The 410,211-nt window shown below is 49.0% G+C and overlaps 114 protein-coding genes across 114 annotated transcripts; 55 read left to right on the top strand and 59 right to left on the bottom strand.

The window, feature by feature from the left end:
* Positions 1 to 5,414: 5,414 nt before the first annotated feature.
* On the bottom strand, positions 5,415 to 7,163 carry FSUBG_3499 (uncharacterized protein; the record flags this gene model as incomplete). Its single annotated transcript, XM_036681385.1, has 1 exon — positions 5,415 to 7,163. One exon carries the CDS (start codon positions 7,161 to 7,163, stop codon positions 5,415 to 5,417), a length of 1,749 nt encoding a protein of 582 aa, XP_036540863.1.
* A 743-nt stretch (positions 7,164 to 7,906) lies between these two features.
* FSUBG_3500 (cat eye syndrome critical region 5 precursor) lies at positions 7,907 to 9,556 on the bottom strand (the record flags this gene model as incomplete). Its single annotated transcript, XM_036681388.1, has 3 exons — positions 7,907 to 8,867; positions 8,919 to 9,218; positions 9,315 to 9,556. 3 exons carry the CDS (start codon positions 9,554 to 9,556, stop codon positions 7,907 to 7,909), a joined length of 1,503 nt encoding a protein of 500 aa, XP_036540864.1.
* A 459-nt stretch (positions 9,557 to 10,015) lies between these two features.
* Positions 10,016 to 10,997, bottom strand: FSUBG_3501 (SCO1 precursor; the record flags this gene model as incomplete). Its single annotated transcript, XM_036681389.1, has 3 exons — positions 10,016 to 10,435; positions 10,499 to 10,708; positions 10,782 to 10,997. 3 exons carry the CDS (start codon positions 10,995 to 10,997, stop codon positions 10,016 to 10,018), a joined length of 846 nt encoding a protein of 281 aa, XP_036540865.1.
* A 389-nt stretch (positions 10,998 to 11,386) lies between these two features.
* FSUBG_3502 (Set1 complex component spp1) lies at positions 11,387 to 12,769 on the top strand (the record flags this gene model as incomplete). Its single annotated transcript, XM_036681390.1, has 2 exons — positions 11,387 to 12,200; positions 12,255 to 12,769. The coding sequence occupies 2 exons, from the start codon at positions 11,387 to 11,389 to the stop codon at positions 12,767 to 12,769; spliced, it is 1,329 nt and encodes a 442-aa protein (XP_036540866.1).
* Positions 12,770 to 13,526: 757 nt separating this feature from the next.
* FSUBG_3503 (SQT1) lies at positions 13,527 to 15,035 on the top strand (the record flags this gene model as incomplete). Its single annotated transcript, XM_036681391.1, has 1 exon — positions 13,527 to 15,035. The coding sequence occupies one exon, from the start codon at positions 13,527 to 13,529 to the stop codon at positions 15,033 to 15,035; it is 1,509 nt and encodes a 502-aa protein (XP_036540867.1).
* Positions 15,036 to 16,246: 1,211 nt separating this feature from the next.
* FSUBG_3504 (nuclear pore NUP57) lies at positions 16,247 to 17,336 on the bottom strand (the record flags this gene model as incomplete). The annotated part of the gene is made up of 3 exons (XM_036681392.1): positions 16,247 to 16,354; positions 16,406 to 17,049; positions 17,105 to 17,336. 3 exons carry the CDS (start codon positions 17,334 to 17,336, stop codon positions 16,247 to 16,249), a joined length of 984 nt encoding a protein of 327 aa, XP_036540868.1.
* A 448-nt stretch (positions 17,337 to 17,784) lies between these two features.
* Positions 17,785 to 18,562, top strand: FSUBG_3505 (NADH-ubiquinone oxidoreductase kDa subunit; the record flags this gene model as incomplete). Its single annotated transcript, XM_036681393.1, has 4 exons — positions 17,785 to 17,804; positions 17,911 to 18,138; positions 18,206 to 18,368; positions 18,422 to 18,562. The coding sequence occupies 4 exons, from the start codon at positions 17,785 to 17,787 to the stop codon at positions 18,560 to 18,562; spliced, it is 552 nt and encodes a 183-aa protein (XP_036540869.1).
* A 7,140-nt stretch (positions 18,563 to 25,702) lies between these two features.
* On the top strand, positions 25,703 to 26,812 carry FSUBG_3506 (uncharacterized protein; the record flags this gene model as incomplete). The annotated part of the gene is made up of 3 exons (XM_036681394.1): positions 25,703 to 26,337; positions 26,389 to 26,696; positions 26,745 to 26,812. The coding sequence occupies 3 exons, from the start codon at positions 25,703 to 25,705 to the stop codon at positions 26,810 to 26,812; spliced, it is 1,011 nt and encodes a 336-aa protein (XP_036540870.1).
* Positions 26,813 to 28,212: 1,400 nt separating this feature from the next.
* Positions 28,213 to 29,149, bottom strand: FSUBG_3507 (nicotinate-nucleotide diphosphorylase; the record flags this gene model as incomplete). Its single annotated transcript, XM_036681395.1, has 2 exons — positions 28,213 to 28,289; positions 28,342 to 29,149. The coding sequence occupies 2 exons, from the start codon at positions 29,147 to 29,149 to the stop codon at positions 28,213 to 28,215; spliced, it is 885 nt and encodes a 294-aa protein (XP_036540871.1).
* Positions 29,150 to 30,559: 1,410 nt separating this feature from the next.
* FSUBG_3508 (Small GTPase superfamily Rab type) lies at positions 30,560 to 31,553 on the bottom strand (the record flags this gene model as incomplete). Its single annotated transcript, XM_036681396.1, has 2 exons — positions 30,560 to 31,299; positions 31,361 to 31,553. 2 exons carry the CDS (start codon positions 31,551 to 31,553, stop codon positions 30,560 to 30,562), a joined length of 933 nt encoding a protein of 310 aa, XP_036540872.1.
* A 2,905-nt stretch (positions 31,554 to 34,458) lies between these two features.
* On the bottom strand, positions 34,459 to 37,702 carry FSUBG_3509 (tuberous sclerosis 1 like; the record flags this gene model as incomplete). The annotated part of the gene is made up of 3 exons (XM_036681397.1): positions 34,459 to 36,696; positions 36,968 to 37,505; positions 37,689 to 37,702. 3 exons carry the CDS (start codon positions 37,700 to 37,702, stop codon positions 34,459 to 34,461), a joined length of 2,790 nt encoding a protein of 929 aa, XP_036540873.1.
* A 1,022-nt stretch (positions 37,703 to 38,724) lies between these two features.
* Positions 38,725 to 39,806, top strand: FSUBG_3510 (uncharacterized protein; the record flags this gene model as incomplete). The annotated part of the gene is made up of 3 exons (XM_036681399.1): positions 38,725 to 38,869; positions 38,977 to 39,481; positions 39,572 to 39,806. 3 exons carry the CDS (start codon positions 38,725 to 38,727, stop codon positions 39,804 to 39,806), a joined length of 885 nt encoding a protein of 294 aa, XP_036540874.1.
* A 1,382-nt stretch (positions 39,807 to 41,188) lies between these two features.
* Positions 41,189 to 43,039, top strand: FSUBG_3511 (uncharacterized protein; the record flags this gene model as incomplete). The annotated part of the gene is made up of 1 exon (XM_036681400.1): positions 41,189 to 43,039. One exon carries the CDS (start codon positions 41,189 to 41,191, stop codon positions 43,037 to 43,039), a length of 1,851 nt encoding a protein of 616 aa, XP_036540875.1.
* Positions 43,040 to 43,527: 488 nt separating this feature from the next.
* On the bottom strand, positions 43,528 to 44,953 carry FSUBG_3512 (carbamoyl-phosphate synthase arginine-specific small chain mitochondrial; the record flags this gene model as incomplete). The annotated part of the gene is made up of 2 exons (XM_036681401.1): positions 43,528 to 44,709; positions 44,765 to 44,953. The coding sequence occupies 2 exons, from the start codon at positions 44,951 to 44,953 to the stop codon at positions 43,528 to 43,530; spliced, it is 1,371 nt and encodes a 456-aa protein (XP_036540876.1).
* A 2,318-nt stretch (positions 44,954 to 47,271) lies between these two features.
* On the bottom strand, positions 47,272 to 48,167 carry FSUBG_3513 (uncharacterized protein; the record flags this gene model as incomplete). The annotated part of the gene is made up of 3 exons (XM_036681402.1): positions 47,272 to 47,354; positions 47,419 to 48,061; positions 48,117 to 48,167. 3 exons carry the CDS (start codon positions 48,165 to 48,167, stop codon positions 47,272 to 47,274), a joined length of 777 nt encoding a protein of 258 aa, XP_036540877.1.
* Positions 48,168 to 49,309: 1,142 nt separating this feature from the next.
* On the bottom strand, positions 49,310 to 52,727 carry FSUBG_3514 (argininosuccinate lyase; the record flags this gene model as incomplete). The annotated part of the gene is made up of 7 exons (XM_036681403.1): positions 49,310 to 49,780; positions 49,855 to 50,735; positions 50,790 to 50,951; positions 51,010 to 51,035; positions 51,444 to 51,745; positions 51,813 to 52,574; positions 52,680 to 52,727. 7 exons carry the CDS (start codon positions 52,725 to 52,727, stop codon positions 49,310 to 49,312), a joined length of 2,652 nt encoding a protein of 883 aa, XP_036540878.1.
* Positions 52,728 to 54,039: 1,312 nt separating this feature from the next.
* FSUBG_3515 (Single-stranded TG1-3 DNA-binding protein) lies at positions 54,040 to 55,699 on the bottom strand (the record flags this gene model as incomplete). Its single annotated transcript, XM_036681404.1, has 4 exons — positions 54,040 to 54,456; positions 54,511 to 54,777; positions 54,832 to 55,123; positions 55,467 to 55,699. 4 exons carry the CDS (start codon positions 55,697 to 55,699, stop codon positions 54,040 to 54,042), a joined length of 1,209 nt encoding a protein of 402 aa, XP_036540879.1.
* A 2,603-nt stretch (positions 55,700 to 58,302) lies between these two features.
* FSUBG_3516 (NADPH reductase TAH18) lies at positions 58,303 to 60,273 on the top strand (the record flags this gene model as incomplete). The annotated part of the gene is made up of 4 exons (XM_036681405.1): positions 58,303 to 58,443; positions 58,495 to 58,670; positions 58,726 to 58,824; positions 58,878 to 60,273. The coding sequence occupies 4 exons, from the start codon at positions 58,303 to 58,305 to the stop codon at positions 60,271 to 60,273; spliced, it is 1,812 nt and encodes a 603-aa protein (XP_036540880.1).
* Positions 60,274 to 60,686: 413 nt separating this feature from the next.
* FSUBG_3517 (uncharacterized protein) lies at positions 60,687 to 63,435 on the bottom strand (the record flags this gene model as incomplete). The annotated part of the gene is made up of 4 exons (XM_036681406.1): positions 60,687 to 62,653; positions 62,705 to 63,061; positions 63,166 to 63,293; positions 63,344 to 63,435. The coding sequence occupies 4 exons, from the start codon at positions 63,433 to 63,435 to the stop codon at positions 60,687 to 60,689; spliced, it is 2,544 nt and encodes an 847-aa protein (XP_036540881.1).
* A 2,254-nt stretch (positions 63,436 to 65,689) lies between these two features.
* Positions 65,690 to 68,194, top strand: FSUBG_3518 (uncharacterized protein; the record flags this gene model as incomplete). The annotated part of the gene is made up of 2 exons (XM_036681407.1): positions 65,690 to 65,765; positions 66,057 to 68,194. The coding sequence occupies 2 exons, from the start codon at positions 65,690 to 65,692 to the stop codon at positions 68,192 to 68,194; spliced, it is 2,214 nt and encodes a 737-aa protein (XP_036540882.1).
* Positions 68,195 to 69,312: 1,118 nt separating this feature from the next.
* On the top strand, positions 69,313 to 72,744 carry FSUBG_3519 (f-box wd-repeat pof10; the record flags this gene model as incomplete). The annotated part of the gene is made up of 2 exons (XM_036681408.1): positions 69,313 to 69,703; positions 69,764 to 72,744. 2 exons carry the CDS (start codon positions 69,313 to 69,315, stop codon positions 72,742 to 72,744), a joined length of 3,372 nt encoding a protein of 1,123 aa, XP_036540883.1.
* A 7,660-nt stretch (positions 72,745 to 80,404) lies between these two features.
* FSUBG_3520 (uncharacterized protein) lies at positions 80,405 to 81,606 on the top strand (the record flags this gene model as incomplete). The annotated part of the gene is made up of 3 exons (XM_036681410.1): positions 80,405 to 80,598; positions 80,707 to 81,303; positions 81,354 to 81,606. 3 exons carry the CDS (start codon positions 80,405 to 80,407, stop codon positions 81,604 to 81,606), a joined length of 1,044 nt encoding a protein of 347 aa, XP_036540884.1.
* Positions 81,607 to 82,996: 1,390 nt separating this feature from the next.
* On the bottom strand, positions 82,997 to 84,903 carry FSUBG_3521 (uncharacterized protein; the record flags this gene model as incomplete). Its single annotated transcript, XM_036681411.1, has 2 exons — positions 82,997 to 84,585; positions 84,636 to 84,903. The coding sequence occupies 2 exons, from the start codon at positions 84,901 to 84,903 to the stop codon at positions 82,997 to 82,999; spliced, it is 1,857 nt and encodes a 618-aa protein (XP_036540885.1).
* Positions 84,904 to 85,976: 1,073 nt separating this feature from the next.
* Positions 85,977 to 86,972, top strand: FSUBG_3522 (DNA repair Nse1; the record flags this gene model as incomplete). Its single annotated transcript, XM_036681412.1, has 1 exon — positions 85,977 to 86,972. One exon carries the CDS (start codon positions 85,977 to 85,979, stop codon positions 86,970 to 86,972), a length of 996 nt encoding a protein of 331 aa, XP_036540886.1.
* A 661-nt stretch (positions 86,973 to 87,633) lies between these two features.
* FSUBG_3523 (RING-like domain protein) lies at positions 87,634 to 88,995 on the top strand (the record flags this gene model as incomplete). Its single annotated transcript, XM_036681413.1, has 2 exons — positions 87,634 to 88,675; positions 88,724 to 88,995. The coding sequence occupies 2 exons, from the start codon at positions 87,634 to 87,636 to the stop codon at positions 88,993 to 88,995; spliced, it is 1,314 nt and encodes a 437-aa protein (XP_036540887.1).
* A 281-nt stretch (positions 88,996 to 89,276) lies between these two features.
* On the bottom strand, positions 89,277 to 90,977 carry FSUBG_3524 (histone-lysine n-methyltransferase; the record flags this gene model as incomplete). The annotated part of the gene is made up of 2 exons (XM_036681414.1): positions 89,277 to 90,489; positions 90,538 to 90,977. The coding sequence occupies 2 exons, from the start codon at positions 90,975 to 90,977 to the stop codon at positions 89,277 to 89,279; spliced, it is 1,653 nt and encodes a 550-aa protein (XP_036540888.1).
* Positions 90,978 to 93,657: 2,680 nt separating this feature from the next.
* FSUBG_3525 (siderophore regulation (GATA factor)) lies at positions 93,658 to 95,431 on the top strand (the record flags this gene model as incomplete). Its single annotated transcript, XM_036681415.1, has 3 exons — positions 93,658 to 93,965; positions 94,020 to 94,555; positions 94,608 to 95,431. The coding sequence occupies 3 exons, from the start codon at positions 93,658 to 93,660 to the stop codon at positions 95,429 to 95,431; spliced, it is 1,668 nt and encodes a 555-aa protein (XP_036540889.1).
* A 3,850-nt stretch (positions 95,432 to 99,281) lies between these two features.
* Positions 99,282 to 102,972, top strand: FSUBG_3526 (monocarboxylate transporter 4; the record flags this gene model as incomplete). The annotated part of the gene is made up of 3 exons (XM_036681416.1): positions 99,282 to 101,019; positions 101,078 to 102,233; positions 102,288 to 102,972. 3 exons carry the CDS (start codon positions 99,282 to 99,284, stop codon positions 102,970 to 102,972), a joined length of 3,579 nt encoding a protein of 1,192 aa, XP_036540890.1.
* Positions 102,973 to 103,853: 881 nt separating this feature from the next.
* Positions 103,854 to 106,352, top strand: FSUBG_3527 (nicotinamide mononucleotide permease; the record flags this gene model as incomplete). The annotated part of the gene is made up of 1 exon (XM_036681417.1): positions 103,854 to 106,352. One exon carries the CDS (start codon positions 103,854 to 103,856, stop codon positions 106,350 to 106,352), a length of 2,499 nt encoding a protein of 832 aa, XP_036540891.1.
* An 863-nt stretch (positions 106,353 to 107,215) lies between these two features.
* FSUBG_3528 (nicotinamide mononucleotide permease) lies at positions 107,216 to 109,025 on the top strand (the record flags this gene model as incomplete). Its single annotated transcript, XM_036681418.1, has 3 exons — positions 107,216 to 107,591; positions 107,645 to 107,992; positions 108,046 to 109,025. The coding sequence occupies 3 exons, from the start codon at positions 107,216 to 107,218 to the stop codon at positions 109,023 to 109,025; spliced, it is 1,704 nt and encodes a 567-aa protein (XP_036540892.1).
* Positions 109,026 to 109,222: 197 nt separating this feature from the next.
* FSUBG_3529 (uncharacterized protein) lies at positions 109,223 to 111,903 on the bottom strand (the record flags this gene model as incomplete). The annotated part of the gene is made up of 7 exons (XM_036681419.1): positions 109,223 to 110,145; positions 110,449 to 110,517; positions 110,855 to 110,924; positions 110,981 to 111,024; positions 111,319 to 111,461; positions 111,511 to 111,659; positions 111,709 to 111,903. 7 exons carry the CDS (start codon positions 111,901 to 111,903, stop codon positions 109,223 to 109,225), a joined length of 1,593 nt encoding a protein of 530 aa, XP_036540893.1.
* A 2,746-nt stretch (positions 111,904 to 114,649) lies between these two features.
* FSUBG_3530 (DUF3425 domain protein) lies at positions 114,650 to 115,840 on the top strand (the record flags this gene model as incomplete). The annotated part of the gene is made up of 1 exon (XM_036681421.1): positions 114,650 to 115,840. One exon carries the CDS (start codon positions 114,650 to 114,652, stop codon positions 115,838 to 115,840), a length of 1,191 nt encoding a protein of 396 aa, XP_036540894.1.
* Positions 115,841 to 117,495: 1,655 nt separating this feature from the next.
* FSUBG_3531 (Methylenetetrahydrofolate reductase 1) lies at positions 117,496 to 119,411 on the top strand (the record flags this gene model as incomplete). The annotated part of the gene is made up of 2 exons (XM_036681422.1): positions 117,496 to 119,194; positions 119,245 to 119,411. The coding sequence occupies 2 exons, from the start codon at positions 117,496 to 117,498 to the stop codon at positions 119,409 to 119,411; spliced, it is 1,866 nt and encodes a 621-aa protein (XP_036540895.1).
* A 751-nt stretch (positions 119,412 to 120,162) lies between these two features.
* Positions 120,163 to 122,474, bottom strand: FSUBG_3532 (elongation factor 2; the record flags this gene model as incomplete). Its single annotated transcript, XM_036681423.1, has 5 exons — positions 120,163 to 120,489; positions 120,545 to 121,545; positions 121,604 to 122,149; positions 122,217 to 122,335; positions 122,410 to 122,474. The coding sequence occupies 5 exons, from the start codon at positions 122,472 to 122,474 to the stop codon at positions 120,163 to 120,165; spliced, it is 2,058 nt and encodes a 685-aa protein (XP_036540896.1).
* Positions 122,475 to 123,338: 864 nt separating this feature from the next.
* FSUBG_3533 (elongation factor 2) lies at positions 123,339 to 126,121 on the bottom strand (the record flags this gene model as incomplete). The annotated part of the gene is made up of 3 exons (XM_036681424.1): positions 123,339 to 123,356; positions 123,413 to 125,921; positions 126,114 to 126,121. 3 exons carry the CDS (start codon positions 126,119 to 126,121, stop codon positions 123,339 to 123,341), a joined length of 2,535 nt encoding a protein of 844 aa, XP_036540897.1.
* Positions 126,122 to 128,333: 2,212 nt separating this feature from the next.
* FSUBG_3534 (CSF1-like protein) lies at positions 128,334 to 138,030 on the bottom strand (the record flags this gene model as incomplete). The annotated part of the gene is made up of 2 exons (XM_036681425.1): positions 128,334 to 137,901; positions 137,954 to 138,030. 2 exons carry the CDS (start codon positions 138,028 to 138,030, stop codon positions 128,334 to 128,336), a joined length of 9,645 nt encoding a protein of 3,214 aa, XP_036540898.1.
* Positions 138,031 to 139,187: 1,157 nt separating this feature from the next.
* On the top strand, positions 139,188 to 141,053 carry FSUBG_3535 (DUF300 domain protein; the record flags this gene model as incomplete). Its single annotated transcript, XM_036681426.1, has 3 exons — positions 139,188 to 139,300; positions 139,356 to 140,523; positions 140,571 to 141,053. The coding sequence occupies 3 exons, from the start codon at positions 139,188 to 139,190 to the stop codon at positions 141,051 to 141,053; spliced, it is 1,764 nt and encodes a 587-aa protein (XP_036540899.1).
* Positions 141,054 to 141,271: 218 nt separating this feature from the next.
* On the bottom strand, positions 141,272 to 142,867 carry FSUBG_3536 (dihydroorotase homodimeric type; the record flags this gene model as incomplete). The annotated part of the gene is made up of 10 exons (XM_036681427.1): positions 141,272 to 141,623; positions 141,680 to 141,824; positions 141,879 to 141,942; positions 141,995 to 142,092; positions 142,169 to 142,252; positions 142,306 to 142,384; positions 142,431 to 142,496; positions 142,561 to 142,587; positions 142,675 to 142,687; positions 142,743 to 142,867. The coding sequence occupies 10 exons, from the start codon at positions 142,865 to 142,867 to the stop codon at positions 141,272 to 141,274; spliced, it is 1,053 nt and encodes a 350-aa protein (XP_036540900.1).
* Positions 142,868 to 143,326: 459 nt separating this feature from the next.
* FSUBG_3537 (uncharacterized protein) lies at positions 143,327 to 145,554 on the top strand (the record flags this gene model as incomplete). Its single annotated transcript, XM_036681428.1, has 3 exons — positions 143,327 to 144,353; positions 144,399 to 145,394; positions 145,448 to 145,554. 3 exons carry the CDS (start codon positions 143,327 to 143,329, stop codon positions 145,552 to 145,554), a joined length of 2,130 nt encoding a protein of 709 aa, XP_036540901.1.
* A 535-nt stretch (positions 145,555 to 146,089) lies between these two features.
* Positions 146,090 to 149,329, bottom strand: FSUBG_3538 (SEC5; the record flags this gene model as incomplete). Its single annotated transcript, XM_036681429.1, has 3 exons — positions 146,090 to 146,800; positions 146,857 to 148,898; positions 149,005 to 149,329. 3 exons carry the CDS (start codon positions 149,327 to 149,329, stop codon positions 146,090 to 146,092), a joined length of 3,078 nt encoding a protein of 1,025 aa, XP_036540902.1.
* A 948-nt stretch (positions 149,330 to 150,277) lies between these two features.
* Positions 150,278 to 151,821, top strand: FSUBG_3539 (isocitrate dehydrogenase (NAD); the record flags this gene model as incomplete). Its single annotated transcript, XM_036681430.1, has 5 exons — positions 150,278 to 150,358; positions 150,447 to 150,509; positions 150,662 to 150,748; positions 150,830 to 150,952; positions 151,030 to 151,821. 5 exons carry the CDS (start codon positions 150,278 to 150,280, stop codon positions 151,819 to 151,821), a joined length of 1,146 nt encoding a protein of 381 aa, XP_036540903.1.
* A 961-nt stretch (positions 151,822 to 152,782) lies between these two features.
* On the bottom strand, positions 152,783 to 155,935 carry FSUBG_3540 (uncharacterized protein; the record flags this gene model as incomplete). The annotated part of the gene is made up of 4 exons (XM_036681432.1): positions 152,783 to 153,232; positions 153,282 to 155,370; positions 155,436 to 155,776; positions 155,834 to 155,935. The coding sequence occupies 4 exons, from the start codon at positions 155,933 to 155,935 to the stop codon at positions 152,783 to 152,785; spliced, it is 2,982 nt and encodes a 993-aa protein (XP_036540904.1).
* A 2,730-nt stretch (positions 155,936 to 158,665) lies between these two features.
* Positions 158,666 to 160,690, top strand: FSUBG_3541 (disulfide-isomerase precursor; the record flags this gene model as incomplete). The annotated part of the gene is made up of 1 exon (XM_036681433.1): positions 158,666 to 160,690. The coding sequence occupies one exon, from the start codon at positions 158,666 to 158,668 to the stop codon at positions 160,688 to 160,690; it is 2,025 nt and encodes a 674-aa protein (XP_036540905.1).
* A 2,442-nt stretch (positions 160,691 to 163,132) lies between these two features.
* FSUBG_3542 (potassium uptake) lies at positions 163,133 to 165,615 on the top strand (the record flags this gene model as incomplete). Its single annotated transcript, XM_036681434.1, has 3 exons — positions 163,133 to 163,297; positions 163,370 to 164,554; positions 164,617 to 165,615. 3 exons carry the CDS (start codon positions 163,133 to 163,135, stop codon positions 165,613 to 165,615), a joined length of 2,349 nt encoding a protein of 782 aa, XP_036540906.1.
* An 815-nt stretch (positions 165,616 to 166,430) lies between these two features.
* On the top strand, positions 166,431 to 167,885 carry FSUBG_3543 (UDP-n-acetylglucosamine-dolichyl-phosphate n-acetylglucosaminephosphotransferase; the record flags this gene model as incomplete). Its single annotated transcript, XM_036681435.1, has 2 exons — positions 166,431 to 166,856; positions 166,926 to 167,885. 2 exons carry the CDS (start codon positions 166,431 to 166,433, stop codon positions 167,883 to 167,885), a joined length of 1,386 nt encoding a protein of 461 aa, XP_036540907.1.
* Positions 167,886 to 168,625: 740 nt separating this feature from the next.
* On the bottom strand, positions 168,626 to 171,352 carry FSUBG_3544 (SET domain protein; the record flags this gene model as incomplete). Its single annotated transcript, XM_036681436.1, has 1 exon — positions 168,626 to 171,352. The coding sequence occupies one exon, from the start codon at positions 171,350 to 171,352 to the stop codon at positions 168,626 to 168,628; it is 2,727 nt and encodes a 908-aa protein (XP_036540908.1).
* A 4,514-nt stretch (positions 171,353 to 175,866) lies between these two features.
* Positions 175,867 to 176,513, top strand: FSUBG_3545 (phosphatidylglycerol phosphatidylinositol transfer; the record flags this gene model as incomplete). Its single annotated transcript, XM_036681437.1, has 3 exons — positions 175,867 to 176,075; positions 176,130 to 176,346; positions 176,397 to 176,513. 3 exons carry the CDS (start codon positions 175,867 to 175,869, stop codon positions 176,511 to 176,513), a joined length of 543 nt encoding a protein of 180 aa, XP_036540909.1.
* A 347-nt stretch (positions 176,514 to 176,860) lies between these two features.
* FSUBG_3546 (v-type proton atpase subunit f) lies at positions 176,861 to 177,395 on the bottom strand (the record flags this gene model as incomplete). Its single annotated transcript, XM_036681438.1, has 4 exons — positions 176,861 to 177,001; positions 177,051 to 177,188; positions 177,242 to 177,277; positions 177,339 to 177,395. The coding sequence occupies 4 exons, from the start codon at positions 177,393 to 177,395 to the stop codon at positions 176,861 to 176,863; spliced, it is 372 nt and encodes a 123-aa protein (XP_036540910.1).
* A 583-nt stretch (positions 177,396 to 177,978) lies between these two features.
* Positions 177,979 to 182,182, top strand: FSUBG_3547 (uncharacterized protein; the record flags this gene model as incomplete). Its single annotated transcript, XM_036681439.1, has 6 exons — positions 177,979 to 178,224; positions 178,288 to 179,371; positions 179,809 to 179,825; positions 179,986 to 180,988; positions 181,060 to 181,514; positions 181,577 to 182,182. The coding sequence occupies 6 exons, from the start codon at positions 177,979 to 177,981 to the stop codon at positions 182,180 to 182,182; spliced, it is 3,411 nt and encodes a 1,136-aa protein (XP_036540911.1).
* A 1,881-nt stretch (positions 182,183 to 184,063) lies between these two features.
* Positions 184,064 to 186,597, top strand: FSUBG_3548 (3-isopropylmalate dehydratase; the record flags this gene model as incomplete). The annotated part of the gene is made up of 4 exons (XM_036681440.1): positions 184,064 to 184,163; positions 184,224 to 184,255; positions 184,321 to 184,395; positions 184,471 to 186,597. 4 exons carry the CDS (start codon positions 184,064 to 184,066, stop codon positions 186,595 to 186,597), a joined length of 2,334 nt encoding a protein of 777 aa, XP_036540912.1.
* A 363-nt stretch (positions 186,598 to 186,960) lies between these two features.
* FSUBG_3549 (diaminohydroxyphosphoribosylamino-pyrimidine deaminase) lies at positions 186,961 to 187,995 on the bottom strand (the record flags this gene model as incomplete). The annotated part of the gene is made up of 3 exons (XM_036681441.1): positions 186,961 to 187,664; positions 187,722 to 187,883; positions 187,935 to 187,995. 3 exons carry the CDS (start codon positions 187,993 to 187,995, stop codon positions 186,961 to 186,963), a joined length of 927 nt encoding a protein of 308 aa, XP_036540913.1.
* Positions 187,996 to 188,812: 817 nt separating this feature from the next.
* Positions 188,813 to 189,802, bottom strand: FSUBG_3550 (calcium-binding NCS-1; the record flags this gene model as incomplete). Its single annotated transcript, XM_036681443.1, has 4 exons — positions 188,813 to 188,992; positions 189,089 to 189,384; positions 189,481 to 189,566; positions 189,792 to 189,802. The coding sequence occupies 4 exons, from the start codon at positions 189,800 to 189,802 to the stop codon at positions 188,813 to 188,815; spliced, it is 573 nt and encodes a 190-aa protein (XP_036540914.1).
* A 2,090-nt stretch (positions 189,803 to 191,892) lies between these two features.
* On the bottom strand, positions 191,893 to 194,556 carry FSUBG_3551 (cell division control 45; the record flags this gene model as incomplete). Its single annotated transcript, XM_036681444.1, has 3 exons — positions 191,893 to 192,616; positions 192,667 to 193,736; positions 193,789 to 194,556. The coding sequence occupies 3 exons, from the start codon at positions 194,554 to 194,556 to the stop codon at positions 191,893 to 191,895; spliced, it is 2,562 nt and encodes an 853-aa protein (XP_036540915.1).
* Positions 194,557 to 197,293: 2,737 nt separating this feature from the next.
* On the top strand, positions 197,294 to 198,425 carry FSUBG_3552 (umta methyltransferase family; the record flags this gene model as incomplete). The annotated part of the gene is made up of 4 exons (XM_036681445.1): positions 197,294 to 197,406; positions 197,459 to 197,649; positions 197,706 to 197,919; positions 197,975 to 198,425. The coding sequence occupies 4 exons, from the start codon at positions 197,294 to 197,296 to the stop codon at positions 198,423 to 198,425; spliced, it is 969 nt and encodes a 322-aa protein (XP_036540916.1).
* Positions 198,426 to 199,332: 907 nt separating this feature from the next.
* Positions 199,333 to 201,859, bottom strand: FSUBG_3553 (uncharacterized protein; the record flags this gene model as incomplete). The annotated part of the gene is made up of 4 exons (XM_036681446.1): positions 199,333 to 200,724; positions 200,779 to 201,261; positions 201,313 to 201,349; positions 201,414 to 201,859. The coding sequence occupies 4 exons, from the start codon at positions 201,857 to 201,859 to the stop codon at positions 199,333 to 199,335; spliced, it is 2,358 nt and encodes a 785-aa protein (XP_036540917.1).
* A 1,270-nt stretch (positions 201,860 to 203,129) lies between these two features.
* FSUBG_3554 (major facilitator superfamily transporter) lies at positions 203,130 to 205,037 on the top strand (the record flags this gene model as incomplete). Its single annotated transcript, XM_036681447.1, has 3 exons — positions 203,130 to 203,760; positions 203,818 to 204,303; positions 204,364 to 205,037. The coding sequence occupies 3 exons, from the start codon at positions 203,130 to 203,132 to the stop codon at positions 205,035 to 205,037; spliced, it is 1,791 nt and encodes a 596-aa protein (XP_036540918.1).
* A 645-nt stretch (positions 205,038 to 205,682) lies between these two features.
* FSUBG_3555 (uncharacterized protein) lies at positions 205,683 to 206,042 on the top strand (the record flags this gene model as incomplete). Its single annotated transcript, XM_036681448.1, has 1 exon — positions 205,683 to 206,042. One exon carries the CDS (start codon positions 205,683 to 205,685, stop codon positions 206,040 to 206,042), a length of 360 nt encoding a protein of 119 aa, XP_036540919.1.
* A 455-nt stretch (positions 206,043 to 206,497) lies between these two features.
* FSUBG_3556 (uncharacterized protein) lies at positions 206,498 to 206,887 on the bottom strand (the record flags this gene model as incomplete). The annotated part of the gene is made up of 1 exon (XM_036681449.1): positions 206,498 to 206,887. The coding sequence occupies one exon, from the start codon at positions 206,885 to 206,887 to the stop codon at positions 206,498 to 206,500; it is 390 nt and encodes a 129-aa protein (XP_036540920.1).
* Positions 206,888 to 208,506: 1,619 nt separating this feature from the next.
* On the top strand, positions 208,507 to 209,813 carry FSUBG_3557 (cop9 (constitutive photomorphogenic) subunit 6; the record flags this gene model as incomplete). Its single annotated transcript, XM_036681450.1, has 2 exons — positions 208,507 to 208,786; positions 208,837 to 209,813. The coding sequence occupies 2 exons, from the start codon at positions 208,507 to 208,509 to the stop codon at positions 209,811 to 209,813; spliced, it is 1,257 nt and encodes a 418-aa protein (XP_036540921.1).
* Positions 209,814 to 210,305: 492 nt separating this feature from the next.
* FSUBG_3558 (Sorbitol dehydrogenase) lies at positions 210,306 to 211,727 on the bottom strand (the record flags this gene model as incomplete). The annotated part of the gene is made up of 3 exons (XM_036681451.1): positions 210,306 to 211,110; positions 211,162 to 211,532; positions 211,617 to 211,727. 3 exons carry the CDS (start codon positions 211,725 to 211,727, stop codon positions 210,306 to 210,308), a joined length of 1,287 nt encoding a protein of 428 aa, XP_036540922.1.
* A 4,692-nt stretch (positions 211,728 to 216,419) lies between these two features.
* Positions 216,420 to 218,346, bottom strand: FSUBG_3559 (vacuolar sorting-associated; the record flags this gene model as incomplete). The annotated part of the gene is made up of 3 exons (XM_036681452.1): positions 216,420 to 217,291; positions 217,340 to 217,793; positions 217,846 to 218,346. The coding sequence occupies 3 exons, from the start codon at positions 218,344 to 218,346 to the stop codon at positions 216,420 to 216,422; spliced, it is 1,827 nt and encodes a 608-aa protein (XP_036540923.1).
* Positions 218,347 to 219,106: 760 nt separating this feature from the next.
* FSUBG_3560 (BCP1) lies at positions 219,107 to 220,016 on the top strand (the record flags this gene model as incomplete). The annotated part of the gene is made up of 2 exons (XM_036681454.1): positions 219,107 to 219,193; positions 219,246 to 220,016. The coding sequence occupies 2 exons, from the start codon at positions 219,107 to 219,109 to the stop codon at positions 220,014 to 220,016; spliced, it is 858 nt and encodes a 285-aa protein (XP_036540924.1).
* A 12-nt stretch (positions 220,017 to 220,028) lies between these two features.
* Positions 220,029 to 220,989, bottom strand: FSUBG_3561 (chorismate mutase; the record flags this gene model as incomplete). Its single annotated transcript, XM_036681455.1, has 3 exons — positions 220,029 to 220,697; positions 220,791 to 220,851; positions 220,919 to 220,989. The coding sequence occupies 3 exons, from the start codon at positions 220,987 to 220,989 to the stop codon at positions 220,029 to 220,031; spliced, it is 801 nt and encodes a 266-aa protein (XP_036540925.1).
* An 805-nt stretch (positions 220,990 to 221,794) lies between these two features.
* FSUBG_3562 (mitochondrial division 1) lies at positions 221,795 to 225,840 on the top strand (the record flags this gene model as incomplete). Its single annotated transcript, XM_036681456.1, has 6 exons — positions 221,795 to 221,860; positions 221,945 to 222,545; positions 222,593 to 223,602; positions 223,656 to 223,862; positions 224,112 to 224,142; positions 224,447 to 225,840. 6 exons carry the CDS (start codon positions 221,795 to 221,797, stop codon positions 225,838 to 225,840), a joined length of 3,309 nt encoding a protein of 1,102 aa, XP_036540926.1.
* Positions 225,841 to 226,042: 202 nt separating this feature from the next.
* Positions 226,043 to 227,587, bottom strand: FSUBG_3563 (MIT; the record flags this gene model as incomplete). The annotated part of the gene is made up of 1 exon (XM_036681457.1): positions 226,043 to 227,587. One exon carries the CDS (start codon positions 227,585 to 227,587, stop codon positions 226,043 to 226,045), a length of 1,545 nt encoding a protein of 514 aa, XP_036540927.1.
* A 2,010-nt stretch (positions 227,588 to 229,597) lies between these two features.
* Positions 229,598 to 233,727, top strand: FSUBG_3564 (GRAM domain protein; the record flags this gene model as incomplete). Its single annotated transcript, XM_036681458.1, has 4 exons — positions 229,598 to 229,857; positions 230,003 to 230,024; positions 230,466 to 232,974; positions 233,027 to 233,727. The coding sequence occupies 4 exons, from the start codon at positions 229,598 to 229,600 to the stop codon at positions 233,725 to 233,727; spliced, it is 3,492 nt and encodes a 1,163-aa protein (XP_036540928.1).
* A 2,296-nt stretch (positions 233,728 to 236,023) lies between these two features.
* Positions 236,024 to 238,802, top strand: FSUBG_3565 (uncharacterized protein; the record flags this gene model as incomplete). Its single annotated transcript, XM_036681459.1, has 2 exons — positions 236,024 to 238,027; positions 238,083 to 238,802. 2 exons carry the CDS (start codon positions 236,024 to 236,026, stop codon positions 238,800 to 238,802), a joined length of 2,724 nt encoding a protein of 907 aa, XP_036540929.1.
* Positions 238,803 to 241,265: 2,463 nt separating this feature from the next.
* On the top strand, positions 241,266 to 243,443 carry FSUBG_3566 (uncharacterized protein; the record flags this gene model as incomplete). Its single annotated transcript, XM_036681460.1, has 2 exons — positions 241,266 to 242,982; positions 243,034 to 243,443. The coding sequence occupies 2 exons, from the start codon at positions 241,266 to 241,268 to the stop codon at positions 243,441 to 243,443; spliced, it is 2,127 nt and encodes a 708-aa protein (XP_036540930.1).
* A 1,543-nt stretch (positions 243,444 to 244,986) lies between these two features.
* On the top strand, positions 244,987 to 258,132 carry FSUBG_3567 (dynein heavy chain cytoplasmic; the record flags this gene model as incomplete). The annotated part of the gene is made up of 3 exons (XM_036681461.1): positions 244,987 to 245,287; positions 245,338 to 257,639; positions 257,692 to 258,132. The coding sequence occupies 3 exons, from the start codon at positions 244,987 to 244,989 to the stop codon at positions 258,130 to 258,132; spliced, it is 13,044 nt and encodes a 4,347-aa protein (XP_036540931.1).
* Positions 258,133 to 258,543: 411 nt separating this feature from the next.
* Positions 258,544 to 260,248, bottom strand: FSUBG_3568 (uncharacterized protein; the record flags this gene model as incomplete). The annotated part of the gene is made up of 2 exons (XM_036681462.1): positions 258,544 to 260,005; positions 260,070 to 260,248. The coding sequence occupies 2 exons, from the start codon at positions 260,246 to 260,248 to the stop codon at positions 258,544 to 258,546; spliced, it is 1,641 nt and encodes a 546-aa protein (XP_036540932.1).
* A 904-nt stretch (positions 260,249 to 261,152) lies between these two features.
* Positions 261,153 to 261,620, top strand: FSUBG_3569 (uncharacterized protein; the record flags this gene model as incomplete). The annotated part of the gene is made up of 1 exon (XM_036681463.1): positions 261,153 to 261,620. The coding sequence occupies one exon, from the start codon at positions 261,153 to 261,155 to the stop codon at positions 261,618 to 261,620; it is 468 nt and encodes a 155-aa protein (XP_036540933.1).
* Positions 261,621 to 263,841: 2,221 nt separating this feature from the next.
* On the top strand, positions 263,842 to 264,863 carry FSUBG_3570 (atp synthase f0; the record flags this gene model as incomplete). Its single annotated transcript, XM_036681465.1, has 4 exons — positions 263,842 to 263,860; positions 263,917 to 264,133; positions 264,186 to 264,588; positions 264,639 to 264,863. The coding sequence occupies 4 exons, from the start codon at positions 263,842 to 263,844 to the stop codon at positions 264,861 to 264,863; spliced, it is 864 nt and encodes a 287-aa protein (XP_036540934.1).
* A 2,713-nt stretch (positions 264,864 to 267,576) lies between these two features.
* Positions 267,577 to 272,409, top strand: FSUBG_3571 (ATP-binding protein cassette (ABC) transporter; the record flags this gene model as incomplete). The annotated part of the gene is made up of 5 exons (XM_036681466.1): positions 267,577 to 267,674; positions 267,722 to 271,283; positions 271,335 to 271,592; positions 271,654 to 272,231; positions 272,286 to 272,409. 5 exons carry the CDS (start codon positions 267,577 to 267,579, stop codon positions 272,407 to 272,409), a joined length of 4,620 nt encoding a protein of 1,539 aa, XP_036540935.1.
* A 752-nt stretch (positions 272,410 to 273,161) lies between these two features.
* FSUBG_3572 (CMGC MAPK P38 kinase) lies at positions 273,162 to 274,794 on the bottom strand (the record flags this gene model as incomplete). Its single annotated transcript, XM_036681467.1, has 9 exons — positions 273,162 to 273,237; positions 273,287 to 273,470; positions 273,528 to 273,606; positions 273,655 to 274,011; positions 274,081 to 274,180; positions 274,256 to 274,299; positions 274,435 to 274,564; positions 274,630 to 274,677; positions 274,739 to 274,794. 9 exons carry the CDS (start codon positions 274,792 to 274,794, stop codon positions 273,162 to 273,164), a joined length of 1,074 nt encoding a protein of 357 aa, XP_036540936.1.
* A 4,492-nt stretch (positions 274,795 to 279,286) lies between these two features.
* Positions 279,287 to 282,357, bottom strand: FSUBG_3573 (starch phosphorylase; the record flags this gene model as incomplete). Its single annotated transcript, XM_036681468.1, has 7 exons — positions 279,287 to 279,694; positions 279,742 to 279,814; positions 279,868 to 280,784; positions 280,835 to 281,344; positions 281,397 to 281,662; positions 281,716 to 282,036; positions 282,195 to 282,357. 7 exons carry the CDS (start codon positions 282,355 to 282,357, stop codon positions 279,287 to 279,289), a joined length of 2,658 nt encoding a protein of 885 aa, XP_036540937.1.
* Positions 282,358 to 286,154: 3,797 nt separating this feature from the next.
* FSUBG_3574 (G alpha subunit GNA-3) lies at positions 286,155 to 287,511 on the bottom strand (the record flags this gene model as incomplete). The annotated part of the gene is made up of 6 exons (XM_036681469.1): positions 286,155 to 286,254; positions 286,308 to 286,546; positions 286,608 to 286,737; positions 286,792 to 286,920; positions 286,977 to 287,322; positions 287,388 to 287,511. The coding sequence occupies 6 exons, from the start codon at positions 287,509 to 287,511 to the stop codon at positions 286,155 to 286,157; spliced, it is 1,068 nt and encodes a 355-aa protein (XP_036540938.1).
* Positions 287,512 to 293,723: 6,212 nt separating this feature from the next.
* Positions 293,724 to 296,052, top strand: FSUBG_3575 (uncharacterized protein; the record flags this gene model as incomplete). The annotated part of the gene is made up of 4 exons (XM_036681470.1): positions 293,724 to 293,989; positions 294,046 to 294,392; positions 294,627 to 294,739; positions 294,787 to 296,052. 4 exons carry the CDS (start codon positions 293,724 to 293,726, stop codon positions 296,050 to 296,052), a joined length of 1,992 nt encoding a protein of 663 aa, XP_036540939.1.
* A 683-nt stretch (positions 296,053 to 296,735) lies between these two features.
* On the bottom strand, positions 296,736 to 299,251 carry FSUBG_3576 (Cullin 1; the record flags this gene model as incomplete). The annotated part of the gene is made up of 5 exons (XM_036681471.1): positions 296,736 to 296,924; positions 296,973 to 298,864; positions 298,918 to 298,994; positions 299,050 to 299,136; positions 299,184 to 299,251. The coding sequence occupies 5 exons, from the start codon at positions 299,249 to 299,251 to the stop codon at positions 296,736 to 296,738; spliced, it is 2,313 nt and encodes a 770-aa protein (XP_036540940.1).
* A 1,161-nt stretch (positions 299,252 to 300,412) lies between these two features.
* Positions 300,413 to 301,598, bottom strand: FSUBG_3577 (uncharacterized protein; the record flags this gene model as incomplete). The annotated part of the gene is made up of 2 exons (XM_036681472.1): positions 300,413 to 301,404; positions 301,457 to 301,598. The coding sequence occupies 2 exons, from the start codon at positions 301,596 to 301,598 to the stop codon at positions 300,413 to 300,415; spliced, it is 1,134 nt and encodes a 377-aa protein (XP_036540941.1).
* Positions 301,599 to 303,464: 1,866 nt separating this feature from the next.
* On the bottom strand, positions 303,465 to 303,818 carry FSUBG_3578 (alpha-1 3-mannosyltransferase (Alg3); the record flags this gene model as incomplete). The annotated part of the gene is made up of 1 exon (XM_036681473.1): positions 303,465 to 303,818. One exon carries the CDS (start codon positions 303,816 to 303,818, stop codon positions 303,465 to 303,467), a length of 354 nt encoding a protein of 117 aa, XP_036540942.1.
* Positions 303,819 to 304,398: 580 nt separating this feature from the next.
* On the top strand, positions 304,399 to 305,808 carry FSUBG_3579 (phosphatase; the record flags this gene model as incomplete). The annotated part of the gene is made up of 4 exons (XM_036681474.1): positions 304,399 to 304,415; positions 304,475 to 304,598; positions 304,650 to 304,740; positions 304,799 to 305,808. The coding sequence occupies 4 exons, from the start codon at positions 304,399 to 304,401 to the stop codon at positions 305,806 to 305,808; spliced, it is 1,242 nt and encodes a 413-aa protein (XP_036540943.1).
* A 250-nt stretch (positions 305,809 to 306,058) lies between these two features.
* Positions 306,059 to 306,859, bottom strand: FSUBG_3580 (uncharacterized protein; the record flags this gene model as incomplete). The annotated part of the gene is made up of 1 exon (XM_036681476.1): positions 306,059 to 306,859. One exon carries the CDS (start codon positions 306,857 to 306,859, stop codon positions 306,059 to 306,061), a length of 801 nt encoding a protein of 266 aa, XP_036540944.1.
* A 1,120-nt stretch (positions 306,860 to 307,979) lies between these two features.
* On the bottom strand, positions 307,980 to 308,833 carry FSUBG_3581 (uncharacterized protein; the record flags this gene model as incomplete). The annotated part of the gene is made up of 2 exons (XM_036681477.1): positions 307,980 to 308,741; positions 308,819 to 308,833. The coding sequence occupies 2 exons, from the start codon at positions 308,831 to 308,833 to the stop codon at positions 307,980 to 307,982; spliced, it is 777 nt and encodes a 258-aa protein (XP_036540945.1).
* A 7,567-nt stretch (positions 308,834 to 316,400) lies between these two features.
* On the top strand, positions 316,401 to 317,049 carry FSUBG_3582 (uncharacterized protein; the record flags this gene model as incomplete). The annotated part of the gene is made up of 2 exons (XM_036681478.1): positions 316,401 to 316,658; positions 316,708 to 317,049. 2 exons carry the CDS (start codon positions 316,401 to 316,403, stop codon positions 317,047 to 317,049), a joined length of 600 nt encoding a protein of 199 aa, XP_036540946.1.
* Positions 317,050 to 318,659: 1,610 nt separating this feature from the next.
* On the top strand, positions 318,660 to 319,689 carry FSUBG_3583 (putative AFG1-ATPase family protein; the record flags this gene model as incomplete). Its single annotated transcript, XM_036681479.1, has 2 exons — positions 318,660 to 318,784; positions 318,834 to 319,689. The coding sequence occupies 2 exons, from the start codon at positions 318,660 to 318,662 to the stop codon at positions 319,687 to 319,689; spliced, it is 981 nt and encodes a 326-aa protein (XP_036540947.1).
* Positions 319,690 to 323,203: 3,514 nt separating this feature from the next.
* On the top strand, positions 323,204 to 325,613 carry FSUBG_3584 (variant sh3; the record flags this gene model as incomplete). Its single annotated transcript, XM_036681480.1, has 3 exons — positions 323,204 to 323,327; positions 323,424 to 325,021; positions 325,074 to 325,613. The coding sequence occupies 3 exons, from the start codon at positions 323,204 to 323,206 to the stop codon at positions 325,611 to 325,613; spliced, it is 2,262 nt and encodes a 753-aa protein (XP_036540948.1).
* A 939-nt stretch (positions 325,614 to 326,552) lies between these two features.
* On the bottom strand, positions 326,553 to 327,848 carry FSUBG_3585 (uncharacterized protein; the record flags this gene model as incomplete). The annotated part of the gene is made up of 2 exons (XM_036681481.1): positions 326,553 to 327,735; positions 327,793 to 327,848. 2 exons carry the CDS (start codon positions 327,846 to 327,848, stop codon positions 326,553 to 326,555), a joined length of 1,239 nt encoding a protein of 412 aa, XP_036540949.1.
* Positions 327,849 to 328,764: 916 nt separating this feature from the next.
* Positions 328,765 to 331,060, bottom strand: FSUBG_3586 (uncharacterized protein; the record flags this gene model as incomplete). Its single annotated transcript, XM_036681482.1, has 6 exons — positions 328,765 to 328,804; positions 328,868 to 329,464; positions 329,575 to 329,738; positions 329,808 to 330,065; positions 330,112 to 330,873; positions 331,046 to 331,060. The coding sequence occupies 6 exons, from the start codon at positions 331,058 to 331,060 to the stop codon at positions 328,765 to 328,767; spliced, it is 1,836 nt and encodes a 611-aa protein (XP_036540950.1).
* Positions 331,061 to 331,419: 359 nt separating this feature from the next.
* On the bottom strand, positions 331,420 to 332,643 carry FSUBG_3587 (GPI-anchor transamidase; the record flags this gene model as incomplete). Its single annotated transcript, XM_036681483.1, has 2 exons — positions 331,420 to 332,062; positions 332,111 to 332,643. 2 exons carry the CDS (start codon positions 332,641 to 332,643, stop codon positions 331,420 to 331,422), a joined length of 1,176 nt encoding a protein of 391 aa, XP_036540951.1.
* A 3,218-nt stretch (positions 332,644 to 335,861) lies between these two features.
* On the top strand, positions 335,862 to 338,094 carry FSUBG_3588 (phosphoglycerate mutase; the record flags this gene model as incomplete). The annotated part of the gene is made up of 3 exons (XM_036681484.1): positions 335,862 to 335,896; positions 335,976 to 335,987; positions 336,048 to 338,094. 3 exons carry the CDS (start codon positions 335,862 to 335,864, stop codon positions 338,092 to 338,094), a joined length of 2,094 nt encoding a protein of 697 aa, XP_036540952.1.
* An 871-nt stretch (positions 338,095 to 338,965) lies between these two features.
* On the bottom strand, positions 338,966 to 340,031 carry FSUBG_3589 (solute carrier family 25 member 46; the record flags this gene model as incomplete). Its single annotated transcript, XM_036681485.1, has 2 exons — positions 338,966 to 339,636; positions 339,692 to 340,031. 2 exons carry the CDS (start codon positions 340,029 to 340,031, stop codon positions 338,966 to 338,968), a joined length of 1,011 nt encoding a protein of 336 aa, XP_036540953.1.
* Positions 340,032 to 341,451: 1,420 nt separating this feature from the next.
* FSUBG_3590 (zinc transporter) lies at positions 341,452 to 343,204 on the bottom strand (the record flags this gene model as incomplete). The annotated part of the gene is made up of 3 exons (XM_036681487.1): positions 341,452 to 342,205; positions 342,258 to 342,476; positions 342,534 to 343,204. 3 exons carry the CDS (start codon positions 343,202 to 343,204, stop codon positions 341,452 to 341,454), a joined length of 1,644 nt encoding a protein of 547 aa, XP_036540954.1.
* A 1,565-nt stretch (positions 343,205 to 344,769) lies between these two features.
* Positions 344,770 to 346,279, top strand: FSUBG_3591 (beta-1 4-mannosyltransferase; the record flags this gene model as incomplete). Its single annotated transcript, XM_036681488.1, has 3 exons — positions 344,770 to 345,007; positions 345,069 to 345,262; positions 345,323 to 346,279. The coding sequence occupies 3 exons, from the start codon at positions 344,770 to 344,772 to the stop codon at positions 346,277 to 346,279; spliced, it is 1,389 nt and encodes a 462-aa protein (XP_036540955.1).
* Positions 346,280 to 346,513: 234 nt separating this feature from the next.
* FSUBG_3592 (ubiquitin-conjugating enzyme E2) lies at positions 346,514 to 347,110 on the bottom strand (the record flags this gene model as incomplete). Its single annotated transcript, XM_036681489.1, has 2 exons — positions 346,514 to 346,878; positions 346,945 to 347,110. The coding sequence occupies 2 exons, from the start codon at positions 347,108 to 347,110 to the stop codon at positions 346,514 to 346,516; spliced, it is 531 nt and encodes a 176-aa protein (XP_036540956.1).
* A 541-nt stretch (positions 347,111 to 347,651) lies between these two features.
* FSUBG_3593 (C2H2 finger domain protein) lies at positions 347,652 to 348,365 on the bottom strand (the record flags this gene model as incomplete). Its single annotated transcript, XM_036681490.1, has 1 exon — positions 347,652 to 348,365. The coding sequence occupies one exon, from the start codon at positions 348,363 to 348,365 to the stop codon at positions 347,652 to 347,654; it is 714 nt and encodes a 237-aa protein (XP_036540957.1).
* A 497-nt stretch (positions 348,366 to 348,862) lies between these two features.
* On the top strand, positions 348,863 to 349,821 carry FSUBG_3594 (diphthine synthase; the record flags this gene model as incomplete). The annotated part of the gene is made up of 3 exons (XM_036681491.1): positions 348,863 to 348,997; positions 349,046 to 349,170; positions 349,218 to 349,821. The coding sequence occupies 3 exons, from the start codon at positions 348,863 to 348,865 to the stop codon at positions 349,819 to 349,821; spliced, it is 864 nt and encodes a 287-aa protein (XP_036540958.1).
* Positions 349,822 to 349,903: 82 nt separating this feature from the next.
* On the bottom strand, positions 349,904 to 350,570 carry FSUBG_3595 (blue-light-inducible Bli-3; the record flags this gene model as incomplete). The annotated part of the gene is made up of 2 exons (XM_036681492.1): positions 349,904 to 350,326; positions 350,376 to 350,570. The coding sequence occupies 2 exons, from the start codon at positions 350,568 to 350,570 to the stop codon at positions 349,904 to 349,906; spliced, it is 618 nt and encodes a 205-aa protein (XP_036540959.1).
* Positions 350,571 to 352,472: 1,902 nt separating this feature from the next.
* FSUBG_3596 (uncharacterized protein) lies at positions 352,473 to 353,936 on the top strand (the record flags this gene model as incomplete). Its single annotated transcript, XM_036681493.1, has 2 exons — positions 352,473 to 352,493; positions 352,542 to 353,936. 2 exons carry the CDS (start codon positions 352,473 to 352,475, stop codon positions 353,934 to 353,936), a joined length of 1,416 nt encoding a protein of 471 aa, XP_036540960.1.
* Positions 353,937 to 354,337: 401 nt separating this feature from the next.
* On the bottom strand, positions 354,338 to 356,155 carry FSUBG_3597 (laccase precursor; the record flags this gene model as incomplete). Its single annotated transcript, XM_036681494.1, has 3 exons — positions 354,338 to 355,149; positions 355,200 to 355,826; positions 355,879 to 356,155. The coding sequence occupies 3 exons, from the start codon at positions 356,153 to 356,155 to the stop codon at positions 354,338 to 354,340; spliced, it is 1,716 nt and encodes a 571-aa protein (XP_036540961.1).
* Positions 356,156 to 357,417: 1,262 nt separating this feature from the next.
* FSUBG_3598 (uncharacterized protein) lies at positions 357,418 to 358,830 on the top strand (the record flags this gene model as incomplete). Its single annotated transcript, XM_036681495.1, has 1 exon — positions 357,418 to 358,830. The coding sequence occupies one exon, from the start codon at positions 357,418 to 357,420 to the stop codon at positions 358,828 to 358,830; it is 1,413 nt and encodes a 470-aa protein (XP_036540962.1).
* Positions 358,831 to 359,186: 356 nt separating this feature from the next.
* Positions 359,187 to 360,124, bottom strand: FSUBG_3599 (ATP-binding protein pantothenate kinase; the record flags this gene model as incomplete). Its single annotated transcript, XM_036681496.1, has 2 exons — positions 359,187 to 359,782; positions 359,833 to 360,124. The coding sequence occupies 2 exons, from the start codon at positions 360,122 to 360,124 to the stop codon at positions 359,187 to 359,189; spliced, it is 888 nt and encodes a 295-aa protein (XP_036540963.1).
* Positions 360,125 to 361,169: 1,045 nt separating this feature from the next.
* Positions 361,170 to 364,088, top strand: FSUBG_3600 (peroxisomal hydratase-dehydrogenase-epimerase; the record flags this gene model as incomplete). Its single annotated transcript, XM_036681499.1, has 5 exons — positions 361,170 to 361,328; positions 361,404 to 361,830; positions 361,879 to 362,675; positions 362,724 to 363,748; positions 363,797 to 364,088. 5 exons carry the CDS (start codon positions 361,170 to 361,172, stop codon positions 364,086 to 364,088), a joined length of 2,700 nt encoding a protein of 899 aa, XP_036540964.1.
* Positions 364,089 to 364,391: 303 nt separating this feature from the next.
* FSUBG_3601 (RING-like zinc finger ZIN) lies at positions 364,392 to 366,329 on the bottom strand (the record flags this gene model as incomplete). The annotated part of the gene is made up of 1 exon (XM_036681500.1): positions 364,392 to 366,329. One exon carries the CDS (start codon positions 366,327 to 366,329, stop codon positions 364,392 to 364,394), a length of 1,938 nt encoding a protein of 645 aa, XP_036540965.1.
* Positions 366,330 to 371,334: 5,005 nt separating this feature from the next.
* On the top strand, positions 371,335 to 372,389 carry FSUBG_3602 (uncharacterized protein; the record flags this gene model as incomplete). Its single annotated transcript, XM_036681501.1, has 2 exons — positions 371,335 to 371,494; positions 371,626 to 372,389. The coding sequence occupies 2 exons, from the start codon at positions 371,335 to 371,337 to the stop codon at positions 372,387 to 372,389; spliced, it is 924 nt and encodes a 307-aa protein (XP_036540966.1).
* Positions 372,390 to 373,202: 813 nt separating this feature from the next.
* FSUBG_3603 (pyridoxamine 5 phosphate oxidase) lies at positions 373,203 to 374,034 on the bottom strand (the record flags this gene model as incomplete). Its single annotated transcript, XM_036681502.1, has 2 exons — positions 373,203 to 373,897; positions 373,998 to 374,034. The coding sequence occupies 2 exons, from the start codon at positions 374,032 to 374,034 to the stop codon at positions 373,203 to 373,205; spliced, it is 732 nt and encodes a 243-aa protein (XP_036540967.1).
* Positions 374,035 to 374,752: 718 nt separating this feature from the next.
* FSUBG_3604 (URA2-multifunctional pyrimidine biosynthesis) lies at positions 374,753 to 381,580 on the bottom strand (the record flags this gene model as incomplete). The annotated part of the gene is made up of 3 exons (XM_036681503.1): positions 374,753 to 374,812; positions 374,865 to 380,908; positions 380,962 to 381,580. 3 exons carry the CDS (start codon positions 381,578 to 381,580, stop codon positions 374,753 to 374,755), a joined length of 6,723 nt encoding a protein of 2,240 aa, XP_036540968.1.
* Positions 381,581 to 383,331: 1,751 nt separating this feature from the next.
* FSUBG_3605 (CYC8-general repressor of transcription) lies at positions 383,332 to 385,031 on the bottom strand (the record flags this gene model as incomplete). Its single annotated transcript, XM_036681504.1, has 3 exons — positions 383,332 to 383,716; positions 383,769 to 384,579; positions 384,788 to 385,031. 3 exons carry the CDS (start codon positions 385,029 to 385,031, stop codon positions 383,332 to 383,334), a joined length of 1,440 nt encoding a protein of 479 aa, XP_036540969.1.
* A 2,805-nt stretch (positions 385,032 to 387,836) lies between these two features.
* Positions 387,837 to 389,454, top strand: FSUBG_3606 (histidinol-phosphate aminotransferase; the record flags this gene model as incomplete). The annotated part of the gene is made up of 2 exons (XM_036681505.1): positions 387,837 to 387,873; positions 388,178 to 389,454. The coding sequence occupies 2 exons, from the start codon at positions 387,837 to 387,839 to the stop codon at positions 389,452 to 389,454; spliced, it is 1,314 nt and encodes a 437-aa protein (XP_036540970.1).
* A 210-nt stretch (positions 389,455 to 389,664) lies between these two features.
* FSUBG_3607 (DFG5) lies at positions 389,665 to 391,132 on the bottom strand (the record flags this gene model as incomplete). The annotated part of the gene is made up of 2 exons (XM_036681506.1): positions 389,665 to 391,001; positions 391,048 to 391,132. The coding sequence occupies 2 exons, from the start codon at positions 391,130 to 391,132 to the stop codon at positions 389,665 to 389,667; spliced, it is 1,422 nt and encodes a 473-aa protein (XP_036540971.1).
* Positions 391,133 to 395,518: 4,386 nt separating this feature from the next.
* Positions 395,519 to 396,266, bottom strand: FSUBG_3608 (uncharacterized protein; the record flags this gene model as incomplete). Its single annotated transcript, XM_036681507.1, has 3 exons — positions 395,519 to 395,858; positions 395,906 to 396,057; positions 396,108 to 396,266. The coding sequence occupies 3 exons, from the start codon at positions 396,264 to 396,266 to the stop codon at positions 395,519 to 395,521; spliced, it is 651 nt and encodes a 216-aa protein (XP_036540972.1).
* A 3,186-nt stretch (positions 396,267 to 399,452) lies between these two features.
* FSUBG_3609 (uncharacterized protein) lies at positions 399,453 to 400,189 on the top strand (the record flags this gene model as incomplete). Its single annotated transcript, XM_036681508.1, has 2 exons — positions 399,453 to 399,730; positions 399,784 to 400,189. The coding sequence occupies 2 exons, from the start codon at positions 399,453 to 399,455 to the stop codon at positions 400,187 to 400,189; spliced, it is 684 nt and encodes a 227-aa protein (XP_036540973.1).
* Positions 400,190 to 400,657: 468 nt separating this feature from the next.
* Positions 400,658 to 401,351, bottom strand: FSUBG_3610 (large conductance mechanosensitive channel; the record flags this gene model as incomplete). Its single annotated transcript, XM_036681510.1, has 4 exons — positions 400,658 to 400,714; positions 400,762 to 400,906; positions 400,953 to 401,153; positions 401,203 to 401,351. 4 exons carry the CDS (start codon positions 401,349 to 401,351, stop codon positions 400,658 to 400,660), a joined length of 552 nt encoding a protein of 183 aa, XP_036540974.1.
* An 862-nt stretch (positions 401,352 to 402,213) lies between these two features.
* Positions 402,214 to 403,231, bottom strand: FSUBG_3611 (uncharacterized protein; the record flags this gene model as incomplete). Its single annotated transcript, XM_036681511.1, has 3 exons — positions 402,214 to 402,710; positions 402,758 to 403,064; positions 403,109 to 403,231. 3 exons carry the CDS (start codon positions 403,229 to 403,231, stop codon positions 402,214 to 402,216), a joined length of 927 nt encoding a protein of 308 aa, XP_036540975.1.
* A 2,663-nt stretch (positions 403,232 to 405,894) lies between these two features.
* Positions 405,895 to 407,106, top strand: FSUBG_3612 (murein transglycosylase; the record flags this gene model as incomplete). The annotated part of the gene is made up of 1 exon (XM_036681512.1): positions 405,895 to 407,106. One exon carries the CDS (start codon positions 405,895 to 405,897, stop codon positions 407,104 to 407,106), a length of 1,212 nt encoding a protein of 403 aa, XP_036540976.1.
* Positions 407,107 to 410,211: the final 3,105 nt, after the last annotated feature.

Raw genomic sequence — 410,211 nt, forward strand, 5'->3', positions numbered from 1 at the left:
TGTGTCATGAATCATCCAACTGAGGGGTAAAATCTAATATACGTAATCCTCATTATATAATCATCACGTAACCCAGTTCACGTGACTTTCTGACTAATATTCCCTTAGTAGAAAATATTTAAAGTTTATAGGAAAAAACTTTAATATGTGGAACTTGCTTAATGCTAGGAAAAAACTTTAATATGTGGAGCTTGCTCAATTCTCCACATTTTGCTTAGGTAAGCACACCAATCGAAAGCCCTGATTTTTCTCATTATTTTGGTATATATTTTGCCCTGATTAGTCATCTGGATCATAATATATTTCTTAGTTATATAATAAGACCTTTATATAAAGTTAGGTCTTAACAAGTATAAAGGTTATATTATTAACTTTCTTAAGGATATAAGCTAGGTCTATTACTAGCTTTTACTGCTACTAAAAGCGCTTAATATTATTATACTCTATCCTTAAAACTAAACTGCCTAACTTTATATAATATACTAGTTTTAAAAACAGTTTTAAGTTTATTAAAATTATATTTATTAGTAGCTTAAGTTTCTACATACTAACTATCCAGGCTATTAAGAGATTGTTATTAATAAGGAGTATCTTAGCTAGTTACTATAAGATAAAGATATTACTAATTAGCTTATTACTAAGCTTATTAATCCGGTTAAGATTAAAAAATTCCTATAGGATAATATAAATAAAGTATTAGGTAATCCTAACCTCTGGGAAGCTATAGCTATACTGAACTTTATTACTTAGGAGCGTAATCTTACTTACTTATATACCTATCTCCAAGGTAGGCATTAAATAACTAACCTTCCTCTAGAGCCAGTACCTAGTTATAAACTATAGTTAGAAATACTATATATTTAAAATATACCTTTAAATAAGTTTAATTATTCCTAGCCTTTACTATCTTTAGCCTTTCCTATACTATTCCCTATAGGTAAAAGTAACTTTATTAAACTATAACAGTAAAGTATTACTTACTTTAACTATATTAAATATCTAATAAAGTTCTATAATAAGCATTTTACTAAGTATCCTTACTTTTTATATATTACCTTTAATACTTTAATAAGATAGTAAGTTAATTAATACAGTTTATTTTATATTAAAAAGGATAGGACTTACGCTAAGATTAATATTATATAACTATATATAGCTTTTAACTTAGATACTCTAAAGGCTAAGGCTTTTCTTAACTTTATTATATATTACTCTGGTAGCCTTTATAGTATATATCCTTTTTAAGGTAGTTATTATTACTAGCTAAAAGTGTATATCTATAGGCTTAGGTACCCTAGTATCTTTCTAATATTTTTAGCTACTAATCTTTATTAGGAGAGTTTATAACAATATATACCTAAGTATATAAGTTAGTAAAATACTAATAACTATAGTAAGATAGCTATTATAAAAAAGAATCTTAAGGAGAACTTTTATATTACTATATATTACTTTAATACTTATTTTATATCTTTCCTTAAGAATATTATTAAGCTAAAGTTTAATATTACTAAGTTATAGTTCTAATATAAATAGTAAGTATAGGGAAGTATATATACCTATAGTCTCTTTTAGGTTAAGGACACTCTAACCCTAAATATATAACTAGGACAGGATCTACAGAATATTAATAAGGATTTTCTTTATTTCTAAGGTATATATATTATAGCTATTAACCCAGATTGCTAATAACCTGGCTAGTAGCGCAATATTAACCCATTAATTAGCATTATCCCTAACCTAATATTTAAAGATCTTACTGCTATTATTAATTAAGTCTAGCGTTATTAGTATATAAGTATATACTATTAATAACGTAAATATATATAAAATAGTATACTCTCTAAGGAGATATACTATTAATTCTATTTCCTATAAGCTCTCTATCCTAAGCCTATACTGGCTTATAATATAAACCCTAACTATTCTATCTATAATAGGCCTTATAATAATACACAGCTTAATAACTTTAACCGGATATTAATCATAGCTTAGTTAGCTAATATTAATATATTGCCCTATATAAGTTAAGCTGCTATTATTAACTATATAGTTAAGTATATTAATAAGGCTAAGGTTAAGTCTAAAAGCTATAAAGATATAGCTAAAGCTATTCTTCTATAAGTAAACTCTGCTTATAGTATTATTAGATTTATTACTAAGTTTATAAATAGACTTATTACTAAAAGAGATTAGTCTATATAAAAGGTATAGTATTTATTACTTAACCTTAAGCTAATATATAAAATAAGAGTTATCCAGTCTATTAATTACTATTATCCTAAGGATTACTAAAAGGCTAACTTTATTACTACTAATAGTAAGCAAGCAGTTTATTTTATAAAGAATATATATTAAAAGTATCTTAATTATCTGGAATACCTACAGGATTTAAGTTACTTTTAATTCCTTACTAAGGTAGACTTCTTAAAGGGCAAATAGTATTAGTATATCTTTCTAAATGCTCCTAATTATATACTTAACTACTTTCCTTAGTATACTAACTATAATAAGGACTTTACTTATATTAAGCTAATAATATACTATCTATATATTAACTTTAATAAGCTCCTTACTGTTAAAGATATTAGTTTTAATATATACCTAAAAGCCTACTAGTATTGCTAGCTTATTTACTATAAAGCTTATCCTAATAATTATCTCTTAACTTTACAGTTAACCCTTAAGAAAGAGGAATTTAAGGATAATCTAAATAAGGATAATAAGATACCTAAGCAGATATAGGAAAAGCTTGCTTATATATTCCCTTAAAATAAACCTAATACTAAAAAGGTTAACTTACTTAATAACTATCCTATTAATTACGCTTTTAACTAAGATAATTATATTAAAAAGTATCCCTAACTCTATATTTAAAAATAAAAGTACTAGAAAAATCTTTATAATAACTACTTATAACAGGTTAATATAAATTTAGATAAAGCTAAAATTATATCTCTTAATCTTAAATAGTAGCTAGTTTATAATCTATTTATCTAGTATTTAGATAATACTATTAACCTAAACTATATTTATCCTTTGCCTTTACGATTATAGGTTAATAGATAGGGAAGAACTAGAAAGTTATACCTTATCTATATTCTTTTATTTACCCTAAACTCTTAAAAGCCTAGCTATATAGTAAGAGCAGTACTAACAGGTATTACAGCTAATGTAATTAATAGTACAACCTTACATTCTATATTATACCTGCCTGTATTAAAGCAGATCTTATCCTTAACTAATCTTAGCAATAATAAACTAATTAATCTTTAAGCTAATCTCTAAGATATTTTATATATTATTATTAATAAGAAGTTAATAGTAGGTTTAAAGACTTTTTATTTTATTAATTAATAACTACGCTAAGTATTCCCTAAATATTAGTATAACTACTTTAGTAAATAAAGTATTTTACTACTTAATAACTTTTATTAATTACCTCCTATTTTTAAAAAGCCTCTTTATACTAGTAGGCATATCTATAATTTAATAGCTCTTACTAGATATAATATATACTACATTTTTAATAAAACTATTAAGTTAAAGCAGATTATTAAATAGTAAGGTAATAAGTAAGCACCGTTCTATAATGCTCTCTAAGGTCTTTATAAAGGTTAGCTAACTATTAAATATTAGCGCCTTCTTTCCTTATAAGTATAGTTAAAGTTAACTAAAAAAAAAGTTACTATATTTAATAATACTCTTTATATCTTTCTAACTAACCTTTAGGTTAAAAAGTTTAACTAAAACTATATAAAATAACTAAATAGTATAGTTATCTAGATCGCTACTACCTATTCTAACTAGTTTAAATATAATATTAAATCTTTTATTACTAGTAACCTTTATAAGACTCTACCTATTTATATTAGTGCTTATATTATACTTACAGAGAATCTCTAGACTGCTATAAGCCTTATTAATAGTATAGTTAGTATTATTAAAAATCTTACTTAGGAGGATAGACCTAGCAGTATTAACCTATACTATATTATACCTAAGGTTATTATAGTCTGCTTTAAGGGATACACTAGCCCTCTATACTTTAATAATAAAGGTCCTAATATACCTAATATAACTAAGATTATTTCTATCTTCTATTTTACGTAAAAGTATATTATTAGTAGTAATCTCTATACTTATAAATAGTTTCTACTTATAATCTTATATATAATTACTATTTATAAGTCTTAAGGCATAATACTAAATAAAGCTATTACTTAAATTACTAAAAAAGACTTCACTTCTAGTCTTTTATATATTACTATATTACATATTAAGACTCTTTAAGGTATTATATTTAAAATAGCTTTTAATTTAAGTAATATTAGCACTAGAACTAATATTTAAGGTAGTTTTAAGGAGATTAATTAGCAATAAAGACTACCTTAAACGCTATATATATCTTAAATATAAGTCTTAATATCCTTTATTATTACTATATCTAACTAGTTCTAGGCTTCTATATTTACTAACTAACTAACTAATAAATATAAATATAAGGAATATAAATAAGAAAAAGCTATAAACAGGCAGTTCTACTATTAACTTACTAAATATTACCTAGATAATTTAAAATGCTATAAATTAGTAAAAAGGAATTTAATTAACTATCCCTTAGTAGGCTCCTTAATAAACCTACTAAATATTACCTAGATAATTCAGAACGCTATATACTATAAACTAAAAAAAGGGAAATTAACTATCCCTTAGTAAATCCTTTAATAAAAAGCAAAAAGATAATAAAAAGTAGTTAAAAGTAATTACTAGCTAGACTCTTTAGCTAACTCTTTATTTATATAAAAAGTAGTTACTAACTAGCTTTTAGTAAACCCTTTATTTATAATATAAAGAATATACTTAAGATTACTTTTAATATAGTTATATAGAGAATTTAATTCTATTTAATTACTAATAGAAATATAATATTAACTTTACTATTAATTATTAATTATAAAGGTTAAGTATACTAATTGTAATTAGCCGCGGCTTTGCCTTGCCTAGGATGACAGCTTGCTGTTAGCATCAGGATCTTATATCAGGAGTTTTCTTGTTCCCTGAGTTTAGGTAACACATCTCATCCATCCATATATCCCTCACGCTCCAGACTCAACATTCCATCTTCAACGAGTGGGACGAGACAGCCTCATCCTGACAAGTTACACGTTCGTGCTTTGTACGTGGTGCAATACTGGCTCACATAGCCTGCCGTGTGCCCGTGTAGGACAAGACGACTCACAAGTATCACAATTCTTGATCTCTCATATATTCATCGATTAATGCTTTAACTAATAAAACAATACTTACTAATCCAAAGCATAATAGCTATGGCCAGACCTTAAACACTTCCATCAACAAGCATCCAATTTGGTGAACTTACAGGCCGAACGTGCCCAGACTGTGCTTCTACGTCAAAATTCATTCTTGAGCCTCCTTAACACAGCCAGCTGGTGTCCCATCTCTGCCAGGGCTCTCTGCTTCTCTTGCATCAAGGCTTCGACAGCCTCTGTGATCACCTGAATCCACTCTGTGTCTAACCACCTTTTGGCATTCCAGAGACATTCATCGTCTAGCTGTGTCAGTTTGTACCGGGTCCAATGATCTCCTAAATTGCCCTTGTAATCATATGGATTCAACTTGCTGAACTGTTCCCAGATATCGATAACTCGGCGTGCCTCATCTTCCTCTATCCTGAACCATTCCTTGTGCTTCTTTCGGCAGGCTTTGTTCGGACAAGAGGCCTTCTTTTTCTGTATGTGTAAAGTTCGATGGATCAATGCCTCTATCCTCGTAACAGCACAGGGCATAAAGACCCTGAATTTGTAGTCCAAGTTATGTTTGCATTGACGCTTCCATTCCTCCATCCTCCTTTCAACCTCATCAGGCACGCTGAACTCGGGGCTTTGTACGCTTCCAATCTTGAGGAATCCAGGCTTTGACCTTTCGGCAAAGCAATATATATACCCAGGTCTCAAGCTTGTTTCTATAAGTGGCTTTGCCAGATGACTTATAATATCATGGACTGGGGATTTCCCTGTGTCATCGAAGGTCATGGAGCGACGAGATCGCAATGACTCCGCATCTGATTCAGCTTCCTCACTCTGGTTAACCAAGCCAACCACGTTGAGTTTCATTTTCATCATCATATCACTTGAAAGGAGGTCAACGTCTGTCTGCATGTTTTTTCGCGTTGGACTCTCCATGTGCCGTTCATCGTAGGAGCTCTGACGAAAAGAAGATCGTGGAGTTTCGCACCCCTCAGTGCTGAAGGTAGAATATGGTGTCGAGACCGTCGAAAATGGTGTGAAGATCTCACTGGGATCTGGCGAGGTGACAGACCCTGGTGAAGTAAAGAGTTCATCGTCCGTAGATGCTGGATATAATAGCGGGCCTGATGATCTGGAATAAACGTTGCGATGTCTCGAACCGTGGTTCCTTGGAGGCGTCGTGGGGATCTCACTGTCACCCAGTGGGCTCTCCCTAGTAAGTCTAGGACGTCGAGGTTCCCGCTGTGTAGATGTCTGACGGGTACATTCGTCTCTCTCCTCATCTTCAGAACAAGATTCTGAACTGGCTTCCTCGTGACTTCTTAAATCGATGTCTTCTTCAATTGATTCAATCACATCATCGCTTAGATAGTCGCCCGAGTACTCGCCGTCGTCTGTGTCGTAATTGGTAAAACATTTACTTTGATCTGAATTTCGTCTGCTCATGCGCGCTGCTCCACGTTCTCGATGGGAAGTCGATGATTTCTGAGAAGACCATACCAGCCTTGGATTTTCTTTGCTCTTCTTCTTGAACCAGTTATGGAACCTCCTACTCAATAAGGCATGGGCATATTCCAAGGGATTCGAAAAAACTTCTCCGTCGAACACGAGTGTTTCCGTGTGTGTCTTGTCTGGTCTGTGGCAGACGAGTTTCTTGGCCAAGTCCTGGAGAGAAGCATCAATGGTGGCCTTCTGGTCGTCGTCGTTAGATTCTTGAACAGCCAGGGCTTGCACAATTGGCTTAATCAATGCTCGTCGCCGTTTTGGAAGTTTATGGAGGCACTGGCTTTGTGTCTCCCTCCCGGCAAAGCAGTCGATGTCTCCGGTCTGTGGGATTCTGAGCGCGTTGTACAGGCTGCTCTGCGCCTCGGCGAGGCTGTTCGCTGGACTCATTTCCAGGAGTTAATACAAGGGCCAGAGATTTGTTATACAAAAGGGACCGGGGCATAAAGCTGTCGATTTAGAGGCTCACAAAGAACAAGCTTGAGGAGGAAAGCAATTGGTGAGGGAACTCCTACGCGAGCGACCTTTTGATACCTTTTATGTCTTCTGTCCTTCGCGGAGGCTGGGACATCCTTGATCAGGGGGGTCACGAGCGAACTGCATCGCCTGCAGCCGAGGCCACGATGTGACACCCCATGTACGTGCCCTGGCCCAGATCAAGAACATGGACTATCACCAGATTGGCGAGTCTACGTGGTAGATAACCAAAACCGGACTTTTGAGGAGACGGAAGAAATTGAACTTGTCTTTTCAATCACTTACTACTTTTGTCGTCTAGATCCATTGGCCTTCTAACAGCTCAGTCCGCATACCTATTCGAGGGGTCAGACATCATGTTGGTGTTGTTGGTTGTGATGGATGCAGCTCGTTAGCGCCAACAGTATCTGCAACGGGAACGGACTTTGGGCATTCCTCTTGCATATGTGCCCCCTGTTTCACGCAAGGTATAATAAACTCCTTTTTCAGCTTTGGTACCAGGTATGGAAGAAGATACCCTTCCCTGGAAAGTCAGCCTTGAGATTTCGAAATAGGCAACCACCGGATAGATATGAAGATTTATTATCCTAAATTGCAATGGGAATGCTTCAAGTTCTACGCCCAGTGTTCAAAATCCATTTGAGATTGCTCAGTTTCTATATTCTTGCCTCAGCTGCTTCCAACTCACTTGGGTACTTGACTCCATCTTCAAGGCTAACTTGATCCCCAATCTCCAGAGGCGGCAGCTTGACGCAACCCTTCGTGTGAGAGAGAGCAGACAATACCCAATCCCTGGTGGCCTTGATGCCTTCGTTGTTGAGCGCCCAAACCACAGCATCTACGACATCGTCCACGATGACGGCTGGTTTGTATCGAGGCTCCTTTTCAGTCGATGTCTGTCGCCAGACGCCAGTTCGTACAAGAATGGGCACCCACTCGGTACCATCTTCCGCTTCAAATTCGCTAGCACCCCGGATGTCACTTTCTGGGTTGTCGCCGATCATGTAAACGCGTCGAAGAGGGTGGCATTTGGATGTATCGTGCCCAGGGCTTTGACCGCGATTGCAAGCCATATCATGGTAGTACTGTAGCAGCCTATCATGAGCGTATTTGTACGTATGGTTGGATGGTTTGCCGAGTGCGCTGAACTGCAGTTTTGTTCCGTTGGTAGTTGATGACCATACTCCCTTGAGTGCCTCCATGAATGCCCCAGTGCCAAATCGGTTCACAGGATAGTTTGTTTTCCATAACATATCAAGGTTGGAGATCCAAAGTCCAGGTTGGCCATCTTGCTGCCAGCCATTATTGGGCAGAGACTCGTTACCATTCCGGTTCGAAACAGTTCCGATGTAGCCTTGATGAGATATTAAGAGATCGTGGATGATCTGAATGTCAACAGACCAGTCTCTTGGATCGTTCCAGATGAAAATGTGGTCAATTTTGAGGGCGTTCGCAGGGACATTGGTTGTATAAGGGTCCTTCAGCAAAGGAATTCGCTTGCCATCTGGTAATGGCGTCGCCCTGCCATTAACCTCGCCGTCAATATGCTCAAAGGGGAACACGTCCTTGCACTCGGCGAGGATATCCGCCGGGGTGACAACACGCTTGAATCCATACCTATAGCAATTAGCTTACCAGATAATGTTTCCCCGTAGGAATGATGCTCACCCAAGAGCAATTTGACGAGCTTTTTCCGGATGAGAGCCTGTAATTAAGACAGTGCCATTGTTCTTGACATCGTCACTCCAACCACTCATTGGCGTGTGTGACAGAATCATCCTGCCTTTTACCACATCGTCGTTCTTGGCGATCTGTAGTCTTTCTTGAAGAGTCTCGGCTTTGTTATCTTCAGGGACGCAACCACCGTTTGTCAAAAAGACATATCGGATGCCATTGCTTCTGAGCATCTTGATGACTTTCTCAGCTCCATCCACTCTGTTGCGGCCTTGGTACAGGACCCCGTCAATACTGTCGTTTGTCAGCTCCTGTTACACTTTTTGTATTCGCGAGCATATTTCCCGAGCTGAAGGAAAGGATACAAGAAACAGTACGAAGCCGACTTACTCAAATGCAAAGGCAAACTCGGAAAACAGCTTTCGCGCCAGGTCGGTGGGCTCCTCATATTGATTTGGGTTGGCACTTAGTGAGCCCTTTGGCTTGGATAGACAAATGCTAGAGGTGGTGAATGGCCTTTGTGATATAGATGAGGCTCTCAAGACAGCCGTCGTCGTCGGTGCGACAGACCGTAGCTGCGTCAATCGACGTGCGGCGAATCGGCATTGGCCGACCACACCGAAGCGTTGCATATTCACCGAAACGCGAAGGATCAAGTAAGTTATAGGAGTAAATATACGCCAAAGGTCCGAGATTAGAGGTTCCAGTGAGATGGCAGGATAAGAAATACAGCGACGGCGTGTAATGCTCAAAGTTAACTATTAGTTGTAGTGTTTTGAGTCCAACTTGTTAGAGTCATGGTTGATAAGAGGACTGACTTGTCGGTAATATCCACCCACAATTGATGCGAGCCGAGGATCGCCATAACCCAGTGCCCGATATATACCTAAGTTCATCACCAGCAGACTACGACACAAAAAGAAATCATTCGCGAGGCTCTTGTTTTAATGCAGTTCACGGAAATGTACAGTTGATTGAGTGGTTCCTAATATCACAGTATCCTTCTGTGAGTTCATGATTCTGTTGTTACAGTACTTTTACATCACCCGCAACATCTGCTCATCTTACAACCCAACCATGTAGCGGATGCTCTATTTCTTATCCCAGTCCTTCATATGGTCCAAAATAAGCGCTGCGGCCTGCTGCGGCGAGTGTTGTCTGCCCAGTGCCTCAACGAAATCACCATCCGGATCCATCAAGTAAAAGTAGATGCTGTGGTCCACCAAATAGTCCTGTCCTGGCTTGACGTTCTGAGGTGTGCTGAAGTAGACGCGGTACTTCTTGCAGAGCGCCTTGATCTGATCATACGTGCCGGTCAAGCCAATAAACTTCTCATGGAACTCGCCCAGGTAATCCTTAAGAGCCTTGGGGGTATCACGGGCCGGATCGCAGGTGATAAAGATGGGAAGAAGTGCACCCGGGGCCTTTTCTTCGACGATATCCAACATGGTAGCCATCTTGTCGAGTTCTTCGGGGCAGATATCAGGGCATCGAGTGAAACCGAAGTACACCTAATAAAGATTAGCCATGAACATCACCGTTTTGAAACTGCGAAGCCCGTTTCCTTGACATACCAAAGAGTGTTTGCCCTTCATCATCTCGCTGGTAAATGGCTTTCCATCCTGGTCGATCAACTCAAAGGTTCCTCCAACTTTCGGTCGGCCCACGCCCTTGGCCGCCTCAGCTATTCTCTTGCGCTGCATGCGCGCCTTTTCAAACTCAAAGTACCATACTAACAGGCCGCAGGTACCGACGAACAGAATTCCGGCCTTCCAAGAAAAGGGCTGTTGTGCATTTGTCAGCTCATTGTTTCTTCAATCGCCATCGCGTTGTCCCCCAGATCTTTTCTATTCATACCCCATTGCTATATCGGCTCTTTGCCTGCTCGATCGTCTTGTATTTCGTTCGGCGCTGGGTAACGGGCTGTCTCGACTGGATGGTCGCTCGTGGGAGGGTTGGTCGGAGCTGCTTGGGCTGGAGAGCACTGCTGGACAAACATCGCTGGCATTGTCTTGTCGAGAGAGATGAAAACACACCCCTCAATGCTCTTGACGTCGTGACTGAATTCGACATGGTGAAATGACTCTAGGGAAGAGTCGATAAACTCATGCAAAAGCTCAGGAATCTACTATGTAAACTTACATCTTTCGATTATCACGACCTACCTTACCTAAGGTAAGCTCCAAAAAAAAAACCATAGTCCGGGCTTTTACCGGGTCTGTTGGTTCCGCCTTAGTCATTCCATTCAGACTATCCACCATTACTTCTGCCATCTCCAACAGCTTGTCACTTATACCGAAGTTTCAATTTCCGTTTTTTTTTTCTCGATTAGCTTAATAAACTGGCGGTGCTCATATTGCCCTCGAATTGTCTGTTTCTCGCTCTATTATATAAGTCGTATTGTCAAGTGACCACATTAAGTATATATAAGGGGCAATATCTGCCACTGTCAACACTCCACAATGGAACAAACCACACCAACAATAGGACAAAGCGAAGACTCTCGCTCTGAACCCTTTGAAAATGACACAAAGAGCGAAACGGTTGCCGAGAGTACCCCTCAACCTCCGTCAGATGCCCACCCCGCCTCCTCCAACTCACCTTCACATCCTCCTGCTACATCTTCAGAACTTCACAACATGGCCACTCACACAGCTTCAAAGAAGAAAGGCACCGCTTCGGCAGTTAAGAAGACGCCTAAGCGATCAAAGAAAACAGGAGGGCCAAGGGCGGCAAAAAGAGCCAAACCCGCGCGATCAGGTTCCGCGGGCGATGCACATGACTCGGCCGGATCCGAACTCGAGGAATCCGACCATGGACCATATTGCCTATGCCGTGGGGCAGACGACCACCGGTGGATGATATGTTGCGAAAATTGCGAGGATTGGTTCCATGGAGAATGTATCAACATGAACAAAGAAGTTGGCGAAAATCTAATCGAAAAGTTCATCTGTCCACTCTGCACAAACGAAAGCCTCACAACTTTATACAAGAAAACATGCGCCTTGGGCGGGTGTAGAAAGGCGGCCCGAATAGCCCAGGAGGAGAAGAGCGTGTTCTGCTCCAACGAGCATGCGCAAACATGGTGGGAGCGCATGGTAGCCAAGCTGCCCAAGGCAAAGGGAAAAGGAGGAGTTAACGACCAGCTTACCCAGGAGGAATTCATGGCGCTCCTTCAAGGTGGTCTCTCGGGAACTGACGAAGAAGGGCTTTGGAGGCTGGTCAAGGCACCATTTGCAGGCAAAGAGTCAAATGGTACAAACGGAACTGAGAAAGGTATGTCGCTGTCATATCCTACCTATCACGCAAATCGGCTAACAAGTATCACAGAAAATCCCGACCAGATGTATCTCTCTGCGGAGGAGAAAGAGTATCTCGAAAGTGCAGCCGCAGCACGCTTCCACTTGGCCGAGGAAACAGTTCTCTGTCACAAAATGCTCACTCTCTTGGAGTTCGCACATGAGCGACGGCAAGCTGCAATTACTGCCGGTCGCTTCAAGGAAGATATCTGTGGATACGATGAACGCCTCGACAGCATTGGTGCCCGGGACGCTTTTGAGGCGTTTGCAAAGTCGCCAGAAGGCGAGGCTATTTTCAAAGCGTCTCAAATGAGCGATCCTCTAGGAGAAGGCGACGAAGTTCGCGGCATGTGTGAGCGCAAGCGTTGCAAGTTTCATGGTGGATGGTATAAGATGCTTTCATTGGGTCTCAAGCATCAGATTCGGGAAATGGCAACACAGGCCGATGAGGTTGGAGAAGAGGAGAAGGCTATGCGCCAAGCCGCGAAGGATAGATGGAGGCGGAAGCAGTCAGAAAAGAACTGGGTTGAGGTTCTGGACGGCTGAAAGCTGCTGCTGCTGCTTAGGCGTTGCTGGCGTATATAGTAGGTACTGCTGATTGTTTCGCGCTTAATTATGTCACCATCAAGCTACCTAATTACCTACCTATAGAGACCTTTTCAAGCAGTTTGCAGTTTTTTATGAGAGGAACCATAAATGTCTATTGTCATTCATAAAACCATGAAGAAAAGGTCCATTCACACCTGAATGCGAACGGTGTACCTCGTCCATAAACTACAGCATAAAAACCAATACTTGTTGCAAATAAGAGGGATCAAATAGAAGGGTTTATCATTGGAGGATGGATGTAAGTGAACATTTCTTGGCCTCAACCCCATTACAATAGACACTTTCAATACATTTATACGATTAAGCTACCTAGACTTACTAGTCCTCCTTTTGATGATTGTAATACCCTAATGATATAGCTGCTAATATTGATTCGTTTATCAGAGCACATCGAGTTCATACCCCAAGATTCATTCCGTTACGTTCTGGAGCTAAGCGGCCTACCATGACCGCCACCACCCCGCCCGCAGTCAGGGAAAAAAAATCCTTGTCTCGCCGACCACCAAAAAGTTGAAAACATTTGCCTGCTTATCAAGCAAGTAACAACTGAGAAACGAAAGGGAGCGCCCATCAACTGCGCTACCTAGTGCATATCCTTGATTCCCTTTGTTCAATTCTTCTTGTTTTTTATAATACCTATCTCTCTCATCGAACATCACTCGTCGTACCCTCGTCATAAAATTACCCCGCCATCATGTCGTCTTCTAACCCCCGCGATCAAAAAGAGCCTGTCGACGAGGAGCTCGAGGAGGATATGCTCGCCGCCGAGGATGCTGCCGAGGAGATTCTCGACGATGAGGATCTTGCTATGGACTCCGACAATGAGGAGATTCTGCTCCAAAACGACTCCATCGGCTACTTCGACGAACCTAAAGACTCTCTCTTCACCATCGCCCAGCATCCCAAGTACCCCTCCATCATCGCGGTTGGCGGTTCAGCTGGCCAGGAAGATGATGCTCCCGGTGCAGGATGGGTCTTCAACACGGCCTCTGCTCAATCAAGGCCTCCGCTTCCTGCTAGTTTCTCGAGCGATCCCGCCGCAGACGCCCTGAAGAGCACCCAGCTACCCTCTTTGTTTAGCCTAGATGGTCACACAGACTCGATCAACACACTCGCGTGGACTCTACCCCAAGGAGAAGCCCTTGTCAGTGGTGGACTTGACGGAAGGTTGCGCGCTTGGAAGGCAACCATCTCGAACGATGGTTCTGTCAAGATGGACTTCCTTGGTGAAGCACAGGAGGTGCCTGAGGTCAACTGGATTGCGCCATGCCCATCTTCCACCAACCCCAACACCATCGCTCTAGGCGCTTCCGACGGTTCAGTTTGGGTCTACACAATCGATCCCACAGATAAAGCCAACTCTCTTCAGATCGTTCAGTCCTACTTCCTACACACCGGTGCCTGTACCGCCGGTGCTTGGACGCCTGATGGCCTTCTGTTAGCTACTATCTCCGAGGATGGAAGCTTGTACGTCTGGGACGTTTGGGGCGAGGCTACTGCCAAGAACCTCGTTGGTGATAACGGTATGACCGCGGTGGCTTTGACTGCCGAGGATCAGCGTTTCGAGGTTGAGGGCGGTCTCTACTCGCTTGCAATTGACCCCAAGGGTGCTTTCGTTGCTGTCGGTGGTGCCACTGGCGCCATCAAGATCGTCTCTCTTCCGCGACTTGCATCGTCCGGACCTCAGCCCCAGGCTCGTGCCCGAGCTGGAGGCAAGACTACTGGCCAGTCAACGGCGACCGCTGGCGGCCAAATTCTCGCCGCACTGCACACCCAGTCTGAGAGTATCGAGTCGCTTGCTCTCGTCACAACGCCAAACACACCTCCTTCCACCCTTCTCGCAGCCGGCTCTGTGGATGGCTCCATTGTAGTTTACGATACCACCCGCCGTTTCGCTGTCCGACGACACATCTCCGGCGCCCATGAGGAACATGCCATTGTCAAGCTCGAGTTCATCCCCAACTCATGGCAACTGACCAGCTGCGGCATGGACGGTGCCGTACGCCGCTGGGATCTCCGAGGTGCTGGTGCCACAAATCCCAACGCTCCCGCAACAGCTGCTGAGGCTGGTCTGCAAAAGGAATGGAAGGGCCACCGTGGTGATGGAGAAGGTGGCGGCGTCTTGGGCTTTGTTCAAGGCGAGACAGGAGAGAGGATCGTCACCGCTGGAGACGACGGTGTTGCTCTAGTCTTTGAAGCATAGTGTTTGAAAAGAATCAAAGGTTTGAGGAAATGGTATATAGAAGGAGAAAAGCGTACGCGGAAGTCGTTTCTGCTATCTTATGATTACAATGAATATAATTAAAGGGATGATACCCTGGATATTGGTTGCCATGGCTTGATGGCCTAGATTTTGTAAAATTTTGAGTCCCAGCATACGGCTGGCTGGTCGTTATGATATCCATGTCGATTGGAGAAAAAATCCGAGTAGTTCTATCTACTACTATCTTAGTAGTCAACATACAACTGTCGAGATGGATGGAAAGTTGATCAGTTTCTGATGACATAGGTAGCCTGCTTATCGATAAGAGCTGCGAGTTCGCCATCAATCGTAGCATCTGATTGGTCAGCGCTTTTTGGAATCCGAACCGCGCTTGTTCAAAATTCTTTGAGCCATGACAGCGAAACGAGATAGCATCATACCCGAGTCTAATCTGCTATCAACGTGCGTTGCCCTTTAACCAAACACTTCTTCTTCGATTAAATTATATACAAAATGTTTGGTGGATGTATGTCGAACTCCAATTGGATTATTGAACTAGCAAACTGATTCATTACAGTCGCCCCCCCTCAGCAGTCTCAGGAAGAGATCCGCGCTCTTGAGGCCGACGCTGCCTTTACAGTCCAAGGTGCCATTACCACTGCTGTTCTCCTCTACCTCTGTACGTTTGATAAAAAAAATTTGGTTTTAGATGAGTGGTGCTAACGAGGTTCCCCAGCTCCCTTCGCTATCGACCTCGTTGGCAAGATCTTCTAAATAACAATACCACCGTTTACGACATGAATCTGTCCGTGTTGTCTTGATAGTGTTATGAGCCTGCAATCCAGTCGATGGTGCTTCTGCCGCGCCATGTACAATAGACCCGGTTTAGATGGGACGGGTAACTACTAAGGAAGTCATGATTAATCTGTACAATACATATCCCAATACGTGGTAAAAGCCGCGCAGTAGCATCACTCACGACATCAAAATGCACCATATCCGCTCCCAGGTCAAACCCCCAAATAGAGGTATCACTTGCTGTGTCGATATTGTTCTTAGACTTTACAAAGAGTTACGTTTCGTATCCTATGACGCCTAGGATGAATACCCAGTCCTGACTCCAACTCTATGTCACCAATATACATCCTAACAAAAGACAGTTGCTCCGTCTTTACCACCTTTGTAAACTGTGTGCCCTGTTTACGTTCCATTTATTTTGAGTGCGGGTTCCTGGTCTTCTCCCACTCTGCATAATCTGTCGATAAAGCCTCGAGCTCTTTCTTGATATGCTGGATCTGCTTCTCATAATCCTCAAGCACCTGAAAAAGGGTTAGCTGGTTTGCGTGTACCGCGACCGATCCGTCACTTACTCGCTTTGCTTTGGCTTCTCGCTCTGGATCAATACTCTCTCCCTCAGAACCGGCAGGCTTATCCAGCTCCTTGCTAAGCTGATCAGCATAGCCTCGCAACACAATAAGTCGGCTCCAGAGTTCTTCCTCTCTTGCTCCAACAGCAGGGTCTTGAACTTCTCGCTCCAGAGTCTGCAGGCGGCTGCTCAGGTCATCCTCATCGCCGCTCAGTGCATAGCCACGGTTGCGGAGCACTTGTATCCGCGCAGCAAGCGCTAGGCATCTTTCGCTAATTGTTGTTTGTCGTCGACGGGCTGCGACGGCGCGAACCTCGGTTTCGAGCTCGTGGCGCTGAAGAATGGCATCCAGGCTGCCATTGATCTGGTGGAGACGAGTGTTGAAATCGGCAACGGCGCGCTGTTGCGTTTTAAGGCGGTCGGCAACGCCAGCGTAGCCGGAACAAAGAACAGGCATGAACCCAGGGGCTGGCTTGTTCTGTAGGGCTTCCTCCCATTCCCGAGGGTCTTCGTGAGGTTGAGGTTTGTAGTAAGGAACGTGGCTCTCATCGACCTTGTTGTAGAAATAGTATTTGAAGACGCAGTTGGGGTTCGCAGGGTCCCATTTCTCGGTAACAAGCTTCATTTGCTCCAGAATCGGCTTTTGATCTATGCAAGAGTCAGTCTTGCGATGTGAGAGAACAGCTCCTTCTTGACAACATACGGGGTGTTTCCTTTCCAGGCTGCCATAGCGAGTTTGACAACTGAGCTTGCGATTGAGATAGAGCTGGCATCTGTTGCGGCTGTGGTTGCTGGATCGATGCGCCGAGTGTGTTGCCTTGTTGCTGTTGTTGAGGCTGGCCTAGACCGAAAACTGTGCTCTGAGTCGGCGCAGTTGTCTGAGCGGGCTGCGACTGCCCAAACAGCGAAGGCCTAGCCTGTCCGAAGAGCGACATGTTGGGTGATTGTGTTGCGACGTCTGAAATGGGAGCTATCAGTCGGCAAGCTAAGCTTTGGTTGATGAGATTCCTTGCCGAGACGGAACCCGGGCGAAAGAGGTAACTAGTAGCTCAATATAAGACTGATTCCCGTTCTGCGACTATGTAGTCGTCGTAGTCAAAGTTTGTCAGGGCTGCAAGACTGAAAATGTGATTGTTTGATTGTTTGCCGTGTTTACTTGGCGGCTTAAAATTATTGGAGCTGAGCGACGCGAAAACAGAGCTACGGTTCACCTTGGGCCCCGTTGCAGCCTTGCGCCCAGCCTCGCTTCACCGAACCACCAATCATAGCCAGCCAATTCCTACCTTACGCTACCAAATCCTAGCCAAACGACCTCACATAACCACTTCCGGATTCTGGAATCACCGCAACGTTTGACGACGAGCATCGCAGAATACCGGCACCATGTCTACCCGAAGGCCTCAGTATGTTCACTCGACGGCTGACTTTCTTGTATTTGCTCCGGAGCTCCCAGCGGATGCAATTGAGCTCTATAACAGCTGATAATTGGCTAACTAATCAACCCATCAGATTCTCCCAGCAGCTGCTCATTGACACCACTCCGTTGCCCGCCGATATTCCCGCTGTCAAGGAGGTCGGTGCCAGTTCTGCTCCTCTACTTTCAGCCTCCTTCTTCATCGGTGCTCGATGCCGCGACTACAATGACGATTATATGCAATGCAAGAACGAGAACCCTGGCCGAGGAGAGCTTGAGTGCTTGAAGGAGGGCCGACGAGTTACCCGATGTGCCTCCAGCGTGTATGTTATCTAAGGTTCAGCAGACCGTATAGTCTGGTGGTCTTCCTGAAGCGCATCTTGCTTCCAGGCTAGGGTCAGCCGCTGACATGATCAACAGTATCAAGGATATCAACACCCACTGCCTGGCTGAGTTCCGCAAGCACTGGGAGTGCCTCGACAATCGAAATCACCAGTTGTGGCAGTGCCGTCCTGCTGAGTGGAAGCTCAACAAGTGCGTCTACGACAACCTGGTACGACAACTATGGTCCATCACTCTATATGAAGGTTCTAATACAAGATCTAGAAACTCGAGAAGAAGATCCCCGATCAGCCAACGAACTCGACCCCTGTTCACCTTCGACCAAAGCAGATCTTTGCTGATGTACGCATCGGGCCTGGAGACGGCAAGCCCTTCGTTCCGGGGCAGGAGGATGCGCAACAATAGAGCGCTGGAATCTATTAAGATCGAGGTCCGGTCATGTATATTTGTTGATGAATCAAAGAGAGAACTGCCAGCTATCAAATCAAAATCCGTTTGCTCACATGCGGTATTATATATCATTGAATACGAAGCTGCAGGTCTCATATCCAGCTCGATAGAGTCTTTTTCACTCCATTTACCAAGCCAAGCAATGTATTGACTGACGGTAAAATTCACACATCAACCGGCACCTCGATGTCAATGGCTGTTGCGACATGATATTGTTATGGCGCCTTCAACTCGCTCTGAAAGCTCAGGTTCTCAGCATCTCACCTAACCTCACACAGATCAAGCGCATCAACAGCAGTTACTGGTCACAGCATTGCAGCCCCCAAAAGCAAAAGAATATGCAGCATCATGCAGCGAGCCTTGGACCCATGATACACGGCACTCCAAGACATTTGAGAAAAGTCACCATCAACACTGCCGTTCGGCTAAGGGGTGGAGCCACAATTCGGCATGTCCTTCTTTTGTGATCTGGTGAAGACCACATGACGAGATCGACATTTTATGGACAGAGAGGTATATGATTACGATGCATGAGACCGGTCGAAAACATCTAATGGAGCTGCCTAGGACACCGCCATGCCGTTTTACAGCGACCAACACGGATTTTGGCGAGATGCCGGAGGCTGGACTCATAGTGACCAAAGGCATTTGATATGAAACAAGCATGCTCCTTGAGCCGCATGTATGAGGATGGTCACAAATTTGAACCTTGAGTAGGGCCTTCTTGTCGGTGACTGGCCCTCAGAGTCGCACAACCTCACATATGCCCCAGACCATGCACATGATCATTTCTGTGTCGTTGCCCTTTTAGCCGGGGCTTTTGTTTCGGCCTCATTTAGACTCATTCAGGCAGCGTGACTGTTTTCATGCAACCAGCCGTTTCGTTTCAAATAAACGTCGGCCAGCGGAGGGGACGATTGGCTTGGTGTGGTGGGCAGAAACCTAAGCTGGAACCGACATATACACGCCGTGAGGGGGCATACGGCGGTAATCTGCTTTCCTGACTGTGTAGAGGCACGTATGTTAAGCAAGGTGCAGTTTAATGTAGTAGTTAGACTCTTGATACTGTGAACTGAGCTTGACATGGCCAAAATCAAGTCTATTGAGACGGGCTTTATGTTTCAAGCTCACTACTCCCTGTAGAGTACGAATCTCCGGGACAATTGTATTATGACATTACAGCAGTCGGAGCTGGCCCTTACCTTCTCACACTTTGGCTGTCTTTTTTCTCGATTTCCGGCGCTTGTGCGCTTCGTGAAACAAGAAACGGGCCTTTCAAGCGCCCATGTTTGATGTTCAGAATGGGTCACGTTGTTGGTTGGCTGACATCACCTACACCCTCTCTGGCCTTCATACAGGCCGCCAACAAAGAAACAATTATGAGAATCTTGTCTTGGTCTTTTCTCAGGCCCGTTTTAGAGGGGTTCACGAGAAGTATGAGTTTGCTTCGAGAAGTGACGGCACGGTTGTACCATGTCGTGTTTGCATGTCGCCGAATCGATCGGCCCTGTCTTCAAGCGACGTACGTAGTATCACAGTTTCTTTTCTTTGTGCGGCATCAATTCCTAGGGGTTTTGTGTTTGGTGGTGTACTTGTGTGCTGGTCCGATCGACCGGTTCTTTGATCAGTGTCGACATCTGTTAAAGGACGCTATGGAGAGTTGGTTACTCGCAGAGACAAGTAAGATGCATGAAACCGAACCGTCTTGTGCAGCTAATTGTATGAGCCTGTCTATTTTGTTTCTTATCAAGTCAAAACAAATTAGCCCAGAGCAAGTCATTATTGTGTACGTGATTTGACATACCTAACTTGCCTCAAAATCAGAGCGTAGTCTGTAGGGTAGGTGCATCACTGAAGTACAAAGACACGTTGAAGTTCTATGAAGCTTATATCGATCATACAAAACTTCAGCTAATTAGGGGCTTAAGGTCGAGAGTGGGCGCGTGTGACAATGAATGAAGGAGACATGTGGAGAATTGAGGACAAGATCCCAGGATAGACCCAGGATATCGGGTACTGGCTAGAGGAGGAAAGAAAACATAGGCCCTTGACCCTAAGTACCTAATAAAAATATTTAGGTAAATCTAACCTACCTAAAGCTTAGGGGGTTCTTTGCTTAGTCAATTTCAATACCCTATATCTAGGTCCGGTGTTTTCTTGCTCCCCGAGGACTGGATGTAACGAGACGCCAGTATAGGATGATCTGTGCTTTCATGTGGACCAAGATCGATCAGCAAAGCGGCTTGAAAGTTCTAACTAAATTGCTTGTTCAGATCAAAGTTTGAAGGTTACGACTATATATCTCGATATTTACGTATATCTTCAGTTTATCAATGTTAGGCCGTAGAACTTCGGCCTCTATTCGCCAAGTCCTAGGCCTAGAACTACCGATCATCATCTATAGGTCTGAAACTCGATAGACGAATTCGGTGCCACCGGTGACAAGGCTGGACTTCCTCATTGATACAGCTCTAAGAGGTCGGCCATGTAATACTCAAACTCTAGCAGAGCCGGGACTGAACTAAATATTATGGTTTTGGTTTAGAAGCGAGGATAAAGTTGTTCGAGGTGCACTGAAGGAATGAAGTTCAGCGCCACCGTGTCCGATACTTTCTCCAATGGGAATCACTGGTCCCTGTTTTGGTAGAATATGGAAAAGTGGTGGATTGCGTGTCATGCCACCCAAGCTCGGAAGTCGGTATCGAGTCGCTGTGATCGACTCAATGGGTTTAAGACAAATGCGTTGATGGCTGAGTTCAGTGTGTCTAAGGGAGGAGTACATACGTGCTGTGAGGGGTGTGAGAACTACAACTTAGAGGTGGAAAGAGGTAGACAGACTAGACAAATTGATAATTTATGAAGTAGTATAGGTACTGTAGCGTGGCCGACTAAGGGATCATGTGTATGTTAACAAAGCCGGACTCCGATGATCAACAACGATCAGTTTATTGTGTCAAAGTTTTGAAAGCAAGCCATTGACGATTTGACATGGGGGTAGCTAACAACTTCGAGTTATCCTAGTGTTCGGTTCTTGATATTTAATCGTCACCCCGACCTACCCTAAAGTCCATTGTATGAAAGGCAAGAAAGCTTATTATCATTATCCTTGGCGATATGAAATCTGACCATTTTGGGATAAACTTAATCGGGTTATAGGCTAATTATTATTGGCACCTTTTTGTTATATCGGAAGTTTTCTTGATCCCCAAGGCCATCAAATGAGTATCTCTGGCTCCGAACCATGAGGCAGAGGCAATCATTCTGTGACACAACCAATCTCCTACTGTGGAACTGTCCAGGGTGACCTGCAGAGAAACCAACGACGAGCCGAACTGTCCGTGGCCACGAACGGAGCTGGCTCTGCTGGGTATAGCCAAGCTATGATTGAATGACGTCTCGCGAAGTCGAGCATGTGTTCGATTATTCGGATGACTTGCAAGGGTAGCTCGGCATTTGCCAATTTAATGTCAAGCAGTGAAATGTTCTCAGTATTTGATACCGTCAGAAAGGAAAAGTGAGGCCTTGGATGGGATGGGAGATGAAGAACGGAGCAGAAAGGTCACCTCTAATTAGCTCAGTTTCAGATATGCTAGAAGCGCATGGGGAAGAAGAGAGCCGGGTTTATTAGCGGGTTTTCGGACATGCAGCTGCAGGGAAGCCCCACAACAGCCCGCTACACCACCCTTGAATAGCTTGTTTGATGGAGATGAGGCCGACAATTATCACGTTGATTGGCTGTATACATCGGAGATGGATCGTCAGAGCACGCGCCACATCGACATCTGCAAGGGGTAAGGAAAAGGGGTGGAGAGGTACGTATCTCCAATCAACCAATTGCTCAGCTCAGCTTGCCTCTTACAGAATCAGAATCAATGCAATCCTTGGATGCGAAGAGAGATGATGGCTAAGGCCAGGTAGGAATGCGTTTCGTATTTGTTAATGCTGGCATACTGTCGCTTGGTCACATACAAACTTGTGCGTGCGTATGTGTAGGACCCGGCATAATACAGACCCTCACCGTTAACACGACCTTGATCTCTATCGACGGTATCTAAGTATGTAGGTAAGTATGTAGTATTCCTTCCCGCCAGGTTGTAGTATGACGCTGCATCCGGAAGTCAATGGACCCTCAAAATATTCGGTGTAAGTAAGTGCAAAGTGTATCGACTCCAGACTTATTAGACCCATCCCTATAAAGTTACGGCCAACACGCATATGGTAAAATGCTCACAACTGAAATTGACCAGACCCGGGGGGCTTGAGACTTGGGTTTGGCTTCCGAGGTGGCTTTCATGTCCACGCAAGCAGGCCAAGCTTTGCGAAGCATTCTCTAACCTTCTACTCCAGCATGATCACCAGTGGGGGACGAGTGGGGAACATTTCAACAGGAAATGATGAGCGAAGAATCGAGCTTCAACCGAGTCTGGACTGTTGAACCCGACAAGGTTTTAACACAGGATCAAAGTCAATCGTCTCGTTTAGGTAGGGTATGATGAGACCGGGGGATGGGATAGCCCGGCACTCGAAAGGAAAAGAACCGGATATGAGATAAGGGGACGGATGCTACGTCAATGAGCAACACCAACACCAACAGCTTGCCTCACCACAATCAAACCCAGCATCAAACGCCCAGCAGCCGAGAACGCAGCCAGAGCTGAGATGACTGGTAATTGCCTTGGCTCAGGGCCAAGTCTGTTATGATCTGAACCAGTTGATTACTCTATTCCACAGTGTTTGAGAATCGCAAGGGTCCCAATCCTGGATCGAGTGTTGATTTGATTAAGGTAGCTGACCGCCTATGCAGTCAATGCTGGCGCTGCAATGCAATGCTGCGATGCTATGCTGTAGAAGCCAAATCTCTGTACGTAGATACCACGTAGATATGTGTGATCGTCGCATTGAAACTGATGTGTTTCTACCAAGTCACTGGGTTGCGATTATGATGTAGGTGTTTGTGGTTGTAGTCGATCAGCGGCCGTCGTCGGGTTGGACAGTTGGACTCATGGATACATGGTGTCACAGCGAGAAATTGGAAATTAACTAGCACCTAAATGCAAGTACCGTCCAGTCTTTCATCAGAGGCGTCAATGCTGCGGACACAGGCAAAAGGGGATCGAGTACCTAAGCCACGAGTTTCATCATCGTGGCTCAAGGCTCGTGCGTCTGCCGTACGCCGAAGATATCGTCCTCGAGGCGATTGCTTTGCGCTGCGAATAATAGCGAGAGCGTCGAGGTATTCAGTCAATAGCTGCGAGAGCGAGTATTCTATGAACCCTTCGAATGCTAGGCAGTCAATCAATGCCATCGGACATGTATGTAACTCGGACTGGATTTCAATATCATAGCGCTAGGTGTCAAAGCTACGCTCATCAATACCTCCCGTGCCGTCCTTTCCAATTCAAGGCACTGGGCTGATGCATGATTCGTTCCTGGGTGCCTTGCAGCAACCATTCCCGCCATGTTTCTAGCGCCCAGTCTAACGCACCCCCTCCACTGGCTTGAGGCACTAGCGTAGGTATTCCAGCCCGCATTCCAGGGGTCTTTGTAGCAACTGCCCTGCTCAGGGCAACAACAACAACCCAAGAGACGCAGGCATGCGGGGGGGAAGGCAACCTCAGGGCAGCAGTCGGGTATCACTGTCAGTGCCAACTAAATACCTTAGTTACTCTGGCAGTGCTTGCCAACTGCGCGGCCCTTGGCAACGCACCGCATTGTAGCCAAAACATTGGCAGCCTCATCTCTTCTTGGGACCTCCCTTCACTTTCTCTCAAAATCACATTCTCAGCTTTCTTTCTTTTCAATTACCTACCTATCCACTATTCACGCTCACTTCATTCGCATTTCACACTCATTCGCTCGCCTTGCACCTCACTAACAGCTTCTCGCTGTCGCCGCTCTCGACTCTGATAGTAAGTTAACTACCTAGTACATAGGTTCATTCTTGAACAACACCCCTGCACCACACCCCAGCTCACACTCGATTGCAGGCTCGCCAGATCCCCAGACCCCCCCTGCAAAGCATCCAATCAATACCGCACCATCTAGCCAATCGCCCCTGGGCTAACAGTGGCTGTCCGTCTGCGACCCGCCGAGCAGTTCCTTTTTAACGTCGTCGTCCGCTCCGAAGCCATCTCGACTCTTCTTCCCTCTCCCTCACCCCCCTCCAAGAGTCTTCGTCGAACGATAGCAGGGCCTGCCACTCCTTTGTTTGCGTGTCTACGACATTGCAGTCCACTCCTTCAAAACCAAAACTTTAAAGCCAAGCCTCCGGTTGAACCGTTGATATAGTCCCAAGACCTCCCTCATCTTCTTGACCTCAACCTTTCGGTATCGCAAAGCAAAGTTGATCAAGTCGTCCTTCCTTCGGTTCATCCTTCTGTCACTCCTTCAATTGTTGAACTTTAGTCGTTGTTCAACCACACCAAAACTCTTTTCGAGACTCCTAGACGGAATCTCAACTCCAGCAGTGCTGTCAATTGCTCACCAGACTGGTTCTGAATCAAATCCAACGTCAACCCCATCTACAGACACTACCCACTTCAAAAAGGTAAGCACACTGTAGTCTGAATCACTATTGTCTGAACCCTGCATTTCTGTACCTGCATCCATTATCTGTGCCCGCCCTCTCTGTCTCGCCTTGTTCTCCACCAACCCCGGTCTTTGAGGGAGTCTTCATCGATATCCTCCCTTTCACAACACCGACTCGGCCTTATCCTCGACAGAACATCGCCGAAGCAGAGCCATGCCTTTTGTTACCATTGATAGCGGCCATGAATCCCTTAAGTATACAGCAAGGGAAATTCCCTTCATCTCTATATATCGATGTTTACTTCATCTTATTTCACACGAAATTGTCTCAACACCAAATGTCTTACACGTTCCCGTCCAAACATTCCCCACCAGAAACACCATTCCACCTTCGCTACATCTTAGCCTCGTCGTATTCATCAAAGACACGGAAACAGCTGTTGCCAAGTGGCATTGGTCTGACGTTTGCTCAACTGAAAACAGCCACACCCAATATCTCTCAAGCATATATAACTGACTCTTTTTCCAGCTCACCCCATTCCGTCTTGTGCCTGTTCACCGATCACCATGAAGGCGTCTATGTTCCTCCTCGGCGCTAGCGCCATCTTGGCTTCGGCCAGCCCTATTCGAAATGCTCTCGAAAAGAGAGAGATTGAGAAGCGCGCGATGGAGACCGAGTGGGTTTACGAGGTTGTTACCGTCACTGTTGTTGCTGGCGAGGAGTCCGAGACCACGGCTCCTGCTGCCACAAAGCCCACTGGCGTTGTGTTTATGGAAGCTCCCGCTCCCAAGTATACAGCTCCTTCGACCACCAAGGAGGCTGCGAAGCCCAAGAAGGTCAAGAAGCCTGTCAGCAAGCCCTCAACCACCTCGGAGGCCCCCAAGGTTACGGTCATTACTGTCGAGCCCCAGCCTGAGTCTACGAAGGAGACCGTCTATGAGTCTCCCGCACCCGTCGTTGAGAAGCCCAAGACTACAATCTCGAAGGCTGTCGCTAAGCCCACCAAGGTTGCCGAGCCCAAGGTCGAGGTCCCTGCTAGCGGAGGTGATGACCTCTCTCTGGATGGTGCATATGACACTGTTATGCTCGCCTACCACAACATCCACCGTTTTAACCACTCTGCCTCTGCCCTTGAGTGGGATGATGAGCTCGCCGGCTACGCCGAGAACACCGCCAACGGTTGTGTTTTCGAGCACGACATGTAAGTCGCTAAAATGTGTGAACTAAGAATTGATGACTGACATATCTTTAGGAAGCAAGGCAATGGCGGCTACGGTCAGAACCTCGCTTCGTGGGGTGCCACAAGCGATATTGATGGCCTCAAGAACAAGGCTGCTGCTGGTGGTATTACCAACCAGTGGTACAACAACGAGATGGCCAACTGGGCTTTCTACGGCCAGGAGAACCCTCCCGCTGATATGAACATTGACCTCTACGGTCACTTCACTCAAGTTGTCTGGAAGGACTCCACCAAGGTCGGCTGCGCCACTGTCAAGTGCCCTGCCGGAACTGTTCTGAGCTTCCCCTCTTGGTACACCGTTTGCAACTACAACCCTCAGGGTAAGTCCCATCTCTGTGCTGATGATGCAAACATCGCTAACTTTGCAGGTAACTTTGGCGGCCGTTACGGCGACAACGTTCTCAAGCCCAAGGGCGATAAGCGCGTTACTGTTTAAGCTCTGAGCTATCTGATGAACGGATATGGCACTCTTCTACATCGATCGCGGGTATGAGGAATCCCGGCATGTCTTGGTTGGCGAGCACTCGTATCTAGTGAGGTGGCAGAAGACGTAGCCCCCTAGACCACGTCTACAGCAACTGTTTTCTTTTTCTCTTCATTTCGATTCTCAATGTACGTTACGCATCATCGTACTTTACGATCTTCTTTGCTCAACATGGGGCCACCTGGCCAACTTTCTTCTTCTCATGGTCTTGACTTTACATGCCGGGCGTCTATGAAAATGATATCAGATAGGGATGGAGGGCGCGTAAGGAATGAGGATTAACGAAGAATGCCTGTGCAAATTCTTTCAAACCGCGTTGTCTCTTCTTTTCATTGCCTGGTAGTGAGTCATGTGTGAATTGACTCTTGTCCACGGCCGTTTTGGGGTTTTACACAAGGGTGTTTGATAAATGCCTTCTGCAGACAGTTGCATGTCGATAGACACGAATGGCACCAAAGGTTAGCCAGCACGTTCCTGTTTGATTAAAAGGTTGTGATGATACTGTGACAAGTTCCAAGGTGAAGTCAAGCGTACTTGAGCTTGGCGTTTCGGCTTCGTCAATTCACCTGTCTCCTGAGTTTATGATGACCCTGATTATGCTTCGAATATATGTAACAGACTTGGAAGTGTTTATATAGAGGTAAAGAGTGCATAGTAGCCCGAGGGATAGAGTAGCTATGTGTCTTCGTCTTCGTCTTCGTTATGTTGTGTCCAAGGCATGCTTAAAGCTCCCACTCTCGTCCTCAACTTTTACATGACGAGGAGTATACTTGGAAAGCTGAGCTGAAACATCACGGCACTACATGAATGAGCAAGGAACGAAAGACGACTGAAGAGATTAAGATTGGAAGCAAAGGAGAAGCAATAATAGTCTCGTGGTGTGGGCGTCTTCAGGTATCATACAGCCCAAGAGTTGAGGACTGGCTAATTATGTTTGTGCCTGGTGACCATGACGTTTAAATCAGATATTGCTGACAATGGCACGGGTCGAAGAAGAGGACCGTCTTTGTCTTGCTGACTTCTTCACCTCTAACCCTGCTTTGTATGTTCTATCAACGGGAAATTCAAGCAGCGTGATATTATCACGTTCTGACACCAAGCCCCTGAACATGAGAAGTAAATATCTTTGAAAGAAGATACTTGAGCCATCATCGGAATATAGGGTCGGATATGGAGGCTAGGAAGGCTGATTTCTCTACTATCGATGGAGGAGACACTTGCGAGGCAGATGTATATTATCAGGTTGCTCGTGTGACATAAGGAAGTCAACAAAGTTAGCCATCGACTTCGAGTTACCAACAAAACGGATCCTTGCTTTTTGTGAATATCAGTATACTTTTATTATTCTTGACCTAGTGCTCGATCTTGAGTGAGAAATCGATGTGCGGCACTCCCTGATGAATAGAACTTGTTGACAAAATATCGACATCTAGAGCATGTTAGCATGGACATACTCATCAGAAAGCCTTCCGAGTACTCACCATTGCACAAGTAAGCCTCAAAGTTATCTTCCTGAAGTCCACCAGATGTCTCAAGCAGGAAGTGCCTCTTCCCTTGCCATCGCTCCTTAAGACTTCTTGAAGCAACCTTGACACCATCACCCGTGAAGTTATCTAACATGACTACATCGGCGCCAGCCTCAATGGCCTCGTCAGCCTCAGCCTCGCTCTGAACCTCAACCTCAACCTTCATACTGAAGCCACCAACCGACTTGGCAGCCCTGACAGCATCGGTGATACTGCCTCGACTCCAGACATGGTTATCCTTGAGCATGATCATGGCGCTGAGATCCATTCTGTGGGCATCCGCGCCACCGACTAGCATGCCGTACTTCTCAACGAGGCGGAATCCTGGTGTTGTCTTTCGTGTTCCTGCAATCACACCTGTATAACCCGCCTCACGCGCAATCGATACAAGTCTCTGGCTCTTGGTAGCGACGCCAGAGCATCGTGCGAGTGTGTTCAGAGCAACGCGCTCACCAAGGAGAATTCCACGAACAGGACCCTTGACCGTTGCGACCCGATGCTTGCCATTGCTCAGGTCAACAGCTGTTCCCTCTTCGGCATGCCACTCGACGGTGCAGCCGCACTGCGTAAAGACCTCGTCGAAGAAGGGTCGGCCGGCGATGATGCCGCTGGATTTACCCCAGAGGGTAGCGACACGGGGACCGTCACCGACGACGAAGCCGGCGTAATCGAACGAAGGCGTGTCCTCAGCTAGCCAAGCGGTTACCGAGGTTTTCCACGAAGGAGGGAGAAGGTTTGCGAGGTTTCCTTGAGGGTGGGCCATTGTTTCGAGGTTGAGGTCAGCAAGTAGTAGTGATATGGGGAGAAGAGAGACAGAGAAAAAAGAGTGGAGGATCAGCGGCTTAAGAAAGCGTCAAGCAGATACCTACCTTAGGTAGTCAAAAAGGAGACTGGTGTTCAAATCCATACTCCCGGGTGCGGGATGGCGGATAACGATGATGCGGGGGACACATCCGACCTCCGACCGGAACAGGTGGGGGTGGGGTATCCCGGATGCTGCTGCGTAGTAATCTTATCAGTTTGTGAATATAACTACTAACCTAGGTATATAGGTAGAGAGTCAAGTTAACAACTGTAGTTATAAATAAGAGATGCGGCGATGTCAATAGACAGGTTCGAATGAAATAGGAATTTATAGTATGTTCTAAGCCAAGAATGAAAAAAATCTACCTCTCATGACCCTCTCGTCCAACTCCTAATTGAGAAACAGTAGAACAAAAGAAGACCCGCCTGATGCACCATGCATGAACTGAATGAACATAAGAGAAGGAAAGGAAAGAGAAGAAAAGAAAAGAAAAGAAAAGAAAAGAAAAGAAAAGAAAAGAAAAGAAAAGAAAAGAAAAGAAAAGAAAAGAAAAGAAAAGAAAAGAAAAGAAAAGAAAAGAAAAGAAAAGAAAAGAAAAGAAAAGAAAAGAAAAGAAAAGAAAAGAAAAGAAAAGAAAAGAAAAGAAAAGAAAAGAAAAGAAAAGAAAAGAAAAGAAAAGAAAAGAAAAGAAAAGAAAAGAAAAGAAAAGAAAAGAAAAGAAAAGAAAAGAAAAGAAAAGAAAAGAAAAGAAAAGAAAAGAAAAGAAAAGAAAAGAAAAGAAAAGAAAAGAAAAGAAAAGAAAAGAAAAGAAAAGAAAAGAAAAGAAAAGAAAAGAAAAGAAAAGAAAAGAAAAGAAAAGAAAAGAAAAGAAAAGAAAAGAAAAGAAAAGAAAAGAAAAGAAAAGAAAAGAAAAGAAAAGAAAAGAAAAGAAAAGAAAAGAAAAGAAAAGAAAAGAAAAGAAAAGAAAAGAAAAGAAAAGAAAAGAAAAGAAAAGAAAAGAAAAGAAAAGAAAAGAAAAGAAAAGAAAAGAAAAACGAGGAAAGAAATTATGCATTTGCATACAGAAATAGTAAATGAGCCGGGACCAGGCCGCCAGTATCAAATACGAAAAACACACCGACTGTGAACCAACCCGCACCGCAAAACATGACCTATAAAACGAAACAAAAATAAGAAACACGAAAGAAGACCGGGTATCAAACATATGCGCTCAGTCGTCGAAACCATCCTAAAGCTCCTCTTCCGTCGTTGCCGTGGGGATTCGTTGTAGACATGACCTCGTTTCCTATGTCCATACAACGTCTACATCTCTTTCCATCACATCATATCGTCTTCATTCGTCTAGTTTAGTATCGGCAACCAAGAAAATTAACAGCACTTCTTGCGCTCTTTTCGATCCCAGCCGTCTGCTTGTGTCTGCTCCTGGGTTCCCGCCTGCTCGACCGTAACAGCGGGCGAGAAACTTGGCGAGAAGAGCCAACTTCGACGATCGCGGCCTACTCGGAAACTCCCTCGTGCGTCTGCACCTGCAAAATAGCCTCCGTCCATGCCGGCTTCGTAACCTGGCGTACCAGGGATGGCAGTGGCCATCAGAAGGGCCTGTTGCATCTTGCGGTTCTGCTCAACAAGCTTGCGGGTAACAACACGAAAGACTTCCTCGACGCCCTCTCCTGTTTCGGCGCTGATTTCGTGACAAGCGTCCCAGCCAACTTCCTGTGCCCAGAAACCAGAGCTTCGCTTCGAGCTGGGGCTCCGAGGCTCCATAGATGGAGGAGACATTGCCTGGCCGCCGGACATAGGCGTCGGTACGTGGTAAGGGGTTGCGGTCGGAGGCGGCGTGCTGCCCATGCCTGGGGCAAGGTTCTCAGCGACGTATGCGATACAACGTTCGAATGGGACCTGGCGGGCTGAGGGATCGCGGGCGACAATGTCGGCTTTTGTACCGACTACGTGAAGAACGACATCGTGAGGGAGGTTTCGTCGAAGTTCCATGAGCCATACACCCATATCGGCGAATGACTGTGCGTCTGTGATGCTGTAGCAGAGGATGCAGGCGTTTGCGCCACGATAGTACAAGCGAGAGATAGAACGAAAACGTTCTTGGCCGGCTGTGAGTTGATTTAGCATACAAGAGACTAAAAACTTGTTTGGCTCCTTATCAAGACCAACCTGTATCCCATATCTGAAGGCGCACAACGGTGTCCGAGTCAGAGTCAACGACTCGCTTCGTGAGAAAGCTGGCGCCGACGGTAGAAGTGATTTGAGCCGGGTTGAATGCGCCCTTGCAGTATCTCATAACCAGGGACGTCTTCCCAACGCCCTGGGCGCCGAGGACGACGATCTTGGCTTCGAGCGACGACATGATTATTGGTGATGGTCGCGTCGTTTGCCAAGAGGAGGTAGAGGGAGTTTGGGACTTCCCTTTGGGAGAAAAACGCAGGAAATGAAGGGGGGAGAAAACCGAGGCGCACGAAAAAGAACGGAAGAAGCAAAAGAGAGAGAAAAGAAAGAAGAAAAGAAGCTGAAGTGGTTGAAAGAGAGGAAAGGGTAAAAAAAGATAGGCGCAAAAGAAAAGAGGGTCGGGGGTTCTTAGTCGTGGTGTCGTTATTATAACAAAGGTAGCTAGGCTAGGTAGCTCAACTCTTTCTTTATTGTGAAGGATGCTTATTTGAATTTCATGCCTAGGGGCGTGCAGGCAATGGAGGGATCTCGGGCGCAGAAGTTAGGACATCGATTATCGATAGAGCAAAGGAGATTTTTTGAGAGGTAGAGTTGGCGTAGAATTATCGATCATGAGCCTAGAGCTGAGAGCTGAAGGAAGAGACAGTGGTAACGAAGTCAACAAACAACAATAATAGTAATTCCAATGTAGGTATCTAATGAGTCAAGTGTATTAGGCAGCAAGCGTCAACGGAGATTGTGTAATTATACTCGATGCGATGCAATTAACCTATAGGTAGTTACTCAACGTGAGAGGGCATAATGTAAAGGAGTCAACCCCATTTCAAAATTCCCTTTCTGGAGACCTTTAGACATTGTCCTTATTACCTAGATCCGTGGATATCAACCAGAGGTCATTCACTCGCTCAGCCATCCCCCCCTTGTCGGTTCCGGCGCCTCTACAAGGCCCAGTCCACTGGAAATCCGCTAAGCAACCCCGCTGGAACTAGAGCGCACGGCCTTTCAGGAGCCTCAGGTCCGCTGACGACATGCGCTAACGTTCCAAAGTGCTTCACGTGGCACTCAGTCTCTACGTCATTTCCATCCACGAGTCAACGGCTTTGTCCCTGTCAGATCGTCAGTTGAGGTTCCCTATTGTCAATTCTAGCGATCAACACACCTCAACCATAAATAAAGGTGAGTCCCTCAGGCAGGTAGCTATGGTTCATCATCGCACACAATGGCCGTGTAGCGAGTGACTCGAACGGTTTGTCTCATCATCACCAGACTTCAGGTACCACCAGACGAACAACAAAATAACGTATCTGCAAAAGTTCCAGTTCTGTCTAATGTACGCATTCCTCGGCTTAATTACACTCACCGCTATCCTCCCCAATCTCGACTTCCCTCGAGCACAGCCTCTCGCTGCAGTTATCCCGCACCTCGTTCCATCATACATGACAATGGGAGCGGTCCAATGACAACCAACCAGCCAACCAGCCTCTCGATAGGCACTAACGCGGGGGTTCGATTACCTACCTACAGGCTACATGGAGTGTAGTAGTCGACCAGAAAATTGCTCAGATTGGGTGAGAAGCGAGTCTATCGGTTATTATCCACATGCGGCTGGAGCGAACCAGATCGGCATTGCAGCCAGATGCATGCCATGGCCATGACCATATCCCCGGTCAAATTGCGAAATGACACAGCTCAGCTGGGAGAATTGTTTTCCGTTGGACGGACTCTTGTCGGAGTACGGAGTAACGGCCGATACTTTTCCTTGCCAGACCGGAAACTATACGCTTCCTTTGTCAATAGAACCCGGATTCTCGCTGTTTTGTTTGACAGATCTACTACCCCCACACAAATACACAAGCCAGCATCCCCTGTAAATAAATCCCCACCCTGATAAAAAGGATATGGTGTGCCAACATTAAAACATGGACCGTAAACAGCCCGAGTCGAGTTTAATCTCTTTCAGAATTCGAATTTCAAGGAAGAACAAAGGGATACACTGACCTCTGTTCTAGTAATCTTCATCAGACCTTTGGCTTCTCAATCTGAATCATCAGATGAGAAACATGTCTCAAGACATGGTCACGTCCAGAACAAAATGACGTATATCAAAACACAGTCAGAGACACAATGAGAATTGAGCGCTCAGCTGCCCACAGATCGCGATCTTACCTGTTTATAAGAAAGAGACTACTTACCCAAGAGCAACAGAGTCACATCACCAGCATAAGCAGCCAGTCCGTTTACTACCTTTTCTTGAAAAAAGAAGCCTTTGTGTTATAGGGGCAACCCATTCATTATTTATTGTTTCCTGCTAATATGGGTCATGACCCCGCATCCCGCAATTGGCCATTCAGCCCTGTTTATGTACTTACCCAAGGCATTGAGCTTCTCCACGGCTTCATATCATGGCAAGGATACCACAGACCAACTTCTCAGCACGTCTGCAAAACAAAAACATAGTTCGAGATGCGAGAAAATACAAAAAGTAACAATCAGAGGGCACTGGGATTGCTCCCGCCAGGGCTTGATGAACCTGAGACCTTCGCATTACCGGACACTCGGAATGAAGTATTAGTACGACGCTCTAACCAACTGAGCTACGGAAGCCTTCTGATTGTTGAAGATCACGGTGCTAACATAGTTCATGGATGCCGACCAATCATGCATCTGGGCTTGATGCTCATGCAGCGGCATAATCGATAATCTCAAATCGACCGCCCCAGGTTGAATCATAAGTTGGTAAGCAAGTATGGCGAATGCTGCTGAGAGAAGCTGCCGGAAGAAGCTGCTGGCGTGTTACCGATTTTTTGGCTGACAATCCACATGCGCTACCATCTGGGCATCAGAAACCAATTCTAACATGCACTCTCGTAGCTCATTTCTTTAATATCGCTGGTATTTTTCGTACTCGTGTCTTACTCAAGATATAGTGATTCTTTATTTAGTATTCAGTGCTGCTGGTCAAATGAGGTGAATGGCGATGAGCCTAATGATTTATTCAAGGATGACTGCCACGTAGATACATGTACGCAAATATGTCAAGGCCGGCCTCAACTATCGCCATTGCTCACCTTGTCACAATCATGTTCTCATTCATACATGAAGCCCCGGATTCCCCTCAACGCCGATGGTTTCTTGTCTTTTTTCGCGCCTGCGTCCTCTTTAACCTTGTCCTTCGAATCTTTACGGAGTCGATTGTGTGTTGCGCTGGCAAATAAGTCCGAGTGACTCCTGGCAAGTAATCGTCCCCCATCACTTCGTCCGAATCGCTGGTGATCCGGGCTCATGGATAGAGATGATGCATCTGTTCCCAATGGTGACCCTGGTGGATGTGCCCAACCCCCTGACTTCGGTGATAAAGCAGCTTCAGGTTTGTGCCCCAGAGGTGGCGTGACATTGTATGCAGTGCCCTCTGCCATGTCAGGGCTTGAGAGCACACGCTGTGACCGCGTTTTCATCATGACTGGGCTCGTTGATATGGATGACGTATCGTGCTCTCCATCTGGTGAGGTCTCGATCCTGAGATGTCTTGGCTTCGTTTCCGTCTTCATATCCAGGAACGATGACTGCAAGGCGGTGTATTTGCGCATCAGCAGGTCGCATTGCTTCTGTAGTTCAGCTTGCTTCTCTCGACTTGCTGCGAGCATTGCCTGAATTGCTGCCTTGCAATCTCGAGAAGGTTGAATTCTTCCCTCCTGCGCCTCGGATAACTTCGTCTGTAGGGTTGCAACTTGGTTCTGGAACAACTTCCTAGCACGCTCGATTTCATTCTCTCGACTGGCAAGCTGAAGATTCAGAACCTCAACTCTGCTCTCTGCGCCTACAGCGGCAGCGATTGCCCTTTGTTGCTCAAGTTCCTTGGCCTGAAAATCACGCTCAACCTTTGTCAACCTATCGACTTCACTTTTCAAGCGGTCGATTTCAGCGCTATGAATTTCGATAGACTGCATATTCTGCTTCCAATTGACCTCCTTGACTTCGGCCTCGCACAGTAGTACCCTCAACTTGTCACGCTCCGCAGTGGAATTATCTAGCTCTTTCTGAAGCGCTTCGTAGTCAGCCTTGAGTCGCTTTGATTCGTCACGCAGCTTCTTAAGCTTGGTGGAAAGGTCGGCTTCCCACTTCTTCGCAAGGGCACGACTCTTCTCCGAATCCCGCCGAACTTGCATCTCGGCTTTCTTCGCTTCCTCAAACCGGTGCTTCAAGTTACGGTTTGTGATGAGTAGATTCTGTGTTTCTGCCTCTGTTACAGCTTCCTCCATATGCCGTCTGCGCAAGTCACCAATATGGGCCATATGTTGTTGTTTCAAATATCTCTCAAAATTTAAGTCATTCTGCAAGAGTAAAATCTGGCGCTGTAGATGAGCCACTTGTGTATTCGTCTCAGTCAAGGAAAGTGGCGTGCTGGTAGTTGGCGGAGCGCCCAGTAGCGATGGGCCAGGCCGATCAGCCACAGAATCTTGATTGCTGAGTGACAGTGATGGCACGCTATCATTAGCCAAAGACTGATGCAAACCTGACTTGATGGCCTTGTTAGATTGGATCATATCCTGTAGTTGTGTATGAGAGGAAGATTGGATGAGATGAGGACCAAGGGTTGGACTGTCGGCGTTTGGTTCTCTTATCCTGGCATCAATAGAATCCCGGGTTGATGGAATGCTTGATTGGGAACCCCGCCGAATTAGAGCTGATGGCCGACGACTACTCGCTAGCGAGTCCGTACTGGCGGATGTAGGCAAACGATAGCCGTTGTGGGATTCAGTCTTCGTCATTGGAAGAGAAGGGTGATTTTCTTTGACAAATCTTTCGTTTGATGGAGGCGCTTCAGATACAGACAAAGGCTGCTCGAAAGGCTGGTTGGAATCGTTTGTGAAACACAAAGCCATGCACTGAGCAACAACCTCCGAGGCCTCGCTCTTGATCCAGCGACCAAAATCCGTCTTTTCCGAATCAATTGTGAGGGTGAAGAAGTTTGGATGAAGTAAATGGCATTGGCGGAATCTTTCTGATTGGTCTCGAATCTCGGTAGGCTGAACTTCCATATCGTTGGCATTTGCAACATTGGCGTGACGTAGGTATCTCTGAGGCTTGCGAATATAGTCCATGAAGTTGATCGGATAGAGACCATAAAGAATGGTATAGTAGTTAAGGAGGTGATAGACAGGGTGATCATCGACCTCTGCCTCATAACTGCATTCTTCCCAATTGGATGAATCTGCATCTTCTGGCTGAGGCTCAACCACGCCGGCCCGCTCTCTTGACCAGAATAATAGCCTTGCATAAATGTTGAACAGCGTAGGTAGATGCGGAACCAGTGAGCTTGGCATCTGTGGGAGTAACATAATGACAACTGTCAGTGCGGCTGACACTATGGTCGTTGAGCTATCCTGTTGTAGGGATTTTAAAATATCAGCGAATAGTGGCGTTTGTAAAATCTGGTGTACGTGAGGAGGTTGGCTTTGAAGATAGTCGCCCAAGAAGCGCAAGACAGCTTTTCGATACTGTTTCTTCACAAAATAACGATCAAGCGCAGTAAAAAGTTCCTTGCTCCGGTCAGAAAAACCCCTAATGAATACAATTTGGGTATATATGACTAACCTTGGGATGCTTCTTCCCAAACTGCACAAGAGCCTCCCGCGTGATTCTCTCGTTTGCCTCAAGGCTTGATAGCGCTTCGGTGACAGACGGGTAAAGCTTCTCCATCCATCCTGTGAACAGACGGTCAATGAGTGGGTTGGAGGAAAGGCCAGAATCAGAACCGTCATGATCCTCTTCCGCAATTGATATGATCTCCATGATATTCGCCAATGAGGCTTCCACAACACCTTTCTCGGGAGATGACTTGGCTAGAAGCGCAGAGCATGAGTCCCACCATGCAAATATCCGCTCAGGAGTTCGAAGTATCGAAAGCAGTTGACGAAGGATGTTCAGAAAGGGCGCGAAGGCTGAGGGTTTGTCTTTGACGTGCTTGTCAAAAATGGACAGGAGCTCTTCCTGCAGGCGATCTGCCGTAGCATCATCGTATTTCTGGTGTCGGCGGAGGTAGGCATCAATGATCTTTTCTAAGTCGTCGGGCAGCGAAGCCGTTGGCTCAGCGAGGAAGGCGACGATCGCCTTGGAGAGGTCCTTTAGCGACCTAAACAGTGGAGATCATTGTCAGCGGACAGCGTATAGTATTCGACGTATGGAGATGAATGTCGCAGGATTTCAAGGAGGAGATGGAATTAGAAGATCATGAGGGACGAGCCGTTGAGTGAGGGGAGCTCAAACTGGCGACGTTTTGGGGATGGAGTTTTCTGCAGGGGACTAGACGACGTACGCCGATGAAGCCATGCTGGGCTCGACGGCCTCATCCGAGGTCGTGAGACTCAAGGTGAGCAGACCGAGATGGGGAGGCCCTTAGAAGTGTGGATATCGAGCCAGGGACCTGGAGTTGTCGGACATGCAATTTGGGTGAAGCTATTCGGTGACGCTCAGTCAGTATTCAGGACAGGCCATCTGATTTTTGGGAATGGGTAACGGCGCGGCGCGGTTGGCCGTGGCGGTACCTTGCCTTTCGCTGCACCATTCTTAAGGTGGTGCGAGTTGTGGCGCTTACGAGTGGAGCCCCCGTGCGCTGGAAAATCATTCGGCGACCAGCGACTTCACTGAAAACAGCGGTTGTAACGCGAGCCACAGGGGGTCGTCCAGAGGCTAACGCTTTAGTCATGGTCTAAGCGAAAATGAGTTTTGGGGGTTGCGGCAGGGAGCGGGGCCGGCAGAAAGCTGATCGGTCACAGCTTGATGTCCCGACATGGTCCCCTCTACCTGTCCGACCTCCAATGGAGACAGCCGAAAGACGGTACCCTGAACCTCAGGGAATGCCCCGCCGCGCTAGTAACCCCGCAGTTTCCTGATACTAGCTGCAGACGAGAGCGTACCATGACTTTGTGGGTAATGATCACACCAGACTCAGAGTCCTTCTGACCTAGAAATCGAGCCACTCAACTTTGGGCCAGGAAGGGAAGGGAAGGGACGGGACTTGATTGAGTGAAGTGAGGTGAGGTGAGGTGGTTCCAGTTCCTGAGTCGTCAATCGATGAGGGGAAAGACTCATGGCAAAGCAACCACATAACATTCCTTACTGTACTTAAAACGGCCCTCCTGCTCTTCCTCATCTTCTTCTCCTTTCCTTCCTTTCTCATCATTATCCAGATCACTTATAAACCAATTCAGCAACAACAACAGTAGCCTCTTTTTCTTTGGTAGCTAGCATCTCCTTTTAGTGCTCATCTACATCTATAACTTGACTTCAACACCCGTCACAATTCTTCCTCAACTATTACCCTCTTCTAAACCCCCAACAATACCGCAAAGATGAGTGCGCAGAAGACCTCGGCCATCGCTGACCAGGAGCCCGTTGACGTTCTCTTCGCCATTCACGAAAAGTTCGATCTTCTGGACTTTGCCGGCGCGCTCGAGGTCTTTACTACTGCTTCACACGATTTCAAGGACCCTGACAGTAAGTATCCTCTATCTCACAGTATACTAGTCCATACCCCTCGTTTTGGTGTACGGTGCATTCATTTGCTTTACCCCTCCCGCTGATCACATTTCCCCTTCATGTAGACAGCAAGGCCTTCGAGGTCACCATCGTCGGTCCTGAGCCCAAGGTCATCTCCGACCAGGGCGTCGTCGTTGGCTCCCAGATTTCCTACAAGGAAGCTCACGAGCGTCTTGAGGACTTTGACATCCTCGTTGTCGTCGGCGGTAACTCCAAGGAGGTCGTCGCCAAAGAGCTCCAACCCCTCTCTCTCATCACCGACTTCTCGGAGCTTCAGAAGCGTGACCCTGCCCGCGAGCGTACCATCCTCTCTATCTGCACAGGTGCCCTCTTCCTTGGCAAGCAGGGTATCCTCTCTGGCCTCTCTGCCACTACCCACCCCGACTTTCTCACCACCTTTGAGAACATCTGCAGCGATGCTGCTACTGTGAACCTTCAAGAACGTACCGATGTGGTTGAGGACGCTCGCTACGTAGTCAACAACCTTCGATTCGATCTCGGCGAAGACGAGAGCCCATACATCCGCCGCAAGTCCGATGCTGGTCAGGGACGTCGCCCTTCGGCAGCCCGGTACGTAACACATGCAGAGTGGTCCCTCTATACCCCACTCTGTCATGCATTGGCTTTGAGACAGTTGAACTGACTTATGATGACACACAGAAAGGGAAGCATGTCGTTCAAGGATTCCAACACCCGTCGTGAATCCATTGTACGCCGCGCAGCCATGCGACTTGGTGGTCTCCGGGTGGTCACATCCGGAGGTGTCAGCTCTGGCATTGATGCAGCCCTGTATCTTGTCAGCGCTATGATTGACGACTTTACTGCGTTGGAGGTGGCTAGGAGACTTCAGTGGACCTGGAACAAGGGCGTTGTCGTCGACGGTCTCGACGTCTAAGATCCCTGGCATTGATTGCCGGCTTGTACGAATTAAGAGTTTACGAGGGGCTCAGGCATGGCCCTGATTGAGACCAATATTTATGTATTTAATGTATTTGACTGATGAGCGGGAGGAACCCTAAGAAAATACCAAAAAGACTAGGAGCTCTCTATTTAATTCAATTGTTTTGGTCGCCTTTCAAAACTGTTCGGGAAAGCCAGTCAAACTGAATTGATCACTGATGATAACCAGATGCCATCCTGGGCTGATTGGGTTCATGGCTGTGCCGGCGTTGAACTGCGGAGGTGGAGGTCAAAATGTGACACTAAAAAGCCACCAAAACACAAAGAGCAAACGCCAAAGGGCAATGACGTGTTGTTAGAGCAGGACCCACACAAGCTCGTGGAGCTCCAGGTCGCGATGCGGGATAAGCTGGAGGTCGTGTGATGATGGTTATGTCCACGAACCAGGGGGGAAACAGGGGTTGGAGTGGGCTAGGCAAGGGACATCATCTCATACTATGGGTGAAACGAGCAACAAAGCGGTCGTTAGTCCATCTCGTACGGAGGTACAGCTGCGTTTGTATCAGGGACGGGCTGGGGATTTAGGGATCGGAAAAGAGAAGCACGATCAAGGTGACAAGGGTAACATTGTTTTCGGTGGAGGAAATTGGACATGAGCTCATGGTATCGAGACCAAAAACGCATGAGAGCATTTGAAGTCATGATGAACTCAATAGACTCAATCAATACTTTACTGACCATGGCCCCTCAGCAGGAGCTCATCAAGTCAATTGCATTCTAATGACCGACAATCCACAATACATCAGTTTGAGGGGTACAGTCAGTACCTAAGTATTCTTTTGTGCAACCTACCTACGCATGGCCCACTTGCGGCTGCATATCATGAGACTGCATGTGACCATTAGGATAATTTTAGTTATTAGTCTTTGAATGACCAAGTCTGTTGCCCTTAATCAGTGTGAGCATGAAGTTACGCCAAAAGCTGCCAATTCATGATGCACACCGTCATGGCTTTGGTACTACACTTTGCAGCGTTCACGTTGAACAAGAATAAGAAATTCAACTGATGTCTAGGAACCTAGATCTTGTGTGTGGCTGTCTTGGTTGTGTGGCTTGAGTACGCCACAATGCTGCAGAGTTGCTGACATAAGACATCTTCACTGTGGCATCTGATTGGATGGACAACCCTTAACACTTGGATTCGCAACGAGACTGAAGATAATCAAAGCTGTTTCGTGCTTTTCAAAGCTTTAATTCGTTACCTACTCTTGTCCTTCAGATTCAGATTTTTTCCCGGAGAATCAATCTTTCCAGGGGAGCACATGAGAATTGATTTCAAACAAGTCAGACGTTCACGCGCCATCAATTGCTTTCATCATGACTGACTGGGCCAAGCTCAAAGTCGTCGACCTCAAGGCCGAGCTCAAAAGTCGCGGTCTACCACAGCACGGTCTCAAAACAGAGCTTGTCGCACGACTAGATGAAGCTGATCAAGAAACTGAGAATACTGAGGCCCAGGAACAGCTTGAAGATGCGCCTACAGACAGGAAGTCGGAAAATGATGAGCCACCAGCTCAACAACCAGTCCTTGCAGACAACGAGCCCCAGGAAGCGGCCGAGCAGCACGAACCGGAAGAAGAGAAGCCAACGGCAGAAATAATGGAGCAAGAAGAGAAACAGTTGGATGATGACACGGCGGCCAATGCTGATGGGGAGACTTACAAAGGGGTCCCTGAAACCGAAAAGGAGGAAGATGTCAATAATGGAACAATAGAGGAATCGGCGCGCGATGGCAATCTAGTCGCTGACGTGCCAATTCCTGGGAATGAAATGGATGCTCAATCAAGGGACCCAACGGTGGACGAGAAATCAAGAGCGGGAACAGTGACAACCACTGTCGAATCTACACCCTCTCACTCACTCGAACCAACCCCTGCTGCCGAACAGCAAAAGCGCAAACGCCGCTCTCTCACACCCCCACCAACTGAAGAATCGATTGCTCGCAAACGCGCCCGCACGGAAGAGGGTTCAGCAAACGGCGATAGTCTAGGTGCGCGACAGGAAGATCTGCTATCTGAACCCCAAAACAAACCTGCTCCCACGAACTTGGATAGTGAGCCCCAAGAAGAAAAGCCTCAAGAAGAACCTTCACAAGAAGCTGCCCTAGAGACCGAGGTACCTCGACAAGAAGGATCTGGTGAAGACGGAGATAAAACGCAGGATATGGACTACGAGCGGGACGTCGCGCCGGCGGTGCACCCGGCCACTTCTGCACTTTACATCAAGAACTTCATGCGCCCTCTCCGACCTCAAGATGTCAAGGCCCATCTCGTCACGCTTGCGAGACGGTCTCAAGACGCAGCGGACGATGATGACGGGATTGTGACTGAATTCTTTCTGGACCAGATCCGTACTCATGGCTTTGTTATCTTCAAGAACACCGCTGCTGCCTCCCGCGTTCGCACTGCACTTCATGGCAGTGTGTGGCCTAATGAGAGCAATCGCAAAGCGCTCTGGGTCGACTTTGTCCCTCCTGAGAAAGTCCGGGACTGGATTGATACAGAACAAGCCAGCGGTGGCCCCCGCGGCCGCTCTGGTTCTCGATGGGAAATCGTTTATGAGGATGGCCCGCACGGCAATGTTGAAGCACATCTCGACGAAGCATCAGCATCAACATTTCGCACGATGCCTCAACTGGGCGCAAGACCACCCCCGAGCTCAACGATGGCCACCAACTCTATCCCTCTTGGACCCAGAGCCCTCCGAGACCCTGCCATTCCCACTGGGCCACGCCCTGTTCGCCCCGGCACTGGACCTGGGCCGAGACCTCCACCTATTAACCCAGGCGGTGCATTCAAGCGTACCAACACTCGCCCAGTTATCGACTACCAACCTGTATCAGAAGACCTTGCGCGCCGCCGCATCGATAACATGCGCTCTTATTACACAAACGATCGCAACCGCGATGTCGGCCGCGAGATTAATCGCTACTCATTTGAGAACGGTACTTCATTCGTTGACCGAGGCAAGGAGGTCTTTGAAGGCATCCGACCTCCACACCGCGAGCGAGCCATGGGCCGTGAGCGCCGTGGTGGGAGACGTCGTGGGCGCGGCGGCGGAGGTGGCAGTCGACCGCGTAGTGATCGGTACCTCCCCCCGCCACGGGACGACCACCGACCTCGTCGTGGCTCTTTGTCTGACGACGGCGACATTCGAATGAGGGACTGAAGGCTACGTGCGCAAGCTTTTCTATGCGGTGCGAACAAAAGACAGGAAATTCAAATTAATCACATTGCATTATGCACTTGGTATCAGGAGCTGTATCATATGGAGGGCGGCGTTGAGACAGCAAAAAGGCAAGGAAATAAATAACGGGTGTTTAGACATCAGTGAATTGAGTAACTTTGTTATAATTACCGCTTTAAGTCTGAAGACTGGTTTAATCCGATTTATATTTTGTGCATGAGCATTGGCTTCATTTAGTGAGACGCTACGGGCTAGATGCAACACTTACTGAGGTCCTTCACTCCATGATATCTCGTCACAGAGACATGACACGGCGACTTGAAGTGCAGTAGTGGTATCACAATCTTTCTTATACGACCAATATTTCTGAACATAACATTAAAATAGCAACCATTATCCTTGCTCGCGAGAAATTAACAGACGTTACCAACGACCTATCCCAGACGCCAAAATCATCTCACACTAGTCGTTCAAGCAGTCGCGGCAAGAGGAGTAGGTTCAACACCGACGCGCTCTCGGCTCATGATGTCGAGCATCAGGGGGGTAGGTCGGTTATCCTTGAAAACCACCTGGTTACTCTTGGCAAGCTGGACGTTCTGGAGGTACTTGTCGAAGAGGTAAGAGCTGTCCATAGGGCCACCCTTGGCCTCGGGGTGGAACTGGGTCGAGAAAATGGGGCGGGTCTTATGGAGCATACCCTCGTTGGATCCGTCGTTGAGGTTGACGAAGTACTCCTTAAAGTCGCTGGGAAGGGTGCTGGCGTCGATGGCGTATCCGTGGTTCTGGCTGGTGATATGGCACAAGCCAGTGGTCAAGTCGAGAGCGGGAATGTTGTGAGCTCGGTTACCATACTTGAGCTTGATGGTGCGAGCACCAACAGCAAGAGCCAGAAGCTGGTGGCCGAGACAAATACCCATGATAGGAATGTTGGAGGTTTCCATAAGGCGGGCGAGATTGTGGACAGTAGCCTGGCAATGGGTAGGGTCACCGGGACCGTTGGAGATGAAGACACCATCGAAGTGTTGCGAGACCTTGTGGATGGGGTAGTCATAAGGGAAGACTGTGACGGAAGCACCTCGACTGACCAGGCTACGAAGGATGTTCTCCTTGACACCGCAGTCGATCAGAGCAACGTGGAGAGAAGCACCGGGGGACTCAACAACGAAGGGAGCCTTGGTTGTGACACGCTTGACCAGGTTGATCTGGCCGGGATCAACGAAACCCTCATCCTCGTCGGCATCGTACTCTTCTCCAATGGAGATCCTAGCCAGGGAAGAGCCCTGCTCTCGGAGGTGGGTGACAATAGCGCGGGTATCAACGCCAGAGATGGCTGGAACTCCCTCTCGGGCGCACCACTCGCTAAGACTCTCGACGGCGGTCCAATGGCTGTAGTTGACAGCGACATCGGAGACAACGATACCAGCACACTGAACGTGGGGGGACTCGAAGTACTTGAGAAGGTTATACTCGTCTCGGACGGCGGAGGGAACGCCATAGTTGCCAATCAGGGGCTGAGTGAAGACGAGGATCTGGCCTCGGTAGGAGGGGTCGGTCATGGACTCGGGGTAGCCAACAAGAGAGGTGGTGAAGACGGCCTCACCAGAGATGTTGGCATTGGCGCCGAAAGCCTTGCCTTGGAAAACAGGACCGTCCTATGGGCATATTAGATTGGTTCGGCAAGTGAGATGTCATTGCAGGAGTACATACTCGAATTGTGAGAGTGGCGGGGAGAGAAGCAGCAGGGGCAGTAGCTCGAGCAGCAGAGAAGGGCATAGTCCTGCCCTTGCTACCAGCAACAGCTTTCTCAGACAGGTATCGGACCTGAAGCATGGTTCGGCCAGAAGCCGACGCGGACTTGGCCGCGGGTTTGGCAAAGGAAGCCAGTCGGGAGAACATTTTGGTATATGTCGGTTATGTAAGTTGTGTTTAGAGGAGAATAGTCGGTTGATCAAGAAAGTTCTTTAGCAAGACTGGGACTTCCAGAGGTGGTCTGTAATGGTGGATAGGTTAGTTTTCGATTCTAGTGGATAGATAAGGCAAGGTTTCGAGTGGTGAGTTTAAACTAGTGAAGGGTACGAACCAGAGAGATAATCCTATAAATTGAGTTAGCATTATGCCAATTGGAGTACATGGAGGTCTTGGTGATGAGGAGAGGAGCCATCGGCTGGATAAACATCCATCTATAGCTCCTACAACAAACATTGCAAAGCCACAGATAAAAATGTATTTAGTGATGGCGGGGTTGATGCAGCGAGTGTATGTCACACGCGACGTAACAAGGTAAAGAAAAAAAAGTGAACGTACCTGCGAGGTGAAGACGGATGGGCGCCCGTGCATGTGGGCGGATTAAAGAGACGAGCTCAGTTCAGAGTTATGAGAGAATATGCAATCGTATTGCAGGAACGTTGAGTTAGGCCTGAAGTTCAAGATTGTGTAATTTTGTCGCAAGGATTTCTTTCTGTTGGAGGAGAAGAAAAAAAAGAAGAAAAGAGTCAAGAGGGTGGGAGCCGGGAAGAAAAGATAGGATCCAATACCTCTACGGAGTAGGTAGTGAGGATCCAACCATAGACAGGACAGGACAGGACAGGACAGGATGGGATGGGATGGACGATAGGTGCGATCCCGCTCCGCAGGCGCCGCCCCGATAGGGAAAGCCTGACAACACGGCCTTGGTCATTGGCAAGTTTTTTCGAGCTGAGTGGGTTTCTGGCTGCAAATTTCCTCCTGGCGGAACCAGAAGCCCGCCCTTCCGCCAAAAATACAGTGGTGGGCGGGCTGAGCGCTCCGCCTATTGGCGCTACTAGAGCCCCGCTGCCAGGAACTGAACCCTTTGACAACATCTCTCAACCTCCGATATCGTTTTTGACTCTTGTCGATGTGTGAGTCCTTTGACCAACACCAATTACACGTCACAACACAACACATCCCAAACCGATCATTGAGCCTATCTCTCTTTTCTTCATACCACATACATCGCCAGAAGAAGGCAAATTGCGACAATTGAATCCGGTGTTTCGAATGCTGCGACTCATCACTCTTGCACGCAATGCCTAATTCATTCAACGTAGACATGTCGACTGAGTCAAGCGCTCCAGCGCGGCCATGCCCTTTATCTTGTCAATGAAACCATACAAGATCCACCGTCCCCAGACAAACTACGGATATTGTTGAGACGTCATTTGATTCGCCCCCATTAAGTTCTCTCCTCTGTTGGCGGTCAAAGCATGGAAGCCAAGCTAGAAGTATTTCTAGCGTAGCATTGTCGATCGCTCTGATAAGAGACTGTGGAGCTCTCGATGGCCCTGCCAGGCACGCGGCGTTCGGCAGTCGGAATCCAATCATGAGAGAACCTTGCAAGTCTTAGTCTTTATGTAACAATACGATGGATGCTTTATAGAGTCTCTTGAGCCTCAACTGAGGTACTAACAGAAAGTCATATCGCTGGCAGAAAACTGCTCACGTGCGTGCTTGTTTATCGAAATAGAGCCCTGGCACACCTCAGGCTTCCTGTGTGGCATCCACATAGACCAGTCTTATAAGTGCAAGTTGCGTTCCCATTATTCTACGGCACCCCGGCGTCTTCAAGTGGACCACCTTGGAACAACGGGAAATGCGTTGGATTTAACATGGATCCTTCGAGATCGAAACCTCGCTCATTGGAGTGAGGTTGCGGTTTTGTGTTTTTTTTTTGTTTTTTTTTTTGTTTTTCGTCACTTTCTTGCCTTTCTACTACTACTCTAATTCAACGGTATCTCACATCCATACTTAGGTACCTACACTCAAACAATTCAAGGAAAAGGAAAATATCAGCAATACAATATCACTTCTCACATCATTCCTATACATTCATTAAGTCAAATAGGTATATTAGCTTGGGTTTGATGTTCTGGATTTACTTGCTATGCCTTTCTTTTTCAATACCATCCATATCCCATAAGATGAGAAACGCACGCTTTCTCCTCCTTTCCATAAATGGGCGGCTCGGCGAAATGGTGAAAGTTTGAAAGCATCAGGTGCTATTAATATAAGTTAGAGAAATATATACTTATTGAAAGGAGAAAGTTATTCCAGCTCTAGTTTGGGTCGCCAGCGTATCAAGGGGAGCTTCGGGCAAATTGGAGAACAATATGCTTCAGAATAGTAAGAATACTCCATCCAGGGTCTGTCAATTCTAATGGCCTTCGGCTTCATCATGTTCACTATTTGCTTCTTATTTACAATGCACCAAGCTCCTTCAGCTTGCTAACCAAGCCACCAACATCCTCAACCTTACCACCTCCCTGGCGAGCTGGGGGTTCTGGGGGGCTATTAGTCAAAGCACCATGGGACGGACAATGTAATGTGAAAGAATGATAACTTACCAATGACCTTGAGTGTCTTAAGGCGCTTCACACCATCCACTCCAAAATCCTCAAGCTTTGTCTTCTCCAACTTCTTTTTCTTGGCCTTCATGATATTAGGCAAGCTGGCATAGCGGGGCTCGTTGAGTCGCAGGTCTGTCGTGATGACCATGGGCAACTTGGCGCTCACTGTCTCAACACCACCGTCAACCTCCTTTGTCACGGTGACCTTATCGCCAGCACCGAACTCGATCTTGCTCGCCTGTGTAGCTTGAGGCCACCCAAGGAGACCTGCAAGCATTTGGCCGGTCTGTGCCGCGTCGTCGTCGATGCTCTGCTTGCCCAAAATCACTAGGTTGCTCTTCTGCTGTTCCACGGCCTTCTGGAGGATCTTTGCTACTGTGAGAGGCTCTAGCTCATCTCCATCCTTGAGCTCGACGTGGATTCCTCGGTCTGCACCCATGGCCATGGCTGTTCGCAGCACGTCTTGCGCCTTGGGAGGACCAGCAGAGATAACGCATATATCCTCGACACCACCGGGCGAACGTTTCTTCTCTCGGATACGCACTGACTCCTCGACAGACAGCTCATCGAACGGGTTCATTGAGTGCTTGACACCGGCAGTTTCGACGGCCGTTTGGGCCTTGTTAACTCGAGGCTTGACCTGCAGAGATTATCAGCGTTCCGAGGCATCTCAATTGTCGCTATGATTCTTTTACAGCATAGTCGATGACCCGTTTGACGGGTACGAGGATCCGTAGTGCTGACATGTTGTATGTGTGTTGTTCAATGCGAAATTGAAGTTGTCGGGAGCGGCAAGACGTTCACGAGGGCCGGCCAAGTCGTCATGGCAAAGCTCGGCGCGGTAACGGCTAGGGCCGGTCTCAGCTCCAACCTCGGCCGACGGCCCACGTGACAGATCCGCCGGTTGAATGAGCGATGTCGGGATTCATTCCCGTGGTATTGATGTTATTGATGTTATTCTGATACAAAGTTTGTGGTGTATTCGTGGCATCATATCTTTCTCTTCCATCATTATCCGCTTATACATCTATGACAAAATTCTGCCAACATTTAGCTAAGAAGTATACCGGGGAGGAGGGAGGGAGGTGTTGAACCACCGGCAACTTATACACAAATGCCGAACCCGGCCATATAACTACTATAGTAGGTAAGGTAAGATACCTAAGGTACGGAGTACGGTGGTCTAAAATACCCTTGATGATGCAAGAACATATGCGGCACTGGTTCGCAAGGATTCTTGTGCTTCTGGGCGGGTTCGTGCTGGCAACACACAACGGTTTAACTACCCTGTCTTTGGCCTGACGGATTTACAAATGCAGTACACCCAGTAGTCGTAGTGCTACATGATTGCGATCTGGGTTGAGTGACGAACATGGAGAGGATATCCTACCTAAGTAGACAATGGATACATCTCAAGACAATAAAAGGCGACTCTGCCCTCAGGTAGTGAGTTGGTTCTCAAGAAAACTTAGCTCACTTCTTGGCAAGGTATCGTCTCAAAGACATCACTTCCCTACAATTGAGGTCCAAAGAAACATTCTCTTCTGACAGCCAGTCTGACTCTGTCTTAGGAGAAATTGCATCGCAGCACGCAAGGCTCGGGCCGCCTCGTTAACGAGAGAACAGGCAGCATGCGCAGAACGTGTCAGTGGTTGAATTGGAGCCAACTTCAAGGTGCCGCTGGATTAACGATTAGGTGGATTTAAAAATAGGTGCCGCTCCTGTGAACATGGTCCATTGATTCTCCCAACGATCCTCTGGCTCTAACATATCTCGTCGCTGGGTAAGGTAGCGGGGGACGTACTATATGTTTGTACCTTGAGCCAGACACGAAAGACAAAGCAACTCGATTATCCAAAGAGAGCTTGTCTTTGGTTGGCCGTCTGGTTTAATTACCAGCAAGATAGGTCTCGATAGCGGAGATTTGGCTTAGTACTGAGCTCCGGCTCGTCCCCCCCTGGGCAGTCCTTCTCTCAACGCTCCTCTCGAAGTCAAAGACGTCGGCAATGTCGGCCTCGAACTGAGGTGAGATCTGCTTAAGGTCTGGCAGCTCTAGTTCGGCGATGGATACACCCTTCTCCTCAGCCTTGCGCACAACGGCGCCGGCGATGTGGTGCGTCTGCCGAAAGGGCACGCCTTTCACAACTAGATAGTCGGCAACATCAGTGGCGAGCATGTCGACTGTTAGGGCTGCCTTCATCTTCTTGGAGTTGATCTGCAGCGTGCTCAAGACGCCGGTAGCAATTCGCAGACATCGCGAAACCGTCTTGACGCAGTCGAGAAGAGGCTCCACCGACTCCTGGATGTCCTTGTTATACGCAGTCGGAAGGCTCTTGAGGGTGGAAAGAAAACCTGACGCCTATAGACGATTAGTCAGTTCAGGGCACGGTAAGGCCCTTTCATCTCGTAACCCGGGCTTGACAAGAGACGAACCTGGCCCATAACCCTACCAGCCTTTCCCCGGATCAGCTCGAGACTATCGGGGTTCTTCTTCTGAGGCATCAAACTACTGCCGGTGCTGTACTCATCGGCAACCCGAATAAAACCAAACTCGGCTGTTGAATAGATAATCAAGTCTTCGCTAAGGCGGCTAAGGTGCACCATCAGCAGGCTCGACCACTGCAGGATCTCGGCGGCAAAGTCACGATCCGCGACCGCCGCCAGGCTGTTAGGGTGAACGGAGGAGAAACCTAGGTCCTTGGTGAGAAAAGTGCGGTCGATGCCGAAGGGGTTTCCCGCCAGGGCGCCAACACCGAGGGGACAACAGTTGGTACGCTCACGGACGCCGTGAAGTCGTTGCACGTCACCCATAAGGTAGGTTGCGTGCGACAGTAACCAGTGGGAAAAGCGAACGGGCTGGGCGCGTTGGAAGTGTGTGTAGCCGGGCATCAGGACATCGATCTCTGCCTTGGCGCGGGCAGCGCAAACAGCCAAGGCGGTGCGCAGTTGTTCGGATATGTCATCGAGCTGCGTTCGCACCCAAAGGCGCAGGTCGGTAGCAATCTGTTCGTTGCGGGAGCGGCCTGTATGAAGCTTGCCAGCGATGGCTGGGCCAATAAGCTCAGCTAGACGACGCTCGTTTGCCGTGTGGATGTCCTCGTCAACAGCAGGATGGATGACAAATTCCCCGTCAACCCACTCCTTCTCGACAGCCTCGAGGCCCCTGGTGATCTCGCTCAGTTCCTCGTCAGTGAGCAGGTCGAGCTGCCGCAGTGCCTTTGCAAAGGTGATGGAGCCCCTGACATCGGCCTCGTGCAACGCCATGTCGAAGGGGAGCGACTCGTTGAACGTAACCATGAGGTCATTCATCTTCTCTACATGGCGACACGGTCAGTATACATCGCAACAGTTGACAGAGCTGTACCGACCTGTGAAGCGACCGCCCCAGAGGAGCGTTGACGGGTTGGGTACCATAGTTGGTGGTAGTGGAGGGACGCTGCCAAATGACTTCCAGAAGGCCAAGTAGTTGGGTGTTATATGTGACACATACTCTTTATGCTTGTGGATTGAGACCACTTGTTTGGTCGAATCTTAAGGTTCAGGGCAGTAACTGTGTCACATGTTGAGTCTTCATATTAAGGTTCTTACGTGTTTTTGGGCGTAGTGCATGACGCCTGATGTTATGTTGTATTCGAAAACACCGTGACTGTATTATCCTGATTGTACGCCTTTGGTCTCACTTATATATGTTGACAGATACGTAGACAGAAAGGGGGATCACAGGACAGACAGAGCCCGAGCCTGGGCACAGTACCTACCTAGTACTGCTCTTCATATCAGCGACAGCTCACAGACGGATTGGGACTCAAGAGATTGTTGTTGTGGGTGACTGCTGGGGCACTTCGGCATTTGAAGCAGCAAGCGTTAGGACAATCAAGCGTTCTGAGATAAGTCGAGACTTTTGTAAAGAGACTGGTTCATTTAACAGGCACGCCTATACTCCAATGCTCCAACTAGGTACCTTAGATTGCCAACAAATCATCCTTCAAAACAGCCGAGACGACAACTACGCTGCCGCTCACCAATCATCCCATGCATCATCCTGCTTCTTTGGTGGTGGAGCCGCCGTGCTCTTCTTGCCCATTCCCATAGCACTTGTGCCGATTGAGTTGTTGGCGGGTTGTCTTTGATCAGCCAGATTTGAGAACTCATCCCAAAAGCTCTTCTTGCTCTCATCCAGGGGGGCTTCTCGACTTTTCTGGTTCTCGGGACCTTCCACGAATCTGGTGAAACCCTCCTGTGCATTCTTGCCCGCTGCTTGGGCCTGCTTTGCGAGAGCGGAAGCGGTCAGTTGAGCTTGCTTAGCAAAGTCGCCTTCGGCAAACTGTGATGTATTAGATAAGACTCCGAGATAAGGGAGGCAGAATGGCCTGGAAGAAGGCGTGACATACCTGCTTAGCAGTGGGCTGAATGTAGCCATCATTAACAGTCTTGGCGGTCTTTGAGACTGTTGACGTGAACCAGCCGAACCCCCTGGTCAGAGTCGCGACAGCGTCCTTCTGTATATCACCAAAGTTGAGGTCGTTATCCGAAGCATTGGGTGCAGGAGTACTTCCAAATCCAGCATATTTTCCTCCCTGGCTGGGTGGCAGATGGTCCGGTCGTGCAGCGTTATCGGCTCCAAGCCTTGAGAAGTACTGGTCATCTACCTTGACCTTGCCTCCGCCTCCGCCTCCACCTCCTGACGCGGCTGCAGGACTCTCATTGCGGCGCGAGCTACCACTCATGGGAGTCCCCGTTCGCGACGCGGGTTTCGTGGGCGCAGGCACAGGCTTCTTCGCACCGGGGACATATTCGCGGCCCTCAACCTTGCAACTCAGTCTCTCCTTCCACTCCTCACCGACCTCACCACTGTATCGCTCTGCAATAGTCGAGTCTTCCCATGTGATGCCCATCATCTTAGTTTGCTCATGCTCTTCAAAGAAGTTCCTCCATCCCTCGTTGCCGCCCAGTCGCATTCGTTCGATTTCGCTCGACTTGAAGGCGTCCATTGAAATACTTCTAACGAATGAAATGTGGACTCCAAGGCCTCGATGCACACCAGCGCACGAGAGGCAGATGAAGATGCCAAACTTGGGAGACGCCCACTGGGGAGAGGGCGCATTGCAATCGCAGCAGACATTATTCTTTGATTCCTTCTGGAGGGTGGCCAGCTATAGGCAGTATCGGCGTCAGCATGTGTGACTGCAGCACAAAGTACAGAGAGGATGGGGAGAGATTAGATGAGTAGGAAAGGGGATGAATGGTGGTGGACGAACCTTGGACCGAGTCTCGGGATCGACTTCCCACATGCCCTTAGATGCCATCTCGAGAGGTTCAGTGCTATTGTGAGATATTGGAGCGTCGATTATATTGGATGTTGCAGCTGCTGTCCTTGTTGGGCACGATATAACTTAGTACGTGCAATGGATCTTTATGATGGGTTGGAAACACCTGAAAATGGAAACAGAAACAAAGGGAGACATCTGAGGGCGCTAGTGCCATAGGGTACCATGCCTTTACATTCACACCACCCACTCAGCGCCCATGGCTACCAACCTAGGAGCCAGCTCCTCCCGCTCGTTGCCATGAGGTGCCCCAACCCGCGGGGTGCAAGACTTCTGATGTTAAATTGAGGTGCCAAAAATACCCAGTCTAAGATCTTCTCAATCTGTACTAAATTATACTAAGTTTACCTAAGGGTTTTTGTCACCTAGGATCGAGGTCCTAGGTTTTATTATATTCCCCTGCCCAACTGCTCCCGGCCATTTAAGGGGCTAAGGTTGGCGGGGCATTTTTATCCATCCATACCTTAGATGCCTTACCTTACATTCGCTACACTCTATCAGAACATCATTAAGGCCAGTTCTAGAACCTTAGCCACGTGAGCTATATTGTATGTATATACGTAGGTGTCCAGCATCAGTCTGTACGTTTCACAATGGATTCAAGTCTTTCATTTGCAACTCCCACAATCTTCTGCATGCAAATGGTCCAAAACAGTGGTGACGCATTAGGCAACTTGACATATCCGTTATCATCCTGTCATCCAAAGCTATGACGCCTCTTCCCATGCGCCCCCATAATCCTCAAGGGCAAACTTCACTATCACCTTGTCTCGTCCCTATGATGTCGAGCACAAAGCGTTACCACAAATTGCATACCTTCACCATTACAGCAATATACTTTGCACATACAAGCGACTAAAAATTCACGTAGGCCTGTTCAGCTTCATCAAAACGCCCTTTATAATACCGCTAAACTTTTCTCTCCCCTTGCCGCCTCCGGTGTAAACTAGTGTACAACCCGCAGAAGGGTAACGGAGAAAAGGTGATACAAATACAAGATAACAGAGGGCCTGTGAGCTTTTTTGTGTCCCGATCATGGGAATATTAAGTGTTTGATGAGAAAAAGTGATAAAGGCTGATAGTAAACACCACCCGAGATTCATTGAAAGCTCGATTCGCTCTTGCTTACGTCCCCAAGATCCCGGCAAAGTCGAATACCTCATTCTTTCTTTTCATCGTTGTAGCGAGAATCTACCGTAAGAGAAATTCGTGAAAATCGCGTACCAAATCGTAAGTGTTATCATCGTGGCATACCTGGTTCATGCCCGTGAAATTCGTGCAAAGCCATAACTTAAGCAGTAGTGGCAGGGGTGGTAGAGGCGGGGGTAGCCTCAGTCTTAGTGGCAGCAGCAGGAGTAGCCGCGTCGGCACCAGCAGCAGGGGCGGGTGCGGCGGCGGCAGTGACCTCAGTAGCAGGGGCAGTCTCCTTCTGGCTGTTGGTAGCATCACCCTCGTGCTGTTCCTCGTCGGTCTTGTCGGGGCTGTCAATAGCAACCTTGACGGCGATCTCACGACCCTCAATCTCCTTTCCGTTCATCTCATTGACAGCCTTCTGCTGGAGTTCCTCAGAAGCCAGAGTAACAAAGCCAAAGCCACGGCCCTTGCGAGCCTCGCCACGAGCCTGAAGCTTCTTGATCATGAATCGGGGAATGGGTCGGAGAGCAATCTTGGCGGAAGAAGGCTCATAAGCCTTGAAAAGCTCAATAAGCTGTTATATTGTTAGAAAACTGCATCGAAGACGAGACAGGTCAGTTGTTCTTACCTTATCCTCAGTCAGGTCGTAAGGCAGGTTGGCAACCATGACCTTGGTCTTAGAAGGAATTCCATCAGCAGGAGGGCCCCGCTCACGGCGCTCACGCTGGGGGCGAGCTGGAGTCTTAGTCTTGGTGTTCGCGTCAGTGTTGATCTTGTTTGTGATGTCGGTCAATGGTAAAACCTCAGCGGTAGCGGGAGCCGCAGCTGCGGGGGCAGCATCTTCAGTAGCGGCAACAGCCTCAGTAGTCTCTCCCTCCTTCTTCTCAGCACCCTCCTGCGGCATGGTTAGTACAATATTCGTGTATACCAGAACTGGAGAATAACTCACACGGCCAGCGCGGGCAGTGCGGCCTCCACGACCACGGCCACGACCGCGGCCACGTCCCGAAGCTCGGCGACGGGAGCCCTCTGCACCAGAACCCTCACCGTTAGCACCCTCTGGCTTCTCGCCAGTGGGCTCAGGCTTGCGAGCGAGCTGAACAGAAACCTTGCGCTCAAGGATCTCCTTGCCGGAGAGCTCCTCGATGGCACGCTCAGCCTCAGTGGGAGTGGAGAGGTCGACAAAGGCGTAGCCGACAGGACGGTCGGTGCGGGGGTTCTTAGGAATCGAGACAGACTCACTAGTGGCAAGAACGTTAGTACTTATAAAGGTATATCCATGATGGGGTGATGGAGCGACGGCTGTTGATGACGAAGTAGTGGAATCAATGAGGCAGCCACGATTCGAGCCACAACAGGCAAGGACACTAGCTACCCATTTCCATTCCAAGACTTGGTGATTGGGAAAGAGCTTCACGCGTGCTTGCCATCATTTGTCATCATATGATGGCTAGGGAAGGCGCCCATCGCGATGGCGAAGACACGTGTCTCCAGCTTGTCGCTCATCGCATGAAACACAGAAGGCGATACAAAGATAAAAGAAGCCGCGTAAGGAGATGATGAAGAAGAGGAGATAGAACTTACACAAGATAGCTCTTGAAGAAGTCCTTCAACTCCCCCTCAGTTGTCGCATAGGCCAGGTTGCCAATGTAGAGGCGACGGCCCTCAGCAGCGCTAGCCGAGGCAGCCTCGTTGGCGGCCGTCTTGTCATCGGCAGGCTTGTTGTTGAGTGAGGTATTGCTCAGAGTGTTTGCGACGTCATTAACGGCAGCATCCATGTTGTTGTTGGTGGTGGTAGTAGTGTTGGCGGCAGACATGATGGCGGTGGGTGGATGAGGTTGGTGGTTAGATTGATTATGACGTTCGAACTTGGACCTGTGGTGGAGGAGCGTTCGGAAACGATGGCTGCGAGTTGAACAGGTTGAACTCTGGTGCAATAAGGAGGAGTTTGATCAGGGTAGCTTCGTGCCCTAGAAACGAGGTTGAGATTAGACAGACGACGGTGCGTTGCGCGGAGACACAGGTGTTTGATGTTGTGATGGAGAAGAGAAAGGGAGGAAGTGAAGGCGACTGGTAGTGGAATCTGAAATATTTTTCTGGCCTCTGGGTTTGGGGGGCACAGAGGGAAGGAGGAAGGGGGGTGTTGTCAGGGGTGTGGGCAGGTGAGGAGTTGTGGAAAGTGGAAGTGGCCAGGGCTAGGGGGACGACAGCAGGCGTAAAGAGCGGAGGAAAGTTTAGTACAGGTCACGAAGGAAGGTACGAGAACCACGATCAGTTGGCGGCTACGACTCCACGTTGAAGTTTGGATGCCCATGTATCATCCACTGTGAATGGCGGTATTCGATACCTGAAAGCTTCGGGGGAGAGCTTCAGTTTTGTGGATTCTTTCCCGCTTGAGTGGTTACAGATCCTGGACACCTCGAGACCGCTTTCGGCCGGGGGAATTGTTTCCAGAGCCTGTATCAAACACTCTTACCTGGGTATGAGAAAGGTAGCTGTTTGAATGTTCAAGATGAACGATCTTGGCAGCAATTGGCAGTGAGAGAGAAGGGATCACCCGTTTGAAGGAATTGTTCACATATTTTTACTTGCTTGATGCATAAATTGTGCCAATACTTTATGTACAGGATATTCATATTAGGGCCTGACGTGTGGGTGCTGCGGGCCAAGGATCATGTACGTCACTCTATGTACAGTATCGGTGTAGTTAAAGTGGTGCGGTGATGCTCTGTTGGCTACTAACTTGCCTACCTTGACTGTAAAGTCAATATGAATAAAGGCTTTGTTAGAGCTGAGACACAAGTGAGTCGAAAGCTTCTCGGATGGCATCAATGATTTTGATGTCCAAAGAACACCTGGCGTAAAAACCAGGAAATTAATATAATTGTAAGAATGCGAGTTGTGCCTAGGTATTCAGATAACATCTCTTTCCTCCCATTGCGCTGACCGCTCATGTTGATATCCATGAATCGATATCACGGTCAAGAACAGTGGGGTGCCTGCTAGCCTCTCAGCGGCGTAGGTTTATGAGCAAGACAACATCAGCGAATTACTGTGTAGCATACCTAGCTTGGTGTGAATAAGGTAGGCAGGTATAATAGAATCTTGTTCACAATAATAAATCAGCAGGTTGGCAAAGCTGTAACACGTATCTGGTTCTTATAAGGCGCATAGTCTTCTGTACTCCAAACTCTGGACTATACATTGAGATATGGATGATTCCAAGTCTCGAGAAGCAGTAATATTATATCTAATAAGTTGTATAATGCTTTTATAGAAACACAAATCTGTATTCACAAACCATTATCATTGACAGTCCAACATATAACACTACCGATCTCGAGCTTCCCCATACCAATACCGCAGCCTGGAAGTTTCATCGTTCCTTTAAATCCCAACGCCCTTTGCTACCTGGACAAAGGTTCTCAAATTACCTGATAATCATAGTATAGGCTCACGAAGTTGCTTGGTTGCCTGCATGGCGGAAATTGCATACCCTAGATAATTTCACAGCCTGACAGCTTATCGAGTCACACATCTGAGCGAGCCCCTGACCGGGTCGATTCACCCCCTTTGCAAGCCCCTTTTACATGGCGGGAGCCAAGACCAGGGCATCATCGATCATTATCAGCTCCCACCAATAATTGTACGAGAAGAGGTGAGCTACCTATTCTATTCTTACATCCATGTTCATAGTGCACACCCGCCCATGCTCATGATCCCTCCATGCCCGGCAGCTCGGATCCAATGCTGCCCTGCAAGCCAGGATTAGGATTGTGTTTCTCAAGTCCCCGAAAGCCAAGCCAGCTCCTTACTCCACAGCTTCTTCTTCTAGAACTTGCCCGTTGTCAATGCGTTTGAATATGACAACTGTTTTAGGAAATGTTCCCTTTGGTTTGCAGTTTGTGGTCAATCTTCAATAAGGACCTTGGGCTCTAGGCGGATATAGATTACCCGGTATTGTTGACATAAGAAGCACTATGCAAATTGTTGTCTTTGTAATAAATTGACCAGCACAACGATTCCATCAACATTTGTTTTATACATGGCATTAGCCATTGACAATGAATAGTGTGCTTGGGTCCTGAACAGACAAGAATATAGTCTTGTAGATATGGGCCTGTAGGACGAAGGTCACGTGCAACAACATGTTCATTCAATCTCGATAATCGTGAACAAACGCTGTATCATTTGGGATTCCATTCCCATTGATCAATCAATCAGGCCCCAGATTGATAAGATCCCGAAGCTCAATAGATTCCTCGCCCCGCCATCGGCCATCCACTAACCGGCGCTAACTCTGACGCAAACCATCCCACTAAACAACCTCAACCTGCGAGACCGGACCATGGCTTAATCACCTTTACTAACTCCAGTCTTTATCTACAAACTCATATACCATTTTCCTCGGTCAGTCACTATGGCCGCTCACGATAGGAGCGTGCTCGTCCTGTACGGTTCCGAGACGGGCAATGCTCAGGACATGGCAGAAGAGTTGGGGCGAATATGTCAAAGACTGCATTTTGAAAGTCGTGTTGAAGAACTCGACGCAGTAGATCTAGTAGGCCCTTTAGCTCTTCTATTGATGACTATTGCTGACTTCCTAAACTAGAATACACTTCTTCAACCTAACTTCATATTATTCGTCATATCAACCACTGGCCAAGGAGATATGCCGCATAACTCACTGGTCTTCTGGAAAAGGCTTCTTCGGAAGAAACTACCACCAGGTTGCTTAGCTTCAGTCAAGTATACAACTTTTGGACTTGGAGATAGTACTTATGTCAAGTCAGTCAGTCATTGAGGGCGTTTGATGTTGTTCACGGTGGCTTATACAGTACAGGTTTAATTGGGCAGCTCGCAAGCTCAACAGGCGTCTCGATCAGCTTGGTGCTACAACCTTCTTTGATCCCTTTGAGGCGGACGAACAATTTCCAGATGGGTCAGCTCTCGTTGTCCTAGATCTCTCGTCGAAGTAGCTAATGTTGTGGATAGTATTGACGGAAGTTTTGTGCGTTGGGGTGAGCGACTTTACAACCACTTACTTGAACACCATCCTCCCCCTAATGGACTTGAGCCTATCCCTGATGATGTTATTCTTCCCGCTAAATGGTCCCTAAAGAGTCCTCTCACTGGAAATTCAATAAGCAACGGCCACGCATCTCCGATAACTTCCAACCTCCCTCCCTCTTCACCTCTTCCTATTCCCAATGGTTGGAAAGCAACTCTGGTTGGAAACGACAGACTCACACCAGAGAAGCACTGGCAAGATGTCCGCCTCATCTCATTTGACATTCCACGTCGTGATGGAGACAAGTTGTGTTGCGTCCCTGGAGATTGCCTGACTATCTACCCTAAAAACTTCCCCCAAGACGTCCAGAAGCTCATTACCCTTATGGGCTGGGAAGAGGTGGCTGACAAATCCCTTGACCTCTCATTATGCGAATCTCTTCCTACGAACCTCCATATAGATCCCAAATGCACACTGAGAGAGCTACTTTTGAATAACATCGACTTCACTGCAATCCCTCGGAGATCATTCCTCAAGAACATGTCTTACTTCTCTACCAATCCAGACCACAAGGAGCGGCTTCTCGAGTTCACCATGACTGAGTACCTTGACGAATATTTTGACTACGCAACTAGGTCAAGGCGATCTATTCTTGAGGTCTTAGAGGAGTTCACATCCGTCAAACTACCTGCCGAGCGTCTCTTCGATATTTTCCCAATTATCCGCGGACGAGACTTTAGCATTGCCAATGGTGGCGAGCATCAAAATCATCCGACAGACAAGGACAAGGCTCGTGTCGAGCTTCTGGTCGCTTTAGTCAAATACAAAACTGTCCTTCGCAAACCTCGCGAGGGCCTCTGCTCTCGTTATCTCGATAACATTCCCTTGGACTCCATTCTTACTGTCACACGCAAACCAGTTCTCTCACCCATTCATGGCCCACAGAATGCCCGACGGCCTCTAGTTGCCATCGCCACAGGTACAGGCCTTGCCCCAATACGGGCCCTTATTCACGAGCGCCTCATGCACCCGTCACCAGGACCGATGTACCTCTTCTTTGGGAACCGCAACCGTGAGGCCGATTATTTCTTCCAGCAAGAACTTGACGCCGTCGTGCGTGAGGGACATCTCAATGTGTTTTTAGCATTCTCGCGTGATCAGCGAAATAAGATCTATGTCCAGGACAGGCTACGCGAAGAGGCCAAGAGAATCGAGGAGGCAATCCTCGACAATGGAATATTCTGCGTCTGTGGTGGTTCAACCAAGATGGCGGATGCGGCTAAGAAGGCAGTGTTTGGCCCCTTCTCGGAGGACGTAAATGATACAGAAGAGCGCAAGAAGATTCTGGCAGCATTGACATGGTGGCAGGAGATATGGTAAGAAATTGTCAATAGAAAATATAGTACATACTTTAGACTCAGCATACAAGCATGGCAGTATCAGGAGCACATGATAAGCATATCATCATGTGGTTGATCATAAATTGAATAAGAACTATCCTTCTCTTTTGTATTTGAGACTGACATATCAAGACAAATCATAACGCTCGCTCATGCAAATTCGAAAAAGAAAACGGTATACCAGCCTCAATGGACTGCGGGTTTTAACCAGTCTGGGCCAGATATTACCCTGGCAATCTGTGGCATTACTTGAATCAGTTGGATATCGCGCTGACCACGGCCGATACCAGGCCAGACCGTAGACATCGTCCCTTCCGTGTTTCTCGTCAGCAAAGCCAGGATTCTCCTGCTAGCCTGATCATTATGAGAACAAGGCGCACGGCAACCCGCTCATTACTCCCAGCTATACCGCCTTTCAGCCAGTTGCGGCACATGAACCAGATCCTCGCCAGGATTGATGCGCTCTCGGCTTTGTGAAATATCAGGCTGATCTGTCGAAGGATTCTGTGGTGGATCTTCTATCACAGAATTCACGGATGAGCCGTTTGTACCTAGATCCAACCGCCTCGATGGTCCTTCTGCGCTTCGTCTTTCCTCGTCGACAGTGAAGTTACTTCCCAGAGTATCAACAGAGCCGTGCCGACGTGAGGACTCATCAGTGGCTTGATAGTCTTCATCTGATAGAATTTGTGGAGCGGCGTGGCGGGAGAAGCGCGCATTCTTGGGCAGTGCCCCAAGAAATACAACGTTTGATGGATCAATGGGTGTCCGTTGAACTCCTCGCTGTTGTAGCTCGTTCGACGGTTTCGATGAAGAGTGAGGTTCACGTTCTGAATGGGTTCCACCCATTGCCATGGAGTTAATGGTATAGTGGTCCGAAGTCGGAGAAAGGGGTGAGTTTGGTAATGAAATACTGTCGGTAGTTGGCGATACTGGTATAGTAGTTGGAGAGGGTGCCTCGATGGGACGGCCATTCGCATCGAAGCCCGGAGTGAGTGGAGATGGCAGCGGTATCGAGCTTGTATTCGTACCCCCTTGCTGTGTTGTTTTTAGAGATGCCGATGGCGATAGTTGTAGGGCCACAGGCGGACCATTTGTTGGGTCTGGTTGGTATATGGCTTTCTCTGCGGGTATCTCCGTCCCATCAGCAGGGGGGGTATATGTTGGGACTGGTCCCTGGAGTTGTTTCTCCAATTTCCTCCGGGCTATCTCGTAGGCAGTCATGTTATGCGTGCTGTCGGTACCCATCTCAGTACCATCGTTCCATGACATGCTATCATCGCCATCGAGTTCTGCTACTGGAAGTGGTGCTGACATCTCGTGGATTTGAGTATCGGGAGCTTCAGCAACCTTTTCTCTATCATTGGTGCCATCTCCTGCTTGCTGAGTCGAGGAGTTTCGTCCGAGAATTTTCGAAAACAATATGACCAAAGGGGATTTGGGTGATCGCAATGCGCTATTTGGCGTAAGATCCTGATCCTCTGCTGATAGGTTATTTCCTTTGGCTGCTCGCTTGCGTTTGCGTCGAAAGTACAACCACACAAACAAAGCTGCTGCACAGACGACGAAGACACCCAACCCAACACCCACTCCTATTCCAATTACCTGTCCATCTGAAAGCCCACCTTCATCCTCTGCATATGGTGGAGGATAGGGACTGTCGTCAGACTGTTCGATGGCAGTCAGTTCCGAGTTTGTCGGTGGCTCGTCTGGAAAAAGAGCTTGATGGATTGAGAAGACGCCCTCATCATACTTGGTTATAAGGTAGGACTCCTGTAGAAAGGAACGGCCTAGTATGTAGGAGCCGCTATTCTTCGCCTTTCGTAGCATAAAGTAAGGGATTGCTGGGTCACCATATTGGATCGTATCAGGCATGAAAGGATATTGCAGTAAGCCTACAAAGGCTCTCAAAGGTATGGTAATATTGACGGTGCCTGGTACATTGTAAGGGTCGCCAAAGTTATCGTTATCGTCAAAGCTTGAAAGCACAAAGGTAAGTTCGAATGACTCGTCATTTGTATAGTCACGGTATTGATCGTCACTTAGGGTGTAAAGTTCGAAGGTACTGTTATACGTCAAGTTAAGAGCTTGGGCAAATTGATCGCAAGCTTCGTCTGGTAGCCACAGGTAGGGAGTGCTGCTATCGATGATGGCGAAGAAAGATGAGTTCCATTGGGAGAGCAAAGGTTGTTGAGATTCCCAAGAACTAGGAACATCTTGGCCTTCGGCGGGTGTGATCTGAATGCCACGCACCTTAGGGCGCTCCAGGTTGTCTTCCTGGCTGAGCGTGAAGACGTTGTCGTGCTGTTTAAACCTTGGCGCTTCAACGCCTCCAAGAGTCAAGGATACAGGTGTATTTCCTAGTTATATTAGCGACCTTGACAACAGAAGTTGTATGGAGGACAGCATACTGTAGTGTGCTCCAGCTGTATATCCGAAGCTGTAGCTTGGAATCAGTCCATACGTTCCAACTGCTTGGGTCAATGGTGAATCCGCCACAGTGCCATTGAAGTTACTCTGTGTGATCCCCAAACCGAAGAGACCGTTCAAGTAGTTGGTCGTGTTTATGGTCGCTATTAGCACACCGTCCATGGTATACGGATCATCACTGAGAGGGCTTTGCGTGCTGATAACATCGCGCCCGTAGTTTCCATTCCCATCGTAACCAAGATAGCTTAAACCTAACTGCCATGTACCTAGGGGGCTCCAATCGCTAGATTCTTGAGGATTATAAATGCCTCCGCGAGCGGCGATACAGTGAGGCTCCTCTGTTAGAGTGTCAATGGCAGAACCAGAGTAGAAAGGGTATCAACGACTCCTTGAGTTTGAGAGGTCAAACTTAAGAACGATCGGCCAAGAGAGGAAAACATACCGGGTAGACATCCTCCCGGTCCAATGGCCCAGAATTCGGAGAGAGCTGTGCTCACCAGAACCTCAATGGCCTGTGAGTTTGAACCCAGGGAAAATGAGATGGTAGACCAATTGCCATCGCTTCCAGTCCTGTCTTGTGTATTAGCATCGACTGCAACAAAAAGGACCGAGCAACGTACCAACCGCCAGAAGGCAACAAAACAGGTGCAGGATCACGGGCTTGTGCGAGTTGCACGAGAAAGAAGTACGATCCTAGGATAATTGACCACATCTCGAGTCTGGCAGAGAGATGTGAGAAAGCCTATCGTTTTTGACCCTCACCAGAAAGGTCATCCTAGGTTCGAAGCAAACATCAAATGAGATTTCTTGAGCCGATAGAGTGGAGGTGACCGCAATGCGGCACATTCAACGTCGCGATTCGCACCAAACGACGATCCTGGTGTCTTGTCAAGTGTCGCAGTGCGGTTAACACTAACAACAGCAAAGTGACATGGAGCCGGATCCTTCTTGGTGATGGCCGCTATTGTTCAACACTGGCACGGAATAATGATTCGTTGAAGCTGCCAAGGCCGGATAAGAGCGTAAACCAGTGCGTTTGGTGACAATGGAACTGAGAGTTTGTTGGAGTAGCCAGGGCGAGGAGACTGAAGATTAACGAGTCTCAATGGCCTCGGACTGAAAAGAAAGCCACAGAGTAGCGTTACATGGCTTTGGCCATTTCTAGCTTGGCTTGGCCCCCAAAGCTATGGCGCGGAGCGCGGAGTGTTCCTTGGCGTTCACTAGGCCATCCCGAAGAGGTCGCAGGGGTAATTTGTTCGTTATTGGCTGAGTTGAACAACCTTATCATCCCGAGGAGTTCCCTCTTCCATCTTGAATACATAGCATCGACGAAGAACGACTGTCTGGTCGGAGTGGAACTCGTGGTCTTTTCAAGTTGCATTGCCATCAGGACGTGCCAATGCTGTAGAGCTTCACGATGTTGTTGCATCATAATAGCTGTGTTTTGCTCTACGTTACTCGATTGTATCATTAAGTGTTGTCGTAGCACCTGAAGGGAAACAAAATAGCTTTGGGTGCTTTTGAGATTCTTGAAACGATCCTTGTCCCTGTTAACAAAGGTCCTCGATCCGTGTGACATGGCGAGCACACTCGGCGTAGAACCCTGACGCTGGCAAGTCGGTGGCTGGAAAGCGTTGCACGACTAGTAAGATCCTGGCTGCAGATTCAACGATCAATCAATACGACGAGGTCCATCAATATCAACTTCGATAATAAACTGGTACCACCGAGTACCCCTTCTACGTGGTTTGGAGCATAACATGTGAACGAAATTTAAGCTACTGTTTAGGGTGCCTGGGTATCCGCACAGTAACAGAGCTTATTTCACAATGGCAATTTCCGCTGACCTGAAGATCTTAAAACCCGGACCCGAAAGTTGTTGTTGCTGGTCGGATGTGAAGATTGCAAATACTGAGATTTTGCTTCTGATCCATCTTCTTCAGCTCCGTATGCCAGTGTCTCTTTTCAGCTCCATATGGAAGACCGAATGGATACCATTTGTTTGAACTTCAGCTGGATGTAACTTGAGACATTATATTGGACCTGCGTAACTTTGATTGTCCCACCGTTCCCACCGAATGTTTCCCGGAAGGTCGGGACTTGTGAGGTGGTAACACTCTGAGTTTAACTTCTACAGATCATCGCTGGCTCTTCCGATTTTTGACTTTTAGGATCTTTGTACGTCCAAGAGGTGAAATGAAACCTGAATAAGTGATGACCCGCCAAGGGGAATCGACCGTTCTGGAGTGTCATGTTCTGAGCTAGGCCAAACAGAGTCGATGGACGCATCAACTAACAAGGGAGTTTTCGCATAGGATGAAGGCATCAGCCACATGCATTCTGGGCTTTGTGGTGGGTGCCCATGCAGCACGCAGCACACAGTGCAGCTGTATGGAATGCCAGGGCTGTTTGTGTCTCCAGCAATCAAAGAAAGCCCCCCGGAGCTATTCTACTAGAGCGAGGACAAAAGTCGGGTCCAGAGATGAAACAGTACAGGAAAGGAAGGCCCTGAGAGGCCGAGTCAATTAGCAGCCCCAGTTGAACTTTAACTTACATGGTTCGTTGAACGTCGTTCGCTTGCGCTTACGCCCTGGACGACGTAAACCCTTGTCACCATGCACTAGAGCCAGTTGCTAACTAACGTTAGAGGCTGGCGGCGGGTTCATTAACCTTTGAGCCCCTCCCAAGTCATGCATCCGATCTTGTGATTGATTTTTTCCCCGGAGTTATTATCGACAACGTCGAAAGCAGTTGTGGTCATTGCGTGAAGAACCATCCATATAGGTGGCCGATGTGAGACCAATTTATCAGGCAAGGCCCAAATTACTCGTTTAGAGGCCTGTCCTATTCGATTTGGTTTCGTGAGCTTGGATGACAGACGGAGGGAGCTCGAAACGATCAGGGCAACAGTTAATGCAGGACGGCGCAGCCAGTCTATACTGTCCGCGTTGTCCTATATCGACAATATGAGGGCGCAGGCTATTGGGCTGCTCTCAGTCGCAACACTTGTTCCTTCTATTGTCGGTGTTGCTGTACCTCGAGGTAAGCCTTCGATTTATACCATCAGTGTTAATTATTGTGCATTTCTCTCGAAAGATGAAGGGATGGAAGAGAAGAACCGTGGCTAAATATTACCTTGCCTATCAGCCCCATCCGAACCTAATCAGCCAAACCAGCGGCGCTTTCCACTGAATGAAACTGCCATCGCGACTGCCCCAGATGGTAGTACCACTCGCTTGTTGTCGATAGCATCAACGCCAATAACACAAGCGGAAGAGGAACTGTCCTCTCTTCCTGATAAAGCGTCTTCTACAAAATTTTACTTGTTAACAGCAACAGAGACAGGTTCCGATGATTCTGTTCAGAAGTTGCCAATAACTTCACAGTTGGATCGTGTGGCCACTTCATCTCAGAGCACTCGATTTACTCCAGAAACTCATCTTCGATCTTTCTCGGAACCTTCAGCTTCACATCTCATCCAGACCGCTCCTAAATCTGCTGCTCTGGTGAATGGAAACCCGTCAGATCACGATAGAGATTCAAGCTCTGTAGTAAATCAAGCCGATCTCCAGGCTTCAGCTCAGAAGAGACCAAACCAGGGAGTTGCGCATCCTTTTACACAAGCCGCGCCCAACAATACCAAACTGGAAACGCAGACATGCGGGCCTGGTTACAAGTCTCCCTGCGGAAGGATTCCCTCAGTTACTTCGAAAGCAAATGGGACATACACACCTGGACCATGGACGTCTGGTACATTGACGTTGATAGCACCAACGTCAGTGTTACCGTGCACAACATTGCAGGATAACGAACCTTTCACCGAGTATTCTATCGTGTATACATCAACGATAACATTCTTTGGAAATCTTAGTGATTACACGCCACCTTACCCTGCTATCAGTACTCCCAATATTTGCGATCCAGAGGCTCCAAGCCCATCATTCTCAAAGATTGTTTCATCCCATGGCTCCGAGGAGTCTGGAACATTCCCATTGCCAGGTTCCGAATTAACGAAGGAGCCCCCTCAAGCTTGCTTACCGGGGAAATTTTGCACTTCAGAAAAGCCTCCTGGTTGGTCGAATCCGACAGCCGTTCCTGGAGTGCCAGGTTTAACTATGTCAAGCTCGAGAATGACTGTGACATTCATAACGACTGACAAGAACCCGGCGGTGGTAATTCCCACAGAGCCGCCGCCGCACTTCGACCGACCAACTGGTGGAGGAGGTCTCCCTATGAGTAACAAACAACTGCCGCAGCCTTCCAAAGCGCCAGGCTCAAATCACCCAGATTCTTCTGGGGGGCACGGGAAGTCGAGTCCTCAGTCGGGTCCACAACCTGACGTGAAGCCACGACCTTCGGCAGAATCTGGGCCGAGGCCAACATCAGGACCGCAGCCAGAAACCGAGCCACAAGGGGGTCCACAGCCCCAACCACAGCCTGACACCGAACCTGAACACGTTAGAAAGTTTTTTGTGACTGCCAGAGGACAAGAAGTCATTGTAAACGACAAGACCTTTTCCAGTCTCAGAGCAGATCAAACAACAACAGTCACTGTCGATTATGGAACGTTCACAATTCGCCCAACAGAAGTGGTTGGTGAAGGAGCAACAGTTAGGAAACCGCAGCCTGTCGGTACTGTGATTTCCGTTGTCACCCCTACAAGTGCGACTATTGGAAAGATACCTGTTACTGTTTCGGGCACGGAAGCTATTGTGGGCGGCACGAGGCTCAGAATTCCTCTTATGGGCACGACCACGAGGCTTAAGGTTCCTGTCGTCGGATCAAATACTATTGTGGAGGAACGACAAGTGTCCATTGCGCCTGGTAGAGTGGTGGTTGATGATGAAACACTCACATACCATGGAGTTGGCGGCCCCCAGACAGACGTGATCATTGAAGGTGGTGAGATGGTCATTGCAGTTGGAAAATCTGTGTTTGTCTTTCACTCTACGACTCTGATATACGGAACTGGCACCCCCGTGGCCACGGAAACAATCGATGACGATACTGTCACTGTTGGACCAGAAGGTATCGTTGTTGATGGAACAACTCTAGGCGGGTCTGATGCTGAGCTCACTGACACCAAATACCGAATTGTTGGTGGAGCGACCATCACCAAAGTCAACCCTTCATACGCGATAATCGATGAAACGACCTTCACTGCCGGTCCTGGTGCCAAGAGCACAACAAAAGAGGCCGGTGGTGAAACCATCACGATCGGACCCAGCGGTATCATCATTGGCACAATAACAATAAAGTACCCCTTCGGGGCTTCAACTGTAACCACCATCGAAGCGAAAGCAACAGCATCTGACGAATTACCCGTTGCAACAGGAACCAGCAACAACAATGCCAAAGAGGATGGAAAGAGGAAGAAGGAGGATGACAGCGGTGCAATTTTACGCCGGCCAGGCTTGGCAACAGGAATGACTGGATTATGCATAGCGTTTGGCGTTTGGATTCTGTTTTGAACCTGGCATTGGACATGATTCGCCATGTTAGGACCCTTCAGGAAACAGAGTGGCTTCTGGCTTTCGGTTTTGGCATGACAATAACTAGCATTACATGAAAGATTTGGGAATATGGATGTGAAACACGATATACGAGTATCTGGTTTGTGATTTAGGATAATTATCCTGTGTATTCTGTTAAAATATCTGATATAACATAGGAAATTAGTAATAGTTTCAGACTCTATCTTCACTCTTTTGTGGAGAAATCTGTGGCTAAAAGCTTAAATACACTTGTAACAGAAGATGACATGCCAATCAAAGGCTGGCAGAAAATCGGATTTGGCAGACCCAATTCAAATGACTGACTGACCAAACTTAAGAAGCCCTAGGAGTATGGTCCAGGGCTGTTGAGGTAATGAACTTATCTTACGATCTTGATTTACTTTCGAAGATTACAGAAGCTTGCCATGAGGGATGAAACTCAATTCCCGTAGGATAGATAGGTAGATATTGCAACTTTCCTTATTAGCCAACCCAGGACGGACTCATTGCCTCACTCATATATGTACTAAGGCAGCAATGCTGACTTACACACCAGTGAAGAGATTCCAGTGTGTATTGAAAATTCTGACCAATAAGTTAAGCCGCTGGAGACGAACTTGCTGTGGCTCCATCGCGAACACCTTGATGACTCACATTGCCTTACTCCAGCAGCTCATCAAGCAGGCAATGATGGTTTCACTAAGGGAGATAATATAACGAGGGAAAAAATAAAACTTAGAAACATATCACACGTTTCAATAATAGATTCTTATAAGATCCTGTGCTTCATCAAACACGATGTCTCATAGTGGTCGTCCATTGGCTCATCAGTATATCAATAGTGTCTCGTGTCGGCTCATTATCGGCAAAGTTAAAGATCGGAAACTCGACGCGCCGCGAGGCAAAAAAAGGGAAACCTCCTCTTGGAACAATTATCACCTCGACCAACACCTCATCCCCGCGACGAAAAACCTTAACAGCGCACAAACAAGCTCCTCAACTGCTTCAGCACTCTCGCCCCGGCATCCTAGACTGTGCAAATATCTTGTGCACGGTCAGCATCCTTCTTCCCCGAGTTCCAAGCCTTCAGCTATATGCAACAAGAGCCTCTTGAGAATACAGAACATTTGATTCACCGAGACAACCCTTATAAAACCCCTCTCTCCCAGCATGGCCCCCTTCACCATGACCCGCGTGGCCTTCTTCGAGTCTATTCCGGAGACTCAAGTGGCTTTGAACCGGGCTCTGCACCGGCACTCTGCCGTGCCTCCGGTCATGACGTCGATGCCGACCTACTCGATGAGGAGCTACGTCGACTGAGTTTGGGTCATGGCTCGACTGTTCGACCTTCAGCTCCCGGCCAGCGCATCTTTGAGTATGAAAATGCAATGACACCGCCTACTCCAAAGAAGGCATTGGGCTTCAAGGTCATCAAGCGCTCCGAAACCCCCTCTGATGGTGTGCAGCTTGAAGACTTCCCAAACGGTGCGTCATACCATTGAACCTGATATTTTCCTACAGTATCCTAATCTGAGCTCACTTCAGAGATCTTGACACATATCCTTTCGCATCTTCACTCCAACTCGCACGCCGCAATCGCTCTCGTCTCCAAACGCTTTTATGCCCTCATCACCAGTTCCCATGCTTGGCGGATGGCCTTCCTACGATTTTTCCCAGGTCAAGAAGCACTCGAGATCAAGAAAAATGTGGACATGTGGGCTCACAGCTCGCACGACCTGATACAGTCTGAGTCTCGTCATTTCACCCGCCTTACTCCCATGGCGTCATGGAGAAAGGAATACCTTCTGCGCACCCGCTTGATTAGAAGTCTGGCTCGTGGCAAACCAGGCGCATCCTTTGCCGCTGGAGGAATTGGCGCATCTGTTCGTACCGGGAAGAAAACCAGCGCGGTGTTGACGTACAACTCCAAGCTGCCGTGGGCTGTCACGAATATTCACGCTGTCTTCACAAACGGAAAGAAACCACCAAAGGCTATCCACGGAGCTGCCGATCTGGGAGTAGCTTCAGTCAGTGATCCTACTAACGGAAGAATTGAGAAATGGGGATTTGTTGATCCTTTCAGCTCAATGCAACTTGATGAGGTGTTCCCCAACCTTGTTCCCTTTGGTTTGGGGGAGGGTCCCTCAGCAACTCCCAATGTCCTCGATGTAAGCCAGCCATATGGCGTTCTTGCAGGTGAAGGATTTCCGGGCGGTCGTCCCTACTACCGTCCTGTCAACGAGAACCGCGGACGATATCTTGGTGCGGATTCTGGTGTTGTTGACACATACCCTGATATCCCTAAGATACCAGAAATGTCCGAGGCAATCTGCAGTGTATGGTTGGCCAAATCGTCGAATGTGCCAACAAATACGCAGTCCATGGTTGGGATGCTGACTGGCTCTACCCTTGGTGTCGTCACTTCATACGCCCTGGGAACCGACTCTGGACCGCAGCGATACCAACCTGGAGAAGTTACTGCACGTTGGGTGCTTAGTCCTGGCGTTCCAGTTATCTCTCTCAAGGTTGACGACAACTATAGCCAGAAGCGCAAGTCTTCAGCCAGGGTATGGGTAGTTGCGCTCAATGCTCTGGGCGAGGTATTCTATCTGACGGAAACACCCACTGCACAAAACGCAACTAAGAGCGAAGATATTACCAAAAACGCTTGGTTTGCTGGACGCTCAGTTTACTGGCATCTATTGGACTCCACTCGACGCGTTGCTCGACCAGATGATTTGGACAAGAACGCCATCAAAGGCGCATACTCGCCTCGGTCGCCTTCCAATTCTATGAGCCTAAGTAAGAGTCAGTTGGCTGCTGAAGCACGAGAAATTGAGAAATTCTTGCGCCAAAAGCCTGCACACTTCCGAAGGGTCTGTGAAGGATGGGATATGCAGCGCAAGCTGGAGGTCGATTTCGCCAATGACGACGGCCATGGTGCTGGTGAAAACATATTTGTCATCGACTGTGGACTAGCCGAAAACCGCCCTGCACATATCCAACGATACACTCGATTTCTAGTTCCTCAAGATGCACAGTCGTCATCAGTCGTGTTGACTCCCATGCCCCCTGATGTCTCCATCAGCATCCAGCCGTCACTATTCGGGAATACTGCGGCAGAGGTATCACAGGGACCCGATGGGAAGATATCTCAATCCGTCACATCTACTTCAGTGTCATCACTAGATGTCATGTCCCATCTGCATGAGTGGGAGAGTTGCTCCTTCAGGCTGAAGGGTCAAAGTCATGCAGTGGTCACCAGTGCCTCAATGGATCAATCTAGCACGTCAGTCCTGACACTCAGTGAAGATCCTCTTCACTCGGCTGAGGAAGAGATTCCAGGCCGCAGATCTCGATTGCTTGCTGTCGGTACAGACGACGGGGCTGTACTTGTCTGGAACGCTCGTGAGGATGCTAAGGCTACGGGCATCAGTCCGGTGCGACAAATCCAGACTGACTCCCCAGAAGTGTCCTGCGTGGCACTCTCGGCTATGTATGTTGTCCATGGCGGCAGTGATGGACTGGTGCAAGCATGGGACCCCTTAGCATCAACATTGGATCCCGTTCGAACTCTCAACGCAAGGTCAAATGGACGAGTGCCTCGACACATGGTCACAATGAACCCAACTCTTGACGAGTCGACTTACTCAGCAGTTGGCGCGATTTATCTTGACCCTGATCCAACAGTCCTTCGTGGAGTCGTTTCATTTGGTGCTTTTCTGAGATACTGGGCGTACAGCTCTGCCAGTCACGCCTCAGGACGCAAGCGCCGGCTTAGACACTCCGATGTTCATGGTCGTCTGGCCAGTCGTCGCCAAGGCGGTGCAGTCATTGATTTTATCGCTGCTGAAGAGGCTGAAATCAAGAGGGAGAACGAGCAGAAGGTACGAGAGCAGAACCGCCTGCGAAGTCGCTTTGGTGTCGGCGCGCTCGGCGACCTGACTGAAGAAGAGGCACTGCGGTATGCGCAGATGGTCTCCGAGGAAGCCTTCCTTTTCGAGGAACAGCGTCGGACAAGCGACTCCGCTGCTGATGCTAGCCTGGACACTGCCTCGACATTCAGCGAGACCACTACTGTTGATACTGTCACCCCTGAGCCAAGTGTCTCGGATATGATAACTCCCCCGTCCGCCTCCACAGATAAGGTTGAGATAGCACCTGTTGAGGACGACTACGAACAACAGATTCAACAGGCAATCCGCCTTTCTCTGATGGAAGGCGTCAATGATAATCCCCCATCGCCCCAAGCAGCGAGCTCCGGTGATTACGAATTCTCCCTGACATACAAACCCAAGTCTGGCAGAAAGAACAAGACATCTGGAACTGTGTCGCCTGGATTTTTCAAGGCAGGGTCGTCAAACAATATCGAGTCTAGGGACTATGACCTTGAACTTGCTCTGAAGTTGAGCATGGAGGAGCAGGGTCTGTCAGCATTTGGCGCATCCTCAGACGTTCAACGCGATGAGTTCCCAGCTCTGGAAACCGAGGGCGTTGGTAAAGGGAAAGGGGTACAGAGGTGGTAATTTGATGCATCTGCTGCATTGTGATCATCGTTGTTCTCAGCTTCATATTCGATGCCATGGATCAACACGGTACATGTTGGTGCTATTGGCTTATATTTTACATAATTGAACTTTTTATCGGCATCTGTCCTTTCCCACCTGAGCTCAGTTCGTTGCTAAACGAGTCAACATCGTGATGATCATGAAGCTTTCCGGCGAAATGGTTGATATCTGCTCAGAGATCTGCTAATTCGAGGCGATCATCACGAGAAGCATTACCCATTTCCCCATTAACCCATAACGCCAAAAGTACTTATCGCATACGTGTAACATAAATGCGCTCAGGCTGGGGCGTGGTCAAAGGTGTTTGCGTAGTATTCTCTAGTATTGCAATCACTGTATCCCATGAATAAACTCCGGCCCGGATGCATTCATCTCTAACTCATTGGTTTTGCAGGAACTTCTGCTTAGGGTCTATGCCAATTTGTCAGCGTATAATGCTAAGAAGTCGTCATTGCGAGTCAGAGTTGAGTCGTGGACGAGGGGAGAAAAACGATTCAAAGTGGTTTGTGATTAGAATAGCTCATCCATTATTCAGAGTGACTGAGATGTATTTGATGATACTGAATGTATAGATAGTATTGGCTCGTAGGGGAGTGGAAGGTGTAGGGTAATGCTCTGAAGCGCTCAATGCCAACTATGCACCTCTAGGAACTAAGGCTTGGTCTATAAACTGTTTGCTATCTAGTTGCTCCAGTATTACACACAGCAAGGTGGTCTCCTACTCCCAATATTGCTCACGTTCCTTATCATCACAGAGGTCGGTATTGCACTGATGGGTTTATGGTCTAAGTGCGGCAATTGACACTGAGCGTACATATACCTTCCTTGACCGGAACTCACCTGAACTAAAGTTCGGGTTGGAATTCTTACTAACAAAGAGCCGTGAAGGTATGCCCCTGATATTAGTAGTTGCTCCGCGGCCGCAGTGTTAGTGGGAGCACCTAGAGGTCCCGGTCCATCCGGCAGATGAGAACTGACCAGCTTGCGATTTTGCGGCCAAGGTCCTGTATGTAAGTTGCTCTGGCTATTCTCTCCCAAGTAACATCCCCGATCACAGGCATGTTGCTCGCATGCTCCCGAATGAGTAGAACATGTCTCGGATGCTCTGACTCGCAGGAGCTATCACATGCTTGGAAGGAACCCAAAACGACGTTGCGAGGCAAGACGAAATATGCAATATCATATCATTACGCGTGGCATAGGCAAAGAGCTCCAAAATTTGGCAGAGTGTAACGTTGCAACTTGAGCCAAACTCCTCCTCGGACCACCTTCCCGCTGCATGGAACTTATAAGGGACCTGCATAACAAAGGCATCTCCAAAGGCCCAGTTTTTGCGGTTCAAAGATCCTGAGACTTGCGTGAACCGGGTCTCTATTGCCCGAGATATACTGGAGACTTGATGTCCCTGAGTTGCCAGCTCATCAGCCCCAGAGACGTGAGGAAGCCACTATGTAACTCAGAACGAGACAACGGGGCGTCCGGCAGCGTTCCGAGCAACAGCGTCCAGGGCACGGTCCCTGATCACAGAGCCAATCTTGCACTCTAATAGAACTACTATCAGGAGGCATGAGAATAGCTAATCGCGGCTGGAGATGCGGTGTTCCGGCCGCGCTCTCCAGTCGCCGGATATTGGTGGCGGGGAGCGGATCCGCGGGACGGGATGGGCCGCAGCGCCACTGATGAAGTTGTAAAGGATCCAATTTTGAACGGACATTTGCTTCATTCAGCGATGTTTTCGTAGATAATTTGCATGATCTCGACAGAATAATCGTTCTGTTGCTGCAACCGTTGACAACGGTACTTTGCTCGCCACGCAGTTGACTTAGACATCCCTGCTCAAGGACCTGGTCGTTATGACGAAGTTTTCTGCACTGCTGGCTCCGGGCTATTGGGTCATCAGGCCGTGACACCAAGAACTCAAACTCGGGGATACTTAGCGTTGCAGCATGCAGCTACAATCCAATACAGTGTTCTGCAGGCTTCAGACCAATGGGCAAAGTTGGCTTCTGGACCAGCGCCCACTGGTGCTGCAGCGCTCTGCGGATAACCGGCCACCGTATTTCGGCCGTTGTTATCATGGAGTGATGTAGCAACGATCAAATACAAGAGGTCTTAGAAATGCTCAGGAAGGTAATCACCCCAGGCAGATCCGTCTTCGGGTGTCAATATGCCCGACGAGCGTCTTGCCTTTCCAGGGACTGTCTCCGACCAAAATCAGGTCCTCGCATGCTACCAAGAAAGGCGTATCAGGAGAACGGAGCAATGGTGAGCTTTTGGTCAATGCTGCCATGGATAACCAAGGGTCTCTATCGCAACAAATGCATGCTTTTTACGGAGCACTGACTCTCATTTCTGTTCCTGTTAGCTGACGGTACGCGAAACTATTTTCCTGCACCCTTGTAGGGGTCAAAGTTAATCCTTCGATAGGTATGTGTGGTCTTGAAGCTGATTGCCTATCGCCCTCAATGACCCTGCCAGACTATCCGAAAACATTTCAATAGCCGATCCAGCCTCCAGGGTTCACGGCCGAGAAGGATATCATTTTCCGTACTCCGCTCTAGCTGGTTGGCATTAGGCACCGTAATGTATCAGTGTATCTCGATCATTTTTTCCTCTCTTGACTTTTGAGAACGCCGCCGCCACCGAACATTGGCAGGGTAGCAGGGGAATATGTCTGATATTTGTGCTGCACTATACAGAGGCCAAGTTGAGGGGGGGTGTCACGACTCGTAAACAATGCAGACACAACCAATGCGAGGATTTTGCTCGAATACAAATGGTGAAAAGGCGTTCGCTGCAGTGGCCAGCAGAGGAGTTGTCCCCCTCCTTGTCGCCTTTCCGGCCTTACCTGATCCAGACTGTGTGCACGACACACAGATGCGTCTGTACTGTACGTATGAAATGAGACACGGAAGCGGTCAAGGCCTGCAACATACCATTGACGTGGTCATAATCATATGGACCAAGCCGCTGGGAATTTGCTCAAGGGTTCCGCCGACTTGTCTCAGGAACTGGAACCGGTCAGCTGGATATCATCATTTATTGGGAATGACTCAAGCCCCTCGCCCCTTTACCAGGAAATGCAGATCAACGGCTGTCACTCGTCAGCATACACATCCCGTTCCGTCGATCGCGTTTGTTCGTATCAAGATCGAATTCTGATCCGTTGCTCGGACCTCCTTGTCACGCAGCAGCTCCCGTCTTCAAGATAAACCCCCGTCGTGCATTATGACAGCTAGTTACCGTTGGGACGGTTCGCGGAACATCATGAATATCTTGGATTAAGTTAGCACCAACCTTTCCATCTCCTGTCAGATCCTTCCACCCTCCCGACTCCCTCGAGAAAAGTACCCAATAGTTTCACTTCTCAAGTGTCTCAAAACTAACAATATTTCCCCGTCCAAGCTCCCCATTAGCCAAGAGAGCAGTGGCGGGCGGGTCGATCCACCAGGTTGGCACAGTCGTGGGCGGGAGCCAGTGGGTATCTTCAAGCTGCAGGACGGACGAGACTGAAAATCAGCTCATGGCGCTGGATGCAAGTAAGTCATGCTATCAGCAAGAGACCGCCATGAAAAGTGCTCGAGTTGTGATTCGTAGTACAGGAACCAAAGGAAATGTTGAGCGACCCATGAGCCCAACGGAGCAAAGTGAACTGATCCGCTTCCTCAACCAGACAGTCTTTGACGGTTTGCGTTTATTTGTTTCAAACACGGCATTGAGCCGTGGAAATCGGTGGGCCACTCTTATTAGTTGCTGGAATGTTGCATCGAGCTATAGCGGCTCCGAGGGAGAAACCGTCGTCTCCGTTTCCCACTTTGACGGTCCTGTGAATGGGGCCTATCCATGGAAGGCATAAAATCTGATGCAAAATGGCATTTGACAAATGCGCTATCCTTTCCGAGCGAGTCAGAAACTCAGAATTGACACGATTTCATACTGATATGATACATCATAATTGCTTGTTCGGAATTTCCCTTCTTTTCCTGCGCTTCAAGTCTCGTTGTGGCAAGATCAGATAGGCCTGAGATTCCAGTCTTGGGGTCATATCTTTCTTGCACGCCAAACTTCATGATCACAAATCGCCAATAGATAGATAGTTCATACAACTGAGATTCAGGAAGTGCAGTAACGACGTCAGCCGAAAATGTGCCTGGAGTCCAGCAAGGGGAGGCGGTATGGAAACATCACTACAGGCAGTCAGAAGTTAGAGCCCAACCATATGGGAACCCTTGCATCTGAGATGGCCACCTGTATGTCGATACTGATGGTGCCAACGCCTAAAATCCGTGCCGGAATCGAGGCATACCGAGATCCATGTCCAATGAAGATAGTAGAATTAAGGAAACCCTTGTAATTGCAGGACAGTGCAAACTCTCCTGTGAAGGACGATGTGAGTATAGAAGTCGAAGCGCCATAGGCATCATAAACCCGCGGGATGATTATTTCCTCTTCGCATGAAGAGCTCTCGGCCTTTCGTTTTCTTCAATGAAGACGATATGTCCCAGCAAGATTTTAACTCACTGGCAGCACATTTACATACGGAGTAGGGTTTCCATGAATGGAGATTTGAGCTTCTCGGAGAGTCCAAGGATGGACCGAATGAAACGTAGAAAAATCCAGGGGCCGCTGCGGGAGAGAGGAAGAGTTGGTCCGTCCGTATCAACCACGGCGCATTTCCCACGAACCCCGGGTTGCCCATGCCAACTTTGGTCTTTGAGCGAGAAAAAAATTGAGGCGCAGTCTGGACTTTTTTTGCCGGTAGACTGTACTGCAAAGTATGTACGGATACAGAGTAGAGAAATATGAACTGGTTGGTAGTGGATACTCAGGGTCTCGGCCTAAGCGACGCTGATGAATGATGCCAGCCTGTGCGATGAAGCAATTGATTGATTGATTTCCAGTTGTCAATGACTGACCTCTTTAAGAGAGCCGAGGTAGGTCCCAAAACGATGGAGCGCTGACAAACAGAAGCTGGCTCGTCTGTCAACGAACGAACCGTTACGACACAACGAGCGGATGGAAAGTGACACATCACAAAGCCGCCGCTAAGGCTCGTGGTGATAAGCTTGAAACCCCCCGTAAACTGATGAAGTGAGGTTCCTGAGAAGGGAAACGGGGTTGTCGATGCAGGGATGAGAGTGTTTTGATTGGGATCTCTTCTTTTCGAGCCAGGGCGGGGTGTGTTGAATTGATGGATGATCTGACCACTGCCCTGGGGTTACCCTGAGCCCTGGAGTTTTTGGTGGAATTTGGTCCCGCTAGTGTTCCACTACCAAATTCAAGGAACGGTAAATTGTCGGAGATGGACTTTTGGACAATGCAACCAAGGTTCCTGCTATTCGGGACTGCTCCGGACATGGGGTTCTGGCCAATCATGCGAGTTTGTGGCTCCATGACTCTCTAGTGCATACCTAGTCTTGGGTTCATGAATCTTGTATGTAATAGTAGCAGTCGTGTTTCTGTTACCATTGGAAGGGCGGCAATGCCTTCAACCTCCGATATTCACCACTGAAATGTGAGACTGCTGTCTCTGGAACCATAAACCCCCTCTTGTTGGGTATCAAGGCATTCTACAACCAGGTTCGCGGATGCCTCTTGGATAAACGGTTTTCATGTGTGTGCGCCCTTACACAGGAATGCTGTGACACGCATCATCTGCATGAGGCTTAAACTCAAGGCCCAGGTCATGGCTTACGTTTCACAAACAGCTGCATCATGGACCAAGTGCCGTGTTGACAATACCATCAGATGGCCTTTCCTGGCTCACGGCTGGATTGTAGCGCAGCCGCCACCAAACTCATGAGGTCAAGATGTGAGGAACGGGCGCGTGGAAATAACGTGGGCGAAAGCAGCTATCCCATCTGCCCCAAACTACATCCCTCACCAGAAATCCTGTCTGCGACTTCAAATGTTGCAGCAATTGCCTGATGATGATAATCCATTCCAGCTTTGCTGATTTGCGGATGGGGCATCGTATCGCCTCGTGCAACGCAACGCAATCAACAACGGTTTACTGGCAGGTTGACAACCGGGCCAACAAATTCAGGTTCTCAATGTGGCAGCTGGTGACCGCTGAGATGCTACCACAGTTCACAGTGCCGCAGTCTCGCCACCACCTGGCCGCTCCAGCTGGCCGCATCAGAGGCCATGGCATATGTATGCCAGAAGCTGGCTGTGAACCACTGGGCCACAATTTCAGTGAACCGAGCAGCTGGAATAGGGAAATACCACGGAGGTTGGACCTCGTTTGGAGGAGCAATACTGTGCTTACTGTGCTGGATCATGTACCCGCAGGGTTGTGATTCAGGTTAGATTCCCTGTGAGTATCCATCGTTCACACCACAAACTTTGCCTTCGACGGCAGAGCATGAGCCTCTCCCAGAAGGTAAAGTAGAGCAAAAGGACCTGACCTGTTGCGCATTGCAGCGCATAGCATGACACCTTTCCCTTCCCGTCCCCAGACTTCAAGCTACTGCGGTGTATGTATTGTAGTGATGCGTGGCCAGTGGCATGTCCTGTCGTGTCTTGGGTTTATCTCCTGAAGAGGTCAAGTCTCAAAGGTGCGTCCTTGAACTAAGGCCTAGGCTCCCGGTTGCCAGCGGCCGACTGCTCACGTCCCTCCCCATCCGCCGTGTCGGGACTGGCTGGCTGGCTGACCGTCTGTCGGTGTCTTTTGTACGTTGAACAGAACGGATTCAGCATGAACAAACACTGCACACACTACACTTGTCTACATACGTACATACAAACATGTCACTACTCACAACTTTCCCCCTTCCATGGTATCGTTGTCGTCCCCCACAAGCCCTTCTTCCCGTGCTGGGGTTCCTGGTTCCATGTTCCATGGATGCAACGGACTCGTACGAATTCCTAATTGGGTTGGGTCCCCTTCATTCACCCTTGTTGCACTGGGCAGGCCTTCCATTCGCTGTCTCTGCCCTCTGCAGCATTAGCATTGGTTTTGTAGCGCCGGGCCGCTAGACTGGGTCCACTAATACCACCAGGCTGGCTCGATGTGCACTGTAGAGTTAAGTGTAGCGCCATCCACGAGGTCCCGTCCAAGTTAGCAACCGCCAGACTAAGTATAGTTCGCCTGCCCTCGCCCATCATCCTTCGACCAACTTTCAACTCTACTCTACTCGGTCCTCTCTCTCCCTCCTCCCTCCTCTCCTTCTCACAGAGTCAACAGCTTTGATCCAACCATTCCCGTATCGCACCGCCTTGGTCATCGTCGCAGATCCACTCCGCCATGAGAGGCTGATAAACTCTTGACCCTCACTCAGCTCGACATACGAATTGGTCTGTCCTGATTAATTAGCTCGACGTCTCTTTAACGGGGACTGTCGCTATCTACCCGAGGATACATTATCGTCCCTTGAGCACCACTACTTTCGGTCCCGCCGATTGCACAAACACCATCGTCTTTACTGGACTACCTCACGACTCATAGCAAACCCTGTTATCCAGTTCCTACTCATCATATTCGCCTCACAATATAGACAATTGATAGAGGGGACGATAAATTATCTCATATCAAATCTCACTCAAAACTACTTTAGTTACCTTCAGCAACAACCATTGAAGAATTCTCAAACTCTGTTGTCACAAACTATCCAACATGAGTTCTTCTTCCCAGGCCGGGCCCTCGTCCCGTAGAGAGGAGAAGAAAGAGAAGGGATTCAGCAAGCTTCTTACTCGCACCAAAACTTTCCTCAAGCGAGAAGGCTCCTCATCTGCTTCTAAGCGTCAGTCGACTCTCTCGACCACCAAGCCTGCCGCTCCAGCCAAGACTGAGGAGACTCCTCAGACGAGGTACGATTTTCCCTGGTGAACTTTCCTCGGATGGAAACGTCTCGATGGACCGTTGCTATTCCTTGACTGGACCAGCTTATGTGCATTCGGTAACTAACGACCCTACAGTCAACCTCCTGCTCCCGAGAACAAGAAATTGGAAGCCAAGGCTAAATATGAAGGCTTGGAGGGCGTCTCCAAACTCACTAGGAGCCAATTGATCGAAGAGCGTGCTAAGAAGCTTGGTGAGCGCTATGGACTCGATATCAACGTTTCCGAACTTCAGACCAGATCACCCGACGACACCGTTCTCCGCATTGACAAGCCGATCCGTATGCGCGTACGACGAACCTGCCACAAGTGCAACTCCACCTTTTCTTCTGCCAAGGAGTGTCCCAACTGTCAGCATGCCCGCTGCACCAAGTGCACCCGTTACCCTCCCAAACGAAGCGAAGCCGAGATTATCGCCAGCCGTGAGCGGCGTGCCGCTATCATCAAAGCCAACAAGGAGAACGCCCCCATTATCCCCGATTACTCTTACGCCTTTGACGAGAAGAAGATCGTCCTTACTCGACCTAGCAAGACAGGTGGCCAGGACTTGGTCCACAAGAAGCCTCGTCAACGCGTGCGAAGGACCTGTCATGAATGTTCGACTCTGTTTATCTCTGGCAATAAAACCTGTGAGAAGTGTGGCCACGTTCGCTGCACTGACTGTCCTCGAGATCCGTACGTTCACACTACAGTATCTATCAATATCTTGGCTAACCAGATAACAGCCCCAAGAAGGAGAAGTATCCATATGGTTATCCCGGAGATGAATTCGGTCCAAGTAGTGTGCCACACTATGAGTGTAAAGAGTGCAAGACGATATTCCCAACCGGTGCTGAGAATGGAACCAAATGCACAAAATGTGGTTCTGAGAAAACAGAGGACTCGCCCCGTGTCAAACCCCGCAAAGTCGAACCTGAACCAGACCCGGAGATACTGAAGAGGCTACAGGAGCGACTTGAGAACCTAAAAGTGGCATAACTTGCATACACCATGAGACTCTCGAGCTCGGGAGTCGGGGACGAAGAGAGGATGCTATTTCATTTATCGTTTTACACAACCACACACGACGACGACATTCGAGCTGCGAGAGCGAGGGACGACGGGCGGAGAGTATATCAAACATCTCATATCATGAGTCGAAAATTCGATGACTATCGACCCTCACCCGCAGTTCATTTTCCTTCTACTTGGTCACACGTTGCACGGTTCATCCGCCCTGGATCATTGGTTCACAAGAGTATTCGACACGAAGCCTATTTGTTTTTCACGACATAGAGACGGCAATTCATATCAGCCGGCGCATACAACATCACGTTCCCGATCATTCCATTCAAGCGTACCTCCATGATTTTGCAATACCAGCCATCAGTCATTTACAGGCATTTATGAACAGAGGAGTTATGATTCAGGAGAGCCAGATGATGTAGAGGAGACAGGTGGGGATATACGGGTTGATTTACCGAGAGGTGTTGAAAGGGGGGCGGTTTGTGTCTTGACAGACAAAATATGCATGGACTTTGCGGGCCGTGACGTATGGAGGATGGATACCACAACGAGTGTGCCACACATTGTCAATGTATTTGGCGAATGCGAAGAAGCGGTGTTTTTTTTTTCCCATTCTTTCAGTAAACACAATTCTTGTTGGCGAGCGATGCCTACGCTCTGCATCAATGAGAAAGACGTCAATCCTTCATACCTAACACCAATACCGTTTGACGAACACAAGTGATAGCAGTTCCATGTATCCCACCCCCTCTCATTCGCTCTGACCAGGATGTGGCATCGCATCCATGCTATTATCCTCACATAGTACATCCAAGAACCCCAGCAATGCAGGAAACACGTGAGTCTTGCCTCAACATCACCATCATACATACGTGATATCCCTGCCCCCGCAGTGTCCATGATTCATCCAACCCATCTTACTCTCTGTCGGTGTTTTAGCTTGCAGTATACCTCAGTTGTGCTTGTGTTGGGCAAGATGCAAGAGTTGTGCCATGATCTGGTGCTTTCCGTGTAGCGGTGTGTCACACAGGTGCTGCATAGGTGGTGGTGCTGATACCGTGAGGAGAATCAGGTGTGTTCGGCTCATCGGGAGGACAAGAAAGTGAATATGAGGCGTATGGGCGTTATGGGAGAGCTAGAGACAGGGGATGACGGTTTTTTTCCTTCCCGGGGCTGTCTTGGGCAGTTGTTTTAGAATATGTCTGAGATGTTACTGGAAGGGCTATGGTGGTTCCGGCACCCTTGCATGCCTCTATTAAATGATCGAAATACTATCTAACAACTTCACGATCACTCTGTGTGGCCTGTTCCCTCGGCACATGTGATCCCATACCGTATATGGGCAGAGGGTCTCTAACACCCCTCACTCCAGAGGTTGGTCTCCTTCCTTGATGAACGGCTCAAGACTGATCCTAGCTGTATGGGTCACCGAAGCACCAAGGGTGTCAAGCCGGTTGATCTTTCGACCAAGATACCTACCCACACCATCCATTCGGTTGTTGAGATGGGCATGCTGTTCATCCACTCTACGTTGAATGATAGAGTTTTGGAATTCGTTCGGGTTGAGTATGGGCATGAGACGGTGCGTTGGGTAAAATCGACCTCTAATCGACTGTTCCTTGAACACGACGTTCTCTTTGATCAGTGCGTAGCGCCAGCGCTGTGCCCCAACCGAATGGCGCCACTGGCTCTCACTTCGTAACGCAACGGGAAGGTGTTCATCCCGGACAATGTTTGGCTGGTCTTCAGATACGAGCTGGTAGATATGGCCGACGAAAAAGACAGCGCCAGGGAAGTCCGAGGTGGTGAAGATGCGCCGGAGACCCAGGACGCACGTCTCGGCCAGGACGTTCAACTCGGCCGGGATTGATCTGAGCCGCATTGCGTCGCCAATCTCGATGCGCTCAGCCCCAAAAAAGCAACCCCAGTACGCAACTCTCTTGAAGTTCGGCTCTTCGGACATTTTGGACCACAGGGAGTACGAGTAGTCAATCTTCACAGCTGCTATCTTAGAAGCGTCGAGTGCAATCATCTCTCGACGGTTCCCGTCTGCGGTACTTTGGAAGAGAGCCTCCCATGAAACACCATCGTATTCTTTGTCCTTCAATTCGGGGAGGTTAACAGGTGGTACGGTGAAGGCATAAAAGGGTCGCATTTCTCCCTCTGTTTTGTTCACATTGTTTTGTTGGACGATGCCATGACCGATGGGCATAACCTCATGATGGCTGGCAGTTGACGAAGCAATGACTCCAAGGCGCCATGCATTACCGTTCAGATACCAGACCAGCTCCCCTGACCTGAACAGCACAGGCGATTTTAGTGACCACTGAACCGATGGGGGCTGTGCTTGAGTAAGATGTGGAACCTTCTGTTTAATCTGCTGCTGTGCTTGAGGCTGGGGTTGTTGAATGTGAGGTGGCTGCTGCTGAAGTGGTGGCTGATTTTGGGGTTGAGACTGAGGCTGGGGTTGGAGCGCCTGCTCCTGTGGTCGAACCGGGGGCCGGTGCTGAATATGCTGTTGTATGGGGGTTGAAGTTGCAGGGACCGGCGTCGGTGCCGGTGAGTTCTGTGCTGTAGTAGCTGGCGTAGACTGTGTTGACTGTGATCGTGGTGTGACTTGGTTCGGCTTCTGAGGTGCCTGTCCAGGCATTGGAGGAAGTGGAACAGGCGTGACCTTGGGCGGGACCTTATCGGCTTTGATGGGTTCATGTGTGATGATCAACGCGTCGTCAACACCGACACCCCCTTTGATCGAGTTGAACCCGTTGCAGTGCGCACAGCAACAATCTCGGTAGTCCATCGATGTTGAGAGCAACCATATGAGGTGCACAGCAAATTCCTGCGGGCTCTTAAAAAGCTTCACCTTGATAGGATACCCCGAAACCCAGAGATGTTTAGATTTCTCGTATAGCCAATAACCTCGCGGGAAGTTAACCAGCCATGGATTCCCCTCTTCACGTGGTTAGATATCTGAGAGTGATGAGGCAGAGGAGCCAACTTACCATCGGGGTTTGGACATAGCTCTTGCTTCAGCAGGATCCCGAGTTTGACTTTCCACTCTGTAAATCTTGGGTCGTCTTCGGCTAATCGAATCATCTGAGGTTTACTCCTTGGTGTTTTCTCAGCCGCAGACGCATCCTTTGTCTTCTTGGTGGCAGTCGTGGCGGATGGTGCTGTGACTGGCCAGTATCCGGGACCGGTGTCTGAGCCATCGCTTCTTGCCACCCGTACAACATCGAATTCTTTCAGTTCCGACGGGTTCATTGCCATGCTTGGATCAAGAGCCTATTTGCGTCTGGCACTTGCTCGATGTCCTCCAGGTTCAGGGCCCTCCTAAAGGAAACTATGATGGCGCACGTAGACGCGTTGTTTCTGCCCTTTAGCGAGTGAGGGACGTTATAGGTCTGATGATTCTTCAGGTATTTGTTGAGTTCGCGTGTTTGTTGTCGAGATGTAGATCATTGATGATCGTACGCTCTGATGAATTGCTCAACACGAGGAGTAGCTGTTGGAATAACAATGGCCTGGACACGCAATCTTTCATCCGCTTAGCTGAGTGTTACTGATAATTTGTATGTTCTGGAAACATACGTCCCGGTCTTCGCGCTCTGCACCTTGATCACGAAAAAGGGTTACTGTAACTCATATGAAGCTCAAGGCTCTTGAGAGTTCTTTCAATTGGGTAAACGAGCTGAGTCAGCAGAATGATTGTGTTACCCTACACTGGCTGAATGAACAAAGGAATATTGTGTAACAATGAACGCAGTGAGACATAGTTTGATGTGGAATATCATGCCATTTCTGCCTATCAGAAACAGGTTTACTGTTCTCCTGTGCGTTCTGGCCGTTTTTTAACGCGCCAATCGACGAATATTCCAAGATGCACATCAGTCCTCAATGTCAGTTCTAAGCTGGTTATCACTATGATTTCATAGAACATACTCGAGTATACATTAAGAAGTTACATAATTCTCAAGCTAAATGAAACAAATAAGATAACTGAACGGCACCTACAATGGGTTATGAAAAGCGAGTTGGTGGATGTGTTGTAGCTGTTGCTGTTGTTAGTGACCCTAGTGCCTAAGAAGGGCCCTCCAATTTTGGCCTAGTGGTTCACTTTGATAAGATACTTGAATGAGCCACCACAGCCACAGATGCATGGCCCGTGCACTCAATTAAGCCTCGAGATCTCCAGACGCGTCAAACGCGTCTTCTCTTCCCCTCAAAGAAAATCATTTTTGGGGCTTTCGTTCTAAGTATTCACACCTCATCGATTCTGAGAACAAATTACAAATATTCAGTGCTTGGCTTCGAGCGAGAATATCGTCAGGCCAAAGTTAAGCATGAGTAACCATGAATTCAACCATGGGGATAGAGCCTTTCTCCAGGCCATCTTAGCTCGAGGAACGATTACTTTCGAAGCAGCCCGTCCTATCCTTGCTGCGATATTCAATGCCAACCGCAGGCATAGCGGAGATGAGGAGGGAGACGAAGTACGAACAGATCAAATCACCGAAGAACACTTTCAAGAGGCCATGGACAAAGCTTCAGAAGCGGCATCGCTTTTTGACTACGAAGTCCGAAGTACTTTTCACCAAATTACAAAGAGACGAATATGGGCTTTGGTCAATACCACGTCCGATCCGCAGACGCAACTCGCTACCATATACAGTCACGAAGAAATCTCGTTCATTAAACGTGTTCTAGACGCTATGTTTGAAAAGTTCAACACCCCCCGCATGGAAGTCATGGCTATCACCGAGATGCAGGCCATCAAACTGGCACGGCCGAACCGAAGAGAAAGTCAGATCGATGTAGAAACCCAGACACAAACCACTGCAGACAAAGGACTCAAGCATAGTGAAGTGGAAGCTGTACTTGCAAATTTGGTTGAGGGAGGGTGGTTTGAGAAAAGTAACGAGGGGTTCTATACCTTGTCACCCCGAGCGTTGCTGGAATTGCGACCCTGGCTAGTCGAAAGCTACAACGATCCGGAACTTGAGCCAGGCGACTGGCAGCGCATCAAGTTTTGTGAAGCATGCAAGGATCCAGTCACGATTGGTCTGAGATGCGCAGAGGTAGATTGCAACTTCCGACTGCATGAGGTATGTGAAGAGGCTTTCTGGCGAACTAGGCGAGACAGAAACTGCCCACGATGCTCTACCGAGTGGTCAAGTCATAAGTTCACAGGCGAGAGAGCGGTCACTTCAACGGATGCTTTTCAACGGGGACAGCGGAAGAATGGGAGCGGCTGGCAACGTAGCACACTTGCTGATGAGGTTATCCGCGACGAAGGAGGGGCAGATGAGGCGGAAGACGACGATGTTGACGACACCTGATCGAGGTGTATGCGCCGTTGTACCTACTTTTATATCTTCATCATTAACCATAGAATTTCAAGATACCCACGGTCAATTAACATGAATTGGCATTGCTAAGTACATACCTACCTGGCTTATGCTGCCCCCGCGCCCCCAAGCGTATACTGGGTACCTAGCTAACCTTAAAACCCTCGTCACTTAGGTTGGGAAGCTTCAAGGCTTCCCCTAGGCTGTAGACCTCACCTCCTCAGTAATGACAGCTGAAGTCGACTTAAGCCCCTGATCTCCACCCACCCATGTTTTGGAAGCCATTTGACCAATAATTTTCGGATTCGTATCTTGGTACGGCAGTTGATTATGGATCACCAAATCACGTAGCCTTGAAACATATTTACGTGGGGGAGCTTAGGCTCTGACCCTGGACTCTGGCTGGGCTGCCGTCATGACATCACATGTGATGTGGCTGTGCGCTCTCGATTCGCGTAGATCGTTCGTCACCCAAGACAAGACAAAGGCGAGTTTCCAAGCGCGCGCCAACACCTACTGGTAAATCGCCATCCCTCGTTTTCCTTTAAGCTGGGCGGCCTCTTGTTCCAGACTAAGATAGTTAAATAGCTGAATTTCCATCGGTCGCATCTCCGACCAAGACCCCCCCTCATACATATAAACAACCTCTAAGATGTTGGAATACTTGACCTACAAAAAAATCAAGAAGAATAGAGCGGAGAAAGCGGAGAAAGCCGCTGCTGCTGAGGAGGCTGCGAAGAAGATCGAAGCTGCATCTTCGGTAGACCCATCCTACGGACACGTACCGGATTTCAGCAACGATGCATCTCGTGCATCAGGTCATCAACACGGGCGGCGAAGCACGCAGCACAGCCTCAGCTCCAATACTCCTCCTCTGAGCCCAGTCCTCGACCACGACGATGAGGCATGGCTGCAAAGTATCCTGGAAGACGATGGTCCAGCTCCGCCTTTGCCGCCACGCATCAATACCCCTCAGATCGACCTCTCGTCTGCATCTGAGAGTGAGATAGAGGCGGTAAAGGCCTTACAAGAGCCCAAGAGTAAAAAGGACAAGAAGAAGGAAAAGAAAGACAAAGACAAAGACAAAGAGAAGCACGAAAAACAGCCAAACCGTCTAACGGCTTTGTTCACGAGACACAAGAAACCACAGGATGGTCTTAAGCCAGAAGATAACGTCGCGCCACCGGAAGCCGAACGTGAGGAGCAGGACCTTGGTAACGTTCTCGACCGCCTGAACCTCCAGGCAAAGAACAACAAGATCGTTTCTCTCTCCAACGAGTCATCCGAGCTCCTGTCCCGTTTCACTCAAGTATTCAAGGATCTCGCCAACGGTGTGCCGACAGCATACGGTGACCTCGCAAGCCTAGTTGAAGACCGCGATGGTGCCATCAATCGCGGTTTCGAAAAACTGCCCTCATCTCTCAAGAAGCTTGTTACCCAGCTTCCAGATAAGCTGACGTCCTCCCTGGCGCCTGAGCTCTTGGCGGCGGCAGCAGAAAGTCAGGGTCTCAAGGCGAATACCGAAAAGGGCATTAAGGATGCCGCTATCGACCTCCTCAAGCCATCGAATTTGACCGATCTAGTCACGAAGCCAGGGGCTGTTGTTGGTATGCTCAAGGCTATCGTCAATGCATTGAAGGTGCGGTGGCCTGCATTTATCGGTACAAATGTTATATGGAGCGTTGCTTTATTCTGTAAGTATTGCTTCCCAAACGGTTTATACATTTGCTAATCCTGAATAGTACTAATGTTTGTACTTTGGTATTGTCACAAGAGAGGCCGCGAGGTGCGACTGGAGCGTGAAAAATCTGTAGCTGAGACACCTATTGATGGTAGCGATCGTATCGAAGAGCTTCCAGATGACCCTCTTCTTCCGGGGCCAGAGGCAGCGGCGGCGAGTCACAATGCCGACAGGGCAATACTCGGGGACCCTGTTTCTCCTCTGTCTGAGCCGTCCCCGATTCCTGCTGTAGTCGAGCCAGTCTCGCCAGAGGAACCGGTTCGTCGTCGCTGAGATGGTGCCTGGACAGGACTTCCGTTTGTAGGCAGGTTGATAGATGGTAGCGAGCAGTATTTACGACATGGTTTATGACGAAATGAGAATGGAGCCTTGGGGCATTGCCATACCAGCTTCTACTATTGATGGACATGGTAGTTATGAATAATAAATTTGATTTCTGCATTTTCATAGTGGGTATCTTTTGTAGGTTGAAAGGAACATCTCTTCCAGAGGCTTTAGTAGTTCAGCTATCCAGCATCATTTGAATAGAAAGGCATAACATATTTTGCGATGCTTTAATCGTCTTGAACCACTTCCTTGATCTCTTCTCGCCCAGGGGCCATGGCGACAGCTTCACTCTTATCGCTCACACCTTGGCGATCTGTTGCCCCACCCCCATCTTTGGACCAAAAGTCCACCTCATCAATGATGTCCCAGACAATATCCTCTGCAATTTGGTCAGAATATCGCTCGCTCACAGGGCGCACCCTGTTCAAGCGAGCGTTGCCTGACCAGACCTTAACGGGTCTATCTTCGGTCTCGGCTGGAGGAGGATACCAAAAGTCGGGGCCGAAATTTACCTCTACAGCGCCTCCATGGAAGACACTTACGGCAGGGTAATATCCGAGCATGCCGTCGTCAAGGCCTTCGCGACCGCCAGCTTGGCCTTGAGGACGTGAAGCTGGTGGAAGGAAGCCAAGGAGATTCTTGAACGGAGTTCCCATTAAAACACCATTCTTGTACACGCGGATGCAAGAATTGGGAAGCGTGCGGAGACTTGGAAGAGTGTGGTTAGGACCAGGTTCTTCTGAAGAGCCACCGCCAGCCCCTGCCGGGTTCATCAGATCTTCCAGTTCTTTGGCGGGGGAGTACTCGTTCTTCTCGAAATAAGTATGAGATTTGAAGCGTATGGGATAGCGATCGCGGACAATGTTATGGCCTTCAGCGGTGGCCGCAGGTTCCTCGTCGGTCTGATCAACAACTGGATTATACTGTCCAGACATGACCTTGCGGTGCAGTTGTTCTGATGGAAGTTGAATCTCGAGGCCGATGATATCCCCCTCCCGAATGCCTTCTCCTGCAGGAAAGAATTCCTTAGGACGGGACATATGTACCTTTTCTCCCGCGACATCACGGAGGCCGTAACTGTAAGCATCGAACCCCACAGGCGCATCAAGCGATGCCTCTCGTCTTGCCCAGCCCACGCGTACATGCTTGCCTCCTTCCGGCTTGGACTCTCCGTCTTTTGGTGGTCGAACTCCTTGTGTGATTTTGCACTCCCAGTACCATCTGCCCTCCCTCACAGCCACGTTTGCCCTGGCCATGCGAAATCCTTTTTCGGTTGTGACGTGACGAGCCGATTTATCAAAATAAACATGCCCTGCTGAGTCCTCGAAGCTCAAGTGGGGACCATATGGCTCTGGTTCTGTGCCTCGGTAGTAGATCATGGACGGGAAGAGAGGATCAGCGATGCAGGGAGTATAACGGTAGCTCTTCTTATTAGAGACACTTTGACAGTTAGCTACAAGGTTTTTATCGGATATAGTCTTAGCTTACTGATCCGATGTTTCAAAGAATTCGACCGTTTGGCCATCAGGGGCCGTGACCTCATGGTGCGCCGTCAAGACAGGACCTCGAGGAGGGTTGAAGTTGGACAGTTTAGGCTGCGCCAAGTTGTATCGTAATGGGCTCGACTCGCTCTGTTTCTTCTGTGGCTTCGACTTTGGTTTTGGATCAGGTGTCGCACGAACACTATCGCTTCCTTTGGCCTCGCGTTTCTTTAGAGTATCTTTCTTTGCTCGCGCAGACTTGGATCTAGAATTCTGAGCAGCATCTTCAGGTGCCAAAGAGTCCGAAGGCCTAACTTCGGGGTTCAGTGGTGAGGGAACGACAGGGCTGTGATGGCCTTCTTCAAGGGGGCGCTTTTGAGGAACCGAGGATAAAGGAAGAGTGGGTGTTGGCTCTCTCTTGGGAGAGCTCCCGAGGTCGGACGCCATGACCAAAGGCAACGACTGAAGTGTTGGCGATATTGCATAAAAGTAGATAAAAGTACAGAATTGATGTCAAGTGACACGATACGATGCTATGTGATGCGACGCGACGTGACAACCAAACTACTAATGCTGATCGTTCATGGAATAAAGCTACCTAGCTTCGGTACTGATCGACAAGTAGGTAACCCTACTCTTTGAGCATGGTTGAGATAAGATAAGATAAAAACGACAAAGTGAGCTCAAGCCTCGGCTGATAAGAATCGAATGGAGAGAACAAAAAAGAGGGCCCGATCTCGGCCTAGCGTGTATTGGATCTGTGTCGGTCAGGGCACCAGGACGGCGATCCCCTGCGCAAAAATCCGACCAGCGGTGCCAAGGAACGAAGAAGAATTTCTCCGTATTAGCTGAACCAATCAGAGACGACTTAATGTAATCCAACACATTTCAGGGGCGAAATGACAAAGTTGACAGAGCCGCGGTGAGGCAGAGGGGCTTACTAGAACGTCCTAAGAGGTACCTAATTTAAGTCCCTTTGGCTTGGTTCCTCCACTGTGACGACAGGTTGGGAAGGGTCTTTTCTGCAGGATTTCTGGCGTGACGAGATCTGGAGAGTTTGAGAGTTCAGGTTTGTGAGGCATAGATCTCTCACGTGAAAAATACGAATCAGTACTCAGCATCAAATGATATCCATGCAGTCGGAAACGGCACCTTTGGTTCAAGAGCTAAGAAAGACACTAGAAACGAGATGAGAGTGTCTAGATCAAGTCGGTTGTTTTAACCCCAACCCACCAGCGGCCGTCGTTCCATGCTGGGAGCCGACTCCCCGTGAAATCGCATCATGTGTTTGTTGAGTCTCGTCTTGCTTCTGGGTTTGTTTTTGCCTTTGCACGTCACTCCCCTCCAACCTAAGGACGAATTAGACTTGACTGCCACTGAGGGGTACAAGAAGGAGAGAACAGAGAGAACAAGAGTCAGCGAGTCTCTGCTGGGCCCCATTTAGGCTCATGCAATGCGACGCCAGCTCCCGAGACCCGACAACCAGTCTCCAATCCACCATAACTAATACCAAACAATCTGAAGGGTAGAAGACAAGGCAGAGCAAGGCAATCAAGAAAGCACAAGCCCAGATCGAATTCCAAGACTAAGCCCCAGCCCCATTGGATTCATTGGATCAGGCCTTGTCTGATCATCAATCGCAATCACCTTACCTACCTTACTCTGACCATCTTTCTCTGCCCTCTCTTTCTGATCTGACCTGCGCCTCAATCTCAAAACAGACGGAATTGGTCGTCAATCTATCTGTTTTGTCGACTGTCATCTCCGAGTTCTCTCTTTCTCTCTCACCTTTGACCTCTACCTTTCCCTTGGAAGACCTTAACCCCCACCTTGTCCTCTTCTTGGTCTCGGATACCCTTCTCCCGGGGTCACCGTCCTTTCCTCCACCGCCATCTGCCATCTGCCATCTGCCGTCTGCCGTCTCATTGCCTCGCTGATTATCGATCTACGGTATCTCACGCGCGCGTGCACACACACACACACGCAAACATACACCCTGGTCTTTGGTCTTGGCTCTGCTTGGTCACCAATTCACCTTCCACCGTCCCAGCCTGGTGGTGCCGCAAGACTTGGTAGTCTTACGCTTTAACCCATTGACGAAGTCCTCCCCTGTTATTCGCCAAGCACCACATTCAATTATACCTTGCCTAGGAACGAGACAAGGCGTGTTCCGTCCCCGTCCTCTTCTGTCAGTGTGTCCTGCCCTTCACTTTCGGTCGCCTTTTGTTGTCTTACCAAACCGACATCTGTCATTGCGTAGGTAGTCACAGATTCATCACCCTTGCACATAGTCTACTTACTTTTCCCTTCCGCCTTTTTGGTCTGGTTGATAATCTTTGTTATCTCCTGTCCTTGGTTATTCCCTTCGTCTTCTTTACTACACACTCCGCACATCCTTGTCCTATCCTCTCCTCGCCTCCCCGCGGCTGTCAACTCCTCAACTTTCTACTTTGGTCTTCTCGGCCTTGCAGTTGCGCCGGTCCCAAGTATCTGGTCGCTGTCGCGTCACTCTCTGACACCTGTCGTCTGACCAATACCTGGCTTCCCGTTCGATCGGACTCGATCCAACCTTCGATTGGTCCTGTTCCCCAGGTCAGCTGCCTACGCATCCACGTCCCTTTGTACCCTGGCGACTTGTTCGACTCGTCTGCCCACCAGCAAAACTGGCAACTTGACGATACATATCGCTGGACTGCAGATCGGGCTTTGGGCTAGGTACTTCTTTAGCATTCTGACTTACACCTCACATCGAGCCAAGAAAGTATTCCATTTGTTTGTCTCGCTTCGGTGCCTGCGAACACTTAGTTGCGTAACCCGGCTCCGGCCTCTCTCCGGATTTGCCTCCTTGCTCGGCCGGCTCGAAACCACTTATCAATCCGCTGCAGCCGATTACGAGTCGTGTCAAGGACTTTCTTTCCATAACCAAATTTCAATCTTACTCATCCTCGACCTATACGACAATCAAATCAACCTACCGACCCTCGATATCAACACCAATGAATGCTATAGACTTCGGTTTGTAACTGAACCGTCGCATATCAACCCAGACTATTGGAGTACACCCATTCGCTTCATCTGAGCCATTGCCGTCTTGTTCCCCTCGATACTGTCAGCCCTACCTACGGGCATGAGCCAAGAAACCCAAGAAACGGCGCTGTATAGCCATCAGCGTGAGACGGCCTCGGCTCGAACTGCGCTGCCATCACGACCAATGTCCTCGAAACCAAATGATAGCTCGGCTGTTTCTTCTCAGGAGCGGACCAGACTCCCTACCGGCCAGGATAACCCTGACCACCAAAATAGACTGAGTGGGAGTCCGTCTGGCCCTAAGACAAGTCCAACTCCAGGAAACATGTCAAAGCAACAGAGTCCTGGGGCAGAGCATGGTTCAAAAACAAGTCCGCCACCTAGTGGCAGCCAAGGACAAGTTTGCAGGTGAGTTAACTACCTTTACTTCTATAGTAATCACTCTGCTTATATCGATAATAGTAACTGTGGAACCACCCGAACCCCTTTGTGGAGGAGATCACCTCAGGGTGCTACGATTTGCAACGCCTGTGGTCTTTATCTGAAAGCCAGAAACGCCTCTCGTCCGACTAGTCTCAAGCGACCACCAAATGTTGTCCCTGCAGACCCTCCTCGAACTACTGCACCGAAGCCCTCTGCAGTCGCAGGCCCAAAACCTGCGTCAAATGCGACGTACATATCGGCTGATCAAACTGGAGGGACTTGTCCTGGAGGTGGACGTTGTAACGGAACGGGTGGTGCAGAGGGTTGCAATGGATGCCCTGCCTATAACAATCGTGTTTCGAAAAGCGCCAACCTAAGTGGAACGCAGAAACGACAGAGTTGCCAAAGTCGAAGTGAAAGTACCAAACCGGAACCGGCGCCTGTGGATGTCAATGCCTTGCAAAATCAACAAAATTCGAATGCCACGGTTGTCATTGCATGCCAGAACTGTGGCACCACTATTACGCCTCTCTGGAGGCGTGATGAGAGTGGCCACACCATCTGCAATGCTTGTGGTAGGTATCGTGCTTTTCGCGTTTATCAAACAGTATTTATTAACAGAACTAGGTCTCTATTACAAGTTACATGGCGTCCACCGGCCGATGACCATGAAGAAATCGACTATCAAAAGACGAAAACGAATTATCCCAGCATCGCAGGATGAGGAGATGGAAGATGCAACCGAGCCCGCCGAAATGCAAGGTCAATATGAACAAAATGCCGAGAAGGGGTCAATGAACGAGGACGGGTCTGTTAACCTAGGTCTTCGTCGCCGCCCAGACCATCCGCTCACGATCGAGCCTCAACCGGTTATCCGACCTACAAGTAGAACAATATCGCCACTGCCTTCGACCTCGGATCTAGCTGCGTATCACCAGTCAAATAACCCACGTCAGTATACCGGATCCCTGAACGACGATAATCGACTAGCCCCCATGGCGTCTATGTCATCAAACAACGACAGGAAAACGTCACTATCCCCTGCCTCGTTTCTGTCGCCAACTCGAAAACGATCCTTCTCTACTACTGAAAGTGAAGCATTTGCCTCACTAGAAACTGGACAGGAGAGCTCGAAACGAATCTCCTCGATCAATATTAAATCGATACTGAATCCATCGACGTCAGCCACCACTCCCCCCAATTTAGGAACAGGAAGTGACGATGGCGACTATTCCCTGCCTCCCATACGATCACCTGGTAGTACCATAGCATCAGCACCGAGTCCCAGCGCCTTTTCCAACCGGGATAACACGCCAGGTGCTGGCCCGCGCGATTTTGATACTGAGCGGATAAAAGCTGAGCGTCGAGCAGCTTTGCAACGCGAAGCGGACAAGATGCGAGAAATGCTTGCCGCAAAAGAGAGAGAATTACAAGAACTTGGACATGATTAATGAGTAGGATCCACGATAAGACATCAACGATTTATGAGGTGCCTCTTGGTCAGCAAGGTGTCATTGGACGCGAAATTTTAGTGAATGGAAGGCGAGTCAGGAACCGGCGCATTTTGGATTTCACAGCACACACGGCCTTCTCGGATGGGTTTCAGCTCATGAAACTGGAGTTATTGCTGTCAAGGAGCATGGTGTTTGACATACGTGTCTGGTCTGCTTTCTTTGTTCTCTTCTAAAAGCTATTGGGAGGACTATACAGAACTACTGGCCTCGGCCAGCGATACCACTCTATCTCTCGAAAAGCACATTGTTTACGCTACGGAAAATGCACATATAGACAGGGTCAGGCTGTATGTATCGCAAGATAGTTTACACGAGCCAAAAAAGAGAATGCGGTGTCGCGTTGAGTGACTGAGTCGACAACTTGATCAAGTATCAGCTTTGAGGCTCCTTTCCGCTTCCTCTTTGATTTATTTATTGTGATAACGACCTTTGTTGAAAAACAAGATTTTTTGATAGAATTTGCGTAGTTTTCTGAGACAAAAAGTCCATTCTATACATGGTTTACGAAGGTGCTCGCACGTAAAGCATCCATTGTGTGGACATCATAGCGTAGCACGAAGCCCCGTGCTCACTACCTATGTAGGCGCTCCAATGCGTACATAGCCCAACCTTGACAGGCCATTAGGGATAAGAGCAAGTTGTCAGGCAGTAAGGAAGTGATCAGAAAACCCTGGATGTCGTGTGATTACAACGAAATATGATGCCCTCAAGGATCATGAACTGCAAGGCTTGTTGGTAAGGCTGATTGATCCATACAAATGTAACGCTGCGGAAAGAAAAGCGGCGAACTCGTTTACCACAGATTGTGACATTATGAGTTGAGCAAATCCAGTTTCCAAGACTATTTAAACCGTGCAATGGTCTATCAGAGCGGGAAGAAAAAGTTTCCTTGGCCATCATAGAAGATCTAACGACGGGTAAGATAGCAAAATGCCCCCACAGCTCAAATTCTTGGAATAAATATGTTAGATGTATCACCACTGGCATGCCATTGACCAATCACAATACATAGGCCGGCCATTCATGGTATATCCCTTCATCAACCATATAAACGCCTGGCGTGGAGTAGTTGAGCATCGGCCCATGTAACTGCAGCGTTCATGGAGGGGATAGAGCTGTCGTGCAACTGTGGTGGTCAACGTTCATGCATACAATGCGTCTCTGCAATACATTACCTATATTAGAATTGGTCTCGCATGCAGCATTTACGGGTGCCTTGTGCTGCCCGTTCATTGTCGCGGGACAAACTTGACGGGTAATGTTCCCTGTTAAGTGTTTAAACAAGGCAGGATATCATTAACATAGCGTATAAAATTAGGATTGAACAGCATTACAAACAAGTAGCCTATTAATAACACTTTGGCTCGCAGATTTCTGCGTGGCTAGCCCAAGCCTGAGTAGATTGCTGTCGGTCTAGGTGTTCAGGAGAGTTGGATATGGTGGTTATATGGAACATTGTAGACGAGGAAAACCTAGAAGACGTCGCGGAAGGATAGCTGACCGACTGACACGTATCGAGTGAGGTGTGTATGCAACTGATTTCACTCGATACAGCGCTCGCTCCCACTCAAGCAGACACTGCGCCTTCAAGCTCCGTTCCCATGTTGTGTGTATGCCCTTAGAATCCCTGCCAAGCTGGACAATACCAGCAACATTAATTGCAAGGACAAGATTACACGTTATAGGCGACTGATACTGAGCTGAGCTTGATGTCGATGTCTACTTTGATATATGGATACACAGTAAATCACATAGTTCACTAACATATCAATATGGCACGAATTAACTTGGCTATGAGGGCACTCAAAACGAGAAATGACCAAGCTAGATTAAGCATATACCTAACAGCGGCCTGTAATCTTTTATATTTAAGCAAGGTTGGTGATTTTCGTTGCTTGAGGAAGAATAGGTTCAGGACCAGTCTCTTATTTGAGCATATAAGGAGCAGTCTCAAGCAAGACGAAAGGTGAACCAGCATCCGAGTAAAAACCAAAAAAGGTAAGCCGATTAATCTGGTGAGAGACACTTGGATTCATGTCAACAGGCTAGGGCAGAAAACGTTCGGCTATGCGAAAGTCAATACGTCTCTGAACGACCAAGGTACCTAGCAGGCAGACATGTCGTGATATTGCCAGGGCACCATGTTTCGGATCCTACCGTATACGCATATTGAGCTAATTTAGACTCGCGGCATTTGCGGAGATCTAGATGTTTTAAATGTCTATCTCCGGTTAGGGATCCGTCCGATCAAGATAATCAGAGGATCTCCAAGTAAACGCAAAGAGGTTCGATATGGTCGGAGTTGTATCTGAAATGAGCAAAAGCTGAACGTCCTGGCGTCAGGCCTTCAGCACCAAATTTTTGTGTCTCTTGGAAATGCTGTATGCTCACTACTGCACACCCTTATAGGCTCCTTTCGAGTTCCGTGATGACCGGCGGAGCACCTCCCGAGACTCCGATCCACGGTGAGTCGGCAGGCAGCTGCTACTGTACCTGTTCTGCCTAGGTACTTTCCGCTGCATTTCCGCTGTGCAGGTAAGCGGGTTCGCCTAAACCAATGGCGCCTTTCTTGCCCCAGGATTTGAACTTGTTACCTACCTACACCAAACTTTGCTCACATCAATGATCAATCGACAGAGACATCATCCAACTTTTCTGCTTACCAATACGTCAGATGATAAGACACAACGTGGTCTTGGAGCAGGGAAATATCTTGAGTGATCTGCGATTTGTTACCCCAAAGCTAAGGATGCTGTGTGTCGGTGGCTGATTCTAAAATCTCACCGACAAGGCAGACCGGCATGGTCTTTATTTTTTCTCTCCGATAAACCGTTTCTTGGAAAGTTCCAGTGCTTTCTAGACAGTCTTGAAGTGATACGAGGAGCATATCAATCAATCATTAAATTATAGCGGAGAATCAAGCATCTGAGCCTCTGAGTCTGAGCCTCTAGGGATGTGCTAAACCCCACATAGACACTCCGGGGAAGCGCATGCTCGGGCTTTATCAGAGTCACGACTCCGATCCGGCTGACAATGAGCCTCCAAAAGATATCACAATGATATGCATTGCCTTATAAAAGGTCCTTTTGCGAGGTCAACAAAGATCCATATGAGGGCCGGTCTCGGGCCAAGACTTGGGTCTAGCGAGACGCATCCGCATGGATGGCTACGCCTTGCGAACTACGAGAAGCGGAGCCCAGCCTTTGTTGACTGGGTCGGACTGGCACTGTACGGGCGAGACAATGATTGGACATCCATACCGTTGGCTCACCATATCCGGTGGAGCTGGAACCATACTACAGTGTTGGAAGCACCGTCACTCTGCAGCTTATGTGCGTGGGTCTATTGATCAAAAAGATCCTTGTCTGTCAATTGAAGGGCGCACGACTTGACAATCTGGCTAGACTCGCTCAGCTGGTTGGTGTGGCTGGCCGACATTCTGCACTCCAACTCCACCAGACTTTAGGCTTGGTTCACATTCTGGGGGATGGAGACTGCTGACTCTTTCGATGTGCCTCTATGGAGTAGACAGACCTTTACTTGTGTCTAGGTGCTACATACCTTTGTTGGATTTTCATCTTGAACAAAACTCAGGGACTATCCGCAACTTGGGAGCCTCACTCTTTTCTCTTCATTTTCAGGCTCAACTGCCCTCCAAACGATTCAAGTGGGACCAGGCTGACTGACATCTAAATCTATTTCGTTCATGGTTGTCACCCTTACGCGCGCCTTTCGATTGACTTGAGCCGATATCTTTGCTTCGCATTAGCACTTATCCTTGTGCATCATGTCGAATATGGATGAGATGGAGCAATTTGTCAACTGGGACAAGGCCATTGATGCCTTTCCACAACCCCAGGATGGCAGCGCCTTTGCTGGTCTGACAGCTGACAACAACGAGAGCATTGATCTTGTCCTGGAGAATGTCAGTGAAGACGACTTCAGCTTCTGCGCCCTTCAACACTTTTCAGACAACAACTTCCCTCTACCAGACATGCCCGCCCCTGCGATGGACTTCACCACAACCGCTGAAGACATATCTAGTCAATTTCAGTGGGACACACCTTCATCACCCTGCATCAACTGTGCTATGTCTGGTTTCTCATGCAAGAAGATCCGGGAGGGTATGTACAAGGACTATTGCACTACTTGCGTAGCATTGAAGGCCAACTGCAGCTTCGCTGTTGCCCCCGAGTCTGCCAACACCTCAGCTGCGCCCTTTGACATCAACCCTTTTCTGCCATCTGGACCTCAGATCTCCAACGCTCTCCAGGAGGATAATCAGGACGACTCTTGTCAATCCTCTCGCAATGCTTCCCGCAATGCCTCCGTCAGTGATCTAGGCAACCTGGGAGAAACGTTCACCAACAAGGCCGCACCTCCTCCCAAAATTGGAGCACGATTCTCTCGAGAGTCTGTTCGCATTCTCAAAAATTGGCTCTCAACTCATAACCGTCATCCTTATCCTAGTGATGAAGAGAAGGAGATGCTGCAGCGCCAAACAGGGTTAAACAAGGTCCAAATCACAAACTGGCTCGCAAATGCTCGTCGACGTGGCAAGGTTCAGCCTCCGCGCTCAACATCACCTCACTACACCAGCTCATGGTCAGGCCCCATGGATATCCCTCAACGCCGAGGAACACCAGCCCTGGAAGCCATGAACCCATTGCAACGTTGGGAGCACTCACCCCCTGAGAACGAACCCGCGTCCGTCAGCGCTATTGCACGAGCCGTTACCGCCTCTTCCTCCGGAATGTCTTCCGGACTCGACAGCCCTTTCAGCTTGAGCTATGCGGACGATGGCTCAAGCAGATCTATCTGCAACCAGTCATCGGTCAGCAGTTTAGGCACCTCCCACTCCAGTAATGGTTCTCATGGATCGGCCTATTCACACGGATCTCGCAACTCATGGGGTTCGTTTGGTTCAGCCCCATTCAATAGCCACGGACGCCGTCGCCGTCGCCGAAGGGCTTCGGCAAAAATTGGCAAGGAGAAGACCAGCCTATCAGCCCCTCTCAAGACCTTCCAGTGTACATTCTGTACCGAAACATTCAGGACTAAGCACGACTGGCAGCGACACGAAAAGTCGTTGCACTTGTCTCTTGAGCGGTGGGTGTGTTCCCCTCACGGCGCAAAAGCCGTCAACCCTGATACCGGCATGTTATCCTGTGTCTTTTGTGGCGAGGCCAACCCGGACGATGCCCATATCGAAAGCCACAACCACTCTGCCTGCCAAGAGCGTACCCCAGCAGAACGGACATTCTACCGAAAAGATCACCTTAACCAGCACCTGCGCCTGGTGCATAATATCAAGTTTCAGGATTGGTCTATGAAGTCGTGGAAGGTAGCAACGCCTGAGATTCGGTCCCGATGTGGTTTCTGTGGCATCGTAATGGACACATGGACTATCCGTGTCGATCATTTGGCAGAGCATTTCAAGACGGGTTATTCCATGGCTGACTGGAAGGGTGATTGGGGTTTCGACAACCCTGTACTCGAGATGGTCGAGAACTCCATGCCTCCATGTATGAGACCTCTCCAGTATCCTGTAGACAAGTTGCCAACGTCTAACTTTTGAAATAGATCTTATTCATTATGAGCGCACATCCCCGTTGCCATACGTAGCCACTCACTCCCCGCCAGAGTCACCTCGTAATGCCTACGAGTTGATTAAGTTGGAAATGGCTTTCTTCACACGGAACTATCAGGACCAGCACGGACGGCTCCCGAGCGACGAAGAAATGATGGTCGAAGGTTGCCGTATTATTTTCGCTAGCGAATTGCTATCTCTACAGGGCATTGCGACGAGGCCATCGTGGCTCCGTGACATTATCATGAGCTCTGACACTCTACAACAAAAGGCTAGATTCGGTCCTTTGCGTGGTGCCGCTGAAAACAGGCTGGCATCCCTCAAGATTAACGGCAAGGACAACTTGTTCGAGGAGTGTCCCATGGAGGTACAACTCCACGAATTTGTCAAGGCCAAGAGACTACTAGGTTTAACGGCGATGGATGATGAGCTTCAAGAGGAGGCTTGTCGTATCGTGGGTCGCGTGGAAGAAGTCTCTACACACCCGTCAGAGGCCATTGCAAACTGGCTAATTCGCCTCGCAACATCTTCTACGAACTGGCTCGCGCCTTTCCGTCGACGCGCACACCTTCCACGAAGCGAAGACGTGGTGGACCACATTTGCCGTTCAACGGATCCTACGTCCATCGACTCAACCATCCACAGCTACTCGCGCCTCGAGCGTGAACTGAAGGATTATCTCATCTTACAAAGATCCATGGGCATCGAGCCTACTGACGAGGACCTCCAACGACAAGCTCGTATCATTATATACGAATTCGATGACGGTTGGAACCAAACCGCGGCAGATAATGCATCTTGGCTCGAGGGATTCAAGAACCGCCATCCCGCCAGCAGTAACAACTCGCCTGCATTTTCTCTTCAGCCTAGCGTCAACTCGACTGTCAGCGGAACCGCCACCACTGATGCGACCCTTTTTTCCAATGACTGTCCTGTGCTTCTGGGATTGGGTTATGATGACATGTTCGATATGGGCAGCGGCCCTGGCTGTCCTGGACCATACTTCCTCAATGATGCGAACTGCTATCGACGATTGGCGAAGGAGCTGAAGCGATGGGTTGCTGGCACTATGTCGGCGAACAACCCTAACAGGCATGTGCCTAGTGATGCAGAGCTTCAGCACCAGGCGCGCTGGATCCTGTATGACGAGTAAGTTTTCTGGGCAGGAAGATTGCTGAGTTTGACGAGCTGACAATACTCTAGTGATGATCCTTGGAACCAGACTGCTGCAGATAATGCCGAATGGCTTCAAAGATTCAAGCGAGACGCGGGTATTCTCAAGACCGATGGTCCTGGTCTCCCAATGAGCGACGGCTGGGCCCTAGAATCTGGTGGCTCAGGGTTCGCACCCCCCTATGCCTGCCCCAAGGCATCGCTCGAGCCCTTCCCTGCAGATGCGCATGTGTCAATGGGCCAGGGTGCCAAGTCACTGCCGGCAGCTATTGCTAACAGCTACATCGAGAAGCTCACATCGCAGGCGGCACGACCTGCTGAGGTCTTCTGTTCACGAGAGCTGGAGCGTGGTCTTATCAGCTACGTCGAGGATCATGTCGCATGCAAGGGGTCCATGCCCACAGACGCCATGCTTCAGACACGAGCGCGTCGGATTCTTGACTCGCAGACCACACCAGCTGATGATGTTGATCTGTTGAACAAGTTTAAGGATATGGTGGCTAAGAAAGTTCCTCAAGCAGTGGCCGCCCAGGACAACATTGCCAGCGCTCCTGCTATGCCCAGTAATATGGAGCTTAACCTCTCAGATGAGGATGTCAACAATATCCTGCAGGACATGAATTTCGAATTTGATGCTCAAGACTTTGGCGTTGCAATGGAAGGATTACAAGATACAGGAGGTGTTAGCCTGAATATGGCTGGATTCACAGATTAGGGACCGCTTTATACCATTCACGAAGTGCATTGACGATGACGATTAGACGCATATAACAAAATGGTGTCAGGTTTTTGAGAGTTTTTAGATACAATATGAGCACGCGGTGGATGTATCAATGGATATCAGTTTGTTTACATAGAATTTGCGAATGGCACAATAATATCACTACATTCATTATCCTTTACTTTTAGCACCTTGCCCACTAACTTGGGCAGACCAGGTTTCAGGCTGAGTCAACATAAGTGATTGATAACAATGGCAGCGATCGCTCGGGCATAAGCGAGACAATGTCTCAGCCCAGACTTTGGCCTAACTTGGAACAAAAGAGCAACTGCAGCAGATGGAAATAGTGGCTTACATGCAGTTCAATTGCATGCGGATGGTGAGAGAGCGCCAACCGTTAAAGATGGGTCGATGACTTCCGAAGACGGCACTGGGCTTGATGTCTGACGTTAGACAGGACCTGCCCGTACCTTGGACCTACCTTTATCAAGTAAGGTAATTGAAAGAACCTAGCGCTATTCCGAGTAAAGTACGATGCGGTAAGATCCAGTAGGCAACGATGCCCAGGGCAGATAAAGTAACAAGGCACCGCAGGAACGGAAGCGACGCATGTCAATTCCATTCAGCTCGTTCATTCCATGGATGTTTCTCAACTTCAAACAACCACTTCCACGCGTCAACTTGTATCACTAAAGACGGAGATGCTGGAGGCTTCATAGACTGTTTTATGAAGCTTGCTCAGAAGACACTTCGTCTTCTTGTCTCTCTGTCAAGACAAAGTGGCGCTTGAGTGAGGCAGTCAATCAATTGACGGATCGCTTACAGCACGCAGCAGCTTCACTCTCAAATTGTTGCTGGGCGACCCCCCGTACCCAATGCCGACTTATCTATGCCACGGGTTTCGATGGCATCGCCGCGACATCCGGATTTTTGTCATCCTCAACGACCTTGAAGACGCTGCACCTAACTGGGTTCTTGCACCTGCGTCGTCTTATTGTATCCTCGACCAGCTACACGCCAAATACGACTTCTTACCTGAGCTCTCTCCACCAACAACGCCCACGCAAAAGAGCGTCAGTGCCAAAAATGCCACCATCAAAAAGCAATTCGATCATGTTGACGACGACCATGCTCTCCCAACATCACGCGTATCCGATGCCGAAGATGCCGTTCTTATGCACTCATGGTCGCCGGTCAGATTGCTGGAGGAATTCGATGTAGACGAAACGGTGACGGCATGCAGACCATATGCTTATGTGGCTGATTATGTGGTACGAGTCGACCTGAGTGTGGACGTGGCAGGTCAGATGGCCAAGTACTATGACAAAATGGCCGGGGAAGATGGGTGGATCATAAAATTAAGGAATGAATTGCAGAAGGGCGAATCCGTGCGGTGGTACGTCGTGGTCTGCGGTGACGATGTGAGAGAAGTCCCTGGCAAGAGTGATGAAGAAGAAAAAGAGGTTGGCTATGAGCAGATACGGGACGCGGCACAAACGATGGTGCGCAACCGACGGACAAAAGACGCTTTGGAGGGGCTTTCTGATTCACCATCCGAGTACGACGATGACAACGACCGAGAGGAAGATGGAGAAGATGCTCTCACCGTCCTAGATGGCATTTTAGGCGGACCAGATGGTGCTGCAACGCCCCGGCCGCTTTCGAGGACATTGCCAGATATCGATATCCCACTCCAGCCTCAACTCGACCCCGATCGGGCTTCAGTTTTGACAATATCAACAGTTTGGTCCCAGGATGAGTCACCGAACGGAACAGCAAGGCAGGAAACACCGGATATTGATGTACCTCTCCAACCTCATGAACTCGATAAGAAGAGGAAATCCGTGTCCACAGCATCATCGGTATGGTCTCGAAAAGATTCTCTGGCGAATGCACTAGCACTGGAAACGCCAGATGTTAAGATACCGCTTCTCCACCCCGGTAACACACGATATTCGGCTTCGACAGCATCAGAGATATATTCTGCATACGGGCAATCTAGAATTGAACCAGAAGAGTTTGAGGAGATACATTCATCAGTGCAGGATCCCATGAGAGGAGAGATACCGAATGTAAAGCAACCTCTCAAACCAGACGAGCTTCGCCCATCTAGATCTTCGACGCCTCCAACGCCCAAACCTTTGCAACGGCAGCTGCCAGCTCCAACCATCTACAGGCCCGAAAGCTTTGTACCTCCTTTCTCGCCTGTGTTACCACCTATGGAGGGCTTTGATCAAGAGTCTCCGAGGCTAAATACTCCTAGTAGGGCGGAGAATGTCAAGCCCCCAGAGACATCCTGGCCATTATCATCAGACTCACCACTTGAATCCTCAGGATCGAGTACATTTCATAATCAAGACACTCCGTATCCATATGTCACATCAATCATGAATCCAAAGGACAGTCTAGATACCTATCTGAACGTACCCAAAGAGCTTGGTCCTCCTCGAACACCCTCGCCTACATCGGAGTATTCACCACAACCGCAGAATTCTGGATCAAACATGCCCAAGTTTGAGGGGATAGTGCTACACGCTCCACCATTATTGGTGTCACCGGACCCAGCACGCCTAGAACAACCAAGTTCTGGTGTATTGTATGAGGCTGGTGACACAGTTTCCAAACAGCAGCTATCCTCAATACGCATGCCAAAAGCCAAACAGGTGGCACGGCTGAACATAGACACAAAAGCAGCGAAAGAGCCGGTTTCGAAGCCACCAGCAAGTGTCACAACCCCAACACCGGCTCCTCGACAAACGATCAATCCTGCCTTGAAAACACCTCCCAGAAATCTAGCAACCCAGCAAATTGCACAGAAGTCGCCGAAGTCTCGTTTACCGAGAAGTGTCCCTAAGAACATCCGAATATCAAATGTGCCATTACCGCCAGAACCAGAGATAAAGACGCCTCGTCGCCCGCCTACGCCACCAAAGCCTCGAGGTGTATCGGGAGGAAACTCACAGAAAAGACCACAAACAGCGCCAGAAAAGGGAACGCCATCATCGAAAGCTCATGCCAGAATGTTATCAATGCCGTATCGTTATGAGACACCCAGTTCTCTACAAGAACTGGAGAGGGAGGAGCTGGCATTAGAACCTACACCATCTCTTGCTTCTGACTACACTGTAGGTGTCAGTTCAAAACCGAGCGCGCCACGAGATTTAGCACGTGGAGTGAGGTTGCGTGCACCACAGCCAGTAGCTGTGACGACCCAAACTCGACAAACTAGTGTATCTACGGATCATAGCGATGGCCAGGTAAATGAAGACGGAAGGGTCCCTAAACAACGAATTGGTCGCAGCCATTCAGTGGCCGAAGGGCTTAAGAAGCTGTTCAGGAAGCCATCTCATGCTAAGGCGGGCCATCATCATTGAAGGAAACGGAGAGTAAGCATGGATTGGCAGTCTTGAACTTTCCTTTCGGGCTTGATCTTGACTGCAATTTAGAGCGTTTCATTTCGAAAGATTGGATCTACCACTGATGGATAGGAGTTGCGGTTGACTTATTGGAAAAGCGTCGAACTTTGTAAGTCGTAATATTCTATGATGGATCGTCATGATGTAAGAGTAGCGGCACGAGATTCTTCGAAATTGTATAGTATTTGAACCCGGAGATTTACTTACGCAGTATATGATCTGCAATTAGCAACCAGATTATTAGATTGAACATCTACGTAGTTACAGTGGAATCTTCAAGATGTGAAATGAAATGAGGGTATGTAAAGCTCCTTTTACCAGGTCCCCTGCCCTCGGGGAGAAAAATTAAACTACACCAAAATTCGCCGGTGTTCCATCTACTGAGGGGTCGTTTTTATTTCCCCCCTAAGGTTAGTAGCCAGGTAGGTAGATGTGGATGGTCATGCAAGGAGTTAATGCACGTCACGTGTAAGTCAAGCAAGACAGCTCGACTTAATAACCAGCATACCTACCTACCTAGGTAGGGACCTTAATTACCTTAAGTACTTACCTCGTCAACAGCTCCAATCCTCTCTTAGCCTGTTCGATCTGTTTAACAACCCGCTCACATCAAATAAGGATGCAACTCATGGTATCAATTGACTGGAGTCCCTGATGGTCTCCAAATAAACTCTTCCAACGCGAGACCATTGTGCCTACCGAACTTAGACGATATCAAAATCTCGAGGCCCGAGTCCGAGTCCCAGTTCGAGTCCAATCTAGCCTCCAGCCATTGTCTCCTTACCCATCGTCCTCGGTTCTTTGGAACCTCCTCATATAAAATGGCCCTATCGCGGCCCGAACCTGGCCCCAGTACGTCGGTCGAAGCGTTTGCGCAAACCGGCGCCGAGCCCTCGCTCGATGATAGCGACGACGAAGATCTTCGGTCGGCCGTTGGCAGTGGAAGCGATGTTTACGAGCTGCATGAGAGGAATACGGGTAGAGATAGACACGGCAGCGCGATATGGGATGCCGAAGCTGCAGAGGATGGAGATGTAGGCCATCCTCTCGTAGGAGAGCGCTCGCGAAGTCCTGGTTCTATGGCGAGTTTCCAGCTCTATACCCCTGATGAAGAACAAGCCGTGCGGAGGAAGTTCGATCGCAAGCTTGTCTTATTCGTCGCTCTCCTTTACATGTTGAGCTTTGTCGACAGATCCAGTACGACCCTTTTATTTTATCTTTGACAGCAATGTATGTACTAACAAATCCAGATATCGGCAATGCTCGTATAGCTGGTATGGATGAAGATCTCCAGTCTGACCCACCCCGCGACGAGTGGTACCAATGGGCCCTCACGGCGTTTTACCTTACTTACATTGCCTTTGAATGGATGTCGCTTCTGTGGAAGCTCATTCCGGCGCACATATTCGTGTCGATGGTGGTTCTGACGTGGGGTCTTATGGCGTCCCTCCAGGCTGTCGCAACGTCTTATCCCATGTTGATAGCGCTGCGCGCTGTCCTTGGAGTAGGAGAGGCTGGCTTCACGGGAATTCCATTCTACCTGAGTTTCTTCTTCAAACGAGAAGAGCTTGCATTCCGGACTGCTATTTTCATATCTGGTATGTAATCCCTTCTTGTGACGGCAAAGAAGAAAAGCTTACAGCTGTCGCAGCGGCACCCTTGGCTACGACGTTTGCCTCAACGCTCGCCTGGATTATCGTCAAGTTTGCTGAGTTTGGTCCTATTGCCCCATGGCGTCTTCTATTCATCATTGAGGGCTTCCCATCAGTCATCGCGTCTGTAGTAGCCTGGAATGTCATTCCCGACTCTCCACAGACAGCCCCTTACTTGACCAAGCGTGAGAAAAAGGTTGCCCATCTGCGCCTTCGCAGCGAGCAGTCAACGGCCACAAACAACAAGCCTTCGTCTGGTCTCAAAGGTCGCGATGTTCTGGCAATATTCCGTGACCCCGTTGCGTGGATCACTGCAATCATGTTCTTCCTCACCAACATGGCTTACTCCTCTCTCCCCGTCTTCCTCCCCAAGATACTCACCGAGATGGGTCACGATACTCTCACATCTCAAGCTCTCAGTGCTCCCCCATACTTGGCGGCTTTTGTCATCGTCCTCTTCACAGCGCACATGTCCGATCGCCTGCGAACACGCACTGTACCTCTAATATTCCATGCCCTCGCTTCATCAAGTGGCTACGCCATTCTGGCTTTGGCCAAACCCCTTAATCTTCCTAATCTCATCCGTTACATGGCCGTATATCCTGCCGCTATAGGCTTTTTCAATGTCGTCACTCTCATCATTACATGGAGCATCAACAACCAAGCCAACCAGAGCCGTCAAGGCGGTGGCTTCGCTCTCCTCCAACTCGTTGGTCAGTGCGGGCCGCTCGTGGGTACCAGGTTGTATCCGGATCGAGATGCTCCCTATTATGCACCTGGGATGAGCACATGTGCAATTGCTATGCTTCTTGTCTCCATCCTAGCGTATGCTCTTCGCTTTTATCTCAAGTATCAAAATCGTAAATTTGACCGGGCTGAGAGTGAGCGTCGGCAGGGGGGTGACGAGGTTGAGGAAGAAGGTCTCGTTGGCCCTGGGAGACGCAGATCAGCGGCTGTTGTCTTTCGATACATGCTATAAGCCAATTTCCAATAACCATTGTTTCAAACTCGCGGTTCATAAGAATGTATTATTCATGGATTGATTGCTACCGAAGTAAACTTAATAGTTAGACCATGTACACTGTCTTCTTGCTGCTAGCTAATACCTCGTATGCTAGACTAATGCCGTTTGTGACTTGAATTACTCAACGATTTGCCATGCAAGTTATTTATAATCTATTTCCCAAAGCGCATCCACTTAGGGGCATGATACTTTTCTACGCCGGCTTTCCACCAAGACTCTGTCCCACGCCCGCCTTGCTCGATCGAGAAAGACGCAGATTGTTTCTCATGTTTGGGCTTGCCGGCATCCTCAGATCTGAGTTTGCGGCGCAGTGTCTTCCAGGCGGAGTGGTGTTTTCTCTGCTCTTTAAGTTGACGCCCAGCACTCTGATAGGCATGGCGAAGTTTATTGCAGCTGATATGACAAATATTGTGTGCCAGCTTCTCAACTCCAGCTCGAGACCGTTTCACTCCCTCTGTCAAGCTTCGAAGAGACATGACAGAAGATTTTCTCTTGCTTCTTCTTTCCACCTGTGGCGGCTTGATTGACGGGCTAGGACTTTCTGAATGCCGGTTTTCTGTTGGGCTATCAATCTGTGTTTGGATTCGAGCCTTCACCCGTGTCAGGGGGTAGGTCTTTTCAACCCCGGTAGTGTCTTCCGGTGAAGGCTTTCTCGCCATGGTCTTCTGAGCAGGTGTCACATTTGACTGTAGGTCCTCGGAACTTGATACAATCTCAAAGGAGTGGTAGGACTGGATGGGTCGTCGTTGCAGGTGCCCGAAAGCAGGTGCCTCGTCAACTCCGGTCCCGTGGGTGCTTCCTTGACTCCTAACTCTCGCAGCAACAGAAGAGCTTGATGAAGATCTCAGACCGGATAGTCGGTCGTTGGAACGACTGTATTTCGTCAAATCGCCCAAGTCCAAACTTGGCATGCGAGTGTCTGATGCAGGTGATGGCACATCATCAGATCCAATACCTTGGTCATGATATGATGAAGATGGGCTCCTTGGAGCTCTATACACGGACTCTGGAGAGGGCGCTTGTGATCTTATAGACCTCAGGTTATCTCTCACCATTTGTAGGATGGAGAGCTGATCTGAAATAATATCAGTCGTTGATGGTTTGCGGATTTGTTCGTCGAATGAATTGCTCAGCCGTGCTTCTTCACGAAAGTGGTCGCGGTGGGTAACTGGTAATAAAGCTCCATTCTGAAGAAATGCATCTTGTCTGGAGGTCGTTCGACTCGTTGGGTGTGTATGCGCCTCAGTCTCGGGGAAAGATTGCTCATTTGACTGGGAGTCTTTCTAAGATGCTGCTGGCCTGATGTTTTCCAGATCCTCCAGTTTCTTCCGGGTAATGGGTGCTCTTTTCCCGATATTGATTTCGTTCAACTGCGTACCTGAGATGGTATTATTGTCATAGGAGTCTGGTGCGTCACCTAACTTGAGGCCTAGAGGGCGGGACCGGACTGGAAGTGTAAAAGTGTGATTCATGGTGAGGATGTATGTATCACTAATAGAACCAGCTGATGTGTGATAAATCCCAAACGGTGAGGAGTTGTTGAAGATGGGAAAAGAAAAGAAGGCGTGAGAGTAGAGAGATTGTATATAACCCGAACTCAATCTGATCGAGCAAGTGAAGTAATGGCTAGACCATTATCATACAGTTGTTCCTACCTCTGTAGCATATAGAAAGGGCAAGGCAAGCACATGAGTAAATGGAGCAAATAGAGAACCTGTAACTGAAGGCGATATAGAGAAATGACGAAAAAAAAAGGATATCACAGTGTCGAAGTAACTACCAACCTAGATAGATCTTGGAGACAATGAAAAACGAATCAGAGGGCACTGGGATTGCTCCCGCCAGGGCTTGAACCTGAGACCTTCGCATTACCGGATACTCGGAATGAAGTATTAGTACGACGCTCTAACCAACTGAGCTACGGAAGCCTTCTGATTCGATAGAATGTGCTGGACTATTTTGCAATAGATTAGGTTTGAAATATTCTCAGTCTACACAGCAACAACAACATGCATCACAAGCATTCAGTGGAGGCAACCACAATAGATCAGCTTCCATGAGGACAAGAACTACCAGTTCGTGAGCTGAGAAATTCTCTGACTAGGTAGAGCTCATTAATTGGATCACACTTGCTCAAGGTTGATATGCCCGGGGCGATATCCATTCCTGCTCAAACTTCCATTTCATCCACAGCATCAATCACCCATATTCCGCCTGCCTTATCCAGATTTCTCAACACAGTTGGTACATTCAGCGCATGCGAAGTGTGTTGTTGCAGCTCCGAGCTTGATAGACCCTCCTGGGGCATTCTGATGGAATAGGTCAGGCCAGCCATGCTGGGTCTCGGGCCAGGCAAATATCTTGATCGGGGCACATCGATCATTGTTGAATCTTGCTTCGTTAGTCGTCGTATACGGACATATGAGTTTGTATAACATACCCAGCTAGACGGCAGATCATACCAGGATCAACGAAAACAGATCCGATGTGTCCTTTAAGCTCAGGGCCTAGCTCATTGCATGTATATTCAAGATCAGGATGGTAGGCGAAACATGGAGCTCCCCAGTTCTCCTCACGGCAGAAATAAACCTGAGACATGTTTAGTAAATGCAATCTGCTAGAAACAACTCCATCCTACCATGCCAGACTCTCGGCCCCCCTCACTGTTCTCGTCAGGAGTAGTACCAATGCGAGCCTTCACAACTTCAGGCTCGATGGCTTCGTACTTGAGTGCAGCTCGCTCCTTGATAGGTGAAGACCATATGTCAACTGAGGCAGCTATACAGTGCGTATAGAAGAACGGCAAGACGGAAAGTGCAAAAGATGTCTTCATTCTGACAATTGGGTGAGAATGAGTGTTGATAGGAACGAAGACGAAAGAGGGCAATCAGAAGTTATAGTTCTGGATAATCCGAATTATTTGAACGAGAACTAACAGCAGACATCTGGGATACAGCCTTTTATGTATCGGAGTTTGTTGCGGCAAGCCATTGATGATTTTTCGGTGTGATTCTTTACGACAAAGCGACGTATGACACGCAAATCTCGTGATGACACTGGTTTATGCGATACAGCTGCAGCTTCAACCTGAGCCTACTCATTGTTGTACCAAGCTCTCACCCGTTGCCGGCCGTATTGATTGCTTGTGTCGTGTTGACCAAGATACTCGGTCAACTCGTCAGCTCATGATGAACCTCTCAGCCAAAGACCTTTGGGAGTAATCGGCCGTCCTGTGATACAAATTCGGCCCATCGAGCGTCCAAAAACTGCTAGTGACTTGCAGGTGGCTTGCATCACTGGTCAACAAAGAAACGGGCCCAGAAAGAGCCACGGCTGATCTCCTAGACAATTGTATCGACGGTATTACCAGCCTCAGGAATCTTGTGCAACTCTCGTGTCTGCTGCTCAACCGTTTGCTTGGAATTGTCAAAATAGCGGTCTCGCCTCAGTCGGACTCCCACGTTGCGCATTGCATCACAGGACATGAATAATTCGCACCAGGTACCGATTTTGGTTTTCCAAAGACATATCCCACGTTGTCTCATTTGCCCTCAAGCAAGCGTTTGCCGTATGCCAGTAACATCCACCGCGTGAAAACCGCTAGATCGCCCAAACCTGCATCACTGATCGGCCATCCCTGACGTCGATGGCAGGGGAAACGAGCCGGCGCAGCTTGGTATCAAGCTTCGATTTCAATGGATCGATATGAAACTCATTCTTTAGTATGCATGTTTTAAAATAGAAGTATACTTATATTTACGCATATTCAATCATCCGACGTGATCGGGCAGATGCCCGGAGCCGGCAACGGAGGCGGACGGAACAGACTCCACAATGATTGCCTAAACAGGAAATATCTATCACAACGGACTCCGGCACCTCATCCCGTATACACGAGTGTTCCTATGCTTGGTAGCATTACGGACAATAGCGTGATACTGTCTCTCTCTCACGACGGAGGATTTGGCTTGAAATTGTCCGTTGCGCTACCTTCTTCACCCAGCACATCCTTGGCTCCGGAGGAAAATGCAAGAGAAGGCGGTTTCGGTCAGCCAAGTAGGGTCAATACCGATCTTGGTACGAAAACAGACTCTGTAGGGTACACAGCGTGAATCGATGCAGCGATCCGTCGCAACTCCCGGCCGGTAGCCACTCCACCTGGTAGCTATCTCTGGCGTTGCCAGTTACACGGCATCAGCTTCGACAAGTCCACGCACATCAAGGCCACTGCCGTGGTCCCCAAGTCGGATTTTAATGAGTAATATGGCACCTTACATCGTCATGTGCCTCAGTTGATCCTCAAGGTTCTTGGTTGTCTTAAGAAGGCAGACAAATACGAGATAGTGCAACTGTAAAGAACGCTTACACGCAATTCAACGAGACGATCAATGTTTCTGTAGCAACGCTGCATGGAAAAATTGTAAGGAGCCATATAGAACTATTGTACCTTTGGTAACCCGAGTTTGGAGGCGGTGAGGTTAAGGCGTCTATCAACTAATATCTTCCGTGCCACAAAAGAACGAAGAATAATGACAACAATAAAGGATATTCTTGGTATAACATTTCTATGTTAGTATTTCAGAAACAAAATTATGGTATTTTAATATGCCATAATTGCTTGCGTGTTTTCGTGATCAAGATGTAGATATTGCCTGAGTATTTCGATAGAATTAACCCGATTCATGAGCTGGGCGGGCGTAGGGTATTTCTCTCTGTTTGATAGCATGACATGACTGAGAGCATTCCAGGTCTTTCAAACAGCAGTTTCTCATTTCCATATCGTGACTACTCTGATAGAATTTCTATTTGTGAGATTTATTGATTAGATAAAACAGCTGCAATTAATTCAATTGACATTTCCATCATGCGCTGTCGCGTTATGTTTCTAGGTTATGCTACAGTGGGTTTCAAGCAAATCGAAATGTACAAAAAGGGCGATTTCCCCATTGATGTTCTGTCTGACTTGAAATGATAACAAGTGAGCCGAAAGCTCGAGAAACGCTGGGCGCTTCCCCTGCCACGTGTAAAACTATGCCTTTCCACTCACGAGATATCTCGAATCGACGATTCACTCATCTGATGGACAGAAAATGACTTTTGCAGGTAGAGTATCCGCAACAAATTCTTTAAGCATCTGAGCTGATGGAAAGAAAAGAAAACTGTCCGAAATTATGACGAGCAAAGAGTTGGTATAGAGTCAGGGAAATATCATCAACTGAGCACGAAGTCGGACTAATATTAGGGATTATTACACAGTGTTCAAGGCACAGTAGTCACCGGATGTTGAGCTTGGCTGTGATGGTATATACTGAGCGGTTGCGGGGCTTTAGCCGGGGCTAGAGGTTTCTGCTATCTGTTATGCTAAGACAGTGCACAGGCTAGCTTATTCCTACGCGTTATGCTTGGTGGAGATCACGAACGCCATCGTTTATGACTTGAAAAGCGACAGGTTTCTACCACTTCTTGACCAGAAAACCTTTCAATTATTCTCGTGGCTGACTAGATTTATCACTGAAATCTTCTTCTGCTCGCATACATAAGTTCCTAGAATATAAAACTGTATGGAAGAACCAACTGCAATGTTGACGAATCGCCCTCGAACACGACAACGGACGTATAAGAAGCCACCTGCTCTCGATGTTCCCAACATTGATGAAGATGCCGCGGAGAGGAAACGAGTTTTGAACGTTCTAGCACAGAGAAGATATCGTGGGTCGTCACTTTCCTGCAACCAAGCAAGCTTGAGACCTGACAGGCATATAGGTGAAAAGAAACGGCTAGATCGTCTTAAGACCAAGGCAGCTGGTAGCAATGAGTCTCAAAACTCCGAACCTCAGGACGAAACAGCTCCAAACTCCGAAGGCCGAGTATCGAAAGACGATATTTATGCAATTCCGACTCTGAAGAGCAATTTGGAATCCAATCTGTCAATCCCTCCTACGACAGATGCTGACATCTTGGCTGGATTTGATCTCAATCTGACATCTTGGAACCCCCTCGGAGACCCCCTCCAAGATTTGACATTTGCGCCTATTCTTCCAGACCCAAATATAGTACCCGACTACTTACCTGAAGACCATACCGGGGGCGATTCGGTAATAAATACTCATCATGACTTGTCTACAGATTTTGCCGGTGCCGATATGACAATGTTTATTGATTCATCACCACTCAGCTCTTCACCCTCGCCATCAGAAGGGCAGACGTTTCCTGATAGCTATCAACTACCTTTACTACAGCATACACTTCTTAAGGCTGTTATGCGAATAGCAGACCGTCTGAACCTGAAGCCAGACCTCTGGGACTTGGGGGGTAACTCGGCATTCAACACAGGGACCGCAACTCCAGCATCTCTACTGCCTCCGTCATGGAAGCCTACTCCATCACAAGTTGCGATACCACATCATCCGGTGTTTGACCTGCTGCCTTGGCCAGGTGTCAGAGAGCGCGCCATCTTCATCTTGTCGTTGCCTGACGAGTTACGACCACCGCGAGCCCAGGGTGCGCTGGCGATCGTCAACTTTGCCTATGATGTTGAGGATACAGCCGAGGGAGTTAGAATTTATGGTGACGATCCATATGATCCAGGTAACTGGGAGCTGGGGCAGGTTATGTTTGAAAGGTGGTGGTTTTTGTTTGACAACAACATCATCAGCACAAGTAACCGTTGGCGAAGGGCAAGGGGAGCGCCGCCACTGCTATTAAAAAGTCGAAGTCCTGGTTCGAGCCCGACTGCAAGTACATCATCTGCCACAACTGGAGGATCATGATGTGCCACTGAGGTTGCTAGTGAGTACCTTGGTAGGTAGGCAGGATATACAGCCATGTTGTGGAAATCTTAAGAGACCTGTAAAACTATAAAATAGATGACGTGAAGATTAATTGAGCAAGAATGAAAGACGAGCATACAAACCCAAGGTTAAAGGCTCATATACTCTTCTCGATAACCCGCGCACGTTGACTATAATATGAGCCCATTGATCAGCCCAAAGAATAATTGACATATAGGTGGAGGTTTGATCTTTAAATCAGTCGTTATCAAAGTAGAGTTTTGGACCTCTAAGTTCGCTCACCGGTCTGACAGTGACACCACTCGGTAGGTAGTAGCTCAGCATCATGACGGATGGAGGGGTCATAAAGACCCTCGGGGTGATGATTCGTCCATTTGCCGGACCCTTGCTTGCTCCGCAGCAGGGGACCCCTCGACGTTGACGTTGGGGGAGAGAGGAGACATACCTCAGAGGTCATTGGCAGGGCCTCTCGGAAGATGGCTGCAAACCGCACGCTGCAAGTCGAAGCAGAGTGGGATGTCGTGAACTGCTTCAGCCAAACAGATTCCATCAAGTCCACAGTTTCCTGGCTTATTGCAGATGTTACCGCACGCTCCATTGTCCTGGATTTCTCACCGATCAAAAGAGGCGCAGCCGAATACAATGGAAACCATTTCAACGGCTACTCTATCTGGTATCAAGTGGAGATGAGCGTCGATTTATGACTCTGAGTTCTTGAGCCTAAAAAATTCCATCCATTTGTCTTCAGTTAGGTACTACCTTACCTAGTTAACCTACCTAAGGTAGGTACCTTACCTGCAACCTCCGTTTGGAAGCTCACTTCGTCAGCCTGGGGCAGCTCTAGCGGCATCCTCACTGGTTCGATGCCCTGAGCTCCCCTGAGCCTCTCGGCTTTCGACGCCCGGGAACGGCGCTGAGATCAAATGAACGCATCGGCATCCGCCAATGAGCAGACACGATTCATGCATCGGAGGTAAAAACGGAACCCCACTGGGGAGTTTCTAGAGGAAGGAGGGGCATCTTAGAGGAGAAATTTCCTGGATAGTCAGAAGGAAGGAACGACGTGGAACGCTTTTCTGACCGTACTCGGTTTCTTTCTTCTTTCTCTATCTCCCTCCCTCTCTTTTCTACTCGTCATTTGTCGCTCAATATATAACCTCCTCTTCGGTCTTCAAGTAGAATTGGCTGTCATTTGTCAAGTTGGATCCTAGTACTACGTAAATCATTAACCCCCCTGCTGCTGCTTCTCGTTCAACGGATTGAGAGCGGGAAATCGCAAGGTCAATACAGATCATCGTTTCCACCGCCTCGTCTGGAGTTGCAGCGCAAAACCCCAGAACCGGGCTTCAAACAGTACAATAAACGTTAGTTTATACAAGCATCGCCGCAATACCTCTCTGGCTACGCTGTAATTGACTTTGCTAACATATAGGATTCCTTGTCAGTCGTCGTTACAGTTCCCCTCCCCCACAATCTCCCCATACTCCAGCTCTCTGATCCAAGCTTCGACCCGCCACGACCATCACGCCCAGCTCTTGCTTCGTAACGAATCAACATCCTTCTCTGGTCAAATACAAATACAAGCTCGTCATAAACCATAGAATCTAAAAAAATCATCGCCAACCGATTTCACCATGCATATCAAGGACATGCTCAACGACGCCGAGAGGAGCGGCCAGCCCTCCTTCTCTTTCGAGTACTTCCCTCCCAAGACCGCACAAGGTGTTCAGAATCTTTACGACCGTATGGATCGCATGTATAACCTAGGTCCTAAGTTCATTGACATCACATGGGGTGCTGGTGGTAGAATTGCCGAGCTCACTTGCGAGATGGTACTCCAGGCTCAAGCTGTCTACGGCCTTGAAACTTGCATGCATCTGACCTGCACTGACATGGGTGTTGAGAAGGTCAATGATGCCCTTCTTAAAGCGTATAAAGCCGGGTGCACCAACATTCTGGCCCTACGTGGTGATCCCCCCCGAGCTCAAGACAAGTGGACCGCTGCCGACGGAGGCTTCCAGTATGCCCGTGATCTCGTTAGACACATCCGCGATACCTACGGCAACCACTTCGACATCGGTGTTGCTGGTTATCCTGAGGGTTCCGACGACAACAAGAATGAGGACGAATTGCTGGACCATCTCAAGGAGAAGGTTGACATGGGCGCCAGCTTCATCGTCACACAGATGTTCTATGATGCTGATAACTTCATTCGCTGGGTGAAGCGTGTTCGTGAGCGTGGCATCACTATCCCTATCCTCCCCGGTATCATGCCCATCGCTACATATGCCAGCTTCCTTCGACGAGCAAACCATATGCAGGCTAAGATCCCTCAGGAATGGCTCGATGCACTTGAGCCTGTCAAGAACGACGATGTTGCTGTCAGGAACATCGGAAAGACCCTGGTTGCCAACATGTGCCGAAAGTTGCTCGCCAACGGGATTCATCACCTTCACTTCTATACCATGAACCTTGCCCAGGCTACACGCATGTTACTTGAGGAGCTCCAATGGGCTCCTTGCGCTGAGCGTCCTCTTCAACAGGCTCTCCCTTGGAAACAGTCCAAAGGACTTGGTCGCCGCGAGGAGGATGTTCGGCCCATCTTTTGGAGAAACCGCAACAAGTCTTATGTGATTCGCACACAGGATTGGGATGAGTTCCCCAACGGTCGATGGGGCGATTCTCGCTCTCCTGCTTTCGGAGAGCTGGATGCTTACGGCATTGGCTTGACTGGTACTAACGAGGCCAATCGCAAGAAATGGGGCGAGCCCAAGACCATTCAGGATATTGCTCAACTTTTCGTCCGATATCTCCAAAATGAGATCGAGTCTCTGCCATGGAGTGAGTCACCTCTTACCACTGAGGCTGATGAGATTCGAGAGGAGCTTATTGAGCTGAACAAGCGAGGATTATTGACTGTGAACTCTCAGCCTGCTGTCAATGGCGTCAAGTCTTCTCACCCGGTCCACGGCTGGGGCCCCGACAACGGCTATGTCTACCAAAAGTCGTACCTTGAGTTGCTGGTGCACCCCGACGTCTTTGACAAGATGATCACTCGCATTGAGAACCACCCTGATCTGACCTACTACGCTGTGACTAAGGACGGCGAGCTCCGATCTAATGTGACATCTGATGGCCCCAATGCAGTGACCTGGGGTGTCTTCCCTGGAAAGGAGATTGTGCAGCCAACCATTGTTGAGAGCATCAGTTTCCTTGCATGGAAGGACGAAGCATTCCGACTGGGTGTCGATTGGGCTCACTGTTATGACATGACCTCGCCTAGCCGAGCTCTGCTTGAGGGTGTCATGAATGACTGGTACCTCGTCAACATTGGTGAGTAAAGAGGTTCCAAACAGACTCTGGAAGCATGCTAAAAATGGTAGTGAACAACGATTTCCACGACAACAAAACCATCTTCGGGCTTTTGAAGGGCCTCGAGGTCAAGGACCTCACCACTCCTGCGACTCCTTTGACGGAGTCGGTAGGTAATGGCGCCGGAGATACCGAACCTATTGTCAATGGTACTGCAGCCACTGCAGTTGCGAACTAGATGTTCTCGCGCAGTGGTACCCGGTGCAATGGTTTACCAAGATGCCCAGCATCTTGACCAAAGTCAATCTCTGGTATGGTCGCAGAGTGATCGCAAGTATGCATCATCGGGGCGTTGCTGTGCACTTCCTCTAACTTTCACGATCACTGCTTTTTTTCTTCCTTTGATTTCCTTTTTGTTTTTGGGGTTTGGGTATAATAGCATCACCAAGGTGTCTTTTTCAACAAAAAGTTACCAGGGATACGGGGGCAGCATTTTAAAAAGGCGCAAGATACGAAAAATCACCCGGCGGGCGCAGACGACTTTATGTTTTGGGGGCTTGCTTTGCTTGTTCTATATCTCAACGATACCCCGCCAGCAAGGCCTTATGTATGGACGATTGCATGAATGAATTTGATCTCTTTCTTTTATGTTTTTTACTTTTCTTTCCCGACGAACGGGAAGAACTTATACAGAGAGTGGATGATGGGGACATGGAAAAGATTAAAGGCAAAGTTTGGCTATCATGATGGACTCAAGCAACAGCTAGACATTTGCTGATGCTCGGAACCAACAATTGATTTGATATCTAGCCCCGATATTGGGCTACGATGATACTTTGCGCTCTCCCGTACCGCCCCCTTAAGTGACTGTGACTTGAGTGAAATGTCCAAAGTCCATCGCTATCCTTTCTTTGACCAAGTCTGGGACTGTTGTATGCGATAAAAAAACATTACCGTCAAGCGGGCTATGCAATTGAATTCCTCCTCTCTCACCATACATCTTCCTCAGCCACTTCATAATCCATATTTACCGCCCTCTCTTCCCGCTGTGGTTCTGCGCTCTTTTCCCGTCTAGGCTGATCATCGAAGTCCATTATAGCATCGTCCTCTACACCATGCCTGGGCGCGTCATCATTGCCAAGGGTCTTGACAGGCGGCAGAGGTGTATTCACCCACGCAAGCTCAAGACGTCCTTCAACGCCAGGCAGTTCCTTGCCATTCAAACTATAGTAGAACTTCTCTGCTGTTTTACGGTCTTGGAAAGAGACGTGTGTGGTTTCAGGAGCTGTATCGACAGACTCAAACTCGCCGAGGTTCTGTTTGGTATGTCAGTGATATGAGACCTAAAAAGAGGGGAGAAGTGAAGCATACTAGGAGGAAATGGCGTAGCATCTCATCTTTATCAGGTGTTGTAAAGTCAACACCTGTGATGGCGAGCTTTTTGGGCCGGTTGTCAATCGAGTATTGCGCATAAGCTGCGTGCATGTTTCCTCCTCCACGACCCCTGAAGCTTCCTCTTCCTCGTCCACGAGCGCGAAAGCTGCCTCGACCTCGGTACCCACCTCGAGGAGCCCATGATGAGTTTGATTCTTCCCCAGCATCGGGATCTAGACCGAGCATCTTTGCCTCTTGTTCCAGGGCCGCAAGCTTCGCGCGTAGCATACTTGTACCTGACGAATTGGCATCGCCGTCCTCGCCTCTCTGACTGGCGAGCTTTGCCTGTAGCTTCTCGTTTTCCTCTCGGTGGCGGGCGAGGAGTTCTTGATGCTTCTTGACTACCTCCTGGCGCTCTTGCTCTATCCTGGCGCGCTGAGCCTCGCGCTCTTGGTGCTTCTTTTGTTCTTCTTCTTGCTTTCGCTGGAACTCTTCCATATCTATTTCTGGCTCATCCTCGTCATCTTCTGCAGCCATTGGGTGGTCGCCCGACCAATTGCCCCCTTGCAAAGGAGCCGATGCTGGTAGTGTGTCGGTCTTGTCCTTGTACCAAAATACCTTGACGAACCTGTTGTCGAATATAACTTTGGGTGACTGATATGCTGCATTTGCCGAACCCCATTTATCGTACTTAACAATCGCGAGGTGCTTGTATGGCTGCATTGATACCTCCTGGATATTGCCAAATTGTGATAAGAACGCCCGCACTTGCTCCTCGCTGAAGGATTCTTCTGGGATATTTTCGACAACGATGGTGCTCTTTGTACGGTCATAGTTAGGCCCTTCAGCGGAGAAAGGAGCTCGCGAACCGCCCTTCTTAGCGCCACGGTTCCGACGACCTCCTCGACCGCCTCGGCCCCCATCGGATGGGAAAGTCCAGGGATTCATGCTATTTGGGGCGTTTGCTAACATGGCAAACGGATCACTTGGATCGTACTCTGTCCAGGCTTGTATTAGACGAGCAAACAAAAACAAAATAAGTGATACCAAACTTACCGGCGTCGGTACCTGGGGGCACGAATATCGACTCGTTGCCATGGTCGTATGGGCATGTGCTCCCACGCGAACAGAAACCCTTGGTGTCAAAATCACGGCATCGACCTCTTCTCCGGGGTTGACCACGACCACCACCAAAGCCTTGTTGCGGGAAGTTTGGCATGCCAGGGTATGGCATCCCCATGGAACCCATCTGTAGAAATGCCTCCATGACTTTCGGATCGAAAGGCATGTCGGGTCGCGGAGGAAGATTATACGTGGGTGCGCCAGGCCGTCCTCCCCTCATGTCGTCGCCTCGGCCTACTCGCCCACCTCGACGGGGTTGCTTCTGCGCGCGCCCATCGCGGTTGAAACTTTCGTATCCATCTTGCGGATCGTATTCTTCGCGATCGTAGAAACCTCTCTTTCTTGAGCCATTCGGCGACGTGCTGTCAGCCAAAGGTTGCTGTACTGCTTCAACTCCGATCTTTGGGGCTGGAGGAGCCCCTGGGACGTAGGATCTATAGGCGATTGCTTGGAAGACGTCGTCGAGGAAAGCTTTGGGATCTGTGGAATGGATTTGCGGTCAGTTTCCGTGCACAATCGTTCCAAAACCGAGAGTAGTAATGCGCACCTTCGCTTAAAAAGTCTGGAATTTCCTGTTCGCATAGTTTTCGTACCGCGTCTGCGTCGCCATCGTGCTTGAGAAGGGCGATAACATACTCGGCTAGGACGTCGGCGTCGGCGTCAGAGCTATTGTATATGTTAGCGGAGTCTATAGACCGCGAGCCGTTCCAGCACCGCATGGGGAAAATGAGGCTACGGACGTATCCTCAATACGCTTGACTATCCACGCCTTAAGTAGAGGCGCATCTTCTTCAGAGAACAGCATTGTACAGACAACGCGATCGCTCCGTCAATAGCAAGCAACCGCCAGAATGCGCCCGAGACAAAGAACAAGGGTAGATCAGGAGCGTAGGTATGTTGGGTTGACGTTCTGAGGTTGGAGGCTGATTTTTTTGGGTCATGGGCGGTTGGGGCCGTCCTTTGTATTGTGACAGGTCAAGCAGTAAGATCCCGGACATCAATTTGATATATAACAAGTCTCAATACGATCAAATAAAAGGTATTTTTAATAGGCTAGACAAGTGCCAGGAAAGGTAGTGCTCATGTGAATATTTCAATCAATCAATTGCCAAAATTTCGATAGCTCTGTTATGACATAGTTACAGGCAGCCAGTCTGGACGCTGGAGTCAAAATAGAGCTCCATATCATCAGATTCGCTCCACTTTTCAATGAGACCTACTCCTCAAAATTACCAGCAGTAACTCATGTTCCTCGTATCTTCTATGTCGACAGAATTCCAAGTCGATTTTGATCGTCCTCTATGGCAAGTAATGCTCTGGTTTCCTCGCCCAACTTCTACAGTTTCCTACTCATCCAAGTCAACTTACACCTTGGTCTTGACTTCACAACGGTCAAACGACTTCATATGAACTTCAATCTAACGTGTTTCAACTCATCAGATACGACATAACTACATAAAAGCCGAATTGAGCTTCTCCTTGACATTCAGCTTCAACCCAGCCATTCGACTTTTCTTTTGGTTTCCGCTCAGCATGCCGCTCCTGAGATCGTCAAGGAGCTCCTCCGTGGAATTTGACATGCGTCCCAAATCTTCGTTATCAGCCGATTAATCTTGCGTGTCCAACTCGGCACGCTTCGTGGTTCGTTCGGCGCATTAAAAAAAGCCGTTTACAGCTTGTCGTAGTACTATCATGACATGTTAGCATGTATCCTGGGTCGTTGGACTCGGATATTAGACTTACGTTCTCGACACCAGGAACGAGCTCCTTGACACCCTTGCGCTTTCGCATGGTGGTGACGATTTGTCCGACCTTGGTGGTGGAATCGAGGGGAGAGCCACCGGGGAGGATCTGCCAGTGGTCGAAGACGGACTGGGGGAAAGCCTGTCCTGAGGTGGCCTGTCGGAGATCTCCATTGAAACCGAAAGACTCGAGAATGGGGAGGTAAGCCTTGATGTTGAACAGAGGAGTACCAGGTCGCTGCTCTTCGCTGAAGACGTGACCACGTCGTCGGGTAAGGACACCGTAGACACCACCCATGGCCTGCTCAGGGACCTGAATCTCGACAAGGTACACGGGCTCGAGAAGAGCGGGCTCGGCGAGAAGAGAGGCGGCGTACAGGACACGACGGGCAGTGGGGATGATCTGACCACCACCACGGTGAATAGCATCAGCGTGGAGGGTAACATCGAGGATGTTGAAGCGGCAAGATCGCATGGGCTCCTCAGCAACGGGACCCTCACGAGTGGCCCACTGGAAACCGGAGACAACGGAATCCTTGATTTCGTTGAGGTACTGAACGGCCTTTGTCTGGTCGACCAACAGGTTAGCACCAGTGCCGTCAGGGCCGAAGGTCCAGATCTTTCGGGCGTCGGTGACATCCCAGCCGAAGTCGTCAGCAAGGACACGGGCACGGGCCTTGAAATCGTCACGGGCGCTGACCTTGCCAGCCTCGATGGCAAGGGAGAGCTCCTCCTCGATAGGCTCAGCAACCATGTACAGACGGTTGTGCTTGTTGGGAGACTTGGACAGAGCAGTAATGCTGGACTTGGCAGTAACGGTCTCACGGTACTGGACGACTGGGTCGGAAATGATCAGGGGAACACCGGCGTGATCTTCCTCAAGATCCTTGAGGCAAATCTCGAGATGCAGCTCACCGGCACCAGCGACAACATGCTCACCAGACTCGGAGGTCATGGTCAACACACAAGGATCGGACTTGGAGAGACGCTTGAGACCCTCAACAAGCTTGGGGAGATCCTGGGCGTTCTTGACCTGAACGGAACGCTGGACGACGGGGGAGACGGAGAACTTCATGACCTTGAGGTTGTGGGCGGTCTCGCTGGTGGTGAGGGTACCAGACTTGAGAAGGAACTGATCGATACCGACCAGACCGACAATGTTACCGGCAGGCATGTCGTCAATGGGCTCGACCTTGCCACCCATCATCAGGACAGTACGCTGGATAGCCTTGATGAAGAGATCCTCCTTCTTGCCAGGGACGTAGTTGGGACCCTGGATGCGGACCTTGAGACCGGATCGGACGGTACCGGAGAAGACACGACCGAAGGCGTAGAATCGACCCTTATCGGAGGTGGGCACCATCTTGGAGACGTAAAGCATGAGAGGACCCTTGGGGTCACAGTCACGGATACCAATGGCGGCCTCGTCATCAGGGGGACCCTCGTACAGAGTCTCAGCACGGTACTTCTGGGCAGTGGCGGGAGAGGGGAGGTGGAGAATCATCATCTCGAGGAGAGAGTCGGCAGCGGGAAGGAAGGTTCGCATGACAGCCTTGAGGAGCTGCTTGCCCTCCTTCTCACGGTCCTCCGCGTTAAGCTTAAGGTTGAGCTTCTCGAGGAGAGTGGCGATCTCCTCCTTCTTGAAGTTCATAACAGCTGAGAAGATCTTGAAGATGGGGTCGAGGATGAACTGGTTGAAGGCACGCTCGAGCTGCTTACCCTCGTAGGTGCCGTTCTTGGTCCACTTCTTGGTCTTGGGGTTGAAGTAGTTGTCGCCCCAGAGACGCTCCATCATCTTGTTCTTGTCAACACCGAACTTCTTGGCGTATCGGACAGCGAACTGTCGGACGGTGAAAGCCCAGCCGTGCAGACCGGAACCGAAGGCAACGGTACCCTTGTCAGGGTAGACCTGGATGTCACCAATAGACTTGTCAAGGTAGGTAGAAATGATGACGTTAACGGACTCGATGGTTCGGGAGAAGGACTGGTACAGATCCTCCTTGGAGACCTGAAGCTCGAGAAGAGCACGGTCGACCTTGTTGATGATGATGACGGGTTTGATGCGCTCACCAAGGGCCTGTCGGAGGACAGTCTCGGTCTGGACACAGACACCCTCGACAGTGTCGACGACAACAAGAGCACCATCAGTGACACGGAGAGCAGCGGTAACCTCAGAAGAGAAATCAACGTGACCAGGAGAATCAATGAGGTTGATCAAGAAGTCCTTTCCTTCGGTCTTTTGGCCAACAATGTCGGCAACGTCGTCATCCTCACCAAGCTGACCATACAGAGAGATGGCAGTAGACTTGATGGTGATACCACGTTCCTGTTCGTCGGCACGAGTATCTGTGGCTCGGGCATCACCAGCCTTGGCGGTGGAAATGATACCGGCTTTGGCGAGAAGAGAGTCGGTCAGGGTAGACTTGCCGTGGTCGACGTGGGCAATAACGGACATGTTACGGACATTGGTAGGCTTGTCCATAAGCTTCCGGATCTCGTCGATCGTGAAGCTATTGTGAGTGAAGGCATCGCGGTTAGCTCATGGTCGTGCAAGGACGGACGGCTTAAGTCCGAGCGGGGTATGGTGCAGCTGGAGGGGTATGCCATCATGGAATATGGCGCAGGAGAAGATAGTGGTGAGGCCGACGACGAAAAAGTGATGCCGGCGACAGGTAGACGATGATAGATTCGATGCTACTTACTTAACCATCTTGGCGGTATTGTCTGGATGACCTGACTATGTGTGTGTATGTCAAAAGTCGAAGTTGTTGATGTGGGAACAGAGCGGGGTTCAAGTTTTCACCCCGCGATCTGAGCCGCAGAAAAAGGGAAGAAGCAAGAAGCGATTGCCGTCAAAGAGAAAGAAGGCAACGATTCAAGTGACGATGGAAGAGAGACAGTTCCGGAGGAGAACCACTGTCACTCTTTATGCGTCCCTTTTGGCGAGAGAAGGTTTGGAGGAGGAGAAAGAGGGAGGGAAGAAGAGGGAAGAGTTTTGAGCGGGGAGGAGTAAGGTAAGGTAGGTTTGGGCACCTCAAGATTCATTCGGCGAGAAGCCTACGGGCAGCAAGGTTGGACCACCCAGCCCACCACTTAGCAGAGGGCATCCCCACTAAAGCACGAAAGAAAAAAATTTGGACAGTGGGCTTTTCACATTTTTGGTGGGGCAGCAACCGCTCAAGAGGACCCCGCTACACAGTGGTTTTCTGCCACCCGCTGAAGTAATAGGCGCTCCAGGCCCTCATGGAGGGGTTGTGCTCCATTGGTCACGGTCACAATAGGCCCATGAGTCCGCTAAAATTCTGTCTGCTGAGCGGGCATCATGTCCTCCCATCCATGTCCATTGACGGGAGCTTGAGACAATTACCCAGCTTAGCTCTCGGCTGCCAGGCAAGGTATGGATCAATTGCCACAGTCACGGCCGCACAAGATGGGAAATTGGGTTGATCGTAGAGGGCACCAACCCTGGCACGATTCTTTGCCCATGGGACAGGCTTAGTCACCACCGAAAACCCTGAGCTTGGCCCTCCCCTCTCCTCTTCCTCAAGAGCTCACTCATGATGGCAGGGGAATTATTTGCCTTTTTTTTTCTTCTTTCTCTTTTTCGTTGTCTTACCGAATGATTCATCTTATTATAGAACTGCTCTTGTCCCCAGGTAACCGACAGTACTACAACTGTGAGGATACATGGGTGTTTTGTCAAAATGCATAAGCTCACGCATTTCACCCATGCTAACCAAAGTAGTATGTATGAGACAACCTGATGGAGGGGGATTCTCCGTGGGCCCAGCTTGAAACCCAGTCTACCAGTCTCCCCTCCCCTCTACTCGAGTCGGTTACATACGACTGACTCCCTATGACGTGCATGCTCTGCACGTTACTACTGTAAGTCAGTTCTACAGTGGCTTATAGTGATCAGATACAGTACTTTCGTCACTAGAGACATCAACTTTGTGATCGTATCACTTGCGGACCCCTCCCTTTTCTTTTTCTGACGTTTGTTAACTCTTGTTCTTTTCGTCGCCGCAAAAGGTTACGAATATCCGAAGTGGACTGTAGCTTGAGCTGAAGAGAAGGGAACCTAGAGAGAGCTCTAACGTTACGCCTCCCACACAATTCATCCCGTCCATACCTGTACGGGAAAGCCCCTCTTCGCCCACTAGCAGGCACTGTACAACCCACAGCCCTTGGGAGCGTATTTTCTCGGTGGGGATTCACTGAGACGATACATGCGCAGTTGGGGGCTTGCCGTACCTTTGTAGCTTTGTCAATCAGCGCCTCACATCCTCAGACCACCGCCGTAGAAAAGCTGATTCCTCGTAAGTGCTTCCAGGTACACTCTCATTGGAGGGTTTCATAAGCTCTCTCGGGCGTGAGTCCGTTAGACCCGCCTTTGCAGCCCAGAAGGCTAGACCGGAACCCGCACGATCACCTGGTGATGCCGCAGTGAAGATATGATATTACCATATCTCCCCAAGAAAGAATCAGATCAGTACATATTAATTGCTTTGATACCTTATCTACTCTATAAAGCAGATAAAAATACAGCAGTGTTATTGACAATCATACGGCTACTACATTGTGCTTGCTATCAGGTTGACCCTTGGATTTATCTTTTCTTTTGCATGCATCGAATTAACCATCCTCCCTGTGCCCTCAGGTTTGCATATTATTGATGATTGTCGGCCGATAAATGCGCAAATCCTGATTCAAGATGATGAAAGATCCAAACAGTACAAAATTTAAATGCATTATATCATTTTGTGTTTAATAAACTCAAACATGAACTTGACGAACCGAATCCCTTTCTGCATTTGTCCGAACGCCTCGCTTGCTCATCATGCTGCTGCTTACTATTACCGAGTGACTCACTCGCCGCCCAGCAATTCAAATATCACCCTTTGCCATCACGAAGGCAGATCTCACGATGAGCCTAAGATGCGGGCGTATGCGTCCTCGACCTCGCCGGCCAACTCAAGAAGTGACACAATGACAATCTGATGTGTCAAGTTTGGTAATCGATCGCGATGCAGGCCAATCCATTCCAGGGGCGGTGTTGCCTCACCCATATCGCGAAGCTGCGGCGTCTCAATAATGGGGGGCTCCAGTGCCACATAGTCGTACTTCGACATTGGTACATCGATCTCTGCTGTGATCTTTTGCTGTTCTCCTTCTGCCTCTTCCGCCCCTGGCACTCCTCTGATCTTGACTGCGGTAAGAGGTATCTCCTTGCCCCAGACTTGCTCGAGCGCCTTTGCATGGTTTGCAAACATCCCTCGGATATAACTCACACGCGAGAAATTCCAGCCAACTTCTACTTTTCCTTCGAATGCACTCTTGAAGATATAGCTAATCTCGTTCGACATAGGCTTCTGCCATGTCTCCATCACTGCTGATACTTGGGGGACGTTGAGGATGGTTCCTCCTCTGGATCCCGTTGCACGTTGGACAACGTCTTCAACGGAGATCTCGCTCAGAGTCTTTGGTGCCTCAACATTGCGAACTCCAGCCAGGCCGATCCGAAGCTGACCCAACATCATCCTCAGGATACTATGGATGCGCCTTTGCTCCATGCTTGCAGCAAAGCGGGCGTAAGCATTGAGTGCCTCCACCTTGAACACTTGGTGGTCTGAAAACGTGCTGGGGAACACGCCTAGGTTTAGTGCCTTGAGTGTTACCACAACATCGGTGTCGAGAGATATAGGTGACTTTGAAAGTGTGTCCTCCTCCTTCAACTTTGGTGTTTGATCGACTTGATGGATCGTGCTTCGAGATGTTGACATTGATCTCCTCTTCATAAACTTCTCAATCTCCTTCAGCGAGCCCTGGAAGCTCTCTTTCCTCTCCTGGACGAGTTTCTGAACGGCCTGCCACAGTGCAATGCCCTGAGCCGCCGATGTTGTTGTTCCAAAGATTTGAACAGAGTCACCATCAAAAATCGCAACCAATCTATCTCCACTTCCGTCCGGGCTCTCACGGACATTGTACATGAGGAACTCGAGCGATGTAATGTCAGCAACCAAGAAAGCTTGGTAATCAAAGGCCGCTTTAACCCGGAATGCATTGAAGCTTATAGAAGCTTGAATCATGGGCGTTTCGTTCAGAGCTTCTTCTCGTTTTGGCCATTGAATGGAAGTGCGTAAGCGGAAATCTTGAAGAGCTACAAAGCCGCTCAAACGTCCAGTACAGTCAACTCCAATCTTGTCAAATCCGAGACATAGGTTTTGTTCCCAATCGGACGTTTTCTTAGACGATACCCAGAACTTCTTGATTGCAAAGGCGGATTTACCAATGGCCTGTCCAAGATCGATGGTGACGTCTAAGGCTGCAATCGAAATGGTTGCGGTCCAGGGGAATGCAGCGGTTGCTGCGACCTGCTGATATCGTTGCACAAGATGTCCACTCTGTGATGTCTCGGGGCTCATCTTTGCTACAGGTGCTGCAGTGGCAGAGCGTAACTCACTCGGGTACCAGATCTCACGGAACAGCAAGAAATCCTGTGCTTGCTTGGCGTTGATGGACACAGCCATGGGACTCACATTGATGATGGCGGATACTCCGCTGGTTCCGCTTACATGTTTACTGTTCATGAACGATAGTGTAATGGAATCAAGCTCGAAACTTGCAGTTGATTCACGTGAGTACACATGTTGTACCGAAGCATGCAGTTTCGTAAAGTCTCCTGAAATGGCAAAGAAGTTTCCCTGCTCCAGAGATCTGACTGTGTTGACTGTAAAGTAAATATTGTCGAAGCAAGTTGTGGCGGCAACACGAGCTATGGGTTGACAGCTCAGAGAAAATTCTTGTCGGCAAATTCTCAGGCCCAGGTTGAGCTTGAGGCGACCCAGAACAGCACTTGGGTCCGCAGTGATGATATTATCAGCGTCTCCAGACTTGTTGGGGGGCTGTTTGGACTCTGCTTGTTCGCTGGGCTGTTCGGTTTCCTCGTCATCCTTGACAACCTGCTTCACGCTTGACAGCATGTCCATAACTAGTGGCACAACCGAAGGGTACAAAATGTTGCTCGAGGCGTCAACCTTGATCTCTCCGTACAGAGACGGGTCGTCTTGAGCGTCGTCACGGTACTCGATCTTCCAGGCCAAACCAGGACTGCGCAGGACTGTTCCACTGCCAGAATCGTCTGTGTTAAATTGGCCGTATTTTCCCGCGGGCGAAGGGCGTCCCAGAGGCTTGGCCGAATTGTCCAATGATCTTTTACTGGCGATGTAGACGACAGCACCGGCGAAATCTGCGTCAATGAGAAGGCTCTCTAACCTCTTGTTGCCGAAGATGCTACGTTGTGGCTGCCGCTTGGGTGCTTCGTCTGGCTTCTTCTCATTTGCGACTGCAGTATTCCACTGTGTTGACGCTTGTGCGACATTGTTCAACGAGAGCGTAATCGATTCAGCCAAGTGGGCAGCCGGAACAATGAAGGCAGATGTCAGGCGGAGATCAAGGGATTCGCCAACAGCCTGGAACGCCATCCGTCGTGCAGACGCAGTCGACATGTAGGCGATGTTGAAGGTCACTACAGGTAGTAATGCTGAGTGAAGCGATCGAATTGTCAGGTCTTGGCCCGGGGGCACCATCTGGATCTGGAAGTTCTCAATCGAGAGACGTGCTGATCGCCTGGTTCTTGTACCGAATTCAAAGAGTTTGACTGACAAGACAAGATCCTCCTTGGAACTTGACTCATCATCAACATTATCCGCAACGCTCCACCGGACACGAATGTTTCTGAGTTCGAACTGGTATTGCACTGATGCAAGAACTGAGTCGATGATGTCGACCTCTTCTGGCTCATCGTCCCCAGTGATAGTGATCTTGGGCTTTGACTGTCTCAGCTTTCTCAGATAATCCAATTCCCGAGAAGTATCAAGATCCTTGATCTTCTCACCCATGTAACCAAGGACGTCGACAACGGTCGAAATGGTTTCCGGGGCCAGGTTACACTCGAAATCGTCACTTGTGAAGTTAAACGCCCAGTCCTCTTTGCCATCGTCGCTCAGGGTTGAGCTAGCGGAAACTTCTACACCAACACCAAGGTTTCCACAAGATCTCATGGAGTCTTCGGGGCCTCTGCGGATGTCAAGGCCGATGTGACTCAAATTGAGATGGATCTCTGGGTATTTGAGAATAGAGCCGTGTGCTTCATGCCGATTTGAGGCATGCAAATGGGCTCTGTTTAACGAAAACAGTACCTGGGCCATGGGCTCAACCTCTGACTTTAGGGAGGTCTTGGCAAAAACCTGAAGGCCAGCCAGAGTCAGGTGGACATTATAGACGATTCTAAGGCTATGATGCTCTGGTTCAACAGACTCGGGTATCGATTTAGGAACCTCGCCATCATCGGAGCCAAAGATCTCGGCAATGCGATCCTGGATAATCTTGGTTTGCTGCTGTAGTTCTTGGACAGCACTCGATATTTGAGGTCTGTTCAGGGCCGTCAGAAGACTGTAAACAGCAGAGGCATCCAGTTGTACTATCTCCAGAGACGAGAGGACATTGATTTGATGCTCTGTCTGGCCCATATGGCTCGTGATACGACCATTTGTTGGGGGGATCTGGAGGAGTGAAATACTCCGAGGTTTGTTTCTGACATTGATCTGCATCTCATGATAGTTTTCCTTGATATCAAAGTCGAAAATAATCTCCCTTCCGAAATTTGCTGCCGCTGCCGCTCGTGCTACAGTTCCCGTGATCTTATAGGTGAGAGACTGGAGAAAGGGAATAGTAATGCTGTACTCGTCCAAGAACATGGCAAGATTGAACTTGACGCTTGAGAGGCGATCCGCGATCTTCTTCTGTGCGTCCCTTGGCTGGGGTTTCGACAAGCTAGCAAGCTGGTTCTTCAGGCCATATACTGTCTGTATTTCATCTCCTAAAAGACGATCAAGCACCTCCATAAGTCCAATCGGGTCCTCCTTGACCGCAAATGTCAAGTTTCGACTTCCAGCGCTGGCTTTGATTGTGTGGCTTGATGTGTTGTCGGTATTTTGAAGTTCATGGGATACAAAGATGCTTGGATTCTTCAGCTGCATCATAGCCAAGGAATGTGAGTTGCTATGAATTGATGAAGTGATGGCATTGCAATTGAGCATCACACTCATGGCACTAGAGGCATTGGGGCTGGACTGATGGAGCAAAGACATTTTTAATCCATGGCTCAACGTCCTGGCCTTGAGATTAATAGTCTCTAATTCGATTGCGCCTTTTGTCACCTCCACCACTACATGGACAGGAGGCCAAGCAGCAGGATCGGGTTTGGCTGGGCGCTTGGGTTTCGACATAATTGGTGTTGGCTGGACTTGGCTTTGGCTCTTGCTGTATAGTTGTACCACTTCTTCAGCTAATTCACAAAGTTCCCAGTTTAAGTTGATGCCTGCTTCGGCGCAGGATATGTTCAAAGTTGTGAAAGGAGCTCCAGGGGCTTCGCCGGCAACTACAGTTTCATGCATTTGCTGATCAATCCTCGCAGCCAGGTCAATGAAACCGATCTTGTTCTGCTTTGGCCCGGGGTCGAGTACGAGCTGAAGCTCAGCAAGCCTACAAGCACCGAGGAGAGGAAGTCGGTCACCTTGGGCCATGTCTGCCTCCCTGAGTTGTCCAAAGATTTTGGTAAGGATAATGGCACTTGGCAAGTCCTGCATGTCCCAGCCACGCCATTTCTCCAACACAGTCAGCACATAATTTGCAGCATCTTCTGGCATGTCGGGAACGGCGTGGAAACATTTCTGGATTATTTGAGATTTGCAATTGGAGTCCATGGCAGTCCAGATCTGACGAAGTCGCATTGCGAGTTTCCAAGAGTCAGACGTACGAATGTGATCATCTGCAGATCGCAGCACCGCAGAAGGTCGAACAAGAAAAGAGGGATCGTTGGTTGATTTGCCCTGGTCAAGAAGCAGATACGTGAAAAGCTTGTGCCGGTTTTCGTGTTTTGTTATCGTTTCAGAGAAGATATGTCCAAGATCGGAAGCAATAAGTGAACTGCGATGAATGAGAGATGCCAGGTATTCGATCTTGCCCGAGGCAGTACTTCCAACCACTGACCCAATATCTGCGTCGATGAAGCGAACATCTTTTTCGCCTATGGATACAACTACATCCTCGATTTGTGCCATGACTGCAGGCTGGGGTTCTTGGAAGGATGGGCTACGTTCAGATGCAGACACCTCTGCAGATCCCAAGCGCAGTTGGAGCGATGTTCTTGAGTGCCGCGTCTCATCCCTGAAGGGGTCTTCCCAGGTGTTGGTCAATCGGGTGATCAAAGCCACCTTGGAGATTGAGAGGTCGTATTGATCTTGCTCCTCCTGTGAATAGCCGGGGGAATCCTCTGTTGTCGAACTGAGAAGTCGAAATGAAGCGTTTGGTATCCGAACCATAAAGTCCTTGATCTGGCCTTTCGTTTCCCGCTCCTTCTGCCGATCAAAGATCTTAGTCATGGCATCAACTTGAAAGGTATCTAATAAGGTTTCTGGTTCATTTGGCTGTAGAGCATCGAGGAGTGATGCAGCATAACGCAAGGCCGATGGATTAACGAAAGCTGACATGCCGGATGGAAATTCGACAATTACACTGAGATAAGGGTGGTCTTCGCTCAGACCGTTGGGATCGATGTCATCCAATCCAATGCTCATCGTGTCAAATCCATCGTCATCATCGCCTTCCTCAATGCTCTGCAAAGGCAATTCATGCGTGCTTGGTCTTAGACCATGCAACGGAAATTGAGGCGAAACATATTGACTTGAGAAGGCGACTGAAGAGTGTGCAACATCGTCTTTTGCGACATGGTCGTTAGCTGAGCGATGTGAGCCAAAGGAGCCTCTAGCTCTCAAGGATCGTCGGTTGTCTGTAGACGAAGACCTAACCGCCAGAAAATCATCCTGTTCAGATCTGGACCGAGCCCCGTATTGATTATGTGCAAGCACAACACTTCCATTGCTAGATTCGGTGAGAGAGAGAAATGAGGACTTATGAGTCAACCCTCGGGAACGCCGTGAGGCTATAGTCCTTCGCGAAACATCGTCTCTCTCACCCTCAAGGGACACAGCTGGATGAGGAGGGGGAGGTGCACATTGAGCTGGAGGGTCAATCGCCTCCGGGACGAATTCGTCCAGATAGTCCGGCAAGAGGAGAAACTCAGCTCGATGTGTACGCTGGTCCTCTCTCTGAACCAACTCCTGCTGGGTCCTTCTTTCTTCGCTGAATTTGAATTTGCGTCCAATGACGGCAAGGCGAACGGTCGTTTGGAAGTGGGCATCTGTTTCCACAGGGTGGTGATATCTAGATTTTTGTCTTCCCGCTGACTCTGCATTGAGACATGAGATTTGAATGTTTGGTACGACAATATCTGCACGCTTAGAATAATGAGATCTGGCCCAGTCGTTGAGGCATACATCGATAGCATCAGTTGACACTAAGAAAGCAGCTTCATCGACATGCAACCAAACTTGAATAGACTCCACGGCAGCTCGAGCAAATGTTATATCATGGAAGACAAGTGATGAGTATGGCACAAGGGCGTTCTCTACATCATCGAAGCAAAATGCAAGGGACTTGCCACCCTTGGCTACTGCAACCAGGAATTCAGATGTACACTCTCCGGTTATCCCGCCGACATTGACATCCCAGTTGCAGACGTATGCTGGCTCGGACGGCGGCAGTCCAAAGAGCTTGTGTCCGAAGAGTCGAACGCCATCAATGAAGATTTGGGTATTGGATGATGACATGCCAGGGGAGTCCAGAGTGCCTTCGCTACATCCCAGCGCAAGACTGATAGGACTAACCTCGACTTCGACTTCCATGAAATAATTGGTGAAGCGCAAATCGACAGAGAGGCTAGCCAGCTCGCCCTCTATGTAGCGATCAGCAGAATAGAGGTTCGTTGGTAGCATGACCTTGAGGTCCTCAATCCTGACACCTAGAACGACATCCATGTCGTTGGACTTTTTGGGAGGAGGTTGTGTTACAGCTTCCGCGTCAGGATTCTTTTTCTTCATCTGAAGCTGATTCTGGTATTCGTCTAGCGTTCTGAAATGAACAAATTCTCCAAAGTAGTTGTCTTTCAAGAGTATGACGTATCGGATCAGAAACCCATACAAGTACACATATGGTGACTGACCGCGTACATTGAGAATAAGTGTGTCCGTGTTTGCTGACGATGTCGTGGCATTGTAGTTGTAACTTCCATCCACCGCCAGGCCTTCAATATGGCCCAGTTGCTTTGAAGAAAGGAACGCGGCCTGTGTGTTCCATTGAGGGACTTGAAGCGCCATGTCCAATTGATCAGCACGGACATCAAAGGCGATGGCATTCTTGCTTGGCCGGAAGGATTCGGCTGGGATGCAAGACTCAGCAGTCAAGCAAGGGCTCGAAAGGATAAGATATGTGTTATCTTCAATGACCGTTGCTTTGTCGATGATGTTGGCTTCGTTGACGTTGAGAAAGAGCTGCAATGAGTTCAAGGTTAGATTGAGATGATATTTGAAGGGCACAAAAACAAGATAGTCAGCAGGCGGGCCAGCTGTCCAGTCGTCAACCAGATCTGTAAGTAGGAAGATATGGTCTCTGAGCATGAAAAGTTCCATCTTCGAGCTGGTTATGTTAAAGTGCCAGTTCCTAAGCGAATTCCAGGCTAGGGGGTTTGAGAGATCACAAGATATTATTTGAGCACCAGATCGCCACAAGAGATCATGGTTTACACTGCTCCACAGCTCAGAACTTGGCAAGTCAACATCGAGTCTCGTGGTATAGCCTGTTGGACTAGCCAGCATATCCATGTTGAACTTGACTGAGGAATTCGCGGGGAGTTTCACCTCCAACCATCCTGCAGGCCGAATTTCCGTTGCGTCTGTTTTGCTGTTCTTCTTGGTCCGGTTCCTCTGCTTTCGTTTGGTTGGAGGTTTGGCATGCCGTATGGGCGGTTCTTTGCCACGCCAGCGCCAATTCTTAGACTCTTCTCTAATGGGAACTCGCAGCGTGACTGCGTCGTCCATTTCGATGTAGAGTTGGAACGTCGTGGCAACTCTCCAATCCCCTGGTTTTAGCGGCTTTGCAGGCATGGCATCTTTACACAGTGATGGGAAAAAGAAGCGTTGCAAGTCTGCTCTCTGGCGATCTGCCCAGGGGCCATAGTTCATTGTGCCTCCTTTAATCGAAAAGTTCATACCCCAAGCAGGGGGCACGTCTCCGTTGATGCTGAATGGGAAGGTCTTTACGCCTTCATAGCGACTCTGATCAGGTACCTTTCCAACAGCATCCCAGAATACTGTCAATACAGCCTCAGGGCTGTCAAGAATCGTCGTCACAGCTGCGTACTCTACGGATGCCCAACGAGCTCTATCATCTCGGTCGCGGTCATCGAGATAGCGGGTCAGTCCTTGCCATTGATTTGCCCCTGGCACTTGCGACGTAGCGGTAGTCATGGCTGTCCGAGAGTCTGTTGAGAAAGATTCCACAGACCGCCGCCAGTACGGAACTAAATTCCGCAGCGAATTAACGGCTTTTCGGCGATGATGGCGGAAGAGAGATCGCTTAGATAATGCCTCCTGAGTCTCGGTATTGTCGCGGTCTCGGGTCGCCCGAGTGACCTGATCCTCCTTGAAGTCCTCATTCTCCTTAATTTCGATGACTGGGTGTTGGAATTGAACTTTGAAGGTTTGTCGGTATGGATCGGGTGAAGTTGTTTCCGTGGCATCTACTTCCACATCTAACGAATCCGCTTTGGCTATAAGGATAGCTTTCGTGTTTTCATTGCCTATGACCGCAGCCGCTTTCTGGCACCGAACATGCACAGGGAACAGTCGAAGCATGAATGGAAGCTCGGGTTCGTCATTCCTAGTCTGCTCATCATCCTCGCCGCTTCCAAAGCCCGTGGTCGTACGTCGGAACATGCTCTTGGCTCGTTCGCTAAACTCTTGCTTCACATCCATCTCTTTTTCATTGCCAGCCACGGACCCGCTCTCCTTCTTGTGGCTTCGCGATCGTGTAGTAGTCTCGTCCTTCTCCGATATTCCACTTGAACGAGCTTCCGGGTCGTAGGTCTGGGTAAGACCTGCAAGGATACCATCGTAGGCTGGGCTACGATTATACACAAACCATTCCAATCCAGTCAGATCCACCTGGATACGACAAGGAAGCTCCGGGTTCTTGACATCGCTTGTAGTCGTAGCATCGCCAGAGGAGAGCTTCGATCGTCGAGTATTGATGATGTCCGCGTCTCGAACTCGTCGTAGCCAGTATCGCCATGTTATGTAGCCATGCTGGATCATAAACGTCTCGTTCTCGCCATGGTATCGCAAACCTGTAAAGAAGACTCGGCCACCAAGAAGGGATATTTGTATAGCCTTGACATCTATGTAGACTCGATAGTGGTGCCATGTATAAGCTCGGAGGGCGTGGGATACAATCGACGCGAAGAGTCGATTGAAGTATAGGACAAAGAAGATCGCCAGGAAACAGCACAAGGCCATAAAAATAAGAAATTTACTATTGTACGTGAGCAGTTGTTTGACGGGTTCTTCAGTGATTAGAAGCATACTAGTTGAACTGGGGATTTCCTTCAGCGGCTCTGGCTACAACAATCGCATTGTTGAGGCCAGGCATAGTGATATTCATGTTGAATATACTCGAAGGAGCTCACGGGGCTCCACTAAAGGATCGGGAGAGGAGTCGCATTATACTATTAGGTTTTATTAATTTTGAGGTTACAGAGCTGAAGTGTTTGCGCAAAAGTCTGTAAGTGAGTCAGCCATAGCAAGTCTGGCTTGCTAGGGGATGTTAGAGTCGGTCAAAACCTATGGGCCGTCAGCTCACAATGGAAGAAACCAATTCGCGACCACGGCAGCACGGTTGTTGAAGTGAGTAGGCCTCTGCCCCTGTCACTCAGCGGATGCAGGATAGTGGAGCCACAGGACATCGCGTGGCTTCAGTGGCCTTGAGTGGCCGAGCTAGGAGAGGAAAGAAAACACAAAACCTTGACCCTAAGCGATAAAAATATTTAGGTAAATTTAGCCTAAGTTTAGGGGATCTTTGATAAGTTTATTTTAGCACCCTAGATCAAGGTCCGGTGTTTTCTTGCTCCCCGAGGCCGAGCTGGAGATTCTAGCGTCCGGCTCCCCAAAGTGTTTAGCGTCCACTTCATCCCGTCCCGCAATTGCATCAGTGGACGGACAAGCTTCCATCTTATAAGTACGGAGTACCACGGCTCAGTATGAGGCTGGCTGCATGTCACCATGTTCAGTTGATGGCACTAAGGTAATCTAGAGTGAGGGAGCGATCATTCTCCTTCATTTTGAAACTTCTCTACAGCATTGTTAACTACTAATTTGACAAACTCCTCAGTCACTACCTAGAGCAAATAGACTATTTCTTCTAATTACGAAGCTTGGTCGGCTAGTCTCAATATGGATCTTCAATATCGGGCAGGCATGCGGGCGCATGAACGATAAGCCGCCCCCCGGAGCTATCATTCCTCAGACACTGTTACGTACCACACTCAAGGCAGCAAATACATCATCTGCCCCAACGTCCAAACCTCAACTGTGACTACATGGCCCAGCAACCCACGGCTCCTACGAAAGCTTGAAAGCGTGTTCATCGCCGGAAGTCGAGCATCGTCGATCCATTTGCATACCCCATCTCTTGTTACGTATTGTCAGCGGCATCTATAGTTCACTGAAATACTTTTCGAAAACTGGTCGTCATGTGTTAGGACAATTCAGCCATTGCCCTTTCTCATATCAGACCCGCCGAACTACAAAATTCGGGTAGAAATGGAAGAATACGTCGGGATCACGGCGGATGGCGGTACTGGCCAGAAGCTCACCTATGCCACAACTGTGGTCGCGGGCATCGCTTCTGTGGTTGCGACAATACTCTCTGTCATGTATGGCCTCGTCGCGTCACCCATGATGATGCACATAGCTAACCTAAGTCTCCAGCTCGATAATGTTGCAGGCTAAAAACTACCGTAAACCCTTGCTACAAAGATACGTCGTTAGAATCCTTCTCATGGTTCCTATATACTCGATAGCATCATGGACAAGCATGGTCTCATTGAAAGCCGCCGCGTTTCTCGATCCGATCCGCGATATTTACGAAGCCTTCACAATATATACTTTTTTTCAGCTCCTCATCAATTACCTTGGTGGTGAGCGATCTCTCATCATTATGACGCATGGTCGAGCTCCAGTACACCACCTCTGGCCCCTCAACCACGTTCTTCCCAAGGTTGACATCTCGGATCCCCACACGTTTTTGTCCATCAAGCGCGGCATTCTTCAGTATGCCTGGCTCAAGCCTATTCTTGCCCTATCTGCTATTATCATGAAAGCGACTGGTACATATCAAGAGGGTTATATTGGTCTGAGCTCGGGATACCTTTGGAGTGGCATCATTTACAACATCAGTGTCACCGTCAGTTTATATGCGCTTGGTCTCTTCTGGGTCTGCATGAATCATGACTTGAAGCCGTTCAGGCCTGTGCCCAAGTTCCTGTGTATTAAGCTCATCATCTTTGCTTCTTACTGGCAGGGCTTTTTTCTGTCAATTCTAGTTTTCTTAGGTGCAATCCCTGATAATGTTGAGGGTTATACCTCCGACAACTTGGCAGCGGCTATCCAGGACGCTCTTATTTGCGTGGAGATGCCTATCTTTGCTGTTGCCCACTGGTACGCTTTCTCATGGCACGACTTTGCTGACAACAGCATTCTATCCGCGCGCATGCCCTTGCGCCATGCTTTCAAAGATGCTTTTGGAGTGAGGGATCTTATCGAAGATTCGAAATTGACTTTCCGGGGAGATACCTACGGCTACAGAATCTTTGATTCTGGTGACAAGGTCATGGCTCATGAGGACTCCAAATCTCGTCTTGCAAGACTCAAAGAAGGTATGCGATACGAACGTGGTGGAAAGGGGAAGTACTGGCTTCCAAAGCCTGGGGAAGTAAACTCAACAACGCCTCTTCTCCGCGGGAATGGGGAATCAAGCGACAACAGACCCGATCAGATCAACGAAAACATACACGGTACCTTCGACGAACCCGAGATAGATGCTGATGAGGATCGCCTGTACGAGCAAGCACGCCAATTGGAATATGGCGATTGGAATGTAAGCACGATTGGTCACCATGCAATCATGCCGCTAATAGGAGACAGTACCCAGTCATTACCGCCAGTGAACCGCTGAGAGAACGATACCGTTCTCCTGGCAGCTTTGGTACGAGGTCTTCAGCTTATGCCAGCCCGTCCGTGAGGTCGCCGGCAACAGAGTATCCTCCCGCAACAAACAAAGGGAAGCAAAGGAGTCGAGGACATGGACGTGAATCCCAACCCCACCTGGAACCTCAACCCGAAGCTGTTGTTCCGATCAAGAAGAAAAAGAAACCAAGGAAAGTTGTCAAGCATGCCGAACCAGACCCAGGCGAACTGGGCCTGAACAAGGGCCCTCCCGCTCCTGCAGAAACCACCCAAGTTGGTGGGCAGGATGGACACGAGAGTCCCAAAAATGAAGAACCTAGAGCCTGGAGCGACGATCGCAATCAGCAAGAAACCCATGCAGCGTCCAATTACCAATCCGACTATGGAATAGACCAGGACGAATTCCGCAATGTTTGGGGTAGGGATGAAGAATCTAGATAAAGGGCTGCTTTTTATATCAAATACCCCGTATGTCCGCCTGGGTTATATCAAACTTGAGAGCATAGCATGGAGTTATGGCTGTCACGGCATTGCATCTTTACTGGTACTGGCGAAACATGAAACGTTGTTTGAATACAACACACTTTGCTTCTTGCCACCTTGATCCATATTTATACGCAACGTTACACCTCACCCCGTTTTGAATCTTTAGCCATAACTCAAGCCCACGTCAAACTGAATACCTCAGCTCCATGTCGCGAGATACCAACTTCAGTCTTGCTGTCCGCACTCTTGATGCTAGTGGGGATCTTGTCCCCCTTGCGCTCTAGGATAATCTTTTTACCAGAGGTCTCGGGTAGCTTGTAAAAGCGACGTCCGTTACGACTGAGGAAGTTTTCGAGTATCTCTTGTGTCACATCAGCTTCCGAGATGACGCCACGGTCGATGGCTTCCTCGAGACCAAGGAGGACAAGTTGCACGACGTAGGGCTGAGTGAAAACGCCAGCAGGTGCCTTACCCTGCTCAGCAGATGTCTTGGACCGCAGGGGATGGGGAGCGCTGTCGCTGCCGCTATCGGAGAGTTAGTACCAACAAGAACTTAGCTTCAACTTGAGGCCGAGACTTACAAAAAGAACTTGGAGTTGCCACTGACAAGAGCCTTGATTAGGGCATCTCTGTCTGTTGGTTTCTTAGGAATAGGTTTGCAGAAGGCGAAAGGATCGCAACAGGCCTCGTGAGAAGTGAGGTAGAGGTGGTGAGCGGTGATGGTAGCTATGGAAATGGTCAGGGTTAAGCATCATCAGCATCGGTTACTTGACACCATACCGCCTACAGTTGGGCCACAGGCCTTGACAGCCTCTACAGCAGCGGAGGTGGTGCAGTGCTCAAGCTGGAACAGGTGTTAGCAATTACCACCCTGATCGTGATGAGGGCAGACGTACCACGATGCGTAGCTGAGGGAATCGGTCATGGAGCTGCTTTAGGGTTGGGAGGAAAGCCTCCTCAAGGGTTGTGTCGGCTGGCGCAAGAGACTCGAGGACTTCGCCATGTATGTTCAGGACTAGCACAGAACAACGGTCAGTTCGGCCTGGGACAGGATTTCTTGGGGTTCTTACCAATTCCGTGCTTTTCCATTGCGGCAAAAGTATCATAAAAGGCTGTAATATCCGACACACCACTCTCAGAGTTGGTGGTTACACCTACACGGACGGTGTAAGTGGTTACAGTTATAGAACTGGGTAGGATCACGCACCCTGAGGGTACAACTTCACACCGGTTACACCAGCCTCGGCAGCTTTGGCTATCACTTCAGGAGTGACTGAAGGGTGAAGCTCACACGAGTTAGGGACTGATAGTATAGGGTGGGTTGAAACTCACATAGAGTGACATGAGGAAGTTGACATCTTGGGTGATGGCCGTGAGCTTGGCCTTGTACTCGAGAACCTACAGGTATCGCAGTCAGGCTCGATCTTGCAGAATCTACTAAGGCCGTTTTATGGATACGTACCTGCTCGACGGCAGTAAGAGGAGGCAACTATTCGTGGCATGGATCAGCTGTCATGTATACAAACCATTGGACAATTCTAAGTTTTGAACAGTATCACTACAAGACACGACATACGAGATTAGGCATACTGTTGTATTCTATTAGCCTTTAAAATCCAATCTGTTATAGTCCAGAGTCCATACACGAATACCGTATCGACTCCTCCTTGGCGAACCGTTGGAACAACCAAGTCCATCATATCGCCCTGACGTAAATGGACATGCATGTCAGCCGCAGCCGGCAGTTCGAGACGCTGAATGTTCTTCATTTTGAAAGTATCTTGTCAGTGGTAATTGAAAACCTGGTATATCAGTAGACAACAACGCCTGATAGTAGATGATAGCTGAAGCGCGGGGTTCACTTTTTTTTTCGATGCCCCGCGGTCTCAGATGGAGTATGACTACGGAGTACCTACTAACCTATGAGTAAGAATGCTTCACCAGGCGTCGGAAATTTCCTACCAATCAGACAAGCTCGAGCTCCACCTGACCGGACAAACCACAAATCCGCGTCTACAGGCGGTGTGAGAAATTTGTCGGTCTGTCAAGGCAGAATCGCAGTAACGGCACAATTCTATCGTCAAACCCCAGCCCTACGTTACCAATCCTGCAGCCATTCTGAAGCCTCTTGGACTTACGGCACTGGCCTCTGGCGGAAACGGCGTATCAGACGCCTTGACGGTTCAGGTTGCAGGCGACGCGCTTGCAACGACTCCCCAGAGCGCGCAATGGGCCGCAAGCCCAATCCCCTCATCCTCGAGTACTTCGTCCGTGGACCTAAGCTCAACGACAACAGTAATCGATATCCGCATACGTGCAAACAATGCGGTGAGAATTTTCCAAAGGGAAGGATCGATAGCTTGACAACACACATCACCAAGAAATGTCCCGCCATCTCCGAGTCAGATCGTATGCGAGCATGCCTCGAACTTCATGGCATCACCAATGCACGAGCACCTGTCGATCGACCGCCTCCTGAAGCGCAGCCGAACGGACAGCCAGTCGATGCCCCCAACCTCCCCCAAGGGTGGAGCGCCCTCGAGACACTCGCCGAAGCCTCACGACAGGTTGATTTGAATGAGAACAATCGTGCTCAGAGCGTACAGGCAGGCGTGGCTGACCCCGCTGACCCCGCCAACGCCCAGCATGTTCCAGAACGCTTCGAGCTTCAAGAGCAATTCACTCTAGATAACCCTCCTGTGAGCTACGAGAACCGGTCGCAGCAGGGTAACAGAGGTAATGGCCCCTTAGAGCCTGACTTGCAAGGTGCGCTTCTCACAACAGATGTGTTAGGTGCAATCCAGCAACCACTCCCAGGAACCGAGTTATCACCCGAGGAACGACTTCAAGCATTGCTTCCTAATAGCGTTGCTTCCCCAGACGTCTCGAACATTTCGGTCGCCGTTGCTGCTACAGCTAGGTTAAACCCGTCGCTTCTTGACCCCCAGCTCGTTCACGAGACTGGTACCTTGACTACACCGCCGTCCATGGACATTCCGACCCCGACAGAAGCCTCTCCCAGTGCCGTAACAGCTCCCGACAGTGGAATTTCGCAACCGTGGGGCGAAATGACATACTTGGCGACTGCCTCGCCTGTTCCTTTACTTCACGAACATCCACCGACACCTATCCAGATGAGCAGGGGTGGTGTTCGGATGGACACAAGCGATGGTCAACTCAATGGCAGACCTCGACACGCGCGATCCCGCTTTACTGCTGCGCGACGAAAGGAGGTGCAAGAAGTTCGGAAAATAGGTGCATGCATTAGGTGTAGAATCCTTCGAAAAAATTGCGGCAAAGGAACACCATGTGACACGTGCAGGAAGGTTCTCGCACCGAGGGTTTGGAGGACTGGTTGTGTGCGAACGAGGCTCCAGGAGCAGCTTGATTTGTACTCGGCGGGTGTGCAGGTTGTCCTGTCCCAAAATCGCATCAACCTCTTGAAGAACCAGCTAAATATGACCCATGATGGTACCATGATAGAGGTTTCGCACTTTCCTGAAACTGGCAAAGTCATACTCCTCGAAGCTTTGGTTGCACTGCTAGAGCCTAGTGAGTCGCTAGCAGAATCCAGAGGCAGCAAGGATTCATTCTTTCAGGTTATTATGATCGATCAGGACAAGGAAGATGTTCCTGGTAAGGTTGAGGCCTATATGCGTGATGTCTTTCAGCTTTTTATCGACCGAGAGCCCTCCAAGTTCATGCGTGTCACTCTGGGTCTTGCTCTTCAGCAATTGCAAGAGTCAGAGGATGATCTACTTCGAAAGTCCTTGGAGCTATGGGGTTTGGTGGAGAGCATCGATCGCGAGAGGCAGTGGAACGTTATTGAAAGACCAGCCGATAAGAACGAAGAGCCCAGGCGCATCCAAGAAGCCAAAAGCGAGAACGATGCTGACATCTATACAACCCTTTGCATGCAGCTGAACGCGGCAGCTGAGAGAAAGGCCAACAACACTTCAAAGGCACTGCTCAGCGGAATGCATCGCGTCCTTCAGGACAGCAAGGTCAAGGTGAACTTCAAGATGTATCTGACGGCTGTCATCTTCCTCAACTGTCTTGAGAAATCGACTTGGGCTTTTAAGGCTTGGGAGCAAGATCATCTACGCCCTGGTTGGCCCCTAGAACGAGACCCGGGTGTCTTCACACAGCAGGGTGGTAATTTAGCAGGGCTGCTGAAGATGCTTCTGGCGATCCGCAAAGCCCTGCCACAAACACTTCGCAGTGAAACAGGCAAGTTGATCACCTCGGAGCAAGACCCTGTTATAGGAACTTACTTCCAAAGCATCGATTTGGACTGTGAGTATCACCCGTTCTGAGCGTTTGCAATAACCGGCTAATCACTGTAACAGACGATACAATCCTAGCCCGCCAAGATGGTTCTCCCTTCTCCCCAGCAGATTCTCGATCCCTCGAGATGATTCTCTGCTCTCACCTTCTCATTACGAACACTCCTTGAACGATTCTTCCTAGGTCGATGCTTATGATACTTACAAACGTTGCGAACGGAGTATATTGACATAAATCATGCACGGGGAAGACGTTTCTGATTTGAATCGTTTAATGGCTAATGACTGGACGGAAAAGAATATGAATTTTGATACCACACGATATATACTATACCTATGTATGGCTAGGCACGGTGCCTTTGGCCCAATGCGTTATGAGAGGGAGCAGGACAAGTCAACGAACACAAAATAGAAATCAGGGGTTGTGGTTCAATTCTGGCGTTCACGGCATAGATAAAAAAAAAACAAGAAACAATATACCTCGGGGGTTTTTAATATGAAAAATTTGGAGATGGGACGGGCTTCCAGAAGTAAAGAAAGTTGATAGTGATTCACTTCGCTTATGCTCTAGTACTACGCATTCTTAAATACACAGACCTCTTCACCGAGTGCGCTCTAACCCGTAGAGTCCATGGCCGTTGTGCAACTATCATCCTCCCGCTCTTGGTTGCTTGATATGCTGGAAATATGCGGATCCCGAACCTTCTAGGCTGAGATCCCGGACAGTCCGCTATTATTCCTGCTTGGGCCGTGGCCTGGCCTTTTTGGCTTCTTGAAGCAAGCAAATTCGTTTTTGCTCGCTTCTCTAAGACGTTTAAGAACGTTGCGCATTTCGGACAGCTCGCCTTGGAGACGTGCGCGGGCCTCGTTGTCCGTACGGGCATCAAGTTCTTGATAGATCTGGCTCTGAAGCTCAGAGGCACGCTCCGAAGTGTAGTGGCTGAGGGTCTGGGCGACGAACTCTACGTCGAGGGTTGCTTGCATGAGTGCCTCTAGAGTATATCGTGGCCGACGTCGGAAGGCTTCTAGGAGCTGGGTGGACGTCTGTTCGAGGAGGAAGGACAAAACTTCGACTGTAAGAGCCGGCGCAGTAGTAGAAACCTGAGAATGGACAAGTACGAGAGTAAGAAGCGCCTCGTACACATATGGTTTAGCTGCCTGGGTACGTTGCCCTTGGCCAGGAGCCCAGTCAGGGGCTGAGATGCCTGATTGGATGACATCGCGAAGCCTTTCGATTGACTGTTTCGTGTAGGACTGGAAAAGTCGTTCATGAATCTGCCCAAGAACTTCGCGGATCTTTTTGGACTCGTCAGTCAACTTGACGGAGAAGGCATTCTCGAATTGCAAGTTGAGACTTGGCACTACTTGCGACCGCAATGATGACAAGTTACTCAGGGTCATGAGCATGCGAATGTTCTAGATAAAATTGTCAGTACAGTGAATTCGTTCGAAGTGGGTGGTAGACGGCCTACCCTATCCCCTGAGTCCAATGCCCCTTTGCCCGCCATGCTCGGCGCCGCTGCCAATGCAAGCGATCCCTCGCTATCGATTAACCAGTCGTCCTCCGTCTTCTTTAAAGAGCGCTCGGCATTTTCGACCATGCCACTCAATGCCTTATACAGAGTGGTAACATACTGGCTGCGGACCATCATGAGAAGTTTGGTCGGAGGTGGCAAGACAATATCTCCCGAACCTGACCTGGACATGGCATCGGGGATGTAGAGTATTTTCTGCATGCCTGATAGGACTGCTCCTTCGAAGGCAGCGAAGCTAGCTGGCATTCGTGTCACGTCCCCCATCTCAACCGAGCGCTGCCAGTCCTCAACATACTTAATATTCTCGGCATCTCTGTTCCAGGCTGCGCACAACGCTGTCACGCATCGCTCTCGGGAACCTCCAACAAGACTCCTGAGGCGATCAATCACCTGGCCTTCACCAGACTCTATTGGCTCAATGCACGCTAAATCACCGGCTCCAGCGCCAACTAAAGTCAGCATCTTCGACAGATAGTGAACACCGCTGATAGAATTAGACCATGGGGGCCAAAATGCCAACTTTTCCCAGACTTCGCCTCTCTTGGGCGACGGGGGAGGCATGTTGTTTGGATCGAAATTGAAGCGAGGATCTCTGGGAGACGACAATGCGGCGGATCCGGGCGTCGTCGGGGCTGGTGTATTGGGAATTGGTGAGAATAGCAGTGATACATCTTCGGGAGGCATATCCACGAAGAATGAATAAGCGTGTTCTCGGAGCAAGTCCACTAGTTCCACAGCCCCTTTTTGTAACTCGTCAACGCTCTGCGGTGAGAGTTCATGGTGATGCCGAGACTCGCCGCGATATCCAACGGGGAGGGCAGCTTGAGCAGACCCATTAATGAACCCCTGCACTGTCTGCCAGAACTCTATCACCTCACCCAGAATACCTTCACTTGACAGGAGACTGTTGAGGAACGATAACATCTTCTCCCAAAGCTCGATTACCTCTGGTGTGTCGAATGTCAAAGGCTTATCCTCAATCACCGGCCGTCCTAGGGATCGAAGATGAGCAGCAATAATGCTGGGGTTCGGTTTATCGTTACTGGCCAGCCGGCGGCGAAGCACCTCAATCTCAACTTTTGAGCGGTCTGCTGTCGATTGAATTTTGCCCTTCAAATGGTCGTATCGACTCAAAAGCCACACCCAGATGGGATTGTCATCAGCGCCAAGCTCAAGAAGCAATCCGATGAGTTCCATATGTTGGTCTTGAATACGGCCAGTTGTGCCGTCCGTCCTGGATGCGGTGTGAAGAGTAACCAGCCTCTTCCAGATGTCGCGTTTGAAGGCGCGTATCTGCTGGTCGACATCATACCACATGCGTCCCGCTATCAACAACTGGTAAAGTTGGGGCTCTGTCGGTGTCTCGTCCCCTATTTCCTCTGTCAATCGCCGTGCTTCATCTGCAATTTTTCTTGCCCTGCTGAACTCGTCGACTAATGATTCATAGTCCTTGCGTTTGATGCTGTCCGCTATGGACGTGCTCAGCTCAACGTAGTCCTTGAATCTTGTCAGATGATTTGAGACGGTTTTGAGGTTTTCCTCCTTCTCTCTTCCTCCTAAAGCAGGTCCCCATACGTCCTCAGCCTTTGCAGAAACTTCCAATAGAGGGCCCTTTATTCCCAGCACACCGTACTCGCTCTCTTTTGTCAGTGCATTCTTTTTACGCGTGTCAATATTCGGAGATGCCAGGGGATTGTTGATCCCTAACCCAGCACCGCCCGCCACACTATTACGATAACTGCGACGCTGGGCTGCATTAGAGTGCGCGTTATTGGCGTCAGGTGGTTCCATTCCGCGGTATTTCATCTCCTTATAGACATTATCTATTGTTGCTTTGGCTTTGACGAATCTTTCGAAGTTGGTCTCAACGAGAACCTTGAGGGACGCTGACTTTTGATCGATGGATTGTGATAGAACATCGAGACCAGTAAGGAGACTCCGAGTGTCGGCAGTAGCATGCATCTGGGAGAGGAAGAGAGCTGGCGAAAATGTTGTTGAAGAGAGTAGGAATCGATTGCCTGGTTTAGCCACACGCCGTCAATCTATCATATCCGTGAGTCGTACAGTCATGGCACGGGAGCATACGTAGTCGGTGGTCATCTTGGAGGGGCAGGCCAAGATGCTTCAGTGTTCTGACGACGCTATCAGTAGTCCCTAGCGGATCCGGCTCGTCTTTTTGAACAATATTTCCAACACCTCCCTGGTCGTCTTCTCTGTGAATGTTGCTCCTTCGTTGGCTCACGGCTCTCTCGAGCGCCTGATAACGTGACTGTCTTCGTTTTATAGCAGCATTTTTCTCGCCTTCATCATCATCGTCCAAGTCTTCCAGGTCCTTCTCAGCCGGCCATTCTGTAGGATACAGAGTAGGAATCTGGTAAAAATCGAGGATCGTACGCTCGGTATCGGCCATGGTGATTCTGGTGATGGTCTGTAGTTAGAACTTAGGGGTGCCGTCGCATACTCGATGGGCCGGACTGGTTTGCGCCGGGTCGGCGCAGTTATCTTTGCGAACTATTCTCTAGTCTGGAGATCAAATCTAATAACGAATGTCACACGCGCAGTGTTGCACGGGTCTATTATATCACAGGTGATGTTGCTGTGAATAGGTGTTTGGAGATCTAGTGTTATGATGAGCTAGAAGCTCACCTTTCCTGGGGTACATGGACTACGGCAGCCTCAGTGTATGTGGCTGGGCAATGGCCAGGTAATGAATGAATGGGCTGTGGGGTTCAAGTGTGGCAGTCCAGCTGTGGCGTCACTCATTGCTGTGACGTGCATTTTTGTGGTTTCTTGGTCAAACATCAGGTCAACTACGGATGCCCACCGGCCCCTCGTTGCTCGGAGAAGGCTTCTGGATTGTGAGCGCTCCCGTGGAAGGACGGGAAGAATGGAGAGTTAAAAAAAAATTACATCAACCTAGCAATAGAGCGGAAGTCCGCGCGGGATACGAGGCTGTAGCCGAAAGGGAACCTTGAAACCACTGTAAAAGACGCGAAAAAGTGGAGGGTAGTGGAGCTGGGCGCCGCAAATACCTTGGCCTACCGTTGTTTTCAGTGGCTAGTGGCCCTGCTCAGGCTGTCAACCTGTGGCTATACTGCCATGAAAGCAACATTGGCCATTCGGATTTGGTCTGGTTTGGGGTGTGTGTGGTGGTGGTGGTGGTTGTGGTTGTGGTTGGGTTTGGGCGAGGTTGTTTTCTTCCATTGACCTGAGTTAATCTTTCCTCTTTTCTATTTCTTGATCCTTTCTCGTCACGCTCTTCCCATTATACCCTCTCCTCTCTTCCAATCCTCCTCTTACATTGCCTCTTGTTTCTCAAGCTGTGTCTAGCTAGTCTCTCTGCTCGCTCCTCTTCATAATGCTGGCCATTCGAGCTCTCCGAACTCCCGCCTCCAGGCAAGCCCTGCGCGCTGCTACTCCCCGCGCCGCCATCTTCTACGTATGAGATCACCACCAAAACTACCCCAAATTTATCCAAACCTGCAATTTGGGCGCAACATGGACATTCACTTACACCCTATCTACAGAACCGATGCTACTCAACCTCTGGCGAACGAGTCGCCAAGTACAACGGTACCAAGGATGCTAATGTACGTTTTGCGCTCCCTCATAAAACACCTTCTGGATGATCCTAGCGCTCGGCTGGGCCGAGCAAGGTGCCGAGATAAAATAACTCAGTCTCGCTCAACACAATGCTTGGCTTCAGTCAATTGAAGAGATGTCTTGCTAATTTGTCGCGCAGGGCAACTTCCTGGTCAGCCTGATCGAGGGTGACGGTATTGGCCCCGAGATCTCTCAGTCCGTCAAGGACATCTTCGCCGCCGCCAAGGTTCGTCATGACAACTCGCCCACCCGTATAAGTCGCACCAAATACAAAACACTTCAGTTATGCTAACACCATATCTTCAAGACCCCCATTGCTTGGGAGCCTGTCGACGTTACCCCCATTATCAAGGACGGCAAGACTGCCATCCCCGATGCTGCCATTGAGAACATTCAGAAGAACAAGATCGCCCTCAAGGGTCCCCTCGCTGTACGTCACCATGAACGCAAATTTTGTCACGGTCTACGTCTCTCTCATGACCCAATGGCTAACATCTCTCTCTCAAGACCCCTGTTGGCAAGGGACATGTCTCTCTGAACCTTACTCTCCGACGAACATTTAACCTCTTCGCTAATTTGCGACCCTGCCGATCCGTCGCTGGCTACGAGACCCCTTATGACAATGTCGACACCGTCCTGATCCGAGAGAACACTGAGGGTGAATACTCTGGTATTGAGCATGTTGTCGTCGATGGCGTCGTTCAGAGCATCAAGCTTATTACCCGTGAGGCTTCCGAGCGTGTCCTGCGATTCGCCTTCCAGCACGCCGAGTCCATTGGCCGCAAGAAGGTCCGCGTTGTCCACAAGGCTACCATCATGAAGCTCTCAGATGGTCTCTTCCTTAAGGTTGCTCAGGAGGTTGCTAAGGACTTCCCCGGTATTGAATTCGACGCTGAGCTCCTCGACAACAGCTGCCTCAAGATGGTCACTGACCCCACTCCTTACAACGACAAGGTCCTTGTCATGCCTAACCTCTACGGTGACATTCTGTCCGATATGTGTGCCGGTCTCATCGGTGGTCTTGGTCTTACCCCTTCCGGAAACATTGGTGATGAGTGCTCCATCTTCGAGGCTGTCCACGGTTCCGCTCCCGATATTGCTGGCAAGAACCTTGCCAACCCTACTGCCCTCCTCCTCAGTTCCATCATGATGCTGCGACACATGGGTCTCACCGAGCACGCTTCCCGCATTGAAACCGCTATCTTCGATACTCTTGCCGAAGGCAAGGCTCTCACTGGTGACCTTGGCGGCAAGGCCAAGACCAATGAATACGCCGCTGCCATCATTTCCAGGCTGTAAATATGCATCCTTTAGTTTAGATACCTGCCTCCTCACTCGAGGGTTTATACGCGATTTTCTTTTTTTAAGGGCAGTGTACTTATTGAGTGTACCAGACCTAGAATCAGGCACGGCGAAATGATTAAGTTACGGAGTTGCTCTTCATGATGGGGGGCCAACAAAAATAGTGTATGAGATGAGAACCAGTGCAAGATAATGCCTGAGCTATGCGATATAACATTGGTAACAATATAGTCAAAATTCAAAATTTGTCACTCTCGTATCGCTTTCATGACAATGCTTACTTCTAGTCCACGGTAAAGTTCATTTTCTGTCTCGCTATAATTTTACATGATGCTCATTTATCATGAGTTTCATACCCTTTTAGGTACGGAGTAGTGACCAAATATTTGCGTCAAAGGAAGCTTTGGCTACCCTGTAGCTCATACAAACCGTCTCGGCTCTATTGGAAATTTCTGTACCGTTGTGAACCCTTTTGCACCATTCCCTACACCGTGCTCTATGTAAGTTTGAAGGGTGGCATTTATATCAAATGGGGTCTTTGAACAGATGTATTTTCTCGTATGTGAAACAAGACTATTTGTGCAGAGAAGATTATTAAGAAATGCCGCCAACAGCATCCATTCAGCTAGATCAAGGTGATGGGAACGAAGAAAAGATATGACTTGACTTAACGTGCCAAATCATACTCTAACCCATCTTATTACACTTCTAGTTCAGTGTTGGCCCCAGTCATCACTATTAAGTTGTAGATGCCTAATGCAAAGTGCAATAATAAGTGACGCCCCGTAAGTTACATGCAGGTCCAGATTCACCAACCCCCTTTGTGCATCATCGTCTTTATCCCATCTAGTTTACCCTGATCCAAAAACCCAAGGTGTTGAGCCGTTTGCGCCGTCTTGCCATCGCACCCTGGGGAGCATTTGTCACCAAAAGCAACTCCGGGAGGTTTCTCTAGACCTCATAGTCGGCCAGATCGAATTTCCTTATCAAAAATCTTGACGCCCCAAACCTCATAAAACTGCAGGACTCCAACAGTCTTGAGTCGAAGCCTCTTTCCACAATTCGAGGCATCATCATCGTCCTCCTCACTTTCGCTATCCGAACCCCAGGATGGTAGCACAGGCAGATTGCTGTTGTTGTGATGTGGATGAACCGTAGCCTTTTCTTTGCCCTTGCCTCTTCTCTTCTCCCCTTCTTCGATTCCGTCCGTAGGGCGAATGACCCTGTCGAGACGATCGTCCTCCATAGCGATCCACTCCAGCTTCAGCTCGGGATGGTGAGAGAGATTATCCACGATGAAGTTCAGAATCTCCCGCATGACCCATATACATGTGTCGTTATTTCTGAATCGAAGGATGTTTATAGCACGTAGGTTGACTAATCCAGCGAAATACTGCATGAAGGCGTGCTAATTTTCGTGTTAGTGACTGCTTGGACTTCTGATCATACCAACTTACCACTGCGTGGATATTCATGCTAAGAGCCAGCTCCTCGAGCTGCACGCCACGGTTACAAATAAGTATCATTGCCTTCTGATTCGCATCCCAGGTGCTGCTGTTTGATTCGTCCTTGATCATGAGTCTCTTGAGTGAGTGCATGTGCTTCTTAAGGACGAGCCGACGGATCTGGTCGATCGTGACGGTAGTTCGTGGTGCAAAACTCTCAGGTTTATATTTAGCGCTTCGCTCCAATAAGAACAAGTCGTGCAATTCTTCAAGCTGGGACATGCAGTTGAGGAATGCGGTCGAAACATTGTCTGTAAAGACACTCCGTAAGGCTAATGGCGAGACCTTATTCTCTTTGGAGAGCAATGTCCAGATTGGGCCCTGATTACCAACATTAAGTAGGGTCAGGTTCTTGATGCACTTCAGGTCAATGGCTCTAGACAGAACGGATGCCTTTACAGGGATGAGATGAATGCTCAGTGTTTCTAGTGCAATGCCACGAGTATCCCGCAGGTATTCGTCGATCGAGCGTCGTGCCTTTTCGCCGTCGTTGTTTTGAGCTTTTCCGAAGACTTGATCCTCAATATGTTTGATCTCGAGATGAGTCGTTTTGATCGCACCTCTGATATGTTCAGCTTCCTGACTTAGTTCTCTTAGTTGTGTTACTGAGTCCTTGAACTGTTCCAACTCAGTAACAGTACCCTGCACACGAATCGCCTTGATCTTCTGGATGAAAGCATCGTTCTCGTCCTGCAACTGCTGTAGATTTGACAGTAGGGACTCATAATTCACCCGCTGCGTATCCAAGCTTGTGTGTGCTTTTTTCAGCCCTGGGGTCGTTGATGGGTCTGAGTTAGCATCCGGTGTCTTCGAGGGTAAGCCAGAGGGGTCAGCAACTGCCTCTGGTGTTTCTGATTCTTTAACTCCAACTTCCTTCTCCTCAATGTCCTTGGTCTGTTGTTCTTCCAAATCCACCTCCAACTCATCTATGGTATCCAGATGCTCAATTTCGATATCGTCTGGTGATGTATCGTTGCTTGAGTCGTTATTCTTAGACAATGGGGTCAAACTTGATTCCGTTGTCGTCGGCTTCGATCCACCACTCTCATCATTCTGTCGCTCCTCATCATTCTTAGGTGTCGCTGAGGTGCTACCGGACGGTTCGTTGTTTGATTGAGAAGGGAGTTCACATGAATCCACATATTTTCTTGCTGCCTTTTCAATCACGTCCAAAATATCCTGCTGGGCTGTCGAGAAGTCACGAGTGCCATTTATATGTGACATAAGTCTTGTTGAAACACTGCGGATAGATGACACAAATTCTTCACGAGGATCTTCTGAATTGTCGTTAGTGCCGGCTTCTGGATCATCATCTTGGCTGGTTGCCGCCTCGCGAGGACTCTGGATAAGCGCAGGCTTCTTGGTAATAAAAGGTTCGACATCGAATATTCTTCCCAGTATGCCCTCTTGAAGTTTACGCTCTTCCTGGGAGCGAAACGTCTTCGCAGGGCCGCTCGCGTCGAAGCTGGTGTTCTGGGAAACGGGAACCACTTGAAACTCATCATCGACATCAGAATCGTCCGGGTCTGAGTCAGGTGGCGGTCGCCTAGCTTGTAGGCCTAGACTATCAGAAAGAGAAAGTTGCAGTTCGGTAAGTGTGGCGGAAGAATTTCGAACGCAAGTCTTGAGCTCCGTTACCAATTCGAGATTGTCGATATCGAGAACGGAAAGACTTTTCAGTTTTTTAAAACCCGAGAGCGTTGGGGGCTCCTTTGCCACAGAGTCTCGCTTACTTCCCTTTGCTTTGGAGGATTGCTTTGACGGTGGCAACAGAGGAGGTGGTGAGGTGATGACTGGCAAAGATGTCATGGCACCGGCCAGTGGGGCTGAGAACACTCCTGGGGGAGGCCCAGGCGGAGGAGGGGGAACATCTGGCCAGTGAGTTGAGGCCGGAGGTAGAGCGTCAATGCTAAGGGGGAGAGGAGGTGGTGTAATGTAGTATGTATCCCCGGCTTGGAGGCGAATGTGGAATTTTGTCAAAGTTTTGATCTTATGAAGCTCACGAAAGACCGGTCTGCTTAACTCAACGCGAATGTTCCACCTGGCCAGAAAATTAGCGATCAAGAACTTTCCAAGAAACCAGATACAGCCTGCTGTGGAACGCACCTAAAAGATTCGAGCGACTTGGCTTTCTTCAAAGTCAGATAGAGTAAAGTATTAAGGAACTTGCCACAGCTGGCACTATACAGATAAGGCTTGTAGGCATGTTCGGCTTTCACGCCAGTGCTCACTGTATCCATAGAAAGTTCTCTCAGGTGCTTCGCATAGTTGTATTCGCTCGTGGTGAAGGTGTCGAGGCCACCTGCAAGGCCGTCGATTGGAGATTCGAACCTCACATCATCGTCATCGGGAAAGAGGATGTTGAAGCTACGATAGAGCTGCGTGGATGCCAACTCATGAAAGTGCCGAGATACAAGAGCGCAACATATTAACTCAGACTGGGAGCACTATGGGGTCGTCAGCAATGTCGCACGAGGGACAGCAATGAGAATCTAGTCACGAACATGCGACAAGATGTCCTGCTGGGTCTCAGCTGGGAGATCGAGAAAGGTGAGTTTCCGTTTGGGCGGGGTGGCAGCCTTGTTGCCGGTGGCCTCCGCAGCCATGATGATCGAGCGGGGGCAGCGTGGCTACTAGGCTGGCTCAAAGGCGAGTAGAGAACAATGGAGCAGGTAGATAGACTGAGGAGTAGAGGGAGAAGGTCCTCCCTCAGTAGAACCGCCTCAGTCTCAACAGGCGATGCGACGGATGGACGGGTATTTCGCGATGCGACTGGGGTAATGCGATGCGATGCGCTGCGCTGGGCATGCAGATGCGCCGATGTAGGATGTGCTCGAATGGATAGCGTCGATCAGCAGGAGCTAAAGAGGAGGCTATAAACTGGGGCCTGAGAGATGAGAGAGATGCCGAAGCGACGATTGCGATAGGGAGACGTGTATGAAGATAGAATCATTCGATTGAGTAGGGAATGGAGCAAAAAACGAGGCAAGGATGGAGGAGAAGCAAATCCAAGCAAGTCCCAGGCAAATCAGTCGCGAGCCGCTTTGGGGTCGTAGTCGCAAGTCTCAAGTTCTGGGTTAACGTTAGCTGAAGTTGAATTGTTGGTCGTTGGTTGGCTGTGAATGGCGGCTAGTGCGGGGCGGATCAACGATGACCAGCTAGGATCTTCTGACCCAGTGCGTATTACTCAGTGGAGAAACTCACTCTACCTACTAACCTAGGGACCTCAGTAAGGTAGTGTAGCAGTTCTTGATGACTGCCAGCACCTCGAGTTTGGCTCTGCTGCACTGAATAAACGACCTGGAGGATAGATAACTGTCTTCCTAAATCCGAGTAGGTACTCTAGAGTGTTTCTTCCAGCTGTGGAGACGTTGCAGTTAGCTGTTGAAGTTTGGCGATATCTGAACCTTTCTAACGTCTAGAGTGCCTGGATAGGTACTTAATTTGTCTTTACCGGTCAAATGGTGTACCGGGTGTAACAGCGCCTGGAGCGCATGTTAACGGCACCCACGGTTTTATACAGAATCATAAAACTATAACATCCTGTTTTTAGCAGCCATGGATTCTTTCTTATGATAAATTGCCTTTTAGCGTTCAACACTTCATCTGGACACCTACATATATCTTGTGCCAGGTGTCACTGTGATGGAGATACCAACTGTATATGAGTCACAAACAGAGACAGCTAACTTTGTTACTGACGTTAAATAGTCTAAAGATTTATACAAACTCTTCACTGACTTCATCCTACACACGTGGCAACATTCGACTTGCTCTGCATGTTTTTCAGCAACATGATTGAGAAAGCCAACGGTCGTAGAGCACAAAGTATGACTCCCACTAAGTGTTAATCCTCGAAGTTGATAAATATCAACTTCATGGCGATTCTACCCTATGAAATAATTCAGCGTATTTTACCAGTAAGATATCTAGTATCTACAGCAAGGCACACTGACGAAGACAACACATTAGTAATTGGAGCCGGGATGGAAATGAACATGGTTTTCATGGTCTATTTAAAGTGATGCTATGGAGTATATGCCCCTCAACCATTAGATACCTGCTTGCCAGTCTCAAGTTATCATGATAACCTCAGGAAACACTACATCTCCAAACCCGCATCCTGGTTTCTTAAGTGCAACTCATGACTAACACTGCCTTGGATCTCCCGTCCAGGCATGCACTAGCCGTTTGATATTGGAAGCTACTAGGTTCTACGGATAGCTAGTGTAAATCTACATTGTCCGAAAAACGCCCCCACCTAACGGTTAGCCTAGCATCCCTACCTAAGGTAAGGTAGTCTAGTGTCTTGTTTTATGTTTTGAAATCTTCTGTTTCTCTTTATATAGGATGGAATTTTATAAAACCAAAGGTATTGATAAAAGAAAACACCTATTTGCTAGATCTTGCCATTTATAGCCAGATCGAGTCATTTGCACTCTATTTTGAAACACGGCGTTCTGACCACTGCAATTATTCTCTGCATGGATCACTTCTAATTGAGGCTTACTATGCGAGAGAACGGCGTGGTCATTGAGCGCTGATATTGTCCTCTATGTAGGTATGGAGTAATTGTAATAACAACATTGCGTTGACTGGTCTCATATGGGAAAAAATCATTGATCTTTGACTTTGATTACGTGGCAGAGCAAGAAAAGGGGGAAATATTTTGATTACTTACGATCATCACAAGTATCTGGGTCTAGGCACATAATTGCCGAGAGCCAAGTCAACAAATGGTTGGAAGGCAGACTGTTATACGGAACGACGAGTACAACAGCCAGTTAAACAATTTAACGCTCGTGTACCCATGCTCGTATCGTATAACGCTCGTAAATTTTACGGTCAGCGCAATCATGACCAACAGCTCTCCAAGTCTAATGCAAAGCGAGCGTTGGCTCTAAGAGCATCATGAAACTATACCTAGGTACCTTAGTCGGTGCACCTGGTGCTCTATCATTCTTCCCCGCCCTCTAAACTGCGGCCCTCAGGTTCCACCTGCAGGGCTGTGTGGCTATGTTCGATCCCTCTAGACCCCTTGAATCAGCGCCTCGGTCAACCCAGGCACCTGTCAGTCATTCGTTTCATCCTCTGTCGTATTTCTTCCATCCTCATCCTCACTCTGACTGTTGTTCTTATTTATTGAAACCGAATTGACATCTTCCACGTCTGTCGTTACGATCTTTGTTATATACACCACCCGAGTCTTTGGGATTGCTTTCCCAGCTAGAGAGATTGTCTCATCGTGCTTTTCAACACTGCCTTCATCCCCCGGTCTCAGTAAATATTGTGAATACGAAAACTTTGAAGCTTTGCTTTCCGCTTAGAGGATCAAAATGGCCGACACAGAGGAGCCCCAGTTCAACACTCTAGCTGAGCGCATTGCTGCTCTCAACAAACAAAAGAGTTTCACAGGTGCCCCAAGCCAAAGTACCGGACCAGTTCGCAAACGACCGCCGCCTCCTCCCCCTCCTGGCCGCCCAGTCATTGAGTCCCGAAGTCAGACGGTACCGGTTGTTTCAACCACGTCAACACTATCGCAGAGTAACCCAGCGATTCCTCCTCGCCCTGCGCGAAAAGCGTCGACACCACAATTAACAGCGCAGAATGGTCAGCATGATGTCCAACAACGAGCCCCGCCTCCGCTCCCAAGTCGGACCCCAACTATGCAGTCCGCTCCGTCTTTACCACCAAGACGACCGTCAACGCAGTCTAGTCTAACAGTGCGGCGGAACTCTGGATCGTCGGAGAGATCGCAGAACTCAGCGATATCTTCGTTATCTACGGGCAGGCCTCCATCATCAGTGACGAGTGTCAACTCTGATGGAGCTGGCTATAAGTTACCACCTGCTTATGATCCTGCAAGTCTCCCCAAACTTCCTCCATCAAGAAGAGAAAAGGAAGCAGCCGTCAGGGAGGCAGGGAAACCCAATCGTGCTCCGCCGTCACCGCAGCCTCCACGGGCTATTGAGCCTGCACCTCCAGCTCGACCTAGTCTGCCACCAAGGCTGCCTTCACGCCCAGCAAAACCACAAGCGGATACCACACCTGAACCTCAAACCGCGCCGCAACCCAGGAAGTTGCCCCCTAGAACACAGGTGAACTCAAAAACGAAGACACCGGTGATACTTGGGTTTTCTAACAAGGACAAACCTAAGGACTCCCAGCCAGCACTGCCCACACGGCCTCCGATCCCAGGCCGGCCGCAATCGGGAGATGAGCCGCCGCCAGTGCCGCTCTCTTCTCGACCCTCAGTTGCCCAGATTGAAGCGTTCGAGACGCGGGCTCTCACTCCATCTACCCGCGTATATGGATGTTTAATATGCCGGGACTGGAGCGATCCAGATGCTGTAGCGGCGCAGTATCCTCGAGATTCTATACCGAGGGATGACCCGGTGGGTTATCTGGCTCAGGTTCTTTGCGGCCCATTCCCCTCATACACGGACAAAGCGCGAGCGATCTTTACTTGGTTCCATCACAACATTAGTTATGATACCGCTGCATTCTTTGGCAATAATGTAAGGCATATGACGGCTGAAGATACAATTTTTACTGGTAGAGCCGTATGCGCAGGTTATGCAGAAACATACAAAGCGATCGCCAACAGAGCTGGCCTAGAGTGTGTGGTCGTCACTGGTCACGGGAAGGGCTTTGGATACACTCCGCTCAAGAAGGGCGAGCGTCCACCCAGAGCAGATCCAACCGGACATGCTTGGAACGCAGTGCGAATCGATGGTGGTGACTGGAAGCTACTGGACGCATGCTGGGGTGCCGGACACGTAAATGGGCAAAATTACGAGCCCAAATTCTCTCCCCTGCAGTTCACCAACGCCAACGAGAACTTTGGCCTCAGACATTTCCCGTCTGAATCACGATATCAATTCAGGGCGGACGGTCTACCAGTCACGTGGGAAAACTACTATACTGGAGGAATTGATGGCGAGCCCCATGGAATGTGCTCAACTACTGCTGAAGAGGGCATCGCCGAGTCAAGTGTAGAGCCGAAGCAGCGGCATATACCTATTGACAGCGGTGAGGTTGTGCGATTCCAATACTCAAAAGTTTGCGAGCACTGGTCAGAAAATATGTGTGGGGGTAAAGAGCGGCTGGTGCTCCTCTGCCTTCCCCGAGGCGATGGCCAGAAGGAAGAGATGATACCCATGGAAACAAATGGATACTGGTATTGGCTTGACGTTAATGCAAGCGATCTCGGGCCTCGGGGTAAGTCGGTACGGCTGCTTGTTCTCACAAAGTTCGGAGACCGCGAAGATGCAAGGGGAGTCACAGGCAAAGAATTCCTCGCCAAGTTCGGTAGATGCGCAATGGGCTGGTCGTACCTTGTTACATGGGACTTGGTTTGAGGCCTCTCATCTGATAGTCACATACTTGGCGTCTCCTGATGGTACTATATATCTGCATGTTGTAGTCTGGAAAGACTTGGCGAATACACGCCTCCTCGTAAAATCTCCGCTCCGCACCTAGGTGCATGAACCAGACACCTGACGATCACTCCCTCGGGAAAATGGCGTGGGCCATGTTTTGGTGCAGATGGTGAGTTTATGCACTGGAAACTCGATGCTTCACAGGAACAGGGGCATAAAACCAGTTCCTGAATGCTATAATCCAAGTTGCTTCCCACGGTATTTTGATGAGTAAAATATGAGAGGGTAGGAGAAAGTCGGCACCCATGTTCTCAATGAGATATAGGCTAGTAGTTATGATGATGTTTTGCTGGATGGTATTGTCATTGATCGGGTTCTATAGAGCACCATAATACTGAGGATCGACAGGCAACTCCTCCCGTCGAATTTGACTTCTTACCGCGAGGGGTAAGGTGGATCTTCAGGATACATTAGAACCGAACGACGAGAATTAATGAAGAGACAAGACACCTTTTAGTTGCATCTTTTTCTTTGATCTCAGCTTGGCAATTCCCATGACGCACACACAGGCTGTGCTCCTGTTGATGATATCAGAATGGCCTCGTGTACAGATTTAAGTGTATCATAGGTAGTTTAGTTTTGCTAATGGTGCAATTTGGGAATGACCATTTGTATATTAATAGGGGGCTAGAGAACTCATGAGAGCGAAAGGTAAGGTATCATGAGTAATCGGCTTGTACAAGCTACTATGTTAGAGAATGGCCAAAGACGAAATACTTAGATAGGTACCTTAGCAGTCTGTCTAAGTACCTAAGGTAGGTACCCACAAGCATCGAATGTGAAATACTCTAAAACGAGTTATATAATTCATCATAATATGGTCATCTACACTGGAATGGTGAATGACTGTCCAAGTCTTGGTATGATAGATTGCCAATCGAATCTGATAAGCAGTTCAGAATGCCTCCACTTATGAGAAAGGCCAGCGACCAAGTATCCAAATACAGCCTTATCCGTAGACAGCCGCCGTCATGCAGGCGCCTCTTTTCTCCGCATCTACAGGTTCTTAAGGTACGTAGCAAGGTCCTAACAGAACAGGGTAGGTAGGTACTATAGCAAGAATGGCAATCGTGACTTTGGGGTAATCACGAACTTCGGGGTTTGATGCAACTGACCTTGAGAGGAAGGCACTTTTATACCACACCCGCTTATCACCCAGGTCAGTTTCAGACTCACAGCATTGGCATTGACATTGTTATCGGCCTCCTCATTGCATGCACATGGTGATGTGATGGTGGGGAGGGCTTCGTAATATGCAAAGGTACCATTACTCCGTACAGTATTGCCCGATGCAAGACGGTATAGAGTCTTGGCCCAGCATGAGAGAACCGCCGCAATCGCACTATTCAACGCAAGACCTCGATGACTCCAAAACCTCTCAAGTTTTCACGTGGGGCACTGGCTAAAGCTGATAAACTGACAAGTACTTTTAGCAGGGGTTCTGCTTTGCATGATGCTACACAACAAATACAACCAAAGGCTGACTCGAGCGTCATACGGAAAGACTCGGTAAGCCGATCAACTTGTTCTCGGACGACCGATGAAGGACCCTTTTACGAAAGCATATGCAATAAATAAGCAGCCAAGACTCTTTACAAAGAGCAGAGAAACCCAAGTGTCTTGGCGTTTGGTACGAACCTAATGCAACGCACTACCATCTCCAAGTGCTGTGGGCCCAGTCTGACTACCTACATACCTACTACCCCCCCGCACTTCTTAACGCTTAAGATTGGAGGGTGTCAGAGTGACCTGGATGGATATCGGCACGTCATTGGACTGACTCAAAGTAACCACCAGGGAACGGTCCCCTCTGACAGTTTCTCGAATCTTTTGGGTCGAGTGTGAGCAGCATTTCGGCGACATCATGGGTATAGCCGTCTGCAAGTGAGGGGAAAATTGGGTCCTAGACACGCACAGCCTCAAACCTGCATATGCGTGCATCTCCTCAGCACGCAGATAGAACGGACCATCAAACCCTTCTTGAGCTTGGGTGGAGAGGGTCAGGACATGAGGGTCTATCCGAGTACGCCTGGACCTATCAGCACCACCGACACTTTGCCAATGGATGGACGTCTTGGCAGTCAAGATGTTCACCGTCCAGGCGTCCACGAGTCTCGAGAATTTGTGGCTGTTGGCAGAGTGGACCAGGAAGCCCAGTTTCGCCTAGCCATGGCGTTCTCATCTGGGATTAGGCTCGCCATTTCCACCACCATCCTATCCGTCACTACTGTACCTACCTAGGTAGTCAGAACATGGCCGAGTATATAAGCATGAGCCCCAGCTTTTAGTCCCTTTGCCTCTGCCCTTTGGCCTCTGGACCCAGCGTCACCAAGTGACCTACCTTGCCGACTCCAGATCGAAATGATCTCCTACAATGCCCGCAACCAGAGAATAGAAGCCTGGGTCAACGCGGCTGCCGAAGAAAGCGAAGATGCCGCCCCCACTGATCCTGAAGCCCGCGACCTGCATGACCAGGAAAAAGCCCAGCGAATCGAGCACGAGGATTTGTGTCGCGACAAGAAGCAGGTAGGTCCTAGCTCCATGGGAATAAATTGTGCGACGTTATGAATGAAGGTCTGACTTTCTCATTTCGAAAAGACGTATAAGGGCGCAGTCTTATTATGGCTGGCCTGGCAAACCACCGGTGTTGTGTATGGCGACATTGGCACCAGTCTCCTTTATGTTTTCAGTTCGACTTTTAGCGAACAGCCGTCATGGCACGACCTCGTGGGAGCTCTGTCGATAATCATCTGGTCCCTCACCATCATCGTGACACTTAAATATTGCTTCATTGTCCTGTCAGCCGACGACGATGGTCAAGGAGGAACCTTTGCTCTCTACTCTCTCCTTGCTCGATATGCCAACATTGCCCGCGTCGATCCCAACGGCCCGGAAAGAATTGTTGTGCGCCTCGATCGTGAGACGGGCGCCGAACTTGCACCCGCTGGGAGAATGGCCCGGGATTTTCTGGAACGTAGTCGGGTTGCACAAAGCGTCCTCAAGATTGTTGGCGTCTTGGGCGTTTCCATGGTTGTGGCCGACAGCATTCTGACACCAGCCCAGTCCGTCTTGGGCGCCGTCCAAGGGATTCAGGTTATCAGACCTGATCTGGGAAGACCAGCTATCGTGGGGACCTCGTGCGCGATTCTCATTGCGCTTTTCTTGCTGCAGTTCATTGGCACGTCCAAAATTGGCACCTCTTTCGCTCCCGTCGTTGTTGTCTGGCTCCTCTACAACTTCTCCATCAGCATATACAATCTTGTCTTGTACGACCATACCGTACTTAAGGCATTCAGCCCCCATTATGCGTTCAAATACCTAATACGAAACGATTCTGATGGATGGAAGTCTCTTGGTGGGCTGCTTCTCGCTTTCACCGGTGTTGAATCACTCTTTGCAGATCTCGGTGCTTTTGGACAGCGAGCCATACAGCTTTCGTGGTTGTTCCTGGCATTCCCATGCTTGTTGATCACATATTGTGGCCAAGCTGCTTATATTTCACAGGATGAAACTGGATTGGCTTTTACCAACCCATTCTTTCGCACTGTTCCTGAAAGCACACTGTACTTCAGTATCATCATTGCCGCACTCGCTGCTGTTGTTGCCAGCCAGGCCGTGATCACCAGCTCTTTCCAACTCATTTCTCAGTTGATGAGGCTCAGCTACTTTCCTCACATCAAGACTGTTCACACCAGTCGTCGATTCCATGACCAGATCTATATGCCACTAGCAAATTGGCTACTCATGACCGGTACTGTTGTGGTTACGGCCGTTTATAACAATGTAAGTTACCCAGCCTCATTGTGTCACTTTGAACCGGACTCGTCTGACATGACTGGAACTAGACAACGAGCTTGGGTCATGCTTATGGCGCATGTGTCATTATCGTTAGCTTTATTACAACGTGCATGGTGTCACTCGTGGCACTCATCATCTGGCGTATCTCATCAATCGTTGTTCTCATCGGGTTTCTCATCTTCATCCTTCTCGACAGCATTTATCTTAGTGCAGCAATGAACAAGGTGCCCGACGGTGGTTGGTTTGCGCTGGTCCTGTCCGCCATCCTTAGTTCATTCGTCATGCTCTGGCGATGGGGAAAGGAACAGCAGTGGGAAGCAGAGCAAAGGGACATGGTGGATCCTGCAGAGTTCCTCATGTCCTCTCGGAGTACCTCGAGAAACAACTCGATCGCAAGGGGAATTCAAGGTGAAGGCTCTCTGCGCTCAACGAGGCTGAGGCTTTCGCCTGAGTTTGGAGGCGGACAAGTAATGGTCGCTCCAGGACTCGGAATATTCTTCGACAAAGTGGGCGGGAGCGGTGATCACATCCCTAAGGTATTCTCGCAGTTCGTTCGGAAGTTCCAGACGAGGCCACAGGTGATCGTTTTCTTCCACATGCGCCCACTTTCTCAGCCCACGGTTCCATCTGACCAACGGTTCGTCATTGCACGTGTTACAGCAAAAATTCCTTCATGCTATCGTATTGTTCTACGACATGGTTACATGGATGACGTTCTCACGCCGAACTTGGCGCCTACAATTGTTAACGAGTTGATGACCTTTATTACACGAGGTCCTTTCCCACCTGATGAGAATGACATGCCGCCAGAGTTTCGAGAAGAGCTTGAGGCGCTGCGGGCCGCCGAAGAAGCGCAGACCGTTTATCTCATGGGCAAACAGACTATGCGGGTGCAAAGGCCAGAAAAGAGGAGTATTTCCAGTATCCTACGCCGGGTAGCACTTGAAGCATTCTTGTGGATCCGAGAGAATTCACGAACCAAACTGGCCAATTTGGATATTGACCCCGATAGTCTGGTAGAGGTGGGCTTTGTGAAGGAAATTTAAGAACGACGACAATATTGAACACGAGATACCCGACACATGCGCAAAAAAGAATAAGGGACGATTGGGTACCAAAAGTTAGACGGATTGTACCTTGCGATTTTCGGACACAGGCGCTTTGGATTACGGGTTCAACTGGGAGTTCAACTGATGATGGCTTCAGTAGATGCCTCAGCTTTGCTTTGCTTTGCTTTGCTTTGATTTGTTTCTGGGTGGGATATGAACTCTCCGCTTACCTTAGATTTGATCATTTGCTTGTACATGGTTTCAAGGCGGAAGCGATATCGATATACCCTCAAGAGCGAATGGATCGATGATTACCTATGTTGCATATATTCTAGGCTAAAGACGTCGGTGGTGGACGAAAGTCTATTGACTGACTGATTTACGAAGCATGAATCTCAACGAGAGCAGTTTAAAGACTGAGTGATGATCCCTGGTGGTGAACTTTAGTATCAAATCTCTTTCGTGTAGGTATCTTGCACGTGTTTCCGCGTAATTTATATGCCACTCCACAGTCCACACCCACCCTGGCCGTGTTCCGCAGTGTAACAACGTGTCACCAAGCTTCACCTTAACAATCAATACCTTAGTAGGTAGAGACTTCTTTAATAGGTGGGTAACGGAGCGCATTGTGTTGGACAATCCATAGCAGCCGCATTTCTGCTGGCGATTTCCCCCAATATCGTCTTCCATGATGCTCTCTTAACCCTCATTACACATCGCCCAACCCATCATCATCATCATTATCATCGCGCACCTAGGTCGGTGTCGTCAAACTTCGTACTACTGTACTACAGCGCCAAAAGCCGCCCATCATGACTACAACCATGATAACCTCACTCTCTCGCTCAGAAACACTTACACTTTCGACCATCTCTGCGGCTGCTTTCGCGGTCCTCGCAAACACCCTCCATGGTGATGGCGAGCCCCTCATGGCATCTCTGGCCCTGTCGGTTCTCGCCTTTGCGCTCTGTTTTGCCATGATCCGCTGGCTAGGCCCTACCTTCATGCGTGCTGGCTTCCAAGGCCGCGACATGAGCAAGGCGAACCGCGCCGAGATCCCCGAGTGCATGGGTGCTGTGTGTGCTGCGGTCTATCTCCTCAGCGTCATCGTCTTCATCCCATTCCCGTTCTACAAGGACATTGTTGCGGCGACTAGTGGCGGTGGAAACCGCGATGTCGTCGTTGAGCTTCAGCACGTCAACCAGGGCCGTTTTCTACATCGCTTTCCACACAACAAGGTGCGCATATGTACCCAAACATGCATGTATATCATGTCATGTCTGGTGCTTTACTGACCTCGTCGCTAGCTTGCGTCATTCCTGGGTGCCATCATCTCCCTTCAGACAATTGCACTTCTCGGTATCGGTGATGATCTCTTCGATATTCGCTGGCGACACAAGTGGTGGATTCCCGGCCTGGCTTCGATCCCTCTTCTTGTCGTCTACTTTGTAGACTTCGACGTCACTTCTATTGTCCTACCTCTTCAGCTTCAGCCGTATCTCGGCGAGCTAGTTGATCTCGGGTTTCTCTATTACGTTTACATGGCGTGCGTTGCCATGTTCTGCCCTCAGAGTATCAACATGCTGGCAGGCATAAACGGCATTGAAGTCTCGCAATGCATCGTCATCGCTTTTCTCCTCGTCTTCAATGATTGCCTGTACCTCTTTACGCCATATCCTCACCCTGCTACCGACTCGCACTTGTTCTCACTCTACTTCCTCCTCCCGTGGATAGGCGTCTCGTTCGCCTTGCTCCTCCACAACTGGTATCCTGCCAAGGTATTTGTTGGCGATACATACTGCTATTTCTCGGGTATGGTTTTTGCTGTCGTCGGTATCCTTGGCCACTTTTCAAAGACTCTCGGACTCCTCCTTGTCCCTCAAATATTTAACTTCCTCTACTCATGCCCTCAGGTCTTCGGTCTGATTCCCTGCCCACGCCACCGACTTCCTCACTTCAACGCCCGGTCTGGCCTCATGGAGCCGTCTGTGACTCCTTGGTCACCCGAGCGTCAACCCCATCCCTTGGTCGCCCATGGCCTACACTTTCTCAACAAGCTACGCCTGGTAAAGGTGACAACCGATGAAAAGGGTCAATTTGTCGAGACAAGCAACTTCACCATCCTCAACCTCTGGCTTGTCTGGCGGGGACCACTCCGCGAAGATCGATTGGCCTTGGAGATTACTATGCTTCAGCTTGTTGCTGGTTTCTTTGGACTGTTTGTGAGGCATCGTCTCGCACTGTTGGTCTTTAAGGAAGATAACTAGGGGACTGCTGCGCAATATTAACACAGAAAGGAAAGGGGCTGCGCCTTGATCGGAGCCACAGCCGTACCGCTTGTCCAGATAGATTATCATTCCACTGGTTGGAAAGTTAATTATTTAGAATAGAATAATAACCACGACGTCACGGAATGAGTGTTGCTTACTGTGAATATCATTTTTGCCCTTCGGTTACACACGTCATAAGAGATTGCAGTTCAAGATGGCCGTTGAATCTTTCTTTCAAGGGGTGTATTTCCCATCGTCCAGGGCAATGCAACATGACTATGGTGAGTACGCGCAAGTAGGATCGACGCCTATAATTACATACAACAATTCCTCCAGCATCTTTCCGAAAGAGGTTTACCCCATCCTACTCTTCACTTGTTTTGGTTCATGGCCAACCCTCTTCAACTGGACATCAAACAAAAAATATCTCGAACAAGACCACTTAACATCTCTGCTTTTTCTCCCAGGAGAAATCTCATGACCCGTAGGCACCAGACCTGGTGCGCCGTTCCCATATTTAGATGCCAGGGTTCGATTGATGAGCCCTTCAATCCCAGCATCCGTAATCCCACAACCTCCCCAAACGCCAAATCAAAGGGGTAATCATCTGACGTACCAGCCAGTGTATATAAAGGAAAGAACTCCAGGCTTTTGATCCCGTCATCCCCAATTCCAAACGAAACAACAAAGAAAATCTTGAAACGGTTGACACATAAAACGTACAGGTACTTTATCCTTTATGAAGACCCATTGGCAGCGGCTACGGGAGCCATGATCACAGTCTCCGCCGGCTTCTCAATCGACGGGGAATCGACCATAATATCAACCTTGGTGTCCTCAGGGCTTGAGATAGAAGGCTTAAGAACGGCGTGTCCTCCAGCTGTTCTCCCGGCAGCCTTGTTCATCCGGCTTTTGGTGTAGTCGCTGAGACTCAGCTTTTTCTTAACAGGGCTAGGGTGGGTGCCGATGCCGTTTACAGCCGGCGGAGCGAATGGACTTGGCAATGGGCCTGAAAGGGGGGAGTGACCGACACCGCCAGACTTTGGCGTTGTTGCGTTATGAATCCCCAGTCCTGTACTATCGAACGCTGGCACAGGAGGCAGCTGCACACGTAGGTCGGGAGTCTTTGTCTTGGTCGATGTGTCGCTCGCAGCCGATCCCAGTATAGGAGTCGTTATTGGTGATAAGGCATCTGCCATATGTGTATCCTCCGGTGCAGAAAACAAAGGTGGTAATTCTGAATCCGATCGCTTGATGACTACCTCATGCTCCAGAGGCGAGTCAACTTCCATGATAGTGCCATTAGATACCTGACTGGCAGATGATCGCCTGCGCAGATCCTCTCCTTCAGCTCGGACTTTATGACGGCTATTTAGGAGTCGCTTCGAGAGCGAAATGATCCGCTTCTTGGGGCGAGGTGATTGATGTAGGCCACTAAACCAGGCGCCTTCGACAGGGTCCGTCTGTACCGCTGCATCACAATATACTCCTCTGGGAGAAGCTGATGATTGGCGTGATAGAGTCGCTGCGGGGTCTTGATTCGAGATTGACGACCTTTGTTGAATATGAGGAGAAGAGCTAGCAGGGGATCCTGAATGGCTTCTGCAAGTCCCAGCATCCACGTAATTGCCATGAGACGCAACTGAGCCATTGCGGTGTTTCGACTTTGATGACGTTGAACCGGTACCATCCGATACTCGCTTTTTCTTCCGTGAGGGTTGTTGCTGCTCCATGCGACGGAACGAATCCTCAACCATGGCAACCTTCCGCTTGTCTCGATCCGTTGGCTCAGTCAGTATGCCTAATTGGTCGAAAGATCCTTGGCGAAGAGGTGTAAGGTCACGGCTTGGTGGCTTGCTTCGCATAGACCCAGATTGGGATCTGTTATCGTTATCCCCAGCATCGTCAACATGGCCTTCACTTGTGGCTCGACTGGTGGCAGTCTGCCCCGTATTTGTTGGGGAAATGGCTTGTGTTTTTGGCTTTCTTGATTTCTTTTTTGCTGGCGCACGTCCCTGGGGTTTGCCGAAGAGATACTGACGGTGAAATCGTGCGAATGCACAGTTGTTATCCAGATCGCACGCGCACCCGCCGTATTCTGAGAGGATTCGATCTATCCAATTCGATATTGCCATGTATTCTGTCCTATCTACCGGAGTTTCCGTATTGTTGGTTGAGTCATCGTCACTTAGGCCAAGAAGATGAAGCCATCGCGCATCCACACTCTTCTCCAGTCGGAAGTCCCAGGGCAAAGTGATTTGTTCGTTGGCGGAGATAAATCTGTCGCTAACGATCCAGAAATGATATTCGCTTTCATCGGAAAGATATGTATCAAGCTGAGCATTGGGCTTGCAACTCCTGCGAACATAACGAGCGAGAGAGCCCTCTTGCCTTGTATCGATGTACAAAGGGAGGACAGGGTGAAAAAAGACAAACGGGAGAGGGGAAGATAAATCTGCCCAGAGGTTGACAGGGTCAGCACAGTAGTCCTTTTGAAAGCCAATTTCACCATTCAGCTCAACAAGAGGTACATCCTTGTCGATTGGTGTACTTGATTTGAGAAACCTCCACCTTATAGCTTTGCCATCGTCCAGTGTTCGTGTTGCATCACTGACTTGAAGCTTAGGCTTGTTGGCTTCCAGGTTTGAGGGAGCCTTTTGGAATACTTCTGAATGGCGTCTGCCAACTTCACTCCGCATCGTATTGGGTTCGCGAAGCCAGCGAGACAGCGCAGTAGGAATGGCGAGACTGGCAAAAGCATTGTTCCTTGACTCGGGGACGTCCCTGGCATTATATAGGTCGTAGAACTTTTCAGAGTAATGGTGGATTTGAAAATCATCGGGAAGGTCGGGAGGGGTAGTTGCAGGGCTGGGAGGATGGGCAGTATTTGATCGGCCATTTCCGTATGAAGGGCTCCGTTTAGGAGCCTGAGAACTGACAGAGTGTGATGAGCGATGCTTCGCCTTCTTGGGAGGAGGATGATGATCTCCAGAATGACCATACTTTCCATTTTCCTGTGGACTCGCATGGCTATTTATTGGTAGCTCCGCAGGCCTCGATCTCTTCTTATGGCTTTTGGAAGGCGGTCTTTTTGTTCTTTTGTCGGCACGCTCGTCCGTTTCTCCATTAATTAAGCGTAATGTACGATCATAAGCCTTTTGACGGTCGAGAGGGCGCGGTTTGCATTCTGCACAAGAGTGTGCAAAATCTTCCCGCACAGCTTCCTCTCGATTATCAGGGTAAAAGCAGTCGATGTGCTGCCACGAATCACACGACTCGCAATAGATTGTGTTTCCATCATCGACAGAGAAAGTGCATATACACTTGATGGTGTATGGCTCTTCTTCCGCTCCCTCATTCAGTTGGGCAACTTCGTCTTTAGGCGTTGCGCCCGTGAGAGCAAGAGGGGCGATCTGACTAGGAGTCGCAGACTGCGTGGACAGCGGCGCTGGTCTGTCGGTCATAATCTGTGCTAGAGATAATGTAGTGAACACCTGAGGGGGGTATGTGTCTAATCTATTGTCGCGGTCTTTGGAGCATGACGACGCCGTTCAGATGGCGCGTCGGGGAGACCGTAAGAAGGAGTCGAAAACCAGAGTGGCTAGAGGAAGTCTCATTCGGCAGGACAAGGGTGGACCGTATTCCGACCGCCAGGAATCGCAATCGTCGAACAAGAGACTCGAGGCAGGTCGAGACGTCGACACAAAGGGTGGAGGGTCAGCGGCGCGACAACGGGAAAAACGAAATCGACAGTCGTGATCAAGTTGATAAGAAGACGTCGAAGATGAAGCGTAGACGCGAGTCGGAGGCGTGTTGGGGACACGGTCGGTCGGTTTGTGTTTTCGCAAAACTCGTTGTGATCGGTCACGGCAGGGTTGAGACGAGTTAAGGTCGAGGTGTCGAGCGCGGAGGAGACGAAGATTAAGTGTGCAGGTGGCGAAGTTCGATAGGAAAATCAAGAGAATTAAGATTGAGACTACTCAAACACAATCCATACACAAGGAGCGCTTGAAGCAGAATGGAGATAAGGAGAAGTAAAGGTTGAAGATCGTGGACTGCACGAAGAAGGGTGGGTGATGGGAAGAAAGAGGATGGGGAGGAGCGACAAGCCCGGGAGTGCTTCAAGACAAGTGCGGTACTGGTACTGGTGCTCACTGGTGGTAGGCTGGGCTGGTGCTGGTACTGAGGTACCGGCCTGGGACCTGCCTGGGGTTCCATTTCCAGTTGGCTAAGAGGGGGAGGAGAGCAACTCAGGTAAGGTAATGGAAGGGCAGAAAACAAGAGTACGTACCTCTGATATCTTCACCTCATCAGCGGCTCACGCTTCCCGTCTCATTCTCTTGATGGCTCCCACTCAATCTCAGCGCGCAGAAGCAGCAGTGATAGCATAAGAGGGTGCCAAAAATCGAATGGGCCACTGGGCCGTTTTTGGTATCCTCTCCTGGTGCTTCTGGGCTGGATTGGGCAGAAGTTCCTGAGAAGGAAGTGTGCGAGTGAGGGAACGGGGACACTCCCACTCCAGTGACAGTGGCCCCCCCAAAGAAAAGACAAGACAGAGAGACATGGAAGAGAAGAGACGAGACAATAACCAAAATTTGGCGCTAGACCAAACTTTGACTGGCGGTGGATAAGGAACTCTTAGTGCAGGAAACAGGGCACGCAGGGCGCATTGTTGGCCTGAGGCACTAACAATATTGTCCCGTTGCCGCGCTGCGCCTGAGCACAGGGCTAAGGAGGGGAAAGAAACTCAAGAGAACGGAGGGGAGAGGGTTTCTGCTGGAAATTGCGTACGGCGAGTTTTTGTTGGCGTTGGCGTAGCCAGCCAGGGGCTTGTTTGTCACTGAGTAAGTCCGTTGAGACTCGAGTATCGTTTGAGATAGCATGTATGTGTGAGAGGAACGGGGATGGGCACAAGACAAAGACAAGAAAACCATGTATGTCTTTCGAGTCTATCGAGTCTGCTTTGCTATGCTTTCTGCTTTGCTTTTGGTGATGGGTCGACACTAGGAGTTGAGCATTTCGGTATGAACGGGAAGCGAAGGAGTCGGGAGGGGCTTCACCAGATTTTCAAAGGCAAAATGACGACGGCCACTTTCAGAGAATCAGGCACGTAACCTGAGCATGTCTCAGAGCCAGTCGAAGGCAATAAACAGCAGATGACAGCTGGAGCTGGGTTTGCTAGCCCCAAGAAATGACTGTGGTTGGTGGGCTTGCAGTGGAGATGAGTGGAGTGTCTGAAATTTGGCACCCGCCACAAATCTCTATGTACGCTTGGTGAAACGAGAAACCATTCATTCTAAGTTAGTGCGAAGCTAACCCGAGGCCGCCGAGGTAAGTCCCAGGAACTTACATACGCAGTAAGGGGAGCAATACCTTACTGTGTGCCTGAGTTAGTACATAGTATTTTTACTCAGGGTACCTAGGCGTTGTTCGCCGCGTACGAAGCAGAGACTTGCGCGAAAGAGAAGAATGAGATAGTACCGCAAAAGAAGCTTGGCCACTAGGTGCGAATGTAGGGCATCATCATCTTAGCTACGACATTCACTTGCAAAACTTCATGAATAGGTAAGGTACCTAATATCGAGATCCGGACCAGACTACTGTAATTCATCAAATGGTATGTAAGAGCTTACTCCGTAGAGATAGCTTACTAGCACATTGTAGTATGTCAGACTTCTTGTTCGTACTGTATGCGAGAATAAGGTAGGTAGGTAGTGCTTGACAAGGACGGCATATCCTTGTTGCTTTGACTGGCTTGTTTTGCAGGGAGCAGGCTTGGTGCCAGTCAGGCTTCCTACCTCCAACCCAATCAGTGCGGGCTGTTCCAAGTTCATTACTACATTGTGCATACGAATCTATGTTAGGAGCCTGTGAAAGATGCCATGAGAAACGGAAGTGTGGTGCAAGCTGACAGCGTGATAATGATGATACTCGTCGCGTCATCGCCGTCGCGCAAATTGCTTGGTGCCAAAGGAGCGACTGTTGCGTTGCATTTTGTAAAAGGTAACATTTGAACTGGAAGCCCGAGATGCAAAAAGTACTCCTTATGATGAATGAAGGGCGCGAACGAGGAAGTATTTGTTTATACCACACTCTCTCTTGTCCGAATACACCTATCGAGAACCCATGAGGTTGATACCTTCTTGCAATCCTCTAGAGCACCTCGATAGAAACCGAAAACGCAGCATTTAAACAATCGCTTTCCTAGAGACACCGATGTGCTCGTCCCACGGTCTGTTCAAGATATCTACTCCGGAGGGATATGTGCAACAAGTTTCCATCACTATCGGTTCGTGTCTGTCTCGCGATGTTGCCCGTATTCGCACCCATGCTTGGATGACCAGGGCATGGTAATGGCCTGTATAGGATCCGAGTGCAACGCGGAACTGCTGCAAATAAAATATCTGTTTTACAGAGTGCCGCCCAGGAAGGTATCTTGCATCTTTCTGTGGCGGCTTCTATTCTTCGAACTTGACAGCTTGAGCCTGGTACGAGGCAATAGTCAACGCGAAGCAGCGCCAACAGCCAAAGGTGGCTTTATTCCTCTGAACTGGTAAACCCCCTACCCCCCCTAGCCCCCGTCGTGACGAAACCTTAGGCTCAAATACTCACACTTACAGAAGTGGGGAAAGTTGCGCCAGAGGTAACACAGCATCAGGAAGCAAGAAAACTTCAAGCCTTGGCCTGTGATGCCAATTCACCAATCCAAAGACTCGTTGCATTTTTGTTAAATTGGGCCAATTCTGTTGTTACATACGGTATACGTCCCGAGTTTTCTTGTGTTCCCTCGGCATGGTACAGACAGTGCGATATAGAGTCGATTTTCTAAGCTCCTGGCCTCCTGCCGAGCAATACGTCTTACGCCCTAAGCCAATAGCAACACTACCTTAGGCAGCTAGGTCAAAGCCGACGCGTCTCACCGTGGCCCACCTGCCCACTGAGGAGGTCGTTCTTGCAGTATGTTCGCTGTGACATACCATAAACAGCAACATGCCACAATGACTGAGACCCTTCCTCCTTGACAGGAATTCGAGCAAGCGCGATAAAATGTCAGATGGGACAGCAATCGCGTGCAGGTTTCTGTAGCAGATTTCAGATGTTCCTTCTTCATGCCCGCCGCAAGCAGCAGATCACAATGAAAGACGGTGATAAATCAAAAATTCCGCCCCCTATGGTCCCGAAGGACAATAGAGAGTAGAGTGACTCCGCGAGTGTGCAATGCAGGCCCTCTACACTAGAAAGGCCAATTCTTGAGCTGGCTTTCCTGAGGCAAGGTAAGTATGAAGAGTTCAAAAAGGTTTGGAAGAAAAGCGCGAATATATACTGATGTCCTAGCATGGCCCGTGCACGAGGCTTCAACTTTTGTGCCTCAGGTCGCATGTCGGACAGTAACACTAAGGTACCTAAGCTCGAATAGCTCCACATGATTGGAAAGTGAGGAGGCTGGGCTTGCAACTCGACATTGAGTGTTCCACCTCCGCAAACTTTGAGACAGGAACCTGCATGAGAAGAGCAGGAAGCAGGTAGTAAGCTTTTGGCTCTGATGATATTGCAAAATGATCATTCACTCAAAGCCAACAGTATACGCTTTGTTTGGCTGCCATACAAACTCATTCCTCGCTTATTATGATGGCTTTCATGCTCTAGACTTGATTCAACCATTTAGTTCTAGACTTTTGCCTCCATGATAAGGTAAGGTACGTAGCTTCTTAGTGCACTCGGATGCGGCCCGCGGTCATCTGCAAGGCGGTAAGGCATCAATTCCCAGCCGCTCTCGGCCAGTAGTTGGACCAAAAAGTGGAGGACAAGTCCCATGACGCACTCAATACTGAGCCACTCGCCATCCACCATTCTGCCCTGATAACGACCCTCTCATCATCTTCACACGACTTCCATCATCTAATTACTGCTTCGTATTGTTTTCGCAAACATCGCTATATCTCACAGCCCATCAAACCTCGCGAGATAACCCCGCGCGATGAGATTCTCTACCGTTACCGCATGTCTGACGGCATGCCTGGCTCCAGCGGCTGCTTTGAGCGTTCTCAATGGCAAGGCTCCCGATGTTACTATCAGCGACGACCTCAAGATTCCCGGCGACTCTCCTCTTGAACTGTGCCCTGGAGACCATACTGCCGACCTGATCAGGATTGACAAGGTCGACCTTGCTCCTAACCCTCCCAAAGCGTACGACTCACCTACTTATACTTGCACAACCCTGAGAGACTGACAACTTGATAGCGGCCAGGAACTCTTGATCAAGGCTAAGGGAATAGTCAAGCAGAAGATTGAGCAGGATGCTTATGTTCTTCTAACTGTCAAGTATGGACTTATTCGCCTTATCAGCACCAAGGCCGATCTTTGCGAGCAGATTGGCAATGTCGACCTGAAGTGTCCCGTCGAGGCTGGTGAGGTTGAGATCACCAAGACTGTAGACCTTCCTGCCGAGATCCCTCCGGTATGTCACTACTCCTTACTTCTCCCATGCCTGCTCCTAATTCCTACCAGGGTAAATATACTGTTCTGGCCGACGTCTTCACCGCCGATGATGTCCAAATTACCTGCCTCACAGCAACTGTCACTTTCTCTCGTAGCAGCAAGGGCTTTTTCGGCAGCGATCTGTAATTGGGATTATGGCGCATTCATAATATACACATGACGGCATGACTTGTCGTTGGGCACGTTCTCGTCGGATTCTGGGTCAATGTTTGGGTTTGGCGAATCTTTTAGCTCTTCCCGGGCACCCTGCAGCGGATTTAGATCTATTTAGCATATCTGATAATGAGTCCATTGCATCGTGCTCTGCTCTGCATCTCTGTAAGAGGAACTGCCCTGCATAACATGAAGTTGAAGAAGAAGAAAACCGCAGTGCCCAACTCAAAATCATGTACGGCCATGCTCGCTGCTGCCTCTATACCGTGCTCGCTCCATTATCCCGAAACAAACCCTTGCGCCTAGTGACACAATGTCCCCTACTCTCCAAAAAGACGTCGCACTCGTCTCAATACACTATCCTTCTCAGGGTCGTAGGGGTGATCTTTGCTTGGGATTTCCAACACAGCAGGGAAAGCTGCGGTATAGGTGTCAATACGATGTCGAATTCGGTCGGCGATCTTCAGGAGAGTTAGTTCAGCGACAAAATAAATCGGACCGTTATCTGACATGTTGATTGATGAGTACGATGCCAATATCTTTGCGATCCTCGGTGAATCGATCAAACGCGGACTCAATAGCAGCTGTATCGGTCTTGCCATCAACAACGAGGAAGTTCTTCTGAGCGTCGGCGCCTGTAGTTACATGCTGTTGAATAGAGTTAGCCTGCGTAAAGGGACTGAGCAGTGATTGAGACTTACGCCAATACCCGCGAGAAGCAGGCCTGTTACGGAGTCCTAAATGAGAGCTACGTCAGCGCAAGCTTTCGAGCAAATAGCCTATCATTGCAGCTCATACTTCGTCGCCGATGACCGCGAGGAACTGACGATCCTTGTAATCTGCTTGCGAGGCCATCTTGATGAATGCAGGCTTGTGTTTACACTTCCCTCTTGGGTGTGTTGATGGCGCTGAGTTGATGATTAGAGTCACAACTACCTACGAGGAGGTCGGCGCCTGAAGTTCCGCTCCGTCTGGGAACCTGGAAGCTCTGACCATTGCGAGTAAGGCACCTAGGTACCTAAGCTAGGGGAGGAAAGAAAACTCAGTACCTCAGTCTTCAATGACAAAAATATTTAGGTAACTTTAGTCTAATCTTAGGATGACATTTACTTAGTTTATTTTGACACCCGATATCAAGGTCTGATATTTTCTTGCCCCCAGGGGCTAAGGTACCTTACTGCTTGATCCCCACGTCAGGTGGATGCTGCAGCCTCCACTGGACTTTTACTGGTCAGCTTCAGGCAGGTACTATCCGTACTCCATAGTGAACAAAGAATTGCTGGTCCTTAGCAACAGTGAGCTTAAAGTAAACAACGTCCGGCAAAGTAGCCGGCTTTCTTTCTTTATTACTTTAGTGCCGACTCACGACTCTCCTCCCTGGCATTGCGATCCCGAATACACAATTTACAAGGAGTCAATACCCTGCAGTGTGCTCAACATGCCACGCCTAGTTCGCCGGCAGCCGCTCAGGGAGCGTATCATGGCTGCAATCAACCCCATGGACTTTTTGCTCTGGCTATCCGAAGAACTGGAAACAAGAGATTGGGATTCAGCTTCGGTTGGGACACAAATGGGCCTTGTCATGAACTTCATCTTCTTACTTGCGCGCGCGAACTCAGGATCATCTACCCCAAGTGACGATATTTTCAGTGATGAAACCAGTTCAGGGTGGCTATCATTCTTGGTAAGTTCTCGTCTTCTCGGACTGCTGTATATCATGTTGAGGCTAACCATATATATTGTAAAGATCTATCCACTGGTATGGGCCCTCATAGCTTTCTCTTGCACCAATGCTTTCTACATGATCACGCGAACGCGCAAGTACCGACTCTTTCTGGCCAAGGTCGACAGGCCGCTTTCGACGCCTTCTGCGCGACGTGTGAAAGTGAACCAATCGAGCGCATCGCCTTCGACGCCCCTGAGCTATCTCGCGAATCTGATAACACCAGAATCTGCCGAGGCGCGAGCCCACCCAGATAAGACATCAGATGTTTGGGAGTTGTCAGTCTGGGATCCTCTGCCAGTGTCCTTACGCCTGTCTTGTCTCTTTGGCCCTGGGCATGTTTTGGTGTACATGATCTTCCTTCCTCTAGCTCCTCTCGATCCCCGACCGAGTGTGACGGTTCTGAATACACTCATTCTGCAGGCCCTTATTTCTGCTCAGCTTCTCTTCTTCTGTTCTCGATTTGCGCAACAAGCAAAGGATAAGGCCGTGATTCAGGAACAAGTGATGAAAGAGTACGATACCAAGTTTGTCCACCCCCGGCTTCACCCTACGGTGCGCGACATTGGCACACAGTTCTCGACAGACCAGCCCGACGACTATCAAGAATTTGTGCAGACTGGGACCCCTACAGTTCAGATCCGTCATGGTTTCCAAGTCCATTCTAACCCATATACCGGAACGGATCATACCCCCGAGGAACGATCCCTCACCCCCACCTCCAACAACGTAATGAAGCCTCACATGTTCACGCCTCCCACAGCAACTCGACGCTCGGAAGCCTTTAGACCCGCTACCAGCCAGAAAGGCACCGTCCCACGCCATAGTTTGCCTGCAGGCTATACATCAACTGGGACATCTTCGGGGATTCAGGGAATGAACTTTGGTGGAAACATGGGCATCCATACCCATAACAAGTCACCCCTCAAGAAGGCCACCAGTCTTAATGAACTCAATCCCCAGGAAGCAGCATCTCCGCGGAATTCTCGAGAAATGGCAGCCTACGAGCAACGAAACTGGGGAGCAACAACGCCATCGAAAAAGCTTGAGAGTCGTCGCCTAATAGGCTCAAGACCTAATGGAGGCGGTAACCCCTTTGCTGGTTTGGGTCGGCAACAAGCACCCTCGGACAATCGTCATCCGCGGTGGTAGCTTTTCAATTATTGTCTTGTTTATTAATACATTTAACTGCATCGAAACCGAGTGTAGCCCCAGATAGCAAAGATTGGCGTTAAGGTCTGGCTTCTGAATAAATACCCTGAATCCCCTTGACCTATTTCTATCGTCAGCTTGTATTTGATGATATACGCCTGCTCTGATACTGTTAATTCGTTGTTATGTGTCAATCATCAAGGGCTGCCGGAAACGATGGCAGGTGGGAGAATTTCACGCCTTCGCTGTGGTTTCCCTTGAAATATCGTTGTGGCATAGACGAGGAAGGCGAAGTTGATGGGTTCTTGGAATCCATGCCCGTGGTTCACTTGATGTGACGGATCTTTTCTTCGACAATCACTCCTGATCCTCATAACTGCTATCTATACCTAGTGCCTCTCATCTCACAGGTTAGAAAACATTACAATCATTAATCACCCCCTCTACCATATTATCGTTAATCAACGGCGCGATTGCTTGCACCAAGATATGTCTAAGAAACCACATTGGTCATCATTACGCCGCAGGGCAGCATTATCTGACCATCCTTTCCTGCCTTCACGTCCTCAGAATCTTCCTCATCACATGGGTGATTCCGAGAGAAGACCAACATTTGGAGATCTGGGTAAACCAGCTAAGGAGACACGGGAACCTACTCGGAGTGCCACATTGGGGGATGTGGGAGATTGGTTCAGGAACAAACTTCCAAGTCATCGTGCAGAGAGAGGGGGAACATTGAGAAACAACGAAGATCAGGACATTGGAGCGGCTGCTGGCAATTCCTCATCTCAACTTCAACACAAAGTCAACAATCGAGCATCAGCACAATATCACTCTGCCTCAAATCGCCGAGCGGGTCAACGCAGCAGAACCGGGGGTTCAGATCGCCTTGTAGATTGGAACATGCCAAAAAACCTAAGTGAAGCAGTGCCTGAACCGACACCCGCATCTAAAGACAGAGGGAATGAGCCTTCACTGCCGACTTATCGTAGATGGAAAGAATTCGGTTCCCTGAGACTAGGCAAGAAGCGCGGTCAGAAGAAACGGAGTGGCAGCATAGAAGCCGAGAAGGGCAAAGAACATCAACCTATGAGTCGCTCTTCCAGAGCTCAGTCCTTTGCGGCAGCCATCCAAGGAACGCCTAGCATATTGGAAGTTCTAGAAGCCAATCGAAATGCAAGGAGAAAAGCACGGGAGGACCGGGAAAGTTTGAGAGAAAGCGGAGATTACCTGGGTGTTCAAGGTATCAACCCGCAAACGGGTATTCTTGATCTTACATCGGACAGTGGAGAGAGTACGCTGAGCTCGAAAACGGAACAAAGGCTGCTGAGCCTGGAGGCACAGTCCAAGAACGCTTTATCGGCTACCGAAAGAAAGGAGGCTGAGATTGAAATCGTCAAGGTACATCTTGACCACGAAGTCGCCAAGGCACGACGACAAGAGAAAGCAGAGAAACAACTGGCAGCTTCTGCCACTGCAAAATGGCGAAGGGGGACACACCAGTGGTCGTCGGTTCAGGAGCCTGATTTGAGCCCGATTGCCCAATCACACAGAAGTACTTCAGTATTCTCAAGTCAGTATCCTAATCTACCAACCTATGCCACCTTCGCCTTCACATCCAACTAAATCCGTCTTTCGATATAGGGCGCCCGTCACGCCGAGACTTGAAAATGGCAAAGAAGGAAGGGCTGATCGACTATAACTCAAAAGAGTCGTCCGATGAAGAAGTCCCGCCTGCTGTACAACCCAAGGAAACTTCCAACTCATCCGACACAGTGATCAAGACCCCTCATAGACGCAGCCTGGCAAACCCATCTCCTTCAGCCTTGGAGCTTTTCGAGAATGACATAAAATTCCATAACCCAAGCGGGCCTAGGCTAGACAGAGATCAGATCCCAGAGTTTTTCCTTGTATCCGCGCACGATGATACACAGATACAAACACCTGCCAACGAGACACAACATCTGCAAGGGAACGAGAAATTCCACGAGACGGGCGGATCACTGGCGCACTACAGCGACCAAAACCAGCACTCCAATCCTTTTTTAGAGAAGGGCCTAGAAGGGGCAATAGAACCGGGAGGAACCCAGATACCTCGAGTGCCAACCAGCAAGGACTCTTCATCAGATCTGTCGATGAAACTAAACCTCGCGGCATCCAGCACCAACCACTTACTGGTGAAGGGCAAGATCGAGATACAAAGCCAACACGAGAACAGCATTCCAAAAAGCTACGTGCAAGATTTGACGACCACCCACGAGAAATCCATTACCCGCCCGACAACATTGGAACAGACCGCGTCAAGTTCCCTAGAAAGCCAGTACCAACACACTCGAGTCTCGATACACCACCAGCAAGTCCTCACAGGCCGTGTATAGAACCCGCACCTGACAGGAAGCCCAAAGATACGGTCCAGTTGGGAGCAAGAGGCACTGAACAACTCAACACCGTCTCCAACAGTCCTGCTGCTCCGGAGACGAACAACGAAAGCTGGGAATACAAGCGGCCCACTGCCCCAGAACGAGGCAAAGCGGTCAGCAACTCTAGATCCCCTCACCGCTCCTCCATTTCCCTCGAAGGAACCTACAGTCAAAGAGAGGCTGCAAAAGCCACCCAAAACAACCGGGGAAACAACACAAACAAAACACCAGATAATCAGAGGAACTCTTCCCCAATCCTTAAACCAAGCCTACACGAAACCCGTGACCGAAGATCAAATAACGGAGCGGGTTTGGGCGCAGAGCGCGAATCGCGACATCACGAATAGGTACGAAGTCAAGGGGGCGTCTGCATCCACAAACATCACCATCATTACTGGGTGCGACCAGATAATATCGAAATACCGCCCGAAGAGAGGTCAAGAGGCCGGGGAGGGCCTACAGCGCAAACGCAGCCTAAGTCAGGTAATCCACAACCTGAAGAGATTTGGCACAACGCCGAACAGCTTGGAAGCTTCCCCAAAGAATCGTGGACTGAGTTCATTGCTGAAATCGGCGTCGATGGAAGAAATTCAAGTGATCGATACTACATCGGAGAGTCTTCTCGAGGAGTCGAGAAATCGACCACAGGCACAAGGGTGCGACATCATGGAGGAACCACTAGAGGTACCAGCAATGCAGGAACGATGCAGCAGTTCGTCAACATCCACTTGCACAATGGACGTCAAAAACATCGACAAGGGGGAGAACACGGAAAGCATTCGTCAGAAAGCCAGCACTCAATTGAGCAATCTGGATCTTCTCTCTCAAATATATATGCCAGGAGTCAGCAATCAAGCAGCGGATCCGGGGATGCACGTGCCAGGCAATCTTCCAAGACAGTGCAACGCCGAAGACGGCATCGCAGATCTTTCCAGTAATAGATCTCAGCAGGGTATGACGGGAGGATTGTGGGATGCTATTAAGGAGTTTCTGTTTGTGATCAAGGGGTACAACATACAGCTTTTGAGATTGTACTGGAAGGCGGTGAAGCCTGTATTTGATTACAGTTCTCCGTACTGGAGAGCTACCGATCGAGAAAGTGATGGCTGGACAGATTTGGCCAGCACTTGTCTCGCATTACCTCTTGTATTCGGCCTGTTGGTGATATTGGTTTGGGGTATGGAGTTAACAGCAATCACGATGAAGTGCAGGGAAGAGGACTGGGATTGCTTAGTTGACGAGGGATTGGCGATGTTTCGGCGGAGCTTGACCGGAGTCTACATGGACGACTAGGTACACAACGGCCGGGCGGATACCCGGGAAAGGACCGGTGCCGGAGACAACATAGCCCGGGGCAAGCCGCACGCCGATGGCGGATGCGGAGGGAGGTAAAAATAGATGATACACAGTACGACATTACGATACAGAATAGATTAGTACCTTGATTATCGCATAGTTAATTGTGAAAATAACTGACCCAGTCTACTTTGCATTTATTCTCCAATGTCTCAAGTTGTGCTAGCTTTCCGTACTCATAAGGTTCATGTTCAGGTAACACCGTGTAACAACCAACCGAAACCCGGTGCTATTAGCTAATTTGCAAATGTCTAAAACTCGGCATTGAGTGAGGCAAGTCAACTAATGTCGTAATTAGACCAGGGTAGAGCCGTGGAGTTAGAAAAGGATCAAAACTGAATGGCAATCGGAGGTCCTGGACTTTTGACATCGGAGGTTGAATAAAGCAGCGATCAACGAGCAACCAATAGTAGCCAATTATTTAGCAATCAGTGCAGGAGGCAGCTGTGGGTCTACCCCGCGCTGGCGCCCGTCCTGGGGCTTCTGGCCTCTTGGTGAGCTCCAATTGCTGACAGCCGCAAACGGACCCCTCCGATCATCGGCGCCTTCGTGCCAATTCTATGAAGCTCGTGGAATTGGGCAGGAGGGGGGCGCTCAGGTGAAATTTTGTTGATAAACCCCAGGAAGAGACGCCTTTTTCTCTCTCTAGATAATTCCAGTCCAATTCCTGATTTCTTCTTTTTTCAGCTGCATCATTTCCTCTGTTACCCTCTTCAAAGCGGGGTGTCATAGCTTCCTCTCTTCACCTTCACAACTCTACCTTCTTCTTCTACAATCAACTACATACCTTCTCACCCCGCATTCGTGATATCTCCTGTTCACGAGAGTCATTGATCACTCTTTAGTACTGTAGGGTGGTTATAAACATCAAAATGCCCGCTCCCGTGGATAAGCCCCAGACCCTCTACGATAAGGTGTTCTCGGCACATATCGTCGACGAAAAGCTCGATGGCACAATTCTTCTCTACATCGGTACGTTTATTTGCGTTCAATTTTGCTTATGGGCATGGAACTGACGAAGTTGGCCAAAAGACCGGCACTTGGTCCACGAGGTGACATCACCAGTAAGTTTAACTTCTCCAAAACGTCGACGTCATGTTCCGAACATCCGTTAACCAATTACCAACAGCAAGCCTTTGAGGGTCTCGAAAATGCAGGCCGCAAAGTCCGGAGACCTGATTGCACTCTTGCAACCACTGATCACGTATGCATTGCCAATCAACTGAAAGCTACCGTAAATGGTGGTCAACAGAGCATTTACTAACCCTGGACCCTGCAGAATGTCCCCACCACATCCCGCAAAGCCCTGAAGGACATTGCTTCATTCATCGAGGAGGACGATTCGCGAACACAGTGTGTCACTCTAGAAGAGAATGTCAAAAAGTTTGGTGTCACATATTTCGGCCTGGGCGACAAACGACAAGGTATTGTCCACATCATTGGCCCCGAGCAGGGCTTCACTCTTCCCGGAACCACTGTCGTGTGCGGTGATAGCCATACCTCAACACATGGCGCCTTCGGTGCCCTTGCCTTTGGTATCGGTACCAGCGAGGTTGAGCATGTCTTGGCTACTCAGTGTCTCATTACCAAGCGCAGCAAGAACATGAGGATACAGATTGATGGTGAGCTGGCCCCTGGCGTCAGTTCTAAGGACGTCGTTCTCCACGCCATCGGCAGGATCGGAACTGCCGGAGGTACTGGCGCCGTTATTGAGTTTTGCGGGTCTGTTATCCGTAGCCTGAGCATGGAGGCTCGCATGTCCATCTGTAACATGTCCATCGAGGGCGGTGCCCGCGCTGGTATGGTTGCCCCCGATGAGATCACCTTTGAGTATCTCAAGGGACGGCCACTGGCCCCCAAGTATGGCTCCGAGACTTGGAACCAGGCTGTTGCCTACTGGAAGTCTCTCCAGTCTGATCCTGGCGCCAAATACGACATTGATGTCTTTATTGACGCCAAGGACATCATTCCCACCATTACTTGGGGAACTAGCCCGGAGGATGTCGTTCCCATCACCGGGTGTGTCCCTGACCCTGAGACCTTTAGCAGTGAGAGCAAGAAGACTGCTGGCCGCCGCATGCTTGAGTATATGGGCTTGACGGCTGGAACACCAATGGAGGATATCCCTGTCGATAAGGTGTTTATTGGATCGTGCACCAACGCTCGGATTGAGGATCTGAGAGCCGCTGCCAACGTTGTAAAGGGGCGAAAGGTTGCCGATAACGTCAAGCGCGCCATGGTCGTCCCTGGCTCCGGTCTTGTGAAGGCACAGGCTGAGGAGGAGGGCCTTGACCAGATCTTTGTTGATGCTGGTTTTGAGTGGAGAGAAGCTGGATGTAGCATGTGCCTGGGCATGAACCCTGACATTCTAGCACCCAAGGAACGATGTGCCAGTACATCCAACCGAAACTTTGAGGGCCGGCAGGGTGCTCTTAGCCGAACTCACCTCATGTCTCCTGTCATGGCAGCTGCTGCCGCTATCGTTGGTAAGCTTGCCGATGTTCGCAAGCTATCACACTACACCCATCAATCTGCCTTTAAGCCCCGTGAGCTCCCTGCGGAGGAGCCGCATGTGGACGAGCGAACCAGGGATGACTCTGAGGAGCGAGAGATGATCGGAGATCAGCCTCAAGACTCTCAGCCTCACACCAACACTCTGGCCAGCGCTGGAGGTGCCGCTTCTGGTCTGCCTAAGTTTACTATCTGGAAGGGCACTGCGGCTCCTCTGGACCGATCCAATGTTGACACTGACGCCATCATTCCCAAGCAGTTCCTCAAGACAATCAAGCGAACCGGTCTTGGTACCGCACTGTTTTACGAGCTTCGATACAAGGAGGATGGGTCCGAGAATCCCGACTTCATCTTGAACCAAGAGCCTTTCCGACAGACCAAGACTCTGGTTGTCACTGGACCCAACTTCGGATGCGGCAGTTCTCGAGAGCACGCCCCTTGGGCCCTTCTGGACTTTGGTATCAAGTGCATCATCGCTCCCTCCTTCGCTGATATCTTTTTCAACAACACTTTCAAGAATGGTATGCTCCCCATCAGGATCGAGGACAAGGACAACCTCGAAGCCATCGCCGCCGAGGCTCGCGCCAACCGCGACATTGAGATCGACCTGCCCAATCAGCTAATCAAAAACGCTGACGGAGAGACCATCTGCTCGTTCGACGTTGAGGAGTTCCGTAAGCACTGCTTGGTCAATGGTCTCGACGACATTGGCCTGACCATGCAGCAGGAGGACAAGATTGCCGAGTTCGAGCGACGGATGACACAAAACACCCCATGGCTCGACGGCACAGGTTACCTAAAGCGTCCCGGACAGGGTGGTAAGCTGGCCGCTAAGGCTGTGCCTGTTCCCAAAACAAACCGGGGCGAGGAGAAGAAAGAGCCCCTCGAGTGGTGATTCGGACCAAGGGATTAGGGAATAAAGAAATAATTTAACGGCGAAGGGATCTGGTTTACTGGCATATGATGATTAGCATGTGGTTTTTGTGGTTTCAAGTATTTGCTGGGGTTGATGGACAAAAAGGATTGTTGGCTTTGCTCACACTTAATGCAGAAGCACCGAAAAATTTGGAGTAGATGCTAAGTTGTAACTCCTGAGAAGATTTATGAATCAAAACGATCATGATTAATAGCGACGGATTGAAACGAAAACTCTTTTATACGATGTAAAACTGGTTCCTTCGAAAAACGATGGTTTGGTACAACCTGTGTGCTATCTGATTAGGCACCTAGAATGTGCTACGAGGTCAAGAAAGTAATATCAGCCCCCCTTTTTGATCTCATCGCGAAGGACACCGACGTGCACCACGAAACCAGCCGAAGATTGCAGTTCTGCGGGCAGTACACTATTAGAAACTCTCCAGACATGGAATGATGTTGAAAACGCCTTTAACCAAGACTCGAATACTTCGTCACTTCGAAGTTGTTGCCCAATGACACAGACACACGGCCGTTTTTCTTCATCATTGGCAAAGGCCTCGTCAGAGAGTCTTAGACGGCATGCGTCCGCACACGCCTGAACGAAGGGGCCTACCAAAGCATAGTTATAAACACAGTCACAGGCGACAACGGCGTCAAAGCTATGAGCTTCATCAGAGCCGGTAAGAGACGGAGTTACCTCGTCCGTCTCCCAATCAAGTATCGTGAAGCGAATGTTCGGTTGTGCTGCACAATGGCCATGACCACTTCGTTTCTTCTTGCCTCGACCACTCGTCGGTGTAGAGGTCCCTGAGCTCAATGTAGAAGATGAGTTCTCATCAAGATTGCGCTGAACGAGACGCTGCACGTAGGACTGGTCGGTGAGGACGTAGCGTGCTACGCGTGGACCAAGGGCTAGGGCACTTAGGGGGGAAATGCCACAACCGAGTTCAAGTATGGAGGCGTTTGAATGGATGGTTTTGGCGAGAATAGGATTTGACGGGGAAGAGAGCCACGAGGCGAAGCTGGGAGCTATTTTCCATAATACTGCATATCAAGTCAGCCTTTCTTCTTGAGGAGTGAGTGTGAGAGGGGAAAATCTACCAGCTCCTGTTGTTCCACCTGCGCGTGACGATGACAGAACAGTAGGAGATTGATGAATGGTGTAGTCCCGATCAGCAACAGAAACATCGACGGAAGTAGCACGGGAGTCGACGAAGCCAAGATTCATGGAAGGGATAGGCTGTGAGTACAGCATAAAAGTTTCTACGTATTCTTAGTGAGACCTGCATGAGCGCAAGGTTCTTGTAAGCTGACCTTCTTCTGCGTCTTCGACTTCTGGCTCAAGATTCGCCAAGAGACTATCTACAAATTCCATTGTGAGGTATTGTCTGTTATGATGAAGCGTGATAATAATTTTGCGTTATGTTGAGTAGAGCATTTCGTTGAAAAAGCGATGGTCTAACATGGAGATAGCGAGATAACTAGTGTGAAAGCGCTTGATGTAGCCGAGCATGGAGAAGTGGATCCCGCTTCACATCAAATTGTAGGCGAGTACCTACCATATATCAGGAGCATGATCAGGAGCTTGAAAAGGAATCACCAAGACATATCCCCAAGTCTCATGGCATGATATAAATCAATGAGGCTATCCGGAAAAACAAACAGCCATGACTAGCACATGTTGAGCCGCCATCGATTCGTCAAAGACGAAATACATCAATACACCGGAAGCTCACAACAGAATCGAGCCCTCACACATCCTAGACAACGTCCGGGCCCAAACGTGATAAACCAACAGCCTCATAATCATAGCATAGGACCGTATGAAACTCGGAAAGAAAGAGCTTGAGGTCGCCATCGCATCTAAGCAGTCAAGTCTCAAAGCACTCTGTTGAACGCAAACAAAACATTCACAATCAATGAAAATACAGCGCCTGGTATAAAAACAGCAAGGCGATTTATTTCGTAGTCAGAGATCCCTCAAGTCGCGTTCTTGTAAAGTAAGAGGCCGTGCGCTTGGGTCAGTGACAAACAGTGAAAGCAAAAAGGTAAAAGCTCCTCACACTCCTGGCCAGTATGGCGCCCATGGATCCTTCTTTTCACTTGTAGGTGTTTTTCTTTGATTTCGTTTCCTTCCCTTTGTTCCTGGCTCATATTCCGTTCATGTCGTTGTTGGTGGCATCGCATTGCCCCTACACCAAACCGTCATAAAGAGATAGCGCTGAGACGATAGTCTCGTCCCGTTTGCTGCCCTCCTTGAACTCCTCCATATCTAGACTTCCATTCTCGTCCTTGTCCATCATGCGGAAGATCTTCCTCACTCGTTTTTCGGGGGTATCTTCGTCTTCGGGTAATTTAACCATGGAACCAACCTATTGATGTTTAGTAAGGGTTCGTCCTTCCACTTGCATTCCCAGGGGCCTGTGGAAACATGACGCTACAAAGCTGGGCGCGAAGTTGGTACTCACCATCTTGTAGATAGCTTCGACAATCTTGAGCATCTCATCATAGCTGATCTTGCCATCGCCATCAATATCGTACAGCTGGAAGGCCCAATCCAGCTTGTCCTCCATCTTGCCTCGGCTAGTAACACTTAGCGCGCAGATGAATTCTTTAAAATCGATAGTGCCGGACTTGTCGCTATCGAAGACGTTGAATACATAATCGGCGAACGAGCTCGGATCTCCGAAGGGGAAGAATTGTCTGTAGATTTTCTGAAACTCTTCCTTGGTGAGTGTACCCGAGGGGCAGTCTTTGAGGAAACCTAGCTCTGATGTTAGACACAATTCTGATCTCATGAAGCGGCACGGACTCCGGATATAGATCGAGTGAGAGTCCGCGTTCAGTATCAGAGACTTACCCTTGTACCATTGCTGAAGTTCCTTCTTATCAAAATGAGTCGACTTCTGCAACTCGACGAGCTGATCTTGGGAAAGCTTTGACTGTCTGCATAGGCGCGGCGAGGTTAGTATCGTTGTGATGTGGTTGATCCTTAAGTATAATGACGTCGGTCCCTAGCTTCCGCGGGAGTCCGAGGTTGACAAATGCGCTTGCGACTCGCGATATGTGATTCCTGGCGCCAAGTGACGCCAAAGACACTGAGGCACCAGGAGGAATAATACGGTAAAGCGACAGCCAAAGACAGCAGGAATATGTTGGAGATAAACTTACGATTTACCCATGACGCCTGGGACTTTACGATGTTATCAGTGGGGGGTATAGAGAGCGCGAATTGCGCGACGGTTGATCAAAGACTTGGACGTCTGGGGCTATCTTTTAACTCGAAAGAAATGAGGAGCTCTCGGACCAAGGCGCCGCAGTGAGGACGAGGACAAAGTCGGTTACTTCTGAGGGTCGTTTGTCGGTAAGAAACGTGGTAGATGATGATATCAGTGTCGATGTCGATAGCGGGAGGATTGCGGGTGGGAGTAGGTTATGATGGGGCTGGAGAGAAGCGAGGCGCTTAGTGAGGGGAAGGGTATTAAGCTCTCAGGGTCGTGCGACAGTAATAGGCGAGGAGAGACGAGTCGCAGTCGTGAAGGGGCACAAGAGACGTAGAGGTTCAGGTAAAAGTCGGTTCGAGCAGAGCAATAAGAGAAGAGAGATGGGGATGGAGATGGAGATGGAGATGGAGATGGAATAACTACCTGCGTCGTAGGTAAGAAGTGGAGGCCGCTAGATACTGATGCAAGGTGTAAGGCCAAGCAGGCAAGGCAGGGCAAAGAAGGAAGGAAGGAATATGATGAGGGTGAGGCGGCGGGTGACAGACAGTCCAGTCCGACGGGGTTAAAGGCGATCCAACATGGCAACAACTCCGCTGGAATAAAATCGCCGCCCAGCACACCCTTCAGGGCATCATAGGGGTCTCAGTGCAGTATTGGGCACTGGTGCCTCCGTAGTTAGGGGACGAGTTAGTGGGGGCGGGGTTTCTGGATAGCAGCCCAGCCCAGAACCCCGCTGTACTTCAAGTGGTCGGGTCCGTGATGCCATCCATCCAATTGGTAAGCGAAAGCGCGTTCTGAATGCAGTCTCGACCCATTGGAAATCTGGGTTTTCTGTCGCTTCTCAGGTAGGTAGTTAATGACGAATCCGAAACAGTCCGTGAATACAAGGATCCGAGATCTGCAGAACACTCTGCTTTGCCTACCTAGGTACCTTAGATACTCATGCAATAGACTGAGCGACCACAGTATCACAACACTGACGCTGATGCCGGTCCTCAAGGGACCTGGGCTCGTCTAAAAGACCAGCTGCCTACTAAGTCCTGTAGCAACGACCTACCAGAAATATCAAAGAGGCTGTGTCTTTTTCGATTTCTCGAAGCGTGGCGACCAGGTATCCACGCATGCAACCAATACCCCAGCACAGGATTGTGGCTGTGCTATCATACAGTACCTATGTACCTATCATTCTGATCCGCATAGATTCCTTTGCCGTGATCGAGTTCGATTTTTGACCCCGACCGAGTCCGATGATACTGTACAAGCCTCCGATCGAGTGGCCCAGAGACTAATAACATGTCTCGACGTCTTGGTTCTAGAACACCTGGACCAGAGGTATGAATACTCCGAGTTCTGATAGCGCTCGTGACACTTGAAAAAGATGGTCTATCTTTAGCTACGGACTAATTGATACCCAAGCATCCCCCGATTACATACATGCAAAACGGACTGATTATGAGCAAACAGTTGTGATTCCAAGTAGGTAATTAATACACAATTAGCGCTCATGTGTCACAACTCACAGGGGGAAGAATCTGCGCCAAGTCGGCACCAAACCACTCTATCGTCAATAAGCTTTTGCTGCGCCCACCTCGACTAAATAAACACTCCTTCTTCACCTTGCCTAGCTTGCCTAAAGTAAGGTAGGTAGCTAGCTTCCAAAGAAAAGCTTAGGATGACATACACGCTCCTGCAAGTTTTGCCTCAAGAGGCCTCACGTATCAACCAATATCATGGGATCATTTCATGCCTGTCACAAGATCCGATTATAGAGTGAAAACATATTTCAAGTGCTAGATAAGTGCTCAATTAACACCCAAGAGAAGTCTTGCTTAGAGGTATCGTAACCATAGTTCCACCCATGCATGCTTCCTGTCCCAAATCATGATGCCGCCTGACTCCTATCCCTCTGCCAGTTTGGAAGATATCCAATTCAAAAACCACTTTAATCATCTCATCCGCTTGCATCATCTACCAGGACGACTCCCACGTATACAATCATTAGATAGGCCCTTAACAACCACCAATATTAGGCCGTGCTATTCTGCTCTTCAGCCAACAACAACCTTCATGCTCAAGCTCTCGAGAAACCCACCAAGATCCTCCTTCTTCACCTCTACCACGCAATGCTCAAAACTGTCGATTCGGACCCGCGTGTTAGTTTCTGCCACTACCTCTTGAAAAGCGATGCCAAACTTGTTGAGGCCGTAGCCTTTCTCATGCTCGACATCCTCGTCATCTGACGCGTCAGAGTCTGAGCTATCCGAGTCCTCTGATTCCGTTTCCAGTTCGTCGTCATCATCACCCGCGTCTCGTCGGGCTGCACGCTTATCCTCTCGTATTTTCTGCTTCGCTAGACGTGACTCTTCTTTCTTCTTGAGCTTTTCTTCTCTCTCGGCTTTCCGTTTCTTGGCGGCTTCTCTGTCAAGGAGTGTGGTATCTGGACCGCCACCGCCGCCAGTGCCTACGACGACATATACGCCTCTTTTCTCGTTCAGACTTGCGACGACAAGGGGTGTACCGCGACCACCATGCGACAGTTTCCCATGCGTTTCCCTCTCTTGTTCAGCAAGGGCTTCGCCTACCCAGAGTGATAATTTGGTCAGCGCTGCGGGATGAGTGAACAATGACACGTCAGGGCCTTCCTTGACCACACACATGCGAAATGCACGAAGATGCTTGATTTGCTTTTTGTTGATAAGAGATGTTCCTGTCCGATAGATGGCGCGGTGGAGGAACTGAGCAGTAGGAAGACCGGCCTTCAGCGCGTCGATACTATTGTCCAAGTCAGCGAGGAGAATGGGTCTTTAGCGGATTGAACTTACTTTTCAAGCGCGTCATATGCCTCCCAGAACCGCACAATCCATTCTTCGCCCTGAGCTACAAACTCGGCCTCTTCTTCTGCGTCTCGACCAGCTTGGCTCGCTGTTACGGCGGGGTCTGGATTCTGAACATGTTTCCCAACTTCTAGCAGCGCACCGATAACAACTCCCACATCCTGGGCACTCAGCGTTGCTCGCCATCCCCAACTTCGGACAAACCCCCACCCGTCCTTCGCGCCAGCACGGTCTTTACCATCCGTATCGACGGACGGTACCATCTCGTCAAGGTTGTAAAGTGAGCCGTATTTCAACAACTTTGCCCTTAACTCACGTTTCAGCATCATGTCCATGTGAGTATAGCTCTGCTTGCACTGTGCTAGGCTGACCCCCATCTTTGCAAGTAATTTGTGAAGTCGCTTGATTCCTGCTTCACTCCAAGTCTTGAGGCGAGAAAAGAGATATGGTGAGTGCAGCATACTGTCGTAGAGGCTCCAGTGCCTGATCAACAAAAATCTGGGCTCAGGGGACAGCCGAATTCCGGTGTCTTCAGGGTTCCTCGCGGTAGTGGGAATGACGCCTGTATTTTCTGCAGCAACACGCCCATTCGCAAGTTCCGGGGGGTTCAGCCGCCTGACTTCATCACGGAACTCTTGGCGTATTCTAGCTCCTCGGGCGCCCAACCAACCTGTTGGGCGGCTCTTGTCGCTCTGTCGGACAGGCGCAGCAATACCCGCCGATGAACGGCCATAGAGTTCCATAGATGTGACTCCAACTATAGATAGCCATAGAAGGTCATTGTCTGCTCTACCAAGATCAGAGGCAAGCGAATACATCATCGATGATAACGGTTCTGAGAAAGAAGATCCAACTTTGTAATATTGGTGGAGAATGGCCTCGTGCTTTTGTCGTAACCGTAGGAGTTGTCTCCTTTGTGCGCGGAGTGACGGCCCTGCAGGCAACTGTGCTCCGGAGGGGGGCTCGATAGCATCGCTTGACAGACCAAGATCGGGCTGTCGCATTGATATGAGACCTCTTTGCTGTGGGCGCCGAGGTGATTCAGCGATAGAGCTAGACTGCATAGACATGTCAGCAAGTCTAGTTTGTAATTAGTTCACGTCGACATACTGAGTTACTCCTTCGCCGTTGGTGGGGCCTATCATCGTCGCTCTCGTCCTCTGCATCTGACCAGCTTTTTCGCTTCTGACCTACACGAGCGGGCTCTTGGATGGCATCGTTTGGATTTTCGTCGTCGTCCTCATCATCGGTGTCCCCCAAGTCCTCACCATCGTCGTCAATTTCGGGCATCTCCATCAATTCAAGATACGCGTTGCGCTCAGTTTGCATATCGTCGACAATATCACCGTCATCAAAGACAACAATGCCACCCTTACCAGGTTTAAATGCCGATTCAATCATACCACCGTTGACACCAGTAGGGCACCTCGACTGATATGACGATGAGACCTCCGTTTCGGGGTCGAGAGGAAACCCGCCAAAAACGTTGCCAAGGTTCCATGGCCGATGAGCGTCCATGACCCAAACCTCGACACCACTGTATGGCTGGTCGCCACCTTCAGGCTCAAGACCAAGGAGTGGCCCCAGATCAACCATGCCCCCAACACCAAGGCATACGACAACACCACCACTACCTCCCTGTGACTCCATCATAGGCACGACCAATTCTCGGCCAGCCTTCTCAAGATCTGTATAACCAGCAACAGGCTGTATTTTGTGGGGAATATAGTCATGTTTCAGTAGCCGGGTTAGGATCCTGCAAGCACAAAGAGCATCGGGTTCGAGGGCGACGAGAATAAGTACTGGTGGGGAGAGTGGGTGTCTTGTTTGCTGAAGGTGGACGTAGAGCTTAGAGATCAATTGCCGCGGGAGGTACATGTCGAAGATAGTAAGGAAGCGGTTCGATCGCCAAGTCTATATGCCACAAGTTTCATGAGGGTGAGTGAGAGTTGTATAACGGCAAGCGGCCCTGTATCGTCAAGGGGTGAGAATCGGGACGCGACGATCGCGTAAAGTAGACGAGGAATAGATCAGTCGAGGAGGGAAATAAACAATGATCCAGTGAGAGTCTTAAAAATAAAAATAAATAGGTGATCAATTATCGAAATGAGAAATGAAGATGCTCGAAGCGTAGAAGTACAGGCGGCGTTATGGTTCGTTATGCTTGCTGATCAATATGGGAGTTTGGTGGTTGTGCTACTGGCTCTTGGTTGCTCAGGACGTTGAAAATCAATTTGGTCCGACGTGTTTTTGGCGACGCGACTTGGCTTGGCTTGGGCGGTTGAATGACGCGCTTTCCCTGTCCGACCGTGTAAATTGGCTGAGCTTACCTGGCGGAATGGAACTGGCTTACATGGACTGCCCCTCCTTCCATTTATGGAAGACAAGACCCTCCCATGCCTCCTCAAGATTTGCATGTAGAACTTGAATAACTACCTACCTAAGGTACCTTAGGTAGATAGAGCATGGATAAGGTAGGCAATCGAAAAGGAAAAGAATTCGACTTTCTCTTGAGCTGAGTTCGCACTGCTCAGTCAGTTCCTGCATTACCAACCTTCGCTTGGGCATAAATTCTGCCGTGCTTGTTTTATGTTATCCGTGCCTTCGTCCTTGTGTAAGAGAGGCTGTTGAAGGCATCGACAATAATGTGAAAGGCCACTATAGTCTTCACCCACAAGGGGATTGATATCACTTCACTATCTCTTCAGCTAGGTACTCATCTTCGATTCTTCTTCCAATTCTCGACATCTCTCGGTATACTTAAACTTGTGCGAAACAGAAATATCGTCAAGCGCCCCCTGGTCAAGTCAGTTCGGATATCTTGATGGCTTATCCGAAGCTCCCACCTGTCCTACCTGGGGTTTCTTGTCCCTTCATGCGGCACGGTACTCAACTCTTCCCTACTCAACTAGTACCTTACCTAGGTATAATTCAGAACCGGGGTTCTATGACTTGTAGTTTGCACTGCCTTTTGGACCTCAGCCTGTGAGGACATGCAACGCCATATTTGTTATTATATCGGCAGAGATTTTGGATGCACCTTGGCTCTCTATTCAGTATAAGGCATACAGCACTTGTACTGAAATGTCTTAATGCCGAGCACCTAATCCTGACCATGGTTTCAGCGGAAGTGGACATTGGCTTTTCCGCGTTACTTAACAGAACCAGTCTAGCCAGTTCAACGATTTGGTCAAATACGGCGGTTTTGTATTACTACACAAGCATGCAATGCATTCACGGAGCATTTCCTTGCCGTGACGGAGAGGAGTGGACAACCCCGACATCCTCTGCTCCCAAGTGACAGTGGGCAGAAAACAAATGGAGACTGGTCCACGGGCTGTGGGATTGCAATGATTGCACCTAGGTACCTAGGTAGGTACCTTAGTTACGCAGGATGCGTACGTACGTTACTGTTACCGTCACTAGGTTTACGATATCTTCCTTAGTTACCTTTGGTAGAGCACAGCACCGCCTCTCCGGGCCAGAATCGGTGACGGAAAGGTCTCGCCTTTTATTTGCCTCGCTTTTCTGCTCCAACTGCGTGAATTATTAATGGCTCTCGGCAACGGAATGGTCAAGAGAGTGGCATGATCTATCGTTGTATTAGACCTGCCACATTCCCACACAAGCTTCAGCTTCAAAGCTAACAAGGTATAACTCATATATCCGTCAAATTGGAACATAGGGCAACTGAAATTGACGGACGAAACGCGATCATCACGACCTGAAATTCTCCAAATACTTCACACGAAACCCTCTATCCTCAGCCACAGCACTGTCTCTTGTCGGCGTTCCTGTCTCACAATCGAGAACAGGTACCATTTTGTATCCATTGTCGCAGCTTTATTAGCTGCCTTGTTAGTACACTGGAGTCGTCCACTTGCTCGCTCGCTCGTTCGACCACGTCACAACTGGGTCGCATTACGGCCGCCGATCAGTGTGAACTCTTCTCAAAAGAGTTTCGGTTTGTCCCGACGGCTCGGGGCCATACCGCTTAACCCAAGAGCCTATCCCGCACCGACCGTCTGTCTTGTCTGCTCCTGTACCAACTTACCGGTCGTCTGGGATTCTGGGTCTCCCTGCGCCGCCGACCCTCCCTTCCGTTCTTCTGGAAATCCTCCTTGGCTGTTCTCTCATCGTATTGGCTAGCTGGGACCATTCACTCGGTTAGTCCCCGCCACACAGTCCGGGCTGCTGGGTCTTGTCACTCTTGTCACTCACTCTGTGCGACTTTTCGTTCAACGAGGCCCTGCCATACAGGCTGGTTTGGTCGATATCTGGTATGGGCGTGCTTGCTTCTCTCGACTTTTCCTGTCACATATCATTCTCCCAGTGTTAGCCTCCCCTGCCTTTGAACAGGCTTCCCCTGCGATATACGTACCCTACCATCGGGACAAGGACTGGGTATCTGTCACCGGCATATGTATGTATGCTTGACCCACCAAGGCCTGTCCTATCATTCTGCCCTTCTTTAAGCTTGCTGCTACAGTACCTACCTGCTGCTTTTCTGCCGAGTGCTCATGTATTCACATCAAATACTATTTCCTTCCCACCTAACTCATCTCTTCTCGAGTACGATCCTCCAAGGGGGACTTGAAGCAGAGGTTCCATAACGATGGACCACAGAGACCCAGAAGAGGACCCGACGTCAGACTATGGGGATTCAATAGCAACCTCCGAATTTACTTCAGTTAATACCAGGGAACTTTACTCATACGAACATGGAAGGTGTGTTGCTGATCCTTGTCACACCTCGTTGATGAATGCTAATCTGTTAAAGGCGATATCAAGGCTTTCTCTGTGGCCGTTATGGCCTACCAAACGACGATGCTGAGCAGGTCCGCGAGGGCCTGAAGCATAAGCTGTACCTGGATTATCTCCTCGACGGAAAGCTATTTCTGGCCCCCATAGGGAACAACCCGCAAAAGATTGTTGATCTTGGTACAGGTGTTGGCATGTGGGCACAAGACGGTCAGTTTTTCCGCCTCGGTTGCAATACTCTCAGGCTGACAATGAGCTTACCTTAGTCGCGGAAAATTTCCCCAGTGCACGAGTGATAGGCTGTGATCTTTCACCCATCCAACCGCACTGGACGCCGCCCAACGTTGAGTTTCGGGTAGAAGATCTCGAGGATGAAAATCGTCCTTGGACAAGAATATATGAAGATGCAGATTTAATTCATGTCAGAGCCTTGTTACAGACTCTGCGAAAACCGAGACAGCTATTGGAGAGAGCTTTTGAGTAAGTTGTGTAAGAATCAACTCGTCGTATTCCCCAGCTCATGCAATGCTGCTAGAAAGCTGAAACCTGGTGCTTGGATTGAAATCCACGAAATTGTTCCCTTCGTCTTCTCTGTTGACGGTACTGCCGGAGATGATCATCCTATGAACCAGTTCTACCGCCTTGTTGAGGGCCCCTTTACCACGATATATGGTTGGAATTTACGCTTTCCATCCCAGATCGTTGAAGCGCTGCGTGACGTTGGATTCATCAATGTCAACGAACGCCATTCATACACACCTGTTGGCCGGTGGCACCAGGAAGCAAAAATGAGAGAAATGGGAATTTTCACCCAAAACATCCTCGAGGAATGGGTCACAGCAATGCTTGGCCGTCCGGACATCATGGGAGTCACGGAAGAAGAGGCATATGAGCTTGGGCACAGCGTGTTCGAAACCTTCAACAACACCCGCATTCACGCACAACTCGACTGGATTGATTGTTGGGCGCAGAAGCCGGTCCAATAGGGCACTGAAGAATCTTAGCAAAATGGCCATCCTGCAAAATTTCTCCCATGCGAACGGGCATCGACAGAGACTGACTCAAAACTGCCAGCGTGCATAACGCTTTTGTCCCCACTTGGAATGTGTGACACCTCAGTACTTTGACTGCTGACCTACCTATCTGGCCTTGGTGACTGGGATGACATGGATGTAGGGTCACCTCGCATGCTGCTCGAGAATTGTAGAAATGCAACACAAAGCAAACAATGCCCCGCCATATAAGCTAAATCTTCTGCGTGGCTTATGCTGGTTGTCTAATTGGGAAACGACTGCATGACGAACTGAAACGGAAACGCTACACCATATCCTCAGCTCTGCTCCATACACAGTTTAGCACAGCTATAGGCTTGACTTTGAGGTGAGTATGGGACAAGCAACGCCTCCACTGTTCTGTGGTGATATTTGGGGCTGAACTTGACATATTGTCTATCCTAGTCAGCAAAACATTAGCGGCCTTCCATGGCTGGGTGCGCTTCCGATCTGTAATCCTCAGCCGTGCCGAGTAAGTTGGTTAGCTTAAGAATCTTGAGTAGAACACTGCATTCCCCAAGGGTTGGGGATAAGCTGATATGAGAGCGCTTTGAGTCCGGTACAGATGCCAGCATGAACAAAATGTTCTTATGATTATGGTGCCTCTGTGGCCATTCATGTATTCTAGTTCGAGCTAGGATTGTGAGCTGTATGTGAGGCAGTTGCCAAGGAAAAGAAACACAGGGGAAATAGAATGTTAGATACCGGTATACTGTATCATGTTCAAGCACTATCAGGCAAACGACATTCAAGACAAAACATTACACTCGGAGGGAGCAAAGCAGATAAACAGAAGAAAAACGGCGCTCGTATATCGTATCACATCACTGCTCACGGTGCCCTAATTCCCACCATACATACGACCACCTGGAGGATTACCAGTCGGAGGGCGCCCCATACCTCCCATGCCGGGTGGCATACCAGGCATACCCCCGCCAAAGCCACCACTGAAGCTGCCAAATCCACCCATGGGAGTAAAACTTGAAGTGTCGTTGTAACCAGACATCATATAAGTCCAGTCCATCTCACCAGGCTCGTCGCTGGAGGCAACGGAGCCCGAGTTTGCACGTTGGCCATGGTGTACAGTTCCGGGCGTCATGTGGCCAACAGAAGGGGCAAACCCAGTGGAAGAGGGCGTCGTGACCTGAGAATGCGGGACACCGAGTGGAGGCTGGGGAGGATTTGGAACAGGTCGATTGGCCTGCTTTGCTCGCCGGCGAGCTGCTACACGCTCACGCAAAGGCCCCGAGAAAGCTGGTCTGTGGACTTGTCTGCCAGCAGCTACCAGAGCAGCTTCATGCGCATCCCAGGCTTTGATAAAATGGCCACCAAAAGCCATATGCATAGGATTGTGGTAGTTATTGAGAAGGCCACGGAGGTCATGATTCTTTTCGATGGCATCCCATGCTCGCTCTACCATTGGGCCAGAGACGCGGTGGCGTAACTCCTGGACAAGAAACATGTAGGCGGGAAAGGGGAAGTGGTGCATAGAGTACCATTTAAAGGGCCGGAGGGACTCAGATGACTGGACGACGTTGTCGTATTCGATCATTTGCGTGGCTTGCAAGAAGAGGCTGTCACGTTCAACGTCTTTAAGGGGCAGATTGTCGTCATTGCTATGCATTCGAACCAGGAAGCTAATGATTCGCATCTTGCACATAGCTTGACGAGTCATGGTAAGAGTAAAGAAGTGCAGGGGGATCTTAGGGTCGCATTGGCTCAGGTAAGTGCCTTCTATGTGTGCACAGAAACCGTCGAGCGTATAGGCAGGGCCGTCTTGACCAGCAAGGCGGATGGTAGCTTGGTTCTTGGAAGCAGGTGTCCCAGCAGGACTCTTATCTGTGTTGTTCATTTTATAGCTGTCGCGATTACTATCGCTTGAAACAGCCATAGCGAGCTCGACTCTCGTAAGAGAAAAGAGCATCTCGGTTGGTCCAGAATGTGGTGTGGGTAACTCTTTACCGTCAACATGTAAATCCGAGTCATTGACGTTCATGGGAATCTTGCAGTCGCCGCCAGTCGAGAGAGCAGTGACTGTTGACCCTGCCATCTCTCCTAGCCGTCGATCGTATCCCACAAGGGTCCACCACAGTCGGCGACGCTGCTCAACCTCAAACGGCGGCAGCCCAAACTGTGCTGGATCTCGGTGAAGCCCCATCCGCTGGGCAATGCGGACAGCTAAACCAATGAGGCAGAATACTTGACGAGGGTCAACGAACCATCGAACAGCAAACTAAGTAAACGTTAAGCGACAGCATGCGCAAAGGAATTCCCAGGTTAAACTTACGAGGTAAAGAATATACGCCTGCAAGAGAATAGGATCATTGACCCTCATAAACCCGGCTTTCGTCAGCGCATGCTGCGTACCAGTGTGGTATCTCGCCAGGAGCTCCTTTTTGGTCTCGTTGAACCGTTTGTAAACGTCTGCATCCTCAAGCGATGTGATCGCCATGAGGTACATGGAGAACATGAGGGCCTCGATGTTCTTTGGTGCATTTTCGAGATCCGAGCTCGCCTCTATGATCTGTGCTTGAACTGTAGGAACATGTGTTATCTTGAGCAGGGGATTAATGTTGTCAATATAGATTTGCCAGAGCTGGAAGATGTGTATTGTGGAAGGATGAAGATTCGCGATGGGGACTGGGGCAGCTCCAACGATGAAAGGAAACCCATCAGTGTCAAACATTCGGTCAAAGGCACGATGGATAGTTGAGCCTACTTCAGGCTCATCATCAGAGGAATCTTGCAGCATGTGTTCACTGGCTCGAAACTACGTTGTATATTAGACAATTGCAGTGAGCGAGAGGAGAACTCAACCTACCTCCTTGTGATAAGAAAACCACGCCCCGCCGCCAGTCCTATAATAACGTGAGTAGAAGTGCTTCGAGGGGCGTTGACATGCTTTGTCAGTAGGATGCATACCTTTGTTCTGAATTAGACGGTGCAGGGGATGAACTAGCTTCAGGGGTTGTCTTAAGACCTTCGAAATCGTTCTCAAGCTCTTCGACATCTTCACCGGGGGGGCCATCAGGTCTTAATTCATGCCCGATGGCATCAACTTTGACACCATGCTCCGCTAGAAGGGTTTCGTACTTTTTTAGCCGATCGATCAGGTCCTTCTCCTGGAGACGCTTCTTCCGGCGTCGAGGAGGCTGGGGTGGAATAACACGACATTCAACCTTGGCCTTTACACAGTTGGCACACGGCTTGTTCTTGTCACAGCGAACCTTACGCTGTTGACAAAGCACACAACTGGTCCCGCGAGTTAATTTGATGGCGGAAGGATCCTGGGGTTGCTGTCCTTGAGACTGCTGTTGTTGCTGCGGGGCCGATCCGGGGACACCGGGAATGCCATTTGGGTAAGGCATGACCAGTCAGTGACCGTGTCAGAGGACCGAATCGCCGGATGGTCTAACCCCGACGAAGTGGGTATCCTATCCCGGATCTGTACGGGACCGGGCAAGGGGTACAGGCGACGGCAAAGGAGGTTTCGGGCCTGGGCGAATGTGTGCTGAGACAACAAGACACAGCAACAGCCACGAGTTATTGGGTATTGACGTGGCGGCGAATGAAGAGCGGGGGTAGACCCCAGAAAGAGGCGTTTTGTTCAGATTTGAGAGACTCTCATGGGTTCCCTGAGCTGCAAGTCTCTTTCAGCTGTAGGTACTGACTGTCCAGTCGGAATTCTCAGCCCTACAGTAAGAAGCTTGCCTATCTACAGTAAAGTAGCTTGTGGATAAGTAGGGATCAGAGTCAGGGCCCTGCAAACGCATCCATCCATCTGCTTGTGGCCAGTGACAGGACAGATCTGCAGAAGAGGAAACGAACGTTGCGATGTGTTGGATGGATAATTATGGCGTGTTTGCGATCTTCGGGCCCGAGATTACGGGAGCGGGAGCTTGAATTTTGCTTGGCGACCGTGCTCTTTTATGACCGAACTGTCTGATATCGTAAGTAGGATTGAACTGATTGGTCGCCTCGATAATTGCGTGCTAATGGGTGTTGAAGATGAGGTTGAGCGGATCGGATACAATCAGGGACGGGTCAAGACGTGTAGTCCAAGGGCGAAATGAAGAAGAGACGAAGTACCTTAGGGAGACTCTCCTCGGGTAGTAGACAAGAAAATGGCCGAGAGTTGTCAAGTTGGAGTGTTGCTCATGATGAGTTTATGTCCGTCGGTCCCGAGGGAGGGGACACTCTTGGCACCTTCGCGACTTTGATTTCCCAATCGAGTATAGGTAGCTTTGTGGTCTCCGGATCCGACCTATAACTGATCCCTTCACCTTCGGGACCCTTATTCTACGTCAAACCACTTCTCTCGGGTCAATTTTCGTAATTGTCTCTATTAGGATGAGTATTGACCGAGCACGCGTCTTTTCTGTGTGCAAATCTCTTCTAGGTCCTGCCGCTAGTTTCATCTTGTTGCATGGCTCGGTTTTCAGTCCGTCCGATGATTACTTGTAGTGTAGATATATATCTAGCAAAATGTCCTGTTCAACAAGCCTCATCTTGCTCAGCAGCACCAGATTTCAGTGTTTCCCAACGTCTTCAAATATACCAATACTGATAAGCTGTATAATATTACATCTTATAAGCCCCTGCACCTCTAGCTGAACGGCTTCAGCTTCAACTTCAACCATGTCTCCCCCTGAAAAGACCGAATCTCATGCTCCAGATCGCAAATCATTCAACTCGCTTTCATCAGCCGAACCACAAATTCCTTTCGAGCCTAACAACAAAACATCATCACCAGATGAGAGGCTTCAATCACCTCAAGGCAACCAGCAAGAGTCAGCAAATGACACCAAGGAAGATGAGTCAAGTCCCAGGGGCCCAGCGTTCGACAAAGAAGCTCAGGAGAACTACAAACCAAAGACTCTGAAGTTTTGGCTTATAATCCTATCCGTCTTTGCTGCCATGTTTCTCGTCGCTCTCGACCGCACAATCATTGCAACTGCCATTCCTCAAATCACGAACGACTTCCAGAGCCTAGGCGACATAGGATGGTATGGTTCTGCATACATGCTCACAACAGCTGCCTTTCAGCTCATTTTTGGTCGTATCTATCGATTCTACCCTTTGAGGACGACCTTCCTCGTCTGTATCTTGTTATTCGAGATTGGCTCTGCCATTTGTGGTGCCGCTCCCAATTCTGTTGCTTTCATCGTCGGAAGAGCTATTGCTGGCATTGGCTCAGCAGGCATCATGACAGGGTCGATGATGTCTATTGTTCCTATGATTCCTCTTCATAAGCGGCCAATGTTTCAATGTAAGTTTACAACTCTCCCCTCCATGACTAAACGAGCAACGGCTAACAGAATTATAGCTATGTTTGGCACGGTTTTTGGCATCTCGTCCGTTGTTGGACCCCTTCTTGGAGGCGCCTTCACTCAGCATGCCACTTGGAGATGGTGTTTCTATATGAACCTCCCTGTAGGATTCGTCGCCTCGGTCTTCCTCTTCTTCTTCCTCCACATATCGCCCAAGAAGCACGAGCCTGTTCCTGTTCTGAAGCATATTACCCGGTTAGACCCGCTCGGAACATTCTTCTTTGTGCCATCCATGATCTGCCTCATTCTTGCCCTTCAATGGGGTGGCTCGACTTACCCCTGGGGCAGCTGGCGAATAATTCTCCTTTTCGTTCTCTTCGCTGTTACAGCCTTCATTTTTGCTCTCATACAGATCAAGATGCCCGAGACCGCAACTGTTCCCGCCAAGGTCATCACTCAGAGGACTATGCTGGCCTGTGCATGGACCATGCTGTTTGTTGGTGGTGGTATGATGATTGTCGTTTACTATCTCCCCTTGTGGTGTAAGTAGCCCCTGTCTTCTCTCTTCATTTTGTTTATAACATGCGCTTACAAAATATTAGTCCAGGCTACCAAGGGCGCCAAACCCGTCGACTCGGGCATTTATACGATCCCGTTGGTGCTAAGCCTTGTCATAGCTAGTATTATCTCTGCTGCCTTCACCCAGCGCATTGGCTACTATGCCCCATCTATGCTGATATGTCCCTGTATCATGGCCATTGGAGAGGGGCTCTTGACCACACTCAAGCCAGACACGGGTTCATCGCACTGGATTGCCTATCAGTTCCTTGTTGGCTTTGGTTTGGGCCTTGGGATGCAGACTTCCGGCCTTGCTGTTCAAGCAACACTTCCAAAGGAGGATATCCCCATCGGAATCTCCATCACCTTCTTCGCGCAACAACTAGGTGGTGCCATATTTGTCTCCGTTGGGCAGACTGTGCTCAACGGGCTCCTCGCGAAACATTTATCAGATATACCCAACCTCACGCCCAAGAAAATTGTCGATGCAGGTGCTACAGAACTAAACAAGATAGTTCCGGCCGAGTACATGCCCCTGGTGAAGGACGCCTACAATGTTGCCATTACGCGGATATTCTTTGTGAGCCTGGCATTGACTCTAGCCCAGTTGATTTGTGCTCTTGGTGTGGAATGGAAGAGCATCAAGCCCAGGGCCGAGTCATCACCAGAGGCCGGCAACCCTCAGGTTCGACAGGAGTCAAAGCCGGACGAGTCATGATGGACGATATATCAGACATTTGGGTTTGTAATTTTGACGGGGCTAGTAGCAAAGGAAACTCACCTCATAAAACAAGACCGCTCATGCAAAAGTAAGTCAAATAGTATAATACATATGTAGATTAGAACAGAATAATAGCGATTACGAGCGTACATTCATGACCCAATACCTCAAACAGGAAACTGGCTTTGACTCGGATGCCATCCGATTAGCTATTCCAGTATCACACCGTGCACCGGCCGCTCTCAACACCAGGCGGCCTGTTCTATGTTGGGTTTCTTAGTCGCACTTGGGAGGCGTAGGATGGCGGTGAAGCCTTTGTGTCATGATCATCATGCGACATCCACCAGAGGCGACTTGGACAGGGGACCCATCTCTATGATCGCAGAAAGGATCAAAAAGAAGGCATAGCCTGAAGAATCCTTGGAAGTTAGTTGATATTTCTATCGTGAACGGATTTGTAAATAAATAAATGTCTTCAACGTGAGGGGTTTCTCTTCTCCAAGTCCACGACGCTCAAAAATCACATTCATCTGTAATACTTCTTGACCGCCATCTTTGGCTTACAGCTTATACGCGATTGCGCCGAATTATCAGCGGTTTCCTCCTCTCCTCAAACATTTCCTAAACTCAATTGCAATCGACATGTGCACAAGTATCAAGACCACAATGGCTTGCGGCCACACGTTCACAAACTATGCCACAACATGTGGCATGGCCACAAACTCTCGTCCATGCACTCCCAATGCCAAAATTCAACATCTCAACGACACGTGCGCAGCGTGCGATCCGGCAGCCCGGAGGCGCCGTGTCCGTCAGGACTACGAGAGCCGGCACGCCGAGCTCATGGCCGAGTACATGGCGGCCAAACAGACAGGAGATGGAGCAGCCATGGCGCGTGTGGAGCTTCTGGTCATGGAAAATTCCATGACCACAATGGAGCGGAATTTCGAGATCGGCATGCACTGTCAGGAAGAGGATGTCATGTGGTGGGAGATGAATTGAACGACAAAGATGCGCTGAAATGATTTATGACGATTACGAGACGGATCTGGCGTTTGTCTGTACAAACAATGGAAGGACTACTGCGTATTTATGAACTACCTGCTTATCAACATCTGCCATCAACGATGGACTTCTGAGCCCAACATGTCCCCGAGCCATTATTATTCCAATCGTCTAACTACCGATGTAACATGCACCAGAGTCTACCGTGACTCTTTATATCCTCCGCTCTATGTGTAAAACACCAAAAAAATAGACAAGTCAAGGATTGGTAACCGAGGTCCCGGCTCGGCGTTTTTCGTGTTCCGCGTAAAATGACAAAAGGGAATCATTCTTGGTCTTGATGCCGAAAAGAGTGCCCTCAGCTTTATGCCGAGGGATGCAAAGTGGTATCCAATGTTATCAAAGCAAAATGTGAGGCCGTGTCTTTCGTAACACCTTTCATGAGGTGAGCTTCAATGCGATCTGGGTGATGGTGGCTGTGGTGATACTGATCGGTAGGTGGGACGGTCGTATTGTACGTTCCTGAAGGCCGGCATGAGAGTGTCAATGCTGAGTGGTGTTTGTATTGAAAGATAATCCAAGTCGACAGAGCTAGCAGCCGACGTCGTGGAAGTTGAAGAAGTATCGGAAGTGAAAGAGGTGGCTTGCTTGTACTTCTTACTCGGCGCAGGCGAGTCGCTGTCGATGCTATTGCGATGAGGACGTTTCCCGCTACGAGACGGCATGACTGTGCGTGTCGCGGGTTGCTGCAGGTAGAAATCAGGCGTTGGGATGTTCAAATGATGTGAAGCCGTCGACACGCCGACCACTTTGTCCGTACTTTGACCACAGGCGGCGATCATGGTTTGAGTGTGTCCGAAAATGAGAGTGGTGAGATAATATGGAGTGGACACCCGAGGCGGGAGACTAGGTAAATTCAAAGGTTGGTCAAACCTGGAGGCGGCGACGAAGATCGGGTTGGGCGATGAATATCGGAGAATTAGAGATTGAGATTGAGTATGAGATTCGAGGCAGATAAGAGATGCGATGTGCGACTATTTCAGATCAGATGAGTGCTTGATATTTGCCGGAAAGATCCAGTTATGGTCCAGCCAGTGAGAAACAGAGACAACCGAGAAGGAAGAGGAGGGGCTGAAATAGGTGAAGGGGGAGAAAAGAGACAATGGGACGACGATCTTGATGGAGATAAAGAGGATAAAGGCTGATGGATCTGGAGAATCAAATCAATGGCGGGGAAAGATGAGAGAGAAGAAGAGAAAGAAGAAGAAAGGCGGAATGTGGGAAATGTGAGACTCGGGTGTATGAGAAAAGAAAGAAAATGAAGCCACAATAATAATAATAAGAGGGAAGCAGACGTGCCCGGTGGTATCGCCCGTCTGAGCCAAAATGAGATGCCTGCATTGGATGTATTTGCATTTGCATTTGCATTTGCATTCGCTTTGCATATCTTACCTTGAGCGGCTTGAAAAATTGGTGGAGATGGCCAAGCTTGAAAGCTTCTTTTTGAGTTAACAAAGGCTTGTACTTGGTGACAAGACTTATTAGATTCGACTTTTGTTGACTTCTCGTACAAAGAACCAACACAGTAGCAAAGCCTAGGTACCTATTTTACCGCTGGTGAATGCTGTGCCGAGTAACCTGCAACCATGGCCGGTGTTTTGAACAAAGCAGCTGGTGTATCAAATGGATTGGACCTCGACTCATGGATGATGATCAAAGCACCAGAAAAATACATAGCCACAGGCAGCACGGGCACAGGCATGGATCTGCTCAACTAAGCGAGGTCACGTCAATGTCGACGAGGGACAGACAATAGATATACCATAAATAGACTGCTGGATAACTGATGCCCTTGTTTGTATGTATTTGCTGTTTGCCTTAGATGCCTATATGCAGGAAGCCTGGTTGGGCAGCTATAGGCAATCTTGATAGGTGAATGACTGAGGACTATTATAAATAGTCCTCTCTTTCTATAGCTAGCTTAGAAGAACATAGCCTTTCCTTTCACTAAGTTAGACTGATAATAGGATTGTACCAGCTCATACCTACACACAAAGCACAAAACACATATATGTGCTCAACTTGATTCAGTGCATGAATGATCATGACATGTCACTCTAAAAACCCCGACAAAATTCAGGGTTAGAACGGAAATTGAATGCTGACCTAATACAGTTAACCATCACTGACGGAACAGACCCCACACTCTTACCTAGCTCAGGTAGCCCTGGAGCTCTAGGTAGCAGCCTAGCATGGGTGCGGGGCATCTTTATTCCCATGATCCGTCTACCAGCAACTCATCTCCATCATCTTTCACGCCAACGCCGCCTTGACCAAAGCTAACGATAGCTTCATTCAAGTACCAAACACACTAACCTCAACCCCCTTCCTAACTTCACCACATAATTTCCACGACACACTTCACATTAAACGCTCCGCAGTGTCTTCGCCTCAGCTCACCATGGCTGCCTCGACCCCCGCCAACCCTCTTCTCTCTAACCAGAAGAGTTCCGAGCTTCAGGCTGTTCTTCACCCACTGGTCCTCCTCACCATCTCCGATTACATCACTCGGCATACTCTTCGCCAACAGGAAGGGCCCATCATTGGCGTCTTACTAGGTCAACAAAATGGTCGCGAAATCACAATCGAGCATGCCTTTGAAGCTCACACTCGACAAGAGCCCAATGTGCAAGGTGGATACCTCCTCGATGCCACGAAATTTGGCGCACGGTTAGAACAGAGTCAGTAAACTCGTCTATGCTATCATTATCTCCCTCTAAATATGTACTAGTGATCACTGTCCACAAAGATAGACACCTCGACCTCGTTGGATGGTACACCCTTCTGCCTTCTTCAGGTCCGACCCCGACTATCCTACCAATCCACAATCAGATTCTCGGAGGTTGGAACGAGTCAGCCGTACTCCTCGGATTCCACCCGGAACAGGTCCTTGATCACTCCGTCGGTGGCAGACTTCCACTCACCATTTACGAGAGCAATTATGAAGTCGACGACCCAAAGGCGGATAACGATGGAGAGGACAAGAAGATGGATGATGGGGAGCCCGCTCTCAAGCTCAAGTTTAGAGAGCTTCCCTACTCGGTGGAGACCGACGAAACAGAGATGATCAGCATGAACTACGTTGCTGCTTCAGGAGGAAACGCTGCTGCCGCTCCACAAAAGGAAGACAAGCCCTCTTTGTCCATCGAGTCGAATGGCAAGGGCAAGCGCCGACTGGTAGAGAGCCACGACGAAGATCACAACAAGGCGATTGCGCAGGATGATGAGGTTGCTCTGACGCCGGAAGAGGACGAGACAATTGCTGCCCTCACAGCAAAGGCCAACGCTATCAAGATGCTCCAATCCCGAATACTCCTTCTCACCACCTACCTAGAGCGTCTTCCTCCCTCGTACATCAACGGGAACACAGCGGATTCCAGTAGTATGGACGCCGACTATACCACTCCATCAGCGATAGTGCTTCGCCAGATCCAAGCCCTCGTCAGCCGTTTGGACCTCGTCATTCCCTCGGACAGGCCCGCATTTGAGCGCGAGATGCTCCATGAGGCAAACGATGTTAACCTGGTGAGACTCCTCAACGGCATTGTCCAGAGCGTCGGCCAGGCCCGTGACGTTGGTAAGAAGTTCTATGTTGTCGAAAACGCAAAGGCGTTGCACCGTCGTGGTGCTCCTCCTGGCCCCGGACAGGATTTTGTCATTGACCCAGCGGCTTACAACATTCGTGGAGCCGGCGATCTCCTGATCTGAAATTACTAGATATACGCGTGAAGGCACGATGGCGCGTACGACAGAAAACGACTTAGTTACATTCAGCCGGGCGTTTGGTGTTTGAGGTAGACTACAACTTCAAATCGTGTTTTAGACAAGAATTAAAACATAGACTAGTTAGGCATATCATGTTCACGAGTCTAGTTGTTTGTGGGGATATCCCGGCTTCATGTGTTAAGTCAAGATAGGGATCAAGTGTTCATGTTAATATCGTGGACTATATCTGCTAGGACGAACTCCTTGCAAACCAATTCTTCCAGCCCATTAAGCAAGTCACTTCATATCATACTTGGTATCTCTCCAATCAACCCCAACCTTACCTCCAAACTACCAGTACAGTAGCTGGTAGCTTTATAACTGAGAATCTATTTACACAAACCCTATGAAATACGCCACTGGAATACGTAGCTTTTCGGATATCTTTTTTGTCTATCATTCATAAGTCGTAAAAAGGCAATCTTGATGAAGATCCTATGCCTCAATAACAATCTTCAGGACAAGTTTGCCCTCGTCGTCACTGGTGCGTGTTGCTAGCTCGAATGCACGCTGTGCCTGACCCAGGCCCTTGAAACGGTGGGTGACCATGTCGTCCAACGAGGGTAGGCTGCAGCCAGAGGGGTTCGCAGCTTGCGAACACAAAAGTCGAATGCCGGTGGGATATGTGTTTGAATACCGGAATACGCCCAGGATGTCAATCTCGCGGAGATGAGCCACGGAGAGAGGGAGAGTCTGAATCGGAGTTCCCATGCCCACCATGATTACTTTGCCACCGGCTTTGGTGGCATATAAGCTCGTGTGCATGCATACCTCCTTTCCAGTACACTCGAAGGTGACATCCATACCATCTTCATCCTCCTCGAGCATGAAGCTACCAGCAGGGTTTGATGAAGCAAGGATATCCGCCGCCAATGACTTGGCTCCATCGAAGCGGCTTGCGGTTGAAAAGGTGCTGGCAGGAGTAATGATTCCAGTCTCAGGGGTAGAGATTCCAGAAGAATAGTTTGAAGAGTTCAAACGGGACAGAGGAGTAACAAAGCCATGAGTTGCGAATCCACGGCTTACGGCATAGTTGACACGCCCAGCATCGATATCGGTGATTGTAACTGATGTGCAGCCTGATTGACGAGCCATTGCGGCAGTCAAAAGGCCCACGGTGCCGGCACCGATGACAAGGGCGGTGGAGCCCGGCTCCGGCCTGGCACGGTTCACAGCATGGATAGCCACAGACAGCGGCTCGAGGAGGGCGGCGGCCTCGAACGAGACGTTATCGGGCAACCTGAATTCGAGTCAGTAACCAGGGCTGTCAGGAATAGCGTGTTGAGCTTACTTGTGGCACCAGACAGCGGGATGGTTAATCCTCTCTTGCAATGTGCCTTGGTAGTGAGGGTAGGTTTTGGCACTGCTTCTGAAACGTAACTTTTTGCATAGGTTATAACGGCCTTTACGGCAGATGCCGCAGTTTCCACAAGCAACACCAACTTCAAGAGCAACTCGGTCGCCCAGCTTGAAGCCACTCACTTGAGGACCAATAGCAACAACTTCGCCGGACGATTCATGGCCTAGTGACAGTGGGTGGCAGGCACAGAGATCGCCATTGGCAAATTTCTTGTAGTAGGAGACATCTGAACCACAAATGCCAGTCGCCTTGATAGCGATCTGAAGCTCACCTGCCGCTGGAGCCTCGAGAGTCCTTGTTTCCTGCAACGCGGGAAGTCAGCCAAGTGTTCGGGTAGGGCTGAAACGACAGCAACCATAGAGGTAAGGTTGTCAGGGTCGGCTTACCAGTCGCAGATCGCGGGGACCATGCAAGACAGAGGCACTGATGCTCAATGGCTTCGATGGACCACTGGGTAGATGCGTTGGTGCGATCTCTCCCGTAGCAACTGGGGCCATAACTGTCAACAACAACGCTTGAAGCGTGGGATAAAGGTGGGATGTTGGTGAGAATGGAGACTTGAGGTCGGGCGATGGCTTGGTCAGTTGCCGTTTGGGGCAAATACAGCAAAGGGGATTGGCTGGCGGAGAGAGATGAAAACGTGGGAGACGGCCAGCGCGTGGGGGTAAGGGCCTAGGATAGCTCGTGGAGGCGCTCCAAGTGCCAAGTGCCTACGAGGTGGATTGGTGTAAGATATAGAAGTATACAAGACTTGATATCCTTGAGCTGTTTGACACGAATGCTTGAGCCGGTTTGGGCAGGTAAAAAGGCTCACGGCTATGTATCAATGGATCGAGGAGGAATGAGCCAAAGGAAGACGGGTTCCCACCCCTTAAGTACCTACTAAGATAGCACTCCTCACCAGTAACCTCCGGAGCAATTCGCCAGAGGAGTCCGGATCGAGAGCAATCAGAAGCAAGGGCGTGCGCTCATCATCGAAATGCTCAGTGCCAAGGTGGAGCGGCGTCTTGAGGCGTTTGAATTGGGAGGGAGAAGGCCCAGTCAGGAGGCAACAAGCTATCGGTGGGAAACGAGGAGCTTTCCGTTAGGTGTTGTCATATCGCAAACTACCTAGCTGCAGGACTTAGCACGATGGCAATGGCGTATCGGCAGAACGACAGCCCCTGATGCTCAAGAGAGCAAGATGGTCGCCATGTGCCTGGGCCGAGGCCGGACGACCAAGCAGAATTGGTGCATGTTTGACGGACGAGCCTGTAACAGGCGTACAGGCGGGCGTCTTGCATGCACAGATGGGGCGTCACTGAGGGCCCTGATGCTTGTTCGCGGGGCGCGCTATCAAGGGTCTAATAGCGACGTCTACTTGCTGGGCCGTGCTGGAAAATCGTGGACAGGGACATTGTAGTAGGTACCTAGGTAAGTGAAAAGTGTCCAGGCTAGCAGAACACCATGTCGCTGACAGAGGAGGGCTAGAAGGCGTGCTGCCAGAAGAAAATGAGTCTTTTCGTGATCACGGCTTATACGAGTGTTGACGGTTTTGACAATGCTGGCCACCACTGACTGGTGCCCGCTCGTCTAAAGAGGAAACAAGATCATCAATTGTGACGAACGTACGTGTGCCGTAGATACTGTTGCATGCCTCCGCGGCGGAAAACGGCCAGGTGTACCGGGGACCATGTTTGTCCTACTGTAGCATGCACAAGCAGCATCGTGGTGTGGTCCCTAATCAGCCCGAGATCGCGGTGAGTGAGATTGTGGAAGACATCCATGACAGTTGCAGAGTGTCATTGACGTACGTGTCTGGAACGTCAACGACTGCAATTGAAGACAAGGCATTGCTTGATATCGACTTTAAACAGAGGGAATCCAGTGTGGCAAAGGCTGGCCAAGCTTGAGTACGGTCCGTGCAAATAGCGGTCTCATCGGCCTGGATGGATGGATGGATGGATGGATGGATGGATGGACAAAATGAACATCACCATTTCGACAGTTCCAGCTCTCAAGAGCTGTCGTCAACGGTTATCCAACCGTCGTCAGCCACCAGCCAACAATGGATGCGCTATGTTGAGTCGCAGGCAGCAGGGCTAGACAACGGGCCGAGTCATATCCCCCGTTAACTACTAACTAAGGTACGTCGTACTTCTGGGAACATGAAGTGAATTTGAGAAGTGATCAATTTGTCTCAAGAGTTGATGGTGGCCAAGGATGGCTTGCTGCGAGACTGTCAAGGCCAGTGGAGGCATGCTTGATTCTGCAATGCTCGTAGGTCAAGCTGAACAAGACTGATGGGAAAAGAGAGCATAACTACCAGATAAGGTGCCCGCATTGTTCGGTGCAGAGGTGGCCACAGAGGTTCTCTTGTCTCAACTGAGCCTTTCCTTTTTGATAGCAATCTCCTCCAGTGCATGTACCTACTAACCTTGCCGGCCGTGTATCACACCAATCGGGGGATATCCATCCCCTCCAAGTTCCAGGACGAAGGGCAGAACTTTAACCAAGAACCAACCTTTCAGTCCTCGTCGGTCTTCTTATTACCTCTGTAGGAAACACCTTGTGCTGTCTATAACAGTGCCTCGGGGTCGATTTCTCGCTGGAACAACCAATGTTTTGCTTCAAAGGAACTGAAGAATATTACACGGGAACAATTTGAAGCTTTGGGCTGTGATCGATCAAGATTTATACATAGCTGCTTATCACTTCCACTTGTCTGTCTTGTCATGTCGTGCCTTATCAAGCGTTCCAAGGGCCAAGGATCAACCACATAAGAAGCAACACGATGTCGACAGTAAATCTATAGTTGGCAGGGATCAGAGGGTCATACCCCGGACCCCATATGTAAGTATGGTCCAGCCCTCCCTCCCTCCCTCCCTCCCTCCCTCCGTTTGGCGGGGATGGGGTAGGACTGCTTCCGCAATGTTCTCAGTTGTCTTGTTGTTGACGGCGATCTGTTCTCTCCCGATGGGGGTGAGAATGAATGATGGTTTCCAGGTGTGGTGGCTATGGTGCCTCCTACCAATAAATATGTACATCCATGGTTTACCTAGGAGTGTTATATGGGAAACGCCAACAATGGTACAGAGTAAGGTACCTTAGGTAGGCTTGATACATGCATGTTTTGGTTGCCAGCAGCCTCATCATACATTAGTACTTAGGTAGCATGAAAATTTTCAACAGCCAACACACGAAAACAATCTGCACGTCTTTCCTTTCGCCTAAGACCAGGCTAATAAAGCTTGCATCAACAGCCAAGCAATACTGGGCCATTCCAGGGTTATCTGGACCATTCGGATGTTGAGAAGTTTTCTAGAATGCAGCTCGCTCCATCCTTGCCGCAAAGTTCAGCTTGATCCAAACCCAACAGCTCAAGGTAGCCAAGTGCCGACACCACATACGTGCTCAATTCCTGACGCATTGACTCTCTGTCAAGGCGAAATATTCCGTTGTCCTAGATAGCCTCTACATACCAACAACAAGAGAGTTGCACAACTGATTGGCCTGCGGTAGCTATCTTGCTGCACGTCTATTCTAAGGGTTAGCCACAAGGTGCAGAAATGACGAGATGCCATGCGCTTGGGGTTCCACTACTTCATCCCAACCCCTGGATGTGACAGACTGAACCATGGAAGTCTTGAAAACCCGCCCCAGCCGGAAGTCAATTATGATAACCGCCAGTCGCGGTTAACCCCCCCCCCCCCACTATTCTTATTCAGGCTTTATTCCAGGATTCCGACAACTGATCTAACGTTTTAGTCAACCAGGTATCAACATCAGAGAATAGGCACATCCTCCAGACTACCTAGGTAGTAACTAGACGATCCGGAGACTGAAACTAGTACTCCATTACTCTCGTACAAGCGCGTATGTATAGCTGCAACCCAAGGCATGAAACGACGGACGAATAACTCGCTCCCACACAGTTCAAGCCATGACAGTCGCCAAGTACTAATTAGGGTGCCATGAAAGTGCTATGTGTAGGGAGGTAATCGCAATCCCTTCAGACCGCCTCTTTCTTGAGCACGACATAGTATGTACATTGGATGCTTGCTTGGCCTCGCTCAGTCAGGCATCGTCTCATTGGACTACAAGGCCAGACAGTGAGCGGAATACAAATGTTAGCACGCAAACTCTATTCTAAGAGAAAGCAAGCAATGCAAGACACATGTCAGCTCCCTCCTACAGTACAGTACCGTATGTACGTACGTTACCCAGGAAGAAGGTTAATGGACACAGCCAACCAGCTGCACATGTGTCTCGAGGCAGTATTTGATAGGATGCCAGTCTCAATCTTCCGCTTGAGGCCTTCGTTGAGAAACAGCCCTATGGGTGCCGTCCGGCAACCATTGGAACCTGCAAGACTGGTTGGTTCAATTTTGGGCCTTGCTGACAGTCTTGTTCATGCAAGATTGACGGGATATACTATTCGACTGAGGTTGAGAGCTTACTTACAGGTAGTTAGTTACACCTTTGCTCCCAATGCTTTCAGGGTGACACAGCATATGTGCACAGCAGGTTTCACCATAATCATCATAGAAATGCAATCTACATACCACCTCCAGAGTCTCGAACTGATGTTCTATGCGACCGTTACATGGCGTAGAGTGTTTTTCTGCAGCTTGGCCTCGGTCAAGATTATAGTCAGGGTCTCCCTGACCGGATTTCAGCATCAGACGAGGTATATCCAATGAACTCAAATTATCTTATCTATCAATATCTTTCTCAGCTAAAGACATAGGCTCATGTGAATGATGAAGCATACTCCTCGGACCTCATTTGTGATCATGAAAAACTCTCTGATGAGTCTTTATCACAGCTTTGACTTGATACGCCAGTCATCACGTCGCATCCTCCACAATTGGGAGCTGGAGATGTGTAGTCTTCCTTGTAACCAACCCACCAAGTCTATACACCGCCATCCCTTTAAGATCGAACGATGGTGATAAATGACAATGAAGTTCCGGCAGCACAATGTGATTATCAAAAGCATAGTGTTCTGTTACACGGCACATCCATCTACACCATGGCGTTTGACATAAACTCATGAGGCCTGAGACGAATAGAAGATTACAAACGCAGTGATAAAAAAAATCAGTTTTACATGACACCAGGCTCAGAGCAATGCTATCAAAAAGAGGAGGGAATCTGATGCAAGCCCCTTATTCGTCATCCACATAGGCACTCGTTGCTACTGCAGCTTAGAAGGTGCTGGCCGCCAGCCGGCTCGCAGCATTCCTGGCATCCACACGATCCTCGTCATCCTCTTCGCTGACACCCTTAAGGCCGGCACGGCCCCCCGTCTGTCGCCCTTGAGCTACCTCGGTGTTCTCTTCGCTCTCGCCCTCCTCTGACACCTTACTGATGAGACTGCCTGACACGCTGCGACCCGTGGCATCTGAACGGCGAGGAACGCCACTCCAAGAGTCACCCTTGGGGCCTTGACTGGCTGCGAGACTTGATCGACGCACGGTAGGATGCGACTCACGACCCAATCGGCTCAATCCACCGGAGGCGTCAATTGATCGGATATCCGGTCGGACCGTCTCAAGTAGGGCCAGAGTCCGCCTCTCAGCTTCAATCTCTCTGAGCACATATTCCCTAATGCTCAGGCGGAGATCTGCAGAAGTTCTCGAGAACCACTTGCGACGTTCCTGGACCAAGTTCTGGGTGACACGGTTGGTCTTGTTGTACAAGTAGGTCTCGTGCTGGCGAGCGTCATCCAATGCTGTGATGGCCTCGTCCACCTTTTCGCGGCGAACACTCGAACTGGCCTTGAGGCGATCAGCCGCATTGAGCTTGCTACGGGTAGCTTCCTGAGCTTGTAGGAATTCGCGAATCAGGATCTGTCGGTTGGTAAGCGACTCCTTGACTATGAAAGCGTCTTGTGAGTGATATTGAAATGGGTCGCCAATAGTTGTAGCCTCTGCTGTCGCTTGGGCAGCATGATAGTCGCCGACGGTCTGGACGACTTTGCCCAGCTTCCGATATGCATTTGCCAAACCAGGGTGGGGTTCCTGGACATGCATACTTGTGAGTTTAGCACCGTAATCGGCTTCGGAGAGGCCAAGTCCTAAAGATGTTCAGCATGCTAGATTTGTGCGGTTTGTCAGAAGCTTACCCCTCCTAGCCTTCACCAGCTTATCAACCTTGTGGCCAGCATCCATGCTACCAAGATAAAAGAGCTTGACGGTTGGACGTGCGTCCGCAAGCTCAGGGGTATCATCAGGGGGTGGAGCGAACTGCTTCAAAATCTTTCTGCGGACGCCTGTCGCTGGCTGCTTCTTCTTCACCATGGGGCTATAACCAAAGTCACTCTCCACAAAGAGTACCATCTCGTCATCCCGCATCAGGATTTCGTTGCCGCAAACGTAGTTCAGCCACCGCTGCATCAGGGCCTTGACCCGAATCTCGTCCTCGTCTGTCCCAGCTCCAGCGGAGGTAAGAGGCGGCGGGACCGCAGGGACAAACACCTCTGGATTCGCAGATATCAGATGGTCGGCGAGTTTAACAAACTCGGAGTGTAGACGGCGAACATCTCGGAATTGAGTTGTTCGAAAGCGGGGAATATTAGTCTGTGACTTGTCAGTCCATCATGGAGGTATCAAAAGGAGACGGAAATCGTACGTGAACATCGAATCGGAGGATGGGATCCTTCTTGCCAGTGCGTTCGAGTCCCGTAATCTTGGCTTGGAGTCGATACTGAGGCCCAGCCGGTTTTGGGGGGTGCTGTTCCTGTTCAGGCTGTGAAGCCGGCGCACCAGCCTGGTTGTGTTGCTGGCTATGTGCTTGAGATTGTTCGTCCTCCCCAGCTGACGGTTCAGCGCCTGTGGATTGCGACTGCGCCTCTGAGGTGTTCAGCGTACCTGAAGCCTCAGTACCATCTTCAGTGCCGGAAGCTGTAGTCGCAGTCCCTGGACGCTGGAATTCTTCAGACTGAGATGCAGGCTGGTCCTGAGACAGGCCATTCGAGGATTGTGTGTTGTAGCGAAAGGGAGGAGGAGCATCAGCTGAGGCGGGATTGAAGGCAGCAATGTTGTTTCGCGATGGAGACGACACAGGGGAGTTGCCCCATGGTGAATCGCCTGCGGGATCCTCCACGTCGTGGATCGTGGAGCTGTAGTCCATCGCAAGTGAAATATCAACGATAGAATTTGGCGATTGTGTCGGTTGGACGATTGTTGATGAGAGAGAGAGGCTGGAGGAATGACGTTGCGTTGGTTCAGCGCGCACTTGAACTAAGTCCAGTCGGTGGTCGGCAGGGACGGACGGGGGTAGCGAGCAAGATGGAGGTGGAGTACGAGTACCAAATTGAGCGGGCGAGGACGGGAGCTGCCCAGATCCAAGCTGATGGGCACCTCTTTAACTATAGTAATGGATTGATAGCATGACAATAGTAACTTATACTTCCTCTCTTTCTACAATCCTCGAGACTCATCATCTTAAATGAGTACCTTACGCCTTAAAGTTCTAGGAACTGAGGTCGCCCCAGATATCAGGTAGCCCATTTACAACCTACCTTATTCTTGCCATTAATCGTCTGAGGCGTTTCTCTTCGTGTAGTGCAGCCATTCCCGTCTAGGCTGGGGAGCTTACTTAGGTACCTTACCTGGGCCCATGACACCTGACCGAGGTGGCACCCATCCCATTTGCTTCCATTCATTCCTTGAGGTGAGCTCCCACTACAGCCTGGGTAGTTACTCTTATCTTATCAGCGCCAAAAAGTTGTTAGTGATGAGGGGGGCCTGGAAAATGTTTTGGCTCGACATCACTGGTGAAACCTTGTCAATTATACTTTTTTTTGCGCCGACTCAAGTGACTCTCCCTGTCTTCTTACATTCGTTCTAACAACAAATCTTCAGAATCGACGCCCATTTAACATTCAACAATGGGTAAGAAGCGAGCGCGCGAAGAGGGCAAGGATGTCCCGCCGGCTGATGTTGACAAAATGGACGAGGACGGTTCGGATGACGAGGTATGTGAAATGCTTTCAAAGTTGTATGCGCATCCTACTGACTGCACCAAAGGACTTCGATATGGTTGACGTTGATTTTGAGTGGTTCAACTTTGACCCCGAGGTCGACTTCCACGGCACCAAGACCCTCTTGCGACAACTATTCGATGTTGATGCGAATCTCTTCAACATGTCTGCCCTCGCCGATCTCGTTCTCTCGCAACCCACCATTGGTTCTACCATCAAAGTTGACGGAAAGGCCACTGATGCCTACGCCATGCTCACTATACTTAACACGGTTGTCCACCAGGAAAAGGAGCCCATGAACGATATCATCAAATACCTGATCGAGAAGGCGCAGAGTAGCTCGTCACTGGCAACCATTGCCGACGTTCTCAAAAGTGGAAAGCACGTGGGACTTGTGTTCTCCGAACGCCTCATTAACATGCCTTCTGAGCTGGCCCCACCACTATATTCAATGCTTATCGACGAGGTTGAGGCTGCTGTGGAGGACAAGGAACCCTACGATTTCACCCACTACTTGATATTGTCCAAGACATACCAGGAACTCGAGTCTAAGTTGGATGTCGAGAATCAGAAGCGCAAAAAGGCAAAGGAGGAGGCCGGCATTTATTATTTCCACATGGAGGACGAGGTGCTGCAAAAACACGCTGTAGCGCACGGCAATTTCAATTACACAAAAGAGGACGAGTCAGCGGCAGACAGCAAACGGGCATTCCAAGAAATGGGCGTCAAGGCACACGGGCACATGATTCTTATCGAAGCGAACAAGTTCCCAGGGGCGGTCAAAGCTGTTAATGAATATCTCAGTGCGGCGCAATAGATGAGATGAAGCTCAGGCACTCGGTTCTAGCCTTTGCATCAAGTATTCCACCTCGACTTCCTTGGTCAATGGGATAACAAAATCCTTGTACATTGAAACAACAGCGTCAACATCGATTTTCGCCGCTCCCTCGGTTCCTTCGGGGATGGAGGGGTCCTTGCCGTATGTCAGAGCCTTGAGTCGTAGTCGCTCAAGGACCTTCTTCTCCACGGCTGCATTGGTGATAGATTCAGCGATGCCCTCCCGATCTTCAGCCTTGATAAGCCGAATATACTTTTCCTCCTCCGACCGGAACTTGGACTCCGCGACAAACTTGCCGAAGTGAATGCGTCGTGATAGAGCTTGTAAACAAGCAATATCGCAAGTTGCGGTTGAGCCGTAGTTTTCTTGAGATTCACCCCGCTCCTCGCGTCCGAAATCGGGGCACACTGCGGGGAGAAACTTTTCCGTATAGAATTTCTTGATCTTGTCGTTCACATTGACGTTGTTCTCATGCAAGATCTTGGGGTAGTTGAGAGGCTTGAGTATTGGGTTTTGCAATGCATCGGGGAAGAAAGGATATTCGTCAGGCGACTCGAAGCGTCGGATAAGGGATTGTAGCTTCTCCTGCTCGCGAAAATACCAGTCGAGGAAGCTCAGGTTCGCTTCAGGCAATTCCACGGCTCCAGGAACGTAGATCCTCTAGAATGATGACATGGTTAATTATTGCTATTATGCGATCTGGGATCTTGCGGCTGGACCGGGGTTTGCATGAGGCGTTCTAATCCCACTTACACCATTCAATGCGAATTGTACTCTCTCGATCAGATGGAAGGTGATTGTGTCCTCAAGGCGACTACCAATGTCAATCTGGGTGCTCAATGGCAAAAAAGGTGGTACGGAAAGCCGGGAGTAGCTCATACATAAGTTGGAATCGGATTCGGGCCAGATCCAGTGCGTGTGCGGCATCGGCCATGTTGATAACGGTATCCATACTGGTTCTGATTAAAAAAGAAAGGAATTGAACGCCTTTGAGATGTGCTTCAGCCTTCCGAGGTGTATATCTTGACTTGAAAGATCCAAAGATTGGGTCCAGACCTCGTAAAAGACAGAAATTGGGCAATGAGTTGTACAAAGTCAATATTGAAGTACCGAAGGGTTAATCACCACCTACTAATATTAGTTCGTAACATAAAGCGGGCACGGAAAGGCTGGAGCTCTGTACGAAAAGACTGCAGGCCATGAGATGGCCGGCAAGAGCTCAAAGGGAGGAGGGCATGGACGGAACTAGAGCCGGCATTTCCCTTCCCTTGCACCCACTTCCTGCGGCACAATAAAATTGAGCATGGAGGGGTAAGCTCGGGGAAGAAGTCCAGCTCGGTCTTGAACGTCACTGGGAGTGGAGGGCATTTTAAAACACCTTACAGGGCACAGCTTCACCAGTGCGCCACTATCATCGCAGCCCCCAGCGATCATTCCAGCAGTTCCAGCGCTGTGGCATAAGTGTCGCATGAGCCAATTACAGAGGGATGTCATCCATCCAATCCTGCTCTTGCCCACATTAGCGTCTCGGATCAGAAGCCTCCCAAGCCCAAATCCAAGCCTGTTCGGGTCTTTTTTGCCCTCCACCTCAATAACCAAGGTTATCCCGGCGCGCGTCATGATAAACTCCTCGTGAGCTGCCAAATCTTTTGCTTCTTCCTTGTGCGAAGCCTCAGCGTCAATCATTCACCTCAATCCAATCGCTCCAAGGCCCTCCGATTCTCTTGAGCTTCTGCACCTCCGCCAGGAGCTAGGCCATGGCGAACCAAGAGACTCACTATGGCTTCGACGAAGGCGGAGATGACGACCAGTCTATTGTGTCGGTGTGTAGATACCTACTCGAGTTCCATTGTCTCTTGTCATACGGGCCGCGCATAGCTAACCTCAATGCTTCGTTTCTTGGTTAGACGCGCGGACTCGAGGCTTTCAGTCGAAAGGTCACAACTACAGCTACTCATTTGATCGGACCCAATGCCGAAGCCACGGCCCATCACTACCAAACCGCGATGGCCGAGGTGCACAAACAAATGAAGCGGCCGACGGTCCAGCGAAGCATGTTCGCGATGGCCAGGACAACCCCAACCGACCTCATGCGCTCCAGACTTTCAACGCACGAAATCCAGCATCGCGCTTTGACATACCTTCCCGATGAACTGCTTGCCAATATTCCTGAGCATGATAATCCTTACTCGCTGTTTCAGGGTTTCCAGGCCAGCTTCCCCGAGCTGACTGACGAGGGCAAAAAGTTCCAGCGACGAGTCACCCGCGGTCGCAAGATGCTGGAAGACTCAGACGGGACGCCAGGAAGCCCCAAAAAATTGACTCAATTAAAAAAAGAGAAGGCTGCCATGATGCATGAGTTTGGATTGCTGGGCACTCGTAAGAGCATGGCGAGCTACGAGATTCGGGAAATCGATAACAAAATCGCTAATCTCCACGGCATGCGAAGAATTATTCTGGACAGGCTCGCTGGGTTGGAACAAGATGAAGCTATGCTGGAGCACGACAGTATGTGATGTGCCAAATACGTGACAAGCCTCTACTGACTTGACAAGTTTCCGAGATGGAAATCCGAGTTGATGAGGCGCAGGCGCTGGTTGATGAGGCTGAGGAAATCGCACGAAATACACGAACCCAGGATGAACAAGATCTGGTAGGCGATGCCGATGATCACGATCATGAGTTCATGTCCCAGTCAGTTTATGATAAGATTCCCTCCTCAGAACCAGGTAGCACGCCCCGGAAAACGAAAAAGGTACATCGTAAGAAGTCAATGCCCATTCTGCACGAGCATTTCGAGCCTGGCACAGCTATTCGCGAGCTCCGAGCACACAAGGACACGATTACAGCTATTGATTTTGACGCCCCCTTCGGTACCATGGTTACTGCTGCGCTGGACGATACAGTTCGCGTTTGGGATCTCAACGCTGGTAGATGCATGGGTTATTTGGAAGGGCACACTGCTTCGGTACGCGCCTTGCAGGTTGAGGATAACATTCTCGCAACGGGCTCTATGGATGCGACCATTCGACTCTGGGATCTCAGTAAGGCGCATTACGACCCTCACGGCGGCTTGGGAAAAGACGACGATGAGGATGCTATCGCTTTTGGAACGGATAACCACCTCGAGCCCCCACCTGGTAGCATGGCCGATTGCCCTCTGTACACATTGGAATCACATGTCGACGAGATCACAGCCCTTCACTTCAGGGGCGATGTTATGGTTTCCGGTTCTGCAGACAAGACGATTCGCCATTGGGATCTTGAAAAGGGACGTTGCGTGCAAACATTAGACGTTATGTGGGCGGCAGCAGCAAGTATGACGACTACAGACAGCGGGTGGCGACCTACGGGGCGGTCTCAGAGCAGTTCGGCCGACTTCGTGGGTGCATTGCAGGTATTTGAGACGGCACTTGCTTGTGGTACCGCAGACGGCATGGTGCGACTTTGGGATCTTCGAAGCGGCCAGGTCCATCGCAGTCTAGTTGGCCACACAGGTGCAGTTACGTGTCTCCAATTCGACGATGTGCATCTGGTGACGGGAAGTGTAGATCGAAGCATCAGAGTATGTTGTTCTTTTATATTCTAAAAGTACATCGTGACTAACTGCGACCACAGATTTGGGACCTTAGAACAGGGTCTATTTACGACGCATATGCTTACGACAATCCAATCACAGACATGATGTTTGACGCCCGAAGAATCGTCAGTGCTGCTGGCGAGGACGTTGTCAAGGTGTACGATAAGGTGGAGGGACGCCAATGGGAATGCGGCGCAGGCATCACAGCCGCTGAAGAGGGTAAGACTCCCGCCATTGTGGAGCGTGTACGTGTAAGAGATGGATATCTTGTTGAAGGCAGACGAGATGGTGTCGTAGGAGTATGGACGAGCTAAGATATACGTGTGTAATCTGTAAAAGAAATAATGAAATCCACTCATGACGACTTGAATCATGAGCAGCATTTTGATCATTCAGTTTGTGGCTTTATAACCAGAGAATGAGCGGATATTGCTGGGATGATTCACTATATAAGAATATACGCTGGACTCGATGCTAATTAGGTACTTGTTTAGGATGTTCAAGTGGATCGTCTTGACGAACATTGTATGTGAAGACTTCTTCCTGTCTCATTGGGTGCTCAGTACGACCAGTTCCATGGTTGAGCGGTCATGTGTCAATCTGTGCTTTTACACTATTATTGATCACAACACTGCAGTCCTGGCGGATGACAAGCGTTTTGAAATAACATTGCCTTTCGACTAACTAGGCTGATTTAAATCTCTTTGTTAACTGTATCTCTCCTGGAATATGGCGTCAGCGGCATATGGGGAAATTCTCGTCAGGTATTTCGAGATAACTCAAGAGCTCGTTCAGGCACCAGACGCTCGGCCGAGAACGACGAATACAGGCCCTTCAAGCCCTGAAGAGTCCAAGGGGGCTTCTGGGAGAATTTTAGGGAAATCGGCAGATTCCGCTGCGCATACAGATCCCACAGGAGATGCCGTGGTTCGACTTCTTGCACGGCAGGCTCATGCATTGATCACAATCCACAATGATTTGACGTCGAATAAGAGCATCGTCAATATCAATCAGGGTCTCCTTAAAAGAAGGATAGCAGACTTGATCTCCATCTCATCATCCAAATTTTACGCCTACCGCTATGACCTCCTCCCTGTCGTATGGCGTCAGATATACACTGACGCTTGCATCCTTGACTCTTTTAGCCTCATTGTGCAACCACTCATAATCGATAGCATTGTCCCAGATAAGCTTCTAGATCTTCTCGTTGAGAAGCTTGACAGAGCACTCATCACGGCTGGTGGTGGTGGACGACAAGAATGGCTTGAGGAGACGATACGGATGCTTGAAGTAGCCTGGACGGCGATAGAGGAACACGAGAGGCCAACAAAGCGCCAAAGATATGACACTTCGACGCAATGCTTTTCCAACTACCAGCCTCACGGACAACCGAGGCTCTCGCCTACGAGGGAATGTCCTCGACACTCCGGCTGGACAATGCCCCAGTTTGAAGGCTATATGAATGGGAACAACGGAGAGCCTCGGCCTGTTATCTTCACAGATTTAATTACAGAGTGGCCTGCTCTCACAGACCGCCCCTGGAAGGATCCAGGGTATCTCCTCTCTCAGACCTTTGGAGGGAGACGTCTGGTACCGGTTGAAATCGGTAGAAGTTATGTTGATGAGGGTTGGGGTCAAGAACTTATCCAGTTCCGTGATTTCCTTGATCGCTATGTTACGGGAGATGCAGATAGCATTGGCTATCTCGCCCAGCATAACCTCTTCCAGCAGATCCCTTCTCTTCGTAACGACATATCCGTACCGGACTTCTGCTGGGTTGACGTCCCACCTCATCCAACAACTCCGTCTCTAAATCAGCCGCCGGTTGATATGCCCCAGCTCAACGCCTGGTTCGGCCCAGCGCGCACTATCACGCCTCTTCACACTGATGGCTATCATAACCTGCTCTGTCAGGTCGTTGGAACAAAATATATCCGTCTGTATCCTCCTCGCGCAACACATGCGATGCGGCCGCGAGCATCTGAGCATGGTGTTGATATGAGCAATACGAGTGGATTGGATGTGGGTGTGCTCGAAGAATGGGATGAGAAACCCAAAGATATGAATGACAAAGATGTCCAACAGATGAGGAAACAGCTCGAAGGTATCGAGTATTGGGAATGTATCCTTAAACCAGGAGACACACTGGTTATCCCTATCGGATGGTGGCATTATGTGAGAAGTCTAAGCGTGAGCTTCAGTGTGAGCTTCTGGTGGAATTAGTAGGCCATGGGGGACCAGAAGATCCACGGGTGATAGTCACACGCATCTGCAGGAGGCTAATACACACATTTCAGCGACTGTGATGTGATAAGACTAAAATGCGGGTCGTCAACATTGTCGATCCATTGCCTATGGACAAGACTCTGCTGATCCAAAGTCCTATAGATTTTACAGAATATCAAAAAGACCTGTGGCCCCTTTGTTACCCAGCTGTCGATGCATCATCCACGCTCTCACTCGTTCCTTGGGCCTCTCTCCGAGCTTTCGCCCCAGCCTTCAGTGTCTCCCACTTCTCACGATACTTGTCCAAAACCTTTTGCATCTTTCGGTTGTCCTTTTCCAGTCGCTCCATCTGTTTGACGGCTGCGGTTAGCTGTTCTTCCAACTCTTGGTTCTTGCGACGTAAGGATTCATCGGCAACTTTGCTGGTATGTGGTGAAGCAGTGGGCGATCCAGGGCGCATGAGACGGTAACTTTCAGCAAGAGCCATTGCGGAATTCTGGGCACTGGCTTCAAAGGCGTGAAGCCGCTTGGTAAGCTTATCCAGCGTGTCCTTTAGAGATTTATTTTCAGTGTACAGCTCTTCGATGATGTTGTTGAAGTCCTTGTCAGTCCGGGCACGGCCAATACGGCGTTTGGCTCCGGGTGACAGCGGGGGTGCCTCTCGGGCATCCACAAAGTCGTCGTCATCTTCATCATGAACATCGAGAAGATCACTGTGGGACGATGCCCCAAGTCTTCTCTTTTCCTTCTCGGCAAAGCTGAGAATATTTGCATAAGACATGGTGTGGCCAGTAGTGGGTACAACGTAGAAAGAATCATTAGCTCCGTGTCCTTCTCTAGCAAGAGCCTGCATGGTTGCCTTGGAGTAGATTTTGCTAAGGTCTGGTTCTAAGACCTTGGACGGGGACGCCTTAAGGTGACTACGCTTGGGACTGGGGGACATTTCTGGGGAGTCAGGTGTTTCTGAAATGGTGGATTCCTCTTGGATTAGTGGCAGACCGGCAAATGCCAAAGGTGCTGAGATCTTATTGATAAGACTCCCGAATGTGTTGTAGAATCGAGTATATCCTCCGTCATCGCTGGGTGCCGCAGAGGAAGATGTGTCGGTGCGTGGGGACGATGAGGCTTTACCATAACTATCGGAGCGTGTGGTTGCAGGGACAGGTGGTACCCACGTCGGTTTGCCAGGCTGGTGATCGATGATAGTCTGCATCTTGGCCTTGGTTCCACGAGGGTGCGAGGCTGCGTCTAGATTTCCGGGAGCTTGGTCATTGGAGACACTGGGCGCCAGAGGTTGGCCTCTATACTTTGATCGGATGCCACGAGCGGTAGCCAAGTTGCTGGCGATAGAGGAGGACATCTCCCGCGGAGCATATCTACGCTGAGTCGGAGGGGACAGTTTCTTTGACGCCGTAGAGCCCTTCTTGTTTTCCTTCTTGTCGTCCTCATCCTGTGTGGGGAGGTTCGCTTTGGTTGACGAATCCTTCTCGTTGAGATCGGTATCGCTGGCCTGGGATGTAGGTTCGGTCGGTCGGTTCAAGATCTCGGCGATCCTGCGATGGTGTTGTTCTAGGAGCTTCAGTGTTCGCAGAGCTTCGATGCTGGAGGTCGATCTGGCAGCGTTGGCGAACTCGCCAGCAGCTTGAGTATGTTCCGTGATTGCGACTGTGCTGTCGGAGGAGTGGTGAGCGACACTTGCGGCGCGCACATGATCGTGTGCTTTTACAAGCGGAGACGAGTCCATTGTTCCATATGCAGTGAGCTTCAAGAGAGCTTGGTTTGTCCCTGGTGTGCTGCTTAAACTTTCGGGTTTGTTATTGAGTTGTCGGTAGTACTAGGTTGGGTTGTTATCGTAACATGATGAGATCAAATGTGGGGAGGCACAAGACCACTGGTGATGGCGTTTGAGTGGCTCCGGGCCCAGACATAGTCTCTTCCTACCATCAGTACCTAATAAGGTGGGTAGGTATTCCAATTTGCGATTGACTCTAACAGGTGGGAAAACGGCAGGCAGAGCTATATCAACACATGGCTCATGGGTTGTTTACGGCATTTCGAGGGTCTAGTAACACGAGATCTTACTACTGTAAAAGTCTTCACTCTGAGATTAAAGGCCAGATGGAATAATGGATGTCTTGCTTATTTCCTCCTGAGGTTACATAGCTAGCACCCGACAATTTAGCTTTTGTTTGGCGGGGTTAAGATTAATTACCTGCTACCTTAGACGCCCAGGCACGTAGAGAGTGATCGGGTATTTCATGACGACACTGACTCAAATGTGGAGAATGACTGCGAATTATGAGGTAAGATAAAGTACTACACACAGAGTAGTAGGCAAGGTAATGCAGTGTGTTTCAATACGTATTGTCACCTTTTTGCGGATAAGCAGTTTCCTTAGTAGAGAAGACGCCTGATTTATGATATGCATATGTTAATAGGTAAGTTAGTAACCAGGTAAGGTACCTATGTGACCTATGGTCTTGGTCTATCTTAGTAGGTAGGTAGGTAGGTAGTCCTTTTACCCTAAAGTGAATAACAATAGGTCGAACTTTTATAAAGTGAAATCACAAGTTCCCCCGATAAACGATAAACCGTGTCATCCTTAGACATACATTACGACTTTCAGCCTTCTCTCAATGTTTGTAAGCATATTAGACGCTTGTGGCTTTGAGGTCCAAGTCAGTGCATATACCTTGGTGGTGTTGGATCGTGAACGAGTCCCTACACCACCAGAGCCATATTAAAGATTCACGAATGAATATAACTCTTTTCCATACAAGCCCTTCTGGCTTTTGTCTTTGCCCCTTCTTTTCCTTTTCACACATATTATTAAGGTACCCATTACGATTTAAATAAGACACTCTGTTCTTTACATCATTAGGTATTGTATAGCGAACTTCGTACCTGCCTTACAAAGGTGGTGTGTTAAGGAGTCTAGACGTTACTGCGCCACAGAGTCTCACCCAGCTCTTCCACAAGCTTCAAACAAAACCCCATCGTTTGGCCAGAGCTTCAGCAGGGATCAAGTCTGACTGGTCCCACCAGCTAAGCATCTACGGAGATCATCATTGGCGTCCTCACTAGTCCACTTCACAGGGATATGTACGCGGGTTCATCGGTTAAGTTCAGAGCTTCCAGTTGGTTTCGGTGGTTGGCTGGTTGATTCGGACTCTAATAATGTGCCTACACCAACCGAAATACCTACGGACTTGCGAGCTAATTCACGTCCCCTGAAGTCACCCTTTATTGATAAAAGCCACAGGCTTGGTTAAATGCAGTACGCATCCTTTCAGACACAAGTTGGAAACCACGCATGCGGTTGAAGTTGAATAACACCCAATCGAGAGGAATTCCACAGAAACCAAATCGAACAAGACTTGACCCGACTTGGCGTGGCCGTAGTCTGGCCCGTCATAGTTAAACCATTTGGGCTAAAACAAACCAACGACGTCAACTCTCTTATCCTTGGCTCGATCGTCATCCAGCTTTCCACGACAGGACCTCATTACTTCCTAGTCCCCAGCCTTCGACCTTTATCGAATATTGAAAATATATAACCCAAGTTTGCCATACGAAAAGCCTTGCTAGTACTGTCTACCACGACCAGCGTTTCGCAGCGCTGCCGCCACGTCGAGCGCATCCACTCGAACACCTCCCGAGCACGCAACAACGAGCGATTCCGGCTTGATCCCCCATATCCTATTCCTCCCTCGACAATAAGAGGCTACGGTACGCGGCAACCGCGACTGCAACGATGTCAACGACTTTGGACAACAGCAGCAACACTGGGCTGAACAAGCTGCTGCCAAAGTCGATATCCTCCAAGCGACTTCGAAGAAAACAAGACCGTGAACAGCCAGGGCTGTCCTATGACGATGCTAGCGTCTCTGCACATTCACAGTCGAGCCGAGAAACTTTAGAAAGCGACGGTACACGCTCCGGGCACGTTGCAGGAGACGAGGATGAGGGAACAAGCCAGAGCCATCGTTCCTATGAGTCCGATGGGGATGAATCGTGAGTTTTATTAAATCCCCTTGTCTCTCTCTGTTCTGTTTTTATTTACCCTTCTGCCTTTCCCCCGCCGCCATCAACTTAATTCCTCGTGGCAACGATCGCCGGCTTCCATGTTGTTTTTGCCAGTTCTGTTGCGTGGGAACAGCTGCGAGGCTGAGACCCTCTCGGTCAGTATCTGCGACATCCATGCTTAAGTGGCACCAAGAGGAGAGACAAACCATTCTACGTACTTAACTTATTGCACTAAGAGAGGGATGGCAGATCAAAGCTCCACCCGACGCTATGATCGTCGCGCTGACAAGCTTCAACTCGATTATTTGCCATTGCATGCTTCCCAGCTACCTCTCTTACAACGTCACTATCTTCCTGCTTTGTTTTGTTTCTGGTTATTCTCGTGCCCAGCAGGCTTGGCACATCTGCCGTCTTCCCCGTGTCCACTTCCCTAACAAACTCCACTTATCGGTGTCACCGTCTGTGCTCTCTACTGCATTTGATCAATCTAACTGGAGCCGTCGTCACTCTTTAGATCCAACTCTCGATACCCGCCGCCTTTCTCTACTCATCCCTCTCAAATAGGCCACCTAACGACAAACTCTTCCATCGTACAGGCAAAGTATCAACCAGAGTCACAGCCTTCGCTTTCGGACGTCGAATCAAACAGTAGTGCTTCAAAATCGTCAACGTTCCCAGCATCGCGAACAGACTCCATCGATCCAAAAGACCCCCGGATCGGCCGGAGTAAGACGGGCTTGCTCCCTCCCCAAAGTTCCGCTCGTCGTTCGCCATCACCTGCTGGTAGACTCAAGGGTATATTCAAGCCCAAGAAGAGCTCTGGGGATAATTCGAGTTCAGAGCGTCGCCCGGCAAGCGAGCCACAACCATCGTCTGAGACTCGCGACGAACAACAGCCCACCATCTCAGTGGATCCAGATCCTGATCAAGACTTGCCAGTTCTCGAGCCACCAGCTGCAGCTAAGGTTGCTTCGCCCGAAAGACGGACGAGGGTACAGCCCAAGGTTGACACGAATATCCCACCTCGAACTCCTCCAAGCGGTGACAAACCTGCCCCGGTTATAGTAAACACCCCACCTACACCTACTGAGTTCGCCAACAAATCCGGCCAATCGTCTCCCGAGAGGAAGTCCTTTTGGAGTAGCCCAGGGCACAATTCGGGTACTAATGGCCGTCCTTCCTCTCAGAACATGAGTGCGAACAGGAGGAGTCGATCGAATTCACAAAACATCGGCCCCAGCAAACTCTCTAACATTGTATCCGCGCCCTTGACACCGACCCAAGAGAGTGATGAACCAACTCCTACGGCGAATCAGAATCCTTCAGGCGGCTTTTTCTCGTCTATGATCTCAGCTGCCCAAAGCGCTGCCAATTCTTTCAGCAACACCAGTCTGAATATTGGCGGAAACAAGTCTCGAAGCGTGACGCCCAACATACAAGAAACACCCGAATCCGACGATACCCAAGACAACAACGAACCTGCCCCAGTGGCGCAAATGGAGGACAAGAAGGAAAACAGAAAATCCGCAGTGTCAACCATTGGTGCCGGTGAGCTGAGCCTCAGTCAACTTGGACTTGCCGAAGCTCCCAGCCTTGTCGCATCTCCAGTTAACGCCAGGTTCCCCGATGTGTCTGACACGCGTGCTCGGTCTGAATCTGCTCCCGTCGATTCTCCAGTGAGTCCTGTGGAGTTTATCCCAGAGGAGTCTTCCAGTCGCCCACGCTCACTCTATGAACCCGTGAGCCGTGAACGCACGCCCCCCCCTCCAGAGCTTACGAACAAAGAGAACGGTGTGCAAAGAACATCCAGTCTCCGAAGTGCTCTCAAACAGAGCCACAGGAAGCGTGGAAGCTCTGTCACAACTGGTACCACCATAGGAGCTGCAATTGCAGCTGCGAATAGTTCACTAGCTCATCCAAATCTAAGCGCACCTAAGCTTACGGGATTCGCCATCGCTAGTAAGAAAAGAAATCGCGATTTTCACGATTTGTTTAAGAGTGTGCCAGATGATGACTATCTCATCGAAGACTACAGTTGCGCCTTGCAGAGAGAGATTCTCGCGCACGGCCGCCTTTATGTCTCAGAGGGTCATCTCTGCTTCAGCAGCAACATTTTTGGTTGGACAACAACACTCGTTATGAGTTTCGATGAGATTGTATCTGTCGAGAAGAGAAGCACTGCACTGCTATTCAAGAACGGTCTAATGATTTCAACACTACATGCCAAGCACATTTTTGCCAGTTTCACAAGCCGCGATGCTACATACGATCTGATCGTGAACATATGGAAACTTGGGCACCCTACACTCAAAAGCACGCTGAACGGTGTGAGACTTGAGGGCACCGGTGGCGACAAAACGGAAAAGGTAGATGCTGAGCCTCCAGTGGAGGAGGATGAGACCCACGTAGGCTCGGAGACGGATGACGAGAGTGATGATGAAGAGGAGTACTATGATGAGGATGTCCACGAGGAGATGCACAATGCTAGCATAGCTGCCGAAACGAAAACCAACGGAGCAGATGCTGATGGTGAGAAGGCTGCTTCCCGGAAAGCATCAGGAGCAGCACTCCCAAGTGGGCCGGCATCTGAAGAGTCACCGCCCGCTGCTGGAGGCTCCGCGGACTTTCCAGGCCCGGCTGCTCATGCGCCCACTGAATGTGGTGACACCGCATCACATTACGACAGAGTGGTTGGCGATGATATTATCCCAGCACCACTTGGCAAGGTATACAATCTCATGTTTGGCCCAGCTTCAGTTGCATTCATGTCGAACTGGCTATCGGGAGAGCAGAAGTGCCTAGAGCTGCAGATGGAGGACAAGAAGGGCCTTACACTGGATAACAAAACACGAACATTCTCATACATCAAGCCACTCTACGGCTCAATTGGACCAAAGCAGACCAAGACTATTACCTCTGAGACATTAGAGACTTTAGATCTCGAGAAGTCGGTCAACCTTACCTGCTCAACCCAAACACCAGACGTGCCGAGTGGCAATGTGTTTGCGGTCAAAACCAGGTACTGCCTCTCGTGGGCCGAAAACAATGCCACAAGAGTGCAGATGAACTGTACAATTGAGTGGTCCGGCAAGAGTTGGCTGAAAGGTAATTGCAATAGCTCTTTATATTAACCAGATCCGATGCTAACATGGTCCAGGTCCTATCGAGAAAGGTGCGACTGATGGCCAGACTACATACGGAAAAGACCTGTTTGCAGCTATCAAAGCAGCAGTGTCATCCAAACCAGGAGGAGCAACGCCGTTAGCCTCAGCACTTAAGGGAGGCAAGAGGAAAGGCAAGAGGGCCAAGCTTTCGCAGTCAAATACTGGAGTTGTCGAGACCAGCGTTACACCCAAGCGGCCTGCTCAGACAAGTTGGGGTGTTCTGGAGCCTGTACGCGGAATCCTGGAGCCAATTGGAGACATTGTTCAACCTCTTCTCACTGGAAATGTCATGTATGGGCTTCTGGTAGGGTTGTTGGTTGCCACGTGGTTTGGCTTTGGTTTCACGCCTAGTCGAAATGCTTCATACGGTCGCGAACTTGGGGGCGTCTACCGACCGGACAGGGTTGCTGCTTATGAGGAGATGTGGCGAAGAGAGGACAGCGAGCTTTGGGATTGGTTGGAGGAACGTGTCGGAATGGACCGTCTGCAAAGCGACAACGTCGGGGCTCGCAAGAGGGCAATGGAACCAAAGACAGTTGAAGAGAACTTGCGTGCAACTCGAATGGGTGAAAAAGAGGTGGAAGAAGCAATTCGAGTCACGGAGGAAAAACTGAGAGTACTAAAGGGAGTTATGGAGAAGAAGAGCAAGCCTGACAGATCGACTGGTGATGATGTTCGATCACAGGGAGTATAGAAATTGTGTATATTTTAGTCATACGTCATAACCTGATGGGAGTAATCAGCGAGCTCCTTTGTTCTTTTGTCAATTACCTTTGTAACAACAAGAAAGCTATTGAATATATCTATTTGAAGAGTTAAGCATTGTTCAATGTCAGGGTGGGTTGTAACAGTTCTGTCGATGGTTGGTTACACAACTGGTGATGGGTGTCTGCATGACAAGGTCCGTGATGGTCAGATTGGTCAGCCTTATGCAAGCCGACAAGCCAGTGGTATTCTTGCCTCGATAACAAGGAAGCTGAGCGTTCCTGCATGGGCCTGGTTTGGTTCTGGGTGTCGTAGTTCCGTACCAGCTACTACACTCTGTAGACAAGCTGAGGCGTAGCTCCGACCACTCAAAGATAAACAGCCCTCGGCTTCGTGCAAAACCCTGCAAAGGAACACAGACAGAGGGACTTTTATGGACAATTTATACAGCGTCGAGATTGAAGAGTTTGATCGTTGAGTAAGGAGTTAGGTATTAATGTCAAGACGACAAGATTATTAGCCTACCCTGCAGCAAGAGGATCCAGGGAAAGCTAGCGGTTATCCTCCAAATTCTCTATTGCTTGGTATGTATGCTGTTTATTGCAATCACCTGATTTACTAATGTTACTTGTGAATGGCCTAATTCCGCAACGTTTCGGTGTGACGCAACCACACAGCGGAGACTTTGTATGTGACTAAAACAGCATCCCAGTCTCGCAGGTCTCCTCCTGCAATGTCTGGAGTAACGACAATACTCAGCAATTGCCGGTAGGCAGTAAGAAATTAGCATTGACAAAGTAATGGGGAATAATATTCAATACCGAACACGCACTCACTGTATCAAGACCGCAGTTTTCAAGGTCTCCCAGCATGTAGAGAGTTATGGGCCTATGGCTTAAGTTATTAGCTCAGCGCAGCTCAGCGCAGCTCAGCTCTGCCTAGCTTAGCTTAGCTTAGCATCCTCTTTTCTTAGGCATTCTCCAAAGCCGACTTGTACTCCGTACATAACTAAGGTAGCCAGTTTATGGGAGGCCACTGGGCGAGAGCTGTGTCCGCCTTGTTGCCTACCCTGCTTCCTCCAAGCCACTTGAACCAAACGACAGGGATGACGATGCAATTGTATTGGATGAAAGAAGCAAGCTTCATTGCTGGGGGACCCCCGCGTATAGACGGGCGGGGGATGGTTTGTGCTGCAATTCCATTCTGAGTGAGCTGTGCGAGGCTGATTCTGCCTCTAGTCTTCTCTTTGATGTAGGTACAGTATGTACGTACATACAGTAGTACTGAAGACTCACAACTCCCTGTTCATTCCTCATCGTCTCATCGGATTCAAAAAAGCCTTACCAGATGACGGAGCTTAACCAGCTTCTAAGGCACTGCCCGGAACAAGATCCTTCACCTTAAGGCAACTCTGTTCAACTTGGGTGCAACAGCAGATCCCACCATCCCATCGCCAGGCCCGGGTCCCACGGACGCATACATATCCGTACATACATACTGACTTGATTGACTACCTGTATCGCTTGCATTGGATGGATACAACCCAACACCTTTGATCCACCACCTCCCTCCACTTCCACCGAGCCGCAAGCTTAAGCTCTAACTAACTAAGCTCCAAGTCCTAGTCCAGGCCTTGAGTCCTACACACTCTTGTCTTATTCGCCCTAGTAGGACAGCATCCTCGCGAGCTGCCTCCCCAGGCGTTGAACTCATCTTCCAGTGGTGATAAACCTCAAAACAATCTATATCGACTATGGGTGGCGCATATGTCTGATTGTCTCTTTATTTGGCGAGGCTGATAATATTGCAATCTCTCGCCTCTTCCACCATCCTTGGAGTGCCTGCTTGGTCTTACTTGGATCGCTTTGTAATTGCGACAGCCCAACAAGCTCAACTTCGCAGTACAAGCTTTACTTACAGGGTCTGGCAGTCGACTTTTCTGTTGACTCTCGATGGAGTCAAAAAAACGTTTGTCCCTGGATGGGACAATATCTGGCTCGGGACCTTCAGCCCTACGCCGGCTCACTCGAAGCCCCAGTCATCGTATAAGTCTTCGGCGATCAAGCACTGAATCCACATCATCATCCTCCGTCTCCTCGATCACATCAGAAGACAATGAGGGATCACCAAAATCTTGTGTGTAAGAGACGATTTTCCCTTTCATTCATCTCGACAAGTCCTCCCCGACTCATTGGTGCAATAGGACCCGTGGTACTTCAAGCGACGACTGCGCTCTTCATCGATTCATCGTCTGGACTGCAGTCAAACGAAATGAGTGTGACAAAATGACTCCCCAAGAGAAGCTGGAGTGCCCTATGCTGCGCTGCCGTAAGCGGTTTGCCAACCACGAGCTCATGCTCCAGCACCTATACTCGTGTAGCTGGCTCTCCACGAGTGAGTATTGGTGTTACGACTGCGGGAAATCCGAACGATTCAACGATTCCAAGTGCAAGCGATGCCTGGGTCACCCATCACGAAGAAAGAAGATACTGTCCATGGCAAAGAGCTTCTTCAACTCCCTCGGTCACAAACCTAAGAGCTCAGCCCTGGAAGATCTTGACCTCGGCAGTGACATCGGTGAATCTGAGGCACCACCCAGTTACGATCTCGCAGTGGCACCAAGTGAGCTCGAGCTACCTTCGAATGAGATTCATGAGATTGGCTCCAGCGGTATTGTTTTACAAGCCATATTGGAGAATGAGAACGAAAATGAGGACGAGGCAGAGATAAGCCCGGCCCCCATGCTCACATCTTACACCTCATCGCTGCCTACACAGCACCAGGCACAGAATCTGCCTGCTCACCCCGCCGAGCTCGAATCAGATGCAACCCTCAGCGACCCGCTCGATTTCATGCTGCCGCCAGGCACTGTTGTCCCTGTAAACCTCATCGACCCTGGCTGCAACATAACTTCCGTGCGGCCCACCCTTCAGCTTCATACAGAAGGTCTAGAAGAGTACCGCAGGGAACAAAAGAGACGCAGTAAGGGCCAGGTCGCACCTAGCACCTCGGTTCGCTCAACGGCCAGCACAAACTCCACGTCGAGCACAAATACGACGGACACTACTTTCAGCAGAGACAGCTACAACATCTCTCCCATCTCGTCGTTCTCTGATCAATGGGCAAGTGCACCAGTCTTCGACTCAGACTTCACCTCCACTGAGAATGGCTTTGGAAGCCCAGGAGGCCTCCTCAGGACGAACTCGTTCGCCATATCTCACAAGGCACCCGCAGCCAAGGGCTGGAACTCGCTCGAAAACGAGGCAGTCATGTCCTATGACTCCCAACCGACTGAGCTCCCCACAAACATCCACATGCTCGGTGCCTTGCCTGCCACTAAGTCTGATACTGGGAATCTCAACCAGCCCGTTTTCACATTGAATGACTCTTTCCTTTGCTCTACCTTCGAACTTGATGCCAACATTGCCCTCATCGACAATAATGTCACAATGCCACCGTCCCTCCATCCCATACCACCTCAACCTAAGGCCGAGTCCTATCATAACCCTCGGTCTCTGATCGGCATGGCATGGAGTACTCTTCAGATGCATGTCGCTGACTCTCTGACCAAGCTTCATCATATCACCAAGAACCACCTTGTCATACAGCTCAGAAGCCTTACGGCTCCAGTGATAGCTACAAAGGGACTCGAAACTCTCATGGATATCATCGAAGGCCGTCAGCCGACTGTTCCCATCGATGTCCTCTGTTTTGTTCACTTGGTCTACTGTTTCTCGCTTATTGTTCACGAGCAAGACGCTGCAAACAGATCTTCGGATCTTTTTGTTCAAGCGATGTCGTACAGCGCCTTGTTTTCACGTCAAGATCGCCAGTTGTATATACAGATTGTCGAAACCCTGTGGAAGCCAGCTGATATGAGCAATGCTGACCTCGTGAACCTGGTTCGAGCCAAGACATCATTAATGTCACACTCCCCCGGCTCGAAGGGGAAAGGAATTGAGTCTAGAAACATGCTCTCCGCCAGTGCCGACTCGCTAGCGTTTTTAGCAATGTATTTCTTAGACCAACTGGAAAATGCCACCATCCATGTGGTAGACGACACAGAAGTTCTATCATCTGATCTCTTTTTGGGCCACTGCAATAACCTAGACCGAGCTCATATGGATTCGACACAAACCATGGCTGCAAATATCATACTCAAGCACAACTTTCAGCTATATACTCATTATCAAGCCTTTGCAAACGTTCTGGACAACATCTCTCGTCGCGCCAACTCGGAGTCGATGCTGCCACGGCGCTTAGAACTCGAGCTTATGGAGTGTGGAAAGGTAAGTGGAAAACAGACGCTCGAAGGTCAAGACTGGACTAAACAATACAATACAGATGTACCTACCTCCAGACATTTACTTCGACGGCTATATCCGCTTTGTTCGAGAACAGATGGATTCTATTTATTGCACGGCTACAGCAGAGGGCTCTTACCGGGCTCTCTATTACCGGCAATGCATTGAGCTTATCAAAACTGTTATTGGTGTCTCGTCACAACCGATGGCTGAGCGCGCGGTTCAAAACAGCTCAGTGACGCAGGACGGCTTTGATGATATCGATGAATTCTTCAATGTCATGTCGCCGAACAACTTCAATTTTAGCTCGGTTGGTCCATTTGATGCAGGACAACCTTTGGACTTCTCATGCCTGCCGAACACAATTGATCCTGGCACTTTGAACCCGCTACCGCTTCCTACGCCTGCAGACACAAATTCGGTGCAGGCAACTTCAACAGCCGCAAATTCACCTCCTTCTCCAGCTCCAGCAGCATCATCCTCCTCTCCAACAGCAAAAACCAAGTCGGACAGCAGTTGCAAACTGTGCGGATATACACCGGAAGGTGATCCTCGATGGTTCAGCGGCAGTATGGCCAAGCACATGAAACTGCAACACTCAACAAAACCTCCAACCATCTACCGCTGTCCATATCCCGGCTGTACAAGTCAGTACAAGAATAGACCAGACAATTTGCGCCAACACCAGATAGAGAAGGGCCACTTTCTAGAGGGACAAGATGTTGTAAAACGATCGACCAAGCGACGCAAGATCGAGTGACGATTGATGCCAAGGTTTGCAAAGGTAGTTGTTTCTTACAGAGGGCCCTTGGCGGGGACAGTCGCAATAGGGCTAATGCCGATGTGTTCGTTTTGCTTCCTCGGCTTTCCTTAATATTGTTTATAGACAACATTTGCATGGCGTTTTGGTTGGACACAAGCACCGGAGTGCGATTTTGGAGATATATACCTTACTATGACGGGCGTAATGCATTCTCGTTATCAGACGCAGCGGATATTAATATATGGTTATTACGGCGTACGCTCATACCACGTTGACAATTTCAATACCCTGAGTTGCTTGATCTATTTTGCCTGGATACCTACTGCAATATGCAGTATCACTTGAGATAACCCAGAAAATGACTACGTGTCGATGTGTAATGGGCATGGGATTATATTGTCAGCAATTTTGAGTACTCGGCAACGAACATATGCACAATTTCCTACACAGGCTAGCACATACGAAACTGCAGGGTTAGTAGTTATTTATTAGTTTCGTATATCTCATCTTTTAGCAGCAAGTTGAAGTCAATTCTAATTCACGGAATAAGTAATCATAAATTATCTTCCAGGAATGCAAACTAGGCCACACTACTCCGTAATAAAGTGCTTAAAAAAAAGAGAGAGATGGTGACGCTATAACTGCATTGAGGTTCGACACGTCAATCTTTGGCCTGCTGGTCCCGTTTCTGAACAAGCCTCTGACTGAGAACGGAATGCTCGGTAAAGCTATTTGTAGGACAGAGACTCGATGATTGGATCAGTCCAAAAGCACTCGGAGTGACGTGCTAAGATTTTAAGGAAACGAAGAAATACGAAGAAATGAGGTATATATATATAAGGTGCCAGGAATTGGGTGTCTGCACGTAGGGTTATTAGGAGATACGAGATGGAATTGGTGAGGGCGTGTTACTGCAGTATATGTAATCAAAACGCCAAATTGAATCAAAACCACGATCAGAAGTGTTGAGTTTCTTGATCCAATGAAAAAAAAAACAGTTCAGCCTAGGTTGTTACAAAGTTAAAATGGCGAGAACTTATTGATTTATTATTAATTTGAAAGTAGTGCAAGTACAAAACTGAATAATTAATAATGCTTTACCTTGGGGACGATTGGTATAGTCTTGATGTTGTCCTTAAGAGCGGCAGAAAGAGATACCTGAACAACCCAAGGTAAAACAATTCGTGCAATTCCTCCGAGACTCGAAGTACCGAAATGATAGACACCCAGGACACCACATCACCCCGAAATCTCGCGGTGCAATCAGACTGCCGCTGTAGGGACGGATGGATGGCTTTCGATCCAGATTATCACCAAATTCACCTCCACTTACAGTACAGGGGCTGGTTAGTTTGCTGACGCAGCGACGCCACGAGACGCCACGCCAGCCATAGAGATCCCCCACATTTTGGGAAACAACGCCTGGCTGCCTGGTTGATGAAGTCTAACGAAGAGAAAGAAGGGAGGATGACGGACACCCGCCCTTCACCATTTGTTGTTTTCTATCTCTTCCATATTATGTTGTTTGACTAAGGTAGGGCAGGTCCGCCTACTAACTACCTACGCAGTAACTAAGGTGCTCAGACTCACACGAACCTTACACCAGCAAGAAACAAGGTCAGACAGACACAGACAGTGCAAGACAAGATAAAATCACACCGTGCTGCTGCAATAGAAGAGGCGTGTTTATCCATCTATTTGCTCTGGTTGCTGCACTGCACCCTTTCGGCTCCTTTGCCCTCCCACCTTTTCATCTTTTCTTGCGTTGCTGCTCTGTCATCGTACCAAATCTGCCATCAAATCTGTCTCCCTTCGCCCCTCCCCTGCCAATTTTCTCTCCCCCCTTCGCTCAGGCCAGGCAGGCATCGTCACGCCAGGCAAGCAGGCAGACTTTTCCATCCCCATAATTTTGCACGCCTCTGCATAACCCGCAACCACGCCTCCTCCTCCCCAAGTCCAGAGCTTCATTAATCACACCCCCAAAGATCCTGGGTCCCAGGGTTTGCTTCATACACACGCTCCGCAATCTGAACTACACTGCACCGCACACCACCGCGCTCCGCTCCGTATCAGCACCTCGTGCCCGGCGAAATCAACGTCACGGCAGCATCTCTCGTCACTCTCTGACCGTCACCGCCACCGGTCACCGTCACGGCCTTCGGCTTCGGCAACGGAGGCCACAACGACACCCACCGGGAGGAGCGTCAAGACGGATCGCGACATCCTCACCGAGAGCCTTGTGATAAACACGCAGCCGAGTCTTGACTCGACCAGGCTGAAGTTCCCAACTCACTCCACGTCACGTCACGTCGTCTTGCCTACTCACTCTGTCGCGATCGATAAACGATAGCAACACATCCGGCATACCCATTGACTTCACTGGTTCTCCAGACTCAATTGTTTCGCGTTCAAACATTCACGTTTACCAACCGGCTCTTCTGCCGGGCCTGACCAGGCGATATGTCGAGTCTGCGTCCAGGATCCAATAACCACACTGGCCTCAACTTTCCCCAGACCAGTCTTCGCCGCAACCCATATCCTCCAGTGCCTCATCCAGGCCAACAGAACAAGCAATCTCCGGCGCCTCATTCTGCGTCCCCTTACCAGACTCAGGCATATCAGCCTCAGCAGGCGCCAACTGGATATCCCCAGCATCTTTTCTCAAATCCTTCGCATGTCAACGGCAGTCTTTCCAATGGCTCCTCGCGTTCTTCCACTTCTCACATGCCCAGTGCGGTGCCGAACCCGCTTGATGTGTCTAATTCCCGAGGACTATCGCAGTCACGCTCTCAAATGATGTTTCCGACCCTGGGACAGGTTGTGCCAAACCAATTACACCACCCCCAGCAGCAACAACAGATGCATCCTCAGCACCTGACTCATCCTTCCCACTCCCTTGCCCAGCCTCGACAGACCCTTCATCAGCACCATGCTCAGCAGTCGCCTCAGCAGCGGCCTCAGTCTCAACAGGCTCAGCCAACCCCGAAGATTGGCCAGGTTCAGGTCAAGCCTCAGGCGCCTTCTCCTCCCTTGACCCAACAGTCGAGCCAGCAAACGCACCAGCAGCTTCAGCAACAGCTTCAGCAGCAACAGCAACAGCACCATTTGCAGCAACAGCAGCAATTACAGCAACAACAACAGCTTCAGCAGCAGCAGGCACAGCAGCAACAGCAACAACAGTTACAACAGCAGCAGCATCATCACCAACAGCAGCAACAGCCACAGCCGCAGCCGCAGCCACAGCCACAAGCGCACCAGCAAGTGCACCCACAGCAACAGCAACAGCAACATGCACAGCAACAACATCACCATCAGCAGCAGCATCAGCAGCAAGCGCAGATCCACTCTCAACAGCCACAGCAACAACAGCTTCGAACTCCCCAACAGGAGCAGCAGCAGCTTCAACACCCACAGCAGCATGAACCTCCAAGATCTCAAACACATCAGCAACCGGCGCCTCGACAACAGAAGCAGCAGAAGCAACGTGATCAACAGCGCGAACAGCAACGTGAGCAGCAGGCACAGCAACAACAAATCCAACAGCAGCAGCAGCAGCAGGCTCAACAAGCTCAACAGCAACAAAAGCAACAACCCCTTCCTGAAGAGCCAATTCAGCAGCAGCCGCAGCAGACTCAGCCGCAGCAGCAGAAGCAAGATGCCAATGGGAGTGAGTCGATGGATATTGACAATCAAGCAAATGGGGAGGAGAGTGGAGGCCTGGACATGAAAATGCTTGCTGATCCTAACTACATCCCAACTCAGCCTTTGGGCGAAATGATGTCCCCCCCGCCAGAAGGCGGAAGCTACCCTACTCTTGAGGCGGTTCAGAAGGCTGTTCTCAGATACTGCACCTCTGTCGGCTATGCTATTGTCATTGGTCGCTCAAAGAAGACAGTGCCTGGCCTGAAGAAGGTCCTCTTTGTTTGCGATCGTGCTGGCAAGCCGCCGAGTCGTGTGAGCCCCGAGTGTCGCAAACGCAAAACATCGTCCCGCAAGTGTGACTGCCCGTTCGGCTTTTTCGCTATCGAGCAGCGTACCCAGTGGACGATCCGATATCGCCCTGACCCTGCCCATCTTCAGCATAATCATGGCCCAAGCGAGAGCCCTTCCCACCACCCAGCTGCCCGGAAATTGGATAGCCGAATGGTAGCTGCGGTAAAACAGCTCAAGGAGAACGGTGAGTTGCTCAGACTAGAGGAACCGATTCCATACTAACTGCAATGAGCAGGCGCTGGCGTCTCGGAGACGCTGCAGATACTGCAGACCGAAAACCCGGATTGTCATCTTTTGCCACGCGATATATACAACGCTCGTGCAGCTATCAATCGCAACCCTCAGAAGGTTGCTACAGGACTGGCAGAGAACAGACCAGCTATCTACAGTAAACCTCACCAGTCTCCTGAAGATCGTATTCGCGCTGAGTTGAGGCGTGAAATCGCAAAAGCGCGCGAAGAAATGCAAGAAATGGAGGAAAAGAAGGACAAAGAAATCAGCGAGCTGAAGACGAAATTGGAAGAAAAAGAAGTCATCATAAGAAAATTCGAAGAGTTCATTGACATTTGTAACGAAAGGGTTATGTTTCAACGACAGCGGCTAGCAGGAAGCAACGGAAATGGGGCAAGTCAACCCCAAGTCTGATCTGACCCAATGGCGCATTGGTTGTTCGAGTGGTTAGTATGGAAAGAAGAAGCTGGGTTGTCCTCGATAAGTACAAAGGCGTTATGATCGGGAATGTTTGGTAACTGCTTACACTTATGAGACTGGTTTTGCGCAATGCTTATTCAAGTTGATCCTGGGCGGCAGGTTTGTTTTCTTTCTGGAGCATGGTTATCAAGATTATGACGTGGCTTTCGTTTTAGCACTCGAAATTTGTGTGGGTGACATACTTTCATGGCAAGAAACGGTGATGATTGGAATACATACTTGTTGAGCAATCCGACCTTGAAATGCGTCGATGAGTGATAGTTGCCAGTGGGCTCAATATAGATCCATGTACTGGTGTAGATTTATTAACCTCGTCCACCTGTTTTATAATTAGTGATATCGACAAAGCCGTTTCAACTGTCTAGGCTGTTGCCACAACTTAACTTACTTCTACGTAAGTCCGGTTTTAATACCAGAGACTTTGTGGCCTTGTGGCCTTGTGATTAAACTGATGGCAGTTGAGTTTATACCTCGTAGCGTAAGGTATTGACGTTAATCCTAAGATATCTTTTTTCATTACCTGGTAGTTGAAGGTATACTGCGCACCTATCTTTGCATAAAATCCCATACACTATAAATGTACTCCAGGTAGGCCTGGTAAGCAAGGAGAATTAGGAATGGATAGAACAGTAACTTATAGCCAGCTGGAGTGTAAATGCTTATGGGTTGTGTTTGAGTGTTTTGGTTCGTCTACGTCTTCCCTGCTCGCTCATACATGTCATTCATACATATTATTGGATGCCATCGATAGTAAGCACCAATTCGCAGTGGTAGATAGGTACCTAATTGCTGAAGGTTTTAATCTCATTTGCTTTGGAAACATGCAGCCCCTGGCCCGTGTCTTCAGTTTATGTCTGGCCTTTTCTTTTTAAGCGTTAGGGCCAATCAAGGCTCACAAGCATCTCCGGTTAGCTGCATATTGGCTGAATCCGCAGTGACTCCAGCGGGCCGTAACGGGCTACAGCGCGTTTATCTCCTATGAGAGCGACTGTTTTAGGTGGCCTGACGTCCAATGGCATTCTGACACATCCATTTCAGCCAATTGCCGATCATGCCCGAGCATTCACGACAGGGGTACCCCTGGATTTAGTCGCGTCTTGAACAGCCCGTAAATTCGGTAGAGCCAAAGCTCAAGTGTGAGGTGCCCTTATTGAATGAAAGTCAACAACTCCTGGATGAACTTCATTTTAAATCACCAAACCCCAACCTGTCGCTAAAGACTTCATAGCAGCTCTGCGACTTCATTTCCACGACTACCTACACATTCCTTGGTCTTTGAGCTCATCTCTTGATTTTGCTAAAGCTTTTTAATATCTGACTTGTCACCACCCACATTTGCGCCCAACCCGGAGCTTGCTCGACCGCCACATACAACCTTCTCGATTGCGTCCTTTACCCATAGCCCACTGACGATTCGGAAATGATCGCGCGCCATTAAAACGGTCATATACTCTCTTCTTCCGGCCCTCTTGTCACTATGGAGGTCACTTCACCCGCCGTGCCGAGCCCTGGGGCTTCCGCCAACGGCGTAACATCCTCCCCGACCTTCCCTACTATCGAACCGGAACGCGTTGTCGAACATCTCGCCTCCGTCTGTGAGGTCGCACTTGGAGCTACACGAGATGAACTCGGACAAGTGGGAAGCTTGCTGCATAAGTCCCGTTATAGCGAGACTATTTCACGATGCACACGCTTTGCGAGCGATACTCAGAATGTGCTTTACATCCAGAAAGATTTCGCAAATTCCTCTGCAGTTGAGCCTGGAGCCGACCCTTCTTGTTCGTTCATTTTGATTTTATGATACCCATGGCTTGCTAATGTGAAATAGCGCCCGTCTCTTATAACTACACCTTGTCGACCGAGATCTCATCGTCCCCGACCACTGTCGCCTCCCTTGTCCTCATCAAGTCTCCCCAGCCTATAGACCCAGCCCGACCCCTTACATCTCAAATATTTATTACTAATTTGCCTGGTCCTGCATCTCTCAACGCTGGAGTTGGAGAACAGGGCTCGGTACTCTCTCCTTGGGAGGTTCTTCATTCTCAGGTCCACCATGCCCTGGTACCCTACTTTGATGCCAATACTAAGAGCCAGCAACTGGCGAACGGATCAAGAGGTCGAGCTGATGTTGATGCAAAGACTGGAATTCCTGTAACGAAGAAACGATTGAACGATCTGGAACTGAGCTTGCTGCATCTCCAGCAGAACGTTGATATCCCTGAGATATCCCTTACCTTTCATTCTATCGTTCAGAATGTCCTCGATGACGCCGAGGCTCACAACAACCGGCCTTCCATCGATGGAATTCCACAGAACCTTCTCCAGGACAGTACCTTTCTCAACCGATTGCAAGCAAACGTCAACACCTGGATCAAGTCTATCCAAGGAATCACCAAGCTGACCAAGGACCCTTCATCAAATGCGAACCAGGAGTTCAGCACCGCGAGCCAGGAAGTCAATTTCTGGTTGTCCATGGAGTCAGCTCTGGAGGGCATCGAGGGCCAGCTCCGTAGTGAGGGTGTGCTCTTGACGCTGGAGATTCTCAAGCACGCCAAGCGTTTTCAGGCCACCGTCAGTTTCACGGCTGACACTGGTTTGAAGGAGGCGATGGATAAGGTGCAGAAGTACAACCAGCTTATGCGAGATTTCCCCCTCGACGAGTTGCTGTCTGCTACTTCTCTGCCGAAAGTAGGGGAAGCCATTCATCAGATCTTCAGCCATCTGAACAAGAAGCTGAGGATCTGCCCTTACCCTATCCGCAGGGCTCTTCCTCTTGTCGAGGCCATCTCTGCTGATCTCGATGATGTGCTCCATAGGTTGCTGACAGGAACTGAATTGGTTAATCTGGATTATCAGCAATTCAAGAACATCATGCAAACATGTGACCAGATTTTCCAAATTTGGGAAGAAAACGTCAAGGAGTTCACCAATGTAGCTCGTGAGGTGACCCGACGAAGAAACGAGAAATTCATTCCCATCAAGATTGTCAAGAAGCATTCCGAACTTGAGGCGAGAATCAAGTATGTCAGCACTTTCCGCGACAACCACGAACAGCTCCAGCGTACGATCGTCACCGTCCTCGGCCCTCAAGCAACTATTCCTGGCGTTGCCGAGGCCACTGAATTCAATGGCATCATTGTTGAAGAGATTGGTAACGTCGATGCTGTGGAGGAGGTTAAGCAGGCTTGGGAGGCTCTTCAGAATGTTGATCTACTGGACGTTACCGACCAGGGCAAGGAACGATGGGTACGAGCCGAGAATCTTTACAATGAGCGTACGACCCGGGTAGAGAATTCCATCATCCGCAGACTTCGAGAGCGACTGGCTACAGCAAAGACTGCCAACGAGATGTTCCGAGTATTCTCCAAATTCAACGCCCTTTTCGTGCGCCCAAAGATTCGTGGCGCCATTCAGGAATACCAGAACCAGCTTATGGACCACGTCAAGCAAGCGATCAACGGCCTCCATGAGCGGTTCAAGCAACAGTATGGTCATTCGGAAACTCACGCTATGGCTCAACTACGCGATCTCCCTCCTGTTTCGGGTGCTATCATCTGGGCTCGTCAAATTGAGTTCCAGCTTGATGGATACATGCGAAAGGTCGAAGCTGTTCTTGGTCCAGACTGGACTTTGCACGCCGAAGGTCACAAGCTTCAGGAGGAGAGTGAGCTATTCAAGCAGAAACTTGACACGAGCCGAATCTACGATGCCTGGCTCAATGACGTCGGACGACGCAAGATTTCAATTTCGGGACAGCTTTTCGATATTGCTCGTGTGAGATCCGCTGGTGGTATTCTCGAGCTTGCTGTGAATTTTGACCCGCAAGTCATCACCTTGTTCAAGGAGACTCGTAATCTTACTTGGCAATCGTACTCGGTCCCTCATGCTGTGACGACTGTATCCAAGGATGCGAAGCGAGTCTATCCCTATGCCGTTAGCCTCATGGAGAGCGTGAGAACCCTTTCACAGACTCTGCGTCAGATTTCTGCCATGGGAGAGGAGTCTGTCCTTCTCAATGGTTATCGAAATGATGTCTACAGGCTCATCGGGGAGGGTGTCCCGCTACGATGGGAATCCTTCATCAACTCGCATGAGTTATTCTACTCTGAAAATAGACAAACTCGCCCCTTGCTACCCGGTGGAACTGATTTCGGTCTGGCCAAGAATACTGAGAGCAAGCATGGCATGTTTATCCGAGGATTTGCAGCAGCTGTATCGGTTCTCCAGCAGAAGGCAGTCTCTTTGAACTTCATCCATACCACTGTTGAACAAGCCCTGAAGGAACTGAACACTTGCCCCTATGACGAAGCTGCGTTCCATAGCCGCCTGGATACTATTCAGTCGGCCGTGGATCAACTGAACCTGGAACAATATGTCAACCTGGACTTCTGGGTGCGAGAGCTAAATGCCAAGATTCAGTCTATCCTCCTGACGCGTCTTCAGAGTGCAGTTCACTCGTGGATCGCCGCATTTGAGGATGACACACCCGAAGAGGAAACTCGTCGAAAGACCAATACTGATGAGACCAAGTCCGAAACGCCCACAATGAAGCGTCTTGTTCTTGAAGTGGTCATGCGTAACCAAGTAATCTATCTTGACCCTCCTCTGGAGTTTGCGCGTGCGAGCTGGTTCCTTCACCTTCACGAGTGGCTTGGAATCGTCTGCAATCTCCGCAAGATCAAGGCCACCCGCTATCAGATGAGCCTCACTACTGCTGCTCACGATGAGGCCCGGTTTACCGACCTACCCACCGAATGCGCCGGACTTCTGCAGCGTGTTTACATTTCGGTTGAAAAGAAGCTTCAGGAGATTAGCGCGTATGTTGACAAATGGCTTCAGTTCCAGTCACTCTGGGACCTTCAATCTGAACAAGTTTACGATGCTCTCGGCGAGCCACTCCCTCGATGGCTGCAGCTTTTACAGGATCTCCGCAAAAACCGCTCAACGTTTGACACGCAAGAGGTCAGCCGGGAATTTGGACATCTCACTGTTGACTATGATCAAGTGCAGACCAAGGTCAACGCGAAGTATGACCAGTGGCAACATGAAATTCTGATGAAGTTCGCCAGCCGCCTTGGTAATCGCATGCGCGACATCAATGCAGAGATTGAGAAGGCGCGCAAGCATCTCGAGAGTCAAAGCTCCGACGCCTCGTCAACTGCACAGGCCGTGCAATTCATCACAGTCGTTCAGAGTTGCAAACGCAACGTGAAAACATGGGCGCCTGAGATTGATATGTTTCGCCAAGGACAATCCATGCTCGTAAGACAGCGATACCAGTTCCCCAATGACTGGCTTCATATTGAGCAGATAGACAGCCAGTGGGAGGCTTTGAAGGAGATTCTCGAGAAGAAGTCAAGAATCGTTCAAGAGCAAAGCGATGCTTTAAGAGCCAAGATCACTGCTGAGGATAAGTTGGTTAATGAACGAATTGCCGAGATTGCCGCCCAATGGAATGAAGAAAAGCCAGTGTCTGGCACCATTCAACCCGACATTGCTTCCGCTACCTTGTCATCTTTCGAGGCACGCATCTCGAAGTTGCAGGACGATGCCCAAATGGTTGTCAAGGCTAAAGAAGCCCTGGATATCCCCGCTAGCATGGATACTTCTCTTGAGTCTACTCTAGAGGAGGTACGAGATTTCCAGTCTGTTTGGTCAAACCTGTCTACTATATGGGCGAGTCTCAATGAAACACGCGATATCCTCTGGACTGCTGTTCAACCACGAAAGATCCGGTCCAAGGTTGATGATCTCATCAAGAGTACCAAGGACATGCCCAGCAGGATGCGCCAGTATGCCGCTTTCGAGCATGTGCAGGGCATTCTGCGTGGCTTCCTCAAGGTCAACCCCATCCTGTCCGACCTGAAGTCTGACGCTATCCGTGAGCGTCACTGGGTTAAGATCTATAAGCAGATTAAGCCCCAGAAACGATTTTCTCCTAGTTCCATGACTCTTGGTGACGTTTGGGATCTCAACCTGATTGCCACCGAAGTCATCGTCAAAGACATTATTGCCCAAGCCCAGGGTGAGATGGCCCTCGAAGAATTCCTCAAGCAAGTTCGCGAGACTTGGCAAAACTACGCATTAGAGATGGTCAGCTATCAAAACAAGATCCGTCTCATTCGTGGCTGGGACGATCTTTTTGCCAAGTGCAGTGAAAACCTTAACTCACTTCAGGCGATGAAACACTCCCCCTACTACAAAGAGTTTGAGGAAGAAGCTGTGTCTTGGGAAGACAAGCTCAACCGTGTTCATGTGCTCTTTGATGTCTGGATTGATGTCCAGCGTCAGTGGGTTTACCTCGAGGGTGTCTTCACTGGCAACGCTGATATCAAGCACCTCCTCCCTATTGAGTCTGGACGCTTCCAGAATATCAACAGCGAGTTCCTGGCTGTTATGAAGAAAGCCAACAAGTCACCATACGTATTGGAAGTTCTGAACATTCCCAACGTGCAAAAGTCATTGGAACGGCTTGCTGAAATGCTTAACAAGATCCAGAAGGCTCTTGGTGAGTATCTGGAGAAGGAACGTGTTTCATTCCCGCGATTCTACTTCGTGGGTGACGAAGACTTGCTCGAGATGATTGGTAACAGTAACGACACGTTACGCATTGCCAAGCATTTCAAGAAAATGTTTGCTGGCCTCTCAGGGCTCGTCATGGACGATGAGACTGTTATATCTGGCTTCACTTCCAAAGAAGGTGAGGTGGTTCGACTGAAGAAGGATATTTCTTTGGCGAAAACCCCCAAGATCAACGACTGGCTAGCCCTTTTGGAGGGTGGCATGAAGTCAACCCTTGCCGAGCTCCTCGCCGAGGCTGTCGATCATTACACCCCTATCTTCGAATCAGAGAAGATTGATCGTGATGCATTAAATGCCTTCATGGATGCCTATCCCAGTCAGATTGTAGTTCTAGCCACGCAAGTTGCCTGGACCACAGCCGTCGAACAATCCCTTTCTGATGGCGGCAGCAATTTAAAGATGCTGTTTGATCGGGAGGTCGAAGTTCTCCGTGTGCTCGCGGACACCGTCCTTGGCGAACTCGAAGTTATCCTGAGAAAGAAATGTGAACAGCTGATTACAGAATGTGTCCACCAGCGTGATACAATCGAGAAGCTTATCAACGCCAATGCTAATTCCACCAGCCATTACCTCTGGCAGCTACAAATGAGATACATCTATAATCCTGATGGGGAGTTCCTCGACCGTCTTTACATCAAGATGGCAAATGCCAAACTCAACTATGGTTTCGAATATCTGGGAGTTCCGGAACGTCTTGTTCGCACCCCGCTGACTGATCGTTGTTTCCTTACTCTTACTCAAGCTTTGTGCCAACGTCTTGGTGGTTCTCCTTATGGACCCGCTGGTACAGGTAAGACAGAGTCAGTCAAGGCTCTTGGTGTCCAGCTGGGTAGATTCACCCTTGTCTTCTGCTGTGACGACACTTTCGATTTCCAAGCTATGGGTCGCATTTTCCTTGGTATTTGCCAGGTTGGTGCTTGGGGCTGCTTCGACGAGTTCAATCGTCTGGAAGAACGAATCCTCTCGGCCGTCTCTCAACAGATTCAAAACATTCAGCTGGGCCTGAAGCAAGGAGCTGAAGATAGCCAATCGCAAATTGAGTTGGTCGGCCGCCAGCTCCATGTCAACGAAAACACAGGCATCTTTATCACCATGAACCCTGGCTATGCTGGTCGTTCCAATCTGCCCGACAACTTGAAGAAGCTTTTCCGAAGCGTCGCCATGTCCAAGCCAGATAAGGAGCTCATCGCTGAAGTTATGCTTTACTCCCAAGGCTTTAACCAAGCCAAGCAATTATCCAAACACACGGTTCCCTTCTTTGACCAGTGTTCTGGCAAGTTGTCCAAGCAAGCGCATTACGATTTCGGCCTGCGTGCGCTGAAGAGTGTTCTTGTCAGTTCAGGTGGTCTAAAACGTGCCCGTCTGGGTGAGGGCAGTCTTGGAGCCGAAGAGGTCGTCGAACCCGAAATTCTTGTGCAAAGTATCCGAGAAACCATTGCACCTAAGCTGATCAAGTCCGATGTTGATATCATGATGACTATCGAAGCCGATTGCTTCCCTGGTGTGCAGTACGTTCCAGCCAACCTTGTGGAATTGGAAGATGCCATCCGAACGCTCGCTGCCGAACGCCATCTTGTAGTCAACGAGCTTTGGATGACAAAGGTTCTCCAGCTGTACCAGATTCAGAAGATCCACCACGGTGTGATGATGGTCGGCAACTCTGGCTCCGGAAAATCAGCAGCCTGGAGACTGCTGCTTGATGCACTTCAGAAGGTCGAGGGCGTTGAGGGCGTTTCCCATGTCATCGACTCCAAGGTCATGTCCAAGGAGGCTCTGTACGGAAATCTCGACTCTACCACTCGTGAGTGGACCGATGGTCTGTTCACTAGCATCCTCCGAAAGATCGTCGACAACCTCCGCGGTGAAGATTCCAAGCGACACTGGATTGTCTTTGATGGTGATGTTGATCCTGAGTGGGTTGAAAATTTGAACAGTGTTCTTGATGACAACAAGCTTCTCACGCTTCCCAACGGAGAGCGCCTCAATCTGCCCTCCAACGTCCGAATCATGTTTGAAGTCGAGACGCTCAAATATGCAACCCTGGCTACAGTCAGTCGTTGCGGTATGGTCTGGTTTAGTGAGGACACTGTGTCACCCAACATGATGGTTGAAAACTATCTGTCCACTCTTAGCAGCGTCCCCTTCGAGGACTTGGATGAAGATAGCGTTGCCACCGGTCAGAACCCTGCCAAGACTCTGTCTGTGCAGAGCGAGTTCGCTGCCTTGCTTCGTATTTATCTTACCGAGGAGGATCTCATGCTCCAGGCCCTGAAGCGAGCCGAGGCCTACAACCACATCATGGAGTTTACAGTCGCACGCGTGTTGACTACTCTCTTCTCACTGCTCAATAAAGCAGTCCGTGATGCAATTGAATACAATGGCCAGCATTCCGACTTCCCTCTCGAGTCTGAACAAATCGAAGCGTTTATCTCAAAGAAGCTTCTCTTGGCACTTGTTTGGGCCCTCACGGGTGATTGCCCCCTAAATGACAGAAAGGCCTTCGGCGACGAGCTTTGTGCTTTGGCAAACTTTGGCTCGCCTCCTCTTGATGGCACAAGCTCGCTCATCGACTTCGATGTTACTTTACCTAAATCTGAATGGGCGCCATGGCAAAACCAGGTTCCTTCTGTGGAAGTCAACACTCATTCTATTACCCAGACCGATGTGGTCATTCCTACTCTGGATACTGTTCGCCACGAAGATGTTCTGTACTCGTGGCTTGCCGAGCACAAGCCCCTACTCCTCTGCGGTCCTCCTGGTTCTGGTAAGACAATGACTTTATTCAGTGCACTTCGGAAGCTGCCAAACATGGAGGTCGTTGGCCTAAACTTCTCAAGTGCAACCACACCTGATCTGCTCATCAAAACTTTTGAGCAATACTGCGAGTACAAGAAGACATTGAACGGTGTGATGCTATCCCCGACCCAAATCGGCCGATGGCTTGTTGTTTTCTGTGATGAGATCAACTTGCCCGCACCAGACAAATACGGAACTCAACGCGCCATATCCTTCCTGCGTCAAATGGTCGAGCACAATGGTTTCTGGCGAACGTCCGATAAGTCCTGGGTTACACTTGACCGCATTCAATTTGTTGGTGCCTGCAATCCTCCTACCGATGCTGGACGTACCCCTATGGGTGCACGATTCCTCCGACACGCACCTCTGATCATGGTCGACTATCCTGGTGAACTGTCCCTCAACCAAATCTACGGCACTTTCAATTCCGCTGTTCTCAAGATCGTCCCGTCTCTCAGGGGATACTCCGAGGCTCTTACTCATGCCATGGTTCGCTTCTATCTCGAATCTCAACAGAGGTTCACGCCAAAGATTCAACCCCACTATGTATACAGTCCCCGTGAGCTAACGCGATGGGTTCGTGGCGTTTATGAAGCTATCCGACCTCTGGAGGCCTTATCTATTGAAGGTCTAATCCGAATCTGGGCTCACGAAGCTCTTCGTTTGTTCCAGGATCGTCTGGTCGCTGAAGACGAGCGTCAGTGGACTGACGAAAGCGTGCGCCGTATTGCACTTGAATACTTTCCCAACATCGACGAGGAGAAGGCCCTGGGAGGGCCTATTCTGTTCTCAAACTGGTTGTCCAAGAACTACGTTCCGGTTGACCGTGAACAGCTAAGAGATTTTGTCAAGGCGAGATTGAAGACCTTTTGCGAAGAGGAGGTAGATGTTCCTCTAATTCTGTTCAACGACGTCTTGGAGCATGTGTTGCGCATTGACCGTGTGTTCCGACAGCCCCAAGGTCATCTTATCTTGATTGGTGTGAGTGGTAGTGGCAAAACCACCTTGTCTCGTTTCGTGGCCTGGATGAACGGCCTTAAAGTCTTCCAGATCAAGGTCCATGGCAAGTATTCTGCTGAGGACTTTGATGATGATCTTCGCGACGTTCTTCGTCGTTGTGGCTGCAAGGGCGAGAAGATTTGCTTCATCATGGATGAGTCAAACGTTTTGGATTCAGGATTTCTTGAAAGAATGAACACTCTCCTCGCCAACGCTGAAGTGCCTGGTCTTTTTGAGGGAGACGAATACGCTGCTCTTATGACAGCATGCAAGGAGGGTGCTCAGCGACAAAACCTGCACCTTGACTCCCCAGAAGAGTTGTATAAGTGGTTTACCCAGCAAATTGTGAAGAACCTACATGTCGTCTTCACCATGAACCCACCTGAGGACGGCCTGTCTTCGAAGGCTGCCACCAGTCCTGCCTTGTTCAACCGTTGTGTTCTCAATTGGTTCGGTGACTGGTCTGACCAAGCCCTGTTCCAGGTCGGCCATGAGCTCACCCAGTCTATTGACCTAGACCGAAGCAATTTCGAATGCCCTGATACAGTTCCTGTAGCCTATCGTGGCCTGCAGCTGCCTCCATCCCACCGCGAGACGGTTGTCAACTCCATGGTTTACATTCATTACTCTTTGCAGCGGTACAATGAAAAGCTCTTCAAGCAACAGGGCAAGGTCACTTTCCTGACCCCTCGTCACTTCCTCGATTTCGTTGCCCAGTACGTTAAGCTTTACAACGAGAAACGGGAAGACCTCGAGGAACAGCAACGCCACTTGAATGTTGGCCTAGAGAAGCTCAGAGACACTGTCGACAAGGTTCGAGATCTTAGAGTGAGCCTGGCAGAGAAGAAGAAACAACTAGAGCAGAAGGATGCTGAGGCCAATGAGAAGCTGCAACGAATGGTGGCCGACCAGCGACTGGCGGAGCAAGAAAAGACCGCATCGCTTGAGATCCAGGCTGCTTTGGATAAGCAAGAAGTCGAGGTTGCGTCGCGGAAGAAGGTTGTACTGGAGGATCTGGCTAAGGCAGAACCTGCGGTCGAGGAAGCAAAGGCTAGCGTCAGTAACATCAAGCGTCAACACTTGACTGAAGTCAGGTCCATGGGCAATCCACCTCAAGGTGTGCGGCTTGCTATGGACGCCGTTTGTACGCTTCTTGGACACAGGATCAATGACTGGAAGGCCGTACAGGGCATCGTACGAAAGGATGATTTCATCGCCAGCATTCTCATGTTCGACAACGCCAAGCAGATGACCAAGGCTCTCAGAAACAAGATGCGTAACGATTTCCTGTCCAACCCTGAATTCACATTCGAGAAGGTCAACCGCGCCTCGAAGGCCTGCGGACCCCTCGTTCAATGGGTTAGCGCTCAAGTCAACTACTTCGACATTCTTGATCGTGTTGGCCCTCTCAAGCTCGAGGTCGAGGAATTGGAGGACAAAGCTCTGAACACCAAGGCAGACGCCAAGGCTGTGCAGAACAAGATTGCAGACCTGGAGTCTAGCATCAACAGGTACAAGACGGAATATGCTGCGCTGATTAGCGAGACACAATCCATCAAAGCCGAGATGTCCAAGGTCCAGTTCAAGGTCGATCGCAGTGTCAGGCTTCTCGACAGCTTGTCTTCGGAACGAGTTCGCTGGGAAGAGGGCAGCAAGTCTTTCGAGATCCAAATCAGCACATTGGTCGGAGATGTCCTTGTTGCTGCTGCTTTCTTGGCTTACAGCGGTCTCTATGACCAAACGTTCCGAAAACTGATGATGGATGATTGGTTCCACCAGCTTCACCTCTCTGGCATACATTACAAATCTCCCAATCCTGTCACGGAATACTTGTCGACTGCAGATGAACGTCTGGGTTGGCAAGAGAACACCCTTCCCGTCGATGACTTATGCACAGAGAATGCCATTATTCTCAAGCGCTTCAACCGTTATCCTCTCATCATTGACCCCTCAGGACGAGTCACAGAGTTCCTGCAGAGAGAGTGCAAAGATCGACGCCTGACAGTAACCAGTTTCTTGGATGATACGTTTACCAAGCAACTCGAGAGTTCTCTTCGGTTCGGAAACCCCATCCTCATCCAGGATGCGGAGCATTTGGACCCCATTCTCAACCACGTCCTCAACAAAGAATACCAGAAGACAGGTGGCCGTGTCCTCATTCAACTAGGCAAGCAGGAGATCGACTTTTCGCCTGCCTTCAAGATCTATCTGTCTACTCGTGACCCATCAGCTACTTTCGCTCCTGATATTTGCAGTCGAACCACTTTTGTTAACTTTACTGTCACACAGAGCAGTTTGCAGACACAGTCCCTTAACGATGTACTGAAGTCTGAGCGTCCTGATGTTGATGAACGGCGTTCCAACCTCATCAAGCTTCAGGGAGAGTTTAAGGTCCATTTGCGACAGCTGGAGAAACGACTGCTCCAGGCCCTCAATGAGTCTCGTGGCAACATTCTCGATGATGACAACGTCATTGAAACTCTAGAGACTCTCAAAACTGAGGCTGCAGAAATTTCTGGCAAGATGAGCAGCACCGAAGGTGTCATGGCTGAAGTCGAGGAGATTACACAACAGTACAGTATCGTCGCCCGATCCTGTAGTGCCGTCTTTGCTGTTCTTGAACAACTCCATTACCTCAACCATTTCTACCAATTCTCGCTCCAGTACTTTCTTGACATTTTCCAGTCGGTACTCCACGGAAACAAAAATTTGGCTGGCCAGACTGACCACAATATCCGGCGTGATGTTATTGTCAAGGATCTTTTCATCAACACGTTTAAGCGAACGGCTCTGGGTCTGCTCCAGAAGGATCGGGTGACTCTTGGAATGCTCCTCGCACAGGCCTCGCCCTACAAGATGGACAAGTCTTTGATTGACGTCATCCTCGATACCCGTGTTGAAGGTAATGACCTGTCTTCAGACCCCGATGAGAGAGATCCGGCCTTCACCCAGGCTAAGAAGATCGGTGTTCTCAAGGAAAAGCTGGACGCCGTCTCTGCTGAGGATTGGGACAAGTTCTTTACCGAGGAGTTAGCCGAGAACGCTGTGCCACAGATCTGGGATGACAAGACCGAGGCCATGAATCGAGCACTCCTGTCTCTTCTGCTCGTAAAGCTTTTCAGGATGGACCGGTTTGTTCCTGTTGCTGAACGTTTCGTCAACGAGGTTTTTGGCTCGGGCATCTTCGATGTCGTCGAAGACCTCAAAGAGACTGTTACTCAAGTGTCAGCTACACTGCCAATCTCTTTGGTGTCGAGCCCCGGTTTCGATGCCAGCTACAAGGTGGATAATTTGGTAGAGAGAATGCGTGTCAAGTGCACAAACATTGCCATGGGTTCCAACGAAGGTCTGGCCAGCGCAGACAAAGCAATCAGCAACGCGGCTCAAACGGGCTCATGGGTCTTGGTCAAGAACGTTCACTTGGCCCCTACCTGGCTACAGAGTCTGGAGAAGCGCATGGGGTCACTCAACCCTCACTCAGACTTCCGTCTGTTCCTGTCCATGGAGTCAAGCCTGAAGATTCCAGTCAACTTGCTCCGGGCTTCTCGTGTACTCATGTACGAGCAACCCGCTGGTGTTAGGGCCAACATGAAGGATTCTATGTCTTCCCTGTCCACAAGGGCTACCAAGAGCCCTGTCGAGAGAACCCGTCTTTACATGCTTCTATCGTTCTTACATGCGGTGGTGCAAGAAAGATTGCGATACGCACCCAATCTGGGTTGGAGGGGATTCTGGGAGTTTAACGATAGTGATGTGAGTAACCCTGGATTCAAGCACAATCATAATAGTAGCTAACCCATTGCAGTATGAATGTTCTGCTTTCATCGTTGATACTTGGATTGACGGCGTGGCTGGTAACCGGACCAATATTGCTCCCCAGAACATTCCTTGGGAGATGCTCCGCTACATGGTGACTGAGACTTACGGTGGCAAGATCGATGACGAAGGGGACTTTAGACTGCTCTCTCAACTCGTCACATCGTTCTTGACTCCTGCCGCCTACGAGGTTGACCACAAACTTGTTGATGGGCCGGACGGCGGCCTTGTTGTGCCCTCCGGCACCAATCTACAGGACTTCAATGCTTGGATTCACCGGTTACCCGAGCGCGAGCCGCCTACTTACCTTGGCCTTCCTGCCAATGCCGAGAAACTTCTTCTTGGTGATCTTGGTCGAAGTTTGATTGGGAACGTGCGCAAGGTCACTGAACTACTTGATGAAGGCGAGCAGTTGGTGACGGAAGTGTAGGATTGGACACATCATGATGTGCCAAGAGTACATGAGATATAGACTTGATGTTGACGGGAAGCTTTGTATAATTGCTACTCCATTTATGTCTGGCCTGCAAAGGACGCAATGTTCCTTTGATTTTTCTATTTGTTTTATTAGATGTAGCATCAAGCATGGCGTGCGGGTGAGGAAGTTGTCGGTACTGAAAGATTACTGTTGATTATACCCCTACATCACATAGACTGGGTTTATTGTCTGTCTTGTTCTATTTGATTATACTGCCTACACCATTGATTGACTCATTGCACTGCGGCCTCAAAATGGAACATGTCATGAGTCGTAAATTGAATCTTGAGCCAAGAAGAAACAAAGTCAAGTAAAGAAGGGGATTCTAGAGACTCTAGTCTAAGCTATGCAAAAAGATGACCATCAATAGTAGTCCATTTGAGAGTTGATGTCAAAGTCAGGAAATCCGTGCTGAGGAAAACTGTAAAAGTCTACCCCGCCAACACTGGTAGATTGAGTCCCTGCTGGATGTGGCAACTCGACTCTGAGCATCTTGGAAACATACTTGCGCAGCTCATCCTGGACAGCAGCTTCGAAAGATCTCTCGGCATCACCCGGGTTGGCCAGTTCGTTCATCCAAGTAAACCTCTCGAGAAAGTCTATCCACAATTGCGACTCGTCAACTTGGAGTAGGTTGTCTGCGCCATCAGCAGCCTGAATGAGTAGATCGGTATCAGAGATGACGCGATCAGCTTCAGTTGCTGTTGCCTCAGCACGAATCATCCATGACAATGTTATGAGAAGTTCTGATGGAGGGATGCCAAAGGCTGACTCGCACTGGGTATACCACATAGGGGCACAATTCGCCCGTACCAAATGCGTCATTACTCCCCAGAGAGTGCAAAAGACACGGATATTGTACCACCAACAACGCATATCAGTACTTGGCTGTACTGGGGCATCTTGTAGAGCCACGGGGTGGTTGAGTCGGAGCTGTTCCTTGCACCACCTAAGACAGAGACTGAGGGGAGATGGACAGTCGTTGCGTAGAGCGTTCATAAAAGGTTGTGTCGTGATGAATTCGTTCAGGAGATGCTCGGTCATAAAGTTCGGGGGGTTGGAATCGTCAAAACAATCATCATATATCTCGAGGGCATAATCGAGAAAGAAGTAGGCTACGAGATCGATAGATGAGTACTTGTGTGATACCTCTCCAAGTGATCCATCGCTGCCAACCAGCTGCTCGACATTACGACTGATTTGTTTGACAAATGCCGACTTGTCCGAATCTTCTTGGTGGCTTCCCACATACGCTTTGAGCATCGATAGGACAAATGGAGAGTCTGAAACTCGAGCCGTTGGTGTCCCGGTCCATTCCCTTGCAAGAATCGCCCTGGCGCTACGAGCATTGTCTGGTTTACCAGCGACACGGGCACAACAAATGGCAAGGAACTCACGAGTCTCAGGAACAGACTGGCTCCTATTCGATAAGACATCGTAGAGATTCGCGTATAAGGCGAATGCGTTTGTGTCATCGAGCATGGCGGCACAAAAGTCAGCAGCCAGTTTGTTCGCTTCCTCAGATGACCCAGTTGCCCAAGGATATGGCACGACAACCTTTGCGGCTCTGTGGCTATCCAGCGACTCGTCATACTCCATGTTTTCAGGCCCGACGGCGTCCATTGGAGTGTCTGGGCCGCAGCGGTCAGGCAAGGGGTATTGGTTGAAGGAGGGAGCTTCTGGGTCGAAGTCGGCCCCAATATCACGATAGTCCATCGAGTCGTTAATGCCACTAGGTGATAGAGAATTATGAGAAGGCTTTTTCTCACTTGCGTTATACTTTTTAATGCCCCATTTCTCGAAACGATAGCCATACTGTCGCTTGCTTTTGGTGAAAGGGTTAGTCAAACATCAAGGATTCTGGGTATCGTACTTGATAGGTGAGATACCTTTGAACAATACCGTACTTCTTCTCCATGACATTCATGACGACACTCAGGGTGTACTTCTTGTAAAGGTTGCAAAGGAAAGGCTTAAACTTTTCCCAAGTCTCGTCGTTCATGCGTGTTGTCGGTTTGGGTAGCCTCTCGTCAGTCCCCCGTGAAAACGATCGTTCTCTAAACTCCATGGTTCTTGTTCTTGTTCTTGCTCTGTCTTTTACGAGTCACGCATAGGTAAGTCAAGAGGCTGTTGAGTGCTGAGTGAAATTGGGAATCGCCCGCAAATGGCGACTGGGCTGTTGGTCGCTTTTAAGGACAGCATTTTGCACTTTTGCTGGCTCTTGGCGGTATGTGACTGTAATTCTAGATTGCCTTGGGGAGCGCCTCATTTATAAAAGACGTAGAATGCCGGTGCCTTGCGTATCATTTTCAGGCTCAAGTGGGTGGGTTGATTGTATGTAATTTGCTCGGATTGTAATTTCAGCAACACGATATGCCTGTCTGATTGGCCATGGTTATGGCTGTGCATGCGTCAAACTGGCGAACCAACTTTGGCGGATGATCTCGGGGGCTTTTCTCAACACGCAAGGCTCATATGACAAGCATAGTCTCCTGCAGCACAGCCTCGACTAGACTAGGCCTCTTTCTCTTTCTATTTCTCTCTTCTCGAAGGAAGATGGAAATTCCAAACCTCACACGTGAGTTGATGTGCTAAGTAAGATGTGCTGTAGCCCAACGGCACCCAACTCGGCACCCAATACCCAACAGCCGTTTTTTGAGGCCTGCCCTGGCATATTAGACCGGATTCGAATACGTGGTTCTTAATTGTGACCTGTAGTTGGTCAATATTGGCGTGATGATATGGCCCCAACCTGGTCATGATGTTGCAAAATGCGCGTGAGCTTTGGGCGAGCGCTCATTTGCATGAACTGCCGACTTTTATCGACATGACAATCCCGAAGCCCGCAGCCCTTTAAGACTTTTGAGTGCCCTCCCAATCTCAAAACCGATCAACATTTCGTCTTCAGCTGTGTCGCCAGCTGTGTTGATACGATGCAAACAACGTCAGTAACATACCATCGCAAACCAATCATGACAGACGATTTTTATAATTCGTGGGTAGAACCTAGCAAATACCCACGAATACCCAACGTCTACGAACCAATCCAAGATACCCGAGTTTCTGGTCAATGTGGTATTCGAGAGAAGAAGGAGTCTGCCTGGGCTCACCAGGATTCTCGGGATAGCCATCAATCGCCTTGGACTACCAACCGCAAACCTCTGAGCAACGAGGAACCACGTGAGTGGCTCATCAACGACCGGACGAATTACTCTGTGGTTGTGCAACTAGGGAGCAGCTACAGGAGCGAGAACCAAATACTAGGAGATGACTTCAAAGACGCATCGAGGGACTGGCACTTACCGTCCCATCACCCAGATTCGATTGAGAAGAGACGCGCAAGGCGGGAAGCGAGCTTTGAGAAGTGGAAAGATGCTGGGGATAGAGTGTTTTGTCACTCGGCGAGATTTGGTCATGATTTCAATCGCTTGAAGGCTTGAGCTACCTCGAAGAAGTCTGGCTGATGAACTGTTGTGACGTCTCGGTGGTTTAGTAGATTCTTTTAATTTTGATGCGAACGCAAATGGCTTGATATACAGTACTGGTCTTGTCTCACATTGACCGAGTTTTGTGGTCGAATTCTGAATCACTTTACCAAGCTGTGAAGCTCATACGTCGCGGGGACATCGTTGCTAGGAATACCACAAAGCTGCCTTTGCAGTGATGGGTATGTCTAGCCTGTCTGGGATGACAGTTTGGCCTGTGCTGGGGTATTTCTTCCTTGGCCATCATGAGTACTGTATCGTATCATCTTGGTCATCGGGAGAATTGCCCAACAATCATAGCGACGTACGGGGGAGCTTTGGTAGCAAATGTATCTGCGCGCCCAAACTTGAGGGTGTAGACATGGGTTGCAAGCTGTAGCTGATGCTCGATTCGATTGGCGATGAAGGTGGTGCACTGAAACACGATTTGATACGTGCCGTGAGACTTGCATTGGAACAATGCAGATGCAGGAGAGTGATGCTACGCCCTCATCCAAACCAATGGACCACTAAAACAAAAGCAAAGCAGAATGAACAGTTCTTATTTGAGTCAGAGGAATCCGACGACTGGTCTCATGGAAGCAAGGGAAATGAGAGTAGTAGTAGAGTAGCTCTTTATGAAAAGATAAGATTCAGAAGAATCTAGGTATTATCTCCATCTATTGACTCACCGAGGACATCGGGTAGTAGCAGGAAATGTGTGGTTTGCTCCGTACCTATCGGTGGGAACAATCTCGATGAGCAAGGGCAAGTGTAACACGAAACAATGCAAGCTAGGTAAGTCTCATTATGACCTGCAGCACCAACTTCAGCGACTGTATATCCATACCTAAGGTACTACAGTATTCCAATATCACGGTGATAATTACAGTGGCCGAGGAGGGGACAACCGTGAAAAGTTCCAGGTTGGTAGCGGGTTAAAACAGAACATTGTCCCGCTATGAGCCGCTCGTTTAGCAGTAGGAGCTTGGTGTCGTCATCTGGGCGGGATCATTTTTGGCCAGCCAATCATTAGCTAGATGCACGTCTGTCATCCTTGCATTTTCCAAATGCAGGTCTGTGCAGAGAACTACATTCGGAGATCTTCCCTTGTCTTCGGGGACAAAGATCCACTCGAACACCTGATGAGGTACCTTGTGTTGTTCTGTAACTTGTATTTGTTCCAAGTCTTCCGCGTTCGAACAAGGTAGCAGCAACCTTTAGTACCTATAGAGTTATAACCTTAATACCTACATCAGAATTACGGCATTCGAATCATGGCAGAAATGTACGTCAGCTCATAGAAATGCCGGGCACAAAGCCTGCCTCGTACAGATAGATACAGATCCTATAGTACTTACGTTGACAGTTGCAGTGTGTACCTCATCTGGCACCACTGTCATTCCCCATTGCTACCACACCCATAGAGTCCACAATCGTGATGGTCGTCAGTCTCAGCGCCTCAAAACCAATGGCAGCCCGACCTCTATTGAATTCCCGGCACTTTTCATAGCTGATCCGTGGATTAGCGCCCTTGAAACGAGGTCATATGGTCTAACAAGGCACCATGAAAGAAGCACCGCCTGTGCAAGATAAGATCCAATATAGCCTGAGAGGCTGTGAAGAGACAAGTCATGCGCCGCTGCTGTTGATCTGATCCTTTGACGTACGTAGCCTCCACTGACTTTGGGTGCGTACCTTGCTATGGTTGTGCAAAGTTCTTGCTCGGGAGGGCTTATTGGTCATTTCTCGCATTTCCTGATACAAGATGGCGTCCTTGCCTACCAAGGTACTAATCTATGAGTAGAAACAAGGCACGTCGATGGAAAGTCCTATTAGCTTAAGTCGTTTGGTGTCATTTGTGGTGTGATGATCCCAGAGTGTGGCTGTTTACCTCCTCACCTCTCTTACCTGCATTCAAGACATACTAACCTACCTACCTAGCTAGGCCTGCTTCCCCGCATACCTACATCAACTAATGTGCCTGAAGAGGAGCGAACCACACCTCCCGTACTGTAGCAGGAGGTCACTGTGCAAATAATTCTAGGTGTTTAAATACTTCCTTCTCCCCTCCACCCTCTCCATTCTCCCCCCTATCACTTCTTCGACACTACACACAACTTTGTTTCGACAGCGAACTTCTTTTCTTTCCATCGACTACAATCTTGAGCCGAGTTTAGCTCTACAGCCCTTCATCATGGCAAACTGGCAACAGTGTAAGCTACCTTGACGTCTTCCGCTTCATATCCATCCCGACTGACCCCTTCAATAGACAATCCCTTTAGTAAGAGGGAATCCCACTCCAGTAGTGCGATCCTCACCTACAAGATTCTTACTCTCGTAACCTGGATCTTGTCCCTCGTCGTCACTGTCTACTACACCCTCAACCGTCCCGATGATGGGCACACGAGAAATAGAAAGATCTGGGAGCAGAACCACATGTATCGCACTGCCTTTACTCTGAACCCAATCATCACATCTATCTACTGGTGCGTATCCTTCAGCCCCTCGCGCGCGCTCGCATACTGATAGCTTGTCAAGGATCGTTCTCTTCATTCTCCAGGCTGGTTACGTTGGTCACCTATTCTCGAGCAACACGGACATTGTTCACGCTGCTGCCAGCGTCGGAAGCCACTTCATTTTCAACAACCTCTTCCACTTCGCTTTTGTCATGCTGTTTGTCCGCTCTCACTTCCACTGGGCTGAGGTCATTCTCGTCCTCAACTTCATCAACCTGTCCTCGCTCTACTTTCGCCATAACACATATCCCCGATTCATTCATACGCCTGTGGTGTCTGGACCTTTGGCTTGGACATTCGTCGCCATTTACTGGAATGGCGCTCTCATGGTTCCCCACCCTGACCACCTTGTTGCTCGCATCTTTGGGAACATCTTCATCTGGTCCATTCTTGTCTATGGACTCTTCTTTATCACCATCTACAAGGTTTGTTCAATCGCTCCAGTTAACTCATATAGCTTGCTGACAGTATGTAGGACTACACCATGGGCTTCTCACTGAGCGTCTTTGCTGCTGCAATTGGAGTTTCTCAGTTCCTTCACCAAGTGATTGCCTTCCAGTGGATCTTTGCCTTTGTCATAATGGCTCTTCTTTTCATCGCCACGGTCGTTGTCGCCGTTCCTGCCGCGACTGGCCGCGAGATCAACTGGCGCAGTGCTCCTGCTGATCAGGAGCGTGCCCCTCTTCTCGCAGAGAATTGAAACTACCTAGGTACCAAGCCATGGAGAGAAACATTACCGGGGGAGCGGCGGTGCCTTTCTCTGCTTGTCCAACATCGTACTATTCCCCCAATATCGCGGCGCTATTTGTGCAACTCACGTCGCCTGCGGTCACTGTCTGTATTTCTTAGCCGGCCTGCTGCATGCATGATTCGATAAGCCGTGTCGAATGTGGAGTAACGAAATAATATGACGTTGAGGATTTATCGAGAATCGTTAAGCCCTGCAACATACGCACGCTTGTTACAGGTTGTATGTTGCCCAAAGTTAGGTAGTAATTGGAGCTTCTTCTGATACAATACGAAACATGGTTGCTAGCCTCTTGACAGCTTTATGCCAATGATCAGCATGATGCTTGAAGCAAATGCTCACTGACGTAGTGGTGGGGTTTAATCGATAAGTTGCCGACGCTAGCGGCTCATTACCAAAACTTCACTTACTTACTTACTTACTTACTTACTTACGTACCTACCTACCTAGGTCGACGACCACCCACCATCAACACCTTGCTATGAAGCCCTTGCGGCCTTTTCCTTTCCCTTTGAACATTGGGACCGACATTTGCCAAATATCCCGTATCTATCATATACTGTCAGGCCCGCGGGCTCTGCGCTTCGTAAACAGAGTTTTAGCCCCTGAAGAGCTAGCAAAGAAAGATGCACGATTAAATGTACTCGACCAGGCGGCCGCGCCCAGGGTTCTACCACGGCGTGCCACAAGCACAGCCAGTGAAAGTCTCCAGCCACATGAATACATCGCGTCAAAGGATCCTGAGCTGTGGAGATGTGCTGCTTTTATAGCAGGAAGGTGCGGGGTTCTCCGGTCTAGCACTGGAAATCACTGACTTGGATGGTGTTTAGATTCGCGGTAAAGGAGGCTGCCATTAAAGCACACCCACACCGTCATTTGACGTTTCACGATATCATGATTGAGCGACGGCTTGTGAAGGACGAGGTATTGGGTAGTGGCCCGCCAATTGCGCGTATACGGGGCGGCGAAGGAGAAGCAGAAGATACTACTGCTATGGTATCTATAAGCCACGATGGAGATTATGCAACAGCTGTGTGCTTGGGATCCGAGCCGTGTAACAAGGATAAAAGACACGAAGGCTCACAGACATAGTATATAGGTACTTTATATGTGTATCAATCAAAAATAATAATACTTGAAACATACTAATAAATATTCCGACTATATTCTTCCTGACTAAAGTCAAAAAGTGACCCAGGTAACGTTATTATAACCTCAAAAAGAAAACTCAAATCGGTATACCAGGGACTCGAACCCTGAGCCTTAGTCTTAGGAGGACTACGCGCTACCATTGCGCCAGCACACCGGAGCAGTTTTTCCGATTCCGGAATGATCGGATATAGTTGGAATGGTGTTATTATGGATTATATCCTTGGGAACTTGGGGTGAGTTCGGTGCAAGACGGCTCGCGGTTTGAAGACGAAAAAGACATGTTTGTAAGTTAGGCCTTGGGTACTCGCCATTTGGGTTTGCAAGTTGTATATTTGTCTTGTGACTACTTTTTACCGTGGTGTCCGGCCGTATCTCTGCTGCTATCCACATGGTTCTATACTCATCTGCAGGCAGCACATATCTCGGGACAGAAGGACAGAACAGGGCAGTGCCTTTAATAATGTTTGTACAGGGATTAAATTGCCTTCGCACTTTCATCATGCTTGTCAAATCCGACTAATCGCTTGTAAATGGTATTTGCTGTGTTAAAAACATAGGTAGCTATGCTGACGCCAACATATCAAAACAGGATCCACCAAGTTCAGGGTCTGAAATACATACTTAGAGGAAGGACTTGGACCAAGTACTAAACTAAGGTACCCTTCACGCTGCACAGCCGTGATTCGATGTATCGAGCAATCGGATTGAGTTTCTGGCCACCATTGTTTTATGAAGGCATTCAGGTTGATCATCTCCTCTTTGTCTGCCACAACCGAGACAGGCTTGAAATTAGTTAGGGCCAACAATTTGTCGACGGACCTGGAGATGACCCGGCCATAACATTCACAAAAGATGCAGTACCACCACAGCACACCACCACAGTTCTGCCTCACCTCTCACCTACAGTACAGTATTCCTCATGGCAATGAGGAAACAGAGGGGGCAAGACAACCGGAACCGGTCAGCAGCATAATGAGGCGGTCAAAGTTAGGCTTTGAAGGCCATTTGGATGCCTGTCCATTCTCCCCAATAACTGTCGTTACTTCATGGGTGCCCCTGCTTTCAGCTAATAAAAGGCGTTGAACCCCCACGGGCCGGGCGGTCCAGGTCCGTTGCGTTTCCCACTGAAAGCGTCGGAGGCTCACCCGCCAAAGCAGCTACCTACCTACCTAACAGTTGTGCCTGCATCTCTGATTCCGCCCCCGATGATGCCGATATTCGGGCGTCCACGCCATCATGGGGCGCTCCACTTGCACAAAGCCCACTCCCCACAGCCATTCATGGTTGTTCATGACTTCCTACTCGGATTGATAACGTGCTTGCTACCTACCTACCTACTAAGGTAGCCAAATCCTTACTCTTTCACTAACATCGTCTTTTGTTTGTATGTTCGTGATAATGAGCTGGGGATCAGTGTTTACCTAAGCATAAATATTTGTTTCCTGCTTCTGCTCTGCTACTCTCTGCTCTGTCTTGTTCCTTTCTTCATGGGATTCTTCATGTCTGCATCACCATGATGGATGTCGTAATTCACCGCTTCGGCGGACTAGAGTTCTCTCCCTATCAAGGGAATGAATCTATCATGATGCCTCATTCTTGTTCTTTGACTAGGTAAGAACGGTCTCGATATGATACATCCAGTTTACTAAGAATTCTAGCTCATGTCAGAATGCCATGTCCATGTCCCAGTCCCAGTCCCAGATTTCATGGATTCATCATGTCTCACAGTTGGCTCAATCTGGTGTACCACAAGCCGTTGTGCTTTTCCTGTCACTCATGCAACTCATCTACCACCTAGACCGAATTCGTCGGCAAGGATCTAGTTGCGGATCTAAAGCTGCCAAAATTCGCTGGCCCTATGAGCTTGCCTCACAAATCGCAAGACTTACTGCTGTTGTATATATTACAATTGCTTATGTCCAAGATGGGCTACATTGCATAAACATCGTATCTGTTGTATATACCTTCACTCTTGGTATCACTCGTCTCCTCAACCATCTTGAGTGGCGCCACGTAGCACTGCATCAAATCAACTTTGTCCTTCTGGCTACTCTGACCATTCTCATTTCAGGGCACACTTTGCCATGTATCCAGACTGGCACAAGATGCCTTCACGACGCCAGTACTTCCAGTGGCATCATCGCTCTTGCAGCGGGAGCTGCCATTGCAGCCATTACCCCCAGAGAATGGACACCAATGCAAGTTGACCTCAGTATCCCCGGTTACGACCAGAATGAGCCAGCTCCCGAGGAGGCCTGCAGTTGGTTCACTTACTATTGTACCTATGACTGGCTGACCCCAATCATCTGGAAGGGTATGAAGCGGAAACTTGATATGGCTGATATTCCAAAGTTGGCCTGGTATGACGAGCCTATATACCTCTTACGACGTGTACAAGAAGCTCGTTCAATCTCGAAAAAGACACTTCGTACTGTTCTTAGATTCCAGAAACGCGAGTTGCTTCTCATGTCGTTTTGGGTTGCCACCTCATACACGGTCGAGAATATAGCCGCATTCGCCATGTTTAAGTTACTCGAATACCTTGCTGATCCTAACGGTGCCATATATAAACCGTGGCTTTGGCTGTTCCTCATGTTCATCGGCCCACTATCCCGCTCCGTTGCCTTCCAGCAGTACATCTTTACATCTACTAGACTCGTGGTTCGTATCAAATCTGCATTCACTCAAGAGCTGTACTACACTGCCCTGGACTCGATGGAGATGGAAGAGGATCCTTTTGAACTACAGTCTGGTGGCGCGAAACTCAAGAGCACGAGCGGCCAGGCCGCTGCAAAGACCACATCAGCAGGACGTTTGGCTAACCTCATGGCTTCCGATATAGACGCAATCTATAGATCAAGAGATATCATCCAGGCCACCATTGGTACCCCCGTCGGGACCATAATTTCGCTCGTTGGAATGTACAGAATGATGGGCTGGGCATCTCTGGTAGGAAATGCGATTCTTTTTTTGGCCACACCTCTTTCGATATGGCTTGGGCGCTTAATGTTCTATTCGCAGCGCCGAGTCAGGAAAGCTCAGGATTCTCGCATGTCCTTAGTGACAGAATATCTTGCGTCCCTTCGCGCCATCAAGTACTTCGCCTGGGAGGACCCTATCACTGAAAAGATCATTAATGCACGTTCCGAAGAACAAAGGGAGCTTTGGAGGACTTCAATGATCCAAGCTTCATTGAACCAAGTTATGCAGATTGTTCCTTACTTATCCTTGCTTGTTATGTTTGGCTTGCACGTGGGGCTCTCCAAGCGTCGACTTGATGCCGCAACGGCTTTCACGACCATATTTCTTGTCAAGAATGTTCGCAGAAATATCATGCAGGCTAGTGCCTTTGGCAGGAATTTCGCGAGCGCGTTGGTGTCAGTGACCCGACTCGACAAGTACTTTGAGAGTACAGTTCCTATTCCTCATTACCCCGTTGGCCCCCTTCGCATTGATCATGCCACGTTCCGTAAGACGAAGACAGCCAGTTTCACCCTAAGCAACATAACGCTTGAGTTTGCCCAAGGCGGCCTCAATGTCGTTAGCGGCCCGAGTGGCAGCGGCAAAACAACTCTGCTGCTGTCTATTCTTGGTGAGACCTACCTAGAGAGTGGAAATGTGACCAGACCAGACGATACGGCGTACGCTTCTCAATCTTCATGGTTGCAGAACGAGACCATACAGGCCAATATTATATTTGGCAGTCCAATGGAAAAGCCGCGCTACGATCGCATCATCGAAGCATGTTGCCTATGGGAGGATTTTAAGGATCTACCGGCTAAGGATATGACCATCGTGGGAGAGAACGGGACTTCTCTTTCAGGTGGCCAAAAAGCACGAGTTGCTCTTGCAAGGGCATTGTACTGCAAAGCACCACTTCTGTTGCTCGATGATATCTTTGCTGCTTTGGACGCTAAAACAGCTGCTGGTGTTTGGAAACACTGCTTTTGCTCTGACCTTCTGAGTGGGAGGACAACTGTGCTTGTGACAAATCTTCCCTGGATCGCAGAACAGGCCGATCTCTCTGTTGTGTTGGAGAAGGGTCAAATAGAGTCGGCTGAGCCCCAACTTGGTATTGTTCGCAAACCAATCGCTATCGCTCAGGCCCTTAGGGGAGATGCTGGAGAGGATGACGCACTTCATGATACAGTTCAGGAAATACAACCAAATGGTGATACCTTGAACGACGCCAACCGAGTCCCTGAAGAAAAACGCCTGAAGGATGTGGTCAATCAGGAAATGAAAGCTTCTGGAAAGGTCGGCCGCATGACTTGTCAGTACTACTCCCTTCCCAGTCGTGAAGGGATGCTAACTTGGTCCCCAGTCTTGCAATACATGAGCTACTTTGGACATCCGGTCTTTGTTGCTGTCTGCCTGGGGCTTTTACTTGCCACGAACATCTTTACCTTTAGCAGTCTTTTGTGGCTCTCTGTCTGGGTAGAAGCATACAATCACCAGGCTCACATTGACATTCCTTATTATATGGGGATCTTTGCAGGCCTTACGTTCCTTGAAATCGGTAGCTACTGCTTGGCTATCATAATGTTCGAATGGGGAGCTTGGAACGCTGCAAAGAGATTACACAACGATTTCATACATGCCATCATGCATGTCTCCCTTTCATGGTTCAAGCATGTCCCCATTGGCCGCATCACAAACCGCTTCTCCAGTGATATGGCGTCACTCGACGGTACCATCAGTACCATGCTACGGATCATGCTTGATACGGTCCTTCTCATGCTCTTTCGCATTGGAGCTGTCAGCAGCATAATGCCGGTTTTTATGATACCAGCACTGTTCACGTGCTTGTTTGGTGTTCTCATAGGAGAAGCATACACTAGAACCGCCGTTGTAATCAAGCGGCTAACGTCTTCTGCTCAGTCGCCTGTGTTCTCTCAGTTTGCAGACACGTTGGCTGGTCTTCCTGTTATTCGTGCCAGGAGTGGCATGTCGTCAAGATTTCGAGAAGAGTTGGCTGCCAGACTACGTGCATGGTCAGCTTCGGCCGAAGCCAGCTTCAACGCTAACCGTTGGGTTGCTGTACGCGTGGATCTTGTGACGGCCCTCGTGGGTCTGTCAGCAGGTATAATTGCTGTATCACAGACAGGTGTCGTGGCTGCAGGGCTGGTCGGATTCTCCCTCACCAATGCCAATGGACTCAGCCAGACCATCCTGTTACTTGTTCGAGCGATGAATGATTTGGAAGTTGAAATGCAGAGCGTGAGTGTGTTTGTTATCATCTGCCAAAGTGCCTGCTGACCAAGTATCAAGTTTCACCGAGTCAGGGAGTATGTCAAGTTGGAGCCCGAGGAAAAGGACGACAAGACATATCCCGAGGAAGGTGAATACACAGATGATCCCTGCCACGTAATACCCCAGAACTGGCCTCGATCTGGCGAGATCGAGTTTCGAAACGTTACAATCCGGTACGATCCTGATGGATCCGACATTCTCACCGGTATAAACCTCAAGTTCAAAGCGGGTGAGCGTGTGGCTATCATAGGAAGGACAGGTTCGGGGAAAAGCACTGTCTGTATTCCACACTCTCTTACAGCAACTTTCAGGTGATACTAACGACTGCGATTTCTAGTTGGTGCTTTCCCTCCTTCGCTTCACCCATGTTGTCTCTGGCGAAATCTTATACGATGGAGTTGACATTACCAAAATTCCTCGGCACCGCCTCCGAGAAAGCCTTACGATCATACCACAAGAGGCTGTCCTGTTCAACGGGACAGTGGAGTCCAACCTTGATCCTAGCGGTCGAGTTCCCAAAGACATTCTCGACAAGGCTCTGGACAACTGCAAAGGCATCGCATCCTTCTCTCCTCATACTTCTGATGACAGCGATAATGATACACAGTTTCACGATGATGAGAGCAATAGTGTAAATCTTTCGACAAGTGTCGACGCTCGCGGTGAGAACTTCTCTCATGGTCAGCGGCAAGTTCTTTCACTCTGCCGTGCGCTGGTTCGCCAGAGCAAGCTGATGCTGCTTGACGAAGCCACGGCAAGCATGGATTATGAGACAGACCGAGGTATTCAAACCGTCCTACGACGAGAACTTGAAGCAGTCGGTGGAGGGCGGACTTTGGTAACAATCGCGCACCGTTTACGTACAATCATTGATTATGATACCGTCGTGGTCATGAGTGGGGGGCGTGTTCTTGAGTAAGATCTCGTTGACTCTTTCTTTTCAGACTGGCAACTGACAATCCTCTCCAGGTATGGCTCGCCTCGCAATTTGTATAACAGTAGAGGCCAGTTCTACGACATGCTCTACCATAGCGGCGAAATGGAGGACCTGCAGGCTTCTCTAGAGACGGAGAGTTCCCAAGGGGTTATTTGACGGAGGAGCATTTTGTTTGGGATAGTTGTGTCTGGATACTCGAGATGGACACGTTAGAGCATGAACGAGTTCAAAAGGGGAAATAGCTCACATCCGTCTGGGACATCTGTACGCCGTCCTTATGACTTATCGATGGACAGGTGTGTCGACAAGATTAGGGCAGACTTCTCTAATAAAGGTTCCATTCACAAGCTCTATAATTTCCCCATTTAGCTGGGAGCCAGCTAACCGAGCAGAATAATCATTTGTAACCTAAAAGCCCTATGCGTCGTGTATTTTCATGCCCCGTTGCATCTTTGCTTCAACAGATACCAAATAGAAAGGCAGGCGTGATCGGAAAAGCGAGAGCTAGACAGTAATAAACAGGTGAAAATCAAACGAAGTTCCCCATTGTCAAAGACGATCGAACATCCTCCTCGTGAAGGACTTTGTTGCTTAATTCCAAAATCAAAACCAAAGCCAAGTCTTTCCCTGTCTCCCCAACGCCATACGTGCGTTCGTATATTTTGCATGTACATGCCAGTTTCTTGCGATGGATATATCATCGGTTCGTCTCCTTTCACGTCTTGCCGCGTCTTCCTGCATCTTCTTTTCATACGAGCACGGGGTAGGTGTGATTGTGGTAAGATATATGGATCATGGGCGTATGCGTTGAATTTCGTGGTATCATCGACATTGTGACGTGGTCTGCTTCTTCCTCATGTTCGTTATGCACTGGAGCATCCTCCTCCGTTATTAACCACATCCCCCATTTATTGTCCGTTGAATTGCTCCTCCATGTTAGTAACTCCAGCTTCCACGTTATGATAATCGAGGATTTCTGAGTACCTGTTCTGTATTAGTATATTCGAGGCATAGAGTTTTGCAACACACTAACATCATGATTTTCCATGTATCAACGGGCAGATCAGCGTCGTTGAAGCTCCAGTCGAACTTCTCCTCCGCCACAGGCTCATCTGTGGGGTCGTGATAGGGAGAGAGATAGTCATGGGAGAGGGCCTCTGTGGCAGTTATTCGCTTCTTAGGGTCGAAGACAAGCATGCGCTCAAGCAGATCAATAGCTAGTAATTTGTCAATCAGTGGATCTCTCAGGGTCAAATGGAGGAGTTATTTCATACCCGAATCGTCGGCATTTTTGAACTTGTTACGAAGAGGCTGTCTCTCGCGTTTGGGCAGCGACTTCACGAACCGCAGTGTCTAGTAGTCGTTAGAATTGTAGACAGATTGCAAGGCATTGCAACTCACGTTCTCGCTGGCGATAGTGTTGATAACATCATCTGGGGGGGTACCAAGTAGCTCAGTGATGATAGAGAATTGGTTGACGTGATCTTTTCCGGGGAACAAAGGTTTGCCTTCAAGCATCTCAGCAAAGATGCAACCGGCACTCCAAATATCAACCTCAACGTCATATTTTTGCCAGGTGAGCATGATTTCGGGGGCTCGGTAGTATCGTGTGGAGACATAACCAGTCATCTGAGGGTCCTGGATTCGTGCAAGACCAAAGTCGCAAATCTTGAGATCACAGTTTTCGTTGACGAGGATATTGCTGGGTTTGAGATCGCGGTGGACAACGCCGGCCGAATGCACGTACTTCAGACCTCGCTACAAGGCAACTCATGTCAGTAAATGATCGGTAGCAGCCATTTTTGTCTAGACGCTATTGATACATACCATAATCTGGTAGAGGAAGTACTGGATGAACTGCTTCTCAAGAGGGCGCGATGTCAATAATCGGTGAAGATCGGTACCGAGGAGCTCTGTGACAAAATAGCTACAGAGCTGTCAGCGCAAGAACGTGGGGGACGAGGCGGGGGAGGGGTAAGGCAGGCCGTGGCTGGGAACGCACATATCTTCCAGAGGAGAAATAAAGATGTCGCTGAGAGAAATGACCTGACAGCGAAATTGTATTAGCATCGAAAGTCTTACAGTTTCTCATGGGACCATTAAGGACGAGTCCAGCAAAAAGATATGCATTAAATCCGAAGATACGCGGAGGTATTGAGCTGTGCAGGGGCCGTTGCTCACATTTTCGTGCTTAAGGTGCTTGAGCAGCTTGAGCTCACGGTATGTGCGCTTTGCGAGCACGGGTGTGCTGAAAGGCTTCATGATCTTCTTGACTGCGACATTTTGGTTGGTAAGTTGATCCCGGGCAGAGCTGTTGCAAAGGGAACCGTGTCAGTCGGATGCGCAGGATCAGTAGGGACATCTAAGGGGACATACCAAACGAGGCCAAAAGCTCCCATGCCAACAGGCTGGAGATCGGAGTATCTACGCGCAAATCGAGTCAGTAATGCGATGGTTGTCAGCTTTAAATGTATGGTGAGCTTACCTGGAGGTGATCTCGAATGTGGTGCCAAAGATCTGGGCGCGTACAAACTCGGCCATGGTGAATATGTGGATTTTTAGGAAGATATGTTTGATGGTGAAGAGAAAAAGTAGTCAGTTTCCTGGCTGTAAAACGAGGAACACCAAGATGAGGTAAAGATGATGGTGGGCGGGGCGCAGACGTAATCGTCTAAGATCGTAGTCAAAGCTGTTTGTTGGGCCTGGCGTGCGGTGCGGTGCGGTGCGGTGCGAGATAAAGTGAAGAACAGAGAGGTAATCTCGTTATTGTATTGGATGGGCGGCTGGATATGGAAATGGGATGGGACCGATGATGGGTCAGGTGAATGGTGAATCGACGATCGAGCAAAAGACGATGACTGTGACCGGGGTACCAGTAAAAAAAAGCGATGCAGGTTTCGATGTCGATGAGTAGAGCGTCTCAAGCGGGGGCGGGAAGAGACGTGCGAGATCCCACTGGGTAGAACAGCAACAAGCGTGTTTGATTGATTGATTGCAATATCACTCAATGGGCTTTGTAAGGCAGTGGTTGACTGATCGTCGTTGTTTTGTCTTGGACCGTCTTTTCCTTTGATGGTATTCAATGCCCAGTAACAGGTACGGAATGGCGGGGTAGGTAAATAAATGCGTAGGCAAGAGCAACGTGTCTGTCTATCAATAATTACAAGGTCAGCAACAGTCCAGAAAATGGAACGAGGGTTATTAGCCAGTTAATGAGCGTAGATGGAATGCCACCTGAAAGAGTCGGTATTCGGCAGATTCACAATGACACAGAAAGAGGCACTACAAGACTACTGAGAGTAGGCAAGTTGGAGACGCTCCGTATGTTGGGCTGTCCCGTGTACCTTACTCAGGCCTGTGAGTAGGTACCTCAGTGAGGGGCAAGCTGCACCAGCCCAGGCGCTGAAGACCGGCAATGACACTGAGATTGTTCGGGGGGGGGGGGGGTAGATCAGACACCAACAGCAGCCTCCGAGGACAGCACAGGCGTTTGACACCGCCTGTAGGCAGTCTCCAGGTCTTCTCCCCCCAGTCCGTTCCAAGACTGAAGCAGTGGGGTCCAAATACTTTGAGCTCCATAGCGAGGTGCCTTTGACGCCATCGTGCCGCAATGATCGGACAGTTTGCCCTGAGTACTTCAGAGGCCGAACGAAACAGGGCCATTGCCTGGTTCCAACAAGGAAGCAGGATCCAAACGCTGGGAGGAAATCTGGGGTATTGGCTATTTGCTCGACAAGAGGCTTACCTATTCTTTGCAGGTCCAGGCGTCGTCGATTAGGAGGCTCGTTGCGAATGCGGGTGTCTTCCTACTGGACCGGTCAAATGTCGATCACTGCAGAGGATACTATAAGACGTTTCGCAGGCTGCGTGAAGGTGGCTGCAGTTCTAGGTAAAATGAGAAGATTTGAGAGGGAGAAAGAAGGTTGAAGGGAGGAGGAGAAAGCGAAATTTCAACAAGAAGAGGTTAGCATCTGGGATAGAGGGTGCATGTACATATATACATGGTCGTAGAAGGCATTGGGTCGACCGAGGTGAGTGTGAGGTGTTGGTATTGGATTATGTGGACGGAGGACCGCCGGTTGGTTTTCTTGGTGGGGGTGGGTGAGGGGGGCTAGGGGGACAAGTGCTCCGGGGAGTAGTACCCTGGAAAGTAGGCACTTAACAAACTAAGGGAGCCGAGAGGCTTGATTAAGATGCCTATACCTTCCTTCCATAGGCAGAGCAAAGAGCTATTCCTTGTCACCGTCTATTTTGTTTGCATTTGTGTGCTCCGATTTAGTGATTCCCCTTATTCAGACCCTTGCGACACGTAATGGGATCGAGATCTCTCTCTTGTCGCAGTGGATATCAAGGTTATGCGCTTACACGGTCACATACCTACCTGCCTACATGGAGTTTTTTCATGGAAAAGTTGGAAATTTGATGTATGACATGATGACACTTTGAGCCCTTTCGAATCGATTCCTAATCCATGCTAATCAGGGTCCTTGTGAATTTTGTAATTATGCATGACTCTTGTCTGTGGATGTTTTATCTGTCTGGGTGCAGGCCAGCAAGAGAGTGTTGATTATGATTATACTCCGTATGTAGCCATGAGTTGTTGAGATTTTATGAGGTTTGGCGGTATACGATGCACGTTGTGATATAGATCGAATATTTTCTTGGTTTTTAAACATTGGGTGCTACGATAGATACTGCTGAGCCCGTCTATTGGCATCCAACCCATTATCAAACTGACCCTGCCAAGTCTGCCCTGTATCTGCACCTGCAGCAACATCCCATCATGGCATCACCAAACTCAGCCATGTGTAAGGTAAGGTATCCGTAGCCAGATACTTAAGTATTGCGTACCTACCTTATCATGTAAACGTTACCACTTCAACTCATCATCATTAATCAAACTCTTCCCCTCATTCTCTCTTTCCCCTTGTCTCCTGCATATCGTTTCCTGCATCAGAAACTTTTTAAAAACCCCATTCACATGGCTGCCATGTTTTCTCAAAATGACGTCAATTCAGCCTCCAACTGGCTTACCCCTGTTTTCTGACAGCGCACGTCTGATGGCCGATGCAGATGCATCAGGATGGGGCCTGGCCTGGCGCTTGGACGCCTTTGTCTTTCTTCTTCAAACGGCGCCAGGCCCATCCCCAGTCTCCGATCGTTCCCATGGGTCGGTACCTCTACACCACTTTTACACAGTAATGGTACCTGTCGGCTCGATCTGTCATGCTCAATGACCTAGTCCGCTCATCGTGGAATCGTCTCAACGATCGAATATACTCCCGGAAGACCTAGCCTCTTCGGTGGAGCCACTTCCAGAACAAGCCCAAGCCTAAGTTCACCTCACCTCCACTACATACTAACTATTCAGCACCTGTCAATTCGGAATTTTCATCACGCGCTGCAACGCTGTAATTAATCGTTCAGGTTTTCAGAAACCTGTCTCTCGATTCTCTACGTCATATATCAAAAGCCTCGAGCATTCAGCTGCATCTTTGTCGTACCAGAATCCAAAGTCCCACACCTGGGCAAGGGTTACCATCAACAACACCTCGCACTGGGAGTTGTCTATGTCAACGATTCATGTTACAGCCTTGATATGCTTGGTCGGGAATAGTGCTGTTCTCCCTTCTCAATTACTCATTTCGTTGGTGCGGTAAGGTCTCAGTATGATATGCCTCAGTGTCATCTTGATCTTCCTTGAATTCCTCGCGTCCAATAACCAACCAACTGAACGCTATTCTCACTCACTGGGTATTCCAATTCACGATATCGCAAACCACGGCCCTTGCCATTCTCTAAACCTCAGATCTTCCCTCATCGCGCCTTGACCCTGGCTTCACAACACAAGCGTGCCCTGTCGATCCTCTCCTAATCCCATTGCCATCCACACTTTCATCTTCCTTCCGATCCCATCTGAGATCTAAATTCTATCCTCCCCTAACCCAGCAGAACCAACCCTCTTGACATCCCAGATCGACCATGCCACTTCGGTCCAGATCTTTTGATCGGCAACCAGGCCCTAGTTAAACTCTCTGCAGCGCATCTTTTCCGCCCCGTGATGCGGATCTTAACACGTAGAAACAACCGAACAAGGGAACACCCGCCCCGACTATTCCAAAGATTCGGTACCAAGTCTTTACAGTCCAGCTAAGTGCAGCGATTCGGACGCTTGGTACCGATCACCCGCCTAGACTCGGGTTCCGCTAATTCGTCTAGCCGAGTCTCTATACTAGTTGGCATCATCGTTTCCCACGGTTAGGGTTCAGGGTACCACCGTTTTGACTGAACCTACGTTTGACATATATGTACATGTGTTGTATCTTCCTAGACGGCTATACAGTAGATGTAGTGCTATTCCGTTTGGTCAGGGGATGAGCATGATTTCCTTTGACTAGTGCTCCTGTTAGATATACAACCGGGCAAGTTTGAGAGATCATCTGAGATATCTTGCCTACCTAGGGACTATGTAAGTCATCCACTAGAACTTCAGCTTCCAAGCCCCTTCTTCTATCTCGTCGCACTCGACGGTACTACCCACAAATTCCTCGTATCGATTCCTAGGTCTCTCCAGAACCCCACAGGGACACATGGGTCAAGACGCCTTGCATATTTATGTGCGGCGAATCATTGCCTGGGAATACGGAGTACAGTGTCGACCTTCAGTCTCATGCCGGCCTCCTCATCGATCTGCGTTACCGATATAGACTTCCTTAATTGGGTCCAACAGCGTATTGGGAAAACCAACACACATGATAGCAAGCCTGTAGAGGATGCAATCACATACAAGTCAAGAATTAGAGGAGTAATATATGCCATGCACGTTTCATTATCAAGGGGAGTGCCTATCCATTGTCCACTCTGGTCATGGTCTCGCAGGTTGAATTCAATCTTCACCGCCAATCATATGTCACCAGTCTGCCCAATTCCTTCTCTTATCTCTCGTTCCGTTGTGAGTGTCTTACCTCACGTCTCTCTGTGAATCTATCCACATAGCCGTGTCTGCTTCTGTCATAAACTAGTTCTGCACGATCTAATCATGGACGACAAGAGGCTCTGCGTTCCAGATACTCTCGGCATACTCGTCAATACAGCGGTCGCTGCTGAAAAATCCCATGCGAGAAACAGAGGTAATTGACTTCTTGATCCATTCCTCCTGGTTCTGATACGCCTCATCCACCAGCTTGTGAGTCTCGTTGTAGCTGTGGAAGTCGTCAGACACCAAGTAGTAGTCACCGTGATCACGGACAGCAGCGACCAGGGCGCTAAAGTCATGGACCGAGCCAAAGGTGCCCTTCTCGATCTCGGCAAACACTTTCTGCAAGTCGGGGTCAATTTCATGAGAGCCGTACTGGTGACTGTGTCGGAGATCTTCAACATCTTCAGCGAGGTTGCCAAACAAGAAGATGTTGTTCTCGCCAATCTCGCGAGTAATTTCGATCTATTCATGATCAGCCGTGGAATCAAATGCATTTTCCATTTACTTACATTGGCACCATCACAAGTGCCGATGATGAGACCACCATTCAGAACAAATTTCATGTTGCTGGTACCAGATGCCCTGTGACACATGTTAGCTAAGATACTAATTCCTTGGTGTTTACATTGACTTACTCGGTACCCGCAGTAGAAATGTGCTCGCTAAGGTCCGATGCAGGGGTAATAATCTCAGCTTTGCTGACGTTGTAGTCAGGCAAGAAGATGACCTTGAGAAGATCTCCAATATCCTCATCATTATTGACCACAGAGCCAACAGCGTTGACCAGATGAATAATCTGCTTCGCCATCCAGTAGCCGGGGGCGGCCTTGCCTCCAAAGATGGAGACACGTGGAACGACCTTCTTACGCTCCTCAGGGGACAGTGACTTGAGGTGGAGATATCTATGAATGACGCCGAAGATGTTGAGCTGCTGTCGCTTGTACTCGTGGATTCTCTTGACTTGGACATCAAACAACGCCGCAGGATTCACAGTGACACCCACGGCCGACTTAATGAGCTTAGCGAGTCGGACTTTGTTGGCATACTTGATCTCGGACCATTCCTTACGGAACTCCTTGTCATCAGCATACTTCTCGAGCTGATTTAGATTGGTGAGGTCCTTGAGGAAGCCATTACCCCCAACCTTAGAAGCAATGAGCTCCGAAAGGCGAGGATTGGCTTGGTGGAGCCAGCGGCGAGGAGTGATGCCGTTGGTAACGTTGGTAAACTTGTCAGGGCCGTAGATCTCGACAAAATCTTTGAAGATAGTGGTTTTGATGAGATCCGAGTGTAATTCAGCAACACCGTTGACTTTGTGTGATCCAACAATAGCCAAGAACGCCATGCGTACCATCTTTGTTTGAGACTCCTCGATGATGGACACTCTTCTCAAGATATCTCGGTCATTGGGGAATGCCTTCTCGACCTTCTGGAGGAAGAACAGATTGATATCGTAAATAATCTGCAAGTGTCGAGGTAGAAGGTGCTGGATCAGACCAACAGGCCACTTCTCCAGGGCTTCGGGCAGCACAGTATGATTGGTGTAACCGAACTGGAGACAATCAGATTAGATGATAAAGATACAAAGGTGGATCAACTCACGGTGTTCACGACAATTTCCCATGCCAGGTCCCATTCAAGGTGCTCAATGTCAATGAGAATTCGCTGCAACTCGACGATGGCCAATGTAGGGTGGGTATCGTTGAGCTGGATAGCCACCTGGTCGGGAAACTCCTTCCAAGGGCGGTTGGACTTTTTGAAACGGCGAATGATATCGTACAACGAGGCAGCAACCCAAAAGTACTGCTGTTTCAGCCGAAGTTCTTTTCCACGCTCCAGATTGTCGTTGGGGTACAGAACAGCGCTGATGGTCTCAGCTCGTTGTTGATCGGCAACTGAACTCTCGTAATCACCATTGTTGAACTTCTGGAAGTCAAACTCTCCGCCAGAAGCTTTGCTGGACCACAGTCTCAGGTTGTTTGTTGTGGGTGTGTCGTAACCGGGGATGGGGACATCGTAGGCAACGGCCTGGACGATCTCACCACCCTCCCAAATAGCAACGGACTTGCCATTCTCATCAGTAGTCTTTCTAGCATGTCCAAAGAATTGAATCTGTATTGATGTTAGCTGTGCCTGACTGTCGATCAAGTTTTCAATGGCTTACATCAACAGTAACGTCGTGTCGTGGGAACTCCCAGGGGTTAAAGTCAAGCCAGTAATCAGGCACCTCGACTTGGTATCCATCGACAATTTCCTGCTTGAAAATACCATATCGATATCGGAGACCATAACCCCATGCGGGGTAGTTGAGGGAGGCCAGACTGTCGAGGAAACAGGCAGCGAGTCGACCAAGTCCGCCGTTACCCAGCGCAGCATCATTCTCTTGTGTGATGATGTCCTCGATCCGGAAGCCGAGCTCAGCAAGACCAGCTAACAGCTCATGTTAGTAGGGTATCAATGAATACAAAACTGAGTCAACCTACCCTTTGCAGTATCCTTCTGGCCCACGTTGAGCATAGCATTGTCAAGAGCACGGCCCATTAAGAACTCAAGACTGAAGTAGTACACGCGCTTGGAGTCGCGATAAGTCTGTCTCTGCTGAGTTCTGTTCCAATCAAGGATCAGGCGATCACGGAAAGCCAGACTGGTAGCAGAGTAGGCAGCATGTTCATCGCAGTTGAAGACAGAGCGGGCAAGAGTGGTCTCGACGTGGCGGACAACCTCTTTCTCGAAGCCGTCTTTGCCAGTAAAGCCACTAGACTGGTTGCGCTTCCATGCTTCACGCTGAGGTTCGGGAATTGAGGCTGTTGGTGGTGTAAGTCAACATTCACAAGCAGATCGTTTACAGTAGTTCGATAGGGGAAATGCATTAAGAGGAGAATCTTAACGTATAAGAAATAGCTCAGAGCAAACCCCAATTCAATTCGGCACGAATTGCAGGTAGAATGCTTAGACAACATACCTTCAAAACTCTTGATCTCACTAGGACCGAAACCAGTGGCAGTTCGGGTGTGTTTTGGGCGGGAGATGCCTGCGGGGCCGACTGCACCCTGAATGTCTACAATCGGGGCGGAGGTGGAGGGGCGCCTCTCACGGGTGGGCAAACGCTGCTGTTCAGACGCCATCGTTTCTATCCACAAGCTTGTTAGTCGAGTGATGAGAGCCGGGAAGGAAATTGAGGGACGAGAGAAGAGAGATAAGGTCTTTCAGTGCCGGGGCATAACAGTTAAATACTCAAACACTGTTGAGAGACCCCTTGTCCTTTTGTGAAGCGAGAATCAGATCAGATCACCTACATCAACAACAAGGTTTACTGATGCCACTCAACGAGGTCTCGACGTTAGATAACACGACTGGCTAACGACGCGAGGTGTGCCACAGCTTTGGGTGGGGGAGCGGGGTTGAAGGTACAAGGTAAAGCTGCAGTAGTTTCTTGCGTGCCCTGCTTTTATCGTGGCTGTTCAGAATCCCAATAAGTGCAGGGTTCTGATCTAGGCAAGGTAAAAGTATATGCGAATGGAGGTTATGTCGAATCTGGGCTGTTGATTCGTTCTATATAGTTCGTTGAGGACTGAGTATTGTGCGTATTCAGTTGTCCAGAGCGGCCGTCTGTTTAGTTGATGGGGATCCGGAGAAGGCGGGAGCTTGGGGAACAGGGGAGCTTGGTGGAGTAGGTAAAGGAGATTGAGGAGAAGAATGACAAACGAGTCGAGGTAACGATGAGAGAGGGTAATATGGTTATTTTTATGTCAATTGACGAACAGATAGATGGTGTGAATAAAAGATTGAGAGGTTGGAAAAGAAAAGAGGAAGAGAGGGGAGAATGTAGCTCAAGAGGTAGGTACTTACCTAGTTTATGAGCTGATGAGGGGAGCTGCAGGGAGCTTATACGTAGTACCTACTAACTGACCTACTGACCTACCTTAGGTACTAACCTACCGTACCTAGTCTGTCTGTCTCTGGGTAAGAGCTTCCCATCGAGACTCCTCCACCATGAGCGGATCCATTTCTAACATCCATTGGACGGCAACCTAAGGTAAGGTATCATGACAACCTCTCCACGAACGACGAGCTACCTACTTGCCTAGCGTGTGATCTTGTTTTGTCTTGCTTGTTGGATGTCATTACCTAGAGCTCTAACCTATGCTGCGTTGCATTTTGGCTCTTTTGCTCCGCTTACCGGCCAATGCCGTCCTCTTGCTTGCTCTCCCGCAATAACTAGGCCTCTGGGAGCAGGAAAACTTGAGACCTTCAAAGAAGATGCCAAAATAAGTTCATCAAATAGTCTCCTAAGCTTAGGATAGTTTAACTAGGTCTTTTTGCTATTTAGGATAAAGATCCTACAGTTTTCTTTCCTCCCTCAGCTACCTAGGCCACATACCACCACCAACTGGCGGCATGGTTCCCCTCCCCCGCAGCAACCGTTCTATGACATGACGACATACGACGCACACCTACTCTTGTAGAACATGCGATGCGATCCAACCAGACACAGATTAAACCTATCAAGAACAAGGTACCTAACCTAGTAGTAAAGACGGCAAATCTTCATAAACTTGATGCTGTCGCTGCACGACGCATAATACACCGCATGGACAGTCATAATATGCTATTGCTTGAAAGATGTGCTCTCCACCACTTGAATGCCTCACTGAATATACGTGTGCAACGCCTCGAGACATGTGAACCGCCGATGTCTTCGTTATTGCCCCTCCAACCTCTCTAGGCGACCTAACCTGAGGCAGTCAAGCTTCCAGTAGAAAGAGCCCGATGAATGTCCTCCCCTCCCGTCTCCATCATGCCAGCTCCTAGTACCTGTACGAATGCATACCGTATCTTGAACCCCATTCATTGTAATGCACCTTATTTGCTGACAGTCCCACCCACACAGGTACGCACACAAGAATCGATGAAGCCTCGCTTCAGACTTAGCGTCAGCTTTTCTTACAACGGATTGCGGGGCCGTGACGTCCGGTGTGTTTGTTACGCAGCAGTAGCACTTTTTCAGCATGAAGCTCAGCTGTTTTGGTTCAACGATACTCGGTCTCGACCTAAGGCTAAGACCTCTTAAATTCACAACCTTGTTCGTCACCACGCGGTGTCACCGAGCCCAGCAGAGCTACATGTGACGCGAAGGAGCTCGAATATCAGACTTAACAAGTAGCTAGCTTGCCATCTTGGCAGAAATGTTAAATGTTGCAGTTTATAGCCTTCTAGGACAAATCAGTGCGTTATAGAGGCCTCAATGCAAAACATTGGTCATCCGTATACCTTTTCTTAAACCATACTACCGCTATAGGGTAGGCGAGGGTAAGGTGTTGACAATGGAAGGCTTCTTGATACGTATGCCTGGTATGACGAGAACCATTGTTGGAAGACTATGTCGAGCACAGAATGTATCCCCCACGTGCCACGAAGTCGGTAGCATCGAGATGGGTTCTGTCAAATGATACGGTCTGAGAGTATTGAGGGAGAGCTGCGTAGAGAACAGCTCTGGTACCACATGCACGTACACACTACCACACGTGCTCGACCTCCCAAAGTTGAAATTGCGAGAGCCTTGGTCTTGGAGGTTATACAACATAACTGGACCTCATAAAACCAAATCTGATAATTGAAAACTGCCCCTTATTACAACATAAGTACTTATGATGCTGAGCTTCAATACGCTACCTCCTTAAAAGAACACAGTCATTATGGATATACATAGTAATTCATGAGCGAAGGCCCTGTCCACTAGTCTAGGTAGTAGTTTGTCGGTCGCCTCATGGATCCAAGCTGCAATCCACATCCAGACCAGTACATGGCACGTAGCTCCAGGAACATCGTACCATGTTGATATTTGGTTCTTATTAGGCAAGCCCCGCCATAAACCTCCCCCTTTCCCAGTAAAGTTTATGTCCTCCCTATAATCATAATATCACGTTTCGAAGAGTGTAAAGATATTGGGTCTTTGACGCCAAGCGGATACCCTCCAACAATTTGTAACTGTCCTAGTGTACCCAGGTGAGCGAGCCATCTCACTGGAACAAATATTCATCTTTCACTTCACGGCCATTATACATAACATCCAAATAGAGTCCATCAAAGGCAATTCCAAGATATAAATATCGTCAATTCGCCTCGTTCGAGTCGAGAACTACATATGTACCTGGAGAAGACATGCAAACCATTAGCATGCCAAACGATGAGTCCGGCTTTCATTGATGTTCCCAGTCAGCTCCTTAAACACCAATCTCCCTGGAATGGGAAGCCATACGCCTGTTCTCTTCCGCATCTTTAAGCTCGACAGAAGCCATAGGAATGCTAGTAGCGTGATATCCCCGCGTATCCCGCACTCCAGGATTTCTTTTCAATCCAAAGTGACCACACTGCTTCGCTAAGCAGCTTCAAGACGGCAAACCGGATCGCATTGTGAACCCCTTCGTTTCCGTGTCATACAATGCTTCAAATCCCAATTGAGCAAGGCCCAACCGGAACCCTGAGCTCCTGCAAGGTCTAGTCGCTCAAAACTTGATAAAGCAAAATATATCCAGACCAAGATATATAAACCGCAAATCCAACTCCATGTCGATTGACTCTTCGATTGTACTCTTTTCGGAAGGGGTTTGCCCTGAGCTGCAGATAATCAAGTGCATATCCAGGGATCGTGAGCCGGCGGAGAGACTGGCACCAGAGAAATGCTCGTTCGTAGCCGTGGAGACCATACCCGAAAAATGCTCCAAGTATAGGTGTCGCGTGAACAAAAACAAGTAAACAGTAAAGCAAGGATCGTATAAAATCGATGTCGTCCTGAGCCCCGTGCCCCAAACTCCAAAAAAAGAAAGAAAAAAAAAGCTCTTGACGCCGCTCTTGACGCCAGCCAAAAGTTCCGGTGCCCTTAACATCGTAGTTGTAAATTCAAATGAGCATTGATTCGCTATCAAAGAATGCCCGAGTCCTTAAGTGCGTTATTCAAGATAGTCTCTTTGACTGCTGCGAAAACGAGTCGAATGTTTGACGTATCTGTTGCTTGCGTCAAGCTATGTTACGTTAGAAACCTGTAGGAGTCATTGTCGAGGCTAATAAAACTTACTGGGGATACAGGTTTAAATGCGCCCGATTAACCTGGTTAAATCGCCAGAGTAGATACTTGGCTGCTTTATTGACATCGTTACCACCCGAGTAATCAGGAAAATAATTGCCCAGCGGAGACCTGCTCAGCTTTTGTTTGAAAATGTCAACCTTGTTGAGGAACAGTATGATGCTAGTACGCATGAACCACCGTGAGTTGACCACCGAGTCAAAAAGGAGTAAACTCTCCATCATTCGGTTCTATTACTGATGTTAGAAGACATTCTCTGACACCAACCACTATTGTAATTGCCAAGCCTACCTGACTGCTCTCCTCGAGTAGGACTTGATCATATTCGCTTAATGCCACACAGAAAATGATTGATGTGACATTCTCAAAGCAGTGTATCCACTTCTTTCTCTCACTTCGTTGACCACCAACATCGAACATACTGCCCAAGTGTTAATAGAAGCCCGTGTCCAGTGCGGAATTTGTAAGGCCTTACTGAATGCTAAGTTGCCCCATTTGGAATCTTGTCTCGTAGATACCTGTTGTCTTCGTTCGCGCTCGGAGCACATCCATTTCGTTCGGTAAATAGTCTGATGATACTATTCGCATCGCTTCCTGGAAGAAACTAGAACAAGGGAAGTCAACAACAATCCGCGCTAGATGTTAGATGCTCCAACATACTATTCGGCGGAATCCATGAGGTAGAACTCTGTCTGATGTTCCATGAGAAGCTCCTTCGCTGGATCGTTCCACAAAGCTTGTACCGCCACGCCCACTTTCGGATCGATTTGCGCTTGAGGACCAGACTCGGCTTGGTATTCTAATAGGAACTCTGCATGTGTCTTGTTCTCTTCGTTTTGAGGCTCGATGTCGAATTGTTGCATGGCCATAATAACTGCCTTGGCGCACTCCACAAGGTTTTTGAAGACAGTTGGCCGGTAGTTGAACAGTTCATCTTCCGAGTATCCTTTGAGATGGATGATTTTCATCTGTTTGACAATCGTCGACTTGCCACTCTCACCAGAACCTGCCAAAATTGTTAACTATCCGAACTTGGGTTCAGCGCTTCGCCTGTCGCCTTGTCACCCTTACCTAGCAGTAGAATCTTGCATTCTTTCCGTAATCGTTTCGAGTCTTCCTCCAGAATTTTATCGATAGCCTGACTCTTCTTCTTCTGATCCGCCTCCTCATTGCTCGAGCTCATGCATGCGCCCATTTTGGCGGATCACAAAATAGCCTGAAAAGACGGCCCTTCGATAAAATGAAGTGATCGGTGTGCCGAGCACAAGTTCACTTCGGTATTTATGATGTTGCTTATCTCCAGACGTGCATGACGGTCGCAACGGTTTGCGAAAGTAAGCGGTGTCGTATAATGTGGAGATAATGGGTAGGTAGACAATTGTGAGGGTTTTTGTAGCTGGAATGTCGAACTGCTGGCTCGGTTCGAATTGAAAGATTGAGGAAGACCGGCGAATAGATGCGATAAGAAGTTGGTGAAGCAAAAGGTGATCGGGCACGTCAAGGGTGAACGGAGAGGTCGGGGAGATCGGATCGTTACGGGCGAGGAGGCGTGGACAAGACTCGAACCCTAGAAAATAGTCCTCGAGGCGTTTTCTTGTTGGAGACAGGCGAGCGAATCTGAACAGTACTGGAAGATGAAGCCGGGCGAGATATGCTTGAGCAGCGTCGAGGCTGAGAGCTTGAAGGAGAATGTTTGGCGGTGGGTAGACAAGAGAAAGAGATGGATGGACTGGCCTTGTCGCTCCAGATTGTCGGCCGTAACCAGCTACTGTACGGTGCTGGGGAGCTTCGTGGAGCCAGGGCGCGTGGGCGAGACTAAAGAGTACAAAGGCACTAGGGAACCTCGACGATGACGAGACAAAGTCGGCGGAGGGCTGCGCCAATTGGTGAGAGAGCCGACAGTGGGGAAGGAGTGAAGACAGGGGTGTGCGAGTCAACGCGAACCAGTGAGCAGGCGAGTGAAGACGAGAGATTTTGAAGGGAGCCTAGGTACCTAGGTAGGTAGGTAGTTTGCCTTAGTAACTACAATTAAAGGTAGTACTTCTGAGCCTTGAGGGCTTGGGGGGTTGAAGCTGATGGTATGGCCAGGTTGAAGAGGCGCCTGCAGCCAGTAGCTTCCTAGCAATGTTCTCACCGGAGCGAGGGGCGCAAACCAGAGTGCCTACAACCGGATATCGTTGGTTACAAAGAGACTCGACCGTTCGTGGAAGAGTCGCTTTAGGGAGGTTTGCAACGATCTCGGCAGAGTAGCGCAAGCGGAAGTAATGTCAAATAGCGAAACCTTGTCGTGTTTGATTCTAAAGTGAAACGTGGGTATGAACGCCATCAGCCAAAGTTGGAGGCGATATCAACTGAACTGAACTGAACTGAACTGAATTGAGCTGGCGCAGGGTTAATAAATTGCACTGAGCACCTACGAAATAAGGCAAGGTCGAGTACATAATAAACATTGAATGGAAAGTAAGATAATGGAAGGTACCTGGTATCAATCTGTACCAACCGTGCCACCGCCTGCTTTCTTTGCAAAATCGATTCAACCGTCACATCCACATCCAATCCAATTCAAGCAGGAGGCAGGGACTGCTGCAGACCTTTCAGCTGCTGGCAAGGACCAAGGGGTTCACTTCAGCGCCATTCTCCGCCGAGATGGGAAAAAATAATAAAAAATCCACATGATAATACTGCTGCCCATTTCAATAGCCTCCTCAGCAATAGCCTCCCAGGCCTCTATGTATTATAGTCTATAGAGCATCCTCACAAACACAATTCCACAGACTAGGTACACACTTGGTTGTCTACTGGGTACAAGGTCTGACATACGTAGTGAGATGTTCTGATACCGAAGGGGCGTCCGACTGCCAACGACCTCAGCACCATCAAAAGTTGAGTTGAAGGGACGCCGCTTCTGATTTTGTCTGGCTTCAAGTCTCTGCTCTTGTAACATATCTACATGACAATGTGGAAATCTCCATTTTGTTCTTCCTTTCAGAGTGGTGGTCCGTGAGAAGCCCGGATTTTTCTCCCTTTCAAAAGCAGTGTGAACCGATTCAAGTCTCGGGCAAAAACACCGCCGTGGCCATCGACAGTGGGCTTTACTCATCTGGCGTTCCCCGGCTGGTGTGTATATTATTAGCCAGCACTGGTACCATACCATTGACCAGACTATCGGGACCTTCTTGAGACTTTAGCACTGGTTCTGGCTCTGGTTTATCATTAAGACAAGTTCCAGATCATGCCATTCAAACGACCTTCCAAGGTCGTTAGGCATGTTGCATAGTAGGTAGAGCAAGGCTCGCTGTCATCCCATTGTTGAGGACATTGGCTACAGATGCTGCTTGTTTGGCCACCTTATTTGCAAATATCACTGCAATAGTTCAGTACAAGTTTATGATCCCGACGACTACCTAGGTACCTAATTAGGAGTCTCGACCAGGTCAAACCTTGTCGCGGAGAACGGCCAACTCGACGTGAGACTAATTTGAAATATCTAGTTTCATGTCATCACAATTGATGTCAAGAGCCGCTCAAAGTGAAGTGAATCTGTCGTCCCTCGTTACTTTTACACTCATCATCTGTTTTGAGGGTGGACATTGTAGCTGTGTCCGTATCCCGGTTCAAATTGCGCTTAACACAGGCTCTCGCGGTATCAGTCACCACTCTACTTCCTAACAAGGTTAGATCTATCAAGGATTGACGCTCCTACAGAATCCGTAGGGGACTGATCAACGTGCCAAAAGGATATTCTAATTGGCCAATGTCTCACTTCATCCGCGGCGGCTTGGCGAGATCTTTGTTGGCCCTGTCCAGTACCAGATAGCGGCAGAGCGGCCACAGGACCTTATTAGAAATACCATGAAGACTCGACGCCTCGAGTCTTTGACGAAAACTGCACACTCGATGCATGTCGACCATAAATCTTGTTCGAGATCAAGATGGGACGGCGGACCCAGTGGAGAGAGTCCAGTCTTGCCGCCCGCATATGCCAGCCCTCTCAGCCCCTCTATATAGCCTGGCCGCCTGGCTTGGATGGACTTTACCTAACTCCCTGACGTTCCTCTACTGGCCCCTTGTAAGTTGTAGGGGAGTCACCTCCCCATGTTTCCCAGGCTGTCTTAGCTAATGACGGCTCACCCAATGGTCCCAATTTGGGCCCCAAGACTCTTCGCTGAGGGCGCTGCTCGTCGCGTCGTGAGATCTAATAAGGTTGGGTGGATTTATCCGCATTCCTCACATAATTCTAGACAATCGCACCGTGCCACGCACTCTCAAAAACAGAATTTGTTTCGTCTCATCATTTTGCAGAACCCATACGAAGGCCAAGGGAAATTGCAGTTTTCTGGGACCAAACAAAGAGCATCCGCAACACAAAAGACAGAGCCGGGTCAGTAGGATATTCTAACAGGGGTCCTTTGGGATTCCTGGAGATAAAGTGGAGTGCCAATGCAACCCATGTTTACATCTTAATATTGCGTATTCCTTTTCTGCTTCTCGTACCAAGCTGCATTGGTGTTTGCCTGCAGAAACCCTCGCCGCCGCCCAAACCCTTCCTATCTCCCTCACCGATGCACCAGGCTTCCATATGAGGCACACCAATAAGGCTCGCCTTGAAACCACGCACCGTTGAAAGTTGGGTTGGCAGAAAGATTCCTGATCTTATTATGCTCCATTTCTAAAAGTTCCCTCGAGAAATGGAAGTTAAAGTTGCACCGAGGGTAGTAAGCTATGAAACTCAGTGAACCATGGACCTCAGCTAGGTGGCCCTCCTTGCCATGTATTTTATGTCGCTCGGAACCTAAGAAGCGCGTACCTCTCTGATTTTAGACATTGAAGCATCGCTAGTTAATTCTACATTCCTCATCGACCCCTGCTTTAGCTGTGTTACTCCAAGTCGTTGATGAAACATCAGCTGTAGTGATGTCTGTCTACCCACTACGTAGAAAGCGCAGAGCGATACCAGTGACCACATATCCAAGCATACCATAACCACGCATGACTCGGCTGTGTTTACTGCTGACCACTCCGCCCATTCGGTCAGACTTTGGGGCTACAATTGCTTGCTTGATCGAGGAAGCCTCATCATGTACTTGGTTGCTATCCTGCTTCGTGTCAATCTACAACATCATGATCTCTATACCAGGCTGCTGATCCAAAACCCAGCCGTTGAGCCAATTCGCCGCCTAGTAGTATCTATTAGGAACTGAGGGCACCGGGCCATACAACAAGTATATTCGTTTGGATTTGCCAGCGAAAACGAATCTGTTATACTTAAGTTGTTATTGCTAGAGATGCCATTTCAAACCATGATTGTGGACAGTAACAGTACTATCACCGTATTGTGAAGCCTGAAAACAACCCAGTTTGTGGAATAACCGAACCCCCTTATCGCCTAAGTACCTATGAATGGAAGTTAGTACGGCACTCCATTCTAATAATGCTTTTTTGCCTTATCCGTCAACTACCGAATGAATCATAGGCTGTGGCTTATTAGTGAAGTATGGGGTCGTGCCCACTGATCTGGCGGCTCAACGATATTGGATGTCAAAAACACTAACTTATACTCCGCATAAAACCTTCTATTCTCACCCATGCCACAAATTTCAACTTCTGAAGCCTCTCAGAGGTTGTTGACCCAATGTGATGTGACACTCCTATATCTTTGCCTCAGTCGATGCTTTTCCCAGTGACACATGGGTCAACGCCACGACACTGTACTTCCTCGAGACCCATAACAAGGTGCCTACTAAGGTTGCGATCAGACTGGGGCAGTTGAACCGTCGAAACTATCTCAATCGATTATCAGAGCGAGGGCATGAAATACACTGATTGGTCCAGTTGATGCTGTCGATGTCAGTGATGGATCGAGACTCTATAGAGTAGTACTAGTTCTTATTCTCTTGATCTCTGAAGCCTTACATAGTAACACTGACATTTGGTGGTCAAGTATTAGACCAGCGGCTCTTTATGCATGACCTCGAGGCTGCGAGCGGCCACTCAATGGAAACAGCTTGCAAGATACTTTAGCTTAGGTGGTAGTAGATGTGGTTCGACAAATTAATGTGGTACTCGATGTGCGCAGAGATCAAAGATTACCTATTGCAGCCTCTTCACAGATGTCGTTGGTTGTGAATTGCCCGGGCATCATAGCAGTTTGGAAACCGCCGCTCTCAACAAGCAGGCGTTCTCAAACAGCTCCGGTGGCAGCACGAACTACAACCACAACGTCTTTTGATATGGCTGAGTGGGAGCTGCGGCTCATTGTGCTAATTCATTCAGATTGCCCGGGGCAATATCGCTAGGCTAAGGTAGTAGGTACTGGGCAAGTAACTAAAATATGCAAGACACGTCGACTTGCTTCATTGGACAAGGATAAAGTGACCAATCATAGCTGAAGAAAGGATTATGCTAGCCAGTATCGAGGTCGGTGGGAGGAATGTTTCTGACGTTTGAGAATGAGGCATTGGAAAGATTCATACGTCATTCTCTTGACCCAGGTCATTCATGCATCAGAAAAACAGCTTCGAGATACGAATGCAGCCAAGTACGATAGAGCTAACTAATGGCGTCGGTCCATGCTTCCTTTATTTACAAGGCGTGGAGTACCTAGGTTCCAAAAGGCGGAGATGTGTCCAATTAATAGTTCATCAACCATTCTGATAGCATTGATCTTGGACTTAGGGGACGTGCATGTTTAATTGGTGATTTTCATTCAGGGCTGCCCCTCTCTATTAGCATCTGAGGTACCTGGACATTAGGAACCTTCCCGTGATACTTAGTACCTTATCCATCCTCCAGGCTAGGTAGGTTAGTAGGTAGCTGTTGACCCTGTGTTGTCTATTTCAACCTTTCTTTCCTCCTATTTTCCTGATCTCGTCTTCTCTCAATATCATCATGAATTGATGTGCATCATATTGACAGCCCCGTTCGAATCAAGCGAGGCTAATTAAGGTACTAAGCGGGCCTTTATCTTATCTGGAAACTTAATATCCATTCGTCAAGAAGTCTTGTTTGAATACCGCATTTGTCGAGAGGAATCCATGATCACTATGCGACCTTGAACCTTCATTGACTTACGCCCTATAACAAGTTTTTTCTCTGGGCATTTCACCAAAACATATCGATATTTTGAAAGCCGCAGCATCGAACCTCGAATCAGAACCCAACTTCACTACGATTCGGGCGCCTCGACGTCCAACGTTCAACAAATTCGCCCCCATCCCTGGCACTGCAGCTCGAGTCAAGCAACCCCTTATCACGTTAACGAACCTTCACAACTGTCGATCGATCAGCCCCTCGCGCGTCTTGATATAAGCCACTCATAAATACATCCATATCCTTTCTGGAGTACTATTGTTGGATATCTACATGGCCGACTTCTAGCGCACGACCTCGAGAGAAAAAGACCACACAATGAGCTCCGACGAATCTCCTCCCAGCGGTCTTGGCGCGCCCGAGTCTCACGATGACCTCAAGCCTATACTTTCACCCATTCTACCCTCCTCCCCTGCGTCGTCTACCAAGGTCGATTTCATCCCGCTTGTTACTGTTGTCGGATTCCATCATGCAAGGGGCCCAGAAGTCGAGAATTGGTTTGGGGCAGACGATGAGAGCGATCCTGCAGCTGATTATGGCTGGTCTTTGCTGCCTTTCATGGCCTTGAGTGATGGGGCGCACGCGTGAGTTGTTTACTGCGGTTTTGACACTTCTGAATGGTGCTGAGAAATTTGTGTAGATCCGAAGAGGACTTCTCATACTTTACGCTGCTTCGCCCAGAGACGGGGACAAAACCCGCTACGTCACTGTTTGGAATTTCGTGCACCCGACAACTTGATTCATCCCAGCTCATCAATCGCCCTGCTGATGTCACGCGATCCACTGTCCAGAAGGCTGTTGTGGTCATTGCCGATAGCCCTCAGTTCTTCGGTATGCTTCGTGAGCGCTTGAGTATTGTCACGCAGGCTTGGTTTGCGCAGCGTGAGTTTACCGATGTTGAGATTCTCCGCAGATTCCAGGAGAGCCTGGCAGATGAGAAAACCAAAGGCATTCTCAATGACCAGATAGACCGAGACCAATATCTCGGTATGAGTCTTCGTGAACTGATACACGAATACAAATGGCAAACCTTGGTTTTGTTGAAGTGTTGCCTCCTCCAACCGAAGGTATCACTGCTGGTTTTCCCTACCGTAACGAAGATTGCTGACAGTTACTTCTAGATGCTCTTCTTTGGGTCGAGATGTGACAGGTTGTGCATGATGCAATTTTCTCTTTTGTCCTTGATACCCGGCCTCATTCGCAACCTGCAGGACAGCGCAGACCCAGAGCTGAATAGCTACGAGACAAGTCTATCAAAGCCGACCAGTTTGCGAACTAGTGATCGCAACTCCCTCCTCTGCTACATGGGCCTACCACTCCAGATATTTGGCAAGGTAAGTCTCGTCAAAACTCGATCGGAACAGGAACTGACAGCAAACAGGGAAGCTTGTTTGGACCCTATACCCCCCTGCAACAACTCGATATTCTCGCCGACTTTGGCACAAAGTCCTATATTGTCGGTAGTACGAACTCACTTCTCCTGCAGCAGAAGGACCGCTACAGTGATATCCTCATCAATCTGGACGAGGACTCAGTTGTTATCAACTCTCCGTCACTCAGAAGTGCTTTGACTCTCACCGCTGCTGACCGGAGGTGGATAGACTATTTAACTCATGAGATCAACGACACGTGGGATGAAGCCAACCCCAGCAGGCCGAAGACGTTGAAATACGTTGGGAGCGAGGAGTTTATTAGGCTCCAGTTCGAAGAGTATATTCTCGCTCTCATCTCTTCCGTCAAATACCACAACTATCTTCATGTGAATCCAAACAACCCGAAAGCTATCCTTCCAGAGGTTGAGGGTGATCCTGTCGCAGACTTTGGATATGAGTGGGTAGAGGCGTGGAAGCGCACCGAGAACTACCGCATGTGGAACGCAAACACTGATTCCCATTTGTTCGACATTGTTGACCCTCGACATCCTTGTGCAGGAGGCTTGAACATCGAGGATGTACAGCGTCGCATCGCAGAGCAAGTAAAAGAACTGCATCTGGACGAGCGTTTTGCGCAGGGCAAAGAAGTCCTTGGTCGGAATCTTGCCGCCGGTCGTGAAAAGGCGTCCTTTGTTCTTAATAAATTGTATGCCGACATGGAGGCTTTGCGTGAAGCACAACGACGTCGCGCTGAAGAGGCTCGCGCAGCATCGCCACCGAACGGTTCGAGTCAGCTGGCTGGACAAGACCCTTCAAAAGCCGGACATCAAGGGCAATCAGCTGGTGCGCGTGCTGGTGCTTACATCGGGAGTTGGGCAGCTTGGGCTGGTGAGAAGCGCCGCACAAGTGGATGGGGTGCTGGCTGGGGTCGCAAACCAGCCTCCAAGGCTGACAAGGCAATGGACGACTCGAGTTCAAGCAGTACCATTGACAAAGACTACCAGATGATCAGCGCTCCCGTTTCTCGAGGTGGCAGTTCCGATGATGCAACTGCACGTCCAGAGAGGGGTGCAAGTTTCAGCGAGAGTATCCTCTCGGGTGTCAGTGAGTCAGGCAGCCGGCCGACCTCGGGGATCAACAACCCTCTTCCAGGCCCGCCAGTGCCCGGAAGGAAGGACGATGGCTTCCAGACCGAGGGAGTTGTTGGTTCGAAAGATAAACTGCCAAGCGCAGGCCCTCCTCGCAACGAGAACGGCGTAACGACTAAAGAATGATAGGTTAACAAAGAGAGCCCGAAAACATGGGATATGGACGGCTGCTTCATGATCATAAAGATCATCAAAGCAGGCGATTTTGGCTACATTGTGTATATATATCATCCCTTGTATTCTTGATATCGTTTGTAATTAATATTGAACGAGCCATGCAATATTACAGTATAGAAAGATCGAAACGCCTAATAGGTCCACTTTGAATAAGTCCTTTACATGCACTGTTTTTAAAACCTGTCCGTCAAGACCTTTTTTTTTTTTTTTTCAGCAGTCCATTTCTACAGAGCCCTTCTTGCAGCCATTCCCTGATCCCAAGCCAACTGATTCTTCCTTTGCAAACAACTTTCTCCCCGCCCAAGGTACCAAATCACCAAGACCCAAAACAAAGAATAAATAAGTGACTGGACAAGTAGAAAGAAGCTTAGGGAGGGTCGAGGGAGAGGTAGCGACGTGCTCAAATTGCTGATCATCTATTGTTTACCAAGCATTTCTCATCATGTCTGCCCGTCAGACTCTCTTACCACGCCGAAGGAATTAAGAAAGTAAAGACGCTCATAACCGCCGAGAGCCCCAGATATTTATGCTCTCGAGAAATACATAATAAAATGGGCTTGATAATTGCGAAGTGCGGAGCTGGGACGGAGCTCTCCGACTTGACCTCGAACCAATACCACTTAGCTAGAGGTTTAAGCTAGGTAACCTAGCTCGTCGTCTTCCAAACGCTCCAGGTACTCCTTGTCTAGTAGGATTTCAATGCATTTCTTGATATCGCCGACCTTTGGAACGAATCGCGAGCGGATTTGGTTGATGGTCTCGCTTACGAGCTGGGTGTGTTTCATCTTCTTGCGAGCCTTCATGATTCGGACGATGGCAGACTGTGTTGTAGTTAGTATGAATCCTGACAAGTAAAGAGATATACATACTTGGAGGACCAGTTTTCGGTCTTCCTCAATTGTCTTGTTCGTCTCGACCTCCTCCTGCTTGGCCTCCTTCACACCACCGAGGTTCAGGTTCACCCTGATCTTTTTGCTCTTGAAGTCGTAGTTTAGTTTGAAGGATTTACCGGTCCCTGGCTTCTCACCAGCACCGCCAGACATAATGAGTACCTTAGCCTTTAGAATAACAGCGAGGGCCTGATCCAGAACCTCCTTGCTCAGTTGAGTGGCACTGAGCATATCCTCGTAGCTGTAAGTGTCCTTCTCGTTGAAAAGGAGGAGAATGGCCATCTGATAAATCGAGACCTGGAAGGTATACGGAGTCTTGCTGGCTTTGCAATAGCCAGCTTTGATCTCGCCCTTGCAAAGATGCCACAACCACGTAAGCTTACGCCCGTCATGCTTATGCTTGTAGAAGCGGATAAAGCGCTCGATCTCGGCCGCAATCTCGGGAGGAGGGTTGAAGTCAGTGCTCGGTGCCGTCAATGGCCAGAATCCAGTTCCCAGAATCGAGAAAGTTGAATCAACGGCTTTGGTGTATTCGACGCCTTCAAGATGCTCGCGGAAATCCTTATTCAAATCCTTGGAGATTTGCATATCCTGGAACATACGCTGAAGTTTGTTCGTGTATTCAAAACCGCATGCCTCTTTTAGTTTGCTGATCATGCTAGTCTCAGCGTCGTCTGAAGAGGAGTTGCTATGCACCAAACGCCGGGCCAGCATCCGCGAATAGAACTTCTGGAAGACATCCTTGTCCTCAATGTACTTAAAGACAGTCATGATCTGACTCAAAGTACGTTCCAATTCTGCCTCTTCAATACTGGTACTGCTCTTTCTGAGCAGGACGTCAGTGTACTTGGCTAGAAGTTCAGGCGATTTGTTGGATCCAGCCTTGCAAACTTCGTTCCGGTTGACAAACTCTCTGCAGGCGTTGTCAAGAGAACGTGTAAACTCTGGCTCATCATTGAAAGCTCTCTTCACAAGGCCCTGGTACTGGGTGTGAATTTCCAGCAGAGCATCGACGTAAACCTTTGGTTCGAGCTTGTCACCCTCTGACGATTGGACCTTCTGCACAGCAGCAAGTCCAGCCTTTCTCACATGTGTTTCAAAACGGGCTCTAAGCGGTTCGAGGCCGTCGGGGATTCTCGAAAGAAGGTTGTACATTCGTGCCATATCATCTTCGCGGTCGTTATCCAGAAGCACCTGGAATTCCTCCCGAAGAAGACTGGAGTGATCGGCGATGAGAGCTTGATTACAAGTCTTCTTTAGAGGAATGGCGATGTCTTGATGCAGGTACATGCGAACGCGCTCCTCCTCCTCAGACAGACGGGCCTCTGCCTTCTTCATGTATTCCACGACACTGTTCTCGGCAACAAATTGCTTGGACTCTGCCACGTAAAACTCTTTAGTAGCAGTGAGGAAAGGACGCTCGAAATGATAGCGGTAGACATCAAGTGTTGACTTGGAGGGGTCTGCTTCATCCAGTCCCAGGGAGACAAAGGAATCGACGACTTGCTTGATTTGGCCGTGTTCGATGGTCTCGCCGTTCCTTTGTTTCTCCACAAGCTTAAGTACCGCATCCATAACCTTATCACTGACCTTTTCGAATAGCTCCCTCCTCCATTGCACAAGATGCAGGGTGTAGACATCGTAGATATTCTTCTTCCCTTCATCAATTTCTCGCTTGACCCAATGTCTGTTGAGATAACGGAAGAGATGGTGGATATATTTGGCGGCAACTGTGTAGCGACCCCATTCTTTGATATAGAAAGTGAGCAGCGCCTCGTCGGTGTGGGCCTTGCTTTCATTCACAAGGCTATCGAGATGATGATAGAGGTAATCGATCAGCTTCTTGTAGAGCTCCTCCCCTAGCAGATGTGCTATTGGGCAGTTAGCTTGATAGGCCGTGAATACGCGTCTAGGAATGGCTTACCCCCTCTATGGTTACTGTGCATAGCAGGACCACTCATGCCAACTGCTTTTTGGGATGTGCAAAAGTTATGGACAGCGCTGTGACAAGTCAGTAGACGCTTTTGATATACAACTCTGGGTAAAGATGACTAACGTGTAGACACCCATGTACATTTGCATGTCGATGCCCTGCTCGAGATCGTTCATGACGCGTGAGATACCTGCTTGTAGATAAGCCCATCTATTCGAGTCAGTTTTGACAGTCTAAACATGGACAATGCTACTCACGTTGCCCCAATATCCTCTCTGTTGGGTATCGGGGGCATTTGACTCGTGGCACCCATCCTGGCGGCCATGGTGGGCTAGAAAGTGAAGATGGAAGGCGGTTTAACGGAGGTGTTGGTGATAGAGGCGGGGTTAGTGTCGAGGGGTTCGACGCGATGTCGTCAGAGTCGACAAAAGGTTGTTTTGCACAGAAGGAGCTAAAGGTATAGAGCTGTAACCAAAGCGCAATTATGCGACGCGACGATGAATATGACGGTCAGGTTTGACGCTCGAGGGAATGTTTTCCCGGCTGGTGTTGAGCTACTCAGGCACGACTGAGAGCAAAGGTCGAGCCTAGAGGCGGTTTCGGATGGGCAGTAAAAGTAGTTGGTAAGTCGGTTTTGTGCTTTTGTGGCAGGGCAAAATGCAGTCCATAAACTTAAATCATCCTAGACATATGAGTCATCAGAGGGAATGAGTGAGAGAGAAAAGAAGAAAGTTAAACACCCGTAAAGTGATTCTCGACAGTCAAATAAATGCACAGGACGGGAGAGGATCAGGCAGTCAATGTCAGACCGCAGTAGCAGGACTGATATGACAAGGCGTTGGCTGAGGCAAGGCCAGGCCACAACAGGAGGAGCAACTTGCTGTAGAAGGCTTAGCGTCGGGCTCTGCCGCTACATACCGCCCTAGGCTGATGGCCGGGTTGTCTCCGATAAACAGGGGTGTAGGTACTGTGGAAACCTTCCAAGTGAAGCATGAAGCGTGGGTAGAGCTACCTTACCTTACCTAGGTAGTAGCTACTAAGCTACCTACTAGTACTTTTATGATATACCTTCACCCTGAAGCGTCATACACATGAGCGTGCAGGGCGAACTGAGTGATGAATACTAGGTGCCTGTGTAAGTAGGCAAGGGCCGCAATTCTCAGTCTGTGGTTGATACCAGTTCAACAAACAGAGCCATTTGTGCACGTTACAGCAACAGGCACACAATTAAGCTTGGTTCTTTTGGTTTATTCCCCAATACAAGGTCGTTCCTGAACATAAGAAACATGCATGTTTAGCACGTGTGAAAGGTTGTCTGAAATACTAATAAAGAGAAAGAAGAGCAGCTATGAACGCTAAGCACGGTCTACCGTGATATCAATGTCCCATATACTCCTACTAGTCGCCATAAGCACTCCCTGCTCAAAGGGGTATCCTAAATTTCCAAAGCGAGTCCGTTGCTCCAGCCATCCCTCACTTCCCTTTCCTAGCCATGCAGCCCATCGTCTTCACCTCCTCCCAGGCGTTCCACTGTGCGGAATATGTTGACTGCAAAGTTCATCGTCCAAGCAATTAGTCCCATGAGCATGAATGCTGCCAACGCCTTTGACAAGCTCCTGACTGCTGTATCGGACAAGTTATGATACACAAGGCTCTCGAATGCAAGTGCTGTGCTTGCCGACTTGAAGATGATGAAAAAGAGGTCCAGCAAAATGAGAGATATCTTGGAGACGACAGATCTTAAGCCCAAAGGCTTGCCTGTGTACTCATCCCAGATCATATAACCAATGTATGGAATAGCCACGCAATCTACGGCCACGGCAACTATGGATTGTGTCTCTTCAGCTGAATCTGTGCTATCAACGTCTTCAAGCTGGTGGATCCGCGCTGCAATAGCAAGGGCGATGATAGAAGTGACCATGACGCTCAGTCTAAACATTAGAGGGGCAAGAGAGTGCCGAATAGCTATATTCCATAAGCGTTTGTATGGAGCTAGCGTCCTCTTCTTCCGTGAGATCCTGGCTTCTTGTGCATCGTAAGGGTGGCGGGCTGGTGTGTTGAAATTTGGTTGTAGGTCGTTTAGAGCCTCAACGTCTACCACTTTCGAGTCCTCATTGGTCATGCGACCCCATGACGAAGATTGTACAAAGTCTTGCCATGCCATGTTCGGCTGTGAGGTTAACGCTGGTTTATGTCCCGGCACAATGACGGGTTCTGCGGATCTCAGATGGTCCCATTTCCTGCCACGCATCGAGGCGCGTCCGTAGCGCATAAAATGGGGGATTTTGCCTCTCGTTTCCTGGCCCTGGCCAGCGAGAGGGTCTTGTGGATCGACGAAGCCATCTTTCGAGGTTCGTCTTTGGGGGTCACTTGGTGACGAGTTATGTTGTGGTGGGACAGCGCGAGTGGGAGGCCGGAGTAGTCGCAGTTGGTCGTCGCTTACTGAGCCATGTTTGTCGTCCCATGAATCAATCCAGGCTATTTCTTGGGTTAGCTGAGAAGGCGAGCGATGGATTTACAAGTCGCTTACGTGGGAGGGACCGAGGGGGACGTAGACGGGCAGATCTGCCAGCCACAGAGCTGCTCAAAGTGCGGCCAGAATCATAGGTTCGTGGAGAGTCGTGATAGGTGCCAGTGCCAGTGCCAGTTCTTGGAGGAGAGGGAGAAGTCATGACGTGAAATCAGTGGCGGCAGCGAGGAAGCCAACGATCGCGATATGTACGTCTTCAGCTGGATATTGAAGCCGGCGAGGGCGATCGCAAAGCGTACCCAGGACAAACTGGCATGGCAGTCGAATTGTTAAAGCGCGGCTGAGCCGGCGACAAGTGGGTGTGGGTTAAGCTGCCGGAGTCTATTGTGTTTTACAGAGGAAAACCATGCAACAGAAGGTTCTAATTGGAAAAAGGGTGTTCGTGACCGTCAACAGTTCGAGTTCAAGAAAATGTAATGAACACAAAAGGCACACGACACACAGCAAAAAACACAATAGTTGGAACGGAAGGTAACGAAATAAACTGGGAAATTAGAGATTGGAGATCCACGTCCTCAGGCTTTTGACAGGCGTTTCGACGCGCCCATGGCCTGGTCTGTGCAGGCTGGGTCAGGACCCCCCCAAGGCGTCATCCATTAACCGTTAGTGGGTGAGATTACCTGCTGAGCTCTAGAAGCGCCAGAGCGTCATAGGCCGGCAAGGCACTTCCAGGTCGTTTGCATTGATTGTTTCTTGCCATATTCCTCATGGATGCATGCATTTCTGTGTAATGAAATCATCGAGGCCTAACGGTCCATCGTTCCCAGCCATTGCACCCTATTATCTAGAGGTTTCATTGCAGCCTGGTTCTCAGTCTCTATTATCTACGTGAAGCATTGTAAGCATTGTCTCTCATCCTCGCACGATACCCCTGCCAACCTATCAACCCCAGTCGTGCCCAGCAAGCCTAGTTGTCGTTACATGGCTTCTGGCTGCCTCCTTGCAGCAACGCAGATCCTTGGTTGACAGGCTCCAGGCACAGAGCAAAGGGGTCTCTGTGCCTGGGCTTGATTTTTGATACGGATACGCGAATAAATCTCGAGGTTTTTGGTCAATGGGTACTCTGTATCATGCGACACAATCCGATGTTCCGCAATCACGCGAGCCAGATACACAAGTATTCATCGTAACAACAAGTTTACAAACTTTCAAAGGAAACTTGTGTCCATGACATCAGACTAGGTTCCATCAAAAAGCCTGCCGAGACGATAAACTTCGCTTGCCGCTTGTCACTATCGTCAATTCTTCGATCCTCCTTCATCCTTGATTTAACCCCACAGGTATTAGGCCCATACTAACGTATTTTGAGCGGGCTATTCTGGGATATCTGATGTACTTGGTCCTTAGACTTTCTCACTTCTAAACTCCATATGACTTACACAAATAGTAGCCCCAGCCTATCCTTTCTAGACTTCATGTAGTTATCTCGGTTGTAGCAGGCTTATATTTTCAAGGTCCTACTTAAACTTCCTTACCTTACTTCGAGGTGGTGTGTGTTTCTCCGTAAGCTAGAAATGTAGTCATTCGGATCTCTCACTACCTAGAGAAACATCCTAGCAGGTGGTTATCCCGACTTCGCTATCATTACACAATTATTTTCCCAACCAAGTGGAACCTCCTGGGTATCTGGCAAACTGATGTAGTATGACGAGTAGCCAATTATGATTTTTTATGCTTCCCCCGTCTTCCTCCGTGTCATTTCTAATTTATGCTTCTCGGGTAGGCATAGCTAAGGTACCTATGTTTCAACAAAGGTTGTCATCTAGGGCCTGGGATTCGAGGAGGGCCATCACCCTCCAGTAGCCGTCAATCCCGGTCTCCAAGAACCGCACTCTTCTATTAATCCGTTTCAATGGTTTGCCCGTTTTCGTAGGATCGTAGGGGAGTTCATATCAGACAAAACCCATAGGAGCCGCCCTGAGTGCTATTCGAGCATCCAGATGCGTACCAAGGGGAGCTACCACGCTCGATATATAGGTTTGAGATCTGTCGGCTTAAACTTTGCCGGTCATCGTCCAGTCTCCTTGTCGCTCTTGTGAAATCCCAACCACTCGCCTAGCATGCCTCCCGGCTTCGGCAGTGGGCATTCCCTCCTTGCTCTATCTTGTGCGTTCTCTGCCTCGTCACTCGCCACATCGTTGAACTGAACAATCCCATCTTCGACTTTGGGATTGGCGTCCTTCCTCTTCCATCTCATCCGTCGGCCATTCTCGTCAACCATAACATCTCCATCGGCGAAGCGGGCCCGTGGCACGGGGCAAGGAAGCAAATGCGGAATCGTGACGACTAGAAAGCATGCGGCGACTGTCGTTGCGAAGAGCGACGATGTCATTCGCGATTTTGGGTGAAGGAGTGGTGGCATGATCCTGGGTAGGTCTGGAGGTCGTTTGGTTTAATGTGGACTCTAAAAGTCTCAATTGGTCGTCAGCGGGTGTTTCAATGGGTTCTAGATGCCATTGAACTCACATCAAAGCTGCAGCATCGTCCTCCGGACAAGCATTGACCAGGTCAACGTTGCCGACAGTCTCGAGCGATTTGTTGTGGTGATCCAGAATTCGTAAAGGCTCACCCAAACCTGAGTTATGATGTGACTCTCATTGGCTACCGGCGGAAGGGGATTGTCTCGGCCTCGGCTCTATGTAAGCCCGTTCTTTAGCTGTTCAATTGGTGGGGCAGCTGGGTGTCTCCACCCCCGAAGAGCGTCACTCAACACCGCGAATCGCGAAATCTCCAAATCCCCAACTACAACCAACTCGCGAGACCAGCTTTCAAGTCATCCCCGCGCTCAGCTCAGATCACGTCGTATCGCATAGCACTGTATCGCATAACAGCTCCTGGCTACACACGATATGTTATGATCATTCTCTTCGACAAGGCTTAGGATTAAAGATTAGCGGCGCACGCATCCCCACGTGCCAGCCCACCAACTCTACCCTTTCAGGATGAGCGACCTTGATAAGTGAGGCTGAATGCCCGATCGCCGGTCTTCGGATTCTTGAGCTAATAACTCATACTCAGGGCCATTGCGCAGCTGCGCGCATGCCGACCGATTCCGGAAGCGCAAGTCCGCGAGCTCTGTCATAAAGCTCGGGAACTTTTAATAGAAGAGGGCAACGTCGTCACTGTAACGGCACCAGTAACGGTATGCCTCATGCCTTGATGAAGGCTCAGCAATCTCTGATTCTCTTCTTAGATATGTGGTGATATTCATGGCCAGTTCCACGATTTGATGGAGCTCTTTCGAGTTGGAGGCGATGTTCCAGATACAAATTACCTTTTCATGGGTAAGACCAGTCTTCATCACATCCAACCAACTTTCACACCTCTAATCAAAACTCCTAGGCGACTTCGTCGATCGCGGCTTCTATTCACTGGAATCTTTCCTCCTTCTGCTCTGCCTAAAAGTTCGATACCCCGATAGAATGACACTAATCCGCGGCAACCACGAATCCCGCCAAATCACCACAGTCTACGGTTTTTACGATGAGTGTATAAGAAAGTACGGCAGCGCCAATGTTTGGCGTTACTGTTGCGACATCTTTGATTATCTGGCACTTGGTGCGATCGTATTGGGCGCCTCTAACACCATGTCGCCTGGGGTGGAACCTGTCGATGACGAAACCGAGATCGAGGTTTGCGACCAGAACGGCTCTATAATGAGCCGTTTCCCCCGACGTCGGCCAGATGATAGCTCGCAAGATCAGATCCAAAGCCCAGGTGGGACAGCAATGGACAAGACAGGCCCCCCTGGATCGGGCGCTTCAGGGTCAAGCGGTGGCTCGGTGGGGAATCCAGCCGGAGCAGTGCTTTGTGTTCACGGCGGTTTGAGTCCATTGGTCGATACAGTTGACAAGATTCGCTTGATTGACCGCAAACAAGAAGTTCCTCATGAGGGTGCCATGTGCGATCTACTCTGGTCCGACCCCGATGAGATTGACGGCTGGGGTCTTTCCCCACGAGGTGCAGGCTTCCTCTTTGGAGCTGATATCGTCAAGGTGTTCAACCATCGAAACGACCTGAGTCTCATTGCCCGTGCGCATCAGCTTGTCATGGAGGGATTCAAGGAAATGTTCGACGCTTCTATCGTCACTGTATGGTCTGCTCCAAACTATTGTTACCGCTGTGGAAATGTTGCTGCAGTCCTGGAACTCTCCGAGGACGAATCTGGCACAGGTCTCTTCGCCCGTAGCAACGGTGATGTTGGCAGAAGCGATGGTGGTACTGGAGTCATGATCGAGGGTAGTATGCCTCCTAGGAGCGGTCCTGCGCGGCGATACAGGGTTTTCCAAGCTGCACCCCAAGATTCGCGAGGAATGCCTGCCAAGAAGCCAGTTGCGGATTACTTCTTGTGATCATCTATCTTGCCATTGTCTATTATTTTCACATCTACCGGCCACAGATGTGGCTTTGTATCACGGAATTAACTTGGGTTTGGGGTTATGGGCAGGGTATGGAGTTCGATAATATTTAAAATTCATTATATACCACCTGAATCAAAGGGTATCGTCATGGTACGCCTCATATATGCTTGATGTCCACGCAATGCAGTTCGATCAGTTCCAAGCTACTTTCCAAAGGTTCTAAGCCCATGCAACAAGCCACTCACACTATCAACATACCTCCTGGTCCCTGGCTTGGATGCAGCTCCGCACAGTTGTCAAACCTCTCAAGCAATTCCAACCAATTTTGCAAAGTGTCGAAGCTTTCAATAGGCCCCCAGCTTGAGGATACGGGGTTCTCGTAGACCTCGATCTGAAACATGAGTGCCTGTTCGGGTTCGTTTTTCCTTCCTATAGGTGTCAAGAGGTATGGCATCCCTTTCAAGGTATCACGCAGTATGACTTGGTCTTCAGTAGACAGTCTTCCACAACGTCTGCAAATGTCAGAGACAAGGGTAAGGACAGCGGCGGCAGCATTGACCTCGTCGATGCTGAACGCTCTGTTTGTGTTCCAATCATGCGACACAACGGGTTCAGGGAATTCCGAAGCCGTTGTTGTTTCTGAAGCCGTCTTTGGATTGAAACTATCAAGGATCTGGTCGAAGCTACAGGCATGCTTTTGGTCGATGTCAGCGGATTCTTCCGCCTCGTTCGACGTATATTTTGGTGCCCTACCATGTCTAGACAAGAATTCTTCTTCACCTCCACCAAGAAGTCTCGGCCTCAGGATCGAATATGTTTCGATACAGGTCGAAGATAGTCGTGTCCTTTCTTCTTCCTCTCCCTTGTGCCATGAACTATGGCGCTTGAACCTTTTGCGTCCGACACGAGTCCGAAGGACTGAAAAGAGTTCGAACCAATCTGAGAATCTTGAGGAGGTATTTTCGCCTGTGCCATACGGACCATAACGCCCATTTTCCGCCGAGACTTCCTGGTGCTTCCTCTTCTTCGCTTGCTGACCCATGTTGGATGTAGCTTGCTTTGATCTTTCCTTGATACTTGGTGGTCTGGCTTGACAGTGGATAAGCCCAAGATTGGAACCGATAATTTAATGTGCGGTATGCCCTCAACTCGACAAGTCAACGGGATGCTAAGTCTTCTATCCCTCGGATATTCATCAGGAGTCATGTAATTGTTCCCGTGTGAAGGGTTTGGGATGTTTGCAAATACTTTGCATCCGGGTCGGCGGGAGGTTTTATAGGTGTGAGGCGACATACGTTCCGCACAGCGCAAAGTGTTAAAGATGTCCTCAGTAGATTGTTCGACTGCCTGTTCGTAAAGAGGCGGTGCAGATATGACCTGGTCAAGCTCTTCCCGTTTTGTTCCTATCTGCTTTCCCAGATCGGCAGAAAGCATTGCCATAGATGTTTAATTGTCAAGTTGTGAGGTCGTGAACGGTATCAAGGATGCGAAAACTGAAGTGAATGATCGAACAACGGTCGGTTCGAGAGAGTACTTGATTAATATTCGATATGAGAAATAGCATGTGTTGGTATCTCCTATTCTCAACGCCCTATCAGCAATCGTTCTTTGAAGATTGATGAAAGACCCATTGTTCCTTTGGGTTCGTTGTTCGTTTTGTCGCTGTCGACGTTCGACTTATGCTTTATGTTCCAAGAATTCTGCGAGACATTCCAACAATAAGATCTTTGTCTGTAGAGGACAAAGCTACAGGAACATCATAGTATGGTCGACCTCAGCCTTGTCGCTGGGTTTCACTGTTTGCTCATCCAGAGGTCTCTCCCAGGTTCCGTTTCATTGCCCAGTTCGCCATGGCAAGACATGGAACACCACCCACATACAAGCTTGATGTGTTTCGACAAGACGGGCGACCGATAGGGAACCCATAAGGATATGTGGGGAAATGCACATCGCCGTCAAAAGGCGAGGTCAAGTCTTTCGATAGGTCGAAGGAGCTTATGCCTAGCGATTTTATCGAATCCTCTTGAACTTCACGCAAATTGCATCAACGCGAAGTTGCTTGTCGGTACCTGTTCGATGTGGATGGCAGAGGATTTTGAGGCCACCGGGCGCAACGAAGTCCATTGGGTCGGACAAAAGCTCTCTGTTGGTTGGCCATCCAGTCAACACGGTCCTGAAGGGCCACCATCTTGTCCTACAGGGTTGTGAAAGGAAGTCATGGGAATGCTATAACCCATCGTTGACGAGACATCCCCAGGCATGGGTGCTACAGAGTAGCTGTGTCGCCGGGGATCATCCATCAAAGATCCAGGGGTAGCGATAGCGTGGTAGCTTTCGGTCCGTGAAACTTGAGGATCAGGGAACATCTGAGAGGTGTAGTGTTGGGGATGCATTGATGAAGTTATCGACTGCCTCGGTACTGGTGTAGGGACGTTGGAGGGGAGTGGCCGGGCGTATGCTGAAGGTGGCTGGATGGCTTGGCCAGATTCCCATATAGAAGAACTGCTCGTAGATCCACTCGCGATAGATGGTTCACGGCTTTCCTGCGGAGGGAGGCCGTAAGATACGCCAGTATCGAGAGCTGTAGGTCTCCGGGGTGCTATGACCTGCTGTAGGGATTGGACACTATCGCTGTGAGTGTTTGGGGGGAAGTGCGATATTGCTGCCGGATCGTTCTGCGATGCTGTGCCCGAGTTCAAGTAACTAGTAATGTAGTCATCGCTGATCCCATGACGGTTGAGAAGACCACGGAGTTGTCTGTTCTCCTCTGCAACCCTCCGCGCAGCATGTTGCACCTCCGAAGACGCCTCGACACCCTGCAACTCATACACTCGGAGTCGTTGCTCGAGCTCTTGGAGATACTCTCTTCTTCGGGCCCGGGATCTCCTCTGATTATCTCTAATCCGGGCAAGGTTTGCTTTTTGCTATAGACAAGGACATGCCAACATTAGGAACATGGATCGAAGAGGAACGGATATGGACAGAGGAACGGGCCACGTACTGCCGGCGTTGACATTTAGTCGTTTTATAACTTGACGGGACAGGCGTTGTCAATATGCGACAAGTGTTCGGCATCTAGGCCAGATCGCGAATCTCGTGACAAGCTCTTTGCGACAGCGCCGTGGTGTTGGTCAACAACCAACACTGGTGAGAATCAACGAAAGGCACAAATGATAATGGGCAAGAGTCCAAGTGGTATGAAGCTGGAGCGGTCCTGATGAAAAACAACCCAGGTCTAATAGATGAAGCTTTCCCTTTTATTGAAAGGATGGATGGGGCACCAGCGGTGACATATACCAGGGTATTTATGAAGACTCAAGACGATAAGCTCACGAGAGGGTCCGCCACATGGGAAGGTCAGCCACAGCGGCAGGTGTTTCTTTAGAATACGGCGAAAGGAAAGAAAGAGGTATTGGGGGCATCATACTACGGTCTGGAGGAAGTATCAGATACATGTGCCTCTAGAGATCCAGGGCCCGGAGAAACCCCATCAACGGACGGGGCAGCCCTATTGGGACGAAGACCACTGGGCCGGCGCGGGACAACGAGACCAGTCGATGCAAGTGGCAGCCGGTTATGCTGGGAATATGCTGCAGGGCTGCGCTACAAGCAACAGTCATGAGCTAGCTGCAACCCTGGTGCATTGCAATCTGCAAAAGACAAAGAGCCGGTCAACTCGGTAGCAAGAGATCCATGAACCGGGCGAGCGAGCAGCGCGCCACCAACTCGATATGTGGAAAATGCTAACAAGCCACACTTGGACGCTGACACCGCGACTTTCGAATTGCTCCTCTTGACATGCCCCGTCCGATATCTTGTTGACATTCTCAAGAGGCGAGTGAAGTTGAGATCACATTGCGTAGGTAGGTAGGTAGGTAGGTAGGTACTGTACAGTAGTCTAGGGGGTGTAGAGGAAACAGAAGATAGGTGTCTCACTAGCAAGCCGTATACACGTATGTACTCCATCCAGGCGGGCCCGACAGAATATGAGACTTGGGGATGTGAGAAACTGTATCGAAAGCCATGAAACCACCATTCTAGCAGCTGTGCCAAGAAGCAATTGATTGAACGGGAAGTGTTGCCGTACAGCAAATAGGTGTCTGGGGACCACTGGCGATGCCTCCAGGGATCCTGTCCTTGGGAGGTAGTGGCTGAGAAGATTTTGAGTTCACGGAAAGCGGAGTTGTAGCTGAAATGACGGAGGCCTGGACGGTAGAGGGGCCAGGACCCAAAACCGCCGATGTTAGTGATTTGGTGAATGGGCATCATGCTTGGTTGGGCATAAACCCATTGACGACGACATGATTCGGTGATTGCGAGGGCAGCGGCTCCGAGGGTATGGCTAATAAACGGCACATCACACCCACTTTCGAACCTCGCTGCAGAAAAAGACGGGCTGGCGTGAGCCGTTATTGCCCCCTCCTCGGGGGGGAAATTTAAACGACCCCAACTACACCAAAATTCGCTGGTGTGAGGGGTCGTTTTTTATTTCCCCTAGCCCCTTGTGGCGATAAGGTGGGTGTAAGTCAGACGGACAGGGTGCGCTGTACGGAGATCATTGCTGAGCCACGCGCTCATAAACACGCATCCTTGAAACCCAGTCGCTGAGAACATGAGGATATGAAAGTATCAAGCCCTCCCATCCGATCCCAACCCAATCCAACACCAACACCAACGCCAACATAGCCGAGGACACAGAGTTATGTGTGAGCACAACACTGTTCCAGCGGCGGCAACGGCGAAGGGGCAGTAGATGTGTATCCTCATATGTTTTGCGATCGTGTTTGCCTGTGATCGTGAAGGCTAGCATCTTGAAAACACATAGTCTGCTGACAGGCATCTACGCATGTATGTAGTGGGAAATCTCACAAGAGCCGTGCTGCCGTGGGAACCAAGACCCCTAGGGTGACACCATTCCCCAGCTACCATTAAGGCTAAGCTTTGTTGGAGGTGTTGCCAGTCGCCGTTCTTTTCTTTTTTCGAAATATAACAAGGGCGTTCTGAGGAGAGTTAGGAGATCAGGATGTGAAGCTATGGATGCCGCTAGCGATGCACGGTCGCTCATGTCTAGGGAACCGAAAAAAGAACGACAAGGCCAGTCTCCAAACAAAAAAAATCAGATCCATAATAATCCATCAAACAAAATGGAGGAGTACGTACGTATCATCTGGCCGTTTATGAAGGCGTCGTCTGGTGGGTCAACACTATCCCCGTTGCTGTTATGCGATCACAGTTAGATTCCACGGCGTATGACTAGGACCGCAACGGTCCAGAATGAGAAAACAATAGGCGGTGATGCAAATTCGAATGGCTACACCAAAACAGAGATGGCCCAACCACAGCTCGAGGTCCGTATTGCACAGTAGGTACAATACCTAACGCGGCGGGCGCAAATACAGAGAACGTAATAGCATTGTTGAAATGGCCGGGATCAATTAAGGGAGACAGATCGCGAGCCTAGAACGAACCAAGCGGATCATGGTCATACTGTACTGCAATAGGCACGTCTATGCGATGTAACATGCTGGAACTTTTCTTTCTTTCTTTTAGCTATCCCAGTTGATCCGTGTGAAAGGAGAAAGCATCTGAGCAGTCATTTGCTTGCGTGGAAGCAATAGCCAAGCTGGGTAAGTCCAGCAGGACAGGGACATTTGCGCAGGAGAATGCACAGATTGAGATTGGATGCTATGATTGAGTTGGCTGTGCCTTAATGACTAGACGATGTCGCGATAGTTATGACGCAGTGTGTTCTGCACCTGGGGCTGGGCTGGCGAAGATATCGTCATGTGCCTGCCATTCCCCAAATTTGAGTGAGCCCCCTAAATCTCGATCTTCGCCAGGGAAGAAGACGACCCCAAGGCTGATCCAAGGGTTTGGAACTCAACGTCGAGATGTGGCTGAGGGGCCTGAGTCCAGACCATGTCCCCACCTCGGCAAATGCCGACCGTTGAGGGTTAGCAAAACTGGTCAGTTTAAACGACCCAAGCTTGGTAACAAGACAAGCAATTGCCAGAACTGTTAGTCATCGATAGACTTTTATTTATTTACGGCTGTCAGTATCAGAAACCGCTATCTAAGTACAGTATCAGATCAAGTATACTATGATCCCTTGATAAATCCTCGGTTAGACAGGCTTTTATAAAGTTGACTGACTGTCTATAATCTTCACAACTATTGTTTGCCGACAATAAATTCGGTTTGCCGATTACGCATCCATGCCTCGGTCGGCAGTCATTTCTTCGCCATCTTTAGAACTCGTACGGAGTATGATAATACACATTGGTCTCGCTTAATGCCCTTACGTCTAGCTATTCTCACCGTATATGATGTGTCACTTACATGTTTCAATGGAGACTACAGCAGGCCCTCCAACTTACAAGCATGAGTCCCAGCGCCGCGGTCGTGGTAGCGGGCGGGTGTACCGGACATCAACCCGTTTCCCAGACTGACAAAAGAAAAACTAGGTATTCAAGCTGCGTCACAGTCACACCCACTTACAAGGGGAAAGGGGATACTCTTACCATCCTTGTATGGTCCTCCGACGACCCGGCCGAGAATGCTGCAAGCACGGAATTGTATGGGTCAGAAACAAGAAACCATGAGAAGCATTGACTCGACAATACGCAATCTTGGCGACTTTAATGGTGAATAGAGCTTTTTATCAGCACGGAAATGGCTCACTCACTAATGTCTTTGTAATCTTGTCTTGACTCTTTTTCTTTTGTCCCGACCCGTTGTTGCCCGTCGCGGTCACGGAGCTGCCGTTGAAAGTGGGTCTGCCCTGCGCCCCTCTTCCCGCCGGAGATCCACTTCAACTACCTATTCGGACTCTCCTTCTTGTCCGCGCGCGCTGCCTTTAATTCTCCCTCATGTCTAAATTACTCAGCCCTCTATATCTCCCTGCGGCTCTTTGTTTAGTTTCCCTATTCTGCAAAACATCCGAGACGCCAACCTCGGATCACAAAACTAATAAGCAATTCACAACCACCCAAAACCAAGGCCGCTCCCAATCAGAGGTCGTCGAGTCAGTTCGGACGGACACTAGGTGCGAAACCCAGTACCGACTCAAGCTTATGCACCAGATCGACCACCATGAGGTCCCTAGACAGCTGAATTGTCGGCCCGTCCTTGCAAGTCCTCGGGAAATTTTTCTCAACGCATGTGCATACGTAGCATCCACGTCACATTCGCGATTCAGGTGGTTATGGGGGAGAAATATCGTTGTTCCATGGCAGCTTCGCCGATGATGCCTAAGATACAGGTAAGTAACTCGTGGCTTCTTGGGTTGCTCGATACCGCTTCTTTCAGCCACTGTCTATCCCTGTATATTCTTTGCTTTCTGACTCGAGCAAACTGAGGAAGTTTCTATTGCTACGGACTAAGTATCGTGTACTTTTGCGAAGTCCGCGGATACTAGTTATATCTCAAAGGTTATCTCACACCTACCAACCATCGATTGAGTCATGACTCCCTGCATCATGACACCCTACCAGCTTGTCAACCACGTGCTTAGTCGTTTGAGGTATACCTCATCTCGGAGCACTGTCTCAAACTCGACTCTCATGTTCAGCATAATTGCCGCCTCAGCGGGCGCTTTGGTGTGGTAAAATCGCAGTCTGGCTGCTTTAAACCCTTCCATGGCTTGTTTAAGTTTTTCTTCTGCCTGACTCAACAATCTTTCTTTGAGGCACTGCGCACAGAAATTCGGGATCCTGCCCTGGTCTGGTAGTGTCCTTGGTAGCAGATGAAGTCCTTCCCTAGTCAGGGGTCTCACTGGAACTCTATGCCCACACCCGGGATAGATGAGATCGACTCGGCAGAAGGGGCAAGTGCCCTGATACTCGAACCACCCTTCAAGGCACTGCAAGCAAGCAGCATGACCACATGGCATTAAACTAAACGTACTTTCGTCAGGCGGCTCTGCGTCTGGTTTGATCTGACAGCTCGCCTGATGGCATATCTGACACTTGACTTCTATTGGTTGGTCAATGAGGAATGTAACTTTGGGGAATGGAAAAAAGGACTCTTTGGGGTCGTATCGTCGATGGGGTTGGAACCATGATGAAAAGCGCGGTAGAGTCTTCGTCTCCTCCCATGGCCCAGAGCCCAAAGTTCCATTTGTGGTCCGGTGTTGGGGATCCGGGGAAGTTTTACTGGCTCGGGTTCTCAGGTACCTCTTTTGAGGCTGTTGTTGGCGATCGGGATACATTGGTCATGGAATCTCGCATGCGTCTCGTTGATTGTGTTGTTGAGTATTCAGTTGTGCTACTCTTCCTGTTGTGTCGCGCTGTTGGTAAATAGTCAGCACTTAGTAACTAAATAGCTATTCTAAGCATAGAGACAAACTCTGATAACAAAGTAGGTAAGTGAAAGTACACGGCAATGTTCAATTCATTGACGACTAGGGACATCTAACATTCCCATCACCTGGGGTATTCGGTAGTGTACAGTTGTGTTCTTCAACGTTCTAGCCCATTGTTTATTGAACATTACGCTACATTCTACTTACTGTATTGTTCTCTTTGTTCTTCATTGTAGTGAGTAATACGACGTTCTAGATTCCATTGATGACATGCATGCCCTAGGGATGAACCGCTAAAACGTTCAAAGACACCATAGCCTCCGTGGCCTTGTTCAGGTACAATAGCCGGTGACAGCAGCTAGTGTGTGGCTTGATCCCTTTACCACTTTATCTGTATGATCTTTTGGATGCTGAATCGAAAGTCGCATGTCGTTCGTGTTTCACGTGAGAATTTTGGCCCCAGTCTACACAAGGCCGAGACCCAGACCATATATCTTAGCTGTTTGCGGATCACAATATTGATTCTCCTAGATGTGGTAGGAGACTCGCGAGGCACGCTGCGAAACGATGTTTCTTCATCCTTAGGCCCCTTGATTTGCCATTGCAGCTCAGCCTCAGGCCTTAAAGTATGTATGTGGGGGTACTGGGGAAATTTGATGACATGCCGCAATAGCTGATTCTTTCCTTACTGAAACTCCTGCATCAACTTGACTATTTGCTGATATTAAACCCAATATCGTTTGCGTCCGTGGGGATGACACATGTGTCACTAGACATCACGATCATGTTACGGGCTCAATTTACTTTGCAGATCATAACGTCGATCTAGCAGTCCGTTCATTATTACATTGGGCCAAAGTTAAAGATGCGGCTCAGCCCCATCATCAAATTCCCGGGATCTAGACTGGCGTCGATGGATCCGTCCCTTACATACGACGTACGACGTCCGAGCTAGTCATTCTCGGCCGAGGACGCCGAGTCCCCGACCACTCGCTTCGGGTTTACGGCCAGGTTTGGCCATAGCTGCCGAAAATGCCCAGCGACCGGAGAAGGTTGATTCTTTATCGGTCCGCTGAACACTCGGACCCGGAATCGTTGTGGAGCATTCCGGTTCTCAACACCGGTATTCCGTGACCCCGGAAGTGATGTCGGGAAATGGGGCACGAGCTGAGTCAGTCAATACACCAACCTGGAGTATGTATAGAGTACATTACACCGTTACTTGGTGAAAACAAGCTTCATGATGTGGGAAAAGATTTAAGCCCTACAACGATCAAAGTTCTCGTTCATGACATAGTGCGTGCCTGCATTGTCAACTAACTAATGCACATACCATCGTTTCACTAACGGACGTTGAAAAGTAACCAGAGTCATGAGAAGATTACAATGCCTGCCCTGCAGGGCACATGTAGTTACGTACTAACTTACCTATAGGATAGGTCGTTCTCTGTTCTTCATTCAACCTTTATGATGCACCAAGGGAGGTATGCATCCTACGTATGAGCGTACTACGTCGCAACCGGGCACGAGTACATAGAGCGGTGAATGGAACCCATGTTACCTTTCGAGATCAGCAACAAGGATAGGTGCACCCGCTCAGCCGTTTGCAGCATTCATCTCGTTCTACACTGATGGTCTCAGCTGTGCTCCACAGCTTTGTTTAATGGCATGTGTCTGAAATCTCGTCCGAGACTGGAGAAACATTCCCTCGATACCATTGGATTAGTCTTGTCTTATCTTACACCATAGTTCTAGAACCCGAACCCTTGTCCACTCGAAGGATCGGGCATGTTGCAAGTCAATTTGGACGAACATGCAGATTTCAAACTGTTAATTGGAGCTCTAGGGTAGGCTTCTTTCCTGGTGCTTCTGGTTGCTGGGGTTGCACTAGTAAACAGGGCTCTCGATGGATCAAACATCCGACCTCAACGCACCAACCAGTGAATCCTTCGTAATGGAGAGCCCCTGCATCTCCTTGATCTCCCCTTGGTCAAATCCTGATCTTCGTGTCTCTGTTGGGCAATCACAATAGAGTATCAACTGGCCCATGTCAGAAGTAACACGGAAAAATTGCCCTGATATTAGGGGCTGCTGGGCAACAGGCGACTCTTGGCCCGACGTTGAATCTTTTTCATCAGGCTTCCTCGTAGCGGTCAACTTTTCATAAACTGATAAATTCCAACTTGCCTACCTAGGTATCTCACTTATTGATCCTCACTGGCTTAATCTCTTGCACCACGCATCACGTAGTTTTACAGCACCACTCTACCACCCACCGATAATGCCTTCGCTCAAGACGTTGTTCGCCTCAGCCGCTTTGGCGTACCTGGCCAGCGCGAAGACCATTAAAATTACAGCTACCAGCGACGACAAGTTCGACCCTGAGGAGGTTGAGGCTGAGAAGGGTGATGTCCTTGAGTTCCACTTCGAGCCCAAGAATCACAGCGTCGTTGCTGGCGATTACCGATACCCTTGCTCTCCTCTCGATATGGGCACTGGCTTCTTTTCCGGTTTCGTTCCCACTGACAATGGATCTGCCGTAAGTTGCGACTCCTCGGGCCTCTTTGCGATTTCTGACACGTTTCTAGGACAAGATCTTCAAGGTCACCGTCAACGACACTGACCCTACTCCTTTCTACTCCTCCCAGGGCAAAGAATGCGCTTCGGGTATGGTTGGTATGATCAACGCCGACTCCAACAAGACTCTCTCCGACTACAAGAAGCGTGCATCGGAGTTAAGTTCTGGAGTCAACCCAGGCAAGAAGCCGTTTGGTGGCGAGTTGGTGGACGCTGATGACGCCGACTCAGACAGCGACAGCAGCTCCGGAAAGTCCAAAGATGATAAGAACGATGACAATGCTGCTGGTGTCCTTGGTGCTCCTCTCGCTGGTCTGGTCGCTGTCATTGGTCTTGCAGTTATTATGGCCTAAGTTAGGCGGAGTGTCTGTGGGATGTTAGGACAGATGCGACATGATATTCACGAAATCGCCTGGGAACAGTGTTTAAAACAGCGGGAGTAATTTGAAGCTATTTTTCACAGGATTACCTGTGAGCCCATATATTGAAGCTTATGCCGACCAGGCAACGAATCGATCACTGGTTCAGAGTACTTATTGGACCGATGCACAACCTCGAACCCCGTTACCCACCAGATTCCAGATACCTAATATCGTAATGATAACCATATGCGGGTTGGAAGGCGACTTGTTATTATTATCAAGTCACTAACCTTGGTCGGAGATGGTTCTCCGGGTCGTGGTCAGGGAGTTTGGAACTACCTCGTAACATCCAAGGGTTCTGACCTGCGCGGGAGGATACACAACATATTTGCTGATGCTTTGCCTTCGGAGTTGAGTCGGCATCTTGATTGAAGACCCCGAGAGTAGAGTCACCGGGCCGGTCTTCAACTGAATAATTAACTATGCTCGAATACAGCGTTTAGAAACAGCTGAAAAAGGGCTTAAACCTAGAGATGTGAGTCTGCATTGTTGGCGATACATCATGTGAATTTGTGAACAGCTGACTCTTGAAGTGCGAGTCGAACATCTTAGTACCTAGGGTAGGCTGCCGGAGGCCATCAAGTAACCTCTGTTAGTGAGCCTCGGCAAGCTGACACAAGACTGCTTAATTGAAAGGACCTCCGGGAATATTTATCGGCAGCCTTCGGGTCACCAGTACCGGGACCAATTCTAAACCCGGCCCACACTATCGTCACTTGAATCCCGGATTCGCAACTCCCCTCCATGATTAACTCTCTCATATTACAAACTTATTCCTGTAAACTCACCGACGAACGGTCGATCGCAAACGAAGCCGCCTCGATTCTGACGACATATATGCGATCAAAATGCGCATCGCGCTGAGGTGTAGAGCCACTGCTCGCCATCCTCGATTGTTACGACTATCGGCGGATGGCGGTAGATTTGCGAGGACGCTTCGGACGAGCGCAACATCACAGGGCTTGAGGACAGGCTTATATTGCCGACAAACACAACAAGCCCTTACGGTCCAAGGCGCCAACTTATCGACGTCATGTTTTAACCGATCGCGCTCCATGGCAACAGTAGTTGATGCTGAACCTATACACGGCGGAGGTCCAATTCCAGAGTACGACAGAAGAGTACAGGCGGGGAAATTGCGAAACGATGAACACCAAAGAGGTAAGAATATCGGAATCCAGTCAGGAACGTAAGCCAGTACTGATAAGAGAGAAGGGATCATACAGAATTTCCAAAACTTATATCATGAGTTGGAGAAATATGACGCCCCGCCTGTCCAGCACCCCAGCATCGAATCCCTCAAGCCCACGAAGAAGTCAATATTCTCGTCGCTTTTCGGCGCAGGCGGCAGCAGGTCGGCTACTGGGGATATCCCTAACGATCTTCCGAGGGGCTTGTATCTCTATGGTGACGTGGGTTGTGGCAAGACCATGTTGATGGATCTGTTATACGAAACTCTGCCTCCGTCTGTCAAGTCAAAAAGTCGAATTCATTTCAACAACTTCATGCAAGATGTACACAAGCGACTTCACAGATTCAAAATGGAGCATGGAAACGACATTGACGGGGTACCATATATCGCGGCCGACATTGCTCAACAGGCAAATGTGCTCTGTTTTGACGAATTCCAGTGCACAGATGTAGCAGATGCAATGATTTTGAGACGGTGGGTGCACTTTATTACTTCAGACTCGCTCGATGCTGACCGTACACAGACTGCTTGAATCTCTCATGGCAAACGGAGTAGTCCTGGTAACAACTTCCAACAGACACCCCGACGAGCTGTACAAGAACGGTGTCCAGCGGGAGTCATTCATCCCCGCCATCGAACTTCTCAAGAATCGCTTGCATGTCATAAATCTCGACTCGCCAACCGATTACCGAAAGATCCCTCGACCTCCATCTGGCGTGTACCACACATCGCTCGACAGCCATGCGCATGCACACGCAGAGAAATGGTTCCGGTTCCTCGGCGATCCTGAACAGCCTGAACCTCGTCCCGAGACGCAAAAAGTCTGGGGTCGTGAGATTTATGTTCCTCGAGTCAGCGGACGAGCGGCATGGTTCACCTTTGACGAATTGATTCGACAGCCAAAATCTGCCGCTGATTTCATTGAGCTGGTTCGGGCTTACGAGGCATTTATTGTAACCGATATTCCTGCAATGACTCATCAGCAGCGAGATCTCGCGCGTCGCTTCATCACATTCATCGATGTTGTGTATGAGGGCAATGCCAAACTTGTTCTGACCACAGAAAAGCCCCTTTCAGATCTCTTTGTCTCCCGAGATGAGATCGCCGAGAGCCTCATGAAGCAGGGCGTGAAGCACGAGCACGCGGAGGATGCTGCTGCCAACCATGACCTGGTACACAGCGTTGACAAGCTCAAAGACTCAAATCTCTTTGCCAGTTCTGAGGAGGCATTTGCATTTGCTCGTGCGCTAAGTCGACTGCGGCATATGGAGAGTAAAGAATGGGTAGAAAGGGGAATGGGTCTTGAAGCTCAAGGCGGAAAGTTGGATAAGGATAACTGGATCAAGGCGAGAAGTCGCCAGATGGAAGATTCTATGTGAGGAGGAAGAGGCGAAGCTGCATCGTGGGAGAAGCATTATATACCCGGGGCATTGTCTCAGCATAGCGAGCGTTTGCCTGGTCTTGTACTTATAACTGTATCATGACGCCTGTTGAACCGAGCAGTTTGGATTCCAACATGAGCATATTTGCTTTCTATATATAGAGATGTATGATGATGCTTGAATAGAAAACTTCGTGGAAGGTGATAAGTGTTTTTTATCGCTTCCTATGGTGACTCCCCATGTTGGACATCGCGGCTTGAGAACCCATCGCATGGAATGGGCAGAGTTCAAGAACATATTTAGAAAGCTCAACGGCGTATTCAAGAGCGAATCGTAACTTGACCAACTTGGAAGTGTTTCAGTAATTCACCTTTGTATGAATTGGGGGTCCACTTATCCATCACCTTACTTGGTGGTGTGATACTACCTTAAACAGATGTGTTGAGGAGGCCGCTTGGAGCTTCGACCGATGATTGCAAAGATTCCCCCCCTTATATGTTACCGCTCCTAGTTATAGGGAATGCAGATTTAATGGTCTGCAAGGAATTTCAGGCCCTTGTGATGTCAAAATGGTTGAAGGGACAAACGGAACCACCCATTAACACTGAGACCAATTTCAAGCTACAAAGGAATGCCATGTCTCAGACTTTGATGATCACAATCCCTGAAAATCAATTGTCTCTGACCAGCCACCCTCACAATTTTGAGTAACGATACGGAGTAGAAAGGACGGAAACAGGATATCCTGTGAAATTCCAATTAATCAGAGGTTCGGAGTAGCCAGCACTGTTATCAGCAGGTGATCAATACACCAAGGATCTCGAAACAGAGCCGAAATGACTCTTATGGCATTTAGCCAGCCAGTATCTACTCTCTTGGGAGTCCTTCTGAAGTTGTTGATCAGATACCCAGGAACCCAGTAAGGTATCACAGGGAAAGCCTTGTCTCATTGACGGCGGAACACCGGCGCCTGTGGTTGAAGCTGGGGAGAAGCGTCGAGGTAAATCTAAACAACAGGCCATATCCACAACAACAATGGATCTAACATCGATATCATTTGTTTGTCAACCGAGACACAGGGACCGAGGCTGAACATGAAACAGTGACGTTGTTACAATGGAACAAAAGATTAATTAAAATCCCTGTATCTGGAGTTTGAAAATGCCCATCGAGACCAGATTGCGAATCATTTCGCCGTTTTTATGCAAAGATGTTGTGCAAGTCATATTTCTCATATTTGTCAAACTTCGCTAATCATTTCGAGAATCGATTGCTGCACGCAATGCTTTCTCATCTCGGCATGACAAGCGCTATTTCCAGCGGATGGACAGATATGTACGGAGTACAGTACGTACACTGAAGGAGCACAGATCAGGCACAGACTCGTCTCCATCTGTCGTTTCAACCTATATAAAGTCAATGCGTCAGTTGAGCGGTCAAAGTGCCAAACAAAGGAGGAGTTTGTTTCTTCTGATGTCGTGGAAATGGATAAGTAGTAGTTCGTTGAATCAATGGAATTGACAAAATTGCTACTCCGTAGTGAGAGCCCTATCCAGATTCAATATCCTTTGAAGAAACTGAGCCACTCATTCAAACAGGGCAAAAAAGATATCACTGATTCCTATTATCGAATCAAAGCATTGGGTGGGATCATTCGTGAGTTGTCCAAGATGTGAACACATCCCTGTGTGTGCAAATATGGATGTATTTTCTGTTCTTCTACTCTGTACTCCGTACAGAGTATCGCTGCAACAAATACAGTAACCAGCCAAAGGGCGGGAAGCCAATGACAAAATGAAAACGTTTACCGAAGGCAAATTCGATAGACTAGCATTCTTGAGTGAATCGGTTGTTAGATCTATCGCCCATGGAAAAGGAGAGTGTGAGTGGGTGTGGGATAATTTTAATGAAATCGGGCTATTCTCTAATTTGGGTAGGAAGACGTTGGAGCTGGGAGCATAGCAGCCACGCTGCACAGGGGTCGATTGGATAAGCCATTACGGATTGGCCGGCGCCTCAACGGTTCCTGGCTAAAAAGATTCAGCGGGTCTACGCCAACCAATCATACGACTTATGTACCTGACGCCTGGTGTCAGTGGCCCAAGCCACCCCTGATGTTTAACTCCCCACCAACGCGCTACCCCTGGCTATTGTGAACCTCCTCAGTCCTCACAACTCAGCAAGGATCAGCCTTGAAGACTCCCACCTCGGTTCTTCTCCTCTCGGCAAATCATAAATCACTCGAATTCCTTGGCCGCATGCTTCTCTGCTGATCATCATTAATGCATGGCGCCTCATGAATAAAATGAGTGGGAACCAGGACCCTGTCTCATCCATTAGTGGGCTTGATAGTAGTCATTGTCGCGATGGTCATGGTGATACGGGTGACACGACTGAGATTGCTGCACAAGTGGCAGGTTAAATTTGGAATACGATATGCCTAGCCTAGTGTCGTGTGATGTACCATGGTATGCATATTGAGATGTAGCTTTATGCAGGCTCATCTGCGCATTTCCATGTGGCGTAAGTTCGCTCAACAACTCACAAATGGAGGTAATTGGCATTCTACCAAGCTCTGAGGACGATCTCAATTGTACCATTTTGTACTGTAAAGCCGGTCAAAGACGAAACTTCAATAAAATTGGCCCATCTGGAGACTAGACATGGCACAGAGAATACCTCAGAGTACATGGCCAGAGCCCTGTCACTGCCAGGTTCAGCTCTGCTTCCCGCTAGGATTACTTTTAGCTTAGGGGCTCGGTTGGCCCTATCAAACATTAGTAGGTCCTTGAATTCAATGGGAAGTCCGGGGACCTTGCTCGGTAACCTTGTATTTGGCAAGTGCCTCCACTGAGCTGCCGCTGGCCCTTCCCCATCTCCTCACCTCACAACCATATCCTCGTCCAGGGCCTCTTCCGCCCACTGTCTTTTCTTCTCTCTGCCACTATCCATTCTTTTACACTCTTTCAACCTCGAAATCGTTCAGTCGTTTTCAGAACTGTTTCTTTGCACGGTCGCCTTGCTTTGGCTATCGCCGTGTTAAGTTCAGTTTGTCCATTCATTTCAACCCCTGGCGCGTTTTTGCAAGACTGCTGCCGTGCGCTGTTTGTTTATCAGAGCGACATTCATATCCACCGCTTCCTTTCAACATTTGAGTCTGGTTTGGCAGCTGGTCCAACAACATCCATATCTCACGTTGTAACTAGCAGTTGAGCTTGCGAATACACATCACCCTCGTTACCGACGCACCCCCCACCGTTCTCGTCTGAGACATCGCCGCCGCCGCCCGTATAAGGACATCAGTCTCGAGACCCCTAAGGGACACATTCTTTATTCCCGCCCTCTATTGCAACGCCCTTCATTCCAGTCGACTTGACAACCAGCCCCGCCAATTCCGTCTTGAACGACAATATATTTCACCAATACGACGGACTTGGAATTGTGATCCTCGCGCGATCTCGTTATTTGAATTTGTTGCCGTCATACCTAAACCTCCGAAACTCCAGCAAACATGCATCTCAGGCATCTGCAAGTACACCGCAGGGCCGACGGGCTTTTTGGGTTTGGTAACATCGCTCATGAGATCGACGTCTCACCCGATGGCTCAAAGCGCCATGTACACAAGAGGCAACCACGTATGTTTTGCATTTCTTCGAGTACACCAAATTGTTTTCACGAATTACGATTTCAGTTTTGGCTAGTGAATTGTGTACTAATTAATCTAATCGTAGAAGAAATAAGGACTGTCTTCAAGACAATGGAAGCTACTTTCGAAGGAAAGATTGGTGGCTATAAAACAGTAGGCCACGAGCCTAAACCAACGGGCTCCTCAAAGGACGATGATGAGGATGATGACGAGAGAGACTCGAAGAAGGAGGCCGAAGAAAAGGAGAAGGAAGAGGCTGAAGAGAAAAAGAAGGAAGCCGAAGAAGCTAAGGAAAAGGCAAAAGAACAGGCGGAGAAGGAGGAAGAAGCAGCGAAGAAAAAGGCTGCCGAAGACAAGGCAAAACAACAAAAGGTGGAGGAAGAGAAGGAAAAGGCAGAAGAGGCTGCCAAGAAGAAGGCTGCTGAGGATGCCAAGTCTCGCAGCAAATCGGAGAATGACGATGCGAAGGAGAGCTCGACAGCTAAACCGACCAGAACTCGCACCCAAATTACCACGAGTAACGACCCCTCGAGCGTCCCCTCCGTTATTAGCGACCCCACTGGCAGTCAATCTATCGAATCCATTCTCGCCAAAGCCACTGGCTCAGCTTCTGCTTCCACAACTATCGGTGAGGTTGCCGACATGTCTGAAGCCTCGAGTCTCCCTAGCTCCAGCTCCAGTGCTGTGCCAGAAGCTAGTGGTGGCACCAGTGCAGGAACCAAGGCTGGAATCGCGTTTGGTGTACTTGGCGGATTACTCGCCATGGGCTTGCTTGTCTACTTTATCTTCACTAAACGCCGAAAGCAGGCTGAGATGGAAAGACTCGAGAATGATGATGAGAAGCTTCATGGCCCAATGGCTGGTAACGATGGCCCTCCAATGGTTGCCGCAGCTGCTGTGCGTCGTTCTATGTCTCCTGAGCCCATTGAAACTGCCTCTATCCGCACTGATGCAAAGGCTCCCCGCGTTAGTCTCCGACCCGTCACCCAGTTCCTTCCCAACTGGAATGGCCTTGAAAAGGAGAAGCGCACAAGCAAAGGTGCAGGTTTAACTCTTGCTGTACCAGCTGCCGCTTCTTCACCTGCTACTGGTCCCTTGTCCCCCCGAGCCATTGGAGGCAGTGCCTGGGAGCGTCCAACAACAGCTCAAAGCGTCGATCCTGCTAACCCCTTCGGCACACAGGCCGAGCGTGTTCCATCCCCCGTTCAGGAAGAGACTGCTTCTGCGCTGAGGGCTTCTCCCAGCCCCATGTCGGAAAAGTCGACCATTGCTGTTGCTGCTGCCGCCGCCCTCCCAGCCGCCACCGCTCCAGTCTCACCTCAATCACCTTCTTCTCCCCAGGGACCCCTCGCCGCCAATGGACCTACAGTTGCCGCTATGGTCGCTCGTAAGACTTCGATCCGTAAGGCTGGAGGCCCTCAGCAACTTGACCTAACCCTTCCAAATGCCCCTCTGGCAGCTGTTCCCGCTAGTCCTGCTGGTACTGAGTACAGTGGCTCTTCCGCTCCTTCTGGAGGTCCCGACAGCCCTTCTGCAGGCGCTGCGGCTATTGCTGCTGCTGGCGGACCCGCAAACTCGGCCGTTCACCGCGTGCAACTTGACTTCAAGCCCACTATGGACGATGAATTGGAACTTAGAGCTGGTGACCTTGTACGACTCCTTCACGAGTACGATGATGGCTGGGTAAGTTTACAAAATTCAATTCACGCCTCAGCCCAATCTAACTTTTCTCTAGGCTCTCTGCATCAGACTTGACCGTTCTCGACAGGGTGTTGTTCCTCGCACCTGTTTGTCAACTCGTCCTGTGAAGCCCCGCCCTGCTCAAAGCGGCCCTCGCCCAGGCCCTCCTGTTAAGGTTGGCGGGCCTCCCCGAGGACCTGGGCCTAACCAACCTCAAGGACAACGACCTATGACCCCTCAAGGAAACATTGGTCAAGCTCGACCTGCCTCACCTGCCGGTCCTAATCCTAATGGCAGCCGTCCTCAATCACCAATGGGACCTCCCGGCCGGCCTCAAGGACCTCCGATGAGTCCAGGACCTCGAGCACAGTCACCCAGTCCTCGTAATGGACCGCCCAGTGGCAGGCCCATGAGTCCTGGACCTCGTTCTCAGTCACCTGGGCCTTCTGGTGGCCGTTCACAGAGCCCGAGTGGGATGAACCGAAGAAATAACCCCCCTGGACCCAGCCCCATGAATCCTTCTCAAGATCCTCGCTCGGGGCCATCTTCTTCGGGCTCCCTCAGCAGGAAACCCGTACCTGGCCAGGCATATTGAGCGGCTTACAGCCGTTGATTGCCCTGTATGAAACAGTATTAAAAGGAACGGCGTTCTGCGGTACCATGGAGAGACCCTGAGCATTGTGGTCTGCTCACGCTTCTTAACTCTTCTGGTGGATGATTTAAATTACTTTCGAACTTCTTGTCACTCACTCGACCAATTATCTTCTCTTCATGTGGCTACTTTCGAGCTACTTTTTTTTTCTCGTTTCACGTTTATATAAACTTCGTATATCTCAGGCGGTCGTTAACCTGTCATTGTGGCATGGCATGCCATTTACGCTCATGTCAGGGTGACTTTGCGAGTGGCCATCTCAGTCATTTAGTTTGAAGGGAGACGTGTATACAGGTTGCGACGTCTTGCTGCGAGATCCTCTATCTGATGGAAGTAGCTGCGCTAGTCGCTAATGTGTATCTACGTTTGCGTTTGTTCTTTTCGAATATTACATCTTCCTCTGTGGCTGGCTCAAGGTCGTTGGATGGAGGGAAGAAAGGGAGCTTGCTTGGTAGCATGTCGCCACTAGCAGCTAGGAATTAAAGACTTGAGACGAAAGTTAGGAAATGAAATTATTCCTCGATGACGTACTTCCATTAGTCTTGTGCACCTGTCCATGCTCTATTTGTGTCTATTGTGTGATGTCTTTTGTCTTAGCAACTACATCTCTTGCGGAGCATATATGACGTCCTGAATAGTCATTCTTTTAACAACTTGGGCTTTTCTATCGAATTGTCCGCAAGACCAGTAAATCCCGTGAACGAATTTGACTGTCACAAACCAACGATGATTTCCCCCCATTCTTTTCTCTCCTGTAGAGGAACAAAGGAGCGAAGCCAAGTAGTCCGAAATACCACTGTCAAATCCTGAACGCCCTGACATGCCTAATCCTAACGCCTCGCTTCCATCTCAGTCCAGTGCCACATGTACGCCTTCTCCAGTTTACAGGCGCATGGCCACACGAGAGACCAACGCCACAGGAAAGTCACCTCCTTTGCGCAGTAGCTCTTTGACTTCTGGGGTATCCCGAATGTACTCAATGAAGCACACAAAGTACTCCACAATAATCTCTCGTGCAATGTCATCCTCCACAGTATTTTCGAACAGTTCCTGTGCGAGCGCTACGATGTCGGGAATATTGTATTGGTCGAAGTAAAAGTAATAGAGTATACAATGGAGGCGGCAGATGGAGAGGCGGCGGAGATCTTCAACACCATACTTATCTGCCAGGATGTAGAGACGTGCGTGGCTGAGGAAGACAGGCAGATATGAGTATTTGCCTTCTTGGGTGTTCTGCAAACTAGTCACCGCCGGAGCGCCGCCGTGAATCATGGATGAGTTGTAAGGAGGACGGGCAAAATTTCTCATCGCTTCAAACCGCTTTCCTATTGGGGTTGTTACGTCAAGCATATAACTTTGATCTGGACACCTGCGTTTGCGTCTTGATAGTCCGCCGTCTTCAGCCAACTGTAGAACGCCGTTTTGTTGATCGTTGTTGGACTGATAACTCTGTATAAACTCGCCAACAGCCGCTGGCAGCTTCCACTCGCAATAATCGTAGGTGTAGGTATAAGTGAACGGTGGTCGGTTACCGCCATTGCGTGTTGGCATGTGGTCTACAGTGGAGGAAGCCTCAGATGAACTTGCTCTGTCACCGACAGGGCTGTGGTATCCAGCAGGAGTGTCTTCGGAAGAGTCATCATCGTCGTCAAGATCCTCGTCTTCATCAAAATCATTGTCGTCACGCATTTCCTCCGAATTTGAGCGGGTGCTACGGGTGCTGTGAGAGTCATCTGAGTCCTGCTCAGACGAGGGTGCATGGCCATTTCCACCACGAGTATATGGTTGGATTGGAAAGTGGTTGCCTTCAGTATCAAGTTCTGATTCCCGGATAAGAACAGGTTGTGCCTCACTGTAGTCACCAGAGTAGGCGAATTTGGCGAAGCGCACAAAAGTGTCGACATCTAGGTCTGCCCATACGACGCGACCTTCTCGGGCTTCTCTCATGTTCCCGTTTACTAGAGCGTTTAGAACTGGCGATAGTCGGCCGATGAGTTCCTTGTGTACATGGAACTCCTTAGCCTCTGGGCCGACAACGAAGAGAAAGGGCTTGGAAGCGAGAGATCTGATGTCAGAGTCAGAATGTTTGGGAAAGTCGATAGAAATGCATGCCGATACTCACTCTTCGAAGTTGGCACTGACTGCTGGAACAGCTGCGTCAGATCGCGAAGCAGACATGGTGTGTAAGTGAGAGCCTCCTAGCCGCTAGTAGATGATCTGCGTTATGGTTACTAGAAGCAGGGGTGAAAAGGTGGAAATTGCGAGAAAATAAAGAGAAGACAGGCAGTATTTACGCGGATGTCTCAAGAGTGAGGTTGAATGTTGGAAAAGAGAAGATGACGATAACGGATTGAAGGTTGTTGGGAGTACATGCCCTGCGCTGTAGGTAGCTACCTACAGCTGCCTGTCACTGCCAAGAGATCCGTTTGATACGGTGCAGGCAACGAGTACTAGCGCTTAAAGAAGTGACCTGAATCACAAAATCAGGGTCCTTGCACACTAAATCCGAGGTAATGCGGGGCAGATCGTAGTGATTGGCTCCCTTGCCGCGCAGTGTCTCACAGATGGGTTTGCTCGTCTATTGTGTTATTGGTTCGATAATGGCTAGGGACCTTGATTCTAAGTGATAAAAAGACTTAGGTAATTTAGGATAAATTTAGTATCGACTTAGGATATCCTTTGCTAAATCTATTCTGATACCCTATGTCGAGGTCTGCTGTTTTCTTGCTTCTTGAGGAATAGATAGGAATCTGGATCTCCCGACTCCTTAGGTAGCCTTTCTCCCCGTACGTGTATGGCGGGTGTAAAAGAAGAACACCCTTGAAGAAAAGATACAGAGGAACCCCTTGCTCCCCATATTGCTGATCTGCTACCAAACCGTTTCTGCTATTGTATTTGTACTTCAGGCGCCAACTCACCTCCATAGGTACCTACTACCTAAGGTATTCATGCGACGAACTTCCCCCCGCATCCACCACAAACCTCCCCTGATGCCTGTACATTTGCCCCTGGTCCAAAATGCACCTCGACAACACGCTTCAACTCTGCGACTTTCAGACATCGCAACTCACACACTGCACAGATCCGAGAAATATCAGGAGCCATTATCGCCAGTCCCGTAGAAGCACAGCGCGCTATACAAGGTGCGTCAACAACAACAACAACAACAACGGCCATAGAGAGGTTGCGTAGACAACTTACCAAACAAATGTCCGTTTTCACATTTTGCCTCTTCCTCCTCCAATCGTAATGCCGCATCGCAAAACACGCAGTGTTGACTAGCTGCAACATCTCTGAACTTCTCTCTCAATAAAGAATTGTTAAGCTCAGGAGATATCTTGCGGGTTACTGTAGTCCCAAGCACTTCAGGGGCATTCCCGTACATCCACTCCCAAACCTGGCCTTCAGTGGTTAAAGGCTTCGATAGTGTGACTGCATCATCTTCGCCGCGCTCTTCGTCTCTTCTTGAGAACATTAGTTTGCAGAGTGCTCGCCTTTCTGGGTGCAAAGTGCTGTATCGTGATACAAGCACTGCTGTGGTGCCACCGCCGGGTGACTGCACCACACCCCAAATGCGGTACCTCGATTCGGGAACTTGTAATTGTGTTGTATCTTCGTCCATTAGGTCGTCTTCTGAGTCATCCGAATCCGAGTCTAATCCTTCTAGCGCAACCGCTCTTGCAACGAGCCGTGTTGTCTGCTTCCGAATTCTTGTTGCCCATTTCGGTACAGAGGCCTCCGAGTCCGGAAGGTTTGTTTGAAACCAGTCTTGGTTGCGCGATGTTGCAGATAATCTGGCGATTGAGTAGTACGGAACTGATCCTGTGTGTGTTATGCCTTGATCGTGAATTAAAAGTCCTAAGTTGCTATTAGATGGGTTGTGTGCAAAGCCTGTAAAACTTACGTACCAGAAATAGGATTCGATGAGACTATTTCATCTTCCTTAGAATACGTTGTCGAGCACTCCCAAGTATAGTGAGCGCCAGCCAACTCCTCAGCGTCGCCAACAAACGAAACCTGGAACGGCTTCACATTGAACGGATCAGCGACCACGCCCCTAACTACGGGCTTGTCAACGTCATATACGATCTCGGGCCAGGTTAGCTACGGCTATTCCATATCTCATGAACCACGTACCAGGTCTTCCCACTCGATGTATGCGTCCGTTGATAGAAACATGCAAATGGCTGCCATATCCGCCTCCTCGACCTCGACGTGTGGAGGCTGGCCCCTTTCCCAATTGCCAAGGATAGTGATCTTTCGGAACCCAACATGATTCTTTGCCAAATATGCCAGTATAGCAACCCTTTTGCCTTGGCTGTTGAACCAGGGGCTCCATTTCAAAGAAAAAGCACTCCCATGGGGCACGTAATCGGGATCTGTGATATCCACAGCCTATTTCATGTTAGAGCATTCTCCGACCAAGTCCAGCATGACTCACGTCTTCCTTAACATGTCTCCCTCTACCATCAAATCGGCCAACTTCCTGGATGCCCCATCGCGTTTCTTCACTCGAAAGATCGCCTTCTTTTGCTTGCGAGAAGAGCTGCACCGCCATTACTGCTATTTCTTCGACATCATTGCAGTACGCCAGAAGACCTCTCCCTGTATCCACTTCCTTGGCCCACGAGAAGGCCTGGATGCGTTCATTCATATTTCGGTATCCATCTTCTTCGTTGCTGTCGGGCAGCGGAAGCTGGGCCCCGAGGCCCCAGAGTGTCTTCCACGCCTTGAAGCTTCGAACCCGCATGCCTGATATCATTGCAGACTGTCGATCGATGTGCTCACCAATCGTGTATATACATCCACTGGTCGAAAGTGCTGTCAAGATAGGTCGAAGATTACAACCCAATCCATTTGGTGACCATTCTAACCTCACAATCTGGCAGATTGGTGCCCCCGAACCTGTCACTAACCCATTCCCCACACCAGGAAACCAATTCTCGTCGTTGGCTGGCGGTCCAGCCACTCTGATACCGGAAAACGAACAAAGCTGTGCATTGATTGCGGGATCTGGACGAATCAAGCCTGAGGCCCGATAGGAGAGCGTGTACTGGCTCTGTAATTCTTCTTCATCCGCTCCTTCGTCAGGACCGCCACTCCTCGGATACTCTGGAAGAAATATGTAAATGGTATCATCTGTAGCAACTGCAAGCTCTGCATCACAAGACCATGCCAGAGCATGAGTTGTCAGTGGACGCGACTTGAGATGAATTGTTTTGAGGGGCCTCGTCTTTGTTTTCAGATCGGTCAGCAAGTCTTGCCTTAAAACTTATTATTCAATAGGGGGGATATAAGAATGGCTGTGCAGCAGTACCAGTATGTCTCGCCTGAGCAGTCAACCGAATCTTTTGTTGTTGAAGTCTCACTCTCACCTTAGACTTTTCCATTGTGGCAACTGAGACGGATTGTGTCAGAAGGCGCCCGCAAATAGCATGAGAATTTCAGATCTCATAGGATAATCATGTGAGAAGGAAGTTTGGTCTTTAATTCGACAGTGGCATGGTAGAACTGAGAGTTTCATGAGATTTCGCATGAAGTGATTGATACAGAAAAAAGTTGCTGACTAAGAAAGAAGCAGTACACATCTCATACCTACACCATGAAGAAAAAACAAACAAGATCATTTATCGACTTATCACTAGGTGGTATGGTAACAAAAACACATCAATCCCGTCAAGTACGCCGTTCTCCATATTCTCGGTATGCCATAAATATATAAAAATAACAATATTTGTGATTGTTGACCTTAAGCCTCTAAGAAAGACCCTAAACCCCAGAGAAGACCACAGCCTGCAAGCGCTGTCGCACCAACGACTTTCTTGGTCCACCAGTTATCATCCGTCAATGCCTTGGCTTTTTGAATCTTCTTGGCTGTCTCGGTTGGAGCACTAGCAGGTGCCTTTGCAGATACCTTCTCCCCAACAGACTCTTTGGCTGCCTCTGCTTCCTTCTGCTGCAGAAGAGCAATTTTCTTGCTAAGCGCCAGGAGGTCCTCTTCGAGAGTCAAGTTACCGCTGCGGTCAACCTCAACGTTCTGAATGTTGCCGAAGAAGTCTGTGATCAGACGGCTACGGGCGTTTTCTTCGCCGCCGGGGAAGAGGTCGTAGCGCACTCCAGCATGTGAGTGGATCTTGCCGAAGTCGTAGCTGTCGAACAATTCGCCCACTGTCTTCTGGCTGTTCAGGTCCTTGACGTTGTTCTCAAGGAATTCAAGGTTGTAGTACGTGTATCGATCGATAACGGCGACGCCCACATCGTTGTCGGCATGATGTGAATATGAGGACTGATCGAGCTTGGAGGAACCGGTAGCGATGATATTAGGGGAGTAGAGTCTGCTGTACATGGTGTTTGCTTGGCAGGTGTCGATCATGAAGAGAATCTCGTGATATCTGAACATCGTTAGTGGTTGACAGGAAAGCAGTGAAGCTACCACCTACCTCTTCTTCTCCCACATCTCCTCAAAAGCGTTGGCAAGATCAAATGCGCCAATCTCCTCAGCATCCTGGAACTTGAGGAACTCGTTTCCACCATGGCCAGTCATGTAAACCAAGATATTGCTTCGATCATCTGTAAGCAGGCGCTTGCTTCGCGGCATCTCCGCGCCCACGCGATCCGTCAACAGGCGAATAAAGTTCTCGACAGTAACCTCGTAGCCACGGTAGTCCACCTCGATGTTGTCGCCGTAGAGATCGACAGCGCGATCAGAATTGCTATAGACGGTTCCGGGGAACGCGTTCCGGGGATTGCAGGCCATGTCGTCGGGAAGCATAAGGATGATCTGGGAGTCAGGGATACCCAGGCGCTTGACGGTACGGTACATAGAAAGGACATTGGCGAGATGGCGGTAGTTGAACCAGAATCGTGATGTGCAGACGAGAACGGCCCAATTGCTGGTATGCTCGGCAAAAGCGATTGTTGCGAACATGGCCGCTGCCACGATGGCATGAAATCGAAGTATTGAGAGCTTCATGGCGGGGGATGTGATACGATGAAGCGAATTGGTGGACAAGGGAGCGTGGTAGTGAGTAAGGAGTGAAGTTCAGAAGACAGATGGAGCAAAGGGCATATCCGCTGGCTACCTATGTCAATGAAACTGAGGTTGCTAAAAAATGCTCCCTCAGACTTACAAATACAGCGGCGATAATCATGAATTCCATCCACTGGATATCCCTTTTTGGATCAACGTCACCAAGGAGGGAACACCTAACATTAACGGTGATTGATTACTGTTCAACATATAATCGGAGTCTAACCAGATCTGGACCCGGAGTTTTCGGCGTGGACGATCCGATAAGACGGCCCCTGGCGCTTGTACTGATTCAAAGCACTAACAAATTCCCACAGCATGTCACCAATCTGAACAAGGTACCTATCTCAAAGGCAATGGAACTTCACCTTTCAGTTGTTACCTTGTACATCTCGACAAAAAAGAAAAATCTTGGGGTGAGCTGGCAAACATGCGGATAATCTCTCCTGTTTCTCAACCAGGATTGAGAAACAGTTGGGGTTGGATCTGTTGGCGTCGTGTTTGTTTGATGAGGGTATCTGATATGGTTCGACTACGAGTGAGATATGCTCTGATGTTGGAAATGACTGTGTCATGGGTGTTGTTTTAGGGAATATTGAGTCTGAGAATGGGATCAGATACATGTGGCTCGGCATGATTTGAGATCAACATGGTTAGGGAGTGTACAGGAAAAAACACAACGAGGGTATAGGCGTATGAACTGCGTCGTTCATGATCCTAACTGAAAAGACTTACCAAGAGCATTCTATTCCACTTAGCCAGACTAAAGATACCTAAACTATGCGAAAACTTTTTTCAAGATCCAAGCAATCTTTATCTTAGCCTGAATCAAAGCGCTTCAGTCTGATGCGGATATACCGGCCAGGACCCATAAACCCCTCTTCTTGTGCCTTCATGGTCATGACGGGAACGAATTTTCAACACGACAACGAGAAAGCACAATCTGTAATTAGTAAGTCACTTACAGTAGCGTCCTGTAGCTGCGTGGAAGAGCGAACAGAAAAAAATGGAGGACCCTGCAGAGACTCCACCATGACGATGTGATAGACCATGGATGGAACTGAGACTGGGGTCGTAGCGACTAGGACATTCAATTGTTCACTGGACAAACTGCGACTAGAGAAGCAAAGCAGAAAAGGTCACCTTGGCAGAGATGCCGAACAAAGCCGTTGGCGCATACCGAGAAAGGTGAACGACCTCGTGCATAACGACTCCATAAAATTAAGCCATGTATCTATCGTCAGGTGGGCTGAAAAGAAAATACAGGAGGCTTCTGGTGAGCCGCAAGTGACGAATGAGGGCCGGCACCGGAGTTGGAAAGGCAAGGTACGATCACATGAATATTTCAGGCGAGAAATGCTCCAAATCGTCGAGTCGTGTTTTGAATGGCGTAGGTGATCCACTTGGCATATGCCTTCTTTACCTATAACCGCTACCTTACATACAGTAGGCCAGGTTATGCCATGCATGGACAGGGCATGGATCTAGAGCTGTACTGTATGGATGGTACTGTACTTCCAGTGCAGGCAGACCAAGGTTGGACCGGCTTAATTAAGGTAAACTCGGTGGTTGTGAGTATTGGCCGAGGTTGAGCAATAATATCGTGCATAGAGCCACGGGGTCAGTTCAGAAGCCCTGAGGTCGAGAACCAAAGACATCCAATGACGAGAGGTTCCATGACTACATGCCGGAAACATCAGCTTGAAATGATGAAGCGCGTGGTAAAAAGCCTCAAACATCACCTGTTACCGAGAGAAGCTGGGGGAAGAAAAACCTGGGGTTGAGGAGAATCACGATAGAATGATGCATCATGACCATGACAGTCCAAAAGAACAGTCTAACCCCCCAACATCTCCTCAGGAGAACCCCCAAACTTGGGCATGTGCGACAATGAGCATCGTGTTCAATATTCATTACAGTATGACAATGCTGATCAATGCCAATTATCGTTTGGTTTCAGTCTTTTTTGACAAAAGTCTCCGATCATGATTTGACTAGACCTGTTTACTTTCCTTAGGTACTGTAAGTTAATTAAGGCTGGCTGACGAAAACTCCAAAGCTTCCATGATTTTTATACACACCTACTAACCTAGTAAGTGTCTGACATTGCCCCGCAAACTTTATCGTAACACAACACGAAGACCAAATGCAATGCATTGGATGCACCCTTTCTTTGGGTCTGGGTCTTTAGCTGGGTAGGTTGGCAAGGTGAGGAGTAAGATCAAGGTGCAAAGTATGTGTGTGCGTGTGTGTCGTGTTTCGACTTTGGAGTGTTGGAGGTCTCAAACTTGTTGCTAAAGGTAGTCCTTAACCTGTCTTTGTGTTCTCCTACTCCTCTTCTTACTCCTCCCATAACTTTCCCTCTTTTCAAAGACTTGCCATCTTCGTTTCCAAAGTCTACAAGTAAGCTACAACGCGAAAGGTACACAACCAAACAACATCGAAACACCATATACGGATACTCCTTTTCTCTTCCGCCTCATCTTATCTCCTACTATCCGGGGTGACACGGTGTATGTTACGCCCACCTCAAGGACCCTGCCTTTGTCTCTTCCTTCACCTCAGGTCAACCTCTGCCGTGCGACGGTGACTCGCTGAGGTGAGCCCAGGTACCTCGAGCCCGGCTCTTAGGGACCAACCACCCCCTGGTCACCTGCTTAACAGCCACACCAGAAACGATCCCTAGTTGAGCTCCCTGCTTCTACGTTGTGTACCGGTAGACCTTCTGGACCGTGGCGTGCATATGAGTCTTTGGCTGCGTTATCCTCTTCCGTCTCGTCTAATTTGAGTAATTCGACACCCAGAGGCAAAACGCCAGAAACGCCGGGGAGCCTAAATCGGCCACTTTTGTAGTGGAGGCTACAAGGTGCCTGGGTCTGGGTACAGTACTTACACTGCCCTGCCTACTAACTAACCTAGTCCCGTCGGCTTTATAGCGGGCGCCTGCACAAGCTCCATCTAAAATAACCAAACTAACTGTGCGACGTGCGCCAGGGTATTTGACTACCCCCTTGGCCTCCATCTCTTATTCGGTTCAATCCAACCTTACTCTTCTGTCCACCGAAACAACTGACAAATCTTTCTCTTCAACTTGTCGAGGTCTTTGCTGTCTCAGCACATTCTACGGGTTGTTCCATTTTGCCTCTGTTCAAGACTTGACCATGGGCCGTACGCCGGCCTACATCTTTGTCGTCAGGTACGTTTTCAGCTACCTTTCCAGACCCCTGTCGTCATGATGCATTGTCGCAATCAGATCGCGTACTATGTAGCCCTAGCGCTGCGTATGCGTATGCGTACAGCATGACAGTATGATGTTGATTACAGACCTCAACTGACCTCTATTCTAGGCACGGCAACCGCCTTGACGCTGCTGACAAGAAATGGCATCTTTCATCCCCTACACCCTATGATCCTCCTCTGACCTACGGCGGCTGGCTTCAGGCCAGAGCTGTCGGCAACCAGATCTCCAGTATTCTCGAACAAGCGAAAGACGAGTACGAGACGACTTCCAAAGGCACAAAAAGGCGACGTAGATTCAAGGTCGTCATCCATAGCTCGCCATTCTTACGATGCGCCCAAACATCGATCGGAATCAGCTCTGGTCTTGCACAAACTCCGCATGAATCACCTTACCGTCCGAACGACATATTCGTTTCAGCAACGGGACCACCAAAACACTTCCGATCTACAATACTACGTCTGGATTCCTTTCTCGGAGAATGGCTGTCTCCCGAGTACTTCGAACAGATTACCCCACCACCTGGTGCGGCCCTCATGCTTGGAAGTGCAAAGGCCGAACTCCTACGACGCGAGGACTACAGTGCATTGACATCTGCACCCGCTCCCACTCCAATGCCTCATAGAGGCTCCAATGCTTCTCTCTGGAACGGATCTCCTGCCGCCAGTCCCTCTCTTGGACCCTTGAGATCAGGGTCTGCAGTGGAAGGTTCAACAGGGTCGGCTATGGCTGCGGCTCTAACTGGGCAGCTAGCAACTCAGATGGAAAAGAAAGGGTACACGGTCCCAAAGCCGAACTATGCTATCTCGAGTTCCGGAAAGATCCCCGACGGATTCGTGGCCCACGCGCGTGACGAGTGCGTTGTGGTAGATTACCAATGGGATTCCATGAGAGCTCCACTAGATTTTGGGGATGGCGGCCAACTTGGAGAAGAGTGGACAGACATGCACAAGAGATTTCGACGCGGTCTGAAGAAGATGGTGGACTGGTACGCTACGACTGATGCGCCTGACGAGATGGTAACGCAGGCTGCTGGAGCTTCACAGAATGACACACATGACCCCTCAATTTCGGAAGACGAGGATGTAGAGACTGTTGTTATTCTTGTGTCTCATGGAGCTGGATGCAATGCTCTCATCGGTGCTATTACTCATCAGCCTGTTCTTATGGATGTTGGAATTGCATCCATCACTATGGCAGTTCGAAAACATGATGCCGACTACGACACTCTCCTGGCTGCATCCGCAAGTGAAGCGCCAAACTCTGAACCCCATGTCTCTCCCCATCAGATGTACGATATTCGCATGTCTGCAAGTACAGAACATTTGCGCTCAACAACCTCGACTCCAGTCTCATCCCGATCAACCTCAGCTGATGGTTTCCCTGCTGCTATCCGCGGCCGCAACCCCAGCATCAGCAGTACTGACGGACCCGGCCCACTCATTGGTTCTTTTGTCTATTCCGACCCTATCATTCCCATGGGCAGTCGTAGTGCTTCGGCCAGTGCAACTGTGGGATCGTCTCTACGTCGAACTTCTGGGTCGCAGCGGCCTCTGAACCGAGGACCAGCTCTTACCACCGCAACGGGCGAATCAGGCTCAAGGAGCAAGTCTCCGAGCACTAATACATCCTCGTTCGGCCTATGGACACCTGGACCTTCGTCTCTTAGACTGATGGATGACGGTAGTGATGATACCTCCGACAAGGAGGACTTCGATTCTGTGCTGCCCAACTTCAGCCGTTTTAAAGGTATTCCAGAAGACAACAAGGGAGAAGCCCAAGCTTCTGCTGCCATGTCTACCTCGAACTCATCTACGCAGTCATCTTTTTCTTCACGCTTCGAACTCAACTCTACAAACTCATTATCTATGAGCTTGCCGCCTGCGGCCATCACCTCACTCAGCTCGTTCTCGTTCCCACCAAGTGGAGAGACCACTCCTAAGGCCACGCCCCGAGGCCCTATACTCTCAGCCCCTATCAGAATCAAGACAGATATCTTGCACGACTTCGACAAGCCCACTGAAGAGCTTCACATTGGACAACTTGGAGATGGTCTGGGCGGACTTTGGGGTCTTCCTCGACCTCCTGGCGAGGCCGAACGTTTCCGCGATATGAGTCTTTCAAAACGACGGTGGACGACTACCGAGCGCGCTTAACGCTCGACTCTCTTTAATACCCTACTATAATTGCCCTTTGACAGGATGATGACTCAAATATCCTCTACTCTCGAGGATTAAGGCAGAAAGTTATTTATATCTTCGCCCTATACTATTTCAGCGCGCGTTGCTTCCTGCTAGTCGTTTACTCTTACTTACTCAACGACAGGCAGGTCTGTCTTTTTACTCATGGCATCGGCGAACTGGCGGGATACCATCCACTCATGAAATGGAGCACAGCAATGATATGCCGGACCTATTGGCATTGGGATTGATACCTTGGGAAGGGATGAATTTACAAGGACAACAACATGTTTCATTGAGTTGCTAAGAGTATATTGTTTTACACTTTGGGATCCGGCGCACGGTTATTACGGCGAAAGCGGCGGCAATGTATTCTGGTACGTGGGATAGCGTATAGCGATACCAGGATTATAGGCACAATCGCCGTCAAGAGCCCAAGATTGCTCAAATGTATTTTGTTTAGAAAGTGAATATCAACTCTCATCTTCACTACCTTATTCGGCCACTGTTCGTGACGAGCTAAATAAAACACCTGCCACATGCGTGTGTAATCATATTTTGATTCATCTATGCATCACAACAGAAAGTCAATAACACGATCTAGCTATTCATGATCTATGTGCATAAAACAAATGATATGCTCAGCGCTCAAATTCTGCTCGAAATGCGCATCCACCGCCGATGGGAAAATACAATTCATGTCATGCCCAGCAACCAACGCCATCCATCCGCTGTGACCTTGTCCGATGGTCAACAATCCGTGTCGAAACCCTGAAAAATCCGAAAGCAAGCTTTTGTTATCTATGCCTATATCGCTTTACCTCTCCGACTTTCTTTACAATAACATTTAGCCGAAGACTTTGTTCATGGCCTGGTGAGCCAGCTCGACACCAAGGAAAGTAGCAGCGTTGGCGGGCACAGCACGAGCAAGGGCAGGACCAAATCCAGGGAAGAATGCCTTGACACCACCCTTTCCGTAGAGTTCACGAACGATGCTGCCAACGGAGACGTTGCCCTCAGAGGTCTGCAGACGAGACTTGACCGTGTCGATGGGGAAGACAGGTATCCACATGGCAACTCCAGCAGCAGCTCCAGCGCATGTGATAGCACTCAGGCTGAGCTGACCGCTGGGCTTTCCGGTGAGGGGATCAATTGGTGTCATCTTTCGCTTGATATACTCGTAGGCGGCAAAGTAGGCAGCAGAACCGGGGCCGTCACGGGCAAGAGTAGCAGCGCTGCCGCGGAAGACGCTGCGGATACCGCCCTCCTTGTAGAGCTGACGGACGACGTCGACGCCTCCGTTATACTTGGGCTTCTCACCAGGAGCAAGCTGCTTCTGACCCTGGACTTGGAGGATGACCTTGATGCGCTCGAAAGGTGCTGTGATGGCGGTCATGGGAATGGCGGAGATGAAGCCGGCGGTTGAGATCTGGGCGATTGTGAGACCCTCAGCGGGGACTTCACTGACACCTCGGACGAGTTGCTTGCCGAGGTCGTAACCCCAAAATGACACAGCAACTAGTTGGCTAGGTCAGTAGACGGCAAATGGAGTTGAAAGGGGATTATAACATACACATAGGTGTGACACCGACAAGAGGCGCGCTTACGCCAGCGTAAAGACCTCTTCGTAGACCATCACGAGCAATACTCTTGCGAACAACGTCGACGGCAGAGGAGTAAACACCTCGCTCAGCGGTTTGAAGGCGGACCTTGACAAGATCGAAAGGATGTCCCACTACGACAGCGCAGAGACCACCAAAACCACCAGCTGCAAAGGCGCGGAGCTGCTGAGCGAGGCCAGAAGATGCGCCGGCCTTGGAGTCATCTTTTGGTTCAGGAGCGGGCGCAATGGTCTTCAGCTTGTCTACGACACGAGTCTCGATGGCGGAGTCTGGGGTATCGGCGGAGGACATTGTGAAGAGTTTGGAGGTGGAGGATGACCGGGAAGGAGGAGGCGCTGAGACGTGAGGTAAAGGAAGGGTTTATGTTGGGTTGGTTTTGACAGAATGAACCTCGGAATGTGGAATGTGGAGGACGGGAGTGGGATAAGAAGAGTGTGGGGTGGTCTCGGCCGAGGGGAGGGTGTAGCTTGTAACCAAGAGCTTATGATGCAAGTCAAGTAAAGGTCAAGCTGATACAACAGAGAGCCATTGGGGATATGAAACAAGAAAGAAAAAGTGTAAACAAAGAGAGAGGGGAGATAGTGAGAGTATATTAACCAAGATCTGATCAGGCAACGTCACAGGCGTATTTTCTAAGCTTCTATTCGATCGGTACGAGCTTCACCTGAGCTTCTGCTATGGAGCTTCACGTTTAAGTGCATCCCTTGCTGGATTGTCTACCTTATACAACAGCTAAATAGTAATTATCGATCTTTTTTCTTTTTCACCGGGTAGTACTACAGCTAGTAAATCTAATTCTCCAACTCCCCTCGGTCTTCCGGGGCAATGATCTCTCACTCACCCCCGATCCCCGAGCCCCGGTCCCGGCTCTGTTCGTTTTTTGTTGCCTCGGCTTCGGCTCGCGGGGCGCATCATGAGTTCTCTGTCTTCCCCACATGGAAAAGGACCGAGTTTCGTGGGGTACTAGAGGCCGGCATGTCATTGCTCTGGAAGCTGATGTCAGTTACAATGCAATGCAGTGCGCTGACTGCAGAGCATGCGGTTACACTGCTACAACAGCCCGGCCAGGCGGAATTGAGTCGGGATTAGGGGCTCTGCATCTAACGTTAGGGCTTAAATGAGGTCAAGTGAGGTCATACACCAGATCTTCAGGTCAGATTAGGCTCTTTCAGTTGGAGTAGAGCCCCACAGTCCCCATCTCCTGCATCTGACTATCACATGCAAACCGCAATTCTGTCTCAGATATCTAGACCTTCACTGGTATTGTAGCCTGATCACGAGCTACAGATATAGCAAGCAAGATTTTCGTAAATAGTGATTGAAACCTGCTCTATTGCTGGACATACACCCGTCTTACCCCTCTACTCTAAAGTTTCTGTCCCCATGACGAGAATCCAAGTAAAACCTATTATAATGATACATGTGATCCTCCACGTGCCCAATGAATGACCTTGTTGGCCAATTCCAGGCATTCATAGCCTGAGAACACCAAGACAACCCAACTGGCGATGGTACTGACCCATTTACCAGTCTCTGCTCTTTGGCGGCTACCGTTGTTCCAACGTAATATCCTTCAGCAAATAAATCGACAAACATCTGTCCTTCTTTTGATACAAGCAAGTGATACACTTTGGCTCGCACCAATGCCGCTCCCCTTCATTGTACATTCCCACCTCTTTCAAACGATTTATCCGAACTCGAAACTCGACTTCTAGAATGCCTTCGCCGATGCCAATGTGGGCGTTGCTGGTGGTGCTGGGATTCCTCGTCTACTGCACCAACAGCTGTTGTCTCCTTCTCGTTCAACTTGTACCACAACGTCTGCCCCTTCTTTCAAGAGATATTCGCGAACTCGATCTCGGACGTCTTCCAACGGCGCTCCTCTTGCTGCCACTACGTGAACAACGCCCAATAACTTCCCACCACTGGGGCTAGCGCTATGATCATCCCTCCAAAACTTTGGCGACGAATAGCCTACTACTCCTCTTTGGTTCAGGATACCGCCCAAGCTGTTTCGAAGATTGTACTCTGTATCCTCTGGAATGCTTAGCAGCAGCCGTTTTGCTGACGAGTATACTAGCGGCTTGGATGAAAGAAAGATCAGAACAGCAATAAAGCATGAGGCCAGCGGGTCCCATCCAGCCCATCCCCAAAAGCTTGTCAATATTGTCGATACGATGACCGACACGCTACCCAAGGTATCGGCAAGGATATGCAAGTAAATGCCGTGCATATTCTCGTTGTCGTGGCCATGGCTGTGGTCATGGCCATGATCATGGCTGTGAGAATGCCCGTGGTCGTGTCCATGGTCGTGTCCGTGGTGATGGTGACCGAATGCCATCATTCCAACCAGGTTAACAAGAAGGCCCAGAGTGCTCACGATAAAGAGCTCGCCTAGTCGCTTTGTTTGAGTTCCCTCCCACAGCCGTTCAAACGCCTCAAAGGCAATTTCGACACTGAGTAACCTACACCCAACAAGTTAATAACGGACCTGCAGATGTGCCGAAAGTTACTTACATCAACAGAATACCATTGGCGAACCCACTCAATGTCTCAATCTTGCCGAAGCCATAAGGAAATCTCTGGCTTCGCGGCCATTTGCTCAATACAGCAGCCAGCAAGCCCACCATGAGAGCCACGCAGTCAAAGAACATATGGATACTGTCGCTCAGTAAACCAAGCGAGTCTGTGACGTAGCCATAAAACGCCTGTACAGCCATGAACGAAAAGTTGAGTCTAGACGGATATCTGAATTAACCAAACATTCCAGGTAAATTATATGGTTTCGCTTACGCCATAAAGTAAAAAATACGCCTGGAATCCTTCTCAATCAAGATAGCATTCAAAATTGGAAATCTTGTTGTGTAAGGCAGAATCATCCGGGTGAAAAATGATCTTTTGCCCTTGTCATCATCGTGCGGATAGCCATGATCATGTCCATAATGATTGCTATGGTCATGACTATGTGAGTGGTTGTGAGAATGCGAATGGTCGTGGGAGTGATCGTGGGAATGATCGTGATGGTCGTGATCATGATGGTCGTGAGGAAATTCCGGAGGAGAATAAGTCATGTTGGCCGATTCTGGACCTGGTGTAAGTATGCTTTTGCCTCCCGGTGTTCTCTCTTCTGTCCAGCCCTCCAAGGTGTTTAATGGGGCTGGAGGGAGTTTCTCGCGGGCAATGGTTGCGCTTGTGTTGGACATGCGGGAGCGTCTGTGTCCATGCTTGTGGATGCTCGGATTGTGGGAGTGTGCAGAATGGTTTCCATTTCCATCCACATGATCATGGCTAACATCGTGGTTATGCTCTTCGTCGGGCACTGATGGAAGGCTCCCGTTGGAGAAAGTCGATTGCCGTCTGAGGTTGTTCAACGACGATTGAGAATGACTTCGTGTGTGTGAATGCATATGGTTCTGATGCGCATGCGGCAGAGTGGAGGTCGGAAGGGCGTATGAGGACGCCATGTTGATTTATAGAACTCGGGACGGTTGCTCCAGTCAACAATTCGATCCTGAACTAAGTCACGGAGGCGACGCTCAATGAGGGCGGTGATCGGATATCGGCGCAAGTATTGGCGATTTCAAAGAGAGTCCTTACACCTCCCCTAGGCCAATCGCAACGTCATCAGTCGAGCGTAAAATTGGATTTGTGAAACGGGCGCGTCGCAAGCAGCTGTACGGTATCGGATACAAAAAGGCAAGAGAAACAAAGGTCGTGGGACGTCTAGAATCCTTTTCAGCGTAGACGCGGGAGGCGTGAAGAGCCGTGGTGGTTGTGGCGGACTACAGATAGGAGACTCCAGCACGTGGAGCTAAAAGTGACAACCCGAATGAGCAGCGATCGACGGGTTGCCAAGAGGATCAAGAGCCAAGATGGAAACAGCTGAGAGAGGGAAAGTTAATGACTCGATCGGTGGATTAGAGTTGAGCTATTTGATCCTGGTGAAAATGTGATCTTAAGTCGGTGAAAGAGTTGCTAAGGTGGTATGTTCGCCAAGTCTTGATACCGTTTTGAAGTCACTTGATTGTTGATCTGGGTTTGCTCCTTCCTGATCCTCTGATACATCATGGATTGGCCCTCATGGCCCTGTCGTTTGGCCGGGGATTGCTAGGGGAGGGCCAGTTTTGACTGGCTGAGCGCTGGAAGGTTTGGCGTTCCCCCCTGCATGCGGTTACTTTTCCGCTAAGAGTTAGTGCATTTGCTGCTCTAGCTCGCTTCTTAGGCCTAATGCTATCACACCCCGCAGCAGAGTTGCATCTCATCCCCTGAACTTCATCTTGAGATAATCTCCCGTTGCCCGTCTGGCTGAGTGTATCCGTACATACATATTATGCAAAACATACAGAAAGTATGAGCGCAAATAGGCTAGACAATTATAGGTTCGTAACAAAAACTACAGCTAGGTGCTTTGTGGTATTTCCATCAACTACCTAGCACTATAAGGTACATACATACCTAGTAGGCAAAATTGATCTGTTTGCTTGCGTCACCTAGATTTCTTTGCTTGGCAGAGAGACATAAGCTATGGCAATCGTCACCGTGACTGAGACGAATGTGTTGCTTGTTAGACAGCATATTCACTCCACTACAGCATAAGAAATTTACATTTATTGTATTGGATCGAAGTTAGATCAGAGCAGTTGGTGATGCCTCATGAAAGTTGAGAGTGGAATAATTTGCAAAGCCTTTTCGTTGGTCGACAGCAAGACGCCTTTTTTCCCCTATCAACTCTACCTTGCCTTGTGCGTCAATACAATGTTTATTGATCTCTATGTTTGATCGTCTTCTGGGATCAGCTTCAATCGAGATCGCTTTGTTTTGCTCTCTTGCCTTGTCTTTCTTACCGTCGGCACCTGTGCATCCTGGCCTGTGGAACCTCGAATCTATTTGACCAGTGAGTGCAAGGTGGCCTTGGCCTCGGTCAACACAACTCCAACAACGCCCATAACTGGTTGCTGCGGGCACCACCGAAAGGATTCATATTAGTCTCGACGCCATGTTATGATTGCCGATTCATTCCTTTATTGATATGTCAGCCGCTTTTATTGTCTCCGTCATTGCTGGCGCTCTCAGCTGTGTCTTCCTGGTATGGCTGATACGTGGTCTTGCGATTCTTATTCCTACTCGCCATCAGCCATCTCAGAACCCTGAAGATGATCATATTCAGATTCTCGTCGTCGGCGACGTGGGACGTAGTCCTCGCATGCAATATCATGCTTTGAGCGTTGCAAAACATGGTCGCAATGTCGATATCGTGGGCTACAAAGGTATCATATCATTCCATCACCTGAATATCATGAGTTATGTGCACAACCTAACACTAGGTAGAAACCTCAAGACACCCCGATCTTATCGGGAATCCTCGCGTTACTATGTATGCACTCCCACCACAACCTGAGGTCCTTCAATGGGGTACATTGCCATTCTTTCTCAACATTCCTCTCAAGGTTTTATGGCAGTTCTGGGGCTTGTTCAGTACCTTGATGTACGAGGCTCCTGCTGCAAAATGGATCATCATTCAAGTAAGTTAATATCATACTCACGGTCCTTTTTAGCTTCAAAGTAGCTGACAACCCCCCAAGAACCCTCCCTCAATTCCAACTTTTCATGTTGCACTCTTGGTTTCCTTCCTACGAGGCAGTAAGCTTGTAGTGGACTGGCATAATTATGGCTACACCATTCTGGCACAAGGGAAGTGGTATGTTAAGCCATTGGTTCCTGTGTACCGTTGGTATGAAACCGGCTTCGGACGCTATCTAGGAGATGTCAACCTTTCTGTCACCGATGCTATGGCCCGTCAGCTCAAAGAGAAGCCTTTCAACCTGAAGCGTTCTGTCCTCACACTTCATGACCGACCTGCCCAGGTGTTTCAACCTATTCTTTCTACTACAAAACGTCTGGCCTTTTTGTCTCGACTTGCAGAGACTAAAGACATTGCCAAGGATATTGTCGATGGAGCAGTACGGCTCATCGTGAGTAGCACCTCCTGGACGCCAGACGAGGACTTTGGTCTGCTCCTGGATGCTCTCGTCTCCTATGCCAGTTCCGCCGAGGCCTCACCCATCCTAGCTATAATTACCGGTAAGGGTCCGCAAAAAGAACTCTACCTTGAAAAAATTAAGACACTCCAGGAGGGTGGTAAACTACCTGGCGTTCGTATCTTAACAGCGTGGCTTTCCACCAGGGACTATGCTTCACTTCTTGCTTCAGCAGACCTTGGCATCTCGCTGCATAAGTCAAGCTCGGGCGTTGATCTTCCCATGAAGGTGGTGGACATGTTTGGTGCTGGTCTCCCCGTCGCAGCATACTCGGCTTTTGAGAGCTTCAGCGAGCTTGTCAAGGAAGGCCAAAATGGTTGTGGTTTCGAAACTTCTTCAGAATTGGCGGAGATTCTCGCCAGACTTCTGAGCTTTTCTGGACAAGAGGAGTTGGCCCGTTTGAAGAAGGGTGCAGTTAGTGAAGGATCTCTGAGGTGGGATCAGGAATGGGACCGCGTAGTTGGCAAAGCCATTGGGCTTGTTGGTGAAGAGAGCATTTAGATATTGCAGCTCAAGAAGGAATTCAACGACGAAAAATCATCATAATGTTCCTGCGCAACAATAGGAAGGGTCACTATTGCATTAATGGTTCAACGCTGATATAAAATACGCCCAAGGTTCCATGACATCGCTTGAACGCTGATGACTATCGCAAGACGTTCCAACCACCTAACGCCAACCCACATATGCTTTGCACTCCCATGATACTCGCATATATAGAGTACGGCCCTACATCTAATCCTCTCCCAAGCTCTCCCTCACGCACTTTCTGCAGCGTCTTCGGAAATCCTTGTTCTTACCCTCCCTCTCCTCGCGGAACATACGTGCAGCCTCCACGTTAGCAGGGCTCTCATCGTTGGGGCTATGGAAAAGACTGATGGTGCTGAGAAGAATAGTTTCGGGTGTCTGGACAGGGCTCCAGCGTTCAGAGGCTGCTTCGTAGCCATATTCGTCTTCCTCGGGAGGATGGAGGATAGAAATGCAGAGCTTGCCGTTTTCGTAGATATTCGGATGGAAAGGAATGGGGTCTTGAAATGTGAGTGACGGTGGCATGTGAGGGTAGCTCGACGGAAAGGATAGACGAGCCCGGAAGTTGCCTCCTGGAAGTCGAGGTCAGCGTATGTCAAAGGTCATGAGGGGGAAGCGAGGTCGGGCTCTGGTCGTACCACCGTAGTATTTGCAGTCGTCGCTAATCATGAGCATCACCTCCCACTCAAAGATGTTGTTATCGTTTACGAGGCCGCATGAGATGCCTGGAATATCCTTGCCAGCCTGCATCTCTTTGAGTTGTCGCTTGAGCAACGAAGCTGCTGGAGCAGAACTAGCGGCCATGATGTCTTTGTGGACGAGGCGCTGATGAGGATTTTAGCTTGGCACTTCAAAGAAGGATTGAAGTGTGCCAGTAGAAGCTGGCGAGGTCGTATATGTATATGCAAGATCAGTCCGCAGATGTGTGATCCATTACTAGGTACCTTACCTTATAGGATAACCTGGTAGCGGCGGATTGTGGGGGAGTCGTTGGGCTTTAGCTGGAAAACGGCCCCGCCTCACGGTTTCCAGGATCTGGATTCATTCGATAACTTAAGAGTAAGGACGGTAATGAAATAATGCGACATTCATTTCACAGCATTGAACCAGGTGCTTTTATCTGCATCTATTGAGTCTTGGAGTAAATGAGTCGCGCTTGGAATATGTATGCTGTTTCATCTTGCTTGTCACTTTTAAATCATAGTGTTGACTTTACCCACACCGACCACTGTCTTGTTTTGATATCTCCAACCATCTGTTTCATTCTTGACTGTTGTACACCGAATAAACTCTTCATATAAAACCATATTGAACGCGGGGTATCATTGAACGACCTGGACGTCAATCACTTCTTCGAGGTCCCAAATCCAGTAAAGCCCATTGCTGCCATCATATCGTCTTCGTCATGTTCACCATCAACACGAACGTCCTCTCCATATTCCATCTTCACCCTTGCCTCCTCCTCCTTTTTAATCCTCTTCCTTTCATTGTCCTCTCTTCTCTTCTTCCTCCGCTCTTCGGCTTCTTTCTCAGCCTCTTCTTCCCGCAACTGCAGTCGCTCGTGTAGGCTAGTCTGCTTCTCCTTCTCAAGCTCGTCTCGCCGTCGGATGTAGTACTCAATTCGTTCGTGGACTTCCTCTGCCGTCGCGCGCTTGACTTCAGTCGTTTGGCCTGTATTTATCAAGTGCTGTGGTGTGTTGAGATGCTCGATGTATTGCTTATTGTCTTTGAACGTGAGATCGCAAGGCTCACAGTAGAAACCAGCTCCTCGGCCACGCTTTCCGACACCTGCACCTCCGGGAACAAGCTGCGTTTTTCCGATTTGTTGTGTGAGGTCTATAATATTCCGGCGTGCTGATGTGTATGTTTCGTCGCCTGTCAGAGGCTTGTGGTATTTCTTGCCTGCAAGCTTGGCTTCATAACGCGCCTTGGACTCTTCTTTTTCTTTTGCTTCGCGTTCATTGGCTTTGGCAGCGTATTCGTCGAGATCATAGGTCTTTCGAAAATCGGTATCGCCTGATGGCGCGCCACCATACGCGCCTTTCTTGGAATCGGACATTGGGTTATATCAATATGTGAAGAGCAGCCTATAGGTTCTAGACTGATCATGGATGATAAAAGTTGGGACGCAATCACAGTGGTGGAGTTTATACCAAGTCTAGCCAAAAGTGGACTCACAAGAAAGCAGCATTGAACTTAAGGCCACGGTCTTAACATGCGATTCCGGCTCTCGCTTCTGCATTACAAACTGTAATCCATCTCTTCTATGCTCGTGCCGCATATGAAATCTTAGCATTGGGTCTATAAGATATACTTAGCCTTGGAGTTCTTCGAAACCGCAACATCGTCCTGGTGTTAAACATGACCCGACCCGTGCCATTTATTCCGGGCCAAAATTGCTTTAGAGCGACAGGGGTACTAGGCATGAGGTCACAGCAACCTTAGGAAGCGCTAAAAATACCCCGCCGCGGGGCATCTCTTTTTTTTGAGTTGCGACCGAGGGACAATTTTTCACCACTAAATACCACTGCGATAATCAGACGTAGAAGGATCACAATGTTGTACCTCGTAGGACTTGGTCTCTCCGATGAGACAGATATTACAGTCAAGGGTCTTGAGGTCGTCAAGAAAGCCTCCAGGGTCTATCTGGAGGCTTATACTAGCATTTTGCTTGTCGAGCAATCTGTCTTGGTACAAGCAACCATTCCCTAACCCAAGAGCCAATGCTAATTATGCTAGGAATCGTACTATGGACGATCTATCACTGTAGCTGACCGTGAGATGGTTGAGTCAAACAGCGATGAGATCCTCCGAAATGCGCAGAACGAAGATGTTGCGTTCCTTGTTGTTGGAGATCCCTTCGGGTACGATCTAATGATCCAACTTGCAGCTGTATACTGACACATCACAGTGCTACTACTCATACGGATCTCGTTCTTCGTGCCCGGGAACTCGAAATCCCTGTCCGAACCGTTCCCAACGCCTCCATCATGTCCGGGATTGGCGCATGCGGTCTGCAGCTCTACAACTTTGGACAAACCGTGTCCATGGTTTTCTTCACTGATACATGGAAGCCCGCATCTTTCTACGATCGGATAAAGGAGAACCGTCAAATCGGTTTACATACGCTAGTCTTGGTTGATATCAAGGTTAAGGAGCAGAGTCTCGAGAATATGGCCCGAGGTCGTCTGGTCTACGAGCCTCCTCGCTACATGACTGTCGGTCAGTGTGCACAACAGATGCTAGAAATTGAGGATGAGCGTAAGGAGGGTGTCTATACCAAGGACAGCCTGGCCATTGGCGCTGCTCGCGTCGGAGGCAAGACGGAGAAGTTCGTGGCTGGTACTTTGGAGGAGCTTTGCTCTACCGACGAGGAACTAGGGCCTCCTCTTCACAGTCTCGTCCTCCTTGGTCGAAGAACACACGAGCTGGAGCTCGACTACGTCCGGCAGTTTGCGGTGGACAAGGAGAAGTGGGATATGCTATGGAAAGCTGAGTACGGAAAGCAGCTGTGAACGGTTGCTAATATTGTCATGAATTCGTATCGCCTTTGATAAAAGCCCTATCGTACAAGCGAGATTTGCATTATTCAGAACATTACTCTCGCGAAGCGCGCCAAGATCGCACATCCCCTTCCGAAATCTCCCTCAATGTGTTGGGCGAAGCAGGCTTGCCAGTAACGGCGCTGGAAGCAATGTCGGCAGCGCGGCTCAGCAGGTTCTTGGAAACGAGAGAATAGGTGACTGATACTGTCTTGACGCGGATGATTCCGATGCGAGGGTCGTTCTCAGAGCCATCATGGACACCGTCACCGAGATCACCAAGCCAAGCCTTGAGTGTAGGGCTGTAGTGCTTGGAAACAAGGCTTCGATCTGTGCTAATACTAGCATTGCCAGCAATGGAGGCCCACTCTCCGGAGGCGTTGATGAAAGAAATATTGACGTGAGGGTCAGCATCGAGGTCGTCGGTCTTGCCAGACTCCGTGTTGGTGTGGAAGAGAAGGTCAATGCCTCCGGTCTCCTGCAATAGGGTCAGATAGAGTTTCAATTCCAACGAAAGGCACACATACTGTGGCAGCCAGCGCCATGCAGCGAGATACAAGGTTACCAGAGCCTGAGCCCCGGGTGGTCATCATGCCAAACTTCTCCTTGGTGATGAAGTGGACGAGATCCTCAATCTTGGTCTGGAGGGGAACCTCCTCGGCGTTTGCCTTCTTGTAAGGATCGGCAGGGGCATCGCCAGTGTTTGCGTTAGAGAAAGACATCTTGCTTGTTTTGGTAGGTATGTGGTGGGAGTGTTTTAGGTTGTTGATGTTTGAAGATAAGATCAGAGCTCAAGCACAAAAGCTGAAGCTTCCCCAGCCAATTTATATACCTCCTCCCAAGCAAGCTATTGCTTACACATCATAAGGCAGCATGCAAGCCATCATGGCACAATCGTATGCATTTCATCATCGATGTTCAGTCGACATGTAGGGCAATCGCAGCGGGGTGTTTGAGATCGAACAATGATAATGGTGACGTCAGCGTCCTTGATGGGCTCCTGCACGGAGGCATGAAGCTGTTGTGTCAACAAGCCTCGCGTCATTCTACCAATCAAGGACTACCTACATTGGATTTCGGGAAGATGAATTGGGGACCGGGCACAATGTTTACGTCTCAGTCTCACTGGGCTTCTATTGCTTCTATTTCACCCGCCTCGTTGATAATGGGAGCCAGCATCTCATGGTCAGCCCTGGTCTAATTAGTCCATTATTAACTCGAGGCTACCTATTGAGATCTACCTTAGTACCTTACTTCTCTGAGTACCGAGAAGCCAAAGGAAACGAGTCTTTCCGTTGTGCCATCTTCCGTTCAATGCAGGTTGGCCAATACCGTTAGGCAAAGACCCGCTCCGCTCAATACACAATACTTGGTTCAAGGGAGCTTGCATTGGATTGAATATGGCTTTGTATTCGTAGGAAACCCTTGCCGGTGTGTGCCCTTGACTTACTGAACATGATTGCATAAAAATCACTGCGAGATCCTGAATAATTATAGGGACATCTTTGGAGAGGACGCGAGGGATAATGTGACCAATGAAACTCAAGTTGTCTTTTGGTATTCATAACTCAACTGCAGTCGTTGAATAATGATCGTTCTACCCTAGCACGATCTTCGTCAAGGAATAGCATGGCAACCCTTGCGCTACGCAGCTCAAAATGCTATAGGCTATCTGTTTGTGAAAGACTTCCGATAGGAAGCTCGAAAGGGACCTTTGCTCTATCTTACCTTATGATTCCCGGGTGTTTTGTCTCCGTCTAGGTACCTACTAAGGTAGGTAATAAACTCCCTCTGTGGACCTCTGGAGATCTCGATCGCATGAGCTGCCACTTTTGGGAAATTTCAGTCGGCGCGCGGCAAAGACAAGTGCGACGGGTAGCACTCGCCCGGCGGTCCTTACCTAATTAATTTTGTGTTGCGAATGGTGCCTTCCTTCTAATCCGAGCCTATAACGTCACACAAGAAACAGCAGACTTTAGGGACGGGAACTCCACCCCACCTGGCTTAAGCAACCTCAGGTAAGAACATGCCGACCATCGACTTCCCTACGCACTTCCCGTGCAACACCAGCCCTCATCTTCCTCCATCCCAGATCATTCTACAATCAACAAGCCAGCAAAAATAGACACTGGAGGCATCGCGCCTTTGCTGTTGTCAACTGCAATTCGCAGATCTGATCGAAAGACAAGCGGGCAGCATTTCCCTGGCCAGTTGTGCCTTTTCCACTCTTCACCTCACTTAACTACCTACCCTACTCCCCTCGTTTCCCAGACCGCATCACAGCAAAAGAGACAAACCCTCAAGTCAGTGCCGGCGCAACAGGATTGCAGCATACCAACTTCTGCATTCTGTTCCCCATACAAGTCTTCCGACTAAGTACTTCATCTTCTTTCCCATTTTACTTTCATCTACCCTGTCCATCGCCATCGCCATCGACTGTACAAAGACCACCCCACCCGTTTGTGGTCTTAGTTTCTGGCCACGCTCACGACATCTTCACTTCACTTCCGATCAACGTAGTTGTTACTCATCCCCTCTCGTTGACTGGAACTTGCGATCGTTTATCCGACGTTGTTCGTTCAATTAGCCATCCGCATACGTCAACTGTCTTTCCAAACGTGACCATGACATCAAACACCCCCGCGGTTAGTATCTCAAAGATATTCATCCTGGAGTTAGCTGACAAGTCACAGACGGCTTACCCGTGGGAATGTCGGGACAAGGAAGACCAGGCCAAGGCTGCCTTTAACCATCCTCTCCGCCGTGCAAATCAGTCTCTCACCGAAGAGAACATGAAACTCAAGCGTATTCTGCGTGAAAACGGCATTTCTTGGTCTTCTGTCGCTCTGAACCACATGAATCAAGACAATCCTTTGAAGCGCAAGACCCGATCTTCTATGACAGCTCAGGAGCTTGGTCACCCGTACCTTCCTATGGAAGTCATTCTTCGTATTCTGAAGTTTGCTATGAAATCTCCTTTCCCAATTGTCGACCCTCTGTCCCCCCTTACACCCGAGAACATGTCTGACAAAGAGAAAACGCGAGGCAACCAGATTGCCATCAATTTCCTGGCTACCTGCAGGGCTCTTCACCTCGAAGGTACTCGATACCTGTGGGAGTCGAACAATTTTACTTTTACAACTCCTCAAGCTGTTCGCACCTTTGCCGAACTACCCGTCCAATTTCGTCAGGGTATTACCCATGTCACCTTTCGTGTTATTGCACGATACTATGACGATCAGCCTTGTCGCCGACACAAACTGGACCGCTGTTATCATGGCGATCTAAAGAAGGACCACGTCTTGAAAGTTCAGCAACGTCCAACCGAGTCTCCTCTCGTTCGTGGTGGCTTCCGGTGCTACACTTGGAACCAGATTGTCGACTTTCTCGAGGGGCTTCGTGCACCCTTCGATCCGAGTAACCGAAACAGGAAGCAGCCACGACCACGAATGCTGCCATCTCTTGTGTCTCTGCGCCTTGACTTGGTGAACTTTTCCGACACCCTTCTCCCCTTCTCCGGATCCGAACTTCACGATATTTGCTCTCATGAACTCGGCTGCACCCTGAACGAACTCCAAGTCACGGGTATGCCCTTTGATGATACTGGAATGAAGGCATCTGCCGAAATGAGCGGCATGCTCAAAGACGAAGGTTTGTATCTTGATGGCCCGGCTTCCTATATGGCTCACTCTAGGCATCTTCAATCTCTCTCTGGCAAGAAATGGTGTGCCCGAGTGATTCGGGCGTGGAAGCCCAAGGATGATGACGACGAAGACAGTGAAAACGATTCGGATACTGTTCATGGACACTCACACAGCCATGTCAGGCTTGGCGCTTTGCCCCCTGCCCCGACCGAAGAGGGCCACCCAACTTCAAACCGTGACGAAGAAACAGTCATTTGGAAGCGAGTGCCGGTCTCTAGAGACATGGAGAAGCGGGATTGGGTCCAGTTTTCTCGCTCTAGTGGATACGAGATTAGCGATGTCGATTGGGACAGCGACGAGGAGGGTATCTGCCCCTGTTGCGGAGAATCCCACCCAGGCTCGTCCTTCCTGGAGATTCTAATGGATGAAGACCTTACTGACTGAGAATCAGTGTAATGATACTATGGGACATCGGCGTTGAAATTGGGGAATCGATGATGGGATTGTTGCGAATTATCTTTTTATGTCCGAACATGCTTAGATACCCCTACAAGCGATGAGGATGCTAATGTTTTTTGTTGTTGTTTTTAACAAACTGGAATGGAGTCTCAGGAACAAAATGGTATGGAGAATTAGCGGGAAGGGAAAGGGCATCATCTCTAGACAGGTCAATGGTCAATTAAGTGCCCACATAGACAAAGGCTGCCGGGATCGAAGGTGTAACATGGAAACACTGAATATGAGTGACAGATTGACGTCTTACGACATGAGCAATTCATATATGGTCTATAGGGGTCTATGAATTCGATTGCATTATGTAACTGTGGAAATATCATAATTGTTGATCAGATGCCCGAGTCGTCCTGCTCCATCTTCATCTTGTGTGAGAAGTCATTCCATGCTTTGCAACCTTCTTCAATATCTTTGTATTCCTGGTCCGACACGAGGCTTGGGATTTCGTCTTCTCGAACAATAAATTGTAGGGAGAAGCCTTCAGCAGCATGCCAACCTATATGGCAGTGCATGAGCCACACACCTGGATTGTCGGTGAGAAATGCGATTACAAGGTGTCCTTTGGCAGGCAAAAGAGCAGTGTCACGTCGTGGTGGGTTTTCTGTGTTGAGGGTGACATTTGAATCGTAGGGACCGGGGCCTTGAGCGAGAATCTGAAAATCGAATCCGTGAAGGTGGATAGGATGAGAGATATCCTGTTCTGTCTCAATAGCAAGGTAGACCCAGACATCCTTTTTGGGAACACGAATGACAGCATTGGACTTGGTGAATGAGGCGCTATTATTGAGCTTGAGGAGGGAGGGTTCGCCCCATTCTGCTATCATGGTGGTGCTGTTAAGCGCCCATTTGATGATGCCATCTGAGTTCCAAGAGCGGTTGGCGTTCTGTATGACTTCCATTTCGGGAGGTCCAACATTACGAGGAACGACCGGTACAATGCTCTCGTAAGGCTCATCTTGGCAATGATCCTCGTGCTTGCGTCCTTTCGTCGTGGGCGTAGTGCTGTTCGATGCATAAGATACAATACCCAGCGCATTTTGAGGGTTGACGTTTCTGGTGCAGTCAAGTTGAGGGATAGCGCGAAGCCAAAATGACGATGCCCTTGAAGCTTGGTTTGCCGTGACAAGAACATCCATGCGCTCACCTGGAGAATGTTAGAAGAAAGCACTGGGTAAAGAGTTGTGAGAACAGTACCAATTGCGAGGCTGATGTGATCGGTCTCATAGGGCTCAACTGATACAAAGTCTACCGCAATGACTTTTAGAGTATGATAATCGATGGAAAACTTATATAGGGTATCAATCCCAGTGTTGATGAGACGTAGGCGATATGTCTTGCCCTCCTCGAAGTCCAATCTGAATCTCTCTCCCGTCTGGTTCTTATCGGTGTCATTTCCAAAAACATTAGTGCCATTGATTAGAACATTATCCATCAGCGCAGGACCCTCTCGCTGGACATCATGTAAAAGTTGATTGACAGTCTTGTGCGACCAGTCGCTGAGCATGATCGTCCCAACATCCTCATCATAGTTAGCGCTTGCGGGACCACGAATGATCAAACCACCGTAAACACCATCATAAGTCTGGAGCCCAAAATGAGAGTGATACCACGAGGTACCGTACTGGGTCGCACGCCATCTGTATGTTACAGAGGACCCTGGTGCAACAGGGCACTGGGTAATAGCAACAACTCCATCGTGTGGGTTTGTGTAATTTTGATGAGTGCCATGGAAGTGAAAGGATGAACCGTTAGATGAAGTCTTCAGATTACTTGTCATGTGAACGACAACATTATCGCCCCAGTCGGCAAATATAGTTGGCCCTTGAAAAGTTAGCTCCAATTTGACATACAATTCAAGCCTGCATTCTCATACCTGGTATCGTTCCGTTGATAGCTTGGGCGAATCTGGGAACTCCATCTGGAGCAAAGGTTATCTCGCTGATTTCAAGCCAGTATTCTCTCATCACACCAGTATCAGGAACAATCGAGTAGTAATCACTGTGGATATCGAATCCACACCATTGGTCTCGAGTAGTAGGTGTGTTCCCAGAGCATGATCCTTGATTCTGAAACTTGGAATTGATGGGCTCCGGCAAGGCGGTTAAGGGCGAGGCCAAAGCGATGAGAAAAATTGAAGACAGTCTGGACATTGCAAGTGATGAGTAAAGACTTTTCATTGACTTCAAGCGTGAGTTATCGTTATAATGCCTCGATAAATCCCTTCTTTTAAACCATTACTTCAACCCACGAGAACGGGACTCCCGCCACGAAGAACAGAGTCTCGTCTGATCATCATACGCCGCAACCGGGATCAGCGAGATGAATTCTAGTCATATGAATTACGGAAATACTTTGGGCCTCGTGGGAAGTCCTATGTCGAGAAGCCATGGCGTCGAATCGCACTTCAACGGAAGGACCGAATATGTTGATGGTGTCGGCGAATGATCGATTCTGACGAGTTGTCTCCTGAGATTCACGTGATTCAATACAAAAGAACTAGCAACCAACTGGTTTCCTGAAATCCCGATTGTGATGCACTTTTTCATCCGTGTCAGGGGCTTGAGGAAGAGGAGCATCGGGGCATTTGATAGGCACAGATCGCATCGGACCGGAATTGCCGAGCTGTCAACACGAGCTCATGGGAGTGCCGTTGCTAGCTTCAACCTGAATAGCATTACATCGGTGCAAAGGACTGAAGTGTTCAAGCATAGAAGGTGTATGATTTGGATCTTCCCATATGACAATATCATCCTGAATGTCTCTGGGCTCGCCGTATTCCGAATTTGACTCTTGTGTTCGGAGGAATGAGATCACGTGAGAACTATCACATAATGACCTCAAGGATTCATCCGACATAGAGAATTGATTGCTTTGACATGTGGCTAGCGCGAGGTCGTTCAGCTTCAAGGTGAGGCTTCATGTAAGTGAATGTATGGATCTCACCTGGATGCAAGGATAAGGTGACTACTAGGTAGGAATGGAAGTTGATCTCCACTGGAATCTTTCCGCCAACGTCACCTGACGTCGCGACTCTCCAGGCGCTTTGCGCTTTCCCCGGGCGCGCCCCTGCCTGCCGTCTGTTTGGGCGTGTATGAACTGAAACCGCGACTCCCAATTTGATATACTTTCCTGATCTTCAACACAACATTCAGGTTCGTGCAGTTCACAACTCACAACCTGCAACGAACGGTCCCTTTTAGTTGCTGGGTACTTAGTCCTGGTGCAAGAACTACAGATTTGCCTTCATCCGCATTCAATTCCTTTGTTTTAATCAAGGGACATAATCCATCACCAGCGATAAATTCGACGTACATAATCAAACGAAACCCTCAAGACTTTCAGTTACCAGCGCGCATCGACAACGCTCCAGGCCTCTCAGTATATTCTTCTATTCGAGCGAAGCAACGTGACGATGCCCCCCAGTCTGAAGGACAAAAGCGGCCGGCTTCTGGCTTTCGCCAATGGTGGCCAGCGAACGAACGAAGCTCAATCTGAGGTGGATGTTAAGCCCACGAAGTCAGAGCCACCACGAAATGTTCCCACAGCTCCTATACCTCGTCCTACTAGCTATCCTCGGGAGATCACGGGGCTCGGTGGTAGAAACACCGCACCTCCAAAACAGGACTATCCTTTCAGTCAGCCACCAACGCATCATTCACCAGTGCGCTCGGTCATATCTTCCCCAAATGGCCGGATTAAAGCAGACTCAAGTGATCGCCGGGTCGACATCTTCTCTGGTTCGCAACTTGACGAAAATTTCATGGAGTCTGGTCTCACAACTCCGCACAACGAGCCATCCGATCCCGTTAAGCTTGGGCCGGAGTTGACACGCGATCTTAAGAAGACTATTCCGTCACACCGCGTCCCTGACCGCCATCGATTTCATCGACCTCCGCCGACAAGTGACTTGTTCACTGTTGGTGATGATCTTCGCATGAACGTGGTCAGTAGGTCACAGCAACACAATGTTCATCATATGGACGACGGTTTCCAGGATGATGTAAATGTGAGGCACGGAAAACTCGATGGCCAATACGGGCGTGGCCGAACTCGACCAGACTCACCAGCACGACAGGACTCCAAAATCCCCATGCGTGAAGTGAGGATTCGAAAGTCACATTCCGGCCGATCAGAGGCCTACGACACGAACCAAGCAAGGAATATATCACCCAGGCTCCCTGAAACGCAATGGCAAACTCGCTACAGAAACGAGAGCTCCCGGCAGCCGACTGTCCACCGTTTGGATGATGAAGATGCTGAGTCTGCATCTCAAGAGGAAGAACATACAACGCCCAGGCCTAAGCCTGCCAAGCCGGTGGTTCAAAGAGCTCTCCTGGAGAGCTCGATGCCAACTACGACAAATTTCATGTCAAATACTAGTCGCCTCGACAGAAAGCGACGTCGTCCAAGTCCCGAGTACGACGATGTGGCTCTCAACTCTATGTCATTCGCCTCCCTGCGGCAGCAGCCTTTCGACTTTGACCCTTCCAAGGATGGGCAGAAGGGTACTGGAGTCAATGCTGACAATTTGGAAGACAAACTTGAACATTTTCGTCATCTGGGTGAAAAGGAACAGCATGACCTGTTTTCCAATATGTCGATGGAAAATTGGGAAACCTCGGGAGAATGGTTTGTCCATGAGTTCAGCGCACTCATGCAAAAATTGCTGGATTCGAGAAGACAGAAGCGCAGAATCATTCAGGAGTTCGAACAAGAAGCAGCCGATCGTGAAGAAGCTGTCCGTCTCAAGACACAGGCCATTGACCGAAAGCTCTCTAAGATGAAGCAGGATGGTCAGCGAGTGGTGGAGGATAAAACTGCATAGATTTATGCGCGGCGTATGGACAGAGCCGTTGGTTTTTCATTTTTCGGGAAATGAGTTTACGACCGATATGATTGCATTATGCCGGAGTTGAGTCTAATTTACTCGATATCAGAGCGTGAGATATCTTTGAGGTTCGCGGGGCACCCTGGAGCAGAAATGAGCTCACTTACAAGGGATTTGTTTTTAGAGTCGCTACGATGGTCACATCTTTGATGAAATAATATATATAATTTCGCTGAAAACGGTTCAGGGCCGTGAATGGTTCATTAGTCTGTCGTGAAGGTTTGTCGTGTTTGGTTTGTTCGGGTGTGAGTGGAGGTGAGGTGAGGTGAGATGAGTTGCTGTGTGGCCCCTTTTTATACTCGTCGGACATGTTTTACTTTTCTGTCGCGGCCTACTACCATCCTCAATTGACGGCCGGGTCGGTTGGCGAGAACTCCTTTTCTCATCCTATCAGTATAGAGCTCATAAGCAGGATAGTAGCCGTCAACGAATTTGACCACCTCGACAGATGTCATCCCCGCTTCGGGGTCACCCCTTTCCTCACGCAAGTGATCTTCTTGCTCCAGTCGCCAACCGTAGACGTAGCCGAGATCTTCTGCGTCGATTTGAATGAATGCGTCGAAGGAATCTGTGACGGAGTCATACTCGGCGAGCTTCTCATTTACGAATAGCAGGTCCTCAAGTTTATGTTTTTTGAGGGTTCGGTTGGGCATGTTAAGTCTCGCCTCAACATCCTCACGGGTTAGAGGCCGGAAGCCTACACACCATCCCTCCAGAATGATAGCCTGGATCTTGTCCTGGCCTGGCTGGTTCACAGGAAGCCATTCAGACTCTGGAAGGCGGTCACCTTTACCACCTTTGATGGCTTTGTCGTATTTTGGCAGCTTTGTAGGCTCCCCCCTTAGTAATGCCTCAAAGAAAGTTTTGAGGAGAGGCAAGTCGTGAGTTCCTGTACTTGTTAGAACCCGCCTATTTATCAAACAGTGTGATTCTACTTACCAGGCTCCCCACGATGCTGAACAAGGGCATTGTCAGGGTTGGCTTCAGCAAGGGCAACCTGATCCTGGCGAGTGAGATAGAACTCATCTATGCTACAGACAAGGGTGGGCACATGCTGGCTCTCGAGAGCCTTGCTCAATGCCTTGACAAGGGTCGACTTGCCGGCGCCCTGAATACCGTTGAGGCCGATGACAAAGGGGCGGTCGGGAGACTCTTCGCGGTGGAGTTTGAGCTGAGAGAGAATGAAGGGGAGGCAAATCTCGGTTTTGTCGTCGATGAAGTGGGGAGCCATGATTTAATCAAGATATGGATAAGCTACTGCGCATGTACAGGGCATGGGAGTGAGGACGATAGTACGGTATGGATATTGATAGCGCAGCCATAGGATGATTGAGTGTCGGGTGTCACTGTCAGTCAGTTGCTTTCTTTTTTCGTTGGGCAATTCAAGCCCGAGGAGACACGAGACACTAGAGGCACACACATACACACACACGCACAATGACTGGCCTTTTCGGGTTGATCAAATCAGCATCAGGCTTGTGGCCCGGTCTGGGCTTGGTTGATTTTGCGGGGAGGGAATAGAGGGAATTTGTGGGGATATGTCCGTAGCCGGACCCGGGATTGGAGGTCGGCAACAGAATTATAAGAGGATGCGACTGAAGGGAAAGCGTAACAAGACAATTAACGGCAAAGTGTTCTTCCATTCGAATTTGGATAATATTAGTGAGCATCCTATTTACGTATAATGAGGGAGAAGGGAAGCCAGACATTGCGTGTAGTCTTTAGTAAAGAAGCTGCATCTCCAACTAGATAGGTACTCGGTAGTAATCCACATGTAAGACTCGAAACGTCACTCGAGAATACAATCTGACAAGACGTTAGGTAGGTACTACCCCAGATGTGCTAATATACTACACAGTATTCTCTTACACTGATTTAGTAGAGACATGTGACATTGGCTGCTATAGGGTATTTCCTCCGCATGACCTCATCTGCCGTATCTCAGCTTTACATGTGAAGCCAGTCCCTTGCCAGACTCGGCCTAGCGTATTCCCCGCAACCAGTCCCCTCGGTACCCCATAGAAGCCGAGGCTTCCCCTTCACAAGGTTCCTTGGTATCCCCGACACGGTTTGAGTTGCAGGCCGGCCCAAGCTTGTTAAGAGCTGCTCGTTGCGCTCCCCGATTAACTCGCTTTGCAATTCTTCATTCTCATCCTCATCCTCATCCTCCACCTCTCACTCTCACCCTCTGTCCTTTTGCCATCATCTTAAGCGTGTCATAATATACCCCCTTACATATTCGAATACCACACCACACACACACACACATACACACAATGGCGGACCAGTTGAGATATGACGGCCAAGTTGTTGTCGTCACCGGCGCTGGCGGTGGCCTCGGAAAGGCCTATGCTACTTTCTTCGGCTCCCGTGGTGCCAGCGTCGTCGTGAACGATCTTGGCGTTACTTCCAAGGGCGAGGGCAACTCATCAAAGGTTCGTAAACCAGCCAGCAAGAGCAAACAGCTTCCCCAGGCGCAAAGCGCATAAAGCTAACCCCAATCGCGATAGGCCGCCGATGTTGTCGTCAACGAGATCAAGGCCGCTGGCGGCAAGGCTGTTGCCAACTACGATTCAGTAGAGAACGGCGAGCGCATCATCGAGACCGCCATCAGCGCCTTCGGCCGAATCGACATCCTCATCAACAACGCTGGTATCCTACGCGATATCAGCTTCAAGAACATGAAGGATGAGGATTGGGATCTGATCTACAAGGTACACATCAAGGGCTCATACAAATGCGCCCGCGCTGCTTGGCCTCATTTTCGCAAGCAAAAATACGGCCGTGTTATTAACACCGCCTCGGCTGCTGGCCTCTTTGGCAACTTCGGCCAGACCAACTATTCCGCGGCCAAGCTCGCCATGGTCGGTTTCACAGAGACTCTCGCCAAGGAGGGTATCAAGTATGGCATTCTCGCCAATGTCATTGCCCCTGTTGGTATGTTACAATCCCGCCTCATGAGCTTCATACACTAATCCAAAATAGCTGCTAGCCGAATGACCGAGACCATCATGCCCCCTGATGTGCTCGCCAACCTCAAGCCTGAATGGGTTGTGCCTCTCGTTGCCGTTTTGGTCCACAAGAACAACACAGAGGAGACTGGTGGTATCTTTGAGGTTGGTGGTGGCCACGTGGCCAAGCTTCGATGGGAGCGATCTAGCGGTCTCCTCCTCAAGGCTGACGACTCATATACCCCCGGTGCCATTATTAAGAACTGGAACAAGGTTGTCGACTACTCCAGCCCTCAGTACCCTACGGGGCCCAACGATTTCCTCACATTGCTTGAGGAGTCTATGAAGATGGGACCTTCAGAGCAGGGCGAGAAGCTCGACTTCACTGGCCGTGTCGCTCTCGTCACTGGCGGTGGTGCTGGTATTGGCCGTGTCTACGCTCTTGCCTTTGCCAAGCACGGTGCTTCAGTTGTGGTCAACGATCTCGCTGACCCCGAGCCTGTGGTTGCTGAGATCAAGAAGCTCGGTGGCAAGGCCGTTGGTGTCAAGGCCTCAGCTGAGGATGGTGAGAAGGTTGTCAAGGCTGCTATTGACGCATTTGGCCGTGTTGATATCGTCATCAACAATGCCGGCATCCTCCGCGACAAGGCTTTCTCCAACATGAACGACGAGCTCTGGGACCCTGTCCTGAACGTGCATCTCCGAGGTACCTATAAGGTCACCAAGGCCGCTTGGCCTTACTTCCTGAAGCAGAAGTACGGACGTGTCCTGAACACCACCTCAACCAGTGGTATCTACGGCAACTTTGGTCAGGCCAACTACGCTGCTGCCGTAAGTTCTAAATATGCTGCTCATCATGATGATTGCTAACCATTATAGAAATGTGGTATCCTTGGTTTCTCCCGAGCTCTTGCTCTTGAGGGTCAGAAGTACGGCATCTATGTTAACACTATCGCCCCCAATGCCGGTACTGCTATGACTGCCACCATCATGCCCGAGGAGATGGTCCAGGCTTTCAAGCCTGACTATATTGCTCCTCTTGTCCTCGCTCTCTGTAGCGACAAGTGCCCCAACCCTACTGGTGGTTTGTACGAGGTTGGTAGTGGCTGGTGTGGTCAGACTCGATGGCAACGAACGGGCGGACATGGCTTCCCCGTTGATGTCACCCTCACCCCTGAGGAGGTCCTCAAGAACTGGAAGGACATCGTCACCTTTGACGGCCGTGCCGACCACCCCTCCAAGTCCCAGGACTCGATCGGTAAGATCATGGCCAACTTGGAGAACCGCTCTAAGCCTAAGGAGTCATCTGGGGAGACCAACTACCTTAAGGTCATCGAGGAGACTCTGAAGAAGGAGGGCAAGCCTACGGAGTACAAGTATGAGGAGCGCGATGTCATTCTCTACAACCTTGGTGTTGGTGCCAAGCGCACTGATCTCAAGTACGTCTTCGAGGGCTCAGATGACTTCCAGGTCATTCCCACCTTTGGTGTAATCCCCCCTTTCAACGCGGAGATGCCATTCGAGTTTGACAACATTGTGCCCAACTTCTCTCCTATGATGCTTCTCCACGGTGAGCAATATCTTGAGATCCGCAAGTTCCCCATCCCCACCAATGCTCGCCTTGTTACCCGAGGTCGTCTCCTTGAGGTCATCGACAAGGGTAATGCCTCTATCGCCCGAACCTCCACTACTACCGTCGACGCCAACACTGGCGAGGACGTCTTCTACAATGAGGCCAATGTCTTCCTCCGTGGTGCCGGTGGTTTTGGTGGTCCTAAGCGGGGCGCTGACCGCGGTGCTTCCACTGCTGCCAACAAGCCCCCTGCTCGTGCGCCTGATGTTGTCGTTGAGTCACCTACCCATGATGACCAGGCTGCCATCTACCGCTTGAGCGGTGATTACAAGTAAGCTTTACTACCATCTACAATTTGAATCACAACTAACATGAGTAGCCCTCTCCACATCGACCCTGCCTTTGCCAAGGTCGGTGGCTTCAAGGCTCCTATTCTCCACGGTCTCTGCTCCTTCGGCATCGCTGGAAAGGCCGTCTACGAGCGCTTCGGTGCCTTCAAGAACATCAAGGTCCGCTTTGCTGGTGTTGTAATTCCCGGACAGACCCTTGTCACAGAGATGTGGCGAGAAGGCAACAAGATCATCTTCCAGACCAAGGTTAAGGAGACTGGCAAGCCTGCCATCGCCGGAGCGGCCGCTGAGCTCAGAACCGACGGCAAGAGCAAGCTCTAAACAAAATTCAGCACGATCAACGGAGTTTCTGCAATGGGATATGCGTGTACTATCATAAAGTTTGTATTGTAGTTGAGTGATGTGATTCTTATCATGTCCTGTTTTACCCAATCTTATATGCCAAATTCAATACCAATTTCTTAAGCTTCTGAACCACAAGACGCCCTGTGCCCATCCTGATGTTTATATTTGTGGAATTCGTTAAGCCTGCTCCTGAAGTCACAATGAGGCCTCATTGAGCCGAACCATCTTGTTGTACGCCGTTACTGGAAAGGAAAACAGAGGGAAAAAAAGACCATAAACCTAAACAAAAAGCGTTTCTACGACCAGATCCAACACTTCCGAAAGAGCGGGAATCCGCCCGCTGAAGAGAACACGGTCAACACTGACGTCCATCCTATTCGCCGCAACACCTGTTTCAAGGAACGCCCGTTCAGTTCCCGATAATTCTCGGTTCTCCATGTCTTTCCACTTGCGCTCAGCCTCTTCGCGCGCGGCTTGTAAAACCTGTTCTGTATCCTCAGATTCCCAGAGATTGCACCGATCACACTCCTTGCAGGGTGTTGCATCGCCTTCCGGGCGGAAGTGATCACAAAAGTGACGATATCCTTCATCAGTGAGGTCGGCGCGACAAACATAGCACATCTTGTAGCCGCAGGGACACGTAAGTTTATTGCAACCTGCATTCTTGACGAAAGATGTGTTGCAGCGGGGACAGACGCGCTTGATAGCCATGCTCATGGCCTGCTCGACCTGTGTGCGTAGGGCGACGAGCGAGGATTCATTGCATACGTGGATATCCTTCCACAACTTGTGGCATGAGAGGCACGACATACGGCCGCAGCTGGGACTTTGGCAGGTAAATTTGGTACCGCGACGACGACGACGGTGACGGTTGAGAGCCTTGGACCACTCCACTGATATGTAGTCGCCAACAGACTGCTGTGTGCTGAGAAGGAGACAAATGAATGAGGATATGAGAACGAACGGGAAGACAAACGGGAGGGTACCAATACAGAGAACGAGGAAAAAGAGGTTGTAGATGCTATCTGACTTGATACGAAGAGCAGATTCGTGCGCTGGCGTGTATATGTCGTCTATCTCGGCATAGTCACAGAAGGGACACCGGACTAGAGGGAGGTTGGATGCCAGAAGGCTGTGCTCTGCTAGTCGACAGTCAAGCCTATGCATAATTTCTGCTCCCATCTTGTCTTCCTCCATGGCACGGCGGATGTGATCTGGCGGGATATGTCCAGGACATCCATCGCCGTCAGAAGAGAGGCACTTGAGCGTTCCCGTTTCAGGGTTGATGCTGCTTTGCCAACCTTGCCCAAAGACTGCTTCTTTAATGGAGTGCTGTACACATCGGTAGCAGACGAGATGGCCTTCGCGGTTGCAGTGGGTAAACTCTTCAAAGGCTGCTGATATGAAGCAGCAGACACACTCGTGCGTTGCATCTGCCTTTTCGGCCTCCTCGTTGTTGAGAATGACTGCAAGACCCCTGTCTCTGTCCTGCCTGTCCCTTCTGTCCTTCTCCTTCAACGGCGCCACCAAAGTATCATACAGTTCGTGGTCCAGTTCTGCACTGCCTGTGGCTCGAATAGTGGGAGTAATGGAGCCCTGGCCGGTTGAGCGCCACGATACCAGTGGGTGATTCTCCGCCTCGCCCGTAGCGATAGGCTTCCTTCTGAAAAACAACGATGATATTGTGAAACGCCATGATTTGGATGATAAAGTAACGAGGGTCTGGCGGGCCTCGAGGTAGGAATAGTTGGACTCGGCAAGAACAGCGTTTATGGTAGACCGCGACAAGCCTTTAAACTCATGCCATGCCAGATTTTGTACGGCTCTCTTGTACTCCTTGCTCTTGAACACCTCTGCCTTGGGTATCGCCTCTGGTTGAGCGGTCTCTTTGTCGGGAACTCTCCACCGACCCTTGACCCACGTCACTCTATTCTTGAGCAGTGCATCAGCCACAAGAGCGAGCCTCGACTCGCCGTCGAAATTCGACAACAGCTCGCGAAACACTTCGATCTGGATATCGGGAAACACGGCGGCCAGAGCCTCGAGGCTGTTGTTGAGTTCGCGCAGGTCAGGTCTCTCGGGTGGCAGGCATGGTAGTTGAGCTTCGTCGTAGATGTACTCTGGCTGAACAAGGTTGGAGTCGCTCGACTTGGACCGGACAGAGGGTGTTCTGGTTCTATCGATGGAGGCGGAGGTGAGCAGCCCGGGGAAAACCATCGTGACTGCTCATTCTGGTGCGTGTGCGCGTGAGGTTTGCTGATGGAAGCGATAAATGGCGGTGGTAATGGTTGATGGAGGATTAGGTAAGTTATTTTGAGGCGTTGAGCTGAGGAATGAGGCTTGCTGCAGTTGGTTGCGGTGCAGAGCTGATAATTTTTTTTTTTTTTTAAATTTTTTTACCAAGAAAATTAATAGGAGCAGTTAGATTTATTCAAAAAGCATCATGTTATTCATTCAGCTGTTCCGCATCGTGAGTGTCTAGAGGTAGCTGAATCAGTTTCACATCTCCCCTACTAGGTAGGTAAGTTAAACGCGGCAAGTTGCAATAGTGCTTGTGACACGATTGCTGAAACTACCTACATAATGGATAACCGCCATTTATCGACCTACTTGACTATGGAGTTATTTTAGGTTTTAGAGACTTGAATTTATTAGATGTGAATAGGTTTCTTCACCTAGGAGAATCAGAGTGTCATCTTTGACCTATGGCTTGTACTACCTAGTCCTTCAGTTGTTTATACTAATAGTGTAGACTGTAGAGTGGTCACTCTAAGTATAGCAGCAGTACGATCAGAAAACAGCTGCATCAACGAAGAACAAGCATGCATGATTATTTGGTTGCCCTATATCAGGTACAATTGACAGTTGAATTGTACTCTGCACAAGGTAAAATTAAAAGTGACTTAATGATGGAGTATCATTAGAAGCAGAAAGCTGATAGCTATGACGGTTCTTCACTGACTATACTTCGACTAGAAAGCTTCTCCTACACCTCATAACAACGTCTTCCTAACATCAGTTGCTGACTCAGAGGAATAGCAAGGCCTTCGGTAAGTGTTGTGCTTGAGAAAAGCTGCTGCTCCCCTTTCGCTCAGACTCCTGCGGGCCATGGACTAACTAGTGATATCAGAGCTTCTATATTGACATTCGAACAATTTAATTCGGCCAGGGAAAAGAAACGAAAGAAATAAGACGTCTGGTATCTGCTCATGTTGATACTTGTGCAGTATATACTAGTAAATAGCTAAAACTCGATCTCTTCTTGTATTGATGAACAGGAGTGTGCAACAGTATTTGAGAACGCAAGACAGGCACGTATGTAAATGGCCCCGTAGACTAAACAGCTCAGAAAGGCAGGAGAAATACGGATATGCTATGGACGCAAACCGTCCAAGTGATCCGCCGTTGACGCACCCCACGCTTTGGTTGGTAACATTGATGGAGATGATCACCACACCAGATCGACAACCCCGCAATGTTAACTCATCTGGAAACTATCAAGACGACAGGATCGGGGAGTTGATTGTTCCTCGCTCACCTCCGTTACGAAGGAGCTCACTCGAGAATACCACGACAATGAGCGGTCAGACAAGGTAGCTCGTGTGTGAAGTGAAGCCCAGAAACTGACTCGTCAAATCAGGACAATTGCTGCGTAGAAACTGTCACAATAACACTGAGTAATATGAAGGTGGCAGCGTGGGCGGCCATCATCATCATCTCGAAACCGCCGACTCAAAAATTAAGATTGCAGAATGCCTGCTTCACGTCACTCTGCTGCACAATAAGCACCGTTCATCTGCGCAGTCATCCATCATATCTGCAGCGGTGCAGCCCTTCCAACCCCTCCTCTTCAATCTTCAGTATGCACCATACGACATGCTTGATGCAGGCACGGGGGTTTGTGACCAAAGTCCCATCATCAAGTCCATGACCGGTCCGAGGCTTCGCAAGCGGTGAGATGAAGTTGACAACATCAAAGGTTAGCGCGCCGCCAGGGTTTTAGACCTTGTGCGGCTAATTAATAATCGATCATTTCGCGCTTAGAAGGTTGGATGAGTCTAGTAGTGAGTTTAGAATAAGTCCATGGCTTGGCTGACGTGAAGCTTTGTGTTTTGATATAATTAATCAATCAATCACATGGTGAAAGCAATGGCAACTGACTTTGGACAAGTCCAGGAGCAACACGACATCTTGCAACATCTCTCTCTACATGAGACTGATGAACTGACAACAAGGCTATAGATCTTTGTCAGATCCGCAGCCAGTCGTTCCTAGCAAATGCAGGCATTGCAGGTCCATAATCCATATCTCGTTGAGGATCTCGCTCCTTGTCAGCCGCTAGTTCTGTATTACCTACATCAAGCCCGCCCGCTAGACCACTTGTCAAGGACTCAAGCCTCCTGGACATCAAAGCTTGCACCCGAAATAGTCTCAGCGGTACGTGTATTACAGCGTTGAGATTGTGCGAGACTACGACTATGTACGTATGTACACGGAGTCCTAACGGGAGCGCCAAGTCCGAGCCCTGACATGGGTTTTCAGGGATGACGACGATCTTGTCCCGTCATTGCTGGCTATAGCCTATGCTCAAACAAGCGAAGTGAGTGAGAAAAAGGGGTCTCTCGGCGAAGGGCTCGGCACAAGCCAACAGTCGGCCAGCTCCACTCGCTGAGAGGGGGGAAGCACGCGACTTTGTGCAGGATAAAGCCCGTCGTGCATAAAGTGCTGCGGAGGAAAAAGCAAATTCCCCATGATATGATGATGTGAGCTTTGCATTGGCTCCAAAAAGTTGGCATGTGCTATGAAGTGAAGTGCTTTATTAATGCTAGTATGTGCATATACGTGGGATGTTTGGTGTCACATTGAAAGCGACGGACAAAGCCAATCGACTGATGATCACTGATGATCCGAGAAGACAAAGGGAAAAACCGTTCGCTCGTGGCGTCTGTCTCGGACGAATGATATTGCTGAAGCGACAATAAACCGAGGGTATGTATTTTTGGCACCGATCTACTACTATGGGGCACTGCCGCATGTTGATGATATTACGAAGACTGGAGCTGGAGCTGAAAAGTTTTGGCTTGCAAGTACCATACATACCGTTCAACCAACAAGCTGGATCAGGACCACCAGAGAGGCTCAAGCCTCAAGAGCGTGAGGATACAGTACCCAAGATGAAGGCCCAACCAGCCTTTTGACTTGTGTTTCATATCACACGGTGCATCACGGTTGGGCGTTTGCATGTGCATCCGAAGGTGCTCATGAGACCTCAATTCCGAGGCACTATTTACGACTTTAAACAGAGGGTGTGATGGTCTTGACGATCTTTGTTGTTGATTGCTTGATGAAGCACTTGGCAGCAATCCTCATCTCCAGGGAAGCGGCGTTTCCAGAGCGTGGTTTCGTCATTCGTTATATTCGACGGGGAGATCGATCAAGGACGGTGCGCACTGTTGACGTATGAAGTGTTTCTCTTGACTAGTCAGGCACCGAAACCCGAGCATCGATGCCAATAGCGCCGCAGTCGTGCGTTTTATTAAGGGTTGACCACCTTATTGCTCCAGATAATCGCCTGTGCGGTCGATTTACTGTAGATCCCGTATTGCACCATTTCCCTGATTTGGTTGTCAGCCACGCGACAAGGACTCTCTCTCTCTCTGTCTGCTTGCTGAGCATTACAGTATTCTTACCGACTATCAAGTGCCGCTGGGCGTCATCAGAAGTTGCCCAAGTCAGCCGTGGTCAGCCACCTCATCTTGGACAGAGCACAGCATCCACGGCAGTCAGGCTGAACCAACGATCCGTCATCTGTGACAGCTTGCTGTGGCTTTCAGCTGAGGTGGATTATCTTGCATTTCATAAGCAGCCAAAGTTCTATTCAGGGGGGCTGTGACGACGGAAACGCCTTGGCTGAGTATAATTTCTCACCATAGGCTTTGGGACATTGATCATTTCGAGGTCTAGATCCCCCATTTGAGTATTATTATTCAACTTGGACAAATGTTGTTTTACCTGGGCTAGGTACCTGTTGCAGCCGCATCCATGCCCATTTCTGCTGCTGTTGCATCGTTCTCGTCGCCGCCACTATTTCCATGCTCCACTTTCCGTCACCCCGGCCCTGCAACAATTCGTAGGACTTGCGATCTCTCGTGACAAAAAGATCTTGACAAGTCATCGTACAACCATGCGACTCCTTGGTACGTTTATTTTGGCACCCTCCGTCAAAGAAACTTTTCATGTCCCAAAAATATACATACGCCAATACGATACAACAGATACGGCCGGCCCCGAAAAAGATGAACCAAGCCAAGAAAAAACACTGGACATCAAATCACAGAAAACGAGGGATCTACGGACTTCAGTTACAGTCTATCACACGGTGCCTGATTTTGGAGTCACCTAGAAAAACGCCACAGCCCGTATCTTTTCAGCCGGTTCACGATGAAGCTCAAGCTCCAGCTCAGAGTAATGGGAGCAAAGTATGTAATAAGGTCAATTTTCTTAAGGCCTTGGTTTCTGGTCTCAGTCACTGTCTGCCAGGGACAGCAGCGGCACCAGGACAGGGTCCGGTGTTTGTCTGCAAGAATAAAGCCGTACAGTAACTTAGCCAAGCTTAGCTCAGGTGCCTAGGTCCCCCCTGGGCCCCCCTGTCCTGGCGCTGGACATCCACCACACCTACCTAACCAGCCGCCTCCTCCACCGCTACATACAACTGGAGACTGACTGAGAGTGAATGCACTGGCTTTGAGCGGGATCCTGGTTCAGCACTCTGCTCAGCCTTACTTAGTCGCGGTGAATGGGTCCCTGGCCTTGGTCAATATTTACTGGAGGTACTCCGTACTGTATGTATGTATTTGGCTCAGCTTGGGATATATAACTTTGGTCCTCCCCCCTCCCATCAGTCGGACTGTTCTCTTCCAGCCTGCATTACCTACCTACCTTACTGGTGCATCTTGAACTTTGTCTGCAGGCGTGGCTGTTCGTGTGCGTGCTCGCGTGATTACCACCCTCTTATATATTTAAGAGTATTTCGTAGACTGGCGGACTTGTTGGGTTCGTCTTCCCACGCTCGCATTACACCTACGTATACACGGACACGCCAAATCATGAGAGGAGGCCTTTGGAACTGCTTAGAACTGAGGATTGGACGACCAAACATTGCATCTTGCTGCCCATAAACGAAACGGTGAACCGAGATATGAAGCTGGTTGTTGAGTCCATCATGGCCGACCAAGACAAGAACAGCCGCTATGAAGGCTACTTCGCCTATCGACCACTATCCAACCTACCTACACCGCCCCCAAGCTCTCGCAACTCATCCGCGGCTCAATCACCACGAACTACACTTGACGATGGAGAGCCATTGATGCCTCGATTTCGAGGTAAGTGGTAGCACTAGCACGCACGGCTGGCAGAGGATCCAGCACTGTTGATGTGTAACATCACGTTGTTTGATCTGCTGTCATGTCACGCAGCGTACAAAGCTTGTTTTACTAACAAACTATCCCTACAGGCCCTGCAATCCACCTTGTCAACCTCATCCCGTCATCTGCCTCTCTGGCCACGGCCTCTGTCCCTCTTGTTCAGGCCATCCTGAGCCGCGCCAATCTCCCGATTGAGACCGTTGCTCTCGCAGTATGCATTCTCGATAGCCTCGACTCCCGCTTCGCCCGACGATGGCGCCTCTCGTGCCCCCTGCTGTCCGGCTACTTCTCCTCCACGTCTAAGCGACACACTCTCCCGCCGACCCCCATCATGCCTCAGCGACAGCAGTTACACATCGACTCAGTCAACCCCGAGCTCATCATTCTGGCAGCTCTTGTCATTGCGGTCAAGTTCTTGGAGGATCCTCAGGAGGCTTCTCAGTACTATTGCAAAGTCTGGGGCCGGGGCATGTGGTCACACGAGCAGCTCAACACCACCGAGCGATGCATCATGGAGAATCTCAACTATCGCATCATGCCCCTTTGCGACGAAGACTGTCTGACGGATGCTATGGTGGATATGCAATATGCCGCTCAGCAGCCCCAATGGGACATCAACGAGCATATGCCCGCGGATAGTGACGACGAGAGCGACGACAGCAACAATCATAATAATTATGTGCCTAGCCACTCCAGATCAAAGACACTCGGCACAGGATCGGCTGTATTGGGGTTGGGCCTTTCTCTAACACCTGTCGATACCCCGACTGCCGAGGCCAACCACTCGACTACCCCGCAACCGTCAAGGCTCTGCAATGACTACTTCAACCATTTCCAGGCACGAGAGGATTAAAAAGGATAACCGGCGTTGTTTCTTCACTTTTGGCATTACGAGGCGTTACCGTGGATACCAACACATTTAGCGACTTTTTATGGATTGTTTTGACAGCGACTCGACTCGATCCGGCGTGATAGGCATCTTGTTATGTGTTGTTTTGGGAATCAGACCCCTTTCATAACGCTCCTGATTGGACGACAGGGCGGGAAATAGCATTGTTCTATATACGGAGGCATTCAGGGTGAACATCGAGTTCCTACAATCGAGGAACAAGTTTATTTGGGATTGATTTGGATTGATTTGTAGCTGGGTTGCCTACATGGCATCATAGGTTGAAGCACGGATATGGCATCTGATCTGAAGCTAGGATTACACATACCCCTTTCCGTATATTCTAGTCAATAACTATGTACTTTTAATATTCTATAAATGGCTCCCGGTCCCGTACAAATCGCTCCGACCCTTGGCATATCTAATCAGACGATATCATGCCAGCATTTCTCAGGGGGGATCCACACTGTTGACGTTGGTGTCTTATCCAGGGTTCACCGCATGGAAAAACTCCTGATGTGTATACTATGCTTAGATACGGCAATTGGTGCCGGCTTGTTGTTTTTGTTATGTGCTGAAGATAAGTGGTATTGATTACTGTATCGAACGAGAGTTGCAGTCATGAAACTATTTTGGAATTGGCCGTATGCTACTCAATCACCCACTCCTCGTCCATGGACTATTATTTTAACGAGGAGCTCATTCATCATTTCGCTTCTGTATCTAGGTACAAGTGTTGAGAATGATTGAGTATCTGTAGGACACTAATACATCTCTTTAAGGACTCAGCCTCTTCAATGTCCACTCCTCTTCCTCGCCCTCCCGTTCATAGACGAACCTGTCGTGAAGTCTACTCTCCCTTCCTTGCCAGAACTCGATCCTATCCGGGATAATCCTCAGCCCACCCCAGAACTCAGGAACAGGGATTTTCTCCTGCCCCTCAAACCGCTTCTCAACCTCTTTAACCCATCCCTCCAGCTGCTTGCGGCCATCATCATCGTCACCTTGTGGCTCAAGTACTTGACTCTGTCGACTAGCCCATGCGCCGATTCTGCTTCCCCGAGCTCGTGTGTCGTAGTATGTTTGGCTTTCTTCGCGGGGGATCTTCTCTACCCGTCCTTCAACGTGGACTTGACGCTGTAGGGATTCCCAGAAGAACAACATCGCAGCACGGGGGTTGGTCGCTATATCAGCTGCCTTGCGAGACGTGCCCAGGTTGGTGTATATGACAAAGCCGCGGTTGTCGAGCTCCTTCAGATACACAGTACGAGAAGAGATACGACCTGAGGGGAGAGAAGCTGTTGAGAGAGTGCATGATTCAGGATGATCTACGCCAGAATCATTCTCTTGAGCACGGGAGAACCATGCGTGGAATTGAGGGATGGGTGATGTTGGGTTTAGCTGTGAGCGAACGAGAGTTCCTTTGGTAAACTGCTCGGCTTGTCCTGTTGCCTGATGGCCTGCGGGAGCGACTATGAGTCGTTAGTAAACTGTTCCATGAATAAATAGTACTGTAGTGTTGTAAAGAGAAGAGTCATGATGACAAAACTGGCGGGGTAACGTGAAACATACAGATGAGCTTCGAAGTATCTGCTGAATGAAGGGCCATTTTTGCAGTAGAGAAGAACCTAGAGCCGAAGTTAGGTATTAGAAGACGCATTGAAATTTATATGAGTCTACTGTAGGAAATCATGCGATTTGACTCACTGGACGAACTTTGAGGCATACGATGGAATGGTATGTTCAAGAGAAAAAAGGTACGTACTGCGCTATCGGCGGGTGGTGGAGTCATGACATCTTTGAAGTGAAGGAAGTTTCTATTTGCTACCGTTATTCCAAGGACACACATAGAGATTTCAGGAAATAGAGCTTCATTCATAGTACAACATGGGCTATAAATGAATAAACACAACAGTGCCAATATCCAATAGTTGCAATATTAGTTAAAGACTTCGCCAAGGAACTTATGAGTACCTGCACTACCCGTCTCATAATATTCACGCCACGAAAAGCAAGAGAAAACAGGCATGCACACGAAACACACGGAACGCACGGGTGAAATAATAAATAAGTATTAGATTAAATAAACGTATACGACGATACGTATATATACATGATACATAACATACATAAAACCGTACGCCGACGACGTGAGTCGCGTCTCATTTACACATTCTATAACATCAAATGTCGTTCACGGGCATCATCCTGGAATGCTTGCTAACGCACGCCAATTTCTATCCGGCTTTGAGAAAAGCAAAAATTACAAAAATCCAATCATGTCATATCATGAAACTTTTCAAATCCTTTCCGACTCATGTATAAGTTTACGAATCAGCCATAACCAACGCCAACAGAGCCATGCGGCAGTAGAGGCCATAGCGCATCTAGACATCATGTTAGCAATGTGATCAACTTGTCGTAGGAATCGATGCTTACCTGTCGGAAGTATGCAGCCCGCTGGTCGAAGTCAACCTCCTCAGCAACCTCCTCGTTGCGGGGGAGAGGGTGCATAACAATTGAAGAGCTCTTAGCATGCTTGAGCGAAGCGTTGTCCACTCGGTAGGAGTTCTTAACGCGCTGATACTCCTCCTCGGTAGGGAAGCGCTCCCGCTGCACACGTGTGCAGTACAGGACGTCACTGCGAGCCAGGATCTCGGGTGTGAGAGTCTCAGACTCGCAAAGAAGTTGGCCGGAAGCAACGAGCTGCTCTCGGACCTTAGGTGGCAAAGCCAGAGCCTTGGGGGCGACCAGCTGGACCTGGACGTGGTAGTGTCTCAGTAGGTATACAAGGGAGTGCACAGGTCGACCATAGAGAAGATCACCCAGGAAGGTGATGGTCAAGCCCTGTACAGTACCCAACTCCTCACGGATGGTGAAGAGATCAAGGAAAGCCTGCGTGGGGTGCTCCTTGCTGCCGTTGCCACCGTTGATAACAGGGACAGGACTGTATTTCTCTGCAACATGAACGCTGGCCTCCTCAGGGTGACGGAGAACAACAGCATCACCATAGCAAGCCAGAGTACGGAGGGTATCCTGGAGAGTCTCGCCCTTCTGGACAGAAGAGTGAGAGGTGGAGATGGCGATGGTGCGTCCACCAAGACGCTGCATAGCAGCATCGAACGAAGCCGACGTGCGAGTAGAGGGCTCGTAGAAGAGCGTGGTCAAAACGCGACCTCGAAGGATGTTCAAGACACCTTCGCGCTGGACACCAAGACGCATCTCCTGAGCAACGGTGAAGAGCAGGTGGAGATCAGCTCGGCTGTAAGACTTGACGGACAGGACGTGTGTGTTCTTGAACGATGAAGGCCGAGCCAGGAGCTGCTGCAGAGAAGAGCTGACCAGAGGTTGGAGCTGGAGGCCAGGGGCGAGCTCTTCAACAGGGGCAGTACCACGAGCAGGCGAAGGCAGAGTAGCGCCAACAGCACCAGTATCGACACCACGGAGACGGTTCAGAGGCTGGAAGCCACCCAGCATGGACATGCGGCGGGCTTGGGGAGAGTCGGTGGCTTGAGCGATCGAGGTGGTGGGCTTGACTGGAGGCGACATGGGAGGAGCGATATGCGAAGACATGTCCTTACCTTGAGGCGAGACAGGCAGGACTTCACCATCAAGGCAGACAGTAGTGTTCTGGAAAGTGACTCGTTGAACAGATCCACGCATAGTGCGACCCACAAAGGGAGACCAGAAGGTCCCAGGAGCCACGGTGTAGGGGCGGTCAATCTCAGCCTCAATAGTGGTACCAGACTGATCGTGGAGCTCGAAGATCTCCATAGGGTTGGTGTAAAGGCGGTCCTTGATGTCGTCCACAGTCAAGCGACCCTCAGCAACTGAGGTGAGCAGTAGAGGGAGAGCATCAGAGATACCCATATGAGGGTCGCCCTTATGGCCGAGGGAAGTCGCTAGGCGATAAGGCAGACTACCAATGGAGAACACATCAATCGTCGACATGTGCTGCCAGAGTGCCTTCTGATCAGCTACAGTGGGCAGACGCTCGCACTCAGGGTACTCGTCACGGCTGAGGTACAGAGAGTAGATCGAGACGTCGCAGGTGACTTGGAGTCCCTTGGCCTTGCTAAGGGCGATAAGCTTGATATCGTCCTTGTTGGTGACCGAAGTAACGTGGATGCGACGGTTGTGGAGGCTGGCAAGCAGGAGAATAGAGGCCAAGTCGGTCAGCTTAGCATCGGTGACGATAGGCTTGTGCGTAGGCCAAGAATCGAAGTGAGCAGTGACAGCAGCGACCTTGCTGATGTTGCCAGAGAGGTGATTGAAGGGGATGAAGAGTGAGCCAACCTCACCGGTAACATGGCTGATCTGATCAGCATTGTCCGAGGTAGCGGCCACCGAGAAGTTGTAGTCACAGTAACCACCACGTCGGCTGTTCTGTTGAGCGGTCTTCAAAGTGAGGGCATCAGTGATGGCGCCATCAACACCCAGAGGCATAACCCGGATCATGCTGAAACCAGCAGAGATAGAGGCTTTTGTCACTGTCTGAAGGTCATTATTGCTGGCGGTAGCGATACCCGGAACAAAGGCAGCAATGTTGATTAGACCAGGCAGCACGATGGTTCGGTGGCTGGTCTGGTAATCGCGCTTAGAGACCTCAAGCTCGAAGTGGCGGGCAATGGCCTCAACAAGGATCTTGGCGTTCTTGACGTTGGTAACGAGAGGGATCTGGTAATCAACAGCCATACGTCGAGTCTGGTAACCCTTACTCATGTAGTTGGCAGGACGACGGTACTTGTTGTTGGAAGGCAAGTTGATGTACAGATCGATGGTGTTCTTGGCCAGATGCTGGGTGAGAGAGAACTCGGAGCTGCGATCCTCCTCCTTACCGAGAACCTCAAGGTATTGACACTGAACGCCATGCTCCTGGAGGAAATCGGCGGTACCGGAAGTAGCGAACAGCTTGTAGCCGAGCTTCTCAAGCTTCTGAACAGAGGGAAGCATCTCACGCTTGTCCTTGTAGGATCCAATGGACAAGAGAATGTTCTTCTTGGGGATCTTGAAACCAGTAGACATCAAGGCCTTCAGATAGGCCTCATTCTTGTCAACACCGAAGCAAGCAACCTCACCTGTAGAGGCCATCTCGACACCCAATACGGGATCGGCACCGGAAAGACGAGAGAAACTGAACTGAGGAACCTTGACACCGACGCAATTGGGAGCAAGATCGGTGGGAGGGTAGGCCTGGAAAGGCTGGCCCATGATGGCCTTGGTGGCCATCTCGATCAAGTCAACACCCATGACCTTAGACACGAAGGGGAACGAACGTGAGGCACGAACGTTACACTCGATGACCTTGATGTCGTTGTCCTTGGCAATGAACTGAATGTTGAAAGGGCCAGTGACGTTGAGGGCCTGGCCAATCTTGCGAGTAGCCTCCTCAATACGCTCGATGGTAGTGGCTTCCAAATCTTGAGGAGGCAAGATAAGGGTAGCATCACCAGAATGAACACCAGCGTTCTCGACGTGCTCGGAGATAAAGTGTCCAATAACCTTACCGTCCTTCGCAACGGCGTCCATCTCAATCTCCTTGGCATTCTCAATGTACTTGGTAATAACGACAGGGTGTTCCCGAGAAACCTCAGCAGCCTGGTCCAAATAGTTCTTGAGATCCTTCTCAGAGTAAACTGTGTTCATCGCAGCACCCGAAAGAACGTACGAGGGTCGAACCAGTACGGGATAAGAAACAGCGTTACAAAACTCCTGAGCTTCAGTAAAGCTAGTAAGCTCTTTCCAAGTAGGTTGATCGACCTCAATGCGGTCCAGCATACGAGAGAACTTGTATCGGTTCTCGGCATTGTCAATCATCTCGGGAGAAGTGCCCAGAACCTTGACACCAGCACGGTGTAGTGGGAGTGCAATGTTGTTGGGCGTTTGACCACCCATAGCACCCAAAACACCGCTCGAGTTCTCGAGCTGGTAAATGTCCAGGACTGTTTCGAGGTTGATGTTCTCAAAGTAAAGCTTATCAGCTTCGTCGTAATCTGTACTAACCGTCTCCGGGTTATAGTTGACCATGATCGTCTTGAAACCGGTAGCGCGAAGGGTACGAATAGCTCGGACTGAGCACCAATCGAACTCGACGGATGAACCGATACGGTAAACACCAGAGCCAAGGACCATAACACCGTGATCGTCGAAGTTGACATCATGATCTGAGGCATTGTAGGTCATGTAGAGGTAATTTGTGAAGGCAGGGAATTCAGCTGCGACGGTATCAATCTGCTTTACGAAGGGCTGGATACCAGCCTCAAGTCGCAGGCGACGGACAGCAATCTCGTTGGAGCTCCAGAATTTGGCGAGTTGGCGATCACTAAAACCCAGACGCTTGGCCTGGAGAAGGATAGAGGGGCTGGTGGTGATGTCGGTTGTGCTGTAGCAAGTCATTCTCTTGGCGAAGTCGCTCAAGCCCTTGAGCTTGCGGAGGAACCACTTGTCGATCTTGGTCAACTCCCAAATCTTGTCGACAGTGTATCCCTCGTGCATGGCGTTGGCGATGGCAAATAGACGCTGGTCAGAGGGGGTCTGGAGCTCATCCTCAATACTCATGAGGGCCTCCGTCTCATTGAAGCCGAGGTTGTGGAAATCAATGGCTCGGATGGCCTTCTGGATGGCCTCCTCGAAAGATCGACCAATACTCATGACTTCGCCCACACTCTTCATGGAGGAACCGAGCTGAGTGGACACACGGGTAAACTTCTTGAGATCCCATCGAGGCATCTTGACCACGACGTAATCGAGCGAGGGCTCGAAGCAAGCACAGGTGGACTTGGTGACTGAGTTTTTAATCTCCTTGAGAGGAATACCAAGACCAAGCTTAGCAGCGATAAAGGCCAGAGGGTAGCCTGTAGCCTTAGAGGCGAGGGCAGAAGATCGAGACAGACGAGCGTTGACCTCGATAATGCAGTACTCGCGGGAAAAGGGGTTCAAGGCATACTGAATGTTACACTCTCCGACAACGCCGAGATGGCGAATAACATTGACAGCTGTTGTTCGCAGCATATTGTAGTCTTCATCAGACAAGGTCTGCGAGGGAGCGACAACAATAGAGTCACCAGTGTGGATACCGAGAGGGTCGAAGTTCTCCATGTTACAGACTGTGATGCAGTTGTCTTGAGCATCACGGACAACCTCGTACTCGATCTCCTTCCAGCCCTTCATACTACGTTCAATCAGAACTTGGGGACTGGCGGCAAAAGCTTTGTTGCAGAGATCCATCAGTTCCTCATCATTGTTGGCGAAGCCACTGCCGAGACCACCAAGGGCATAAGCAGCACGCACAATGACGGGGAAGCCAATGTCCTTTACGACGTGCATAGCCTCGTCGATGTTGTTGGCAGAGGCGGACTTTGCACACTTCTCGCCAATGGAGTCCATGCTTCGGGCAAAGAGCTCACGATCCTCAGTGGTGATGATGGTGTCGATAGGAGTACCAAGGACCTTGACACCGAGAGACTCGAACTCATCCTTGAGCTGGATACCGACTTGAAGGGCGGTCTGGCCACCGAAAGTCACATAGATAGCATCGGGTCGCTCATACTGGATGACCTTTCGAACGAAGTCGGCGTTGACAGGGAGGAAGTAAACCTTGTCAGCCAAGCCCTTTGAGGTCTGGATAGTGGCAATGTTGGGGTTGATCAGGACAGTGTAGATGCCCTCTTCCTTCAAAGCCTTGATAGCTTGGCTACCAGAGTAATCAAACTCACCAGCCTGACCAATGCTGAGACCACCACTGCCAAGAACGAGGACCTTGCGAACGGAGACGCGGGGGTGAAGACGCTCATTCTCCTCGATGGTGCCGCCAGGGAAGCTGACAGGAGCCTTGAGGAGCTCGGGCTTCTCGGCGCAGTTGGCCATGGTGTTAATGAACACATCAAAGAGGAACTCGGTGTCGCGAGGACCAGGGGTGCTCTCAGGGTGAAACTGCACACTGAAGTAGGGCTTCTCAGTATGGAAGATACCCTCATTACTGCCATCATTGGCGTTGACAAAGAGCTCTTTCCAGCCATTGGTCAGGCTGTCAGTGTCGACAGCGAAACCGTGGTTCTGAGAAGTGATGTGGCATTTTCCGGTCACCATGCTGGTACAAGGAATGTTGTGTCCACGGTTACCGAACTTCATCTTCTTGGTGGTGGCACCAGCAGCACGGGCGAGGAGCTGATGTCCCAAGCAGATACCAAAAACGGGGATTTCATTCTTCTCGAGGACGGCAGCGATGTTCTTAACGACGTTGTCGAGCATAGCGGGGTCACCGGGACCATTGGAGAGGAAGAGACCGTCGAACTCGTCAATGGCGCTGGCAATATCGTAGTCCCAAGGGCAGACAAGGACCTCGACACCACGCTTGAGGAAGCACCTCAGCTGGTTAAACTTCATACCGACATCGAGGCACAAAACACGGATAGTACGCCCAGATGGGTGCTTACGGGCGACCGAGGTCGGAGGCTTATAGAGCTTAGGAGCCTTAATGGAAACTACATAGATAATGAGCATGCGTCTTCGAGTTTGAAAACGCTAGGAAACTCACCTTCAGCCACCAAGTTCTTGGTGTTTGGGTTGACCCATTCGACCTGCTCAAAGTGGTCGGTGGGCAAAGCAGCCAAGGCATCGTCAGCCTGGCCGTTGGCAGAGCCATTGGTCAGGCCGCGAGTTTCAAGGCGCATCTTACCCAACATGCTACCCTTCTCACGGATCCTCTTGGTCAAAGAGCGAGTGTCAACGCCGTACATGGCGGGAACGCCCTGTTCCTTGAGCCATGTGCCCAGAGAGGATTTGGCCAAGAAGTGGGAGAAGTCTTCGCCAGCATATGAAGCTGTGACTAGACCAGCAATGTGGATTTCGCTAGACTCGAAGTGAGCTGGCAGATCGCCAAGGAGCTCATCCATGGCCTCGCGCGAGGGAACACCATAGTTTCCGACAAGAGGGAAAGTGATGACGAGGATCTGGCCGCGGTACGAAGGATCCGTGACGGACTCTGGATAGCCGACCATACCCGTTTGGAAGACCAGCTCTCCAGCAATGCTCTTCTGAGCACCAAAGCTGTAGCCCTGGAAGGAGGAGCCATCTTCAAGCTCGAGGCAGACGAGGCCATCATCCTCGGCGCCAATCTGACGCGCAGAGGCGGGAGGCTGAGGAACCAAAGCCATTGTAGTAGTGATGGTAATGGTTTGAAGGTAAAGCAAAGAAAGACACAAAAAAGCTCCGGCGCTGGGCTATATCAACAAAATACCCAAAGAAGCGCGGGGCAACGACGTGGAGGGGTCGTCCCGGGAGGACAGGGAGATTGCGAGCGACGGGCCGGCAAGTTAACTCGTTTTCAGAGCTACCCTGGTAAGGTCAGAAGCTACCTCGCAATCATCAGCCTCAACTATAGTTAGAGGTGAAGAGGATGTTGGAGAAGAGCGAAGGTTTGGGAGGAGGAGAAAAAAGAGAAGGAAGGCTCTTGATGAAAACGGCCCTCGAAACTTTTTTTTTATCGCCGGGGCTGCAGCACAGGTTACTCCCCGCTGTGTATTGCTATAAACTCTAATTGGCCAATTGAGAGGCGGTTCCCTTAGATGCGGCCAATCGCAGCATTCCATTAAAATCTGCAGGGACACTAAAATGCCCCGCCATGCCTTGGCCAAACTTCTCAAGCCACTCCACAAGCTGCGCAACAACCTTTCATCATGACCGATCGCTGATCAGAAATGGTTGGGCTTGAGCCTCGAGAGTGGGTTTGTTGGATCAGCGGTCAGGGTTTAGCCGCACTGTCGATACGGGCCAAGGCATTGGGAAATTCCCTGCCCGAGTGCCATGGCAGGTGGCGGGGACACTTGTGAAAGACTCCGGTAACGGAAGAAATATCTACGACATATGCGGCTTGGAGTTGTCATGACAAAGTCTTTAACGTGGAAAGCAATGCATTGCTAAATGCGTAGGCAACCGCTCTGGAAGCTGCAGAATGCTGGTACTATGTAAGCTTTCAGGCCATAAGCATAATAATAACGCTTACTGTGAGCAGTCAGCCACGCGTGCAGCAGGACAACCTTTTCTCAGCCGGCACTCAGCGTCTCAAGATCCATGATCGAAAAAGCTCGAGCCCAGGGCGGCAGTGAGAAAAAGGCGCTTTACATCACAGGCTAAAACGTACAGCATCCACTTTCCGCTCAGCATCCACCTCCACAGCTTGAAAAAGAAATTTTTTTCTTACATCTGATCTTGCTGTGATTGGGTTAGTTCATGGTGATTGTCCACCCTCAGTCACGGTTAGCCTCATGCAAGCCGCCAAAACCCGATATGCAGGTTCACCAGCAAGTATCCTGACATGAGGCTCGTGCTACAGCATGAACGTCTCAACAATTATGGAGCAGAGAAATAATATGGTATGCTCCGTTGCAATGGAAGATACATACATACAAACACCCCATATGTTATAAATATCACGAACTCGACCTTCGAATAAAGTGTCATTGTTTCATGTATGCAAATTTGGCTTGACCGATTCGGTGAAAACTACTTTACGAGATTGCAGATTTGCGAAATTGATACAGCCAAAAATGAACGTAAAATCATGTATGCAGGCTAGACTCTCTTGGCTTTTCATTGCTAGTATTCCTGAAGCAAGCTCCTCAACGCCCTGAGCAAAATGACCAACTACATATACACTCCTCCTTTTGAACCACCCCGAAAGTAACGCTATTCTTATAACTAGATTACTTCTAATCTGCCAGTTTGTCAAGCTCTCAAAACCAGGCCAGCCCTTATATCATAAAAAAGAAGAAAAATTGTTATGCTATTCGTTAGACGAACTGGTCAACTTGACCCAAAAGAACTCCATCTGTGTCTATAAAACCTTGCAACATATCTACGCCTTCACGTTCTTTGTCTTACTCAGTAGTCATCCGAACCAGTAACGTTAGGGCATAGGAGGTGCCCCCATATTCGTGATCTTTGGCGTCCTTTGTGCTGTCGGGCTGGCCTGGCATCCCATCATGGCAGGCTTCTGGCCGCCTTGTGTATTCATACGGTAAGCTGGTTCTCTCTTCGGGTCAATGCCGGGGAAGACAGCCTGTAATCTTGAATACAGGTCCCTTATGCTATTGTTTCGCTCTTCACGATCAGCGACCGGGTCGATGTTGTTGTCTGCACCTTCAGGTCCTACAGCGGGGGCCCGGAGTTTCAGCGAAAGAGTCAGAGCAGGGGCAGTGAGGTATGCTGGACAGGGCGGAACTTTAACTTCGGGCTTTCGATCCGCAAGTGCGGCCATATACGACAAGTTTGCTTGCAATCTCCTCATACATCTGAGGCACGGTTAGTTGTGTAAAGTAATTCGTTGTCCAAATGAGAACTCACTGGAGATAGTCTTGCTGTAGTTGTGACTCCTCGTCTGTCGGTTTTTTATCGGCAGGGTTTCCAGCTGCAGCGCTCTCCTTCTTCAATTCTTGTTGGGTTGCCTGGATTTGTATAGATTCATAGAGAAGCTCGTGGTTGATATCGAGCAGCAATGCGAATCGTTCTTTATCTCGAGATTCGGTACCGGGGCTTAGCGGAGCCGCTGTTAAAGTTCCGTTGACAGCCGGTCCTTGATTTGTAGAGAAGGTTGGCGTCTGGGGTGTCGATAATCCGGCAGATACGGGTTGTTGCGACTGCTGCTGCCCTTGCGCTTGTGTCGGAGCTTGTTGAGTCTGCTGCTGCTGCGACTGTGGTTGTTGGGACTGCTGGTTTGTGGGGGTCTGGCTTTGAGAGGGAGGCTGAGGAGTCGGGAATTGACCCTGCTGCGAAGGCAGAGCATTGTTTGGTGTTCCTTGTGCGGCGCTCGGGGGTCTTTGAGGGGTCGATACCTGGCCCATACCAGCGGGGTTAGCAGCTTGTTGTTGCTGTTGCTGTTGCTGTTGCTGTTGCTGTTGCTGTTGCTGTTGCTGCTGCTGCTGCTGTTGCTGCTGCTGCTGCTGCTGCGCTTGAGCCTGCGCTTGCTGTTGCTGTTGCTGTTGCTGTTGCAATCGCTGCATCATTTGAGGATTCTGGGGCATCCCGGGTTGATTCATCGGGAAGCCCTGCATGCCTCCGCCCATCATATAATTCGGCGCAAAATTCTGAGGAGCGACTGACGAGGGAACGACTTGACCGTAAGGGTTACCAGCGAACTGCTGTTGGAAACCTGCCACTGTGCACAATATATTAGTCAGGTGTGAAGGAGGAGTGCTTTGCCGTGTCGCATATCGTTTTGCGCCGAGCTTCTTCTTAATGATGCCTAACCACAGGCTGCCCACGCATCGTTAAAGAGGCTGGAGCTGTTTACAGGAGCATTGGAAGCAGGCGCGTCGTGAAAGATTCGATCGGGGATTTCGCGCGAATGAAGAAATAGTACCTACTCTGACCATTGGCAGCCATATGCTGCATTCCTGCGTTTGGCATCATGCCTCCTGGGCCAGCACCCATCATTTGAGGATTCGCGCCAGGGTTAAAGCCTCCTTGAGGCGTCATGCCGGCGAACTGCTGCTGCTGGTTATACATCATCTGCTGAGCGGCTGGCTGGGCTCCGGACTGCTGCTGTGGGGCAGGGTTGTTGAAAGAGGGAGCAGCATTGTTGCTAAAGCCGTAGCCGGCGGAGTACATGGCTGTTTGTGAATGTGACTGTGACTGTGACCTGGGCTGGGCTGGGCTGTCGCTTTCAGGGCGTCAAGGCGTCAGTGCAGCGCTTCAAGCGGCAGCGCGTGCTGTACTGGCTGTGCTGTGCTGTAGCAGCGGCAGACAGCAGCGTATGGTAGTGGGAGGGATGTGTTGGGATTGCGCGTGTGTGAGCGAGAACAGGCTTGTCGTTGGCTGGCGACGGAACACGAATGGGGTCCAATCAGTCGGTCAGTCCATCAATTCGGTGAGTGACAAGTGAGGAGTGACAGGAGGTCGTATGGTGTGGGATCGGGAGGCTGGGCTTGTCGCTTGTGTACGGATATGGACATGTATGGACGCGGTTCAGTTGGTTCAGGTTCCAGGATTGGAAATGAAACCTAGAGTTAACTCAACGGTGGACAGATGAGACGTGGTTGTGTGGGTCCAAATGTTACGGCAGTCCGGGTGGGTAGCAAGGCCGTTTTTGTCACGGTTACACTTCAGCTACGGCGGTTCCGTCAACACGACGTGTTCAACGTCAGGGACCGAAGTGTATAGTTATCCCTTTATACAACCCGCGTTTAATTATGACTTTGCTTTCGTCCATGCATGTGTACCTATTTTCCCACGAAACCCGACTCACTGCGATAAGGTTGTCGGTAGTTAAAAGAGGCTTCAGCCCCCAGCGCGCAAAGGTAAAGAACATCAATAAACATATACGGGCAAGATACTCATTGCCCTCACTGTTACCTAGGATCTTGGTTTTGGCTGAAAAGTAAATATCCCGATGACTGACTCCAGAGGTGTATAAATAAGTGCTGCTGCTCTTCCGCATACGGAGTACAACCTTAGTCGATTCTTCGATCTGCATACTTCTCTAAACTCCAATTGTTCAAGTAGCAGATATCCAATGAACGTCCATTGACAAGGGTAGTCCAGGAGCTGCAGTCCATGTGAGACACATACCGACGAGGGCTGGCTGAGTTTATAAAACTACGTATCATCCAACGCCAGCGCCCCCAAATCACTAATTCGATCTCAGGCTTGTTTACTCTTATTTTCAGCCGCACGCCATGTATAGAAGCTAAGTATCACTCTTGAGCCGTCACACTTCCCAGAAGCAGTAGCATACCGGGAACTTGCTTCGCGACAGGCGAGCATGGCCCGATATTCTCAGACCCAAGCAGACTCAAAACTGGCAAAAAGAAATGATCACGCTGGGGATCGAACCCAGAATCTTCTGATTCGTCAGACGCCTTGCCATTGGGCCACTCAGACGCCTTGCCATTGGGCCACGCGACCTCGCTCTTGAATGATTCCTGGTGTCCAAAATCCCGTCCAAGATTGTGGATGACACAGACGTATGTACCTCAAGCGCGATTAAAAACTCCTGGGGTCGTATACTGTTCGCTGTACATCTGCTCTTGTTGTACAGGTGAAAATTACCGTAGTATGCCCCTGTAGTCGACCTATTCTGAGTCCGCAGTTCCCAAGTTACCTCATTGCTGGTAGGATTGTCAGTTGCGAAGTTAAGCTTTCCGGTATATCAATGATGAAGGTATGTTGAAAGTGATATGCCAGACACACCACGTTGCGCTTGCGCTTCATAAGCACAATAGGTCGAGTTAGAAACATCTGCCTAATCCATGACTATGGACCTTGTAGGGCGCGCGCTTCGTGTAGCGATAAAGTGCATTAATCCTGCCAGACGACAGTCCATTAACGCGTGTTCTCTTCGGGATACATTTGTATACTGAAGTTATCCAAGAGAACAGGAAGCGAAGATGTATATATAGAACGGTCAGAAGTAAATAGAAACCAACATTTCCATGTCGCGATAAGAATTGGTGTAAAACATCGGAGGTTTGAAGTGCTCTGGCGTCACGGAGATGGCAGAATGCATAACGCGGTGTAGAGTCGTAGACTCAAGAGCGCATAAAACGAGCCCTGTTGTCTAGCCAATCATGGCTCAAGGGAGTTACACAAAGACTCGACCAATCATTAACCGCAATACAACCACAAACTAATCAAGTTGAGAATGTGATACTTCTCTCGCTGACAACAATCCTATATACATATGTATTATAAGGGTTTGTTCTTTTGACATTTCTGATCTTCAGCATAAAGGTCTGTGTGTGTCAAAGGATATCCCAATATCGAAATCATTCTCAGACTTAAACGCCTGGCAACCTGACCAAAGCACTACCCGGGCCTAATCTTTCTACAGAAAAGCATAACTAGGTACTATTAGAATGGCATTATCCAAATATTGTTATGCGTGGTAATGTAATGTCCTATCCAAGCGCAAAAGGCAGCATATGCTCCTAGTAAGGAGGGTTAAGACTGCTAACTGTCGGAACCAAAAAGAATGATCACGCTGGGGATCGAACCCAGAATCTTCTGATTCTCAGACGCCTTGCCATTGGGCCACCCTTCACTCTTGAACTTGAACGCAGTATTCAGTACCATCTCTCTGGAGTTGTGTCGAATTGATGCTTGACGACGCCTGTTCTTTTTGCTGGTTTGACTGTGGCTGCGGGCCTTGATCTTGAAATAGGGTTTGGCTTTGTTTTTAATACTCAGTGGCTAAGTCTTTGGCTTTTCTTTGTTAGGTTATGACTATAGCGAATTATTGAGGCAGAAAAGGCATAGAGCCGATCGAGTGGTACCTGGAAATTGATTGTTCTATTTGTCTTGGTGTCTACCGTCGGCGAACCTATAAACTAATTCCGTCGTCTAATAAACACCGGATTAACATGGAATGACATATGGGAACCCTGTTCCATAACATCTGGTCTTGGGTTTTCAACCATGAAACCGCTGTTCAAAAATTTCATTGTCCTTCAGGGTAACGCTTTGGCACATGCATGATTACAACATCAATATTAGTACCTGAACTCAAGCCATAATGACTCAATTGCATATCGGGAAACAATCGCTCTTTCGCACTGCAAGCCTTAGTTCTTCTTCCGTTGTTTATCAAGGTTCTAAACACCAAACCTTGGGATACATACATAGTATGCGTTGTATCCGTCATGACAAGATGAAAGCCCCACAAAAAAGTCAATGACTCCCCTCCGGCGTCGGACTCAGCAATCAAAAAGTGTTAAACACCACATCTTAAAGAGCCACGCATCCTCATTACTTCCCAGTCCATAAGGAGACAGATCACCACCAAAATGGCTCCCTTCAACCTCGAAAGCTGTGCCAGGCCAAACATCTTAGCCCTCCAGCCATATCGCTGCGCGCGAGAGCATGTTGCCCCTCCCCCGCATTAGAGCAACGACTAACTTTCCCCAGTGACTACAAGGATGACGGCACCAATATCCTTCTCGACGCAAATGAGAACGCGTATGGCCCTTCTCTGAGTGCAGACGTCGCAGGGAAGGCTGCGAATGGTGTGGAGGTCGACTTGCTGGGCCTGCACCGTTATCCTGATCCTCACCAGGAACCTTTGAAGAAGCAGCTCTGCGAGCTACGAAACACCCACGCCCACACAGATAAGATGCTCAAGCCTGAGAATTTGTTTGTGGGTGTTGGTAGTGATGAGGCTATCGATGCTCTGCTGCGATGCTTCTGCGTTCCCGGAAAGGACCGCATCCTCACATGCCCGCCTACGTATGGCATGTATTCTGTGTCTGCACAGGTCAACGACGTGGCTCTCGTCAAAGTTCCTCTTTTAGAACCTCCCACCTTCAGCATAGATGTTCCAGCTGTGATGGAAGCCCTGGAAAACGAGTCCAACATCAAGCTTGTCTACCTTTGCTCGCCTGGAAACCCCACCGGTTCAGTCCTTGCTAAGTCAGACGTTCAGCAGATTCTGGATCACCCAACATGGAACGGCGTTGTCGTTCTCGACGAAGCATATATCGACTTTGCCCCCGAAGATGCTTCCCTGGCTGAATGGGTGACCGAGTTTCCTAACCTCGTCGTTATGCAAACCCTCTCCAAAGCCTTTGGTATGGCTGGCATCCGACTCGGTGCTGCATTCACATCGCCCCCTATTGCACGACTTCTCAACAGTCTCAAGGCGCCTTACAATATCTCCAGCCCCACAAGTGCCCTTGCGTCCTACGCTGTTTCCGAAAAGGGACTCGCTATTATGCGAGACCATCGTGCGCGCCTTCTAGAGCAGCGTGATCGTCTTATCAAGGAACTTCCAAAAATCCCTGGTGTTGGTCGTCTACGAGGTGGCACTGAAAGCAACTTTTTGCTTTACGAAATGCTCAACACTGTAGGCGAGCCGGATAATACTGTCGCGTTGGCCGTATATGAGAAGCTTGCTGAGGGTAAAGGTGTCGTTGTGCGATTCAGGGGAAAAGAGCACGGATGCCAAGGATGTCTACGAATTACAGTCGGCACAGACGCCGAGGTGACAAGATTTCTGGAGTCACTAAAGACGACGTTGGCTGAGGTGAGAGGCTCGTAAACTGGAGCACCGAATAGGAAAAGGGCGATAAAACGACGACGTTCTACGTTGAATCCAGACCTTCTAGACGTAATCTCGTGGAATTAATAAAAGCAACACTCAGAGCATGAGCGTTTTATACCAAAGTGGTCTCTCAGACCGGTTATCCAAATGCCCGACGCCAGTTCCATTCTATATCTATAAAGTCTAATGAATATCCAATACGTTTTTTTAGGCCCATCCCAAGAACATGAGGACACTTCCAATACTGACCGAAGCCAGAACGAGATCCGCCCGGGGGATACTAGCAGCATCCTTACTCTTGGTGGGCTGAGCTGCAGTTGCTGATGATGTCTCTGATGAGGACGTTGGTGTACTCGTAGTTTTGGACTCGTCCTTGTCCATGGCAGCCCAGTCTGTGCTGCGGACAACCTTGACATCATCGCCCTTGAGTGGTGCAGGAGCATCACTTAGCAACAGGCCCTGAACAGCTTCAAGAGCGCACATTTGCTGCCCAAGACCGGGATTTCCATCAAAACCCGCGTTGTACCATCGCATACCACACTCACGGCCAGACTTCCCTCCTGTGCATGTTTGGACAGCAGCCTTGGCCGATGGAAGAAGATGAGCATGGACATACTCCTTCAGAGCGGGCTGCATCTGAATAGACAGGTACATGAACCGTGCTAGATAACCCTTGAAGGTGGACATGTCGTCGTTGCATGTGTTGACAGTCTCGCAAGCAGCCTCGTACATGACATTGGTCGCGTTGGGAAATGGTGAAAAGAACCAATCGGTGCCCTCTAAGAGGCGCTTTGAGCGGTCGACCCATTCTGGCTTCTCGGTGTAGTTGGCGAGAACCGCCGCGCCGTAAAGATATATACCGCTGGTGTAGGTAAAAGAATGGTATGTTGTCTTCTGGCAGTTGTCATCTACACTGGCGCCGTCATAGACGTGATAATTGCGGTGATCGATGAAGCCTACTTCCCAAGACCAGTCCCAGATCTTGAGAGCCCAATCAAGATATTTGTTATCGCCAGTGATACGAGCTAAACGTGCAGCGAGTTGGAAGAAACCGCCATTGCTGACCGAGTTTTTGTAGGTCATGCCATTCGGGTTAGTTGGGTAGATCTGCCACAAGAGGCCACCGCCACAAGCTGTTGTATTCCATCGACCCGCAAGCTCGTTGAACACGTTGATGCTGATATCGAGCCACGACGGGAGGCTCTTGTTGGGCTGAGGGAAGTTTCGCTCAGCAGCGGAGAGGACAGCTGAGCCCCAGAAGAAGAGATCATCATTACCCTCCTCGTCAGCATGCTCTGCAGGCATGTAGTCCTTGCCAGTGCCGAGATTTGTAGGCCCCAGAAGAGCCTGGATGACCACATCATTGTAACTGTAATCTCCGGTAAGGTGGTAGTAGTCGAGCATGACACCCCATAGGGCACCAGCTACCCACCAGTAGTATGGATCTTGAAGGTCGCCGAGATCTTTGGGTACTGATGATGTGTTGCCACTGTAGTACTTCATGGCATCGAAGGCGAGGGTGCCTGCTACATCTCGGATTGAATCTGAAATGGTTAGTGAACCGGAGCACCAGTTGACTGCAGAATATACCTGGATTTGCCGTGTCAAGTGAACTGGGAGGCGTTTTGGTAGCGACGGCTATCGAAGCCAAACTGGCCAAGGCGATGAACTTCATAATGTATCTATTGTCGATGATGGTATGGTGTATGGTGTCTATTTGAGTATGCTTCAGATTCTTGATCGCTCAGCGATAGTCTTCTCCTGGAAGATTGATGCAAGTCTTTTGGGTGCTGGCAGCAAGTTGATAGTTTTCATAAGGTAAGTCCGATAATGAGTGTAAGTCCACGGTAAGCAATATGGAATGAGAGTCTTAATATTCGAGAAAGAGCGACGCGTTCAAGTCAAAGAAATCAAGCTACCACAGGGTACAAGAGAAAAAATCAGGCGTGAGAGTTGAGTACGCCTTCGGGGGCATGAAAAGTCAGATAAGAAGAAATAAGAAACGAAGGAGGGGCCACCGAAAGATAAAAATACGATCACAGCTGAGGGAACGGGAATACGAGAACGCAATGAGCTAAAGCTGAAGCTCCAAGGACGTTCGTTCTTTTCAGTCTGGACTGGGCTAGTCCAAAACGTTGATAGACGATGGGGGCTAGTCTAGGTATTAATACATGATACCCTTGCTTGGCGGACTGTTTTTAGAGTTAGACACACAGGGAGGATATCTTGAGGAACGAATGACGAATCATGCTGGTTCAGGCGTAGACTAAGACTTTAGCTGATGAGCCTCAGACAAAGTCAACCGTTGAATGATGACCTCTACATTCTATGGAGAATGGGTTAACGAGCTCTCCCCGCAGACGGACGTGGCAATGAACACAACCCCTGGAGGCCCTGCTCTCGGCGATCAGCCGTTGATTGTGGCCAGTAGAACATGTCATCCTGTTGGTGTTACAGACGCAAAGAACCGGCTGTTTCTACTGGCCGCGCGGGTAGAGGATTGACAGTCACCAAACAGCGGTTTTTGTTTCCCAGGGATATGGATCTAGTGCAAGGTACTGTAGGATCCAGGGGTAAATGCCACTAAACTCTAGCTGGTAGATACCGCTGTGGAGGGGATTGGTCGGCGTCAAAAGTTGGAGAAAGAGCCTTGGCGCCACCATGTTCATGCCCTGACTAGAGGGCTTGGGGATTATCGCAGAGCATTGAAGGCTGATACTCTTCTGGGAGAACTGGCGAAACAGTACCGGTGCTTCTAGAGAGTGATGTTCTCTGCTGCGTAACCATGCATCATCCAAACTCGAGCAACACAAACTCAATATCCTTGCCCATCAACTCTGCATTAACGTTACGGTCCTCATCTCCACTGCCCCCACCCCCAGCAACCTTTCTTTTCCCTGCCCTTGCATGGGCTTTCGCAGAAATGATCGTCTCGAAGCCTGACTCACTGACGAAACGCGATGCTCAAAAAAAGGAGATCTTGAAACACGAAACAACGCCCGACGTTTCTCTCGTCTGATCTTGATTGCACCGTTTCCGACTTTGCCGTGCTGTCATACGGCACTTTTCCCCCCAACTCAGACACGTGGAAATACTTGAAAGTCGCATTCTTATAGGACTCGAAGTAAAAGCATCTGTAATGTCAGCCTAGGTCTGTGCATGATTTACGAGATTCGGGTCGGTTCCGACATTGGAAGAAGCTCAAGGCCAAGCTTCTTGTCTTACATGTGGAGATGCAGGCGGAATTTAAGATCCTCACACTCTTGGTGGCAGCAAAAAACTCAGGACTTCATTCCTAAGTGATAAAAATATCTAGGTAAATCCAGAAGATCCCAGGAAAATTCTTGCGGCTCTTGTAGATATTTATTTCTGTCCCCCGATTTAGGATCTTAGTCTTCTGACAGACCAAGGACTCTTTTGTAAGTTCTGTTGTACGAGAGCGTTGTTTCCCATGTCTCGGAACCTTGAGATTGCTAAAAATGCAGTCTTCGTATGGCTGTGAAGCTACCGGAGCTTGGCCGGATGTTGTCGTCCTTTTTGAGCCTCCTTGCAAGCCCGTCAGCAGTATTAATTAGCTGTCTTGCCGTGCCACCGTCTTATCTTAGTGAGACTACTCCGTGCCTCCGGTGTAGTTCTGGATCAGGTCTCAGAACCAGGGACCGGCCGCTTCTCATTCAGATCAAGTTATTTTAAATTTATTGAACCTGATAGGCAGAGCCTTGGGCGTCCATGAGCTGACTCTCTTCTTCGGATGATATTGTTGTTGGCTGGAAAAGTTGATGAGCAAGGCATACTCTTGCGGCCGCTTGTAGACACTAAATGCTACAGTGCGTCGGCCTTTGCGGTTCAAGACATGGCTGGTCGCCATGTCTCTCAAACATCTTATCCCTTCTCTCTGCCATTTCCCGTTCTTCGCCTCCATTCCCAGTGCCGCGTAATCATCAAGTAATGCATGTAGAAAGTTAATAATAAGCACAAAATAACAAAAACGAATCTTATATTTCGACCGAATTATAGATTGTGCTCACACTCATGAGTTTCTGAAGCATCCGGCTGCTCATGAACGACAGATCGATAATACAAGGAACAGCCAAATCTCGTAAGGCTGAGAGAACGGCTGATTTAGTCAGAGCCTACTCTGTACAGTAAGAGTGAAGAAAGAGGCTTCTTTGCTAACAAATCAACGCCAGCTCTGTGTCGCTGAGCTTAAACTGCCTAAGCGACGCGTGGCCGAAAGAGGAAATTTCGAAATACAACCTCGCCTGAACCGGTGATTTGAGAACATGGGTAAAAGGATATTATTCCAGTGATAAACGGAGCTTCTTCAGAGTCGTTGTGTTGTATCAAGCAAGCTAGGAACCGGGTCGTAGTGATAGACTGACACGTCAGCTCAGGTATCGTGTACCAGCAATATGTTATGTATGTCAAGGCAAATATATCTATTGCATAAACAATTTTCCCTGACAACCCGGGATAGATATTTATCTGTACTGAGAAGCAACCCAAGAGTATTATGTATATCAACTTTCGTTGAGGCGAGCGGGAGCGCAGCCAGCAATGCGGCCCATAGTGTAACCACATCACCATGAAAGTTCAAGATGTGATATCTCAACGCTTCTGCAGCGCAACTCGAATTTGCAAAAGACACAACCCAACTACTGATTCGTGTCTATCTTGTCATGCTAAAAGCGTCTCCGTAAGTGCAAAAGTGAATGCGTGATTCATGGTTGAAGTTTCATGTGAGAGAATACGTTTGGAACCCAAAAATGAAGTTAATTCGACACAGGCAGGATTTGAACCTACGAACGCGAACGTAACAGATGTCTAGAACCTCTAGGAGGTCCGTTCAAGTCTGTCGCCTTAACCACTCGGCCACTGTGCCTCGTTTCGTTGATGGTGTTGGGATCGACTATTTCGGAATTTGAGGCATTTTCCACACGTCTGTGCTGAAAGTGGATACTCTCGTTTTAAGCACGAAACCCCCACAATTCTCTGAAGCTTAGCCCCACTGTGGAATTCCAAGAATTGAGATCGCAATTGCACATTTCCCGTTATGCACTGTTGTGACTGTCACTCTGATTTTTCGATAGCATTGCTTTCCGGAAGCCTCTCAGAATAGCCTTCTGAATTCTTCAGTCACCTCTTTATTGATGTTGTTCTTCAGGAGCAGAGGTCTGTCTTTGGGGAAAACAAGGTTATGCCGATGATGGCCACAGTGGCTTTGTCCACACCACACCAGCTGGGACACACAAAGTTCAACCACGTCGACAAGTTTCCACTCGTGGGCGTTGTTCCAAAAGTCACCAATGAGCTTCACTCAACCTAAATTGTCAAGAGAACTTGTAACAATGTGCGAACGTTGTTATTTCGGCACGCGTCACAGTCCGGCCGGGATTCCCGGACCGGAAAAGTGGGACATGTCCGGTCGTGATAGCATCGGGCCGTCCATAAAGGATGGGACAGAACTCTTCTCTTCCCTTTGGAGAGTTCTGACTTGTCATCTCCACAACCGATTCCGCTGAAAATCGAAGCTCAACTCTCCATGCCCGAACATGGCCTTCGCTTGATGATGATATCCCGAAGAAGGAGCTCTAACTCACCTGTAGACGTTTTTATACAAATGCAGTAGGCCACTTGCTACATTAATAGACAGTGTTCCTCGCTATATTTCTTAGCCTTACTCTTAGTATTTGCCATATTTCGATCCTGTCATGGAAATGGTCACCCGATGTCATTATGTCGACTAGACTTCTGTTGGAAATACCCAGGTATGCGTGAATCAGCATCCACCATCGGTTACAGGATAATATCAAGACACAAACCTGAGACCTCGAGGAACCAGAATTACCTAAATTCATCGCCAGACCGTTACTCATCAGACCTTACGCTCGTCTTAGAACAATATGATCCTGGCTCGTCAAGTTTGCTATCAATTTTGGCTAATCTTAGCTAATATGAGAGCAGGATGTATTAAACATGATCGAAATTCAACAAAGAAAATTGCTCGCTTGCTCCTGAAACCCATCATAAATCGTGTTCTTATCAGTAAATGATCCAGTTATTAAAAAGTCCAACCAACCACCAAAGTGCAACAAGCAGCAAGTAAAGCAGCTTTGAAGGAGACGCTCAAACTTGCTCCAGCACTATCACCGTTTGTCGCTATCGGCATGGACACGAAGTCTGTCGGTGTACTCGAAACTGCTGTAACAGGGTCCGGGTCATGGGGCAGTTCGCCCATTGTTAGGACACCCCATTCTACTTCGCTGCCGGAATAAGTTGATGTCCATGTCACTTCGGTTGGACCTGTATGTACACCATCATTATAGCCCTCGTTGAAACTTGAGTACCCGGAACAAGTGGCCCTTGTCGTGCCTTGTAGGTTGCACTCTAGGTTTGCGGTGCTGCCCCATGTTAGCATTGGTATGTCGTAGGTACACAGAGAACATACAGTCTTGATGTATGCGTGCCATGGAAGCGAACAGTATTAGGCCCTTCGACGAAAACGAAAGGGAACTCAAGGGATAAGTCACACTCTGGAGGGTCTGAGTCGTCTGTATCTGGGCAGAATATTGTGTATGTTGTTTCCTTAGCTTCCGCATCCTGGTGTGTGTTAGCAATAATGATAACCTCTGCAAAGACTGTCGACTCACGCTTGAGATGACGCTACCGCGCACAATAGACCACGAGTCTTCGTCGTAATAGGGCAGATAAACAGGTGCTGTCGTTACAGCAGGCGGTTTCTCGCTAGCATATGCGACGCTATTCGCAGCCAAAAACGCCAGCCAAACTGACTTGGAGCGTGGGGACATGATTGAGTGGCTTGCCGTGCAGGGATGAAAAGAGTTTGTAGAGGCCAGTCTAGCCAATCAGAGCTTGTGGAAATGCAGAGCGAAGATCGTGGTTACAAAGATGCGCCCGCAAACAAGGGTTATCGATCGTCAAGGTATGCATGCGCAGACAAGTCAAGACAAGAATTGCTCGAGCGCGAAATGATGACCTTTTTAACAGCTCCTTTTCTCAAGAAACCGGGTTGGGAGGGGCCAGAGGCCAGCCAAGCATCAGCGGAGAGTGCCAAGGTCTGGGCGGCCGAGGTTGAATTGAGGTTGTGAGCTAATAGGTGGTGATGGAAATTTTGGTGAGTAAAATGTCGACGAAACAGGAGCACGTTAGAAGAGCTGGATATAAAAGAACGAAACATTTTCAACAGAAACGATGATACCTTGATATATTCATCCGGAAATCGGCTACAGGAAATGTCAGACGGACAAATTTATCATGACACGCCAAGACTGAGCTTTGTCTAGAATCCGATGCCAAGACGGACGCTGAGTGCCAAGAAGGATCCAATTTTTGTGACATCCCAGTAATAAATGTTGCATTCAGCAGTACATAACAATTCAACGAGAGAAAATGTGAAATAAAAAATGTCTATCTAGCTTAAATCTCAGAAATCACCCAGAAAAACCACCGTGAGTTCTTGCACTACTATATGGCTAAAGTTTGCTGTTGCGGCCCACCATCGTTCAATTATATCCTAACATTGATACACGATTGACGGCCAAACGCGGCCTTGCCATGCAACCTTTCATGTACGAAGCTGCGACCCCAAGATCATTCTCTAGTATCTATCGGAGATAAATGATATCAAGTTTGTGACTGAATAACCCACAACTCAGCTGAAAACATGCCGCCTGACAGCATGCACATCTGCCAAGCCTTTATGCAACAATCACCACGATCAAGGTTGAAGCTTAACTTTCCAGGAACAAGGTACTAGGGGAACGGCCGAAGACATGTTTATGATCTATTACGAGGAGGGGCCCCATCTTACCAAGTGAGGGAGTTATATATATTTCTTTCTAAGTACAATAACTACTGATAATGAATCAGGATAGCATTAATAATTTAGTTTTCCTTTTATAAATGCGGGCATGAACTACTTGTGGCGGGCATTGAGCCATGCAAGTTCTCGCCGTCTAAGTATGGCGAGCCCTAGCGAAGCAGTCATGCCAATGATGCATTTGGACACGGTCAAGGGCCTTGCCGTCCTTGATCTTCCTGGCATCATAGTTCTCGAGACAGATAGCCTAAATAGCAATGAAGGGCAGATGTGTCTTGAGAAGTCCAGTCCATACACAGAGTATCCATGCTGCTCTCATCCGCAGAGTAGAGGCTAGAGGTCTCGCTGGAACGTCCAACGATATACGGGCAGCTTGTAGGTGACAAAGTTCACTTTGCCCTCAACTTGGCGCTGTGACAACTTGATAGCACGCTCGACGAGCTCACCCTGAGGGCTGAGGTCCATATATCTGACAATAGAGAGATTCAAGCGCTATATGGGAAACTGTGTCAGGATACTGACCGTTGTAAATGGCGGCTGACCAGTCTTGAGACTCACGTTCGCGGATGGGTCAAACCTTGGAGTCGAAGGCCATGACTTCAAGGTCGGTGGTGTAACTGGGAGTGCCCTTGTCGGTTAAGTTCATTGAGACCTGAAGGTATAGGTGGAGATGTATTCATTCGATGATGGTTATGGACATTATTGGAAGGTCTTTATCACAGTTTCGGTTACTGTTGTGTTACAGCCTATGCTGCTACATAGGAAAGGCCAGTGTTGGATTTTTATTTGACACTCCTACAACGGAAGCAGAAGTCAGTCTTGTGTTAACATCCCGACACCAATGGTTTTAGATCCAGATCTCTATCTCGTGTCATGCAGTCACATTGTGTCTCGCTAAGCTCATAGCCTCCTCTCCCGCGAACCCAAACAATCTATTTCAAGAACCATACAAATGTACCATGGTGTTTGATCTATCAAATTTTTAACTCAAGACTGCTATAGTGGCACTCCGGTTCCCTGTAGAACCAAATAGGTCCATCGCCTCAATGGTATCTTCTCAATCTTCTTTGAGTGAAGCATCTCTACAGCAACTTCGATATCAGGATACTTTACGAGAGTTTTCTTCGCATTGGCGAAGAGAGTTCACAGATATGTCACCCAGTGACTGGGGAGCCACAGTTCCTCTCGGAAAATAAGTCATAACTTCAAGCAACATCATGGTATCTTGAAACTGGTCTATTACTAATTTAAAGAGGCGATCTAATCTAGAGAAAATGTTAGGCAGCCTCACAAGGATGACCCTTAGCGAGAGGCTTTAACAGCACCTTGCCTGTTCCTTGGTTAAGTAGGTAGGTAGAGGGGAGAAAACTCAAGGCCTTAATCCTAAATAATAAAACAATTTAAGTAAGTTGATATAAATTTAGGATATCTTTACCAAGTTTCGGATATCTTTACTAAGTTTAGAATATCTCTTACTGAGTTTAGTTTAATACCTGCTAGGAAAGTCTGATATTTCTGGCTCTCGAGGCTTGACTCTTATCAACATCATGGGTCTTATTCAAGGAATCAAGAGCTAGGATCTAACAGTGGTCTGACAGGCGCCACCCCCGTAAAACTAACGCGATTCAATCAATGCTTCACTAGAAAGGATCAATAGCTCCAACGGCTTTGTCAATGACAGACGCCATCTGTACGCCAAATACGAAAATAAGCATCCCCCACAGTATCTCATCTGGATGTCACTGACACGGTTATTGACTTTAATCTATTTAACTTTTCTCTATTTAATGTCACCCGCGTATCTTCTCCAATTTTCTCCCGCCCTACGAGGCCCGAGTGGGTGGTACCAAGGCGGATACTCGGAACAAGGGCCGTTTTAATCTCCTTTTTAAGTCCGTAATAAGGTATCGGAGTGTTTTATTCGAGCATAGCGTTGTCGTTAAGCGGCCGCCGAAGGATTCAATCAATTAAAGCAACCGGTGAGTCTCTAACGCTTTGAAACTAACGTTAGTTGAATAGGGGAGGCTCTTTTTTTCTTAAAGCCTCGCTTGCTTCGTCGTTCTCTTTAGTCAACCATCGTTCGTTCAGCATTCAACCCAATACATTCATTCATTCATTCATTTGCTGCACAGTCACTCTTTAACAAACACTCACAATGGCTCGATCTCTTGCTCTTCTCGCTGGTGCCCTCGCCACTGTTGCGGCCCAGACAACAACCGTTGAATTCCTCCTCCCCATGTTCGATCCTCAGCCTCTTGAAGGCTCTGTTGTTGCCGTCAAGGGCGGCGCGACTACTCTTGCTATTCACTGCCCTGATGCGAAGGCGACAAACTGCGGCCTTGCCAGCACCAGCACCATTATTGGTGGCCCCTCTACCATTGAGTACACTTACACCATGCATCCTGATGTTGATGGATTCGGTGGCGGTGAAATGTAAGCAACTTATTCACATATTTTCATGACTCCAATGCCTAACAAATCACCAGTAAGCAAAACATGGGTTGCGTCCTGGACCCCAAGAAGGATGTCGCTACCTGTTCCGTCCACCAAGTCGCAGTCCTGTCTGGTATTACCGATGTCACATCCATGACTGATAGTGTGAGTGGCTACAAGTCGCTTCTTATGCCCATTACTGTTACCGCTGGCGTCAACAAGCTCAACGGCAACGATGATGCTTCCGCTACCGAGGCCGCTGGCTCCGAGGCTACTTCTGCCGATAAACCCAAGGACACCGGTGCCAAGGCCACTGATACCGCCGACGCCACTTCTTCTTCTTCTGATGCTAGTGCTACTCCCGTGAGCTCCGACAATGCTGCTGGTCCTATGATTACCCAGAATGCTGTTCTTGCTGCGGCTGCTGTTGTTGGTGGTGCTGCTGCTATGTTGTTGTAGATGTGAGCATGTGGTTTGGACAAGCGTTATGTAGTAATGATGCCTAATTGAACATTTTTGAATTCAGGGCCAAATTATGACATGCAATGCCAATCTAGGTAGTGACAATCGATCGACGAAGTAAGGTTTCGGCAATCAGCGCCACACCCTAACACTATTGACAATAGCTCCATCCTGACAGCCAGCCACGCATGTCACGCATTGGACGACGGATACTGAGAATAGCACTCATTGAGTCACTGTTGATCAGCTTAAGTGTAGTATGGGCCTCTTGTTAATTGGGCTATAAAAGCAACACTCCCAAATGGTAGAAATAAGACTGAGTCCACCAATAACCGCCATGATAAAGCAAGAACAATGCATAACATCTCACTAAAGAACGACCAATCTGTGAACAACAAGAGGATGCAAACAAAAAGACAAGAAGAAAAGGGTATCACGTATGCGCATGATATATTCAAGGTTCACTCAGTTGCGGTCCTCTCGTCCATCAAGCCAACTGGTACACTGGATGCAGCGAATAGACTAGATAGTGTTAGTTGCAAGTCCATCTTGAGGTTCGACCGTCTCACCTTTTCGTTGATGCGCTGTCTGCAGTACTTGCATTTCTTCGTGTGCTTGATGATGGGTTCGGATGAAGCAAGCTGCCACAAGTGCGCGAGTCCATAGAGAGCGATGCCCAGCACAAGAAAGGATATCATTTGGCCAACAAAAGATCTAACAGCGTGAGTTTTCATATCCTGAAGCCTTTGGGAATGCCTACCCATATGCTAGGACAACAGCACCGTCCTCTTGCGCCTGATGAAGGGTGTTGTAGCCGGTTGTCTTATTGTAGTTTGGTCCTTTTTGCAGAACGGCAAATTTCTCCTCCATATTTCTGTTGAGTGGGAGGAGAACCGAGATAGGGGGCATTAATACATCGCTCACGAAAGACTTTACTAAATCTGTGAATGCGGCCGCGAGACTATGCAGTGTGTTAGCCGCCTTCACCGCGAATCCAGGAGACTTCATACATCAAACCAACGGCAATCTTGAGGATATCATCTTGAAACGCAAAGTCGACAAAGCCCTCCCAGAAGCGCTTAACTCTCTTGTGGCCTCGACCAAGCAGGGACTCTGACTCTCCCGAGCCAGACTCCTCGTCGTGAGATCTACCAGGCATGATGCGATAGTTTGGACGTGATGTTCTCCAAAGACCAGACAGCCAGGACATGGGCAAGGAGTCAAATGATCGAGTGCTGCTTATGTTTAGATAACCAGAATGCTACCAATGCTATAACGACTTAGGCATGGAAGCTAGAATCAAGGACCAGGTGCCGAAGTGACACGCGCTAGACGCGGTTGTGGTTAATGCTTATGACGTCATGTGTACTCTACCGCACTTACAGGGTAACTGACTGTCTCATACCACCTTCAATTACAACCATACAGATAGATCAGTAATCTAGTATCCGTATATGTCAATACATTCGAGGAGCTGGCAATTGGTAAGTAGAACATGATAACGTACATGGGTTGCTAAGTGCTTTGAAGGGTCTCTGGCCATTGTTAGTGACTCTTCTCGCGAACCTGATCAAATCACACAATATAGTGCTTGTCATAAGCTTAACAAAGAACAGGCTACCTGGGGAAGACGGAAAACTCTAGATCTTGGTCCTAAGTAATAGAAACACTTAGATAACTTAGTATAAGTTTAGGATATATTTAGTATAGACTTAGGATACCCTTTGCTAAGTTTATTTTAATACCCTATATTAAGGTCTGATATTTTCTTGCTCCCCGAGAACATGACAATTTGATTGACAGAACAAACACGTTCGCGTAGAAATTAGATAGGCCAGCTATCGCATTACTATCTGACTCAGTATCTAGATGTACCAATCTTCTGATTTGTATAAAAAAGTCCAATGAGGGAATCATTCTGAAACGGCAAAAGGAAAGTAAAAACACTTTGGTATCATAGTCGCGCCCAATTTGGTTAACAGAAAACCAATCATCAGTCTAGTCATCATGTCTCATCAAATCTAGTAGCTCCCCTTTCGTGGCTTCCACTGTCTCTTCCTCTCACGCCGCATAAGACACAAGTGCATGACCCAGTAGATAGCTGCGATGATCATGAGAGCAGCAGCAGCCCAAGTCAACGCCAGGAACTTATTTCCCACGGACGCCGATAGTCCAACATCATCGCCGACGTCGTTGATCTTGTTTACGCCCTTCTTGCCAGCCACAGTGACGAGAATGCTGGCGATGAGGAGCACAAGTGCGGCGAGACCCGAAAGAATGACGTTGACGGCGTTGACACCGCGCCGAGCGAAGAGGAAGAATGCGCCGGCGCTCGCGACCATGGCGAGGCCGGAGAAACCCACTGCGAGGACATAGAAGACAAATGTAACCAGGAGAGCGGTGTTGAGAAGGTCGATAGAATCTTGGATGTCATCAGGCCAGTTAATGTCAGCAAGATTCAGCTGGAATGGACCGACTTCAAGTTGCTTGTCGAGCATCTCGGTGAGGTTGAAGCGTTCTATAAGATTAGCAATCATTATGAATCGAAGATAGGGCTCTACTCACTCTCGGGGGCAGAGTTGGTGCAGTTTGTGACGTTATATCCAGCACCAGGACTCGTGGCATTGGGCTTGTACTGTCCATCACATGTGGCCATGACATGAATGGAGTACCACTCCGAAATACCAATAGTGTCGGCCAGCTTGTCTGCAACGTCGCCAGTGATGTCGTTGATCTTTCCCTTGACGTCGTCCTTAACTTCGTTCCACTTGTCGGTGACCTTGCCAAAGAAGCCATCGTCTTCATCGTTGTCGTTAGAAGAAGCGTCGCTATCAGTGTCGAGAACGTTATGGCCAATCATCGAAGTGTTGAGCTAAACCGTCAGCCTGAGTTCTTGAGAATTTGCTTCAAACCTACCCGTGCAACGGAGTATTCTTCCATAAACCCTTCCTTATGACCAGCAAAAAGGCATAGCATTGAGAGGATAAAGACCACCATGGACAACACCAGGGGCAAGAGGACGAAGAACCTCGACAACATGGTTACGGCGTATGATACTGCGAAAGCGGAGTGTCTTCAAGTTGTAGAAATACGAAAATCAACAATTCAAAGGAATGTCCAGTAAATACCGGGGAAGTCGTGTTGACTTTGCGGGTGGTGTAGTGAAATAAATACTTGGCTGGTACTGAGACCCTGTCCGTCAATGATGCAAACTCCGACAGCGCATAACCAAGGATGATTCGCGCACAGAGCTTCAGAAGAGTCTACTAAGCCAAGCTAAAAAGAGCACAAACGCCAGAGATTCAGAACAAGCTCAAGGCCGTGTTCATGAGCGCATCGCCGTGCAAATCATGACCCCAAACAACGGCCAAATCCGAAACAGACCAATCATACATGGAGCGCTTGCGTCACTGGCTGGACAGCTTCTTTTGTTTCTTTTCTTGGCTGGGGATTCTTTGAGGGTTGCATCAAGAATGGCTGGGAAAACCGGTTGTGCAGGGGTCAGGGCTGGGATGGACGTCAGCCACTTGATCAATCGACAGTGGACGCGTGTGAAACAAAAGGGGACAGGGGTTAAGAATTGGGTCTGCTTAATCATTGTTTCTATGTTTGTTCTTTATTTCGTGAAAGAGGCCTCTTTCTCGTATTTGATGCACTGTTGATGGTGGACTGTATGGAGTCAGTTGACTGAATCAAGATGGACATGGACCCTGAATATCTTCATTAGAGTTTGTGTATAGTGAAAGCGGGTGAGGCTTGCCGATAGCCCGATCGAGAAGTGATTCACTGCCTCGCTTCTTTGATGCTTGCAAGAGTGAAAGACTTGAATGCCATTCGCCCTCAGTCTGCTCTTCCTGTCTTCTGGCGATCAATGCTGATGATACTGAGAGATTGTCCAACCTGATCTTCCAACCTTGTTATTCTGACTATTCTCGTCCACCCAGCATCCAAGAGCGGGTCATCCGCTCATCTATCCGGTCGGCTTCCGTAGCTCAGTTGGTTAGAGCGTCGTACTAATACTTCAATCCGAGTGTTCGGTAATGCGAAGGTCTCAGGTTCAAGCCCTGGCGGGAGCAATCCCAACGCCTTCCGGATATTTCTTTTTGTTGATTTTTACAATTCTCGAAGAGTGGTTGTGGTCGTGATGTTGACTGGTTATGAAAGTGGCTGGTGTTGAGTAACATAGACACGTAGCACTGTGAGCATGCGTGAACCAGTCGTTACTCAGACTTGTTCTTTGACTATCGGGATGATCGAGTCTTTCTTTGTCACACTGAACACTGAGCCAGAGGCAACCATGATCCCAATTACTTCAACCTCAAGGCTGCAGGTAACTGAGCATTGCAAGTTTGACTACCTTTTACAGGCGATCCCTCTATAGGAACATATTCTCATGGGCTTACTCAACCAAGCTACAGCACTACACTCATTTTTCTAGGCGCTGAAGTCAGAGCCATACCATCGAATGACCTCTCTGACCTAAGAATGCGTCGTCAACTATTGATGATCCACGTTGCCAACGACCCACGTATGACGAGTACAGAGCCCAAATAAAGATGGATAAATGTCGCACAGCTTTAACACAGGTTAGAGACGTGGATTATCTCCATTGAAGCAGATAAATGACTCGTTTACTTCTGGCTCTTCTCCCACCACTTAGAGCAGTGCTTAACGGTTGATGTTCAGCCATTTCAAGCCTCGAACTTTACTGCTCAAAGGCGAGTTAAGAAAATGAAGCTTATTTTTGATCCAGGTTACTTTGCAATGGCCTGGAGACTTGCGCTGTAATGCTACCATCGGTATCCCTGCTTGTATTGATGGTATTGTATGTAATTAAATGGTCATGTTTCAGGAGCCGCTGTCAAGATCTTAGCCAAAGCCAAGACACGGTTATGCTCCCCGGAATCTTCTTCCCGGGGTAACTGACATGGTTGCTATTTTGGGTTGTCTCATCACCATTCTCTGGGGCTGCTTCCATTCCTGATCAAAAAGTCATCTCTGTAGCTAATCGCCTCGAAAGTTCTTCTGGCCGTTTCTTTTGTCGTTGCCAACGGCCAACGGCTATCGGCAAAATGCGCATCCTTAGCCCGATTTGACTTTTCATGGCGTCCTTCGATCGAAAGTCTACGAAGCCGAATCCACACTTACACAAACTTCCTCACACTGGCTGCCTCGATGCTTAACCACATATTTCGCACTACAAGTTCACCACGAACACAGTGTAAGGGAGTGACACGTCCTGGTCTTTCTTTTATCCCGCGAGTGGCGTGTTAGACTTTTTATCGACGACTGATCGGGAAACTGATGAGTGCACCTCAACAACTGACGGACCGACGGAGAGACTTGATATGGACCTATGTTGCCACTGGGTCGCTATGTGGATTCGTAAGTGACCTTGTATTCTTGTAGTAACTATGCAAGTTGAGTGCAGAGTCTGCCTCGATCAGGCCTCGAATTGGCTCGGATGCGTGCGTGTCTGCGTGTACCTGCATGAGTACGTAGAATTATTCGTCTTCGACGTGTCTTCGATCTAGTTGTTGTTCACTTTCTTAAGACAATCTCATTTCCGTCTCTCTTTCTTTGCTGTCCATCTTCCATATTTCTTTCTTGTACCTTTCTCTTTTTTCTAAGGACATACTCTCGTTACCATAGTCCAGAGTTTCTTGTATTTGTGTTACACTATTACCATACCATCAGTCACAATGCCTTCCATCAACATTCTCCTCACAATGGCCCTCGCAGGCTCGGCAAGCGCTGCGTTCCAGGGTTTCAACTATGGTTCCACGTTCACAGATGGGACAGTGAAGGCTCAGTCCGACTTTGAGAACGAGTTCAAGACCGCCGCTGGCCTCGAGGGCACCGGTGGCGCCTTCACCAGTGCCCGCCTCTACACCATGATTCAGGGTGGTTCAACCAATCAGCCCATCTCTGCTATTCCTGCTGCCATCAAGACCAAGACCAGTCTGCTCTTTGGTCTCTGGGCTTCTGGTGACGGCTTCGCCAACGAGATCGCCGCTCTTAAGAACACTGTCGACCAATACTGTGGACAACTTGACAACCTTGTCGCTGGTATCTCTGTTGGAAGTGAGGATCTCTACCGCATTTCCCCAACTGGTATCAAGGCAAACGAGAACCCGGGTGCCAGCCCTGATGTCCTCGTCGACTACATCAAGCAGACTCGTGCTGCTATCAAGGGTACTTGCCTCGAGTCTGTCCCCATCGGTCATGTCGATACATGGACCGCATATGCCAATGCTTCCAACAATGCTGTCATTGAGGCCTGTGACTGGCTTGGCATGGATGCTTATCCTTACTTCGAAGATACCAAGAACAACCCCATCTCAGAGGGTGCAAACCTCTTCAAGGCTGCTTGGAATGAAGTCAAGGCTGTTGCTAAGGGCAAGGCGATCTGGGTCACTGAGACCGGATGGCCCGTCAGCGGCAAGACATATGGCAAGGCTGTTCCCTCTACCGAGAATGCTCGCACGTTCTACGAGGATGTCGGTTGTCCCATGTTTGGAGATATTAATGTCTGGTGGTATACACTCCAGGATTCTGCTCCTCAGACTCCCAACCCCAGCTTTGGCGTCATTGGCTCCGGGTTGACCGAGAAGCCCCTTTATGACCTCAGCTGCGATGAGAAGAGCAAGAAGGGAACTCTGGTCAGCCGTAGCAACGATGCGTCCGGCAATGTCGAGCACCGCTTCGTCAGCCCTTCTTTCGCAACTGGTAACCATACCAACGGAACTGTGCCTGTCGCGCCTAGCACTCCCACTTCTCTTGTCCCCACTTCTTCTTCCACCTCCGGCAACGGTGGTTCTGCCACCACTCCTTTGCCTGGCAGCGGTGCTCAGCAGCTCAACTCAATGGGTGCTGCTGCTGTCGCATTCATTCTTGCCGCTGCTCTGTTATAAGCAGGAGCTCTATGATGAAGTTATGATTTCTTGGATATAGAATCGGAATTGGTAATGGACATTGGGACAGGACAAAACAAGGCGCACCTGAGTATATACATATGAGCACATGATTTACCTATGATGAGAATTGTATAATATGAGTTCTGCAATTTCGAGGCATCGGTCGATTGTGACATTTGATGAGTCAGTTGGCGGCAAAAAACAAGTGACGAGAGCAGGGCTTTATCTAATGGCGCTCTTATGCGAATAATCCCCTCCATGTTTAAGAAGAGACATCAATGCAATATACCTGTCCGTGAAAGAGAAGAACAGCTATCCAAAGTAGGTAGACGATTTGTAATTTTGTAATACTTTATGCCGTGTTATTCTCTGGGATAATGAACAAGTCAATACAGGGGAACTCAATATTAAAAGTAGTTGGCCGAGAGAGCTCCAGAGCTACCTTGCCTATTGACGCCCTCACCAAGGAATCCAATGTGAACCCTGATATTATTATAAGCTTAGGATAATAGTATCTAAATTAAGACTTAATAACCTAAATATAAGGAAATCCCTTCTAAATTATAATAATACTTTATAAAATAATCCTAAAATGATCCTAAAGCTTATTTTTATTTATTTATTTATACAGGTCACGCAAGCAAATGGAGTAAAATTACCAGTTGATGAAGATTATCACTTGCTGTGGAAGCTTTGTGTCAGACCCGAAACAATATTGCCTCTATCGGCAGATTGCGAACAAGCTCTTGATGAGCTTAAGTAAGTGCCTGAGAGGGCTCTTTCCTTCTCTAAGGTATCAACAACAACGGTACCTACCTTAGGTAACCGCAAGCTGACGATGTATTCCTTCCCTTTTTCATTCTTAGCAGCAACATCTGCAAGTGACGATTTCATCTCTCTTTTCTTCTTCGGCCATCTTCATCAACCACAATGTCAGCGCCAAAGTGAGTCAACGATCCTTTTCCTTTTATTTGCCGTGCCTCTTGATTTCTTCACGTCACTTGTTCTTTCATCCAAGTTGTTACTGCTACCTCGCTGTGTGCACAGTTTCTCTCTCATGCTCCCCTTCTTGTCAATTTCGGTTCCTGCATACCTACATCTCAGATGACGAAGCGCTCGGGATCTTTGGCACTCTCATCACCCTTTATCTTTTATTGACCCTCGGCTTCCTACAGACTATCAAAGGGGGTTTGGGCTCGAAGAGGTGTGTGTGTATTCTCTAGCTAGGATCCTGTGGTCAGGCTACATATAGAGATGTGGGGGCCTAAGGGCCTAAGGCACATATCTCAACACCACCCCATAGCCTAATCTACGGGTTAAGTAAAGCTATCTTATTATACATTATAGCTCTTTATAGCCTTCTTCTTAGTATTTTCCTTACTTCATAACCTTATTTTCTTTTATAATCTATTTTTCTTCTAATCAATTCTTTACTAGCTTTCTTATATTAAGTTAACGCAAGAATTCCTTATAATTTTATATTTCTAGTAGCTTTATTAGTCTATTAGCTACTATTTCCTATATTCTAATATACTAAAGGTTAAAATAACCTATCTTAGTTTACTAGATAATCTATTTATATTAGATATTAATATATTATATTCTTACCTAATTATATTTATTTAAAACTATCTCCTAGGCATTCTAAAAGTCTATATATAACAGTAAGAGTATTATTTATAGTATCTTTATTTAACTTAAGATATTTCTAATCTATAATAATAATAATCTTACTAGTATTAGGTTAATAAACTTTGCCTTAGTTATTAAAGTTATTACTAGTAACTACTTCTTACTTTTCTAGAACATAGGACTATTACTAAGCATTACTATATAGCTAGCTATAGAATATCGTAACATTTTATTATCTATAAATAAGGTATTTGTAAAGGTTCAAAGCTTTAAGTCCTTTACGTTATACTTTCCTCTAAGATAAATTCTATAGTCCTTTATTCCCTATAAATACTAAAATAAATGCTTTATAATCTTTAAGTATTCTGCTATTAGGTTTATATTAGCTTTAAATAGCTTCTATACCGTATATATAATATTAGGTTATATTCCTATTAACAGATAGTTAAGACTTCTAGTTCTCTATAGCTATTTATTTGCTATTATAACAGCTTTTATTATCTTCTAATTATCTAGAATCTTTGCCTTAGAAGGCTATAGTATTTTAACTAGGTTAAGCTTTCCCTTACTAAATTTCTTTAAAATCTTCTTTATAAACTTTAACTAATAAATATAAATTCTTTAATTAGATCTACTACAGATAATCTAGAGTCCTAGAAAGTCTTTTATATTTCCTAGCTTCTTAACTTTAAAAAGTATAAAGATTTTATTAATAACTTTATTAGTATATAAAAGAGTAGGCGCTCTAATACCTATATTATTAACATAGAGTATAATAATTACTCTATTATCTCTTAAAAAGATATAGACTTTTATATTAAGTTATTTAAAGCTAATTAACTTTAGCAGCTTTATTACTAATTAAAACTACTAAACTAGTAATACTAACAATCTGTAAAGAGCCTTCTATAACTTACAAACTCTTTTACTGCTATTATTATATCTATATCGTTAAACTATATAGATTTCTTTATAAGTCTTTAAGTTAAGAAATACTATAATAGCATTATATTATTAAAGCTTATATCTAAGTACTGTAATTATTATAAAAAATACTTAGACTAAAGCTATATATATAATAGCTATATAGAGATTACTAGTCTTATAGTCTCCTTTCTTCTAATTACCTTAAACTACCTATTAAGCTTTTAAGTATAGCTCTTCTTCCTAAAGATACTTAATATTATAAACCCATTTACTATCAAGAACTTAAACTCCTTTTAGGCATTTAACTAGTATCTAGGCCTCCTTTTCCATAAGGCTCTAGAACTATTTCTCTTTAGCTTTCTTCTACTAAGTTTTATAGTTATATCTTTTTCTTACTTCTTTTTATAACTTAGAAGCAGTATTATTAATAATCTTAATAGCTGTAAGCGCTATAAAATATAGGTATTCTATCTTCTCTTTAAATTTATTATTCTCTCTATATATATCTATTTATACTATTATCTAGTTTTAGTTAATATAATC

Source organism: Fusarium subglutinans, assembly GCF_013396075.1.
Source record: "Fusarium subglutinans strain NRRL 66333 chromosome Unknown NRRL66333_c0000030, whole genome shotgun sequence".
NCBI classification, from domain to species: Eukaryota; Fungi; Ascomycota; class Sordariomycetes; order Hypocreales; family Nectriaceae; genus Fusarium; species Fusarium subglutinans.